The 576,716-nt window shown below is 41.2% G+C and overlaps 5 protein-coding genes and 3 long non-coding RNA genes across 19 annotated transcripts in view; 3 read left to right on the forward strand and 5 right to left on the reverse strand.

Moving 5' to 3' along the window:
* LRBA (LPS responsive beige-like anchor protein) overlaps positions 1 to 87,250 on the reverse strand; it is a 357,313-nt gene extending 270,063 nt beyond the window's left edge. The window contains 31 exon segments of the mRNA XM_079990486.1: positions 3,530 to 3,956; positions 5,291 to 5,381; positions 5,384 to 5,491; positions 7,178 to 7,285; positions 8,136 to 8,266; positions 9,676 to 9,856; positions 11,016 to 11,169; positions 13,681 to 13,856; positions 14,587 to 15,579; positions 27,813 to 28,005; positions 28,269 to 28,392; positions 31,305 to 31,386; positions 32,469 to 32,577; positions 33,103 to 33,195; positions 37,825 to 37,922; positions 39,889 to 39,951; positions 41,158 to 41,237; positions 41,752 to 41,920; positions 42,658 to 42,810; positions 42,935 to 43,043; positions 44,657 to 44,790; positions 45,250 to 45,447; positions 45,988 to 46,134; positions 47,609 to 47,728; positions 48,734 to 48,860; positions 48,983 to 49,104; positions 50,851 to 50,946; positions 51,556 to 51,656; positions 51,797 to 52,028; positions 86,090 to 86,476; positions 86,905 to 87,250. Coding sequence (XP_079846612.1) covers positions 3,530 to 3,956; positions 5,291 to 5,381; positions 5,384 to 5,491; positions 7,178 to 7,285; positions 8,136 to 8,266; positions 9,676 to 9,856; positions 11,016 to 11,169; positions 13,681 to 13,856; positions 14,587 to 15,579; positions 27,813 to 28,005; positions 28,269 to 28,392; positions 31,305 to 31,386; positions 32,469 to 32,577; positions 33,103 to 33,195; positions 37,825 to 37,922; positions 39,889 to 39,951; positions 41,158 to 41,237; positions 41,752 to 41,920; positions 42,658 to 42,810; positions 42,935 to 43,043; positions 44,657 to 44,790; positions 45,250 to 45,447; positions 45,988 to 46,134; positions 47,609 to 47,728; positions 48,734 to 48,860; positions 48,983 to 49,104; positions 50,851 to 50,946; positions 51,556 to 51,656; positions 51,797 to 52,028; positions 86,090 to 86,326 — 5,156 coding nt within the window. The 5' untranslated portion in view covers positions 86,327 to 86,476; positions 86,905 to 87,250.
* Positions 87,251 to 104,004: 16,754 nt separating this feature from the next.
* Positions 104,005 to 303,054, forward strand: LOC307224041. Its single transcript, XR_013842389.1, has 2 exons — positions 104,005 to 104,540; positions 299,849 to 303,054. It is a non-coding gene; the product is annotated as an uncharacterized lncRNA (long non-coding RNA).
* RPS3A (ribosomal protein S3A) lies at positions 108,981 to 113,231 on the forward strand. The gene is made up of 6 exons (XM_079990368.1): positions 108,981 to 109,133; positions 110,004 to 110,107; positions 110,701 to 110,888; positions 111,574 to 111,782; positions 112,660 to 112,769; positions 113,069 to 113,231. The coding sequence occupies exons 1-6, from the start codon at positions 109,072 to 109,074 to the stop codon at positions 113,188 to 113,190; spliced, it is 795 nt and encodes a 264-aa protein (XP_079846494.1). The 5' UTR covers positions 108,981 to 109,071; the 3' UTR covers positions 113,191 to 113,231.
* Positions 114,372 to 183,171, reverse strand: SH3D19 (SH3 domain containing 19). Of its 5 annotated transcripts, none has more exons than XM_079990415.1 (22): positions 182,504 to 182,563; positions 164,569 to 164,608; positions 153,695 to 153,735; positions 150,158 to 150,198; positions 148,735 to 148,777; positions 146,942 to 147,089; positions 146,542 to 146,749; positions 144,976 to 145,944; positions 139,925 to 140,032; positions 138,013 to 138,125; positions 136,344 to 136,402; positions 133,303 to 133,561; positions 132,848 to 132,916; positions 132,617 to 132,757; positions 131,804 to 131,876; positions 130,337 to 130,467; positions 127,179 to 127,237; positions 122,588 to 122,775; positions 122,295 to 122,338; positions 120,834 to 121,020; positions 119,458 to 119,555; positions 114,372 to 118,563 (listed from the first exon to the last, which is right to left on the reverse strand). In XM_079990415.1, exons 4-22 carry the CDS (start codon positions 150,171 to 150,173, stop codon positions 118,447 to 118,449), a joined length of 3,030 nt encoding a protein of 1,009 aa, XP_079846541.1. In that variant the 5' UTR covers positions 150,174 to 150,198; positions 153,695 to 153,735; positions 164,569 to 164,608; positions 182,504 to 182,563; the 3' UTR covers positions 114,372 to 118,446. The 5 variants fall into 5 exon arrangements, with proteins under 5 accessions (XP_079846541.1, XP_079846540.1, XP_079846538.1 ...); XM_079990414.1 differs by lacking the exon at positions 182,504 to 182,563 and adding an exon at positions 166,056 to 166,310; XM_079990412.1 differs by lacking the exon at positions 150,158 to 150,198 and having other exon boundaries at positions 138,016 to 138,125; positions 182,504 to 183,171.
* Positions 184,573 to 303,054, forward strand: FHIP1A (FHF complex subunit HOOK interacting protein 1A). Of its 3 annotated transcripts, none has more exons than XM_079990418.1 (12): positions 184,573 to 184,669; positions 253,485 to 253,694; positions 254,894 to 255,520; positions 260,055 to 260,213; positions 261,955 to 262,041; positions 273,357 to 273,524; positions 278,318 to 278,397; positions 279,238 to 279,425; positions 282,344 to 283,396; positions 287,261 to 287,439; positions 288,388 to 288,526; positions 293,747 to 303,054. In XM_079990418.1, exons 2-12 carry the CDS (start codon positions 253,590 to 253,592, stop codon positions 293,995 to 293,997), a joined length of 3,036 nt encoding a protein of 1,011 aa, XP_079846544.1. In that variant the 5' UTR covers positions 184,573 to 184,669; positions 253,485 to 253,589; the 3' UTR covers positions 293,998 to 303,054. The 3 variants fall into 3 exon arrangements, with proteins under 3 accessions (XP_079846544.1, XP_079846543.1, XP_079846545.1); XM_079990417.1 differs by lacking the exon at positions 184,573 to 184,669 and adding an exon at positions 216,080 to 216,239; XM_079990419.1 differs by lacking the exon at positions 184,573 to 184,669 and adding an exon at positions 237,732 to 237,839.
* On the reverse strand, positions 200,450 to 215,899 carry LOC307224033. Its single transcript, XR_013842380.1, has 2 exons — positions 215,303 to 215,899; positions 200,450 to 200,602 (listed from the first exon to the last, which is right to left on the reverse strand). It is a non-coding gene; the product is annotated as an uncharacterized lncRNA (long non-coding RNA).
* GATB (glutamyl-tRNA amidotransferase subunit B) lies at positions 283,903 to 343,170 on the reverse strand. Of its 6 annotated transcripts, none has more exons than XR_013842370.1 (15): positions 342,983 to 343,170; positions 340,141 to 340,291; positions 332,609 to 332,722; positions 329,563 to 329,761; positions 328,352 to 328,474; positions 323,722 to 323,835; positions 321,586 to 321,670; positions 320,775 to 320,819; positions 318,313 to 318,502; positions 314,466 to 314,599; positions 313,771 to 313,849; positions 308,710 to 308,844; positions 304,952 to 305,128; positions 300,246 to 300,285; positions 283,903 to 285,676 (listed from the first exon to the last, which is right to left on the reverse strand). XR_013842370.1 is itself a non-coding variant. In XM_079990462.1 (13 exons), the coding sequence occupies exons 1-13, from the start codon at positions 343,132 to 343,134 to the stop codon at positions 305,003 to 305,005; spliced, it is 1,647 nt and encodes a 548-aa protein (XP_079846588.1). In that variant the 5' UTR covers positions 343,135 to 343,170; the 3' UTR covers positions 304,168 to 305,002. The 6 variants fall into 6 exon arrangements, 2 of the variants coding, with proteins under 2 accessions (XP_079846588.1, XP_079846589.1); XR_013842371.1 differs by lacking the exon at positions 283,903 to 285,676 and adding an exon at positions 296,191 to 296,626; XR_013842369.1 differs by lacking the exon at positions 300,246 to 300,285.
* Positions 343,171 to 436,579: 93,409 nt separating this feature from the next.
* LOC307224046 lies at positions 436,580 to 437,442 on the reverse strand. The gene is made up of 2 exons (XR_013842394.1): positions 437,364 to 437,442; positions 436,580 to 436,845 (listed from the first exon to the last, which is right to left on the reverse strand). It is a non-coding gene; the product is annotated as an uncharacterized lncRNA (long non-coding RNA).
* Positions 437,443 to 576,716: the final 139,274 nt, after the last annotated feature.

Consider the following 576,716-nt stretch of genomic DNA (forward strand, 5'->3'; position numbering starts at 1 on the left):
TCCTTGTGTGAGGGAGAACAAGACAACCAATTTGAAGCACCACACCGGTATCACATGATGATCTCAGCTGATAACGCTGCTCGCCCTCACTTCAAGGCACTGTGGCACTACCTTCCACTGGCACTGAGGCAGAGCACTTTTCTCAGTCAGCAGGAAAGCAGCAGCAGTCACAGTGAATGTGTATCCTTGCTGACTACCCCATCCCTACTCCCTCAAAACATGCAGCGCAGTTGCTCCTTCCCTCATCCCCACGCCTGATCGGCACATCCACCTACCCGCCCTCCCAGTCTCTGTGACTGCTCCTTCCCTTATCTGCCTGCTTCATCTCCAATTTCTGACATAGTGATATATCAGAATATTGTGATGTTTAGCTGCTGATATATCAACATGTTGAAAACAAGTTATTGATCAGCCTTAGTCTGTTTTTCAGTGGTACCTCGGGTTATATTACCTTTGGGTAACACAACTTTTGGGTTGCGAACACGGCAAACCCGGAAGTGTATACTTCCGGGTTTTGCCGCACGCGCGCCGCCTCAACTTGAAGACTTTTCGGGGTACGTACGGACCCCAGAACGAATTATACCTAAAATCTTTTGCTTATTAGGGGCTACCTCACATTTTGTTCAAAAATATTGTTTTGCAGAGGTAGCTACCATAGAATTAACAAAATTTTCAAAAGTAGGGGTTCCGTGGCTTGGCTTTTGAAAAATAAGGAGTCCTCAATAATTAGCTAGCTGAGAATCACTGAATCAGTTCATTTATTGCATGTATTATTAAATATATTAAATCCCCACGGTAAGGCAATGAGTGCTGCTGTTTTATTTAAAGGACAGGCTTGAAAAAACTGTTGGTGGTACAGAGTAGGAGCTTGAAGGGTACTCCTTTGAATATCACTTCATCCAACTAATGAATTATAAAAAGAGAGAAAACTTCAGTGTGAGCCTCTAGTATCCCAAAGGTCAGATGCAACCTTATGAACCACATGCAGGAAATCTGAAGCAGCCCTGAGGGTGCAAAGTGAAACCTAGAGACTAAACTGTACAGTGGCAGGAGGATATCTGTATGGTCAGGAACTGGATCAGCATGGGGTAACATTTAAAGGGCCCCTGACTTTGACCTTTTCATTCCCTCTGAACAGCGCTTGCAGATGTTACAACTTTCTGCACCTGTCCCTTGTCCACAAAACTGGCCAAAACACTCAGCAAATGCAAGTATATGCCAAAACCCTCTGCAGAAAAACCAGCAACATACACTTGGGAGTCTTCCTGGACTGTACTGGTTGGAAGGAGGCTGGCCTGTATGAGGGTGAAAGGTTAGTCACAGAGCACTGAAAATTAGTGCGGCTCTTTAGAGTTTGGGGGGGAATAGGTGTGGAGAGGTAATAGGGGCTGGTTTTACTCTACTAGTTCAAAAACAGTCAGCCCAGTCTTTGATTGCACCTCTGTAGGAGTAAGCTTAACGAAGAAACAAGGCAGCACACATTTGAAACTTGTTAAAATTGGTAATAAGCCACATGCAACATGTAAAGGGTGAAGGATGGTGGTTAAAGTCACCCTTGTGCATTTTGTCAATTCGCCACTCCTAATCTGACATGACAAAGGAATAAAAGAACAATGTCATAGTTCAGTTAGTTTCTAGCATTTGACAGAGACTAATGGTCTCATGCCTTTGAGGGAAGAGCCTATAAGCCTTCACCATATATATTTATTAAGTTAAAAAATTAAACCTATAAAATTGGAGAGTTTTCACTGCACAGAGCAGTCAATGTTGCAGCTTTCTCTCATCTTTACTTCCTAAAAACAAAACAAAAACCATAAACAGTACTGACCTTATAAAATATGGGTTTTAGTCACAATTAAACAGAATCATATTATTCACCAGTACTATTAAACTAACTACCAATGTCTTTACAGTAACAACAACAACAAAAAGTATTTTTGTTCCTGAAAGGTTACAGAGGACAAAACACTGCAAATAGACTGCTAATTCAGTGTCTCTACTGGCTTAATGAAAGAGTCAGACCAGGCCTTGAACTTTTATCAAGATAAATCCCTGTCACCCACTAATCACCAGACTGGATCTTCACATAAGATAAAAGAGTAATTTTTGGCATGGGAATGAGCGCACACACCTTGTTGTTTGCAAAAACCCACAACCTGGCACTCTTTCAGCAAGGTTTCACTCACATAGCTGTTACTGTATACTCTCCAGCTATGCCTGGAAAGTTGATAATCCTTAAGATATGAGGAGAGTTTTGATTTCTGACACAACATTCCTGAGATAAATGCAGGATCAGAGAGATGCTTTGAAAGTCCCAGAGATGCTTTGCCGTAAAACTGCTACATGGGGGAAAAAAACTTTTAACAAGGTGTCTTTTCCAACTCACCCACCTCTCCACCCCCCACAGAAAAAAAATGAAAAACATGAACTCACTGGGCTTTGTGTTCTGCACCAGACAATACATTAAATATAAACCAGACACACTAAGTTATACAGAGCATCCTGAAGTCTGCTTGTCCAAAGTTTCCCACTGTAATGTTAGTATATTGGTGTGTCCCTGGAGATGAAAACCTCTTTTTGAATGTAGCTCCAGTTTCCTGAATACAAGGTCATAACCTATTCTATCCACCCTCACCCCAGAACTGCAACAGACCCTTAGATGTCATCTGAAAGAAAACATGTTTTCCCACCAAATTTACAGCATCAAGACTGGATGACTTTAAAACTGATAGCTGCAGGTTTTTTTAGCTGTTCACATTTTTAAATAGGTGTTCTGTACCCACAAATGTCTTGATTACCTTCTCTAATCTATAAAATGTTTTGGATTCAGGATCTTAAGAAGATCCATGTTACACTTAACAAGTGCATAGTGTATTAAAATAAATCTTAAGAGTAAAAGGTTGTAACTTGTGACCATAGAATGGAAAAAAATAAGAGCAAGACATCATTCATAAATGAATTTTTGAGTCTACAGTCACTGACTTCATTCGGTCTTTGCTACATTAAACTGAGCACTTGCTGGCACAGCTAGATCAAGAGATGATTTGGCAAAGGGCTATGAATATAAAGAAGTGAGTATCATTGATACTGAGGACCGGACATTATGTAAGGGAGACATAGACAGCTGCAGGATAAGGCATGTGGTACAAAACTGATTACGCTGTATGGGATGGCTATACCATGATGCAGTCTTGAACTAAATGGAGGCTGGGGGCCATAGAGTCGGTCACGACTGGACCTAATGGTCAGGGCTCCCTTTAACTTAAGTGTAATGTTAAGTAATATTGGATGCTAGAATGAAATCAATCCCCTGAAAATGTCTGACATATTGTTTTAGTTTAGAATTATCTGCATTGTTACGTCAAGTAATTTTTTCTACAGAATTGTGTAAAATTATTTGCAGAGACTCTGAAGCAAACAGTCCCAAACAATGTTTATGTTGCTATTACAACACCAGATTATTTTTTTAAAAAAACCTTACGTTGTGCACAATTTTAAGTAAAATAAAAGAAAATGCAATGTTTCTTACCTGTCAAAGGATCGAAACTGTACAGGCTGTTCGGCAGCACCATCCCCAAGGATTCCAAGAAAAGCTGGTGGAAGAACTGCCGGGTCAACTGTGGCCCCATCTGCAGGAGCACTGACCAAACTTCTTAGGATATCTTTCACATTGACATTTTTTGCCGTTTGCACAGAGGATGCAGTTTTAGTGTCCATCTCAGTCTGCACTTCACTTCTGCTTTCTTGAGATTTATTGACTTCTGAAGAAAGCGTACACAGTACTTCACTGATTGCATCTGGGCCTGCAATGACGCTTTGTGTTTCTTCTTCTGTAGCAGCTTCAGAACTGTGGTCTAATCCGGAATGTGCTTCCTCCTCAATACCTGAATCTCTTCTTTGCACAGACGCAACACTTTCCAACTCCTCGGCAGGTAGGGGAGCCACGGCGGTAGTAGCTGCAGATGGGTTTTCTGCATCTTGAAAGATACGCAGAAGGAAATTGTCATCAGAAGTTTACCTTAAGGAGCCCGGAAACTTTTATTATTTAAAAGTACAGTATTAATAAATATAAAATTCCAGCAATACATTTCTCAACAAACGTCAGCTTATAATGAAAAGAGGTTTCAAAAAAGGAGATACCACAGAGAGAAACAGTAGTTTACACCAGGGGTAGGCAACCTAAGGCCCAGGGGCCGTATGCGGCCCAATCGCCTTCTCAATCCGGCCCACGGACGGTCCAGGAATCAGCATGTTTTTACATGAGTAGAATGTGTGCTTTTATTTAAAATGCATCTCTGGGTTATTTGTGGGGCATAGGAATTCGTTCATTCCCCCCCCCAAAAAAATATAGTCCAGTCCCCCACAAGGTCTGAGGGACGGTGGACCAGCCCCCTGCTGAAAAAGTTTCCTGACCCCTGCTTTACACTTTCATTCCAACCACATTTACTCAAAACCAAGGGGACGTCTGTTGTGCTAGTCATACCAATGAAGCAGGAGGTATCAGCATGTGTTGTGTGTTGGAGCCCTTAAGAGGAGAATTCACACACTCACTTGGGCACACGCAGGGATGGAAGGGTGTAGGTGGGCAGACATGCCAAAATAACAGAATAAAACACAGCAGAAAACACAATTCAGTAAAATATGTAAGTATGCTGATATGGCCTTTTAGTCATTTGCATTTGGAAGCACCTCCACACCAAACTGTACTCCATTTTGGCCCAAAGCGCCAAAATGTGAATATAAGTATTTTTATCAATTCAGCAGTCAATACATTGTTATCATTCCATCACTGATCCATTATGACCGAAATGACTGGTGGAAGGAAGCATTTTGTTAATATTCTGCCATACTTTCCCCATCAAAAATGGAAATGTGCTAAACCAAGTCATGTATAAAAGGAATTTTTAAAGATGAAGAATCCTATTGGAAGTTTACCACTAACACAGTATTATCATCACAAGGAATGCCAACAAAAATATTAAAAATTAATGTACTGGGCAGCAAACAAAAGCATCTATGAAAAATAAATTCTGTCTAATAGTTAACTAGCCCTGAGGGATACTTGGGAACAAATTCTGTATTTAAAAGTAGTAATTAGAGGAGACTTCTTACATCAGTTTTCAAAAACAGTATATTAAATCTAGTAAGTGTTTTGATTCTGTACTTTTAAAAAACAAACACACACACACACATTCCACGAGGTGTACATCTGTTAGATCTTTATGTTCTCATCAGAACCACTTTCACAGAGCCTACGAACAAGTACACATTTCAGAATATTTACATATACATATAGTTTGAATAGAATCTACAGTAGTCTTAAAAGCCTGAATTGTCACTAACCTGTTGTTGCAGGCTTGAGTGACTGAACAGACTGAGGCCGCCTACGTTCATCCTGAGGTTCCAATATGTCTCTATATTTTGATACCATGAGGACGGAGATGAAATATACTACTGCCAAAGCCAAGAATTGTGCCTGTTTGCTATCCTCCTGTAAAAATAAATGAATACAGCCTATCAAATTCCATTCTAATCGGAATATTATGCTATCACCTGCTACAAACTTATTTCTTTAAGTGAAGCACTAGAAGCAGTTACAATGTCATTGTAGATTATGTATAAATAATCAGCATTTGACAGCAGTAAAACCTCTTAATTACTAGCACTCAAAGCTTGATCTACATAGGCGTATATAGGAAGAAGGATTCGGAGCTAGTAGCATAGACTGTTTACTTCAGCTCTCCCTTTTGCATACATGGAATTTCTCGCATTAAGAAACTAGTACACAAGGGAGAAAAATTCTACCCCAGTCTTCCCCATATTGTGCTAGCTTTCTGCTTGCACTGAGTTTTAAAAACAACTCAATGGACTAACCAAAACTGTGATCATCTGTTGAGTGCTTAAGTTCTTTTGCCACATTCTGCAATAAATCCAGACCCTACTTCATAAAGAAGATTACCTCACTGAGTTTACCCAACATGGTACTTTCAAATGTTGTTGGACTACAATGCCTATCATCCCTGATCATTGGCCCTGCTGGCTGGATGCTGTAGTCCAGCAAGTTCTAGAGGTCATCAAGTTGGGGAACACTGGTCTAACATATCATAAATATTGTAAGAAATAAATATATAAAAAAGCAAACTAGATGTTTAAAATATTGTTAGATGCAGTTACTGAGAAACTCTGCACATGTCTCAGAACAACATGTGTGATTTGGCTTTCCTCTGAGGAACTGATACCGGTTCATGCCAGTTATGCAGGAATTGGTTATATTTATAATCAAATCCCAGAACTCAATGCAGTATCTAACATAGACAACATATGATGCAGCTATCAATCAGTCCTCAGGAATGAATGGATTCCACCCAATAGCATATCCTGTTGTGATCAAACCAAGTAATCTTTTTTTCTTTGCTTTTTTAATAACAAGGCTATGATCATCTTATTAAAAATAAGATTTGATTGACAGAGACAACCTTGTGACATTGTTTTAACCCTTAGCTGATGATCCAGGATGACCCATGAAACCTCATCATCTGAGCCTTTTATTATGATATTCAAGTCTAACTCAGCCCTTCATGAAATCCCTTAAAAAAATTAAATTCATGATAATTTATTCCTATAACTAAGTGCCCATCATAGCCCCAGGTTGTTCAGTCTTCCACCTGGGAGACTGTTAAACAGCAAGACTGTTCCACCCTTTTTTCAAGGTCATATTTTTGGGATCTCACCAGAAGGCTGATCTACACTCCCATTTTTCCAAATGCTCCAATGATATAAAATGGTACAGCACTACAAGCAAGAACCAGCATTTACCCTGGAAGCAAATTTTGAGTTAAGCAATTTAACAATCTAGAATTGGGAATGGAGTATGGACAGATTACACATGCTATCCTCAGGAATAAAAGCAATACACTGGAAAATTCACATTCCATGAACTAGGGAAAGGACACAGTATATATGAAGTTGAAACCACCTGCAGGGACAGCAGTTTATGGAAAACTTAAGCCTTTCATCCTGACCCCAAATTCTTGGTCTGCTATTCCCACAGAGTTTTATGATTCTCTTAGACACTCCATTAGAGTTTAACACCACAGGAAACTGCATAAGGACATTGGCTCAGAAAATCAGGGTGTAAAAAAAGAACACAGTAAGTTGGAGAAAATTGCTAACTCACTATATCTCTGAATACCACTGCTCGCAGTCGGTTAATATCCATATCCTGTAGGAGTCTGTCAATATCCCTTATTGGAGAAATTCCTCCAGTCACAATATCAACTGGGCTCTGTTTAGAATAAAAGAGTTTGTATATTATTTTGTTTTCATAAGCACAAAGGATGGCCCAAAGCTATCATTTCCACAGCATTACAAAACCACCGTTACCGAGGGTCCCTCCAGACTTCCTTTTTAGTTGTGCAATCACGATTATTTGTGCTAACGAGGACAGTACTTGGGGTGGTCACATACAATCATGATTTCAATAGTTTGTGATTGCAAATGTTTCAAGGTGGACATGTTGCTTCGTTTCTAATTTGTTTATGTCTCACAACTTCCTTCTGTTATCCTGTAACTTTTTATACCACAATTTTTTTTGGGGGGGGGGGGTGTTGTTTTGTACTATAGTGCAAGACTGCCTCTCCAGATGGCAATAATGCAATAATACTGGGAAAGAATTGCAGGACACCTAATAAAGTGGAATGATGTGTGGATGTTCCAGTATAAATCCACCACTAATGCACCATTACGGCATCAATGACATGTTGCAGAAACGCCCACAAAAAAATCCCATCAGTATGGAAGGGCCCCTAGGGACTGGTGTTACACACAAATCAAGTACAATGACAGATATTCAAGATTGTACCAAAGAAAGAAAACTGGGCAAGGAATCTAGAAACATTGAGGACAGATCTTTTGTTCTTTGCTCTCCCCCTTCACATCCCCCATCCCAAGCAACTGCATTCGTAAGTTAAACAACTTATATATACAACTTAAAATAAATGCTCATGTTATTCAAATGCCCTGTTTTTCTCTGTAATGACTACAGTGCCATAAGTTAAGCTCCAGAGACTTATCCATCAGGTCACAGAGATAACAGTATCAACATCTGCCTACGTTTAATGTCAGAAGATACTTGCCTTTGCTCCAGACCTTCCTGCTGCTATCAGGCTTTGTACTGTTTTCTGACACTTAACATTTTCTCCGCTAGGCTTCATTAGTGCCTGTTGCTGCTGACATTCCAAGCAATTTCTGACTGCCACAGCACACACTGAAATGAAAGGATACATAGCAAGTCTAAAGTATAAACACTGCTGAACCTGCATACCTACTGCTGCAGAAATATTAGTTTCAATTTTTCCAATACTAATATATAAACAAACCCTTTTTTGAGGGGGGGAGAGAGAAGTTACAGCTCATAATGAGTACAGTTCTGTTTGCTTCTATTCAAAAATCCAACAAAGTTTAAGAAATATTACATTAAAAAATTCTGACATTGTTTTGTTACTTGCAGGGGGATGAAAAGTTTCACAAGGCTGTAATTTCACCTACGTTGGGTTGGATCCAGACTTCCTGATAGGCCAGACATGGCCAAACTTGGCCTCCAAATGTTTTGGGACTACAAACTCCCATCATCCTTAGCTAACAGGACCAGTGGTCAGGGGTGATGGGAATTGTAGTCCCAAAACATCTGGAGGGCCAAGTTTGGCCATGCCTGCCATAGACAGAGATCTGGTCACAGGATAACTCTTGCTAGAGGAGGGCAAAAAGCAATATCCCATTATTTTTTCCCCACAAGCACAAACTGTGGAACACTGTGAGCAGCAAGCAGCATGGCAGACAGCAGAAGAAATGCGGGAAACTGGGGAAAATAATGTTTCCTGCATTTTTCCTCCAACAAGAGCCTCTGGTGGAGCTCAGTCCCATTTACAAATTGAAGGAATCCTTCCTTTCACAGAAGGGCAACTCTGGGTCCATCCAATATATATTACTATATAATGATACTGTAAGGGTAACATGAGAGGTCTCTAAGCCAGTATCTCAAGAACTAGTTTTAGGCATTTTTTACCATATCAGCTACACAATGAAAGTCAGGTTATTAGTTGCAAAATTAATCTAAGCCAGGTATATTAGTACAAAGGTTTAGGATCAAAGTTTATTCATCCTTATTTCTTTTGTTGTTGCTGTTAGATCACTCCATTCTTAAAGCTATCAGCCTCAAATACATGCAAACTCTTAGGATGACTTAACTTCCACCTAATTTGTCCTTAGTCACAGGAAATGATCTGAAGGCAAACAATTGGGAAGTTCAACCAATCTTACTTATGCTGGGGATAGCTCAGTTGGTAGAGCATGACTTTAATCTCAGGGTTGTGAATTCGAATCCCATGTTGGGCAAGTTTCCTGCATTGCAGGGGGTGGACTAGATGACACTCATGGTCCCTTCTTTTTGCCCAACATGGACTTGAACCCATGATCTTGAGCTTAAGAGTCTCGTGCTTTCCGACTGAGCTATCCCTTCAGTCTAATTCTAGCCTTAAAAAATACCTCATTGTTCTTAGGAAGTTTTACGTTATTTCATACTAAATCTGAGTCTACCTCAGGTAGCTCACAGAATGAGTTCTCATAAAAACCCTACTCAACAAAATGTATTTTAATGCTTAGCAGTTATCTGCTTACCAAGCCGAAGACACTGTCGTAAAATTCCACCCGATGACATATTTTTCTCCGACTCAATTTCTGTAAATCCAAGGGAGCTTGCAAATATTAACACATCCACAAGGCTAATTAATCTTTGGAGGAATGCTACAGAAGCTTCTATGGATAGTCCTTGAGTTGGCTCAATGTTTTCCAATTCATGCTGCATAGTGGAACATGAAAGAACAGCTTTTACTTCTATACATTAATTAGGCATCATCACTATTACTTGGTGTGTGTTGATATTGGAAGTGGCCTCTTGAAATTTCTCATGTCACTTGACCAGGAATCTAATACGGTGGGGATATGAGGAGTGGATAAATCCAATTAACACAAGTTTGAAAACAACCACTTGTTTAGTCAGTGACCTCCAGAGGATCAAGGCAGAATTATTTTAAAATGAAGAGTTCATGCTTTACCTCAAGTGACTAGCATGGTCTTTTTGGGGGGTGGGGGTGAGGGGTGGGGGGCTAGTAATCTGAATGTGGAGACAAAGGTAAGAAATAGGAAAATAAACCCAATGGTTCAAATCATGACATTGGGCACACATGGTTTGCAATTTAAATTATAGCTTGCCATGAAAGGAGCCAGTGAGATTCACTCTGATCTGAACTGTAGTTTAGCATTACATGTGAGCTAAGCCAAATGCACCAAACTTTCTCTGAAAAGATAGGGTCGAAATAAAGAGAGGATCTTTCCCAGGGATGGAAGAACTATGCAAGCTACTAGCTTAGCCAGGGTTCCCAAACCACTGGGACCTCCTAAAGAGGTCCACCAGGGTAATTTTGAGGTGCCCCAAACCATCTCCCCCCAAAGGCATAGTCTCTGGCCAAAGCAAAAATGGTTGTTGTACCAACAAAAGTAGCACTTTCACAAAAGTAGGGAAACATTGGGGGGTGGGGTGGGACAGGCAACCAATTACTGGCTGGTACTCCAGACCAAAATTCCTTCCTTGAACAGACATGAGCACCCAGCAGCTGTGCAGACAGTAAGCAGCACCAGAACACTAAGCAAAAGGGTGAAGGGCAGCAGTGAAGGCATAGCAGCAAATTGGCAGGGTGGTGGTGGTACTGACCACTAAATAGGTTAAAATTGGACCAGATGGAGATGATCTTACTAAGCCATCTTGTCCAGTACCATAGAGGAGTAGATTGCAGTCAACACCACACAGCCAGGTTGCCCTGTGCTGCTCCACAGACCAGCTCCCCTTCCTCATTCTTAGCTCAGTCTGAACATGGCAGTCAGTGTACTATAATTCAAAGCACATGGTGAAGCATCCTCCCACAAGTCACCACTTCTACATTAGAAAGTGAATTTCTTACGGTAGCAGATGTAGCAGCAGAAAGCAAAGGTAATATGCCACCACAAGCCATAATCATATTATCCATCACTTGAGAGATGAGATGAATTGTGTTATGTACAAAGATGACATTATCACTGCTATTGACGAAGTCCATCACAGTCTTGGCAGAGTGGCTGATCAAAATGAAAAACACAGTATAAAAATGCAGGATTCATGCAGTTTCAGTTGCACTTTTATGAAGTATTTATTTGTCATTATTTTTTAGTCATATACCGGCAGAAATCTATCTATAGCCAGGAACTACACACCAGGATCCTAAACTGTCAATGCACCTTCTTCTTGACCTGAAAATGCCCTTTCCTTATGCTTCTAATCCGCTGCAGAACACAGACTGGCAACTGTGTCTAAGTGTCTGGTGAATAATTATTTATTATTATGAAGTCTGATTATCTACTGCAGCAAAAGACACTGTATAAATCATCAAAGAAGTTTCCCTTGAGATATAAACTAGATCTGAACTCAAGTCTCTTAAGAGGAAACTAGTATCTTACGAAGAACTCACAAACTTCCCTTTTTAAGCAAAAAACGATTGTAAAGATATAAAACATTTTAAAAAATAATCCTGTTTCAACAACTTAAACACATTAGCATTAGCATGGCATTGGCCTCTATCATCCCTTCCTCACAACACCTATATTGTATATTCTAGTACAAAAAAACTACACATTTTATATCTTACCAAACATTGGCTTATATTTAAATAATGGGACAACAGACAAGGTGAGATTAGACAATTATGCTCCCAGAGTCTATAGCACACAATTTCCCCCTTCCCAAATATAATAGATGGCACCATTTAAACAGCACCCTTCATGCAGCATGGGACAGATCCTGGGCTGACTCTGATCTTCCTTGTAGTAACAGCTCAAACCAACATTCAATATTATTTTTAACAGAGCAAGGAAGAAAACAGCAGCAGCTTAAGTGCTACTATGTTTGATAAACTGTGGAGGGGGGAGTAGCATTAATCCTCACCCCCCCCCAAAAAAAAAACATGCTCACACCCACATCCTAAGTAAAAGGATTCCTTTCTCCTTGCAAGACAGCTTGTGAAGTTGAAGTTCCTGCATTTACGAAGGTTGCATAGAAAGCAAAATTCAACTAAGCAAAGTACCTGCAGCACTGAGATGGGGTAATCTACATTTCAGAAGACTGTAATATGCACATTTATTTAAATATAATAAATTAAAAGTCAAGTGATCAATCAACTAATATCTGTTCACAGCCCAAATGACTGGGACATGCACATAAATAAGAGTTTACTAATATTCTCTGCAGTTTTATTTTACAGTTTAACTGTCAGGCCTGGTCGTTGTCCTCTTCAGATCACCACACAAATGCTTCTTGTTCTTTTATAACTTTTTATTGTGTATTAACAAAATAATCTTATAAACAGTTCTTAACTATTATTCCTCAGAAATTAAAAGTCAAGTGATCAATCAACTAATATCTGTTCACAGCCCAAATGACTGGGACATGCACATAAATAAGAGTTTACTAATATTCTCTGCAGTTTTATTTTACAGTTTAACCATTCAAAATGTCAAAAAAAAAAAAAAAAGGAAACGGACCACTGACAGTTAAGTCCAGGCACAAACGACTCTGGGGTTGCGGTGCTCATCTCACTTTACTGCCCAAGGGAGCCAACGTTTGTCCACAGACAGTTCTTCCGGGTCATGTGGCCAGCATGACTAAGCCGCTTCTGGCGAAACCAGAGCAGCACACGGAAACACTGTTTACCTTCCCGCCAGAGCAGTACCTACCGTATTTTTCACACCATAGGGCGCACCGGACCATAGGGTGCACCTAGTTTTTAGACGGGAAAATCAATAAAAAAAATCTTCCCCCCCTCTGCCCCAAAGAGCAGCGTACAGTCTGCACACAACCTCTCCCTGCCGGAGGGGTTGCGCGCAGCTATGACACAAGCCAAGGCAGTGAGCGGGATGGATCCCGCTCGCTGCTTTGGCTTCCTCTTTAGCCCCACGCAATCTCTCCCTGCTGGGAGAGGCCGTGTGGAGCTAAAGAAGCCATAGCCCCATGCAGCCTCTCCCTGCCGGAGGGGTTGCGCACGGCGATGGCACAAGCCAAGGCAGCCAGCAGGATGGATCGCGTTGGCTGTTTTGGCTTCCTCTTTAGCCCCGCGCAATCTTTCCCTGCCGGGAGGGGCTGCGTGGAGCTAAAGAAGCCATAGCCCCTTGCAGCCTCTCCCTGCTGGAGGGGTTGCGTGCGGCTATGGCACAAGCCTGCATTCGCTCCATTGGACGCACACACATTTCCCCTCAATTTTTGGAGGGGAAAAACTGCGTCCAATAGAGCGAAAAATACGGTATTTATCTACTTGCACCCAACCTTCCGATCGGCAAGCCCAAGGCTCAGTGGTTTACACCACAGCGCCACCCTCAGTCTGTCCTTCTGGCAAAACCAGAGCAGCGCACGGAAACACCGTTTACCTTCCCACCAAAGCAGTACCTATTTATCTACTTGCACCCAACCTTCCCATCAGCAAGCCCAAGGCTCAATGGTTTACACCACAGCGCCACCCACAGTCTGCCCTATTTCTATAATTAGCAGAGATCATTATGCTGAGGAATCTAATGCCTAAGATTTCAGAGAAAGCACATTACCTTCTCCACATCTGTACATCTGTTTCTATTGAAAACAGTAGGTCTGTGAGTAAGCGTTGATGCATTTGTGACCATCGGAATTCAGGAATACGAAACATGGTAGACCTAGAGTCCCTTCTCTGTCCATCTGAGGCAGCTCCTGTGCCTTGGCCTGCTGCATCTTGCTGTCTTGATGTCTATACAAATAAAATATATGTAAACATTATGTTAAAAGTTCAAATTGAAATATTCCAGAAGACCTCAGACCTAAAAAGTTTGTATAGCTCTAAAATGTAAAATTATGTCTAACTAATTCTACAAAGTGGGAACTACATTCAATAAGTCAAAAATGGCAACTAGTTTATACCGATTCTACACACTACAGAGCAATTGTACCACCATTTCTGCCAGCCAAGACAAGAATAAGCAGCAGCTGCTACACCTTACCACATAGGGTGAATATATTGCTGCTGACTGTGATCTCCCTCCTTTGAGGAAGTATGGTGTAGGATGATTGTTTTCCATTGGAAGATGTCTCTGCAGGAGGGAAGCACTTAAGTCCATCACTATTTAAATATTAAATCAGTAAGCATCACTGACCTGGATGCTAAAAGTATGATGAGAGAGTGATGCACATCTTACGCCAATTCTTGTTTAACTGATTAAAAATGATGTTATGTAGAGACTCTGACATGACACTTTGTTCTCAATATTTGTAGCCAATAATCAAATTTATTTTTACAGATCTATAGGAGTAGACCAACTCTTTTTCAGCTAAGTGTTGGTCATCATTATGAAATACATACCTACTAAGAAGAGAACTGTGGTCTTTTTTTAAAAAAAAAGTTACGTAAATTGATCAAACACCTTAAAATCCTGCAATATATTTAACATTTTTAGATGAAGTAACTGAGGTACAGAACCTACCTCAGGGAGGGAATGAAGAGGTTGATTTACTTCCAGGCTGGTGCTGGACTTTAACTCTAATCTTTCAGTATCTGATGCCACACTGGAAACGTCAAGCTTTGCTATTTTCTTGTCTGAAACCACCACTGTTTCTGAAATATGTGGCTGCATATTCTCTACCTTTGTTTTGGTTTGAAGGTTATCAGTATTGTGTTCATCTGCATTTGGTTGAGCTTTCGTATCACTAATTTCAGAAGCACTGGTCTCTGGCAAAGCATCTGACTCTTGTCCTGTTTCCACAGATGCATCAGAAACTTTGGGTTCTAAAGCAACTGAAACTGGTTCTTCCAATGTAGCAGTATTCTGCTGTATTGCTGGTGCTACCTGGCTTTCCGACAAGGTATGATCTTTACTGAGTTTAGGAGCACTTTCCTCTGAGGTAAAAGGTAGGCTGCTTTCCTCTTTTAAATCAACAAAATCTTCCTCCTCCTCCTCCTCCACTTCTGGTGTTAGTTTTTCTAATATTTCTGGGCTTTCAAGTGTGTCTCCTTCAACATTTTGTGAAGGGGATTGTGCAATGGCAGCTACTGTCTCTTCCTCATGATTTGCTTCAGTGGTTTCAGAAGCAGCTTCAGAATCTTGCTTTATTGCTTCAGCCTTTAGGGGAAGTTCTAAGCAAGGTGCTTTACTTAGATCAGGAGTTCTCCAACCATTTTCTCCTTCTGTTTGCTTTTCTTCGTTCATTTCCGAGTTAGCTTGTTTTTCAAAATCAGGTGGTCTACCTTCAGCGTTCACAGTACTGTTTTCTACTTTACCATTCCCAACATCATTGGCAGAAGTACCAGCTTCTTTTGTTTCCAGATGCTGCTGCCTTCCTGTAACTTCAGCCTCCCTGCTGGTTCCTGAGATACTTCTAATTAGAGTTGATGGACCAGCACCAGAGTCTTCATCTCCTTTTTCTTGATATTCCCTGAACATTTGAGAAAGGCTCTCCTTGTGTATTTCAAAAGTTACCTTTGAAAAGAATGATTTCAATTCTGTAAATGTTTAAAACTTACAACGTAGCCTACAAATTCTGCTATAAAGCCCCCCCCCCCAATGGATAGGTCTACAACTTCGCAGAGTGATCATAAATATATGTAATTATAACCGCATAATGCAAGATAACCGAATGCTGACCCTTATAGTATTAATACAGATTGAACCATTAAATGTTATTGACTTTTTGATATTTTATTTACACAGAGTTTAAATCTAGAAGCCATTTCAATATTCAAGACAACCTTTACACATAAACACGGTCATTTAAATTGCATACAGTTGTACCTTGGAAGTTGAATGGAATCCATTCCGGAAGTCCGTTTGACTTCCAAAATGTTCAGAAACCAAAGTGTGGCTTCCGATTAGCTGCAGGAACACTCACTTCCGGGTTTGTAACGTTCCGGAACCAAAACATTTGAGTACCAAGGTGTTCCAGATCCAAAGTATGACTGTAGTTACAATCACATGGAAAGGGAGAACTGGGCCCTGCCATTATATCTCAGCAAACCCACAGTGCCTACACACTAGAGATCACATAAGCAACAGGGAAACTGCCAGGTAGTATTCCATTCTGTGGAACCCTGTACAATCCCTGTACAATCCGCAGGCTCCTTACTATAGATGTGATCTTAAACAATTGACACTATTTAGGTGGCCAAAGGAAGCCTTGTAAATCAGTCCACTAAAGTTAATAGCCTGCTGGAAGCTGACACAGAAATGCAATTCTGTGCTGGATACATAGGAGAGGGCATCCTCTGGCATCCTATTTGGTTTCTTTATAGCAAAGGAGCAAAGAAGAGATGAGTTAGGTACAGAGGATTGTTCCGGCCCACTCACTCACCAACATACAGTTACATGGCAAACCAGGCAAGTGACTACATTAAAGGCGGTTAAGGGACTTTAAATGATAATAACAACAGGCAACTCCCCATTTACGCTGGGGTTACGTTCCGAAGCACCATGTGCAGCAGCGGATGTGCGTAAGCCCCCCCCCCCTTGCGGTGCCAAAAATGGCACACACATCAGTGATTGTGCGCAAATGGGAGGTGCCTGTACATCGGGAATTGAACTCACTGAATTTCTCACAACAGAGGTATATACCGTAAGTGGATAACTTATTAAAATAGAAGAATTAGATGCTTCTACTCAGAATATACTATAGCACAAAGGTATTTTTCTTAAATTCAACCAAGCACACATGTATTTTTTTACGAATTTGTTATTTTTGTGCTATATATAACACTACAGTAACAATTCAGGTGACATGCTGGAGACATGATAATGTCAATGTAGTATGAATAATTTCCCTGAGAAAAATTTGAGTTATTCATATTGCATATTCAATCACCAACATCAGAGAAAATAGATGGGGTGAAAGTAAAGTAAAATCTCTTAGGTAGATACACACACCCCTGATTGAACATAAGGCAAAGGCTGTTTGTTAAACGAAAGCAAATCAGTATTTTGCCTCTAGTTCCTATCATGCATTCATACTCTTCCATTTAGTTCACTCTATCTTTTCTATGTCAGCAATATATTTTTCATTCATTCCGACAAAGGTGTGATGAGTTGAAAGATTTATAGCTCAGGTTTTTAAGATTCATTTCCCAAAGAGATGCCCTAAGCCCTGCAGTGTTTTTCCATCAGCTAACTTAGTATCTACAGTATTAAATATTCCCTTAGGCAAACTAGTCTCAGAACAGTAAGCTTTGTCAAGGGTATTCATGGACACCTTTTCATTCAGTAACACATTACATATTCTTCACTTGGTGCTTATAAGAAAGAGCGTGCCTGCCTAGTGTACAGAATAATAAGAAGTAGCAGAAAAAGTGCCAGAATATTTTCTTTTTTATAAAACCACAAATTCCATTGCAAAATATATAGCATGTAAGATTCCCCCCTTCAGAATGCACTATACATAACGAAAGGATACAAAAAGAACAATAGTCCATCACTAATTAGATTAAAATCTAGCTTTGAGAGGTGTGGGTGTGTGCGCGCATGTACACACACAGACACAAACATATATATTCATTTTTCAATTAAAAGCTCTCAAGACAGGATGTAGTTTACTAACTCATGATAAATTGGGGAGGGGGGAAGAGACCGAGATATTCTCAGATAGGCTGCCTTATACAAAGTCAGAACATTGGAATGTCTACCCTGACTTGTAGAGGTTCCACAAATCAACTTTTCCGGCTTATTTCATTGCTTAGACTGTGAATCATCTTGTTATAATTTTGCCTATTTGCACACATGCAGTTTATAGTTAAAAAGTGACTGTTGTCTATGAGGCTCTCCTAGACATTCTTGGAGCTTCTGTAATGCAATGAACAGCTAAAGGAGAAGACACAAAAGGCTGATAGGATCTCAAGGATCTGCTTGGGAAAGCCTCACTTGCTTGTGATCTTGGGCAAGAATAATAAGGGCTGGGAAATGTGTGGAATGTTGGGCAGGACAGAGCCCCTGGAAGTGATTCTTGAGAGCTCATATTCCCTGCCCTGCCATTTGAGATGCCAGGTATTCTGCCCATGAACCATAGCTTGTTTCTTAGGGCTTACACTGATTGGCAGCAGCTCTCTGAGGTTTCAAGCCAGAGCCTTTTCCAGCCACACTCTGGGGTTCCAGGGGAGTGAACGAAGGACCATTTGTATGCAGAGCTTATGCTTTACCTATATTAAAATAGGGGTTCATAGTATGGTTAGTAAAGAACCTACATCAAGAATGGGGAAATGTGGCCCGGTCCAGATATTGTTAACTCCCACCATTCCTGACTACTGGCCATGCTGACTGAGGTTCTTGGGAGTTGTAATCCAGTAATATCTAGAGGGCTGACATAAGCCACTGATGAAAAGGCTTGTGAAGTGCTCCACACACAGCTACTGGAAAGTTGACTTGAGTTGCCAGTAAACCTCCAAGGTCAAGTACCTTTAGTTTTCTCTATGAATTGCCACAGATACAAAATTTCAGAGAGTCATGTTTTTCCTGTATTTGCCCTAACAAACTGGTATTGTGGCATAAGCTTTCATGGACCAGCTTTCACCTCAAGTAGGTGCCCCTACTTCAGTAGGCTCTAGTTCACACAAAAAACTTCTGTCTTAACAAATCTTTAACAAGTCTTTAAACTTGCAGAAACAATCTAAAAGTTGTAATGTTAGCCAAGAGAGTTTCACATTTACCTGTATCAGGCCTTTTTATATCTCCCTCTAGATGTTTGCTACTGTGAAGCTGGTAATTCACAATTACCAAATATTGCTTTAAATTAGCAAGCTAAAAGGCCATTCATTAATCTTCACCATCATTTGATGCCTAATCCATAGCCATTTGCAACATTTGGAAAGCTCCTCTATGCACTACTAGTTAAAGACAGTTGCAAGCTAATAAATACAACATTCCCTTCTGCCATTAATTTTAACTTAATTTGACATTCAACATTCACTAATTGCTAGACATGAAGATTAGAATGCACTGTACAAAAAGGTTATGGTGACATATTCTGTATTAGAACTACAGTGCACATTGGTCAAAAAGTAGCTATTTATTAAGATTTCACATTTGTTATTCCCCATATCTTATGCTTATATCGCATATATACAATGAGGTCAAGACTCAAGAAGAAAGGGAGGCTGGTTGTTCAGCCAAGCAACAGAACACCTTTTTTTGTATGTAACAAGGTTTACTGGAAATTAGCTCCTGTGCTGCTAAACTCCATCAATAAGCTATTCATAATTCCAGCAAATGTTGCTATTTTTTATCCTAATGAGAGCTTTATTGACTTGTTTTTCCACCCTCCTAGGAGCAATGCTAACAGTTCAGGCCTGGAAACTCTCTACACCATTCAGAAAACAAATCAACTTTGACTGGAGGCACCAATACCTGCTGATATCAATCCCAGGGAAATGAATCCGTCAAAGAGGAACAGAGGTACTGTACACACAAAAGCCTTTGCACATTCTGGCACCTTCCCCAGCATAACAAATCATTTGGCCCCCATACTGACAAGCTTCTTACAACACAGATCAAAAGACTGTATTAAGTCCAAGCCATTTAGCTTAACTGTCAAAACACAAATGAAGTTACTTTTTTTTATATTGCATTAAAATGTTTTAATTGACAAGATTAGCTATTATGACTCATACCATATTGTGACGTATTTAAGGTGTGAATTACATTGTTGGTGGGTAATATCTTTTTCAAGTGTTATAAAGCAAATTATGGCCCTCAGAAGCATATGAGCCCATTTTAAGAAGACAGGTAATTTCCCCACAGTCCTTCATATTTTCTTTGGTTGCATGTATGGGCAACACATGCACAAGTTGTGTGTACTGGTGCACTGTGACCCTGTCATATGAACCATTGCCTTGTACTTTGACTTATCTATATGGCAAAGTCAGAATCCAGTTAAATATTGTTGATCCATCATGCCAAATGTTCCTAATATGTTACTATTATTATACTATATTGACTGCTTTGCATAGGTTACTGTTTAGAAATTAAATCCCATAGTTATAGCACAGTACTATAACTAATTTTTAAAACTATTGTTTGAGGGCACACAGCAGCTTGGTTTCTACATCATAGTAAGCCAAACTCTGGTTTCCTGGAACTGTGCAAACTTGTGGTCTCCCATAGAGAAACTTTGCTCCTGCCCCTACCTTTTTTAGTGCCATGCCATGCTGTAGTAAGCCAAGGTTTGATCATTAGGCCTTGCAAAGCCTCACAGGGCATGCAGAGCACCATGAACAGGACTTCATCAGTGCTGGCAATCAGCTGACTTGTTAGTTATTGCAAAGTCCAGTGCACAGCACTCTGAAAGATCCTACAATAAGCTGATCATCAGGTCTGGTGAAGTCCCATGCATAGATCATCAGGGACTGCAAAGCCAGGCGCTTGCAAAGCCAGGCTCTGCAAGGTCTGATGATGCACTAATTGTCAGGGCTTGCAAAGTCTGGTATGTAGTGCTTTGCGCATGGTGCCTGCAAGCCTTTCAGCCCACCTATGTCTTTATCTGCCCCACACCTGCTTTATATATGATATTAGGTGTAAGACTAGTGAGCAGGACTTGGCTAAAATGGTCTTGTGAGTCAAATGGAAAGGTCCAGTGGCTAGAGGTTCTGCACCACTGATCTACAGGATAAAGATTATATTGAAGCTTGAAAAGAAAGTAGAATACATAGGTAAGAGAGATGAAAGGAAATGGGTGTTGACTACTTGAAATACACAAGGGTTGTGGTGCTTCAAGTAAGAAATACAAAAGAAAGGTTTTGCAATCCACCTTGAGCACTTCAGTGGGAAAGCAGGGTGGAAATATATCTTTCTATATACATAAAAATATAAGGTTGTCATCACACCACAGCTTGTGTGGCCATCAACAAGCAGTCACACCAACTCCAACATGACAACAGAATGGAAGGTAGGCAGGTGACTAAGCAAGCACTAAAGGTGGCAGGGGGGTCAAGCAAGCTGTTTAACAGAGATGGGGAAATACTTCAGAGAGTCATTTTGCCAAATAGCTCTCTATCTCCCTGCTCTTTTAAAAGGAGTTGGGGATTGGAGAGAGCTATGAGGGGACAGCGGTGAAGGGAGTAGGATAGGAGGTTTGGGTGACTTATGGGATAACAAGTGAGGGGATGGGTCAGGGGTAAAGGAAGGAGGGGCTGGGCAGGTGTGGGGAAGCAGGGTTTTTTAACAGGTTGATGAGCGGCTTAAATAAATGGGGAAGAAATAGCCATCATCAGCGAGACCATTAAGAAAACCAGATTCTGGTTGAGACTGGTCTGTCCTATTATCCAGGAACAAATCTGGCTTTTAGCCCTTGAAGAGGAATGCTCAGAACAAGCAGAAAGCTTGTTGTCATATGTCGCCATCTAGCCCTGTATTTTCTACTCTGATTGGCAACAACCACCAAGATTTCAGGTAGACATGTTTCATTTCACCTGCTACCTAGCAGGATTGAACCTGGGACCTGGCAACAAAGCATGTGCTCTACCCCATAGATTATGATCGTCTTTTGAAATTTTACATTCCTCTCTCCTTTCCTCCCAATCCTGAATCCAATTCCTCTGCTTTGGGTTTTTTGTTTTTTTTGGGGTGCAAGCTGAGCAGCAGAAACATAGTGCCATCTTCCTTCAACACTGTGGCTCGGTTCAGAAGAAGGCAATTAATTGCCTTCTGGAGTATCACTCGGGGTAGGGAATAGGTATAAGGCCCCATCACAACAATGTTGTACTTGAGCACAATTTCCTTTCCCCATAATAGTGAATGGCAGTTATAGACAATTATAAAGGGACACAATAAAGAGGAAATCTAAATATGTTGCCAGACCCTGGCGATACCTGTCATTAGGAATTAAGCCTGCTCCTATTGGCAGAGGGCAAATGCTGGATTCGATTGCAAGCCAACTTGTGAATAAATCCTAGAATAGCAGCACATAATGTTGTGAACCAGATACATTTTCTACTAAATGTGTGGGCAAGGCCAATGTTCCTCAGTGCTCTTGATCCTATTCATCCAATATACCGTAATTTCATTTCACCATAAGAAAGAGTTAAATTTGGGTATAGAGGTTGTGTGTACTATTTATCCTTTAACAGATAAATTCATATGAGAAGATTTGTCTCAAACTTTTTGTTCGTGTTCAATCAATTTAGAATTGCATCCAACAAAATCTTTGCGCTCATAGATCAACTTCTACAAGCACAATGGAATTTTTGCTCCCACCACCTGCACCAGTCCAAAATCTGCTCTGCAGGAGTAGGGGAATCTCATAGTGGATTTGAGGAGGGCATGGATAAAGAGAGGGAGGGGACATTCTGCTGTGCTCGCATGTGCAAGGATTTAGTTGGATACAACCTGATGTAAAGAAGCTTCCATATCAAGTAGTTCCTTACACTGACAGTTTTCTTTAAGATCTCACATGCTCATATTTCCCCGCTGATTTGGGCTATGGTTCTTTGTTTGAGTTAATGAATTATTTTGTTTCCCCTTATTTCAGCTCACTCATTTATCAGGCAGGGTCCAGGCTTCTGCTCAGCTCATGCTGGAAGAAAGAGGGGCAGGCTCCTATGCCTTCTCAAAACTGCCAGCTGTGGAACTGCAATTCCACAGGTGTGTCTGGCACCTTCTTTGTATAGCTTTCATCATACACTGGAAAGGCTATTCTTCTGATAGAAATTGTTTTTAAATGATTTCAATACAGCACAATCACATCTTACGGACATTTAACTTGCACAATTTCAGTCATACATGGTTCAAGGCAGGCTGGCTGAAACTACACAAGTTAACCCCCTTGGGTATACACAATTTCCATGTATACGTGGAACCCTTGGAATTGAAACCCAATGTAAGATGTGATCATACTGTACTGATATTTTATGTAGTTGTAACACACCCTTACTCTAAAAAGTGAGTATGGACCTATGTGAATAAACAAAAGATGAAACCAAGAACAAACTCGTGATTTGTCTGGTGTGAGAGAAACCACAAGCCTGGACTTGGAAGTAATGGAATGTCAAATCATTGCTTAACCTCAGGTGGCACGATAACCAGAGGACCAGGAGAAGAATGCTTCAGCTCAGCAATCTGGATACTTTCCAGTTTGTGATAAGCCATGGTTTGCCTCACTATTATGATTGAACTGGTCCATTCACGCAGATCAACATTAGGGTAACACAGAACTGTGTCATGTTATATGTGTCCTATGTGCATTGACAATACAGTAGGCAGTAGTTGGAATAAAGAAATACTGGAGCAGCTGTTTAGAACTGCAGTGTTGTCCCCAATCTTCTATTATGTTTTTCCAATGTCTTAAATTTTGTCTCAAAGTTTAACCCAGGAGTAGCTTTCAAGGATGTAAGTTCTGTTCTTATCATTTTAAAAACTGAAGACACATAGGAAGATTAGTCCTGATACCTCTATCCCTCTAGTTATACCATCAGGAGGGTGGAAATCCCAGTCCCCAGAAACATTGTGACCTTTGTGGTAAATCCAGGGATAAAGCTGCCCACTGCGTGATATAGCCACCTCTTTTCGCACTTTAAACTCTGTAATAATTCCCCACAAATCAAGTTTAGCTAACGAATCATTTTTGCTCACCTTCTCTTTTGAATTTTGTCTGCATCTGCAAGACTGGGCAAGTCAAGCAAGCTACTGTACAATTCAGCCTAATTTAATGGACGTCAGTTCTACAAATTGATACCAACTGGCATGTTACTGAACATTGTGCCTATTCATAGTATTAAATAGTGAAACCCAAATTATTTTATATTTTAATTTATGGCAATTTAAATCCCTGTTTGCTGTTTCAGAGGAGGATAATTTCCAAGAAATCTGTACATATAGGGAAAAAAGTTAAATATCACACAAGCAGATTAAACTATCATGAAGCAGTGTTTTAAATATACTCTGGTACATTATTCAAATTGCTATACAGCTGAAGTCTACAAATATGACCCATTAGACACTTCATATGACCAGCCATAATGAAGTAATTTTTTAAAAAATATATCAAAAATTTAAAAACCCTCAATTAAAAAAAAAAACATTTCCAATATATATATATATTAACTTGGTTGCTTCATAAATGCATAGATTATAGCAAAGTAAATATCACAACATAAATACACTGAAGTTGCCATTTTTACTTTTTGTTTTTAAACAGTAATACGCCCATCCTTTACTATTAACCACCCACTAAAGGCTCCCCAAAATACATATTTATTATGAATATGGCAACTGCTCATTGTAAAATCAAGTTCTGTTAGAGAATTTAACACAGTTAACACAGCTACTGAAAAACTCAGGTTAAACCAAATTCTCTCTTATAATAATAGTATTGAAGATGCAAGGCGGAAAGAAGCAGCTTAAAATAAAATGAAATAAAAGGCTTGACAAAGGAATTTAGCTTTAAGAGGATTATGCACACCTTTAAATCCTGAGAGCAAAAGAAAGCAATGTAGTGCAATTATGCCACAAAAGCCATCGCTGCTTATAAAGCGTAGTGTAGCTGTTAGAGAAGAGGGCTACAGTGACAAACAGCTTCCCTGCTACAAAGGTGGCAGGAAATCTATCAAACTGGACAATAAAATTGCAATTGAGTTTCTTTGGCTTTTTATAGCAGCCGCATGTATCTTGATGTGTAGCTCTGCAAAGCCTAACCAATTCTGCAACACTCGTTTCTTTTACACGCTAGTACTTTTATCAGGAAGCAGTGTTGTAAATTAGCGGTAGATGCAAAAATGAAATAAGGAACATTAATCGCATTCATTAGCACTTTGCATCAAGATGTATTAAACAAAAAAATGAAAGAAAGCTACTCCTGCAACTAAATATAAGATAACATTGTCTCAATACAAGTACTTTGAAATGCTTTAATAAAAAAAAAACAAAAATTGCACATTGGTTGTTCACATAGCTTATATCCTTGCGGATCTATCTGAATCCAATAAAAACCATCTGTAACCAATTTTAAATATTTTTAGGAAGGGAAAAAATATCAATTTTCAAGACCCTTTGTCCTCAGAATATCAATAGAGACATTTAATTGAAAATCTTAATGCATCCAGGGAATACCTTGCAAGGATGAACTTGAGATCTGGGTGAATTAACTATCTCAATTCAGCAATCTTGTACAACCTATTTGTGTACTCATCACTCTTTAAGCCCAGTACCAGGTTCCATCTGGCTGATGGGTTCAAATACCTTCCAAACAACATATGCATGCACTAGCCCTTGAAACGCTAAGACAGAAAGGGGAAGCGGCAATTTAACTCAAGGCAGAGCAATGGAGTGCAAGAAAGGCAACGGTCAGTTGGGGAAATATAATTCAACTGAGTAGGATGTGAAGAAACGACAATGTGGCATAAACATGCTCTGCTCCTATTTCACTTTTCTAGTGGGACAGAAAGTCATTCTTTTTACGATATGATAATCTTTATTGTCATTCTGCCATACAGAACAACGAAATTGAAAAAAAATCTACATCAGACATTCAAAAACCAACAAGCCTGCTATCCCAACTATCCCAGCCTGGTTAGCCCCTAAAAACTCTGATACCCCATGTTAAAAAAAACCCCAACAACCTAGAATTGTTGGTAATAGCCTCAAATTTTGAAGTTTCCAGCAGAATTGAGGAAGGGCTCATACATTGATGAAAAGACTAAAAGTAGAGCCAGGGGACACTGAAGCGCAAACTACATGTGATGACAGCAAAACATTTTTTGGGCAGGCACAGATTTTAACCATCACATATATACAGAATGGCGGGAATCAAAAATTAAAAAAAGTGAAAGAGCCATGTGGTTGAGGACAGCTGAACTCTCTTCCTGTTCCTATGGCTTCACTTTCCTACTGCTCTCCTCCCTCTACAAAAGGTGAAGCACTTTTCTTCTCATTTGGCTCACTTCCAATGTCAGTGCCTCGGAGGGAGGGGTGGCAGAGGAGAGGGGAGGGCAAAATAATTTTGGATACTGACTGCTGGGGAAAGAGCTGTGGGGGGTGGTTGGTCTTTCCTCACCTGCAGCCTTGTTTTGCTCTTAAATTGGTTCCCCTTCTCCCTCTTTATTGGAGCAGGGCCAGCTTTAAGCAAATATACCTGAAACTGTCATGTGTTGTTCAAGCTTCCAAGAAACAAGGGTATGGGGAAAAGCCACAGAAAGAAGGAGGAAGGCAGTCATGAAAGAGCTAGTAAGGAAAGAGATGGGGAGCAAAAGAAGAAGAAGAAATATGGGGAGCTGATCATGAAACCAAAACAATTTTTTAGTAAGTAGAAAGCTTAGTATTATAGGAACTGGAAGCATGGAAAAATAACAGCGACAAATTGTAATCATCTACTGAAGCTTTTGAGAGCATGAAATACTATTTTTAGGATAAATGCATGTTATGAAAATATTTTGATTACACCCAATCTGCAAAGATATGTTTTGCTTTCTGAAAGGCATTACTAGGTCTAGAAAATATGTATTATTCAAACCTTCAGTTTTTGCCCTGTTAAAGACCCACTTCCATTAATATAGCTGAAAAGACCATTTAAAATGTTACCAACCCATATTTAAGCTATGTGCTCATACATCCCTCTTGCATAAGGAAAGCTGTTTTATAGTAAATCTATTAACTGTTATTACAGTTTCTGTAATTCAGAGATTTCAATGTTTTGAATTTAAGCCTGAATTTCAGTTAAAAATAGCACATATGCTACAAATGCTAGTGTTGTACTTTGAAAAGAGAAAGGACTTGATTATCAACTAGCAGTATCAATGTTATTTCTCTATTTTAAATTAAAGCAGTTCTCTCACTACTTAAAAAAAAGTAATCACGACCTTTGAAAAATAAATCTGTTATTTTACTTATGCTGTCTTCAACTGTACCACACCTATGAATATAGCTGAAATAACCATTTTTATACCTGGATTGTGCGGTCTATATACCAGACATCCTAAAATGCATGCATTGGTGTCTGAGGAGAAAAACGTACCTTTTTTTTTTCTTAAGTTGCACAAGTCCCCATTTGGAAGCTCACCCAAAACAGTATTAAAAATGTTTGGGGGTACCAAAAGGAAGGCATGGAAAAGGAGATACTGCAATAGCTATAACAACTTCATTCTAAGATCTTCATTTCAATTGAAGGAAAGTTACCACCGTTTTAAAAAGAAAAAAACAAACCTTGTTCCCTTACAATATTGCTATAGCTGCAAAAAATTATCCTCATACTAGGAAACTTGATTTGTTCCTTTATTCACAAAGCAACTTTTTCCCTAGCTCCCTTTCCTCTCTTTGTTTGTCTGGAAAGCAGATTTTGTTCCTGTTTCTTCTTTAGACTTTAGCGATTTGTTTCACAACCACTTGGTGTTAGTAAAGGCCATCTTTTGGTCTTAGAAACAGACAAGGTGCGCCACCTTGTGTTTCAAACTCAAGTAATTCCACTGCACATACATTCCACAATAAAGCCTCATAAAACACATAGTTCTTTGAAATGTCAGATTAAGCATCCTAGTACCAAGCTGTCACATTACAGTTGGCAAGGAGCATGCTTAAACTTATTATTTAAATAGTCTGACAAATTTAATTATTCTGTGTTATGAAAATGTAGCTCTTCCCTTATTCTACCTATTCAATTATTGTGCTTCAGCCCTTTTTCTGGGCTCACCATGATCTGAGACTTCCTGGGAAAAAATACATAATTAATAATAAATTTTCTTTGTATAACTTACCTTTGAGTGTGTGATTGCTAGCGTATCTACCCAAACACGCCAGCCACCCCATTCGTATTTGACTGCATGGTAAAGTAAAATCCGAAAAATGACATACACCATTTCAGTTATCTTCTGTTCATCAGCATTTTTGGGGTTGAAATAGCAAAGTGAAAGCATCCATTCCTGCCACACAGAGCACTGTAGTAAACTCCTGCAAAATTGTTGACATTGATAAATCGTAAGTTAGAAACATGCAAACATACTAGAACTCAAGACAGCTTAGGTTTTAAAGGCAAAAAATAAATAAACCAGCATGGATTGAACATAATTGGTAATTATCTATATTACCAAATTTATCTATATTTTAAAAGCGAGTTCAGGATTATTTGAAACCAATTCAAAAATTAGTTTAATGTTATTCAAACTGAAGAGAGTTTTATGAGGCGTGTTGTGTATACACAAGCATCTACTTACCTCCTATTATCTCTGCTGCTATTAAAAAGCTTTATCATATCTGAGAGGAAGACTCTATGGACTTCCAGAGTTTCTGGACTCTGTGGAGAGTTACGCAGCAAGGTTGCAATAACCTTTAGAACCTCTGTAAAAAATATTTTTTGAAAAATAAGAATCAAATAATCTGAAAACTAGATGCATCGTTTCTCATTCTAGTTTCTTCAAGTTACACAAGGGCAATGAAGTTATGTACAGTACTGGAAAACTAAGCAGAAACTGCTAGATCTATTTGTGGGAAAGAAATGGAAGGCTGGAAGATGGGAGAAACTGTGTTGAATATTTGGTCAAGAAGATCCAGATGTTCTCCATGTGCAAGTTTTGTGGAAAATCAAAACAAAACTGGTTCCTAGTATCACACACCTTGCAGTGTCAATTTAAACATGAGAACAAACTGCAGCATCCATACTCAGAAACAGTAAATCTCTGATGATTGGATGCTGAACTCACACCAGAAGGAAGATAACTCAGTTGTTTCCTGTCCTGTCTGAGTTTACATACACACCTGGCGAACCCCTGTTATTAAATAGGACAAACTGGGCAGTGATGTGATCCTTTCAAAATAATTCTACTGGGTCTGATTCAACAAGCCCTTCTAGCAGAAAGGAGCACAGTGGGGGGGGGGGTTTCTCCCCTTCTCTCCACTGTGCTTCCACAAAATTACCTCAGAGGGGTCAGAAGAACACCCAGAACAGTGCGTGGCAGGAGGAGGGGGGCAATCGTTCCGCCTGGCAGGCTGATGTGCTTCTGCTAATGAAAGGGTTGCCATTGTGCTACATGGAATTCCTCCCTATGTTTCCAAGTATACTTTTCTGCCACACAATGGCACTATTTCAGAGACATGGAAGTGGGGCTTTTATAGTTAGTGGTCTGGTCCTGTCCTGTTAGAAATATCTGGGGAAATGATTCAAGAAACTTAATAATCAACAGTGCTTTGCCAAGAGATCCATTAGTGCTTCTACTTGAATTGCTGGGAAAGGTAGAGTTGGGAAAAGTTTTAAAACCTTTATTTATCATTAACATGTAAAATGCAAGGGGTTGGATGGTTATAAAACTTGAAAAATAGTTTATGGACAGTAAAATATTAATTGGACTTCCTTAAATTTATTTGCTTCTCCTCCTGCACATATGTTTATATGATTGCCTAGTTTTAGTTCCTTTGTTTTCTTCTCCCTAAAATTATTATTTTTTAAATAACAGGACTTAGGAAAGCTAAGAACATTTTTTTCTGTCACCATTCCAAGTTAGTTGCATTTATACAAGTAATCTCCCGAAAAACCACAAAGGATCTGGTCCAATTACTTGCAGAGGTATATTCCTTTGGTAGAAATGCTATCCCAAGCTTAAGCCTTTTTTAACATTTTGAACTAGTAAGAATAATCATAGTGTGTGTCAATTAACTATTTGCCCTATATCAGAAATACCATTTTGAAAATGAGATGCTACTCTACTACTGGATGTTTAGTCTGTACACAGCCAACTATGCAAGAGGAATCTGGTGCTGTCACATGCAGAGACATTTGTTACTCTGAAGGTAGATTTTTCTGCACGGACACAGTGTACTTGCAGCTAGATTCAGCCGCATCAAGCAAGACACTGATATTCTTATCTAGCAATGGTCAGCAGGGCAACCTAGGCAGGTTGGGAGCTGTGCCCCTAGCTTCCTGACACTGAGAGTGTCTGACACTAACCAAGAGGGGAACGAGTGGGTAGTTCAGTGTAGGAACGTGGTAAGAGTGTTGGACTGGCTGCACTGCCCCATTTGGAAGCCAGACATCCATCAATACAATGTTGTTGTTTAGTCGTGTCCAACTCTTTGTGACCCCATGGAACGGAGCACACCTGCAATGTTAATTTAACCCCCTGCAATGTTAATTTAATTAATACATAGTATTAATTAGAGGACTCTTGGGAATCCCTTCCAGCTCTGCAATTCTATGATTCTATTAAATAATACTAATAATAATGTTTTTGTTTAGGAAAAAAAAATCAGCCAAAAACGTACAGCAACTTAATATTATAAGTCTGTTGCTACAGATTAGCAAGAATTGAGGGTGGTATTCAGCTAAGTTTTACTCAGAGCACACCCACTGAAATTAATTAATTAACTTAGGGCCAGATTCAACTTAGTAGTCCCACTAGCAGAAGCCCCTGCCCACATCACACAGACCCAATTCCAAAATAGCTAGGGAGTATGTGAGAACCTTCAGAGCAGTGCATGGGCTGAGCAGACGGCAAATCGTTCCATCAGGCAAATAGTCTGATGGAACACAGTCGTGTTCATTCATTTCAATTGATCTATGCTGAGTAACTCCTGCCCGCCTAGCAGTTCGAAAGTACCCCTAAGTAGATAAATAGGTACCGCTTTATAGCGGGAAGGTAAACGGCGTTTCCGTGTGCTGCACTGGTGCTGGCTCGCCAGAGCAGCTTCGTCACGCTGACCACGTGACCCAGAAGTGTCTCCGGACAGCACTGGCTCCCGGCCTCTTAAGTGAGATGAGCACACAACCCTAGAGTAGGACACGACTGGCCCACACGGGCAGGGGTACCTTTACCTTTACCTATGCTGAGTAAGGCTTAGTAGAATGACTTCAACTCCCACCAGTTTCCGCCAGCAAGGCTAAGAGCCAGGAACACTGGGTGGTGTAGATGCACATATGGAAGAGCACAACTTCCCATCAATGCAATAAAAGTAATTTAGGAATGTTTCTGCTACAGCTTGCACTATACAGCGATGTCATACCAAACTGGATAATCAGATTTGTGGTAGAATCTGAATGGCTGTTAAAATGAAAACTTCCTATCGCTGCTGAACTTTGAAAAAAACTTATCATGCCACACAGCCAACAATTCCCAAACGGTGAGCATTAGATTTCTAATTCTACCCAAACAAATAATTTAAAGAGAGACACAAGTTTCCTAACCCCAATTTGTGTAATTGGTGACTTCAAAGCTACTTTAGAACTGCTTTGGAGCTACTTAAAAGAACATAATGCTTACGAGGGTTTTGTATTTTCACTGTTGAATCTGGGTCAGGATGCTGCTTATGTATCACTTGAGTACAAATCTGCTCAATAAGTATCTAGGGGGAAAGAAGGCATTATTATTAGGGCAAAATTCAAATATTTAAAAACACGTTACTCTGGTGGGTGCATCTTATAGGTAATGATCCCTCAAAGAGTTATTTCCGTTCATAAAATGTTTCAAACCGCTGCGTATCTCTAGCAGGACTAAACATAGAAAAGAGTGGATTGAACTGAGAAGAAATGTTGCTTTTAGATGTATAGCAAGCACTAAGAAACGTTAGTTACTTTAGAAAATGAGTGTCTAAATAACTGAAGAAGTATGCCCACATCAGGTAACTGATTATATATATATATATATATATATATATATATATATATATAATAATTTTTTATTTGTTTTCAATGACAATCCAATAATAGCCTCATTATAACAATACCAATTTATAATACAATTACTAATACCAATCATTCAAATACCAAATTATATAATTTAGGTGCCCCCGCCCGCGTGCTAGAATTGATGTTTTGAGGATTTTCTTTATTTCTGCGTTCCAAAATCTTATTAATTTCAATTACATTCCAGTCATAATAATAATCCCTTATACAACAAATGAAATATTAATAACTTATATCTGTGTTGACACATTAAATTATTTATAAAACAACAAGTGAGGCATTCAAACTATATCCTTATTCTTCCTGTGTGGCAGTTATTCTGTCTGTAGTGTTTCTTCCTGTCCTTGTAAAATGTTATGTCTATCTTTTTCCGGTTGTTGCTGTTATCCATCATGCCTCTGGTGAAGCTCATATCCCATTGTTATTTCAGAAATTTCTTCATTGCTCCACCCCGTGCCTACATCAAGTAACTGAGCAAGCTTAATAGCACTTACTCGTTGTATCAACAGAGTGGACCAAAGTAACAGAGCTGCCTACTGAAGAGCTTTGCAGTCTCATTCTGTGATGTCAAACATCTGTGATGTCAAACATCCTGTGATGTCAAACATCTCAAACTACTGTCACACATGTCAGAAAAGCGTTCAGTGGTGGCAAGGCATCACTTTTGGCACAGAAGCCCAAAAGCTCATTTTGCAATAATGTCTACACCATTGGGGGGGGGGAAGGATTTTAATTCTAGTACCTCAAATAGCACATTATATGTGGTCATGGTTATTAAGCTTGTTTGAAGGGTGAGCCTCTCAGCCAGTAGAGAGAACAGTCCATGTCCAAGCATGATTTCAGCTTTTCTCCTAAAATTATACATAAAGGGGGGAGAAGCACATCTGTTAATTTGTACGTTACATTTCTGAAAAAGTAACTTGATCAAATTTGGGCCTAGTGTGGTTTTGAGACTGGAATCCCCCCCCCCCCTAGAAATACCCCAATTTATTCTGCTGTTTTAGCTTATGTCTGCAGGGTTTTGGAGGCTATAATTTTAGTCCACTATGATAATCAAAAACAAAAAGCAGAAGCGGGAAAGGGAGAATCTTGAGTCTAATATAATAAAGGGTTGAATTGCCTACAATTTAAGTTCACAAAATAACGAGTTAACAGATATTGATGTGCATAAGACATATTTGTTTCTTCTGAAAATTTAACAGCTACATTTAACAACAGCAAAAATATTTCCAATCCAGTGATAAAACAATTAAGTCTGTTGTTGACTCCCCCTACAGCAGTATCACCAAGTAATATATACAACCCAGACAAATAATATTTAAGGGCTTGTTTGCCTTTTGTGATTCAAGTTCGTGGGGAATCTACCAAATACTTACTTGGGTGCCAGATGCTTTAAGAAGTACCCCAACACTTTCAGAGCTTGTACCCGGATCCCTTCACTTTTCGATGCAAGAAGTTTATAGACAACACTAAAGAAGAGAAGGGGCAAATAATTCCATGAAATAAGTATGCCTAAAAGTCAATAAAGTGCTTTAGGGTAATTTTAGCTGGATTTGTGCCAAAGAACAGGTAAATGAATACATTAATGTTTAAATTGACATAACATATATCAATAGAAGATTGATTGGAAATGAATTTAGAAGATAGTATGTATTTAAAAAATACTAATACTAGCTTTCCGAAACATCAGTTTATAAAGAACACAATCTTTGGGCGAAACAGTATATTTGCTATTCATTCCTTTCACTCAGTTTGCAGTGTAAGAAAACACATTTATTAGCACTTCTACATTCCAAGTGACAGACTAAAAAGCTCTTAAAGGATTCAGTCTCATGTAAGAGAGAAACTTATGCTAACAGTAATATTTGACATGTGTCCCTTGCTAGTCATTTATGACAGCTTTCAGAAGACGGGGGGAAACAAATTCTGTCATCTGACATCCTTTTCTTTTTTACTCACACACTATGCTTGAAATTATTACATAAAAAGGTTAATTCTATACATATTAGAATCCTAGCAGAGCTGTCTTGTATGCAGTGTTATAGATGTGTGTATTGCCCTTCTGTGTACATAGTTTGGTTTTTAGTCCCTCAGTTTCATCTCTTTAGTCAGATTTTAAAAAAAAACACAAAACCTGGTGTTCATTTTTATTTAAATATCATTTCTTATCAAGTGTAAAACAAGCAGGTTATTTTACAACATATGTAAAGACTAAAAGCGGCTGCCACCATTGTTTTTTTCACCACAACTGACAAATTCCCAACCAGAAAAATTGCATATCCAATGTTTAGCAAAATACTACACGAAAGGAAAGACTTATCTGAATTTCTAGTCATCACAAATTTGACAGGAAATTATCATTATTCTGTTTGAGTTACTGCTGTGCATTACTGCACATACTGCTTAACATGATTGTGTGTTTTTTCCTCCAAGCCATAAGAGGAGCACACATGCACCAAGGGAACCATGTTTCATTGTGGAGCCTACCAAATTTACATAGGGTGCCAGATATCTATTGCAGTCACAATTTATATTGTGGCCTTTACTATATTTAAAGAGTGAACACGGTAAGTATGAGCTAGATTGAAATTCGGTTTAAAACTATAATCTGAAGGTTTATACACTAAATAACTGGCTGCAGGCTGGAGAGACCTTGTATATCTGAATCCTTGCTGGCTGAGACTTTTCAACACCACTCTGTCTCTTGTAGACAACCTGCTGTTCCTGCTTTCCTGCGGGAAGCACTAGCCCACCAAGTCAAGCTTTCTAGCCTCTCATCCGATTCTAATGGGAAGCCTCCGTAGCCAAGTGAAAAATGAATCTGCTCCTTCTGTCTGCAACAAGCCCAGATTGATTTCTGCTAATTTTCAAAACCAATGGACCTGAGGTGCATCTCAATCAGTAGATAGAGATATACTTTACTATAAAATTTCAAGTCTATTCAATTTCTTTTTTGTTTAGGAAGACAAAGCTTTGTTCATTTATATGGCTTTCTTTAACACATCAGGTCTTTATGCAGGGAGAAAGATTCCTGACCCATACTAGTTACAATCATATGACAAGAGGTAGGGTGGTAATGTTGCCATTTTCAGACTACATATGTGCACATGCATCAATCTGCATTACTGAGCTTGCAGATAAAATAAGAACTAAAATGCAACCACAACAAAGTAACTACCTTCTCAGCTAAAATCAAGTGGCCTTCACAAGGAAGCTAGAAGCCGGAACAAGCAACACCTATACATTCCAGTACTCTTCAGGTCATGGGTAGGCAAACTAAGGCCCGGGGGCCAGATCTGGCCCAATCGCCTTCTAAATCCAGCCTGCGGATGGTCCGGGAATCAGTGTGTTTTTACATGAGTAGAATGTGTCCCTTTACTTAAAATGCATCTCTGGGTTATTTGTGGGGCCTGCCTGGTGTTTTTACATGAGTAGAATATGTGCTTTTATTTAAAATGCATCTCTGGGTTATTTGTAGGGCATAGGATTTCGTTCTACCCCCCCGACCCCCCCCCCAAAAAAAATAGTCCGCCCCCCCCCCACAAGGTCTGAGGGACAGTGGACCGGTCCCCTGCTGAAAAAGTTTGCTGACCCTTGCTTTAGGTGCTTTGATGGTTATCTTATTTACCTGATTAAAATGTGAAATTATCAGTTACTGATCACACATATAGGGAGCAGAAGAAGCTGGGTTTTTTTAGCCAAACTGATTTGCAGATATGGCAAACTAGGTAAGTACTTTTCAAAAAGTTTTCTTGCACCAATCATTCCCACTGGAATTCTTCTTCTCTGAGAACAAGTTTAAGTTAGGCAGATATTATAGATCATATTGATATGTCCTGCACAGGTGAATGATTCAGCTCAAAACAGCTGTATACAATTCAGTTTTATTCTTAGGTACTTCTTAGCAGATGCCAATATTTTTTTTTCCTGTCCTAAGGAATGAATGTCATCAAGTGTGAGTGCTCTGCACTAAAGAGAGGAAGAATAGGCAGAAGTGATAAACCATTCATTTGCAGCCACTTTTACCAAACTGATCCAGCCTTTGGAGAAGCAATTTTAATAAGATGCAAAGATTGTGAATGCTCTCATAAAGTTTGCTTTCAGAACTGATCAACCAGACCTGCTGTGATAATGCTATTATTAATCTCAAATACAGCAGACAGGCAATTTTTGAGGAGCTCCGGATAACCAGACACAGCAACATGCATGCTATATACCTCTCTACAGATGAACAAATCTTTTCAAAGTGACATTTTGTCTGGTACTTCCAAATGCACACAAGTAAGGGAACCCCCCCCCCCACACACACACACAATGCTTTGTTCCTGGGTAACAGTGTCAACAGCTCATTGGAAAATGGAAATATACTGAAAAGGAGAGCACAGAGTCCATTAATAAAAGGGCCCTTAAAGGTGTGACAGTCTGCAGTATCTTAACTCTCAGATTTTCTTTAAAAACAACAACTGACCTTTATTTCCAAACTACAAATATTAAAAAACTTTTTTTTTTTGCATATGCTTAAGTATAAAGAACATTTAACTAGTCATATAGCTACATGTTAAGAATATAAAGAGAGCAGACTTCTTACCATACAATTACATCAAAGCTGTATACATTTTTAAATAAAAAACACACACATCAACAAACGGGAAAATAAGTGATTTCTCACAGCAAACTAGCTGCACACATACATTTACCCTATGCTAGCTAATAAAAAAGGATTGCCTTTTCCCACTTAAGTAAAAGCAAAGTAATACATAGGAGACCTCATATGATATTCATTATTCTGAGTGTTTTATTAGTTTCCAGCACATACCACATTACCATACAAATGATCACAACAGCCAGCACCACAAAAAAGTAGCCGTAAAGAGAAGGAGAAAGCAATTATGAACAAGAACAGGTGACTCTTGAGGCAGGAAAACTTGTAATGTGTAATATGATATAACCCAAGGTTAACCAATAGTTGTGACAAAACATATGAAATGAGAATGCTTTTTTATATACAGCAAATGAATTACTGCTCCCAAAACTGTTCTAACAGTAACTCTCTTATTTGACTCCTATGTTTGCATTCTCTCCTGGCATCAACTCTGAATTAATTTTAAGTGAGAAAAGGTCCAACGCTGTGGCCACCCATGGAGCCATAAACTAAATGGTGACATTTTCAAACCAAACTGGAGTATGAACCTCCAACTAATATAAATAGTTGAATGCACAAGTAGGAGGTGGATAAAAAAATCAACACACAGTGCTGGCTGAAGGAACACACAACTTCAATAAAACACATCAAATGAACAACAAGAGTTTGTCATTTAATGAGTATGGACTCAGGTGTGGTAGCACAAGTTTGAGTGGTGCTCAGCCAGTCTACTGAACAGAAAGTTAAGGAGGTGCATGGCATTAAGCAGAATCAGGCAGCTCAAGAACCACTGCTTTATGCACAGACTGAACCTTTACCAGTTTAGGTACACAAAGCCCCACAGCCCCATTTTCTAAACAGATGGCCCTACAATGACCAGCTGGCACACCCCACCAAGAGTAAGTGGGCAAGAACCCTCTGCAGTCAACAGATGCTTCACCCACAATAGGCAGCTTGAGCCCAAACTGCACATCACGTTGGCCTTACTTTGAAGGCTTTTATGGGTGCCCCAGGCTCTGAGTTTTCATTTAAACAAAAAACCCATGGTATGTAAATCCAGAACAGAGTTTTGTTGCAGATAGTGGTTTGTGTGGAATAAGAGAAAACCCACATTTGGATGACACACTAAGTCAAAACATGGCTTAGCTCACAGCAGTGCAGCAGTATAGCAGTCACAATTTTCTCTATGGCAGCCCACATGCTTGCATATTCACATGGCTTGGGAGACGCCCAATATTAATAGCTCCCCTATCGTAAATCTGGAGTCATTACACATTTGCCTGTAATATGTTTATACAATGCAAGCACAACATTAACTGAGATGAGAAAAATCAGAGGAAATTACTCTGCAATGGAGACTCTAACGGTATCCAAATTCAAGTAGGACTTCCAGTGGCAAATAAAATGATACGAATACTCTTATTTATGGCTGTTTTGACTGAAATGTAACTCTTACCGTAATCCATTCCTCTGATCAAAGGCTGGGATCACAGAGCTGGGGTGCTCTGACATAAGGGCAACAAGTAGCTGTAGGACATCCATTAAATTGTCATCCTGTTAAATATAAATGGAGATCCACATTCATATAATCATTGAATTATCAGTGCAATCTTCCAGATAAGAGAATATAGAATTGTAATCCAAATAAACTTTGTTGAAGACAAAGAGAGAGAACATACATAAATAATAAAAATATTGGATAAATATATGTGACTGGGGGCATGACTACCAAAAAAGCCCAGTATGTTTGATCCAGACTTCACCATTTTGCCAATTCTCTCCCTACACCCCCTCCCACCATTTTTCACACTGCAAAGGAGGCTATTCCAGCCTTCTATGGGGGCTTTTAATCTGGATCCAGTTCATTCCAGGACTGCTTAACCTGAAACAACAACTGGACAACCCTAACAAGAACTCAGAATTCACAAAGCAGTACACTTACCCTGTGTGAAATGGGGCATTTTTATTTTTAAAAAATGCATGAATAGTAGCTATATAGTTTTATTTACACACACACATGCACACATACATGTCAGGATCTAAAAAAACCCAAACAACTTGGTATCTTTCAACAAAAAACACCACCAAGCAGAAAAGAACTTCAAAAGAAACTTTAATATAGAACAAGTGGAGCGGAGTAGATCCCACCAGGAATACCCGAAACTCTTAGCTATGCCTAAAGTAGTTATTTGGATTCCAGCCATTATATACCAGCTTAAGGGCCCACCAGTTTTGATAAATAGGGAATGGAGAGTTGATGTCAAAGGGAAAAAATTACACAACTTCTGTATTTCAGCTTTTGTAAATTCCACTGGTATCAATGAGTCAGCCATGAATAACTAAGTGCAATGCTGTTCCTGCTGAATTTAACCCTAACTCTGAAATCACTTATGTGAAAAATGTCCCAGTGGATAATTGGAAAAATCAAATACACAAACTATTTCAAGGCTGCAATCCTGAATTTGCAAGATAGGCTCTGTTTAAGGTTTCTTTCAGTGTGAAACTGTTTTTTATATATAGCAATCACATTCGGATCTCATGGATTACGTTGGATATTGAAAACAGCATTTAAATAAGAAATCAATAGTGTATAGAAAATGTAACTTGCAAGCTATTTGGCAATTTAAAAAAAAAATGGTACTTCCATTACAGAAATAATAATTTCTTATTACAATCCAGGAATAGGTTAAGAAATGGAAAAACAATAAAACACACTCCAAGAGGTAAAATGACATTGGCTGTTTTTTTATGCAAAGTAGGCAACCATCAAAAATCCTTATTTACATATTACAATTTTGCGTAAATAATGTATTCTCCAGATTTGTTTAATTTTTAGGTATTGCCCAGAAAGTCATTTATTGAATCTCAAGGAGACAGTTTTGTTTTCAAGTGCAATCTCCCAGCATAAATGCAGCTATAGGTGAAAACACAACAGAGGGGGGAAATCTATACTTCTCAAAGAAAAATTCAATTAATTCTTTATTCTACCCATTTCAAGCACCCTGAAAGAAATTAGTTTGGTTAGATTTATGTTCCTATTTCCTAACTCTTTGATGTTACATCTGGCATCAAGCACTTGCCTGGTGCTAAAATATGAAGATGTAGATATCCCCTTGGTAATGTTTATTTCCAAGTATGTTTACAATCTTTGCTTAGAGTTGATTAGTGTGTTTATTTTAAAATCCACATTTAGAAAGAATTATTTTACTTAAAAAACAAGATGGGAGGAAAATTACTTGAACCACATAAAACAGCTTTTCATACGTGCAGCTTTGCCATCTGTTTTCTACACCAACTCTCCTCAATATATCAGTTCAATGAACTGAATAGGAAACTATCAGAACTTATTACGTTAATGAACTTCAGTGCACCATTGAACAGGTTTCTTAAATCATCACTCACTATTTGTAGTTTCCACCAACAGTTGATTTTATGCTTCTTATTTAAAGCCATCTTGTGGCGAGAAGGGCTGTTTTGTTCAAACAGTTGTTGGAAGCAAAACAGTTAAAATTAAGATTACCTCATGCATGGTGAGGAGATAGTTGAGGATGCCCTGTAGTTCATCTTCTTTTACTCCATGATCCTTAAAATATAAAATAAAATAAGTGGCATAACACAAACAAGTCATGCATATAAAGCATCTTGAGCTACTTTATGGGAAATGATACACAAATAGAATTAAATAAATTAAACCTAACAACGGAACACAAAGGGTACATTCTAGAGAAATGCCTGTGAAATCAATAGGATTCACAAACAGAACTTTTCCAGTTTTGCACCACAAGATATAAACCCTCCAGGAACTGTTCCCACATATACTCCAGCGTTTTCATGCTTAGCCCATAGCCGTCAACTTTTCCCTTTTCTTGCGAGGAATCCTATTCAGAATAAGGGAATTTCCCTTTTAAAAAGGGAAACATTGACAGCTTTGGCATAGCCTGTATATTATTCTTTTATATCTCAGTCCTTTGGCCACTTTGTCATGAATGAACCTATTAACTTTGAGGAGTTGTGATGGCAGTTGTGGTCTAAGTTAAAATAATAATAATTTATAGCTATAATTAAGAATGTGGCACGACTATCACACAGGCCTGTACCTCCTAGAAATTAAGCAATTTACACCAGTAGTGTTTGCCAACTAAATGTGCAGTCCTTTTCCACAAAAAAAGCAACCTCTAGTTTTACCACCATTCACAATAAATGCATTTCCTATGTAATACCAGGGCCCACGAGGCAAGATCTTCAAAATTATAGTTCACTAAGACTAAGCAATTTGCTAGGCCTCAGCTCCAGTACAAGATCTGAAACCCAAATAGCCCCCTTCTTCCTCCTCTCTTGGAATAAGTCCATCCAGGTTGGAATAAGTCCATCCACCTCCTTTCTGCTCAGCACAGAAGAGTTCTTTGCAAAATAATCAGCCTTCAGGGGAAGAACAGGATCAGCCTGACAGGAATTTTATTTAAATGTTTCTGTTCTAGTGTTTTGATTGAAAAGACCCAATAAAGTTATTTATCTCAAAATTATTAAAACGAAAGACTCCTGCAGACCCCTTGACACTTAGTTGAGTAAACCTGTAAACCTTGAGTGCCAGAGGGGGATGCAGCTGTACTAAGAGGAGGAGATAAAAAAGTTGCTGCAACTTACATTCTTTTCTCGGTCCCTCACCCACCTTCCCAGCTAGCCAGAGGCATCAGGTCTCTTTCCTCCCTCTCTGGGATAAGCACTGTTTAAGCTTCAGCACAATGCAAGACACACTGCAGAGCCCAGCCCCAATTTGTAGACTGCTTACCTTCATTACTAACTGCTTAACGAACATCAGCAAAAAGGCTCTCAAGGAAAAAATTTCTTTCTGATTGGGTCGTGGTCCATCTTAATTTAAAAGAGACATGTTATATACTTCACAGCTTGGTATTAATTTTGCTATTAATACATTAACTCTGAACATTAAATCATCCTCCACCTCCACCACCCAAAAAACAAATTGAGAACACACAGATTTACAGGAAAACATCTGCTCACACTTCTCTGGATCCAGCCGCCAGTTAATAAGCATGTTCTGGATCTTCCATCAGCATCTGGCAAATATTTTCTGTACCTACTGTTGTGTTTTCACCTAGCTACCTCACTGAAAAGGACACCAGCATCAGCCTTTCCACTGAAGTGGCAAGACCCTGTTACACTTTATTAGGTCATCTTTTCCTTTATAAACACCTCCATATCTCACAGAATGGAAGAGGTCTCTAGGGATCCAGGAGAGGGTAAAGTCTCACTACACTCTTAACAAATTCTGCCCCTACCAAGATCCACAACATTATAAAAAAAAAAAACCCTGTGCAATTGTTGTGGTACACTGTTGATGAGTAGCACTGGACTTTTCGCATACCTAAACCTTTTGGAATAATTCCGCTGCGATCTTGAGGATTCACCACCCAGTAGTAGTACTTCAATGTGTGCATAGCCAGGAGAACTGTTCCTACTCGTCGAATTGCATTGTATATATTGGCTGTGCCAATGAATTCGGTAGATAAGTAAGTGTACAGGATCAACTGAACCTGTATCAGACAATTGAGAATAGAAATAGGTTATATAAGATGCCATACACATGGCAGGGTGAACCACAAGCAACTAAAGGTTGGGTAATTCCAACTAGTAAGCCTACAATACTGCACTCAGTGATGCTTACTTTTCGGTAGACATGTACAGTAAGCGTGCAATGTACGCAGGGGTTATGTTCTTTCTTATTTAATAGTATTTGGTTTGAATTGTGTAAAGGTAAAGGGACCCCTGACCATTAGGTCCAGTCATGGCCAACTCTGGGGTTGCGGCGCTGATCTCGCTTTATTGGCAGAGGAAGCCGGCGTACTGCTTCCAGGTCATGTGGCCAGCATGACTAAGCCACTTCTGGCGAACCAGAGCAGCACACGGAAATGCCATTTACCTTCCCGCCGGAGCGGTACCTATTTATCTACTTGCACTTTGACGTGCTTTCGAACTGCTAGGTTGGCAGGAGCAGTGACCGAGCAATGGGAGCTCACCCCGTCGCGGGGATTCGAACTGCCGACCTTCTGATTGGCAAGTCCTAGGCTCTGTGGTTTAACCCACAGCGCCACCCACGTCCTTGAATTGTGTAGCACTAGGTTAAACAGGTGACCTATAAATATACATAATAAATAAAAGGAAGCTAAGTAAATTCATGTGTAAAGGAAATATTCCCTTAGAACTAGGGTCTAAGATGTCTACAAGACCTTAGATACTTTCATGCCATCTCCATGAATTGAAAATGTTTTACCTTGGCTGGAGTATGAATCCATATTGCAGGGTTAAGGAGAATATGATCACACAGTTGCTTCAGCAAGGGCACACCATTGTGCAAATTGCTCAGATACTTAGCAAAGGCAAGACAAAGTTCAAGAACAGCTCTGCTAATGTGTGCTTTGGAAGACTGCAGAAAGAGAAAAGGAATGTGTTTAAGACAACATATAGATAGTGATTTATGTGACCAAAACATGAAACATGTTTAATGCAGATTAAAAGAGAGAGAAAAGCAAGCAACAGGCTTCATTTACCTTTTCAAGACTGTATCCTATTACAAGGAAGCCCTTACAAGAAAGCATTTGTTCTTGCATAGCAATTGAGTTCTTCAGCAACTCCATGATGAAAGCCAACAGAATGGAACTGGAAGACACATTGAATTGAAATACTGCAGTTTATAGTGTTTAATAGCAGATTAGTACATTAGACTTGTAATAACAATCTATTTCCTCAATTCACATACTACTTTTTGAACATTATTAAATTTATGCATCCTATTAGTTTGTCTTCAGATCCCCACAATCACCCAGTGGTGATTGCTGGATTCAAAGAAATAGAAATAGAGTACATCACAGTACACAAAAAATGATACATGATTCAGACGGCAGTATCTAGGTATATGAGAGGTGTCCCATGTTTTAACAAAGCAAGGCAAATCTTGCTCTGCAATGGGGTTTTATTTGTGTTAAATCCATTTGGACTTGCTTTGTAAACATGTAAGGAATTAAAATATTTGTCTTGTAACAAATGGTTGTAAGAAGGGATTGCTATAACAGGATCATCATCTCTGGATTTCAGTTCACTAGTTCACTGTTCCCATGCAGTGATCATCAGCAAAGTCAGAAATTACACTTCTGTAAGCAGAAGAGGTTTTCTACTCACTAAAGAGCACTTTTGTATCATAGACAATTTACTCTCAGTCTCATTAAGTCTCCTAAAGGACAACGGAAGAGTGCACAGGAAGTAAGAATTGCAAAATCATACACTTCCAATTACCTCCTTGATTTGTTAATATCTGAAGCAAGGCTCAATGATTGCAACGACCTTAGAAATCTTAGGTAACAGTAAAAAGCGTAAAATCAGAAAATTGAATTGACAGGCAAATGACAGTATAAATAGAAGGCATGGGCAAGGGATTTACGTAGCTGTATTTTTGAGGAATTTTAAGAGTCACACTCCACATTCCTAACATTTTTTCCTTAACCTGTTCTTTCTACAACAGATAGAAATAGCAATACTTTGAGAAAGATACTGTATAAAACACACACACATTATAATACAGGCACCTTTTATGGCTTTTACCACAAAACATCATCATTAGTCGTCTGAAAACACCTAGCCTTTCCTTTTGACAGTCCCATAGTGAAGTTGAAGTAGTCTAGATATACAAGACATCTTTCACTGATCAAGCACTGGGCCAGGAAGATAAACTCTCCTTGGTTAGAACCAGCAGCCCTGTAAAAAAATAGCCCCCACCCCCTTGACAGGAAGGAATTCATCCTCGAGAAAGAGATTTTCCATATCCCCACTACTCCATAAATTACATAGCTACTGAATGATGTACACATTTGTGTAGAAGACCTGGTGCCAGTAATCTTGACTTCATCTCAAGGTCTTCTCTGCACAAGAGATTTAAAATGATCTAACCTTGAAAATATAAATAATGTTCCCAATGCTGCAATATAATTGCATTATTTGGAGGTAATTTCCCCCCATAAGGGGAAACTTCCTCTCACAACATCTTCACCTTGGCTATATTTAGATGTGCATGTCAATCATTTAGTGTGCATTTTATTGTCAGCTTACTCTATCTAGAAAACACTTCTCCCAACTTAGACGGCAGAATAACAGTTAATAGGCTAACTGAAAGGTCAGGCATAAGAAATTGTATACTACTGTAGAGTGCTAGTTTCTCTAGAATGCAATAGACATCGCAAAACAAATTGGCAATCTGAAGAGCAAATAAAAGGTCTTACCAAACAGTTGTGTCAGGTTGATCCAATGAATATTGCCTATAGTCCAGCTGTGCAAACAGAGGAAAAAGCACCTGCACTCCTCCAATTGAATGCATTGCACTTTGGATTGAATGGGTTATGACTGCTTTTACATCCTGTTAATACCAAGTTTGTACAAATTACAAATGGATATTGCATTTGTTTAACTACTTTGAAGCATTCAAAATGTGACCTGAATGCTTCAATAGGATCTCTAAAAATTAAACGGTTACCTTGTTGAAATGACACAGAGTGTGGGGGAACTTAAAGATGTGTGACAATAAACTTCAAAAGAAAAGCAGTTAAAACAACTTCAGGAATGGAAAATCTATCAGAAATACAAAGCACTGGGCCTGTTCAGCTTTGAGGAAGGCAGAAGAGAGAGCGTTATGACTGCACTCTACAAAACAACTACATTTGGCGACTGAGCAGGCTATAAATCTAAATAAATAAACAAAACAGATGGACCTGAGTGCTTTAAAGGACTCACAGTCAAACAGAACACAAAAGTATCCAAGGGAAAGAAAACAAAGGAAATCCACTCCTCCTTGAAGTTGAAACCAATGCTAAAATACCTGCAGCATGAGGGCATGTGGTGAATGTACAAAGATGGAAGGGTTATCCTTGGGTGATGATTCTAGGCAGAGCTGTGCATCTGTAGCCCTTGGATTGTACGTAAAGGCAATACAATTAGAAAGTTTCCCGTCATACAGTAACAGTTTGTGATGGTCAGCAAGGAAGAGGTCACTTTCTCCCTTGAATTTAAAAGTTCCCTAGAATAGAAACAAAAGGTAAAGTAGGTGAGAATCCAGTTGGAAATAAAACTTCCACATGTGAAATATTTCAAGACAGCTTAACCATGGAGATCTGAGGTGCATTTTTCTAAATAAAATTCATTAATTTGTGGTCCAAGGTCATTGTAGTTCTTTTAATTTTCTACACATATGTTTTAAACAGTGTTTTCTTTTAAAGCATGAAAGATTTTGCTTTTCTTATTTTGTAACAGAAAAGAAGACTAGTATAGTGTCTTTAGACACAGTCATGAATAAAAACTTATTTGCTTATATTCATAACAGTGGTTTGGATGTAAAAAGTTATTTCTGTTTTGCAGTTTAGCTTGATAGCTCTGCAGGTGGTTTGTGCAAATGCAAAACAAGATATTTGACAACCCACACATAACTTTCATAGGAGAGTTTAAAACTTTTTAAGGAAAATGCATAACAAACTAAAGTGTCTGTATTAGCTCTTTGCTGAAACCAGAAACACCAGAATACGGTAAGATTGTATTGAGACTATATTGAGACAATAAATACCTTGTATCCAAGACCAAGCTGATAAATAGCAAAAATCTGAGCAGCATTGAGAGCCTCACTGAAAAGATAGACAGCTGTCATCTGGCCACAAAACACTCGATTGGCATCTGCTGTTTCTGAAGAACCCAGGAAACATTTATCAAATGTCTAGGAAAGAGAAAAAAATATTAAGGAATAATATAAATGGGATCTATATTAGTGTGGTTCTCTTTTGGAAGGTAAGAATATACATCCAAGTTTCAATATGATGTATGGCTTTGATACACATACATGAATACCAGGCACTGTGGCAGAGAAGGGATGTACCCATTCACATCAACATCATGTAGGTTATATGAGGTGTGCATGTGAAAACCCAACTGACACAGAAGTCAAGGGGAAAGTCCCCTGTGCTCATGTGCACATCTATGATCTAATCCATTAGGGCTATAAGATATAGCCTGCAAAATTATATTTGATCATGGTTAATTCTCCATCCCTCTTCACATTTGACTATTAAGTACAATGTGATGGGTAAGTTTGATTCCAGCGTAGAGCATATGCTTTGTATATGAGAAGTCCAAGTTTCAATCCCTGGCATTTTTATTTAAAATTATCTCAACTTAACAGGAAAGACCTCTGCCTAAGGTTTTAAAGAGCTGCTGCCATTTGTAACAGACTATACTGACTTTTTTATCATTTTAGACACAAAATACACTGTAGCAATTCTTAAAATATCCAGGGCAATCTTTCATATTTCCAGGATGTAGACATTAACTTTGTGTCATGCAACCACAATTTTACCTGCTTTTGCCTGCATATTATGAAACAGCATATCATCCCTACAACTTCAATACATATTTATGGGTGAATAAATGTGGTAATTCACTTCAGTGACTGGGACCAGACAAAAGTAAACAATGGAAGAGGTGTTTATTTAGGGGAGACAACTTAGTGCTCATATGCAAGATCACGAAGGCAGATTAAAGCACCAGGCAGATTGATGTAGTCAAAACTGGAGATATGAAGAACTGGCAGAATAGGGGTGGAGAACAGAATCTGGCCAGTGGGCAGTATTGCTAACTTCCTCCACCTTTGGAGGGCTAAGGATGACATATGAGGGTCACCAACAGTACCAGCTCAGCCATTAGCTGGGGCAAGGCTGCCTCTTCAGGAGGCGCCCCTGTGGACACCCTGCCTTCCCTGCCACTTCCACTGGCATCAGTGCCAATTTTGGGCAAGATCTCACCAATTTCCATGCTGATTGTACTGCTTCTCCACTGGCAGTGGGGCAGGAATCAGCAGCAGCAGGGCAGAGTGGTACTTCCTGTTTTGCCTCATGCGGTGAAATGGGACACACCGCTCCCGGTGACCCACCACATTTGATATCATGTGACTAATATATGCTCACACAATTTAAAATAAAACTCTGAGGGCAAAGACACAGCCCTCAAAGTACTGATCATCTGATCGTTGGGTATTGCATTGGGCTTTGCAAGACCTGCTAATTATCCAAGTGTTGGCACTTTGCAGAATCCCTAAGCGAGGGATTTATTTTTTTAATTCCCATTTATACATTCTACCTCAAATTAAGCATCAAAAAGAAAGAGAGGGACACCTTTTGGTGTAACAAGTTACTTACGTCACTGGTATTGACAAACCATGTTATCTCTCCATAAGATGCAAGTTCCCCATTCACATAACATCTGAGTTCACTGTTCTTCCAACGGTTATAGATATGCACTATAGTAACCATGTACCACTACATAAGAAATTTAGAAATGTTAAACTAAATTTAAAGAAGTTTTTTTTTTCACCTGTTGAAAATTGTGCATTAGTTAGAAAAATATAGAGAGAATTGGCATCACACACACTTCCAAAACAAGGGAGATAAAAGAAGACACAAAGTTTGCATATGGTAATTTATATGTGTGTGTCAATTCTAAAATAATTGCTGTAATTTAATTAGAAATACATCTCACCATAATTTAGAAGGCATCAGGTGACCTAGGTTGCTGTTCAAGTCTGCAAAGCATTGGACAATGTCACAGCCCCAATCTCTCTTTTTAAGGTTTCTTATCTTGAATCAGGTTTGGATGGTACAGTCCTCAAACAGAAGGCTGCCCTCCCCTTACAAGGGCAGAATACTGTCCTCTGCAAAGTAGGACATATGGCCATCCTCATTAGAATAAGCAGCAAAATTGTCGCCAAAATGCTTAAAATATAATGACCATAAACCAAACCAACACATCCAAAACTGATTCATTTTGGGGGGGCATTACTCTTATAATCTTCCCCTGAATAGTTTCACCAGTGTATCTAGCTGTGCTGTGGTAACAGCTAGTATTTACAAGGAGGTAAACCCCTTCAAACTTAAGTGCTTGCCTAACTAGAAAACTTCAGAATTAATCAACAGCTGCAAATTCCTTTCAACTTGAATATTCTGCATAAAAAGAACACAGCAAGGTTGCCATATGAAAAAGTAAAGCACACAGAAAACCTGCACTCTAGATTATTACTTTTAAACGACATTTTTATACCACATTTAGAGACCTTTCCTTTCCTTTAACTGTAAACTAAACTCATATGCCAGAATTTTCTCTTTTCTCTCCTCAAAGCCAAATTTCAGAACATCCAGATGACAACAAATGTTATCATAACACCACTAGAGCCAATGGCCATTAATTCCTGTAGAGCAGAGACTTAAACCTAATGTCTAATGGCATGCATTTAATGGGCATTTGCAGGACAACACATCTGAACTCACCTTTTGTGGCTTGAAATCAAATTTCACACAGTGCTGAAAGCCTTTTCCTTTTGATTTAATTGAGGTCACAACCAAACAGCCTCCAACGAAATGAGCAGAATACCCGAGTCCTTTGCTTGTTCGAAAACTGAAACAATTTATTTTAAAATGGTTAAATTCACCATTTATTCACAGGTAGTTGGTGAGAGCAATCTTTAAAAGTAGACATAGATGAAACACATTTCAGAAGACATAATAATGCATACATACCAATATAAGTAAGGCTTATCCTTGTCTACATTGATATTATTTACAGGATCCATTCTTAACCAAGTATGAAAAGTAAATCCATTCTGGTAGGGCCATTTGGCTATGGGAGGTAAGGCAATAGCCTAGAACAAAAACAGGTTTATATAAAGCAGTGAGGTACTTCAGAGCAAGTCATTTGATTTGTACAATCAGAAAGCATGCAAAGGAAAAGTGTATACAATTTTAGATGTGACGGTATTGGTACCAAAGTTTGCCTCTTCACATTTAAATCATAGTAAGACAAAAATATATTTCGGCTCTTCCACATGGAAAAAAAAATCTTTAAAATAGTCACAATTATTACATATGATACCCAATCCTAGAACTAGAAGTCCCCCTTTGTCCCAAATGATGGCAACACTTGCTGCAAATAGAAGTGCTTTTTTATTTTAGCCTGAAAGATAGCTCAGACATGAAGGTATTTGCCTTTGTTAAGGGGGAAGCTGCAAGGACAAATCTTGGAATCAAAAAATAGTTTTCTGAAAGATTTCTGTAACTCTGTGGTTTAAAGATGCTGACAACATTATCGATACAAATGAACACAAACATCAAAGAACCTGAATATCAGCAGACTTTGCATTACATTGCTAAACTCTGTCGCTATTCCTGCCCAAACACAATACCATAAATCTTCTAGAGAGGATATATCAGTAACCCACTCACATGTCTGAGGAAAACATTCCTTGAAGTACATGAGGGCAAAACATTTTAACCTAAACACTATTCCTTAATATATTTCATCCTTAGTAAGATCAGTTTGTATGTTTTATTTATACACTTATCAAAAATTAGAAATATTTGTATGTTGCAGTTCAATATATATTACAATGCTTTTATATTGTTATTCCTTTATTTCAATGTGATCCATGAAGTCAGTCCATAAGGATAAAAATAACTATTGTACAATTTTTATTTTTACTTTTTAATAAGTTTTTTTGTTATGATTTAAAAAGCCATGAAGTAATTAAGGGAGCAGCACAAAACACAGCATGGTTCTGGAATTCATTAACATTTGACCTCCAGACTACCATATTCCAGGCCTTTTGAAAGGCACTGAAGATCTACCTGTTATCAAATCGTGGCAGGAGTGAAGAACCACCTTAGCAACTTGGCAAACTATCTAAACAAGCCACTTACTCTAATAAGTGTAAGATGCACCCTAGTGCAAAGCGTGCTCTTTTTAAGAACACCTTTAAAAGGCAGCTTCCCTAGGAATTTGGCCAGGAAAATATTGCTCATCAAAGCAGAGTTATCTTGGTCAAGTTATCAAGAAGCACAAAGAAACAGCAAAGGCAACACACACACACACAAACACCCTCCGGTACAGTACAGTACAGTAAAATAATCTCATTCTGAAAATATTTTTAAAAGCTACAACAATGGTTGCAATATTCCCATCAAAGTGTTTTCAAAGCATTGCTTACTGAGACTTGAAATGAGGTTCATTTAATTAGGCAAACCACCCATGAGGTTCTTATAAGCCATTACATTTAAAACACTTCAATACAATAAACTGAGTTTTCATCAGTTAATGGACAGCAGCCTTTATAGTAGGATGGTATTAGCAAACCACTATCATAGAGAAACAAATACTTGAGCAATAAAATGTTTATCAAGAACATTAAAAATTTAACATTCATGTGCATGTGTGTATGTTCAAGTTTCTAAAACCTGGGAGTGGAAGGAGGGCAGATTTGTGTTATTTTTACTGCCTTGTATTTGAGTGTGCTTAGAACTAAAGGAGCCTAATGAAAGCATGTAGGAAAAACAACCAAAACACATAAATTAAAGCAAAAAAGAATAGAAACATAGGGGAAATAACTACTTACTGCAGCACTTTTTCCTGGAAAGTTGAAGAAGGCATCAGGACCATACTTCTGAGGCATGTGCTTTAACACAGACAACAGCTTTCCAGCATGTGGTGGCTATTTAAAGAACGATTTCTCATGTATTTAGTATTTGAATACAAAATTCAGCAAAACGATTGAACATTAACTATGAACTTTAGACAACACTTCTGCTGACTTGCACATTACAATAATGCTATCATACACAAATTATCTCATAAATCCTATTTGCCTTGGATATCTAGAACCATCATTCTGAGTGGATGGTATTGGTTGCAAGTTGAGTTCTTACAATGCAGAATATGAGACTTATGCCCACCCCTCTGCCATCCAGTGCCAAGGTAGTGAACTAACCACATGATAGGGCACCATACCATGTCATACAAATGTTGCCTAAATAACATGTCTGTTAAGGGTATGGGCCCTTAAGAGCTGTCATTTCAGGGATTTTGGTGCTTGAGTGAACATGTTAAACTGCATGTTCAATTAACAACAACAACAACAACAAAATTCCAAACAAGTACAGGTCACACAACCACATGCTGGCCTGGTCACAGCCTTCCATCTAAGTTCAAATCTTTTCATTAACTTTATGTATGAAATCAATGTATGAAGTCAATGAAATCAGTTTCAGTGAAATAAACATCTTTTCTCTCTTTTTTGGCTAATGCGGAGTGTTCTACTTACCCATTTTCCTTTGTCTCCCTGAAGTTTGCTGAAGTACAGCTTTAACTCCCGAACTGTCACACTGTAGCTTGCTAATACTCCCAGCATATCAACTAGGAGATCTAAGAAAAGCAAATTATTAGATTTAGATTAATAACCAACTTTTTATTTTACCAGCAAAAAATGTTATAAAAAGGATTCTATGTCAATTAAAGACACTACCACAGTTACTTCCAGTTTTAGGCTTACTGGAAATTCATACCTGCAATCATATTGTCAGCTTTATCAATCCTCTGGAGCACGTGCTCAACAAGACCCACTTCTGTGCAAATTTGGAGATTTCGTATACTTTTCTTCAAGATGGCTGTAAACATGCTCCATACCTCAGCTTGGCAAGTGACATCACATTTATCCAACAAGTCCACCATGCAAGTAATACTCTCTCCATCTTGTATAATAAAGTTCATTTCCAGATCAAAGTGACCTCCTACAAGCTTCAATTTGAAAAGAATAGACATTAGTGATTTTCTCTATCTCCAGAATTATATGTTTAAAAGATTTACAACATACAATAGCAGCATTCCTTCTCTGGGGATACACAGTAAGGATATGAGAAGAGACCACTAGAAACTTTAGATTGCACAATCAAATAAGTGCAGGCCGAATTAGAAATAAGTGTTACTGGGTGGAATCCAGAATTATATGCACATAATGGGGTGGGTGGAAGCTAGCCATCCCTCATCCCTATGGCAGCATTCCCCAGGTCCTCAAGAATGCTCCACTGAGGAATAGGGGCTCTACTACATGAGGTGAGCACCCCCCACAAAAAACTGGGCATGGCACCTTCCATGAGTGAAGCTCCTGCTTGAAGAAGTTGCTTCTGCCCAGTTTTCAAGAATCTCCCTATTACATGCACTTAGTTTTAAATCCAACTCATTGAGTCCAATGGGTCTTATATTTGCATGTGTTTCCATCGTTTTACGTTAACAATCTAGCAACAGGCATCAGTGTATATGATCAATGTATATAGGAAGCCAATGTCGGAGTAAGAAATATGATCCCAAATACTGTTTTCCAAGGAGCAATTTTAGAAACATTCCTTTTGACACATGACCAGTAGGTTACCACAGCTGTCCACAGGAATTTTGAGGGTGAGAGGGTGAATGCTACAAACAAACAAACCTAACTGGCATCAGATAATAGGACTATCATTTGTGGGTAGACCTGGCTCTGTTGAACTTGTATTCTGAGTATATTCTTCCATTTGTTCTCTATGGGTAGACTGCTGTCCATCTGCCTAGACAAATGCCTGGTGCACCTGTAATGTCTTTTCTCTCACCACTGAAACTAGGTTAAAAACACTGTACTATACCTTCAGAGTTAGATATAATAATGATGGACTTTATGTGCATTGGCATGAACAGATTACTTTTTAAAATGTTTAGGAATTCAGAATAGTACCACATTTTTGTATGAAATGAGGCCTTAGTTAGAAAGATCACAAGTTCCTGGTTTTGTTGCTGTATATTGTGGTTGAGCTGGCAGGTGAATCCCCAATTGCTACTCCAAACTTAAGTTCCATTGAATTGGATAGGAAAGTGATCATTGCACTTATTTTGAGGGGACTAACGTGACTAAGGCTGCAATCCTATGCGCGCTTATCTGTGTGGGACTCTACTGACAAGTAAACATACAACAATCCTATACACATTGCTCTTCTGCTCTCACTGCCCCATTGTACTGACTCCAGTCTACTGCTGCCCGTGTATTTATACTCCCGGCTTGCTTAGCTATGTTCTTTTACATAGCACTTGGTGGTTTCTTCAACAGATCATCAAGAGTAGTGCCTCATAATACCCAGCCTGCAATGTCACCTGCCAGCTCGTCTGATGACAGGGTTTATCACACAAGAGCTGTATTTAATTCAGTGAATGACACCCCTTGGGTATATGAGGGTTAGCAGCAGAGATCTATTACTAAACAGAAACTAATCAGATAGGATTTTTTCATTAAAAATATATTCATTCAGATATAAGATTTGCCAAAACAGTCACTCTTCCTGGCTTTTCCCTGAATCCCAGCAGCTCCCACTCATTACTCAAGATCTGAAGTGTTAGAGATATACATGTTGGGAAGCACATTTTTCAGCATTCTTAACATAAATCAGCAACAATGTCATGCACCTCAAGATTAGAAAGCTATAGTGAGTGTATCTGAGATTCCTAAACAGAATACACGTATAATGGAAAAGAATGAATGAATGAATGAATAAATAAATAAATAAATAAATAAATAAATAAATAAATAAATAACACTTTAAATATTTCTCCTCTTTCGCTCTTATTTCATTAATGAAATGAAGGAAGAATGGCACAGGTAACAACTTGTAGCAGGTGATAACTTTCTTCCGCCTCCATTAGCAGCAGTAGTGAATGTCAAAAAATGAACGGAATTGGAATGTGGCCGGCTAGACCTTTTGGCCTAGTGGTGAGAGGGTCAGTCCTAGGGGTGTGTTTGAAAGCTGCTGATAGTGAAGGTTCCTAGCAGGGATGGTCAATAGACACACATCGTGCAACAGCGTCCAGGCACAATTTAAAGCTATTTTTTTACCTATAAATCCTAGGAGGGTTTGCAGTAAAACTAAAGGACTACTTTCACTACCTTCCATTGTAGTGCCCAGATCAGAGGGCAACTCCTGACTGACATATTGCTGCCATGTCACAAGTAATAACAAAGTAATGTTGGTTTTCTGGCTAGAAAACCTACCCTTACCGTTTTATGCATGCAACAGCAACAGTCAAGTACTTGGGCTCAGTAGAAAGGCAGACTCATGCAAAGAACTGCCAACATCTTGAAAGCAAAAAATTTAAGGAAGCCATGTATGATTTTATGCTTATGAACCAACGATGGAATTATCCAGCTTTTCTGCCAATGTCAAGCACAGTGCAAAGTTGTTAGGGAAAAAATCCCTGGCTCACTAGCTTCTTAAAGTTCATTTCTATGAGTTAATGTATTTGGTTTTAAGTGACCATCAACTACCATGCCAACACTTTACAGGCCATACATTCTGCTGTTAACTAAAATGACCTCACCTTCACCTCAATTCTCTACTACCCATCTTTCACTTTTGGCTACATGTACTATTGTCAGTAACTACCCATCCAAGAAGTTGACAAATTAGTTTTCCTATCTAATCTGCAAAACACAAATAATTCAGCAGCATTAGAAGTAGAACACTCCTAGGACCAGACACTAGACTTAAATCTCCCTCATTTAAGTGTTTTATGAAATTACTTTAAGAAAATATGGGAAACAGTTACATGCAATTTGTAGTGAATTTGATATACTGTTAATATGCAAAAATATTATAGATGCACGTAAGTGCACACCTATACAGTATGTCATATTAACCCTTTCTAATGGCAATTTGAGACTGATCAACCTTCAAGACACAAATTTGTTGCCAAAGACAGGGATCGTAATCCTGGTCCGTACACTGGCTAGTTATTATCTGAGCTGCAGTAATGGCTGTGCAGAGCAAAATGTAATCTCGCGAAATGTCACAGTAAGTTATGAATATCTGAGCAGCCTAATGCACCTTACTAGCCATGAAGTGTGAGGATGTAATCTTATTACCTTTTTTATGGTTGTATTTTTTTGAATAATGTAGCCTTTGAACTGATGTATAGTCTTTCCCTGCACTTTAGCATGATTTGGTCTCCCGTGTCATGCAGTTCATTTTTCAGAACTCCCTGATTCAATGTATTTTAAGTCTTAGGCTCAACTTCATAAACAATCTTTATAACAACCCACAGGGTGGCATAATATTTTCGCTCTCTAGATTGTGGTATAATGTGTAAGCATACAGCAGTGATTTTAAAGCAACACATTTGAAGCATTCAAATACATCTTCATAAGTTTTACATTTCATTTTAATATTTGCCTTGGCTATTCGTAAATTTAAATAAGTCATAAATATATCAATACCTGCATGAATTCAAGAAGCAATGACAACCTTTTGTAGTTTACATTTGTAGATTATGGGTCTCAGCCCCAATTCCACCCCCTCCAAAATCTCTAGTATCCAGGGAGATTTCTTTACACCTAATATCATTACTGGTATATACCAAAATAATGGTTAGGCAAAATTAGGCAAGTTAAGAGCTAGAAACCAATCTAGCTCTATCTACATTATTAATTAACAGTTTATGAGTTCAAAATATCAGTCACAGGATTTTAAATTAATGACAGCTACTGTGATAATGTGACATTAATTACAAACAAAAACCTGTCTGAAAGTGAACTCCAGTCAATCTAAGACATATTTATTTGATATATTTAAGGTATGAGCTGAAGGAAGGTGCAACTGTTCTAAGTACACTGGTCTAGAAGAAAACCCCACTGAAATAAACTATTATGAGAATTAGTGTGCTTATTCTGAAATAACAGAGTAAATAACGATGTCATTTACATTGTTTGAAGATACCAATTTAGGTTCCTTTAGTTACCCAGACTGGGGCATGGAGACTTAAAAACAATTTGAAACTTTCTCTTTAAAAAAGCACACAAAGTTCAATAATATACGCAGAGGCGAACAGAAACACACAACACAAGTTGTATAAAAAACACCCTACATTTTAAAACACTGCAGAGGTACTATGTTATACACCGTAAACTTTTCCTTATTGATAATAAAGAATTTAATATACATAAATGTTTTCCAAATACAACTTTCTATATGCATAATGCACACAGTCAAATTTCACCTTGAAACTAGAATGAAACAGCAAGTGACTGGTTGGCATTAAAAAATTATGTATTGCTACCCAGATCATAGTTATGTAAACTGCAAGACAAGACATGCCCAAGGCTCACTGGGTTTTTCACATGTCAGGTTTAAATGCTGGAAGATACAAATGTTTCAGACCATAAAAGGTGCATACACTATGATAAATACTAACATCTATGACTGCTGGCCAATCTTAACTTTCCTAATCCAAGATACAAGGCAATCACTGCAAGCTGCAGAATGTCTAGTTAAAAGAAAGACAGAAAAGTGACAACCTAGCTGATATTAATGAAAGTTAATTTTCATACCAGCTGGCTCAGACTTAAATACAAAGTATGGTCTGGCTGCACACAAATTATTGAAGACTGCACATTGTGCTTTCTTCAACCTATTGTATTCTGATTTCTCCTCTCAGTTTTCTTTCTCCTTCCCCATCATCTTACACAGAAAGCATAGGGATAACAGAATTAGAATAACAAACCATAGAAACAACCAAAATTCTCAAGATCACCAATAAACCGGGCAACTCTAGCTTTCAGACACCCTAGGGTTTGCCCAAACCATGGTTTGCCCACTTCAGATATAACAGCAGCCCTATGCATGGTTTGTTAAAATCAAAATGAAGAGGGGAAAGCAGGGTATGTGAGACTAGTGGGCAAGAGAAGGGAGCGTAAGACACAGATTCATTTACGTAGTGTCAAATCTTGGTTTAGTGTTAAGTCTGAAACAACACAATAGTCACATTTATTTTAAACATATCTGATGAAGCCAACTCTCATTCATAAAAGCTTATGGCATATCTTTGAAGGTACCTTAAGACTCTTCGTTGATTTTGCTGCAGCAGATTGAACATGTCTATCCTTCTGGAAATTGGATCCAAAAAACGGTTCTATTGCATGAGTGGAAAGCATTGATTTTCATTGATTTGCCCTGTGCCCTCTTATCACGTGGTTCCCAAAGGTCACCCAATCTTTAAGAGGAGTTTTTCAGAAGGTGCAGGAGACTGCAATAGGAAGCCATGTTGCAGCAGCACACTTCTGTTCCCTTGTCTTAGGCTTCAAGTCAACTACAGAGACTGAAGTAAAAGCTACTTAAATTTGATGTAATTTTAATATCCTACGTTAAGCTGTTATATTAAATATATCCATTATCCTTCTATTCAAATTTCCACATTGAACCACCCTACATATAAAACCCACTCTCACAAAATAACCAAATTCGTAACCTTAGTTTAATCCAGACGTAAGTACATCAAGGTAAAATTCTTGCCTAAAGTCATATGCAAAGTATGTGCCTTCCTATAGGAAATGAGATTTCCAAAATCCATTACATCACTGATTCATACATGAGCACTGAAAGCCAATAAATCACTTAAACTATGATACAGAGGTCCTTTAAAAATTTGCATTTACCTATAGTAAATACCGCCATGTTCTTTAATAGCTTGCTAGCGCAATCTTCGCAAACTACTGATTTATGGTTGTGACATATTTTCAAAATCAGAAATCCATCACTGTATGACATCTACTAGAAAGGCAGTTCAAGTTACATAACTCTAAATTTAAACTCTGTGTAACATGAAAGTCACATAGCAAAAAAAAAAAAAAAACCTGTACTGTATTGCTTATTTTAGTTTCTCTACTGTTCATTTCACTCTAGGAATATATGGAAGCTATTTGTTAGTACACCACATCAATTTACAGGCCTACTCATAGAGGTTTCTCAACATTTCATTAAAGGTAAAGGTAAAGGTAGCCCTGCCCGTACGGGCCAGTCTTGACAGACTCTGGGGTTGTGCGCCCATCTCACTTAAGAGGCCAGGGGCCAGCGCTGTCCGGAGACACTTCCGGGTCACGTGGCCAGCGTGACATCGCTGCTCTGGCGAGCCAGAGCCGCACACGGAAACGCCGTTTACCTTCCCGCTGGTAAGCGGTCCCTATTTATCTACTTGCACCCAGAGGTGCTTTCGAACTGCTAGGTTGGCAGGCGCTGGGACCGAGCAGCGGGAGCGCACCCCGCCGCAGGGATTCGAACCGCCAACCTTTCGATCGGCAAGTCCTAGGCGCTGAGGCTTTAACCTTTAGCGCCACCTACATAATAATGGACAAAAAGAAAATATAGCGATACGGCCCCTAGAAATGAATAGCAATAATCAAACTTGGAAGTAACAAAGGCTGAAAGCAAACAGTGGACATTTCCTCAAGATAACAACTGTCATGATCTCTTTTAGCAACTTTCCTGAAGAAGAGGTAACCAATGGGCTACCCTAAAGTGACCTTAAAATTTATATTCAGCAGAAACAATACTGTTCGACCAAAGCCTATTAAAGTTTGTGAGCCATATCCAACCCCGCAACTCTGCCTGGTGCAACAAGCTTCCATGCAAGCCACAAGCCTTCCTCTTCCTCTCCTGTCCCCTCCAGCCTCCCATGCAACCTCAAAATCAGCTCCAGGGGGAGAAGAGGAAGTGGGATCATCTTAATAGATGGTCCTGGTTGCGGGCAGGCCCTCAACCCAGTCCCCCCACCCTAGCATGGGTGGAGCCATTACCCTCACCACAGGGTGGCACAACAATTACCCAGGGCTATCACATAATCAATTTGAGTGGGGTGATCATGGTAGGGGGGGGGAGTATAAAAGCGGCAGGGCGACGTGTGCCAAGCACCTGCTTCGCGCTGCCGAACATCCGCCCACACTCCCTTTAATTTAGGTGTCCTCTGGCCTTGCTTTGAACTTTGGGTTGGTTGCCAGTCTTGGACAGGGACCAGGTAGGAATTCTTCCATCTGGCAAATTGGCACTGGCCACTTGGTTTTCACCTAACTCTTAGCAATCATCACAACTTTGTAAGGTTTGGCAGTTAGGCATTGGCTTATTGTTGAGTGGGGGAGGGGGAGGTCGGCCATCGCCTGCCCTTCCATTGTCCAAGGGTATTCTGTTAAAGTAATCTGGGGCCTGGATCCTGTCCAAAGTCCGCTTGAGGGGCTAGGGCCATGTCAGGCCTCTGGGAACACCGGGGGAGATGCAGGCGGGTTCCCCCGAAGCAGCTCCCCTTTGGGTGGTTTACCCTTACAGACTTCCTGCAAAGGGGGCAGGAGTCCAATATAATCTTTTGCCAATGCCTAAGCCAATACCACTCACATTTCCTGTAATCAATAAAGCTGTCGCCAAAATTTGCCCAATAACCTTAAACAAAAAATCTGTGTCTGTGTGAATTTCTTTATTCTAATGGGGGGTTGGCTTCAGGGTCTTGACACGCAAATAGAACTCCTGTTATACCTCTAGAAACTTGCTAGTGCACAACTGGATAAAACCCAATGTAATATGATTTTACTGAAAGAGGATGACCTTCAAAAAGACCTGCCACATGAGATGCTTGAATGAAATAACTGGCGAAGGTAGACAAACCACTTAATTGAAAATTCACACTCAGAGATTCCTGATTCTTTAAATGGGAAAGATATCCATTCATTAAAAAAAACAACCTCAAGGTACAAAAGTTTAAAGTGTTTTTTTCAGCCAGTGTCTACATTGAATTAATGGCAGTTTTATGAATTTTAAAATAACAAATAGGTATTTCTTCTCCAAAATTTCCTTGTTTTGTTTTCTCAAATGATGAGGCTTACAATAACATTTCCCCCAATGTTCTTTCTAAGAGGGATACAGAGAATGGCTTGTTTTTAATGACTATTTTATCATCCTGTGATCCATTGTGATGGAGGTGCCACTGCATATATTCCAAATTGTCAGGCTTTGACAAACCATTTGTGCAAGAATTCTAGTTTTGTATAAGATACATGGCAACAAACAGCATACAATAAAATAATTGGGAAGGACCATAACACCTGTACTTAGTAGGACTACACCAATCTACACACTTCCATAGTGTGCGTTTTCTCTCACACTAATGTTCTGAAGGTCCCACACACAAATGAGTATAAGAAAGACAGAATGGAATGAAACGCAGGAGGAAAATATCAACTGATCACCACAAATATGCTTCGGATAGGCCCTTAACAAGGTACTCAAAACACTGACAAACTGTGGCCCACCAACTGTAGACCTGCACAAACTGTGACCCACCAAGCCAATAAAGTTAGCTAGCTGTGCACTGTGGCCTGCCAAGTGATTGATAATCCCCCTGCCAGCCATGGAGTAATAACTGGAGGTTTCCCTGGTGACAGCCATATATAGCTGGTGGGTTGCATTTCATTTTGTGGGTGACAAGCTGTTCAGACATGCTACTTTTGCTAGCTTTCATTCTTTTACATTTACCAACATTTGGGATACCAGAACTTTTCTGTAGATAATTGTGTAATCTGCAAATGTGTTTTTGTATGAAGCCAGTCACCTATTTACCAAATAGTCAACTTGGTTATCACACATTTGTTTAACTTCCATGCATTTGTCATCCAAATGCTTTGCAAGGAATAAAGAAAAAACATATTTATAGATATACTTAGATTATGTTGTCCATAGCTAACCAGAGAAGAAGGAAACATTTTGCTTTGTATTCTTTTAAAAAAAGGTACAATACATATTTTAATTGCCTAGTGTTTAAGACATTTGCATACAAACAATACTAGATGGCTCAGAACTCAATGCACATTTTTCCCAAATTAAAAAGAAAGTAAGGTGATGTGGACTGTGCTGCTCAATATATTTTCCACTGTGTAACCATAAAAGGGATGCCAGGAAAGTCTCACTAGAAGACAATCCAAAGTACTGGGCAAATTTATACATCGGGAAGCAGTCCTTTAGCTACTGGGATCCTAAACCATTTAGAGCTTTAAAAGTAACAACAGCACATTAAATTAAGAACTAGTTGTCAATGCAGCTGGTACAATGAGGAAATAACATGGCCCCCAAATTTGGCAATAGTCAGAACTCACAACAGCATTTTGAATCAGCTGACATTTTCGAACAATATTCATGGATCAGCCCCTTTAATGTGTTACAGAATCCAATCTAGATGTAATTAAGGGATCTGTGACCATGGTCCTTATCTACACCCTCCAAGTATAGGCACGGCTAATGCTGAGTAAAAGTTCCATTGGCCATCAAGAAACACTGTCAAGCTGTGAATATGATCCTCCTAGGGGATGTACAGCCCTAATCTAGAACAGTTTGACCATGATGACTTCTGCCTAGTCCAGAGTAAATTTCAAGATCTGTCACAATCCAAGCCACATTTCCACAGCTTCCCCAGAATGAACTGATGAAGAGATATATTTTTAAAATCTGCCTCTCTATATATTGGTTATAGTCATTGGTTACATGGCTTCTCAAAAGAACATTTGGGGATTGAAATTATTTTGGTTGGAACTTATTGTTTGTTTTTATATTGTTTGACCTCCTTTACAAGGTAAAAAGTCATTTTCAAGTGTTGGGGGGTGGCAAATGCATGACATATAGGCTGCAAAATGAGGGTGGGGTGAACATGCGCCCTGCAACATACAATATATTTCCCACCCCATACCAACTGCACTTCAGGGATTCTTTATTTCACTGCAAAGCTATGAAGAGGAATTCTAAGCACATTCACTGGAACGTGCTTAAAAACCCTTTGGACATTTGCACTGAATATGGGAAGGTCTGAAGTAGTGGTGATGAGTAACTGGTGATGAGCCTTTGATGCGCACTTCTCAGTCATAGACACACTTTAAACCGCAGGCATTTGAAAAGGGATCATCAGGCCTAAAGGGAAAACAGTAGCTGCAATGTTTAAGGATTAAAAAGAGCCCATCATGAGCAGAATAACCAATATTTGTTTAGTATATAAACAAGCAAAGCAATGGTTACTAATTATCCTTTCCCCAATTCAATATTAGCACAAAGTAAGCTTGCTCAGCTATTGCAAAGAGAGAGAGAGAGAAAGGGGGGGTACAGTACTTAGTGCATTTGACACCATACAGAGAAGAAATATACTGTGCAGGATGTTTTACTCAGCATACTGTTCCAATACCAGCACAGGAGAGGAGATTATAGGGGCATTCACTGTCTGCAGTCTATACCAGGGGTGAGCAAACTTTTTCATCCGTTGGCCGGTCCACCGTCCCTCAGACCATGTGGTGGTGGGGAAATGGAACAAATTCCTATGCCCCACAAATAACCCAGAGATGCATTTTAAATAAAAGCACACATTCTACTCATGTAAAAACACCAGACAGGCCCCACAAATAACCCAGAGATGCATTTTAAGTAAAGGGACACATTCTACTCGTGTAAAAACATGCTGATTCCCGGAGTGTCCACGGGCCGGATTTAGAAGGCGATTGGGCCGCATCTGGCCCCTGGGCCTTAGTTTGCCTACCCCTGGTCTATACAGTGGAAAGCACTCCACTAAGTGCCACACAAAATATGGTCCAGTATCAACAAAGGCAAGAAAATGTAAGGTTTAGTAATTCTGAATTAGGGGTCAGCACAATTGTCTTAGGCTATAATACAACACAGGATATTAGGTGGGCAAAAAAGGAAGAGACTGCAGCTGTAGCTGCAATATCTGAGATCATTGTGTGGAAAAATGAAGCCACTCACTCACTCACTCTTCTTTCTTTCTCTCTCTCTCTCTCTCTCACACACACACACACCCTGCTTATAGGTTTAGGTGCGTACACTGCATTACAGATGAATACACAGCCTTAGAATTTGGTTTTGGAACAATTCCCTCCCATTTAAACACAAAAATATTTTCATTAAGATGACATGTTAAGTATACAGGTTTAAAAGGTCAAGTTTCCTTTGCTAATTGTTTAAATTTAGGTCTCCTTGAAACTTTTCTGATCTTAGAAATCACAACTGTGAAAACTGTGTTTCTTAAAAACTGTTTCTTCAAAACTAATTTATACCCTATTCTTAAGCAGCATAGGTTACAAAAAGTTAAAATACTCTGCCTTGCTATAAATGTAATCAGACTGTGTCCAGAGTTCATTCAAATGTTATTTTTATTTTACATTTTGTATGTCCTAGTAAGTAAGTATACTTCCTGCGCAAAGCAGTTATCAGTAACCCCTAAATAAACCATGATATAACACAAAACCAATGCACCGTCAGCACATCCTTGCATATGTGAGAAGTCTTGCACACAATGTAAACTTTATTTTAGGATTCCAACTGCCTGAAAAACTACAGCTTCTGCACCCTTCCCCTGTCCCCACTATTTATGAACTGTATTTTTTCATGTATAAGACTCCCCGCCCCCCCGCCCCCGGGTGTATAAGATGCCCCTTATTTGGGGGAACTCAAATTTAAGAAAATGGGGGGAGATGGCCCAGAGTTGTTGAACTTTTTCTGGGGATGATTGCCCAAAGTTGTTGAGCTTCTTTTGAGGAGGATTGCCCATAGTTGTGGGGCTTTGGGGGGGGGGGGGAGATGCAGAAAATCACCAACCCGACAGACAAATGCTCATAATCACTTGTACTGCAGAATCATACCAGTGCCTGCCCACTCACAATATCCCCTATTGCCACACCAGCCAATCCACAGCAGCACTTCACACAGCAACCAATCATCCACCCAATTACCGCAGCAGCAGCAGCCAATCCAAAGCAGCCCTTGCCGCAGCCACCAATCACCCACAAAATTACCGCTTACAAGCTGCAGCTCACGGCTGCAACCAATCACCTATCCCCCCTATGCACTATCTGTGTATAAGACGACCCCAGTTTTTAAACATTATTTTTGAGTAAAAAAAGCTCGACTCATACATGGAAAAGTACTGTAATTACTTTGGGCAATTAAAAAATGCTTCTGTTTGGAGATTGCACCGATGACCTCATCAGTATGCTGAAATCCTACACAGTAGCAAACCTTCTGCCAGATTCTGAGTAGATACAGGAAATGACACACTGTGCAGCCCATAGCACTGTATGTGGGCACATCCTCCCTTCTTCCAGAGATACACATTGGAAAGTCAGTGCTGCAGGTTGTTAACTCACAACAGCACAAAGCTAGAAGCACTGGGGACTTCTATAAAATGGCTTTAAAAAACAACAACCCTAAGACTCTAGCTCACTAACATTAAATCTGTTTGGTCTTTGAAGGTGCTACAAAACTTGCTTTTGCTACAACACACCAGCAGAGCTATGACTTGTCCAAGTGATCCTGTCCCTAGGTACACAATTATGTGACCAAAGGACTATGACAACAGAAACCAATGGAGAAATTATACACCAAGTACATTGCGCTAGATCACAGGATGTGCCGACCTGTTTGTATCAGTGGATGTTTGGGGCAATGGTATTTTAGATTAGGATGCCAGACTAGAAAATCTCCATTAGTTATTCCAGAACAGAATCATAGAACCATACAGGTGGAAGGGATCCCAGGGGTCATCTACTCCAACCTCCTGCAATGCAGGAATCTTAACTAAATCTTACATGACAGATGGCCACCAAACTTCTGCTTGAAAACCTCCAAGGAAGGAGAGTCCACTTGTCATTTAAGTTCATCGATCTTTTGTCACCAACTGTTACATTTGAGCAAGCCTTTTCTTTTTTTCTGCACAGTGAAGAGAAAGTATAGAGGCAGGATGTGGAACGACAACACATCTGGACCCTATGAAGCATTTAGCCAATTAGAAAAAATAAAAATAAAAAGGTCCAATGTGGCAGTCTGTAATTACTTAAAATTCCCACAACAGATCTAGAATATAAAACTGAATTTTTAAATTTATTTTCCAGATTTCCATTCTATTCAGAAGCACACAAAAATACAACTGAAAAGTAATAAAAACAGGAACAGAGATCTCACCCTGAAGAGCAGTGGTCAGGCTTTTGTCTTTCAGACGATCTGTAGCTGGGTTCCTTCAGAGATATTTTTGGGGAGGCTACAAGGGGCATGAAAGCATAGGAAAAGCCTACTTTGCAAATGGACTTCTACTCAGAACAACTCTGGATCCAACCTATCGTCAGTTTCTATATTAATAATAATAATAATAATAATAATAATAATAATAATAATTTCTATACTGCCCTTCATTCAAAGATTATGAAGGATGAAGATGAGGAAAATTACTACTACCATCTACTATCAGCCCTTCACCATATGGTCCCAGGATGGATTACAGCAATTAAAACACAATATTAAAAATAAAATATATTATTAAAAACATTAAAAACAATTTACAGTGGTGCCCCACAAGACGAATGCCTCGCAAGACGAAAAACCCGCTAGACGAAAGGGTTTTCTGTTTTGGAGGCGCTTCGCAAAACGAATTTCCCTATGGGCTTGCTTCGCAAGACGAAATGTCTTGTGAGTTTTTCCGACTTTCCCCCCCTTCCCCCCCCTTTTTCTAAGCCGCTAAGCCGCTTATCCGCTAAGCCGCTAAAAGCCGCTAATAGCGCTAATCCGCTAAGCTGTCAATGGGCTTGCTTCGCAAGACGAAAAAACCGCTAGACGAAGAGAATTGCGGAACGGATTCTTTTCATCTTGCGAGGCACCACTGTACAATTACAGAAATAATGTGGGTCCTAAAAGTATACATGTATATAGATGTAATGCAATATACACATGCCATTCAGAATACAAATACAGAATGAGCACAGTTTCTGCATCAGCTTAATCAGGGAAATGGCTATTGTGAGGGGTGAGGCTTTGGAGTACAGAATATGACTGCAGTACTATTAAAGAGCGTAACACACATAGCTAAAGAAAGCCCTGTTATGAATACGTGCTGTTAAACAGTATTCTGGTGCGATCGTATGTCCACAATGACCCAACAATGCTCTCTAATTAATTTAAGAATACTGATATTTCTTGAAAATGGTGCAATACTTTTAATTACCACTAATAACTAATGTCTTGCTGCATTTTCGAACTAGTTATTCGGTCATGTTTACTTAAGACTATTCCACAATTAAACAATGTCTTCAGGTATTCTTTTATTAATATAACAGTGTAACTTTGATCAGCACAACTAATTTCTCCCTGTCTTAAGTTAAAATGTATGTAATTATATGTGTCAAACATATAAACATTTTAAAAAAATCTGCCACATAAAAAGCAAAAGGGAATGAGCACCATCTCATGGGCATTGGAGGTAATGAAAGAAGAAAAAACGTATTTGCAAGTCTCCTGTACGGTGGTACCTCTAGTTACGAACTTAATTCGTTCCAGAGGTCCATTCTTAACCTGAAACTGTTCTTAACTACAGACATGCTTTCACTAATGGGGCCTCTTGCTGCCACTGCGCCGCCGGCACACGATTTCCGTTCTCATCCTGGGGCAAAGTTCTCAACTTGAGATAACTCTTCCAGGTTAGTGGAGTTTGTAACCTGAAGCGTTTGTAACCTGAGGCATTTGTAACTCGAAGCACCACTGTACTCAGATGTGAAAATCTCCACCTGATTCTCTAAAATTCTTCAGAAGTATACTAATATTTTAACAGGTTTTTAAAATGTAATTTAAGAGAAGAACTCACGTAACTATACAAAGCTTTTCTACGATTAAGCTAAACATATACTGGTAGCATGTAAAATTTAATCAATTAAATCCTATAGGAAATGTTGTACAGGTTTTAGATTACCAAAGCTACAATCCCTATTGGAAGTACCTGTAAACAGAGTGAGATTTATCTTCATGTAAACATGTATAGAATTGCACTGCAGCCCATTAGTTATCAAAGGGGCGGGCAGAAATATGAACACACCACTGAAGGTGCCAAGGTAACTTTTTTTTGTCAAGCTTGGCTTAATTTAGTACAGTGGTACCTCTGGTTGTGGACACGATCCGTTCTGGGGTGCTGTTCACACCCTGAAAAGTCCGTAACCAGAGCGGCGCTTCTGCGCATGTGCGAAGCATGATAGAGCGCTTCTGTGCATGAACGAATCACGCAGAACGCTTCTGCGCATGTGGCGAAACCCAGAAGTAAACACTTCCAGATTTGACGCATTCTTAACCCGAGAAAACGCAACACTAAGCTAATGCTATTATAGGCTGCATATATATTACGCAGAGAGAGAGAGAGAGAGAGAGAGAGAGAGAGAGAGAGAGAGAGAGAGCACTTTATTTTATCAAGCACACTTTGCTTTGGAAGTAAATTAATTCTGCTTCTTCACAATATCCTTCTTAATTTTGTACAGTATAGGAAAATAGTGAACAGAAAAAAAATACAATTAATTCCATTAAATTTGATCAAAGTACTCCTTCTTTCACAAAAACGGCCCTTGCTCATTTCCTTTAAGCTATCTGTTTTACATGTACTAATTTAAGTACTGGTTCCAGTACCCACTGACCTGAAATTTTACCCAGTAATAGCAGTACTCAGAGAAGTCCCACACTAGCTTCTGTGTCAGTTCAAGTTACAAACACCTGTCTACTGCCATAACAGTTTGGCAACATACTCTTAGAGGAAATGATTATAACAATGCCATGTTTATACACTGGTGCTGTCTGTCATTAATGAAAGTGTTCACAAAAGGAAACTGTATCAACTCCTGATGCTAGGAAAATGTTCGCAATAGTCTGCATCAACTAACAATTAAACATGAATGCATAGCTTTGTGAAAAAAACTGTTTTTACACACTTCCAAATAGAGCTCTTTAATTTAATGGACATGTTTGGACTAAAGCCATCAGTATTGTGAGCAGTGCTATTTTTCTAGAAAAAGAGGTCCCGGAACTCACTACAGAAACGTACCTCATTCTCTTAGAATAGCATGTTGAGGTGCCAGAACTCACCTGAGAGGTTCTGGCTGAAAAAAAGCCCTGGTTGTGAGTAGCCCCTGAATGGACTTAAGTGTAACATGACATGCAGAGAGGATTCTTCTTGCTGTATATAATTTTTAAAAGTTTAGAGGAAAAGAATTGATAAGTTATGGTGTATGAAGGTAGGAAACGCCTTGCTGGATCCAGCCAAAGGATGAACTAGTTCTGCAGTTCATCAGATGCTTACGTGAAGCCAACTAGCAGGACCTGAGTACCCTTCTCATTTGCGATTCCCAGCAGCCAGTAGTCAAGAGGCATACTAGCTCCCATAGTGGAGGTACAACAAAGAAATTGTGGCTAATACTTACTGTATACTCCATAAATTTCTCCGATTCCCTTTCAAAGCTGTATGACATACAAAACATTTTCTTTTATTCAGAATTCGAAGCAATTTACAGAGATTTAGATTCTCTACCAAAAACGAGGAAGACTACCTGCAAAGCATTTCATATGGCTCACTAAAAAATCAAGTGCATGGAACCTGGAACATTATAAACGGAGGGTGAAATATGCAATTTTGAACATACTTGTTATGCAAGGTCACGGCCTTACTCCAGTGCTGGTATGCACAATTCAATTAACTCAAGTTGTTAACTCAAGAGGTGCAAACTGCCAAATTAAGTGAACAAAATAGTTTACTGTGGGTTTTATTTTCTACCTGTGCAATGGAACTTCTTCCTCTCCCTGCTCCCACCCCACCCCCCAACAAAAAAATTAATCCAGAGGGTTAGTGGAAAACCTAGGGCGCAGCACAGGAGTAAAAGACTAGGTAGGAGCAAAGCAGCTACAAGCTTCTCTCCGGGGTCCAGTGTGGTCCCAGTAAGCTACAGCTTGGCTTACTATGATGTGCAAACCAAGTCAATGCTCAAGTTGTCTAAATTAGATTTAATTGTCCCGTTGCTCGGTTTCTGCTCCTGCCAACCTAGTAGTTCGAAAGCACATCAAAGTGCAAGGTACCGCTCCAGCGGGAAGGTAAATGGCGTTTCCGTGCGCTGCTCTGGTTCTCCAGAAGCGGCTTTGTCATGCTGACCACATGACCCAGAAGCTGTATGCCGGCTCCCTTGGCCAATAAGGCGAGATGAGCGCCGCAACCCCAGAGTCGGTCACGACTGGACCTAATGGTCAGGGGTCCCTTTACCTTTACCTATAAACTAACCAAACAAAAACAAATCTAAAATAAATTCTGTTGAAAATGAAAGAATACTCCTTTTCTTGATTTGTTATCAAAGTTAAAGGGTTATGAAAGAACATGTGCTATGGGTGGCATTCAAATGAGTTTTACTCAGAGCCTCCCTGTCTCTGCTGAGAACAAGGCCTATTAGGGCATGGAAGCCTGAGTCAGTACTCCACCCCTGGAACTCACAAAGAAACAATTTTGTAACACAATTTTGTGAACAATTTTGTAACACTTGTTTTGGCTGATAGTCAAACTATTTACAAATTGTGAAATATCTAGCGAATGAAGGTGCAATTTGCACACACATTTTGATCAGCTTCCACATTTAAAGAGATAATACAGTGGTACTTCGGGTTAGATACACTTCAGGTTACATACGCTTCAGGTTACAGACTCCGCTAACCCAGAAATATTACCTCGGGTTAAGAACTTTGCTTCAGGATGAGAACAGAAATCGTGCAGTGGCGGCGCAGTGGCAGCAGGAGGCCCCATTAACTAAAGTGGTGCTTCAGGTTAAGAACAGTTTCAGGTTAAGAACAGACCTCCAGAACAAATTAAGTTCTTAACCCGAGGTACCACTGTAGACTAAATAGACATGAGTCTCTCAGACTGCAAAATGGAAATATCCCTAGGCATAGCTAGGGATATCTAGACTTACCGTATATAGATAGGAGAGCCAAATCTAACCATGGATTGAACATTGACAGCAGTTACAGACTTTGGGCTCTCAAATTTCCTGCAGTGCCCTGTGCAATGCTAAAATCCACGTTGCACAGATTTGAACTGCCAACCTTCTGATCAGCAAGCCCAAGAGGCTTGGTGGTTTAGACCACAACGCCACCAGCTCCCTACAATTACCTTTACTTATTTCAACAATACTGGGCTGTACAGACTAAGACAGACAATTAATTAGAAAACACTAATTTGTACAATTTTAAAGCACTGGCATCTCATTTTTGGAGTAATGCTCTAGCAGAAAGCGTTGTGAACAATTAAGCTGTTTAAGTAGGTCTTTGATAACTACAAGCTACTTCATTACAACAAGCTGTGCAATTTATTGACAATATGTCTTGTCCTAGTCTGTACAATTGTAACAGAAGAGCATGCAAAGGGTTTGAAAGTTACAGAGAACATGAAAAAGACTATTCTGAAAATGGTTAATTGAGATCAGATGCACAGGCTACAAGACAGTCAAATCAATTTTGACGAGGCTTTGTTTATTCATTGATACAAGTCAGAAAATAGTTACAAGAAGTGGAAGAACAATCAAGAACTCATCCAATTATTGTGTCAAACATTCACAGTTGGCCAAAGAGCCCATTTTGTATCAATAAAAATATAAGATCACTGTTATTTCCATGTCAAAGATTACAGCACAGCTAGAAAATGCATTAAAACCTCCTGCGTTCTGTCAGGTTGGATTGAAAACAAGTAACAAACAAACTCCAAGAAATACACGAAAATATGTTTCCTTGAAACATAGTATGTCAGTCTGTACTGAACCTTACTCAGACTGGGAAAAACCAGGTTGCAAAATTTAGAGTAAGGTTTTACTTGGGGTGGGGTAGTATTAGTCTCAGATCATACAGCCTTCTGTGTGTCTTCCTTATAACACATGTTTCACAAGGTCATCATGGATTTTGTTTTCAAGGGTTGGGTTTACACAATGGTTAGTATAATGAGACATACGGCTGTAAGATACTGGTGTCCATTGTGCTTTCATAGTGAAAATACAAGATCTTGTGACATCAAGACCAAAAGCAAGACATCTAAAAGCAAGACATCTTAGAAATATACAGTAGCCCTTAAAGACTGGTGATAAACTAGCTGCAAGCTAGAAAGTCAGTAGTGCTAAAAGGAGTAGGTGGGGACTGCAACTTCTATCAGTTTGGCAAAGGAAGTGGCATCTATCTGGTATTCTGAAAGTAATGAGTAAGTGACCTGTTCTACTGCCTTTTTAGGTCTCTTGTTGCTTGAAAAACCCACAACTCATGCAAAATAAATAAAATATATTGTTAAATACAGTGGTACCTCGGGTTACATACGCTTCAGGTTACATACGCTTCAGGTTACATACACTTCAGGTTACAGACTCCGCTAACTAACCCAGAAATAGTGCTTCAGGTTAAGAACTTTGCTTCAGGATGAGAACAGAAATCGTGCTCCAGCAGCGTGGCGGCAGCAGGAGGCCCCATTAGCTAAAGTGGTGCTTCAGGTTAAGAACAGTTTCAGGTTAAGTACAGACCACTGGAATGAATTAAGTACTTAACCCAAGGTACCACTGTACTCTACTCTGACAGAAACCTCCCCAAACCCAATACATGACCTTACCATGCCTTGAGGTGCAATTTATGCAAGACAAACCTAGAACTCATATCATTGTCTGTTCTCCTGGCTCACAATGTCATTAAAAAATGTTCTGTACCCTACTGATAATGGTAGCAATTAATAGTCAATTGCAGTGTATTTACTTAATAATCAGTGGTCATCTATTGATAATTTAAATATTTTCAAAATATTCAAAAAAGTGACCTAGAGATTTATTTATTTTTTTTACCATGGTAGCACTTACATATTTCAAGAGTATTACTCAAATTATTTCATAAGAAGGAATATACAGATAGAAGTCATCCACTGAAACTAAAGAGGAAACCAGTCTGGGTAGAGGAGCTCCTTGCATGCTATCAAATTTCCACACCCAGAACAAATTGCTGAAAGCTGTTGATATGTCAATGCTTTAAGTATTTATGGATGCGGCAGACACAAAATCAGGAAACATGTCTTATCCATATTGGTGACAGTTAGCAGGAATGTATTTTAGAACCTGAGTGTATCTTCTATGGATAATACACCAGACTATTTATTCCTTGGAGAAAAGTCCAGAACAAAATTTTAACTACAGTATATGCATAAGGACAAATTTGCAAAGTTTTGTTTCAGTAACACTTCATATTCTTAATGGACTTTTAAAAATATATTAGTATATACTAATATAGTATATTAGTATATTAAATATATTAGTTTTTCCAGTGTTTAGCGACGAGTATTCTTGCTGCTGTTGTTGCATACATAAAAAATGTTCGGTCCTTCTTTAACACCCTCTGGCCAACAATGCCCAAAAGGAAGGCCTCTGGTTTCTTAGGGAAGGTATACTTAAATACCTTTTTCAACTCATTATATATCATTTCCCAGAAGGCCTTAACCCTAGGGCAAGTCCACCAGAGGTGAAAGAACGTTCCCTCAGTTTCTTTACATTTCCAACATTTATTGTCAGACAGATGATATATTTTTGCAAGCTTGACTGGGGTCATGTACCACCTATATATCATTTTCATAATATTTTCTTTCAAAGCATTGCATGCTGTAAATTTCATACCGGTGGTCCATAACCTTTCCCAGTCAGCAAACATGATATTACACCCAATGTCCTGAGCCCATTTTATCATAGCTGATTTGACCGTTTCATCTTGTGTATTCCATTTTAACAGCAGGTTATACATTCTTGAGAGTACCTTAGTCTTAGGTTCTAACAGTTCTGTTTCCAACTTCGATTTTTCCACCTGGAATCCTATCTTTTTATCCAGTTTAAAAACCTCTTTAATCTGAGCATAATGTAGCCAATCTCGCACTTTATCTTTTAGTTTCTCCAAACTCTGCAACCTCCAATTGTCTCCATCTTTTTCTAGTATTTCCCAATATTTCAGCCATTTGACCTCCATATTGGGTCTTTTCAGAGCCTTAGCTTCCATAGATGACAACCACCTTGGGGTCTTATTTTCTAATAAGTCTTTATATTTTGTCCAGACATTAAACACTGCTTTCCTGACAATATGGTTCTTGAAAGCCTTGTGAATCTTAACCTTAAAGGTAAAGGTAAGGTAAAGGTACCCCTGCCCGTACGGGCTAGTCTTGACAGACTCTGGGGTTGTGCGCCCATCTCACTTAAGAGGCCAGGGGCCAGCGCTGTCCGGAGACACTTCCGGGTCACGTGGCCAGCGTGACATCGCTGCTCTGGAGAGCCAGAGCCGCACACGGAAACGCCGTTTACCTTCCCGCTGGTAAGCGGTCCCTATTTATCTACTTGCACCCGGAGGTGCTTTCGAACTGCTAGGTTGGCAGGCGCTGGGACCGAGCAGCGGGAGCGCACCCCGCCGCAGGGATTCGAACCGCCGACCTTTCGATCGGCAAGTCCGAGGCGCTGAGGCTTTAACCCACAGCGCCACCTGCGTCCCCGAATCTTAACCTTGTCATACCACAAATATGCATGCCATCCAAAAGCGTTGTTAAACCCTTCCAAATCTAAAACATCAGTGTTTTCAAGAAGCAGCCAATCTTTCAACCAGCAGAAAGCTGCTGATTCATAATACAGCCTTAAGTCTAGACTGACTGGTGTTTGGCGTATGCTGTCTGTTAAACCAGTTCACTGAAGACAGAGAAAAACTTAGCTTATACTATTAAACAACTGATACTGTTATAGTTAAACAAATACAGCTTTTATGCTCCTGTAGAATCATCCCAGCGAAATAGGTGTCTTTCCCTAAAATACAGGTGTTTGTTTAGGATGTACATGACTCAAATACACCAGAAATATATCCATCAGAAAATGGAAAGTAATTCCTAATTGCTACAGTTTAGCCTAGCCTTTCCCAACCTGGTGCTCTCCACATATTTTAACTCCACCTGCCAGCATCCCTGATCATGGCCATATTCGCAGGAGCTGATGGGAGTTGTAATCCAAAACATCTAGAGAGCACTAGGTTGGATAATGCAGATAGCATTACAATGCAATCTTATACAAATCAACTCAGCATAGGTCTTACTACCAGATAAGCAGTTACAGGATTGCAGCCTTAGTGTACTTTGTATGGAGTCACTCAGATACTAGCAGCACAACCCTATACATATTTATGCAGAAGTAACTCACCCTTTGCTCAGTATGATCTGCAGTAAATAAACTAGGATTGCAGTCTAAAAACAATAAGGTTGTATCCAGCATGGCCACTGCACAAGAGCAACAGATTCTCTGAAGCAGTTGTTGGCGTGTGCACACAGCAGGAAGGAGAGGCAGGATAAGTCCCATTGTGGAAGCAGAATTCCACTAACGCAGTACTGGATGCAACCCATGGTTGCTGGGAAAAGGATTAGTTATAAGGCCTATAGAGAGTCTAATTAATACTTTTTTAATCAATGTTTCATGACAATAAGTGCTCAAGGCTAGTTTAATTTCTGAAATAACTATACCACGTTTTCAGCATGGACAAGTATTTGGGTCTCATTTATATGTTTTACTCAAGAGACTACTGTACTGTAATTATTTAGGACACTAGAGTAAAAGGCTAATAATAAGAGCAATTATCTATGCTTCATCTGTGTACTCCAGAAAGAACAGACTTAGCAAGAAAAAGTGAAAGAGTGAACTGCTATTTTTACAAACTGTAGAAAACCAATAATTAAATCATCCTTGTCATTACCATGGCCTTAAAGGTTTTAAGAAATTGTGCAAATGGATAGATCTGATCATAGCCTAGGCAATGTTTACCACTGGGGTAGGAAAAAGGAAACTAATAAAAAAGAGGTGCTTCTCTCAGAAGGACAAAATCAGAAAAAAGAAAATGAACAGCTCAGGTTCCTACTTAAAAATATGTGCCATCACTTAATGACAGCATTATTATTTTTTTATGTTTACTGTGAAGATCTAACTTAGTATCATACATTTGTTGCATATGGCACCACAGATGGTAACAAGTAGCTTGAGGAAGTAAGTTTCTAAAAGACTGCAAACATGAAGGCAATCAGGGGATAAAAACTATTTTGTTTCCTTCCAGTCTCATCACCCTCTAGATTTAGAACAAGGTGTAATTCACAATTTTAATAGTTCCATTTAAAGAATCCAGGGGCATGAAAAAAGGCAAATTCATCTCAGGCATCTGAATTTTAAAGGGACGTCATTAAACAAAAGTAACAAAAATGGGGATATATGACAATATAAGCAAGAATTTAATCCACAGCAGGTTCAAGGAATACAAATTCTTATTATATCTAGTAATATGCTTTGTTTTTTACATCTCAACTTTAAAAAGTATACTGAAATTTTCACAAAAGTATTCAGAGTATCAACTTATTTTGCCCCAAACTGGAAATTCACAAGATAAAAAGCATCACTAAAGCTATGTAAGATTTCAGGACTATCTTAATACAGTAGACTGTAATCAGTAGTCTTTTATGTCGCATTGCACAAAAGTTTTAAGCTTCAACCATGAAGGCAGACAATTCAACTACAAATTCACTTGTAGCCAAAGTTCCCTTTGATAGGATTTACAATGCAAAACTATAGCCAATATATTTTACTTGTACGATGGTTTCAAGCCAAAATGTATTAAACATTGGAGTTCAAGGCTGTCTTAACGAAGTTTGCCGCAAGGGTAAGACAAAATAACTCTAAAAACTTTCCTCGGTACATGTAAAAATATTTTGTACTTCACTGACAAGTATTTTTTGTCTGCCTTTCCATCCTGGTTATATCTGTTGTTGTTTTTTTACTTTGTTATTTGCATATAACCATCAGTACAATGAGTCATATAACCTTATTACAGTATATTCAGAAGGTTTTTAGATAGCATCACATCCATTACTTTCATAGCACAGAAGAAACAAATGTGGTTTGAAAAGCTGTCGTGATCTATTTGCTACTTCTGACTTACTTCTCGAAACACAGTAGAAGAACTCTTAAACTAAGGGATGCATAACTTGCCTGTGCTGGTTAATTGCAATTTTATTATCATATTAATTTGTCTATTGCTAAAAGTTCTATATTCCCAGAAGTTTTTAATGCCAAGAGCATGCAAAGCACCATATAGCAACGAAAAAGAGTCCCTGCTCTCCTCAAAAAAAGGACAATCTACATTAGACAAGTGGAACATGCAACAAATGTTGCACTGTATTTCCCCCACCCTCTTTCCTGGGTTCCTGCCAGCCCTTCTGTAACAGACAATTCCATTATTCTCCCCGCATTTCCTGTTTTTCTTTTCTCAACACTCCATGAGTAGTAAGCATACTCAATCCTTACTGAGTTGTTTGAGTGCGGTTGTCCCCCTGAAAGTTGTTTTCTATTATTTTTTTAAATGTATTTTTGTACCTCTGCTAAAATCTTGGATTATCCAGCATATGTTGAGACCATTTTCTTTCACTGGTTCCAATAATCCCATGGGCACTTAATCACCTGAGCTTGCCTTTAAAATTGGCAAGACTGGATAACCCAGGAAGTGGAAACAATCCAATAAATTAAGGAAAGCTCTACTCTCTCTCTCTCTCTCTCTCTGTGTGTGTGTGTGTGTTGTATTTATATTTCTTATTATTTATCAAATTTATATAATGGATTTTTAAGAAGAAACTCAACGAAGAATAGGAAAATGGCCTGAAAAGAAAAAGCAATGGGCTTTAAATGGGTGGAGAGGAATGCGACAGAAGGTACAAAGATGGGAATCACAAAAGCAGACAAACGGGATGAGACTGTATGGAATGTAAGACATATAAAGTGGAGAAAGAGATATAAAAAAGTATCACTTGTTAGGAAGTGTTACAACTAAACCAGTTTATTCATAAAGCCTTTTTTTTCTTCTTTTCAACAAAATGGGCTTAAGCAGTTAAGCTTGATATGATTTCCCATATAGCTTCCTGAAGACTTGCCCTGCAGAGTGAAGCGATTACATTGCCCAAAACTAACACTGCTTACCAAAAAGGATTCAAATTGGGGGGGGGGGAGTTCACTGAAACCTTTAGATGATTTGAAGGTTAATCTTTATTAAGTGGTGTTCCTCATTTACTACTGCAATAATGTGTCCACAGCTGTAAGTCACCACAAAGCCAGGCCCTTTACTAAGCCCACTGTAATTTCTTCTAGAAACAAAACCTACCTCAAACCAGCGTTACTTTATCATGGGCACAATACATAGACTGAAGTGACAGAACTAGGATAACCAGAGCTAGAGGTGCATTCACCAATGACCTAGAAGAGATTACGTAATGACAGTTATGCACACTTCCATTGAATACGAAGTGATTGCCAAATACTACAGTAGTTGGATCTCCTCACTTAGCACCAACATTAGAAAGTCTTGTTAACACAATGAAAAGAATGACTTACATAAGTTTCACGGAAAAGGTACAACAGCATCCTAAAGAATGTATGGGTTTACTTTAAAAGTTGGGATAACAAAAAAAAAAACCCACAACATTTTGAGAGGTGAAACACCGTTCCATAGCAGCCTTGCACACTCCATTACTGAAATACATTTTGTCACTTTTTAAAAATTAAAGTTGTAGTTTTGCAGAAACAGTGTTAATACAAGTAGACGGATTTATGCTGCAGCTATTAGACTACTGCACATTTCAAGCATTCCCCCTTATGTGATTTACACTTGCTTGGAAGACATAATATGGCCACGCCAGGTGACACAGCCATTGCATCTTCTGCCAACCCTTCCCCCTTCTCATCTAGGTGTTTGGGGCATACCAGCAGAGCGAAAGGCTGCTGAACAAACATAGGCTCTCTCCATGTTCTAGAGCCCTGCATTTGTCAAGGTTTACCTTGATAGATATGCCCTCAAGACATGGATGGTGAGGGGTGTAAGTGAGCAGGAGACATAAAAGCCGGAGTTAAGTCCCACTCCACTTTCCCCCTCAGACCTGTGGAGTAAACCAGAAACGAGCTCATGTTCATATGCATATCTGCATGGATGTAAGGCCCATCTAGTTCAATGAGGACTTATTTCCAAGTAAATGTGCACAGACTTGCAGCTTCAGTTAGAAATATACCTGATATAGCATTTTAGACCTTATATTAACTAACAGTTATTATTTATAGAAAATGGTTAAGACAGAATTAGAAAACTGCACATAATATTTAAAGATACACAAAAATGCTTTTCCTCATTTTGAAAAGGCTAGTGTAAAACATTTTCAAGCAAAAACAATGCACAGAACACACAAAGAATACTCTCCAGATCAAATTTTAGAGGCGAAGCACAATTACTGGGTTAATTATTTAACAGACTTCTAGCTTACTAACTTACTTCACAATAAGTCACTATTCAGACCAACTTCTAGAAAGGTCCAGCAATTTTCTTTTGTTAAAACTTCACCTCTCTACTCTTCTACCAAGTCTTAGTATCACATTTGCAGAGGAGCTTGCCCCTGTGCTTCTCTCACATACTATTGATGGTACTTACTCTAACAGTGACCAAGGTTAGAGAGAAGCCTTCAGTAATGAGCTAAAGCATATAGAATATGCCATGCTCATGCGTATAACTTCTGAAAATTGAACTATTGCTATTATTCCCCTATATATCATCTGGTTTGATGATAGATATGTATTTATATGGTACAGTATTTTGGAATTTATTAGTATTATTGAATAGCATTACATTGTATTTTCAGTGTAACCCTCCATGGCACCATATGATGAAGGGTGAGTAACAAAAGAGTTGTTCTAACAAAAGCTGAAAGCTTGGGCCATCTATACCAGCCCACATCATGATCAGAGCAGCCTGATTGGGAATTACAGCCTTAGACAAGTCCTCCAACATTTACAGTTTCTCTGGGCATGAGTTCCCTCCTCCCCCCACACCTTCCCTATACTCATTTGTCTTAGTGATATTCATAGAGCTTCAGTATGCTGATGACAATGTAGTGTGTACACACTCAGAGGATGACCTCCAAACCATCCTAAATATCTTCGCAGAAGATTTTGGAAAGCTTGGCCTATCGCTCAATATCCAAAAAACCAAAGTGCTGCACCAACAAGCAAAAAACAACCCCTCTGCAGCACCACAAATCCAACCATGGTATAACGTTGGAAAATGTCGACCAATTTTCCTACCTGGGCAGTTATCTTTCTACAAGGACCGACACTGATGCCAAAATCCAGCATCACCTGAGCTCCACGAGCACAGCTTTCTCCCAATTGAAGCTCAGAGTGTTTGAGGACCGGGACATCCGCAGTGAAACCAAAATGCTTGTTTACAAAGCTATTGCACTACCAACTTTACTGTATGCTTGTGAAACATGGAACACTTATAAATGCCATCTCCAACTCCTCAAAAGATTCCATCAATGTTGTCCCTGAAAATGTTTACACATCACTTGGGAAGACAGGTAACTAAAGTCAGTGTACTGGAAGAAGCAAAGATCACCAATGTAGAAGCAATGATTCTTCAACATCAACTTTGTTGGACTGGTCATGTTGTTCAGATGCCAGATTATCGTCTTCTAAAGCAACTACTCTATTCCCAACTTGAAAATGGAAAGCGAAATACTGGGGGAATAACAAAAGAAGTTTAAAGATGTTCTCAAGGCAAATCTTTAAAAATGTAGTATAAGCACTGATAAATGGGAAACTGGCCTGTGAGTGCTCCAGTTGGAGAACAGCCTTTACCAAAGGTTTTGTGGACTTTAGAAGCACAAACTCAGAGCAGAAAGGAGAAACGAGCTAAGAGGAAGGCACATTTGGCAAACCCTCACCGTGATCAACTCCCAAGCAGAATCCTATGTCCTCTCTGTGGAAGGATATATGGATCCAGAAATGGCCTCCATAGTCACTTTAGAACTCACTGTTAAGACCGTTTTCATGGAAGACAATCTTACTCATCTATGAGTGATCACCAAAGAAAGAAGAAATAAAGTTCAGTAATGATGGAAAGGTGCAAAAGGTTGCTTTCAAAGAGATGGTGAAGGAAGGAAGGAAGGAAGGAAGGAAGGAAGGAAGGAAGGAAGGAAGGGCGGGCTATGTTTAAGGGTCCTGCCCCCAATCAGCTTGTAGGACACTGAACTAATTTAAGGTTCTCATTTAGGATTAGCCAATCTTAACATGTCTCAGAGAATGATAGCACTCGCCTGAAGCTACACTTTTCTTAATGGGATAAGAATACTTTCTTCTAACCACAATTCTTATAAGAGCAAAGAGCCTTGAGTCACATAGTTTATCACTTCAAAGAAATGGATGGGTCATTAAGATAAGAAAAAGGGCAAAATGTCTTGGCAAAAGACCAGTCTTTTACATTTGACATGACCTTTGGGAAAGGGATTTTGGAATGAAAGAATTTTTAAAAATTACTTTGAAGTACATGTGTTCTCAAAAAAAGTGTTATCTATAGAACTCTCTCAGTTCACCTTAAAGACTTGAGTACAAGTCTAATCCTTTATAGCAGTCTTTTATTGAGGACTTTTAAAAATAAAAAGGGTTTCTGATATAATATTTTTTATAACTGACATTTTCAAGGGAAAGATTAGTTAAAGAGGTTGAATCCAACTACAGGCTGAACTGCCTTATTTGCAGTACAGTGGTACCTCGGGTTACATACACTTCAGGTTACAGACTCCGCTAACCCAGAAATAGTGCTTCAGGATAAGAACAGAAATCGTGCTGCGGCGGCAGCAGGAGGCCCCTTTAGCTAAAGTGGTGCTTCAGGTTAAGAACAGTTTCAGGTTAAGAGCTGACCTCCGGAATGAATTAAGTACTTAACCCAAGGTACCACTGTACAACGTTGTATAATATGAATGCTTCAAGTAGTTGTGATGCTAATTCTGGAGAGCCTTCCATCAGAAACTCTTACCCTAGGTGCAATGTGTTGCATTATTGCAACCTACAATGCAACTGAAGCTATGGTTAATACACTGCTGGCATAACCAGGGAACTAGCCAGCCTACTTACCGTAGTTTTCGCTCCAAAACACGCACTTTTTTGCTCCTAGAAAGTAAGGGAAAATGCCTGTGCGTGTTAAGGAGCGAATGCACGGATCGGAGCCATGGCTGCCGTCAGTCAAGCAAAGCGGGAGCCGCTTACACACTCTACGAGGCTCTCGCTTTGCTTGCTTTAAAGCGACCTGGAGCCGGGGAGGAGGGAGGGAAGGAGAGCCATGGCAGCAAAGTGGGCAGCAGCCGCTTACACGGGAGGAGGGACAGACGCTAGCAAAGGTCCTGCGCTCTCTAAACAGAGCAATGAGGCTCCAGAGGGATGGCAGGAAAGATAAAATTTAAGCAACCAGCAGCAAAATAAAACCAACCTCGAGCTCTGAGCCATGCAGTGAAAACCAGGAAGTTAAAAAAAAAAAAGGCTGGGGATGAGGGAGAGGGGAAAACTTCGCAAATTCCCGCGTCTCAGCTGATCTGCTGGGAGCGAGCAGCTTGTTTTCAGGCAATATAGATTCGAGCATTGTCTGGGTCCTAGTGCCCCTACCGCTTTTTTGTGCTCCATTTTATTGCTGCTGGTGGCTGCTTATCACTCAGGCTACAAGGAGGAGCGCTTTTACACAGCTAATGGTGAATCCCCTGCAATCCAAGTCCTCCTCACTTGCTCAAATCTATTCTGCCTCAAAACAAGGAGCAGAAGGAAAAGGCTGCAAACTGTTAAATGGAAAAAAACCCAGGCACAGGGCAAGTACCTTAAGTATACCTTTAAAGCAACAGTGCTCTTTCCCTCCCTCCTCCCCGCTCAGCTCCCCGAAAAGCTCCTTCTCCACGCGTGCTCCTTGTCCCTTGAGTGCTTTTCCTTCCCTCCCCACTTAAAACGTGGTTACAAAGCACGGATCCACATGGATCCTCAGGATTTTTGCATTGGGCTACCCCAAACTCACCATCAGATCACATGTCTGTGGCCACAACATGAACCATAAAAATCATGCACCCACTGTTTCGTTCAGAATATTTTTTTCTTGTTTTCCTTCTCTAAAAACTACGTGCGTGTTATGGTCAGATGCGTGTTATAGAGCGAAAAATACGGTAAGTCATGCTCTGGCAAGCAGCTTATACAACTTGGCAGAGAGGTGCGAATAAAAAATTTCAATCCCTGCTCAAAAGCTTCCCATCTACATTTAGGCAATGGTGAAGTTGTGCAAGAGGCTAAACGCAGAACAATGTCTGCCATTGAATAGCAGTAAGTTGCACTTCAGTGGGTGCTGGCTCTTTTCTAGCAAGCACACCTGTACATAATTGAGACATGAAGATAACAGGCTTGCAGATCTTCCATTATACTAGTGTAGCCAAACACAGCCACATCTGAGATATGTCAAGCTTGCTATTCTTTCCTGTCCAAATCTGTGTGGCTCCCTATCCCTCCCATGCTCACTTTGAACTTGATGAGACAGCAAACATACCTTTACTTAGGAACTTGTCATTATTAAGGTTTGCATCACATATTATTTTCAGAAGACCCGAAGTTCACTTTATAAGTGAAAGTCATCTAATTTCACAACCCAAATGCCACTTAAAAAAAAAAACCTGGTGTAATTAACCTGCTTTTGGAGAATAAGTATGGCATGAAATCAAAATACTTTAAATAGGCACTAGCTATAAAATGGCAGTGAGAGTACTCATAGGACTATCTATTAAGATTCATGAAAATAAAAATGTAAATTTTGGAATCAGTCTTGTAACATATTTTGTTTATGGTGATATCTGGTCATTCCTGCCCTATGATTACTTACAATGTGACACACGCAACACCAGAGCTATATCCAGGAACTACCCAAATACACAAACACAAAATTAAATTATGCCAAGTGCAAAGAGAAGTTGCTACTAGGCAAAACAGGTGTAGGAGGAAGGACTGCAACAAGTCTTGGGGGGGGGGGCACCATGAATTTGTGCCTAACTCATCTGTAGGCACCAAGGGTCAGGAGCACTGAGTATCTCCCAGTGTAACACTTTCCTGAATTACAACACTTCACTTTTCCTCAAAAAAAGTGAGACACTCTACTGGAATAGAGGCTCAACTATACCTTTCTCCTGTTTACTTTATCCCCACAAAACTAAATCATATTTGAATAGTAACTTTTTAGTGCCCAGCTCAGCATAACATAGTGGCTAAAAGTCCAAGCCTGGAGTCTTAACAACCTTGTCCACTAAGAAGGAAAACATATTGAATCAGCAGAGCTTAGTCCCAGGTACATGAAGTTAGGACTGAAATCTAAGAGAAAGCCCCTTTTGACGCAGTAAGACTTACTTCTTACTACACATTTGGGATCTTTTTTCTTGCTTTGCCGTTTTACAGTGCTATGGCTAAAGTAGGGTGTCAAAGCCATAGGATTCCTGTTCAACACTACATGTGTTCAACCCATTTTTACTGTTCCCAGCAAGTATGCAAAGTCTGCTTGCTCAAACTAAAGCAGAGCTGACATTTCTCAGAAAACTTTTTCCAAAAGAAAGAGGGAGGTTTTTCCCCCTCACCTCCCCTAGAAAAAGAACACTTCCCAGACCTTTTCTCCAAATACAGTGGTACCTCTGGTTACGAACACTTCTGGTTATGAACGCTTCAGGTTACAAGCTCCAGTAACCCAGAAGTAGCTGCTCCTGGTTGTGAACTTTGCCCCAGGATGCAAACGGAAATCACACGCCAGAGGCACAGGCATAGCGGGAGGCCCCATTAGTGAAAGCGCGCCTCAGGATACAAACGGACCTCTGAACGAATTAAGTTCATAACCAGAGGTACCACTGTATTATTCAGTTTTTTAACGGTGGCTGCCACCCCTTCCTCACCCCACATACCCTGTTCCAGAATGATGCTGGGTCAGGGGCATCGTACAGGATGCAAAATGGTTGCAAGGCTGACAATGCGGTTTTCGAAGGGGGGGGGGAAGCTTGGGGGGGTGGAGAAAGAAGCTGTGCTACAGCCACTACTAACAGGGAGTCCAACCCTCATGAAAATGTTGAAAATATTCTTTTTTAAAAAGTAGTGAGATGGTCCACCCAGTTTTCTACCCACAAATAGGGTGGAGAACTTTAAGAGAGTAGCAAACAAGACATACATTGTGACTGCTATCCACATCCAAACCACAGCTGAGTGACAGAGGACATGCTTTGCATGCAGAAGGCCCAGTTTCAACCCTTGGCCTTTTCCATTACAATGTTCTGAAGTAGCAGGGATGGGGGGGGGGGGGCAACACACTCTGTCTGGCACCTTGGAGAACAACTTTCAGTCAGAGTTGACAGCACTGGTTAAATCAACAGTCCAACTTAGTGCAGCCTGGTATATTCATGAGTTATCTACACACACACATCCTGCATAAATTTCTAATAAAGTTGTGGGTGTATTTAATGAAACTCAGTTCTAAAGGAAACTGTTCTTCCTATCTTTCTACTCAGGTACCAGGCAGATGGAAAATTTGCAGAATATCCTGTTATTTAGGTCACACACTGAATTTCTTGAAGACAGCTTTCTATTTCCTATAAAAACTGCATTATTATTTCAGTGCAAAACATGGGAGCTATTTCTTCTGCAGCTTCCACAATGTAGAACATTTCAGCATTTATCTACAGAAGTCAGATTTTAAAAGAAAGAGATTTTATAGTTATTTCACGACACATAGGAGAACGATGAGTGGGCAGGAAACTTCAGAGCAGTACTTCACTTCTGTAGTATGCCTGATCACACACGCTAGCAATACTTTGTACAGATGCTGCAATGCTTCAGAGACTTAAATAGATTTCTGTATTATAAAACAGTTGGTTGTCTGTAGCTTCTTGATCAGTTTAATGTGGCACAACTGCTTTGTTTTTTCTTCTGTTCCAGGGAAACACGTAAAAGTTTTGTTTTGCTTTTTAAGCTACAGGCAGCTGCAAAAAGTTACAAGAGGCCTAGTGCACATATGTTTTTGCACTATTTAGTCAGAATAATTGCTTTCTATTTATTATACATAGCAGGTCTAGACCTCAGTTTTCCTAGGCAGAGCGTTTTCGTTCCACCCTAGTTATACATTACCAATATTTAAGTCAAATAAAAGTCTGCAGTCTTACCCAACCAAGTTGTATGGACATTGTGAATGCATTGCCTACATTTAACTTCTAAAGGGATATCAGTTCTATTTGCACCAACCAACAACCCTCAGCAGGGCCACAAATGATTTGCAAAAGAACTTAAATTCTTGCAGGATCAAGAATTCGGTCTCCAGATACTTACACACATGTGGAACACTATACACTGTGCCGTTGAGCTTTCCATTCCACTTTTTAAAGCCAGATTACATTTAAGCAGTGTTGGGGTACAGCCTTCTCAACTCAACCATTCTTACCTATGGTTGAGACAGCAATATAACTTATCCTCATCTAATGATTATGTAAATGTACATTGAACAGGCACCACCATTCAGAATATCGCATAATTACTATCTGTTGCCATTACAATTGTGATATTCAAATATAATCTCACCGTTAAACAAATCCTTCTGTTTTGGTGTAGCATTTGTCATTCTCCAAGGAAATTCTTATTACTAGGAAAAGTTGAGTGCTACCAAGATAAGTAACACTGGTGCACAATGTTTCCAGTTCTACCCAAATTGGTAGAAATATCTACAAAGAGTTATATTGCTATGGTTACTGAAAATGGGCTTAAAATGTTCACATGGGAGAAAAGAGGCATACCTCTGCAAAATCAAAGCCTTACATCAGAGCCCTAAAATTTGCAGCACCAGCAATTGTGTGTTAACAATGGTATATTCCAACTGTGAATTAGCCTAAAATCCCAAAATACATTTAAGCATTGCAAACAGATATAACAGCACAACTATTTAGAACCTAAGTGCTTTCAAATGACTACTATGAAGGTGTAAATAGCAGGAAAGTTCCTTGATAGAAGCTATACCTCGGGAAAGCAAGGAAACAGAACAACTGTGAGTGGAAAAAGTATTGCAGCCTCACGGTTACTAAGTAAGGCCTAAGTAAGGATCCCTTCCGGGAGAATAGCTTACCAGATGCACCACCCTGTGACAAATAGGTAGGCGGGCAGCCTTAACTGTAAGGATGAAGTAATATGAATGTGGGTAGAATGTATTGCTTTCCTTATGTTTCACCACATACCATCCTTCTCCTTTAAAGAGTTAGAAAGATGATTGCCTTACCAGATTAAACACAGTTTCCACAATATCCCTGTTGGATACTTCTCCGACTTCCACCAGTCCTGTCAGAACAGCAAATTTCATCCTGATACCACGAATAGGGATTCCTGGATTCAAAGGCTGCAGCTTGCTCTCCATTTCGGCCGTGTTTCCTTCTTTTCCTCCTCCGGTACCACCTCCCCCTCCTCCATCATCACCTGTTGGCCGAGGAGAAGCAACCTGTTTGTCTTCACTCGCCATAGCTTAGTTCACTTCCAGGTTGCCAGCAGAAGCCAGCACCTCAGAAATAAAAAGAGTTCAATCCGTAGCCTCAGGTCCAGTTTCTGAGCACTGAGATAATCTTGTTTTCCTTCCCTCGGCGCAAGGACAGCGGCCTCTTTAATCTGAAAACTAAAGAAAAAAATACAATTAAAGTAAAATATTAGTAGCAGGTGCAGCTTGTTGAAAACATTTGAAAAAGCCTGTCATCTAACTAATCAAGAAACACTACCCCATTCTCTCTTTGCACTCACCCCCCCTCAACCCAGAAAATGAGGGCAGGTGCAACTGCATCAGGCAGGTGAGCCCCTTTCTTTGTCAGGCACTAAACTTGCCTGCAAGGAAGAGAGCGCGGGACTCCCGAAGGCGTTTACTTCTGTATTATTATTATTATTATTATTATAGACGCGCCTCTCCCCTGCCCCGCTCTGTTTCTGCAGTGCTTCCCTCCGCCGTCCTTGTGCTCCAGCAGCTGAGGTAACTGCAAGCTCCGCTCCTCCCTTCACGCACAGTCACAGGTGCAAGGACAAAGTAGGGCCGGCAAAGAAGTTCCCACTCACGCAGCCCTGCTGCTGCTCCTCGCCTCTGCCGCGGACGGGGCCGGCGGGGAGGGACGAGGCTCTGCCGACCCCAGGCAGCTCCACGGGCGGGAGGTGTCTCCGGTGCTTCCCCACCAACAGCCTGGCTTCTACCTGCCCGGGGTAGAGAAGAGGGATGGGCAAAGAACTTCGACCTCAGGCAAGCGGCTGGAAGTTTCCTGTGCAGCTCCTTCACTCCGCCGACGCCGCGAGGAGCTCCTCCATCGCTTCCTGCCTGCCTTAGCAGTTGCTGCGGCGGCGGCTGCTGCTGCTGCTGCTGCTGCTCTCTGCCGCCATGACAGCGCTGTGCCGAGCCCCGGGAGTGTTGCCGGGCGAGCGGCAAGTGCGCCTGCGCGGCGGCCAAGAGCGGGCGGGGCAGGGAGGCGAGAAGGCAGCGGGCTTGGTGGAGGGGGGGGGAGGAGGCGCCCGCGCAGGCTCAGGTGAGCACAGGTGTGTCCAGGTGAGGCGCAGGCGTAGCCCGAACGAAGGTTCCCGTCTGTTCTCCTCGAGGCAAGGGAAACGCTGCGCCGTTGCTGTGAAGGAGAGCTGTGTTATCTCCTTTCTTTTCTTCTTTTAGTTTCGGGCAAGCGGCACCTGAAGGGCAAGCGGCAGTTTCAGGAAACTGCAAACCTACCTTTTTAGATAGGTCCAGGAAACCTGAGGGGCAAGGAATTAGTAGCGTCTTTTTATTTGTTGCGTCTTCACGCACTATGGACATCTGGTGACTTGAGGTGCTAGTCCTGTCGAATTCAGGACTGCTTCCGGGGAAACGTGGTCCCGTGTAGATTGAGATGGGGAGGCGGCGGGGGGAGCGGATGCCCTTTAGCACTGGTGTGGATAATATACGAAAATGAAACCTCTGCTGAACAGGGTTCAACGTTCAACTGGGTTTCTTAATTGTTCTTGGCTGCTTTCTAGTTTGCAAAGTATATACACAAAGTATCAAATGTGGTGACAGTAGTAATCATACAACAAAACAACACCACCACAAACTGGCTTATAAGTACAATATGAACCAAATTTACTAGAACAATAGCTAGAATAGAGATAGACTTGTAACCATTCAAACAACAAACATACTAAGGTGCCATGTGCAAGACAAAGCCTGAAGATACTGTAAACATGGAGTGGATAAATGTACAACTCTATCTTAACAAGTTACATTTGCAGTAAACATTATGCAGACTGGATAAATGAACCGTTCACCACAAGTGGGCAAAAGGAGTATACTTTCTTTATCCTGAGCAAACCGTTTTGTATGATTGGCTTTTCGGACTGATGAAGCGTGTAGCGAAACCTGTAATATATCCAGAGTACAGGTCTCCTTTTGCCCACTTGCGTTATTTTCACCAGGGTGGTGGCTTTGATTTGTCTTCCCATGATTGATCCATGCATACAGCTTTGTGTTTCCAACTCAGGACCCATTGAAGAACATCTCATCCAGCTCAATCTTTGAAAAACAGCTTTGAAAAACTTTTCCATATTCTCCAGTGTGCTACCCTTGACATTGTGGTGGCACGGGGTTGCCATTCTGTGATTGGACTTACGCTGCTTGTTGAACAGTTCATTTAACCAGTCTGTATAATGTATCTCCAGGCTTTGTCTTGCACATGGCACCTTAGTATGTTTGTTGTTTGAATGGTTACAAGTCTATCTCTATTCTATTATTCTAGTGAATTTGGTTTTATACTTATAAGCCAGTTTGTGGTGGTGGTGTTTTGTTGCTTTCTAGTTTGCATCAAAATGAAGGCTCGTATATGATCATATCAATCCTGGTTATAGTTGTATAAAGTTGCATACCCGTCAAACAATCGTTTTGAAAACTAAAAACACAACACTTTGACTCACTGTTCCTAGTTTTTATAAGACTATACACGTTCCAATGACACTTGTATGCCAAAGAGCATGTTGCCATCAACACCTGACAGAACCATCAGTGGCCAGAAGGACCTGTTGGGGCAGCTCCTCCCCCACCTTACCTGAGGCTACTTAAGACCTGCTTGTCCTAAAGGGAAGGCAAAACCTTTGAAGCCCAAGGTAGGGCCATCAGTTCCTACAGAACATTTTAGCTAATAATATTTTGTACCATTTGTATGAATGCTGCATTTTAAATTGTAAAACGCCATGGATACCTTGCATTTGCATTCATTGGTTAATATAATGCAATGAAAATATACAAAAATAGTTCACGTGGTTGGGTGGTTAGCTCTAAGAGGCCTCAAACTACTTGGAACTATTCAGTAGCACAGTTCCACTATAAAATGAGTATGAGGCAAATCGAATATCAGTTTTGTAACTCTGCTTAAAATAAGTAATAAACTGATCAGCATATATTGTTCAGAGTGTACCACTTGTTTTGGACTTGGCTGGGTCCTTTGTCCTTCCAAAATTGCAAAATATACCCGTAAGTCTTCTACATGTAGAGGTCTGTGAAAGCTGTGTTTGCTGTAATGTGTAAAGAGCACTGCAAGCTTGGTTTTTTGTTTTGTTTGGTTTTTGTATTATGAGTACAGGGGAATCCCTGCTTACATGGGGGTTCTGTTCTGAGTCACTGCCCAGAAATAAGTTCCAGCACGTTCCACTCCCATTCCACCTGTGGCCCACCCTGTTCCGCCCCTTTTTTGTGCCCAAACTGGCATGTGTGTCAATGGTTGCCTATCATGTGCAAGTGGGGAGGTGCCTGTACATAGGTCAGCCAAAGCAACACTTGTCCATCACACATTCTCCTGCTGCTAGAATCAAACTTCCAAAATGCAGGTAGCGTAATTGGTCCTAATCGCCAGCCACAATCCCTTTATTTTCCTCTCACTGGTTTCTTGGTTGTCTAGAACAGGCTTCCTCAACCTCGGCCCTCCAGGCGTTTTTGGCCTACAACTCCCATGATCCCTAGCTAGCGGGACCAGTGGTCAGGGATGATGGGAATTGTAGTCTCAAAACATCTGGAGAGCCGAGGTTGAGGAAGCCTGGTCTAGACCGAATACAGCCAGCATGGTGCTGGACTGCAACTCACATCATCCCTGACCACTAAGCATGTTGGCTGGGACTCATGGAAGTTGGGAGTCCAACAACATCTAGAGGGCATCACGTTGGCTAGTTCCCATACATGTGCACTTGAAAGAATAAAAAGTTACAGCTATCAGAATCCACAAAATCAGTATGGGCAGGTCAGTTGGTAGAGCATGAGACTCTTAATTTCAAGGTTGGTGTGTTCAAGCCCCATGTTGGGCAAAACAGTTCCTGCATTGCAGGGGGTTGTATTATATGTTCTGTGAACCGCCCTGAGACCTCTAGCTATAGGGCAGTATATAAATTCAATGCATAATAGTAATAATGACCCTTGTGGCCCCTTCCAACTTTACAATTCTATGACAAAAGAACTCATTTCATACACTGCATTCCATCATATCATTGCAGATTTCTATAGAATTGATTTTCTATCCCCCTGCCCCCTTAATTGTAATAGGGAAAATACTTAACGGAGAAAGAGAAGATAACAGATTATTATTTTTGCAATAGTTACAATGGTTTATCTGTTCAGTGTAGCTGCTTGCCATGCAAATGACCCAATATTAAGTGAAATGAGCTGCAATAAATTGTTGTGGTTGTAAATACCAAAACACGTTTATTACTACTTTATCTGAACATATCCTTATTTGCATTATAAATTTGTTGTATCTTTCATCTGCAATAAAGTTGTCCTACTAAATTAGTAGCCTTTCTACACCATGCAATGATTGGCTCAGTCTCATCATCATTGTAACTTTTGGTATTATTTTTTCACACCTGAGGCAATCAAGAAAATGCCCCCCCCCCAAAAAAAAAAAAATCAGGGAAGAAGGGGAGAGTGAAGATCTACAACAGGAATAAGGAGGGAATAAAGTTTTACATTGGAAACAAGGGTAGGAGGAGACCAGAAGTGCTGCTGTAGAGGCAGGTAGGGGCTGCCGAGGTGGCAGCAGATCCGATCTCCAAGGAGCGCACCAGAGCTGTCGCTGTCGCTGTCGCTGTCGCTGTCGCTGCCACTGACACATTCATTGGAGGCCAGATTTGCTGGCCCTGTGGATCCTGCCACCTGAGGCGGTCCTGATTTTCCCCTTGAGGTCTTTTACCCACATACTACTTAGGCTCAAGTTAGTTTTCTAGACAAACAGAATCACAAACTATAGTGGCCTGGCTAAGAACCTTCACAAAAAAATATAAAGAATATGCAGTCAGTATTTAAGACTTTAACTATTATCTGCAATATTCTTTATAATATGGCAAGGAATTCTGTGACTTGCAAAGCTATATTTGTATATAATTCATTTTATTCCAATGTAATCATTCATACTCGTATTGCACATTGTGAGGAAACTATAAGCCTGTGCAAAACCACATAGTTTGCCTTTTCTTGTCACCTTGAACTTCCTGTTGTTGTTTTCCTGTGTTGAAAAGTCTGCAGATCTTTAGCACGATATGCAGGAACTTGCAAATCTCATCTATACTGAGACTTCTTAATTGACTTATTTCTATGCAAGGTCTGCTTTTATATGTTATAATGATGATTATATTAGTAAATCAAGTTAAGCATGTTTGTCCAGGTTTTTAAATGAAAAGCAAGGAAGTCTATCAGTCTTACCAAGCAGTGACTAACTCTTCTAATATTATCCCACCAGTAATGTATTGAAAGCTAAACTAGGTGTGTGAACAAACTGATCTATTAAAAGATAAAGATAAGCTGTGTCAGAACTTGTTTTTACCACGTCATCACCATTACTATGTAAGAGAAGTCCTAATACTCTGTTTACCATCTTAATGAAACCCCCACAGAAACCAATCTGGAGATTTGAGGTAAGGGAGAAACTGTCTGCAGACAAACGTTAGCTCCCTCGGCCAGTAAAGCGAGATGAGCGCCGCAAACCCAGAGTCGTTTGCGACTGGATTTAACTGTCAGGGGTCCTTTATCTTTACCTTTTTTATTATCAATAGGCAGGTGTTCCCTGGGTCCCTGTCAAGTAGGTAAGGCAGAAAGTTCTAAACCCACTGAGGGTAAATAAACTGAATGTTAATCCCAATGAGATTTAGCCACGGCAGGCGCTACAACCTTCCAGCGTCTTGACCTCACCCCCAAAGATGCAGTCATCCATTGTCTCTCCAGACAGATGGATGTGAACCTCTACAACCCTGTGGGTGATCAGTCTGACCAAAGAGGCTATGTTCATCCCTGAGTAGATTTGCAGCCACACTTAAAGAACAAGTTCACAGATTGGGGATCCAACACTGTTTAATGCCTTTATGAAAGTCCTACGGTATCTCAACTGGATATGAATTTTGATTCCTAGATGGCATCTATGCCACAAAGTGCTTTTCAGTAGCTAAGGCTGGTGCACTAATTGTCACACACCCACACACACACACCCCAGACAGGAATACTCTGGTTATCTATACGTTGGTAACATACAGGTAAGACTACAGCAACACGTTACATATAGGACTGCCCTTGAATTCTACATGGAAACTTAAATTGGTGCAGAATATGGCAACCAAATGTTTCTCATGAACTAGATGCATGGAGCTTACGTTGCTGTTGTTAAAGCACAGTCTTCCTCAGCATTCTGGGGCAAAATTCAAAGCTCCATTATTGGGGCCTACTGTAGGTGCTTATACTCATATGGGCCTGCTGCTTGTTAGTATCTTTCTTTAGGTCACCTTGCCTTTGAAAGTTGGACAGGTGACAGAGAGAGGGCCTTTTCTGTGGTGATATCAACTGTGGACCCCATCCCAGAGAAAACTCACCTGACACCAAATACTGTAGTTCTGGGTACCACGTCAAAATCATTTATCTGCCTAGGTTTTTAATGATCAATGAGGCTAACTTTAGTGCTGCTTTCAAGTTTTTTATTGTTTTGTAGCTTATTATTTTGTGTAGTTTCCTATGTGTTACTGGTTTTATTGTGCTTAAAATTAGTAATGCTATTGTATTATTGATTTTTTTTGTTTTGTTTTCAAAAGCAGTATTGATTTTTTTTAATTAAAAGGTGAAAGATAAATGCATTAAACAATCAGTTTTTTTAAGGTCCCTGAAAGAATCCATGTGATATGTTTTTCTCCTGCATTATATTTAAATCCTGGATGTATGAGGTATATGTTTACATTAATCATAGGCTCTGCATTATATGCTGAACTCTAAACCATGAGATAGGAAACACATATATCGTGGATTCATGCACAAATTTCACATATACACAGCGTCTAAAACAACAGTGAGTGACCAGGAAAAAAAGACCAGGCAATTATACTGAATAGCTTGATGGAGATGTTGAGTCAGTATGTGTCAGCTATGAAACAAGCAAATTCCTAAATTGCCAGAATCATGATGTTGTTATGCAAATCTCTGGTGACACCATACTGGAAAAGCTGGAAAAGGGTTTTGGCTGCCCTTGGAAAGCAAACGATTGAAGGGCTGGTGCAAATTCCCTATGAGGAAAGGTTACAATCATATTACCCCTTAACCTCCTCTTCTCCAGGCTAAACATGCCCAGCTCCCTTAGCCGTTCCTCATAAGGCATCGTTTCCAGGCCTTTGACCATTTTGGTTGCCCTCCTCTGGACACGTTCCAGTTTGTCAGTGTCCTTCTTGAACTGTGGTGCCCAGAACTGGACACAGTACTCCAGGTGAGGTCTGACCAGAACAGAATACAGTGGCACTATTACTTCCCTTGATCTAGATGCAATACTCCTATTGACGCAGCCCAGAATTGCATTGGCTTTTTTAGCTGCCGCGTCACACTGTTGGCTCATGTCAAGTTTGTGGTCAACCAAGACTCCTAGATCCTTTTCACATGTACTGCTCTCAAGCCAGGTGTTGTGTTCAGTTGTTTCCATAGAAATCCTTAGTTAAAAAAAATGCTGACCATTGGAAGCTCTTCATCTACTTTACCAAATACTGGCTTCATATTTCATTTCATTTCACTTGAAACCAGAAGAACTAGAAACCAAACCTGGACTCCTGGACAAGAGATCTCTCTTCTTCCTGCAGAGCAAGTCACACTTTCTCCCTCCCAATTTCTGCAGTAGTGTCTTGAATGCTTGGGAAGCATCAGAAAATAGGTTAAGGGATGCACTTTTTTGTGGTTCATCTCAAAGTTATCTTGAAGCATTCCTGAGCCACAGTTTTGACTGGGAGCTGCCGCTCATATTGATTTACATATATCTGCGTTTGTGCCTTCTTTTGACTTCTTTTACAGCCTTAAATCTATTTCTTCCCCAAGCCTTTATGTACCATTACCTATTTACCTGTCTGTATTGTCTGGTACAAACCAAATCAATGCTGTCACCTGTATCAAATGGTGTCCTCTCCATATTCAATGTTGTATTCTTCTTTTCATTGCGTCAGCACAATCATTTCTACTTGTCAGGTGGAATGTTTTCCCCTCTTTTCCCCTATGTGCTGTTCTGGGATTTCCCCTGACCCACAAGAGCAGATTTGGGGAAGGGGCAGAAGAGGAAAAGCCGCAATGCACTAGTGGGAGCCCTTGCTCTGGCTTTCATTAGCACAGTGGGTTAACTGAAGCCTTTGATTCACAGTCTGATAGCGGTTAATTGTGATGAGGTATTAAAAACCCCAACACTTCATATTTATAATCTTGTTGCCTATCAACTGGATTTCCTAAAATATGACTGGTTTAGGGGAGATTTTAAACATTGTCTCAAAAGGTGTGACTTGCTTTTTGTAGAAAAACAATTGGGGATTTGCTTGATTTTTGCTGTAAGGTTGTGAAATCAGAGGTAGAGTAATGGGTCCAGTTATAAGGATTAAAACTCCACTTTTATGTAAAAGTTGCACTGTAATTCTATAGGATCTGAGGATAAAAGTGCCTGTGTTGCATGAGAAGCTTCATCTCTGGCTTTTAATTGGAAATGGCCCAGTTTATTTCAGCAGCATTTTATTGCATATAAATATACAAGCACCACAATAATAGTTGGTCAAATTTTGATGCAATTTCATTCTGAACAAGCAAGTGTTTGTTTTTGTGCTCATCCTTGGTTTAATTCTTAGCTGTGCTTAATGTACATTCTTGGATGTATATGTTAAGTCAAGCATAGTACAGTGGTACCTCGGGTTAAGAACTTAATTTGTTCCGGAGGTCCGTTCTTAACCTGAAACTGTTCTTAACCTGAGGTACCAACTTTAGCTAATGGGGCCACTGTGCCGCCGCCACTCAATTTCTGTTCTCATCCTGAAGCGAAGTTCTTAACTCGAGGTACTATTTCTGGGTTAGCGGAGTCTGTAACCTGAAGCATCTGTAACCCGAGGTACCACTGTATATCTAGAAACAATCAAAGATTTATGCAGCGTATTGCAAGCCATGGGTTAGTACAATTAGCCAGCTTAACTAAGACAAAGCATGATAACTAACCGTCACAGCTAAACGACAGTTGCCTGTTCACCTCTTATGATGGCAAAATATATTTGTATCAAGACACTGGGTAGAAGAAAGGGCTCTGTGCTAGTGTCCATAGCCTCTTGTAGAAACTATATTGCAGAAATCTGGAAGCTATAAATAGTTCCAAGGCTTGGTAAGTCTGGATTAGTACATCTGCAGTCAGAATTTGTCATGAGAATAGGAAATGAGGAAGCTGCAATTCAAATAGTGTCTGTGGAAAGACGAACAGTGTATATGGAAATACATTCTCACTCTAGAGGCAGGAGTAATGTGCCACAAGCGCTGTTGTTTTGACAATTTGCCATAATTTTATTTAGGTCTGACATAAATTTTCCCCATAAAGCCTGGTGAAGAGATTCCCAGCGTGCAAGGCTGATTTAAAATGTATGTGTAGGCAGTATAGTTTCATTTATCCAGATCTTCCCTGTCCAGATCTTATTATGTGTTGGACATACTTTATGTTCTTTGACACGTCAATATTGAGATAGTATTGTTCTACAGCAGTTGTAATGTTTCTTCCCAGAACTCCCCTCTGTGAGATGCCTGTGATAAATGGGACAGTAATCAGACAGTTTCCCGTGGGCCTATGGATAAACATACTTAGCTTTCTTTCTGAGTTTTGCTCTTTAAAATCAGGACTGTGTCTAACATAATTTCTCAGACTGCTAAAGTTAACCACTGCCTTGTTCACTATTCTATGCCCTTATGCTTTTTTTGTTGTATCATTGTGTTGATTCTTAAATCAAGAGTGCGATCCTGAAAGATAACCTTCCCACCCCCTGTATTACCTTGCTCCTTGGAAATAAAATAGTGTTTGCTGTGCCCATAAATCTATGCAATATTGAAACTGCAGATGCAGTCTTTTGAGGTATGGGAAATCATTCTGTTATGTGATTATATACTGTACAAAGCACAATAGGACAGGAAGGGGCAAACTTTCAACATAGAGCTTTAATAGGTATATTTTTAATAGTTAGGTGGATGGGAAAACTTTGTCAGATACAGACTATAGATATTTGGAATTTCCTTTATGCAACCACTAGGCAACACAGGGTCAAAAATTCCTTCAGCTGAATCATACTCAATATTCCTATTTATAGTTGGAGAAGTAAGAAGATAAGCTTGGATCCAGACATGGGTGTGGCCAGGTTTTTGTTTGGGGGGGACACAACCTCAGATTTGCATTGATTTTGATTGATTTAGGAGGGCAGCTGCCCCCTTGGCTATGCCCATGGATCCAGAGGAGTGGGGCTTGAACACCATTTGTGCAATGGCACTTTTCCACTCGCCCCTAACCACTGTGCTGCATGTACTCCCCAATAATCACTCCTGAGTCCCAACAGTCCAGAGACTTTCTGGAGTGGCAGGTGGTGCAGGTGCCTGGTCCCATTTCTACCAATTCTCTTCTCCCATTACAGCATTCTGTACCACATTCCAGAAAGCCCACTGCCACATTCCAGAAAGCCCACTGTCTTTCAGGAGCTGTTTTTCAACACTTCTCCAGGGAAGGAGTGGGGAAGCCCCATTTTACGACCAGTGTTTGCACTTTAACAGTTTCCCATACCATCTTATAACAATAGCAGCAGCCCAAGACGTTGAAAACTGCCTTTATTATTAAAGATGAAGCTATTGATGGGGGCCGGTGTCTTTACTTGTTTAAAAGTGACGTTCTGGATACAGGCCTTCCTGTGACTTTCTGCTGGTTGTAATTTCATCTGTCCCCATCCGCCTCTAAAACTGCTTCATTGCGCAGTATCAGATTCTCACACTTCACAAAACATGCATTTTAGGTGACAAAATGAAGTGGTTGCAATAGTGTGGTTAAATGTTCAGCATCTCTGAAAAGTTCTATTGTATCCCATGGATCACAGGTGGCTATATATTCTGTTGCATGCCAGCCTAAGCTCCAAGTAGTGCAAGATTCCAGGTGCTTGCCCAGGGTTTGATTTCTCAGAATCAGGGACAGTGGACACTCTGGTGTCTTTAGGAGATGTGGTTTATCTATGCATATGTACAACCTGAGCCTGCAATAGAGGGTTTCACAGCATTAACACCCCTAGAGGGTTATGCTTCTTCCACAGCCACAGCCTTGGATCCCAGCAGAAATCAGTCATGACTCTGTCTTTTAGCTGCCTAGCCTGCTTCTTTGCTTCTAGCTTCTAGCTCACACACCTGAACTCTGTCTGCTGGCCTTCTAACTACCAGACAGTTGGGGGACCCATTTTTGCTTTAGCACAGCCGTGCTACCTTTGTTACTTTAATGACCCATACTTAGGGAGCCATTCCCAAGAAGCTGGCCTGGCTATTCAAGCAATGAAATCCTCTATTGGATTTTAACCCTTGCTGGCTCCAGGAATTAGAAAGGACTCAGGCATACAGCTTAACCTCAAAAAAAACAAACAAAAAACCTCACAGCAATACTACGAAGAACTATGTGTACTTTACTTACTTTCATAAATATTCTCCAATTAGAATCTGCTTTCAGGAATATGTTTGTATCTGGTAATCAAATATGAATCTAAACATTTCACTCATTTTCTCTCAAATGGCAGTATGAGTAAGCTAAATTATACAGATGTCTAACTTCAAGCACAACATAATTTTCTATCTATTTTTAGCTTTTCGAGAGCTACGGAATTGATATGATTTCCCTCTGGTTTGTGCACTTGACATTTCAATATTGGAAGGTCACTCAGATTTATGTTTCTATTTATGTTTTAAATGTTTGATATTTTCTTTTACAACTTTGTTTCCATTTGGTTCATTTTAGGGATTTGGGACACAGCCAGTCTCTTCCTGCTGTCTTCTGCTCCTTCATCAGCAAATTCATATGCCTTTCCAAACAATTCACAATAGGGGAGTCCAGATTACCAGCAGCATTCAAGGAATGTATGAGACAGACCTCAGGGGCAGGCCAGCCATATTCCCTGTTATTTTGCATACGACAGGGGGCTCTATGCATGTACCAATGTGCACATGTAAAGAGCCTCTGAATGGAGCAGGACCTTGCGTGGAACATTTACATTAGTACACTCTCTTGCCCTCAAGCATTGCACTGGAGGTGGGGCTCGTCTTGTTTGCCAGATTGGCTTGGTTGCGCTTTCATTGCAAACTGCATATCGGAAATTATGGCTAGAGACACAACTTTTTCCAAACTTTTCCAGTAATGTGTTGGGCTGCGTGTGTTGCAAATTTCAGTGACCAAGTAGCCATCATAAATGTGTGTGTGTGTTGGAATAATCTCTTAATGGGGTTCACAGAAGTCTCTTGGTGCACTGAAGTGAGGCGACTGCAGCAGGGTCATCCTCTCCCCACCAGCCACATATTAGTCCAGGGGTAGTCAACCTTTTTATACCTACTGCCCACTAATGCATCTTTCTTGATGTTTCTTGACGGTAAAATTTCCTTACCGTCCACCAGTGCTTGATGGAAAGAGGATTCAGCTTGTGCCATAGAACCCTCTACCACCCACCTAGAATCCTGAAACGCCCACCAGGTTGACAATCCCTGCATTAGACAACAATGGACTCAGCTACATTAGTAAGGAGGGACACAGGTGGCACTGTGGGTTAAACCACAGAGCCTAGGACTTGCCGATCAGAAGGTCGGCAGTTCGAATCCCCGTCATGGGCTGAGCTCCCGTTGCTCGGTCACTGCTCCTGCCAGCCTAGCAGTTTGAAAGCACGTCAAAGTGCAAGTAGATAAATAGGTACCGCTCCAGCGGGAAGGTAAACGGCGTTTCCGTGCACTGCTCTGGTTCTCTAGAAGCGGCTTAGTCATGCTGGCCACACGACCCGGAAGCTGTACGCCAGCTCCCTCGGCCAATAAAGCGAGATGAGCGCCGCAACCCCAGAGTCGGCCATGACTGGACCTAATGGTCAGGGGTCCCTTTACCTTTACTTTATATTTGTAAGGAAACAGCAATTAGAATGCACTATAAACATGCAACACTAGATGGCGGCAGAGAGCAGGAAATTTTAAAACGCTGTTTTCCATAAGGATTTCTTTCTTTTGTTATAACGATCCAATTTCTGACTTATTTATAGCGTTTTCCCCCTGTGTCTAGAGCCACCCTATGTGATGCAAGCCTATGTGTGCAACAGGGAATCCTGGGTCAATCAGCATTCACCCTCATACAGAGGACCCAATATGTGTAGGGCTGCTTCTCATGGCTGCCAGATGTGCAGCTAATGGTAAGCTCTGTGGACAGCATGTGTAGCAGGGCAGAAGACAGGTTAGCCACACGACCCCCTAGCACGTGCTTCCAATATGTGGTGGAGCTTGTATGAAACCTCACCATCATTACTGTTCAAAAAAGTTTTTTAAAGCTGGAACTATAAAAATGTCTTACAAAAAGAGGACTTTATTGTAGTTCAGGTGCTTTCAGTGTGCTCTAGTCCTCTAAGCTTCACAGTTCAGTAGCTATCTAATACGGTTTACCTTTTCAGACAGCAGTGCCAGCTTTCATTGCATCATCTGCTGCTGATTTCTTAAGAGCTAAATAAATGGTTCCTTACAAACTTTGATCATTAAAGGCAGCAGTAGAGGCAGAAGAAGGTGTTAACAAACTGCCAGGATGGATTTTTGTTCCAAAGCTGATATGGTAATGCACTGCAGCAAGAATAATTTTGAACTCAGTCATATCCAGCAGTTATGCAAGTGAACTTTCACATGAACAATGACAAGATTAAAGTCAACCTTTATAAAATTCAGCCTTTCTTGCTGAGTTGAAAAACCACTAGTGATTGGTGTCGGGGAACTTTGATAAAGACCTATGTCTGCCCATCATAAACTTAATCCTTTATGGAATTAGTGATTATGGAAATGTGTCGGTTGGAATAAAGGAAAGAGTTTACCTATTCTGTAGTGTTTTTCAGGTTTAAACCACTATGGCCCACTCTGTGCATAGGATTGCAGATTTGGAGGTGAAGCAGTTTACAGTGGTACCTCGGGTTCCATACGCTTCAGGTTACAGATGCTTCAGGTTACAGACTCCGCTAACCCAGAAATAGTACCTCGGGTTAAGAACTTTGCTTCAGGATGAGAACAGAAATCTTGCTCCAGCGATGCAGCGGCAGCAGGAGACCCCATTAGCTAAAGTGGTGCTTCAGGTTAAGAACAGTTTCAGGTTAAGAACGGAACTCCAGAACGAATTAAGTTCTTAACCTGAGGTACCACTGTACTTTGGGTTGAGTATAATGACTTCAATGTGGTTTACAAAACTTCACTTCACAACAAACCAGTCAGCTGCTAATGTGTTATATCACACCGTGTGACATTTTCATAGTGTCACTTTTTACAGTTGGGCTGTTTTAAAGAACAAATTCAAGCATAATAACATTAGCAAGTGCAAGTGAGTCCTTAAAAAAAGAGACGCTATTCTGCCTTTGGGGAAATCTGCACCCAGTATGTCAGTACACCATGTACAAAAATAAAATAAAGCAAAAATCTCTCTTGGTTCAGAGCTGATAAAAGTGGTGCGGTAAATAAAATGATAAATTCTCAGTTCAATAGCCAAAAGGAAAATGAATACATTGCTATGCATTGTTTACCCAATGTTTTAAAAAGCTCTTGAAGTAATGCATAAACATAAAGGACACTGAACTGGAATTTCTGAAAGATGGTCTGATCTACACCAGCTGCAATACCAACATACATTTCATTGGCGTGCCAAGAGGCAATTACTTTAGAACTAACGAGGAGGCAGCACCCCACCCGTACCCAGTGGAGCACCCTTTCAAATACATTTTTCAAAAAAAAAATGGATAAAAGCATGAGCACGTAAGATACTGAACTGCAAGCAAATCCAAACACAGTTGTGTTAATGCTCTGCATGCAATGTCTGCTCCAGAAGCAAAAGCGGGGGGGGGGGGTCATTAGTTTGACTGCATTTGTAGTTTATTTATTTCATGTCTTTTAAAATGGATTGTTTTCCTCCAAATGTATTTTTAAAACACGTGCCCATTTTATTGATTTATTTAGTAATATTCTTTAGACCACATTTCGTGACACTGGTCATAATGTGGTTCCCAAGATAATGAAATCACACAGCATTTAAAACCAGGAGCACAATTAAAATCATCAAAAATTAACAGCAACAGTAATTACAGTGCAGGAAATCCTAAAACCAAGCTTAAACAAAAACCCATGAAATCCTGTGAGAACAGATGTGTTGTTAATTAGGTGATGGAAAGCCATCAGTGATCAGTGTCTCCAACGGGAGTGAGTTCAGAAGCATATTACAGATCTGCTCAGTGGCCCAAAAAGACTGGCAAGCCCTAGAAGAGGAGCAAGGTTTCTAGACGCATGCAATGCCCAACTCTGCATCTGGTCTTCTTGGCACGAACCTCTATTTGGCAATTAATCACCCCTGAAGAGAACAAATATATTTTCCTGATGAACACTGCCCCTTCTGGTTAAATCAACCACAGGGACCTCAACCAGTTTTTCACATGGATATCTATTGGTGCACCACTCTTTAACTCCTGACATGCAAGGTCAAGTACAGTCTCTGTCAACTTATACCTATCTGGATTGGCTCACCTATGCTTCCATCCACTCGCAAAAAAAATTGAAGGTAACAGGTCTCCAGTTACTTGGCAACCTTTTGTTTTTCAATCCCCTCCCTCCTTAGCCTCAGTCTCAATCATGTTCATGTTTTGTCTCAGGGACCCCTCCACACACACACTTCTCATTAAACTGGGGCTTTAGGTTTTTGTCCCCAAGGGCCCCATCACTGCCCAATCTCAATGGGAGGCTCCAGAACAATTTCAACCCCTAGTAGCTCCTCTACTCTCTTCCCTTGCCTCTTCTCTTTCTGTGTGTGCTTCTCTCCAAGTTAGTTGATGCCCTTAAGGGGACATGAAGTCATGTGGCCTCCCATGAGGTAACTTTCCCATCCTTAAACCACCTGTAGTGGGTTCTCCACCATGCAGAGTTTCCTGGGTGAAGCACAGTCTGCAAACTTTGAAGGGTAGGTTATGTCTTGTGTCCATGCGTAGCCATTTCAAGATCCCTGCTATGCAACTGTGGCCCCAGACTCCTGGGTCGCTGTGAAACTTGGGGAACCCACTGCTTCTTTTTGCCTGGCAACATGTAACTCATAGCATTTTAACCTTTGTTTCTTTCTCTTCTATTTCCTTGATCTTGCTGTCTTTTCTGGCCGCCCAACTTCTACTTAAAAACCTCAAAAGAATGAGAGTCCGTCACATCCCAAGGGAGTCTCTTCTCTTCCACTGTCAAGCACCTCTTAGGATCAGAAGGTTCTTCCTGTTAGTTGGAATATCCTGTCTTGTAACTTGAATCCATTAGTTCAAGTACTACTCTTTGGAGCAGGAGAAAACAAGCTTGCTCCATCGTCCATGTGACAGCCCTTTAAATATTTGAAGATGGCTATCATATTTCATCTCAAGTTTCCTCTTTCCCAGGCTAAACTTGACCAACTCCCTCAACTGTTCCTCATTAGGCTTAGTTTGCAGATCCTTGATCATTTTGCTCATCCTCCTCTGCACACGTTGCAACTTGTCAATATTCTTTTTAGATTGTGATGCCCAGGACCAGAAAGAGTACTCCAGGTGTGGTTTGACCAAGGCAAAAATGAGTGGTGACTTTCCTTGACCTGGACGCTACATTTCTGAGTAGTATACATGCAGAGACTCAAGCACTGAGTGCTACATGATTGCAAAGCCTTGGAGGTATATAAAATATTTGCACTGTTTAGCACTGCAAAGACAAATGCTTTTACATAAGAACACACTCTGAACTAATCCACCAAAATCAGTCAGTTAAGCCTTTAAGATGTACACAGCACAGTATCTAGCTCTTTTTCAAGAAATGTGTGGGAAAATGAAGCATATATTGTTTGTTAGAAGCTGAGCAAACAGAACTGGAATTCTGATGTTTCCTAGCTGTGAATCATCCATTTTTTTTAAAGTCAGAGCTTTTTTCTTTTTTTTTAATGCCTACAGTGCTGACACCCAGTCCAGGTGCATATGCTTAGAGTCAACCCAGGAATAAAAATGTCTGCTACGACTGATTGCAGCCAATCCATTTTGGAAAAAAGAATGTCTATCCTTCACTCTACTGAACTATTCTTTTGTTCTAAAGATAAGAATGACGAAAGAATATGTGAATTTGGTTTTGTCATTTGAAAATTTAGAAGACCCCCTATCTAATAAGTATTTTTCTATATAATACTGACATATTATATAGAAATATATATATATTGCAATTACAGCAGCACAGTGCCACTGTTGGGGTCCCAAATGGTGCTGGGGGTGGGACAGGACTGGTAAGAGGCTGAGTTTTGATTGCATTCCTGAGACTAACATTTGCTTTGACCCACCAGTGTTGCAGCATGTTTTCTATAGATGTTTCACTTGAACAAGTTTACATTGGAATGTAAGCTTAAAACTCACATGTATCATGGGTTATGCAGTAGGTCTTTCTCGTCCTAAAAACAGACCATTAATTTCAGGAAACAACTTTAAGTACAGCTCACCAACATTTAAAACTTGAACCACACATTATAAAACAAAAAGCATTATTGTCATGAATTACGGGGATCAAAGGCAGCAAGGAATCTGTTTCTTTGAAATCAACCAAATTCCATTCACATGAGCCATAATGTCTAACACTACTGAAAGTGCTACTACTTCTGAATTTTTACTAGCCAGGTTTTCTCCCCAGTCCTACTGGAAATTCTGGTTCCTCAAGTGATAAAATCTTATCAGATCAGCAACTCAGGCCATTTCTTCCTTCTCTTCAAGTGACATAATTTGAAGCGCTTGGACCAAATGCTGGGTGTCCATAAGAGATCCAAAATGACACCTTCCCTCCAAGTTACTGAACTTGAAATTTTAATGCAACTGTATGCCAGATATGTAGAATGTGAGCAATGCAAATGGTTTTGGATAGGTATACTTATATAAATTTTTAAGGCGCTTAGAAACAATGTTGAAAACCCTGAAAATATTTGCTTTCATGTTCTTATACAAGTAAATTTGTATTGCTTGAAGAACAGGGCTGGAGAACCTTTGACTCTCTAGATCAGGCTTCCTCAACCTCGGCCCTCCAGATGTTTTGAGACTACAATTCCCATCATCCCTGACCACTGGTCCCGCTAGCTAGGGATCATGGGAGTTGTAGGCCAAAAACATCTGGAGGGCCAAGGTTGAGGAAGCCTGCTCTAGATGTTGCTGAACTACAACTCCCATCAGCCCCAGCAACTATGACCAATGCCCAGGGATTAGGAAGGCCATATGTTTCTCACTGATGGCTAAGAGCATCTCCATACAAAGGGCATCCTGATTATGTTAGGACCCACCCACCCCCATACATTACCACATTTATAAAGCCCTTTCTAAGCAACCTGGGGGCATGGGACTAGGCTAGCCTGCATGGCTGCACTACCTGCTTCAAGTGGTCTTTCAACAGGCAGAACCACCACCACCTTTTAATTATCTGAATCCATGCCTTGAAATGCAAGGTAAAAGCCTCAAGTGGAATCAAATACATGGCTAGGATAGGAGGGAAGCTGCAGACATGTCTCCCCCCCATTCATTTATTTGTTTAGAACACTTTTGGGTTGCCCAGCCAACTAAGTCCTCTGGACTGTGTCCAGTTCTGGGCGCCACAATTTAAGGATATTAACAAGCTGGAACGTGTGCAGAGGATAGTCACCAAGATGATAAAACGTCTGGAAATCAATCCTTAAGAAGAACAGTCGAGGGCGTTGGTTATGTTTAGCCTGGTAAAAAGGAAACTGAGAGGAGATATGATAGCCATCTTCAAAGGGCTGTCACATGGAAGATGGAGCAAGTTTGTTTTTTTCCTGCTCCAGAGGACAGGACCCGAACTAATGGATTCAAGTTACAGGAAAGGAGATTCTGACTGAACAGAACTTTCTGAAAGTAAGAGGTGTTTGACAGTAGAACAGACTCCCTTGGGGGATTGTAGACTCCCCTTCATTGGAGGTTTTCAAGCAGAGGTTGGATGGCCATCTGTCATGTAGGATCTAGTTGAGATTCCTGCATTGCAGGAGGTTAGACTAGATGAGTCTTGGGGTCCCTTCCAACTCTACAGTTCTTTGATTCTATGACGCAGACAAATCTGAAAAATGTTTTTGAGTGATATAACACTATTCATAATGCGGTATGAAAAAAATTTATGTGCTTTTCAGTGGGATACGGGTAAATAAAAACAAAATAAAAGGGACACAGCTTCACAACTGTAAACTCAATGGAATTAATGCTTGGATTGAGATGGACCTGCTGTTGTAATCCCTCTTCTCCTCCTCCTACAGATTTTACTACCTTGTGTGACCCTACTGGGAGTATGAGACTCCCGATGGCTTTGCTCACAAAGATCAGAGGAACGTGCAGGCCCACTCACCATGGCAAGGTGATGATCCAACGAGTGAGAGAATAGGAGTTATTACCTTTTGAATCTTGGATGTAGGAATTTGCAGCAGTGTTTGAAGTGCTACCTAAGGAAATATCTTTTTGAAAGGGAAAACATTGCACAAGAGTGGTTTTCATTCTACCCCAAACAACCAATTTCTTTGCCAGAAAAACAAATAAAAGTGAGAAAAATGTTTTCTTCTAAATGTTTCTGGGTTTTTCCAGGCCTTCACATCTCAAAGTATGTGGGCAATTACAACTGAACTGTTCTGTGCATTCAATTGCTCTTCTAAAGTCCCATTGTTAAATGTAGTCCATTGATCCTATTTGTAAGACATGCATTGCCGTTTTTTTAAAAAGAGGAAGCTGCACCAGCATAGTCTTTTGCTGAAAGAGAAAGGAATCCAGATTCTTCAGTACTGCTGTAACTAGTAAGTATTACAGTGTAAGTGCTGGGTTTATGGTTTGGCTGTTAAGGGTCCCTGGATTCAGAAAATCTGAGCAACTACAGTCTCCTCTTCTTGGACAAGGCTTTTTGGGTGGTCACAGACCAAACCCAGGCACTTTTGGAGGAAATTGATTTCCTAGATCCATTTCCATCAGGGTCTAGGCCCATTTTTGGCACAGAAACTGATTGGTCATCCTGTATGATGACCTCTCCTGGGAGAGAGACAGGGGAAATGTGTCCCTGTTAATTGTCCGTGACGGGTTTCAATACCATCAGCCATGGTATTCTTCTGGAGCTGCTACTTGAGTTAGGGATAGGCAGCCCCACTTTGCAGTGGATCAACTCCTACTTGGATGGTTGTTTCCAGAGAGGGATGCTTGGGGAGTGCTCTTTGGCCCTGTGGAACCATCAATGTGGAGTTCTTCAGGGTTCACTTTTATCCTCTGTGCTGTTTAACATCTACATGAAACAGCTGAATGGGGTTATCTAGAGTTTTGGAGTATGCTGTCAGCAATATGCCCACGACACACAGCTCTACTTCTCGTTTACATCTGCAGGTCTGAAGATGTTTCAGAAACTTCAGCTGATGCAGAATTTGGTGGCAAGGTTGCTCAACAGGGAAAGACCATTTTAGCATATTATACTGGTCCTGAACTGACTGCACCAGTTGCCAATTAGTGTCTGGGCCCAGTTCAAAGTGCTGGTTAAACAACTTACAACTGCAATACCTCAAGGACAAACCTCTCCCCATATGAACTGGGCCCTGCAGTCATCATTTGAGGCCCTTCTTTGTTTACTTCTTCTACAAGGGGTTTGGAAGATGGCAACATGAGAACAGGCCTTTTCTGTGGTGACTCTCAGTTTGTGGAATGCTCTTCCCAGGGCGGCTTTCCTGGCGCCTTCATTACATATTTTTAGGCGCCAGGTTTCTCTTCAGTCAGAGAATGTTGTCTGGTTGATCAACTATCTATTTTTTTAAAAAAAACAACCCAAACCAACACTATTGGTTTGTTTTTGTTTGATTATGTATTTTGTATACTCATTTTGTATTTTACTGTTGTGAACTTTACCGGGGTCTTTGGCCAGCTGAAGGACAGCATACAAATTTAATAAATAATAGTAATGAAATTAAGAAGACCTATTATCTCATTGTGCGGCGCGGGTGGCGCTGTGGGTAAAACCTCAGCGCCTAGGACTTGCCGATCGCATGGTCGGTGGTTCGAATCCCCGCGGCGGGGTGAGCTCCCGTCGTTCGGTCCCAGTTCCTGCCCACCTAGCAGTTCGAAAGCACCCCTAAGTGCAAGTAGATAAATAGGTACCGCTTTATAGCGGGAAGTTAAATGGTGTTCCGTGTGCTGCTCTGGTGCCGGTTCGCCAGAGCAGCTTTGTCACACTGGCCACGTGACCCGGAAGTGTCTGTGGACAGCGCTGGCTCCCGGCTTCTAGAGTGAGATGAGCGCACAACCCTAGAGTCTGTCAAGACTGGCCCGTACGGGCAGGGGTACCTTTACCTTTACTATTATCTCGTTAGGAAAAAAAGTTGGGGGAAATGAAGTAGTTCCCTTAAGTGACGTTTCTCTTGATTTTTTTAGAGTAAATTTTCGTAGGTTTGCAAGATTCTCCTCACCCTCCACAAAGCATGTGAAGTGGGGAATTTTCTGTACTTGCTTTTCATGTTATAGTAAAGGTAAAGGGTACAGGGATCCCTGACCGTTAGGTCCAGTCGTGGCCGACTCTGGGGTTGCAACGCTCATCTGGCTTTATTGGCCGAGGGAGCCGGAGTACAGCTTCCAGGTCATGTGGCCAGCATGACTAAGCCGCTTCTGGCGAACCAGAGCAGCACACGGAAACGCCGTTTACCTTCCCGCCTGAGCGGTACCTATTTATCTACTTGCACTTTGATGTGCTTTTGAACTGCTAGGTTGGCAGGAGCAGGGACTGAGCAACAGAAGCTCACCCTGTTGTGGGGATTCGAACTGCCGACCTTCTGATAGAACCCTGGAAATCAGGATTCTGCATCATCCACCGAGTCAGTGCAAGCAGCACTCCCACTTCAGACAGCAGCCCACCAACTAGTGGAGGAGCAAGCATACTGTATTCATCCTCCCAGCTTCCTCCTGCATGCAAACCCTCAATATAATTCTTCAAGAGGGCTTCTGAGGAGCTCAGATTCTAACGAATACTTGTAATAACTATCACTATCAAGGCTTGGCTGACAATGTTCAGCCTTCCCTACTTCATCATGCTAATGTCCATCCGCTCTTACTTTAACCTCCACTCTGTGCAACTCATAAGCAAAGTATTCAGCTTTGAACAAATGTGAATATTAACTTACATGCCCCTTTCCCTTTGTTATAGTCAAGTTTCTGGTGTTTTGCTTTGTAGTTAAGAGCAACAATAAAATACCTTGTGAGGATAATCGAAAGTAGCATTGTGCCATAAAAGCCACTGACTGTACTAACGAACTTCCCGTGGTGGGCTGTATTTTTTTATAAGAATCTCCTGGTTTTTGCTGGAAAGGAGTTCTGCGAAGAAGCAACTTCGCGGGAGAGATACGCCTTTTTTTCATGGGTGTCGCGTGCATTTACCAGGGATAAACCCTGGAGGATTTTCAGCCTGTACCACGTGGAAAAGACATCGCTGATTCAACAAGGGAAAGGCGTCCAGGACGTACTTCCTTAACTCGGCTGAAAGTGCAAAATAGACAACCTACCGCCAGAGGCCGCTGTGACTTCCTGCCTCAGGCTGCCTCCTCCGAGACCCTCCGTTTCTCGCGATACGCGCTGAAAGCGGCATTAAATCTCGCGCGAGCCCGGTTCTCGTATAATCTCGCGGGGCGTCGAGTTTCCGGCCTCTTTTTCTCCCGGCGCGGCACTATGGCGGTTGGCAAGAACAAGCGCCTCACCAAAGGAGGCAAGAAAGGCGCCAAGAAGAAAGTGTAAGTCAGGCCGGGGCAGAAGCTTCGGGGTAGCCGGAGCGCGGCCGAGTGGGAGCCGCGGCCCGCAAACGTCGGATGCCTCCGATGTTGGTCGGATTGAGGAGAGTGGTTGGTGGGTGTAGGGAAAGCGCTGCTGACATGGCGGCTCTCTAAGGGAAGCGGGCGGGCAGGGGAGCGCGCGGGAGCCGTTCTAGAAGGGGCACGTGCGAGTTCCCCAGGGGAGGAGAGGGGCAGGGCTGCAGATCTCGTGCCTGGAGCCCTGATTTGGGGGGCCCCGTCCGGCCTTTCCCTCCTAGTAATTTTCGGCCCAGTTCAGCGTGCACCCTGCTTTAAGCAGAGCTTTGGAATAAAATGGGAAGTTTCAAAGAAGCATCATGGGGCCTCTGTCACGTACTGGCGATCATCTTGCCTGGTGGCTCCAAAGCTCAGGTAGTGTAGTTCAAGGATGTAAAGTGGCAGTTGACTAACGCTGCTAGCCTCACCTGACTTTTCCTTGAATTGAGCTTACTTTTGGGTAGACACGGCTAGGACTGTGCTGTAAATTCAGCACCGTTTACGCCTTTCTTAATATAACTTAGAAGGATGAAAAGCAAAGTTTTTGGCGTCGGGACTTGCTTGCAGGCCCAGTGCGTGCAGCGTAGATGGGTGAAAATTGCATAAAATATGAACTTTGGTGTTTTGCTGGGATATCAAGGGAGTCACATGCAGAAGGTGAAGACTTCCCTGAAACCCTGGAGATGGGTTGCCGAGTATAGATAATGCTAGATGGACCCAGAAATCTGTATAAGACATCTACCTGTATTCCAAATGTTTCTGGAATTATAGGAAGTTGCAGGTCTGACAAAGCTTTTCTCTTTTCCTGGAAATCAGGGTTGATCCCTTTTCAAAGAAGGACTGGTATGATGTCAAGGCCCCAGCAATGTTCAATATTCGAAACATTGGGAAGACATTGGTCACCAGGACTCAGGGAACAAGTAAGTTACCTAGATAGAAAACTGCTACATAATTTTGGAAAAAGATTTATTCTAAGGCCTGCTAGGTAAAAATATGCTGAGCTGATAGGTGCTGCTACTTATTTATAAACTAATTGTTGTATGTTCCATGTTTCAACTCTAAAAGCAAGGCCTCAAACCTTCTAATTTTAACTGCAGAGATGTTGAATTCTTATCTGCCTTGGGACTTTTGTGAAATGCAAAGCAAAAGAATTCAAAACTGCTTGAAAGTGTCTATAGGGCAGTTTGTTTGGAAAGCTAGCACTCCTGCATATTCCCTGGAGAAAATAAATTGGCAAAACACTTTTGTTTCTAGCTATTACATTAACAGTTTATTATGAGTCTTCCAACGTAGCAGTTCGAAAGCACGTCAAAGTGCAAGTAGATAAATAGGTACCGCTCTGGCGGGAAGGTAAACGGCGTCATGACCTGGAAGCTGTACGCCGGCTCCCTCGGCCAATAAAGCGAGATGAGCGCCGCAACCCCAGAGTCAGTCACGACTGGACCTAATGTTCAGGGGTCCCTTTACCTTGAGTCTGCATGAAAGACACATTAACATTATTTTGTGTTTTTAGAAATTGCCTCAGATGGACTTAAGGGCCGAGTATTTGAAGTAAGTCTTGCTGACCTGCAGAATGACGAAGTTGCCTTCCGTAAATTCAAACTGATTACAGAAGATGTCCAAGGGAAAAACTGTCTGACAAACTTTCATGGAATGGATCTCACACGTGACAAAATGTGTTCGATGGTCAAAAAATGGCAGGTTAGTAATATTTGCATGTAATTGTGCTAATCTGTAAATGCTGCACTTCATTGCTGTTGCAGGGTGGTGGAAATCTTAGGTACTGGATAATCCTCTTTTAGCGACATAGGATCAACTTGCCCCAAAGTCCGACTGGATAATGAATAAAGATTTGGCATACCCACAGTGCCAAATTCATATTTGAAATTTTATAATCATGAAAGATTGCTAGCTAACTGGGCAACATTCGAAATTTGCCAGGCACATCTTGCACCTGGCTATTGGCCTCTTGCAACCAAGTGAAGGTGCCCAGGCTCCAGGTTGGCACCTGATGTTTCCACCATCTGGAGGTGCACGCCTGGGGATCCATGGAACTTGACGTTTCACACACTAGCAATACACCCTGTAGTTATATTTTATCTGCGTAATCAGAATGAATTTCGATTTCAAGAACCAAAGTTGTCTTGAAAAATGTGACTTTTGAGCTGTCTGGATAAAAAATGAAAACCAGGAATTCTGTTTCTAACTGGGTATCGGGGTGTTGATTTGTAGATGTGGCTGCTTGGATGACTGTGTTGACATAATCCCTCCTTTGTTGCACTGAGCATTGAACACCTGGTCTTTTTGCTTCGTCCAAGATTTATAGTAGACACTTTTACTCAAGTACATTATTTGGGTATATTGAACAACTGTTAATTTTTTCCAGACAATGATTGAGGCCCATGTGGATGTAAAAACTACAGATGGATATCTTCTGCGCCTTTTCTGTGTTGGCTTCACCAAGAAGCGAACTAACCAGATTCGCAAGACTTCCTATGCCCAACACCAGCAAGTCCGCCAAATCCGCAAGAAGATGGTGGAAATCATGACACGAGAAGTGCAGACAAATGACCTGAAAGAAGTTGTCAATAAACTGTAGGTTAAAATTTGTGTCCCATGTTTAGGAAGGAAGTTTTTATTCCATCTAGCTTTAATTTTCATAGCGGTGTATATAAATATTCCAGCAGATTTTAGCTGTTCCAGGCCAACCGTTAACACCCATTTCCATAAAGCTTCAGTTTATGGTGGGAGAGTTGTTCTGTCAGCCCCTCTGTATTATTAAAACAATATTCTTCGTACTCATTCGTTGTATCTTAATACTTGTTTTATCCAAATAATTTATCAAATTTTATCCAAAAGTTTCCAAATTTTAGGCAAATATATTGAATTTTCTTGAATTGTTTGCTAGTCACGTGTAGCAATCTCATCATGTGTTTGTGATGGGGTTTCTGTGAGACAGGCACCATAAAATTCCTTAGTAGATTTACCGTTGTGGAGGTATGTTACAGTGTGACTTTGCTCCTTGAGATCTTTCTGACAAATTCATGGAGCATAATTCTGCCAATGTGCCAATCAGGATGGCTATGCACTTTCTCCATAATCAGAGGCAGTATAGTTTCTTCAGAGTGGGAGAGTGCTACTTTGCTCATGTCCTGCTTATTGGTTTCCCACAATAATTTGGTTGGCTCCTGTGGACATTTGGTCATTTTAAGTTTTTGGCTCAAATGTGGAGTCACAGGTTCAGTTGAAATCCTTTTTTTTATCATTGTGGTGCACAGTCAGTGGAGGAGAACTGTCATCTCCATTCAGGCTCCAGCAATAATGGCTGCTTTCTGGGATATGTAATGGTACTACTTTTGGGGTGATATGTAATGGTACTACCAAAAACAGTGGTACTACTTTTGGGGGGTTTTCAATACTGTGATTCTTAATTTGAACATAAGAAGTCAAACTTTATTTCTTTCCATTCTAGCATCCCAGACAGCATTGGGAAAGACATAGAAAAAGCGTGTCAGTCCATCTATCCCCTTCATGATGTCTATGTTCGTAAAGTCAAGATGCTTAAGAAGCCCAAGTTTGAATGTAAGCATTTTGGTATCTTATCTAAATAATATTTTTTGCTATATTCATTGGTTGGGAATGAATGATGACAATTTGTTTCGGTCCCAGATGAAACAGTGATTACTATTTTCAAATTCTGACATTCCCATAAATCATAAAAGGTTAAGTCTTGATTGTTTTCAAAAAGTGTATTGAGCAGCCAATCAATTTAATTTTAAACATGGCTTCATTCTTTAGAAGCACTTTGTTAACTTTGAATGTAGAATCTTAGCATAAAATTGTCTCTGTGTTAATTCAAACTGTTGCATTATTATTTGCAGTGGGCAAGCTGATGGAGCTGCATGGTGAAGGTGGTGGTGCTGGAAAGCCATCAGGTGATGAAACTGGTGCCAAGGTAGAGCGAGCTGATGGGTATGAGCCCCCTGTGCAAGAGTCTGTCTAAAATCAGATACAAAAATAAAAAAAGATTTAATATAAATGGCATGGTTATGGGCTTCGTGTCTTTTTCTTTTTTATAAACACAATTGGCCATTATACTTCAAGGTATAGAAGATGGAGTGATAGGTAGGTAGGAGTAGTTGAACAAAGTGACTATGGTTGAATAAGATAATTAAAGCCACTTGAAGAGAAATGCTTGTACAGCTATTCAGTGTTTGCTTCTCTATCTAGAAAGCATGTTGTCAATTAATACTTGAGACATTGAAGATTCTAAAGGCAGTAAGTTGAGTTGTAGTTCCCATTGAAATTAGTTTAGTCTGGGTCGACCAAACTAGTTGGTAAGAAAATATGGACATTAACAAGTTGAATAGTGAACTGTCAATCAAATGCTGATATAAAGGGTTGCAGTGTATGTTAAGAACCAGTGTGCAATTTCTACTTACTATTTGATGTATTTGAAATTCTTACCGTATACCTTGGGCAAATAGTCTGCGAATCAAGCCACTTTCAGCAAAATAAACTTTCAGAAATTATTATTCGTATTGTTAATACCCCACTCATCTGACTGGGTTGCCCCAGGCAATCTGGGTGGCTTCGAACATAATATATAAAGGTTGAGCTCAGGTAGTAACTTAATCAAAGTCAATTACTCTTCAATTGATTTTGCTTAGTATCTACACAGAGAGGCAGACATTCTGTCTCTTGTATGTAAGCGTATTAAGTTTTTTGCAACAAAAGGGCATGTCGGCTATGTGCCGAAAGATTTAGGATTGTACTCCTAGGTTTATTAAAACCAGTTTTACTGAAGCACAGTTAAATACTTGTTTTTTCAGAAGCATGACTATTAACATTAGAAATTTTTACATTGGAAACTTTGTTGGTTTAATAATAGTATAAATCAAGCATGTCCAAAGTCCGTTTTGGGAGCCTAATCTGGTCCGCTGGTTGGTTTAAAACCTAAAAGAAGTTCAACAACCCCAACCCTAAAAGGTCGTCAACTTTGGTCGGCCCCCACACCCCTTCACTTCATCACATGTGGCCCTCTTTGAAAAAAGTTTGGACACCACTGGTATAAATAAACCCACACTTAATACTATGACACTTGAGACCGAGCTCACTGAAATAGCTTTAATCGCCACTACCTTTATCTAAGGCTGCATCTTACGCATATTTACTCAGAAACAATTTTTGAATTCAAATTTTATTTTTGAATATATGCAAGAGATTACGCATAACAAGTATCTTGAAATTTACAGAAGAAGAAACTGGTTGGGAAATGTTGGTATTGTTTAGTAGGCACATTATTGTGACGACAGTAGGTATTTGGACAACATAAAATGGAAGTAAAAGATAATCCATATTTGCTTGCTTGGTAATCTTGTTAAGTATAAGATTGTGTCTCATGGTCAGGGCCTTGCAGAGCCAGGCAGAGGTTGGGCCAGGTAGAAAATGTGCCCCCCCCTTTTTTTTTTACCCTGGGGATAACTGAAGTCTTATAAATAAGTATATAAATAATTGTGAATATGCTGACCGAGGCCCCCTTTGGAATCGGAGGCTTGGCCCATATGGCACCCCCTCTGTCTGGGCCTGCTCATGGTTTCCATAGAGTTCTCAAAATGGCCATGCCTAGCTTGTTTCTGGGTTTGGAAAACACAGTAAATCTTGTTGGTTTTTATGGAGCAAGCAGTAAACTTTGAACTCTGTAAATAATGCCTTCATCCTAGCAGCTTCTGGACCACGTTAGCTGAACTTACGATTACTTGTGCCTGGATAGCTCAGTTGGTTAGAGCTTGGTGCTGGTAACGCCAAGGTTGAGGGTTCGATCCCCGTATGGGACAGCTGCATATTCCTGCATTGCAGGGGATTGGACTAGATGATCCTCATGGTCCCTTTCAGCTCTACAAATCTATGAAACCAAACTTCGCATGATGCTCACCGTGTCCAGTCAGTTGTTTCACTTTACACCGTTTCAGTCAAACAGAAAAGTTTATTGGTTAAACAAACATGGGGTACCATAAAGCGGAGGGGGACTACACTGAGTGTCCAGAGGTAAAGTGGCTTTTGTATGCAGATTTTGTAAGTTTAAAAATCCCTGCAGGTTTAAAATAAACTCGTATACTTTAACAGTCCCTAGTTTACATTTATGATTGCATATATATTTTAGACTAATTTGCCCTATCCTGCTTTCCCATGGAATGGTATGCTGTGGAGTTTATCTAAAATACTTCATAGTCCCATTCTGGAAAGTGATGTCAACTAGTCATGCATTTAATTTTTAATGAGTATTTTTCAAGTTTTGATCATTAAAGCTGTATTATGACCCTCTTAGATGGCACTGTTGGGATGAGATTGTTGCATTTGGCAATCTTGGTATGCAGAACAATGAGACTAAAAGAACGCTCAGCCAGTTGCCTATTTAAATTAATGAGATGCTAATAGATATAATACCCATTTAGGAAAAAGCAATTAATGCATTTTCATTAAAGAGGCCAAAAAAGTCAGCAATTCCCAACTGCCTTAATACTTAAATCTCTATTTGTTGGCAATATTTCTTTGAAATCATTAGAAAAGCAGGCATTTTCAACAAATAAGTAAACATTACCCTGAATCTGGAATTGATTTTCAGTGGGCACTTCAAGTGACCTTCAGTAACTTACGCTAGTAACTGCACAGGATATAGCTTTGATAGAATGAGAATCTGCTAATGGCTCTTATAAGACAGCCAGGGTTATATGGTGAAAAAGTTTTCTTTAAGCAAACCTTTTAGGTAGCATACATAAAACTTTCCATGAGATGGAAAGTGGTCAATCATGACATATTAGGTACAATTAAACAATCTTGCCTCCCTTACCTTTCCTAGTACAGTGCTAAGCCTAAAGTCACTTCTCTAACAATGAAGAGTTCTTCAGCTTAATGCCTTATTGAAGGGAAGGGGGAAGAAATTTACGGTAATCTGAATACAGTATGGGGTTTCTCCAGACCTGTTCATCTAATATCAACAAGGTTTACTATCCTGGGTCTAGGGACAGTCCTGTGTAAAAATATCCAGTTGACATTTGACTTGTTTTTAAAGGGGAACTTTGAAATGGATTAGGAGATAAAATTTGGAGAAAGCCACCTACAAAGTCAATTTGAGTAGGTTCTTGATCAGCATTAGTCACCTCAGTCCTCAATTGACCAGATTGCAAAAGAATTGCAATTAAAAGCAACCTGTAGCTGCTTGAAACTTTCTGTATACTGTACTTGGATGAGAAGCAAGCCTCCTGCAGTTCCAGGCACTGTTAATTCTGTTTCATATTGTTCAGAGGAGGGTACTTGTAATTTCAGTATCCTCGTATTTTAACAAAGTTTTGTTTTTAAAATTTGAAGCTGAATATAGCAAGGATCTGAAGAAGACTGGGTATCTACTGCCCATGCAGAAATAAATTATTTGTACCTATGTCATACAACTACCCAATTGGCTGGAAGAAAGTGAAGACATTAATTTATGTAGAACTCAACTTGTTATGAGCTAGATGTTAGTAGTCAAAAGTTCTAGTCAGTCTCTCAAAAACATTGTTAAAATTCAAATGCCTAGGTGCCTGCTCTGGATGCAATTGTAAGATTCCTTCTTTTGAAGATACAATTTTGGAGTGTCAGTGAATGGCTCAGGGAAAGACTTAGGATGGCTAAATTTACTTAAATCTTTATGTAATTGCAGTTTCACGGTTTCTTGATCAGTTTAGATTCAGTCTAGTTGCCTGTGGCTTAATCAGATTTTTAATGTATATGCATAAAGTGCTGTTTCCTACACTAACTTGTGTGTGTGTGTGTGTGTAATGAAAATTATTCAGCACAGACCCGCATTACAGATGTAGGATAAGTATAATACAGCCAATGAATTGCTATTTTTCCTTTATCATCTTAACTAGATTCATCTCTGAAAAAGGCAGGCAAGAACAAACCAGCATGCAGCTTAGATGTAAGTTACACACTTTTTAGAGACACACAGGAAGACAAAATCCATGTGCAGCAATACAGACTTTTGACAAAACTATGGTATGTCTAACTTGTTATAAAGAAGCGGTCATATAGGGTGGGTATCCAACTAAGCCATAGCGTAGACTCAATGAAATAAGTCATTGATTTCTGCAGATCCACTATGAGTATGTCTTAGTTGGATGTCACCTATAGCAAGACATATTTTCACATGCAACATTATTTTGAACACAAAAGTACTCTTAGTTCAAGAAAATATGGTGAAAAGATGACAAGGGAAGTCAGCAAAAGGTTTAAAAAATTGAATACAATATGAAAGAATGAAGGGTATAAAGCACCAGGTTGAATTGAAGGCAGCATTCTGAATAGGAGAACCTTTTATACTGTAATTACGAGATAATGAGCCACTAGTCTGCATAATTTAGTGGTGAAGCATGTGCCCTGCACACATACTGTTTTGGATTCAGTCCTTTATATGACCAGTTAAAGATCAGATAGCAACCAAGAAACTACTGCTTGAACCCATGTAGAGCCACTGGCAGTCAGAGTAGATAGTACTAGGCTAAATAGAACAATGGTATGGATTGGTATAAGAAGCTTCATCTCATATAACTGAGTAACCTTCTAGACCAGCCTTTCCTCAAACTTGGGTTTCCAGCTGTTGTTGGACTACAGCTCCCATCATCCCTAGCTAGCAGGACCAGTGGTGAGGTCCAACAACGGCTGGAAACCCAAGTTTGAGAAACACTGTTCTAGAATTGTGTTTCATTATATTTTAATCCTTTAAGTGATGGAGTAAGCAATAAGTAGTTTAACATGGTTTCTGAAACAAAAAACCCAACCCACCAAACCCTGTACCTTACAGTGATCAGACTGTACATCAGGGCTAATGTTTTCACACAGTGGCTATTTAGTGTTTACTGATTTAAGTATAGTATGGCATTGGAAAGGAAGAATGCAGCTTGAATATTTAGCTGCATTTGCTAAAATGCAAGTTGCCAGCAGTCAAGTATTGTACCAAATTCCGTTTCTTGGAAGAATGAGTGAGCAAGACTTCTAAATAAGTGTAAACGTGAAACAAAATATTGTATAGTCTACAAAATATTGTATATTCTAGTATACCTTTATAAAAATAGTGCAAAAATGCATTTGATAGTCAAAGAGTAGATCATATGATCATAGAGGGCAACCTTTGCTGCCTGCAGTAATGTGCTTTTGTGCTAGTAAGGTATTTGCTTGTATAGGCTTCTGTAGGCAGATGGTCCAAAACTAGGTTTTATCTTCAGGAGGGATGTATAATCTGGACAAAGTTTTTGGGGAATATTCCAGTTTTGCCATGTAGCTCTCCAGTCATCCATTCTTCATCTACAGACTCCAGTTCAGTTAGGATATCACCAACCTGATGGAATAGTTAGAGTAAATATAAATCTGGAAGGGTGTCATTTTTTCAGTATTGTCAAGTTCCCATAGATGGTCTTCTGGTGGCATTCTGCTGAAGTTCTATATTCGCTTGCCATTCCTTTAGGTTGGATGAAATGAATCTTACTGCACAAAATAAAGACTTTCCTTGACTATCCAAATTGCAGGCTGTATTTTGTTTGCCAATATGTTCTTTGTCAGCTGAGAGGTAGCTGATTGTGGCACCAATTTCAACAGCACCTCACTCTTATCTTCGTTGTCACCTCACTCTTATTTTCAGTTGTATTCAGCATACTATAGGAACTGCCTTGATCATCAGTATACAGTATCTAGCTTAGCATTGTGTACATTGATTAGCTGAGGTGCTCTAGGGTTTCAAACGACCCAACCCTATTAAGATATGCTAGGGACTAAATCTGAGGCTTCCTGTCTCCATGCACACTTAAGTTTATGTCCCTTACCCCACTGGCCACTGGATCAGTTTAGGGAGGCCCAAACATTTAAGCAATAAACAGCAAGTATATGACCTCATATTTTAGGGGCTGTAGCTTAGTGGTTGAAAAGACCCTAGGTTCAATCCCTGGGGTCAAGATGGGGACGGGAAAGACTGAAACCTTAAGAGAACAGCTTTCAGCTATGGTTGTCAATACTAAGCTAGCTAGACCAATAGTATGACTCAGTCTTAAGTCAGCTCCTTGGCTCCGATGTAACAATACTTCAAAAGTAGCACTATCAAGTGAAGAATTGTTCTAAATATACTTATTCAACTTATCAACTGAAAAAGATGCAGATCAATATTTTAAAGAGTTACACAGTGCCACCTTTAGCACTGCAGTGTGGCAAATAAACAAAATGGATGGGTTAAAAAAGATACCTTGAAGGAGAGTTCATCTACGTTCTCAGCATGGAAGTCATATAAAGCCTTGGCTTTTTGTTTCTTAGTACCTGGAGGTTGTGATGACTGTGTTCCTCCTGTAAAACAGAATGATAGTATTATTCTTTCATCGCAAAAATGGCAATTGTACTATACTGTTTCCCATTAGCTACCATATTTCATCTAAAATTTGATTGAGTGGAAAGGGAGAGGAGAGCAGGATGCATATTGTATACCTAAGAAAAAAGTTTGTTCCCCATCTTTTTTCCAAGCAGAAACACAAGTACAAGTGGGAGTTTTGGAAACTGTTCAGGGTTTCTAAAAGCACGGAGTTAGTTGAAGTCAAGTTGAGGCATTGTGTGAGGTTAGGAACCACTCTTTCCCTGTTGCCCCCCTGCTGAAGAGACGTGAGCATGATAGTACCCAAAACATTATTGAGATAATGCCAAACCTGTGGCCTATGTCAGTGCTATTGCACCAGTAACTGGCACTGTCCCAAGACACTCAAACAGCAGGTTAGTGAGATTTTTATAAGCACAACAGGTTGGGACTGTGCTGCTTGTATCCCACATGATGCTGCAGCTTTAGGATCTGGGTACCAAAAATACCATGGAATTTATGACAATTGTACATCACCAAGGTACACTCTTCATCCATCTCTGTTAATTTAGCAAGTCGCTTTCTCTGTCTAAACAAATGTTTTCCCTTAAGAGTTCATTGCTTTTTCTTTCTTTTTTGCGATACTAAACCCTGTGTGTGATAGTGATGTTTTATTTAGAAATGTAACCAAGCCTCTCCCAGGGATGGACTAATTGTTAGATCCATGGCAGAATGTGTCACGCTTCAAGGACCAACTGAGGCTGTCTGCCCGTCTAATCGCCACCATAATAAGCTTATCTGCAAACTCACTGCAACGAAGCGCATTTGAGTGTTGGGAAACTGCCTTCCATTTTGAAGGAGCTAGCTAAAGTGTGGCATCTGCATAGAGATCGAGAACAGCACGAAGTGTGGCAGTATTTATTTATAAATTAATTCAAAGGGATTTCATCTGCCCTGGAAGCATTGGAGCTTCCGCATCAAAATTTTCAAGGGCAGCATCTTGATGAAGAAAGCTGATTGGCAGCAAACTGCATCATGTAGAATGGGCATTTAAGGAAATGTATTTGTGCAACCTGCCATGTGTCCATCTATTGTAGTGGACCATGCAAATTACCCATGTCCTAAAGCCCCTTTCCACGTACCTGCTAAGGCATCAAAGGCCTAAAAGAACTATAAGCCCTTCATGTTTGAATCCACTTCATACATTTCTAAAAACCTTAAAAGTTTATACAAAACTAGATCAATAAATTCCCATTTTCCATTCCATTCAGCACTACCTGAGCAAACATGAACAAACACTGCAGGGAAAATTCCTTCCTTTCCATTCAGTCTCCCTCTGTACCACTCTGAGTCCAAGTGTTCCAATATCAAGATACGATCTCCCCTTTTAAAAGACAAGTCTTCCTGCGTTTCTGCTGTAAAATCATGGAGTGCATCACACCACTGTCCGGCACGTCCTTCCAGCTGCAAAAATGGAAGAGAGAACTTTCCTGCTACTGTATGGAAAGCAACCCAGCCCCCATTACTTATGTACATAATATTTAATAGGCTTAAAGCAGATTACTGGTGAAAAAAGCTTTATATCAATCCTGGCCTGTGAAGCACAAAAGAAAAGATAGCATATCTTTCGGCTCAGTTTAAGTAGCTTATTTCCCTGTGCGCTCCTTACACTAAAAGGCAGAAGGTAATGTGGCGTTCTGAGTACACACATCTTATTTCATTGACTTTCATGGAGAAAGCGGAAGCCCAATGAGTACAAAAATATAACTGCTTTCCAACCCAGACCCCTGGGCATGCAACAGCAAGAGGAAACTGAAATGAATGGGCTTCCTGCAAGTCTGCTCTTCCTTCTCTTGACTCCATATTCCTTTAATGATTGCATCTGAAAATGATGGCCATATTTGAGAATGTATCGCTGCAGGTTTTTAATCCTAAACATATATGCCAGAAGAAAGAGCTGTTGAATTTGGTGTGCTTTACTTATAAATGAGCATGTTTAGGATGAATCTATGAAGAAGTGCCTGGGAATCATAATGCTTTCTATTTTGCAAAATATGATAATAAGGGTTTCCCAGCCCCTAAAAATAACATTTTGTTCATTTGATAAAAGTTATTATTAATGGTATTTTTGATTTAGAAGCCAAGCTCTCAGTTCTTTTCATTTTATATTAATTGTCCAGTGCTTCTGTGCAGCTATAAATTCTGTTGTCACCAAAGAGAGACTGCTTTTTACTCATCTCTACAAGCACACCTAGGGCATCTTTATCAGTATCAGAAACAAAAATCTAATTACCAGTGAAAACGAAGAGCAAATTAAGCAACTCAAAGAATTGTTGGCGGAACAAAAGTGTTTTAAAATAAACCAGAAAAAAATGTTTGGATTTTTCTTGCTAATTACAAATCTGTTATTTCCTTGAAATTTGTATAATTTAAAACTTTCTAAGCAATTGGACTGAATCAGTCAGGAGTTATGGGGAGTGAGTGGGTTTCCCTATGTCCCTCCATCTCTTTTCACAATGCTTCAAGCCCCATTTCCCCACCTCCATTCCACATCTGTACTAGGGCATTTTATCTCCCTTACCCTTTCAGCGACCCTACCCTCTGCTTCTGTTCAGGGTGTGAAAACTGGATTCCATCCATGTTAATTAAAGGTATGCCTAATGGCATATTTACCAAACATGTGAATAGCAGAAACTATAATGCCTACTGCTAGCGTGAGACAATGTTAAATGGATTACCTGTGACACAGACACAGAATTCTTATTCAGTGATGTTCCACCATCTATATAAGAGGATGATAAAGGGAATTATTATTTACCACCTAAACTTTTCAAAGCCCTATACAGAGATTAAGAGTTAAGGCAGTACCTACTTCCAAGATTTGGATCGGTGTATGTTCCACTGGCTGAGTCAGGATGGGGGAGTTATGCCCTGGCTCAACTAAGAAAGCCCAAGCTCTGCGAATCCAGCATCTCTCATCTCAGTGAACCTTGGGTTTGGACTGTAATGTTACAATTGCTTTCTGTATTACCTGGTCCAGGGAGATCTTCAATAATTTCTACGAAGTTCAAGGGGAAAATTCCAGATGTGCCTCTCAGCTCTCCTCTAGCCCATTCTTCATTGACATATTCCTTCAAAGTAATAATTTCACCTTCCGAAAAGCTTAATTCATCTTTCTGATCTCCAATGTACTCAAATCGAGCTATACATCTAGGGCCTCTAAAATAACAAAGATAACAAAACAAAGCTCAAAGGAACAGCAGTAATAGCTTCCCCCCCAAAACTCTTGCTCCAAACCATCAACCACATTAAGAATGGAGCAACAGCTTTATTCTAAATGAGCCCATTCATCACATGTATGGACTGACTGCTGACTTGAAAAAACAGCCTGCCTCTTTCCATTGATGTTAAGCCCATTCCAGGGAATCTCTACCCATATCTGACACAGACAGGTACTATGTAGGTGCTATGTAGGTAGAAGAAGAAGAAGAAGAGTTTGGATTTGATATCCCGCCTTTCACTCCCCTTAAGGAGTCTCAAAGCGGCTAACATTCTCCTTTCCCTTCCTCCCCCACAACAAACACTCTGTGAGGTGAGTGGGGCTGAGAGACTTCAAAGAAGTGTGACTGGCCCACGGTCACCCAGCAGCTGCATGTGGAGGAGCGGAGATGCGAACCCGGTTCCCCAGATAACGAGACTACCGCTCTTAACCACTACACCATACTGACAGGTACAGCTGTCAAGCAATGCAGTATCTACTCTTCGGTGAGGCCAGGTTGTAAAGATGGCCCTAATGCTCAGACCTGAGCAGCTGGTTTATATACAGTGGTACCTCTGCATGCAAATGGGATCCGTTCCGGAGCCCCGTTCGCATCCAGAAGCGAACGCAACCCGCATCTGCGGGTCACGATTCACTGCTTCTGCGCATGTGCGTGACGTCATTTTGACTGCGCATGCGCGAGTGGTGAAACCCGGAAGTAACACGCTCTGTTACTTCCGGGTAGCCGCAGCGTGCAACCCGAAAATACTTATCCTGGAGCTACTTCAACCCGAGGTATGACTGTAATGCAAATTCTCGCTGGGATCACAGGTGCAAGTGGGTGGCTGCATAGAAATCCATTTATGTAAACTGTGTAGTGCACAGACATTGCCAGCAGGAATTGATGCAACTACAGTGGTACCTCGGGTTAAGTACTTAATTCGTTCCGGAGGTCTGTTCTTAAGCTGAAACAGTTCTTAACTGAAGCACCACTTTAGCTAATGGGGCCTCCTGCTGCTGCTGCGCTGCCAGAGCAAGATTTCTGTTCTTATCCTAAAGCAAAGTTCTTAACCTGAAGCGTATGTAACCTGAGGTACCACTGTACCTCAATACAGAGCTCAACTTAACACTTAACATTTCTGCATGTGATTGCAAACCAACCTACATGAACTCAATGTGGGTGGAAAGGTGAGATTTACAAAGTGGTCCCAAACAAAGAAAACCATTTACAGATAGGTAGCCGTGTTGGTCTGCCATAGTCAAAACAAAATAAAAAAATTCCTTCCAGTAGCACCTTAAAGACCAACTAAGTTAGTTCTTGGTATGAGCTTTCGTGTGCATGCACACTTCTTCAGATATCTGAAGAAGTGTGCATGCACACGAAAGCTCATACCAAGAACTTAGTTGGTCTTTAAGGTGCTACTGAAAGAAAACCATGCGTATTACATCCAGTTATTAGGCTCAGAAGTGCAGATATGCTGGAAATCAACGTTGCTTCTGCAATTCACAGCTGGTAAAGTAAGTACTATGAGCAGAGGGACAACCCATCACTTCAGGTCATAACCAGGCTGGAAAAATGAATTACTATTAATGCACCTGAGCCGGGGGGGGGGGGGGGTCTAAGGAAGCGCTCCTGACTTCGTTCAAGCCAGCAGCCAGATAAGTGGGCAGGAAGGACTCGTGGATTGGCTGGGAAGGACATGAATTCTTCTCTGGCTCATAAAATTTGAGGTGGGAAATAATTATTGTTTGATATTTTAAGTGACCGCTATAGCCTTGAGGTACCGTATTTTTCCTTCTATAACACGCAGATTTTTTCTCCTAAAAAGGAAGGGGAAATGTCTGTGCGTGTTATTGAGCGAATGTGTGGTCCCTGGAGCCAAATGGCGCGAGGGGAGGCAAAAAAAATCAGGCAAAAATCAAATTGCGCATCTTGGAGAAGGGAAACCTGAAAAGAGGAAGCGGCTGCTTTCCTGCATTCTGCCTCAGGGTCTTACTGCCCACCCACCTCTGTTTCCTTGCTGTGTTTGCTCAAACGGAACAAAGAGCAGGGAAAGCCCCTCCCCACCAGGCAAGCAGAGGGCAAAGCAGAGTGTAGTCTGTGCTCCGTGCTGCTGAAAACACGCAGAAGGGAGGGAGGGAGAGAGAGAGAGAGAGAGCACGAGCTGGCTGGCTTGGGAGGGTAGGTGAGGGAAAACTTTTGCCTTCCTTTCCTCCCTCCCGTTATACCCCTCTCCTGCATTCTTAGCCAGCTGCTTCTCTGCACACCCCTCTCATGCTCCTTGTCCGTTCTGTGTTTTTCCTTCCCTCCCCACTTAAAATGTGGTTAAAAAGCATGGATCCACATGGATCCTCAGGATCTTTGCATTGGGTCACCCCAAATTCATCATCAGATCACATAGCATGTCCATGGTTACAGCCTGCCCCCCAAAAATCACGCACCCACTGTTGCCTGGGGCTGCAATGGTGCAAAAACGTGGTTAAAAAGCATGGATCTACATGGATCCTCAGGATCTTTGCATTCGGTCACCCCAAATTCACCATCAGATCACATAGCATGTCCATGGTTACAGCCTGCCCCCCAAAAATCACGCACCCACTGTTGCCTGGGGCTGCAATGGTGCAAAAACATGGTTACAAAACATGGATCCACATGGATCCTCAGGATCTTTGCATTGGGTCAGCCCAAATTCACCATCAGAGCACATAGCATGGCCATGGCTACAGCCTGCCCCCCCCCCAAATCACGCACCCACTGTTGCCTGGGGCTGCAATGGTGCAAAAACGTGGTTACAAAGCATGGATCCACAGGGATTCTCAGGATTTTTGCATTGGGTCACCCCAAATTCACCATCAGATCACATGTCTGTGGCCACAGCATGAAGCACAAAAATGATACATCCACTGTTTCATTCAGAATGTTTTTTCCCTTGTTTTCCTCCTCTAAAAACGATGTGCGTGTTATGGTCAGGTGGAAAATACGGTATCTATTTCTAAGCCAGAAAATTTAAAAAGTTTCAGTGATATCTCGTTTGTGTGCAGTTTGCAGTCTCTGTTTTCATCACTGGCTGAACAAAAAAGGATATCTGCAAAAGGGGGGGGGGGGGAGAGACTAGCAGAACAGTAAATTCAAAGTAAGGTATTCTTAAAGCCATGTTGGAGATGAGGGCAGATGACACTGAAATATTATTTTAATGACATTGGCAGCTGGTGGTTTATCTCCAGATTGATAACAAATGGAAATAATTCAAATCACTTGTTATTGTCTGAAATACTTTATATGTCCAGCCTTCTTAAATATTTTTCCTACCATAGTGAAAATTCTAATAATAAATAAAAAGACAGATGTTCCCATTAACCTACTGAATGATTATTGTACACAATAAATAAATTTTCTGCACACTACCAAAGAACAATAAATTATAACTCAAGAGTTAAAAATGAAAAAGAATTGTAAAAAGTAATTCTATAGTAGGCAGACACTCTACAACTGAGTATAATCAATCCAGTACCTTAATTGCAATTTTAAAATGCTATGTAACAATATTTCAAATGACAGATCCACTGTGTCACTGGATATATGCAAATGTTTTGATTTAGCAGGGACCTCACAGATACATAAGAAATTTGCAATTGTTACCTTCCTCACATAACTCAGTCTTTAATGAGAATCTTGATCAAAATAGGTTACTGTTTTTTACCTTCAGACAGTTTATTGCCTATCATCCGCAAGTACAGGCTCTACATCTAGAACAAATTAACATCAATCCTTGGAAAAACACGTTTGAGGGATGATGCCATCTGCCAGCTCCTTTAATCATTGCAAATCAAACTAATGTTTATATTCGGCACACAAAAAGCATCTTGTTCCTTACCTTACGTTGTAATTGATTTTGAATTAACAATACTGATTTTTTTAAAAAAAGTACTTTGCCGGAATCAAGCAGCACAAAGTCAGGTAGAACATTTCCCACTATCATTTGTCTCACTAATCATACCTTCTGACACAATATGAGAGAGCCTGGAGTCCTGATACATTATTTTGTAATATCGTGGCATTTTAAGGAACTTGTGTGCTGGTGCATGAAGTCTTAGAATCAGGTTGCAGGTTTCATAGAAACCCTAGTGTGAGTGGAAGGCATTTTTATTCATGTGGGTGTCTGATTCTTATTGCTATATCCAGCTGTGTGTGAAGAGAAAGTCCCCTGTAAGACGTTAGACATTATTCCACATAATTCCATGACCCAGAGGAATAGAGGTGTGTGTGTGTGTGTGTGTGTGTGTGTGCAGCTGCTTTGTTGACAAATCAGAACTCTGCTTGTGGTTCTCTGGACATTTACTGCATATTGCTGTGAAAACTTACACGATACTGGATGATGAAAAGTGCCCCTTTTTCCTGTTGCTTTCTCCTGGAATATCAACCTAGGAAGAAGACGTAGGAAAATGTAAGTGTCCAGCTTCAGAGGTTTGCTCTGCTTTAAAAACAGAATTCTTAAAAATACAGACTTGCTTGATAAAACTGCAGTTCCACCTGCAGCCTTCATGTGGCAATGCTCAGTTATTAGAATGTTTTGGTCACGCATCAAAACCAAAGGGGTTTCTTGCAGGGTAAGTCTCTGATTCAATATTCTGGAAGACACACCACGTTCTATACTTTTTTTTTTGATCCCAATACCATACTTCAGTATCAACAGTCCTCTCTTGGCTGCACACACGACTGGCAGAAATCAGGACTGAGAGTACAGTAATTACATGCTGTTGCCTTTGGCTCCTTCTCCTAATTGATATTACAGTCTATTATCTGCTTGTTCATGTCACAAAAGTCAGAATAATTATTCAGACATATCCATTCCAGGACTTTGATTTCCTGGATCTCACCATCTGCAAGCCAAAACAAATAAACATATGTCGCAAAGCCTACTACTTTATTCATACGGAAGCAGAATTTTAAGAAGATGAATGAAACAATCTATTATCCAGAGGCTCTCCCACTATGCATTTGGTTTTATACTCAAGGAGATATGCTATAAACAATCATAGAAACCCTAGGGTGAATGTTGTAAACTTTTACTGCAAAGCAATAACTGCTTCCAGAACCAATATTTCTTATTAGATGGCAGAATTGCAATCTCTTCTGCCACACATCAGGGAATCTATGTAAAATCTGTGTTCATTTTTGGTTTTGAATTCACCTGCCTAATAGAAATATTTTGGAATTACCAATGAATCTTCACCTAAACAGTTTCAGTCTAGATGGTTGGAAATGGAAAATAACATACATATTTAGACATATACACAAAGGAATTTTGCACTTTCACTGGCATCATAACAGTCCATGTCAAAATCTTAGGTGTGTTCACCCATTTACCTCAAAACCTGTGTTGGAAGCCTACATATTGTACAGAGATGGGTTTATTAGCAGTTCCATGAGGTCAATGCCATTATTTATGGCACTACCATTATTTAAGGGACACAGGTGGCGCTGTGGGTTAAACCACAGAGCCTAGGGCTTGCCGATCAGAAGGTTGGCGGTTCGAATCCCCGCAATGGGGTGAGCTCCCGTTGCTCGGTCCCTGCTCCTGCCAACCTAGCAGTTCGAAAGCACATCAAAGTACAAGTAGATAAATAGGTACCGCTCCTCCTCCAGATGAATATTTTATTTATCTGCTGTACATGTATAGCAGGCACCCCAAGTTACCAAAAAAAGTAATTGCATGGAACAGGTGTCCAATTCCTATTTCAAACTGAGTTAAATATGTTAAACATGAAAATATTCTGGAGAATGTATAAACAGAAGAATTACTGAAATACATTCCAAATTCTAACAAGCGCATATGGCTAATGAATCTCAGTGTTGTCAGATGGGTTGAGCCAGGTTTTTTTCTGACTCTCGTAGCTCCTTGGAGCATTTTGGTTATGGCCCTTGCTACTTACAAAAACCAAATGTTTCTAAGGATGGAAATACAGAATCTCTGCAAAAGACATGCTGCAACTCCCCCGCCCTCATCCTGAGACTGATGTTCAATCTTCCAATTTAAAATCTATTATTCTCTGTTGGTTAGAGGTTGTGGTGCTGATAATGCCAAGGTTGCAGGTTCAATCCCCATATGGGACAGCTGTGTATTCCTACATTACAGGGCGCTGGATGATCCGATCCTCAGAGTCCCTTCCAACTCTACAATACTATGATTCTAAAAACATCCCGCCCACCCCCAAAGTATTCCCCCCCTTCAGTAAACACATTTATGAACATTAGATAAAGCAGTCACTCTAGGCTCATAGTTTTGCAATTTATAGTTGTTTTCAGACCATCACAAGAGCAAATGATTGATAGATCAGACAGACACACACACACACACACACACACACAGACCCTGCAAAACAGATTGTTGTGGACAAGGGTACACAGCTCAGTATACTTCCCCTACAGCAGCCTTTCTCAACCTGTGGGTCCCCAGATGTTGTTGAACTACAACTCCCATCACCCCTAGCTAGCATGGCCAGAGCTCAGGGATGATGAGAATTGTAGTCCTACAACATCTGGGGACCCACAGGTTGAGAACCACTGTCCTACAGGAAGCAGAAAGCACTCTTCTGTTCCTCTCTTGTTTCTAAAGTTCTTAAATCCTTCAATGGATTCACAAGGTGTGGCCGTGGTGGTAAGGCACAAGGTGAATTGTGGAGCAAAAGCTAATAGTTTACTGTCCCTGAATGCCTGATAAATCACAGAGCAGCTGTAAGACTCTTGCAAGCTGCAATCTTCTGTTCCCCTGGCCACCAGTCCTTCCGGATTCCTTTGCCTGTAGCCGGAGTGGCTAACCTGGAACCCCTCCAGATGTTTTTATATTCCAAGCTCCCATTATCCCTGACCACTGACCACACTTCCTGGAGCTGATGGAAGCTGGAGTCCAGAAACATCTGGACGGGCGCAGGTTAGCCACTCCTGCTTTATAGTTGCACAAATAACAAACGCACGCAGAGTCCCTTAAATTACATCTTGTTTCTCCCAGTGCTGCATATTCTGGAACCCTGCTTGATACAACCACAGCATCAGCTGCAGAGAACGGGTTTTGTAAGATTTTGACATTCCTATTCATTCTTTAGGAGATGTACAGACACACTGAAGCCCGTAATGGGTGGTCATGTTATTTAAGCGTAGGAGTGGAAGACAATCTGATCTGATGTACCAAGAAGAAGCCCCAAAGTAACATGGCTGCTGTTGTGGAAAACTGCACAATATGCTCTTGGGTGATTTATGAACACACTTGAATTAAGTAAAGGATGTGTTCTCACTTAACTTGAAATTATCATGAAAATGATGCCCATAAACTGCCAGGCAGAGCTGCGAGATTAAATAGATTTGCTGCACCTCACAAGCAACTTGATATCTGGTTTTGTGCACTCAAGCAAGATTTATCTATATGGCATGCTCAATAAAATGCACAGGGGAGAAATTAAATTAGAACTGGGATGTGTACATAGATGGAATGCACCATATTTCACTGGAAGTGGCCTACTTACAATAACTTTGACAAAGCTGGCAGGAAAGATCCCTGTGCAATTCTTGCATTTTCCTCTGTACCACTCGTCATCTATTTTCTCCAGAAGATAAACGGTGTCTCCAGAAGAGAGGTCCAAATCATCAGTATGTTCTGTGGACAACAAAAAATTATACCTGTTCATGTTGTAGCCTAGTATATTGAATATCGCTAAGAAAAGCCTCATTTAAAACAAACACTGTATGCAAAAACAAGCCAGAGTTTGAAAAATACTATAACATAAACTATTTAGGGTTGGGAGTAGGGAGCATACTGGAATTTGGAGCCAGCACAGCCCCTTACAATAGCACAGAGAGAGGAGCTAGGTTACATCTTCCCTATGAACATAAAACCTGCCTGCTAAATCAATGGGTCTAATTTACTTGGCTGTCATCCTATGATTCTAAATTTCCTCCCAAGAGTCACTAGGCATATTAATATCAACAAAATGAAGCCAATTATTTACATTTTAAAGGGGGGGATGGGGGGTGCAGGTGGAGTTTGGAAACTTTGGGGCAAGTCCTTCTGTGCTAACCTTGCAATCCACAGAGTATGCAGTTTAATTTAAGCCATGAACCATTTCTGTGTGTGTCTCTGGCAGTGCCAGAACATTATATCTACCCACGTCGTATGTCAAAACAGTAGTTGTGCACAATAGGCAAGCTGCAGTAATTGTACTGGGCCCCTTTCCCCTGTTCTCAAGTCTACCCATATACAGTGGTATCTCAGGTTAAGTACTTAATTCGTTCCGGAGGTCCGTACTTAACCTGAAACTGTTCTTAACCTGAAGCACCACTTTAGCTAATGGGGCCTCCCACTGCTGCCGTGCTGCCGGAGCCCGATTTCTGTTCTCATCCTGAAGCAAAGTTCTTAACCTGAAGCACTATTTCTGGGTTAGCGGAGTCTGTAACCTGAAGCGTATGTAACCTGAAGCGTATGTAACCTGAGGTACCACTGTATCTCTGACACCATGTCCCTCTGAAAACTGCCCAGAAAGGAACCCCAGAAGCCTATCAAACCTGCGATGCCCACAGGCCAACCAGGTTTGTAACTGTGTTTATGGTTATCTAGCCATTTCTACAAAGGTAACTCAGTGAGTGACTCTGGGCATCGCAGACCTGTGTACACTTTCTGCCTTACACAGGTATCCTTTCAATTTCTTCTTCATCATCCTCATCCCCTTTAAACTTTCTCACTTAGCCACTGCATTGTGTCCCTTGCAGCAATCACTTTAGTTGTGTTTGCTTATAAGCAATAAACTGGAAACTTTGAATGGAAACTGCTTCAAGCATGTTGCTGTTTCCCAGCAAGAAACAGCCTAGCACTGTCAGTATGTTCTGGCATGCAGCAGAACCAGTAAACTAAAATCTGTAAACATGATTCAAAAAGAAAGAAGAGCCCAAAATTTTAACTGTTTCCATTTACACTGCTACCACTGAACTGCACTTACCTGCTAGAAAATCATGCAGCACTATCGCATGAGGAACACATGGGTCGGAAATCTTCCGCATATTGTCCGAATCCTTAAAACACAGTAGATTTGGAAATTGTGATGCTTGGTGTTTGTTATTTGTTGGGAGCACTAATTTCTGTGTGGATCATCCATCACTGACTTAAATATAACCTTCCACCGATTTATGTTGTTAGCTGTTAAGACATAAAATGTGGGGCCTGCTTCTTTTCTCATTTAATCTGGATTTTAATACCACCTGATCTCATTGAAAATCAATGATCTTAAACCAGCGCAGTACATGCATCAGCGAAAAGAAAATCGCATCTCTGAAAATTGCAAGCCGCTGCTTTGTTACTGTAAATGAGATGTGTGCCTGTCTAAGCCTTTTCCTTATTTGCAAAGTTTTCTAACTAATTCTCAGATAGGCTAACTCCACAGCACCAACAATAACAGTAAATCCCCTTGGGAAGTATGAGCAAAATATGCTGACCATTTCAAAACACAATATCCATTTTAATTTGTTAAGAGCCACAGATAAAGGCCTCTTGGTATATTTCTAAGAGTAACCTAATAGCACGAGATGCTTAACATCCTATACTAAGATAATAAAATTATGTTTTGGATTAGGTTTCACCAACTGCTGTTCCAGTGAAATAGTGTTGCCCTGGAGTAACAAAATTTTAAAATACAAAGCATGCTAGGATCTGCAGAAATGTACAGGAAGCTATAGGCCCTGCTCTCGATAATTGTCTATTTTTTTCTAATTTGTTTCAACTATGCAGTTTTTGATACGTATATTAAAATTCATACCCTCTGTCTGCTTTTCAAACTCTCATCCAGTGGAGTTATTATCTGCATCTGGGATGAATTAACTTTGCCAGTTTCTTCACCCTTTTGACATTCAATGATGCTGTTGTCAACATGGTCCACCAGCACAAGCACATCCCCACGCTTTAAAGTTAACAAAAGGCCGTTAGATGGTTCATGATTCAGCAAGTAGCATGTGCATATGAATGAATAAGCCACAAGAAAGAGCTTTACCTTGCAAGAGAGATGGCTGGGATCTTGTGGAGAGATATCCTCCTTGGCGATTCCATGAGGCACCGGAAGCTTAAGACAAATAACTCAAACGTTTCAGTCCAAAATAGCTCCTGTCAATTTGCTACACAACTTAATGTTTTATTACATATTGTAAAGAAAGAAAATCAAAATACATTTTAAGCATTTTAAAGATACAGAAGCAACCATATTTTTGGAGCATAAATTTTTGTGTGAAAACTGCAGTGTATTAATTCATTGTTTGTCTGTTTGCTTGCTTCTTAAAAATGTGTCTATCCTGCCGTTCATCATAAGATCTCAGGGTGAGGAACAATAACACTTATTTTAAAACCCACAGATCCATTAAACAACCCAAAAGCAGATAACATTACTATTTACATAAGTTACAAAACAATAGGGTGGCTTCTATCAAACCCCAATTCTGTGCTTTTCCTCACCATGTATTTACTGTAGAGAGGATGGCCTGGCTTGGGTCGAGGAGGTAAAGCTGGGTCTTGATTTTTAGCAGTATCATTCTTTGTTCTCTTGACTCCTGGCCCTGATTTGCCTGGTTGTTTATGGAGGTTCACGTCAGATGATGAGCGAGAAAACCTCCCCTTTTGCGATGAGGCCTTGGTAGACTTTGGTGGTGGTGGCCTTCCAGGGGCACCCTTAGGTGGAGGAGGTCGAGCTGGTGTGGTTTTTCCATCACCAGGCCTAGAAGTTACATAGACAACAAGGAATATAAACCATATAACAGAAAGCATAGTTCATTCAGATATGTAGAAAAATACTGCAGGGCTGGATTATCTGAAACTCCTGGGAAAAGGCAAGAAGCATTTTTTGAGGGGGCAGTGGACAATCATTGCAATATCCCCAATAGCCTAGTCTCTTAAATAGAAAATTCAATTTCTGCTGACCAGTTTTGATTACAGACAACCAGATATTGCAGAAAGGCAGACCATAATTAAAGAGCTTTGTTTGAAGCTGCCGAGGGCAGTTATGTGCACCATGTCTGAGCTGCCTCATGTGCAAGCTTGCTGAACCAGCTAGACAGAATATCAGATTATAAACAGTTAGTGGTACCTTGGTTCTCAAACGCCTTGGTATTCAAACAACTTGGAACCCAAACACTGCAAACCTGGAAGTAAGTATTCTGGTTTGCGAACTGTTTTTGGAAGCTGAACGTGCTCCATTTTGAGTGTTACGCTTCCGCTTTGAGTGCCACACTTCCATTTTGAGTGTTACACTGAGGTCTGTCTGTTTTTGCTATTTATTTTGTGTTTTTGTAGCTCTATTTTGTGTTTTTGTGACTGTGTGGAAACCAGTTCAGCTACTGACTGATTGATTGTGTGACTGCAGTACATTGTTTATTGGTTTCATTTTATGTATCAATGGTCTTGTTAGATAGTAAAATTCATGTGAAGTTGCTGTTTTAGGGGTTGTTTTTAAAAGTCTGGAACAGATTAATCCATTTTGCATTACTTTCTATGGGAAAGCATGCCTTGGTTTTGGAATAGAGTTCTGGAACAGATTAAGTTTGAGAACCCAGGTACCACTGTACTGGTAAATATGTTCCCATCTACTAAAGTATTTAAAACACCATAGGAACAAATAGGTTTTTAGCTCACAAATGTCATTCTGCTGGCCACTAAACAATTTGATTGATGTGAGTTACTGGGAAATTGTCAAAATAGTACAGTGGTACCTCGGGTTACAGATGCTTCAGCTTACAGACTCCGCTAACCCAGAAACAGTACCTCGGGTTAAGAACTTTGCTTCAGGATGAGAACAGAAATTGTGTGATGGTGGTGCGGTGGCAGCAGGAGGCCCCATTAGCTAAAGTGGTACCTCAGGTTAAGAACGGACCTTTGGAACGAATTAAGTTCTTAACCCAAGGTACCACTGTAATAAGTAAGAATAACTTAGCAGGGCTTTGATATGTATTTTTACAGCGTTCATTTCAATAATGATACCTGTTGTGCCTAATTCTCTATATTTGAACAGGGCAGTTGCACAACATCATAAAAAAAAAATCCTTACAATCCTAAAAACATTTAAAATTACTTCTCTAAAGATATTAAAAGAACATTGCCACCATCTTAAACATATTTTAAATACAAAATGTTTAAGCAGAAAGGAGAGAGGCAAAGTATATATTTATTACGATCTTAACAAACACAAAAGCAACAGGTTAAACGTGTAATACAACAAAGCTGACAAAAGATAGAGAGAGAGAGAGAAAGCCATGTTTATATCAACAGCAACAATGACTCATCTCCTTTGGGATTAGCCGAGTCTTCCTGAAACAACGCTCTCGGGTTTACTCCTATTATCATCATTCCTGCAACTTAAGATTTCGGAGCTGAAAGACAGCTCTGTCTTCTTGCTATGCAAGACTGGACTGATCCAGTTCCACGATCGGTTCAAGCTGTCTAATGCAGGATAGTTATGTCAGAAGAGCAGTGGTGCACTTTCTAATTTACTGTATCCTTGCTTGGAATAGCTGGCCAAACAGTTTATCTGCTACAGAGTTGAACGTCATAAAAGCTTCCTTAGGGCCCAATTCCTATGTTGCACTAGCACTATGTTACCAATTTGAAAGTGGAATCATATAAATGCTGTTCTGCTTTGTGTGGAAGCAGCTCCCCACGTGGGGAGCTCATGAAAAAGGAGGACTGCACTGGCAAGGCTGAAATCATGAGGATCCTGTTTCGAAGCAGCTTCATGCAAGCAGCTTCCCATGTGTAACAGTGTTTATATGATTTGGTTTTTCAATAATATACATGACCAGAGTGTTCTTTTCTGGGTTGCTCTCAAACTGAGCAACTTACTATTAGATGCACTCTTATTGCTGTCTAATTCACACTTGACCAATAGCAATCTGCTGCAATTCCTAGCTATAGAATGAGGCAAGTGTATCAGGCTAAACCATGGGTTAGCGCTAGTGCATGAATGGGAAAAAGCCCAAATAAAGCCTCCGGTTTAGACATTCCTCCCTGGGAGAATAACACTGCCAGAATTTAGTTTCACCTTTGCAGAATGTTGACTTAGTTTTGCATTTGAACCAGAGGTTGTGACAAAAGGTAGTTTAATTATTCCTGTCCCCCCTGAGCAAAACCAGTTGGGCATGCAGTATTCTCCGTCTAATATTTCCTTATACATTTCAAGGGAGCCTGGGATAGCTCTGACTTTGCTAATGTATGGGGACAAAAGAGAGAGGAACAGCAGGAGTTCATATTCCACTCAAGAGGCAGTGTCAATGAGGGTTCATTGCTATTGCAGTTAAAAGGAAATGAAACTGTTGCAGTGCGAAAAATGATTTGAATGCATTCTTATGATGGATCAGTGACCATGACCAATGTATGAACCACACACACACACACACACACACACACACACACACAAATTAGGAAGCATCTTTACTACACCAAGACTTTCCCCCATCTCTTTCTACTCCTTTTTGTATGGTTATTGGACAAATTGATACTTTACTCACCTTGGGGGCATTATGGGTTCATTCTTTGATGACTGTTTCAAACTAGAATGCTCAGATTCCTATTGGAATATAAAATCTGCATTATTATTTGGACAACATGATTTGAAAGTTCAACATTATTATTATTTCAATTGCAAACTTAAATTAAGATATCACTATTGCGTGTCCCCCCGGAGGGACTGTTTCCTGGTGAATATTAGCACAACTTGTGCTATTAGTATTTTGAAAGATGTAGGGCAACTATTTGAGAATAAAATGTAGTAAAGCCCATTTACTGTAAACTAGGGGCCTCAATACACAATGGCAATGTCAGTCATACTCCAAGTAGTCCACTGATTTCATGTGGTCTACTCTAAGTATGTCTCTAAGTATGCTGAAGAATTGATGCATTTGAATTATGGTGCTGGAGGAGACTCTTGAGAGTCCCATGGACTGCAAGAAGATCAAACCTATCCATTCTGAAGGAAATCAGCCCTGAGTGCTCACTGGAAGGACAGATCCTGAATCTGAGGCTCCAATACTTTGGCCACCTCATGAGAAGAGAAGACTCCCTGGAAAAGACCCTGATGTTGGGAAAGATTGAGGGCACTAGGAGAAGGGGACAACAGAGGGCGAGATGGTTGGACAGTGTTTTCGAAGCTACTAACATGAGTTTGACCAAACTGGAAGAGGGAGCAGAAGACAGGAGTGCCTGGCGTGTTCTGGTCCATGGGGTCACGGAGAGTCAGACACAACTAAACAACAACAAGAAGTATGTCTAATGTTGTACAATAACCCAATGTGACTGAAGAAAAGCTAGTGCTAAATTTTTCCCTAATGAAGAAAAGACTAATATCTTCCATCTTTGTGATATTCAGTGGGGCAGTGTGGTGGGGTGGCGGACAGAAGATCTTTCTTTCTAAAGAGATATGATGCACTTTCAAAAGGGTAAGTGGAATTAGTTCAAAGAAATCACATTAGAGATAAAAATTCTTAGTAGAACTTTGTGTATTACTGTAGGATATGGGGACAGCCTTCGCTGAAGAAAGGAAACAGAAACTACAAATGATACAACTGTATTTTTCCAACACAGAGAATGGCCTTCTGTATCAAAGCAATGTGTTTCCATGCTGATAGCCAAGGCATCCTTTCTTTTCTGAGGTAAAAATAGTTGATGCCTTCATTCTCATACCAACTCCCATCAGCCCCTGCCAGCATGACCAAAGGTCAGGGTTGGATGGGCCTGAACAACATATGGAGGGGCTCCATGCTGCTGACACCTACAATAGAAGATCTCACACCAGTACATTAATATGCTCTGACACACAGCTTGGGACTTTATGGTCTAGCATAACAGGGTTGTAAAAGAGAAATTAAACCAAGATGGAATCATGGAGCTGTGTGTGTCATCCTGTAAGCTACAGGATATACATACATATATATCCATGGAGGAATTTCAGAGCTATGGCAACTCCAAGAGATGGCTATTTACCCTCTACTTGAAGACCACCAGCAAGAAGGAGCCCACCACCACCTTTCTAAGTAATTGGTTTAATTGTTGAACTGCTCTTATGATTAAGAATTCTCTCCTAAAGTTCAACAAAAAACAATTTAGAATCTTAATTCTCAAAATGGCACCTTATGTACAAAAGGATAATTCAAGGATTCTAAACAAAGAAGAATGAGTTACCACATTTTTTGTTGCTTTGTTGTTATTGGGTTTTCCAGCCGAAACGCCAGATGTGTTCCCTATTGGTTTTTCTGTAGGAAGTGGAGGAGGGCTCTCTGGAACTTCATTTAAAGCTGAAAAAATATTAGTGCTTTTATAAACATCACCATAAACATCATACAGATACACTAAAAAACATAAACATCAGTGGATCCGATCGATCAAACAGAATCACAACAGATCCTTCATCCTGGCCAAGGGATTTCACCATTTCAAGAAATGACACGTGAACGCCACAAGAAAACCAATGACCCATGTAAAAAAAGGTATGGACCTCTTCACTAGGGATATGGACACACTGGTGAGGACGCATTATGTCAGACTTTCCAACAGATGCTGGAGTGTGTCATAGAGATGACACACCTCCCATTTCAGAACTATAAAGACTGTGTCTTTCACAAATGAACTGCCTGTTTCCTCTTGCTATCAGAGCATGACTGTTTTCTTGTGACAGAGGACAGTAATGAGGATGGCACTGTGGGTTAAACCACAGAACCTAGGGCTTGCCAATCAGAAGGTCGGTGGTTTGAATCCCTGTGACGGGGTGAGCTCCTGTTGCTCGATCCCAGCTCCTGCCAACCTAGCAGTTCAAAAGCATGTCAAAGTGCAAGTAGATAAATAGGTACCGCTCCAGCGGGAAGGTAAACAGCATTTCCGTGCACTGCTCTGGTTCGCCAGAAGCGGCTCAGTCATGCTGGCCACATGACCCGGAAGCTGTACGCCGGCTCCCTCGGCCAATAAAGCAAGATGAACGCCGCAACCCCAGAGTCGGTCATGACTGGACCCAATGGTCAGGGGTCCCTTTACCTTTAAGAGGGGCATAAAGCTATAGCAAGAAATGTAGATCATCAAGATCTGAAGGGACAAATATATAGAATGATTTTTTTTCCCTTATGGAAAAAAGGAAAATGTAACCACAAACATACGGTAATAGGCACATGGTCAAATATTCCACTTTCAAACTTCAGTTGTATGCTACCAAATATATGCAGTGACTTTGAACTCTTCGGATAAAGAGCAAGGGTACACACCTGACAAATAAAAATAAAATACTCAGTATTCATAGTGTTGTTCAGTCAACCTGAACTTTAAAAAAGAATGCAGTTTTGTTTAAATGTCACTCTAAAGACCCTAGAAATGGAGGTATCGTTCTAATGAAGGCAGATGTACATGTTGCTAAGCAACAGCTCACTGCATGGAATGAACTCTAAGACAGAATAGGTATGTTTTCAGGTATCTCTACCCAGAAGCCTTTCACTGTTCTGTCATTATGAGAAAGCTTTTGCTAAATCTTTACACCAGTGCACTAAGGAATAAAGGAGACGCACAGCTCTTAGTAAGCTGCTTTTTGTCAGGCCAGACTATTTGTCCTCCTGGCCCAGAACTGTCTACTTTGACAATCAGTGGCTCTCAAAGGTCTCAGCAGAGGTCTTCCCTGTAAACTTAAACTGGAGATGCCAAAGATTGAACCTACGACCTTTTGCATACAAAGCTTGCGCTCTGTGACTGAGCAATGATCTCTCCATGCGTTAGAAAACTAGTATTGTGCAAGGAACTGTGCAAGAAGTCTCAGCATATGCCAGTGGCATACAATGGATCCCTAAATTAAACCACTGCATAATACAGCCGAAAAATGTTAAGCGCTAGGGGTGGCATCCAAACGTCATGTCAACATACTTCCACTTCTGCAGCAGAGCCTCTCCTTTCTCTCGTTCACCCACAATCCTTCTGTGCCCAACTCAAATTTGCTCTGGATGGTCCCCTCCCCACCCTCCAGAGCAGATTTTTTAAGGAGACACAGGGGCCTGTAGGGGAAGAGAAAATCTGTTCTGCTCACAGACAAATATAATTGGATTTCACCCTTGGATGTTACCTTTTGTTGGCTTAGCTGGGATTCGGATCACAGTGGGTTTGCGCACAACAGCTGGTTGAACTGCCTGTTCTTTTGCAGGCTCTTGTTTGGAAGGCAAAGTGACAACATCTAAGGAAGACACAAAATTCAGCATGTTATCTTGCTCCGGTTCCAGAGAAAATGCCATAAACTTCATTCATTATGGAAATGTTGCCGAAAGGATAAATCTGTGTGCCTGAAACAGGGGATGGGGGTGAGGGAAAATACCCTTACTGTACATTAATTCTGTGGCCATCTTGACTGTGAAGACATGCAGAGGTTTTGGGGGGGGGTTACCCCTGAAGACAATCCTACCCTTTGTTCCTGAATGTCTGCTGAAGGTCACCTATGCCCCCCCCCATTTGAATTAAATCTATGTTGCTGTATCAAATGATTCTGTGGGAAAAACTAATTGATTTACTTTTGTCATTTCCATTTCCAGAATTGAATTAGTACAAAAACTGGCTTGTAAACAACTGCAAATACAGTGGTACCTCGGGTTACATACGCTTCAGGTTACATACGCTTCAGGTTACAGACCCCGCTAGCCCAGAAATAGTGCTTCAGGAAGAACTTTGCTTCAGGATAAGAAAAGAAGTCGTGCTCAGGCAGCGTGGCGGCAGCAGGAGGCCCCATTAGCTAAAGTGGTGCTTCAGGTTAAGAACAGTTTCAGGTTAAGAACGGACTTCCAGAACGAATTAAGTACTTAACCCGAGGTACCACTGTACAGTCATACCTCGGGTTACAGACGCTTCAGGTTGAGTCTTTTCGGGTTACAGACCGCTGAAACCCGGAAGTACCGGAACGGGTTACTTCCGAGTTTCGGCGGTTGCGCATGTGCAGAAGCGCTAAATCGCGCTTTGCGCAGAAGTGCCAAATTGCAACCCGTGTGTGTGCAGACGCGTCGCTGCCGGTTGTGAACGCTGCGGGTTGCGAACATGCATCCTGCACGGATCACATTTGCAACCCGAGTATCCACTGTAAAACAAAATGTTGAACATAGGAGGCTGTCTTATAGTGTGTCCAGACCAGGCCCGGGCAGGGGGGCAGGCAGCCGGGTATACTTGCCCCAGGCCTCAGAGGGCTAAGTTGGCTGGGGGCTCTTGCCAGGAACCGGCTGCATTTTTGTTTTGAGTTTATAACTTTATTCTAACAAGCCTACAACCCTGCCGCCCCTGGCTGGGCCTCAGACAAGCTCTGCATGTGCCTGAGTCAGACCACTAGTTCATCTTGCTCAGTACTGTCTAAAGTGACCAGCAGCAGCTTTGCAAGGTTTCAGGCAGGGTTCTGTCCCAGCTCGACCTGAAGATGCCAAGGATGGAACCTGGGGCCGCCTGTATCCAAGGCAGGTGCTCTACCACTGAGCTATGGCTCCTCCTAAGAGATATATCTCCGTGAGTGCATTTGAGAGGAAGGGAAGCATGTACACTGAATTAATTATGAATAATATGTTCAGGGCTTCTGTCCTAAGAGGAATTTCCACTGCCCTGCCTTTCTGTTTTCCTTCTCCAATTGACACCTAACAATCCATGGCTAAGGATCATTGTGCTATCTTTACTAGCTGCCCACTAAGCTTTATGGGGAGTTTTGTTTATTTCTGCAAACCTTGGGATTTCTCTGAACATGCTGATATCTCGTGGCTGGTGGGTTTTATAATTAAGTGTATAATTATGCAGCTGTTGTAATTTAGATATTATATTTTAGGTGAGGGAATCGTTGGGACTTTTGGTTATTATGTATATATGTTAAGCTTCAATAAAGATCTTTGTGTGTGGGGCGGGGGGGAGGTATCTCCTTATTTCTCAGTGACTCCATTTTAAACTTCATTCCTGTTGGCACTTGCCATCTAAGTGTGTTATTAGAGAGACGAATGCAGCTGCAAACAAAGGGGCTTTGTAGGCAACCTACAAATACTCAGTGCTATCTTGAGCACAATCCATAAAAATGAGAAAGCAAAATGCTTAATGCACTCGCTAAAGACTTCTCCAATCCAGCGATAACCAGCGAAAGATCAATTCTTTTCTCTAGCAATAATCTGATCCTATTTAGGAGTGTGAACTTCACACAGGTTGGAGTTGACTACTTTTACTAATAAAGGGTTATTACTGTATGAAGCTTCGAGAGCACAGTGTAAGACTAAAAAGGGGCAGTATGCAATTTTCCTAAAAAGTATTCCCCAGCCCAAAATAGTTGCTTTCCCCAAATGCTTTTTGCCACATTTCTATAAGATATTAAGGTGCTTTCTATCTTTCCTACAGACTACAGATGCAGAATATCCTACCCTCTTTCAGCGTGCTCTATTCCTATTTTGGCACCATTATCTAGATCAGGAATGGAGAAACCTGTAGCCTTCTAGATGTTGTTGAATTACAGTTCTCATGATCTCCAACCACTGGTGGTGCTGGCTGGAGCTATTGACAGTTTTAGTTCAGCAACATTTGGAAGACCACACGTTTGCCACCGCTGAGCCAGACATACTGAGCTCCCTGCCCTCTGCATAGCAACAAGCAGAAACAATAACCCCACAGTATTATAATAATAATTATTATTATATCACAATATAAGCTTTTCACAACCATGGTGCCCAAGACTTCTAGTCTCCATCTCTCTGCAAAATATATGTCGACTACGATGAGAGAAGGTGCATATGGCTTTTCTCCTTCAGTACACTGCTCTGCGATGCATGTTTCATTTCCATAAGAAATGTAGACCAGCTATATTTAATCTGATTTTAAAGTACAGCGATAAAAAAACAAAAAAACACCATTAGACTCAAGGTACTGGTTTCAAGTATATACAAAAAACCATCAACAGTTCGTTTCCTGCTGTAATCTGCCAAGGCCTCATTAAGGCAATAACGAAAGGAAGTTGTAGTACATCAAAATTCCATCTACTTATTCACTGCACAGGACGTAATAAGAACACACAATCCTTAAACATCATTAATACAGACTCATTTGTGACAACTATACCCTATTACCAGCGCAGATTTACAACCCACACAACTGAAAGCATTTAGTAGTAAATGAGGCAAGAAGCTAAAATAGCCTCCCCCCTTCAGTTTTGAAAACACATTCTCTGCATGAAGTCTACACAATATTATTGGAGGGGGGGGACCATATGGCCCCTATAAAGTATTTGGAAAACTATGAGCAAGATCCTATTGCAGCATCTGACGTGGAAATGGAATGTGTGTCGTCCCCCCCCCCCCGTGCACCCCTAAAATCTGCTGCAGAGCGTTAGGGGACCCTCCAAAGCACGTTGGGAGGTGGGGAAAGTTATCGTTTGCTGGCGTGACACTGGATCTTGTCCTATATGTTTCTTCAAATAAGAAAGAGTGCCACTTCCCAATAAACAATTGGAAGTGCATATTATTATTATTATTATTATTATTATTATTATTTGGAAGGTACATATTACTGCTGCTGCTGCTACTATTGTTTACTTGATTTATTACTCATTTACTACAAAAAGATCTCTAAGTGACTAACTTTAAGCTGCTGATTGTTCCTTCGCAGCCACATCCTTACCCATCCCATACCTGATGTCAAGCGTGATATAGGTGAGCGTGGTTTGGGTAAACAGACTGGTGGGCCAAATCAGGACTCTGGGCTGTGGATTGGTGGTTCTCCACCACTGCTGTAATGGGAAGAAGCAGCACATTCCATTCTGAGCCCTGGCCGTTTTTCTGTTTTTATTTTGCAGCTGACACTCAACATTCAATGGCTTCTGAGCATGCTCAGCCTTCATTGGGCTGTGTTTTGGGTTTGTTTGTTTGTTTTGCTTTTGCCACCATAGGGTTTGGGGTTTTGTTATTAACTGCGGAACTCTCCTGTACTGCATATCTCACTAGGCACATTTAGAAACCCACTGGGGAAAAGGTAGGGGTCTTCTCCCCCTATCTCTTATATTTCACCTTTCATTGAACCTTGCAGCAGCATTTAGATTTTTGTATGAGCCAGAAAGCAGTAATTTCACAAAACACACCGAATATAAAAATTATGAAACATATCAACCGTGTTGGAGGGATCACTACTGTTGCCATGTGATGATAGTGATCTCTCAAAAGAGCAACATGTAATGGCACTTTTATACTTAACACAAATGTATCCTCATGCAAAGAAATGCCTGCAAATCTTGTGCTATAAATCTATAGAGGCTAAATGCTAGATAAACTAATGTCTCATTAAAGATTCTAACTACAAATGTGTGTGTGTGTGTGTGTGTGTGTGTGTGTGTGTGTGTGTGTAAAATCTACTCAAAATGTCACAATCATTCTTACAAGCAAGGATAAGTTTAATTGGGCACTCCCAATACACATATATGCTATTTATTCAGTGTATTTACCAACTCACACTCTAAACTTCTTTGAACACCAGCTCCCAGTCCCAAGGCAAAATTCTCACTTGGTATCGGGTCTCAAGCTTTCTTTCAGTACAATATATATATAACCACTACATAAATGTACATTACTACATAAATGTAATTCTTGAAACCATCAATCATGGATCAGTTGTTATGCCAATGTTCCAATGTTTTTTGAAATCTATTCCTATAACCAAGAGCACTGCTGCCAGGAGCCACATAAATACAAGATTATATTGAATAACATCATATAAAATTTAAGAAGACAGGAATAAAAATAGAGAAAAAGAACAGAAATACTCTTTTTTGCATTTAAAAATTAAAACAAGAATGATTTAGGGAATTGTAAAGCAAAATTATTTTAAACATATACTAAAGGTACAAGTCCATATCTACATTGCCTGAGATGAAGCTGAAATACATTAGGAGAATATTATTTTACTGGTAATGTTTCAGTTCCATTACCCTAAAAGCCTGCAAGCTTATGGAACCAAACTTTAATTCCAGATTCTAGGCAGACACACTCACCTGTATACAGCTCAATGAATGAATTTTGACCTTGATTTGATAGGTTTCCCAAACATACCAATGTTGTGATAAAAACAGGCATGCATATTCAGAATTGTAATCATTCTTATAGGAAATCCTTCCCTCTTCTTAAATCTTACCGGATTCTGACGGCGTAAGTTCCTGAGGAGTCCCGGCTGAGTTAGAGGGTAAAACATCATCATCAAAGCTAATGAGATCTCCTTCCGCAGGTGGCTTGCTCTGCCCTGGAGATGCTGAGAGGCTGCTTGCAGGGGGCTCCGCCAGGGATCGAAAGGCATTAGACTGGGCAGCTACAGAGAGCCTAGGAGTGGCACTTATTGGTTTTAGTGGGAGCATAGGAAGAGCAGGACTTTCAAAAGAAACCGACTTCTTGGGAACAAGCGGCCGAGGAGCAGGAATGGGAGATTTTCTCTGTCCATTACTATTTTCTGAAGCTGTCTGGCTTGTTGAACTAAGCAGTCCATTGCTACTGCTTTTTACAATGCCTGATTTTGGTTTCTTTGGCAATTCAGGCTTGGTTATGTTGCTCCCAGCTTCCTGAGGTTGCGGTTGCCTTTCCTGGGAAATGACCTTTAGTTTGCTTTCTGTCCACGAATCCCACTCACCTGAAGCTCTGTTGGCCACTGGCTTTGGTGCCACCACAGGTTTTTTTGCACTTATTATGGGTTTGGGGCCTAAGGAGCGTGGAGATATTTCTGGCTTCTTTGTTTCGGTGTTTGCTTGTGATTCAAAAGCTTTAATCCGAGATAGTATGCTACTTTGGCTCTTATCTTTATCCATACTGTCCATATGAGTATCCCAAAGGCTGTCATCTAGTAAGGACAGCAGCTGAATTGCCGGTGTGTCCTTTTCAGTCCTTGGTTGGCTTGCTTCTTCCTGATTGTCTTCTGCGTTGCTTTGAGTATCTCTAACAACAGGTTTCAGATTGCCTTTTGATCTTGGTTTTGGAACAGGACATATTACAGCATTAGGCTTCTCCTGACATGCCTGCTCCTCTTCCAACACAACTAGAAGTTCCTCATTTTTGGAAGGATTGCTGATCAGCAGAGATGATGAAGGTCTAGGTGGCTTTCGAGGAATTGGTACAGCTGCAAAACAAAACAGTACCTCCAATTCATTGAACAAATTTTAGAGGGGGGAAAGATTGCAAACACCATCTAAAAAGAGGCATTCTTCATTTTCTCACATAGAAGGGTATTCTTTCAAGAAAATGCCTAACGCAACACAGACATACAAACAAAGAAATAGGTTTCTTCCTTCAGAACAAGAGTTTTCCACTTATATGCAAATTTAATCTAGCAACTAATAAATTCATATTATCCAGGTAACCTTTCTTTTGTTGTTTGGCATCCCTAATTCTGCTACATCTTAACTAATCACATTTATTTATTTCCCTTCCCCCCCGCCCCTGTGATGCCATTAATTCATTTTTGTGAGCAGTGGTTTGGCTCTTGTCAGCACATGTTCACATGCAAGTCATTTGTGTGAATGGGCTCCAGTTGTGAAAACTCAACCACAGCAATGCAACACACTCATATAAAACAATACAAGAGAGATGCTGTGTCGGTCTGAACTGGATCTCCAACAACTCTTTAGGAAACACTTCATAATCGGATTTGCCTCATACAGCTGAACCCATGCAGCTGCTTTTAAATGTAATTCAGCTACAATTAAGAGTTATATACCTGGAGTGCTTTCGCATTCACAGAGACCATGCAGATTACTTTTCACATTTGTTCCTGGCAAGTTGCTGATTATCTCTTCTGGAAAGTCAGTCTGTGTTGAAGATGTAGTGGTGCACCTAGCATTAACAGCACTGGCAGCATTATTGTGGCTAGGAGTGTTGACTTGAACTCGACTGATCTCTTTGATTACCTGCTCATAGGAAGGGGGCTGCAAAAGAAACACATGCAAATTCCACATGGCATGGTTTTGTTTCGCAAATGGAGCATTTCTGCATGCATACGAATCTGTCTCATGCCCCAAGCACTGAGGATAATTATTAATTCTGATATTGAAGTCATATCACCATATCGTAGTCACCATATTAAAATCAGCCTAGAGGGAAACCCTCAACTTCCTCACCTCGGCTGAAACAAGATCATTTGTTCTCCAAGGGGCCTGGGTGTGAGATGACTGAAAACCTAGCCCTTGCTGAGGGACATGATTTCCACCAGGAAACCAGGAGGATGGTCCAAGTGGCTCAGCTGCAACTATTGTGATTTCAGGGCGCCTGAAAAAGGTAAAAAAGAAAGATTAAACCAATGGCTATTGATGTAATTTGGATATGTATTTTATGTAGATCTTCAGACCAAGCACAGGACCCCTCTGAGCACACAGTCTATCAAACAACAGTTTCCTAAGGTAAAGGTAAAGGGACCCCTGACAGTTAGTTCCAGTCGCGGATGACTCTGGGGCTGTGGCACTCATCTCGCTTTACTGGCCGAGGGAGCCGGCATACAGCTTCTGAGTCATGTGGCCAGCATGACTAAGCTGCTTCTGGCGAACCAGAGCAGCACACGGAAACGCTGTTTACCTTCCCGCCAGAGCGGTACCTACTTATCTACTTGCATTTTGACGTGCTTTCGAACTGCTAGGTGGGCAGGAAAGAGTTTCCTACTTTCTGCAAATAACCAAGAACTCCACAGATATCAACAGAGTTCTCGAATCTTTGCCCTCTGTCATTTTGATTACCATACATTTTGATGTGTCCACCCATGAAAGACCATAAGAATTCTAAAAGCAAATTATCTGGGGTTAAGAGCATCTGTTGCTATGGTACTTTGAGAACTATTTTGTGGGTACGGCAATGAAACATCTAGACACTACCAAAAGAGAGCCTACAGAGGGTGATTTCAGTACTTCTTTTCACACACTGGCCTCATTGCATGCACACCAACCCCTGCAATATAGAGTATTTATCTCCTAATAAACCACCCATGCTAATATTAAGTATTTGCATTTCAAATTATGTCTTTCATACTTAAGAAGTGTAACAGAGTCTATAGGATGAAAACAGAGAGCATCACATAATGGTATTAACAGGTTAAAGAACACAGGAATTACTTTGCACTACAGCTTAAAATATTATCACTAGAAAAATGATTTATTATGAATATTACAAAATTATTGTTCTTTAAAATATTGATTGACTGATAGTAAGTCCAACTATGAACTCATATGGAAAAAACAAAACAAAACCACCTGCACTTGCTATAAAGGCTAAGGCAACAATCGAACAGCTCAGGTTTTACAACGAAAAGTTTTTATATTGTGACATTCGGGTAAGTAAACAGGAGGAAAGTGGTAAGTGAAGAGAAAAGGAAAGGAAAAGAAATGGGGAAAATGTGAGAAGTCAAGGGAATACAAAACGAAAACATGTAAATGTAGATTATTTGTCCCTCAGCACACTTTTGTACTTGCAGATGAGAAAGATGGATAAAAAGATGATTTTCCACAACCTTTTAAAATCATGTTTGCCAAGTGGCAGGTTTAGGAACAGGTGAGGATCTTCCTTGTTAATTCCATGTCATTAATCTGGAACAAAAGGTTGTAGAAGCATGCATCAGGAAGCAGCCAACACAATCTGAGCAGTGGAGAGTTCCAAAGGAACTCCGCATGGGAAACAGGGCCAACTCTTTACACACTGAGGCATAATTTCAGTTAATTCAGTCCAGTGCATATTCTACTGGAAGAGTAACAGGTTTTAAAATAAATTTTACAAGGCAAATGTGTTTGTGAGAGAGAGATAAAGAAACATGAGCACAGATTAGAGAGAAAGAGAGACCAGTTGACAACAAAAACAGGATTAGACATACATTCTCAAACACATTTTATTACCAGGAGAACTGAATGAAATATCAGTTATCACATCCTACCTTCTCTCTCTTTGCTGTTCACTGTGGCCAGATGTCCGAGAAGCTAGTTTGAAAAGACGTCAACAGTTAATTTGGTCTAGTACAGACATAACATTTATATTTCAATACCCAAATTCTTGCCAAATTACTGGGGGAAAACTGATTGTAGTGAAATTTGTTTATCAGTAAAATCATTCATGTTAAATTCAACATAAAATATGTTTGTTAAGGCTAGTCCTTGAATGGCATCTCAAATGAAATTAAAAGAATTTTCACAAAGCACACCTCATGGTTTGGAGGACAACATAAAAATGTTAAACCCGAAACTGGTTTTGTAACACGGTATTAAAAGACAAGGCTGCACACTTGAACAACAAGGTTATGAAAAAATACAGAAGCAATGCTCCAGTCCAGTGCGCATACAGATCTCTTGAGCTTGTCAGGAAGCCAGATTAATTTCCAAAAGAGAGAGAGAGAGAGAGAGAGAGAGAAAATCTTTAACTGCAAAAGTATGTGTGCCCAGAACTGCTTTCCATCATTTAAATTATTGAGAGAACGCTTTAAATGGAGGGTATCTGTATGAAGTTCACAATTCCCCCTTGGAAATCACAGAATTTGGGGTGCTTACTTTTTAATCCAGATTTCTAAAATTAAAAAGAGTGTGCGTGTGTTGCTCTGTACACTCGTCCCACTCTTCAGAAGTTCCTCCTAATATTCTTCTTCTCAAAAGACAGAGAGGGAGTCACTGCAGAGCTGCAGAGACAGTCACTGTAGCTCTATTACACTGCAGGCTGCTGCCCGCAAGCGGGAACTCCCGCCGAGCTCCCAAGGATAGCTTCCTGAAGCCTGGAGAGCGAAAGGGGTTGGTGCACACCGACCCCTCTCGTTCTCCAGGCTTCAGCGAAAGCCTGCATTCGCCCCATAGGACACACACACATTTCCCCTTCATTTTTGCAGGGGGAAAAGTGCGTCCTATAGGGCGAAAAATACGGTATATATTAGGCACTATCACGATTATTAAACAAAGTTAATGATAGTTACGTTTTTAATGCATTTTTATTAAGTAAAACGATACCACTACAGCAGGTACAATATAGTACCATGCAGATGTTTCGGATTTCAACTTCCACCACCAGCCCCATCATCATGGCCTATGGTGAGGATGCTGAGAGTCGTACGTAGTCCAAGCATCTCCACACTATAGCCTCACCTCAACCTATTTTTATTAGCATTATTTGAATCGCACTTGAATGCATCCTTTTACATAGGTCTTATATAAATAATACAACAAAGAATTAACCAGGAGGATGCTTCTGCAGCAGTGGAATTTAAGAGAGGAAGTTTGGTCTTCTCGTGCAGAAGCAAGCTACCCTAATTACGCCACTGCAGATGGATCAGCAAAAATCAGCAAAGCAGCAGCTGGGAAAGGACAGCGCAGACGTACCTCTTCCACGGGGCATATTTGATGTGCACTATTCATGAGTGCTGAAGGAAAAAAAGAAGGGGTTACAGCAGAGGAAAGAAAGAATAAACCATGCTAGTAGTAAAAGATCCACTGGGTTTCTAATGTTAGTCACACAAAGATGTCACTGTAGTATTCCCCCTGACTCCAAGGAACACTCCAGCAATCATTTGCCAATTTTAAAATTTAGAACACACACACACACACACACACACACACACACACACACACACACACAGGCTATTTGGTTTAACAGTAGAATTCATCAGGTTCAACTGACCTTGCTTTGGAATTCCCAGGAATAAAAATGTTATCTAATATGATTCAAAATTGCTGTGCTTGATTCTGCTATTCAGAAGAATGACAATAGGCCACAGAGATAAAAGGATTGTTTCAAGCAGGTATCAGCAACAGATCCTTAGGTCCTTCTCTTATTGACCTTTTGTCTCATAGAAGCCTTTCTGGATTTAGATCCTTTTATGCCGCCCTTTAACCTTATACTCACTGACCAATGGAACTATGTGATGCTTGATGGAGGCACTGCCCAGTTGACACTGACTCATGGCAAGGCCTCTGTTGGTTCCCCATTTGCAGAATACCATCTCTAGTGAGGTGCTTCTGTCGCCATCATTATTAACTTTGAGGATGTATTTGAAACCATTTCTGTTTACCCAGGCTTTGGGTGGCTAAAATATACTGGTCCTCACAACCCAAATATCACTGGACGGGGCAAAATTTTTAGCTGTAACCATTTTTAGAATCCTTTAACTGCCTTGTAATTTTGGTTTGTTTTTGTTTTTTAAGTTGTGAATCTGTTTTCTGAGCTCCTTTGGCAGGAAGGGTAGGATATGAATTCAAATAAATAATAAATACTCGTATTTCTGAAGCAGAAGTTTTTTTCTAGTTTTTGTTCTGCAGCCTGGTTGGCATTGATATCAAGAGATGAAGGCTGGGTGTTCAGAGTATGCCTTAAGACCTGAGCAGGTACTTTGCAATTTTTCCTGGATTCAAACCTTCTCAGATCAATACTGAACCTGCTCCCAGAAAACTGGGTAGAGACAGACTTTATAACAAGCAAAACCACATATTAGCTTAAAGCAGCACAGTATAGTCTTTAATTTCTATGGGATATGGATTAAGTCGTGTATAAGCAAGTGATATCTAAGTATTACTACAGTGGTGCCTTGCAAGACGAAAAGAATCCGTTCCGCGATTCTCTTCGTCTAGCGGTTTTTTCGTCTTGTGAAGCAAGCCCATTGACGGCTTAGCGGATTAGCGCTATTAGTGGCTTAGTGGCTTTTAGCGGCTTATCAGTTTAGCGGATCAGCTGATAAGCAGCTTAGCAGCTTAGAAAAAGGGGGGGGAGGGGGGAAAAGTCGGAAAAACTCGCAAGACATTTCGTCTTGCGAAGCAAGCCCATAGGGAAATTCGTTTTGCAAAGCGCCTCCAAAACGGAAAACCCTTTCGTCTAGCGGGTTTTCTGTCTTGCGAGGCGTTCGTCTTGCGGGGCACCACTGTAATATCAGTTGTTACTGAAGGGCAGTTCATAATTTTATCTATGGGAAAAGGAACTTTGATGCATGATAAAAGGAATGTGAAACATTTTTCTTTGCAGGCCAATTTATTCAATATCCAGAACAGGAATCCTGTAGCAAACACAGGTTTTTTCATACCAAAATTTCTATACATCTTAATATCTTATTTCAATAGTTTTATGAAACTGTATTTAGTTCACCTAAAAAGGTAAAGGTAAAGGACCCCTGACAGTTAAGTCCAGTCGCATACAACTCTGGGGTTGCAGTGCTCATCTTGCTTTATAGGCCGAGGGACCCGGCGTTTGTCCGCTCCACAGACAGTTTTTTCCAGGTCATGTGGCCAGCATGACTAACGCCATTTACCTTCCTGCCAGAGCAGTACCTATTTATGTACTTGCACTTTTTGGCGTGCTTTCAAACTGCTAGGTTGGCAGGAGCTGGGACTGAGCAACGGGAGCTCACCCCATCGCAGGGATTCGAACCGCTGACCTTCTTATCGGCAAGCCCAAGTGGCTCAGTGGTTTAGATCACAGCGCCACCTATCTACAGAGTAATAATAGGGACCAAAAACTAGAGTAACTCTTGGACACAGGCAAAAAAAAAGTCTGGAAAAAGTTGTTTTTATATGGAATCAGTCATGGGGAATACATTTGTGATACATGCAAAATATGGTTAGTACAAGACAAAACAAATGAAACAAGGGAAGTAATTCCTGGTAAGCATTAGCTCCAGCTAGTTAGAGAGAATGAAGTACTGATATAAAGAACGGGAGAGTTCAGAATCGTTGATTGAAAAGGGAGAAAGAAAGTGGGATAGTTTCATTTCACACTTGGCCAGACTTGGGTTAGCCTGCAGTTCATTCATCAAAGTAGGGTGTGATCCCATCCCACATACCAAAGATGGCACAGGCTGTATTTCAATCTTCTAGGCCAGAGCTGCTTCATCTTTACTCATGCCAGAGTACTGTTCGTACAGCTGGGAGAGGTGGCAGGCAGGCACTTAGAGAACTTCCTTCCTTCCTGCCTGCCTTCCTTGAAAGGAGTTGAAAGGAGAGGAAGCTCTCTTTGGAAGAACCTTCTTCTCCCAACTCCACAAACAGGTCTAGCCTGTATGTGAGTGATTTTTTGAAATACGGATGTAACAGTGCTCCTGACATAGTTCTACATCAGACTTCCTCAACCTCGGCCCTCCAGATGTTTTTGGTCTACAACTCTCATGATCCCTAGCTAGCAGGACCAGTGGTCAGGGATGATGGGAATTGTAGTCTCAAAACATCTGGAGGGCCGGGGCTGAAGAAGCCTGTTTTACATTGACTGAAAAGTAGGAGGACAGTTTTATGTCGAGCCAAAACGAAGTGAGCAGCATCGCTCCCACTTTCCCTCGTGCATTGCTGAGAAGAATAGAAAATGGCCTTTAATGTAGCTGCTTAGGACGGGGAGAGAAAGTAAGGACTTTCCATTAGCTTGCCTAGACAAGCTACCACCTAAACCTTGCCTTCGTGGACTCCCAAGAGCAGCCAACCATTCTGCTTAGCAGGGAGGAGGGACAGGCCTTTCCTTTCAACCATTTTAACTTAGCAGCCTGTGCTCCTTTAAGCTTCTCACAGGCACAATGGTGAGCCATGGTGGGTAAATAATGTGAGACAAGATCAGTCTGGCTAGGCTCTTACGTTCTTATGAGCCCTGAAATTGTACACTCCCTCCTTCTCCTCCCTCGCTAGCACAGCAGTGAGGAGGAGTTTGGAAACTTCCAGTTCAGACTAATTGGCTGAATCCTTTGAGTATTTATCTTAATTGTGGAAGCAAGACAACTTCAAGCCATGGTGCAGGTAAAAAAATGTTAGTTTGGCAGCTACTTCTCAACAACTACAAGACAAAACAAATGCATTTGCAATCTGCTTAATGAAGCTACAATCATTTTCGTTGTCATAAAAGTTAAGACACCTGCTCAGAAGGTGTAGAGAGCAGTCTGAAAGTATACTTACTTCTCTTGATTGCTGCTTTAATGGATGACAGGGGGCCTTGGCTTGAAAAGGAGAAGACAACAAAACAAAACAAAACATCAGTACCCATTGTCCTAAAAGGTAACAGAAAAACAGGGGGGAATTCTTCTACACACATCCCTAATTATCACTACCTATAAAATTGTTCATTTTGTAGCAAAGTGAAATTCTAGTTTATTTACTGCAGTAAATAAAAGTAGGGAAACCACTGTGGAATCATTGCACAATACCAAAAGAAGACCAGTCTTATCTCTTTCTGGTAATTTTAACAAGTGTGGTTGATTGCAGTTCAAAGTCATTTTTTCCAGCTACAATGACATTTTCCATTTACTACTTCCTTCGAAAGCCCTCATTCCTTTAATGGGAAAAAAAGTATTCAATGGAAAATCTAGAAGATATGGTGCAAGGAAAAATGGAACTATGTAGAACTATTCTTTCCAGCAATAGGCTCCCCTAAGGCTCCTTTAAGAGCTCAAGCTTGCCAATACCTGTTTACAGGAGTGAAGTTCACAAACTGACCCAAACTGTCTATGGAAAGCCCCAGCAAAGATGTAGGGATTGTTCCATTGGGTACTGGAAAAGCTGTATGCATCCAATCTTAAAACCTGCTGCTTCAGGAAACCAGTATTTTAATGGGGTATGCAACAGCATGAAACAAGACATTAAACTCAGGGATAAATCCTAGGAATAAAGCAGGGATTGCTCTGAGATAATGAGCACCGGCAGCCTCAGTCTCTTTACTTAATTTGGAACCGAGAGCTATTTCCCCCCATTATTACAATAACAATTACTCAGCTTTTGGTGTGTCAGGTCCCCCTGACCTCACATGGAGAAGAAAAGCAATAAAAAAATCCTCCTTTCACTGTTCTACCTCTGTACCCCTATGAGTCCTAGTCATTTCAGGACTTAAAATTAAAATTCCAATCTATATTACAAGGATAAAAGTCCTATTTGAGGCCTGTTCAGTACTAGGTTCAGTTTTTATTTTCTTTGCTTCAAGGAGGAGAAAAGCAACTGGATCCAAAACATAATAACAGACCCCAAAGACACCCTCCTTTACCTTAACCATCTTCCCCTGTACAACTGAGGCACAAGCAAAAGGTATTTTAATTTCCTTGTCCCCAGAGTGAAGAGCGATGGAGCCTGGGACAGTCAGTGACTTCCCTTTTAAATAAACTTCAGTTTTGTATTCCAAAACGCGGGAAGAGATTTTTTTAAAAAATCTCCTTCTCTAAATGTGAGCAGAAAGTCTGCCAGATCACTATTCTCTCATGCAACAGAATGAACGGTAGAATTCTTAAGATGGGACAATGGAATGCAACACTTCGGACTGAAAGTGCAGTAGCACATTTTAAGAACATAAGAAGAGCTCTGCTAGATCAGGCCAGTGACCAATTGAGTCCAGCATTCTGCTGAAGCATGCAGGCAGAACGCAACAGCCCTCTCCCCTCCTGGTATTCAGAAACATACTACCTTCTGACAGTGGAGGTAGAACATTGAAAGTAGACAATGTTTTTGAATGCTCCTTTAACGAACCCCCAACTCCCTGCAAGCAGAAAAGTAGCACAACAGGCAGCAGGCTATATTAGAATCAGATGTGTTTTCTTATTTTCTTACAGGATTCCCTTCCTGCCACATACCCCAAAAACTGTATTCTCACCATCAATCACAAATGGTACAGTTTACCAGCTCCAGGCAAAAATCAGATCCTGTGATGAAGACGAAAGCATCTTCCCCCTCAACAGCAACACACACAAGCCTTGCAAACCGTAGCTGCTCATTTCCAAGCACGACCCAAGCAAAAGGGGAGAAAACTATGCCAAAACATCTGTTGATGTTCACATGATGACCGAGAGGGTTAAACAGCCCTGTGATTGATTTGAGTTGGCTTTCACAGGAGTGAGTCATTGGGTGGTTTCTTGGCCCTTTACCTCTTGCACAATTCAGTCTATAACTCCAGTTAAGCTTTAGTTTGCAAATAAGGGTCATAAGCATTTTTTACTTTCTGTATTCTATATACTTTCCGTTTCCATTGTATACCAATATTCCTGTGAGTGTATATAATTATGTATTGCCCTTCGTGTTAGCTGCAATCTACCCTGATTAGTTTAGCTTTTAAACACTAGCTCAAGCATGAATAGTTTGTGGTTTCAGCACACTATTAAAAGGCTCACATTAATCATAAGCCCTCACCCATTTCAACATCGTGCAACAATAACAGTAATCATGGGGGATAAAACTTTACATTAGACACCATGGGTTGTACACCAACATCACCACAATAACACAGATGTGTCTTGGAAACAATAACATCACACACAAAAAATGGTATTCCACCCAATTTGTGCGTAATAGAAAAGAAAAAACAAACAAATTATTTTTAGCAACAAAGTCCCATGGCACTATAAAATGTTGACAGATTTATGATACCATGAAGCATAGTTTTGTGCACCAGAGCCCAACATGTCTTTCTCATGTGCAAAAAGGAGTTCTCTAAATTAGCTTGCAAAATCAACCAACCAGCAACCAATTCCTCTTGCCTTTGAATTTTGTCTTTAAAGGAGACACTGTTTATGCTGTTTATGGAATCTGTTACCAGTGATACTTTAAGATGAACCAGTATTTCAAAAAGCAAAAGTTATCTCTCCTCCACACAGTAACAACTTGTTCCAAGTAGCTGCTGACTCAGTTGAGTTACACCCTTTATGGCATTAGAAACACAAAGTTGTAAGCGTGTGACCTTTGAAGAAGATGCCTGGCTCAGAAATTCTAAATTGGTGTAATACAACCACACCTCTTCTAAACTTGCCTTTCCAGATGCAGCAACATCGCATTCAGAGCTGTGCTAATGAAACGCCAAACTTTGCCGTGCTAACTCACCATGACTACGTTTCTACCATACCATGCCCCAGAAAGGAATTTTCACCAGAAAAAAAATACCTCTAACAAAGCAAAACCCTCTTACACCCCAACTTGAAATGCAGTCATCAAAACTGTTGATGTTGACTATCTTTCCTCCACTACCACATACAGCAGGACAGCCAGAAATATTTAGGGTGAAGTAGCCCTATGAGCATCAGAGGCACCTGTCTGGGAGGAGGAAGGGGGCATGGGAAGATCAATATACCAACAACATGTCATTGAACTGCATCTGATTCCTACAGTGGTCATGGAAATGAAATGCCAAATTACCATATTTTTCCATCTATAAGACGCTCCCATGTATAAGACACCCCCTATTTTGGGGGACTCAAATTTAAGAAAATGTGGGGAGATATATCCATGTATAAGATGCCCCCCCTAATTTTTGACATTATTTTTTAAGGGAAAAAACCTAGTCTTATACACAGAAAAATACGGTATGTTAATTGCATGTATCAAAATATACAAAGTAGAGGTGTCTCTTGGGCACTTAAATGTACTTTCAACGCAGCCTTTAGAAAGTAATTTTGCCTTCAGTTTCCTAAAATGTTAGCTGTGAGAGGGGGGCCTCTATTCTATGGTGTCAGGAGGTCATCAAATAATCTGCCTTGGAAATTCGCTTCTCTTTCTGTTCCAATTTCTGCATTCCTAAATTACAGCTCTCCATTCATTTTAGCGATGCTTTTCAAACAAAACTCCAGTTATTTGAATGTCATCTGGACTAGATAATAATATACGGTACTGTATTATAAGGTAAAATGCCAAGCAAGGAATCACAATTCTTTTTTGTTCTGGAAAACAACATGTATCTCTAATAATATGCTGAAAGCAAACTGGAAAGAGGCTACAGTATTGTTTAGTATGCATCTTCTTAATGGAGCTGAGTGTTCTGAAAATTATTTCAAGTCGCCCTTCCTGCATATTTCTTAGCTCTCAATTGCATTTTAAAAATAACATTAAAGAAGATTATTAGGTATAAAGATTATCTTTTTTAAAAAATAAATCCATAGATTATACAGTACAGTGGTACCTCGGGTTAAGTACTTAATTCGTTCCGGAGGTCCATTCTTAACCTGAAACTGTTCTTAAACTGAAGCACCACTTTAGCTAATGGATCCTCCTGCTGCCGCTGCGCCGCCAGAGCACGATTTCTGTTCTCATTCTGAAGCAAAGTTCTTAACCTGAAGCACTATTTCTGGATTAGTGGAATCTGTAACCTGAAGCGTATGTAACCTAAAGTGTATGTAACCTGAGGCACCACTGTACTCCACAGATTATATTTAACAAAGTGATTTCTGAAAGTACACTTTTCAAAACAAAAACTTTTGGGGATTCTTTGAATGTTAAGCTTTAAAAGGACTCAAATATATTTTGTTTAAAAAGCAAAAGGCAAGCAGATTCTATTTCTAAGCTTAAGAGTCTGTTTAAAAAGTACAAATCTCTGGGTTGTATCCAACTGGAGTGGGAGACCCTCTGGAACAAACTTTTTCTTGGGGACGGGTTAGAGAAGACAGAAAAGGGGGGCCTCTTTGCTTTAACTTGCTTACTGATGATCTGATGACGTTTCTTCAGAGAGCACTCAGCTCTCATAAATGTTTTCTAAATGGCACATTATGATTGAGGTTACTACAAGGCAAGATGGAGAAAGAGGCCAAAGTTCTGCAGCAAATGCTTATGTGGGAGAGAAAGAAAAGCAGCGTGGAGGTGCAAAATAGCCAACTAGACAGACACCAGGGCCATCTTTAGCAGTTGTGGCACCAGGGTGCAAATATCTGCCCAGTGCCCCCAAATTACCATGGATAGTATTGGGGTGGCCGTAGCTGCGCACTGCCAGCCATGGGGGGGGGGCGCAACTCTCCCCCATGCCATTGCGGGAGAGCAATCCGCACAGAGGCTTGGGAGTGAAGTTGCGCCCCTCCCCAGCCTCCTCGGGAGGAGAGCAATCCCTGCAGAGGCTTGGGAGGGAAGCTGTGCGCCCACCAGCCATATGGTTGGCAGGGTGCAGCTTCCATCTTATGCCTCTGTGGGGATCGCTCTCCTCCTGAGGAGGCTTGGGAGGGAAGGTGCACGCCCACCAGCCTTATGGTTGGCGGGGCACAGCTGGCAGGCGTGCAAGGAAAGGGGAGGCCGCCAGCAAAGCCGTGCAGCTCCACCACTTGCTGGGGCGCCCCTGAGAGGCAGGCGCCCTGGTGCGACGCACCACTAAGCCCTATGGGAAAGACGGCTCTGACAGACACAGCCTGAGATTTGTGGCTGACTGAAGGACATAAAGAGGAATGCTCTCTGGGGAATCAGTGCTGCTGTTCGTTGCTTGACCATTTTCCATGCTGATTTTTATGCTTATAAACAAGCACATTTTACAAAAGGCACAGTCTCCAGTCATCTCTCAACAAGCCCCGTAGTCCTATCTCTGAACTTCCCCTTGCCTCAGAAAGGGGGGGGCGGTATTCCTAACAATAGGAGCAGCCATTACAAAGATTATATTCTGAAAGTCTGCATTTCGTAAAGACATTCATTCCCACCCCCACCCCTTCTGTTTCATCATTTATCCTTTAGGTGGTATTCAACTCAGCTTTATTTATTTATTTTTATTTCATAAAATGTATACACCGCTTGATTGAAATGAAAGATCCAAAAAGTGGTTTGCAAAAAGATAAAACAATAAAATTAAGGATCATTACAATGATTTGAAACATACAAAAAAAAGTTAAAAATACTAAAACAGATTTAAAATCACACCTGCATTTCTAAGCATCTGCGTAGGCCAGCCTAAATAAGAGTCTTTTTAGCAGGTGCCGAAAATAATACTGTGAAGGCATCTGCTTGACATCAATAGGCAGGGCGTTCCAAAGTGAAGGTTCTGCCACATTAAACAATGGAATGGTTTATAGCATAGCTGTCAACCGTCCCTTATTTGGTGGGAAAGTCCCTTATCCCAGTGCCATGTCCCGCTGCTGTCCCTTATTGATGATGTCCCTTAAATTTCCCGGGTTTTAAAGGAGGCAGCTCCTCTCCCTCCCTCCCTGCCGGCCAGGGAGGAGGGAGGCTCCAACTGTGTAGCTTGGCTGCGTTGCTCACCCAATAAGGAGTCTAAGAACGACTGGGGGGGTGGAGCTTGCACGCCTTGTGCCGATCAAATCGGCCGCGTTGCCTGGGGACTCGCCTTTGCTCAGCGTTTCCCAGAGGAGAGGTGATGGTGGTTTTCCTTGCTGCATCCCCTTTGCCGGGTTGCTGCGCTGTGGGAACCACCGCTTGAGGCTTCATTTGGCTGCTGGCTGGGCTTTCTGCCTTTGGCTCGGAGGGTCTCAGAAGTCGAACGTACCTGTGCTCTGAAAATCCCTTATTTTGTCTGCTGATCCCTTATTTCCGAGGCTGCTGGTCTCTTATTTTCAAATCTGACAGCTTATTTTCAAAGTTGACAGCTATGTTTATAGTAGTGCCTATTCCAGCAACTGAAGCAGTTGAGTGGGCACATGTAGTAAGATGATCTTATAGGTAAACTGCTCACAAGTTGTTAAGGGCTTTGTATACTCAGTTTTACTCAGAGTATATACCTATTTAAATTAATGGACCTTATCATGTTTATTCATTTTAGTGGGTCTACTCAGTTGAATACCGCCTTATAGCTTGGTCATGTTTCCCTCCAGGATTCTCCACCCTCCTTTAAGAGTCTAGCTTTTTGGCTGACAGATGTAGAATTAAGTTTCTGCAAAAACCATTCCAAAACAACCCTCCTTACCAGACAAGCAGACTGCCCATTTATGCCTTTGGTGTTCTCACTTATATGAGCCGTATCTTGCCTTGACAGAAACTTTTACAAGCACAAACCAATTGTCTAGACAAATTGTATCTCCAAAAGGATATGAGAGAATGTTATACTAATGACCAAGACCAAAGTCTACTAGGCTTGTGTGTTGAGCATGCTGCTTTATGGAAGTGAGACGTGGGCAACAATGCCTTCCACAAGCACTGGGTCAGAAAGATTGTGGGCAACACATCGCAGGAGAGAGTCTCAAACAAAGCTGTTCTATCCCAAGCCCACACAGTCTCAGTGATGTCTATGCCAGCTTGGTCATGTATACAGAACGGAAGATGGCAGGATCAGCAAGGACAGGGAACTGGCTTCAGGCACTAGGTCTGTTGGCAGAACAACTCTGCGTTACAATTATGTCTGCAAGTGTGACATGAAGGCTGGCAACATTAGCCCTGATGTATGAGAATCCTTTGTAGACAATTGTGGTGCCTGGAGGCAGTCAGTCAAGTCATGTATGCACAGCAATAACCAGAGGAGGAAATAACTGTTGGGAGGAGCACAGAGAGAAAAAACGCCAATAGCAGCAAAATTGGATGCCTTCATCTGCCCCCAGTGCAACAAAACATGTATTTCCCGTATCGGTCTCCATAGCCACAGCAGGCACTGTAACTCTCCAATGGTTTGATTCTACCCTCAAAGGTGCATTCTTCCACTGTCTTCTGAGACAGATGATGCCAACAACAAGGGTCATAGCTGACATACAATAAATACATTAAAACTGTTTAGCATTCATTCCTGTGAATAGCATGCATATAGAATCATAGAATCATAGAACTGTAGAGTTGGAAGGGACCCTGAGGATCATCTAGTCCAACCCCTGCAATGCAGGAATATGCAGCTGGTCCATACAGGGATCGAACCTGCAACCTTGGTGTTATCAGCACCATGGTCTAACCAACTGAGCTATCCAGGCTGCATATCACACTCAGAACCTCGTTAACTACCATTACTGGAAACAGAAACAAATCCCTGCCCCAGGTCACCCCAAGCTGTTTCTGCTCTTTGGTGTTTTTTTTAAAGCCTATGGCAATAGACAGTTCCTTGGCTCTTTCCATTGAATACTGTGACTCTGACATGGTGCACTGTGTTCCATCATTTTTCTGTATTAAAATCTGCAGGATCAAGATGAGTATTTATAAGACACAGAATATCTATGGAAACCTAATCCTAAAGATGAGAGGGATAGGGATAGTACAAAGCAGGAGAATGAGCAGCAGACATAGATCTCTTTGCTGCTTTATCATTCCTCCTATTCTTTCCACCTCCGTGACAAGACAAAGAAAGCAAGGGGCATCATTTGGATACAGGGGCACAGCTATTTGCTCCAGCTGCTTTGTTGACAATATTGCTGCCAACAACAGAGACCTGTGGTAGCATGCATCATTGCCCTGTTAGCACTTTTCAAAGGCCGGCCCTCTCCTAAAACACACAATTTGTTTGTCCACCACAGCTTAGACGAGTGCTGGCTGTGAGATCTGGCCAAGAGGAATTCGCTGGAGACTTTGGAAAGAAGCCAAACTTAACTCGGCCCCAGAATTCAGTAGAGGAAAGGCCTTGAGAGAGCAGATGTCAGCTGACTATTGCATGAGTGCAGTTTTCTCAGTTTCATATTCATACTGTTTCATTTATTCTCTCGCAAAAAGGGAGAGTTTGATTATGAAGATAGAAGTAAATGAATAGGGGGCAGGAAGTGCAATGTTATACAAAAAATAAGAAGCAGGAGCAAAAGAAAGAACATGAACGTTTAGGATAAAATATAAGGGATGGTATCCAGTGCTGCACTGTTTTTGTCCCTCCCCAGCTCTGCCCCCTGCCCCCATCTGTTTCAGGTCTGGAGTGAGGAGGAGAGGAAGAAGAATCATAGAATTGTAGAGCTGGAAAGAAATCCAAAGGGTCAAAATTCCATTGTACAGTGGTACTTCTGGTTGCAAACGGGATCTGTTCCAGAGACCCGTTCGCAACATGAAAAGAGCGCAACCCGCAGTGGCGTGTCTGCGCACGTGTGGGTCGCGATTCACTGCTTCTACACATGTGTGTGATGTCATTTTGCACGTCTGCGCATGCGCGAACAGTGAAACCCGGAAGTAACCCTTTCCGGTACTTCCGGGTCGCCGCAGGACGTAACCTGAAAGAACGTAACATGAAGCGGACCTAACACGAGGTATGACTGTATACACAAAAGTCCCTTGCACCTGCAGAGCTGCAGCGTTAGATACAGCCTCAGGTCTTAAAACAATTACCGTATTTTTCGCTCTATTGGACGCACCAGACCACAGGACGCACCTAGTTTTTAGAGGGGGAAATCAAGGGAAAAAATATTATCCCCCCCCAGCCCCAAAGAGCAACGGACAGGCTGCGCGCTTCCTCTTTAGCCTTGAGCAGCATCTTTAGCCTTGCACAACGGGATGGATCGTGCCCGCTGTACACTGGGGCTGGACTAGATGACTCCTGGGGTTCCCTTCCAACCCTGCAATTCTGTGACCTCGGAAGTTGTTGGGGGTCTCCACCACTGCAGGCTTTTAAGCAGCGGTTGGGGGACCATCTGCCTGGTGTTCTTTAGCTGTGATTCCTACATTGTGAGGGGGCTGGGCTAGATGACCCTCGGGTGGCCCTTCCAACTCTATACAGTCCTACACTTCTGCGGCAGGAGATCCACAGCCACTTCACACATGCCCACTCCCAATTTTCATTGGAGAGACATGTGGCTTCACTGTCTAGGTAGGTACCCCCCTACCTGCCACTCTTCCCTCACCCCACCTTAAGCCGAGGGAATTCCTGCCCAGAGAAGCTCCCAGGTGAGGCAAGGGTTAAGATCTACCTCTGGTAAATGGCTTTGTATCCTCCCTCTTTCCCTTTTCTCTTCTTCTTCTATGCTAGTTCCTTCTCTTGTGTTTTGTTTAATCTGTTTTTATTGTATACTAAAATAAAAGCTGCAAAGTTTCCTTTTTTATAATATTCCCCCCCCCTCCAAACTAAAACGTTAATCTAGATAAAAACACTGATCCAGAGGAAAATAAGGGGGTGGAGAAAGGACGAAAAAAGAAAAAGAGGTAGAGATAGTGAGATTTTTAAAAAGTTCGCTTCTTTAGCCTTGTGCAGCCTCCCACGGCTGGAGAGGCGCACACGGCTAAAGAGGAAGCCCGGGCAGTGAGTGGGATGGATCGCGCTCGCTGCTCGGGCTTCCTCTTTAGCCTTGCGCAGCCTCCCACAACTGGAGAGATTGCGCAAGGCTTTTCTAGAGGAGGGAGAAGGGACTGACTGGCCGCGTCAGTCCCTTCTCCCTCCTGGGGAAAAGCCCGCAAGAGCCGCGCGAAGCTTGTGTGTGGCTCTTGGGGGCTTTTCCTGCTTGCCTCCCCCCCCCTGCATTCGCTCCATAGGACGCACAGACTTTTCCCCTTAGTTTTTAAGACGGAAAAACTGCGTCCTATGGTGCGAAAAATACGGTAGTTGAATTATTCTGAGGTAAACAAGTAACCCAAATGAGAATCCAAAAGTTATGAGATGTTATTGATGTGCACACTCCTCTTATAGCTTAATGATTGGGTTTGGGGTTGTGGTGGACCTTAATGCTGAACCCCAATAATTACTGCCTAGTTTCACTCTTTTGCTTAAAAACAGAACTTGCAATCACAGAACTGTAGAGTTGGAAAGGCACCCTGGGGGTCATCTAGTCCATCCCCCCGCAATGCAGGAATCTCAATGAGGTCATACATGACAGATGGCCATCTAATCTCTGCTTGAAAACCTCCAAGGAAGGACAGTCCACTTGCTATTTCAATTCTTACATTATCAAAAAAATCTTTGGTCACCAACTGTTAAATTTGTGCACCTTTTAAAGTAAGCCTTTTGTTTTTCCTGTACAGTGAAGAGAAATTTAAAATGGGGGCAGGAAGTGGAAAGAGAACACATCTGGACCCTATGAAACATTTAGTCCATTATAAAAAAAATTAAAAGGTTCAATGTGGCAGTCTGTACTTATTTAAATTACTGGAACAGAATAGAAAACTGGAACAGAAAACTGATTTTTTAAATATATATTTACTTTCCAGATTTCCATCCTATTCAAAAGCACACAAAAAGTACAACTGAAAAGAAATAAAAGCAGTAACAGAGATCTCACCCTGAAGAGCGGTGGTCGGGCTTATTTCTTTCAGAATGATCTGGAAAAGAGAAGACATACAGGGAAATTTGTTAGTTTAAATTTAGCACTGCTTAAGTAAAGCACACCACCATGATTCGCTTTACATTTTTTTAAAAAATCTGTAAAGAAGAAGGTAGATTTGCTTGCCCTCTTTAAGAGCCGTTTGCCTGAGAGCAAAGAAGAGGCCTGCAACCTCAGCATTTGTTAAACGTGGCCTTTTGAAACGCAACTTTGTCCATGTTTACTAACTTTACTTTTTGTGCTCGACATTTGCCGTTCTGAAAAGCAACAGATTTTTGTTTCGCAAAGAAAGTGAGGGAGCAATGGAAAAGAAAACCACTGGATTAGTCAGCACATTAAAAAAAAAATCATTCCATGAATCACAGCTGGCAGACTCTGCTAAAAGGCTGGGAGAAATGAGTGGTGGCTGCAGCCATTCCTGCAAAGACAGACTGCCTTAACCAAAGTCCTTTTATGTTCTTAAAAACATCTCTGCACAGGCAGTCACCATTAACAGGCATTTACAATTTGTCTGACAAGACTTCGGAGGAAGCCCAGTTACCGTAACTTGCACCGTTGTTGCTTCTATAGGCATACTGTGGTTCAAAGTGTTTTTTAATTTATTTTCAGAAATCCAAACAATGATTTCATTGCACAGGCGACAGAATATGTAGTTCATTTCATTATAACTGGACCCACCCAATCACTATAGTGTGATAGGGATTTTGGGGAGAAACTCTTCCCAGTATGTAAATCCCAAAAGAAAATTACGTAATGTTCTATTGCAACAAATTTGATTGGTTGGATCCCTCAGTTTATTGACAAAGGCTCATTTATTTTTAATGCCTTTATTTCCATTAGCCCACAATTTCCCCCCCTCCGTTCCTTTTTGGAAGGCTATATAAGTATGTTATATTTTATAAATGCAACAAATATATATATATATACATATACACACACACCAATCAATGTTCCTTTTCTATATTAAAACCAATCTTCTAAAAATGCTTTTCTAACTAATGAAATTCTTAACCAAAAAAGTTCTTTTAGTTCATGTCAAACCTGGTTGTTGTTTTTTAAAAAAACCCACTATCTTGCATTAATATAAATGTTGACACTATGCGCACAAAGACAACATATAAGCACATTCATCTACATTGCACAGGTGAAATATTGTAGTTTTCAGTCTTTATTTGGACTTTCTATTTTGCTAAACAATAAAGTGATTTACCACCTATTCCCCAGCAACCAATACATTTTCAATTTATAAACACCACTATTACATCTATACTACAGCAACACGACACTCCTGCCTTTTATTTCTGACATGCTTTTCACTGTATTTCATCAAAACTAACATTACTGTTTAACGACAACTTTTCAAGCCACAATCATAAAAAGCTGCTCAGAAACACAGGAAAAGCTCTCTCTTTCATCACAACAATTTAACCTGGCAATCGCCTTACCTGAAGCTACAGAGGTACAAGCAGCCCTTTCCTTTTAGTTCGATTTCCATTTGATGTAGGTATTAAAGTCCTAGTTATTTACACAGCCATGTAGCAGCAACAAACCAAGAGAACTTTCCAAGTTGGACGACATCAGAAGCGAGGAGGAGAAATCACAGAACATGTAAACAGCATCCCAGCGCTTCCCTCCAAGGCCTGTTTCTGATTGGCAGCTGCATCGTGGCCAGTCTCAGAACTGGAATGCTGTCATTCAGGAAGTTAATGTTATTCCCTTTTCCCTTTCATTCTTTGTTTAAACAGGAAATGGTTCAGATGGAGTTTGCTGCTTAAAACGGGAGGACGAACAGCCCGTGAAACACAACAGTGTCCAAACTCTTTTTTAAAGAAAAAAGGAGCGTAAAAAAAGAGAACTACCCAAGAAATAAAAGGCTGTGCAGCTTAAATACAGTATATACATTCAGAACAATGCATATACATTTTGCTTAACTTGATTCTGGTAAGAAAGAATGTTGCTTTTTAAAGGCAAGCCACACAGATTTCCAGTTTTATACAGGATAATCATTCTATAAAACCAAACTTTTATAGCTGTACTAGTCCCACAACTTGCTGCTAATATATACAGAAAGAGGACAGATAAATCTCAGGGACATAAAAATGTGAGTCTGACACATTGGAATCTGAAATATTTCCCATATCTGGAAAAGAAATGTACTTCTTCAAGAAGCGTAGCAGTGGCCAAGGTTTTTGACAACTGTGCCAAAAGTCAAGTCCAAAGGATTAGATAGTGATACTGCTATGTACACCACAATACATATGCAGCCTCTCTACCCCTGGTGGCTTTGGGTCGTGCTGAGAGCAGACAGCAGTACAGCTCTGGAGAGTCAGTACAGTGGTACCTCGAGTTAAGAACTTAATTTGTTCTGGAGGTTTGTTTTTAACCTGAACTGTTCTTAACCTGAAGCACCACTTTAGCTAATGGGGCCTCCCGCTGCTGCCGCACCGCCGGAGCACGATTTCTGTTCTCACCCTGAAGCAAAGTTCTTAACTCAGGTACTATTTCTGGGTTAGCGGAGTCTGTAACCTGAAGCGTATGTAACCTGAAGCGTATGTAACCCGAGGTACCACTGTATAGGTCTGACAATACAATAAAGTGAAATTGTACAGCAAACCTTTCATAAAGAGTAAACCAACAAATACACCACATATATTTACAATGGTGCATGTGAAGGCAGCTGCTGAGTTTCAAACCACCAGTGAGTTAGGAACTTCCCCTGCATGTGACGACGAGCTCCGGAGGACTGAGCGGAAGAGACCAATACCCTATACAAATCTGGAGTCCCAAAGATGGTTGGCTGGTGTCTTTTACACCTCTTTCCAGCAACTCCTGCAGCCAAACTGGTGCCAAACGTGTTGCTCTGCTTTCCTTTGGACGACATCAGTGAGACTGAATGCAGGTGATCTTGTCTGGTCGGCCCAGGACCTTCATACACACTGCCCAGGCTTGCACCCTGTAACCCAGCATTTTCACTTCACCCCTGGAGGCTTACTCCATTGTCTCTCGAGACAGATGGATGCCAACAGCAACATGTGCAGCCAACTGAAATAATTTTCTCTCTCTGAGTGTGGTATATCACATGGTGACTCAAGTACGAAGCAAAATTATATGACCACAGTTCCTGAAATAGTTAAAACACACCAAGGTATCTTTGAACAACCAAACAATAGTCATTTGCAGAAATTTGATCGCAATAACATGTCCATGTTAACTGGATATATAATTCTGCACAGGTTCATAAAAATAAAGTAAAACTTTGGCATTTAAAAGGCGACATTAGGTTTTAATTTAATAAGCATCTATGCTGAATGTTTTCAGGTTAGTGAACTTAATTGCCGGACCATTTCCCCTCACAAGGGAGCTGAGCTGTGCATGGAAAGCTCTGCCACCCCCCCCCCGCCCCAACTTGCAGCACTTCTGAAAGCCTTTTGTGTGGCCACAAGAGGGCAGCTCATAGCAAATCTGAGAAACCTCAGGGACTGATTTCTATAAAGCCCATAATCCGAGGGCAGACCCAGTGTGTTGGAGAATGAAGGAAGCACTGTCTAGCCCCAGGTGTGACCAGCCTCTCATAGGTTACTCTCTTAACAGCAGCATACATTAGTGGAACCACCATGCCACGTTCAACTTTGCAAACAGCTTCTTGTTGGCATTTTTCACATCAATGGAGGTGATAAGGTAAAGGTAAAGGGACCCCTGAGCATTAGGTCCAGTCGTGAATGACTCTGGGGTTGTGGTGCTCACCTCGCTTTACTGGCCGAGGGAGCCGGCATACAGCTTCCGGGTCATGTGGCCAGCATGACTAAGCCGCTTCTGGCAAGCCAGAGCAGCTCACAGAAACGCCGTTTACCTTCCCGCCAGAGCGGTACCTATTTATCTACTTGCACTTTGACGTGCTTTCGAACTGCTAGGTTGGCAGGAGCAGGGACCGAGCAACGGGAGCTCACCCCGTCGCGGGGATTCGAACTGCCGACCTTCTGATCAGCAAGTCTGTGGTTTAACCCACAGCGCCAGCCACATCCCAATACACCACTACTACAACAACAACAATCTCTCAACGGTATGCAAACATTCTTCAGGATCTTCTATCGGGCATGTGCCAATCTTAGCAGTATGCCAGTAAGTTCTGGCAGAGAATACCACATGTTATCTTTCCATTCCTAGCAAACGATTATATGTTGGAAGCTGCTTCTGATCTTCTTGCTTCAATTCTCTCCTGGTTTGAAGAGACAGTGGGGTGCAGGGAAGGGTGGGGAAGCACCCGGTCCTTTACTTTACTTGTCTGGCCTGCCTTTTCCTCCTCTTCCCCCAGCTCTGAAGCTTCCCCTGCCTCTGATTCCTGCATCTTGGCTTGTGCAGGCCCCCACAGATCACTGCCCTCGTCTCCCAAGTCAGACTCCAGCCCCCCCTTCTCCTGGTGCACACTTGTCAGTGTCCTGCCAGCCCCTGACACATACCTTACAGGGCGGGGGCAGGGAACGGCTGCTTACACCTGTCATGCCTCATCCACCTGTTACAGGAGCCTTGATAAGGGAACAGCTGCCAGAAGTACTGTGAAGGGGGTTCTGGACTTTTGAGTCTAGGTCAGGGGTCAGCAAACTTTTTCAGAAGGGGGCCGGTCCACTGTCCCTCAGACCTTGTGGGGGGCCGGACTATATTTTTTGGGGGAATAAATGAACGAAATCCTATGCCCCACAAATAACCCAGAGACACATTTTAAATAAAAGCACATATTCTACTAATGTAAAAACACCAGGCAGTCCCCACAAATAACCCAGAGATGCATTTTAAATAAAAGGACACATTCTACTCATGTAAAAGCATGCTGATTCCCGAACCGTCTACAGGCCAGATTTATAAGGTGATTGGGCCAGATCTGGCCCCCAGGCCTTAGTTTGCCTACCCATGGTCTAGGTATATAAAATGGGTGGGTTGCTGGCTACTGCTGTCATTAGTTTTAAGACAGCTTTGGAAATTAAACAGCCATTTGGTAAAGTTTACGCTCACTTAATTTTCTTTGACAGGTTTTAAATTAATTGTCGAGCTGTTAGTGCTGTACCAATATGCTAAAGTTTATTAAGTAGTAAGTTATTATTGTACTTATACTTTTTTTTGTACACCTCTTTGAGTACCTTTTTTTTTAAATGGAGCATATAAACAATGACTACAGAGTTAATAAAAGACAAAATACTCTCCCTGTGCAAATTGATGGGGCTGGTGCCAACCTACAAAGCAGACCCCAGTAGTTCTGTTATTGTATGTTAACATTCAGTTCATAAAACTCCAAGGCCAGCTCACTACAAAGTCCATTTTGTTGTTGACATTGGGCTGGATCCAGAGAACGTGAAGCAGAAGGAAGTTCGACATTTATTTCCAGTATCTTATTAAAATAATTAATTTTACTTTCTGTAAAGAAATTACTGAATACCATATATACATAGTTTGGCCTGTAGCGTGCTGCTTAAAGCTGCAAGCCAATGCACACTTACTTGGGATCTAAATAGGATTTTCTACAAGGAAACATGCATAAGGTTGTTCTGTACAAGTATGATCCATTGTTTCCCTAGCGTTTTCAATAATTGGTCCAGTGATGAGAACTATAAAGCAGGTGGGGAAAGCTAAGTTTCCAGCCCCTTGAAACTCATTTTTGGCAGGTTGGTTGATGCTCCTGAACAGTGCAGGATGAGACATTGGTAACTTAAGTGGCAGTGGGAAATTGTCCAAAAGGATGGGAGAAGTTTGTAGAAGTTTGGGCTGTAGCTCAGTGGTAGTACAACAGCTCTGCATACAGAAGGTCCCACCTTCAATCACTGTGGCATGTCCAGGAGGGACCAGGAGAGATTATTGTCTGAAATTCTGGAAAGTTATCATAGGCTGAGCCACACAAAACAGTGGTCTGGCTCAGCTTTCTATGTCTTTATATTGCTGTTCATGCAAGGTTCCTCTACTGTGATGTTGGTCAATTACTCCTTCCACCAGTACAGTGGTACCTCGGGTTACATACGCTTCAGGTTACAGACTCCGCTAACCCAGAAATAGTACCTCGGGTTAAGAACTTTGATTCAGGATGAGAACAGAAATCGTGCTCCGGCGGTGCAGCAGCAGCAGGAGGCCCCATTAGCTAAAGTGATGCTTCAGGTTAAGAACAGTTCAGGTTAAGAACAGACCTCCAGAACGAATTAAGTACGTAACCAGAGGTACCACTGTAGTTACTGTATATACTTAAGTGTAAGCCAACCCGAATATAAGCCGAGGCACCTAATTTTAGGACATAAAACTGGGAAAACTTATTGACTCAAGTATAAGCCGCAAACCTGGTGGTGGTGGCAGCGGAGGAGGAAGAACAAGCAGCCCAAAAAGGCTGCTTTCGGGCTGCTCGCTCCTCCTCCGCTGCCGCCGACAGTGGAAAAGGCGGTGGAGGAGGAAGGAGCAGCCGCTCGTCCCTCCGCTGCCGCCGCCTCTGCAGCTCGCAAGAGCAGGCATAGGAGCCCGGTTGGGAGAGGCACAGCGCAGCGCCTCTGCCAGCCGCAGCTCCGGTGCCTGCCCTTGCGAGAGGTGGGCGGAGGGACGAGCGTCGAGAAAGGGCTCCTCTGCAGCCACCCGCCTCACTCAAGTATAAGCCAAGGCAGGCTTTTTCAGCATAAAAAATATGCTGAAAAAGTCAGCTTATATTCGAGTATTTACGGTACCAATGCACCATCTTATGTTGCATTTGACCTTCCAAGGAGGCTTTTCAGGTGGGGTGGGGCTTCAGTGGGGAGAAGTGGATGGGATAGCATGTGGTTCTCTGGATCTGGCCCATTGTTTAAGCTACATTGGATCCTTCAGAAATTTCTGTTCTGAGCAATCCTATGCATGTTTACTCACAAATGAATCCCATTTAGTCCCCAGTGAGTGAGTATGTGTTGTAGTGCCTCTTTAAAGTGGCTTGCTGCAACCTAAGAGTGATTGCTTAATTTACTTACAGAAAAGAAACTCTATTTCTGTTTGGTTATGGAAGTGGACAAGCCTAAATATAACAAACTGCAAGACGGTGCAATTATGAGAAATAAATAATAAAGAGATTATACACAACATTAACTGGAATAAACTGCATCCTAATTGTATAGCTCATCTACACATTTCGTTTTACAGTGATTAGTATGTAACAATATTTTCATTTTAAAAACTTAATGTGGAGGAGAGGGAAATATAAGTTTTTGTATAATGCAAGAGCAAAACCGTACTAGAAAGCTGTGTACCAACAGGGGTTTTGCAAAATCTTAATCTGAACAGTGGGCAGGATTAGTTACTTGGCAACCCTGTGTAAAACCTGCCCTGAAGGGAACATTATAGCATACTTCCCTAATGCTTCTGATACCATGCTGTGTACACTGTACTTTAACCAGGCTTTGTCATAACATGTTTGCAAACTCTCTCTCTCCCCCCCCCCCACCTTAACAACTGTATACCCTACAGGACACAGTGGCTTGAATCAGTTATCACATGAAAACAGTTCCTTTTCAGGAAACAACTGAAAACATACCCTGCTAAAACTGGACACAGGTTACATTTTGGCACTGTATGAACAGTTCTGCATAAGGCTGATTTTGGAGACGAGATCTACTTCTTCCAAACACACAGCTCATGCAAGCCCAGGGCACATCCCTCAATCATCTTGCTTCGCTGCAAGCAAGGATTAGTTCAGTCCACCCAGTGAGGAAACAAGATGTTGCAAGGTAGCAGACAGCAGCACAACACAGCTTGTTTCAAGAAAGAATTGACTTCCACAGTTCCACACTTTGGATGTCTCTGCTGGTGCAACAGTGCTGTGAAGATGAATTAGATCCCACCCATACAGCATTGGCCCTGTGAGGGCAGCATGACCCCATCTTTCCCCCCCTTAAAGGGCACCAAATGCATCTTCTCCTGCGTAGCCCCTTAATACAGTGGTACCTCAGGTTACAGACGCTTCAGGTTACAGACACTGCTAACCCAGAAATAGTACCTCGGGTTAAGAACTTCGCTTCAGGATGAGAACAGAAATAGTGTGGTGGTGGCGCGGCGGCATCAGGAGGCCCCATTAGCTAAAGTGGTGCTTCAGGTTAAGAACAGTTTCAGGTTAAGAACGGACCTCCAGAATGAATTAAGTACTTAACCCGAGGTACCACTGTACAGTACCTGGATGGACCACTATCAGGGACTGGGTTACTCTGCTGAAAAATGCACCACAGTCAGGGAGTGACAGCATCATAGTTAATAGTGCAGACAGCACTCTAAATTCAGGGTGGGGAAACTTCAGGCGTAGCATTTAATTACATAGTGGTTGTAAGATATGGAAATTTTGCCACACATACGATATTGTGCTATTATTGGCGGTAGGGAATTGGGATTTGGAGACAGAGAGGATAGTGTGCCTATGTTCACCTGGTGAATTTATAGCACAACCATGGCTTTGATTGGGGACTTCATGGTTCCACAGTGCTATACATTTCCACTCAGAAGTAAGTCCCATTGAATATTGCCTAAGAGTAGACAGCTGACTGGCAGCAAAAGAATATAAGAAGAGCTTTGCTGTACCAGACCAAAGGCCCATTATTTCAGCTTCCTGTTCTCAAAATGTACAACCAGATGCACAAGGAAGGCCCACAACCATGGGCAACAGCATTCTCCCCACTTATGCTCCCCAGCAACTGGTATTCAGAGGTATACTGCCTCTGAAGGTATACTCTGAAGTATACTGACTTGCAGCCATTGACAGTCTTATCCTCCATGAATTTCTCTAAACCCCTCTTAAAGCCATCCATGTTTGTGCCCATCGTTATACCATGTGGCAGCAAATTCCACAGCTTAACTACCCGGTGTGTGAAGATGTTGTTCCTTTCATCTGTCCTTTTGTTCAAGTTTCATTAGATGAGACCATTCATACTTTTATATAACTCACATCCCTCCTCTATTCCAGACTAAAAAGCCCAAAATGTTGTAAATTTTCATCATAGGGGAGCTGCTCTAGTTCCAAGGTCTCAGATCGGGATCTTTCCAAGGTTTGCTACCTTAAATGTTTTTGCAGGACCTGGACTGTCCATATGCAGGACTTGTGCTAGAGTTATATCACTGAGCTACAGTACCTCACAGGTTGCCGATTAAGCTAAACCAATTACACTCCTGCACTCTATTACAACAGTTATTTGAATATTGGGTGGTGGGGGGTAAGGGAGTTAAGATGCAATATTAAGTGAGTCTGCATATTTGAAATGTTCACAATTGACTTCAGTTTCCTCCTAATAAATTCTACAATACGGTGAAGGAGCATAAAAGGATAGCTTTAGAACAATTATTAGCATGGTGCACCAACTGCTGTTTCCCCTTGAATTAATAAGAATGAAGCAGCACAGAGCTGTGGATTACAAACTGCTCATTATCTCAGAACTGCTGAAAATGTTCTACCAAACATATCAAAAGCAAGGAAACTATCCAACACTGACCTTTAGCATAGCTTATATCGTTGAATTTGACTCCTTAATTAAATGAATGGCGACAGCTCCCTCTAACAAGGCCCATTGTTTACTAATTATTTTGCCTCCAAGAAGCTGGCAACCTACCCGTCAGGAAACCAAAGAAAAGTATGGCATTCCTTTAAAAGTTCCAAACAGGCATTCCGTAGGCCTCCTCCACAGAATATCTGAACAGCTGCTTCAGTATGGCTGCTGACCAATAGTGTTATTTACCATGACAAAATGGGCAATGGTATTACCGGTACGTAGCTACATTAGTTGGCATTCCTTTGTGATGAGTACAATGGAAAGTGCCACCCACACCAGGCATCTTGCGAATTAGTCCACAGTCACTATGGCCCATTTTTCACATAATAGTAAACCATAGTTTAGGGGTGGGAAAGCTCATGATCCTTACTTCAGGATTACACCCAAGCCACAGGTTATGGTTTGTTTTGCTCCAGTGAACGAGAATAAGCAACTATTGTGGTTTTTGGAGAGTGAAACAAACCACAAACTGTAGTTTGGACATTAAGCTAAGCCAGGGTTGTTGTTGTTTGTTTGTTCTCAGTGTAAGCAAGGAGGAGCAAAGTGGACAAGATCAGTACATTTGCAGTGAAATAGATTATGGTTTACTTTATGTGTGAAAGAGGCCAATCATGGCAGCAGTAAAGCTACAATCTTGCCAAGAGGGGGGAAAGCTAGGAAAGTGTTCTGTTAACAGCTTTTCTTTTTTCAGCCTATGTTACAATTCCATAGGCCATACTTAACAAGCATGCAAATTCAAAACAAAAACAAACCTGCTGTTACATCTGTTCAAATGCTACAATAGTCTGCCATATTTCTAGAGGATTAAGTTGTGAAGTGAATAATATAACACCAGCCTGTTTTTTCCAGCAATCAGTAATGGAACTCCCTGAAGACAACCACACAAATGCCTTAATTTTCTACTTTTCAGAATCACTGACTTACTGTAGTAAAAAAAAATAATGGACTACATCTGCAATAAATTGTATTAAAATTCATCTTTAACTGCAATAGAGCTATAGTGCATTTTTTTGCTGACATCCTAAGATTTTCCACTTACCAACACAATGGATACCATCCACTGTGAAAGAAACATTAGAAACCTGCACCTAACACATTAACTTACCAGTTTTCAAGTGAATTTACGGGAATGTGAATTGTAAAGGCCTATATAAAACACTGAAATTGATCTTCCTGACCACAAGAGAACTTCAGAAATGTAAACATACTTTTTAAATATTTCAGAAAAACAGAGAAAGAGAGAGAGAGGTATGCAAACTTAGATACTGAAATAACAATTGCAGACTTCTTTCTGCAGGGAGAAATAAAGAAGTCTAACTAAAAATGTTGGGATCTTTGAAAAAGCTGCCGCACAAGCCCACAATGCACAGTTATTTTAACAGCCTTTTATTCATTATGCTTTTGCTATGAGGGAGCCTTAATCTCCCACCTATCTCAAATGAACATGCATTAACGAGGAAGGTTCACACACTTAAAGGGTTTATAAAAAGCAAGCAATCTGAGGCTTTGAAATAAACTATTTAACAAGACTTCTCCTAAAGTGGCATGAAACATGCTCTGTTGAGCTGCTAACTGGCAACTAAACCATGGAGCAGGCAGAAAGGGCAGAGGAATCCACCCTATGTTTTTAACCAGGAAACATCCCATAATTTACTTTCTTGAAACCTCCTGTCAAGAGGCAGGTGATGATGGAGCAGTTGATGTGGGAGGGGGGGCTGAAAGAGAAACACCAAGTTTATGTAGTATTACACACAATGACAGCAACTTCAACTTGCATGTTGAAAAAGGCCAACATATCACTTCATAGTATATAACACACAGTGCTTTTCAAGAAAATCAGTTCACACATTTAGCTGATTGTCGTAAGTAATGCACCTCTAAGTGATGTACCAAAGGTTGAACCAGCTCAGAAACTAGAAAAATTCCGAATCTAATACACACGGTGATCAGGCTTAAAATGCACTGTTGCATGCTTGCTCCTATCAGCCTCTTCCATATCATGGATGAACCTCCCCAAACTGATTTTAAATATGAAGGGGCAACATTGGAATAGACATCAGGTGTTCAGCCAAATGCATGAGGGCACAAACAGTGCAATTGGCATGGTTCCATGCACAATGGGTCCCTACTCAAGGTTCCAGATTGCAAGGAAGGTTCTAAGCACATTCAGCTGAACATGCTTAGGAGTCCCAGTTCTAGGAGGGAAGGCAAAGGTTGGAACTAAGAACACTATAAGTCAGGGGTAGGCAACCTAAGGCCCAGGGGCCAGATGCGGCCCAATCGCCTTCTAAATCTGGTCTGTGGACGGTCTGGGAATCAGCATGTTTTTACATGAGTAGAATGTGTCCTCTTATTTAAAATGCATCTCTGGGTTGTTTGTGGGGCATAGGAATTCGTTCATTCCCTTCCCAAAAAATATAGTCCGGCCTCCCACATGGTCTGAGGGACGGTGGACCGGCCCATGGCTGAAAAAGGTTGCTGGCCCTTGTATTTACATGTTTGGCTGAATGCTTGTCCAAGGGTCAGAGATCCCAGTTGAAGGAAAGCCCTGGTTAGTGTTAGATCACGGCCAACACCTGCACAAGACCCAATGGCTTGCTTCAGAAGAGGGAGGAAGAAGAAGAATTAATTCTAAGTAAACCAACACCTTTACTGCACATTTTCATGAGCTTTTATATCCAGGGATGTAGCATGCGGGGGAGCCACAGTGGCGGTTGCCCCGGGCACAAAATTCTTAGGGGTGCAAAATTTCAACACCCAGTGCTGCCGCAATACAGCTGTGCACTTCCGTCTCTAGGCTCCATTGAAAACGGCTTATTCATGCAATCTAGGAAGTGACCTCTCCAGACAACGGAACAACTCTTTTCTTATCTCTGCAGCTGTGATCTCCTGGGTGATGCAGACACAGTTAGGCAGTTGAATGCAACCCATGCTACACCACTGTTCATATCTCCTTTATTCGTATTGCAGCATCTGTTTGTGAATATACGTCAATAGACCTTATTCTCAATACTCCATGCTATCTTTTCAGCATTAAAATAACTTGCTGTGGACAGATGCAAGAGCGTTCTAATGTAAATTATTGGTGTGCGCATGTGGAGTGAGCAAGACTTTATCTGGAGCACGGTTGTACTCCTTATAGTCCAATATTTTCCAAAAGGGCAACCTGACAAACTCATTTGACTCTGCCCAGATAAACAAGATACTTTTCATTATATATAGGAGAGGCCAACTTGGATTTTCTTTTCTTTTCTTAAAAAGATAGCTTTCTCCTAGTTAATAAGCTTTAAACCTTTTTAAAAAAGAAAAGAATATTTCATTTTTCAGCACTTTTTTTTTTTTTTTTTTTTTTACAGATGCTTGAAAAATGCAATTTTTATGGTTCCATTTGCGCCCTGGTACAAATGTCAGCAGACAAGTGCTTTTCTGTAAAATAAAAACATACTTTATGCTTAGTGATGTTGGTTCATTTCCAAGGACAAGCTGCAACAGATAACAGCAAAAGAGCCTCTGTTACCATCCTTAATTTATTCCAGCAGTGCTTGGTCTGCAGCCAGTTGACTTCAATGGATTCTTCCTACTGACTTCCTTGGATTCTGGAGCGGACTCACAAGTACAATTCTTTTAGCTTAGATGCAGCCAGGTACTCAGTACATATGTATAATCACTGCTACCCAAGAGAACTGTGGATCATAAAATCGAAGAACTGAAAGGGATCAAAGGCACACATAATCTAATCCTCTGCCTAAAAGGAAGATTATCTACCAAGCAACCCCTCACAAATCAACCCATACAATCTGGATCACATAAATGTTAAGAGAAAGGAGCATGTGCAATGCAGAAAGGTAGTTACAAAGCAGCAAAGAAGGTGGGGTGCATCATGTATTCTGCAACTCTCTGATCCTATCTTTTTTTTATTACTGCTGCAGAACAAATCCAAATGGCTCAGTCACATGCTGCAGGTGAAGATGTAACAACAACAACAACAACACACTACACACAGTCTCTAATCATTGTCCGATTTGTGATCAGCCATATCCCAAGCAGAAGGAAAATCCACCCCAAATAAATTATTTGGCAAAATACCTTGCCCTATTCCTTTGGTAGAAGAAGGTTCTGGTGCTCCAGAGAAGAGGTGCCATCTTTTTTTGGCCAGTGGGCACATTTAGAGTTTTGATAAAGTGACGAAAGCTCTAGTCACAAAATGGCTGCCATGGAATGTGAAGTAAAACAAAAAGGTGGCCACAAAATGAGGCAGAACCACAAAATGGCATGGGTTTGCTCTCCAGTAGCCCCCATCAATTGGAGACCGGGAGGCATCAACATTGGCCCCTGCTATATTTATTCACAGAAGGAAAGTCTGTGTAAAGGAAAGGAAAAAAGAGCAAAACATTCCACATATACAGTATGTGTATTTTAAATAAGTGTGACTGAGGAGATACAACCTAGCACCTCCCAAATACATATATCTAGAAATCAGGATTCTTCTTAGAATAATACACTATCAAGTAGCTTAAAACAGAGAGCAAAATTGCTTTTAAAAATTGTATTCTATTCCAACTCTCATTTCACTTCAGCCAACTTACCGTATTTTTCACCCTATAGGACGAAATTTTTCCCCTCCAAAAATGAAGGGGAAATGTGTGTGTGTCCTATGGGGCGAATGCACCGACCCCTCTCGCTCTCCAGGCTTCAGGAAGCTATCCGCAAGCCTTGCGTGCCCGGCGGGAGTTCCCACGGGTTCGCAAGGCTTGCAGGCAGCAACCTGCAGCCCGAAGCACGGGCGCCCTCCAGAGGGCGCCCCGTGCTTCGTGCAGGTGTCCGCAGGCCTTGCGCGCCCAGCAGGAGTTCCCACGGGCTCGCAAGGCTTGTGGGCAGCAGCCTGCAGCCCGAAGGGCGCCCCGTGCTTCGCGCAGGTGTCCGCAAGCCTTGCGAGCCCAGCGGGAGTTGCCGCCGGGCTCGCAAGGCTTGCGGATAGCAGCCTGTTCTGGGGGCTGGGGTCAGAGGAAGCTCGGGCTTCCCCTGCCCCAGCCCCGCGGCTGGGGGGAGGGAAAATAATTTTTTTTATTCATTTCCCCCCAAAAAACAAGGTGTGTCCTATCGGCTGGTGCGCCCTATAGGGCGAAAAATACGGTACCTTCACCTGTGTAATTTCTCTGATTATATTTTGACTGGTGAGTTAATCTCTCTGATACAACCTTGTTTTGCTGTCCAAAACCCAGCTAGCATTTTAGAAATCAAGTTAGAACAAGTTTAATGTGGGAGCTAAGATTAAATAATGCTTCTATGAACGGAATGTTGCTTTAGAGGAAATTGGACACAAATTATTTTGCCAGTTTTCTAGCCCTTACAAAACTGAACGACAGAAAGGTGACTGATGAGTTTATAAAGAATTACTTTTTTAAAAGAACAGCCTTAGAACAACAGCATAACATAAACAGGGGGTTTATAAGTACAGCAAGTGCCTGTTTTGCAACATTCATAGACACCACAAGGCCAGAGCTAAATCCAGGACATTAAACAAACGACAGATGCATCCATCCACACATTTAACTTCAAAATCCTAAGAATGTTTACTCATAAATAAATACTAGGCCAAATTGAATTGCTCCTTAGTAAGTATGCTTAGGACTACAACCATTTAGGCAACGATTCTGCACACATTCAGGCAGTTAGTATCATGCTGAGGAAATTTTCTGTGGAACTGCAGCCTGAGGGCAAAGGGCTCCTGGAACATCTGCACAAACAGCATGGGGCAGCTTTACTTGAGGCATGAGGAACTTTTTTCCGGCTTGAGAGCCACATTTCCTCACAATCTTCAGGAGGCCACATGTCAGTGGTGGACAGGGCCAGAGGGAAGACTGAGACAGCAATGAACATGACTCTTAAAGTAGGCCATGCAAAAAGCCAAAGGTTTACACACATACACAATCCATCTAGGCAAGCAAGAGGCGGTATCACAGTTCAAAGACACATTCCACCTAGGTAAATTTACTGGGGAGGGACATGGAGCAAGTCCGGTGTGGGTTGTGGTCTGGGAAAAGGGTGTGTGACCTGGGGAGTGGTCTGAAGAAAGTCCTGAGGATCTGGAAGAGCAGCCTCGAAAACTGCCTTTGGCCTGAGTTTTCCCAGCCATGCATTACACATACTGTAGTTCTGTTTTAGATTAATGTCTAGCGGTTACTCATGGCCTGCTTCCTTGCCAGTTGACTCTTCACTTATTACTGATAGTGGCATGAGTCACTGACCACCTGATACTTACAGGTAGCTCCTGGATTGTACGTTTTTCTAGCACAGATTCTTGACTTTGTTTCCTCAAGGCATGCCACTAATAACCCAGAGAATGGTCTGGATGGAACATGATTCCACTGCTGAAAGTAAATTGTATGGGTAGAAGGCTTATTAATTAAAACTGTTTGTTTGCTGAAGTTGCATTTGCCCTTCTACAACACAGAGCCCAAAGTGGCTCCAGCAAAATGCTCCAAATGCAGCTGTTTAATTAGGCAACAAGAGCATAAAATAGATTCTGCCTGTGATCCACCATAAACACAAAAGACCCCAAGTCAGTCTTCTAGCCAGTGAATGCTCTCTCTCTCTCTCTCTCTCTCTCTCTCTCTCTGTGTGTGTGTGTGTAGGAATCTGTCAATCTGTTTACAAGTCTGCAGTCCATAGCATGCATTTCTGCAACTACTATACGCTGCTCCAGCTTAATAAGAATCCACAACTGTGTAACTATCAGTGAAAGTTTCTTAAATACCTCTGAGGGTATCAGACAAGGAAGTTCCCTGCCAAAGAGGTGAGGAAAGAAACTACAGTAACACCTTTTGGGTATGGAATAGTCTGCCACTGTTCAAACACAGAAACTACTGATAATTCTGGGAAGTCAGCAAAGTTAGCAGTCCAAAGTCAACAAGGTGCAAACCTTGAAGTATGCCAAATTGCAAAGTAGATGACCCTTCAGTGTTCCCTCTCCTTTTATGTGTGGCTTGGCTCAGGAATGCAGTTACATAGAAAGCTTACACAAATACACCAATGGCGCATCTAGCTCATTACTCTCTATACCAAGTGGCAGTGGCTTTGCAGGGTTTCAGACAGGGGAGATTCCTAGCCCGACCTGCATCCCAGGGACTGAATCTGAAATTCTCTACATGCAAAACATGTGCTATATCACTAAGTGTTCTCCTGCTAAGTTTAGGAGGAATACTTATTTCACATAAGATCTACATTCTGGTCTTAAAACAGAGAAATAGTTAAGGACAAAAATCTTTGGTGAAAAACTTAGCAATGTTGACTACCAGAGATACATTGGATGTGCCTTAAGTTAATGTTCAGAATTCTAAAGAACTAAAGGGAATGTTCAAGTTTACAGTAGACTACCACCAACCAGGAAGAAAAAATGTATTGGAATATGATCCTTTCACTGAACCATGAGTGACTACATCTGACTCACCGTGAGATAAGATTATAAGTGGTTCCAGAATGTTCTTCCATGAAGACCCAATAACGTCCCCCCCCCCCTTCTTTAGCAGCCAACTGGGAAGGATATTCCCTGACCCAGACATCATAACCTTCGGTTGCTTGCAACACCACAGTCGAATACTGAGCCCATCCACAAGACTTATGCATATCTATTACAGCAGCCTTCCCCAAATGGAGCCTCCAGATATTTTGGACTATAACTCCCATTACGCCTGACCATTCTGCTTGAAGCTGTCTGTCCTTCTAAAACATTTGGAGGGCACCACAGGGAAGGCAGTGTTTTCAAACCAATCCCTAGGTCAAACCGCTGCATAGACTGAGAAATGGGGTGGGGGAACCCCAAATGTACGGATTCCAGACAGTGCGCCTGCACTCCCTTTTTGACAGAGTCCAAACTCTATGCTACTGGGGCACGGCTAAGGTGCAACATAGCAGCCCATGTCTTGACTGGATTTGAGGGCCAGGCCCACATGACCACCAATGTGTTCTGCACTGAACGTCCACAGATGTCAAAGGAGCTTAAATGGACATTCAGAAACAGGAGGGCAGAATCAGAAAGGATGCTTGATCCTACCACCAGAGACACCTTGACTGTCCCTCAACCCCTTGCTATATCACATTGCAATCACTTCAGTTCCCAGAGAAAGAGACTTAAGCATGTGGAGTTGCTTGTCGGGAAAGGCAACCAGACAACCAGAGACAATAAAAAAACCCTAAAAACGGGCATCGAAGTAAAATCTGCAGCTCTTTGAAGTGCATGAACCTAACTCCTGAATATATATATATATATATATAGGCGCTGAATTCTCCCCCCACCCCTGCAGCACGTGCCTCCCTTCCCCACTTCGGACCCCAGCCCCTCGGTGCCCCTCTCCCTGCCCTCTCGCGCCTACCTGTTGCTGGGTTCAAGCTGGGTCTCCTGTGCCTTCTGCCGAGCTCTTTCAGCTCCTCCTCTTCTTCTTCCAGCCTCCAGGCTTCAGCCATCGACGACAGGGGAGGAAAAGCACCCCTTTCTTAGGCTTCCCTCTGCTCCTCCATGGCGTGGCTTGGAGCTGCCCTTGCGCCTGCACCTGCCGCTCCCGCCGCCCACAGCCTGGAGAGGAGGCGAAGCGTCCTTCCTGCGCCGCCGCCGCCGCCGCCGCTTCTTGCTTTCCTCCTTCCTTGAAAGTTTCAAGCGCGCTCCCGGGGAGGCTGCGAAGGCCTCGCTCTCTTTCTGGTCTCGGCTAGGGAATGGCAGGAGCTGGGAGGGCGCTCGCCAAGAGAGGCTCTCCCAGCTGTGGCGGCCGGGAGAGAAGGAGAAAGGCAGAGGGAAGTAGGAGAAGGTGGCGTTTCCCTGCCCATTCACAACATTCCGGCATCAACAGGAAACTGGGCTGCTGCCTGACACTAAGACAAAAGGCGAAGCGGGGGGAGGTACCTGGAGCAGCGAGCAGCAATCAGAGCGGCGGAATGCGAGGGGAGAGCGGCCTCGTGGCTGAGGTGGGCAGGGAGGGAAAGAGGCAACGAGAGGTGGTCTCTGAAGCGCATCTCCCCCCACCCCAGTTAATGGTATAATCTGGGACCCCTTTTCCCCTCTCTCTCTTCTGGATTCTCGCAAGGCGCGCTGCCTAAAGGCATTTCAGAAAGCTCCTCCCAACGCAAAAAGAACAGCACTCCTCAGCAGAGATTGAAGAAGAAAAACAAGGCCTGGCCATGGTGAATGGCTCCTGTCTTGAGAGGCTCTCAGGGAAGAGCCCTTGCTCAGTGGTATTATTATAATTAATATTACTATTTTTATGCTTATTAATCACATTTTTATACTGCCCTTCATCTGAAGATTGCAAGGGTGGTTTACAGCAGTAGGGAGTAGAGCGACTGGCTTTCGATGCAGGTTCAATCCTTGGCAGGTAGGACTGGGAGTGTCCCCTGGCTGAAACCCTATAGAGCAGCTGACGGACAGTGTACAGTACTGAGGTAAAACAAAATAAAAAAATTCCTTCCAGTAGCACCTTAAAGACCAACTAAGTTAGTTCTTGGTATGAGCTTTCGTGTGCGTGCACACTTCTTCAGATACACACATGGCAGACCAACACGGCTACCTATCTGTAACTAGTACTGAGGTAGATGGACCTATGTTCTGTCTTTTATAAGGACATAAGAAGAGCCACTGGATCAGGCCAATGGTCCATCTAGCCCAGTTCTCCAAGTGACCAACCAGATGCCCATGGGAAGTCCACAAGCAGGAATTTCCTTGTTTTGGAATCATGGCGTCATATCAACATCTGTGCTGTTTACATTTACACCCAAAGCCGCCTCTGCCAACACACCAATGCTCAATAACCCTCAGTTATTGTTTTTAAGGAGGTTACAGAAGGGTATGATTTGGCTATAATGTGGTTAAGCCAGGCATAATAGGCTTCAGGATTTCATGGGATGGTCTCCTCGCTCTCTCTCCTTCACATGTTACAAGTGTTGTGCCCTGGATTTGCTACTCAAGAGATGTTAACCAGAACCCTCCAAAGTTAATTAACGTAGTTTCCCATTGTTGTTGCTATTGTTAAATATTTGGGAGTCATAAATCCTTGCCAAACTACTTTCACTCACCCAGAAAACTACCAGTAGACCAATTCTCTGCCTACCCCGATCTACAGTATGGCAGTCACCATTTCACAGCAGGAGAGGTGGCTATCATGCAACTCATTACCACTTCTACCAGTGGTAAATGAGTAAGCAAAGCCCTTCAGCCCACACAATATCTGCAAGGAAGATAAAGGAATAAGCAGCCCATGGTTAACATGGTATAGGTATTTGCTGCTGTATTGGTCCCAGTGAACAGTAAATACAAATTAAGTAGACTGATATATTTTCCTTGGGATAATGTTGATGAGATTACAGTCCTCATGAACTGAGGAAAAACACTTATATTAGTTGTTATGTGTTAATAAAATGGAAATGTTTAAGGAGCCACTGTTTCTTTGCAAAGGAGGAAGATAGGGAGAGAACCAGAAGAGGTGGAGACCCTACAACTTTTCTCCCAGCAGAGGAGCAACTGTGACAGCAGAGACGCCTTCTGAACCAAAGTAAGATACCTTTTAGTTTAGGTGCCAAGTAGTTGTACAGTTTTTTTGCAAGAGAGCAGGATGGGGGGGGGGGACCAGAGCAACTTGGCAATGTCTCCATTATCTCATTGGCCATATCCCTGTGACCTGGCAGCTCTACCAAGTCTAGTAGGCAGCAGCTGCCACTGGGTGAAAACAGTATTTTTGAGAGGGTGGCAAGTTGCATTTCAGGTTGCTACAGTCTAGCATTCCTGATCTTTGTAAGAGGCTCATCAAGAAATGAAATTTTGATAACGGTAGTATTTTCTGAGATATTCTCCAGAGCCATTCAGTGATAACAAGAAGTTACCAGGAAATGCAAACAGAAGCTTATATTTCATTCTTCTATATATCCACATATTTTGCTTCCATTACCATTTGCCTTGGCAAAGTGAGATTTACTGTTGCGGGTACCTGCACGGACCTACAAGATAACATATAAAGAAAATCAGAAAAGGCTCAGGAAACACAGCAAAATAAATCCCAGTCTCACCACTTGCTCTACAACTAGCACAGAAGCTGCCAACACCCAGAGACTCATAGATTTGCAAAACAAATTTGTAGAAGTTTAGTCTACATTCCTAAGATAAAACTAATGAACACAATGATTCTAACACCCATAAAAATTCTGAGAGCTTGCCATTACCTAAGCATTAAGGCTTTGTTTACTTTGGTTTTCATTTAGTAGAGTTAAAAGATTCAGAAGGCTGTAATGACGTTCACTTAATTACGTAGCATGCAGATATGTCTCTTGTTCTTCTTGGAAGTAATTACAGGTGAAGGCAGCCAAAATTTCACTGGAAATGCAGCTTGCAGGGTGGATAGCCTTTTCTCTTTAGCTTGCAGGGAGAATAGCCTTGTCTCTTCATTCCCCCACTGCAGTGGAACTGAGATGCCGCCATAGCAAGTGCTAGGAGCCTTGTGGGAGGGGAGAAATCCCAAAGATTCCTAGCAGTGATCTCTCTTCTGACCCAGCCTTACATTATCTGCCCCCTGCGCAACGTGCAAAAGGTGAAGCGGGCCATGTCCATCTATTTCCTCTGATGGACCTGAAGTCTTGTCTCCTGCTTCCCCGCCCAGTGGTCTATAGAGATTATTTTTTATTTTATTCGTTCTTACATTTGTATTCCACCTTTTCTCCAAAAAGCTCAAGGAGGCTTACATATCTCATTCTCGCCTCATTTTATTCTCACAACAACCCTATCAGGTAGGTTAGGCTGAGAAACAGTGAGCATCATGGCTGGGATTTGAACTCAGCTCTCCCAGGCCCTAGTCCAACACTCTTAACCACTACACTATACTGGCTCAGAGCCACACTGGAAACTTCTGCTGTCTGATTCAAACATAATTCTAAGACAAACTGTGGCTTAGTGTGAATGCACAAGCATGAGGGCTCCCAGAGAGGAGATTGCAGCTGCTATGCTCCTCCCTCAGTCCTTTGGCTTCTATTTGCCAAGCTATGGTTTGGCTTAGCATTTTCTCTGAACTCGGGCTAATGGTTTGTCTGGACGAGGTATTTTGTCTGGAGGAGACAATTATAAGCATTGTTGTTGTTGTTTAGTCGCTTAGTCATGTCCAACTCTTTGTGACCCCATGGACCAGAGCACGCCAGGCACTCCTGTCTTCAGTTATAAGCATACTATGTAAAATTGCTAGATACAATAGAACAGATTTAGCATAATCAAATCCTAAGTGAAATGCCATTACATTTTGCAAGCTGTAACATTAAACTAGAGTTCTTTTAGGGAGTTGCATGTTTCTGTGATGATTCTAAGATCTGGAAAGACTTTGTAAATCTAGAACCTTGAATTTTAGCTGTCACTCTGGCAGATGTGTTTCTCTGCTAAATGAAAGTTATGTGAAGACATATCTGTAAGCGTCCCCAATTTTAAAAGTTTCAAGATAGAAGATTGAAAGTCTTTGTGGGTCTGAATGCCTTGCTACCTTTGCTTTGTGTTTGAAAGCAGTAGTGTGTTTGTTTAAAGTATGTGTGTATCATTTGTCGTGCCAGCATCACTAGGCATGCAAAATAACAGTATAAAATATTACAGTAAAAAAGCTATGTGCATTAAAACTAAAATCTAAATATAACAAGTAATCCAAATACATTGACACTCATAATAGCAGGGTTTCCCACAGACATCTGGTTGGACACCGTGACTACAGGATGCTGGACTAGCATGGACCATTGGCCTGATCCAGCAGATTATTTTTATGTTCTTATGAGGAACTAGCAAAGGCCTTCAGCATGTGCCAACACTATAATTGCATTGGTCTGCTACTTATTTGTTGGGGAGGCCATTCCAGACTATGGGTGCCACCACAGAGAAGGCACTCTTCCTAGTTGTTGCTAGATGGACATATGCAGGTTGTAGCACAACCAGGCAGGCCTCTGAAGATGACCTGAGTGTTATGCCTGGTGACACAAGTTCAAGCACTCCAGCACAAAACAGAATTTCTTAACGCTAACACAAACTGGACAGGAAAACTAGTACATTGAAATCACCCAAACTGCTAAATGGTCTTTCCAATATATGGAAAAAGAATTATTGGGTTTTGTTGTGTATATTACAATAAAGCAACGTAAATTTTATTTTCATTGTGCTCAGCAACAAAAATTGAGCTCAGTTTTCCAGTAGATGGAAAAATTGAAATACAGAAATGAAATGAAGATAGTCCCAGATTTTGAATAATGCCAGAGCTTGTCAATCATAAAAGCCATAGAAATCTCCAAAGTGACACAAAAGAACGGATCACAGAGATTGTCAAAGTTGCTCTTTCCCATTTATAATTGTCATGGAACCTTGTGCTTCTGTCTTCATAGACTATTTTCTTTGTCTGGACCCGTAGCAGTAATGCAAATAAATTGTATTTATGTTATTACAGGAGTTAGCTAAGACAGAGAGTTAAAACAGAATTTGTTTATTCTGGTTTTGATCCTTCGACCAACCTTTGCGCTTAAGAATTTCTACGCAGTACTTCAGATAGGAATTGTTAGTTCAGGTGTCTCTTAAAGCTACAAGGGCTTTCAAATGCAGAAAACAAGAGAAAAGAATAATAAAACAAAGCCCTGAATAAAAAGGGAACATTGGAAAGGGATGAATATAAAAACCACAAGGAGTGGTTGCTGACTGCGTGGTCAGTCACAGCTGTTGCTTGTAGAGCAGGGGCTACCAATTCTAGTCCTACTGCAGGAAAGTAACAGAAGAAGTAGATGAGCCAGCCAAAAGAGGGCAGGCGATTCCATGGGAGAAACTGGCATAGAGCTGGAAGAGAAACCCTGAAGAGCCACTGCTACTCAGCAAGGACATTACTGATCTAGATGGACCAGTTGTCTGACTCAGTATATGATAGCTTCCTATGTTGCTTGAGGTACAGGTCGCCTCAGTGGTGCAGAGTGCCTTCCATCAGCTTCTGCTAGTGACCCAGCTGTGCCCCTGTCTGGACAGTCTAATTTCTGTTGCCTATGCTCTAGTAACCTCTAGGTTAGATTACTACAACATGTTAAACATGGGGGCTGCCTCTGAAGACTGTTTGGAAACTTAAGCTGGTTCAGAATTCAGGTTGCTCATCGGGGCAAGCTGGTTTGAGGATATAACACCAGTCCTGGCCCAACTGCGGTGGCTGCCAGTTTCCGGGCTCAATTCAAAGTGGTGGTTTTTAGCTATAACGCCTTAAATGGCTCAGGACTGCAATACCTCAAGGGCAGCCTCTCCCTATATCAACTGGCCCGGACCATGCAATCATCATCTGAGGCCCTTCCTCATGTGCCTCCTCTACAAGAGGTCTGGAGGGTGGCAACATGAGAATGGGCCTTTTCTATGGCGGCTCCCCATTTGTGGAATGCTCTCTCCAGGGAGACTTGCTTGGCGCCTTCATTACATATCTTTAGGTGCCAGGCAAAAACGTTTCTCTTCTCCCAGGCCTTTGGCTAACTCATCTAATTCATTCCTTGATCCTAAGAATACAGTGGTACCTCAGGTTACATACACTTCAGGTTACAGACTCCGCTAACCCAGAAATAGTACTTCGGGTTAAGAACTTTGCTTCAGGATGAGAACAGAAATCGTGCTCCGGCGGTGCGGCAGCAGCAGGAGGCCCCATTAGCTAAAGTGGTGCTTCAGATTAAGAACAGTTTCAGGTTAAGAACAGACCTCCGGAATGAATTAAGTACTTAACCCGAGGTACCACTGTAATAGCATTTCGGCAAGCTTACCTAAATTCAGAGCACTGCAAATGTCTCTTTAGCAGTGATGGCAAGAAGAGTTGAGCTGCCACCGATTAAGAATTGCTTATGTAGCCTAAATATTAAATCAATTTCTGGCTCCGAGGCAGCCCAAGGCTGGAATTAATGTATCAAAAAGTGAAAGGGAAATCCCTGTACACAAAGGAACAAAAGGTTAATGGATTAAGAAAGTAGAAAAGCCAAGAAATAAGAGGGGCCTTTCCATTATGGAAAATGTTACTTATGAATGTGACAATAATATTGATACTATTATGATATTACTTGATTAAACACAAAGGTCTGTCCAGAAGAATGGTTGGTTCAGCAGATTAATTAATATGAATAACTTCAGGTTCCTGGAAGGCAAGCACTGATGGTTTAATTTTTGTTTGGATTCAGTGGGTTCACTGATCCTGTTGGCTTTAAAAAAAACAAAAAACAACAACTTGACAATGACATATCTATAGTCTTCAGCCTTTTTTTTGTCTCCTCCATCATCTGGGTTCCTATGTATTATGACAACTTACAGATTCGCGAAACACCATAATAAGGCTTTAAAGTGGATGTTTGATGTGTTAGGAAAATTAGAGCTATATCGTATGATACATTTCCTACATGGATTCTAGTTTCCATTCAGAAGCAGCATGTACTGTGTGCAGCATAAGTTTGGAGAGACCTTAATTCAACGATAGAGCGTACGTGTATGTGCACGTTTTGCACACAGGTTCAGTCCCTGGTAGGGCTGTCTGAAACCCTGGAGAACTGATGCCAATCAGTGTAGATTGGGGTGACTAAACCTGTAGATTGGGGTAACTAAACCTGTTTTCCAGATATTTCTGGACTATAACTCTCATCCTCCCGCAGGGGCGGAGGGAAGTTGGTGTCCAACAACATCTTGAAGGAGGCAGAGTTTCCCCATCAATGGAATAGACACTCCTGAGCTGGATAGACCAAGAATTTCTGGGTTTCATATGTGATCTTATAAACATCATGATTTCAATAACTGCAAGAAAGTCTGAGTTGGTGATAGGTGCCCAAGTAATGATGTGTGCCACTTTATAAATTTATACAAAACAAAAGGTAGTGTAGAAATAAGCACTGTGGAGTGACTCTCCTATATATTGCAACAAGAAGAGCTAAGAACAACATTTATATACCAAATATTTGTATTAAACTGTTTGTTTCAGTCAAAGTTTAGGCCTTAAGACCTGATGTGATAACTTTGAACAATGGCTTAATAGGAATGCAGTTCTTACAAGTGGAAAGACCAATCTGGTATTTTAAAGCAACTTTAAAATCTGCCCCCCTTATTTTGGAAAAGTTGTATATCAGTCTTCTCATTCTCAGTGATGCAACCCTGATGCCTTTGCATTATGGCTTACAAATCCAAACTTTCTACATGAAGCTTATGCACAGAAGCTCACAGCTAACATCATCCACACCAAACATTTAAAGCACTCTTACACCATCTCGACAGTCGTTACTTCCCCCAAAGAATCCTGGGAGCTGTAGTCTCTTAAGTGTTCCCACAAAGCTACAATTCCCAGCACCCTTAAGAAACTATGGTTCCCATGCTTCTTTGGAGGAAGCCATAACTTAAAATGATATAGGAATGCTTTAAATATACATTGTGGGGCTGGATCTAGACTCATCAAAGAAGTGTTTCAGTTTAAAGCGTAAATTTAAACAGGGAAAACGGGTAGAGAAAAACGGGACTCCATGTTGCCATCTGATGGCACAATGTTATATCACATATGCAGCTCATATAAATCGCTTTTTCTTTACCAGTCTAGCAGAGTCCTGGGTGTGACCTTAAGTGTTTACATCAGGCACTTCCTATGTAATGCATGCTATAATGTGCCAGCAATACTGTTACCACAAATCTGACACTTGCATTGGCAATATGCAGAAACAGTAAAAGATTTCAGAACACGCAAGGTTACTGACTTTAAGGTACCATCCTTGAGCAAAGGAACTCCAAAGGGGAATTCTGGCATGAAACTGCTAAATCACAACATATCAAAAAGTGTTCTTTATTTTGAACTGAAGAGAGACCGTGCCTTCCTGTTCCACTACAGGGGTTAATACATTACTCTTGACATTGCAGAGTACAAATTATCTCCAATAGCTGCTGTTGAGGAGAGTCACACTGCTTATTCTGCATACGTTTAAGCTCTTAATGTACTTTTCACATTTCATTGCCATTTTAACTCCCAAGTTCTACATACCGTATCTGCTCCCACTGCCTAAGGATCACACTTTCTAATCATCTGATGAACTCTGATAAATCTACTGTAACACACAACATTTGTCAGTTGTTGTTTTTCCTGCAACTGACTAACATGGCTACTCCCCTGGAACTTACATATACCGTAATTATACAGTTATATGAGTCAGTTGTTATTCCTTAATGCTGCTCTTGCTATTGTATGCCATATACAAAATAAATAGCAAAGAAGGGGATGAAGAAACAAAAGGCTGATTTTCACAGGTGTGTACACATGCATGGATACTTTTGCCCAGTCATGCCTCCAGTCTGGTCAGTGACCAAAATGATTCATTCAGTCAGTTATGCCTCACCCACTGCTGTAAGACTGTGCAAAACACCCAAGTCCTGTAGAAAGCAGTAGGATAAGTCTTGAAAGGTCAGATAGGCCTAAAAGATTATGGAGATGGGAGAGGGCTGAGTATAGAAGTTTCACATATTGGCAACTAGAAACCAATCACATCTGTCCAGTTTCTAAGCCTTTAGCAGGAATGACCAGATTGTTCTCCCTGCTTGTAAATCATCTGTAGTGAAGAATCACAGTTATATATGTTCTTTCCTGCTTTGCTTTGCATTTTCTTTTTTAGTAGCATAGATAAGAGAAAGGGAGGCTGGAAATGAGAAAATGGCACCCACCACCTGGAATCTGGTGTCCAGTGTTCATGTTTAACAGTGATTCATATTAAGTCTTTATTATAGTCTTATTATGAGGATAGGAGCCTCTGCCATTGTCCTGTTCCAAAGGCCGAATCAATATGCAGTGGCATTTTACTTTTGCCTGTACTACTAATTTTGCCCAATAATAAACTGTGGCCCTTAATTCTGGAGTTGGGATGGTAGTGGTCTTCATCCTAATCATCCTACTAAGGTTTGATTAAAAAAAAGCACTGGCAAGGGAACACCTACCAAAAGGCTGCAGCAGGCAATATAATAGCAGTGTAGCAGGAGGATGAGTCAGTGAACCTGGAATTTCTTCTTGGGTAGAAGCCAAATCTAGAGTTACAGTCTCACTTAGATGTCTGGAGTGAACCAGGCATCTTATGTTGGAGGAGATCCTACATGGTACTCCCAGCCTTTTGTCTCAGGGCATCTGAGTAGCATCTTGGTATCATCGCCACCATCACAATTATGAGGATAAATGGAAAATAATAAATAAGTAGAAACAGAATTGTGAAAGGCGGAGGAGACACATGTAGGTCAATTACTACTATCTAAAGGCATACCCTAGCATAAAGGTGAGGAATTTGTGGCCCACCAAGTGTTGCAGGGATGTTCCCATCAATCCTGGCCATCAGCCATGGGCTGATAGGAACTGGGAGCACAACACCATCCGTAGGGCTGCAGGTTCCTTACCCCTACTCTAGGGATAATGGCTCTGAAGCCAACCCAACTGTAAGATCAGTTAAGAAAGAAAAAGATTTATTAAATCAGTTTAGTAGATATACAGTGGTGCCTCGCAAGACGAAAAGAATCCGTTCCGCGAGTCTCTTCGTCTAGCGGTTTTTTCGTCTTGCGAAGCAAGCCCATTGACGGCTTAGCGGATTAGCGCTATTAGCGGTTTAGTAGCTTTTAGCGGATAAGCGGCTTAGCGGATAAGCGGCTTAGAAAAAGGGGGGGGAGGGGGGAAAAACCCGCAGGAACTCGCAAGACATTTTCATCTTGCGAAGCAAGCCCATGGGAAATTTGTTTTGCGAAGCACCTCCAAAACGGAAAACTCTTTTGTCTAGTGAGTTTTCCGTCTTGCGAGGCATTCATCTTGCGGGGCACCACTGTACATAGAGAAATCTAGAGTAGATCTACAAACAGCATTGTTATATATTGTGACAGGCATAGGTTGGGGTTGGGGACTGATTTGCAATGGAGCCTTAACCTGTACCATGTTGTAGCACCTTTATGGTTCTCTATAGCACTTCCTTCCCTAGCCTCAAAATCCTTCCTAAACAGGGCAGGATCACTGCACTAAGTCATATTATTGATCCTGATACTATCAACTCTTGATTGGCAACAGCTCTCCAGAACATTAAGAGATATTTTGGGGGTCATTTTTTTTGCCTGTTTCTGCTCATTGCTCACCAGTTGATACGCTACTGTAATGTTCTGAATCCGTACTGCAATGTCCAAAGGGAAAACATTTTCAGGCAGGAAACTTGATGGAGACACATATTCCAGCTATACACACTGGTATCATAATTTCTGTAGCTTGATCCAACAGATTTCAACAGGTTATTTTTTAAAAGATACATTTCAGCCTTTCCAACAACTTTTTGAAAAGCAAATAGAAGCTTTTCAAAAAAGGCAATGCATTTCCAAAAATTAAGTAGTTGACCAAGAGGGAGGAAGTAATCCCTTCACATATACGCTGCACATAAAATGAAGTAAACAGACCTCAGTGAACCAACATAATCCGCTTAAAAATGATATCCACAAGAACTGGAGTTTACTAATCTCTTATCCAGTAAAGTAGTTTCAGAGCTATACATGTCAAGACTTTAAGAAAAATCACTAGCAGCGTCCATATACCTAAAACTCTCTCCTGCTATTTGAAGCTGATTTGCAACCCAGCTAGTTGCTTATATACACACTTCTCTGCACAACTCAGGACTGTTCAGTTTCTTAAAGATGAGTGTGAAATCTGGAGAAATGCTGACTTGCAAAGATTTTAGGATTTAGGATTTTATTCAGCTTATTTTCCAACTCATTAAATTCTGGCCATAAGAGAACTAGAGAAGGCTATATAAACATATGAAAGATACAGAGTAGCCCTCTTCAGGCATTCAGAAAAAAGTGAGGAGCAGGTGCACAAAAAGCCCCCATCCCCAACATCTCTCTGCATGCCAGCTCCCATATCTGATGTTTACACACTGATAATCCTTCATGGATTGAGAATACCATGGTTAGAATCTGCCCCATCCTGTATAATCAACTATTCTCTTCCAAGCTATCCTAATCGCGTTCAGCTAAACATGGTTAGCATCTCCTTACGACCTCTGTACTCTTCAAGGCATGAAAATCAGGAGAGGCATATCTAACGCACATGTCCCAAGGCAGCTTCATAGTTTGAGCCCTCATGCAATCTTTTGAATGCCTAAAGTGGACTACTGAGTCAGAGTAATGGTCATTTCATTCGGTATTGGGCAGCACAACCTTTTCTTGATGCTACTTGACTAAGCCACCTTCAGACAGCCATTTTCGCCCCAAGGGATTCCATTCACTCCATGGCTCCCGAGACGTCTTCCTGCTTCGCCAGTCAACCAAATATATAAAAGACAAATATAGCCAGAATCCTGGGAGTGACAGTGAGAGCAAGCAGCTTTAAAAGCCTGACTCAATATACTACATGCCACCCTCTGTCTCATTAAATCCACTTCTGACGGGTGGTATAACCTTTTCCTTTTTTCTATGGCTGAAAGCATTTCTGTAGTGTGATTGCAGAGGACTGCATTGTGTGGATTTCTTCAAAGAGCGTTCTCTTGCCTTGGAAGTTCAACAAATTACCTGTAGTTCCACAGAACATCTGTTATAAATAACACTATTATAAAATGTTTCTGCCTGAAGGCTTAATCGAGGTCCATGAATATTCAAGAAGAAAACTTACAAACTCTAGAGAGGAGGAGGAGGAAGAGGATGTGACATGGTACATTACCAAGGCATTATATATAGGTGGAGAGTTTGCAAGGGAGAGCCCTTGATATAGCAGGATATTATTTTGCTTTGGATGATTTTGCTCAGGGGGGTTGAGGCCAGAGGATGAATGGTTCTTAAATATAAAGTTATACCAGCATTTATCAGATTATATTATTCTTGACTTTAAGCCCTTTTCTTGATGCTTTGGAGATAAAGTGATGCTATTCTATATGAAAGAAATGGCTCTTATCATGGCTCAAATGAAATATGATATTTATCAGATCCAGCTTTGTGTAGTAACTCATCCCTTGAAGCACAAACTTGAGATTATACTCTCTTTCTGGATAAATATATTAGCTTAAAAGGATGAAAATCAATGCCAGAGTTTTTCAGCTTCATTACAGTAAACTGACCAAAGTGCTTAACATTTAAAATGATGCTAGGGTTGAATCTTGCCTTGATATTAAATGCTCTGCATTGGAACTCCTTAGGCTCCTAAGGGGAATATTGTCGTTATATGAATAACAGTAATGGAAAGGATATTTGCACATGCACCGTGGAATTATTTTTTCCATTGTATTTTCAAGTATAAACACCACCACCTAAGATCAATAATGTTATTTTAAAAGTATCATTGATGTACGCACACGACACAATAACAAACATCATAAGCAAATAAGATTATTGCCCCAAAGATCTTAACATTATAAATTTCAGTAGATAACCAGACAACGGGGGGGGGGGGGGGGAGACAGAAAGAAGGAATAGAACAGGAGAATGATATCCACAAATGAAGTTATACGTGCTTAGACTTAGTTCAAAAACTATTTTATTCTTAGTAAACATTACAAGCAACTAAGGTAAAGGCAAATATAATCATTTGAAAAACATTGATGTAACTAAAGCTCAAACGAAATTTCAGCTTTTTGTGTGTATTTTACTCTTCACAAAATGCTCATTTTAAGCCCAAACAGAAACGACAGTCCAAGTTAAAATATTGTGAATATTCAGTGTGTGGCACATTGTGCACTTTAAAAACACCAGCTGCTGTAGCTGTACAGTGGTACCTTGGTTTAAGAACAGTCCTGTTTAAGAACGATTCAGTTTATGAGCACTGCAAAACCGGAAATAGTGTCCCGGTTTGTAAACCTTACCTCTGTCTAAGAATGAAATCCAAACGGTGAAGGCCACCGGCAGCGGGAGGCCTCATTAGGGAAAGCATACCTTGGTTTAAGAACGGTTTTGATTTAAGAATGGACTTCCAGAATGAATTAAGTTCGTAAACCAAGGTATATCACTGTAGTTCATCATCCTGAGAACCCTCTGAGCTGGGTTGCAGTTTTAACATTTCACAGGTGTAGAGCTGAGAAACGGTTACCCGCTCCAGCCCACCCTACAAGGGAAACCTCTGATTTGAAATCCCACCCTCCATTTTCAAGTCAATCCACTGATGCGACAGAGTGCAATTTTGCTATTACAAAACTATATAACTGTTTAGCTGTTTTAACATATTATATGCATCACCTTGAGAAAAAAACATGGAAAGTGGTATAATGATGACGGCGATGTAGTATTAGTAGAGTTCTAAAATTAAAAAATTAACAGCAGAGGCAGATGACATGGTTTTCCATCAAATATTTTGGACAATAACTCCCAATAAGCTCAGTCAATATTGATGATGGGAGCTGTAATCTACAGCATCCAGAAAGTACCAAGTTGGCTACCCTTAATATATACAGTAATAAAATACAGTAGGCTGCAACCAAGCCATATAAAGGGACTGCAATAAAATTTGGTTTTAGTAGAGAACGCTGTAGTTCCACAAATGACCAGAGAGTGGCAGAATGACAACAAAAACAAGCACAAGCTGGCCAAGTGTTCCCTTCTGCAACTAGGCTCTCACTCCTATTCTGTTTTTAGTTACAAAATAGCAACAATAAGAGGACATGAGATACTGCAAGTTAAACTAATTAAGATTAGATAGTATATGAGGATATTCCAGTGAAGTCAAAAAGAGGAAAACTAGAGTTGGCATTTCTAAATACAATATTTGATCTGATTTGCTTATCTTATTTAGTCCACACAGCCAATGCTGATTGTCTTATCTACCTAGAGGTAAATATAACTTTAATGCAAATAATATTCCAGATAAGGATTTTTCGGTTTTATTTGTTTCACTCATTAGCCGCATTTTAATACCTGTATATGAACCTACAGTGTCTAAAAGGTAAAGAGCAAGGTGATAATGCAGCTTAGTTAAGAGTGCGCCCATTGCCTAAATATCAATAAAGCACCTGAATGTGTAAACCATTTTTCTCTTTGACTTTCTGGCAGACGTTATTTAAAAGCAAAGGGTAGTAGTTCTTCTCAGGGTAAAGGGAAAGGGACCCCTGACCGTTAGGTCCAGTCGCGAACGACTCTGGGGGTTGCGGCGCTCATCTTGCATGGAAACACCTTCTCAGGGTAGTTGAAATATATAACACATTAATTTCAAGGGCTACTCAGAGTGGGACTAGTGTTGACGACAACCCAAATAATCAGTTTTTGTAAACCAATCCTCATGTTCCTTGAGCAATTTAGTGAGGAAAGAATTTGAACTTAATATTTTATTAGGGACGCGGGTGGTGCTGTGGTCTAAGCCTAGGGCATGCCGATCAGAAGGTCAGCAGTTCGAATCCCCGCGATGGGGTAAGTTCCCGTTGCCCGGTCCCAGCTCCTGCCAACCTAGCAGTTCGAAAGCATGCCAAAGTGCAAGTAGATAAATAGGTAACATTCCAATGGGAAGGTAAACGGCGTTTCCGTGTGCTGCTCTGGCTTTGCCAGGAGTGGCTTAGTCATGCTGGCCACATGACTTGGAAGCTGTATGCCGGCTCCCTCGGCCAATAAAACGAGATGAGCGCCGCAACCCCAGAGTCATCCGCGACTGGACTTAACGGTGAGGGGTCCCTTTACCTTCACTATTTTATGTTTTAGATCAGCACGATAACATTGTGGCAAATCCTGTTTTCCCATCTTTGCACATGCAATGCCACAGAGCGCAAGGAGTACTGCAGTTTTTTCTCTCTGAGACTGTTTGTATATTAAACTGAAATCCAAGCCAGATTAAAGCATTTCCCGGAGTGTACCCATTCAAACAAAAATTAGGGGGCAAGCTTTGTGGGGACCAAGAAAACTATGTTTATTTATCCATCATGCTGTTTTTGAATTCCTGCTTAGGAACAGAATTCCTCTATCTATGAATGCAGTTTATCGAAGGAAAAATGCTCCATAACTTGAGTAAATAATATATACTAGGTACTGTAATTTAGCGATGCTGGTTTGAATCTGTTCTAACAAACATACTTTCAGTAATTTTCTCTGGCAAAATATGTTAGCTTGAACCAATAATTTTAAATAATTTACTGATGACTCCTACTGTGATTCTGTGATGCCAGAAGTTTTTTTGTGACTCTGCCCATGGTCCCCAAAACGTGTCCTTTATTTTTAAAAAATAATTTAAAAATCAGCCACACCTACTTTTACACTTCGGCCATGCCCCGTTTGATTTCAGCCCCCAGTGGGCTGATCATGGGTCAATATGGCCTGAAAAAGGCAAGCCACCTCCATTCATGAGCCTCAGAACTCCCAGTATTTGATCACTGAAATAATTTCCTCATTTCTCAGCACTAGAAAATAGTGCTCCAAAGGATTGGTATGATTCTGCTTGTTCAATTATATGGGAATTTAAGCACCAGGTGTGGAGAGCTGTTTTATTCCCTAAGGTATCCACTTTAGTTTTATTGTAATTAACGTTCAGCAGATTCTCCTTGCAAAAAGAACTTAAGGCTACTTCTAAGCAGTAGATGGAGGCCTGCTTAGTGAAGGAAAAGGGTTGCATGTTGTTTGCATAAAGCAGTGAAGAGAGCTTTCTTTTCCCTTTGACAGATGGAATGAATTTCTCATACCTGGTCTTTGAGGCATAATTGTTTATAAAGAAGTTACATGGGAATGGATGAAGTACACATCCATGTTTCCATATTACTATATACTGGTTAGTGATACAGTGTTGTTTATAAGCAATACTGGAAGGTGCAACTCTAACCTTCAAGCTATTACTATTGTAAAGAGTTCACACTAACGAAAAAAATAAGTGATGATCCAGACAGGTTATTTGAATAGTATTGAAAGCACTACAGAAGCAATGAACTAGGAAGCCTTTCACACAGACACATATTTATGCAAAAAACAGGCAAAAAACAACATAATTATTAATTGTGACGTAGCTGGATCTGAAACCATCCTCCTTGGCAATAAATTTATATTGGCAAACCATTTCTCAAGATGCAAAACTAGATAGTTTTCATAGTTGGCCTTCATGTTAAGTATAAATGTCTATAATTTGAGTTGATGCTGTGCTCCTACTTGTAGATGATAACTATTATGCGGCAGATAACAGAATCGGGTGATAAAATCAAAATCGTTCCTCATTATCATAGCCCATCCTTTAAGGTGTTCTTAAATAGCTCGCGTCTGCCATCATTTTCCAAAGACTTGCTATTAGAAAATTGGGTGATCAGTGCCACAGGTTCTGGGGCTATGGTAAAAAGGTAAAGGTAAAGGACCCCTGGGCGGTTAAGTTCAGTCAAAGGTGACTATGGGGTTGCGGTGCTCATCTCGCTTTCAGGCCAAGGGAGCCGGCATTTGTCCAGTTTTCCGGGTCATGTGGCCAGCATGACTAAACCACTACTGGCGCAGGGAGGTGACGAGTGCCAGAGTGCACGGAAACGCCGTTTAGCTTCCCGCCGCAGTGATGCCTATTTATCTACTTGCACTGGCATGCTTTCGAACTGCTAGGTTCTCAGGATCTGGCACAGAGCAACGGGAGCTCACCCTCTCACAGGGATTCGAACTGCTGACCTTCCAAACAGCAAGCCCAAGAGGCTCAGTGGTTTAGACCACAGCACCACCCGTGTCCCTACACTGGGGCTATGACAGCAGGCAGAGGTCATAGACATAAGATTGCTATTAAACCCCTGAGAGAACTAACTTGGAGAACACAAAGATGGTGAAGAAATGCTGTTTCCAAACACAATCCCATTGGGCTATATCCAGTTGTGTTAGTCCTTGAGGATAGTAGGTTCCTACTCTCACAAGTGGATGCTTCTTGCCTTCTTGCATCCCTTCAAATCTGTTTCAAATGGTTATGGGATTCTCTGGAGCAGATTTGAGTGGGAGGAGAAGAGCAGTCCGCTTGTACAACATAGGGTCACCCATTACTTAGTACCATTAGTGCTTTCTTTACAATCTCTACTAACTAATTTACAAAAGTTGGCAGAATTCTTAGTCTGAATTGCAATTTCTAAGCAGAACCAAATATGTCTTTGGTCAGTGAACCTTTTGGCTTTCAAGACAGATTTATAGCCCCCCTTTTTCCCCAACTACAACAGATTTAATTAATGATGAATCTTTTGAAAATTCTCCTTGCAGGGTTGACCTTTTGTTAGCAGCCTTACATCTCGATTGAACCATAATACTCTATTACCTCTTGCTGTAGAAGAAATACTAAGTACCATGAGAATAGAGTTTATGATGTCATCTATCTGTTGGCAAAAATATTTAATACTGGACGGAAGATCCTTCAGGGATCCATGAAAATGCAGGAAAGTGGTTCAAGCAGAGTGTGGTTTTATTTGAACAGTTTTAGTAACCATTTTGGTATCCACAAGTACTTAGAGGGGTGGGGAACTTAATATCCTCTGTTCCTTGGCTCTTCTTTTCTTCCTTGGTGTGCCACAACCCCACTCTTCCTGGTAGCTCCTGGCTGAAATAAAATGACAGTAAATGGTCATTTGTCCTGAGACCTGTTTCAAGGAAAACAGCTGGATTTCCCTGGTGCAGAAACATCTTAATGAAGTAATTACTTGCTTAATTAGAAATACTAAACAGAAATTTTCAACTCACTTGATATCTGATTTGCACCATGCCATTTGCAGCAATGTAAACCTTTTATTGAGGGTGAAAGAGGAGAGTGCAAAATATGGTCTGAAGCTCAACATCAAAAAAACGAAGATCATGGCTACTGGTCCCATCACCTCCTGGCAAATAGAAGGGGAAGAAATGGAGGCAGTGAGAGATTTTACTTTCTTGGGCTCCATGATCACTGCAGATGGTGACAGCAGCCACGAAATTAAAAGACGCCTGCTTCTTGGGAGAAGGGCAATGACAGGCCTAGACAGCATCTTGAGAAGTAGAGACATCACCTTGCCAACAAAGGTCCGTATAGTTAAAGCTATGGTTTTCCCAGTAGTGATGTATGGAAGTGAGAGCTGGACCATAAAGAAGGCTGATCGCCGAAGAATTGATGCTTTTGAATTATGGTGCTGGAGGAGACTCTTGAGAGTCCCATGGACTGCAAGAAGATCAAACCTCTCCATTCTGAAGGAAATCAGCCCTGAGTGCTCACTGGAAGGACAGATTGTGAAGCTGAGGCTCCAGTACTTTGGCCACCTCATGAGAAGAGAAGACTCCCTGGAGAAGACCCTGATGTTGGGAAAGATGGAGGGCACAAGGAGAAGGGGGCGACAGAGGACGAGATGGTTGGATAGTGTTTTCGAGGTTACCAGCATGAGTCTGACCAAGCTGCGGGGGGCAGTGGAGGACAGGAGTGCCTGGCGTTCTCTGGTCCATGGGGTCACGAAGAGTCGGACACGACTAAACGACTAAACAACAAAATTATTAATATGCTTGTACTACTGTTGTGTGGGATGCAGGTGGCGCTGTGGGTTAAAGCCTCAGCGCCTAGGACTTGCCGATCGAAAGGTCGGCGGTTCAAATCCCTGCGGCGGGGTGCGCTCCCGCTGCTCGGTCCCAGCGCCTGCCAACCTAGCAGTTCGAAAGCACCTCCGGGTGCAAGTAGATAAATAGGGACCGCTTACCAGCGGGAAGGTAAACGGCGTTTCCGTGTGCGACTCTGGCTCGCCAGAGCAGCGATGTCACGCTGGCCACGTGACCCGGAAGTGTCTCCGGACAGCGCTGGCCCCTGGCCTCTTAAGTGGCGCACAACCCCAGAGTCTGTCAAGACTGGCCCGTATGGGCAGGGGTACCTTTACCTTTACCTTTTACTACTGTTGTTAACAGAGTAACTCTAATGCAAAGTAAAAAATTATATTATACAAGCACATATATTGCATGCCAAATCTAAATAAAAATTGGTCTTATGATGTTACGATAGTAAAAAACAGAAAGGTTGCCTTGCAAACTCAGTTTGGCTGCCGTTGTTTGCTACTGTGCGATTGTATAATTGAAATCAGATAATGCAGTTACTTGCCGTAAACAAATGGCATGTATCCAATTGATTTTGTCCTGTACAAAACGTTATCATGTGACTGCACCAAAATTAAAACAACTTGTAAAATGGAATGTCCAGTGGTGGGAAAGGAGACCAATCCTGTTTTGTTTAAATATCAATGGTAATGATCTCTACAGCATGTTTACATTAATGACATTAATTACAACGATCCAGAATGCAAGTCAGCTAATGCACTCAACATTAAACCACATTTCTGTTGACCTTGAGTTTTCATCTCTTTGACCTTATGTGAAATTACACTAGCTAGTGGATTATGCGTTGCTCTAATTGTTCCTTTACTTTAACATTGGCCTTTACTTTTCTCGCTTTGTCCTAGAGTTGTTTAGCAAAATGGTAAAATAAACTTTTCTTTCAACTTTTCTTGGTGGTAGAACATGCCATTATCAACTAGCCCTTAGCACCATCATGATCATATTTAACTGTTTCATCCGGAAACCCTAAAAGAGTTTTTATTGTTAATATTAACTACATTTACATTCTGGGGTTCCTCAAAGGAACTCAAAGCAGCGTACATGGTTCTTTGCTGCCACTCTGTTCTATTGACATACCTTTAATAATAAATACTTCAAATAAATATCAATACAGAAAAAGTCATATGTCAGTTCTGAGCTGTTAGTGCAAACAAGTGATTTGTTGGTGAAAACATCAGAAGATCACTGTTACAATATTTGTCTACATTTTTTTCTGCTTGTCTTTGAGGATGGCAAAAGTTCATAGAATCATAGAATCATAGAGTTGGAAGAGACCACAAGGGCCATCGAGTCCAACCCCCTGCCAAGCAGGAAACACCATCAGAGCACTCCTGACATATGGTTGTCAAGCCTCTGCTAAAAGACCTCCAAAGAAGGAGACTCCACCACACTCCTTGGCAGAAAATTCCACTGTCGAACAGCTCTTACTGTCAGGAAGTTCTTCCTAATGTTTAGGTGGAATCTTCTTTCTTGTAGTTTGGAACCATTGCTCCGTGTCCGCTTCTCTAGAGCAGCAGTTCCCATTAAAGTTTCATTGGTTAAAGTACAGCGTAGTTTACCATTCACAAATCAATAAAAAACACAAATCCATACAGATGATAAGGGCCTCACTTGCAGATCTCAAGGTGTGGCCCAACACCTTTATAAGGTAGCATCAATACCTTAAATAAGGGGCAGTTGTGTATAGGTAGCCAGGGCAGATTCTGAACAATTGGTGTTCTATTGGTCCAATTTCCTGTGCTGCTCAGTACTCTGACAGATGCATTTTGCACTAGTTCTTATATAAGGTAAAGGTAAAGGGACCCCTGGCCATTAGGTCCAGTCATGACCGACTCTGGGGTTGCGGCGCTCATCTCGCTTTATTGGCCGAGGGAGCCGGTGTACAGCTTCCGGGTCATGTGGCCAGCATGACCAAGCTGCTTCTGGCGAACCAGAGCAGTGCACGGAAACACTGTTTACTTTTCCGCTGAAGTGGTACCCATTTATCTACTTGCACTTTGACGTGCTTTCGAATTGCTAGGTTGGCAGGAGCAGGGACCGAGTAATGAGAGCTCATCCCGTCATGGGGATTCGAACTGCCAACCTTCTGATCAGCAAGTCCTAGGCTCTGTGGTTTAACCCACAGCGCTACTCGCATCCCATTAGTTCTCATGTTAGTTGCAAATAAAGTACATATTTAACCCAAATGAAGCTTCTATAGTTGAGAATATTGAACTTCATAATCTTTGTAAGCAATATCCCTCCCCCAAAAAAAGCAATCAAGGAAAAGCAATTTTCATTATACTTTACACCACTTGTTTGTAGCTCTTGAACCAGCAGTACTTCCCAAATTCAGTGATGAGTCTTGTATACTGAATATGAGCTAATTTGTTAAAGCACCAGCTATAATGGATTTCAGTTCACTTCAGCAGATTCATTATCCAGAGATCAAATATATACATACATGGCCTTGTGGGTTATAGCCAGAACAGTTAGATGAAAGGGATTTTTAAAATAAAAAAATACAGATTCTAATAATTATATTAAAGCTAAAACCATCAACAAAGAAGTGATGATAAGCAAGCATCCTGGCATTTGTCAGCTAATTAACACCTATAGTTAGCTAAAAACTCATTATCTTGATTAGGCGGGAAATGAGCTAAGCCCTACTACATGCAATTGGGCTTACTCCTGTGTAAATATGTAGAGAATTGAGCTATGAATAGCTGTGCATAACAGAGCTCTGTGGCAGCTAATGTTTGCTCATGTCTGTAGTTCATGACTACAATCATGTATACAAAGCTGATCTGTAAGGGATAAATTCTCAGCAATAAGCCTTTTGTAACTGCAAGAGATGCTTGCTTTTATTTCAATAGTTCACATCTGCCAGAGCTAGTGAGTAAAATATTCAGGTCCATCAACATGAACTCAAGCTGATTATTTGTGGTGGTGTTGGGGAGAGCCTAAAGGACAACAAACCTGGCTCATTTTAGAAACAAGTGTTAAATTTTAAGACTTTATAAGTAATGCCCAGTCCTAGTGCCTCTGTTAATTAAAACCTCTACATTCCCAATATACTTTCCTCTGTACTTAGTCACATTAATTTATTATAATTTGTTTCTTCCTCTCATATCCTAATGAAATGCCATATTTCTAAAATGGAGAAGTGGATTACATAAATAGGCTATTTTTAGAATTAATGAAACCTCCTCAGTGTGTTAATTAATCCAAAGCTTTAACGAGGGATGTATTCAGAATGATTAACCTGCCAAGGTATTGAAATTGTTCTCTCCAAGCCCAATCCAGTCAGGTAAGGTGGGTAATAATAGGAGACAGGCAAGTCTCAGGAGTGGTGCCTAGGCCTCAGAATTCCCTTCCCCAAGGTAACTCGGGTACCAGATTTCTTTTCAGTGACAGATGAAGACCTTTTTATTTGCCCAGGTATTTTATGCCTCTGTTTTAAAACTGGTCTTATTTTCTCTGGTGCACTTTTATATCTCTGTCTTTGTACCCGATTTGAGTATATTTTTAGGTGCATGTTTGAATTTCAAAGTGAATTGTATAGTTTTTCTGTTTGTGTGTGGTTTTGTTTGTTTTTTGCTGCATAAATTCTCCAAATACATTAATATAGCACAAACCAGCTCACCTTATATCAGTATTTTACAGCAGAGGGTGTGTGTGTGAGAGAGAGAATTAATAAATCTCATTAATTTCAATGGTGCTTACTTTCAAGTCAGTATGATTATGTACTGTGACCATGCTGCGAGATCCTGCAAAACAGAGCATGCTGCATCAGTGAGGATCGCTTCCTAGCTAAAAATCCGAAGTGTGCATAGAACAGGGCTGCAAGCCTCTTGATGACACTTAATCATGCACACTATCTCAGCAATGTGTCCACCTCATCTTATATTGCTTCAGACTACAAATACAGTGGTGCCCCGCAAGACGAATGCCTCGCAAGACGAAAAACCCGCTAGACGAAAGGGTTTTCCGTTTTTCGAGGCACTTCGCAAGACGAATTTCCCTATGGGCTTGCTACGCAAGTCTTGCGATTTTTTTCGCCCCCCCCCCCTTTCTAAGCCACTAATAGCCGCTTAGCCGCTAATAGGGTTGCTTCGCAAGACGAAGAAACCGCAAGACGAAGAGACTTGCGGAACGGATTATTTTCGTCTTGCGAGGCACCACTGTATATTACATTATATATAAAACGCCAAATACAAATTGCACTAATTATCTAGAAATCTGCCTAAATATTACAGAAGTATGCTAAATTTAGAAGACTACTGTAGTAAAAATACTGCATTTTCATTTCCCACCCCATGTGGACGTTATTTTAGGATACTTCCTGTAGCCATAGACATGGGAATTGGGTGTCAAAAGATTTACTGGAGAGAAAGAGAGAGAAAATAGTTTTACACATTTTCTTGGAAAAGTCAAAAGAACTGAGAAAAACAAAAACAAAATTTAGATAAACACAAGCTGTCTGCTATCTAGTCTGTAAGCCACAAGTAGCCATTTTTGGGTGGCTGTTCGTATTACAGAATTTTAACAGTGAGATTTGCCAGCGCTCTAGTTTATTGAACAAGTATGCACAAATTCTAAGTGTGGAAACTTGGATAATCCAAAGGTGGCATGAATGAAGTAGGTATGGCAAAGTGAAAAGAGGACAGGGCTCTTGTACCTTTAATAGTTGTGTAGAAAAGGCATTTCAACAGGTGTGGCTTTGCCATGCAAGCTATACCTGTTGGAAACCTCTTTATCTGGCTAGTCAAATAAGGTTGTATTTATTTTATGTACTTATTTATGATGTTATACTGCGACAGTTGTCCCAAAGTGGTTTCCCAAACAATAAAATAATATCTGTACCACAATCAGTGGTTTTCTTTGAGAAAAACGGTGCTGGCGGTACTGACCATGAAATCGTTACAGTAAGTGTCACATTTTTAATTTTTTTTCTTTTTGTAGATAATGATTTATTAGTTTTTGATTACATTCCAATAATAGCCTCATTATAACAATGTCAATCTATAATACAATTATTACTACCAATCGTTCAAATACCAAATTATATCATTTAATTAAAGTGCCTCCCCCACGTGCTAAATTTGCTGGCTTTCTGATTTTCTTTATTTCTGCGTTCCAAAATCTTATTAGTTTCAACTACATTCGTCATAACAGTAATTCCCTATACAGCAGCTGCAATGTTAATAACTTCTATTCGTGTTGACACATTAAATGATTTATAAAACCTTTTGCAAAAGAGCTCTCCCCCTTTTTACACACACAGTTCCATTTGATGTTATAATCCATATTGTTAATCCAATTTCTTCCATCCTCACTTGTACAAGTATAATTTGAACTACCTTTCAGGGGAGGGTTGCCAAATCATAAATGTACAGAGTAAAACTTTAAATAAACATACCGTAGGCTCCCCCCCCCATCTTTTGCACCATATGAAGTCTTATCTCAAATACAAACCTTAAGTCCTTGCCGTTGGTTTGTTCCAGTTTGTGATCTCATCTCTTCTAGCACGCACCTGTACTTTAGTCCAATTAAGCTCTAATCAACAGGAAAACCTCTGCTTCTTAATGGCAGCGTAGGAGGGCTTTTGCCAGGCAAAGTGCTTTTGCACTCAGCACCTCCCTGGCCCCTGCATTCCATACTGGAGCGAAGTAACGAGATGGTCTGCGAGTGAAGCAGCCCTGGGGGGAATTTGCAAGAATGATTTACCCTCTATCATCCTTGTTTTTGCATCTCCTACGCTCTCCCACTGTCGTGGGGGCTGCTTCCATGAAGGCAGACTGGAACCAGAAGCCAGTAAGTGCCACACTTTTAACCAGTACTTTTCTTCTAGAAAAAAGGCGCTGGTGTACCTTTCAGTACCCCCAGAAAAAAAAGCACTGCTTGAGAGGAAGATGATGATGTCTTCATTTGGTGATGACAGAGCATCACTGATGTGCTCAACCATGCTTCCAGGAGGAAGTTGGGGTCTCATAATGAATGAGAAGGTTGTATTTGACATCCCCACACACTGAGCAACACTGTCCCCTCTACTTTAGGAAGAAGCACTTAAGGGTTTATATGTTCCAATAAGATATAGGCAATCGGTGCAAATTCAACACAAGTAGTGTAAGGCCTCATAGCATCCAAAAACCAGCTAATTCTTGAGTGGCAGCATTCTGCACTAGTTTCTCGTTCATCTTCAACAGTAGCCCTGTGTAGAGCTTACCACAATAGTCAAGGTGGGACATCACCAGAGCATGCAGGATTGTGATCAGGCTATCTTGGTCCAGAACTACCATAGCTGATGAACCAGCTAGAGTTCAAAGCAGGCACTCAATACCATGAATAGCACTTGTGCCTCCAGTGATAAAGATGGACCTACGAGCACATTCAGACCACTTACCTGCTCATTCAGGGTCAGTGTGACACCATTCAGAATAAGGCTGAGCACCCAATCGATGTACATAAGAACCATATGTATGTGAAGTTGAATGCAGTCAATGGGAGTTTTTAAGACTAAAAAAAGGTTTTGGTGTGTGTGTGAGCAGGCTCTAAAGGTAAAGGTACCCCTGACCGTTAGGTCTAGTCGCAGACGACTCTGGTGTTGCGTGCTAATCTCACTCTGCAGGCCGAGGGAGCTGGCGTTTGTCCGCAGACAGCTTCCGAGTCATGTGGCCAGAGCAGCACACAGAAACGCAGTTTACCTTCCCGCAGGAAGCAGTACCTATTTATCTACTTGCCCTTTTGATGTGCTTTTGAACTGCTAGGTTGGCAGGAGCAGGGACCGAGCAACGGGAGCTCACAGGCTCTACTGTGCCCTTAAAACAACCATCAGACAGAAAGCCAATTGCATAGTGTATTATTAAGCACATAGCTAGAGCACATCAAATAATGCCAGCTTTGTTGAGAGCAGTGAAGGCATAGAATAAATAATTATCGACAGATTTAAATACTTTGCTTAGAGAAAACAAGTACAAAAATATGGGATCTCCATTCCCTAGTGTGCCCTTGCTACTTATAAATTGGCAAAATATATAACACTTTATTTTTATTCTCATGCCATGTTCTTTACTCTTTTCATTCAACACTCCCAAAAGCAGTGAGAGTTAATACAGTATTATCATGGTCAGTCATTGTCATATAAGATGCTAGTTGTGCCCACTGCTGGAATCAGCAATTTGATTGTGTATTGTTGGAATCTCAAGATTTTGAAAACAACCCACAGCCATTTTAATTTAAGAAAGCAAATATACACAAAGCACATGGAATCTGGTGACTGGCACAGAACCAGGCACATTGTGTAACTGATTCCTCAGAGGCCAGCTTCTTTTTCTTTCTTTCTTTTAAAATTGCTATTTAGTTTTATTCTCAATTGTGGATCAAGAGCCTGTAACTTAACCAAAGTTCCTCCTATTTCAGTTCAATTGATGATCACTTCAGGGGCAAACAATACATTATACACAGATATGTGTAACAAAATCCCTCAGTTCTATTTTCTTCCAAAATGAGACCCACACTTGAAAAGTTGCAAGCTGAGACACAGAAACAGTACGTCTTGTTGGTTCTTAGTCCTTTTCCTCGCAGCCAAAAATTACCCCCTCTAGCACTTTTTCACACAACAAGGAAAAAGATACCAATATCTATGTTGTATGTTGCTAGCAGTGAGGGGCATGAGCTTTAAAGAAACAGTGCACAACTACAGTATATTTGAGAAACGATAAGCACTTTTGATAGAACCAGAGTTAACTGGAATAAATGAGTAATTCTTAGGCTGCAAACTACTAAACACACTTACCTAGGACTAAGTCCTAGCAAACTTAACAGGGATTACTTTTGAATAGACATATATAGGAAGACGCTGTTACTCAAAATAACAAAAAATGCATGAATAACTCTTTATGTCACAGATGATCTCAGGTCTGAGTCATACAATTGTGAATATTTTTTTAGTGTAGTGTACACCCATCTTAAAATAGGGCGGTAATCCAAATGGGGGGGGGGGAATCTGGCCAAGGACAACAGAACAGACATAAAAAGTGAAATGTTTAGGTGGATCATAGTTTGCCATGTTGTGGGAAATCTTTCTTAAATGAGTTGATCCAGGATATGTGAGCTGACATCTTGACAGCTATTTGTGCATTCAGAAGAGACTGTTTATCACCTCGGAATCCCTCAAAAGAAGTAAATTGTAGAGCCTCCTGCATAATAATAATGATGATGATGATGAAAATGTATATTCAAAGCGATAGGTTTGCTGGATGAAAATATTAAAAATAAAGGAAAATATGTATATCTTAATATTGTCTTAATAGTTGTAGAGAAAGAACATTATTATTTATTATAATTTACAGAATGCCTAATATGCGCTAGATACTACACAGAAATAATAATAATTATAAACCCACAAGACGCTTCCTGCAAGCTTAGAATCTAAACATCATGAGGGAAGTTAGAGAGAAAGGAGAACCTTTGAACAAATTGGGAGAAAGTGAAAGAAGGATAGTAGGAACAAAAATACAATAATTAACTTCAGAATAAGAAACAGAAAATCGAAACAACGCATTAAGATGGAAAATACAAGAGAGGATATGTCAACTGAATATTCCATCCACAAGATAACTAAAGAAAGAACAAAGACAAGGAACAGAGTAAGGGTGTGTCAGTTTACCAAAAAGATTAGTGTTAGATGAATGTAGGCCCTGGGAAGAATAGAGGAATATAAATAAGAAGGGAGCAATATTATGAAGAGAAGTTCAAAACTTACTGCAAAAACAGCAGAGAAATCCAGTAAAGGGGAAAATATAGATACATAAAAGTGAAGAAACAAACACTAAATGAACAGAAGAGTTGAAAACTGAGATAATGTTTTACGCTGAGCGACAGATCAATTTTCAGAATGTTCTAGAGAAAGAATGGGGATAAAACTTTGTCCAAAGCAGAAATATGAGCCAAAGAGAAGGATAAAAGATAACACCTAAACACTTGTTGAGAAGATTAGAGGGTAATATTCCCAACTGAATGAGAAAAAGAAGCAAGCAGCAAAGATTTTAGGAGGAATGGCTAACTATGGTCCTCCAGATGTTGTTGAACTACTGTACATCTCCGACTCTGGACTGTGCTGAGGGAAAGAGTTGGAGTCCAACAACATATGAAAGACCGCAAATGAGTCACTCTGATTTAGGGAGAAACAAAATACATGCACAGTGCACTTCTATACATGTTTACTCAAAAGAAAGTCCCAATAAGTTCACTAGGGCTTCCTCCCAGGAAATGGTGTATAGGATTGCAACATTAGGCTTGAACATGTTAAGGTTTTTAAAATGTTTCTGTTCAGTTTTTACAAAAGTAAGCATCAAAACTGTGCTAATACAGTGGTACCTCGGGTTACATATGCTTCAGGTTACAGATGCTTCAGGTTACAGACTCCACTAACCCAGAATAGTACCTCGGGTTAAGAACTTTGCTTCAGGATGCAACAGAAATCGTGCTCTGGCAGCGCGGCAGCAGCAGGAGGCCCCATTAGCTAAAGTGGTGCTTCAGGTTACAACAGTTTCAGGTTAAGAAAAGACCTCCAGAACGAATTAAGTACTTAACCCAAGGTACCACTGTATAACAATAGACATTTGTATCAAAAATAATAATAGAGTTCTCATCCCTCTCACCCACTGAGGGAGAAGAAAGTATAATATTACATGTATAGATGGAGGATGCCAATTTGATGGATTGCCAGGCAGGAAAGTAATAAAAGAAGTGCAAAAGTTGGAGTCTTGAGTTCCATTTAGAGCTCTCATATATTTTGTAAATTTCTCCATTAATTCCACTGTCCATATCTTTTGCCTCCATAAGGCAAGTTGCAAGTTTGCTGATTCCACATCCACCCACCCACCCCAGTTTTGTGCCACCTGTAGCCCGACTGCCACAAGTAGAAATGTTTTTAGTTCCTTGGAATGCAACTCCTGTTGCTCTCCGTGGAAAACATATTAGATATTAAGTTTGAGATAATGATCCAACATCCAGGCAGAAATAGATTAGACATATTGGTAAAAACAGCAGGAGAAGAGGAAACAGGGGCGGGAAGGGTGAAGAGCTAGATATTGTCAGTAGGATAAAGGTAAAGGGACCCCTGACCATTAGGTCCAGTAGCGGACATCTCTGGGGTTGCGGCGCTCATCTTGCTTTAGTGCCCGAGGGAGCTGGTGTACAGCTTCTGGGTCATGTGGCCAGCATGACTAAGCCACTTCTGGTGAACAGAGCAGCACACGGAAACGCCGTTTACCTTCCCGCCAGAGCGGTACCTATTTATCTACTTGCACTTTGACGTGCTTTCGAACTGCTAGGTTGGCAGGAGCAGGGACCGAGCAACGGGAGCTCACGCTGTCACGGGGATTCAAACCGCTGACCTTCTGTTCGGCAAGCCCTAGGCTCTGTGGCTTAACCCACAACGCCACCCGCATCCCGCATCCCCAGTCAGTAGGATACTGAGAGTCAAAAAAAGAAACCAGATTGCCAAGAGGAAATTTACAAAGAGTAAAGGGAAATAAGCCCAATAACTGAAACCCTGAGAAAAGAAAAAAAGAGCGATTGACAGAACTGTAAAAGAACAATTTGTTAAGTAGATTAATCCAAAACAGTACATAAGATATCTTTTATGACACCTTTGCCTGTGTCACGTTTATTCTGGATTCAGTTCCCCACCCTGCCTAGTTAATTGTTTCCCTTTAACCTTCAGTGTCTACAAACACAGGAATTTTCTAATTGCAGTCAAGACTAGTCATTATATCATTCTTAGTTCTGGCTGACATCATGGGCATAGCCAGGACTTTTGTTGGGGCGGCAGAACCTATGTGATTGGTCAGTTAAGTATTTCTATTGTTTTACTTGATGGGGGGGGTAGCTGCTCCCCCTGCACCCACTTGGCCACACCCATGGCGGACATTGCAACACGTCCTTTTTAAAGCATGGACAGTAGAAATCGTGTTAGCATAATGCCCTCTAATTGGCTTCAAAAGCATGTGCCTGAGACACTGATTGGTCCATGTTACCAGGAAGTTTTCTAACTATAGAAGATTCTCCAGTCTCAAAAATTCAGATGAAGACGACAGAGAAGGTTTTAGGTTAGCACAACTGGTGTGGCTGCACATGGGGCATCATGCTGCAGGGGCACCCAAAACAATGCTGTAAAACAGAGTGCAGGGGGTGAATTTTAGCACAGGGTACTGCTGAAATTTGAGAGACCAAAGTCCGCCATTGAAGATGGAGCTTGCTAATATAGGGTAACTACTTTCCTTGCTCCATTTATCAAAGAGCAACAGCAACCATCAATCAATGGACTACTGCAATGCACTCTACATGGAAACTACAACTAATCCAGAATGTGGCAGCTAGACTGGTGACTGGGGGCGGCCGCCGAGACCACATAACACCAGTCTTGAAAGACCTACATTGGCTCCCAGTATGTTTCTGGGCACGATTCAAAGTGTTGGTGCTGACTTTTAAAGCCCTAAATGGCCTTGGCCCAGTATACCTGAAGGAGCGTCTCCACCCCCATTGTTCTGCCTGGACACTGAGGTCCAGTGCCGAGGGCCTTCTAGAGGTTCCCTCACTGTGAGAAGCGAAGTTACAGGGAACCAGGCAGAGGGCCTTCTCGGTAATGGCACTCGCCCTGCGGAATGCCCTCCCACCAGATGTCAAAGAAATAAACAACTATCTGACTTTTAGAAGACACCTGAAGGCAGCCCTGTTTAGGGAAGCTTTTAATATTTGATGAATTATTGTATTTTAATATTTTGCTGGAAGCTGCCCAGAGTGGCTGGGGAACCGAGCCAGATGGCGGGGTATGTATGTATGTATGTATGTATGTATAAATAAATAAATAAAATGTTAGGCAACTATGTCTTGTTTCTTTTACCTCATCCTGGGACAAAGAAAATTTGTTTTTAACCAAATTTAGAAGTTATAATCCTATGCACTTGCTATGGGACTTATTTCTGAGAAAATATTCACAGGATTCTGCCTTCTTCTTTTCTTGTGCATTTGAATGCCAAGTGACCCTGATTTTCTAAAAAATAAGCTTATTTTTACATTTTACTTCATTAAACCTTCTATGCAAATCCATGCTCAAATACTTCCAGCAGCTGAGACACCCTGAAATGTCTATAATTACGAGCATCATCATTATTATGTATTAGATTTCTTGCCTGTCCTTCACCATAATGTCCCAGGGCAGGTTACAGCAAGGTTACAATTGCTATTCAATATTGGGTGACCTGAACATTTTTGGGTGACCTGCACATTTTCACTATATAGTGGTACCTTGGTTTTTGAACGTAATCTGTTCCAGAAGACCGTTCAAAAACGGAAAACTCAATATGGAAGCCGCGTGGCATGTTCGACGTCTGAGGCGTGTTTGAAAACCAAACCATTTACCTCCGGATTTACATTGTTCGAAAACTGAAATGTTCATCAACGGAGACGTTCAAAAAGCGAGATACCACTGCATTAGGGCCTTGATAATTTAGAAAAAAGGCAAATAAGGAGGGGCATGATAGATGTTTATAAGTTCATGCATGGCATGAAGATACTGGGTAGGATATTAAGAGGCTTTTCTCTCACACAAAACTAGACACATGCAGTGGTAGGAGGCCAGACGGTGTCCGCTATGGCAAGGTCCGGCAGAGTCTGCCGCAGCTGCGAGTAGGCTTGGCGGGGGCCACTGCAGCTGCAGGAAGCCCTGGCAGGGATGGTTGCAGGTAGGCCCTGTGAAACCTGTCGCGGCCACAGGTAAACTGCAGCCGTGGGAAGGCCCAATAGGGCCCACTGCAGGCCGCCGAATATTGAGGAGGCCCAGGCCTACTTGAACATTTTGGGGGGCTTGCTCTACCCCCCCCCCCATGGCGCTCCTAATACTAGAAATTGGGTCCATCCAACAAAGGTGAGTGTGGGAAGATTCAGGACAGACCAAAGAAACTTCTTCACACAATAACCAAGCTAAACTATTGAAATTGCTCCCACAAAATGTAAAACGATGGTCACCTACTTGGATGGTGTTTAAAGAGAATAAGACAAATTAATGGAGGAACAAGTCTATCAACAGCTACTTGTGCTGCCTACAGCCTTCCCATAGGAATCTGGTAAGAACAGGATCTTGGAGGAGATGGGCCTTTGGTCTGATCCTACCAGGGCTTTCTTTATGCTCTTAACCTTTCGTTACTGCTTGAGACAAAAAGGGAAAGTCTATGCTTGCCATCTTAGCTATCCCTGCTACTTCTGCTACCTTCATTAGCCACAGGAATCCTGCTTTACTTTTCTCATTATTGCTGGTGAGCAAGGAAAGGCCCTTGTCCCACCTACCTCACAGGGTTGTTGTAAGGACTTCTGGATCATGCACATGGACAGCCGAGAACTCTGTAGACATAATCTTGCCAGGGGATTTACGTGGTACTTGAAAGCTCCTAATTTTGCCTGAATTGTATCCTATACTCTACACCAGCCATCCCCAAACTCGGCCCTCCAGATGCTTTTGGACAACAATTCCCATCATCCCTGACCACTGGTCCTGTTAGCTAGGGATGATGGGAGTTGTAGTCCCAAAAACATCTGGAGGGCTGAGTTTGGAGATGTCTGCTCTACACAGTTACTTGTTGAATCATATTATATCAAACCACTAAGCTCAATCCTTTTTCTTTTCCCTTTTTCTTACTCTTTTTATGTTGCCCCTTAGTGACCGAATTTCAGCTGGCATTGGCAGTCCGATTGGATCCCATCTGTCCGTGTAATGCGAGTTTTTATTGTAGCGACGATACTCCTCCCTGAACCTCCTTGACATTTTGCAGACTTGGAAGGAACCAGAAATATTAAATGGGCGAAGGGGCAACAACAGAGAGGTCTCCACCTCCTACTTGCTCCGAGGCGTCAGGAGAAAGGCGCTTCGTTTGCGCGGAGTTCAGGGCAGCTCAGCGCCCATCCCTAAGCAGAGCGAGCAGGCAGCTCATGATGGGACTCCGCAAAGGCCAGGTCCTTAAAACCGGGTGGAAATCAAGGCTCAGGAAGTTAAGCCCCAGAGGTGCGTGAAGACACTCACGTTACATGTTCCAGCTCTTTCTTCCTCGTGACTCACACGCCCCAAAAACCGAGGCCCGCTTGCAGCCCGCGCTGGCTGCCTCCTTACGCACCCCGCCGCCCGCCCAGTTTCTCCATTTCTGCGCCGCCCGCACGCCGTCAAACTGCTGTTGTTCCAACTCTGTTTTCTGGAGAGGGGCTGGCAGGGACTCGGCGGAGCAGCCTCTCCTTCTCCCCCGCCCTTCCCTCCAGTGCTTGGAGGATTATTGCTCAAAGCCGGCTGCTCCAGCGCAAGGGAGGGATTTACCTGCTGCTGGAGCTGTTGTTGTTGTTAGCAGCGCCTCCCCGCCTCTCTCTCCAGAGGCAGCAGCGCAGCGGCGCCCAGAGGATTGCGCGCGGCTGAGCCAACTCCCAGGGAACCCGCTCGGGGGAGCGTGTGCGCGTCGGGGGGGAGCGGCCGGTTCGCGCCTCGCCGAGGAGAAAACTTTCTGCTCTCCGGACATGGGAGGCTCACTACTCTAGATAAAGCACCACCGCCGAGCAAAACAACCGCCGAGGAGGCGCTCGAGGCCGCCCAGGTATTCCTTCGCTCCTTTTAATTCTTTAGTGTTAATCTGGTGTGGCAGCGGCTCTCCCACCCACGTGTTTCTCCCGAGCGGAATTTTCCTCTTCAGAGGACTGTCGCGTTTCTTCACTCCCGGACTGAGGGGTCGCGCCGGGCTGTTGGATGCTTTGCTCCCATGGGGAGTGGGTCGCGACCCCCGGGAATGACGCCGTTTTGACCTCGAATTACCACTGCGGCCTAGGAAGGAGCCGGGTGCTGCGCTTGCTTGCGTGCGGCGTTTTCTTGTGATGGGCCAGTTCAGGTTTCAGCGGAGGAGGAGGGGCGCGTCTGTTGCAAAGCTTGAAAAGGGAGGAAGAAAAGAGTCTGGAGAGGGTTTGTGAGGTCTTCCCGCCTTTGTCGGGTTTCTCCCTCACCTCCTCCTCCCGCGCCTGAAAGTATTTCTGAAACACTTGTTGCTTCTCGGAAAACCTTCGGAACCCGGGAGTTTTCTCTCCCTCCCTCCCCCAGTTAATTGTCAGCGTGCCTGGTTGCAAGAGGCGCCCGCACAAAGCATTGCAATTTGCAAATGCAGGAGGGAGGGTTGGGTGCTGTTTGCCTCGGGTTTTGTAAGAACGCGAGCGGCAGATGACTCAAAAGTCTTCTCTCTCTGTCAAACTCTGCCCAGACGAAACCGGTCTCTCTCTTGAGTTAACAAACTTAATCCTCTCCCTGCTGGGGAATGGATGCTGCTGCTGTGGGAGGGGCGAACAAGGAAGCGACTTTCTTAGCTAGAGGAAGGTAGCAACACGTTACAGCAAACTTTGTTTACTTCACATCGCTGCTAATAATTACAGTACTGTTCTGTTTTAAAATCGATTGGATCGACCCTTTCCCATTGCCCCCAGAAAAGGGTTAGGTTGTGGTTATTGCCATTCCATCCCTAGATGGCCTGCACTAATAGTAACTGGCAAGCTGACAAAATTATATAGGTCACTGGGAAATAATTCCAGCTTAATCGCCTTTATCTTTTTGGCTAAGAGGGAAAAGAGTTTCCACTTACCATAGAGATGGCTGTTTTGATCAAAGTAAGGCTCTTTTCAGAAATGGTGCTTAGAGTGATTTTTTCTTTCCTCATGTCTTGCACTTTTATATCAATCTTTGTTTTGGATTTTCCTGGATCTAGACATTCGATGCACATTTCCCAAACATTTTATGAGCAAGGAATTATCCCATTTACACAATTGTTTTCCTTCTTTGAAGCCAGTATGAATTACAGCAAAGTAATATGTGATCTAGGAATAATTTATAGTACCTGTAGTTTGTCAAAGAATATACAGGTTAGTTGTTTAAAAATGCATGCATATTGTTTCATCAGTTGCATGCAGCATGAACCTCTGCTAGCAGATATACTGGCTTAGAGAGCAGAGGAGAGCTGCAAATAGTGGTGAGAGATGCAGTGTATGGCAAGACTTTCCCAACCCAGGACACTAAGTTTGTGAAGGCTGATGTGAAGTTTGCATGTATACAAGTGAACTAGTGATCAGACCCCTGCAGTCCAAATTATTTTCTTAAGGTTTGAGTATGAAACTTTGATGTTTCTAGGGTTCTGTAGGAGATACTTAAAAGGGTTCTGTTAAACATGTAAATTCACTCATAGCTCAACAGGTTGTGTGGCCCTGTCCCCTTTCCCTCAGAATGGGTACCTAAAAACTGATTTCTGGCTGGCTTTCCGAATCTTGATTCTGGCCTCTAGGCGCGTATAAGGTCATCACATGGATACATTTTAGTGAAGTTCTTCATTACAACATTTAAAATAAGCTTGAAGTTTTACTTTCAGCAGTTTGATGCCTAATGAATCTTAAGGCACAAGCTTAAGCATCTTTACCATCAAATAAGTTTGGCTGGGTGAAAAGAAAGCTTGTGAGTGAATGAAGGGTCCTTACATGTTTTGGCCGTAACTTGATTCATAGCTATCAAAGTAGGCCTTGGTTATGAGTAAACATGTACATGACACTATGATTTATTTTGATAAAATAGATTGTTAATTTCTTTCTTTGGGTATATTGTATGACTGCAGATTAGAGATAAGGGGAACATTAGTTAAATAAGTTTTTTGGAAATCATGTGAGCGAAGTAATTTTATTATTCTAGGCACATAACTGTGGGGGTAAAGAAGGCATAGAAAAGCTGTTTCAGCAAATGAGCTTCTAAAACCACAGTATTCCTTTTAAAAATATATATTGATTAACATAGAATTGCTTAACTGCTTTCTTTAATTTTGTGAAACTGGGGGGTGGAAGAGTTACCTGTACATAGTCTGATTTAACACAGACTGGCTGGCCTGTGTGAAGTCTGTGACCTAAGCAGTCAGCCATGTAGGTTGGTTTATCAGAGTCTTGACAAAACTGTTTTTGCTGTCTATTTGAAACTATAGTACTGTACAGAAAGGCAAGTTGTGAAGCACTTGGCAGATCACAATACTTGGCTGGTAGAATGTTGTTTGACTTGAAGTTGGTTACTGATCACTTGTTTCCAGTTCCTTGGTGCGTGCTTGATTGATTAAGGAAATTAGTAATAATGGCATCCATAAGTGATGATGTTCTTCACTAATTGACACGTGATTGTGTTTAGATGTTGTTGTCTACTTTCTGTCTAAAACTATATATATTTGCAAGAGCTTAGTATTTGTAAACTTGATCCTAAGCAGTCATGCATTTTATTAATAGGAATATTAAAGGTCATGAACCAGTTGCATTGAATAGCCACAGCTTTTAAAATTCTGCCTTTACTCTGCCATCTGGCTTTCAAATAATGATAACTGAGCCTTTGAATGCATTATCGTTATCTAGATTTAATGATTTCCCAGGACATTCTTGTGTTGTTATCACAGTAAATCTGAGATCATTACTTGATGCAGAAAACCTTGTGACAAGGTTTCAGGACTTTCTAGTATTTGACATGTAGGCTGGTCTAAAGCATGCTTGTTGAGGGATGGGTGAGACTATGAGCCTGAGGTTTCCTACAGCTCGTTCATGTAGCACTAAGTCATGGTTTAGTGCCGTGTCAAGCAAGGTCAATCTAAGTTGTTGAAAGCACAAATACCTACTGTGCTGTTCTGATTGCCTTGCTTTCTCATGCTACTATAACTTCTTATATTCTGTCTTTCTTGCAAACGCAGTTTGATTATGTGTTGCCGGTTCTTTGCAGTACTTCATATGGCTGGGGCTTCCAGTCTTAAGTGTCTTTTTTTTCCCCAATAACATGACTATCTTGAAAAGTAAAAACTTTGCTATGCTTGTGCAGAGGTATTTATATTTCAGAGTTATTTCTTCTGCGCTAGCCACTGTCCTTACCGTTTTCATCACCCATTGTCTTGTCTGTGCTTTCTGAGGACTTCCACTCCAATCCTCAATATTTACTATGTAGAAAGCCCTAAGGCTTCCTCTTGGAACTTCCAGTTGTGATCTGAATTCCCTTGGAGGAGCAATATGCCAAAAATGTCAGTTGGGTACATTACTGCAGCTGGCTACCTGACAAAGCAATCATATGACTGGTTCAGGAGGCAGCCAGCTTGACATTCCACCCATTCCACACTCCTTTTGGGGACCTTTGCGTTACTTTAATGATCACTGTCAGGCTCTTTCTGTACTATATATTTCAAGCACTATATTATTATAATTATTTATTAAAGTTGTATATGGCCCTTCATCTGAAGATTGCAGGGCGGTTTACAACATAATCCACCCCCCAAAAAACTCCCACAAGATGCAGAACATAACAACAACAAAAACCAACCTACAAACACATTTCCAAAGCCATATATTGTTTAATCCACCAAAGACCTGGTTGTAGAGGATCATTTTCACCTGGCGGCTAAAAATATGTAGTAAAAGTGCCAGGCGAGCCTCCCTGGGGAGAGCAGTCCACAAATGGGGAGATACCACAGAAAAGGCCCGTTCTTGTGTTGCCACCCAATATCACTATAGCTGTCATGGCTACCCCCAAAGAATCTTGGGGAGTGTAGTTTGTAAGAGTTGTTAGGAGATACCCATATTCATGTTACAGAACTACAGTTCCCAGAGTTACACCATTCTGGAATTGTGGCTCAGTGAGGAAAATGGTTGTCTGTTGTCTATGGGGTGTGTAACCTGCATTTGAAAAGCCCTGAGTGCAGAGGCCTTGGACAAACTTACTTGTAATGGCAACACACACCATCTTGTGCAAAACATTTACAAGGTGAAATATAAAGGAAATAAATGTATATTATTCAGCAACTGAACATGGCCTTGCAGACAGACAGCATTCCAGATTTATCATTGTGAACAACTTCACTTGTTAAATCTTAACCTGTCTGGTGTGATTCAGTACGGGTCACAGTAAAGTTGGGTAAGTTGAAAAGGCCAAAGTTACTGTCCAGTTTAGGGAAAAGCAGTTTTCATACAATGTAATTCTGGGTGTGTGTTTTTGGCAGTTCTCCTTTCCCTTCGCTTTAACTACTGAACTTTTGACTGTTCTCCCAAACTGCCTGCCGTGACATGTTATCAGGAATGTAAAGAAAGCTACAGAAATTTCAAGCTTAATTCCTTGATCCTAAGAATAGTGTAGGGATGCGGGTGGTTATGTGGGTTAAACCACAGAGCCTAGGACTTGCCGATCAGAAGGTCGGCGGTTCGAATCCCTGCAACGGGGTGAGCTCCCATTGCTCGGTCTCTGCTCCTGCCAACCTAGCAGTTCGAAAGCACGTCAAAGTGCAAGTAGATTAATAGGTACTGCTCTGGTGGGAAGGTAAACGGCGTTCCCGTGTTCTGCTCTAGTTCGCCAGTAGTGGCTTAGTCATGCTGGCTACATGACCCGGAAGTTGTACGCTGGCTCCCTCGGCCAATAAAGCGAGATGAGCGCCGCAACCCCAGAGTCGGCCACGACTGGACCTAATGGTCAGGGGTCCCTTTACCTTTAAGAATAGTGTATTGAAAGTAAGCACCACTGAGTTAAATGGAATTTGCTTCTTTGTATCACAGCCTAATGGAGAAGGAGCTGGCAACCCACTCCAGTATTTTGCCATGAACACTCCATGGTCAAAAGATGAAGCTTTGAGAAGACAGTCCAAGGCATGCTCTGGTTCATGGGTTCACGGAGAGTTGAGCATGACTAAGACGACTGAATGACAACCATAATCACAACCTAAATAATATGTTCTTGCTTCACATGCCATGATACCTACCAGAATAGGACTACTGTGCTATTCCAACTGCTTATGGAAAACCTCTTTAATGTAGCTCCTGTTCCTTGATGGAGTCTTATTTTAGTCAGAAATGATTAATGGTTCAAAGGAAAATTTCCAGCTTGTTATGTTACCTTTCTATTGTGGCAAATGCATTGAGTAACTGTCACAGTTTGCCACCATTCATACTCAGTGCAGTATTATCTGAAGTTTGCTTAAAGGTAAAGGTAAAGGTACCCCTGCCCGTACGGGCCAGTCTTGACAGACTCTGGGGTTGTGCGCCCATCTCACTTAAGAGGCCAGGGGCCAGCGCTGTCCGGAGACACTTCCGGGTCACGTGGCCAGCGTGACATCGCTGCTCGAGCCAGAGCCAGAGCCGCACACGGAAACGCCGTTTACCTTCCCGCTGGTAAGCGGTCCCTATTTATCTACTTGCACCCGGAGGTGCTTTCGAACTGCTAGGTTGGCAGGCGCTGGGACCGAGCAGCGGGAGCGCACCCCGCCGCAGGGATTCGAACCGCCGACCTTTCGATTGGCAAGCCCTAGGCGCTGAGGCTTTAACCCACAGCGCCACCTGCGTCCCCCGAAGTTTGCTTAGTGGTATTATAATTGTGTAGCAACAGCTGCATAGGGATAGCATTTTCTCTACAAAGTTGTCTTTCAAAATGGTTGGGATGTGAAAATAGATTTGCCCAAAGCCAGGATGCAAATAACATCCTCTAAATCTGTGCTTCTGGAATCTTGGGGTTGAAGCCAATTAGTACCCATCTGCTGATGGAAGGCGCGTTTGGATTTGATATCCCGCCTTTCACTCCCTTTAAGGAGTCTCAAAGCGGCTAACATTCTCCTTTCCCTTCCTCCCCCACAACAAACACTCTGTGAGGCGAGTGGGGCTGAGAGACTTCAAAGAAGTGTGACTGGCCCGCGGTCACCCAGCAGCTGCATGTGGAGGAGTGGAGACGCGAACCCGGTTCCCCAGATTACGAGACTACCGCTCTTAACCACTACACCTTTAAAGCCCTATACGGCCTAGGACCTTCGTACCTACGGGACCGCCTCTCCTGGTATGCCCCACAGAGAAACCTATGGTCTGCAAATAATAACATCCTCAAGGTCCCAGGCCTCAGAGAGGTTAGGCTGGCCTCAACTAGAGCCAGGGCCTTTTCAGCTGCGGCTCCAATCTGGTGGAACGCTCTGTCACAAGAGACTAGGGCCCTGCGGGACCTGACATCTTTCCGCAGGGCCTGCAAGACAGAGTTGTTCCACCAGGCCTTTGGTCAGGGCGCAGCCTGACTCCCTCCTTTGGCAACCTGCACAGAATTTAGCTTAATCGGTTGCCATTAATTTGATTTTAATTAATTTTTATAATGAAATATTTTTAGAATGTGTGATTATTTGATTGTTTGATTATTTGATTATTGTTAGCCGCCCTGAGCCCGGCTTCGGCTGGGGAGGGCGGGATATAAATAAAATTTATTATTATTATTATTATTATTATTATTATTATTATTATTATTACACCACACTGGCGTTGAACAGCAGACTGTTCAACACTGAACCACACTGGTGTTCACTGCGTTGAACAGCAGAGCATCCCATCGGCTCTCCCGCTTTATTATTCAAGCTGCAAAGACTAGCTTTTTCTTACTTGGTTACCTAGAAGCAATTCTTATTTGATACAGGCCCAGGGATGGGGAACTTTTGGTCCCTCTGATGTTGTTGGACTGCAAGTCTCATCAGCCCCAGCCGGCATGGAAATGGTCAGGGATGATGGGACTTGTAGTCTAAGTACATAGTGCCTACTGGATTATCCTCATCTGCACATTGATTAACACTCTCAAAGGACAGTGGTTCCCAATTTTCCCCACCATTGGGCCTTTTGAAAGTTGCTGAGGGTCTTGGTGGAACACTTAATGGTTTTTCTGCCTATTGTAGCAATTATAATGTGCTGTGCTCAGTGTTAGAAATTCACCAGGTGCATGTTGCAACTTGTACTGGTCTAGTTGCAACAACATGGAGATCTCTGGATGTCAGTTTGACAACTGACATTTCCATGTGGCTGTTCCCTTCAGCTTTCTTAAGCAGGTAAACAGAAGAACTTATTTATTGCATTTATATCTCACCTTTTTCCCCAATGAGTGCATAGTTCATCCCTCCCCCCATAGTTAATCCCTACAGTGACCTTGTGAGGTAAGTTAAGAGGCTGTGATTGGCCCAAGGTCACCCAATGAGCTTCATGACTTGTGTGGGGATATGAACCCTGGTCTCTCAGGTCCAGGTCCGATACTCTTCACCACTATACCACACTGGCTTCCTAGAGAACTTCTGCTATGGGGCAGCTATATAAATTAAGTAGGTAAATAAATGGGGAAAGCAAAAAATGGGGAAAGCAAAATTTTCCAGAATTTGTTTTACAATATTCTGATTTTTTTATTTGATGTTTTAATGTGTTGTAAACTACTTCTATAAATGGTATAGAAATAAAATCAATAATAATAATAATAATAATAATAATAATAATAATAAATGTTATTGCAAAAAAACCTAATGTCTAGGCATTCCGTTGTAGTGACCATAACCTAGGTTTAAGGTGCCGTTTGGTGATTAGTTTATATATCTGAGTTCCTAACATCAATGTGGAACATAGGAAGCTACTTTATGCAGAGTCAGGCTATTGGTTTGACAGTCTAGTTCAGTGTTCTATACGCCGACTAGCAAGAGCTTTCTAAGGTTTCAGGCAGTCTATCCTAACCCTACCTGGAGATGTGAGAATTGTGCCCAGGACCTTCTGCATGTAAGGCAGTTCCCCTTTACCGCTGAGTTTTGACCATCCCCAAGGGTGTAATATAAGAGAAAAGCAGCCATTTTGAGGGAAAGCCACCCAGAGTGGCTGGGGAAACCCAGCCAGATGGACTAGGTATAAATATTATTATATTATATTATATTATATTATATTATATTATATTATATTATATTATATTATATTATATTATATTATTTGCTTTCAATCTATAAATGGGAGAAAGCGCATGAGGTATTGTGCTTCAATACAAGACAGTTGGCATTTCCCCTCCCCCCCCCCGGTGTTTCCTTGCCTTAAATTAGATTTGCAGGGGTGGGTGAAGATCTCATGAAACAAAATGCTGGGTTTTATAACTAGTTTGCTTTTAGTCAGTACAAAGTTCTCTCTCGTTTCAAAGCCCTTCGGGAAATCACTCTGGGGAATTTTTGCCAACAAGATTAAGAGGATTTACTCCAAACCATTAAAATAATAATAATCCACAGAAATATAGATTAATAGTCTGCTATGCTTTTTCAAAACTGTTGGGCAGTATAAAGGTCAAATAATAGTTAAATATAATGTGAGGAATGAATGATATATAATGCCACTAATACCATGAGACTTCTCTTTTTTGGGATGCATGGGGCTTGGAGTCTGATTTTGTGCATGTTTAGGTAGAAGCGGGTCCTTAGGTAAGAACGCGAGTGGCGCTGTGGGTTAAACCACAGAGCCTAGGACTTGCCAATCAGAAGGTCGGCGGTTCGAATCCCCGCGATGGGGTGAGCTCCTGTTGCTCGGTCCCTGCTCCTGCCAACCTAGCAGTTTGAAAGCACACAGTGCAAGTAGATAAATAGGTACCGCTCTGGCGGGAAGGTAAACGGCATTTCCGTGTGCTGCTCTGGTTCGCCAGAAGCGGCTTAGTCATGCTGGCCACATGACTCGGAAGCTGTACGCCAGCTCCCTCGGCCAATAAAGCGAGATGAGTCAGAGATGAGCGCCGCAACCCCAGAGTCGGCCACGACTGGACCTAATGGTCGGGGTCCCTTTACTTTTACTAGGTAGAAGCAGTTCTTATTGACTTCAGTAGGATTTACTCCAGAATGTGTGTGTGTATAATTTTATCCCAGTAGAGCAATCTTGTGACCCTGCTAAGATGCTTGGTCCTTTAGAATGCGTTGTTGTTGTTGTTGTTATATTATTTTTCCACAGTTTTAGGAGGCATAATATTGACATTAATACATTATCATTTAAAATGGGGAATTGCAAAGGAACTCTTACTGTCTGGAGTAAGACAGTCCTACCCTTCTCCATCTGATACAACTGGGGAATTGCATTGTCATCTGCTAAAATATAGGTGAATAAAGATGACACATACTTGAATGTAGAAAGGTTTTCAGCTGAATACAGTGGAAACCTGGTTCTCAAACGGCTTAGTTATGAACAAATCGGCTCCTGAACACCGCAAACCCGAAAGTAAGTGTTCCGGTTTTCAAACGTTTTTCAGAAGCCAAATGTCCAACGCAGCTTCCACTTGAGTGCAGGAAGCTCCTGCAGCCAATCGGAAGCCGCGCCTTGGTTTTCAAACATTTCGGAAGTCACGGACTTCTGGAACGGATTATGTTCAAGAACCAAGGTACCACTGTACATTTAAAATACGAATCTCAGAATTGTTCAGTATACTGATATTAATTATACATTCAACACTTTCCACCCAATATCTTTTAAAATGCTGTCTTTAGTAGGTGCAAGATGGAAGTTTTGCGAAGACTGTATATATTTTTACACCACAGGGCAAATGAAACACAGGAACAGCTTGATTTCTTCCTTGTTATGAAGAATAAACATGAGGGTATAAGGTTGTTTAACCTCTGTTCTTACTTAAATTTCTTGTAATTACTTCAGGCCTAATGGGAATACTACCACATGCAGTTACTGGACCTAAACAACAACCTCTCATTATACACAGCTATCAAGTGTTGATGATATTTGGCTGCTAATAACATTAAGGGTGGTTTGTGCCTGAACAGGGTTTTTTGTTTTTTTTTAAAGTGAATTTACTTAATGAAACAGAACTGATAATACACTTGGTCCATATATGCACAAATTGGCTCATGAGATAAATATAGTGGCATACCTCACTTTATTGTGCATAGTTTTATTGTGCATCATTGATAGTGCTTTTTTTACTGGAGCACTGGAGGAGCTGCTGGTGCTGCTGGTGGATTGGAGACAAGACTGCAGGAGCCTGCCCAGCTGCTCCTTGTGAGGATGCAGGTGCTTGATCAGTCAGCAACTACCAACATCAAGGTAGTGCCCTCCATCAGCCAGAAGATTACAACTCGCTGAAGGCTTAGATCAGGCATGCCCAACTCCCAAGAGACTGTGATCTACTTTCAGCATAAAAAAACTGGCAGTGATCTACCCATTGTCATTGGAGGGAGGGGGAACGTTCGTGGGGTAGGTGGATTGCCCAAAGTTGTTGAGCTTTTGCGGAGGATTGCCCAGAGTTCTTCAGCTTTTATTTGTTAACTTTGGGTAAACTTTATTTAATCCCACGATCGATAAGGGTCTCGCGATCTACCAAGATCAGCCAGGGATCTACCGGTAGATCGCGATCTGGTTGGACATGCCTGGCTAATGCACACTTAATAGACTACAGTGTAGTATAAACATAACTTTTATATGTACTGGGAAACCAGAAAATGTGTTTGACTCGCATTTGGCGACATTGTGGTGGTCTGGAGTATCTCCAAGATTATACCTGTTCTTCTGTTCTGTACACAGTTGAACACATTTTAGCTCTCTCTGTGTATGCTGTGAAACGTTTTACTTACCTTCTTTGTTTGGAGGCAGTTAGTTTCTGCTATTGCACACATCCTCCTGCCTAGCTTAAAAATGTGGAGAAGTCTTTGAAAACCACAACAAAAGTTCACTTGAGGTGTTGCTTATTAAATATGATTTATAGGGATTTGTCAGTTGTGTCTCCACGCTGCAGCTGGAATACTAGACAAGCATACCATCTAAATAGCCAGTTATACGTATCCCACATACAAGAGGGGACTGGACGATTACTGACTCATTTAATGAAGATAGAGACATGCAGAATTTCCAGCTAGTCATTCCACCAAGTTTCATTTTAGTACACAGCACACAGGGAAGGCACTTTAAAACACGCCTTCATTATTTGAGTTTGTGGTATGTTAACTGTCAACACAAAGTCTTAAGATGCTTACGGAAGTGATAAATATATGTTCAGAGGTTTGGCTCTTTAAAATATGAAATATTTACAGTGCATTCCTGTGTGTGTCAACGCAGACAGAAGCCCTAAGGGACTGACTGCCAAGTAAATTTCTATATACTGTATTTACAGGGTTGAAATCCCTTTGTAACTAAACAAGGTAAATTTTGGATACTTCTAGAAATTTAGATAGTCATTTGAAAGTTATGAAGAATATTTGCATGTTACCTACAGTATATAAAAAATAGTTTATTGTTTTTGATACATTTAGAAATAGTTTGGAACTTCACTGGTTGAACCCATAGCCGTAAAATTCAGCCTTTCCTCAATTGAAATTGTGATTTCTTTGTATCAAATGGGTATTGAGGGGCAAGTGATTAAAATGTAATTTAATACTGTACAAGACTAGTGTAATTATATTATGTATCCATCACTTATCAGTGCTTACATAAACTTGTGAGAATGTAGCCTAATGTTCATAACCAGTAAATGGTTCTAAAAGGGGTTTTTTTTAATGAGTTAACACTAATCTATTGAGTTAAATATATGACATCATAGCGTATGTCAGTTTGTGCACTGTTCACTTAGCACAATATCATTTATTAAATTAGCACAATGTTTTATTAGAAATATGACATTAAAGAAATAGGACTCCCTAATTTGTGAATTTATATGACTTATGTCTCACAGGTCTGTATTAAAGTACAAGTGGTGGCCATTTTAGGTGCGTCCACCATTGTGTGGGTCCTTTTGGACCTGGAAGAGGGATGAATGGGGGCGTAACCGGCTTTTGTGTGCTCTGCTGACTTCTAAAGGGGTGTAATGCACACCGCTAATGTGTGCGGGCTCCAGGAACAGAATCCCCGCACAAAATGGTCACTGCCGCTATATATGAATCAGTGGTTAGGATGTGCAAAATATTCTTCCCACTGAGCTGATGGACAAAAACTGTAAAGTTACTCATATTAAGTCAAATTTTAATTTATGATAGGAGCATAATGAAGCTAATACACAGTAAGGCAGCATACTGGATTTGATTCAGTTGGTGACTTGGCATCTCTCATGATGATTGTACATAGAAAACAGCGGCTTTATTCCATTGGGCAATATCCATCATCACACTGGTGGATGCTGTGAAATTCGCTGCTTCTGTCCTTCCCCCCTTGCAACCTTGAGTTTCTCCTTCCATTCTGCAAGCAGTGTGACAGCACTGCAAGTCACCCAAGTGTGTGCAACTTCAAATATACAGCACCTAAAGTTGTGAAGTCACGTACGCTTGGTTTTCTGGAGAAGGATAATGGTGAGGGAATTGATTAATGCCTCTAGTTATAATAATTGAGCTGCTTTTTTACATACCTGTTAAAATCCTTCATTTGCAACAATGTGGAAAGTGTCACCAGGCAAAGTGAACCAAAAATGTTATTTCAAAACTGTTATCAAAGATAATGTGCATTGTGTCAAAAAGCTGCTGCTCTGACATTGGATAAAAAAAAGCAGTGCTTCCCTATATGCTGCCAGGACAAGTGTGCAGCCAAGAGGGAATAAGTACATTCCTGACCTTTGGCTTGGATCCAATTTCAAGTTCCTCCTTTCTCACCTCTCTTGTCTCATGAGACATTTACAGTTGTTAAGTCATTTGGCCTAAAGTCAGAAGCCTTTGATTTTTCAGAAGGTCATAGTGGAGTGCTTTTAGACTTGGGTTGCTAACGCACTAAATTAAAATGACCATGTGATTCTGTGTAGATTTAGCCTTTATTTTTGAATAACCTTTTTATTGGGTTTTATGAGCAAGGATCATATGAGTAATAAATGATGCAAATAAACAGACCAAATCTTCTCATGTCGTTTGTATAGCACAAAAATAGCATAATAAATTTGCAGTAATATCTACAACAAGAATATCAAACCTCTCCATTCTTAAGAAAATCAGCCCTGAGTGCTCACTGGAAGGACAGATCCTGAAGCTGAGGCTCCAATACTTTGGCCACCTCATGAGAAGAGAAGACTCCCTGGAAAAGACCCTGATGTTGGGAAAGATGGAGGGCACAAGGAGAAGGGGACGACAGAGGACGAGATGGTTGGACAGTGTTCTCGAAGCTACCAGCATGAGTTTGACCAAACTGCGGGAGGCAATGGAAGACAGGAGTGCCTGGCGTGCTCTGGTCCATGGGGTCACGAAGAGTCAGACACAACAACAACAATATCTACAACGTATGGTTCAAAGTGAAGATAATAATTTAAATTTAGATCAATCAGATTGAGCCAAATGCTGATGGGTGGGATTGTTCCTTTTTTGGAATACTGGCATACGTTATAAAATTAAACCACACTTGAATAAAGCCATCATTCTTGATCCATCCATGTGTCCGCCATAGTTTATTTGTTGATCTTTCAAGGAATGCTGTTTCCTAAACTGTTTTGTACCAATTGTTTATTGTTGTGCCAGAAAGGTCTTTCCAGTGTCTGCTTATGGTTTGTCACACTGCTAGTAATAAATGGCTTATTAATTCTACACTGTGTAAATCTAGGTTGTTGTCTTGAAATATATTTGATAAAGCTAATTATGGTTTGACTTCCAGTTGTTTCATTATTTTATTAATTTCTTGGAATTACGAATTCCAGAAAGGCTGGAGTTTTGTACATTCCTGCCACATGTGGAGATGTGTGCTGGGTCTGGAGCAGCCCCTTCAGCAATGTGGTGAAGCAGCAAGATGTATCATGGCTAGCTTCCTAGGGATATCACCTATATATGAGTGTTAGGGTTAATTTTCTATTGCTGAAGGGATTTATTTTGTCCAGAGTCTGTTCCATTGATCTGGGTCATGTTCATAGCCAAAACCTCATTCCTGTTGATGTATAATAGGGTTGAATGAACTCTCTTATGCACTGAGTATAATTTTATAGATTACGAATATTATACCGGGACTTGGCCTTGTCCATATTACAGATCTTTCAGATGGGCTAGTAATCTTGTGGTTGCCTTACTGGTAATTAAAGGTAAAGGTAAAGGTACCCCTGCCCATACGGGCCAGTCTTGACAGACTCTGGGGTTGTGCGCCCATCTCACTTAAGAGGCCAGGGGCCAGCGCTGTCCGGAGACACTTCCGGGTCATGTGGCCAGCGTGACATCGCTGCTCTGGTGAGCCAGAGCCACACACGGAAACGCCGTTTACCTTCCCGCTGGTAAGCGGTCCCTATTTATCTACTTGCACCCGGAGGTGCTTTCGAACTGCTAGGTTGGCAGGCGCTGGGACCGAGCAGCGGGAGCGCACCCCGCCGCAGGGATTCGAACCGCTGACCTTTCGATTGGCAAGTCCTAGGCGCTGAGGCTTTAACCCACAGCGCCACCTGCGTCCCTACTGGTAATTAGGTTAGCCAAATAAAAAAGTGTGGATTTGATGGAATAGCAGCCAAGAGATTTGTAAGTTTCCTAGTTTAGTCCACATTTCTTGGTCTAATAGTGGTGTATTTCTGTTATAAAAGTAACATAACTAGTATAGATCTTTTGCCTTCCATCCAGCCACATAAATTTGTCATAAAGTGTTGTTTGCTGAACAGCCTCAGCAAAGCCCCGCTGTGCCTCTGGCTTGTGAGGAGACCCTCCCCGGAGCTTGAAGAAGACTGCAGTCAAGCCTTCCTTTAATAAAAGTGGTTTCTTGCTCAGGAGAAATAAGGGAAGATATCATCCTGCTTCTGTGGTTCATCCAAGCAAAGGCATACCAGCTTGTCTGTGAAGGGAACTGTGGACTAAATTAATAATACGTGTAGGCACAAATATATTTCAAGAAGTATGACCTGCCGGTAGAATCCTGCAATAGAATAACCAATAGGGACAATAAGGGAAGTGAATATCGGTTCCAGTCTAGTTTCAGTTTTTGCTTAGAAGGTTCAAGAAAAACCAGTTTTTCTGTTATTCAGTGTACGTATAATGCTGTGTGTGAAATAAGATTGCCTTCAGAATGTGACCAAAGAGTTTAGGCAGATTTTCATTGTAAATGTATGACTACATTTTTCTTTTAAAAAATAAAATAAAATAAATGGCTGCCTTGTTATGATCTGAATTTGATTTTCTAGAATCTTTTCCGAGAGTTTCTAGAAACTGTTTTTGGTATGTGTGGTTGGAATGGCAACTTCAATATATCTTGTAGATGAAAAGTTATATTGGAACATGACTTTTGCTGCAAAGCTCTTTTAAAAATGAAACAGAGCAACACGTGCTTCAAAAATTATAAATCTTTGGTAACCTGAATCTGTGCATATGGAGCCGTATCTCTAGCTTTTCTGTGCAGTAACAAAAGCTGATTTTCCATCCGCCAGAAGCTAGAGCATAAGATAAGTTTAGGACAAAACTATAACTTGCTATAATAGATGTTGGTTAGCATATTTGTTTACAACATTGTAGGTTGGTTCTTGAGACGGCCTCCAAAGATAATAGCCCTAACTTGATGTTGGCTGTAATGTTGTAATCATTCTTACTGAATTAGAGTGATTGCACTGAGTAATCAAATTAACCTCTAGCTGCTTTTGTATAGGTTGATTAAGACATATGCTTCATAAGCATTTACATCCTTTGATGTTTGATAGCTATTGAACAGGTACCATCTTACTGGATGGAGACTGAAAGATTAAAATAATTATAACAGAGTGCGTAAAAAAGGAAGTGTGGCCAGTACAGAGAAAGAAATCTGATTTTTGCAGTGAGTTGGCAAGGAGGTGTAATGTAGGGACTTCAAGGGCATGTTATGGCTTTGAGGGACCTGATGCTGTCTTAATGACTAGAGTTGTCTAGGTGATTCCTGCTGAACCTGGAGTTTCCCACCACGCTGAAAAGCAGTGCCGGATTTACGTATAAGCTAAACAAGCTATAGTTTAGGGCCCTGCTCTCTTGGGGGCCCCAAAAAAATTAAAGAAAAAACACACCTGGATGTACATTTCCAAAATATAAGATAAAAAGCAAAATAAAACCTATATACAGCAACAGTGTTTTGTGTTGAGTAGGCTTCCATGATGTAAGTAATGGGCCCTGCCTGCTAGCCTGCTCCCTAAAATATCACTGGTTTGCTCATTTCTATATACAGTGGTACCTTGGTTCTCAATCTTAATCTGTTCTGGAAGTCTGTTCCCAAACCAAAGCATTCCTAAACAGTGACAATTTGTTGTTGACAAAGGACAGCTGGACATATAAAGGGCCCCATTACTTTAAGTAGCTTAGGGGCTCATCAAACCTAAATCCGGCTCTGCTGACAAGTTAGGAACATGAACCAATATGAACATGAAGATGCTAAGAAACATCCACAAATCTTTGTTTGCTTTGCTCAGTGAGAGCTCATTTGTGCTTCAGCAGAGTTTTTTTTTTAAAAAAAAATCCCACCCACCTACGCAATAAGGTAAAGGTAAAGGTACCCCTGCCCGTACGGGCCAGTCTTGACAGACTCTGGGGTTGTGCGCCCATCTCACTTAAGAGGCCAGGGGCCAGCGCTGTCCGGAGACACTTCCGGGTCACGTGGCCAGCGTGACATCGCTGCTCTGGCGAGCCAGAGCCGCACACGGAAACGCCGTTTACCTTCCCGCTGGTAAGCGGTCCCTATTTATCTACTTGCACCCGGAGGTGCTTTCGAACTGCTAGGTTGGCAGGCGCTGGGACCGAGCAGCGGGAGCGCACCCCGCCTCAGGGATTCGAACCGCCGACCTTTCGATCGGCAAGCCCTAGGCGCTGAGGCTTTAACCCACAGCGCCACCTGCGTCCCTTACCTACGCAATAGAAGAGGACAAATCTGTCTAATTAAAATATTGCCATGCAATTTGCTACTGAGCTCTATAGGTGGGTTTTCGGGGGGGGGGAGAATTGAAATGTTTTGTGGAAAGTATTACTATTTAAAGTAGGTTAGTGTGGGTAGTGTAATTTAGAATGAAAAATTACAGCTTTCGCTGGAAAATTTTCTCATGCCCTAGAGCAATGGTTCCCAAACTTTCCTCTGCACAGGCCACTGGAAAATTGCTAAGGATTTTAGCAAACCACTGAATGATGGTAGCAATTGTATCGCTCTGTGCTAGATGCTGTATGATTTTAGATGTATTTTTATAGCTTCTTTTATTTCTTTTATGGTATTACGATTTAAATTATAAACTGCAATACAATAAAATACAATACATAATTTGAATTCCACAAAACTCAAATGGTATAATACAATATAAGAAATAAAAAAGCAGTGAAATACAATAAAATCAATATGAATATTGGATTGGATGCTCTGTCTCACATTGTCAGCCACAAATTCACAGACACACCATGGACCACCTGAATGAAGCTCGTGGACCACAGTTTGGGAACCTCATGTTAATTTTTTGTCCCAGTACACTACAGATATTCAACCTGAAATATTTGAGTGAGGGAAAGTTAAAAACATCCTTAATGTGGTGTTAGGTAGAATCTTTTTACTAGAAGACTGCTTGTAAATATTTAAAGACATTAGCGTTTACTTCCTTTACATTGTTTACATTGAAGAAGAAAAATACCTCAGCTACTGAAAAGTGTTGACATGCTAATAAATGTTTAGTAACCAAAGAACTGTGCATGATATGCAACTCACATACTGGTTAGGATTAATCACCTAAAAAATATTAATTACAACTTTGAAACTGCCAAGCTTGGCTAATATTGTATTTGCAACTGACATTCATTGAATCATTGCTACTAATGAATGTATGAAAAGAAAATTCTGCAGCAGAATAAAGCACTGGAGATTATATGTTTTAGCAAATTTTCAATGGAAAATTGTATGCATTACATCACTGCTGTTTGTCTCTGATAGCAATTACTTCCCTGGTGAGCAAAGAAGTAGAAAACAGGTACTCTGCTAGTGCAAGTAGCTAGAATATTTGGCCTGAGTGTGGAAATTAATGTTCAAATTCCCACTTCCCCAAGAAGCTCATTGTGTCTGTCGCCTTGGGCGTGTTGCTATCTGTCAGCCTAATGTACTTCAGAAAGTTGCTGTGAGATAAAATGGGAACCCCATGTATGGTGCCTTGACTTTCTTGTTAAGAAAGGACAAGATAAACTATCATGGCCTCCTTTCCTATCTGTCTTGTGCTGCCACAGCTATTACAGGTACACATCCTATCTCTTTAAAGATTGGACCGCCAACATAAGTTGTTTAGTGCTTCAGTTCCTGCTTGGAAAAGCCATGCCACTAAATTGCACATGTGGCTTTTCCATTTCCTGTTTGCTTCAAATGTCAAGCGAAAGCAGGTTAAATGCAATGTGTTGTATTTCTTTTAATGGGGAGTAGCTCTTAGGATACTGAGTTGTAGTCTGTTCTTCATCTGTTCCTATTATTATTATTATTATTATTATTATTATTATTATTATTATTATTACAGTGGTACCTCGGGTTACATACTCTTCAGGTTACATGCGCTTCAGGTTACACACTGCTAACCCAGAAATAGTGCTTCAGGTTAAGAACTTTGCTTCAGGATGAGAACAGAAATCGTGCTCTGGCGGCACGGCAGCAGCAGGAGGCCCCATTAGCTAAAGTGGTGCTTCAGGTTAAAAACAGTTTCAGGTTAAGTACGGACCTCCGGAACAAATTAAGTACTTAACCCGAGGTACCACTGTATTTATATACTGCCCTTCATAATAAGATTTCAGGGCAGTTCACAGAAAAAATACAGGATAAAAACAAGTAAAGAATTAAAACAAAATATGTAGCAAAACAATGACCCCTCCCTTCCCACAGACACGTTTAAAAGGCTGTGGAATATTAATTAGTCAAAGGCCTGAAGAGGAAGGTTGTCTCCTGGCGCCTAAAAATATATAATGAAGGCGTCTCTCTGTGTGTGTATATAACCAGAAGCAAGTCCTTCGATGCCTTTCTGGCTGTTCTTGTGGGACATCAGAGAACAATGAAGCAGGGGTTTAACCATATTTTTCTGGTTTGGATATCATGGAAAACTGGTTTAACAAGCTAGAATATCAACACCAAAGCTGATTGTTTGAAGGAAGGAGTATGCACATGTTGAGACCTATCTGTATCTTTTCTGTCCAGTAATGAAAGGTAATTTTCATTATGCACGTACAGAGCTAAAGAGAACATGACTCTTTCTACCTACCTTCTGCTAAAATGGGCAAGGAAAGAGAGGAGGAAATGTGCAGACACACAGCCCCCCCCATATTATTTTTACTTATTAATAGAAAGAACAGCAATTAACATTCAACCATTCCATCACCACCCAAGTATCAATTTATTATAGTAAACTTTTAAGTCCTTTCAGTTTTTAAACAAAGATATCATTCACAAGTTTCTATGGGCTGTTGGACTCTTGTAACCATGCTCTATCGATGTTTCATATGTAGTAAAACTATGCCACATTGATTTAAAAAAGTTGTGTCTTGTTTTTGACCCGATAAAGCAAACCAAAGTTCTTTTATTTCATAGGCCATTCATTCTTGTTTACAAACATTGACAAGGCGTACATGATTTCCCTTTCTAAATTAATATAAAGAAATAGGTATTTGGTTGCATGCAGATTTAAGTGTCCCTGGAACAGTGTTGTTAATTTTTTTTTAAAAAAAACCAGTGCGTTTAACTTGTTTTTAATGCAAATCAATTTTTTTCTCTACCTTGATTTAGATGTAAGGATTGGTGAAGTAAATAAAGAAAGCACATATGCAAGGTCGAATGAGGGCTTCTAACCCATGTGCAAAACCAAATCCAGATTTTGTTGCTTGGATGATCTTGGCATGAGGCCACATGATGCTTTGTATTAGATTTCAGTTTAGTTAGGCCTGTTGGCATAACACAAAGCTATGTAGCTGCACCATTATTTTCTAGAGTTAGTGGCATGGAAGGCATTTGCCTTTTCAATTGCTTACAAATGTAATTGGTGGAATTTATGTGAAATGGCGAAGTTGCCAGAATAGCCCAACAACCTAATCAATCATGCTTCTCATACAACTTCTAAATCAGCCTTTCCCAACTTGGTACATCCAGCTGTTTTGGGCTGTTCTGTGCTGGCTGGGTCTTATAGGAGTTAGTACCCTCCATCTGTCTTAGACCAAAAGTTGGGCAAGATTGTTCTAGAATCTAGGTAATATTGTTTTGGAAACTGATACCTTCCCAATTTTTATGCAAAGCATGTTGATAAAAACCTGTACCTGGAAATGTATGTTTATGAGATATGCCTTATGTTTGTGACTCACACATGGGGAAAATTGAGATGAATGGGTAGACTTGTAGACTTGATGTGTAGTTAATTTGCTCCTTCCATGCCATTTTTAAAATTAATATATATTCAAGCCTGGTATCTTTTTGCTATATATAGCTTTGGCATCACAATAATGATCATTTTGTCTCATTCAAGTTGCTGGTATATATTTTATTTGGCTTACCTTGAAAATGGAAAAGTGTGGATTGTGTGTCCATTTGAAGCTAATGTTTTTGGCTACTACAAAGTTATATTTTTCCTGATTATACTATAGCAAATCTATTTGCCGCAGGGAGCTACAGATCTGGAATTACGGATTTCATAGGCAGATGTTTACCTTAAAAGAAACTTGATTAATGAGTGATCGATTTAGGCATTGGGTGAGGTAGGAGGATATATGGGCCAGAAAGCCTTTTCTTTCCTTTGTGGTTTTTAAGGTCAAATTCTTTTATAAATTGAGTTGCAAATGAACGCTGTATATCTGGTAGAAATGAAAGATGAATTGATATAATTAAAGAGAGGCTGTTCTAAGAGCTTCTGCTAAATGAATTCTCAAAGAAGAGCTGTGGTTTCCTGAAGTGAAAAATTAACAAGAGAGTGCTCTTTGCATTTTAATGGTGCATAGTACGGTAGAATTGTTAGCTGAAGCCAAAGGCAAGCGCTCCAATATTTTGAGGGTGGGAATGAAGGGTGCCTGTACTTTGGTTTTCAATTCTGTCTGTTGCAAGATACTGAAACAATACATGAGAATATAAGTAGTTAAATATTCTAGATTGCTTGTATTTTTGGAGCATTCTGCATGCTGGTGTTTCTATGTTTCAGCAGTATCCCTGCATTTCTTCAAGTCCTCTGTTTTATTCTGCAGAGAGAAATAGTATGGGAACTCTAACCAATTAATTTCTGAGCAATAAGCAGTGCTTTGGATCCTGACCTGAGAATAGCATTAATGGGTCTTTTACTGTCAAATAACTATCCATCAAATATGAGATATATGATGGATAAACATGTCATATGTTTTTCTTTCACTGTTCTTATGACTTGTTCCGTTTCTCTGATTTGCAAGTTGGGTATTGTCTAAGGAAGGAGAACCAACATACTGTACAGACCCAGAATTTTAAAGAAAGATCAGGGAATAAACAGTTTAGTGTTTGCATAGGAATTGGAAGGAGAATGATGTAAGGCAGAGGTAACTAATTATGATTACTGTTTTCCCAATCAATCTCTTTTGGGCATATTGCTGTTAATGGCTCACCATCTGAATCATAAATGTATGTATGCAAATCCTTTAAGGCTCATGGGTGATGCTCAAGCTACTTACAAACACAGGACCAATATAGAAAAGGATTAAAGATTTATCATATGTTGTTATTGGCCTTTATTGGCATAAGTTTAAACAATAAAATCATACAAAGACATCCAAATACATTGATAATCCAAACACTAGATAGCCACCATTGAATAAATCAGGCAACTTTAGTTTTAGCTTTAAATACCCTGAAACAATCTTGGTAGTTTCAGGAGTATCATCCCTCAACAAATATTGGATTACAGATTCTTTGTGAATCGATATTTTAAGCTGTAAAGGAGTCACTAGGAGATTTCGGTGAAGGTATCGAGAAGAGGGCAATCCAAAATTATGTGATGTATTGTATCTGGTGTTTTCTTATTACTACAGGAGCAGAATCTGTTCTGGAAGGGGATTTTTTTGAAACCTGAACAAAACAGATGAAGAGAATGCATTTAGACAAGCTAGCATAAAGGCTCTGCGATACAATGGAGTATCCAAATTGTAAAAGTAATTACCGTATATACTTGTGCATAAGCCGACTTTTTCAGCACATTTTTTATGCTGAAAAAACCCCCCTCGGCTTAAACTCGAGTGAGGGTCCCACTTACCTGGGTCAGCAAACTTTTTTGGGAGTGGGCTGGTTGACTGTCCCCCAGACCGCGTGGCGGGCCGGACTGTGTGTGTGTGTATGTGCACACACACACGCACTGGAGGGGGCTTCTCTCTCCCCCCCTCCCCACAGCCTACCTATGGTGCAAGAGGCGGCGGCCATGGGACCAGTGGCGAGAAAGGGCTGGCTGGCTTCAGAGAGGCGCTGCCCTCCGCTCTGCCAACCATGGCTCGTGCCTGCGCTTGTGAGCAGCAGAGGTGGGCGGCGGAGGGATGAGCGGCCTGAAAGCAACCCTTTCTCACCGCTGGTCCCACCGGTGCCACCCGCCTCTCACAAGGGCAGGCACAGGAGCTGCCTGTGCCTCTCCCAAACACGGCTCCTATGTCTGCTTTTGCGAGCGGCAGTGGCGGCGGCGGAGGCGATGGGATCAGCGGCCTGAAAGCGGTTCTTCTTTTCTGCTGCACGCCGGCCGCCTGTGTTGTCTGTGCTGTACTGGGCAAGAACCTGCCCACTTCTGTGTGCTGGTACTTGGGGCCTTGTCAAATGAGTGTCGGATGCGGCCGCTCTTCTTCTCCAGGGCTGTGACCAATGACGTAGACTTTACAGTCTTACCTGTGCTTGGTCACACCCCCTTGCTCCACCCAAGCATTGCTGAATACAAGTACAGTGGTGCCCCGCAAGACGAATGCCTCGCAAGACGGAAAACTCGCTAGACGAAAGAGTTTTCCATTTTGGAGGTGCTTCGCAAAACGAATTTCCTATGGGCTTGCTTCGCAAGACGAAAATGTCTTGCGAGTTCCTGCGGGGGTTTTTTCCTCCCCCCCCCTTTTCTAAGCCGATAAGCCGCTTATCCGATAAGCCGCTAAAAGCCGCTAAGGCGCTAATAGCGCTAATCCGCTAAGCCGTCAATGGGCTTGCTTCGCAAGACGAAAAAACCGCTAGACGAAGAGAATCGCGGAACGGATTCTTTTCGTCTTGCGAGGCACCACTGTACCAGCATATCTCTGGTCTTGGATATACAGTACGTTTATTTACAGTACTCAGTCTGCTATATTTTATATTTTATTTTCTTATTAACCCATATCTGGACCTTGTGTTGACTATGCTTTCATAGAGCAGCCTGTGTTAGGGTTCTGGAATTACAGTGGTACCTTGGTTCTCAAATGCCTTGGTATTCAAACAACTTGGAACCCAAGCACTGCAAACTCAGAGGTAAGTGTTGCAATTTGCTAGCTTTTTTTGGAAGCCGAACATGCTCTGTTTTGAGGGTTACGCTTCTGATTTGAGTGCCACATTTCCATTTTGAGTGCCACTCTTCTGTTTTGAGTGTTACGCTGAGGTCTCTGTTTTTGTTATTTATTTTGCGGTTTTGCTTTTGCGGGTTTTTTGTTTTGTTTTTGTTACTGTGTGGAACCCAGTTCAGCTACTGATTGGTTGGTTGTGTGACTACAGTACATTGTTTATTGCTTTCATTTTATGGATCAATTGTCTCATTAGATAGTAAAATTCATGTTAAATTGCTGTTTTAGGGTTTTTTTTTAGTCTGGAATGGATTAATCCATTTTGCATTGCTTTCAATGGGAAAGTGCGCCTTGGTTTTGGAACACTTTGGTTTTGGAACGGACTTCTGGAACGGATTAAGTTTGAGAACCAAGGTACCACTGTACTTATTGAAGGCTGCTTTAGAAATTAATTAAATAAACAAATATAAATTCTAAGAATTATTTCTAAAAATGAAATCCTCCCCCCCCCGCCCCGAACTAACATTTAAGGCCTTTGCTGAGATATACAGAATAATTGTTGAAATTTGGACCCTACTGTTTGCATTCTACAGGCAGTGTCTCAGAGCTTGCTGCTAAATGATATAGATGGCAACAAAAACTGGCTGTGGAACAGGGCTATAAAATTATGCATTGGATAGTTCAATATGTGCTTCTGCTATACTACTGGCACAGGACAATATATTTTGTTTTCCAAAAGCAAAGCAGTTAGATTGGTGAGATTTAAACCATCTGCACACTAGATTAAATTGTCCAAGGATTATGGGAATATTTGCAGACGTGCTGTAAAAGCTATGAAGTAGAACAGATTATTCTGTACATAGCAAAGAGAAAAATCTATTATATAAAGGAATTTGGCTGTAAAGTCTTCTGATGAAGTTGATTTAGTGAGTCAGATGTCCATATGCTTTTCCTGTCAGAGAGAATTCTTGATTGAAATTTGTAGTATGTGTTGTTTGTTTTGTTTTTAGAATACACAGATCAGCAGTTTTCAATTATAATCTGATATCTAGTTCAATGGCTCATGCTACTATATGCAGTAATATACAATGAGGCTCTGTGCTCTCCTTTTAGTATATGTGCTGCCGAAGCGAGCACCTGTGCTCTCCTTTTGACATTTATGAAACAACCTGCTGCTGGTTGAATGCTGCTTTGATCTGTGCATGATATCCTAGATACAGATGAAAATGTTGTTTGGCTGGATCAGATGTTACTCTTCTACATGGGAATATGAGAAGAGCAGATGAAGAAGTGCTAGGCTGTTGATAATTTCCTTATTCCAGATTCACAAAAGTATCATCAGATGAACTCCTACTTGGTGTTCTGTCTATTTCTGCTCCTTATGGATGACAGCTGTTAAAAGAAATTGAAACTGAAACTTTTCAAAAATGTCACTGGTTATGAAACTGAATATGCTTGTGCTGTAAGCAACATTTCATTTTAAATGGTAAAAGTATGCTGTCAGTAAAAATAATGTAGTCTTGAGAAACATATCCTTGTACGACTTCTAATTATTTAGTAATCAGTCAGTTTGAAACTTAACGCTTCCTGCCTCTTCCAGAAAATTCCTGTTCCTTGTAGATCCAAGTGGTATTTTGAATCTGATGTTGTTTAACATTAATTTAGACAGCATGGAAGAGATGTTGGCCCTGTTGAGAGATGTTACAATCCAGAAGCTCATTCTGGAGCACTTACTGTATATTTTGATCACATATTTTGTACTTGCAGTCAGGATGGCTAAAGTGTAGTTGAAAGCTGTTCCTTCTCTTCCCAGTTCCTGACACTGAGTTTTCGTATATTCAACTTTTCTGTTTTTGAGCACTCTTGTGATCAAATTTTCCATGAATTCTTCTGAATTCTTAACATGAATCTCTAACTGCCTTGGCCAAAACTTTCTTAGTCACTTCTCACTGACTGTGAATCCAGCCAAGTTGTGTTGATTGTGTGTAGTTATTAATTGTAAAGGTAAAGGTAAAGGGACCCCTGACCATTAGGTCCAGTCGTGACTGACTCTGGGGTTGCGGCGCTCATCTCGCTTTGTTGGCCGAGGGAGCCGGCGTACAGCTTCCGGGTCATGTGGCCAGCATGACTAAGCCACTTCTGGCGATCCAGAGCAGCGCACGGAAACGCCGTTTACCTTCCCGCCGGAGCGGTACCTATTTATCTTCTTGCACTTTGATGTGCTTTCGAACTGCTAAGTTGGCAGGAGCTGGGACTGAGCAACGGGAGCTCACCCTGTCTCAGGGATTTGAACCGCCGACCTTCTGATTGGCAAGTCCTAGGCTCTGTGGTTTAACCCACAGCGCCACCCGCGTTGTAGAAATTATCAAATAGGGCCTGAGCTCTGACAATTTGCTGGAAGGCATCAACAAGATTTGCTCATAAAAAGTTGACACAATTTTGTCAGATGACAGTGTCTTTTGAATATTGCTGCTCAATCTGAGATCATTTCAGTATTTTAATGGCCTGTATTTATCCAAACACACTTGCAGATTTGGTTGTTGGTATGCATTCTATTCTAAGACACAGACTCACTGTTCTAACACTTCAAAGTTGTTTACAAAAGTGAAAAATGAAGGAGAGACGATAATGTGATCAATAGCACTTCCACCACGTTTTTTCATGCAAGCCTTAGGCATGAACTGGATTTAGGGTAGAGAGAGAAAAAAATGTTAGACCTAGGCCAGTAGCTATCAATTTCAGCTCCTTATCTGAAAAATATAAGTATTAATTAGTGAAACAAAGAAGGTAAGGCTTGTAAGGCAACCAAACTAAATAAACAGCAAACCATAAGCAAAGTCTGTATAGTGATAGACAGACTCTATATGAAAACCTAAAAAAAATGTAAAATCTTAAAAAAAAAAAATAGGACCGAAAGTTTCAAGTGGTTTCAGTCTTCCTGAGATCCATTCTGCCCAGTTGGTTGGTACAAAGGGCTCTTCTAAAAATACAAAACAAGAAGTGAATTGTCTGTCTTTTTAAAAACAGTATGTGAATTCCTGGCTTATAGTTAGGTGGACTATAGGATTTCTCATGTGTAAATTAACAATGTTCCAACTTTGGAGAAGACTACGGGAGATTAACTTCTGGCTTATCCCTGAGTGAGTGAACTGCACTTGTGTGCTTAGATTTAGACAGTGGCGTAGCGTGGGGGGTGCAGGGGGGCGGCCGCACCGGGCGCAACATCTGGGGGTTAGGGTTAGGGGGCGCAAATCCACGGGTTAGGGGGCGCAAATTACTTGCCTTGCCCCGGGTGCTGACAACCCACGCTACACCACTGGATTTAGACATTCACTTGAGCAGCACTCAGATTGGCAGGTTACCAACGCTGCATATTGGATTTAGTTTGTTTATTTGCTTGAACAGGTTTTCATAAGAGAGGCCCTAAGAGAGACTTACTGAAAGAAAAAGTGGAATAAAAAACAACATGCAGGCTGAAGAATAATTAAAAGAGAAGGACTCTTCTTCCAGATGAAGAGAAAGTGTGCCCCGCCCTGTTTTGTTTACAAAGAATTTTTTGGAATTTAAAGAACAAAACAGGACTATTAATCTCAGATGGAAAACCAAGAGGAGTATATTTTTTTAAGTGCTAAAATAATATATAGAATTTAAAAACGTATTGAGTTTTGACTTATTATATATAAATGAATTCATTCCTAAGTATCCTTTCCAATCATATCCGTATGTATTTCAGTAGTTAAAAGAAGATCACATTGTGGCTAATCCTAAACTAAATAATCACAGACCTTTTAGAGATGTTTTAGAATTATATTGGACTATAATCTTACGTACTTTAAAAGGATCCTGTACATAAATGCAGCCACAAACTTGTTGGTCTTCGTGGCCTTTGTGGAGACCATGCTCTAATAGCATCTCCCTTTCTTTGTACTCCCTCCCTTTCTCAACCAGAGATAGAACTATCGAGAAATTGCTTTTGGCTCATCATCAGAGAGCATCAATCACTAAGGGTGGAATTCAGTGTTGTGCTAATGCGAAGGTTCTGTCACTGCAAGCGTTACCTGACAGAATGACATCCCCTCTGTAGTATGCTGAGGATTCTCCTGACCCTCCGGAACAGATTTTGGGATTGTGTGCTAGCAGAAGTCCTTGTACTGGTTTCTTCTAGCACATCAGATTAGTTGAATCTGGTTTTCTGTTGCCACTTCAGATGCTGCAGCGCAGATAAACTTGTCCCAACTGAAGATAGATTAGCATTGTACACTGAGGAAATGGTCCATAAGCTCTGTCTAATTTGTCCACGAAGGCCTATAACTTCAATTTTGCAAATAATCCCTGGTGCTGTACTGTGCTTCTATTAGTTATCTTAAGGTCAGTGCCATGGTATTCCAGAAACTCATTTAGTGGTCCATCAGTGGCTTGTTCAAGAATTGCCTTGCATGATCTGCTCTTAGGCAACCTACAAACCTTCTTTCCATAACAGAGATATGTATTGACTGGAGTGCTGACATAATAGCACCAGTATGTGTGAATTAAGTTTATAAATCTGAAGTGTTAGCTAAAAGTAAATGTGCCCCTGTTCAGGGTTCCAGTCACCAAATTTTTCTGGACTTTCTCAGCATTCTATAAACTGTAGAGGGATCAAGCATGACATATCATTTTACTAAGCTCTGGTTTTCCATTTTTTGTTCCATTGGCCCTAGAGGCCACTGACCACATCCAGTTTTTATTGGTATGGTGCCTCCCCCCCTTTTAAAATGCTTTTTATTTTTGCATACTTTGGGAACATCAGTGATGATCTTAATTGACCATAGGTAAAGGTAAAGAGACCCCTGACCATTAGGTCCAGTTGTGGCCGACTCTGGGGTTGCGGCGCTCACCTCGCTTTATTGGCTGAGGGAGCCGGCGTACAGCTTCCAGGTCATGTGGCCAGCATGACTAAGCTGCTTCTGGCGAACCAGAGCAGCGCATGGAAACGCCGTTTACCTTCCCGCCGGAGCGGTACCTATTTATCTACTTGCACTTTGATGTGCTTTCGAACTGCTAGGTTGGCAGGAGCAGGGACCGAGCAACGGGAGCTCACCCTGTCGTGGAGATTCGAACCACCGACCTTCTGATCAGCAAGTCCTAGGCTCTGTGGTTTAACCCAGAGCGCCACCCGCGTCCCTCAATTGACCATAGTATGCTTCTGAAGCATCTCAGGGAGCTGGTGGTTGCAGGCACTGTACTTTAGTGGTTCCACTCCTACCTCCAGAGTTGTTTCCAGAAAGTTGTCATGGGAGCACCATGGGAATTGTACCGTGGTGTCCCACAGGATTCTGTCTTGCTATTTAACATCTATATGAAGCCTCTGGGAGCTGTCATCAGATTTGAAGTGTCATCAGTGTGCAGATGACATCTAGCTCTGTCTCTCTGTTCCATCTGAATCAGGAGAGGGAGTTGAGGTGGTAGACCAGTGCTTGGAGGTGGTGATGGGTTGGATGTGGATCAATAAACTGAAGCAGAATCCTGAAAAGACAGAGGCATTATGTGTTCCAGATTCTCATGGCTGGGAGGTGGCCTCCCGTGGATGGGGTTGCACTCCCCTGGAAGGAGCAGGTTTGTAGTTTGGGGGTGCTCCTGGCTGGTGACCTCTGTGTCTAGGAGTACCTTTTCCAGCTCTGGTTGGTTTGCCAGCAACCAGTTTGCCTTTGGGACAGAGATAATTTGACCACTGTACTCCAGGCTCTGTTAACTTTCAGACTGGATTTTTGCAATGTGCTGTATGTGGGGCTGCCCTTGAAGATGACTTGGAAACTTCAGTTGGTCCTAATTGCAGCCGCCAGGTTACAGGCTGGGGTTCCATTTAGATATCATATAACCCCTGTTTTAAAACATCTGCGCTTGGTTGCTAGTTCATTTCTGGGCTCAATTCAAGGTGTTCACATTAGTGTTTAAAACACTAAATGACTCAGGCTTCTTTACAGACCCTCCAGGGTGCTGAAATCAGCAGAGGGGACCTCTTGGTAGTCCTTCCACCTTCAGAGGCACATGGTGTGGTGGCCCAGGAAAGGGCACTCTCTGTGGCAGCCCCAAAGCTGTGGAAACCCACCCCAGAGGTACACCTGGCATTTTTATTATACAGCTTCCGTTGAATGCTGAGGATGCACATTTTACCCTGGCTTTTGGCACTTGAGATACGTAGTTTTAGGACCCACCTTATTTTGGGGATCATCTACTATTAAATAGAGTTTAATATTGTGTTTTAATTTCTGCCCCAGGACCTTGGAGTGAAGGGAAGGTAATAAATAAATAATAATTAGATTTTTTTTTAAAAAAATCCACTTGTCCTGCATCTGATATCTGCTGGCCAGGATGCTGACTTCCTATAATTTTTCAGAACTGTTGGCTCAGTGGGGAAGGAATGACAAGTTTTTAGCACTTTAAGATAACATGGTTCATACTGTTAAGATAGCTTGACCTTCCATTATCTCCTCGACCCCTTTCCAGCGCCATACCTTTTGCTTTAACATCATCAGTGCAATTGGGTTTTTCTCTTAATAAATAGCAATCAATCTTGATGTCATGTGTTTACAGTTTTCCAGTGCAGAGGCTTACGTTAATGAACGTGATCATTTACACAGTGTCACTGTAGTATTGGCATGCTAAATAATTTAGCAGGCTGTGGCAGGTAGATAGCTGTGTAGTGTCTCTGTTACTATGGCAATACATTTCCTTAATGCAAATATTAGTCATTCTGACTATGTGGATCTCTAGACTCAGGAAATTTATTAGTGAGGATGGAGAATTTAGCCTGGAGTGATTCATTTTCCGTGCTGGCTCAGTGTTGAGTCTGGTTCTGGGGAGCCAAATTTGCTTGATAGCCATAAATGCAGACAGCAGGTAGCCTATATTCAGAATAACCTTCTTAATCTTTCACTCTTTTTTTTAAAAAAGCCACTTCCTACCCTTGGCAATAATGGTTTTCTCTGTTTACTTTGTCGACATTAGATGTAAATTGGTGACAGTGAAACAGGAAGGGATGGAGAGCAGGTTTGGTGGACCTTTCAGCCTCAACACCATATCTGATTAAATTTTCATTTAAAACTTCTACAAATGGGTGACTTACAAAATACAGTGGTACCTCGGGTTAAGTACTTAATTTGTTCCGGAGGTCCGTACTTAACCTGAAGCTGTTCTTAACCTGAAGCACCACTTTAGCTAATGGGGCCTCCTGCTGCTGCCGCGCTGCCGGAGCACGATTTCTGTTCTCATCCTAAAGCAAAGTTCTTAACCTGAAGCACTATTTCTGGGTTAGCAGAGTCTGTAACCTGAAGCGTATGTAACCCGAGGTACCACTGTACTTACAAAATCCAGTGAGCAAGGCCCCTATCTTCAGGTTTGTCGCCAAATAAACTTAATGCATTTAGGAAAGATTGAGATTTTCATTATATATGGTTTCAGCAGTTTCCCCAAACTGCTGAAACCATATATAATGAAAATCTCAATCTTCAAACTGCTATGTGACCTTTCCTAAACAAGTATAATACAGAATGGTGATGGTTAAGACTTCCTGCTGACACTTCGGTGCCCTGGTTTTGTCCATCACAGCATATAAGAAGTGGTGCTTTTCTAACAGTGCAATTCCATGCATGTTTACTCACAGTATAGCCTTCTGAGTGCGGTGGGATATACTTCTTCGTAAGTGACTATAATAAAGCAGGCTTAAGCTTCCTGCTTGTCCATGGAGCTTGTGTTTCTTTTTAGTCTTGTATCTCTTTGGGTTTTTTCCCTTGAATTGCTGCCTGCCCTGTTTTCTTGCCTACTACATGTTTTCCCTAGTTTTCCTGGGCTAGGTCCTGTCTTGTTTTTGTTTCCTTTTTTTACTTGGGATGTGATTTATACTCATCCCTGCCTTGATTCTGTGCAGACTCTTTAAGAACAGAATCTCATGAAAGTATAAATATTTCTATATGGATGGTCTTAATCCTATCTGGCTGCTTACATCATGTCTTCTGGCCTTGGGCCATACTTCTATGTTTCTGCGACCTCTCTGCTGACTACTGCATCTACTCACATCCTGGACTGAAAATATTATTCCTAGGAAAGACCATGTCTACAAAAAACACAGCTAAACCCACCCCACTAATTAATCTTTTTTAAAAATAATTGTTCTAATTATTCATAAAATAATCACAGGCCACTCACTCTTTCTAATTGACCTACCTTACAAGGATAAAAGGAATTCAGAGTGAGAGAAGCAGTGTTGGCTGCTTGGAGGGCAGAAGGGGATTAAAATATAATGTATTTTCTGACATAATATTCTGAAAGGGCAAAGCCACACATGAACTATTAGTACAGTGGTACCTCGGGTTAAGTACTTGATTTGTTCCGGAGGTCTGTACTTAACCTGAAACTGTTCTGAACCTGAAGCACCACTTTAGCTAATGGGGCCTCCTGCTGCCGCTGCGCTGTCGGAGCACGATTTCTGTTCTCATCCTGAAGCAAAGTTCTTAACCTGAAGCACTATTTCTGGGTTAGCGGAGTCTGTAACCTGAAGTGTATGTAACCTGAAGTGTATGTAACCCGAGGTACCACTGTAATAAGAAACCAAACATTATTTGGTTCTATACACTGTAAATGCTGTTCTGTATTCTGTATAATAATCTTGGGCATTCTTAGCAAATACTTTTAGCAAGACACTGTCCTCCCTCCCTCCCTTCCAATAACTGCTCCATTTATTCAAGCAATAGTTGCACAAATAAGCATGATTCTAATATACTGTTCACTTGATAAAGTTTAATGTTATCCTTTGAAATTAAACTTTTCAAGCATTATTAATAGTGCTTATAATAAAGGTTATTGTGATTTGAAATTTAACATTAAAACAGAAGTGATTGCACTCTAGGCTTAACATTGAGAGAAGGTATATGTGCATATTTAACCAGCATAATGAATTGCAAGTTTCACTTATTAGTTCTAAACAGAGCTGTGCGCTGCTTGTAATGGTCCAATAATCTGCTGCTACTCTGTCTCTTGATACAATAAGGAGATGAGTGCCTTAACAAACATTGTATTCCTTTATTAAATTTAAAGCTTCTTCTGGGGTAGTTAATGTTAGTGGGATCAATGAACTTATGAACAGCATAACTCCTGGGTAAGCATTCATGTCATTTTCAGGTTGCCATATTTTGAAGAGCCAAAAAGACACATTTGCTGACTTCTACTTTTGACTATGGATCGCTATTGTGAATGTCATTTTACATACCCATGTAAAAGACGACATATGGCAACCCCGTGTCCGTTGAACTTGCATGTATCCTGGATTGCCTCAGATTCGAAACTTGTCAGCATTCATGAGAAATGGTTGTTCTGTACAGATGGAGCATTAGGCGGATATCCACAGATTTACGAATTCACATGCCAGCTTGCTAAGGGCAAGTATCTTCAGACAAGGAGGCTACCCAATATATCATAGAGCCAATATGTAACATAGCCAGTTACATTTATACAGGACTTGTATTCTGATTTTGTTTAATAGTTGTTTCCAACAGAAATGAACTCTTGTGCCATTGGAATTTGTAGTGCCTCCAAGTAATGAGGTAGTGTGTCCTTGAATTACAACCAATTTGTGCCCTAACTCTCCTAACACTCCTAGGCTGGTTTACAAGTACAGCAGTTGCTCAAATTTATTTTGTCTTGACCAGCATATTTTAACTTACTTTCAGATAAAGCCCTGTTAAAAGCTATTGGACAGTAATTCTCCTAAAGACAATAGAACAAAAGAACATATAATAATATCCAGCGGTGACTTTCTACTGATGGAAGGGAATCATCTGGAACAAGAAAGGAGGCAATTTTCAGCAATGTACCATACCTCTAAAATTGCCTCCAAATGAATCTAAGGGTTAAACTGTTCTTTTACACAAGTATTCCAATGCCCTTTTAAAAAGTGGAAGTGTGTAGCAGTCCTGCACATCTCATAATTGTGAACATTGTTAAAAATTAAATGCTTTTTGCCTATTTGTTAAAGATGCAATTAAGATGGTACTGGATAACATTTTATTGTGCTTTCAAGATAGATACATGTGCTATGCCTCTACAGCAGGCTTGTCCATGGTCCTCCAGATATTGTTGGACTCTCTCATCACACCTGAGCATCAGCCATGTTTATCTGGGACTGATGAGAGTTTGAATCCACCCTTCAACCCAACTCTCATAAAAAGTAAAGAGAGACAGAAACTTTGGGTTCATGTCACCCAAACCCAGTAGATATTGTTGTTGGATGACCAAGATGGAGAGTAATGCCACAAATCTTTACAGGAATCTGAAACCAATTAAACCCAGCTTCCTTTCTTAGTTGGAGTGTGAAAGAAACTCCATTTCTTATATCAATAGTCTAAGTGGCTGATCAGACATTATTTAGAGGCTAGCTTTGACATGCAGTGCTAGTGTGGAGACTACGATTTTAAGACCAAGGGCACGAGCACCTAGGTTATGGGGGTGGACAATCTGAAACAGTAGGGCTTATGTGGATACAGAAAGCAGTGGAAAGAACTTGAAGAGGAACATATCCAAAGATGAATGTGAGACCATGTGAAGAGAAAGAGAGTTTTGACATGCACATGTGTTTTCCTAACCCCTGTGGCACAGTATTTCTGAATTTAGATTTATTTGTGAAAGAATTCATGCAGTTACTTGTCTTATCCTCCTAGGGGCTGCTATTTCCTTGCAAAATCTGTGTGTGCTTGCTGCTTTATACTTGAATGTGTTGGAGAAAAACATTTCACTGAAAATGTGAACCAAATTGTAATTCATTTTAAAGCAGGTGCAGTGGCTCAAATTGGTGGATGACCCCCCCCCCCTAAACAAACTTAGTATTTTGGTAAAAGGACATACCTTATGCAATTGAGTCTGCAGAACTGTAATCTTGGTTTGCACAATAAATATTCCTCAGCAGTTGTGACTGAATAAATTGAAAGGGTTTTTTGATTGCTACTGTGTTTGAATATCACAATGAACCATGGTTTATCAGGATGGGAACAGGTTACAGTGAACACATGTTTAACAGGAAACAGCTGTGAGGAAGAGTTATGATTACAATGGAAGACAAAATATTGCGATGTGGTGAAGAAATGCAAAGAGTCTTGTGGCACCTTTAAAGTGAACATATGTATAATTGATTTTTTTTGTCAATCCATTTGATCAGCCTCATGATGAAGTAGACTGTAGTCCAGTAGTCCATGAAACTTTACTTCATAATAAATTTGTTAATCTCTAGAAGTGCCATACAACTCTTATTTTTGGTCTGTTGCAGCAAATGCAACAATCATGCAAACCTTTCTGGAAACTCTGAAGGGAGGCTGTAATCCACATTCTATTTAGTTTCAAAATAACTGGGAATCTAGTGTACAGAAGGGAATTTCTCTGTTTTTGTTCTGGCTCTGAATAAGTGAAAACACTCTGCACCTCTGTGATAAAGTTGAATTTACTTGTTAAAACAATCCCACTCAGTAAAACAATTATTGAGAAGAAAACATTTTCTCTCATTGTATTCTTGCTCACCCTGCCACTGTCCAGATCACTCCTTGTTAAATTACCTGCCTCTTTTCTTCTCCAAATATTTCTGGTTGCACTTAGCTCATATGAGAATCTATTATAGTATAAAAGAACACCATCTCCCTGAATAGATGAACTGTATACTCTCAGAACTTCCATCTAGTCGGAACTGAGCTTGTTTATTGGTCTTCATCCAACTCATTACTGATGCCAGGCACTGGTTCAGCACATTCACTGCCTTACGTTAATCTGACAAAGAGAAATAGAGCTGGGTGCCATCAGTAAATTGATAAAATCTCCCCCCAAATTTCAGAATGACTTATCCCAGCAATATCTTAGATGTTAAAGAGCACAAAGGACAATACAGAATCCTGTGGAAATCGATAGCGCCATCAGTAGTGCCAGTATCAATTGCAAAAATGGTCCTCCAAGATGAGAGCAGAACTCCCATCAGGCCCAGCAAGCATGGCCACATCTGGAAAGCCAAAGGTTCTCCACACTTGTATTAGAGAGACATATGGAATTAGTTGCAGAATGGTTTTATGATCTAACCAAATGTTGGCTGGGCAATTTTGCTGCGAAAAGTTATTTTGGGGGGATTATTACCATGATAAGGCAGTTAATATTTACTTCCCAGCAGTTGTAAAGGTCTTTTGGTTTGTTCATAATGTCAAGCACATTTCTGAAATCAGCATAATTTGTCTTAATTTCCATACTTGTTAAGCAGCACAGTAATTAAGGTGGACCACTTCCAAGGTGGTTTACCAAGGACTATATATGGAGCAGGAGTCCTAAGATGTATTACTTGGGTAGCAAAACACATCCCTCACTCATTCCCATTAATTGCTCTGAAATGCAAAGAACCAGATAACACTGCTAGCACCATGTGCTACAACTGAAATTGCAAGCAATCAAATAAATAAATAAATAAATAAATAAATAAATAAATAATTTTTTGTCTTGTCTGTGGAGTCCAAGAATCTAACTCTTGTTAGTCTGTTGCAGCACCTTCGATTAATGAATTTATTGTTGCATGGCCATGTGTGTGGTCAGTTTCATGGGCTATGAAGCTGATTTATTCAATAAAAGTTTGTGATAAACTATGACACAACAAGCAAAGATTTTGTGAAATGAAATCCTGGCTATTTCTCCTGGCTATGTGGGAGGAGAATGAAGAGCAGGGGAGCACATTAACCCAAGGCTTGGCTCAGGCTCATTATAACTAGTGCAAAAACATGGTTTCCCATTATGTGTGAATGTGACCAGGGTGGTGGTATGCTGTCATTTATCTGACCAAATTGATGCATTGATTACATGTAGGAACTACTCTTTATTTTCATGGCATTTTACCATTGGTACAAACCACAGTGTGGGCACCCTGCGCTCTTTCACATCATGTAATTTCACACAGTTTGCTCCTATTAACAACAGCAACAACAAAAAAGGTCGTGTTTCTGAATGAATAGCTGTTTTTGTCAGAAATCTTTTTAAAAGGTCCTCAACCTTGCATATGTATTCAGCTTTTGTTGTTAGTATTGCTTAGTTACCAAGGATAATATAGGAAAAGGCATGATGTATTTTCACGTGTACCAAATTTAGCTTTAATTTGCTTTTGTGTTCTTCCAGTTAGTAGCTCCCACAGAAGCCTATCGAAAGCTCTTTGCCTTTCTAAGCCAAGGACCCCATTCTAGTTATAAACATCCTTCACCATACTTTTCCCCCCAGGGGAAGAATGATAACCTTTCCCACAACATACTTCTGACTATGGTGTGCTGCAAAGAGCACAGAATCAAGAAATGATCACTTTGTCAGAAACATGGATTAGTCTAGTAAACCAATAAAGTATGTAAGAGGAACCTTTCTGGATCAAACCAAAGGCCTGCCTATCTAGTTCAGTATCCTGTATCCCATAGTGTCCAACGAGATGTCTATGGGAAGCCCACTAGCAAGAGATGAATGCAATATCCCTCTTCTGCTGTTTTCCGCCAGGGATATGTAATACTATAAAGAAGTGAGAAGATGCAGACTTGTGTCGCAGTAGATCTAGGACCATGTGTATAATATCACATTATTCCCAGTACATCTTTTAAAATCTAACATTGCTGTTAAATCCCATATGTTTTTTCTTTATGAATTTTGATTTTGGTTTCTTTGCAGATCAAAGATGCTCTCCAGACTTGACACTTGTGATGCAGTGATCAGCAGCAGAAGAGAGGAAAGGAAATTGAATATGGCCTCATAGAATTGAACTTTGGAGAGTTTATGATGTCCACAGGTGCGAGTGGCAGGAAAAAGCATCAGGCTGTGAGCCTCGAAGGAGTTGACCCAGAGACCTGCATGATAGTGTTTAAAACTCACTGGGCACAGGTAAAGTAGCTCAGGGACGCTTTTCTTCAATTGGTTTTTAAAGTTGGTTGCACTGGTAAGAATCCATTCCAAAACAACAACAACAATCAAGAAACAACAAAAATATTGGAAGTTGGTTTTAACTGCCAATACACAGCATGCAGTCTGTTCCCTAACACTCAAGTGCATTTTCTGTTCTTGTTCTGGAAAATGGTAGAATCTTGCTCCTCCATTATTTAGTTAACATCACATGTAATAATAAAGGGGCATAGCTCTGTTTGATGGATAGGCTAGAGAAAATGCTGGGAGATTTAGATTTAATGAAAGGAGATAAAATTTATAATATAACTTTGAATTATCGTGCTTTGACGGTCCCGTGGATTTTAAAGATAAGGCTCAATTATATATTAGTATTGGATGCAAACCTGCACATGGTTAGGCTGCTTAAATCCTATTGAAGCAGGCTTTGTGCAGGTGTGCAGACTAAGGAGATGCATTTTACAGCACCAGGCAATGATCTCTTTTAATCCAGTGTTGTTTACATTGACTGACACATGTCTACAGTCAAGTTGCCTTCCTCTGTTTTTGTCACCTGAGATCCTTCCATTGTAATGTTGGGGATTGACCTAACACACCCTCTTAGCGTTTATACAAGCAAATGATGCCACTTAATCATGGCTTCAGCTACCCAGCTCTCCCAGAAGTTGAATTAGCAAAAGACATTGTTAGTACTGAATTTGGTATTTGCAACTTGGTTGGCCAGCACTCCCAATTTTAATGTTTCTACTTACAAGGATAGTGATCAGTGGTAGCTTGCTACATAATGTTACGAGGCAATTAAAGAACCATTGGGGTTGAAGACCAGAATATAAATACGTTAAATAAATAATATTTTAACAAACCCATTAGATACAGTAGTGTATGAGCTGTTTAAATGTGCTTTCATAAATTAATTCCTATTGCTAATTTATAAGTTGTTTGCTACTTGATTAAATTATTAATCTCTGCAATCCATTCTGAGGTCCATTTTGAGAGGCACTTCGCTGCATTTGTTCAATAGATTTTTTTGTTCAATAGATGTTTTTACATTGGGAGCTTAAAACACTGATTCAGTCTAGCAATTTTGAAGACTGGGTTTAGTGAAAAATAGGACTTGAGTTAAAAGGTTAGTTAAGAACCTCTTCACTCTGATAACGAGAATGTGTTTCATGTTTCTCTAGGTGGTGAAAATATTAGAGAAGCATGACCCTTTGAAAAATATTCAGGCAAAATATGGGGCAATTCCTCCCGATGAGGCCAGCACTGTGCAGAATTATGTAGAACACATGCTCTTCCTGTTAATTGAAGAGCAAGCAAAAGATGCTGCCATGGGACCTATCCTGGAGTTTGTTGTTACCGAGAATATCATGGAGAAACTCTTCCTTTGGAGTCTCAGACGGGAGTTCACTGATGAGATGAAAATCGAACAGTTGAAGATGTATGAAATGCTTGTCACTCAGTCCCACCAGCCCTTGCTGCATCACAAGCCCATCTTGAAACCTTTGATGATGTTGCTGAGTTCTTGTTCAGGAACTACTACACCAGCCGTGGAAGCTGAGCTGGTGGTTCTTCTCAACCAGCTGTGCTCAATCCTAGCCAAAGATCCATCTATTTTAGAACTCTTTTTCCATACCAGTGAGGACCAAGGAGCTGCAAACTTCCTAATTTTCTCTCTCTTGATTCCTTTCATTCATCGAGAAGGGACTGTGGGCCAACAGGCTCGTGATGCACTGCTTTTTATAATGTCACTTTCTGCAGAAAACAATGTTGTTGCTAACCATATAGTAGAAAACACTTACTTCTGTCCGGTAAGTTGCTTCTTTTGACCCTACCCTCTAAAGAAACCCCTCTCTTGATATTTTCCCCACCAACAAAGCAGAACTGAATTTATTTGGTACATTTTGTTACGGTTTTGCAGAAGTGGGAAGTGGTGGTATCAGGGGGATATATCTTTCTGAACCAGTCTGTATTTAATTGTGGTCATTTTTATACTATAATTTGCTCCTCAGCTGAAAACTTATCAGGAGCAAAATGAACAAATTAGGGACTAAATACATGCCATTTAGTGGGGATAATATCAAAGTATGATATTTAGGTGGCCATTTAGGTCTAATTAACGTTGGTATTAGTATACCATGATATTATAATGTGCCATTTGAAGATCAGACAGTTTTTTGAATAAAACATTTGCATTAGGTGTTAAAACTGTAAAATGTTGAAATTTTCAAAAATCTCTCCAGTTATGCTTCAGTTAAGCTAGTTACATTTTGTTTTTAAACAAATCAAACTATTTCGCTCCAACTTAATCTTACTGAACTCACAGTAGCCAAGAATTAGTTGTTTTCCTTCTGCTCCACCACCTACCTATCACAACGACACACATGCCAACTTGCATAAGTTCCTATGAGTTCGTGGCAGGTGATTCCCAAAGGAATCCTTTTTATTCTTTCAAGTCAGAAACTAGCAGCGTTCAAACCAAGCTAACTTCACACTTACTGCTTCTGCTTCCTGCCTCCATTCAGTTCCTGCTATCCTTTGACCTGCTGCCTCATCATTTATTTATTATATGCGTATCTGGCTTTTTCCGACAAATACTTTGAAAGTGGTTCATATCAGTCAAAAAAAATTAGGCAGGGAAAGGAGCTAGAGAAGGGATAATGCTGGAATGAAGTGATTAATTGTGTATCTGTGTTTCTAATGGTGGCCAGATTAGACTGATAACTGGAACAAAGTGTTGAACTGAAGATGATCCAGTGAAGATCGAACTGATATTCCTTTGCAGTTGATCTTGCTATGATAACAGTTGGTGCAACTGCCTGATGCAGCTTGTTCCTGAGTGTTGTTAGGTTGGGCTAGGTTAGTTGAAATTAGTTCCTACTGCAATCCAGGGGTACCAACTTGAATGAAATATTGGGGGGCCCAGGTAGGCCCCACCCTGCATAATCAATCACAAGATGTGGCGCATGCACACCGTCTGAATGGTAATGCCCATCAACTTTGGCGGGTCCCGGCCCCTTCAAATATTTTAGAGGGGCGGGGCAAAGGGACCTTGTCCCCTAGATGTTGGCTCCTATGCTGCAATCAATGGGGCAAATTGGTAATGACTTGATCTGCTTTCCGTTTCAACTATGTCTGGATCCAAACCTTCCCTCGTACTTTTTGTACCAGCCCAGCCATAAGGCAGGGTGAGACCATTGCCTCAGGTGGCAGAAGCCCCACTGCCTCCATAAGCAGCAGGGCACGTGGTACTGGCAGAGCAGGTAGGAGGTGGCAGTAGGGAAGGGAAGGTGGCACTTCCCATTTTACGTCAAGTGATGAGGCGAGACGTGGCACCCTTTATTCCAGGACAACAGGCTTTGTTTAGTCGTTTAGTCATGTCTGACTCTTTGTGACCTCATGGACCAGAGCACGCCAGGCACTCCTGTATTCCACTGCCTCCCGCAGTTTGGTCAAACTCATGTTCGTAGCTTCGAGAACACTGTCCAACCATCTCATCCTCTGTCGTCCCCTTCTCCTTGTGCCCTCCATCTTTCCCAACATCAGGGTCTTTTCCAGGGAGTCTTCTCTTCTCATGAGGTGGCCAAAGTATTGGAGCCTCAGCTTCAGGATCTGTCCTTCCAGTGAGCGCTCTATCCTTAAGAATGGATAGATTTGATCTTCTCAAGAGTCTCCTCCAACACCATAATTCAAAAGCATCAATTCTTCAGCAATCAGCCTTATTTATGGTCCAGCTCTCACTTCCATACATTACTACTGGGAAAACCATAGCTTTAACTATATGGACCTCTGTTGGCAAGGACGACAGGCAAGTAGGTCCAAATATCTGAGAATGCTTTTCTTTCTCCCTCACTGCCCTGGTATACAAAGAAATGAAATTGGATAGGCTCAAAATAAGTTGCATAGTTAAGGAAAGTTTTAGTCTAAAATTAACACAATAGTAGCCACAGCCCTTTTTGACATTATTTTAAAGATCCTCCTGGGAGTGTGTGTGTCAAGAGTGACAACATGGGTCACAGCATGTAAACAACTGAATGACACATTATGAAACAACTTTCTACCCTGTTGCTAATGAATCTCTTTAAATGTATATCAAGATTACAGTTTTACTTGCAAGCACTGAGTAATAAGTCTCTAGCATAGACATTTTCTTGTTGACTTCATTTAAATTGATACATCTAAAGAGTACTCATTTTTTAAAATTGTCCCCAAGGTAGATACCCTTATTAGATCCATGCTGTAACTTCCATAATTACATTTGCCAATTAATTTTTAGAATGACTTTTTACTCTGAAGATTAAAGCAAGCTGTATTAACCTTCAAACAGTTGGGGGCCTTGAGTGACAAAACACATTCCTAATTAGAATGATTGTCTTAGTGTGTAAAAGGTAGCTAGCCCAAGTCTATAATAAAATATCAGAGTCCGCTCCTGAGGGCTGCTCACTTTTTAAAGACCCATAATGTGTTGGTCTTGTGAGTTTGATCTTTGCAGTTCGGGGAGTTCTATACTGCCTTCGCGAAAAATCAGAATGATGCCGCAGGGATCTGGTTAGCATCCATCGTTCACTCAGGCAAAAAATACAGAATGATTAAAGGATTTCTTTCACTGCTATTTGCCCGTGAATGTAATAAAATAATCTAAATTCTGATTCAATTAAAAGAAAGCTTGGCGTGATATTGTACTGAATGTCAAAATCCCTCCCCTGTAATTAAAATAATGATAGCTAGAGTGCAGAAGCAAGCATTCAACCTTAGGCCATTCCAGAATGTGTGCCCTTATGCAAATTTCGACTAGTTGAAAAAGCAGGTCAGCCCTTCTTAAGCTATGGACTTCTTAGCAGCCCCCTGTGTGCAGAGACACCCTTGAGCAGGTCTAGAGTACTGTGGATTGCAGCCATCCTGCAACACTATATTAAATATCTGATGGATGAGCTGTGCAGAGCTGAGGTCATGCAAGAAACAGAGGATAAGCAGAGTGGAAGGTCAAAATTGCATGGGTAAGCTGGGGGTTACCTTAACTTTTGAAGCATTTTCCTAACTGGGAACTGCATGAGTAGGCAAGAGAAAAGCAGTGTATCATACTTGGGGAAGAATTCTTTGTTTATTCTACTTTTTCTTGTTCCTTTGGAAATAACTTAAAGGTTACTTGGGGCAGGATAGAAAGAAAGTTGACAACTGTCAATAATACCACTACTGACAAACGGTAGCTGTCTGCACTAGCTACGTTGGGGAATAAAATTGTTGTGTATTTATTGGATTGTCTACATGACTAACGTAAAACCCAACCATGCAGGAATGTTGCCATAGTTAGTCTTTCTAAAAGTTTACTCTGACAGACCATAGCTTCTTTTCACCCCCACAGTTCTGTTAATTGTAGCTTGGGTGATGGAATAAGCGAGTAAAGAACATAATAGATGCAGAGAAACACACAGTGGCAGTCTTTATGCCTGTCAATCAAAAAAAATTAATGTTTCAACTTGGTGCCTCTAGAAAATCAGGCTTATCATCCCAGTACTCAAAATGATTTACAAGCAGAATAGCTTTAACTGGCTCTTGTAAAACTAAAGTTGCATGACTCGTAATATTTATTCTTCCCATGTCTTTGCATTGATTGTTGGAATAAGGCTAAGAACTTACATCCACCACTTCCCGTCAATAACTATAATGTGTTTTTTTAAAAAACCACATAATTCCTTTTATGGCTTCTGCCTAGACTGGGTATTTACATTCAGAGAAAAAGCTGCAACGTTCCACCTAGTATTCTTTTAGTAAGTCTTGCTTGTGTTGGTCCAAGGGTCAATTGCATTCATAGTAATATAGATCGACATGTGTAAGCATAGTTATGGTTAGTGTATGAGCATGGATTTTGTATATCCATTCCAGAAGTAGCACTGTTCTCTAGGCAGAAGGTGGTGGTAAGGCTGTGAGAACAAATCACATAAACTCTTCTGTGAGTACGTTGTTTTCATTGACACCTACAGTTTATATTTTAGAAACAGATGAAAAATACAAATTGCAGAAGCAAGCACACCTTCCGTTTTTGTGTTAAAGCAACCATATATCACGCAAGCTGAGCTGTTGTAAACATCTAGAGCAACAAATTCTATTTTATTTGAGTGTCCTGTGTCTACTGTGTGTTGCCCACATGTTGTTGATAGTTTACATACATGTGTCTTCCTTTTGATGTTTAGTGCTCTTAACAACTAGTTCTGTTTGTTTACTTAACTTGTTTGTTTATATACCAAGAAATCTCAGTTCTGTCTTAATGAAAAGCTTATCAGTGATGCAAACACTATGTTTAAATAGTTGCTTTCTCTCCCCCTCCCTTTATGTTCTTCAATTCAGGTGCTAGCCACAGGCTTAAGTGGCCTATACTCATCTTTGCCTACAAAGTTGGAAGACAAAGGAGAAGAATGGCACTGTCTGCTGAAAGACGACTGGCTTCTTTCTCCAGCTCTTGTCCAATTCATGAACTCCCTTGAGTTCTGCAATGCTGTAATACAGGTACTGGACTCAAGGAGAGAGCCTGCTTATGAAACCAGCCTTTTAAAATATGTGGATGATGTCCATTTCTGCTCTTCCATTTGTTGGAGGATTTTTAATCCCATGTCGTCTGCTAACAAAAGGCGAGCAAAAAGCAATTTTTGCTGATTCCTTTTCCGCCCTGCATCCCTCTCCTTCCTTTCCAAATATATATAGGGGACAGTGGGGAAGGTAGCATGGGAGGAGGAAGGAGAAATGGGTGCAAATAGTTTTCATTCCCTTCTGTTACCAGAGGTCTTAATGAGATCAAATGCTTCTTGATGAACAGAAGGCGTTCTGTCCACATTAAGGGCACAGTTGAATCAAACCCTATGCTGTGATTATTTACAGTTCATATAATTAATTATTCAGTCTTGATTTCAAGAGAGAGCAAGTTTCTTGCGAGTATGGGCAAGTATTAATAATTGTGATTTACATAACAAATATTCCTCATAAATCAGATACATATTTCTTTTTATTAACATTGCCCTCTTCCTAAAGATGGTTGACTGAACACCCTTTATTGATTCTAAAATCAAAGATTTATTTCTCAGACAGAACATTGTGGTTGTCTGGACTAATTATGCTAGTTTATGATCAGGTTCTCATAACAGTTAGATGCTTGCACACAAATGCACCCCAAAAGCTGTGAACCACTTTCATTGTGGTTGAGCTGATCAGGAGGTTAAGTATGTTTCACGGATCTAAATTAAATTCTGTTTGGTCTTCTCATGTTCTTTGTTCTTGATTATTTCTTAATTAGATTTTCGCTCTTTTGAGTCTTTGTTCTTCTCCAGTCTAATGATAAAATCACATTTTATATCTCTTTGATGCTGTGTTTAGGATTCTTATTGCAGCAAGGCTGTTTAGTATCTATAGCTTTATCTGAGTTATGCAACTTTGCTCAGTTTCATTAGTGAAAATACAGGATGGAAGTGTTTGTATATGCAATGTAGAAAAATTCCTGTTTTTATTCTCTTTACAAAAGTGATGCATGTAGGGGAAAAGGGTCCTCATTTTGTCTTTCTTTCTTTTTGACTTCCAAATTCAGAAAGCTGTCTGTTCTATAGCAAACATTTATTATGAAGTTGACTAAATGTATTGTATTATAAGAAGGCCTTTGAAAAAGTGTATTTGCCAGAAAAGTCACCAGGTGCCTCACATGGTCCGTTTCTGCGTTTCTCTCACTACAGAATAGTAGTTGCAGAAAAACTGGTTTGTTTGAATTATTGAAATAATGTTGCTATGTATTGAAAAGCTGAAACATAAATAATGGTCTTTCTGTTGCATCACTATAATTTGATAAATTTAATAGTAGCTTGGCCATTCTAAAATGACCTCAGTAGGCTGCAATGTACACTTGGGTGGCTATTAATCTATCATATTGCACCATTAAATTGTATGACATAGGGATATGAGCCTTTTGATCTTTACTTACATATGAATTAATTTCCCTTAAATATACCGCCCAGTTCTACATATGCTTAAATACACAAGTAAGCATATCTTGAATTTAATAGGGTTCTGTGCATAGGATATAAGCTATAGTTTATCTCTTCATTTGTGTAAAGATGGTTGGAGGACTTTTATCAGAGGTTAATTATTATTACTATTTAATTTTTCTGTCAACTTCAGAAAAATATGTTAAATCATAACTTAAGTTTGATACTCTAGATGCCTTTTTGATTGAAATCCCATGATCACTCTCCCTTCACTTCTTTAGGTGGCACATCCTTTGATTCGGATGCAGCTTGTGAATTACATTTATAATGGTTTTCTAGTACCAGTTATGGCCCCAGCATTGCATAAGGTCAGTGTTTTTCATATGTTTTTGTTTTTTAAAAAAACCAGCAGCCATTTTCAAAGTCTTAAGAATATTACGTGTGTGATGAAGATGGACCAATCGAAGCATAACTACTTTAGCCCAGTTTCTTTACTTGAATTACTCATTAGACATCTGCTGATATAGCAACAGAAGGTCACATCCCTCGAGTTGCTATTTGATCTATAATCAAATACAAAATGTTTGCCTGGCTGAAATCATAGTAATTCAGAGAAACATGGCAGGTAGTTCTGCTAGCGAAGTGAGTATATTTTAGTAGTTGACTTTAAATTGACTTGCTGATCTAATTCTTAAAATGGTTGTTCACAGTGGCCAACCAGAGTCCTATGGGAAACCAGTAAGCAGGACCTGTACACAACAGCACTTTCCCTACTCTGCCTCTGACAGTTGAGGTAGAACATAGCCACTGCAACTAGTAGTCACTGATGGTCCATTAAGTTCTAGTATGTCCCAGAGTTCTAGAATCCAATTCTTCTACACCATGCACATTTTTTTACACTTCTGTTATCTCTCCTTTTACTTTACTTTCCTCTAAACTAAAAAGCACCCAAAGTTGTAACTAGGCCTGGGTGACGTTGGGCTTTCAACATCGTGGTGTATCACCAATCAAACATCGCGGTTTGAAAAAAGCTCCATTGATGCCAGGTGAAACTGCCGCAGCTCTCATTGTGGGAGCTGAGGAGCTTTCACCCCAGCACCTCGCGGGCTGTGGCCAGTACAGTTGGTCTCAGCCTGCTGCTCAGCCGGGGGAGGTAGACAGGCTCCTGCCCCCAGCGGAGCCAGTCCCGAGTCCCCTGCAGCTCGCACTGGAGCAGCAAGGACCGTGGGGCTCCTTGCCAAGCTCCCTCTGCCTTCGCTGGCATGGGGGACGGGCGAGCTACCTTGTCCGCTTGCCATCCACTCCCCAAAGACGGACCAAACAGCAGTAGCCAAGCGCATGGAACCTGTCAGGCTCCATGCATTTGACTGTCATCGCCTTTGCCCACACGGGTGTGCAGGGGTCATTCGCCCTAGCAGGTATGACACATCCCACCCTCCTGGGCGTGGTCTGCAAGGTGTGGCATACAAAGGCACCCTATCCTGCTGGAGGCTGTGCTCCCCAGCTAAGCAGCCTTGACCCCGCTCCTACTCGTGTACAAGCAGGGCTGGGGATCTCTCAGCTGGGAAGTGGAGGCTTCGTACTCCCCAGCTGAGCAGCCCCGATCCCTCTCCTACTCACATGCAAGCGGGACCAGGGCTCTCCCAGCTGGGGAGGTGGAGCACTTTTACAGAGCCCCCATCCTGCCGCTGCGAGCCGATGGCGGGTCGGCAGCTCTGTAAAACTGCTTGGCTGAGGCGAGGGCAGCAGTTTAAAGAAGCAGAGGACAGAACAAGCTGTACTCAAGAGTGGTGACTGTTTCACCAGCGATATATCACTGAGTGAAGCTGTCATCACAGTCTGCCCCACATACCAGTCCTGGACGATATATCGATATTGCCCAGGCATAATTGTAACCTTTCATCATAGAGGAGTTGCTCTGTCCCCTTGGCTGCATTTTTGGGAAACTTCTCCAGTTCTACAGTATCAGGTGACCAGAGCTGTACACTAAGTATTCCAACCATGGTCACACCATAGATTTGTATAACAGCACTATGTCACTGACAGTTTTAGTTTCTTTCCTGTTTTAATGATCCCTAGCATGGCATTCACCTTTTCCACAGCTGTCACACGCTGGATCAATGTTTTTTATCAAACTATGTACTATGACCCCAAGGTCTCGTTCCTTGTCAGTCACGGCCAGTTCAGACCCCATGAGAGTGTCCATGAAATTAGGATCTCCCTCGCAGGTATTATTGAATTGCTTTTGCCATTTTTCTGCTCACTCACCCAGTTTCACATTTGAATTCCTTAAGAACTCTTGAGTGGACCTGGTGATTTGTCAGTATTTGCTCTGCTCATTTTTATTTTGTGAGGAAGGTTCTTGTTGTGACTATTTGCCTCAGATCCCCTTCCTGTGGGATTTAGTTCCGGGACAGGGATCTGCCCTATATCTTCACAGCTTCTTTCTCTGCAGCATCGATCCATGACACCCTCCCATTTTAAACATGTTTTGGATGTGTTGCCTAAATGATTGTGATATATTCCAACTGCAGTCCATCAATCTTATCAAGTTATGCTTTGGCAAACTCGAGGGGGAGAACGTAACCTGGGGCCTGGCAGCACATCTGAAGCATGGAGTGGTATTTCGGCAGCGCATTGTCGCATTGCTTCAGCATGAGCGCTTCAGCTGTTTAAATGAGAGATTGCTGTGACAGTCTCATTAGCATTTGAAAGGCTCTCAGTTCAGCCTGCCGTGTAGATAATTAATAGAATTATTAATATTGCCGAAAAAGTGTCCTTATTTCCTTTGGATTTGTCAGTGTGTCCTGTCATCTTTACCTGTCAAGACTTTTGAGTTCTTGTCTCATCACCATGTTGGCACAAAACAAGTACAAATAAAATTAAATGTCTATGTATGTGTTTTCAAATGGTTTATGTACTTGCAGAGAAACAAAACTTTCCTTCTGGGTATGAGGAAAAATAAATAAATCCTAGGAGTGGATGTGAACTGAGGCATTAGCAGTACCTTCAAAGGGCTTCCCTGCATCTGGATCAGAAATGCAGGGAGTTGAAATAGATGATCTTTGTGATCCCTCACAACTCTACAGTTCTATGATTCTGTGTGATTTGAACACCAGAACTACCTGTTTAAGTGGTTAAGTTCTACTAAAAAGAAACATTTGAGCAGTACTTCTGGGAAGTACGTTTGAGCACTTTTTTATTTTATATGGCCAGATGGTACAAATACCAATGCTTCTTCTAACTGAAGCTTTGGTAAATGAAGAAAGGAGGAAAAATAAACACCAAAGTCCAAAAGGCCAGTTTGTAATGAAACTTGTGATCATTTCATTACTGGTAAGACAAATTATAGATGAAGTCGTCAAAGGGTACAGTGTCCCCTGTGAATAAAATTTACTGTCTAGTAATTAATGTAGAATTTTAAAAGTGCCTTCTGTTTCCTTGTGTTAAATATATTAACATCTGCAGAATGTCTTCAGTTAGAACTTCTGCCACTTTCAGAGATGAACTACCACCAACCTCAGCGGTTCTTTTTCACTTCAGCATGGTGTTTTGTTTTTAAAAATCTACTTTTGCAGCTGTAATCATTACTTACGTGGGCGTAAGTCCTATTGAATTGAGGTTATTTCTGAGTAGACATTAGCGAGGTAAAGGTAAAGGTAAAGGTACCCCTGCCCGTACGGGCCAGTCTTGACAGACTCTGGGGTTGTGCACCCATCTCACTTAAGAGGCCAGGGGCCAGCGCTGTCCGGAGACACTTCCGGGTCACGTGACCAGCGTGACATCGCTGCTCTGGCCAGAGCCAGAGCCAGAGCCGCACACGGAAACGCCGTTTACCTTCCCGCTGGTAAGCGGTCCCTATTTATCTACTTGCACCCGGAGGTGCTTTCGAACTGCTAGGTTGGCAGGCGCTGGGACCGAGCAGCGGGAGCGCACCCCGCCGCAGGGATTCGAACCGCCGACCTTTCGATCGGCAAGCCCTAGGCGCTGAGGCTTTAACCCACAGCGCCACCTGCGTCCCTAGACATTAGCGAGACTGCACTGTAAATGGCTTATTGTCTAATCTAGCACTAGAATTATATAACATTTATATCCCACACTTGTGATTCAAGGACCCGATCCCCGCTTGGGGAATAAAGACACGTGGACACAGAATGTAAGGTTAATGGGTAAGGTAAAGGCCACAACCTTATTGATTACAGCATGTGAGAAGGTATTGGCTTAGGCATTGGACCACGGAATATTAGACTCCACCCACCCGTAGAGGGGTGAGTCTGAGGAGGGGTTAACCACCAGTAGGGGAAGCCTGTTGATGCTGATCCAACTATAGGCTCTCTTTCTGATGTCACCGAGGGTCGTGCCATGGCCCCCCGCCACACGGGCATCAGACAGGATCCACGACCGCCAGATTCCTTTAGCGGAATACCCAAAATTGCCGGGGAAGGTGATGGCCACACCTTGCCCCCCGAAACACCAACAACACATTCCAATGCCTAACCTAATCTAAAAGTAGATTTTTTAAAAATCTACTTTTGCAGCTGTAATCATTACTTACGTGGGCGTAAGTCCTATTGAATTGAGGTTATTTCTGAGTAGACATTAGCGAGACTGCACTGTAAATGGCTTATTGTCTAATTTAGCACTAGAATTATATAACATTTATTTATCAAATTTATATCCCACACTTCTTCCCAGAGGAGCGCAGGGAAGCAAGCAATCATTTATAAAATAATAGCAAAGCATCTTATAAACAGTTCCAATACATATGTAGACTGGGAAGGATCTCAACTTAAAAAGGTTTTTTGAAAGAGGAAGGCACTGTAAAGACAACAGAGATGGTGCTCATCTAATATTCCGCGAGAGGCTATTTCAAAGCATTGGTGTCACAACACTAAAAGCCAAATTCTTACTTTGTGTGGATCAGACCTCCTGAGTTAGGGGGGAAATAATAGAGGGATTGGTGTAAAACCTGCTCAGATGATTATGTAACCACTTCAGTGGTATGTTATTAGAACTTCCCAATAAGAATTGTTATAATAAAAAAAAGAATGTTTGGGGTCCCTTCCTATCCCCCAGCCAAAACTGTAGCTGTTATCATAAAGAGACAGATGACATCAAACAGCTGATAACTCTTATGCCTTACTAGATTTAATTAAAAGTGGTGGTATCCTTAGATCATTTTTTGCCCTTGGTAGCCCAATGTATGCTGATCACATGTTAATTTTTAGCAATGTCATTTGCTGTATCTTTTTTAACATCTTGGATAGAGAAGGTTGGAGTGTGCCATCTAGTGGACCTGAGGGGAAACTAAAAGGTGGCTGAAACCAAAATGCTCAATCAGATACAAAATGAGTTAACTAAACATGCATGTGGATTCTTCACTTTACTTGCTTTTTTTTCATAAACTTGTTTAAATACCAAACAGGTGACACTTACACAGTAATGACCTTTGCATTCAGGATAGACAGTCTCTGGCTGACTCAGATAAGGAACACCTTTTCACTATTCTGGGACAACTCTTTTTTATGTTACCAAACCATTTGTAATCACCAAGTAATTTGTACTGACTTGATGGTGTTTTCTAGCTATCTCTCTCACCCACCTGATTTTTTATATATATAGAATGGATAAAATAGAAAAAAAGGTCTATCTCACCCAATTTCTAACTCTAGCACACACTCCCCTTCAACTTACTAAATTAAATGGAAGCACGTTATAATAGTATTCTAATCTGGTGAGGATGCACTGATTTTCAGAATACTGAATTTTGAATGACAGAGGCTGCTGTATAACTGTTAGGCCATAGTTTGTCCCATTTTTTCTCTGGTATTCATTTTGCTGGTGGATAAATATGGAGTTTCCATTCTCCTGAAACTCAGCCTACAAAATACACTTGCAGTCTTGTTTATTGTAATTACTTTATAGTTACTCCACCCTGCTCACCCACCCAGGTCTCAGCGATACAGACCAGATCAGCCTCCTCATCCATAATCAGATCAGGGCTGAGAGTGGTCTTACCTAAGATTCAGCCTGGCATTCAGCAGCTGGAAACCAGAGGGCTGGCAGATAGGACAAACTTTGATTTTCTTTTGGAACTTGCATGTGTTAAGTGACTTTTGAAGTGTGAACTGCTACTAGAGATATGGTGTGTGTGAACAGATCTGGACCATCAACTTCTGCTTCCGTGCGCTCTTCATCTCAGCATGCCCACAGAGACTATGGAGGAAAAGGTGGAACCTAGTATGCTGTGTATACTGGAATATTTGTTCATCTAGCTCAGTATTATCCAATCTGCTGGATGGTCCCTCTGTGGGGTCTCAGACATCTTTCTTATCACCTACTAGCTGTCCCCTCTTAACTAGATATACCAGAGATTGAACTTAGAACTTTCTGTGAGCTTTGCTAAGCAGAAGGTACTGTAATGAACAGTCTGAAAGTAGCCAGCTTCCAGTTGTACTAATACAGCACATATATGATGCCTTTTCTAGGGCTACTACATCTTTGTAGCTATATTCCCTTGGCTAAAGCCATTTCTATTTCAAGGCAGATGTCATTTTATCTAAGCAACTTTCTCATGACTGAGAAATAGAGTCCATATATTTTAAAAATTAAATACCAGTTTTGTAAAAACAAGTTACTCAGTACTAGTTTTAGCAATAAGTGGGAAGGGGGAAAAATCCATGCAGCCCAAGGTCTTGAAAGTTAGTGTAAAAAGCTAAAGTACTGAAAGTTGAAGCATGGACTTAAGGCTACCACAAGCTGAAAGAAAAGGTAACAGACCCAACATAATATAACAGATTACAATTTGGTGCAGATCTACAGGGCTCCCTAAGCTGCCCCTCCCAGGAATATAGCACTGGATTGGATCATCCTTGGAATATCTTAAAACATGACCCTCTTTTGACAGAAGGCATATCATAGCTACTCTGCATTTGAGGCTATAAGGCTTTAACTTTTTGTACTTGGAAACTCACTTGGTCCACATTATATGTTGCCTAAATTGCCCCCTGCCATCCCGCAGCAAAAAGGTAGGCAAGAGTATTCAGCATTTGCTGCAGCTTCCAGGCAGTAATCAAAGCTAGCCCTTTTATTACAATAATAAATCCTCAGGGCTGCCGGAGAATGAATATGGCAAGGTCTCCATGTAAGGGGATAGCTGGCACACCTTAGGGGATGTATCCTCCCATAGGTCCCTCCCTTCCACTGCAAACAGAGGGGGGAAAGTCTCCTCTGTTTTCAGTTCTCCACTCATGTAAAACTGTTTTGAGCAAGTATCAGTGCTATTTCCCAACAGTGCACCATCTCTATGAAACATCCTCCCAAAGGACATTCCTGATGTCATTCTGCCAGCAAGTAAAAACTCCCTTGCTTTTAAAACCATTTTTATCAGTGAGTGAGCAGAAGCTCTGTTGCTGCTGAGGTTTTTATATGGGAATGGTAGTGTTTTGCTGCAGCCTTGGTCGCATAGCGTATAGTGACTTTTATTAGCTTTTATAGCTTGGACACTGCCTCAGGTGTGTCTGGCATAGTGTACAGTGGTACCTGGGGTTACATACGCTTCAGGTTACAGACTCCGCTAACCCAGAAATAGTGCTTCAGGTTAAGAACTTTGCTTCAGGATGAGAACAGAAATTGTGCTCTGGTGGCACGGCAGCAGCAGGAGGCCCCATTAGCTAAAGTGGTGCTTCAGGTTAAGAACAGTTTCAGGTTAAGTACGGACCTCTGGAACAAATTAAGTACTTAACCTGAGGTACCACTGTAGTTTGTAAATACTGTAAGTAAATAAATGAATAGCTGCAACAAATGAAAACCATTTGTATACACACTATCATCACCTTAAGTCTTCAGTAGCAAAGCTGGATCCAGAGTATTCCCAGGCTGTGTACATGATCCTTCAGGTTAATTATGATCCTCTGCAGAGCAGGAGGCCCCTCCTCATCCAGAATGTCTAAACAAGCCTTCACCATCTCGTGCTATCCAGATGTTTTGAACTATAGCTCCCATCAGCTACATGCAGCACAGCTAATGGTCAGGTATGATAGATATCGCAGTCCAGAAAACCTAGAGGGTACGAGACTGGCGGAAGCTGGTGTAAACCATGATTGATCAGACCTTGTAAATTAAAGTTAGCGCACTTCAGTTGTAGCCTGTGTTGAATCCAAATGTGCTGTTCTGCGAGTAGAAAGCTCCTACTACATGTGTAAAGGATTCTCTTGACCCAGACTGTAGTTTGTGGAGTATCCTTCCTAACGAGATGTGTTTGTCTCCATCATTACTAACTTTCAGGATGAATTTGAAAACATTTCTTTTTGCCCAGGCATTTTGTGACTGAAGAATATGAAACAGGTCAATAAAACATTAATCTCTCACAGTAAAAAACCCACTGTCCCCTCCCCCATCTTCCTTATGAATGTAGTTTCATAAGCTTGACCCTGCAGAAATTAATATTTATGCATATTGTGCAAGGCTTCATAGTCCTGTCCAGGCATGTCATAGTCCTTCCTTCTCATGCTGACTATGTGCCACACTTTGGCCACCCCTGTCTTAAAGTGTTGGGAACAGGGCGAATTCAGCCCATTTCCTAAATCTTCCTCCTCTCCCATGACAGCTGCTGCAGCATTTTCTGTTTCTGCTATTCCTATTGTTCTTTTCTATTAGTCCTTTGCTGTGTCAGCAGTGGTGACAAGAGGCTGGCCCGTGTTTGCATTCAATATTGCTTTTGGCTCTCCCTCCCCCCCCCCCCGAAATTCCCCAGTGCAAGCATTTCCATTTCAAAAGTTTTTGTAATAGATAGCCACTGTTGCAAGTTCTCTGGAAAAGTACAGTTGTACTTTAAAAAACAAGGGACGCGGGTGGCGCTGTGGGTTAAACCACAGAGCCTAGGACTTGCCAATCAGAAGGTCGGTGGTTCGAATCCCCACGACGGGGTGAGCTCCCGTTGCTCGGTCCCTGCTCCTGCCAACCTAGCAGTTCGAAAGCACGTCAAAGTACAAGTAGATAAATAGGTACCGCTCCGGTGGGAAGGTAAACGGCGTTTCCGTGCGCTGCTCTGGTTCGCCAGTCATACTGGCCACATGACCCGGAAGCTGTACGCCGGCTCCCTTGGCCAATAAAGCGAGCTGAGCACCGCAACCCCAGAGTCGGTTACGACTGGACCTAACGGTCAGGGGTCCCTTTACCTTACTTTAAAAACATTTATAGACAACCAACATTTATGTATACAACACAACTTCCTCCAAACTGTTAGAAAGTTTCTCCTGCAGAATGTCTTACCTTTTCATTATAGCCTGGTGCCCTCCAGGTGTTTAGCACTACATGCTACCTGACCATTGGCAACGCTAGCTGAGACTGATGAGTGTTGCAGTGCAGATCTCTGGAAGGCACCAGGTTAAGAAGGCTGCTGTATTCTGTGGTGTGTTCTTCTCTATGTGCAAATAGGGTCTTGTGCAGTTTCCTGCTTAAAGATGTCCACATAGGGACTTGCTCATCTTGACTTCTATCCCAACAAAAGTTGCATCTTACACTCCTCTTTGAAGTTCTGGTGATTTTATTGTTCATCTCCTTCCTTTTTTTAAGGATCTTGAGTATTGTTATTATTGCTTATTCATGTTGGAGGCAGCTTCTAACAAGGCACGTTAGTGTAGAAAACCCTTTTGTGAGTTGTTGAATTTGTGGGTTATCAGGACCTCACCTGAAGTTGTGTTTACAGATTTAAATGCTCTGAGGCCTCTGTAACTCCTGCTTGCACTCTCACCTGGCTAAGTGAAATAACATCTGTTGTGTATATGAGAGCATTTCAATAAGGTTTGAAACACACACACACACACACACACCTCATAGGGAACTGCTAGCAACCAAAGCCCGGGCCTGCTCAGCTCTTCATTCCTGCTTTTAAAAATGTGTATACACTGCTGTTAGAATCAAGGTTAGGCTGTAAGCTTATTTGCTCAGGAACCAGGTCCTCAAGCCAATTTGGAGAGTGCTGAGTGTACATCCCTCTCTCATAAATAATGTATTGCTGAGGACTGTCAATCTAGTATATGCAGGGTACAGAATACATTATATGGTCTTTTTCTCCCTGAAATTGCTTAAGTTGAGAAGCCTATAACGGTGGCTCTAGAGGATGAATGTAACTCGGAGGAAGACTGAGGTGATCAGGTTTTTTATGGTTGGATGTGCTTTTATTTGTTTCTATTTTGAACTTAGGGGGTGGTGGTGGGGAATGCACCTATAATGAAAACTGCTCATGTTGCATCTGTGGTAGCTTGTGGTTAATCATATGACCGTGAACGCCTAAATATGCTGCAGAAGTAATAGCACAAACTTTTGAAGCAAATGTAGTCCACAGGTTAGTTGTTAGATGCTATTTGGTATGTAAATATCAATGGAAACATAGTGTTAACAAGAAGTTTTCTTTAGTTGAGGTCTTTGATGTTAATACGTATGTTTTTGATTACAATCTTTAAACTGCTTAACAAAACAGCTAATGTGTTGCATGAAAAGAGAGAGAGTGCTTTTTATGCAAAACCATCTACTAGAGTACTTTCCAAATCCTCTTAGCTCTTAAATGACAGCTTGGAGTCTCTCCTTTACCTATTTCTTTCTTAAGGAGGGAAAAAACCCCTCTCCTCATTTATCCAATGAAGAATACTAAACAAAAGATGGCTAATGCTCCTTTTCATATAGGCAGACCAGTATGTATTTGTATCTGTGCTTTTACGCTTATTAAGCTTGCACATAACTATTTTTGAAAATGCTGACTTTGCACCCTTTGGTGCACAACACAAAGGCTGGATCTAAAATATCAGACACCTACTGACGAATGATCTTCTAGGGACTGCATTAGCAAAGTAACTTGTTTCACTAGTAGAAACCGGAACATTCACCACAAGAGGCTGAGGTGTAATTGAAAGTTTATAGCTAGTACATAAATTCCATTATTTGGGGTATTTGCAACAAATCTGTTTTTCTTCTGGGATCAGGCACTATTGGTGTCTACAATAAACCTCAACTAGCTACATGTCAAAATCTGCCGATGTCTCTTAGTGCAGCAACCAATTGGCAACATGTAGTGGCACAATCTATGGTGGGAGGGTTTGCTACAAACGAAGTGAGCTTTTGTAGGCTACCTTGTGCTCCTCGACTTCTGTAGCAGACTAAAGAAATGGGTGTGCTGTGTAACTGACTGAACTGAAAGAAACATGTTCACAATAATTTGCTCCAACTGATAGGAAAAGTGTGATTTTTCTTCATAACTCAGTATGGGTAGAGTCAGGAAAAGTAGAGAGCACATATAATGCAGCAGGAGGATTTTTATAAAACCCTGCATCTCTTGCAAGCACCTTCTCTGAATGTCAAATAGGAGACCTTTTGGTGTTTAGCAAACAGCATCTTCAAGAGGAAGTCAAGTACTGGAAGAGAATGTTCCAAATAACTGTGCAAAGGTTCGGTTGTTTGCATCCATATTTCCTAGCTTAGCACTGCCACTATCATTAGCTAATCAAAATACTCAAACTAGCACACCGATGTTTGTTTTTATGTATGCTGGCTTAGACCCACAGAAAACAAACAAACTGTGCTTATTATATATCCAATTGCAAGGTTGTTGTGGAGGTCACATAGACTGTATAATCAGAGCGGCAAAGTTGATGTGGTCTGTAATCATTTGTGTATTCATTTCCAGGTGACTGTGGAGGAAGTAATGACTACAACTGCCTATTTGGATCTCTTCTTGCGGAGTGTTTCAGAACCAGCTTTACTACAGATCTTCCTCCGATTCATCTTGCTGCACCGCCATGAGAATGTGCACATCCTGGACACCCTCACAAGCCGCATAAACACTCCATTTCGGGTGAGATGAGAATAACAGGAACATGGCCGTCTATTACTCTGTGGGATTGTTTTAGACAACTGCAAGCTTATTTTGCTTATGCCTTTGTGAATTTAGCTACTTTAATATTCTTTGGAAAACTTCACACCTACAAACAAGGGAAGAAGAAGAAAATAAGGAAAATTCCAGTTTCATCTCTTACATAATATTGCAATGACAACTACCATTTTATTTCACCAAGTGGCCCATATGATGATTTTTTTTTCAGGGGCATTCTGGGAATTTGTCCCAGAATTTCTCCTCACCTCAGAATGACACAACATCCAGGGCCTCCACGGCATAAAATGAAATGAGCTGCAAGGAGGTGGGGGGAGGGGATAACCTGGGATGTTTGGGGGAGGAAGTGATGTACCAAAGCTCACCCAGTGAATCTACAGCAGACTGGGTTCAGTTCAAATCCCCAATATAAGAATCATTCTCTCCTTAGGAGTTTCTGCACATCTAGAAAACTTTTTCCCATCTGAAGTTTGAGCTGCATAAATTCTGCTTTTGGATGGCGTATCCATTGTTATCCAGTTACTCTATCACAGGCTGTGAACCCCATACATTTAAAGCACATGACTGCCCCCCCCCAAGAATACTGGGAACTCTATTTTACTCCTCACAGATCTACAATTCCCAGGACACAACAAATTACAGTTCCCATGATTCTTTTTTTGTGGGTGGAATGTGCTTGAAATATATGATGTGTATGGTTCGAAAGCACGCCCAAAAGTGCAAGTAGATAAATAGGTACCGCTCCGGCGGGAAGGTAAACGGCGTTTCCGTGCACTACTCTGGTTTTGGTGTTCCATTGTGCCAGAAGCAGCTTAGTCATGCTGGTCACAAGACCCGGAAAAACTGTCTGCAGACAAACGCCGGTTTCCTCAGCCTGTAAAGTGAGATGAGCACTGCAACCCCAGAGTTGTCTGCGACTGGACTTAATTGTCAGGGGTCCTTTACCTTTAAGGGGATGTGGGTGGCGCTGTGGTCTAAACCACAGAGCCTAGGGCTTGCCAATCAGAAGGTTGGCAGTTCGAATCCCCGCAACGGAGTGAGCTCCTGTTGCTCGGTTCCAGCTCCTGCCAACCTAGCAGTTTGAAAGCATGTCAAAGTGCAAATAGATAAATTGGTACTGCTCCGGCGGGAAGGTAAACGGCGTTTCCATGTGGTGCTCTGGTTTGCCAGAAGCGGCTTAGTCATGCTGGCCACGTGACCAGAAGTTGTCTGCGGATAAACACCTGCTCCCTCGGCCTATAGAGCGAGATGAGCGCACAACCCCAGAGTCGTCCAGGGTACCTTTACCTTTACGCAGCCACATCCCGAAGGCGTGAGAGGCAGAAACATATTTCCATTGAAACAAAATTGGAGGTTTTAAAGAATTCAGCCATCTGAATATAACACAGTTTCAGATAAATCATGGAACTGGTATTAGTATTTTAAATTGCTATTTTAATGCTGGGTGTGATGTCGTGTCTGCCTCTTTGCAATTTGTTTCTGATACTTAATTTGAGTTTATTTTATTTGTTTCTTTATTTTAAGTTTATTGCTTGTCTCTTTCGCCTATACCAAGTCCTCAAGCCGACTCCACTGCATTAGAAACAACCATAGCAATACAATAAAATTTAATTGTATAAACAATTAAAACAATAAAACTATTAATGTAAACAACAATAAAAACAATGAGTCAGCAGTAAAATCAGCCCTGCAGCAGCATAAAACCGAATTGGAGTTTTGGAGTGTTTTTCTTGCCACTTAATTGGAGTTTGCTTTTTGGTTATTCCCCGTGCGTTAAGTAATCAACTGCAGAAGTGTGTATCTCAGAAGCAGGCTTTTATAAAATTTTAATGACACCATATTTTTGAGTGTTCGAAATTAACTATGCAGACTTATGAAGCAGTCACTCGCCCCCTTCCCAAAACGTTACTCACTTGTCCCCAAGCAAGCTTTCGCATTTTCATTGTCTCAGTTTAGAGAGTGAAGTGGCCCTCTATGCAGCATCAAAACACTTGCCTTAGTATTCAGATGTTGCTCAGTATGGTGTCAATATAATGCTATCAGTGCAGCCAGCTTGATCAGTCCTTTGGTTTTTGCAGCATAAAAGTATTTCTGTGGTATTGAGTGGACTGCCAAGAGCCGCTTCTGAAAATAATTGTGGCATGTTAATTAAGCCACAGAAACGGTTAATCTAATAGGAGCTTCCTTTTGCAAGCAGGTTAATCTTGAAGCACCTGCTGTGGTCTGCATTCAGCAAGCTGCACTTCTGATCCCCTCTTTGGCTGGCACTTACTCAGTATTAAATGATGGAGGATGCACTCCAGCATATGGGTGGAAAGGCAGGCAGAGCCAAATGATCAACATGTGTATTACGTTTATGTATTAAGGACTACACCTTGCGCCAAATAAACATTTCCACGTAGTGGAGGGCATGCACATAGCTGCACGTACTCGCGGCTGTGACTCTAGCTCCAAACAGATTAACTCTCTGAAAACTCCCAAGCAGCTTCAGTCGCTTACAACTTGCTAATGTGTGTCTCTCCTGTACCATAATTATTTGTTCCACAGACAAGAGGGGGCGGGTATTGCGAAGAATCCTCCAGCCACGAGCAACTCAGGAGCGCCGCCAAAATGCATCAGTGATGCTAAATGAGTTCTCTGCTGTATAACTTAGCCAAGTATAGAAACCAGCCCCACAGCTTTTGGCACGTTACCATAGCACTGTTGTTATTGCAGAAAGGTTTTGCAATATCTGATAGGATTAAACGTGCAAGCGCTTCTGTCCACTTGGAACACATATAAAACAGCTTTCCTTTCGCCTAATGAACTAATTAAGACCCCCGTTTCTCTCCATGAATGTTTTTGGTCACTCCCCCCCAACATCCTATTCCTTTAAACTATAGGTCTATAATTTTGATCAGTGTACAGTGGTACCTCGGGTTAAGTACTTAATTCGTTCCGGAGGTCCGTTCTTAACCTGAAACTGTTCTTAACCTGAGGTACCACTTTAGCTAATGGGGCCCCCTGCTGCTGCTGCGTGATTTCTGTTCTCATCCTGAAGCAAAGTTCTTAACCTGAGGTACTATTTCTGAGTTAGCGGAGTCTGTAACCTGAAGCGTGTGTAGCCTGAAGCGCATGTAAGCTGAGGTACCACTGTATTCTCCACAGCTTCAACAGATTACAGCACTCGGCAAGAACAAAAACTCTATACAATAACAGAACCCCATTTATGACTTTCCTTTACAGAATCCAATTTTAGTGTCCTGTTAATCAATAATCTTCCCACATGAATTTTCATTTAATGCCGCCTTGCGGTCCAAACCAATGAGGTGAACCTTCTTAAAGTGTCTCAAACTGTTCTCTCAAACAAGGGTATGCATGTAATTTTGCTTGGCACTCTAGGCAAAGCAGCAGTCTGCCTTCACCTCTTTGTGCAGCTGTATAGGCAGCAGTGATTCACACAGTACAAGAATAGGAACAGAAGAGATAGTCTTGAGGATATCATGCCTAACTTGACAGGAAGAGGAAACCCTTTTTGTGCCTATAGTGCTTAAGGGCTGAAGGACAGGCATTTCTGTGCTCAGCCGATTTTAGAGAACTGCTGCCATTAGAGAGGCTTCAGATGCTCTTCCTTGATTTAGGAAGCCCAGATTTTGAGTGGGAAAACATGACCTGAGCTGCAGATAATGTCATCCATTTGAGTATAGCACCCCAGAATGCAAGCAACTTTATCCCTGCCATAAGCTTTCAGCAGCTGGGGTGACTTTGAAATGTTGATGTTAATCAAGGAATGCATCGTGTGCACTGAATTCTCCTAAACATCTAAATAGACTCCAAGTCCCCAGTATTCAAATTTCCAGATGCAGCTAAACACTACCTTAAGTGAAATACAGTGACTCTCACAATAGATATTTCCCAATACAGTGGTACCTCTGGTTACAAACACTTCAGGTTACAGACTCCGGTAACCTGGAAGTAGTACCTCGGGTTAAGAACTTTGCCCCAGGATGAGAATAGAACTCATGCGCCGGCAGCGGGAGGCCCCATTAGCTAAAGTGGTACCTCAGGTTAAGAACGGTTTCAGGTTAAGAACGGATCTCCGGAATGAATTAAGTTCGTAACCGGAGGTACCACTGTATTTAGTCCTTATCCTCTAGTAAACTACAGATAAAATGTATTTGGTAACATGACATGAGTGTTAATGCTTCTATGCAAGGCATGCATAAAGCCATTAACCTTTTCCATTTTTAGGAAGCCGTTTTTGACGAAAAAATATATGATGGTACCTGACTGGTACCTGAGTTTCTCCGCATTTGTTGAGGAACAGAACCATTTTTCTTAAAAGGCCTCCAGCTCTTTCAGAGTGTTCCAGACATATGACACGATACCATTCCAAAAGAATTTGACCCTGTGTATGATGATTGTATAATAATTCTGTCTAAGAAAAAGAAAAAAAAATACTTACATGAGGGTTTGGGGTTAATCACATTTCAGTTCTCTTTAAAAATTCATATTTGACTAATTGGAATCTTCTCTCCTTTACTGTATTACTGAAAGGATTATAGTATATATCTATGCTTACATCTGGCTTTATTGGGGCATGCTAAATTAATTTGTCAGACAATGTTATCTAGGTGAACTAAAACATACCTCTCATCTCTCAAAAATGCAAAAAATTAGGTTGTGAGCTGCTTTAATGCAAAATAATGTTTTACCTTAGGAAAGCATGGAGAATTACAGATTTTGACTCTGCTTATCTTTTTTCTTTTCTTTTTTAGCTCTGTGTGGTGTCCCTGGCATTGTTCAGAACACTTATCAGCTTGCATTGTGAAGATGTGATGTTACAGCTAGTTTTAAGGTAGAATCAAACACTCTTTTTCCTGATGTTGCCCCTGCTATTTCCTCCCTGATGATTAGTATCCTGTGATTGCTTCATACCTCTTGTTTTACCCATGCTGTGCATGGTGTGAGTAGGTGGAGATGTATGTGTTACACTGTTGTGGGTGAAGATCACACACTTCTATTTTAGGATGTACAGAAAGCTCACTGTCAATCCTAGGCATCTAGTGCCGAAAAAATGAAAAACGAGAATTTTTAAAAAATCACAAACCACTTAGAAGAATGAAAGTAGACTTTCCACAAATTTAGCAGACTGAGTGAAGGAATTTACATTCATTCGGACTAAATTGACAGAGGCTCTTCTGCATACAGTGATGTGTCTTGTTTCTGAAAAGGGTCAGTACTTCCTAGGATTTGTGAGTGCTTTAGGAAGAATATGATCATTTTTTGCAAAATAGTTTTGAGGAAGCCTAATGAGAGTTAGATGGCTTGGCACTGCACTTTCACAACAACTTACCAATCAGATACATCCCTGTAAGATCTGCAGCTTGAGTACGTGGTTGTTGGGTAGTGTTATGCCAATTGCTAGTATTCCTATGATGATGGTGAACCAGTTTGGTTCCTTCACCATCCTGTACAAACTGGAGTCCACTCTTCCGCAGTCCATCCTTGTTGTATTTTCCATATCCTGCAGACAAGTAACAACTTGGCAGTTCAGTCATCAGACCTGAGACAGCTGGTATTATAAAATTTGGCTCATCTATGTGATTTAGCTTTAAGGAATAAATGAGGGCTGGAGAATAACTTTTTTATAAGAGCTATGTCATGGCACTCAATTAATGAAACCCTCTGTTCCTAGGTACTTGATACCCTGTAATCACATCATGTTCAGCCAAAGATGGGCTGTGAGGGAACGAGATTGGTATTCTGTATCTGCTGCTAGATTGCTTGCCTTGACTCCAGTCTGCTGCTCTAGTGGGATTACTCTGACTTTTGAAAAACAAGAAAAAGATTATATCCTGTGGAGGAAAAACATACACAGGGCAGGTAAATATTTCACCTGTTTTCTGAATGGACAAGTTGGCGTCAGGCTGTTTTTCCTCTTTTGTTCCTTGTGGCGTATTCAGTGGCATTGAGTTCATGATTATCATTAAGTTTCTTAATTTCTCCCATGTGTAACATTTGGCTAGATTCATATTCTGCTGGACTAACGAAAGAACACACACACACACACACACACACACACACACACACACACACACCCTCCCTGCATCACACTATGCTATGCTATGCACTTCAAGCAGCGTGAGGACTTTAGTGCAGGATTTCTGTGTTCCAGGCAAATGCTTCCTTCTCTCTTACACCAGTCTCATGAGATTTTGTGAAAACCTTTTTACTCTTGTCAGAATTTGGATTGAAGAGCTGATTATTTACTACTACTAATACCTGTGTGTAGGATGCTAAGTTTCTGATTACACACACCATACACTATTAAGTGTGGATTTCCTTACCGCAAGTTAGAATGAGGAGGAGGAAGTTTCAGGAATAAACGTGTGTGTGCATGAACATGCAGACTGTTTGGAAAAATATGGAAAACTCTTCTGAAAGGCCTTTTTTTAAAGGGTTTTCTTTTATTTACAGTTTATAAACAACAAGATCTGTTACGGACATCTTGACTGTATTTGCGTTATTCACCCATAAGAGCATTCAGGATACTGTGAATGAAAGTAATTTACATTGACACACCATGCAAATAGTATACAAGAATATACTGTAATCAAGGAGATATCTCCAATGTCCACCATAAGATGGTGGGTGGGGGAAGGGAACCCTTGTCTTTTCTTCCTACCTTATGTAAGCACTTGCTTTGCCATGTGGTGGCTTTTAATATTCTGAGAGAACAGGAAAAGAGGTGCAAGTACAGTGGTACCTAGGTTTACAAACTTAATCCGTTCTGGAAGTCCGTTCTTAGGGAAAGGTGCGCTTTCCCTAATGAGGCCTCCCGCCGCCGGTGCCCTTCCACCATTCGGATTCCGTTCTTAGACTGAGGTAAAGTTTGTAAACCGGGACACTTCTTCCCGTTTTGCGGAGTTCGTAAACCGAATTGTTCGTAAACAGGGCTGTTCTTAAACCAAGGTACCACTGTATCAGCAAGTGGTCCACATTACTACTGGGTTCACACTAGGAATAGAGGCTGTTGATTTCAGTTTCTCATTTTTTTCCAGCCTCAACTTCAGTTTGTCTTATTTCTGCATCAGTTTAGCAAGTTGAAAAGAATTCCTCATGAAAAACAATACATAATTGTGTGCATTTCTCATAATATATGCATTTACGCAAGCAATTTTCTCAACGCTTTGTTGTCATTATTTTCACTAATACAAGCATTATTGTGCACACTCTCCAAAAATAAATGCTTTTTGTAGACAATACTTGGTTTCAGAGCTGCCTTGCAAAATTTGGAGAATTGCAACTTTTGAAGCATATCTCCATTTTTAGTGAGTTAGCATTAAAATGAAAACTGAGCAAATTTCCTCCCTATCCCTTGTTTGCACATGGGAAACCAGAGTTTCACACCCATGCTCAACTACATACCTCTCTAGGTACCTTTGTTCAAGCAGTTGTTTCTCAACCTAACCTGCCTCTCGGAGATGGTTCTAACAGTAAATGCAGCTAAGTATGTATTATAACACACTTGGAGTTTTTGAGATGGGAGCATTGCCCCTTCTTTCAAATCCATCAAAAGTAAAACCATTCCCCATTGGAAAGAAATGTCAACTATGCAACCTAATAAAACTTGAGTCGATTGCCCCAAACTTTTGTATTTTGTCTACAAGAGCATCATAAATATCTTAGGACATCTTGGTCATAGGTCAGTTGAACAAATTTATTGGAAATTTAGTGGAAATTGCCTTTCCGGTGACCAGTGACATGATCTTTAACACTTCATTGTTTCTGTGTTTATGGCTGACAATTCAGTCAGATCGAGGAAGTATTGCAATGCCAATGAAAAAATACACCTTTTTATTGTGTGTGTGTGTGGGAATTCATTGAACTTCTTGTTGCAAGGCAAACTGTTGTGCTAAATGTTTTAGAGCCATCCATAAAAATAAAGGACATTCCACACCACAGACCAATTTTGCCAAATTCAGGCTTTCTCCACATTTGTTTGTCTGTTCTCTAAAAAATTTCAATCAGTTGGCTGTTTTGTTGCTCAGTACTGCCTGTTTGATTTGTAATACATGGAGCTTCCTTAAGTCATTTAAACTTCAGCTGGATCATTGCAGGAAGATTTTCCCTTGAGCTTATAATAAGAGCAAGATCTGAAATAGGAGTTCAGTAGTAATGAACTCTACTGGAGTTCATTCAACCATCTATGGTGAACTGATTTAGAAGAGGCTTGGCAAGTGACCTGGTTTCTTGGACCATTGAGGAGCACAAAACGGTGTGCCATTATGGACAGGACAGGGCAGGTTTCTCTCTACTGCATCTTGTGGAATCTGGCAGCCTCTAGGAGCAACATATCTCAACATTAATTTGCTTTGGAAAGTTTTGTTAAAATTAAGTGGGAGAAGTCCTTCCCTTTGCCCCACTTGCAGGGACAGGATGTGAGTTTGCAGCAGTTGCATAAATCACTTCTGCACCATTGTAGCTTGTTAGCTGATAGCATCTTGCTGTTCAGGAGCTTACTTCCAAGTTTTATGGACCATTGAACTAGTCTGCATAAAACGGGGACTATCTAGTCTAGGGAAACTGGCAAATCTTCTTCCTTTGGCCTAATCTAAATAGCCACATTTCTCTCTGTAAATTTGCCTGCTTGTGGAATAGTTCTATTTACTCATGTGCCACGTGACTATGATAGTTGTGTAACCAAGGTATAAGTTACAAGCATATTCATAGGATCTTTCTATGCATGTTTGTGTTGCTGTTTGACACCCTAACTGTGACTCCCTGCCATTGCATTTCAGGTACAACTGAAGAGTCCAGCAGCAGAGGTACTGCAGACTCCACATGTATTGTGCAATATGGGAAGACTGTTGATATCAGTTACCTGCAGTACCTTTGGGATGCTCAATCCCTCATACTCCACTGTATGAAAGACTGCCAGGTTTGGTCTGCTCCATATGATGGTGAAAGCCCTGATCCACGTACCTTTATCCAAACCCTAGCTGAGGAGGATGGTAAAAACCTAGACCAGCCCATTTTCCGATTTCAGCACAGAACACCTAGTAATACAAGTTCCTCTCAGATAACTCCTTTGGGAGAAAAGTTGCAGCTGGAGCTGGAATGGGATGATAGCTATGATACGGGGATCTCTCCTGGATCTGATTCGGGCTCTCCACAGCATGATAATGCTTTAGGAAATGTAGACCCACAACCACCTGCAGCGCCACCAAAGCACATTCAAGAAATGAAGAAAAATGCAATCATGCTGATCAAAGGGTCATATATAGAAGAATCAGACTTTCAGGATGATGTCATGGTTTATAGGTTATGTGCTGAAAAGGATGCTCGGGAAGCAGACAGCGTAAAGGAGGAAGCTTCGGTGTCAGAATCTCAAAGCACAGGTGATCAGCAGTCGCTCCCTGCCAATGGTCCCCTTAAAAGTCCCCAGACAGACTCCAGTTTGGAGGAACACAATATGAAAAATTCAAACTTGACCCAGCACACAACAGTCAAACAAATCCATGACAGCGTTGCTGAAACCCCGCAGCCAGACTTGGAACTAAAGCTGTCTTGCCTAGAAGAAGACCACAATGCTAACACGAGCTTGCTGAGCCCCGAAAGTGAGGATTTTATTTCCCAGTGTGATAACATCATTAAAGAGTTGGATTCTACCCCTACAGAGTTGGTAGAACTTAAATTGCTTATTCCTGAACCAATCTCTCCTGTGGAAGAGGAAGAAGACTTTGAAAATTTTTCAGCCGACACACCATCAGCAGAAAGTATGCCTTCACCTTTTGGACCAAAAGATGTATGGTCTGGCAATCCGGCAAGGACACAGAGCATCCCATTTACAGGTGAAATTTTCTAAACAAGTCACTTAAAACTCTTTTAAACAATAATGTTCTTGGTGGGGGAGAGGGCTATGTGAATAATAGACTTATTGGTTATGTTGACATTGAATATTAAGTGTAGATATATTCTTGGCTTGGATTTCATACCAGTGAAATCTTAAGTAGACCAATATACTTCTCACTATATCCTGTACAGAAATTCTCTGATAGCAGCATAATTCTAGAAAATATCCCTACATAGTTTAGGAAAAGGGATAATTGAACTATTACAGCAGGCACTGCTAAAGAGCAATTGCCACAGAAAGAGTTGACAATAGCTATTATTTCTAGTCCATCTCATCCTCTGTCTAGGGGACGACAGAGGACGAGATGGTTGGGCAGTGTTCTCGAAGCTACCAGCATGAGTTTGACCAAGCTGTGGGGGGCAGTGGAAGACAGGAGTGCCTGGCATGCTCTGGTCCATCGGGTCACAAAGAATCAGACATGACTAAATGACTAAACAACAACAATTATTTCTAGTAAGACAAAACAACACCACCTTGTTTATTCACTGCAAAATTAAAGTTGCAAATGTCTTAGTCACTTCTGATCACTAGATGGCAGCTCTGCTGCCATTCTGTGCATCTGCCCCATTTTACCTGCACATTGAGACATTTTGCTCCCTACCAATTGTGAAACACTTAGCACTGTTGAATTGAATTCATCCTGTTTTCAATATCACACTTCCCTAAAAGGATTTTATTGTAATGATGTTAGCAGGACACATTGTATTTGGGCTTAAAAACACTGTTATTTATTTAACTTTGGTAGCTCTTGGAACACAATCTGTTCTGAATTATCTCAGCTCCTCTGAATGACATGATATGAATATTCACCCTATTGGGGGGGCGGAAATGATGGTTGTAAAATGGCTGGGAAATTTCAAATATGTGCTCATAATGACAAAAGCAAATAACTAAAGCAAACTTCCATTTATTGTTACTTACTAATTTAAAATGGTATTTTTTCAGCACTTTTCTGTTCCCATAAGGATCCAGGCAATACAACATAACTGAGAAATTGTCCGGATAATACTTTTCAGGGAAAGGGTGGGGACGAAGAGAATGTTAAATATGGCTAGATGTCACATAACTCCATCGATCAATTAAACTGAGTAATGCAATTGAATAAGCATATTGCTATCAGATTTATTATTCTGGTCTGGAAATAATTTCCTTTCCACTGGTGCAGCTGTCTGGCCACTGTGAAAAATAATCAGCTTAGCGAAAAAATCTTCATAAATAGTTGGGTTTGTGTTGCTAAAAGACCAGGAGCTTTGTGGCTTCTGAACAGTAGCAGTTGGTGGTAACTTTGATATTCCAAAACCCACATGGGTCAGTCAAATTAAGAAAAGTTAACATTTTACATTACTGCAGTATTAATACATCTTCAGCTCTTTGAGTGGCATCTTCCTTCTCAGTCGCCCAGCTGGCATGTAACAGTAAACCGTATTTTAACATTACTAGGATGAGCTGCAGTAAGCCTTGGGCCTCCTGGCTTGTTTTCCCGTTTATGTAAAGGAAGGAGCTGCATGTAAATGCAGAGAGCTTGTCCATATTCTGGTTTGTTAAACCATAATTTTATCATCGAAACACAGCCAGCATAAAGAATTCTGTTAATTCCTCCTTTCCCATAGGATTGTAGCACTGAAACATAGTTTCTGTGTCAAGGAATAAGAGGATTTCTTTTGTTCAGAACTCAAGGTGGACAATGAACTGATCTTTGTATGTGGTACTAATGTTTTGTGTTCATTGAGAAAAAAATAGCATGCGCTCCTTCTAATAATTTATTGCGATTCAAATCCCAACTCATTCATCCACCGACAAGGACACAATCAGTATTTTAGTAATGGGAATGTAATGTGGCAAATAAAACTTTTATTATGAATAGGACCCCAATTAGTTTTATGTCTGCCTGCACGGTGAGTTTTGTATAACATCATTAATTTTGATCTAATTAGTCCGTGATACTCCTCTTGCAAAGCTTGTAAACCTCCACTTGTCACCTGAGATTCTTCATCTAACAAGATGCTTGAAGCTAGCTTAGTGATGACAGGGCCATTTATATGTACCATGGTTAAGTCTCTGGAAGCAACTCATCTTGCAGCAAGAACCCTTTTGCAACTAAAGCCATTTATGTATTTCCAGAATAGTTTACCATTCAGTATCTACCACCCCCATACTTTTCTCTTAATCTCTTGCACAGCTTTTGCTCTTGGATCATGTCAGCAGTAATCATCAGTGTCTGAAAAAGAGTGTTCCAGTAGGACAAGGAGATTAAGTAAGAAGAAGCTCCATAATTATTAAGAATTGCAAGATTGCATGGGAGAACTTGCAGTGGTTGCAAGCAATCCTACTGCTAGTCTCTCCCAGCTCTGCCTGGAGACGCCAGGGATTGAACATGGGACCTTATGCATGTGCTCGCCCTCTGAGTCACAGCCTTTCACAGAATAGCTCAGTTGGTTAGAATGTGGTGCTGATAATGCCAAGGTTGTAGGTTCAAAACCCTGTATGGGACAGCTGTATATTTCTACTTTGCAGGAGGTTGGACTAGATGATTCTCAGTGTCCCTTCCAACTCTACAGTTCTATGATTCCTGTGCACTGTGCATATAGCAACATGGCTATGCTAAACAAAAGGTGTTGAGCTTTTAATACTCTTCCTTGGCAACGCAAACTTTTCTTGGCGCAGCAGAGGTTAAAATGTCACAGTCATCTCTGATGGACTTCCTGGATTTTAACTGCTGTGTAGGAAGGCTGAGAAACCTGATTCTAATGCTATGCTGCATAGTGGCATCTTAGGCATGGCAAGTGGGGCAGCGATGTCCAGCTGTGCCCTGCTTGCCATTTCAAACCCTTTTATATCAATTAATTGGTCAAGCCTCTATGAAGTAGACACTGTGAAATGCCAGAGCTCCAAGACCATGCTAAAATAGCATGAGGCTGTCACTGTCTGTACTCCCTCCTAAGCTTAGGAAAAGGATATGTGTAAGAATGCCATTGTGCAATTCCTGGGCTGGGTGCTGGTGGTAGTTGTGTCCTCCCGAGCGAGGGGTGGGGGAGTTCTATGTTTAGAGCAGTGCAGCCTTGCATTAGTGCAGCCCCTCATAGCATTGCTATGTGTGGCTGATCTCCAAGTCAAAATTCCCTTGTTTCCACAGCAGGGAGCAGGTAGAGGAGACAGGAAGTGCCCATTGTGCTGGGTTGAAAACAGGGCAGAATTCCCTTCCTGACCCTCTCCCTCTTGGCAGGTCATGTCAAGCTGCAGGGAGAGAGAAGAAAGTAGGAGGGGGTCTCTCCTTTCTCCGAAGCATGTCAGGCTAGGCCAATGTAGCCCATGGGAAATGTAGGGCTACTTGACATTGTGTTAGTCCTGTAGAAACTGCAGTCTGCAGGGGCAGCTGCTGGAGAAGAGAAGGAAGTCCTCTGTGGCTTGCTGGAGCAAGAGGGCTGCTGCCGGTCAGCCCAGTAAGTGGAATGGGAGCAAATGAAGAAGGCTGAATGGGTGGGAAGGAGAGGATTTTAAGCAGGGGACTAATTGACAGGGAAAATAAGCGATACTTCTTAAGTATTTTTGGGAGAAGGAGCTTGGCTTATTTCTGTGGAAGTCTGATGCAAGCAGATGAGCCATTGTTGGACTCCACTACAGCCTGCCCTGGTAGCACTACAACCTGGTAGCACTACAACCAGCACAAAGTGAGCTTACCCAAAGGCCCAAATGGGCTGGAAAACAATGCTTCTTAACATTACAGCACCTTTCCTTTCTTCAGTCTTATGTTCTTTTAACAATTAATCGCTTGTGTGTGTGTTGTTTTTTTTTAAATCTGCAGGTCCATTTATCAGTGTGGTGCTCTCAAAGCTGGAAAACATGTTGGAGAACTCCTTGCATGTCAACTTGCTGCTCATTGGCATTGTCACTCATCTGGCAAGTTACCCACAGCCCCTCCTTCGTTCCTTTCTGCTCAATACCAACATGGTGTTTCAGCCTAGTGTGCGGTCATTGTACCAGGTACTTCATGATTGTTTGACAGAAGTCCTAATATGGTTGAAGATATAATTTGTTGTTAAACATTCTCGAGATATAGTGCCACCATTATGCATGAATGCTAGAATGACAGAATGACATAAGCAACAGCCAGGTCCTTGCTCCAAGGAGTTTATAGTCGTCCTTCTAAGAGGAAAGGGGAACGAGGAATGAATGCAAGCAAATGTGGTTGGGTTTTAGCGTCAGTTTGCTCTACAATTTATATCCCTGTGTATTTGCAGCTTAGGGACGCGAGTGGCGCTGTGGGTTAAACCACAGAGCCTAGGACTTGCTGATCAGAAGGTTGGCGGTTCGAATCCCCACGACAGGGTGAGCTCCTGTTGCTCAGTCTCAGCTCCTGTCCACCTAGCAGTTCGAAAGCATGTCAAAGTGCAAGTAGATAAATAGGTATCGCTCCGGCGGGAAGGTAAACGGCGTTTCCGTGCGCTGCTCTGGTTCGCCAGAAGCGGCTTAGACCCAGAAGCTGTACGCCGGCTCCCTCGGCCAATAAAGTGAGATGAGTGCCGCAACCCCAGAGTCAGTCATGACTGGACCTAATGGTCAGGGGTCCCTTTACCTTTATTTGCAACTTAACTCTATTGGGCCTCACTCCACAAGGCTGCAATGAGAAATCTAGAGATCTCCCTTGTGAATTTCCATGGTTTCTAATCACACTTCAGTAGAATAAGACGCCCTGTGCCACCCCTTCCTTTAAAAACAAAGAAGAATTGCAAAATACTTTACCCTGATCTTTTTCTTTAGTTGCCACTGAATGGTGCCTTAAAGTTGATGCGTTAATAATGCTGTTGGGCAGAGCTTGGCACCACAGCTGCCCTTAATGTGATTTTGAGAGCAAGGGACACAGTAAACAGATGATTTGGGACACAACTCAAATGACAATATAAAGATTTATTGCTGCTATTGTTTTGGCAGGTGCTGGCATCTGTGAAAAACAAAATTGAGCAGTTTGCTTCCATTGAAAAGGACTTCCCTGGACTACTCATAGAAGCCCAGCAATACCTGCTTTTACGGGTGGACATGTCAGATATTCCTCTGGAGTCATTGACTAAAGGCAAGTAACTACTATTCTTAAAAGCATAAAATTATTTTTTAAAAAACATGTATTACTATCTATTACTTATTTTTAACAAGATCTCAAATTAGTAAGATGTTCACTATGTTTATGTTCCTATGAAAGCATGTTTTGGGTTTGCTTTAACTATGTGGTAGTCTTAATATATTGGGATTAAATACAATGTGAAACATCCCACCCACCCTTCCTTTAGATGGAGAAGGTTGGAATATTTTGAGTGTTCGCTTCACTATGTGGTCGCACCGCTGGGAGTATGGGTCACTCCACACTGGGCCCTGGGGTGCTTGAGCTGAGCCTTTCAGGAAGATCTATGGAACAGTATCAAAGGTGTCTGCAGAACTATCCTATAATAAGAGACCTGGTTAAAGGACATACAGGCTGTGGCTGCTTTCTTGTAGAAGCAGGGTGAAGCAACAATCTTGCCTTGTCTGCAAGAGCAAAATTTAGATAACCTGTTAGGTTTACAGGAACAGAAGAATTTGCCTTATATATATATTAGGGCAGACTTAGTTGCATATATAGCTTAGTATTGTCTACTCTGACTGGCAGCAGCTCCCCAGGATCTGGGGCAGATGTATTCCCCATCCCCTGCTATCTTATCCTTTTAACTGGTGATGCCATTGATTACACTTGGAATCTCCTTCACAGAAAGCCTGTGCTATACATTGGAGGTGTGTTCTCTTCCCCTTCCTCATCTCCTCTTCCTCCGAGCAGCTGTGGGCAATGTACGTGGTTGTCTTGGTTTATTCTCATTACAAGGCACCAAGGTAGGGTAGGTTGAGATAGGTAACTTGCCCAGGTTGACCCAGTTATCTTTATGACAATGGACCCCACTCCCTTAAAATATCTCTGTAAGGGCACGGCTGCTTTTCACTATAACTTATAACTCCTGAAGGGAGTAACCATGTTTTCTTCTTTTCAGGACTAGCAGAAGGGTAACTGGTAATATGTGTGAGAGTTGTTTTATTTTTAGAATGACCATGTGATGGGGAGTGTGGTTGCAAACATTCATTTAGGAATCCTAGTGGGGGGGGAACCTCTGCAGTTTATGCATTGTCGTGAGAGATGAGCATGTCCAACATTTCATGAATGTGCTCTCTCAAGTGGAGTTGACCATGTTAAAAATAAGTCCTTCCATAACTCCCTGGGGGTGAGGGGAGGAGTTGTTTGGTCTTATCATGCGGAACAGCTTCCCCATCTGCAGCTGCCTCCTGAATATATTACCACCAGTTCTCATGCATTAGCCAGTCAAGTTTTATTACTGCGACCGAAGCACAAGCAGGGTCATGCGTAGTAAAGTGTATTACCTGTGACTGAGAAAGGTATGCACATTTTCTGTTATTCTCTCTCTAGACCTTCTTGCAGAGAATTCCCAGGTTGCCTACTTACAACCATGCAGTCTCGAAGATTTTTTTTTTTTTGCGCAAAAGCTGTTTAAAAGGAAACTTGGGAGATAAAACTATCCATGTGCACTAGAGGTCACTTCCTTTAAACAGCTCTTGTACTAAATCTCCAAACTGCTTCTTAAATTTGGGACTTTGAGTTCCTTGTCACCCAGTTATTAGTGTGCTGAATGAATAGCTCTATTTGTCATACTAGGATTTGGATGTCACCTGTCAAGGTAGAGCTGTTGCCGCAGAGATATCAGATTTTCCTAACTAACATAAACCCATAGGCTTCAGGCTATGTACTAAGCATGACAAAGTCTGGAAACAAGCCATGCTGATTGAAAGAAAAGCCTTTGCTTATTTGTTTGAGGGGGTCAGCAAACTATTCAAATAGGGACGGTGAGGTCCCTTGCAAAAGTACTGCAGAGCAGCAGCCAGCAGTTATGGGATAAGAAGCGATATCTGTTTATGGATTGTTAAGCAAAGGGTAGGAATCAACAGAAAGTTCTCAAAGTAAAGGGAAGTAAACAGCAGAGGCTCCTCGAGGATTGTTGGAACAGGAGCAATTTTACTTATTCACAAAGATGCATAGTCAGAGGTGATGATGACAGTCACAGTTTCTTGCCTACCCCAAATTAATCAGGATGGTGACATCCCAAGCAGTGTTTGAAGAGCTCTCTATAAAGAATGTCCTTGTATTGGAGGTTTTTTTAATTGAGATGAAAGATGACCAAGAGGAAGCAAGTCACAGGTTTACAAAACTATGAAAAATGTGGGGAAAGGGTATCTCTCCTCTTCCTACACCTCACTGATGATGTCTGCTTGGTTATAAAAAGGTAAAGGTACCCCTGCCCGTACGGGCCAGTCTTGACAGACTCTGGGGTTGTGCGCCCATCTCACTTAAGAGGCCAGGGGCCAGCGCTGTCCGGAGACACTTCCGGGTCACGTGGCCAGCGTGACATCGCTGCTCTGGCGAGCCAGAGCCGCACACGGAAACGCTGTTTACCTTCCCGCTGGTAAGCGGTCCCTATTTATCTACTTGCACCTGGAGGTGCTTTCGAACTGCTAGGTTGGCAGGCGCTGGGACCGAGCAGCGGGAGCGCACCCCGCCGCAGGGATTCGAACCGCCGACCTTTCGATCGGCAAGTCCTAGGCGCTGAGGCTTTAACCCACAGCGCCACCTGCGTCCCACCTGCTTGGTTATAGGTTGATGATAAACAAATCAAAGCACTACTTCACACAGCATTCAGTGACCATCACAAGCTGATGTGGTATAATGACCACCAACAGATGTGGTGGTTGATTGCTCTTAGACCAATGCATAGATAATAGGTTTGGCAGCCATGCCTAAATGGAACCTCTGTCTTCAGAGACAATATACCTCTGTTTCCTGAATCATCTGGAAGTAATGTGGATGTTCCGTAGACTGAAGTTGGTCTGTGTTCTGCTTTCATAATTAAATTCCTGCCCCTTCCCCCCAGCCCTGGTTCTTATCTTGCTAGAATCACTGTATCAGAGCGCTGTTCTTATGGGTATAAATTTTCATTAGAAGCTATGTTCAGGGGGTAATGGGGAAATGTGCAGAATCTGATGAGCACAGTAACCATAGTGACTAATTGCTTACCAGTAGTATGTGTAAAGAAGTCACTTATTTTGGGAAGTAAAATCCTTGCCTTTCTGCTTGATTTAATTTGAAGCATTTCAGCAGTGCTGTGGGAAGCAGCAGAGGCCAATGTCTCCTCCCCCTCCCTTTGAGGGTTCATCTTAATGTAGCTCCATTTATAATTGACATACTGACATCTTCTAATATACTATGGAGCTTGCAAGATCATTGCCTGCTTCTTAATGTATTATTATCCTATCATGGGTGTGTGCAGTAAATAAGATGCTTAGTAGAGGTCATAGGATTTGGGAAGCTGTTTCAGATAACTACTACAGAAAAGCTTGCTGTTGTGAGGCACTGTAGCTTGAGCTATGGATTTTGGGTTTGAAACCCAACATCCAATGACTGGGATCAACAGTTGCTTAGGTTCCTGCCTATGGCTTCCATTATGGCTGACTCCTAGGTTATATCATAAACTGCATCTGAATCAGGCCTAAGTTTCAAAATGAGACTTCATGGGGACATGAGGAATGCTTTTAGAGGGGAAAAACAAGCCTCAAACTCCCTCGAGGACATAGAATTATATTTCTGTTTCTTTGGATCCTGGCTCCCGTTTTAGGTCTTCCCTTAGGGCTCACTATGAGATCTTCTCCTATCATATTCTTAACGTGGCTTCATCTAGCCAAAACACTTATTCATGTTGTGTGAACAAGTCCCAATATTCAGTGAATATTATTATAGTTTGGTTCATATTATTTAGTTCTTCATCTCCCCCCCCTCTCTCTCTCACACACCCACCCCAACACCTTTATTATTAAAAAAAAATATGGATTGATCATTTGCAAAGATGTTGCACATTTTTTAATAAATCTGAACACAGGCTACAGTCACTGCCTGTGCTCCCCCCCCCCAAAAAAAAAACATGCACAACCATATTAAGGCTTATAGAATAAACAAATGCCTGGATAGCTGCAAGTTTGGTGCTTAGTCAAGCTCATAATGTCAGCAATCAAATTGCAGTGCCTGCAGCCAGTTGTCCATCAGCTTGTATCATTATGTCAATTAGGGAATATAAGGTAGAAATGGCCTGTGGTAATGGTATATACAAGACTATTTGAACTGTGCCTAGGTTATGGCGGAATGCTCAGATCCAATTTTACCAATAAAATGAACACTTTTCTTCCTCGAGCTGTAAAGTAAATGTGGTTTGTATATGTATATGGGGAATTTTTTTGGCACCACCTTACATTTTGAATACCGACGGATTTATATTCAGCCTTAATGACGATGATTTTGTTTAAGATTAGAGCATACAGAAAACATGTGCATGTAGGAAATGTATTTACTGGAGACTAGAAAGCTATATTGTAAGGTGTAAGGGTAAAGGACCCCTGGACAGTTAAGTCCAGTCAAGGTTGACTATGAGGTGTGGCGCTCATTTTGCTTCAGGCCGAAGAAGCCGCCGCTTGTCCACAGACAGCCTTCGGGGCCTCGGTCCTGTATACCTGAAGGAGCGTCTCCACCCCTATCGTCCAGCCCCAACACTGAGGTCCAGCACCGAGGGCCTTCTGGCGGTTCCCTTGCTGCGAGAAGTGAGGTTACAGGGAACCAGGCAAAGGGCCTTCTCAATAGTGGCGCATGCCCTATGGAAGCCCTCCCAGCAGATGTCAAGGCAATATTTTCCTTTTAACAGACAACTGAAGGTGGCCCTGTTTAGGGAAGTTTTTAATATTTGATGCAGTATTGTTTTTAATATTCGGTGGAAGCCGCCCAGGTTGCCTGGGGAAACTCAGCCAGATGGGCGGGGTATAAATATTCTATTCTATTCTATTCTATTCTATTCTATTCTATTCTATTCTATTCTATATTATTCTGGGTCATGTGGCCAGCCTGACTAAACTGCTTCTGGCACAACAGAACACCGTGACATGTGCCAGAGCACACAAAAACACGGTAAAGCCAGAATTCAGAGCCTACCAGTCCTGGTTCTCTATTGGTGGAATGAGAATACTTACGATTGAACTTCCTAGGGTGGTTGTGTGGGTGAAAGAAAATGAGAATTGTAAAGCACCTGGCAGATTTTGAAAGTGCTATAGGAATTATTTAAAACTGATTCTGGGCTAGAGTTCCATGTACTAAACTTGGGTTGCAATTGTCTTTATCACTTTTGCACCAAAACCAATTTGTTTTTCTCTTTCTCCTTTTCAGACAATGCACAGCACAACCATGCTTTGGGGAAAGGCAGAAACGTTTCTGAGGCTTCCCAGGTCATCCTGCAACCTTTCTTTGGAAGCAAGGCAAAGAAAGGAACGGCTCTTCCCAGCGCCCCCCTGCACACCCGGAATGCCATCCTGGCAGCTGCCCTCTTCCCAGAGTTTCTCAAGGAGTTGGCTGCTCTTGCACAGGAACACTCCATACTCTGTTACAAAGTATTTGGTGACTTTGAGAATTTTTATTAGGTTTAAGACTTTTTTTTTTAAAAAAAGGATCTTTTAATTTAAAAAAACAAAACACAGAGAGCTACTTATAAAGGAAAATTCTACTTTATGTTCCTGGTAATACTTGATTGGGAGAAACTGTTACACCTTTATGTTGGGCCTTATTTCCTACTGTGCAGCATAGACACTTGATGTATTAATGGAACGATTTCTTGTTTTACCATATTCCCACCCTTCAACTTCCTTACCTCGAGATCCCTTCTTTTAAACTATGCTATAGACACTTTTGGTTAAAAAGGCACAATTGTGTAACCAGCTGAAAGGTGATTTGCTTTTGTGGGTTGTTGTTTTTTTCTATCTAGGAAAGTTGGCTGCTTCCTAAGAGTGCTTACCAGGATGAGCATGTCAGATCTGATAAGCCTTTTATGCAAATAACGTTTTAGGTATCTATTTGCCAGGGGAGGGTCACAATTCCTTCCCTACTCTCAGCATTGTGAGTGGCTGGAGTTGTGAATCCAAATGGATTCAACAAATATAAGCCTGCGACTTGCTAAAAGCAGGTGCTGTGCTTAATACATACCATATTGCCTTACACTGTGGACAAGTCTGACACTCTCAGCTGTTGATTCCTTTGAAGTTTAAATGAAATGAGTAAATGGATGTTGAGTGCAGACTGTATGGAATTCCCTCCTCCCCCCCTGGCCATTTCTCAGCATTCTTTGAAAATGCTAGATCTCTACATAAACTAAACACTCAAGCCTTAAATTTTAGTAATATTTGCACACAATGAAATGTTTCTATGCAAACCGTAGCCTTTTTTGGTAGACCATATTTGTACACTTTTATTGATAAGCTGAACACAAATACTCCAGTTATTTTTTGAGTAGTGTTAAAAGGTTATCTTCATCTGGGAGTTGTTACTATCTATTTTTTAAGTACTATTTTTTTAAACAAAATTGAAAAAAATAGCCTGCCTTTATAAGCTGTGTTTTTTTTCTTTTTAGCTTAAAATGTTATTTTGGTTCAAGGAAAGCTTTGTGGTATTGTAAAACACTAGCTGTTTATTTATGATGTATGTTGACTTGTCCTAACATTGCACTTTTGAAGGATGGCAGAAATGTTTTGCTCCCTAGTAGCAGAGAAGAGGATGTTACTTGTGACAGATACACTAGAACCTGTTGCAGCTGCTGTCCAATAGCTTAAGAACATTTTCTTTTGTGAGTAATGAGACTCATTAGAACGGGTCCAAACATGATGAATTGCTGCATTACAGCTGCATTTCAGTTTGTGCTAGTAAGAGTAATTGTTCCTCCAGTGCTGAAGTTGGCTTTGTGTTAATAGTGGCTCTGTGCTTGAAAGCCTTCATTTTCTTTTACAATAGGTGAATATGACAAACTGCTCCAAAACCAATGAAAACAGTATCTGAAGACAAGACTTTGCTCCTCTTTGTAAATTCCACATTGAGGTACTAACAGTAGCAGTTGGGGTTTGCATGTTCTATGCTAGAACATGACACCTGAGCAAATGGGAATTTCACAGACATCTTTCGGGAGGGTTGCCTAAAATGGTGTGTATATTTTTTTAGAAGTGCAATAATGGCAAGAGAGAGATTTCAGTGTCACCATTTCTTGCTCGACTGGTCTACTGTGACTGGGTCCATTTGCTTAGTCTCCTCTCCCACCATCATCCATGGGCGGATTTAGAATCCTGCAGGCCATAGAAATCAAAGAGGAGAGAGCTTCTTCCTTTAGCTTCTCAAAGCATTGCAAGCTGTAAAAATCTTACGCAGGGAAGGATCTGCCAGTCCTGTTACTTGGCCCGTTCCCCATGTCTGGTGACATCTTCATAAAAAATAAAATGATCTCATAATTCTAGTCCTGCTACCGTCTCTGTGGGAAGCGATCCATCCTTTTGATTGACTGATTAATTGTGTATGTGTTAACTGTAGCAGATTTTTTAAAAATTGCTCTCAAAAGACATTGTATTTTCATGCTCTTATTTAAAGTTAAGATAGGTGAGGTTTTTTAAATAATGTGGGTGTGCTAATCATATAAAATGTGATTATATTTGTTGCTTTTGAAAATCAGACATTTAAAACGTTGGACATTTGAAAACCAGCAAGGCTACCATAGTATGGACTATGTTGTAGTTTCATGAAATTTTGACATGCTTGTTGCTGAAAGGGAGCAATCATGTGCACACACCCTCGCAATGTTTAGGCTTGGTTCAAGGCTTAACAGAGCATTTAATAGTGGTATAGAAAAGTATAACAGATTACTTTGTTAGAAACTATTCATCTTTTGTTTGAATCGTGATTACAGCAGGAAGGGCAGATTTCACTTGTTGGTCAGTCAGTGAAATGTAGGCCCAGGATATGGCATCTTATATTAATCAGGGAAGGGCCATAGTTCAGTGGCAGAACATGTGCTTTCCATGAAAAAGGTCTCAGCATCAATCCCTGGCATCTCCAGGTAAGACTGGGAAAGATTCCTGTCTTAAACTCTGCTTATTAAGTCAAGTTGCCCTCAAGCCGTTCACCAATCTTCTGAGCTGCATTCAGTGGAGATACTTTGTGCCTCTCTTATGTAAGCCACTGTTAACATTTGTGAAGTTAGGTTCTTGCTGAGAGTAGAGAGGGGCTATTTGGTCTCTGTGGATTTTAATAAAATTTAAAAATTATGAATTGGAGAATTACTATGTACAGTCTTTACAGTGACTTTTTGGAGGGTTAGTAATAGAAAACCACAGAATGAAATACACAAATAAGTAAAAATGACAGCTACACATTGCTGGTAAGCTTGATGATCCTTGACACATAGGAGTACAAAATACAAAGACTTTGCTATTTTGGCTTGTTTCATGTCAAAAAGCACCCAAATCTTTTTAAAAAAAACAAACAACCACCCCTCCAAACATCTCTGAAATTGAATGCTGCAGTCTTCTGGTGTAATTATCCGAGCCATGATTATAGCACTAATTCAAGCTGTAGTGTTGTAATTATTCCTATATAAATGCCATCTCAGGGAAAGTGAAAATTGCATCTTGCTTAATGTGGCTTTGGATTGCTTTGCATAAGTAAGCTATTTGGAATAATTTAGTGATGGGTACTAGCCTAAAAAGGCATTTAGAAAGCAAGCTAGCCCTAAAATACTTCTGCAGCAGGAATAGTTAACAGCTTTCTTTAAGTTGGCTCAAATTAAGCATTTTGCTGATTTGACTACCATTCTACTAGGGTTTGTTGTGCATATGTTAAAGTGACTGGATCTTTGTGGCCATTGATTTAACACTCACATGAGGCCTCTGTGTTCAGGCTTGGCTTTAAAAAAACAACAACACTTTTAGTCTTAAGTAGAATATATTCCATTGCCCTGTCTCTGCAGTTCTCTCTATGCATCTGATGGAAGTACATTCTTCCCACAACAGCTCATGCCACCGCCACGTTATCTGTCGTTAAGGTGCCACAGCTACTCTAATTAGTTGGACTATGTGAAAACTGACTTTTTTAAACACTGACAAATTCTACTCCTTGCAGAATACAGGAATGTTAACGCAAAGATGCTGTATGCAGAGAAACTAATTTTTTTTTAATCATTCTTTGGTTTTCCAAGAGCACTTTGGGTGCGTTTTAATCAAACATAGATTTACTAAGCTAAATGTTGTCCAATCACAAAATTAATAGCAGATTTGATTTTTTTTCACACCCAAAAACATATTTTTAAGACCCCTCACTGAAGAAATTTGCAAAAATTAAGTTTCATCTCCTAAAATGACACACCCTACTGCCTCTCAGCAATCTTACAATAAAAAAATTGGGGACTTCCGGGTTGGCGCCATCGCCGAATGGCGGACTCCCTCCGAGCTCCGGAGGGAGCCTGCTCGGCAGGGGCTGGGTTCTACCGCGCCGGCGATGCGGGGACCCTTAAAAACCATGGGCGCTGAAACCCATGGGCATGGTGACTCGGCGGGCACCGTTTGCACCCCCCCGACCCGCGAAGGAGCCTTTTTAAAGGCTGCGGAGCGGGTGACAGGGGGGGGTGCTGTGAGTCCTCCGCTTCCCCTGCTGAGCGAAGCCGCATGCCATTCGACGGAGAGCGCTGACTTCTTCCATTGAAAATTTGGACTTTAAAAGAATAACCCGTGAGTAATTGGAACTTGGATTAAAAAAGGGGAAAAATTCTTTTTAAATTCGGAGCGAGCGGGGGAGGTGCAAAAAGGAAGTCAGCCTCCCCCCTGTTGTAGAGGAGCTAAAACAAAGGATTTGACAACTAAGATCGAGCGCAACCTTTTTTTTGATAAAGTTATTAACTTCGCGATGGAAAATTATAAGACTGGGCTGGAGGAGAAAAGTGGAATGTGAACTAAAATGCAACCCCCCCCCCCAGAAACCCCGGGAGCGATCCGTAAGAGCACCGGGAGAAGAGAAATAGAGGTTTTGACAGCTGTCAAAGGAGCTGTCAAAGCGGAAGAACAAAAAGAGAACTTTGTTACAAGGACTTTGCTGGTCACATTTGTTACAAATTGGATATAAATTGTTTAAAACAAGGAATAATAAGTGACTGTTGGGTCTGATCGGGAAGGAAACTGAGTTATTATAATCCCTCTAGAGGAGCTGTGGGACACTACAAGTATTGTTGGCATTGAATTTGAATAGGACTTTTTATCGCCTGGGAAACTGCAGAAATGGAACACTATTTTGTCTACAGAGGTCTACACACTAAAGGAGACAATAGATTTATCTATTGAAGAATGGAAGGGACTTGACGTAATGTTTTGTTCCTGAATAACAAAGCCTCTGCAGAGGAATTAGAAACTTTTTGGAATTAGAACATTTCTGCAGGAGAGCAGGGGAAAAAAAAAAAGAGGAGAGAGAACAATAAGAACAACAAGAATAACAAGAACTGGATAAAGTTGGAAGATAGACTCCTTCCAAGATCGGACATGTGAAATCAAAGATGACCAAAAGACGGCAAAGACTAATAAAAAGACGGCAAAGCGGATTGGTGAAGGACTGTGGTTTAGATGTGGGAGCTCCAGGATGACAGTAGACAGTGACGGACATTGGGAACGCAACCGGGAAGGGGGGGAGGGAAATTTGGAATCCAAAGGGTGTTAAATTACATTTTATTCTTTTTTCTATTTTTCTGTTTATCTTAATCTGTATTGCATATTAAAGAGGGGAACTCGCGGAAGGGAACAGGTCGATTTTAGGGGATGGGAAAATATTTTTTAAATTGGGCCAATGATAATAATTTTAAAATTTGGGGTAAGAATTTGTTGAATCTATTTGAAAGAATTGGAATACAAGAGGGGGAGGGGAGGGGAAGTCCTGGAAAGAAGCCAATGAAAATAAGGTTTTAAATTTGGATGTTTTTCTTTTTTTGTTATATTTGAAAATCTTTAATAAATATTATTTTAAAAAAAAGAAAAGAAAGAAATTTGCAAAAATTAAGTTTCATCTCCTAAAATGACACACCCTACTGCCTCTCAGCAATCTTACAATATTATAGGAGGAAAAAAATAAGTCTCTAATGTGCTTCTTGCATTTGCACCAAGATTAGTGTGTGGCATACTACGGCCTATCTGCTGTTACAATGTAATTTTTAATATACTTATAATATTCTTTACAGACCTTATCTCCTTAATTGTAGAAAATGAGGAGGACTATACTCTGAATTTTTGTGGGTTTCATTTGTGTGTTTTCTTCCAGCTTATTTATTTGCAGCACAAAAAGACTTTAATACAATGAATCTGAATTCAGTTGTCTTTGGTTTCTCTATTCTAAGCACTTTAAAGACATTTCCCTACATCACAAAGCAACTTATGAATATACTGCTCCTCAACCTGCTGCTACATCAACTATTGTTCTCTAGAGTCTCCCTGTTGCATAGGTTCAAACATATCTGGATATATCCTTTCACAGTTCTCTGCATCCCACTCTCCAATTAATGATTTCAACAAAACAAAATACATTCTCTGGCCTACCAACACCACCTATGGCCCATGCCTATTCCTGGCAAGAAGCCATGCAAAATATAGTAGGTTGTTTCCAGGCTTTTAAGGTAAGGCTGAAGTTATCACAAGACAGCTATATGTTTTCTTCTCTATGCCTCTTCATTACAAGGCAAATTATAGCATCTCACCCCAGTTGCAATTCCTGTGTCATCTTTCAAGGGCAGCCTTGCATCCAACATATTACTGTGGTAAGCTCTCATGCCTCTAAAAGGGGACAGAGCTTACCCAGCTAAGAAAATGTATTCCTGGATACTCACACTTTGTCCAGGAGAACTGTCAGGCTCCAAACCTGTTCGCCTTTAAAAACAAACAGGACAATGATCAAGATTGGTGGGATTACTCCTTCTTGTCTTGACTCAGTGTCAGTTTTTCATCCACTTGCTGCTGCTTCCAGAATAAAAGGACAATCTGTGGGTACCTAGTTAATAAAATGTAGAGCTGGATGCTTCTAATTCATTGATAAAAAGTTAAAGGTACCCCTGACCGTTAGGTCCGGTCACGGATGACTCTGGGGTTGCGTGCTCATCTCGCTCTATAGGCCAAGCGAGCCAGTGTTTGTCCAGGAGACAGCTTCCGGGTCATGTGGCCAGCATGACTAAGCCACTTCTGGTGAACCAGAGCAGCACACGGAAACGCCGTTTACCCTCCTGCCGAAGCAGTACTTATTTATCTACTTGCACTTTGACGTGCCTTTGAACTGCTAGGTGGGCAGGAACTGGGACCAAACAACGGGAGCTCACCCCGTCGTGGGGATTTGAACCACCAACCTTCTGATCGGCAAGTCCTAGGCTCTGTGGTTTAACCCACAGTGCCACCCGCGTCCCTCTAATTCATTGATACCATACTTAAATTTGGATTGATTTTCTCCAGAAACTATGCAACAATGTTAAACTGCAATGCCAATAAACCAGAGCCTTTCAGAACACTTCAGGTCAGTTTCTTATAGTACTGAAGTAGTCTTTCTACTAACTTACTGTTGACTTAGGTGAGATAGAAAAGATACAAGCCATTAGAGTCTTGTCTAGAGTCCCCTAGCTATAATTTAATCTATGATATTAGAGCCGCGGAGAGCACCAACTCAATCATCAGTGAGATAGTATCTTTGTTAATTTCAGAAGCAGATTACCCATTAAGTTCACTAATACCACCTTCACAGTAATGAGTCCCACAGCTAGGCCACAATTTGCAGGGGAAGAAGTTTAGTGAGGATACTATATCCAAGCATGTTTGCTCAGCTATCGCTTAAGTAGCTTTTCTAAAAAGGGGAGGCTGAATGTTAGTCTTTTAACTAAGAATAATACAGCCAATCATACACACCTGTATCCACTGTCTCCTTTCTAGGGAAGTTAGCTGCATGTTTAGTTATACAGGAATAAGTATTACAAAGTATTATTACTTTTATTACTAATAGATAAAGCAGCAAACTTCTGAAAAACCCATTTATGATAGAGGATTGTTTCCCTCAAGAATTAATGCTGTTAAATGACCTTTGCTAAAATCCACTTCTGCTAGACTTGACAAGGCATGATGTATGCACATCATGCAGGCACATCATGCCTACGCTAACTTTCCAGACCCCCAAACATACTCTTGGAATAGTAGATTTTTACAGCTGCAAAAAAGTGGTTCTTTCCAAAGCTCCTACTCCGTGGACACTGTATTTACAATGTGGTGTCTATGGCAGTTAAGCACATGGTATCCTTGTAATAAGGTCAGTAACCTCTACAAGATTTAGTAACACAATTGGGAACCAGGGTGATGGTACGAGATTGGAACTAGGTCAAGGTACAATAACTCCTGGAACTTGTAAAACAGCATTCCAAGCAAGCACTTCCTCTACACAAAGTTGATGGCCAGCACTTCAGTTTCTGGTCAAACACCAAACAAGAAAAACAACAAAGCGACATGTTTAATTCTTAGCTTTTTAAAAAACCTGGTTGCTTGTTAACTATGCTATCTTTTTCCACAGATTTTGACAGACAAAAAGAGGCTTATGAATCTTACTGGTTGCTTTTGGTAGAAGAGTTGATGCTGAAATTCAGTTTCAATTCTAATAACTTGTTTCAAATTATTCTTATACTGTATAGCCAAAGCACCTATTGCCAGAGTTGTATTGAAAATGGTAATTCAAACACTAAAATCTGGCAAATCTGTCTATCCATGATTGATTGAATGCATAGCGTTGTTATGTTTTGATACCATGCATAATATTCCTAATTCATTGCTACTCTCATATAGGAATGTTCATTCAGATAGTTATTGATACCTGAAAAGAGCCTTCTGCCTAGGATGGAGATACATATTCAGATGTACTTCTGAATCACCTACCCAACACAGAAGCCTGCTAGTATACATAGGGCACACTGGATGATGGTTTCCATCAGTTTTATTCAAAACAGTACAAAATACCTACAGGGACAGACAGGTGTTCTATAGAACAGAATAGTACCTAGTTTTTATTAAAAAATAAGACACAAAAGGCTTTGTCTTCAATTTGGTAAGTGTTATGGTTTCTCTAATTTTGACACTGTGATGCCCTATTATAACTAGCCAGTATGGTGTAGACACAGCATGAAAATGGCTATATAATAGGTAAAAGGTAAATGACCCCTGGACAGTTAAGTCCAGTCAAAGGCGACTGGGGTATGGGCTATATAAGACAACAAAGAGGAGTCTGGTATTATGAGTCAAATGAGGTTTTATATCACCTATGATTGTCGACATAAATGACCACTCCACTGTGCTTTTCTTTCTCATACATTTGATCTGGAATTTAATTGCCACTATCTTTGTTTTGAGCGTGTTGTTTTATAACCCCTGTTACAGCTACTGTATGGACCTATATACCTGCAACTGAGGAAAACACGCCATGCGTCTAGCAAAGAATGCAGCAGAATTTAGTCTATGAAAGCTTATGCGGTAACATTTGTTAGTCTTTTTAAGGTGCCACAGGACTTTGTTTTTTGCTGCACATGAACCCCTCTGGAAATTGTATAAACCACACACTGTTAATTGAAATGTAATGTGAACCAAGAGACATTAAAACACAAAGCTTTCTTTGCAGAAGTGTCTTCTGCAATTTCCATTCTCATTACTTTGGGTTCCCACTTTGGCAGCAATTGATGGATTATAAACTCATGTCCACTGTCAGGTCATCACCATCACAACTAATGCTTCTACCTTAAGGCAGTGACCAGACTCTGCTGAATTCTGAGGACAACGGTGAAATGGTGAATGGTTGTACATTGCCCCTATAACTTGCATTTGGTGTTCTTACCTTTTGGAAGCATTGGTCTGTTGGATCTCATCTTTCATGTGTGTTTACTCACTTTAGCTTACATCTCAGCTGAACCAATATAGAACAAAAAGGCAACCGCAAAAGGCACTATGGGCCACCTGCTTTTACAAAAACATATAATTCCAAACCATAAGCAACATCTGTTGCTTATAATACTTGACTTCATGGAGCCATGCATCTCTGTGATACGAATGCAGCCTTTGACAACCCACTTTTTAAAAAGTGTTGAAGGTGGTTTAATTCTCCCCAGCAAAAATAAGTCCATTTAAATGTTACTTTTTTATTGCTGATAGTTATTCTTATGTACGAATGTTAAAATCTTCATTACTCTAGTGTCTTGAAATGCCAGGCTATTTTCTTTAGATAGTGGGGAAAACCTGCAGTCCCTGAAATTTGTTTGAAGAGCATCATTTTGGCTTCAAAAGCAAAACAATTTTACTCTAGGTTGAAGCCTAGAGTAAGGGGTCATTAAGGAGGACTTAGCTTAAAATTCCAGAAACAGGCAGCTGAGCTGCTTGGCAGTTATCCCTCCCCACCCAAATATATAGAACTGTCATCATTCTAAACATAAGAGATTGCCATTTCCCCCCCCCTTTTTAATAAGGTTCTTCATTTTGTTTATTTTCTAAATCAGAAGAACTGACCACCTCATTCTATAGTTGTTTGTGGAGCTACAGGCAGCCCTGTTTAGGGAAGTTTTTAATGTTTGATGTTTTATTCTGTTGAATACTCTGTTGGGAGCCGCCCAGAGTGGTTGGGGAAACCCAGCCAGATGGGTGGGGTATAAATAATAAATTAGTTTATTACAGTCAAAAATAAACCCCCCCCCCCCAATAAAACGAAGTTTGAAGACATGTCTGGTCTGCTTAATGAAACATCAATACTGAAATAATGCCTTTAATATATTATTTACATTCCCTTACTCCTATAACAAAAGGCTTGCTTTTGAACAACTGTCCATACAAGCAATTGTGGATTTTAAGTCTCTTGAGTACTTTACAAACTTAGAAATGCTCTGCTTTTATCACCAAGAAAATACCTTAAGAAGTATTTAAGCTACTTCTGAAAAATATTACTAATAAATTGGAAGAAAGAGTTCATTATATGTTTCAAAACCAGAAGCTTTCATACAAAAAACTTGCACATTATACCATTTGAATTCTTTCTTTGCATACCTTATGTTCCAGTTTGACAACCACTTAAGAGCAGGGGTCAGCAACCTTTTTCAGCAGGGGGCAGGTCCACTGTCCCTCAGACCTTGTGGTGGGCCGGACTTTATTTTGAAAAAATAATAATGAACGAACTCCTATGCCCCACAAATAACCCAGGGATGCATTTTAAATAAAAGCACACATTCTACTTATGTAAAAACTCCAGGCAGGTTCCACAAATAACCCAGAGATGCATTTTAAATAAAAGGACACAATTCTACTCATGTCAAAACACGCTGATTCCTGAGCTGTCCGTGGGCTGGATTGCGAAGGTGAATGGGCCGCATCCGGCCCACGGGCCTTAGGTTGCCAACCTCTGCTTAAGAGGATGATGGCCTGAGTAAAGCTGAAAAACTGCAGAAAGTGGCTGCAGTTAACTTGATACAGTAAGCAAGAAGTGAATGAAGTCAGTACAATGGATTGATTGTGAAAGATAGAAGTATCAATTAAATACCACTCTGATAACCGCAGCAAATATCAGATATGGAATTTTCACCGCAGGCTCCTACGATAGCAGCTTCTCTAGTATTTGTTTCACCAGGACAGGGTCTGAGCGTCCTCTTGTTGTTCTTTGAACCTGTCCAATAAGCTTATTCAGTGCTTTTTTGTTGCCCTTCTTTATGTCTGCCACCTTGAAAGAAAAATTACAAAACAAAACTCAATTCTGAGCAACATCAAACTAAAGCAAAAACACACCGAAGAGACTTGCTGCTAAATCCTAGTCTTCACAACCAGAAAAGCCAGAGCAAACCTTGAGAACTGGCAGGTTATTTTCTGTTCTTGATGTGCCATCATAAAACGTGACAGTTTAGCAACCCAGAAGCTTAGAATGATTTTATTTCATTACCGTAATATTAAATAGTACAATTCTTGTGTCCTTTCTCACATTTCTATAGAGCAAACTTAAGGTCCACCTGGATTTAAAGATTCTACATTTGCAAAGCAAGGTTGTTGTGCAGCACAAAATGGCAAGCTAAGCTGGACTTTCCTTTTTTGCTAACAGCAAGCCTGGTGTAGAGAGCATGCACTGTGAAATTAGATTGTTGCACCAATCAGTCTTCACCACTAATGAGGTGAAGGAACATTACAGCACTCTACAGCAGGCTTGTAATGGAGTCAGTTACAAGAGGCAGTGCATAACTTTACGTTAGTTGGGCCAACAAGTTATCTCACCAGTAGAGCAGATATTTCTCCATTAACTTTTTTTAAAAAAAGATATATACATGGTGTTTTTCAAGAGCAGTAAGTGATTTCACAGATTTAAAAATACACACTAACCCATGTATGTTGTTTGTTTATTCGTTTCTGAATTCTGAAACAAGTTGAGCGCCTAGCAATTTAACAGTATCCCAGAAGGAGGTATGATTGGCTTGAACCCTGAACAGGAGCACCGCTAAGGCAGATATGGGGGACTTTTGGCTCTTCAGATGATGTGGGTCTGCAGCTCCCATCATCCCTGACCATTGGCTGTGCTGACTGGAGCTGATAGGAATTGGAATCCATCACCCTCTGGAGGACCACATGTTCCCTAGGCCTGAACTAGAGAGTCGGGATGTGCTTTTACCATTTTACTACAGGCCCCACTCGTTTGAAAGGAAGCTCTCAGCACTAAAAGAGCAGCAATGAAAGTCTTGGAAAGAATAAAGCAGGTCTGTAGAACCTGCTACTGTTTTGTCAACCACAGCCCACCAGCCATGTACTGTGATCCGCCAAAAGAAATCACAGCCTTTCCTAGTCTTGTAAGGTAAGCGAAGACAAGAGTCCTATAAACCCACTAGCTGAGATGCATTTGGCTTGGTGGGTCATATGAATCCCACTTCTGCATCAGAGCAATGGTTCCTTTAGTCCAGCGGTTCTCAACCTGTGGGTCCCCAGATGTTGTTGGACTACAACTCCCATCATCCCTGAGCTCTGGCCTTGTTAGCTAGGGGTGACGGGAGTTGTAGTTCAACAACATCTGGGAACCCACAGGTTGAGAAAGGCTGCTTTAGTCCATCAGCTTGTTGATGGCAGTGGCCACCCAGATCAGCCTTCTCATTGTTCCCCATTAGCTGGTATTCAGTAGCATCCTGACTCCGAACTTGGAAGCTGCAAGCAGACATTGTAACTAGTACCACTGGACTGGATTGAAGGGAAGCAGTGCATTCAGAACTTGCATCCTACTTTCAGGCTGAACAGGGAGTAATCTTTGGACTAAGAAGAAAAAATGCAGCTACCGAATCTCACAACTATACACTAATTCAAGGTGTGATGGGGTAGAGCTGCCCTGTGGACACTGGTTTCATTGCTTACCTGGGCAAGGGCGCTGACAGGGCTGTATGGTGGCACAGGGACAGCCACTAATCTTGGGCAACCTCCCATCTAGGGTAAGTAGCAGCAGTGCCTGTGGCAGGAGAGGAGCTCCAGGGCCCGACCCAAACACACCACTACTGAGTGTTAGCCAGCATTTGAATTAGTATGTAGTACTATGAGATATGGCATCTGCTTTGTGGCTCTAACGCTTGCACAGCTTCTGGCAACACCCAGACACTTTTCAGATGACTTAAGGGACTTATTATTATGCTTAACTGAGAAGCGGTCTTTCAAAACCATTCAGAATGTAAGGTATTCTTTCACTCTTCCAGTTAAAAGCTCTTATTATTAAAGCAAGATACCTGTTCTGTCAACAAGTGTAACCAAAGCTGAAGGGCTTATTCAAATAATTCTATAAACAATACAGTTATTGCCACAGTATTAGAAAACCAAGTAAGTTCTCTTCAGGTAATGCTTGCTTGCTGAGGGGAAAATCTAATTTTCCCAGCACCCAAAACATAGCTTTCTGTTGCTGGGGCAAAATAACATATTTCCACAGGGCTAGCACTGCAGTTTCTAATCTGATTGCCAAAGCCACAGAGGAGGTGGTTGCAGATTTATAGCACATAGAAGGTTGCTGGATGGTCCCAGTGGCATCAGTGATACGACACAACTCTCCCTATCCTGTTTTGTGACTCTAAAATAAACATTGCTTCAAAATCACTTACAGGGGCTACGTGGCAGTATGTATCAAAAAGGGTCTTTCACCATCCCCTACTTCTATTCCCAAACATCCAGCTATGTCCTGCCGTTTTGTGGCATGATTGGTTTGCTCTTGAAATTCAATAGTTCTCTCTCTGCAAAAAGACTATGGTCCCAGCGGTGGGTGTTTTGTCTATTATACAGGAATTGGACACAGTCTTACTTGTCCTGGAAAAGGGCTTGCAGGATTATCCTGTTGATATTGAAGTTGTGGCAAATACTTCGATTAGTTATCTGGAAAAAGTCCTAACTCATACATAAGATCTCATGGTAGTGTGAGCATAGTGTCACCAATTTAAATAGTGTCTTATTGTTTAGAAAAGCAGAATCAAAACAGCCTTTGATTTTTCATGCCCGCCTCCACTAGAATACTAGTTAAAGAATTAAATACTCAAAATCCATGTTGTTACTGAAACAAAAAACACTTGTGCTCCTTGATCTGTTCTAATGCTCAGACTGTCTCTGCTTGCGCTTCAGTACCAGCTGGAAAATACAGAGGCACTTTCATCAGCCACTGCAAATTAGTTAGCACGATGAAGGTCAGACAGACCTAGCACACACTCATTTTATTTATCAAAAGCTCTCTGCAAAGCTGTTGGCCTCCACTGAAGAGCTATGGGCGTGGGTAGCATTGTTCTCGATAGATGTTAGTATTTTCCCTACTGCATATGTAACCAGACAACATTTTACTTAACATTAAGCCATTCATTGCTGCTTTGCCAATCTGTGCTCTAGAGAGAACGCAAAAGCACTTACTCTTTATAAAGCTAATTCTGGATCTTTGGAAGGATTTTTTTTAATTTGCAAGGATTTTTTAAATAAAAAAATTCACTGTAAAATTTGAAGCTTCAGGTGGAGATATTTTCTACTTTGCTCCTATTATTCCATGCAAATGCTATTTTGCAAGCATACAGTCTATACAGAATATTCACGTTCGTGTAGAGTACCTGGAGTCAAGGGGACATGGATTTAAGTTGCCATCTCCTGCAGCCACTTCATGTGTCACAATGCAATTTCCCTCCCATTTTATCTGAAGAGTTTCCAAACAAAAGGGCAGCATGAAAGGAAGGTGGCAATTTAAATCTTTTATCTCCACCACCCACCCTGAAGAGTCAAAGTCTCTTGTTCCCAATTTCCCAGGGTTGCTATCAATATCACCTCTTTCTGATGGGCTCCCATCACAGTCTGACAGATGCACTCAAGCTCATTCTGATCCTGCAACAGTTCAAGCTTCTCTTCTTTAACAATCAGAGATGGAGTCTTCCCTTCCCCCTTCCACATCACTTCCAACACCTGCAGCATCAAGATAAAGGAAAATCAGTGCTTGAAACATGTCTCTCAGAAGGCAAGGATGACGTTTGCAATAAGAAGAAGGCAAAGACGTATTAACGGGCATAATGACTCCCATTCTGACATAAAATCAGAAATCAATCTACTGATGACATCCCATATCTAGATGTGCAAAGCATGTAAAGTTTCCTACTTCTCAGGTAAGTTTCCTTTAGAAAAATCATGATCGCCTCTTTCTGGACTCACATTTCTAGTTCTCTTAGAAAGCAGGGTAATATTTAGTCTCATGTACCAAGCAGGTATTTTTTAATTGTGGCACAGGTATGCAAGGCTATGTCACAATCCTACTGAGAAGGTATTTTTAGTGACCCTTGTCCAATCATAAAAAAGCATCATTAGAAGAGTCCCATTGTCCCACATGCCTGAACACAAACACCTCTACAATTTAGGGTCTACGGTATCCAGTACTACTGTAGTTACTGCCCAAAACAGTAACACTAGGCTGAACGAATACTTCTCCTGACTCCTAATGCTGTTCGCAGGCTCCACATTAAATAAAGCATCTCACATTTGGGCTTATCACAGTTCAATAATGTGCCACAATAAAATGTCTATTGATCAGGCTTGGTGGAAAATCTCTTTCATATTTTCTTCCTTTATAAGGGATAATACATGTCCATTCTTTAAGTCTGTAAAATGCAGCACCTTCCTTTTGGTTAAAAAAAGGGGGCTCTTAGTGGAAGTCCGCTCTCAAATGTACTGTACAAAGTCAAGATTACTAATGCAGACTGGTTATAACTAACTGGTGTGTACAAGTGTGTGTCTAATACTATGGATTGAATACATATTCCAGGTAGGTTTTTTTTATCTCTTTCCCTGCCCCTCAATGCTTGCTCATCTGCGTACCATGATGATTTTGACCATAACTGTGAACACCACACTGGGTTGGGACTGTGTAGCTGGTAATATTTATTAAGGGTGTGATCTTTGCATATGCACACCATCTGAACCCTATCTGTTATTCCATGGAGTATGGATAAATGAAATTGCAAAATGAGATTTAGTTGAGATTCCTGCATTGCAGGGGACACTTTGCTAGATGACCCTCAGCGTCTCTTCCAACTCTCCAATTCTATAATTCTGAATTTCCTGTAGAGTTACCATTTAACCAGGCAACTGTTACTCTGCTGACTGTCAGTGGGAGAAAAAGGAGTTTAGCTACATAAAGGCAGGTCATAGACCACAGAGGTGTGGAAGGTTATAATGCAGAACCCTGTGGCAGCTCTAGCCCAGTTATCCATCACGGTGAAGCACAGCTGGATGAACTTAAGTGTCTGTCTGGAATAATTATTAGTTAAAGTTACAGTGCTTTGTAGTTGGGCTCTGATACCTTGGAAAAAACCCTAGAGAATGGGGCTATTTATATAAAAGCAATTTCTTTGGGCAGTCATTTTCTGTATTCCCTCTGCTCTTATTTCAGAGATGGAGGCAGAGAGAGAGAGAGAGAGAGAGAGAGAGAGCAGAAGGAGAGAAAGAGACCTTTTAAAATAGCTGCTTCTGCTTGTTCCTGCACTGAAGACATAATTGCATGTTTGGGCAATTGCAATCTGCCAATGCAGAAATGACTGTCATGTTGGAAATTCCATGTTACTAATTCACCAAAGCTAAGAAAATGGAAGTGCTTTTTAATGTAACGTTCCCTAGCACAATTAGCATTGCTTTACACAAAACAAGATTAAAACGAGATGGGGGAGAACTAACAAAGTTACAAATCTTCCGCCACAACGGATGAAATTTCTCCCAGGGCTACAAGATCACCTGGTCCAAAGTAACGGTGCAGGTATGTGGCAAACTACACACTGACACTATTTGAGCCCCTCTTCAAATTAATCTGCCCTGTACCAAGTCTTCAAGCTCTTAACTTGCAGTTGCATTTGTTTGGTCGGAGGCCACAAAATTTTCAATAAGAAAGCAATCCCATGTAGCCACTGTGCAACTTGGTCTCGTTCCTTAGACAGTCAAGGCATGTGATGGTGTTAAATATATTTAAGTAAGCATATCAGAATCTTTTGCAGGGAAGAGATAGGATAAAGACCCTGTGTTCATCAGGGTTGACAATATATAGTATGCGACTAGATGGACCACTGACATTACTCAGTGTGAGGCACCTCTCTATCTTTAAAAGCTGGGATTTGTGCAGCTTCCCAGTCAGAGCTCTTAATCAAGGAAAACACGTCTCACCTGAAAAGTTCTGTTGTGTAGATATGAATTAATTGGCTATACAGTAAGCAAACAAGCTCACACCTGGAAAGATTCTCTGGTTGCTGTGTGCATAGGTTTGGAAAAAGATTTGTTTGGGAGTGCTGCAATTACACAATGCAGCCATATTTCCTCCTCTCATGGCCACAGAACATACCATTTCTAATAAGGCTCACAGCCCTTCACAATTTGAGCTTCCTGATCCGCAGAAAGCATAAACAACAACAAAAACAGAAACAGCAGCAGCAGCAGCAGCAGCAATAACCCTGCTGGAAGCTTCCAACAATGTGTACATGTGTTGCCTGTGTGCGTGTGTCTCAGTTTGCCTAGCCCATCAGTGCTGCAGTTCAATCACCCCACTCTCAAATGCAGCAATTCATTCACTGTTGTGTGCGTGTATATAGCTATTTGTGCCCTCAGGCCATCCAATCTCCCTGCCTACTGCTGAGAATCGTTAGAAACATTTGTTATTCTTCAGACATCTAGCCCATCAACGTCCTCTTCTAAATGTAGCAAGGATGCTGTTTTTCACAGGTTTAACCAATAATAGCCAAACAATGACATTGTTAGTTGGTGTCTTAATTATTTTGGTTATTAGATTGCATTTGTGAAGCCTACCCTGGATTTGAGGTGGGTATAAATCTTGAATAAGTTACTAATTCAAAGACACAGAGAATACAAGTTCTATTACAAACAGATGAAAGCTAAACAGTCCTCCCCCAAAGAGTAAAAGGTGCTGCACTTATCTCGCTTTCAGGCTGAGGGAACCAGTATTTGTCCACCAAGAGCTTTCCAGGTCATGTGGCCAGCATGACTAAACTGCTTCTGGTGCAATGGAATACCATGATGGAAGCCAGAGCACACGGAAAAACAGTTTACCTTCCCTTTGAATTGTGCTCGGAAACGTAGCCAAACAAGCCAAACACACACACACACACACACACGCTGTATAAAATGTTTAAATTATTAGCTTTACATCATTCATTTATTAATTACAATTATATCCCATCCCACCTCCCAAAGGAGGGTTACAAACAACAAACCACAAAATAACAACAACAACAATAATAATAATTTATTATTTGTACCCCGCCCATCTGGCTGGGTTTCCCCAGCCACTCTGGGCGGCTTCCAACAAAGATGAAAGATACACTAAAATGTCACATATTAAAAACTTCCCTGAACAGGGCTGCCTTCAGATGTCTTCTGAATGTCAGGTAGATGTTTATCGCTTTGACATCTGATGGGAGGGCATTCCACAGGGCGGGCGCCACTACCGAGAAGGCCCTCTGCCTGGTTCCCTGTAACTTGGCCTCTTGCAGTGAGGGAACCGCCAGAAGGCCCTCGGAGCTGGACCTCAGTGTCCGGGCAGAACGATGGGGGAGGAGACGCTCCTTCAGATATACTGGACCGAGGCCGTTTAGGGCTTTAAAGGTCAGCACCAACACTTTGAATTGTGCTCGGAAATGTACTGGGAGCCAATGTAGGTCTTTCAAGACCGGTGTTATATGGTCTCGGCTGCCGCTCCCAGTCACCAGTCTAGCTGCCACATTCTGGATTAGTTGTAGTTTCCGGGTCACCTTCAAAGGTAGCCCCACGTAGAGTGCACTGCAGTAGTCCAAGCGGGAGATAACCAGAGCATGTACCACTCTGGCGAGACAGTCCGCAGGCAGATAGGGTCTCAGCCTACATACCAGATGGAGCTGGTAAACAGCTGCCCTGGATACAGATTTGACCTGTGCCTCCATGGACAGCTGTGAGTCCAAAATGTCTCCCAGGCTGCGCACCTGGTCCTTCAGGGGCACAGTTACCCCATTCAGGACCAGGAATCCTCCACACCTGCCTGCCTCCTGTCCCCCAAAAACAGTACTTCTGTCTTGTCAGGATTCAACCTCAATCTGTTAGCCGCCATCCATCCTCCAAGTTATTTACAAAACATTTTGAAGAAGCTTGCATATCTCTTATATGGGACTGAGGCTTAGAGTACACATGGTAATCATCCTGTATAGTTTTCCCCACGTCCAAACCCCATCAATAATTTATTTTCACTTAGAGTGGCCTCTGAGGCTACAGTTTCCAATAGTAAACTCGCATTAGGGGAATATGAATTCTGGCAGCTTTTCAGCTCTAAAATGTGTCCTTCCCCCCATGTCAGCCATTTTGCGAGCCATGGAGAAAAACAAAAGGATACCTTTTATCTTCCTCTACAGAGACAAAAAGAGACTGGGTGGGCAGCTGGCTATTTGAAGGTTGATGATAGGCCAAGAAGGAAGATTTAATATTACCCCAACTCCAAAAGAAAATTTTGAGTCGGGGAGTGGAAGTAGAGAATCACCGCCACGTATGATTTTCACCCAATGCTGGAATCCTACCCACATTGTTCAATGGAGCTAAGTTCAAGTGAGACTTATTTCAGAATACATACACATACGATCAGCCTTGCACAAGGAAGCCCAAACAAGGATCCTTTTATCTTTTGTCGTTTCTTTGTAACTGAACACAAAAATGAGGATTACTGAGATAATAGATAACAGATTTTTTTAAAAAAGGGGGGGCGTGTTTTCAAACTAAGGCCAAACAAGATATAACATTTTACAAATTCAAGACTCAAATGCACCGTGACACAAACAAGCTCATGGTAAAGGTAATGTTACAAAGAGGAATGCTCACTTGTTTGGCTGCTGAGGAAGAAATCGTTCCGTTTTCCAGAAGGTTCAGAAGTTCGGCCAAAAGAAGAGGACTGACTGGACTAGACCACATAAAATGGATTGAAATAAGCAGAGATGCAGAAATACAGCACGAGCTACTCATCACGTTTAATATGGTTGTATCACAGTTGGGATGTTCAGAAAACCATCTGAGCAAAAGGCTCCAACTGTTTTGCCTGGGTTGTACATTAGGTTTCCCCATGACCATCCTAATCCAGTTCTGTTCATGCAATTTTAAACAGGAGGAGATGTGCTAGTTGCAAATGGGAACACGAATCCCACTGAGAGTACTGTAGTGCTGGCTGACATCTGTAGTCATTTGCACATTCTAATGGATGTTCACCTTCTTTTCTTCGCTGTCTACCTATAACTTGCAAAATACTTTTCTCCTTCACCCATTGATCTCACCCCTCTCCCTTTTGTAAATTAGTAGAATCAGATAAAGAAGTTTCAGTATGATTTTTATGCATCAGTTGAACAACAGTAACTACTATGTAAGAAACTGAACCTTGAAGGTTACTGTGGCATCCTTAATCACTGAAGGGTTTATTCAGATGCCCATGTGGTAACAGAGGACTACATTATTTACCATTATCGAAGACTAATATTTGTGTACAGATTTGCTTGCGCAAAAGTATAAACATTAAAAAGCCTCACCTTTCCTTTACTTCAAGGTTATACTGTTTTAAATAGCCAAGAATATCTTTTATAATCCAGCCAACGACCTTTTTGGGAGCCATTCCTGTTGCATTCACCACAGCTTCAAAAAATTCTACTAATCCATCTTCATTCTGCTCAGAGACAAAATGGTGTGTTAAGATGGCAGCAGCCGAACCAGCTATCTATACCACCACAAAAACAAAAAAAAATTAAAAAATAAACACTCATATTCATGAGCTTTCGGGTCTTATCACATGTGGAATATTCTTAACCTCTTGGCTTCTCAGCTATTCGCAACAGTCAATTGATCAACATGCCTCAGGTTAACTTCACAATGTTTCCAAAAACTGCCACTGCATGAGTATTCAATAGAATAGCAAGATAGGCATGCCTTTAGCCTCTCCACTGCTAGTTTTGCAGAAATTATATACCGTTATAATTCGTGAAGTTTTTTGCTTGTGTGTGTATGTTTTCACAGTTAGGCTGCTCTTTTTAGTGTTCTGAGACCACCAAATACATACACAATAAGAATAGAATGACCCACCCCGAAAGCATACCATAGTTTTTCTTCCCTTCCCTGTGAAATCTGATGACATCACAGAAGCATGTGAGCACTCATATTATAAGGGAGTGTCCCAAGGGAGAGATGTGTACACATGTGGTAAATATTTGTATCTATGTCACTAGGCAGGTAAAGAAGGGCACAGGTGTTGAGTCTAGTGGGGAAGGAGGAGCTTGGCAAAACTCCTGTTAACCCAGTATGAAAGATCAGCCAGGACTCGCCCTGCTTACTGTCCAATTTCATAATGGTACTCTATACTGATGCTTTCTAAAATGGCTGCAATAGATATGGCTACAACAGCCCACCCAGCATCTGAACCAGAACTGGCACATACAGTCAGAATCAATTTCAGGCAAACACAAAGCAAGAGGAAAACACACAACTCTATAATCTTTAAACAGACTATATAGAGACTCGGTAATTAAAGGCAGATCAGCAAGCATCATTAGTCACAATGTAAATGCTTCTGTCAAATGCGAGTGTGTGTTTTAAGTTGAATCAAAACTCCTCCTGAGTGACAAGCGGAATCCTTGCCTTCTAGTTCTTGCAGTTTTTGTATTGCAAGCAAGACTCGAGCAGTCGTTTGCTTCCAGACAGCTTTTACTGCCGGAAAGTTGATCAAAATGCATGGCAGACTCAAACTAGCACTCACTCAGCACAGAAGGCTGGAGTAATCCTATGACTCATAGGAGGAATATTTTTCTCTCAGACAGTTTGTCAGCTTAGGGAATAAGCTCACACACAAGGCAACCCTTGAACGGAACTTGCTTATATCCAGTGCCAAGTGAAATCGTCCCCAAAATCCTAACCCTTATCCAGTCCCATTCAGTTCAAAGCAAGTTTGTCAGGAGATTCAATTTTCTTACTGCATATATTATACACATATTCCTAAGAGCTTGATGAGATGTTCAGTCTGGTAGAAAGCCTACATATTTAACAAGTACACCAATGTGGATCTGTCTACTACTGCTGCCATTTTAAATTTCATACACACACTCGCATGCAAGTCAAAGATGACAGGAGATGTTTGGGGAGAATACTCGGGATGTATCGGAAATAACACCCTGGACCCAAAGCAACACTAACATGCCTAGTGTCCATTCAATCATAGGAGAGATTTCAGCAGGAGCTCAGAGCAATTACCAGCCGTGTGCAGGCAGAACCAATTGGGAGGGGGGCCATTTGGTCTCCAGGGCCCCGAGCTCAAAGGGGGCCTCACATTTAGACACCAAATGCATCCCATAAGGCCGTAACTATCATATGTAATGTATAAAAAGGTGTTATTGTTGAAGCAGAGGCTAAAGTATGTGAACAGCTCAGTGAAATTAAAAGCATTTGGTGAAATTTTAGCAATATAAGCTAAACTTCAGAAAGCAGGTATCACTTTTCACTTGCGAAATGTGCTATTTTTCAGTGGTTTGGGGAAGTGTGGGATTTTCTCACTGCTGAAAATACTGGGAGCCAAATTAGTTACTGTGAGCAGAGCAAAACCCGAGGTCCTTTTATGTATTTTTTATATTCACGGAATATGCTGGAGGTCTTGGTGGAACAGCAACATAGTCCAAAGGATACCAAACTATATACATACATTAAAGCCTTATAACTTCAACCCTTATTTAGACCTGTGTTTCACCATACAATGCCTTATTCATACTTGGACCATACCCTGCTTCAGCTACATGTACAACACTGAATTTATTGCCTTTGCTGCATATTGTTTGTTTCCTGCCTATTTTTATGTGCAGGCTCTAATTATTTTATTTTTGGGGGCTCGTTACAGTTAATGTAGCCTGGTGGAAATTTAGAATACATACTTCAAATTCCCCCTAAGGATTAATGCAACACGAACTAACCAAAGAATAATAATAATATTTCATTACTGAACTATGACTTTATTTTAATGCAATTTCCCCTGCACAATGCTTCCGCTAACAAGTTGGCAGGGAGTGTGGATCTTGCATTTTGAAGGTGTCCCAGTACCTATGCCATTTATTTAATGAGCACGCTTGGGCACTCTAACTTGAAAGACTGCTCATTAGATTTATGCATCCTCCCCATTAGCAATCTGTTTGTATTCCTGATGTAGGCTTAAAACACCAACGGAAACTAGATGTCTCAGGTGAATTTAGATTAGCTGGACTCTCAGTAAATCAAAAGAAAAGAAATAGTGTTTGTGGAACAATACCCCCTTCCCCAAGACCTAAATGTAGAGACAATGGATGGCAGGGAGTCATTATTGGACCAAAAATGTTGATAGTACTCCCGTTGGCTCAATGGGTTGGTACCATCTTCAGAATAAGCACCTGAGTTACTTTCTGCTCAACTATGCAGGCTTCCAGAATAGGCCTGGTGTCCAAGTGTCAGAAAGACACATTAGACAGAAAGAGATGAGGAAGAAAAAAACACAGGAGAAAAGGCTAACATTAGTCAAAGCTGAGTACTCAGCAGAATGAAAGGAATCTAAGGTTAGGCTAGGCAGTCTCATTTATTTCCACTGCTAAAAAGAAGCCCTGGAGCCAGCATATATGTTACATGAAAGGGCTTGTACATATAGTAGGCTTATGACAGATACATGCATGATTAAATTCCAGAAAAGTGTCACAGTATTTAGAGTGCATTAACGTAAGTTTATGGTAGAATAATGGATCAAATGTCATAAAGCCATATGGTGCTGTTCTTTTCTATGAATTTCTCCCCCTTTAAGCTACAAGGGTGGTCCAAAGGTCATGCATCCAAGAGAAGGTTAACAAAAAATTTAAAACTGCTTGGCGTGTGACTTTTCAATGTTACAGACAGCGATACTCCACGGAATATAGCCACAAGCTGAAGAATAATGTGGAAAAAGCCCTACTGGCCCAGCTCTTAAGATTGATTGAGCTGGTACATTAGAATGATATGCACCAACTGGGCTCACAGAGCACATATTTTAATGCCAGCATTCCAGAGATAGTAGTGTTGTAGGCAAATACATTGAAAAAATTACAATACAGGAATGTTTTTAAGACAAAAAGGGTTTTGAGGCTACAATAACTAGCTATATATTTCAATTTACTATGATGCTGATGGACACATGAAAAAAAAAAAAAGCAGGTATAGTTTCAGAGACCCTCTTGTGTACATTATCTGAGCAGAAACAGCCAAGCGTGTTGAACTCATTTTCTACGTAAGAAAAATCTATGAGAACTGACAGCTGGCTAATATGACATTTTTAGGAGTGTTTTCTGAAGCACTGAATCTTTTGAAGTTTCTTGGTTTACTTGAATGTTCAGTCAATAGACCTACCAATAAGGTGAAACTGTGCTGAGGCTGAATCCCATAACATTCAACAAGCTTTGCTCTCTTCGCACTGGGGAGGTCAGGAAGCCTCTCCCGAAGCCAATCAATATTCACCACTTGCTGGTCGCTTGTGTGAGCAGGCGAAGATTTAGAATCGCGAAGAATCAATGGAGGAAGGTTCGGCTCCGGCATAAACCTGGGAGAAAACAAAGGGAGGCTCCTCTGCTGTCCTTTTCACTTAAAACCTTTAGCCGCATCCCAGCCACCTGTGATGAAGTTGCTCCTTCTCCTAACAATTATGGGACTTAACGTAAGCAAACCAAATGCTCGGAGTCCACAGCTGAGTGCAAGTCCTCTCAGCAGCAACAGATAAGCCCCTGTGCCGAGGTGCATAGCCTCAAGCTGCCTTTCTTTTTTGATGATCCGCCACTGGCTGTCAACAGCCAGCAACGGGGAGAAGGAATAAATTTAAGCCATTTTACGCCCTTCCAAAAAAACCACACAAACAAAATGCAGATGTCGCTTATCGTCCTCGGTGCCAAACAGGACCTGTGATTTCAGACCAACTGGGAGTACAATCTGGCAAAGGGGAAAAGGAAGAATGACAGCCAGATGCTAGCAGTGTTCCATGCAGGTTGCAACCTCCCTCGTATTAGTCGGAGGAGTTTCAATGAAAGGAGGAAACCGCGCTAAAAGCCAAGTTGCCATCTTCAGTGGGGTGCCATGGCAAATAAATCTGAGTGACAACATCAAATGACAAGGGCTGCGCCGAAGAAGGGGCTGATTCAAGCCACCACAAAAACATGGCGATTAAAGAGCCAACTCCTGCCTTGCACGAACAAATGATGGATTTGCAAACACAATTAAAGTGTTGCCATGTTTCTTTGCAAACAGCTGAGATGCATTCCTTGAAGAAGTTAGACTTAAGCTACACCCACTGCTTTCAAATCCAGATTTCAATAAACAAAAGCACAGTTTAAAAAGCAAATTTCACTATAGGTTTTGAATTGATTCATCCATGCTTTCTTTCTCCCCGTTTTTATTTTATTTTAAATAAAACATTCAAGTTCATCAGTTTAAGCAGTGAAACAGGCTGAGGCTAGCAGATGTGGAAAGAACTAAAGAAATAGCCACAGCCCTCTCCTCATACAGTATCCTGTGATATAGGAAAATGAGGTCTAAAGAGGTTAGCACTGCATTAGCTACAGTGTTCAACTGCATTAGCTGTGGAAAAATCAAAACTCTATTGAAAAAGGTACACCCACTTTTATCCATGTAGCAAGGATATTATGATAAAATGATGATGGACAAGTGGAAGTGCTATTTATGCAGCTTTGAACATACCTGGAAGTGGGCTTTTAACAAATTTCAGCTGGTCATAAAAAATTGTAGCACAGACTACTAAAGAGGTGGCAGCTATTTCAAATATTTGAAGGGCTGTCAGAAAACAACAAATCAGATTTATTTTCTGTTGCTCCAGAGGGTAGGAGCTAAACCCATTGGTTCAAAGGAAAAGAAAAAAATATTTTTAAAAAAGAAAAAAAATGATTTAATGAATAAACATTAGAAAGAACTTCATGATGATATGAGCAATCCGACAGTAGAACAGACCAGCTTGGAGTGTGATGTATTCTCAACTCACTTTTACTCAGTAGACCCATAGGTCATGGCTAACTTAGTTCCATTAATTTCAATGGGTTTACTTTCGGGAATACAACTCTGTCTTCTAGCAACCAGGGATAGATTGCAAAGTCCTGACCGACAACCAGCAATGAATGAATGTTATTTTCAGCCGTGGTCTGCCTTGGGATCATTTATAGAAAATTTTCTGGTTTGCCTTTCAGCCCTCTGGGCCCACCAAGCTCGTTTACATTTATAGCAACAAAACACTATAGTCTTGGTACAATAAAAATGAGAACAGTAAAACAGTTAGAGCATGGTGCTGATAACACCAAGGTTGTGAGTTCATACAGGCCACCTGCTTGTTGGACTAGATGACCCTTGGGTTTCCTTCCAACCCTACAATTCTATGATTCCAAAGTAAACTGACAATAAAAATCCACTAGAGGCCTGCAGAAGCCAACATATCTTGACTAAAAGCCATTACTGAATAGGCCAGTTGAACCTGTCTTGGGAGAAAGAGTTGTTGCTATAGAGAAGGCCCTCTCTCATGCTACCTGCTAGTCTCAATATGATTTGACAGTGGAACATGGCAGCATTACAAATTATAAACATCACTGTTAAAATATTAATAAATGCATCAGAGCAATACCCTCCCTCACCGCACCCGTTGTAAGTCTAACCAAAGGGCAGCAGGTGACTAATTCTGTTCAGCTTCCTCTCAACTCCGAGGAATCACTCTGTGAGGTAATGACCATCACCAATGACTTGTCAAGTCTGAGGAAGCCAAAAGGGAATCACAACTTACAATGAAGAGCTTCCTTCAGAAACAATCTAAAGATAATTACCGATAGTCTTGTTTTCCTTCTTTGTCTCTCATTGCTATGGTGCGCCTAAAAAAATAAGGACAAAAAGTTAGGTTGGTTGACTGGTGCCGACAGTGAGGAATCCCCTCCTGCAGCCAACCTAGCTGACTGCTCGTTGGCAAGTGGGGTTCACTGACATTTTAAGCTTCAAATTTGTCCTTTGCAGCTTCATGGTTACCTGATGTCAGGTGTGGTGCCAGGTGGCCATGGTTTGGAAAAACAGCCTGCTGGATCTAATTTGGCCATAGGCCAGAGGTTCCTCATGGCCACCCTAACAGATAGTTTGGCATTTACTTGTACTCTTAGCAATTTAAATGCTTATCTCCTGAACAGGCAGGATATAAATAGTAAATTATTATTATTATTATTATTCTGCCGACTTCAGCATATTTACATGGGAATCTTCCCACTCACAGAGGCATAATCACATGATTATTTCAGTATGTAGCAGGTAGCAGGGGGGGGAAGAAACCTAGGCGCTTTGGTGGTTGTATGCCAAGTCCATCCTCTGTAGAATTTGACTTTCAGCATTTAAACACAAAAAGGAGAATGTGTAGAAAACCAAAACTACAAATATGGCAGAAAGCCAGATTGCCACAGGCAAGAACCATCACACAGAATTTCAAAGTACTTTCCTCATAGCTACCACATGTCCAGTGGCTGTATGAAGAGGCCATGGGTCCATAATTCAAAATGATTTTGTTTAGGAACAAAGCATCAGATATGTTCAGGATGGCTCTGTGGCTAATAATGCTGCCTTCAATCCCCACCAATGGTAGAATGAAAAACTTACCCACGTTTAAAGTCAAAGGCTCTGGTTTCATTCAAAATAGTTCCTCCATTCTCCAGCTCTTCAATTTGCCTTTGTATTTCATAGTCTTAACAAAAAAAATAAATTAAGCTTAGTTGTGATGCACCGTTGCCTATTTTAAATTTTCAAACCGGGGGGGTTGGGGTTGGGGGTCACACACTTTAAAATGCTTATCAGTGCCAAAGTAAGCCTAACAGAAATATTAGAGAATCACAAATAAACTGAATTGCTTTCTGACATTTAATTTATACCGTTTTTGGAAGGCATAAATTTTCAACACAATCCCATTCCAAAACACCCTGAAGTCATACAGCTGAAATGGTCATTCTGCTCTCATACAGACTAAGACTGACCGCACACTTTTATCTCCACCTTTATTCAAAAGGGCCTTTGTTGGACTAATTTCTTTTGGAGATCAAGAGCAAGTTCTGTGTTTTTTGACTCACCCCGAGATGCAAAAATAACCCGCATATACAGAAATATAATAAATCTGCCTTACTCCAAGTGAGACCACTGGTCCACCTGGCAGTGACAATCCAGGATTAAACTAGAGTCCTTCTGGTTCTCCCTGGAGAGGCCACAGACTGACCTTTGTGTATGCAAAGCATGCACTCTACCACAGAGCTATAGCTCTTCCTCTAACATATAGTGGCACTCATAAATCTTGACTGAGTCCTGGAAGACATGCCCTCTGACATGCTTCCCCACCTGGCCTGGGAGGGTGCGGCTCTGACTGACTCCAGCTACAAAAGCTTAGGCTGCTGAACAGACTCTTGGGCTGAGGTATTATTTAGGGGTTTTTGTTGTGGGGGGTTGTTGCTGTTATATTACTATTTTTGAGTCTCTGTTTCAGATCTTACTATGATTTATGTGGAAACTGAGCAATTTGGTGGTGTACTTTTTGATGTTTTATTGATTGTTTATGACTATTTTTGTTACGTTTTGTGATTACGCATACGAACAAAATGATGTACGGTGGAACCTCAGGTTGCGTACGTAATCCGTGATGGAGGCACGTCCGCAACCGGCAGCGTTCATAACCTGCAGCACTGCGTCTGCACAAATGCGTGACGCGATTTGGCGCTTCTATGCATGCGGCGAAACCCGGAAGTAACCCTTTCCGGTACTTCCGGGTTTCCCGTGGTCCGCAACCTGAAAACATGTAACCCGAAGTATTTGTAACCCGAGGTACCACTGTATGTATATCCCTGCATTGTAGGGGGTTCCACTAGACAATATTCAGGCTCCCTCCCATGTTTCCCTTTCTCTGTTCTGAGCCCAATAATTCTCTTGCATAGAAACACAGCAGCATCCGCCTCTTCATGTGACACTCACATTGCAGATGCACATTCTCTGTGGCTCATATACTCCCACCACCACCACTCTGCATCTCTTGCATCATCTAAGGGAATGTGGCCGTGCTACTATGGAACTAAAACTGTCTTGGGCTAAACAGCAAGCCATTACATTTTGCTTTCTTTGTTGCAGAGGAGGCCCTGCTAACAAAAACCCACCAATCAATTGCCAGCCAAGAAATTATACTTTCCCTGTATTATAACACCACATTTCATGCATGTGTGCACACCTAATGGGCTAACATGCAATATAAGGTAATAACTTAAAACAAGGAAAACAGAATTAAGAAGAACAAATTAAACCAGCATGCTTGCATTTCAGCCAATTAAGTATCGTTTAAGTAGTTTGCAGGCACCTGGTCCTATTGATTACAGAAGTGATGGTACAAGCAGCCATTCCAAAAAAGGAAGGCAGCAAAGAAGTTATGTTCCCAGTCAAGGTTTCCTCCCCCAAAGGCTCGTTCCAATCACTATATTTCTAGACCATCTGTGACCAGGGGCAAAAGAAGCACCCCACTCACACAAAAGCCAAAGGTTTCTACACACAGAGACCGCTATCAATGCAAAACATTATTACAGTTCACAATGATGGATTTCAGCTAGGCTAAAAACATCAAGACAATGCATGCAACTTAGAGGTAGCAGGTTTGTATATATTATTAGCATAACCTGCCCAGTAACAGAAACTGATGTGGTTTTTTTCTGGCATGGGATTCCAAACTCCCTGTCCAGATTTTCATTTGGGAGGAAGTGCTTCACTTACCTATGGCCTTGGCAAGAAATCGGGCACTGTTGATATTCTTCACTTCAGTCCTCACTCCAAGACGTTCTCCAGGGCGATGCACGGATACATTGGCATCTACTCTCAGTTGACCCTCTAAAGAGATATCAGCAGTAGAATGAGATTTCATCAAATGGAATTAATCCCACATTATCTGCAAGTGGTTTGTACAGGGCTTCCAATAAAAAGTTTGGGACAGGGACATGGATTAGCTGTCCCTGAAGAGAATCAAAGGGCCATTTCTTCCTTCATGCCTGCATCTTTCTACACCTGAAGATCTAACAAGAAGGGATTGACAGTTCTGTCAGAGGCAACACACACTGGAATCTCTTCTAGAGATTTGTCCCAAGTCGACATTTCTTACCTGTGAAACAAGCACATGGACATCCCTCTCAAGATAGCAGATGCATACATCTTAAGACACAGAAGCAATTGAGAGAATACCCAACCGTTTCAGAAATCAAATGGAATGAAGCTCTTACATCATTTCCAAGCTTCTAGACTCATTTTGAATAGACTTAAAGTCATTGCTTCAGAGCTATATGGGACTTGTGCAGCCATAGTCTATTTTTTTAAATAAAAAAAATAGAGGACATGCCCCCCATTAAGGTTTTGTAGCTCAGATACAAATTCCTGGCAAGACTACATAGCACAGAGAACTGCGGCACAACATTTGGAATCTACTGTGCAAACTTTGTGCAATGTGACACCTCCTTTAATCAGACTTTGTTTCTTTAGGTTTTAACCAAACTAATAGTTGTACATGAAGGTCCTTTGATGATCCTCCCTGGGAAGAGAAGGGAAATCTGACCAAAGTCCCTAACGGCAGTGAAACCACAAAACGTCAAGACAGAATATGGCTTTTGTCTAGTATGAAACTATCATTTGAGGAGTTCACATGGCTCTGTCACAAAGCCAATTACTGCTCAGGGCAGATTTACTGAAGTGTCCTTGAAAATTTACGCCTCAAGGACAGGTGTCAGAAACCTGTTTTTGCCTTCCCTGCAAGGAACTGTAATCTTTGCCACAAATACAATTTCGAAGCCTTCCCAGCTGCCAAAAAGTGTCATACATATAGCCCTGTAGAAAGTGATGCAGAGGGCAATCTCCTGCTAAAGAGAAAGCTGGGGTAGAAACACCACAACAGCCTTTTCGAGTTATTATTCTTTGCTTTTCCACATCCTTTTAAAAACAGGTATCTAACAGTCTGGCAACCAATATAACCCCCCCCCCCCAACAAATGCCATCCCGCTAAATGACACAGAACACACACTTTTGCATCTTCCTTCTTATCAACACTTAAGTTAATGCCCTTTAAAGTGAAGCAAATATTGGATATTTACACAATGCAGTAAACAGCACAGGAATTGCATTTGTAAAGGATAAAAACTGATTGTCCAGCCAGAGTTAAGTCTTCTCAAGGGCACTTTCCAAAGACACAAGTGCTCCCATTCTATATTTTTGTGAAGAACACTAGGCAAGGAAAAGTGCTGGAGGACAGCGCCCTTCCTTTTAAGGTCTTCTCACAAAGCACATGTATATGGATGCAGTGTTTTTTTCTTTAAAAATGACTCAAGAAAATCACAATTTTATAGTTCACATTGTAAATACAGTAAATGGAAAAAAGTACAAATATTCACAAAATGTTTAGGGGCATGCGTACCTCTGCGTACCCCCAGGGGGAAAAAGAACACTGCATGGATGCAAGGAAATCTCATTGCCAGAATGATGGATGACTGCATGCTGCTGGTTTAGTTGTGGGTATGGATCTGTTTCTCCTCTGATCAACAGCTTCTGGCATACTTCACACATGACGATTTTTACATTATAGTAAAGTATGTATACTGTAAGTGTGAAGTATGAAAAAGCATGAATACAACAAACTTGTGTTTGCAAGCACGTCTATCAAACAAGCACATTTGTCAGAGAGCTAGACTGCTCAAGAAACTGATTGGCTCAATAAATTGATTGGCTAATTTATGAATAAAAGAAGATACGAAGTTTCACCTAGCTCAGTATTGTCCACTCAACATAGTTTCAGGCAGGCCTATCTGGAGATGTTCTTGAGCCAACACATACAGGGGCTCCTCGGTAGGCTTGTTAATGTGAAAAGGGTTCCCTCAAGACAGAAGGCCTGAACATCACTGACTGAAGCCATTGGACCTCTTGCTTATATTGAGAGCTCTATACACAACCAATTCTGTGGTTGCGTATGTATTTCACAAGCGCAGGAACCCAAACACAGCACCAACCAAGCAAACAAAAAAAATCTGCATCTTGTCCTTGAGACACATTTCATACTCCTATGATTCTACAAAATATCTATATGTAAGTAAAGGTAAAGGTAAAGGGACCCCTGACCATTAGGTCATCTCGCTTTATTGGCCAAGGGAGCCGGCGTACAGCTTCCGGGTCATGTGGCCAGCATGACTAAGCCGCTTCTGGCGAACCAGAGCAGCACACGGAAATGCCATTTACCTTTCCGCCTGCTAGGTTGGCAGGAGCTATATGTAAGTACATTTCCCCAAATCCTGAGGACTAGAAATATTTCTCTTTAAAAAAAAGGCAAATATTGTCAGATATTCTATGCCCAGGACCCAATTCCACCGGGCAATAATGAAACTGCAGAGTAACAGAAACTCTGCCTGCATTCCCTAAGACTTGAAATTGTATTTGTATTGAGTGGAAGTGAATCTTTACTACCTGTTCCCTTGGCCCACAATTCATTTGTAGTTCTGATATGTCCTTTATCACAATGCTCTTTCTGGATTAAGTGTCCATTAAGCAATTGCATGTTCCTAGACTCCTAGCTGCAGATGAACTACTTATTGCTTACCCTTTGACAGGTCATACCTTCACCTTCATTTTTAGTTGACTTCAAAGTCCCACTCTTGTAGGTAGCAACCATGTGCTCAATCTACTCCTGGAGACTCTCCTAGACCCAAGGGCACGGCATGGCAATCAGACAGCTAGCATCTCCCCCCAAATGCCTTCACCTTTTCCGATTATCTTGCAATGAAGTCATGTACCTGATCTAGGCACACTGCAGGTACTTGCTACTGAAAGGATGGATGTTGAATTCAGCCTTTGTCTCCACACTCAATTGGAAGATAGATAAGGCAGGAAGGGGCAAACTTATCCTCAATGAGAAATAGCTCAGATAATACAAAAGTAGCCTCTGTATCACTGGCTGAAAAATGAATGTGGCTGAATCTGATAAGACTGCAGGGAAAAAATACCACTAGCAGACAGAGGAGCAAATGGTGCAAGCCCCACAAGAATTTCACAGCCAAAAATCCACCATTGGAAAAAAGGGATGCAAATTAATGTGCATTCCCTGAAAATTATATCTTAAGGAATATGCTCCATGTCAAGGCTTATGGGTGCTTGGTACTTCAGTTAAGTGTTGAAAATAAAAAAAAAGAAGCCATCACAAAGAATACCTAAAAAGATGCCTTGGGCACCATTCAATACAAAAGCAGGAAACAAATGGAAACAAATAAATAATAAAAAAGGATAAAAATCAATGATACCTCTTCCAGGTAAGGCTGCTTTCCTGAAAAAGTTCTTAGAAGCAACTGACACCATCAGCAGCAGGAACTATTGCAACTGTAAGCAGAGGAATTGGTGTTGGGGAAGGCAGCAGACAGCAATGGAAACCTCAAGTAAACTGACAAGGAGTGGCAGACGCCATCATCCACTCCATGCCCCTCTGAGGGTTTATTTGGAAGGCAGCTGCCCTATTTAAGTGGCTACAATTTTTCTCTGCTGATGATTTCTGGAGGGGCAGAAATAAGCAAAGCTGCTGTCCACTGTTCAGAAGCACAGAGCCCACAGCAGACAGCGTGTTTCCTCCTAAATAATTATTGCTGCTTTCAGCAACTGTGAGGCTGCATGCAAAGACGAGAGTATGAAGGAAAGGGGGAGGTGACAAGATGCACACAATATAATAAGGAATTGAGTATGAGTGTGCTTCTTCATGCACTCCACTATAAGTAGTTTGTGGGGACCTTGATCTAGAATGAATTCTGAGGTGCTGGACGAATCCTAACATGCAATTGGTATATGTACACACACGCATATACCCTACCATGTTAAGTGTTTGATATCAAACATCCACTTCCACCCCCATCGCTTGATCCTCCCTCCAAACCCTCCCAGGATTGCTCCCACATAGCTGAGGTGAGCCCAGAGATTAATAGTCGGGTTGCAACTGCAGTCGTTCCAAAGATTCTGCATCACAGCATCACTTGGAAGGAAGGCAAGCAGGGAAGGGGAGGGGGGAGGGAGAGGCAGCAGCACAGAAGCCATCAGTCATTCCCTTCCTGCTAAGATTTATTATGTAAAATTTAGAAAGGCCTAGGAGTACAAAAGAATCTGAGCTGAAGATGAGGCAGCTGGGCCCCTCTTGGGCACCAGAGGCCCAAGTGACCTTAATTCAGAATCAGAAGATTTTGACGAAAGAAAAAGGGAACCAAAACACAACACGGCACCACAACAATACCGAACGATAAGCAGCTGGAAGGCAAAGTAAGTAAGATGCGGTGAAAGTGCCTTTGTGAGAGGAAAATTACAGCTGAGGAATGATAAACATGCCCTCCTAGGTCTCTACCTGCCATGTTTGCTTGGCTGCTCCCAAGAGCCTGCAGGATAAGCTGAAGCTCTCTCACTGCTGCAGCCGCCTCTTCCCCACAGCACATGTCGGGCTCCATGACAACCTCCATGAGGCCAACTCCTACCAGAGACAGACAAGAAATTCTGAGCAGCAGCTTTTGATCTCATGTAAACAGTTCAGACATTCAAAAAGAATAGCCCACGTGAAAAGTGCTTAAGCTTTTGTGTCAGGAGAAACTGGTAATCATTTATTATTTAATCACTGTCAAAACGCTTGGATCTGCAGAACCGGCACATGAACGCTCATTTCCCTCTATCACCAAGAGAAAAAACGAGGTCCAACATTTTTCAAGGGGAAAGCAGACAGCTCCAAAGCAGTGTTGAGTTGATTTAATATTTGTATCCCGCTTTTCCAGCGACAAAATGTTGAGCACAAAGAGGCTCGCAATAATCGCAGTAGCATTAAAACAAACAAACAGACATCAAACACATTGGCATATAAAAGCAAATGGCGAGAACAAATTCATCAAGTAATAAAATTCAACAAAGTCATAGCGACCCATAGTATTGCCAAGACACTTCCTATTGTGTTTGGCAAATTTTTTTTTAAAAAAAAATCAGGCCTGGCAGCACAGGCCACTGAAAAACAGAATTGGCAGCAAGACCCAGCAGGTGGAAGGTGCTTAAACTTTCCCCAACAAATCTCAATCTTTCCCCTACTCAAAATAGTAGGCATGTATGTGTGGGCTGAGATGTTATGGTTTAGCATCTAGGCCATATTGTGCCACACTCAATATATTGTATTAATCCGTCGTCTCACACTTTTCCATTCAGTTCATGTCTAAATCCACATTCCTCCATTCACACTCCTGGCTGGAAGAACCTGGGCTTGAAGAACAGCTCTCTCTGTGTGTGCCTGAGCATGTATGAAGGATCCAGATTCACCTTTCACCTTAGAAAATGGCAAACACAACTGTCATCCAGAGTCCCATCCCTGGATTTACTGCCAGACATGCAGACCAGCTGTAAGAAAGGCATTCTCTTGATGCCCTGATCAAGCCAGCCTTTCAGTTTATGTTTGTGTGTGTAGAACAATTTGAATCAGGAGGTAACACTGACAGCCTCAGACAGAAGCACAGAATGCTGCTGCCTTTTTCCTTTTAAAAAATATAAATAATAGTTACATAGACAAAAGAGTACCAAACCTACCTGCCCTGTTCAAATCCACAAGGGTCTGGCTCCTTAAATCATCATGAAGACTCTTTCCACTGTCTTGCTCCAACTGTATCTGCTTGATCCTCACACTCCTGGTTACCATTTCATTCTGGTTTTTCCCCATGCGCAGAATGTATGACAAGTTCCCATTCACAGCAATGGGAAGTCTTTGCTGAGTGATCTGATAGCCAGCCTGCATTTAAAATTGCAGCAATCAACAATTTTAAAATGGTTGTATATCAACTTTATATTCCAATAGATGGCCCTTTTCTCTAAGCAATTATTAGCAACAAATTCATGCAATACACATTAAAGACTCAGTGTAATCTTTCCCCTTTGCTTTCCCCTCCACCATTCCCCATTAAAATGATTACTTTTTAAACCTAACAGATGACAAGTGACAAGAAGAAACAGGCATTCCATTTCCTATCTGAAGCCCCATTTTTCATATCCAACCGTCCAAAGATCTCCAAAGTAGCATTTATCTTATCTACATGTGTAATAAAACTATGAATCTCATTACAGGCTCTGATAATGCTAGCTTACGGCAGTTTTGCATGAGAAAAACAACCTTGGGGAGTAAGATTGAACTGGCTGACAGAAGGGTCAAGTATCCTCTCCCGCCTGCTATCTCTCCCCTTCACATAAGTCACACCCTGCGTTAGTGTTCTACCCCATTTCCCCCTCGTAACAAACTGGGCATTGCGCACTTAACACACAGTATGGCAAGAGAAAAGGGGCAGACTGCATGTGTTTTGAGCTAACAAAATGTGACTTCTATTGTTTTGTTACAGTGTAATAATACTTTATTATCCTTTTGTGTGTCATATGTTGTTGTTGTTGTTGTTGTTGTTTAGTCGTTTAGTCGTGTCCGACTCTTCGTGACCCCATGGACCAGAGAACGCCAGGCACTCCTGTCCTCCACTGCCCCCCGCAGCTTGGTCAGACTCATGCTGGTAACCTCGAAAACACTATCCAACCATCTCATCCTCTGTCGCCCCCTTCTCCTTGTGCCCTCCATCTTTCCCAACATCAGGGTCTTCTCCAGGGAGTCTTCTCTTCTCATGAGGTGGCCAAAGTATTGGAGCCTCAGCTTCACAATCTGTCCTTCCAGTGAGCACTCAGGGCTGATTTCCTTCAGAATGGAGAGGTTTGATCTTCTTGCAGTCATATGTCATATGTGTGTCATATGTGATTGTACTAAATATAGATTGTGGGGCTAAATTATAGGGAGCCCTGGCTAAAATTAAGGCTTGTGTGTGTGAACCTCAAAGGGAAACTCCAAACCCTAATGAGTGGCTGGATGGTTCTTCTATTTCAAGTTGAACCACAAGCAGAACCCCTTTTAAAATGCTCAAAAAATAACAAACAGAATTGGCAGTCAACATCTCTTTAATCAACACCCAGAATGGAATTTTGTTGTTTATTTTCATACAGTCTTTGTATACGGTACCATGAACACACTTTCAAATTCCCACTCACATATAAACTTGCAACAGTCAAAGTAGACAATCATGGATCCCCCACCCACTTGTTAAGGTTTAAGAGGAACCACATGGCTTCCCGCCCTCGTTGTTTTTAGGCTAAAAACCACTTGTGGTCTCTGCATGTGCATACTGCACCTCTTCCCAGTGGAGCCCTCATCAGCCTCAGGACCAGTAGTTCTGACTGAGAAAACAGCAGAGCAAGGAAGGATAAACACCTTTTCCCCAGCTCCACAACCCTTCCCCATGGCAGATTTTATACTTTTAAAAAGGCCAGGTGATTTGATTAGAGATCTCCCACTTCATGTTTAGTTTAGCCTAGGTGACCTTTGGCAACCTCTATCTCTTAATCTAATCTACCCTGAAAGGTTTTTATACAGGTGTAGAAGTCAACAATGACAGCAATTTATTAGGGGGCTTTCTTACTAAACACTTCTAAGGAGATACTCCCTCCCTACCATTTCATCCCATCCCCAGAATATGGGGCAGTGGTGGGGAACCTAGTCTGGCCAAATCTGCCAAGTAGGTGAGGCCAACCACTTGTCAATCACCTCACCTTATAGTGATATCAGGTGATGCTGCCCTCTGAATACCATATTGGTAGGACCTTCAAACAGTCTTTAGTAAACAATCCACACTGCTCGCAGGAATGTTTACAAAGGGCTTTCAAAGAGCCCTTGTGCTGTTCCTTCACGTTTCCACAAAATGGAGGTTTGAAGGCGCACTGCAGTGCACATATCCAAACTGCTTCTTCAAATGGATGCATGATATTAGGTGGGTCATGGCTCCCCCAAAATAGCCAGGTGGGCACAGGCTGGCTGGAGGTTCTCCACTCCTGATGCAGGTATTTTCTGCAGAGAGCAGAAAAAACTATCATGGATCTTTAGTATTACAATTGTGGCTTCAAGGAAAAACAAAGGCCCCATTTAAATTTTAAAACAATAAATCCTGACTGTTTGATGAATTTGAACGGACGGGTTTCACTTTAGATCTGAGCTTTGCCTCATTACGTTTGAAAAAGCAAGTCTGGTCCTAATATAAGCGTCATGTGTAATATCAGCAGGTAATAACTGCATGATTTTTTAAAGTCTTCTTCATTTGCTTTTGCGACCAGCAACATGTAAAAACAGGATGTTGCATTTCAGAGCCTTTAAAGTAACGAGAACTAATGCCTGTGATGTCTACAGGACCATAATGCAGATTTGTAATACATTCGTTTCAAACGCAAAGATCAATATCAGACTGTTTGTCTTAACCCTAACAGACAATTAGAGGGAATAGAGGAAGTCTGGCCCTAGCAGCGCCTTCTCTCAATTTAATTATCCAAAGCCATTGGAAACATGAGGCGCAGGACTGCAGTCAGCAATCAGGACAATCACCTTCAATCAGAAAGAGCCTGGCTACAGCTGCCTATTCATCAGGGCTCAGTGCTTGGATGGGCAAAACAGTGGCAGAGAACAAAAAACCATCTCTTCTCCCAGCCTGTTTTCCCCATCAGTTCTCCAGGCTTGCCCCTCTTCCGATTTGCCGAGGGACAAAGCTCAATACATACTCACAGGCAGATCTGCATAGAAATAGTGTTTCCTGTCAAACAAGGACTTCTTGTTTATGGTGCAGTTCAGCGCAAGGCCCGTCATCACTGCGGCTTCTACACATCTCCTGTTGAGAACCTAAAGAAACATGACAGATGACTTCATTCAGATACCCAGTATGAAACAAATGCCTCTCCCACACACTGCCTTTTAAACAACGCACATTCCACTTTGCTTGCCTTCAAGAAGCATTATCTGTCTTTTTCGTGCGTGGGAAGCTCAGCCTCAGCAGCAAAACGCTGGAGCCTTATGCAAAAGAGTATCTTCCCATGCCAGAGTGAGTGGGGTGGAAGCTGCTGCTCAGGGATAGAAACATGCTTTGAACATATGGCACATCTCAGGTTTAAGGTTTTGGTTCCCACCCTTGCCAGCTACTGATGTAAGTGAAAAACAGGCAAGGGTCAACTCACAGGAAGGGGTTCCTATAGCGCTACAGTAAAGCTCAGATGCTTCAGAAGGCAACTGAGGACCAGAGCAACATGGGACATCTTTCCAGGCATTTTCTTTGTGTCATTTGGATTTGAAAGACCAAGGAAAAGTGTGGATACACAGAGGGTAAGCAGCAAGCAAGTGTAATTTCTGACACTGCACAAAATCATTTTTGATTGTGGGGCACAGATAAGCCTCATAACAAGCAATAAATAAAAGTGAAATCCAGTGTCATATCCACACCATATATTTAAAGCTGTTTTATCAAGCACGGCTTCCTTCAAAGGGTGCTGGGAACTGTAGCTCTGTGAGGGGCCTCCTGATAACTTTCAGCACCCTTAAAGTAGTTTTCGGGATTCTTGGAGGGAAGCCATGACTGTTAAAGTCATATAACAGTGCTTTCAGTGTATGTTGTGGGCATGGCCCTACTCTCCATTCTCATGCCAAGGGATGTCAATTTATTTATGTGCCAACTCACCTTCCAAATCCTCAGGATTTGGAGTGGAAGGGGAGGGGGACACTCAGACTGACTATTTGATAACGCTCAAAATCAGATTTCCAAAATTCTTCTAATATAAGGACATGGGTATTTATTTGTTCAGGCCAGGTTAATACAGCTTTAAGTCAGGCTTGGGGAACCTGCGGCCCTCCAGATGTTGTGCTCCAATTCTGTTGTCGGCCCCAGCCACATGGTCAATGGTCCAACGCTGTTGCTGTTGTATCCGGAGGGCCATAAGTTCTCCATCCTTCCCTTAAATTAAACGGAAAGAAATCACCAAGCTTCCTTTAACATGGAGCTTCAAAGTGTGCCTATTGTCACCGATTTCAAATGGCAGCTGAACTGCCATTATTCTGTGCTCCATCATAGTATAGATGTCTGGAATAGCAAGATGAAGAAATTATTGCTGTTCTGCAAGGAACTTCCTCCACTTCAAACATTTTCTTTCCTCCTCCCCTCTACCATGGCTTTCTTCGTGGAGGATGTAATGCCCGTGCTTTCTAGGACAGGAGCGTCAACGTGTAGAAATGTAAGAAGCTGTGTTGTATTTAGTCAGAGCATTGGTCCACATAATAAAATGATGTCTACACTGACTGGCAGTGGTTCTTTCTTCTTAGACTTTCGCAGCCGTACCCAGTGGCACTGAGGATTGAACCTGGGATTTTATGCATATGCAAAGCAGATGCTCTACCATTGAGCAATGGCCCTTTCCAAACAAAAAGCCAGTCTGTAAATAGGACATACAGTTCCAAATCTTTCCTGAGATATATACCACTTGGCTATGATATGTGTCAAGTCTTAGTCCCCTGCCCCAAGGAATTTAATGATTTGGCTTTAGAATTAACTCAGTCCTAGAAGCAAGGTCCATATAGTTAAAGCTATGGTTTTCCCAGTAGTGATGTATGGAAGTGAAAGCTGGACCATCAAGAAGGCTGATCAACGAAGAATTGATGCTTTTGAATTATGGTGCTGGAGGAGACTCTTGAGAGTCCCATAGACTGCAAGAAAATCAAACCTATCCATTCTTAAGGAAATCCATTCTTAAGCCCTGTGTGCTCACTGGAAGGACAGATCCTGAAGCTGAGGCTCCAATACTTTGGCCACCTCATGAGAAGAGAAGACTCCATGGAAAAGACCCTGATGTTGGGAAAGATGGAGGGCACAAGGAGAAGGGGACGACAGAGGATGAGATGGTTGGACAGTGTTCTCGAAGCTACCAGCATGAGTTTCACCAAACTGCAGGAGGCAGTGGAAGACAGGAGTGCCTGGCGTGCTCTGGTCCATGGGGTCATGAAGAGTTGGACATGACTAAACGACTAAACAACAACAGAAGCAACCCAAAATCTGAATCTAGTGAGGTAATGAGATACAGACATACATTTGAAGGAAAATGACATATAACAAACAAACAAACAAACAAATATCTAGGATGCTGTTAAAACTTTTGTGTAACTGGTATGGCTTCTTGGGTGTTCGTTATACATTTGAGAAAACTGTTGAGCCTAACCTAAAAATGTGTAAAATACAGCAGAAATGTATACAGCAGAACGGGATCCAATTAGTCCTGACTTGTTGACCAAAATGAGAGATTGCCAACACTGTTGAAGTATTAAATTGTTTTAGTGTCAAAATAATAGTTTCCTATGCAGGAAGTGTTTCTGGTGTCAGTTGTAAATTTTCTCTTCTACAAAATAAAAGAATATCCATAATTGTCTCTCTCCTGGCATTTTACATTGGTTTTTAACTGTTCAGCTATCTGCATGAAACTGGAGCCCCCCCCTTTTTTTGGCCACTTGGGTTTCATCACTGTTTTATTTAAAAGCATTTCTAGAGTTTTAAAGGGTAAAACTTATGTAGAACTTAGCTGAAAGCTTCAGACCACTTATGTGGGTTTCAGTGCTTCCACACCAACAGCCCACAACCCTGGGGGGGAAGTAAGCAGTAAAAGGTATGTAAACAATATGTCTGCTACTGGCACAAGCAAGCACATTTGGGCAGCTGCTATACTGATCCTACAAGAAAAGAAGGACAACAATATGCAATTGTTTATACATGTGTGTGTTTAGGGTAGGCCAATGGCTAATTTTGACAAAGCAGCTTAATGCCAAACGTGTGTGTTTGTGTATCTGTGGAGAGGGGAGGAGATGAGATCTTTAATCCCAGACTGGATGACCTTCCAATTTGGGATTCCCAAAATCCATGGTTTTACAGAAAAAAACTAAAACACCAAAAAAAAGGAAACTTAAATCTATTATAGATGTTTAGGAGCTATTACAAGTTTATTGATTCACTAATCTACCACAACTGTGTTGTTAGAAAGCAGCTCTTGCATAATAAAGCCCTCAAATATTGGCGTTTGTGGAAAAGAGAAATTCAATAAAGGCAGTCCTGCATTACCAGCACAAATTGGAAAAAGAGATGTTCTCAGTGCTAATCATCAATGTGCATGTATTGGTTTAGTTCAGTGAATGGGCTGGATCCTTCTTCCAGATAAATAACCCATCACATTCAATCCCTTGCTACCTCAAATGAGGTGCCATTAATAATTACATAAGGGATTTGCCAAAGTTAATAATGAACTGTGCTCTTTATTTTTTATTCTGCCAATGCAAAACTAATTTAAGACAGATCAAAGAAATATTTAGATACTGTAGTACAGAATAATGAAGACCACAAAAAAATCCCTTTGCAGACACAAGACCTTTTCCAGTAAACAAAATGATTCTTCCTCAACATTCAGCTGTAGACATCATTCCCCAGGTGACAGATTAATCTAAATTAATTAACTATTGATATGGAACTTCAGGTTCAAAATAATTAAGCTCTACACTCTCCTGGTTTAACTTTTCCCCAGCTATAAAAAATGTTGGCACACAACTAGGATTGCAAAAGTCTCAGTGTTGACCTCATTTGGCACCTACTGAAGTTGAAATCAATATAAAATTCATAGTAACCAAGCGAGTAGATTTAAGCTGACTAAATATTATACACCCATTTCATGAAAGACCCTGCTCGCTACATCAAATTCATGGCATGAATGACCAAACTCTCCATCCAGCAAATGCCCAGTGGCAGTATGCAATGTTTAAAAAGCAGAACAGCCAATTTGGTAAAAATGTAGCCAAACAAGGGATTAATTTCATGGTATAGCGAAATTCAAGCTGGAGACACCCCAATTTGTAGCGCTCTCTCAAGAAATGCACTGTGCCAGCTTTAAAACTAGGATTTCAGAAATATTTTTAATGCGGAATGTTAATGGGATGGTGAGGTGGTAATTAGGAATTGTTTCCTTGCAGGTTTTAGGAAGAGGACACCAGTGAACTCTGTGAAAGAGCCCAAAGTATAAGGCCATCTTCCCTAACTGGATGCAAGCCCCAACCCTATGCAGCCAACTTTGTGTGCATCAGGCGTCGTCAGTGTACCATTGCTACTAATGCCCAACCAGTGGGCATATAACTCTGTGTGAGCTGTACGACTTTTTGGGAGATTTGTAGCTAAACATATGGGCTGCCCTTCTGGCAAAAATGCCTCCCACGACAACCAGCCATATAAAGTAAAAGATAACTTTGAGGGCATTAAAATCACTTAAAACAATCCCTTCTTGTGTGTCCTTGAGTTCTCCATTTTGTTTCAGTCTGTCTGAGAGTACAATGAAGTTCAAAGCAGAAGAGATGCATGGTGTATGTTCTCTCACCACCCACCCCTCCTATGGGGATAATAGCTTTGAATGAGTGATCTAGACTAGGACAATGATGCAGGTAAAGTGTTAAATCTCACCTTTCCCAGCATCAGTCTCAATTGCCTCTCCTGCATGACTGCTTTTAATGCCCACCTCCCCAAAAGTCCTCCCCACAGATGATTAGTTAGAAGATCTCCTGGTGTCTGTTTTCCAACCTTCAACAGTGCTGGGAAACATGTTGTTTGAATCTGCTATAAGAAAGTTTGGCAATTACTGCATAAATATAAACAGTCTTGTGTTTAAAACAACTGAAATTTTCATATGCAACTAAAGTATCTAAAGGACTACTTCTTCCATCTGTTAAGTTTAAAGCAGACAGAATTTTAAGCCTAAAACAGATGCCAAATCACATCTGGAATAATACTCCATTAACTAAATTGTGCAACCATTAAGATGTTCATGCACAGTAAAGTACCCTGTTAAAACGAGGAAGGTACCATTACTCTTGCCTAAAACCATAAAATAAAATAAAACCTATGAAGCAGTAATACTAATAAATAAAAATAGAATTCCATATCACATTCTGACACTTGAGTACTAACATTTTTAAATATCCACTTTCAACTTATCTACCAAAAACTGCAAAGGAAAATATATTTTTTTCTTTCCCTCTCCTTGCACAGATAAAAGCCTCTGCTTGAGGTGAACAAGAGCAGATCACGAATTTTTCATTAGGTTAGCCATCAAGCTGACTACTAATCAGGAGCTCTTATCTCAAAGGAAGGCTGTTTCAGCTTAGGCTCAAGATTTCTCACTAGGGAACAACTGTAAAAGGAACAACCATTTCTACTTAAAATGTACAGAAATCCAGAAGAATATGGCAAGATGCATGCAGGCTGCCCTCACACATATTCCATGTGTGCTTAGGGACAATCTTCACAAGTAACTTTATTTTGCTTTATTTCTTTATCTAGGCACTTCTAAGGTGCTATGTATGTTTATATTTATCAGGATTAACCCTCCCAAGGTAGCTCACAACATACAACTTTATTGGTATAGATACAGCAAAAATACACTGTACCACAACACACACTCATTTTTGCCTCATGTAGGCAATTCTGATGGACAACAGCTCTACAACACTTCAGATGGGTGTTCCTCAGTCATAACCCAGGACCCTGCTACAAGACACATCAACAGCTGCATCCAGGAATTTTTGTTTGTATAGCACAGGCTCCGTTACAAATAAAAAAATAGCACAAAGGTCATCTTTGCTTCCCACAAGAGGTCTAACTACATTTAACTGCCATACACGTATAACAAAACCATCAATGGATTTTATCCATTGATGGTTTTGTTATACGTGTATGGCAGTTAAATGTAGTTAGACCTCTTGTGGTCTAAATGGATTTTATCCATTTATGCCCTTAAATCCAGAAAGGGTTTGTTGATACCAATTTCTTGCCAATCCCTCCTACTTACTGCAGCCCTCTCTGCTGTATCCCATTCTGGGTTCAACCATCATTAACAACTAGAAGGGAGAGAACAGTTGGCTTAACTGGGTTAGAGGGAGACGGTTGAAGATAGGGGTGTCCCAACTTACGTGAATGGAAGCACTTTATGCAAAGGCAAAAGGCACCATTGGATACCACCCAGTAGGTTTAAGGCTTTTTCTTCATGCGTACTAAGTCTGTCCAAAATGAGGAATATAACAATACTAAACTATGCTGAAAGCTGATTGGCCACACCTAGCAGTATCTCTCTCCACATGCAACTTGTTCAATATCCAATAATCTTATTGCAGCAGATGCCAGTCTCTTGTTGAGGGACATGGCTCAGCAGTACAGCACATGTTTTGTATACAAAAGGTCCCAGCGTCTCCAGTAAGGAACTGGGGAAAAGTAGGCCAAGCAGACAATGGTGAGCTAGCTGGCCCAATGGTCTGACTTGGTATAAGGCAGTTTCCTATGTTTCTATACATACCTACAGAAAAACACAAGCAGAGGTAATCTTACTGAATCCCGCCAAATAACTTATGCTGGAGCATTAAAAGGCCAGAACCTAATTTTGCGTATTAAAATAAGTCAATAATTTCAAACTGCTTGGCCAAATTCTATACTTTGGTTAGGAAATCAGTCAGGAAGGCTCACAATCTTCCACTCACTTGCAGGCAGAGGGCAAGTTTCAAAGTAAGCATTCGGGTGGCAAACTACCCGAAGCTCATGTTGTAGATTGCTATGGCAGCAGGGAAACACCACCTTGCTGTAAAAGGCTAGCAGTGTTTAAAGCTGAAGGAAAATCAGAGCCTGTGGACCAGTGGCTCTTCCAAGTCCAGAGAACCAAACCCATATTACTTTCCCTGTTGTAGCAGGAGAAGCAAAGGAACAATCTCTATTAAGTCTTGGGGGTGCATGTGAGCCAGCTGTAAGGACAGATGTTGTTTTTTTTGTTTTGTTATTAAGCTTATTATAAGTACATGTAACATGGATGGTGCTCTGTTAAATAATGGTGATTTATTTGAAGTGGTTATATTTGTATCCTGCTTTTCAGGCAAATATTGTATGCCGAAACAGCTAATACTAATATTTAAAAAAAAGAAAGTGAGACAAGAGGCACTGCCCTCTAGTTTACAAATTTAAAAAGGGAAGATTACACAAAAAGGAATCAATGTGGATGGAAAAGGTAGAGGGAAATTAGAGGGCCAGTTGCAAGCTGCTTGTTCCTTCTTAGATAGAAGTGTTTAAATGGTCTAGTATCCCTTTTAAACATTATGACTCTTAATAATTTTAAAAACCTGAAGAATTAATGGTGGCTGCCTGTTCCTGTTTGATAAGACAGGCTTTGTTGTTGAAAATTCAACACTAATATAAGCATTCAATTCAAACTTACAGGTAGAGTTCCAGGTAGAGAAGCATCAAAAAAAGATACTAAGGAGTTAGGTGCTGCTGCAAACTGGACTTGTGAACCAGAGAAAAGCTTTGAGTTGGAGCAGATCTGTGCATGAATTTCCAGGCCTACCACTGCTGCCCAGGGAACATTCCTAAAAGAAAGTCAAAAGAAATATTCACTAGCTGGGTTGATGCAATTCAAATTTCTAAAACAGCTGGGGTGTGGTGTGGTGGTGAATACAAATGTCAAAAGTATCAGAGTTCAACAGTATGCTGGAGCACACTACAAGCCCACAAATGCTGTATAATGAACATCAAAAGATGTTGTGAAATGTTTTCATAAACAGCTGAAAATTGTACAAAAAGCAGCATGTTAGAAGGCAAAAAGAAACCCACATCCTGAAAGCCTTACATTGATTTAAAGAGCATTTCAGAAGTTAATTTTATCCACAAAGGGTTTGTTGGACAGGTATCCAATTTTGTACCCAGTGGAGACTATGAAATAGAAAATAAATATTAATTGATATCCTTCTATGTATGAGAAATCTCCAACAGACAGGTGGCATATTCAATTATGCATATGCTGTCAGATGGTCACTTTCAAGCTGGGAAAGGTGGGTCTACAGAGCACTATTAGTACTGGATTAGCATAAACATCAGTAGTCTGGAAATAGAGAAATCATCTTTTCAACTCAAGAGATGGTTCTCTGAACAGGAAGAACAAGCCCCTTCCTATCTGCTGAAAAGTAATTGCAGCTCTCACATCCATAATCTTTATATGAGCAAGAGAACAGTCACCTTTACTGCCTGAACCGCTTGACAGGTTCTGGAAGTAATTATCTGGACTTGTACAAAGAAAAGACACAAATATCATATTTCACTGGTGAAGTCAAGCTTACGCTGTAGCTATGACAGAAGTACTTAGATCAAGATGGGAGATTAGGAAAGCAGAAAAGCTCTAAGCAAATACATCAAATATAGTGCTTTTTTCAAACATTAAGACATTAAGACAACCAAGACCAAAGTTCTGTTTCTCTATAATGGAATTATTCAAACAAAGTGAGCTTCCCATTCTCATCTCATTTATTATAAAAAGTAATTAGGAGTTATTGTTGAATATTGTTTTAAGTTACTATTCTGCTTAAATTCAAAACGTATCGGTGGGGGAAAAGGATGCAAAAGATATATATATATATCTGGGTGGGGTACCTGTGGCCCTGCAGGTGTTACCGGATTCTCACTCCCATCATCCCTGACTACTGACCAGGCTGGCTCAGATTTATAGGAGCTGAAATCCAACAATAGCTGGAGGGCCACAGGTTCCCCATCCATGGGATATTTATTCAACAGAACTTTACAGAATAAATTATGGAACAACATGCATTTAGAACTAAAATGGCATATTTTGCCACAAAGGTTACACAGGGGTCAGCAAACTTTTCCAGCAGGGGGCCGGTCCACTGTCCCTCAGACCTTGTGGGGGGCCGGACTATATTTTTTGGGGGGGAAATATGAATTCCTATGCCCCACAAATAACCCAGAGATGCATTTTAAATAAAAGGACACATTCTACTCATGTAAAAACATGCTGATTCCCGGACTGTCCATGGGCTGGATTTAGAAGGCGATTGGGCCAGATCCGGCCCCCAGGCCTTAGTTTGCTTACCCATGGGTTACAGGATTGGGTGGGAATCCCAAATTGTACCTTCTATAAAAGAGCACCATGATCTTGGCATGATGTCTGTCTTAGTGTAATTTCCAGAGGGATAGCTACGCTTGTGGTTTCTACTGCAACACCAACTAAGACTCTCATGGCACTTTGAAGACCAACAAATTTATTGTTTTATTAGCTTTTGTGGACTGGAGTTGACTTTATTGACTGAATGATACTCCGGTGACACATCTGATGAAGTAAACTCTAGTCCACAAAAAACTGGTGTCTATATTTTAATTTTTAAATATGCCACAAGACTCTTTGTTGTATTGTAGATAGCTTAAAAACCACAACAAGCTGATTTTAATGAAACAGTTTCTCATGTGTGCTTGAAACTGCAATTTAAAGGCTGCTCCAAACGTCCAAACGTATCGTTTATTATACAGTTATAGGAAAAGAAGGAAGTAGATGTACAGACATCATAATCCAATCTGCACGTACTGTATATTTATTTTTTGTGATGCATGCATAGGAACATAGGAAGCTTCCTTACACTGAATCGGACAATTAGTCCATCTAGGTCAGTACTAATTTCATTAACTGGTAGTGGTCCCCAAGGTTTCTAATGGGGTATTCCCAGTCCTTCCTGGAGACTTGAAGCCAATACCTTCTGCATGCAAAGCAGATGCTCTACCATTGAGTTAAGAACCGTCTCCTGTATGCCAGGTGCTGCACATTTTGCTCTCCACAAACTTGTGCCACTGGTAAAAGGAACACTTGCACTTTTTAAAAACCCATAGTACTGGGTTTTTAAAAATGGGTAAGAAATGTATACTTTTTGACACGGTCCTCAGTCTATTTGTATAAACCTTCATTTTATTTTAAACTTTGAGAAACAAGCTTTTTTTGTGTGGAGCAGTGGGTGGGGGAGACCAGGGATTGCGGTTTGTTAGCTACCTTATTCTACTACCGCTCCTATCCAGACCTTTGCGACAGTCAGATTAAAAATTACTCTGCGTCGTGAAAGTGGGGAAAAAAGAGAACGGGGGAGGCTGACAAAAACGCAGAATATCACCCTAGGGAGACGAAATGCATGAAGCACAAATAAACATTGCAAGGGATGGAAGCGAGAATATGCAGCAGGAGTCCTTCCTCTACCCAGCCCGGTTACTCCTCCTCCCTGTCGTACCGTTTATGCTTCTCTGTCATCTCTTTCGCACTCCGGCAGAGCGCGCTAGCGGCCACCGGACTCTCCGGGCCGCGCAGTTCGGCGACATTCCCGACGCTGCGATGCCCAGCCCCGAGCCAAACCCGGCAGCGCCGCAGCACGGGCGCCGCCATTTTGCTCGGAGTTTGTGAGGCGTCAGGTGATCCACCTCCTCTTGCGGCGCCTCCTGGGAAATGCAGTCCCGACCGCGCGCCGACTAGAGGAAACGAAGGGAAGCAAAAAAGCATTTCCCGTGGTGCACCGCGACGGATCCCTTCTAAGTCCAATGGGGAGAGTAGTACGGAGAGAGGGCGAGCTGATCTGTTGCAGCCGTTCCTGCCGGTGGATATAGGCCGATGGTTCACGCTCCCTCTGGTGGCAGCTGGGCGGGTGGGGTGCAAAATTAGGTGCCTGTGGTCTGGAATCAAAAGGAACCTAGGGCAGTACAAAACAAAATAAAAAAATAAAAAAATTCCTTCCAGTAGCACCTTAAAGACCAACTAAGTTAGTTCTAGGTATGAGCTTTCGTGTGCATGCACACTTCTTCAGATGACTATGGCAGACCAACACGGCTACCTATCTATAACTAGGGCAGTACAGTATACTGTAGAGTAGTTTGCCTGTTCCACTGGTTCACCTCTCTCTCTCTCTCTGTACCCAGTTCACGTACAGAATCCTCTTTCCTATGTCCGTTGCTCCTTATCTGACTCCATTTATTTTTCAAGTGAGATATAATCTTACAAGATACCCAGTAAACGTGAAAGCACGGAAATTATACTTTTTAAGATGCATGCACCAGACGAGTCCGGCTTTCACAGAAAATTATGCAATGGAAAGTTCAGTAATTTATCTGGAAATTCTATTCTTTAGCACTGGAGCATCTCCCTGTAATGTGAGCAAAACAATTTCATGCTGAAATGGTGATATGCTCAAGATTATTTATAGCTGTTGAGGGCTGATTTCATTTTTGTTTAAATCTTATCAGGGTTTGGCCTGGTATTGTTTCGTGGTGGAAGTGTCTGTTCCATCACAAAAATATGTGCATAATCATTGTGGTATGTTGTCAGTCACTTGTAGGTGTTTTATTATAGGAGCAGCTGGGATACTTTAATAGGCAGGCTGCTATAAATAAAATACATTATTTTCTCTGTCATTTACCCTAAGGGAGTGAATCGCTGTTTCTTTTCCGTAAGTGGATATCTTGAGGCTTGATCTCTTGTATGCCCTTGAAAAGATGGACATTCAATAGGTAAGGTACAAGTTGTGCCAGCGTTTCCTCTCTCACTCTGTTACACAGCTATTACACTCTCATTATATTACACAGCTTATTATACTATTGCTGTATTGCCGTTTTTAACTCATTTCTTGCCTATTTGCTACCCTGAGACTCTTTTTCCCAAGACCACATGCAAACGAAAGACCTTGTGGATGTTTCCTCAGTTCAAAACAACAGGATGAGACTGGGTCTACATATGCAGCAGAATGAGGTGGGAGGTCTGCATGGACTGTGTGACTTCAGACAACAGATGGGAAATCACATTTTGTAATGCTCCCTTGTGTGAACTTGAATGTGAGAAGAAAACTAGAACAACTCGGTTAGAACCTTGCTCCCTGATATGCTAGCTTTTTACCTGCAATGAACTTTTTGTTGTTGTCATCAAATGTAAGATAATAACAAGAAATGACATATTCTACCTGCAGCCCAAAGTGGTGGTACAGCCCACACTAAATACCCCCCCCCAGGTGTCCCACAAATAATTCTGTGGCATGTATAGCATATATATTGACTAGACTTGATTGTGAAGATTTTGGCTAGCACCTGGATCAGTGTCTAGAATGTACTTGGCAAAACGGGGCTGCGGTTTCACAGTTGGCACCGAAGGCAGTTATAGACACTAGTTTAATATTGTACAAACAAATGGGCAAGAATATACCACAGATGCCAGCTGAACAGGTAAATGGCATAAAGAACAGAACAAACAGACCTGTGATCTACATTCCCAGCCCCCTGAGGCTTCACTTGAATGTGCACTAGATGCTGTTTGTGTCATCTTTGTAGGACACTTGCTTGAAAAGATGATGAGTCATGGGCACTTTGAGTCAGTAGCTGTGATATTATCCAGTAGAGGACAGTGGAGTACACAAGGCCCCAGCCAATATTTTACATTCCCTGAACCATAAAAAAGCTGCAGAAAACAGGGTAGGACACTTTTTCCCCCTTTAGAAAAGGGCACAGTGCTCTATAGAATAATTGCCCAAGTTTTCTGCTTTTGGCTGCAAATAATTATGAAGTATATGAAATTAACGTGGCGTGTAGAAAGCGAGGGACATAAGGAATGGATTGTAAAGCATTCTTCATATTAAAAGTGCTATAGAAATGATAAATGCATGCTTATAATTCTCTATAAATTACTGGTGCTCCTTACCAGACCGGGAGTTAAATGCAGCAGATACTTGTTTACATTTAACTGTTCCATCCAGACTTCAAGTTGATGATTGTTTGTTTTCTGAAATTCTCTCATCCTGCGCAAGATGAACCAAACTGTTCTAGCAGCAATAAAAGGATTGGAAGCAATCCCTCAGTGACACTTCTGGAAGGAAAAAAAGGGCCATTTTGGATCTTATATCATCTGCTGTTGCAGAGCCTTGAAAGGTTTATTAGAGTTTCTGGGGTTGTTTTTTTTTTATTGTGCGAAAAGCTCTGTGTCCAGCACAGCAGAGACATCTATACAGCATCCAGGTCTCATCACGTCCAGTTTATCACAGGATTGAGTATTAGTGTAAAAATATGTTATTCTGATAAAAAAAATCCTTTGCCAATTGTAAACATGAAATTAGCATTGTGTAGGGAGATACAAATAAAACCAACACATTCATAAATATGCAGGGCAATCCTATGCATTTCTACTTGGAGGTAAGCTGCACTGAGTTCAATAGGACTTACACTTGGGTAAGTGTGTATAGAACTGCAGCCATTGTTCTTCATTTTAATTTAGGCAGCATAATGGTATAGAATGGGAAACTATCACTTTCTTTTCAAGTTTAATATTACATTGCAACCACAGAGGTTCTGCAGTAGAATATTATTGGGGAATGCAGAAGAAATCAAAGCTGTATTTCCTAAATTCTACATGGTATTTGCCCTGTTCTTTCTTGTGTCTGGGTTAGTTTTGCATCAGATAATATGTGCCTTTTGCATTGTATTGTGAATCAGTTGTACAAGATATGCACAAACACACAGTTACTCAGCATAGGGACAGGGAAATTACTAGGTCAGGGCTGTGTTTGCGCGTTCATCACGAAAGAGGCCCAGTATGTATGTTAGCCTTTGCCAGCCTGTATCCTCAGCTGGTTTGGTCTGCATCTCCCATCAGTCCCAGCCACCAGGGACTAAGTTGGCAAACAGTAATCTACTGCATCTGTTTCAACATTGGAAATAACTTAGGGTTCAACTACTGCTGGATGAAGTCTACCAGCTGGAGCAGAGACTTACTTTACCAAGGTATGGGGGTCTTCTTTCAGTTTAGGTCAGGAGGTGAGGAATGTTAGGCATTTATTTTATTTATTTATGTAAAATATTTCTGAAGATAGGAGTGCCTGGCATGCTCTGGTCCATGGGGTCACAAAGAGTCGGAAACGACTAAACAACAACAAAATGTTTCTATTCCGCCCTCCTAGTGTCTATGCACCACTAAGGGTGGTTTATGACAATTTAAAATCAAAATAGGGGGAAAATAAGTTAAAGCCAATGGAATTTGCAGGGAGATGAACTAGTCAAGCACTTAACAAACTAGGACACAGCTGGTTCAGTTCCTTCCAAAGAAGAACTGGTATTAGCTGTATTCTGTGTATCTACATTGAATCCTATGGTGGCTTTTCCTCATTGGGAAAGTGCTTTCTAATAACAATAATTATTATAATTTGTTGCACTTAATAGCCACTTTTTAATGAAAAGTAAACCCAGAGCAGATTATACAATAGAATACAAAAAGCTAGCCAATATAAAACTAAAACAAAAGCTGAAAACATTCATATACACAGAAGGCAGAGTAACACATCCAACCCACTAAAGGAGAACACAATACCTAAAACACTTCAAGTTAAGGCCAAATGCCGGCTCACTTAACTTAACCCTTTCTTGTCCTTTTCTCTGCATGCATAAACCCTTATACATTAACATATATAACAGACTTCCCAAGTGTTGGGCATTAGGAAATGTATGAAATGTATTTTTCAAATTACTGCTTCCACATAACTTTAAATTTGGGGCTAAACTGGGATTTGCTTGGTAGTATTGTTTCTACTGTTGCGGGGATTTATTTTTTTAGAGCATCTTCTCAGGATACTTAATAACATCAAGATGTAATTTTAGTTCCTCTAAAAAGTGATTTATATTTCTTCTCTTGTTTCCCTAACTATACTAAATAACAAAAAGTCGCCTCATAAAGTCATAGAAATGTAGTTTTGGAAGAGATCCCAAGGAACATCTAGTCTAACCTCCTGCAGTGCAGGAATCACAATGAAAGAATCCCTGACAGATGGCCATCCAACCTCTGTTTGAAAACCTCTAGTGAAGGAGAGTCCACCACCTTCCGAGGGAAGTCTGTTCCACTGTCAAACAGCTCTGACTGTCAGAAGGTTCTTGATATTTAGTCAAAATCTGCTTTCTTGTGATTTGAACCCACTGGTTGCCATCATCTCAAGGTTCCTCCCTTGCGTTAGGGTTAGGGCAAAGGAGAGAGAGAGAGAGAGATTCCTCCCTTGTAAGGTATACTTCATAAAACTGAATGCTAGATGCTTGGGTGCCATTTTGAAAATTCAGAGTGTATTCATAAAAACCATTCCAAGCATGCAATTCAAGAAGAGAGCAGCATGTTTGTAAAAGAAATACATAGATTACATTGGACTAGCAAAGGATCAATATTTGTAATATAATTAATTGCAACTAGAGTAGTGTTAGTCATAGATTAGTGGGAAGACCACCTCACTCCTGAGAACAGTATCTTGGGACTGGTGGAGCCTCTCTAAGTGTGCTCCTGAAGAATAATGTGCTATGAGAAAAATGTGAATGGAATGCAGCAGTACTAAAGCAAATAGTCAAGATTGCCCACATTCTTATCAGCTGTTGGTCTTAGGAAAGCCTTAGAAATAGAAGGGGCAGAGAGGACAGAGATCTACTTACAAATTTCTGCCCTGGCTGATTGTACTCATTGGTCCTGCTAATGAATTATCAAATTAGGCCAATGCATTTGATCAGTGTCTATGTGCGTTTAGCGGGGGTTGTGGTTGGAGATACCACTAAGCATCTGTTAGAAAGCTTTAAATCCTATTTTAGAACTGGAGATGTGTAAACCTTTCAATGCTAGGATCATTCCCAGAGATACTAAATACCCAACTAAAAACTCAGTGAGCACACTCCTGTTGTAGCTGTAGATAACGGGATGTCTGGATAAAAGGGAATGTTGTCAACTTTAAGATGGGGGTCACACGAGGATATATCGTGAAATAGGATTAGCGTGGAGTTTTAGGTGACAAAGATGCACATAACTGGAGTTCTTTCCAGGAACAGCAGGCGGTTTCAAATATTGTAGGAGGACTATTATGAAATATGTGGAAACTGTAGGCATAACTACTTGGGCAGGGCACAAAGTGCATGTTGTAGCGAATCTGAGCTGGTCAGTTTAGGATTTCACAAAAATGCCTAAGAGGTAAATTGGGATTTGATGTAGGACGAAAGTTCTGTTATTTAATGTAATGGTCTAAACCATACGGTCTCATTCATATGAAAGAAGACCTTCTTGAATTTCACTTGATGGTGTTAGGGAGAAACCTCTAAAGTCATGTTTCTTGAAAGCTATGTTTAGAACACATACTTATCCTTTTTTGTGGGAGTTCTGTGTGCAGCATTCAGAGTGTAAGGTATGCTTCCTGAGTGTTTTGTTTCAGCATATGGGATAAGGATAGGCTTGGACCTCTGTTAGATTTTGAAAGGGAGAGTATGGCTTTGGGACAAATTCCATCATATTAAAAGCCAAGTGTGTGTGTGTGTGTGTGTGTGTGTGTGTGTGTGTGTGTCTGTCTGTGTGTGTGTCTGTGTGTGTGTGTGTGTGTGTGTGTGTGTGTGTCTTTTAAGGAAGAATAATGGGGGCTGTTTTTAAACATTAAGGGATGTTTTCAAGCTCCTAGATGATTAGTATTTATTAAAACCATTAATTGTTTTAATTGCAATGACAACATTAATGAAAAGAATGTACCAGATTATTCTACTGTTATGTCTGTATTCTTTTAATCATTAGTACATGTATGAGACTGTAGACTGGGAAAATGTTAAAAAGACAACTGTTTCCCAAAACAGCACAACAGTACCTGACATTTCTGGTCCCAAAAAGCAGAACCACTTATCTGCCATCTTCTTTCCTTTGCCCCCACCCCACCTCTTTCTCATCAACTTATTATTCCAGGACAAGCAGAGATAGTGGGGGCAAGACACTAAGGTTGTTTGCAGAGCAGATCACTCCTGGTGATGCAATTGGAGAGCCAAGTCAAACATTGCAGGCAACAACAAAAAGGCAGATGAGGCTAGGCTCCTGGCTTCTGTAACAGCCTTTTGCTCATGGCAAATATTGGCTCTTCAGAATATGGCAACCAACTTTGCTTGACTGAAAAGACAAATATGAGGTTGTCTGATGATATCATGTAGATGGCCCCTTTTTTTTGTCCTTTCAATTGACAGCCTTCCTCGATACCAGTATTAGATTTGTACATGCCAAGCAAGAAAATTGACAGCCTGATTTGAAACTTCTCACCAAGAGAGTACACAGGAGGAACTTTTGTGTGTTGTAATGTGTTTGTTCCATGAAGCAAAAATAAAAACCAACCAAACAAACAAAAATTTTGGTCTTCCCAATGTAAAACAAAACAAATGCAATGGGTGTGGTTTAACAGCTGTAAGTTGCCACTTTAAATCTCAGCTGACCTTTAAATCTCAGCTCAACTTGAGTCACAGTTTCTATACACCTGGGAGTAAATCCTATTCAACTCAATGGGGCTTAGTTCTGAGTAGTAGTCATGTATAGGTCTTAGCGCACTGTTAGTAACTTGCTCAAGGCTGTAGACAAGTGGTAGTCAGCCGCTTCTCTAGATGTTGTTGGACTACAATTCCCATCATTTCTCACCGTTGGACTTGCTAGCTAGGGCTGATGGGAGTTGGAGCCTAATAACACCTAGAGGACACAATGTTGGCTACCTTGTTTATAGTCTGAGTCACAGTCACCAAAGGTACATGTAAAAAGTGCATGAGTGACTGTAAAAAACAGGTAAAGGACCCCTGACAGTTAAGTCCAGTCGCAAACGACTCTGGGGTTACAGCACTCATCTCGCTTTACTGGCCAAGGAAGCCGATGTTTGTCCACAAACAGTTTTGTCCAGGTCATGACTAAGCCACTTCTGGCAAAACCAGAGCAGCGCACGGAAACGCCGTTTACCTTCCCGCTGGAGCGGTACCTATTTATCTACTTGCACTTTGACGTGCTTTCGAACTGCTAGGTTGGCAGGAGCAGGGACCGAGCAACGGAAGCTCACCCCGTCGCAGGGATTCAAACCACCAACCTTTCGATTGGCAAGCCCTAGGCTTTGTGGTTTAGACCACAGCACCACCCGCTTCCCTGAGTGACCGTAGCAACATCCAATTTGGCTAGGAAGGAATGAGAGGGATGAACCAGCTTCTGAAAAGTGTTCCTGGGCATTGCCACTATCTGGGTATCTAGGAGACACTTGGAATTCAGATGCGCTGCCAAGCTGCCTACCTGATCCTTTAGGGAAAATGCAACCTTGTCTGAAATAGGCCAAATGCACTTGTATCTATGGAACCCTCCCTCCAATACTGCCTCCATATTTTCTGGATAGTTTCAGCTTTTTCTCCATACCCAGCCCAATACCAATAACAAACAAAAGTTCAACGTCATGATGTGCACTTTATGGCTCTAAACTGAAAAAACATTTTTTCCAGGAATACAGCATAGCCCAATTATAAGCAGAGAGCGACTCCACTGGGCCACCTAATTTTCTATAAACACAAACAGGAACCTGCAACAGTCAGGGAGGAATGCATATCTTTTAAGAGAGGCCATTCTTGGCCAATATGTTATTAAAGTACAACAATCTGAATAGCAAGAAGCAAAAGTCTATTATTTATTGGGTTGTTGCTTGCTACTGATTTTGTTTCTATTTAATCCAAGTAATATCACTGATCATAAAAATATTCAAGCTCAATTGCTCCTCAAAAATCGAATAAAAGTATGTTACCCATCAAATTATGCGGCACAAAATATACCAAAAATGCAGCAAACCAACAGAAGCAAGGAAGAGATTAAGACAAGGAGCCATCCTGGGCTCACTAGGAGAACGTTAATCTAAGCAAGTTTTCTTTATCTCACAGTGCCTGCTATTGCATTCCTTAAAAATACCCAGTCACAGAGACACATCAGGATAACAATCATATATAGAAGCTTAACAAATGAAGCTTTCCTCATTGCTTTGTCTCAGGGCAGATCTGTGCCATACACTTAAAGCACATGAATTCCCCCACAGAATCCTGGGAACTGTAGTTTGATCAGGATGCTGGCAATTGTAAATCTGTGAGAATGAAATTGAAGATTCTTTGGAGGAAGGCGTGTGCTTTAAATGTGTGTTTAATGCAGTTTGAATGATTGGCGTGGATTTGCCAGGAGGGTCATGGTAAATTGCTGGATTTCTGCAGGTGGGAACCCTATTCAAATAAGAGGGGAGAAGGGAAGGTTTGCAATGACCCTCCCGGCAAATCCACGCCAATCATTCAAAGTGCATTCAACGCAATAGGGAAGGGAGATACAGGCTTGATGAACCATTCTATAAGTACTTCTTACCTGGGCTACTAAATGCAGCATATTTCCAATCCCCCTACATCCCTCTGAAATCCATTTTAGGTAATCACCAGTAGGCTTGGTTGCTGTTCAGTGTCCAATCTTCCAAACTGCAGTTGAGAAAAATGTTTGTTAATTAGCTAAGTGCTAACCTAGGTATTAGTGAGAACTTTAATATGTTTGAATCCTAGCCATCTCTAGCATATAGTGACACTAAGAACCCCCTCCCCCCCCTTTAACAAGGCAATTTCCTAAGCTTTTTGCTTCCATTAGTTCTGGTGACTATTCTTAAGGGGTTGGAATTCTCAAATTATTATTCTAATCTGTATGAAAGGGAACCCAAACTAACCTTGCAGCTATTGCCCCATCAGTTAATGCAACTTTAATGCGTTTTTTTAATGATACAGGCTGGGAAAAAGGGGTGCAAATTACCATTTTATTATTTTGCTAAGATCCAGGTAAATTTAGGTCAGGATGCTCCACAATTAACATTTCTTATTTTAGAGCATTTAATTTGCAAAATGCTCAAGGCAGAGTAATGACATCTCTATCCTGCCTTTGCAGATCTGAAGCTAATAGTTGAATCAGTAGGATGATACGAACTCTGCAGAGTAAATTCAGATCATAGACTTGGCTATGATATCAAATATTGTGATACCATTGTTCAGTTATGATGACAGCCTGAAACAGTAATGTATTTGGGCACCTTTTCTTTGTATTTTTTTTAATTTTAAGTTAGTTACAGAATCCAACCAGTCCTTTATTTCTGTTGCCAATACTATACATACTTGTACTATGTTATCTTAAACCCCAAAGGGCTTGCGGTGTTTGTTGACAGCCTTAGGAAATTTACAAACTGCTGTCAATGAATGATGACAAAACAAGCATTTATATTCAGAAGCAGACCTAAGAAACCTACCTGATGAGTTAAAGATCACTAGCTGCAAAACCCTGTACAAGTATACTCAACACAATATGTCCTTTTTGAGCTCTGAGGGGCTTGCTACTAAGTATGGGATTGTATACTAAATCAGGTGTAGACTAAATATTATTGTTACCTGGAAACAATATTTTCTGAAACTAGTGGTTGAGAGAATAATTTACAATCTATGAAATAGATTAAAAAAACCTAACTACCAAATGGTTTGCTTAAGTCTTAGAATCAAAGTTTTCCCAAAAACAAAAATATTAAAAGGTAAACTGTATCTACAAATATATATTGGTGCTGAAATGTGGACATCATTGGTGCTGTAGAACTGCAGAGACTTAAGAAGAAAATCACATTCATCTACCTTAGTATACTCCTATGGTGTTAGTTTGGTCTGAACAGGTAGCATACCAGTTAAGGTGAGAGTTCGCATATGTTGAATTAAAATTCAATGTATGATACACAACATACTACCTAAATTGTGTTTGCAAGAACTAATGGCTAAGGGGTAATGAATAAAGTACATAAGATGACTCCATAAGATGGAACATTTAATTCAGTCATATGGCTTTTAATTAGTTTACTTTAACAGGGCTAGAATATCAGTGGTTAAACCCCGCTCAAAAACAGACTAAATGAGGTTGTACATTCCAATTTAGAACAGCTGTCTACTACAAGATCAGCAGCGTTGACTGATGCCCATGAGGACCAGGGAGGCCAACAATAGGTGGAGCCAGAACCAATGAAAAATTGAGAAAACTAATTCTAGTCCTGGTGTTAATAATAAATAATAATAATAATAAATTTTATTTATATCCCGCCCTCCCCAGCCGAAGCCGGGCTCAGGGCGGCTAACAACACTAAAACAGTACAACATTATAAAACATTATAAAATTAATTAAAAACAAAATTGATGGCAACCATAAACTAAAGTTTTGTAAAGATTGCCAAAGGAGGGAGTCAGGCTGCGCCCTGACCAAAGGCCAGGTGGAACAGCTCTGTCTTGCAGGCCCTGCGGAAAGATGTCAAGTCCTGCAGGGCCCTTGTCTCTTGTGACAGAGCGTTCCACCAGGTTGGAGCCGCAGCCGAAAAAGCCCTGGCTCTAGTTGAGGCCAGCCTAACCTCTCTGTGGCCTGGGACCTTCAAGGTGTTTTTATTTGAAGACCGTAAGTTCCTCTGTGGGGCATACCAGGAGAGGCGGTCCCGTAGGTACGAGGGCCCTAGGCCGTATAGGGCTTTGAAGGTTAAAACCAGCACCTTAAACCTGATCCTGTACTCCACCGGGAGCCAGTGCAGCTGGTATAGCACCGGATGAATGTGATCTCTAAGCGAAGACCCCGTAAGGAGTCTTGCTGCGGCATTCTGCACCCGCTGGAGTTTCTGGGTCAGTCTCAAGGGCAGCCCCACGTAGAGCGAGTTACAATAATCCAGTCTGGAGGTGACCGTCGCGTGGATCACAGTGGCTAGGTCAGGGCGAGAGAGGTAAGGAGCCAACTGCTTAGCTTGGCGGAGATGAAAAAATGCCACCTTTGTTATAGCTGCAATCTGCGCCTCCATGGAGAGGGAGGTATCGAAGATTACACCCAAACTCTTAACGAACGGTGCTGGCACTAATTGCACCCCCGCAAGAGATGGGAGTTGCCCCCTCAGTCCCATGTCGTCCCGTCCCAGCCAGAGGACCTCTGTCTTCGAAGGATTTAACTTCAACCAGCTCCCACGTAACCATCCAGCCACAGCCTCCAAGCATCTGATCAGTGTGTCTGGGGCCGAGTCCGGGTGGCCGTCCATCAACAGATAGAGTTGGGTGTCATCAGCATACTGATGGCAGCCCAGCCCAAAAACTCCGGACAAGCTGGGCGAGGGGGCGCATAAAGATGTTAAAAAGCATCGGGGAGAGTATTGCACCCTGGGGCACACCACACACCAAGGAGTGGCGGGATGACAATTCCCCCCCAAGCGCCACCCTCTGTCCCCGACCAGAGAGAAACAAGCGCAGCCATTGAAGGACTGTGCCCTGGATCCCCACATCGGCAAGACGGTGGTCCAGGAGTTCGTGATCGACCATGTCGAAGGCTGCTGACAGGTCTAGAAGAATCAGCAGCCCCGACCCGCCTCGATCCAGCTGCCTGCGGAGATCATCTGTTAGGGTGACCAGAGCCGTCTCGGTCCATGACCAGCGCGGAAGCCGGACTGGAATGGATCCAGAGCCGATGTTTCATCCAGAAACCTACCAAGCTGTTCAGCAACCGCTCTCTCAATCACCTTACCCAGGAATGGAAGATTCAAAACCGGGCGGTAATTGGATAGATCTAAGGGATCTAATGATGTTTTCTTTAAGAGCGGGCGCACCACTGCCTCCTTCAGTTCCCCTGGGAATGTCCCGGTGCCAAGGGACAGATTGATGATATCCCCCAGGGGGGCCCGCACCTCGTCTGGACACGCTCTAATCAGCAAGGACGGGCACGGGTCGAGAGGACAAGTGGTGGGCTTTCCAGCTCGGAGGAGTCTGTCCACATCGGCTGGGGATATCCAGTCAAAGTGGTCCAATACTGAACCCGAGGACAGTCGAGGGGCCTCCAGTTCCTTTATTGTATCCAAATTGGCAGGGAGGTCATGGCGGAGCAACAAGACCTTCTCCGCAAAAAAGCTCGCAAATGCCTCACAGCTGTGTGTCAAATTGTTATTTAAATTTGACTGTCCTTCGAGGGACGTTAAGGACTGAATTATACTAAATAATTGCGCCGGGCGAGAGCTAGCGGATACAATGGAGGCCGAGAAGTAGGACTTCTTAGCGGCCTTCACTGCCATCTCGTAGGTTTTCATAAAAACCCTATAAGATGTTCTTGAAGCTCCGTCACGGGCACCCCGCCATACTCGCTCTAGCCGTCTGAGGTCCCGCTTCATTTTCCGGAGCTCCTCGGTAAACCAGGGAGCCCGGTTTCTGCGGGGTCGCAGAGGGCGCTTAGGTGCGATCTCATTGATGGCTGCCAGGAGCTGGGTATTCCAGGCCTCAACAAGCTCAGTCAATGAATCGCCAGGGGGAGAAAGGTCCCGCAAGGCTTGACGGAATCTATCAGGGTCCATCAGCCTCTGTGGGCGAGCCCAAATTGGCTCGCCACCCAAGTAGGGTGGGGGTGGAACGTCAATCCTGGCTTTCAGAGCATAGTGATCAGACCACGGCACCTTCATCGAAGGAAACATGATCACATCTATACCGACGCCGAAGATCATATCCAGCGTGTGGCCTGCTTGATGTGTGGGGCCCGAAACAAACTGGAAGAGCCCTAGTGTCGCCATGGAAGACACCAGGTCCAGAGCCTGTGAGGAGGGAGTGGCATCAGCATGGATGTTGAAGTCCCCCAATACCAATAGGTTAGGGAACTCCAAGGCCCAGCCGGCCACCGCCTCCAGCAGGCCTGACAGGGTGGCTGCTGGTGCGCTAGGTGGCCGGTACACCAGCCAGACAGCCAAGCTCACCTCGGAGCCCCACACCAGGCCAACACATTCAATGCCGGGGATCGATGGCGATGGTAGAGCCCTGAAAGAACAATCTTCCCGGATTAATAACGCCACCCCTCCCCCCCGGCCCACAGTCCGCGACTGGTTGAGGACGGAGAAACCCGGGGGCGCCATCTCTCGTAAGGTAACAGTATCCCTTTCGCGCACCCAGGTCTCAGTCACACATGCCAGGTCAACCCCCTGCGAGGTGAAGAAATCTCGCAGGGTGGCGGTTTTGTTGCCTATAGACCTGGCATTGCACAACACCAGTGACGGAGGTGAGTAATCCTTGCTCACCCGGTCCTCCCCAAGACTCACCGGCAAGATGGAGAATGGGCTTGCAGGGGGAGCGGTCCTCCCCAAGACTCACCGGCAAAGCGGCAGCAGCAGTGTCCCGGGCCTCCTTGGAATCTTTTATGCTGAGGTGGAGTATGGGGCCCGTCCCCAAGCCCAAGATGGAGAATGGGCTAGCAGGGGGAAGAGCCCTCCCCACAAACGCACGGCAAAGCGGCAGCAGCAATGTTCCGAGGCCTCCTTGGAGCCTTATATGCTAAGGTAGAGTCTGGGGCCCGCCCCCAGGCCCAAGGTGGAGAATGGGCTTGCAGGGGGAGCGGTCCTCCCCAAGACTCACCGGCAAAGCGGCAGCAGCAGTGTCCCGGGCCTCCTTGGAGTCTTTTATGCTGAGGTGGAGTCTGGGGCCCATCCCCAAGCCCAAGATGGAGAATGGGCTTGCAGGGGGAGCGGTCCTCCCCAAGACTCACCGGCAAAGCAGCAGCAGCAGTGTCCCGGGCCTCCTTGGAGCCTTTTATGCTGAGGTGGAGTATGGGGCCCGTCCCCAAGCCCAAGATGGAGAATGGGCTTGCAGGGGGAGCGGTCCTCCCCAAGACTCACCGGCAAAGCGGCAGCAGCAGTGTCCCGGGCCTCCTTGGAGTCTTTTATGCTGAGGTGGAGTATGGGGCCCGTCCCCAAGCCCAAGATGGAGAATGGGCTAGCAGGGGGAAGAGCCCTCCCCACAAACGCACGGCAAAGCGGCAGCAGCAATGTTCCGAGGCCTCCTTGGAGTCTTTTATGCTGAGGTGGAGTATGGGGCCCGTCCCCAAGCCCAAGATGGAGAATGGGCTAGCAGGGGGAAGAGCCCTCCCCACAAACGCACGGCAAAGCGGCAGCAGCAATCCTCTTCCCTGCTGAGTTCTACAGAAGGGCAAAACTGAGACTAAGGGGGAGGAAGCTGATAGCCAGGACCACTCCATGGGTTGGTTGTATGTAATGGGGGAGAGTTGACTGAAACTGAGGTTGGCGGGGCAGTGCCCTGCTTGCCCTAATGGAACAGCCTCCCCTGAAGGCAATTCAAGTTGGTGATCATTAGTCCCTCTGGGAGTGAATTTCATAGCTCAGCTATGCATTGTAGTACTGCTCAGCAATAACAGGTCTGTTTTTGAAAAAGTTGTGTTTTTAAGTTGTTATAGGTAAGCATCAATAGTTCATATCTGAGTTTGTAACTAACAGTTTTTACGGATGGCCTTGATTTTAGAGGATTTAACTATCTTTAAAAATGGGCATGGATTTCTTGCTGTTTTAGAGCTCAGACATTTGTATTTTGTCAAAATATTTTGATTTTAATAATCTGATTCTGGTTGCACAGATAACATGTTCTGGTGGAAAGTCGGTGTGTTGTGCATCCACAGAAATTATTCTGTGGGTACAAAACATTATTTCGGAACAGGCTATGTGGCAGAGATCTAATATTTCCGAAGTTAAGAGCATCACCTCTTGTTACAACTCTTGTTTCAGACTATCTATGACTGCATATGTAAGGTCAGAGCTATCAAGTTTCCTCTGTGTATAGTTTCACATAACATGGGTCCAGATTGAGAACTTAATTACCATGACTCCAAATTCAGAGGGCATGCTAAGAGCCATTATTCAAGCACAGCTTAGATATTGTTCATTTATTGTTTCTAAAGCCAATGCATCGTACTGTTGTGGTTCACTGTGAGAATTCACTTACGATGTAAAAGTTACATCAGACACAGAAGTTGCTCATAAAGGTATCCCTTTCCTAGTATGATGCTTCAGTTCCACAGATTCATTGGCAGTTTTAAGATACCAGCTGGCAAATCCACCAAAAGCAAAAATAGATACAAAGAAGATTGTTTAAAGGGGTGCGGAATTCTCTGATCTGTGACGCACACATCAAAATCTGAATGCCACAACATTAATGATCAGCCACATTTTTCAATTAACATTGACACTCAAATCATATGAGAAGCTTCAGTGAGAGGAACCAATCAAGAATGGTGTTGAACAATATAAAGCTTGTATTAAGGCCATTATAATGTTAGTCTAAAATTAATTTTTTAATCAAACACATTTTAAAAATAGTCTCAAGTGTTAAATTCCAGCAGGGCACTGTTTTTCATAGCGGGATTTCTGCAAACTGCAGGATTATTTATAGGTTACCAGCAATTTAATGAGGTTACATTATAAAAGAAAATGATACTCCAGAGCTTTAGTGCTGTGTGGTTCAGAGCCGCCATTGCTGAGCTCCCCACACAGCAGATTGCTTTTAATCTTCTGAAGCAACAAGAGTTGTGAGTTAAAAGGTCTCGTCAGATAGCTGTTCAGTTGTTTTTGCTGAGCTTGGGTGGAACAAAGATGCATGAAGGCAAAGAGAGATACGATGCTGGCTCTTAGGCAGGGCTGGCCCTGTCATAGGAGGAGAGAAGACTTGTGGCTTTGGGCTGACCACATGCCTTCTTGATCCCTGCTGATCTTGGCTGGTGAAAGCCAGGCAAGGTGGTGTGACTAGTAGAGTTCAGGGTCTGGGAAACACTTTGTTGTGAGATAGGGTAGTGCCTGCCATCCTGAAAGAGCAGGCATGGAGTGTCTTCAGGCATGCGGGCTAAATGAATCCCTCTAAGATCACACCTCCTCTTCTCATGCCATACAGCAGTCACAAGCCCTCAGTGCTCTCCTTAATATTTATGTTTAAACTATTGTTGTTGTTGTTTTTGCCACGCTGGGCCTCTTTGGGTGGAAGGGCAGGATATAAATTTAATAAATAATACCACCATGTTAGGATCATAACCATTGCTATTTCTGTAGCAGGGTCCCTGACTCCAGGGTCATAGAGCATGAAAGGGGGGGCTTTTTAGCCACAGAGAAGACATTTTCCACCCTTTGTGCTGATTGGAGCCAATCAGAGTGAAAGGAGGTGAATCAGCCACTGAGGACTGGCTCCTAGGATCACTCTGGAGAAGGTACATGTGGGAAGAACACCAAGGAGCTGTTCTGCATGTTCTAAAGCTCAGCATTTAGGAAGGCCGAAAACACAAGATGCTTCCATTTCACGAGAATGGTGTGCAAGTTCTGTCTCATACAATAAAGCTTCAAGGAAAATACAAATTGTAACTCTGGAAGAAAGTACTGGAGCACTCCAAAATCATTTGCCCATGTACACGCACAGAAAACAGTTGGCCCAGCTGAAAGGCAGCACATTGATCATTGCTATGCATCTTTCATCACTATTATTGAAGAATTCTAGTATTATTGTATAACCGTAGAAGGTTGCATAATCTTAGAAGAGAGTATGGCAGTGAGCGGACATGGCTGTAAAGGAGTCCCGCACTTCTGAATTTGCCACTACACTACTTATCACAGGAGTTGAGTAAGGTTCTCTTGTCCAGTCTCCTGGCCAATGCAGGAACTCCACTTCAGGATTCAGCCACAGCATCCGTGGCAGATGATGGTCCAGTCTCTGCTTAAATACCTCTGGTGATGGAGAGCCCACTACCTCCCAAAGCAGTCTGTTCTGGCTGTGCTTTATCTGTTAATTGAGAGAAGAAAGTGCAGAATATTATGAATACTCCAAGTATCGTGATACATTTGGTACCTAATAATCCCAGCAGTAATAATTCTTGATTTAAAAGGCTACTGTGTGAACTAGAAGATGCTCCCGCCAGCATCCATTCCTCCTTAGTTTCATTGTTGAGAGGGAAATAACTTGGTTAAAAGGAAAACTTTAGCAGTAAGCATTTCTCTTAAAGAACTCACAAGAGGTAGGAAGTTTATATCTCCCAGTTATTCTGAAACCTGTAATAAATAGGACCCTAAGCCAAAGAATTCCTAGGCTGCACTAAATTAAATTACGAAAAAGGTCAAACCCAGGGAACAGTGTTTCTCATGCATAGAGAGATTGACAAATTTGAGGTAATGTCACACCACACCTCAAAAGGAGCTGAATGTTTAATTGCATTGTTGCTCCAGTATCTTGAATACATCAAATATAATAAACCAAATTACAACAAACTCAGGTCTGTCAATTGCCTTTTGCAATTGATGCGGCCTGCATGGTTAAGCAACAGATACTTATGCATTGTTAGGCATTAGATACAATCTTGTATGTGGGAGACTGTAGTGCCAGAATAATAGATTGAAGAATCTGCTCAGTTTCTTTGCCCGTTCATAATTCTAGTTACATGCCATGATCCAGATATGCCCATATGCCCACATAATGTGCTTCTTCCCCATGGCAACGCTTTGCTGCTAATAAAAAGATAAGGTAAAGGACCCCTGGACAGTTAAGTCCTGTCAAAGGCGACCATGGCGTGCAGTGCTCATCTCGCTTTTCAGGCTGAGGGAGCCAGTGTTTCTCCGCACGCAGACAGCTTTCTGGGTCAGGTGGCCAACATGACAAAACCACTATTGGTGCATGAAGGGCCATGACAAGTGCCAGAGCGCACAGAAACAATGTTTACCTTCCCGACACAGTGGTACCTATTTATCTACTTGCACTGGTGTGCTTTAAACTGCTATAGCATGATGCTCAGGAGGGCCCTTGACCTTTGAGGGGCGCACATCTCAGGAATTGATGCTGAAATGGAAGAACTGGGGGGGAAACTTCATAAACATACAGAATACTGCACAGAACACTTTTCACCCTTGCGTATAGGGTATAAGTGGTTCCCTTGTAGAAACAATGAAAAGGCATGTTCTGGTCTGCACTCTGCATTGTTTTCAGGGCAAATGCAACACCTAAGTTCTGTTGATTGCAGCTGGTTCATACAACTATCACTTCCAACTGTCACATGTTTTATGGGTTTTTGCAGCTTTTTGGCAAAACAATGCAGCGGAAGAAATAAAGTGTGTGGGCAGAAGACTTGTGGTACCTCTTATTTCTGACTCTAGGCAACGGGTCTATTCCTTCAGGTTAGACTAATGCACTGATGAACATTTCTTGGAATTAATACATGCTGCAGGCTGCGAAAAAGAAACTTTTATCAACATAGTCCCATAAGACATGTGACTGCAATTGGACCATGACAGATCTCTGTCCTCCAATTTCTCCAACAATGTGGAGGCAGTTAAAATGGCCCACCACCATAAGCCCCTGGAAAACAGAATGATTTTTGCCCTTGTTAAAATAGTACAGGAACTATCATATTACAGTGGCCAAATGCAGATTCTAGTCACTGGCAAATAATCTTGAGTTTACAGCCCCAATGAGTGTGGCATTTTCTTTCACATATGCTTGGTTTTTTAGCCTTTTTCCTACTGGGGGTGATGCAAACACCTTACTTTCGAGGCCACAGAGCTATTAAAACAGTAGGGGAAATTTCTCTATCCAACGATTAAGCATTATTAAGCGGATTCTTTTGTCCCCCACACAAACACCTGACTGTACAAATCACATTCAAGCCCTTCATATACCGGTAATTCCCTGTTTTGTATGTCTCCTATTGTTCTCCTTGCCACAGAGACTAATTATTTTCAAAGCTCCTTTGGGTCCATGGCATCTGACCTACTCATATTTACCAGCCTTGATCTTCTTTGCCTTTTTTGCATTAAGAATCTCTGCATCCTTTGTTTCTTAGCAACTACCTGCACTGCTTCCATCAGTTTCCCACCTTATTTCTGCTCTAATTTGGATATCCCTAGTGTCTGCTTGTATCTAGTGCAACCAGCTTCTCTGGACTTGACCCTTTAGTGAGCTGTCTTATCCTTACCTGAACTTCTGTAATAATCCCTTCATACATATTCTGAAGTTAGCTTGACCCCTGGCACTTGGTGCTCCTTTTGACTTCATCCCCACCTGGTCCTACAGCTCAGTCCTGTCACTGACCCAGTACATAACAATGACATGAAAAATACCTCACTGGAGATAACTGGAAAAAGATAAAGCGATCCTTTTGCAGAGCTTATGCTGTTTGCCACTCACACTGAATTCCTTTCCCATGCTGCAGTTAAAAAAAAGAAAGAGCAAGTCTAAATTTAAGAGATTATCCAATTTATTAAAATTTTATGATGCAGGGTCTTGGCATATGCAAAGCTGGCAGGAAGCTTTTAAATGTGTAGATATAAATGGCAATTTACTAACCAGTTAGTGGTGCTGAAAGAAATCCCATACTATCTTTGATTAATAGGTAAATAATTTTTTCTACACAGGGACCCATAAAAGGAGATTTAAGGAGGAATCTCAACTTACACTGAAATAAGACTGATTGTAACTATCCTAAGAGATATAAAAGAAAGCATGCTGGTATGCATTTTGCTTTGTGTGTTTTATATAGGAAAGCCTAATTCGCACATGAAAACAGTAGTGTAGGCGGCAACTTAAATGCTTCACATAACAAGTTTCTTTGGAAAGTTGCTTTCCACACTGTTCCAGTGATTTTTAGCATACACACTGCAAACCTTCGATAGCTGGTTTCTAATGACATAGCAAAAATCACCAGAACCTCTTGGAGAATTTAACTCAGTATTGGTCATTACATATGGATTTTATGATTTTATGATGATTTAATATCTATATTGGTTGAGGGAAAAATGAATTCTATCCAAACAGATATGAAACAACAAGTTTGGATCAAGACGAGTCATGTAGACGTGACCAAAACAATTTTCTACAAGAAATGTGAATAATAACACATAAATGATATACTGTATCTACTATATGTTTTGGAAAGTGGTCTGTCCATTTGTTCAGTCATCTTTCAAGTGCTAATCTGGACACAAGGCTTCCCGAGGTGGGTGTGGCAGTCTTTGTCAAAATGGATGCCACCCGCCATTTTGAATCATTTCTCCCAGGTCAAAAAGGCTTGAGTTTAGAAGTGAAGAAATGAAGTTCAAACTGGGAGGTTTTTTACTCTGAAGCACTGCCTATGTACACTCTCTTCTGTCATGGTGAGATGGGGGGAGGGGTGTTTCTGAATGCCAGCCATGAACTGGTGTGGGGACAGCTGTATGTTGTTGCCGAAGTTTGTTAGGAGGGACGGTGCCCTTCACCATCACAGTGGAGGGAATGCCTCTTAGAATGGCATGTACGTACAGTTTTGTTTGAGTGGAAGGACATTCTGAGTGGCAGCCCCAGCTCTCAAGGTTGTGGAATGCCCTCCCCTCTGAGGTGCTTCCATTGGTTGATCAAGGCACACCTCTTTTACTAGGCTTTCGGAGGGGTGGGTTGAAGTGATATTTAGTCAGTGACTTTATGGTCCTGATGCACTGCCCTCTTTGTTGTGATGTTCAATTTTGTATTGTTGTATTTTTTATTTTTATGTAACCAACCCATGGACCTTAGGTGAAGGGCACACTTGTTAAATATAATTTAAAATGTGCTGTATGATTAATTGGTGGCACCTTTTAGTTGATCAAGATGTTTTAATCAATTAAACACTGCAACCCTACTTAATTTGAAGCTATAATTTTTTTTATTGTGAAATCAGGCCTCTGGTAATCATGGTGAGAAATGTACTGGATGAAATGATCATTCAGGAAGATTGGAAAAGAACAATTACTTTACAAAAATAAGGGTCACAATGAAATATTAATGCTTCTGGCTCCTTTATTTCCATGTAGCCTGTAAAAAAAAATCTATTGGTTCGGATTCTTTTTATGCTGCTGATTTCTCCATATGCAGGAAAAATTAAAAAATCAGTATACATTAAGACTACAAGAGAACAAATAGAATCAAAACACCATGAAACACCGCTCCCCTGCACAGTGCCATATACTCTCTCTTTCCTGTCTGCATTGAGCAGAACAAATAACAACTCATTATTTTTTCTTTCAGACAGCCAAGCCATTAGCAATTTATGGGAGACAAAATAGATCAACCAAAATCAGATGGCCACATAAAGATCATGTAACTCATATTTATTGTTAATGAGAAAAAATTAACAGCTTTCCCATATATACTCTGCACTCCAACATAGTTTCCCATTTTGTTTCTATAATACTGTTATGAATTATGGGGGTGGGAGGAAGTAGGCTATATGCAAGATCCCTCTTAGCTCCTGGATCCAGCAACCACTGGACACCATCTTCCCAGTCTGAAATCCGGTATGTTTTCATGTGACCTGCATGAGATATTGGACCCAGAAAAAGCACTTTGAGGGCATGGCACCCTAAAAACTCCATACAACCCCAGGATCAATACAAAATATACAGTCACGAGTGCTGGAAATCAGTAAAATACAAGAGGCAAGAGAATGGCAGCACAGATCATACCTTTAGAGGAAAGATCAATTGTGCTCAGCAAAGCAAAAGTATTCCATAATAAAGACATCTTTACAAGTAAGTGAAAGATGATAACAGGCCATCCAAGTTCTACAATTTGGGTGCAGCCACCAAGAAGGTGTTTACTCATGCCAACAAAATGGTCCTTCCCCATTCGATGGGATACAGAGAAAGGCCTCTCCCCATGATGGTAGAAAGAGGGCAGGCTGGTACAGGAGACAGTAGTCCCTTTGGTATCCTGAACCTAAGCCATTTAGGGCTTTATCCTCGTGGCAGTTTTTAAGCCCCAAAGCATTTCTCAAAGCCACCATCAGTTGAAATAAGTGTGCAGCATGGTGTGAGTGAATTAAGAATTCTATAGCTCACAGTATAGGGTCTGAAACTGATGGTTTTTGGAACAAGGCTAATATGCTTCTATAGGCTTTAGACTTACAACCAAGTCTATTAACAAATCAAAGAGCCTCAGAGCAGGTGATGAAGTTTCTCAGGACTTGCACCTAACTCCTGGAACTTTACTGCAATGTGCAGATGTCCCACGTACAAGTTCTGCTGTAAACTATTATTGCTACTGTTGGTGCTGTGTACTTAGTTGTCAACTAATGCAGGGCAAAAGACAAAATACCACAGTACAGGCAAAAGCAGATTGCATTTGAGACAACAGATGTGTCTATCCTACAAGCTTTTCTGGTTTAAATGTCATGGTTCCCACAAGCAACCGTGGGAACTGGAATTGGCTGGAATTTACAGGGTTCTGTGAAAGTATCAGTAATAGCTGAACTGCAGTATAGATATGTCCAGCAGCTGAGGCAGGAGATGTGGGCTAAGGGGACATGCCACAAATAACAGCATATGACCTTTGGCCTGAACAGCATATATTCTATGCTTAACAGCGTGAGTTGCCATGATATAGGAACCTATGGGATTGGGGAGTTTGTACAATCCCAGTCCAAGCACTGGAATAGCTTCATCAAATAAAAGGCTTGGAAAATTAGAATGGCTGCTTATCCAGTCACAGGGTGGGTAGCTCCCATCTCCCAGGACTGACGCTTGGGTTAAACAGCCAGCAGATTGGGAAATTCCCTGACTGGCCATTGGGATTAGCGGACTTTGCCGCCAGCTGCTTGATTTGAATTCTGGCCTGTCCAGCCAGACTGAGTGGGTGAGGTTTGGGACCCCTAAAGGCAAGCTGTGCCCAACCCCAGGGACTGCAGTCCTCCCTTCCCACTCTATTTAGTAATGCTTTGGTTTTTTGTCTGCTAACCTTTTCCTTCCTAGGGCATTGTGCTTATTGGTTTTGCTGTGGTTCTAGAATGGTTGCCGTATTCAGAGCTGGCAAGGAATTTGCCTGCAAACAGATTGGCCTGTTTGCAGGTTTTGTCTTCCCCATAGCAATGGTCACAACTTTGGCAAATAAGGCATTGGGTGGAATCTTTCTAGTCTAACATCAGGTGTGTGGGGTGTGTGTGTGAAGTGGCACATCACCCCCACCTCAGAACAGTGCAATAACAGGGTACCCTGTTAGAGGGGTCTTGTTGGAAGTCTCTGTCCCAAAGCCGAAGCGTGCAGCAGATGGGCCATAGAGCTTCCTTCAGCAGCTTGGGAAAGCTGTCTATTTAAACCTGCATCTTGCAAAGGACCCATTAATCCTAGCCTCAACCCTGTCATGCATCAGCCCTCCACCAAGGGGTCAGAGAGGGATATACTCCCAATGCCCAAGCCCAAACCTTCCTACATCTGGAATCAAAGTTGTGGCCAATTTTAAGTCACACAACATTGTCCTGTCCAGTTTGTTCTCCCTCACAGGCTAGGCCTTCCTCCTTCGGGAGGGGTCACTGCGAGCGGGTCTACAACACAAAACACATAATTTAACACAAACAAACCATTAACACCCCACTTCCCACAAACACATTTAAAAAGCCATATAATGTTAACCAGCCCAGGGCCTGGTTATAGAGAAACATTTTCTCGGGCAGTTTTAGGTAAGGAGATCAGGGAATGCTGCTCTAAACAGGTGTGTCTTCAGAAGCTGGCAGAATACCAAGCCGATTGGCTCCTCTTGTGTTTCGACAGATAGAACTGTGAAAAATCAGATAATCACCAGTGCGTGCATAGCCAAACTAAGCAGGTTCCATTTGTTGAAATCTGCTGAGAACACCTCCACAAATCACAGGACTGCTCCTGTAAGTCACCTCAAAAAAATTTAAAAACCCAGCAATTTTATATTGAGAAATCTATTCCAAAGTCACAAGCACTAAGAAATCTATACCAGAGATATCAGTGCTTAAGTTCTGGGATTGCCTTGGCAACACACAGATGCTATATATGTATAATCCCCTGGCACATCATGATTTTAGCAGCTCTTTAAGAGGCCTTGCGGGAAGGTGAAACTTAGAAGAGGCCTTGGGCTACTGCATGTTGTACTGAACCTCAACCTGCCCTTTAGCACCCTAGAGAGTGGAAAGTAGTTTAATGCCCCGAAGCAGCTGAGGATTTAACCCACAGATTCCGACTTGAGTGAAATTGACGTAATTTAGGAGAGCCTCCGGCAAAGTCAGCGAAACGACGCCCATATAAAACATGTGTGTGCTCAACCTCAGGCAGGCCCAGGGAAGCCAGTTATGGGGTAAGGGATTCCATCTCAGTACTTACACCTGCTATAAAATCTGGTGCCAGCTCGGCAGCAGCTGGTTCCCTTAAACTTTGGGTCACACCCAGTTGGATTGCAGACTTGCAATGCAATAATACAATACTAACACAGCTGCAGCCAAGCAATGGCAATAGCTGCTGTTTCAGGAGAAAGAATTTGCAGCCCTTTCCGCCTATGCAAAGTTCTCTCCTTCCCCTCCCCGCCCCCGGCCGCTTGAATATCAGTTTTCACAGTTTAGTCACACGTTCCCTTATATACAATAATAATATTTAGCACTTCCACATCACTTTACAGCTTCAAAGCACAGCACAAGCATTTGACTAATTAATCAGCAATTTGTTAGTTAAATAATCATTAGCATATATAAATATCCCAGGCTGGATTCATTGTCCATGTAATGGAAGGAGTAATGATTTCCATGTGAGTAAAACATTTCGTGAGTATATTTAAGTCAGGCAAAGTATAATTCTCACCTCCACACTATATCACTATTTGACGCTCATGGGAACGTGATTGTCATTCTCAGAGAGGACTGGGAGCTGGGGCAGAGATGCAGACAAACCAGGGAGGGGAAAGGACTTGAACTGCATCTGTTAAATCACAATTAATTTAAAGGTATCTAAATTAAAGATTCACATAATGCAATCCTGTAAATGCCTCCTCAGAAGTAAACCAAAGTGAATTGAGTTGGGCTCGCTTCCAGGTAGGGGTGTTGGGAAATTTCAATGAAAACGGAGAGCAGGAGCAGAAATTGCCAATGTTTACTTATTTGTCCCATGTCCGGAATGGAAATCAATCCAGAAAATGCAGTACTCGCTGTCGGTGCTTTCAGTCTGCAGGCATTATGTAATTGATTACGTTTCCCTCCCACTGCCACCATTTGCACTGAGTTTCCTTTGCATTACTTATGACTTATTCACACATTAGTCAAGAGTGGTACATTTACATGTTGACTACAGAGTGGAGCCATACTTTTAGCCTCATCTCAACATCATCTTATGCCTGGTTCTCTGCAGAGAAATCTATAGGCACTTCATGTGACTGGGACACTCTTGCAGCACAGTTGTTGCAGGTGGGGCTAAAAGCCCCCCTTTATCCTCAGTCAGCCTAGAAATATCCTACAGTGCACCCAGGTGAATAGGGCTATTGTTTGGCTGCAGTCCTTTACTCACTTACCTAGGGGTAAGTCCCATTAAGACCAACGGGACTCCCTTTCTGAGTAGATATGTTTAGGATTGCACTGTTAGTCTGCATGTTCAGAAGCATCTTTCCCCAGATGTTCATTAAATCTGAGCCTCAGTCCATTGGAAGTGTTTGGTTTCCTGAAACCAAAAGATTGAATAATTATAATTATATAATTTATAATAATAAATTAACATTAACTTGAATACTGTACTAGCAGAGATTTCAGACTGATCTGCTTTTGGCAAACTGCGCATGCTGCTTCAATGCATCCAGTCCCTGGAGAACATGAAAGTAGGTGCTTTAGCATTTTCTGGCCAGACTGGTGTGGTTTATGCAGTATTTGCCTGGCTTCCTAAGGAACATGTGCTTACAGCCCCACAGGTCTGATTCGCACAGCAATTTTGCATACAGTGGATGCAGATCCACTCACACTTTAGTTCCATTGAAATCAATAGGAGAACTAAGGCATGACTAATAAGTCCCATTGATTTTTCACACCACTGCAGACTTGTTTTGAGCATTTGACAATGTGTGCTGAATTCAGTACATGGCAGTGTATGTGCATTACTGGGTGTCTCAGGAATACACTTCAAGGAGTTATAGTCAAACGACCTGCATTGCAGGGGCTGGAAAAGATGACCCTTGGTGTCCTGTCCAACCCTACAATTCTATGATTCTATGACCACCATGTTCTGACTCAAACTGGAACAATGAGAATCTTTTGGATATACCTTAAGATTAATGGTATACATTTTTAAAGTAGTAGCATTGTGATTGTACGCACATTTGCTTTGGAGCAAGCCCTGTTGAAATCAATGGGACATTTTTGCTGAGCATACATGCCATTCAATTTGACCATACATTTCACATGTATGCATGCATATTTAAGCAGGTGTTCCCAAGTCCACATGAAAATTCATAAACTCTTGTAGGGTCCCTATATGTACCTGCACAATGGCCACTCACCTAGACAGTCCTGGGCAGCGGTGGTTTGCATCCTGGTGCAGGTGCAGCCCAGACTGGGGCCTTTGTTCTCCATGTCTCCATTGTGGGGTGTCATGAACTGGCCGGATGCAGACGAGTGTTGGGAGGCACCAGTGGGGGAAACCTCCAAGGGAACCCTCGAGGGAAGGCGGCTCAGGGCCAGGGGATTGGTGGTGGGATGACAACAAGTGGTCAGAGGGAGAAGAGGAAGCAGATTGGGAGGAGCAGATGGCCCCCTCAGCCCGCCCTCCATTGTTGCAGAATGGAAGGAGTTGTTTACTCAGTGAGGCTGTCTGTTTCCCCAGTGATCTGTTGGTGAGTGGCTGTTCCCCTTTCTCCCTAAAAATGGCCAACAGCTTAGCCTCAAACTCCCTAATAAAAGTGTTTGATCAATGAGGAATTTGTCAGCAAATGGCAGAAATCCATGGCTAAAAAAGCCACCTCTATTGGTCTGTCACCCCCCCAACTGTATTACCTGGGTTATGAAGGTGCCCTAAAGACGTTAAAGCAAAGATTATGGGATAATGCACACAGTGACTTGCGATCTCGATCACACACAGTCTGTAGTCCGCTAGCAGTAGGAGTACAATATGGGCATGTCTTTAAGTTAACATCTTACATTAAAAACCTGACAGTACCAAATTATCGAAGGCTTTTTACAAAAGCCATACTAAATGTCTTTCCTTCTGCAGTGTTGGATCGCAGGTTGAGAGAAGTTCCCTACCAGGACAGACTTTGCTCGTGTGCTCAAGACATCGATTCCATAAAACATATTTTGTTGCACTGTGCAAAATATGAGCAAGCCAGGGCTGAACTGATATTACCCTTGCTGGTACCTTTCCCGGGAAAATCAGAGGCTCACTATGTCAGGTTCCTATTGGAAGACCGGGCAAACGCTAGAACATTAGCAGTGGCAAAGTTTTTATCGGTGGTTGCAAGAACCAATGATCCCTATATTTTGAACAAAATGCTTGTTTAACCTGGAGGTAGGCTGCATCATGAATTGTGTATTGCTTTGTAACGATTTTTTGGGTCTCTGGACTGTAATAAAGGTTGATGATGATAAAAGCTCCTTCCCAAAAAAAGCTTAACAACTTTGCCCTGAACCCCAGTAAAACGGGCCTTTCCTCCTCCCTACAAAAGGTCAACAACTTTGACCTAAACCCTCCCCCCCCCCCGTGCCAGTAATTAAGCAGGTGTTCCCAAGTTCACATGAAAATTCACAAACCAGTGAAAAATCACTGCCAGTTTTTAATTCTGTGAGTAGATCACAGTCTCTTGGGAGTTGGCCACCCCTGAAGTTGTGGCCTGTTTCAACCCAAACACTGATGTAATGCGTCTTATTTCACCTCTTCTCTGTGCTTCCTGCAACTGGGTCCACAAAGACTCTTCCAATATGGGATTACAGATATTGCTCAAACCTGTCCTGACTTTTCAGACATTACTTAGGGGCTGCAATATTCTTGGATTCATTTCCATCTGTCCCCCAGGATATGGGTACTGATTTTTGTTACATGATTTAATTCAAGACTGTCAACATTATTTAGAATATATGTTTAAATATATGTTTGTATTTATTTCCCTTCCCCCTCACCTCCAAAGAATCTAAGTGACAGTAATACAGTGCATTGGTGAACATACTCTAGTTTATGTAGGTCCAATTTAGTAACATCAGATCTCATTATCTTCATGCTTAATAGAACCTGCAGGCAACATTTTGAGCAAAATCGCTACTGAAGTGAAAAATAACTAACGTCGAAACAGTAAGGGTTAATCAGGGCTATTGTGCAGCAGCAGCAGCAGCTAACTCACAAAGAATATTTCTCAGAAACTTCAATTGATGACCTGCACTTTCTCTTCATTCTTTCTGTATGCTGTTATTAAAGCATCAGTCCCACATTGTGCACTTTAAGAGCACTTAATGATAGCAAACAAGGCAAAAAGACTGTGCAGAATCCAGCATCACATCCTGTACGTGAGTATAAATGGAAACTAAGCAGAATACCACTGAAGATAAAGGCAATTCTTAATTTTTCTTGAGAAAAGGTGTTTGGTTTTTTTTTGTGTGTGTTTTTTTTGGCAGCTTTTACATAGAAGGCAAGGGACATGGGTGGCGCTGTGGGTTAAACCACAGAGCCTAGGACTTGCCGATCAGAAGGTCGGCGGTTCGAATCCCCGTGACGGGGTGAGCTCCCGTTGCTCGGTCCCAGCTCCTGCCAACCTAGCAGTTCGAAAGCATGACAGAGTGCAAGTAGATAAATAGGTACCGCTCTGGTGGGAAGGTAAACGGCGTTTCCGTGCGCTGCTCTGATTCACCAGAAGCGGCTTAGTCATGCTGGCCACATGACCCGGAAGCTGTACGCCGGCTCCCTCGGCCAATAAAGCGAGATGAGCACCGCAACCCCAGAGTCGGCCACGATTGGGCCCAATGGTCAGGGGTCCCTTTACCTAGAAGGCAGTGGCATAGCTAGCCACTTGGGTGCCGAGTGCGGCGCACGTGTCCAGCCGGGGACAGGATGAGCCACCTATGGGGGCAGGGCGGGCTGCGTGGAGCCTCTCCACACCTCCCCCCACAGCTGTAAACGCAAGCTCCATGCTGCCATTTCAGGCAGCGCTGAGCCTGCAGGTGCTCAAGCCACCACGTCACTCCCAGAGAGACGCATGCCTCGGGCACGCTGCAGGCCCCGCGGTAATTGCCGACCCCTGTGGTGAGGCACCCAGTGCCAGCCGCGTTTCGTTGGGTTTGTTGACTGAACTAAAAAGTTTTGTGAGCCCATTTTTTCATTTTTTTAAACTCATATTTTTGTCACCCCCTCAGTGATGACATCCGGGGTGACCCGTCCCGCCACACCCCCTACCTCCACCACTGATAGGTCAGTTCAGAAGAACCAGGTTACACATGGTTTGGAGTAACAGAAGGGAGCCTGGGGCTTATGTATTTCCTCCACACTGTGCACACTCCTTGTGTGACAAACCATGGTTTTTCAATCCTGGTTTGAAGGGCGAGCTCAAAGCATATTTTGCCATTATAGATGTAATGTAAAACTGGTTTGCCGTGCAAGGGAGAAAATAGGACTATGCCAAGGGAGGAGGGAGTGGTAAGGTAAAAAGTGTGCAAAAGCCCAAGTCTCAGTCACATAATGTGAAGGCACTGTTTGGTATTTCATGTGTATATGAAGGGTATACCTGGATTTATAAGCCATGATTAATTGCATAAGTTTTTCATTCCCCTCTACAAAAATGCTTCTCATGTTGAAAATAAATGTTTTTGGAGATGTGATGAAATTAGCACACCCAATATATACGTTTGTGCATGCAAGAGATGGAGAACTTCCCCCAGGTACAAATCTTGAAGTTGCATTCCTCACCTTGTCTCCAAAGGACTTCATAAGAGCTTCAAAACCCTTGCGTGCAGTGCTTTCCCCCCCTTTAAAAATGTTTAGGGAATACTCTCATTTTGACTCAAGAAAACCACCATTTTATAGTTCAGATCGGGGGAAATAAATACAGTAAATGGACAAAAGTACAAAGATTCACAAAATCTTTAGGGGTATGCATACCCCTGTGTAACCCCAGAAAAAAGCACTGCTTGTGTGTGAGATGTAGTAGTATTAAATGCAGTGCAGAAGTGCAGCAATGGTTAATTCCTATATTGGGGATTGAAATGTGTGTGTTTTGCTTTGGTCTGTAATTAGCTGAGTGGGGTGTTTGGGTTTTTTTTAGCAACAATGTGGAGTTTTGTTTAAAGTAGTAAGCCAGATATCCACTATATAATAATGGTGACTCAATAACCAATTACTGTTCTTTTAAATAACTGTTGAAATTGCAATAGCAGATGAGCAACTGGTCTTCTCTTAAGAGTTTTCTGAAGCAGAATGACATTTTAGACCACTCATCTTCTCTTTACTGCATCAAAACATTTAAATGGAACAAGTGGAAATGTGTGCTCCTTCCCTACTTCTTGTTGTTATCAGAGGCACATGTTAAAGGGAGTTACATTTTTATTTCTATTCACCATTACAAGAAATCTGTTCCAAATACACACTTATCCGGGATGAAGGCTCACTGAAGACAGTAGGAGCTTTGCTTCTGAGTTGGCATGTATAAGATCGCATGGTAAGTGAACTGTAAGTGCCGAGAACATAAAAGCATAATAGCCTGCTGAAGGAGGCAATGCTCTGCATAGGGCAGCGTCCTGTTCTCACAGTGGCCACCCAGGTGGCTGTGGGAAACTCAAGCAGGACCTGAAAACAAGAGCACTCTCCCCTCCTACAGCTTCCAGCAACTGGTGTCCAGAAGCATTATTGCCTTTGGCCATGGAGGCTGAGCATAGCCATAATGGCCAGTAGCCATTGATAGCCTTTACCTCCATGAATTTGTCTAATCCTCTTTTAAAGCCATCACTGTCTCCTGTGGGAACCAGTTCCAACTATGCACCGCATGAAGAAGAAACTCTCTTTTATCTGTCCTGAATCTTCCAACATTCAGCTTCATTGACCCTTTGTGGGCCTCCTTCATGACAGGTCCGGAGGGTGGCAACAGGAGAACGGGCCTTTTCTGCACTGGCTCCCCATCTGTGGAATAATGCTCCTCCCCAGGGAGGTTCACTTGGTGCCTTCATTATATACCTTTATGCTCCAGGCGAAAACGCTCCTCTTTAAACAGGCCTGTGCCCTTTTAAAATGTGTTGGGGGTATGTCTTATTGGGTTGTTTTTGTTCTTATTTTGATTATGTATTTTGTGGTTTTATATTCTGATTTTATCCTGTGAACTGCCCTGAGACCTGTGGATATAGGGTGGTACATAAATTTTAACAACAACAACAACAATGTCCATGAGTTCTAGTGTTATGAGAGAGGGAGACCTTGTATTCCTCTCTCCACTTTCCACACACCATGCATAATTATATGCCACTCCTCTTGGTCACCTTTTCTCTAAACTAAAAAGTCCTGAATACTGCAACCTTTTCTTCATAGGTGAGCCGCTCATATTTGAGGCCAAGGCTTGTCTGTACCAAATCACACTGTCTTTTCCATTTGACAGAGAAACACAGTTGTTACATCTCCGCTGAATTTGTTTTTCGCCACTACTGTAATTTTCCGGCGTTCATCACCTGCTGTTTTACTGTGGTTAATCTGATAATTGATATGACTGTTTTAATGGTTTTCATTTTGTTAGCCACCTGGGGAACCATGATTCTGAAGGGTGGCATAGATTTTTCCCTAAGTAAATGAACGAACAAATGAATAAAACTGCCTACCTCACAATGTGGTGGCAGGGGTAAAATGAGAAAACAAAACAAAACCCAAGAACATTGTCCCAAAATTCTGGGAGGAAAAAGTGGGAGAAATGAGTGACAAAGAAATACATACCAGAACACAGCAAGAAGACAGATTCTTCCTTATTAAATGGCATTCACTGAGAGGAATGATGCACAATACAATGAGTTATATATAATGTTGCCCTTCCATTCACAGAAGGCTCTTTGATCCAGTGGAGGCTTCTTGAAACAGAAGAGCAAGAATCAATTTTCGAAATATCCTTCTTACCCCAGCATACCCCACGAAACCTGCTCCACAGTAAGGGTCCCAGGATATGTATGAAGGTACATGAGGTCACCACATTGCTAAAGCTAAGCAAGCCTGGGTCTTGCCTGTGCCTGGACAGTTTGTGGTTGTTATTTTAATATGCATTTTTTACTCAATACAGTGGAACCTTGGTTTTTGAATGTAATCTGTTCTGGAAGATTGTTCGACTTCCGAAACGTCCCAAAACTGAAAGCTGGAGCCTCAATTCAATAGGGAAACTCAAAATGGAAGCTGTGTAGCATGTTCGGCTTCCAAAAATCCTTCGAAAACTAAAGCAGTCACTTCCGGCTTTTCAGTGTTCGGGTTCCGAAATGTTCATCAATGGAGACGTTCGAGAACCGAGGTTCCACTGTACAGTGGTACTTCAGGTTAAGTACTTAATTCATTCCAGAGGTCCGTTCTTAACCTGAAACTGTTCTTAACCTGAAGCACCACTTTAGCTAATGGGCCTCCCGCTGCTGCCATGCCGCCGGAACACGATTTCTGTTCTCATCCTGAAGCAAAGTTCTTAACCCGAGGTACTATTTCTAGGTTAGCGGAGTCTGTAACCTGAAGCGTATATAACCCGAGGTACCACTGTACAGTGGTGCCCCGCAAGACGAACGCCTCGCAAGACGGAAAACCCGCTAGACAAAAGGGTTTTCCGTTTTGGAGGCGCTTCGCTAAACGAATTTCTCTATGGGGTTGCTTCGCAAGACGAAAAAATCTTGCGAGTTCCCGCGTTTTTTTTTCACTCCCCCCCTTTCCTAAGCCGCTAAGCCGCTTATCAGCTGTTCTGCTGATAAGCTGCCTCTCAGCTGATCGCTAAAAGCCGCTAGACCGCTAATAGCGCTAATCCGCTAAGCCGTCAATGGGCTTGCTTCGCAAGACGAAAAAACCGCTAGACGAAGAGAATCGCGGAACGGATTAATTTCGTCTTGCGAGGCACCACTGTATACCCATTTCTGCAAATTTCGCCAAACATAATTCAGTCAGATGGGCAGCATGTAAATAATAAATTATTATTATTAAATGCTATTTTCACCAACATATGCATTTACAGTATGCTTCAGCTGTTTTGCACAGGGAATGTAGCACAAAGGAAGAAACCCACCATCCCTGCCCCTCCTCAAATCTCCTTCTCTATTTTCAGTGTTCCGGTCACACTATGACACCCTGCTCTGGCTACCAAAGGGCTAATTGACTCTGCTTGCTACTTGATCTCTGCCCAGTGGTAAGATTGTACTGGAGAACCTGGGCTTGCTCTGTACATGTCTCTTGCTGATTATGTGTGTTTCCCCCACCAATGCGCTCCCTCCCTTTTCTTTTGAGCTGCCTGAAATCACTCTGAGGTAGAGTGCCTGTTATGTGCCAGTTTTGCAGGGGAAACACCACAGGAGGAGGTAAATGAGCTTCTAATGTCAGCTGCATAAATGAGTTCAACTGAATCAGTTTCAGCTTCACAGGAATCAGATTAAGCATATAAGAAGAGCCCTGCTGGAACAAACATGTAGTCTGTCTAGTCCAGCATCCTGCCTCAGGTAGAGGCCAGCTAAAAACTCCTGGGATTTTACAAGTATTTACATTAAGGCTGCAATCCTATACACACATAGCTGAGAATAAGAAGGGCTTCATTCTGAATACACAAGCACAGGACTGCACCTACAATCTTATTGTCTGATGTCGTTAGATTGCCTTTAACATGTTGGGAGCCATCTTGAGAGGGACAATCCAAATAAAATGATTTTGCACTCTTTTGCTGCCTGCTCACTTGGTTTATATAGATCCCTCTGGAGTTCTTTACAGCCTGTAAGGGTTTACGCAATCCTGAATAATTAGGAGTCAATCTTGGCTATCTCACTGCTCACCCCTGACTCAAAATCAATGTAATAATTAAATAGCAATATTCTCAATGCAGAACCTTGTGGGATCATCCTTCAGCTTACTTCCCTCCATTGTGAGAACTGTCCCTCTGCTTTCTGTTCTTTAATGAGTTACCAGTTCATAAGGGGAAAGGCCATTTATCACCTTGGTTTAATCAGGAAACTCTACTGTTTTTGTCACAAGCTTTTGGGAAGTTCAGGTATGTTGTGTCTACTGGATATTTACGTGCTTATTGGCACTCTTAAATAAACCTAGAAGGTTGCTGAGGCAGGACTTGCATTTACAGAAACTATGCTGTTCCTTCTTCAGCAAGTCTTTGATAAGTTGAATAATTTTAGTTTTTATAATGCTTTCCACCAAATTGCCAAGGACGGACATTAGACTAATGAGGTTGCAATTGCCAGGAATGTAACTATCAATCATACTTTGAAATATTTCCTAGAATGGCCTAACAGATACATTATCGTATCTGTGACATCTATTTAGTATTTAATGTAAACTCAAATTCTGGGAGAGAAAGCAACAACAAACAGGCTCAGTCTACATGAAGTTAACTCAGTGGTACTCAAAGAGTGTGGCAGGAGGGGATAGTAAGTGTGGTGGGAAGATTCAATGACAGAGAAACATTTAAAAATTTCAGTATAGTATCAAAATATTTTTTTTATTTGAAGAATATGGATAGGTATCTTTTCAAAATGAGAGCAAGAGTGATACCGCAAGCTCACACTGAGTTTGTATACATCCTTAAGGTACATACTGTGAAGCTCATTTATAATTACCAGTATATTTTGGGAATGATTCCTGTTTTGTACTTTATGTCCTATGATTGTGGTGAGGCATGAGGAAATTTTTATTCTGAAAGTTTGGCCCAGAGAAAAAAAGCTTGAGAACCACTGAGTTAGTTGCATAGTTCTGTCTTCTTACCCATAGATTGCCAGAACAGGGAAACTACCGTATTTTTCGCCCTATAGGACGCACTGGCCCATAGGACGCACCTCATTTTTTTTGGGGGGGGGATGAATAAAAAAAATATATTTCCCCCCCCCAGCCGCCGGGCTGGGGCGGGGGAAGCCCGAGCTTCCCCCGACCCCAGCTCCCAGAACAGGCTGCCGCCCGCAAGCCTTGCGAGCCCGTGGGAACTCCCCCGGGGCGCGCAAGGCTTGCAGACACCTGCGCGAAGCACGGGGCGTCCTCCGGAGGGCGCCCCGTGCTCTGGGTTGCAGGTTGCCGCCCGCAAGCCTTGTACGCCCGGGGGAACTCCCCCCGGGCTTGCAAGGCTTGTGGATAGCTTCCTGAAGCCTGGAGAGCGAGAGGGGTCGGTGCGCACCGATGCCTCTCGCTCTCCAGGCTTCAGCGAAAGCCTGCATTCGCCCCATAGGACGCACACACATTTCCCCTTCATTTTTGGAGGAGAAAAACTGCGTCCTATAGGGCGAAAAATACGGTAATTCAGATTGGTACTCTAGTGTAAAGGTAGTGGGGAGCTTTAACCCGTTCTTTCCCACTCTGTATGCCCCCCCATGAGCTGTTTGCATTGCAAAAAAAGAAAAGTTTGATTGAAATGAATGGGACTTTTTTCCAATGCAAATTGACTGTGTTTATGCATGTGTGGGGATCCAGATTAGAACTGCCCTGAGGACAATGGTTAACGCTTCCCTACCCGCACACCACCCTAAAGACTGAAGCCAGGACTCACCATTTGGAAACAACCACTCAGCATGTTTAACTACACGGTTAAGGTTGCATGTAGTTCAGGTATTACGGCTGTTCTATCGGCTCTTGGATTCCTTCTGCTCCCCCTCATGATGTTCTTGTATTCCTGCCTGCAGCTATATTTCCTGTCCTGGGGTCCTGTCTACATTGCTCATATGCATGTGTTAATTCATTCCAATGCAAACACGTTTTACAATGCCAAATTCTGAAGCCAAAATATAAATGGGCCTATTGACTGGTTTAACAGAACCGGAGGCAGCTCTGGCAGTATTGCATAAAGAGATTATAGCTCTTATATTCCAAATAAATGAGACAGCCTGACCAATTCATATATGCACCCATACAAATATGTGAGTAATTATGAATGCATGCTGTTTATAGCCAAACTGGAGCGGCAACTGGATTATATAGGCATTGTAGGGTACTCCCTGTTTAGCTGCTGTGAGATTTCAAGTTCTTGAGAACAATTTAGTTAAAAGGCATATGCCAAGAGAAGCTTGAAGTGATGGATTTACACTTTTCTTGACTCAGTGCCTTTCCCATGCCAACAGTGACATCCTGGGATAAAGCACAAAAAAGGAGAAGCAGTATATTCCCATTATCCCAGGATTTGCCATTATCCCCTCTTCAAAGGAGAGTGATGTCAAAAGGGATTAAAACTCCCCCCCCCCGCCCCCAGAATCCTACTTTTGGCACACATACACAAAAACCTCCACTCCAGTAAAGGAAAACCAACCATCCGCTACTTCTGAGAAAATAATGCAGTTGTAATTGTTGAATAAATATTATCAGTAATTAGAAATGCATTCTTTGTGGTTGAGGATTGGTTAGGTTATTGATTACTGTATTCACAATTATTCCTTCATGAAATGTCTCCAGAGATGTTGACAATGGTCAGACTAAATGAAGTATATGCATTCTTGACTGAGGCAGACAACTTCTTAGTCCTAAAGTATGCATGTGGCTATAAATCCCATTGACTTTATTAATGAATTAATTAAATGAATTAAAGAAAAAAGTATTTTTGTAATTTTCCATTGTAACAATTTCCAGAGGGATAGCTGTGGTAGCCAATGGTAGCAAGAAAAAGCAAAATTTGTTAAATTCCCTAATCTTTAAGGTGACAAGGCTTTTTGTTGTTTTTTGGGCTGTTCATCCATCACTTGAAATCCCATTTCATTATTGTAATTCATTTTTCTTATTTTGGGGGGCCGTTTTTTGTATTCAGCTACAAAATTGTTATCCATCTTATTTGACAAAATCTTCCAGAATTTTATTAGGAGCATACTTTCTTCTGTTTATGCCCTCAGGTCACCATTGGACTTACTTGAATCTAAGCTTGAAAACTGAATCTGAAACTGTTCTGTTTTTCAAAGGAATGGATGACATAGCGCAAAATCTGTATAATAAGATCAAAGAGTTGAATGACCAGAATGAAAATACGAAGGCTCGTACAGGAGTCCTTATTAAAGATAGCATCTCTTTGTATAGCAGAACTGAACTAGTAAATTGTTCAGTGAAACATTATATAGAGCAGTAAATTTTTCTAGACATCTTTCATGCAACATTTTTTTTAAGTTTTAAAAACAATGGTAGAACATTTTTGGGCCTTTGTCCCTCAAAGACTTAACACTGGGAACCATTCTAAAAATCAGTGCAGTGCTCAGTTTAGTAGAAAATAATCTATCGGTTTTCAGTGGTCTTGGACTCAGGGCCAAAGTACACATGAATGCTAAATGTGTCCGTTCAAGTTATGTGAATCAACATTTATCTCCATACCAACTATGGAGGCCCTGATCATAACTGGAAGCATGGTAGAGGTAATAACTTACAGTAAAATTTGTTGGAGCCATTACAGGGAAGGAGAGGGTTAACTACTGCCTCATGCTTTATGGTCCTGATTAGGGATAGAAGTTTTGGTCCCCTCAATTCCTCATTTTTTCCAGTTCATTCTTCACATGTCTGCAGCTATTAAAAAAAAATAAAAAATCCTCATTTTAGTGGGAATTTCTCTTAATAGATTTTGTATGCGGTTTTACCTAATGTACACATTTTTGCATTCCGCTTCTCTTAATATAATGTATCTCTGTGTGTTATTTTCACAAATAATATTCATTTTTATACACCTTTCCCTCTAATGTATGCATTGTTCGTAAACATTGGTTTATTGGTGAACAACATTGCAAAGTTTAGATTAAGTGTGATTTTTGAAAGATGGTGATGTTTCAGTCCTCATATTTCATGGAAATTGCACATTTGATCAATTCAGCTTTAGATGTAAAGTGAATAAAATTTTCCCCATCCCTTGTCATGATCCTTATAACGTGTGTGAGCGCAGACACACCTAACTCAGAGATACACACCAGTTTATGTTTTATTTCCATGGACAACTCTCATCTCCATCCCTGGTGACATTTAAAAATAGCTTCTCAGTATGAACCAGAAATGACCTGCCCAAACAATGAGAAGACTCTTTTCATTGTATTTTTTAAAAAATAAAATACTTTTTTGTATCAATGTGTCTGTTCCTCTGTCCACCTTTCCAGAATACAGTGGTACTTCAGGTTAAGTACTTAATTCGTTCCGGAGGTCTGTACTTAACCTGAAACTGTTCTTAACCTGAAGCACCACTTTAGCTAATGGGGCCTCCTGCTGCTGCTGCGCCGGAGGACGATTTCTGTTCTCATCCTGAAGCAAAGTCCTTAACCTGAGGTAATATTTCTGGGTTAGCGGAGTCTGTAACCTGAAGCGTATGTAACCTGAAACGTATGTAACCCAAGGTACCACTGTAATCCATCTCGCCCTGCTCCCAATTTTTTGCCGCTGTCCATTCCATGCCGCTGGCCAAGCTTATACCCTCTTGTGCATGGAAAATGCTGTTTTGGTTCTACATAAGGACTGGAACTTAATGAACTGAGATCATAATGCAGTGTTCTGTACGTGTGTTACAATTATAACAAAAAAAATTGTAAAAATTTTATTTAACCATTGTGATTACAAATGTTTCTGTTGCAAGTGGTATTTTGCTTTAGACACCACTTTGTTGCTCTGGGTAAGGACTAACTTCAAACTATGAATAATACCAAATCATTCTATAACTACCAATTTTAAATTAAAGAAAAAAATTGAATGAAAATGTTGCTACTTGTAAATTTAATTGTAATTTTTTTGCAATTTTTATGTAGTCCCTCCACCCCCCTCAGTTTAAATACAGTACTAGCTAATGTTGGTGGCATTATTCATTGATTTAAATTGTCCATTACTCTTCTTTATACTTGTTGTGTTTTGTATGTTTACCTCTCTGCTTAAATGATCTATAGGTATTTTTTATAAACACATTCTGAGTTTAAAGGCAAATGGGGATTATACAGATTTATAGTTTTTTAAAGTAAGTCTTTGTATTGTTAGCCATGCAAGATTGCTTCCATATTAAGAAGGAAGTAGGGCACATCTACTAGCAGGAATGCTGCCTGCCATCTGATATAGGCCTTAAGCAGTTGGGCAGCATGGTCCAATACACAAACAGCAGCAGACCATGTCAACAGGCTTATATTGCCAGTGCTTTCTCTTAAGGTGACTTGTAAAAAACCAAAAACCCACAACTAACAACACTGAAAGCACTGATATGTAGGCATTAGCTTGCAAACCTCGCAATGTAGATAAACACATGTGACAACTGCACATATAATTTTGCAATGTGCAGCCACATTTAAATTAATTTATTTAAACATTTTTACTTTGTGCGGTTTGTTTTTTTAATAACTTCCTCCATAGAGTGACTTACAATAAAACAATGCCACCTAACCAAACAGTGACAAATACAATGCACTTAACAGATAAACCAGCATCATTAAAAAAACACCATTAATAAATCCAGCAAACTTTCCAGCTATGACCCTCACCCTTATTCTGCATTTAAAGCCAAAGTGAAAAGATAACTTTTTAAAGCTTTTTGAAAAGATTCAAATGACAAGAGTTATCCTGATCTCTGTTGGAAGTGAATTCCAATACTGAAAAGGGACCAATTTTGTGTGCCCATCAGTCTGATAGTTGTCAGCACTGCAACAGACTCTCTGACACTGATGTTAAGATATGGGCAGGAGAGGATGGGCAATTCTCTAGATATTCTAGTCCAAACCCATTCAGGGCTTTAAAGTACCACGAGGGTGAATCGGGCACTGCCGCATCAACCTCAGTTGGCCTTCAGCCAGCTCCTGCTCGCCTGCCTTCTTACAACCAGTCAGAGGGCAACATTGCCTATTGGCTTTTCCTTCCTTATTCTCAGGGTTGACATTATAAAACAGGGGTCAGCAAACTTTTTCAGCAGGGGGCTGGTCCACTGTCCCTCAGACCTTGTGGGGGGCCAGACTATATTTTGAAAAAAAATAATGAATTCCTATGCCCCACAAATAACCCAGAGGTGCATTTTAAATACAGTGGTACCTCGGCTTACATACGCTTCAGGTTACAGACTCCGCTAACCCAGAAATATTACCTCGGGTTAAGAACTTTGCTTCAGGATGAGAACAGAAATCATGCTCTGGCGGCTCAGGTTAAGAACAGTTTCAGGTTAAGAATGGACCTCCGGAACGAATTAAGTACTTAACCTGAGGTACCACTGTAAAAGCACACACTCTACTCATGTAAAAACACCAGGCAGGCCCCACAAATAACCCAGAGATGCATTTTAAATAAAAGGACACATTCTACTCGGTAAAAACACGCTGATTCCCAGACCTTCCGTGGGTCGGATTTAGAAGGCGATTGGACCGGATCCGGCCCCCGGGCCTTAGTTTGCCTACCCATGTTATAGAACTAAGGCTGAAGGAAGATGGGAACAAATCTGCAACTAGTTGGCTCTGCCTACGATTCACTCTGGCTTCTCTTACTGTTGGTATCCCTGCCTTCCACCTTATCATTCCCAATGGGCACCAAGTACCACAATTTAAAAGTAATAACCAGCCCCAGGAGTGCACATGTTCTTGTGCATTTCTGGGTACAATTCAAAGTGTTGGTTTTGACTGGGCTCTGTAAATGATTGTCTGCTTCCATAGGAACATGGCTGCCTATTAAGATAATCTTCAAAGGCCCTTCTTTAGGTGCCTTCATGGGCAATAACAAAAAACAGAACTTTAATATGATGGCACCACTGTTATGGAATACTCTCCTCACAGTTTTGCCTGCAAATGAAGCTATTGAGTTTCAGGTGCCAGGTTAAAACTGTTTTATTTGGCCAACCTATCTGTAAGAAAGGATTTCTGTGCTTTATTGCTGGTGTCTGTTTTGATTTACTGTATTAATATTTGTTGTGGTTTTTGGGTTTCTCACTGAAAGATCCTTGCAAATTAACTCAGCTTAAAAGGAGGATAGATATGTATTCAGTGGGTAAGCAAATAAATAAAATATGCTGGGAAGTTATTGTTTCCTGGAATAAATGGATTCTCCAAAATGCATTCGTGTGCGGCCATAAGATGAGACAAAACCATGGTGGGGGGCAGTCTCACATTATGTGAAAGTGCTTTTCTGTATTTTGGAACATTTGGAATGGCCCCCATTTACGAAACTGTTTGGGTTTCCCTGGTGCGTGACACCTCTAGGCTGTGTATTTTTACCCTTGTTACAATGTCTGGATTGCTCAGTAGTAGTGGTAAGACAATAGTTTGCTTAAGGGCAATATGTCATCTTCCATTTATTCATTAAATGGAACGATGAAGTGAAACGTTGAATCGTCTTATTCTTGGTTTCTAAATAATTTCTCCAAGCTTAAGATAAAGGAAAGATATTTTATAATTGAATAATTTCTCCAAGTTTAAGATAAAGGAAATTATTTTACCTTCATCATTGCCAGTTAAACCCAGAGTATCATTCAGACTGCAAATCTGAAGCTTTGTTTGTATGGCTCCAGCAGTCTTGCCGTAGTTCTATGCTGCCAGCCATGGCAGAGCTCAGTGGAGGGAGAAGCCAGCCAGCTAGCCAAGTTTCAGGGGGGTACTTGCCTGGAGGCAGAGTCCATATACAAGGTCCAGTCCAGTCTTAAGGTCAGAAGTATCTCAGTTCAGTAGTCAGATGATTCAGGGGTCAAGAAAGTCGAGGGTCCAAGGTTGAAAGAAGCAGCAAGGTCTGGTCAAGAATGACAATTACCGTATTGTTTCCAGCAACTGACTAAGACTGGTAACCCTGCTTAAGAAAGCTGGAGCCAGCTGGTTCTTATCAGAAGCAAGAAGGCTGATCAGCAGCAGGTGGAGTCACTTTGACTTCTGCTCCTTCAGGCTGCTGCTCAGCAGGTGAAGCTGACTCCTGGCTCATGACAAGTCTTACATTACAGTGTCTGGAGATTTTCCTGAATCTGTGTCTGGCATTTTCCTTTGGGCCAAAGAAGGGTAATAGCACTTCAGGCATCTGAGCTGAGTGCCCAAATATGTCTTAAGTCGCAGAGTCCAGTACATGTGCAGGCAATGTTTCCTGTCACAGTTCAGTCAATACCAGCTTGGCTTCTCTAGCACAGCATTAGAATGGTGATATGACAACTCCAGCTAAGCAACCATTTCCTTAGGATGAAAATGAAGAGGGACAAGATGCTGGAAGCTGTCAAGTAGGAGTATTGCTTTAAGATACAAAATACCTGAAAAAACTTCCTTAGGGCTGAATGAAATGACACAGAAGATGCATGAATGCACCTTCCAACATTTTAAATTTTGCTAAAAGAAGCTGCTGGGGGGATTTAAATTTGAGTTGTGGCATGATGGGGGGTACTTAACCCTCTCCTTCCATGATGATCGGAATTGCCTGCACTGGAACTGTGCAGGGGCGGAAAAACAGGCATATTGCAGCTGGTTTTAGGAAGAGGACAAGGTTTTGGGAGATCCACTGGCATATCTCCTGTGTCAAGTTTAGTTAGGTCCTTTGAGCGTAGGTGATAAAGATATTGTGTGCTGCTTAATATTATTCACATCATTGGCATTATCCATTAGGCACTTATGACACTCAAGCAGCTAAGTTCCACCCAGCAATTTCAATATAAATGGTTGTGATACCTGGGGAAATAATCACATTTTTCCACAAGTGATGACCCAGGAGATTTTGCTGCCTGAGATATAACATCCAAATGTTCTTCCATAATGGTAAAAATATTATAATAGCTAAATAATTGGAAATTTAATGGTACCCCTGAAGTGAGTGATCTCACCCTGTCTAATGGCAGAACTGGCCATGTTTCCTAGCTACAAAATAGAGTGCATCTATTGCTAGGGGAAAAAAATCATATGTGGGGTGCTTAACAGAATCACAATACAGAGGGAAGATATCTAGACTTTGAACTACAAATGGGAAACAAATGTGCATTTGTTGTGCGAAAAACTGATTTTGTGGGAAGGCTGTGGGTTTGATCGTGCAGTTATGGGCTTCTTCGTGTAAGGAGCCACAGCTTCACTCCCCAATCCTCAACCACATGAAGAAAAGTTAAAGCTACAGCATTTCCCACAGGTGGGATCTAAAGGTTCCCTTCTACACAACAGAAAAGGCTCTTTTCTCCAGTGGAGAAAGTTCGTGTTAGAGGAAGCTTCTCTATTGGCAGAAATAACCAACCCCATGTTTGTGGTAGCTGGGGGGAAAAAAGTGGTTTCAGACTTGTAGACGTTGTTGCAGGCTGCATCTGTGCACAGGCCAGTTCACACCGCGAGCTTCAGACTCTTCCATGGAGACAGCAAAATAACTGTTTCTGAACCAATCCTATGCTTCTGTCAAGGTTAAAGCCAGCCCAAAATACAATTCACATTGTGTTCCCAGTTGGCATCTTTAACCAAGATACAGAAAACGCACAAAGACAGATATCTTCTGAGAGCATTTTTTTTTCTTGCTTAAATTGCTGGGGGTGGGGACTCCTGTCTTTTTCACTCTTTGCTGAAGGTGTAGAAAAGAATTGTGTTTGGGAAGTTGTTTCCTTATTTTCTCCTGGGTAGGGGGAATGGGGTGTATGGAAGAGAACAGAATTTCTAACCCAGTTTGGAATTTCTTGAGTGCACAGCTATTTATACCGTAGTGCGCTCTCACACACACTCTCTCTCTGCTTCTCCTGAGCTCTCAGTAGTTTACAGGTTTCTACACTGATGAGATCCATTACTTAGAAAAATTACCATAATCCAATGACAGCCCTAAAGAAAGCCGTCATAAGACTGATAACAACGTGTCAGTTCAGAGAACTATGATATTTTAGTACTTCACTGCTTTCTACTGCAAATCTTTTCAGAGTTCTGTTGATATAACTAAATCTTCATAAAAGAAAATCTGCTGCCTGCGCTATATTTAATAACACTTACTATGCCCCTGGGAAGGAGAGCTAAAATATGCACCTGTTTACATAGGAATTTAGATGTTTCAGTCTTACTAAAGCTATATAGTTTAACTACAAATAGGAGGACTTGAGCTTCTTCTTTCATCAGCTGACATGAGGATGCCTGGGAGGGAGGGACAGTAGAGGTGGTTCTTTGTAGGCTTACCTTATTTACTGTTTACCTCAATGCTACACATCCTGCAGGAATTCAAGTCTGTCAGAGTTGGAAATAAAGTGTTGCTTTCTGGATTTTTTTCTCCCCTACTGTAGTCCAGACTCACAGATTTCAGCCAGAAATAAGTATGATAGACCTGGATATTCTAATCTGGATTCTGTTAAATTTGTGGGATGCATACAGAAACTGTTCTAGATTCCAATGCTGGTGATGAATCGATTGGAATCTGATGGTTTTCAGTGATTCCAGAAGTTTTCCTTTTGCTGTGCATGTTCAAAGGCCTACAGGCTACTCCCCATTTCCATGGGTGTTGCGTTTTAGGTCAAAGCGCACATTGCCTACACCACCCATTCTGTCCCCGTTCTATTTCGTCCCCATTCCACCCTGTTCTTCCCTCTATTCTTCCCCTTTCCTTCCTCAGTACCTGGGTCTTATCTGAATTGAGCTTCGGTTTGTTGGTTCTCACCCAGTCCTTTACCAAGGCAAGGCAACAGTCCAGCACAGCCACTGCCTCACCTGCAGATGTAAATGAGAAGTAGAGCTGTGTGACATCAGCATATTGCTGACATCACACTCCAAACCTCTGGATAATCACACTCAGCCATTTCATGTAGATGTTAAACAGCTTGGGGGGGTAAAATTGAATCCTGAAGAACCCAACATTGAAGGCTCCATGGGGCCCAAGCATCACCCTCTGGAAATGACCATCCAAGTAGGCCCAGAACTACAACAAAGCAAAAGCCGCTGAGAGATGGGGAATTAATAAGGACATATTTCCTCTGTCTCTCATCCAAAAGGTCCTCATACAAGGAAACCAAAGCAATTTCTATGCCAAAACCAGACCTAAACCCCATTTGAAATGGATCTAGAAAATCCATTTCCTTCGAGAGCGCCTGGCTCTTGTTTCTGACCACCCACTCAGGAACCTTGTCCTAGAAGGGGAGATTGACAACTGGCCAGTAATTACTTAGATTTTCTAAATCCAGGGAGAGTTTCTTGAGGAATAGTTTTACCAGTGCCTCCTTTAAGCAGACAGGGACCACCCGCTCTAGTAAGGAGGCATTAATCGCCACTCTGGCCCAGCCAGCTGTCCCCTCCCTGCTTGATTTTATCAGCCAAGAGGGGCAAGGGTCTGAGTGCAAGTGGTCACCCTAACCAATCCAAGCACCTTGTCCACATCCTTGAGCCTTGAGTAACTGAAACACAACCATCTCTGCCTGTTGGTGCTGCTGCCATGGGGGCTCTCTGGTTGGTGCTAACCAATGACAGATCCGTCTCAGTGGTGGTTCTCTTTTTGTGGAATGCTCACCTAGTGAGGTGTATCTGTCACTAAATATTAACATTCAGGAGGAATGTATAAACATTCCTGTTTACCCAGGCATTTGATGACTGGAAAATACTGCTCTTGAAGTTATTTGTTACGAGGGTATGTGGCTGTTATTAATTATTTTTAGATTGTCTTTAATTGTTTTGAAAAAGGTTTTAAATGAATTTCTTATTTTTAATTGCATTGTTTTACTACTTTGCTGTTTGACACTTTGAGCTCCATTTGGAAGGGCAAGATAGAAATTTGATGATGAATAATTTAGAATTCTTTTTATTATCTCTAGTCATCTGTAGTTAACTGATGTTTCTCTGCAGCTGTAATTTTGGTTTGGTGTATTTTATTGCTATTTTAAAAACATGCTTGTTCTAGCTGGTGAAAACAAGGGGCAGCCATATCCTTTAGTAATTGGAAGGTCCTGGGGTGTTTGTGTGGGTAATATATAATTGTTTGATGGCTGCTCAAAATGCCAGTGCTAGATTTGGATTCCCTGCCCAGACAGTGCCTGAATTCCAGTTTTTCATTGCTGGGGTGATGATGAATAAAATTAGCCATCATACAACACAGGGGGCAAGCAGGTTACAACTCCAGGGAACAAGACTGAAGTAAGCCTTAGTTATTATGATTATGGAGTATAAAAGTGAAGTCAGGTGGCTTGGAAGTTTTTCAGAAGTTCTACTTGTTATAATTTGAAACCATTTTTATTATATTCAAAAGTGTGTGAAGTATAGAAGAGATATAATTCAAAACAAGGCCACCATCTAGGTTCTGTACTTAAGTGTTCAGATACAAAAGCTAGAACAAGTGTCAAAGCGCAGCACTTCAAATTTCACAGATGATGGATGAATTTGCACTCTCACCATATCCAGTCACTAGGTTGTATCCAAAGCTGTCAGTGCATGAGTAGAATGCACTCCTACTTACACAAGGGGAATCCACCTCCCTTTCCTCCCTTATGTAATTCTCTGCTCCCCCAATCTGCTCTTGAATGTTGGGAACCCTCCGAAGCTGATTATAGGGTGTACAGAGGGCTTCAGGGGAGAAGTGAAGAAAGTGAAGTCTCTTTATGTGAGTGAAAGCTTGTTCAATGGTGGATTATTACCCAATGTGATTTTAAAATAATGATGTGCTTTTATTCAAGTGTGGGATCTTTCACATAATGGTGGCTAATGTACAATGTTGTTAGCTACAATAGTATTTTCAGATCTCCCCTTTCCTCGTTCCTTTCACTGACATTCTCATCTCTCCAAGATGTTTTCCTTTGGCTCTCTCTGTGTGGGTATATTCCTCCCTGTAGCTTTCACTGATTACTTTGTATTCTGGCATTAGTAACAGATAGCATTTTGTAAAAAAAAAAAAAAAAAAAAAAAAAGACTTCAGATATCTATCCAGGCCTTTTGTAGTATGAAAAGAGGAATATAGCTGTGGCTGAACCTATTTGTGCATTGGACTGAAAACACAGATCAAAGATGGGACTATTTTTCAAATCTCTCCTACCACTACAGTCTTCAGACTTGAACAGCTAGGCAATTTTAGCCAAGCTTTCAGTGCAATACTTTGCAAAATACCATGTCTTCTGCTTGCTTTCAAATATAGTTCTCCCTATTTGTTGAGCACTCTGTGATTCCAAGTTAGCAATATTCTTCATTCAGTGAAGGGGAGAGCTCAATTCAAAAGAATATTTGTGCAGAGGCAGCCCCTTCTGCTGAAATGAGCAGGAAAGTCCATGCATAGGTAGAAGAAGGAGTGGAGAAAACTGTCAATTTGTCCCATGTTGTGATTTTTTCACATGTGTTTTTGTACACAATTTAAAGGGCAATTTCTGCTAATATAATGTTACGCAATTTTCACTAATATATATGTCTTGGGTACCATGTCCCATAATATATTTACAGTGTCCCATGTGTGCATTTTTTCTGCTCTGATTTTGGTTGGAGAACGGCATCATGAAATGGAAGTGCAAATTTTGAATGATAACTTTTTGGAGGGTCTCTATTGGTTTTGGTAGTGCAAATTAGGTAGATCTGCATTAAAATGTGAGTAAGAAAAAACACCCCCATGTCCGATCCCTAGGTAGGAATCCTGTTTCTGCACAAGTTTTGTTTTTGCAGATGCACATGCAAAGTGTAAAAGATTGAGACAATTCTCCATTATTCAGTTGCAGTTTGTGCAGTCAGCCAATGGTAGGCCCTTGTTTGCAGCAAAACGACAAAGAACCTCTTGGCACCTTAAAGAGTAACAAATTTTGTTGTGGCAGAAGCTTTTGTGCATTAGAGTCCACTTCATCAGATGCCTGAAGTGTTACTCTCAGTTGCAGCTGACACATGGTGAGGAGTTGTAAGCAGTGAGGTCAGAGGGAAACAAAATGCAAAAAGTACAGACTGACAGTTCAAACAGAGTCTCTTGCTCTTTCTGGCAAGTTAGAAGGGACAGATTAAACAAAGAGTTGTTATGGGCGGTTGCCATGCAGTACTGGAACTCCCTCTTTCATAGGACATATGTAGGCTTGAGCCTGAGTAAAGCATTGTGACAATAAAGCATTGTGACAATAGAAAGACTGGAAAAGCCACTGGAAGGATTCATGAAACCCTATAGCAACACCTTATAGAACAGTGCAGGTAGCCGCAGAGTAATGCTTGTTTGAAAGCCAGAACTGCTATTTCGGAAGAATCACAAAATAGAATTGTTGGAAGGGACCCCAAGGGTCATCTAGTCCAACCTCCTGCAAGGCAGGAATCTCAGCTAAAGCATCCATGACAGATGGCCATCCAACCTCTGCTTAAAAATCTCTAATGAAGAAGAGCAAGAAGATTAGGTCTGGAAGATTCACAAAGGCACAAAGTTCTGCAGTATGGGCAATGAGCACATGCCTACTGAGGGTGTATTAAGTCATAAACAGGAAGTGATATGAACGTAAGAACAGCCCTGCTAGATCAGGCCTATGTCCATATCATCCAGTGTCCTATTCCCACAGTGGCCAATGGGAAGTGTGAAAGCAGCATCCAAGTGCAACAGTGCGCTCCCTACTTGCGATTGTCAACAACAGTTCTATGCTCTGTGTGCCTGCTCCCGTCTTTAGTGCAGCTTACATGAGGAAGAATTGTGTCTCTAGTCTTTGCATTGGCAGTACAGACTTTCTAACCTTGGCTACTGCGTATAAAAAGCAGACTTCTGGAGTACATATTTCTGCTGCACTCACTTTGCTCCCCTTCACGATCGTCCATCTGTCAATGCCCCTATCAATTTGCAGTCACCGTTAGCTTCCTTGGCTGTATCAGACAGCCAAATTGGGGCTGCGGCACATTTTAGTCTCTAATCTATTTCTGCACTGTTCTCTGTATCTGCTAATTTCCCACATTGTTTAGCTACCTAGTGTATGTTACTGCAAATTTGAATGGTATTCCATACACGTACAGCAGCAGCTGAAGCATGCCAGACATCGGCATAGGTTAGGCATTCTGGCACACACCCTGAAAAAAAATTCAAATATAAGATCGCTTTGAGGTCATCAAAGTGTCACCAGTAGCAGCACAGCTAGAAGATACCATTCAATTAACATCAATTGCTCACAACTCATTCAATGGCTTGTAGAAGAATTTGACAGATAAAACATAACTTCTGCTGTCTTTTTTTGTAAAAAAAAAAGAAAAGATTTTAGGATGACATATCTCATGAGCTAAAACGTTGTGGAGATCTGTTTTCTTCCTCTTCTTCAGTATTGTCACAGAGCTATATTCCTGAAGGTCATTTTACCCAGCCTTCTGGGTCAAAACAACATATTCAATACATTAAGCTCAGTGGCACCATCAAAGTAGGACTTTGGGGCATATATCCAGGGTCCCATCAAGGAGAAAGAGTAAAAGGAGCCCACAAACATAGCAGGGCTGACTTACCACATTTTGAAGTAAGTGAAGTAATACACATTACCATCTCAAAAGTGCCCCCCACCAAAGACCAGTAAGTGTAGGGTCTAAAATTACCTAACTGCACCACTGATTAACCCATTTCCTCATCACATATCACACATCATTTAAGCATCTGCAGAGAAACACCAAGGAGTGGTAGTGGGTCAATACGTGGCTCCCAAAATTGGAAAGCAGCAGAGGCAGATTTAGGGCAGTGCAGCTGTTTCCACCACTGGGTACTGAACCTAGGGGGCATTGCAGAGTATCACAACTATGATGTAGTGAATTGAACAGAATGGAAGGTGAGAGGCGGGTGTGTGTGCTGAAGTTTGGCCTCGTGCAACATGCCGCTGAAATTTCAAAGGCCAAAGTCCACCCCTAAGGGCAAGGGGATTCAATATGGAATGAAACAGCCAAACTGGGCAGGTTTGCATAACCTGCAACCCATCAAGTTAATCACAGTGAACCAACCTTGTTTCTCTCTTACCTGCCACCAACATACAGGTTTTGTAGCATAAGGCAGGCCCCTAATATAGATGGAGGAGAAATTTGATTCAGTTCACATTTAAAGGTGAATTTACCTAATTTGCACTTATTGAAACAACACACAAACCAAAATACAGCCATTCTTTGATTTCTTCTTCTTCTCTGAATTTTGCAATGCAGTTTTCTAGCCATGAAATGTGTACAAAAATGCATATGAATGCGCATAATATTGAAAATAGCATACAGAATGCATTATATTAGAAGAAAATCCTTTTCAATGTGTAGATCAGGCAAAACTGCATACAAAATGTGGCTATTAGGAGAAAATCAAACTAAAATGTTGATGAATTTTCATGAGAAGTTTTTTATAACAAAAATTGCAAACTGGTGTGGAAACGTCAGGAACTGAACTTTAAGATTGGAAAAATGAGAAACTGAAACTGATACATATGTTCATCCCCAGCTATTAGTTTGCTGTCTAACCCATCCTTGGCTTGAAAGCTCACCAGTTGTGCAAGACTGATATAGAAAAATACATCTATTTGCCTCAAGCTACTGGACAATGTGATCTGAGGAAAATTCTTTCTAATTCCAAATATAACACACCAATTCAAATGGCCATTGTCAATAGGGCTGAGAGAGCACAAGTTGACTTTTTCGATGGATACGGATGTGTTTAACAGGTCTTATAAATGTGCCAGTGTGTGACTAGTTAGTTGCATCCTGGTTTAAAAATAGCACCTTTTTAGTATGTGAAGTGCTGTGCAGTACAATCCTGACTGTGTTTATTCAGTAAATAAAATTTCACTTATAAAGATAAGCTGAAAGAAATGTGAAAAAGGAAGAGGAAGGGAGAAGTTGTGAATCTCAATCAATCATGTTTGTTCAAACACTATTCTATTCTGCTGCTATTCAATTAAAAAAAAGTAAACTCCTAAACTGCACAGAAAGTGTGGAAATGGTGTGTTTTTTTACATTCAGTATCCCATATAGTAAATGGAACTGTCTCCCAGGTAACTGTGATTAAGGCATTCATCTGCACTTCTCTTATAGACACTCTCCATTTTAACTGTAACTGAGGCTGAAAACAATGACTTGCCCAAGGCCATCTAGTGATTTGAAGTCAGGATTCCTCAATACAAACTCTATAGTCTATAATGTATCCCCTCTACATCACACTGAGTCTTAGGTTTTGGGAAGAATTTCCAAGATGCGATGGATCATGTGACAGATGTGGCTTCAGCCCTTCACGACATCAGTTCAGCACTTAAAAACCAGTAAAATGTGGACCAACCTCGCCTTTGAATAGGGAACTGAGGCACTTAGTGCTAAGGGCTGTGCTGACGCTTCAGATGATCTTTAATTAAACCCTTCAAAGGTGATGGGAGCAAAAGTTGCAAAGGAGGGGATAGAACTTTGTTTTTAAAGGATACATTTTGATGGAAGGAGCAGGGAAGAGTGGGCTGACAAGGATGGGGAATCATCCCTGACCATTTTTCATGCTGGCTGTGGCTAATGTGAGTTAGGTAAAGGTAAAGGAACCCCTGACCATTAGGTCCAGTCGTGGCCGGCTCTGGAGTTGCGGCGCTCATCTTGCTTTATTGGCCGAGGGAGCCAGCGTTTGTCCGCAGACAGCTTCTGGGTCATGTGGCCAGCATGACTAAGCTGCTTCTGGTGAACCAGAGCAGCGCACGGAATTGCCGTTTACCTTCCCGCTGGAGCGGTACCTATTTATCTACTTGCACTTTGACGTGCTTTCGAACTGCTAGGTTGGCAGGAGCTGGGACTAATCAACGGGAGCTCACCCCGTCGCGGGGATTTGAACCGCCAACCTTCTGATTGGCAAGTCCTAGGCTCTGTGGTTTAACCCAAAGCGCCACCCACGTCCCGACAGCGCCACCTGCGTAAATGTGAGTTAAAGTCCAATAATATCCAGAGGACCATTGGCTCTCTGCAGGGGTGGAGTTTGGTCTTTCAAATTTCAATGGCCCCAGTGCGAGGCCCAAATTCAGTGCCCCCCACCCTCTGTTCTACTCAATTCACTATATGTCATAGTTGTGGTGTCTTGCAGCAACCCCTAGGCTCGGCACCCAATGTGGTGAAACCAGTCTCTCTACCCTAAATCTGCCTCTGCTCCCCATCCCTGGGCTTAGGAACTATACAAAGGTGTTTGAGAGCTGTTTTTATTTAGTTCAATGAAAAACAACAACACCTCCTGTGCTTTCCTTCAGTAATGCAGGGCCCTTTAAAATCAACATTCCAGAACAGCAAGGTTTTCTGGAATGATCATATGGCCGCCCATGATGTGAAGCTCCAGCACTGATCTCTGGCATTTGCAGAGTTTATAGAACATTTCAATCAAGACTCGGAAATGAAGCTCTCTACTCAACATTTGGTAACATCTCATTATTTCAAATATAATGTGAGGAGTCACAGAACTTTTCGACAACAACCCAGCTAGCCAGAAGGCCCAAGAGGGATAGCTTACATGCTTCTCTATATTCCAGGAATTGTTTTCTAGAATAAAAAAAGACACCCAAAGCAGGGATTCAAGGGGAGAAAGCTCTGGTGCCATTGTGTTAAAGCTTGTCCCATAAGCATGCAAATTGTGTGCAGATTTTGCCACTTAAATGCAGAGAAATATGTGAACATTTGCTGTGGCCCTCCATGCTCGAATAAGCAGCTCACCTCCGCCCCCATGATGTAAAAGAATGAGGCTGATTAACGACATGGTGAAAAAGGGGAGACGAGATTATGAGAATAATGCATAACAAAAGACATAATGTTACTCATGGTAATGCCGCCGATTCTCATACTACAGCAGGAAGGATCTGCCCCATAACCATTAATACCCCCTTTTCATTCTACCCTGCTAATTATATTTTCAACTAGATATATTATTCGTAAGTACTCTAAGTGCTTTTCTCTGATTGCATTGGTGCAGTTAGGTGAGCCATTACCTATCATTACCTTTATTTCAAATTGTCAATTCTTTTTCTCCGTAGCCAGCATCCTTGGAAAGGCTGTGAGTGTGCGTACACGTGAGAGAAGAGTCGGAGTCTTGATCAGAAAATAAAATCTCTCTGTAAAAAATGAGGTGATAGAAATGTGAGCAAGGAAAAGGAAGAGAGGAGATGTGAATCTTGATAAATCATCTTTGTCCAAAGGTCATTCTATTCTGCGGCTATAAAAAACACCAACACCCTTCATAGCAAGCGTGGTGATGGTTTTGTCAGTGACTCCTTTCCCTCCTTTGTGCTTACAGCCTCAAACGTTGTTTACATAATATATATCAATGCCGTATGGTTACATTATATATCCTTAGAAGAGACAAGGAACAAAAGAGGCAAGGAACGGATTCATCTATAAAAATTCCTTAGCTGAAGTCTATTAACATCAGCACAGGTCATTGCATCCCCCTTCCCAAATATCTTTTAAAATTCTGGGCAAATTCTTGGCTGGCAGGGACTGGGCTTAATGGAGCAGCCACTACCTCACTAGACAGGCTTGGAAATGCTCTTTTACTAGACCAGCTTCTGGGCTGATGCAGAGAAGAGGTCCAGATTGGGCCCACTGCTAACACGTGACAACAGCAGGATCCTGTACAGACTCTACTCTTGTCCCCCTAAATGCCCCATTTTGGTAGTTTCTGATTGGCACTTCCAGCAGGGACACAACCAGCAGTAGCTTCTGCCTGTCTACTGTGGGCAACAGAAAAGCACTTGGATCCATGCCTAGAAAGCATGAGACAAGCAGAAAACCGCTCTGACTCGTGTTTTCTAGGCACATGATAACTGGGACGAGCCCTTGGCTAGGGTTTCACTTCAATTGTGAATTTCATCTGGATGGTATTTGTCCTTGGGGGCCGCAGCTGATACACCTTTATTGGACAGAAAGTAATACAGCAATTCAGCCGCAGTTCCTCCATTTTAGATATTGTTCTCCTGAAAATAAATCACTTTGTCAGTACGTGGTTTCTGGTTTTGTTTCTCAGTAATCTAGAATCTTTTCCCTTCTAATCATTGTACTATATGATTGTTCCATTTGGTACAGTTTCCCAAACCAATTATTTAACATTCTTTTCCACTAAATTGCATTAGCCATCTGCCAGCTTAATTACCTAAATTATCCAAATCCTCCTGAATCCATTTACATTACTTGTCATCATTTGCTCTAAGTATCAGCAATGAATTTGATGGTGTTATTCCCCACCCTGCTATTATTGCAATCACAGGCATAGGTCATCAGTAATAGCATTTGGTATTGAGCCTTTATGTCACCCACTCTTCTTTCATCCAAAACCAACCTGGCCTGGGACACTGAAGGTCCACATCCACCATTTCAGTTCTGAAGAACTTTACAATTCCTGCTGAGGATGACCTAGCAAAATTGATCTTAAAATTTTATCTCAAAGCATCCTATATTTCCCCAAACATGCTACAGTGGTCCTGATCTTTTTATGAGAAAGTTTGAAGTGGCTTCTTTAGTAAGGTCTTCCTAGTACCCTTCTTTTATTATTACTATAATAGCAATAAAAATAGTTACTTTTTCTTTAAAAAAGCATCTGTTGTGCTTGCAATGTGATGGGTACTATACAGAAAGCACACACACATACATCCCTTTCCTAGAAAGCTGGTGGTCCATGTCAGCTGAACAGTAAAGGAAAAAGGTCCCCTAAGCACCACAACATTGAATGCAGGGTGGGAGAGACTGCTGGGGCAGGAAAGAGGCAGCATAGGATGCCTTGTGGCAGGGAAGGCGCTGGACTGCATTGTTTCAGGGAATTTCAGGGCTGTGCAAGAGAGGTGGCAATGAGGCTCAGAATAATAGAATCACAAATTGTAGAGTTGAAAGAGGCTCAAAGCATCATCTAGTTCACCCTGTACATTCCAGTAGTCACAGCTAAAGGGTGTTGCCTGGGCAGGCCAAAGAACAGCACAACCCATTTTCCTGCTACTTGGACTTTGGGTGGTCATTTTTCTAACTGGGGAGGGACTTTTGTCCTGGTCCTGATTGGCTGATGGTCCAACCACTTCCTGGGGTGCTGGTGTTGTTATTTATATTTACTGCTTGCTTTCCTCTCCACAAAGGTGAACTCACAGTGACTTAGGGTTCTTAGATACTTGTGCCATGCCTAGAAAGCATGGGGCCAAGTGGTTTTCTGCTTGACCCACACTTTCTAGGCATGGGTCTGAGCGATATCCCCCTTGGCCTGCTGCTTTCCAATGGAAAACCCGCTCTTTAGTGATAGATCGGAACAAATGGCAATCCCTGGGGGGAAGCAGTGGTGCAAGCCCTTACAGAAATAAACATCAAAAACAAGTACAAGAGAAAAAAACCCACAAAACATCCAGTAATAATTAGTATAAAAGAGCAGCATAGTTAGTGAGAGTTCACGTGCTTTGGTTTATTTGGTTCTATTTTGCTTTGTCTAAAGTGCTTCCCTTTTGCTCTTGGGTTAGCTGGCTCTGATGGAAGAGGAGAAGGAAGAAATAGAGGGGTGGGGGACTGGATGGTGGGAATGGCCATTCACCGCTTCCACGGGGTGTGTGTGTGACAGTTGCTGCCCCTCGTGATCTGCCTTCATCCCTGGCAGTCAGAAAACATGCTCACCCGCTGGCTGTTGTTGGGAAATTCCCTTTGGCCGGCGGTAGTAAGGGGCAGTCTTCCCGCAAAAAGCCAATTGGATGGCTGGCCAGGCATTTGCTGCTGCCTTTCCCAACATGGCAGTGAGGCTTGAAAAGCCAGCTGTGTAAGGTTTCCACAGCAGTGAACCTTCTATTCCCTGGTCCCAACTTCATTTGGTTTGAAAGAGAGAGCCAAGTTTGCTGGCTCTCCCAATACACTCTTCCTGCAGACTGTAGAGTCTCAGTGGAAGCTGGGGAGGACTTTGAGCAGGCTGAACAGAAAGAGGTGCCTGAACTGGAGCCAGAACAGGAAGGTGCAGTCTTGTCAGCTGGAACCATCTGCCCTGACACAGCACGCACTTGCAATCTTGGCATTTCCACAAGGTGCAACAGTCTCACGAGTAAGCAGGCTACACCTTTAAAAGCATGGTAGAAGTGGTGGGAAACCTTGTTGGAGCATCTCTTTGTGGTGTAGTGGTTAAGAGTGGTAGTCTCGTAATCTGGGGAACCGGGTTTGATTCCCCGCTCCTCCACATGCAGCTGCTGGGTGACCTTGGGCCAGTCACACTTCTTTGAAGTCTCTCAGCCCCACTCACCTCACAGAGTGTTTGTTGTGGAGGAGGAAGGGAAAGGAGAATGTTAGCCGCTTTGAGACTCCTTCGGGTAGTGATAAAGCGGGATATCAAATCCAAACTCCTCTTCTTCTTCTTCTTCTTCTTCTTCTTCTTCTTCTTCTTCTTCCATCCAGATCTGAACTTCTTCCCTTCCTCCTGAATTTCCAACTTCTAAGCATTGTTTCAGCTGCCGAGCATCTACTGTTACTTGCCTGAATGGAACTATCTTTCTTACTCATAAATAAAAGCCTCTGCCTGCATATGCTGGGCAGAAGCTAGGACAGGTGGTTGGCAATATTATGATGGAAAAACCTATAAATTAGATTGGCTTTGATTCTTTTTTTGTTTAGTTTTCTGCTACCTAAGTGGCTTAATTAAAATTTCAATTTTATTCAGAGCTGAGTTTGTGATAGCAGATTGGGGTGATGCATTTGGCAAAATTTATTTCTGTCGTGTTTCCGTACTCAGTAATCTGATGTACATCCCCAAATGAGAAACAAGAAAGGTTCACGACAAAGAGAATTTATATTATATTCCTTTCATTCCAGGATATGAGTCATGGGGAAGACAAATGACCTTTATCAGATTGGAATTTAATTTGAGATTCCTTTTGAATGAACATTTGTCATGCTTTATTTACTGATGCATGGTGGATTGCAGGTTGTTTGAACTTGATATAAAACTACAGTTTAGTATTGAGTTATTCATTTTCTAAGGATCAACTTTTCTTCTGCCTGCATGTCTCTAAAGCTACAAAAGGGGACAGAGAAATTAAAAATTCTTCTGTATTTTTTTTTTGTTTCTTTCTAACAAATTCTCTATTTACTTATATTTTCAAAGTTTTGGGATGTGAGTTCTGACAATTTTTTTGCTATGAGTGCTTGCTTCAGATTTAAGACCCAGGAGCCAAAGTCCTATTCTAGGATGGCTCCAAACCAGGTTGTTCTTCACGTGTGTGTGTGTGTTAGCTTGGTTTGATTCAGCACATGGCAACTGGTTGTGCGAATGTGTTCATTATTAACACAACTTACTGTACTGTTCATTAGTGAGCTCTGTAAACTCTTCAGTCGCAGCCATTGTTAGATGTTAAGTCTATGCTGTTGCATCTCTGCCCATACTTGAAGCTATTCACATGAGCAATCACTCTGTAGTGATTCATAGTGAGTTGCCTACAAAACCAGATTACCGGTAACTGAAATATAGCTGAAAAAAGGCCTTGACAGTTGGCATTCCTGTTCTCTCCTGAACCTGTTTGGTAGACAAAATATATAAGTTAGGGCCAGCCAAAACAAACAAACAAAACCTATTATAGCCCTTGACCAGCTTGTCCAAACTAAAACTCAAAAAGAAACATCAAGTGAGAGATGTCAAAGAAAGACATTCCAGGTAGTCTATGGGTAGATCTACACACAGGAAAAAAACCCACTATAAATAAGTCAGAAATTAAATCGTTATAACAAAAGAAAAATGCTATTGAAAAATTGCAAAGATTTTTTTTTTGCTCTCCAGCACCATCTAGTTTTGCATTCAAAACACTTTTTTGACCCAGCTGAGTCCTAGGTTGCTTCTACAGCAGATGAAATTAGCATTCCAGTTAGCAATTAAATGGTGCTACAGTATCTTGTATTTGGTTTATTGTCACTGGATGCCCAGCATCTAGGAATGCTGATTTCCAGCTCCAGTTGGCTCACCAGATGTGGCTCTGTTTGGGCAGAGAGTACTAGGCCATTGTACTCCATGCTCAGGCGACATCCAGATTGGATTATTGCAGCATGCTCTGTGTGAGGCTGCCTTTGAAGACAACTCAGAAATTTCAACTGTTCTGAAATTCAGCAGCTAGATTATTGTATGGGGTTCAGTTTAGAATCCACATCACACAACTCCTCTTTGACAACAGCTGCACTCCTTGCCAGTTTATTTTCAGGCCCAATTTGTATTAGTGTTCAAAGTGCTAAAGAACTTAGACCCCAAATATCTGAAATACAGTCATACCTTGGGTTTTTGAATTGTGCATTTTTGAATTGCGCACTGCGCTGAACCTGAAAGTACTGGAACGGGTTACTTCCGGGTTTCGGCACTCGCACATGCGCAGAAGTGCTAAATTGCACTTTGCGCATGCGCAGGAGCGCCAGGAGCACATTTGGGTTGCAAATGTGCCTCCCGCATGGATCACATTCGCAACCTGAGCCTCCACTGTACTGCCTTCAGACCCTACTAAATTTAAATATAAATTCAATGCAGCTCACCCATAGTGGGGAGGACCATGGTCAGATAACCTATGTGCTTGCTTAGTCTGTTGTTCTACTGCTAACTGTTGGTGGAGTCCCTGGTCTCCCTTCTTTTCATTTCTTATTTTAAGACAGATTTCGTTTTAAGCTGTTGCCAGAGACACTTTGAGAGCCTGGAGAGGTGGGAGCATAAAATAGTTCAAATAAATAATTGAATTCTATTTTCTTACAATGTTTCTAATTTCAAAAATTTAGGGCCTTAATTCCTTTGAGTTGCTTTTGTTTTCCTTTTTCCATTTCCCTTTAAAGTTCCCCACCCCCTCTAAAGCAAAGATTATGTGAAACGTGTATGTGAAACACGGCTGCAGGCAAACCTAAGCTGGCATTTCCAAAAGAAGAATGGTTCATAAACTCCCCTTACCCCCTTTCCATTTATTTATTTATCTACACTTATTGCCCACAGCATCTGTGGCAGTGAAGCAGCAAATGCGCATTACAAGAGAGGCTAAGAATAATCAGAACAAAACACGAGCGAAGCCCAAACATCTGTTAGGAGCGGTAGAAAGAACAACAAAGTTTTAAAATGATTCCCGTTACAGAAACACTTTTGTCTTGGGTTTCCTAATGTTTTCTTTATTGGTTGGTTATTCAGTTGACTATTCAGGCACCATCTGCACTTTAACGCAGCATCATACCACTTTTAAAAAGCCCTGACTTCTCCAAAGAATCCTGCAAATTGTAATTTGTTAAGGGTACTGAGAGTTGTTCGGAGACCCATATTCCCATCAGCGAGCTACACATTCCAGGGAAGAGGGATTGACTGCCAAACCACCGTGCAAACTGTAGCTCTGTGAGGGGACTAGGGACCTCCTAGCATCTCTCAGCACCTGTCAGGGACTGGGCAGAGGAGGAATGGTGGGAACAGGAAGACAATATAGATTTACAACAGTGGTTTGCAGGAGCTCACACCTCAGAGGCAGATGAGGGGGAAAGTTGGGGAATCGTGGGAGAGCCAGAACAGCTGGCTGACATGTCGTCAGAAAACATTCCAGACCCTCCATCTCCCAGAACCTGTTGAGCCTTAAAAGTAGGAGAGCAAAGAGCTCAAAGACAGAGGGCACATAGCAGCACCCGTAGAGGAGATGATGAGAATGATGAATGAGGAAGTGGGAGAGACGGGATGGGTGGGTGGAGATTCATGCGGGACAATGCCATTATACAAGAGGCTGGGTTCTATAGCCTCTCTCTGTAAAGATTGAAATAAAAAAGGACTGTAAGAAACTTGTATTTTAATTTCCTGGGAGCCACTGACAGCATCCTGACAGCATCCTTAACAAACTGTAGCTCCTAGGATTCTTCAAGAGGAGCCATGACTGCTTAAAGTGGTACAATATGGCTTTAAATGTATAGAACAGATAAGGCCTCAGGTTCTAAACTAGGGGTGGGCAACCTCTGCACCCTTCCTGTCCTGTTTAGGCTGCATTCTCTCTGTGGTAATCTCTGGAGCTCAAAGTGGATGGAGCTGGAGCCAGTGGTGGATGGGTGGGTGGGGCCATTCCTCCTCATTAACCCTGCAATATAACAGCAGTAGTCAAAATAATAATGAATGTTAATATAGTGAAATAATTAAGTGAAATATTGTGCAAAACCCCCCCCCAATGTTTTAAATCAAAGCAAGCATCTGAAATACATTAACTATGGTCTGCAGTGATTTATGGAAAACACCCTCTCCTGTATTTGAAAACATGGGCTATAAAAACTATTGTGAGTGAATCACTTTATGGTTGGTAGAAAGAATTAAGATAATCTCAAAGATTTACCCAGGCTGAAAATACTCCTGGTCATATGAAGGAAAGCCAGCATGAGAATGCACAATCTAAAGTTAATGGAAGCAGATGTTCTAATGCGCACAGAAGAAAATAATGGCTACTCAAAACAAGTGTTTTTGCTGATTTGGGGCAGCAAATCATCAGCTATTTTGTTTTTACTGTTAGGGAGCGGTGAAAATGTTTTATTCTGCCTCTGCTGTTAAAACAACCTGGCTGGATCTGGGTACTGTGGGGTCAGGGGGTCAGGGGGCAGAGTTCCAGTAAAAATAAAATAAAATAAAATGTATTGGATCAGTCCTTGTGTTAGAATATAGGATAAATACAGATGAACATTTACCAAGTGTTGAGTTAATATGAGGGACATACAGTCATCGCATTCGTAGTGTCCTCTCATGTTGTGAGGAGAATTTTCTTCCACATTTACACCCAGTCACAATACCAGGTAACAAGAGGATAAGTGAAACTCTCTTATCCATGAAAGAAGATAACCAACTCTCTGTGTGGCCCTAGCAACTTTAAGTGTGAGTCCTCCCTCTGTAATGAAAGCAAACAGAGATATTTCCTTCATATTTCTTTAGGTACATTTGCAAATGCACTTTCAGTGCAATCACGTATAGGTGCTGCTGAATTCACTGAGGCTTATTTGCAAGTGTGCCCATTAAATTTCTTCTAAATAATTAGAGAAGGTATTGAATACTCAATGAAGTTTATTGTTGTGCTCAGTATGAAACTCATGTCCAGTAGCACAAGCTGTTGTACCAGCAAGTATGAATTTAAAATGGGATTGGGGGGTGGGGGTGGGGACAATGAAAACTGCTGTGCTAGCACACTGTCATAATGTGTAACATTGCTCTGGCTGTCTTGCTAGACATTCAAGGGTGTTTTCAAAACCCAGTATTGTTACCTCAGAGACTGCCTCTCTCCTTGCGCAACACCACAGAACTGCCTGAGATTGCTTGAGTATGTGTTGCCCCTTGTGTAGCTGCAAGGGCTTTAAGGGGTTTCTGTGGAATTTATGCCTTTTATGACATTGGTTCAGTAAATCCCAATGGCCTTCTAGTAACACTGGGACCGATTAGACATTATATTAAGCATCATATTGAGTAGTGGTGAAGCCAAAATGTGAAGAATTCATTTAGTGTTGCCACATTAGTCTCAGATCAATGTCTCTAAACTTTCTCCAGAGACTGGCATTTTTCTCACAGTTGTAAGCCATACTACTTGCTTCTTATAACAGCGTTCACAACACTGTCAGTCTGATTGTTGTGAGGTACATCTTGATAAATCAAAATTTCTAGTCAGAAACATAACAAATGAAATAGTTACTGTGGCCCATTTTGCCCTGTACATTTAAAGCTGTATCGTACTCCTTTAAACAATCATGACTTCCCCCAAAGAATCCTGGGAACTATCGCTCACAGACCTTCAATTCACAAAGTTCCCTAAACCACTTTGTTAAACCACTCTGAGAATTGTACTTCTGTGAAGGGAATAGGGATCTCCAAACAACTCTCAGCATTCTTAAGAAACTACAGTTCCCAGAATTCTTTGGAGGAAGCCATGACTAGTCTAGCATGATACTGCTTCAAATGCAAAGTGCAGATGGGGCCTAGATGCCTGGTGGAGTGCCCTCTCTCTTCGTAGAGGTCTTCAAGCAGAGACTGAACCCGCAGCCATCTGTTTGGGATGACCTGAATAGGGTCACAAGGCTGAGTGGGTAAGACCCCGCTACCATGTCCAGCAGCTATGCCTTACCAAATTTGCTTGGAGCATGTGAGAAAGGGCTCTACTCACATACACCAATGGATATAGATTCATAGAGCCCTTTCTTCAATGCCTTAATGTCCTTCACTTGTCTTCTCATTGCATGAGAGGGTTGTCTGAAGCCATGCAGTATACCAGTTCAAAGAAGAGCAAGTATATTTGTTCCCATGAAAATATAGGTAAAACAAAGTCTTTCTGGACTCCCAAACAAGGAGGTCTGTCTACGGATTGCCTGCTGAAAGTACATTTGATATATTTACATCTACAACAGCTGGATGCAGAGACAGATTGATGTGTAGTGGATTTCTTACAGGCAATATCTAGCTTCTTATTAGGGAATTGGGAAAATTGTGTGTTAGCCATTCTCCGATGACAAAATAGGACAGAAGCCTTGTGTTCAGTTCAAGGATTTAGTTGTCATGGTTCTTGAGAAAACATCAAGATTTGGCTTAAAGACGGCACAAATTCTCTGTTGAAAAGAGTTGGATTCTGTATAGCTAGTTAAAAGTGTTTGCTTGTTTTGCATAATTTTATGAACTTACGATATCCACGGGGAAAGGAAACGAACTATGCAAGACAGTGAGGGCCATATCCAATCTGCTGATCCACTAGCGCAATAGAGTTCAGTTGACACAACAGAACTTTTCCCTCCTTGCCACTGCAGGCCCCTGCACACTCAAAATCTGATCTAGAGGTTAGGAAGAACTTTTGGAAGAGATTTTGAGGACACACAGAGAGAGGAGAGTAAATGAAGTCCTATTCCTTGAGTGGAACTTTGTGCATACAGCAGTGGATGTAAACCTGAGACCCTGGAAATGTCATTCAACCATCTTCTACAATTTAGTGGATGTTACCTATGCATATTCAAGCATAGTACTAAGGTGCTGAAATTAGTCCTCCCCTCATAATAATCCTTCACAAGGTAAATTTAACAGCCATGCCACTTTCTAAACTTTTTTTTTTTTTGTATATATACAAAATCACTTAATAAACATGGAATGATGCTTATGCACTCTGAAGAAGCAACTGAGCAGCACATTTAAAAGGTCCACAACTTTGTGGATATTTGGAGAGGAAATGTAATTTTGTTTTCTTACTAACTCTGCAGGCATGCACCCACTGGCAGAAACCACATCTAAAGAATGCTGCACCAGCAAGCACCAGAGACAGCATGCTGCAACATCAGAGCCATTGCTTTTGTATTACCAATTACAGTTTTAAATTTGGTTTGGAAGTTTCAGCAGGTGGCTAAGGTATGCAGTTATCTAATTAATTATATAGATGAGGCTTACTCTGAAAGGGGAAATTTTTGATAATAAGCAGTCTACCCTTTCACTCATTTATAGCAAATTAGATGGTACCAAAATACATCAAATCACAGAGCATTCTGTACAATTCTAAGAACTGCCACACAGCAGACCTGGAAAAGGAGCGATGTAAAGGGAATCCCGTGGTGCCCAAACACACTGACATTGCAGATAAATCTTGAAGGAAAGACAAGAGAGTTAATTCTGTTGCAACAGTACATAATCTCATGAATGGCTCTCTGGTGAAGTCATAATTAAGCGCCTACATGCATGGGGGTGCCCAGTAATATTTTCCAGAAGCTCTTGCTGTCAACAAGGACCTGGCAATTCGGCTGTTAGAATGGTCCTACACAGACCTGTTAGAAACTGTAATATTCATCAGTTGCTACACCACTTTTGTCAGTTCCGATTAGGAACAACACTTGTTTTCAAGCTTAAGATGTAGTGACAAGTGTCAAATTAAATTTTTCATCTTTCAGCATATTCAAGTGTTGCTCCTCTTGGATCTGTGTAGAAAAAGAGTGGGGGGCGGAGAGGGGGAGCTCACAATCCTACTGTAACAGAATAAGGACAGACATAATTGTCATTTATAATATCCTTGGCTGCCGGCTGGCAGACCTGAAAGCCTGGTAATTTGATTTGCTTGATCTGTGATTTCTCCCCTTGTTACAGGGATTGAACAAGTATTTGTTTTCTCACAGCTTGCAAAGGATCTTAATTTTGCATATTGCTTTTCAGGTATATTACAGCTGATATACCTATAACAACAAAGGAGACCAGGGTTTGTGGGGAACTCACAAGATGGAAGCTTTTCAGTTTCTTCACAATCTACAAACAGAATTAAAAAGGGGGGAAACAATGTGGTAACTAGTTCAAAGATAATCCCTCTAGTTATCGTGTGAAATTTAGGCTTTCATATATATGAATGTGCACATGAAATGCCTTCAGATCTCAGCCTGCACATTACAATCTGCTATTTTGTTTTGAATGAATAGTGCTGTGACTAGCTGCTTAAGTAGTAGCAATAGATAAGCTTCAGCTGAACAGTCTAATGATATCCTCTTTCAGGCTGGTAAGTAGAAATGATATTTTCTTTGGCTTTCCCTGGGTCCAGTGAGAATATGATTAAAATTCCCTTTACATAAAAGCAAGGAACACATGGTGAACAGAAAAGCATATCTTTAATCAAAAGGGATGCATCCTCAAGCCTCCAGCCTGTTATTCACCGTTGTGTGTGTGGGAACCTATCTTTCTTGATCTTCAGAAATTCAAAATTAATGCTTTGAACATATTCCAGCCATGCAAACCTTTTGCATTTCTTTGTAGCTGTGTAAGAAAATTATTTTTTTATAGTTATTTGTTTTTGGTGTCCCAGAAGCTATATTTTAAAGACGGTGACCTTTGCTGAATTTTATTCCATATTTGTTTACACTTTCACCTAATCTGAATACACTGAAATACACAAATGGCAGAGATAATGGAAGAGGTTAATTGTTGAGTCAGTGCTGATGGTTTGGACCTGAGGTACAAATCTTCTTACTTTTTTTCTGCGCCTGTCTTTCATTTCACTAAAAGACGACTTCATAGACTTCAGTGGGACTTTTGCCTGGGTATAGGAACATGGCAGCCTTATACCAAGTAAAACTAATGGTCCAGATAGTTCAGTCTTCCCAACCTGGTGACCGGAAGATAGTTTGGACTACAATTCCCATCAACCCCAACGAGCATGGTTGCATTGGCTGAGGCTGATGGGAGCTATAGTCCCAAACATGTGGAGGGCACCAGGTTTGGGAACAGTGAAATAGTTCACTAAGGACTATAGGGAGCTGCCTTATACTGAGTCTGACTATAGGTCCATCTAGCTCCATATTGTCTACACTAACGGGCAGTGGCTCTCAAGAGTTTCAGACTGGGGTCTCACTGATAAATATTCCATTATAATTGGGATTTTGAAAGCAGCTTCCCAGAGCTTGCCAAATGACACAGCCAACCAGGCAAAGCATGTCTCCCAAAACACTGTGGCTGAGTGAGAGTGGCCAAATATTGCTGATGGCAACATGCAACAAAGAGATCTGCAGTTTAAAGGTGCAAAAAGACCCAAATCCAAGATAATGCAGTTGTATATTTGAGGATAAAAACACACACACCCTTGGTCTGCAAATGCTGCTTCCTTATTGGCTGGGCAGGTCCATCTCCTTGCATGGATTGGCTGGCTCAGACACATGTCAGAAAACTGTTGGGTGTTTTCTGTTGTTATTCACCCCTCAGCCAGGTTCCTGCAAAGTCCCGTAGTTGGGAGATAACTTGCCACCTGTCTCCACCACCCACAATTACACACACACACACACACACAGAGAGAGAGAGAGAGAGAGAGAGAGACACAGATATTCCCTCTGCTTATGGGCTGAATGTCCTTCTGTGGTTTAAGCACCCATCTACAAAAGGTACAGGGCAAGCTTATTTTTGATTAGTAGAAAAATCTTTTTAAATATTTTAAAAAGTTCTTACACTGCAATAGGTATATATGACAGAGGTAGGAAAGGTTGTACAATATATTCTTATCATAGATGTATTGCCCCTAAAATCCTCAAAGGGGATTTTAAAAAACGATAAAGCAATCCAAAGAAATTATCCTTATCTTCTCAGATATTAAACTTCAGCTGTAGCTGCTGGGAAGAGCAGCTTTTCTCCTGATTGCCTTATTCTTCCTACTGGCTCATAGTCATCAAAGCTATAAATCGATATGGAGTGTCAGTGGGAGGTTTCTGTTGTGTTGTTACAGGAATAGAGCCACTGAGTCTCCTACATTTAAGGAATTGCCTTTCACGAATCAAGCTGTTAGCCAATAGAAAATCGGACTGCTTCGTGAAGCAGAATAGCAGAATCAGCTATTTTGTAGGGTGGCAGTATATCTACACACTTGTTAACACATAAACATTTATCTAATATCCAGGAATAAAATGTGAGCAGAAAGTAATTGCATCTGTATAGCTCTGCTATATTTTTTAATAATTACAATACACTAAACAGCCTTTGATTAAGCTCCTATTTCTACTTGCTAATCTTTCAGTTTTCTGTATTTTCCAATAGAATTCCCCTTCAAGATGAAGAAGTGGGGCTTTACATCTACTTGTTAATACATGCAGTTAAGATTTTTGACACGAATCTTTTATTAAGGGCTGTCCTACCCAGAGAGAGACAACATGGTCTAGTGCTTAGTGGTGGACCAGGACTTGGGGTTCCAGGGTTCAAATATCCACTCATCTGCTGACGCTCATTTGGACCAATCCCTGTCCCTCAATCTAGTTTACTTCACAGGGTTGTTGTGATGATAATTTGGTGAGGGGCAGAATGATGCATGCCACCTTGAGCTCCTTCGAGGGAAGTACTGGGGTATAAATGCAATAAATAAAAAGACTACGAGCATAATCTTGCGGCCTAAGATAGGATTGCTCTATAAATTAAGGTTACCAGATGTCCCCGTTTCCCAGGGACAGTCCCCGGATTTACAAATAAGTTGTACATCAATTGAAGTTGAAAAGTGTCCCCGGATTCATTGAAAAAAATCTGGTAACCTTACTATAAATGTATGTAAATACCCTGCATCATGCATAAACAAGTCACTGTTAAGAATTGTGATATCATAGTTGTATGTCCCAATGACTATATTCTTTTCATGGTAACACCATATTGAACTGTTGTTCAGGACCATGAATGGAGAGGTACACTGAGGAATCCTGAGTTTGGCCCTGTGGGTCCAGAAGGTAGAAGTCAGCCCAGAGACATTCTTTCTGCAAGAAGCGGATAAACTCTTTCCCCCTGTAGCTCCAAGGGACCTATCACTGCTTACTCTTTAAGATCACCCATTGTGGAAAATGCTAGTGAATGACCTTTTTTTGTGGGGAAGACGCTGAAGATTTTGCCACCCAAAGGCTCCAGTGCCTTTTCTATCTCCCCACAGGCTAGATGTAATACTTAGTTGCCCCAGGAGTAGCCTGAGAAACTCAACACCCAGAATCACAGAAAATATAGGAGTGCTTTCTCCTTTAAACACTATTATATATTTATTTTGAAAATTTAGAAAACTTGCTTGGAAAAAAAATTAAAGGAAAAGAGGTTTCTCTTGCGTGTTGGGTATATGGACCTGCTAAGCTTCAGTTCTTGTAAGTATGTACAATCCTATAGATAGCCTGGATAACATTGAACCCTCTTGTATAGTTTGTTCATTGCTGTGACTCTGGGTAATGTGTTCTACATACAATAAAATTGTATAACCAGTTTTGAGCTGCCCCAGGTGTGGGTGGATGGATATAGTACTTGGCTTGCAAAATTCTATCAAGATGGATTGATTTCTAATTTATAGCAGAACAGGGTATTCACACCACAAATCCAGCTGAGGCTTCTAGTTGCACATGAAATATCTGATGAGTATTTTGTTGTCTAATGAGAGCACAAAAGTCACGGAGAGTTTATGAATCTTTCATGCATGCCAAGTACAAAACAAAAAGGATGCTTATGTGATGGGAATGATTTATGTGTTTTCTGTAAATAATGCACTCTCCCTGTGTTTAGCAATTTATCTGTTTTTAATTTTCCCCTCACAGTAATAAAATGAAAACACACGCACACACGCACACGTTGCTTTACCCACCCCAGTAGTGACATATTCTAGGTGTTTTCAGCTTTAAAGGGAGATAAACTAATCATACAGCATTCATAGTCTAGAGCTGAGAACTGCTCATCATTCCAGTTCTCTGATTAGATGTGGCCCTAAGAATAGAGAATCATTTCAGTAATATGCCATTTTTTTATAAAAAAAATTTAACTGAGTCATAGGTCTAAGAAGAATGATATCTGGGACACAGTGATTAATTTGGCATATTACTATTGTAATTTTATAGCAATTGTTAAGTTGTTAAGTTCTTATCTAGTATAACAGGGTTAATCACTTTGTAGGTCCAGAACAAGAGGCCAGAGCATGCCAGGTCTTCCTCTGCCTCCCGCAGTTTGGTCAAACTCATGCTGGTAGCTTCGAGAACACTGTCCAACCATCTTGTCCTCTGTCGTCCCCTTCTCCTTGTGCCCTCAATCTTTCCCAACATCAGGGTCTTTTCCAGGGAGTCTTCTCTTCTCATGAGGTGGACAAAGTATTGGAGCCTCAGCTTCACGATTTGTCCTTCCAGTGAGCACTCAGGGCTGATTTCCTTAAGAATGGAGAGGTTTGATCTTCTTGCAGTCCACGGGACTCTCAAGAGTCTCCTCCAACACCATAATTCAAAGGCATCAATTCTTCAGCGTCAACAGGCTCATCACAGCTATCTGCCAATCACCCAATCCCACCACCCTTCTGAGTAATACCCCTCCCCACCTTCTCACTATATAGAAGGGTCTGGTGACTTCTGTTTCAGTGTATCTGAAGAAGTGTGCATGCACACGAAAGCTCATACCAAGAACTAACTTAGTTGGTCTTTAAGGTGCTACTGGAAGGAATTTTTTTATTTTGTTTTAATTCTTCAGCGATCAGCCTTCTTTATGGTCCAGCTCTCACTTCCAGCTCTCACTTATTCTTTATTATCTATTCTTTATTATTATTAATACCTCACCCATCTGGCTGGGTTTCCCTAGCCACTCTGGGCAGCTCCCAACAGAACATTTAACAGAATAAAACATCAAACATTAAAAACTTCCCTAAACAGGGCTTCCTGCAGATGTCTCCTAAAAGTCAGATACTGTAGCTGTTTGTCTCCTTGACATCTGATGGGAGGGCGTTCCACAGGGCAGGCGCCACCACCAAGAAGGCCCTCTGCCTGGTTCAATATGTTGACTGACTGCCACTGTCTGCAACAGCTGTGGCCGCAGTTGTCAGTAACAGCACTACACAAAATTCTTTTGAGGACATAATAAATATAAATAATAGTTGGCTAAAGTTCTTAATGCTTCAAAGGATCAAACATTTTGTGTGCTTGAGTTAAATGTTAATTTACCTTACAGTCTCAGCCCAAAAGCTCAAATTTTGCTGTTTTTCTGTCATATTATTCTATTCCTTCCGAATTCCACGTTATAGCAGAGATCCGATTCATTTTCCACTTGCTATTTGAAGCCCTAGACTAATGAGCAGGCACAGGTCAATGAGCTGCAAACCTTTGTGACCAGAGGAAGCGTTATCCAGTGCACTGTAGTTTTCTGATTTATCATTAATGAGTACTAATAATTGCATATTATATTCCAAGTATAATTTTCATAATTTATGTTTTGTTTAAATTAGATAAGCTTAATTAGAATACATTTTATTTTGAACTTCAGGGGTCCTTTAACTGTTGAGAGGAAAGTCCTCTTTATTAAACAGACAGAAGTGATTAGTAGCACTACCATCTCGATTGTTGTCAGATTATGTTAAGGCGCCTTGCAAATCATTCCGTCCGTCATGTTTTCTCTACTGGTTTCAGGGAAATTCTGATATTGCTATCTTTAGGAAGAAAGATAAAAAACAAGTTAACTTGCACTCACATTTGGGGTTAGCATATTTGATGTAAGGATGAGAGAGGGACATTGCATTTGTGGCAGATTGATTCTGCCAACAGGTAGATGAAAATAACAACACAGGAAGAAAAATTGCTGCTATTATAAGGGATGCAAGTATGTGGGCCTTGTGCATTCCAGCTCATTTCTCTGATGACTTAGGAGATATGAATGATATGTCTCAAGCATCACTTGTCTTGTGTTTGCACATGTTGATTCTATTTATGCAAGCAAATTAGGGAATGTAGAAGAAAAAAAAGGGAGATCACAATTTAAGTTGTGTTATAATAAAGAGTGTAGGTAAATGTATGGAAGGTATTTGTGTCAGTGGCTATTGCCCATAATAATCAAAACTGAAATGTCTGTTTTAAGAGAGGGTATGTCCCTGACTACTAATAAATGCTGGGGACTGATAGCAGGACACTGATGTTGTCGTCATACCCTGACTCTGAACTTCCCTGTGGGCTTCTGTCAGTACACTGAATAAGATAGTTCCGGGATGAGGAACACGTGGCTTTCTGGATGTTATTGGACTCCAGTCTCATCAGCCCCAGATAGTATGATTATTGGTCAGGGATAATGGGAACTGGAGTTCAACAATAGCTGAAGGACTGCAGGTTCCCTGTCCCTGAAGAAGATAGAGATAGACATTTGGCTTGGTTGAACATGGACCACTGTTCATTTGTTCTTTGTATCTAACAATGTAATTCCTGACATTATTATTCAGAGCTGAATTGTGGACTGCACTGTAATGCCTGAAGGAATGATCTACATAAGGAATTTACATATGCCCAACCACCCATGATGAAAAGTTGTTGGAGGCAGGGGTGCTGAAAAAATGAAATGAAAAGTTGTTGGAGGCAGGGGTGCTGAAAAATCTTGAACAGAGCAAAGATGACAGATTACAGAACACATAAAATAAAAATGTACCAAACTTGTAAGCATAGCTTTTGTTATTTTAATAAGACCACTATTCCTTGGGAGCTTCAGCAAAGAATCACTGTAGTAACTTAGGTAGGCTAATAATATTTACAAATGAAGCATCTGAATTCACAACCGTTCTCTCTCTCTCTCTCTCTCTCTCTCTCTCTCTCTCTGTGTGTGTGTGTGTGTGTGTGTGTGTGTGAGAGAGAGAGAGAGAGAGAGAGAGAGACCTAGTATGTACATTATAAGTGGCATAGTACTTGGATTAGGTTGACTTCATTTTTTCTCCTATAATATATGAAATGGTAAAAGTAATAGCTTTATTTAGTGCCTTCTCTGAAAAATGGGTTCTAGTTCAAAAGGCAGCATGAAACAGATGTGCACTGTAAAAGTTGACTGCTGATGGTTGATTTGCTTTATAAACCAGCAATTTCCATACTCCTGGGTTGGAATAACATGTAAATGGGTGGGTATCAACTTGTTGGAAGTAGATGCTCCTGATAAAGTGGTAAGCGGCTCTAATGAAGATGCATGGATGGAACTCAAGCAAAGGAAACATCCCATTGGTAGTTTCTCTTAGTCAAATAATATTAGAAATGTGTTTAGTCACAATCATTCCCACGTTACAGGAGAGGGAACTGAGTCAGTGAAGCTGTACTGGGGCTGAGTGAGTTAACAGCTTGAGCTGGGAAATAGTTTGCTTTTCCAAGTCCAGGCTGTGTCCATTGCAGAACAGGCCCATTTTATGGAGCCTGCATAAAGCATCTGGAGCTTAGTTTGAAATAATTGAAATTGCTATGCATCAACTAGTGATGAACTCAATGGGAAGCTGCTTTGGGGGGGGAAAACAACAACATTCAGTAGCAATGAAAAGTATCCTTCCATTTGGAAACTTTTCATTATTGACCTTATTCTCAGGTGGCTTTAAGACATTGCCACACAGCCAAATCTGACTTGCTACCTAGTACAGTGGTACCTCGGGTTACATACGCTTCAGGTTACATATGCTTCAGGTTACAGACTCCGCTAACCCAGAAATAGTACCTCGGGTTAAGAACTTTGCTTCAGGATGAGAACAGAAATCGTGCTCCAGCAGCACGGCGGCAGCAGGAGGCCCCATTAGATAAAGTGGTGCTTCAGGTTAAGAACAGTTTCAGGTTATGAACAGACCTCCAGAACGAATTAAGTACTTAACCTGAGGTACCACTGTATGTTGATGCCGTTGCACTCAATTTAGCCTCTTTCAGACCTCTCCCTGCTAACAGTGAATGGGTGGAGGTGGCGGTAGAAGCCAGGACTGCATCTCCTTGCCCCGTCCAGACCCTTGTGTATAGAGCTGAAGGTCTGAAAAGAGGTGTCAGTGCACATACAGCTGTGAACCCATGCACTTCATGGGATTAGGAGCCCATCATGAGCACAGGTATATGTGCATGGGATCTCTTTTCAGCCTTCAGTTCTACATGCAGAGGGCACCACCAAGTGCAGAACAAATGGTGCAACCCCACTTCTGCCTGCTCTATGCATTTTCACTGAATGTGTGGAATAAGATTTGGATGGCACATATGTGATCATTGATTTGGTTACAACAATTGTTCGCTGGAATAAAACATTCAAGTTTTCAAGCAAAAATAGGGCCAAAGTAGCAGCTGATCAGGGGATGAACGATAAACAAGATGGTGCGATTGTGGATTTTTTGTCTTGCTCCAAAAGCACTACTTTCCTTCGCAGAATCAATACAGGGAAACATTTATTGCAGCTCTAGTATCAACATAAATAATGTTCTAAAACTGAGAAGGTACTCACTGTACATCTCTTAGCAATCTCAAGTTATTTTTCTCCCTTTTGCCATCAGCTTCTTGCTATTTTTTTTCACTTCTCTCACTCCTGAAATACCAACATGTTTTGCTGTTTGATGTTCAATTCTGCTATATTCCCAAGACAATTTTTTTATTATTATTATTTTGCCGTAGGCAAGAGATTCTTCTGGGCAAATTCAAAGAAAAAGCATAAAGCTATTTGTTACAAAATATGATGACTGGTTCCATTTCTGCTTCCTATACTTCCCCAAATGTAAGCAGCAGCAATTGCCAAGCAATTAGAATGCCAATATATTGAATTCCAGCAACAGAGTTCAAATGCGGTATAGCGTTACAATGTGAACTTGTTCTCTGAATTTCCTGGTTATACAAATAAATATTACACACTCCATTTCAAAATAAGTCTCATTTCTCCAAATGTTTTGTAGCCCCCACTTTACCATTCTAAGTGCTGTACTTTAATATCAGTTGTATTTTCTACACAGTTTGCTTAGAGGCAGGGCTTCAGAGCTCTTCTCTGTCAGGCTTTGCTCCTGGATATAAGATGGCAGCCAAGGCCTACTTCAGGTTTTCTGGAGAAAACAAATCTTGCCACAGATACACATACATAATTTATTTTAAAAACTTGCTTCTTCTTTCCTCAAAAAATACTCAAAATGGCTTGCAATAACAAAATATACATACAAAGAAACCCAGCACAAAATGCATATTTAAACCATTCCAAAAGCAACGAAACCATCTTGTTTATGGCCATATCAAAATATATCTACTTCAGTGGGTTGTATTTACTTTCTGAGTTCAATCCAATGTGCAGGTTTGACCTTTTTTGGGGCCCTGGGTATGCAAAGGACTACCCCCTACCCTTAAATCCAGGAGCAGCCCAAGCTATTTTGCGGCCTGAAGTGAAGGACAAGATGCATTGGTTTTAGAATGAATTGATTTTAGAATGTATTTCAATTAATTGATTGTGATTTTATGTAAACTGTGTTACTGTTATTGTTGTTAGCCTCTCTGAGCCCAGCTTCGGCTGGGGAGGGCGGGATATAAAGAAAATTATTATTATTATTATTATTATTATTATTATTATTATTATTATTGCCCATTCAGTGAACAAAATCTGACTAGACCGGTAGTTGAATTTTACACCAGCACTAGTGTCAGAACAGAGCCCTCCATCACACCCTTAGGGCAGCAAGCTAACTTATAGAGGCTGCAGGGCAGACCACATGGCACACATTTCTAGCCACTTTCTGCCCCTCAGAATGTGCCTCCTGAGGCAGCTGTCTCACTCTGCCTCATGGAAGGGCCAGCCCTCCTTATCTCTTAAAAAAAAAAAGAGGTCTCTGCATTCCACCATCTGAGTAACTGATGGGTAAGGAGACATGGCCTTGTCTGTAACTGTGGGCATGTTCAGGGAGGCAGGAGAGCACATATTGTTTATTGATATCCTTCCTAACTTGTGTTAGCAAGTTCTATGTCTTAGCAGAGTTTAAACGCAAAGCGTTACAGATAGGTAGCCGTGTTGGTCTGCCATAGTCAAAACAAAATAAAAAAATTCCTTCCAGTAGCACCTTAAAGACCAACTAAGTTAGTTCTTGGTATGAGCTTTCGTGTGCATGCACACTTCTTCAGATACACTGAAACAGAAGTCACCAGACCCTTCTATATAGTGAGAAGGTGGGGAGGGGTATTACTCAGAAGGGTGGTGGGACTGGGTGATTGGCAGATAGCTGTGATGAACCTGTTGACGACTCTTAACGACTGCAATAGGTCTTACAGGAAAAAGCAAGGGGTGAGAAGGTGAAAAATGGCTTTGTCATGTATAATGAGATAAGAATCCAATGTCTTTGTTCAGACCAGGTCTCTCCATGGTTTTAAGTTTGGTAATAAGTTGCAATTCAGCAGCTTCTCTTTCCAGTCTATTTCTGAAATTCCTTTGTAATAGAACAGCTACTTTGAGATCTTGTATAGAATGTCCTGGGAGATTGAAGTGTTCTCCTACTGGTTTCTCTGTCTTGTGATTCCTGATGTCAGATTTATGTCCGTTTATTCTTTGGCGTAAGGTTTGGCCTGTTTGTCCAATATAGAGAGCTGAAGGACACTGTTGGCATTTGATGGCGTACACAATGTTAGACGATGAGCAATTAAATAGTCCCGAGATGGTATGTGTGATGTTGTTGGGGCCAGTAATGGTGTTGTCCGGGTGTATGTGGCAGCAAAGTTGGCATCTGGGTTTATTGCAGGCTCTGGTGCCAGTGTCCGTGTTAAGTCTGGTTGTAGTATTATTGTGGGTTAGGAGTTGTTTAAGATTGGGTGGCTGTCTATAAGCAATGAAAAGTCTTCCTCCCAGAGCTTGAGAAAGAGAACTGTCATTGTCCAGGAGAGGTTGTAGATCTCTGATGATGCGTTGTACTGTTTTAACTTGGGAGCTGTATGTGATGACTAGAGGTGTTCTGTTGTTTTCTTTTTTGGGTCTGTCTTGCAGCAAGTTCTCTCTGGGTATCAGTCTGGCTCTGTTGATCTGTTGTCTAACTTCATCTGCTGGGTATTTTAGTTCTAAAAAGGTTTGCTGTAGATCTCTTAGGTGAGAGTCTCTGTCTGTAGAATTGGAACAGATGCGGCTGTAACGTAGTGCCTGGCTATATACAATGGACTGTTTGGTATGTTTGGGACTGTTTGGTATGTTTGGGATGCGGTTTGCTTCTTGCAGGTTCGTCTGAACCTCTCTCTATAAGATTCCTGGTAAGAGCTCTTCTTGTCCCTCTTAAAAAGAATATACACGACAATCTTATTAAAGTCAATATAAAAGTAGTTTACTCACATTCATTCAGTTCACAGTTAGATCCCTGAAGGCAGACTTAGGTTACAAAAGTATATATACACGTGGAACTATCCCATAAGGGAGTTAGTCCCAAGTGACTGCAGACAGTCACTTCTGCTCTCACATGGAGAAAAACAAAATGGAGAAGAGAAAGGAGCAAAAGAAGATGGTTTGCTCCTCTTCCCCAGATTAGGCCACACCCAACATCTAGTTACATGCAGAGAGGAAGTCTGTCCCAGCTCAGGAAGAAACAGGAAGTTTTCTCCTGGCTGGTACAAAGCACCTCCTAGCATGTCCATTCTAGGAATGTTGTACTTGATTGCTATGTGTTTCACATCCCACAGTATCTTGGACTGGAAACATTTTCCAGACTGGAGGCCCACAAGACCCCATGAACAACATTCCAGGGGCTTCATGCCAGTTGGTGGGTGGGCCTGAAGATGACAAATGAGTGAAACTTCTTTTCAGCAGACTGTATTCTAGTCACATAGATGTAGAGGCTTTTTTTAAATTTTCTTTTTTACTCATACATACCTCACATCACTCCATCATCCTTCCAGCTAAGCAAAAGGTATTATCAGGTTTCAAGGGGAAGGTGAAGAGTAGGGCCAGTGGGGAATGTGGCATGGGGAGAGTTGTGGAGGCCACACTGAGGGACCTGGAGGCTTTTGGCCCCTGTGTCTGAAGTTCCCCTGTGCTGCTGCTGCTGTAACAGTTTCCAAGTTATGGGACATTTTAGTTACAGGATATCTAATGTTTTGTGCTCATGCATGTTTCCCAGTGTATATATATAATCTGGCTCAACTATATGCCGTAGTTTGGTTCGCCTCATTTTGTTGTGGAAGGGTTGCTTTATTAAAGCATGAAATACAGTGGTACCTTGGGTTACATACACTTCAGGTTACAGACTCCACTAACCCAGAAATAGTGCTTCAGGTTAAGAACTTTGCTTCAGGATGAGAACAGAAATCGTGCTCCGGCAGCAGCGGGAGGCCCCATTAGCTAAAGTGGTGCTTCAGGTTAAGAACAGTTTCAGGTTAAGAACGGACCGCCGGAATGAATTAAGTACTTAACATTAGGTACCACTGTAATTACTTTCTATCATAGCTGTAACTCATCCCAGTACACATATACATGGATGCCATCTTCCCCTAGCTAAGTTGTGTATGCAGATCATAATTCTAGAATTACTTTACTTTTTTTAAAAAAATAATGAATTTGGTCACCTTTAAACATCTAACTTACTCTAATTAATTTCCTCCTCCAAGGCATTCACCGGCTTCTATTCCCTCTCCTCGTGATGTTGGCTGCTGCTTTTTATTTTGCTTTAGAGAAGCATGCAAATTCAGCACTCGTCAATGTATGCGAGTTGCTTAGTTTATTATTATTATTTTACTTTTCACCAGTGTGAAGTTCTTTAATTCATCCAAGTTAAATTTCCATTACTGGTGTGTTGTTTGATTCCCACAGCATTTAAATCCATTTGTAGTTTCTCAAAAACCCATTTTCTTTCATAAAGAAAATAAGAATGAATCAATCAAAATGCTTTGGTGTCATCAGGAATTTGTAAGAAGGGATTGAGTGACAATTATATGCCAATTATTCATATAATCTATTATATAATTAGGGAAGGAGGCACAATGCATGCTAAACTCAGGATCATTTAGGAGCTTGCTTTCCCAAAAGCAGAGCAAAAGCTTCAAGGGAGCTTCAGGGATGCATAAAAACTTCCAGTGTATCTTTACTGCAACACAGCCTCTGTGCAAATGGGATGTCTTCCATGTTGCTGGGGATGAAAGTGGATGGCATGCAATATTATGACAGTGATGTGCTGGAGGCAGCAGGGAAGTTTAAGGTATTTCTTCCATGGTAAGTAATGGGATTAAATGAAAAATGCTGCATTCAGGGGTAGGATGAGGGGCATACTTTCAAATTAGCTTTCTTAAGAGCATTGCAGTCTAACACTATTTGCCCTGATCTAGTGAGGCAGATCTAGAAAAGGGAAAGCAGACCCTACCTTTCTCATCCATGCAAAAACATGCTGCGGATGTGATCGGAGAGAAGCCTTAGACTTAGACTGCATACACACACCATGCAATTGAAAAGCACACCCCAAAGAATCCTGGGAACTGTAGCTTGTTAAGGTGCTGTGAACTGTTGCTCTGTGAGGAGGTCAACTACAGTTCCCAGGATTCTTTGAAGGAATTGTTTCAATTGTATGGTGTGTATACATGTGTGGTGTGTGTGTAGTAGTAGTAGCCTCAGTATCCAGTGTTCCCAGGGTTATCCCTCCCCCTGGAAGTTTGTTGTTAGAGGAGAAAGTAGAAAGGAGCAGAGGAGATCCTCTTGGACTGCTTGGTCAATAAGGACCAAGTGTGAAATGTTGGGAGAATTCAACTAGGCAAAGCAACCCGGTCAGCTCAGCAAACACACAAATGTCACCATTGCTGGAAGGTTGGCTTAGGAGGACAGGAAGTGGCGGTGGTGGGGAGGCTGGAGTCAAATGGCTGGAGATGGAGGGGGCTTCTGCCACATCTTCCCAGTATCCAATGCCTGAAACAATCTCCCCACTCTGCCTAATGCTAGGACTGGCCCTGCTTCTGGTGAATATGATTGCTCCCTGCTTGATGCTTAGATTTTAAATATATATTTCTACTTGCGCACACCATCAACCCCATTCAAAAATGAGCAAACATAAGTACAAGAGTCCTCATACTATTTTCTCCTTGTGTGAGCCACATATATTGTCAAGATTCCCTCTGAAGGCACGATTCCCTTTTGCCCTCCATCACTGGCTGCCCATGGTGACAAGGCCTTCCAGAAAGTGGTGTCCTGATTGCGTATGACAGGATCAGGCAAAGACTGCTGCTGTTTGTAGCCTGTTGTGTAGCCTTGCCGACAGGATATGGAAGCCAATGATTAAGTTTACATATGGCCGTTAAATAAACCTTGTTAACTAATTTGCCTTCTTAAAAATAAAACATGTCACTATTTGGACGGCATCATGAGTCGTATCTTTAAATCCTAAATTATTTCTTTCACTTCAGCATTATGAGATCAGGAACACCTGTTTCCACGTGAGGTGAGAACAGGAAACACTTCACAGGGCTACACCCTCAGTCTGCTCACTGTCACTCTGTATAAACGTGGAAGATACATATTGTTTGCTTTTGACAGATGATATCCCAGGGAAAACCCATCTGACTTCCAGGAATGCATCTCCTCTGCCTCCAAATAATCGTACTATGCATTTCAAATGTTGTGTCTATTAATTATATCTGCATATTTATGAGACCAGGAGCTGTTCCCCTGATATACTTTGAAGAAGGCATAAAGACACAATGACTCAGGAAAAAATTTGGCTCCGATTTAGGATATGTTTGCACTAGATAGATGACTTGGTGAGTTCCTTGTGGAGGGTTTTGGGTTGAGTTGTTGTTGTTTTGCATGCTTTGTCGAGTAAATGTTGCTGTGAATGCTTACTAGTGAAGTGAAAAAGTTCCACCACCACAGGAAATGCACAGTAGGAGAACTGATGCAGGTTTATTTGACAAAAGACCAATGGCCATTGAGGAACCCAACCCATCACAGTCCTAGAGATGACACAGATTTATACAGAAGCATCACTTCGCCTTGGCTTTACATAGGTGTAGAAATTAAGTCACGTTCACAGGAAGGTGCCTGATTCAGAGAGGCAAACAGGATGCTGACTCTTATCAGGCTGAGCATTTCCTGCACAAACATTCTTGACACATCCTTAATACAGTCTGGTAAGGGGAATTAGCAGATTCCCCTTACACCAGCCATATCCTTTGTTAGGGAAATAGCGTGTTGATTGACTATGATATTCCACATGCGGGCTTAAATAATGAGAACAATTTGTTGGGAACAGGATTTCTTCATGCCTCCTTTTTAAAAGTACTGTATAGGTTTTTCTATGAAAAATACAGATTTTGATTAAATGGAGAGAGAATATTGACTTTCACTTTGATGGTGGTGGTGCTTGATGGAAGCTGGAGGAAATGCGCATGTCTGAGCAGCCATAGTGGAAAGGGTGCACAATCCAACTACCTTCTTTCCACCTCACATTGCAGCCTGTGCAGGCTAATTTTGGCTTTAGAAAACAAAAACAAATAAACACACACAAATGGGGAAATTGCACCCCATTAAGCATGGTTTCCTTATATGCTTTAGTTTTAGTTTAGTTTAGTTTTGAAATACCATCATTGGTCAGCTTGTGACTGTCAGTACTTTATGGGAAGAATTCAGCTGCATACAAAAAATAGGGTTTTTGCAAATACAGTGCATTAAAGCATTTTGCCGCAACAAATCCACTCTTTTGTTAAAAAAAATATAACCTGGACCTTTTGTAGTTAAGAGACCTATAGGGAAATACACTAAAATGAGTGGGATTAAACAATAGATGGATGGAAAGACGTATGACCTATGTGCAAGCAAATCAAGATGAATGCTCATTGTTGTATAATATCTCTGCAAACAAATCTAAACAAACGCTCAGTAAACAGTATAGTATAACCTCCATGTTACAGTATAACCTCCATGTAATCTTTGTGCAAGCAAACCAGGATGAAAGCTAAATGAACCAGTCTGGAGGAATCCCTTTGTCAGATGCTTTGAAATGAGTGAATAGACAATGTTATTGTTATCAACCCTATGCATTCTAGTATTACTGGAGTTCCTGCAAACAGTATCGTTGGGACAAATATCAGGTGCGTATGATATTTGAGAAGAAACATGTGGGGGAGGGGGCAGGCTGGACCAGGATCGTGATTCATATTGCTCAACTGCTTCTTCTTCTTTTTTTTGGGGGGGGAGTGCATGTTAACATAAAGTGTACTTTGGTCCCAATAAAGACACAGGAGCCCTTCCAGAAAGAAAATTGGCAACCCAACTCTTCAGGACATCAGTAGCATTTGATTTAGTTTTAATACTCTACAGGGGTGGGGAGCCTGTGGACCTCCAGATGTTGTTGGATTCCAGGTCTCACCATCCCTCACCATTGGCCATGCTGGCTAGGGCTGACGGGACTTGAAGTCCAGCAACATTTTGGGGGTCACAAGTTCTTCATCTCTCATGTACTGGTTGGTCTTGAAGATGAGTTCAACATTGTTGCCCTATACATGTGCACTCTGAAGGAAGTACAGTTGAGTTCAGTGGGGCTTACTCTCACATAAGAATCTATCAGATTGCAATCTTAACAAATAATGTTGGTTTTATTCTTGTATTTGGAAATCCATACTGTTGAACAAAGTTAAATGTGGTGGTTTCTCTCAAGCCATCATTAATGAGAGCACTGGAGTTTTCACATTAGATAATGAAAAAGATAATGACTCTGCTTTTTGAGTGTTAAACAGTAGCATCACTAATTACGTTCTACTCTCCTCTTTTTAAGATTTCCAGGCTAAGTGCCATACAATGAAAGTGATTTAAAAGATAAGTCATCTGTCTATCCCAATATACTCTGCCAAATGCCCCCCCCCCGCCCTGCATGTAATGATTTGTGGTCCAAAAGAGAGGTATTTATAATCTTGAATGGTATAAAAGTAGCATTACGACGAATTGGGCTGTGAGAAACATATTCATTACTTGACCACGGAAATGCAGGGGACACATTTACACCCTGAACTTTCTTGCCTGGGGGGGGGGGGAATATCACCAGGAAAATTAGTTTTTCAGAGACCCTGAAAAATTAATGGCAGGTTAGCCTACACCAGTGAGTTATTCAGAAACAAGGCTAACATCTATCTCGAGAAATTGAACAAGCTGCACAATCTGGGAAGTGTAGAGGAAAGGGTAGTTTAAGAAAATGTACAGTTCACTGATTCACATGTAGAATATACAGGTTTATAAGGATGGATGACAAGCAGCTTTCTCTAAGCACATTGGCAGAATTGCAGCACTTTCAAAGGCAGTATTTAGGGCCAATTCCTCATATTTTTATGTAGGCTGCATTTTGTTCATGGTCATGCCATGTTTTGGCTCAGGGTCAGCCTTCTACCTCTGAACTTATATTTCTTAAGGTTGTTGAAGCACAATAGCCCTCTTCCAACATCCAAAGCAAACATGTATGGACTAAAGTGGGGAGCAGATACAGGCTGGATCTACTCAGACAGGTAGAATATTTTAAGAACGATTGGAAATGAATCGTTTTTAAAAGTCACAGGGCTGACTTGTGGAATAAAATGATTTCCCCCTTGTTTTCTTTTGTCAATTTTAGGTTAGACCCGGCCATATCATTTCCTATAGCGTTTTTTCTCTCCTAGCTGCTTGTCACTCTCTTGCTGTGTCCCACCCTCTAGTGTCACAGCTAAATTCTTCCTCCATCTCTCTCTCTCTCCCTCAGAGTCCTTAGTTTTCATAAAAAAATTACAGACACACACACAGCTCCCATAGAAGTCAGACACACAGCACACACAGAGAGAGACTATAAAAGAGAAACTGGAAGTGAGAACTAATGGCTAGAACAGAGGAAGCAAAAGGCAGGAGGAGAAACTTAACACTGCCCCTTGAATACCATTGGATGGTGGTCAACGTTTGAATGCAGAAAAAAGGTAAAACACTACAAAATGATTAAAGTGAAGTGATATAACAGACAAGGTAATAACACTTTAATAGCGTTAGAGCAGAACACAGTTTGCCCTTATGCATGTTATAACCATTCCTTAACAATCCCTTAACGTTGTGAAACAACAGGTGTAGATGAGTCCACAGTGTCGTACATACAGAAGTCCATTCCTCCACTGACCAGATCTCTACATTCATAGTAGGAGTATGTCCCAAAGCCTAGCTGAAAGAAAATGGTCGTGCTGTTGCTTAAACCAAAAAGTCAGTTTCACAAAATGTTTGTGTCCCCCTCCCCCAATAAATTTAACAGCAAGTAAGCAAACATCTCTGGAAAATGCTGCACAAAACATTTTGAAGATGATCCTGGCACATCTGCAATGCACACACTTACGAAAGTTATGAATATTCATCTGGGAGACATGTCACGTTTTCTAAGTACAAGATAATATAAGGTATTCTCTGCTCAGAAAATGTCATATGCTTCAAATGCAAAGGAAATATTTCAAGTTGTGCACCACATAAGAAAAAAACTTAACAGCTTTTCTCTCCCCCCCCCCAGGAGGAGAGTTTTCTCTAAAATATTAATTATAGCTTAGTATATGCCCTTGCAAAGCTCCATGTCAAAGATGCCCTGTATAAACATCACTCGTATTTACCTGATTTTTTTAAAAATAATAATAATACGGGTTGAAATTCAGAGCTGGTCAAGGAAATAATTGACTTGTGGGCATTTGATGACCATGATGCTCAATGGTCTGTATGAAGTGAATTGCTGCTCTCACATCATTTCCCATAAACATTCCAGCTGGCACAATACTACTGCCAAGAGCTACTTAGGCAAAATGGAGCCTAGAGTGAGAACAACACTACCACGGCAAAATTGAGATAAAATTGGTATCAGATTTGTTTTGGAACTGCCTAGTGTTTGTCAGTATTTCGTGTGGCCAGTATCTCCCCTCGCATGAGTACAAACATGATTTTATTAAGTTATATTTATGTTGCCAGGGTGATGCTGCTGTATCACAAAGACAAATTATTCTGTACCAAATGGTGCTGGTGAGCCATTTTGTATAGTGGAGGTGGGGAGGAGGGATGTTCACAGATGCCCAAAGGCCTGCAGCTCTGGGCATTCAAAGACAAACCAGGTGTGCATGTGTGTGGAGGGGGAAAGAGCAATGGTCTGGATCTTAACACCTCTCCTGCCCCCTGTTCATTCTGCTGAGTGGTGCCATTTACCCTATTTTTCCGTGTATAACATGACCCCATATTGTTGCTCTTCTTTTGTAAGTTCGCTGAGCTGTTGGGCAGCTTTTTGACAATCCCCCGCTCTGGCTGACGGAACTGGTGCCGTAATACACCACATACTGGCACTCACCTAATACTCCTCCTAAGCTGGGAAGAGAGGGTAAGCAGCCTCCTCTCTGACATTTCCCTGCTACCACCACAGCACCAGCACATGCTTACTTAGCATATTAACCCGTGTATAAGATGACCCTCAATTTATCTAAAAAATAATAATCAGAAAAAGGTTGTCTTATACATGGGAAAATATGGTACTTCTGCCCCCAAGTCCTACTCTGATGTCACTCACTACTGCCACAAATACTTCATCCTATCCCTGTTTTTGCTCTCTATGTGGTCTCTAAACAAATGACAAGATAACACAAGCAATGTGCAATGTTTTCCAGCAAGTTACTTCAGAAAATTAGTTAAGGCAACTATCTGCTTGCTATATAAAAAAATGGGGGAAAAGTTGTACTTTGGGATGGCAACCAGTTCACGTTTCCTGATGGGAGAGACCCATTCTGCTGTATTATTAGCAAGGTGACCATTCTTCCCTGTCGATCTCTGTAAGACATACTTAAGGGCTTAATGTGATTTAAAGGGAAATTGGATTAGGCAAAGCATGAAAAATCAGAGGTTCTGAATAGCACTAGAAGAGAATGGTAGCGCAAAATTGGAACAAAAATGAGAAAAGGAAATAGGTTGAAGGCATTCCTAGTTTAGAACGTCATTCACCACAAAAAAATACCACAGAAGGTCAGGGTCTGTACGATGATTTGATGCTTTTACAGAGTACTGTTTTCTTTACGTCTCATTTTTAACCTCTTCAAATTTGATCAGGATAGTGGGATTTGCAGAAAGCATTCACATCTTATTGAACAAGAATTACTTGACAGACAGCTGGCTTCTTGCTGACTTGAATAGTCACACTTAATAGAAGACCTTGTTAATGACTAGTGGAGGGAATCACTTCTAGAAGCAGTTACCAGATCTACTGTGCTTGAAACACAAAGGACAGTGTGAGCAGCACAGGCTGGAGAACCAGGCATTTCTCAAGTTCAGCCTGAGTAATTATAGAGCAGCAAATATATAGGAAAGTGTGCCAGATCCTTTCTGAAATAGAAGACTCCCTATTTATTTGCATTTACATACAGCTTACAACACAAGGTGGTTCACATAATGAAACAAATAAAAATAATGAAATGTGTATTTCACAATAACAGTTCATAACCCACTTGCACAGGGACCTCTTCAATTTATTACTTGGAGTGCTTAGGAACTTTAATTAATAATAAATGATGATTGCTGCTTTTTTTTTTTTTTTTTGGCATGAAATGCATATTCCATCAAGGTAGAACTTTTGTTTCTGAGGCTTCTTATTTTCCCAACACTCAAATGTATGCTGCTAGGATAATGAGATCTGGAGTGTTCCATCACTCTTCTAAGCACTGCATGGAACTTGGGTGCAAGGGAGTCTCAGGCATCTATTATATATTGTGTTGTCTTGTGTTGTGTTGTACTAGACTGGTGACCGGGAGTGGCCACTGAGACCACATAACACCAGTCTTGAAAGACCTACATTGGCTCCCAGTATGTTTCCAAGCACAATTCAAAGTGTTGGTGCTGACCTTTAAAGCCCTAAATGGCCTCGGCCCAGAATACCTGAAGGAGCGTCTCCACCTCCATCGTTCTACCCTGACACTGAGGTCCAGCACCAAGGGCTTTCTGGCAGTTCCCTCACTGTGAGAAGCGAAGTTACAGGGAACCATGCAGAGGGCCTTCTCTGTAGTGGCACCCGCCTTGTGGAACGCCCTCACATCAGCTGTCAGAGAAATAAACAACTATCTGATGTTCAGAAGACATCTCAAGGCAGCCCTGTTTAGGGAAGTTTTTAATGACTGATGTTTTAATGTATTTTTAGTCTTTTGTTGGAAGCCGCCCAGAGTGGCTGGGGAAACCCAGCCACATAGGCAGGGTATTATTATTATTATTATTATTATTATTATTATTATTATTATTATTATTGTTGGATGGGGCTCTCTAGGTCATCAAAACCAGCTTCATCTTTGAACTGAGATCTGTATCATTGCCAGTGATTACCAACATAGTTCTTCCCTTTATATGTAATACAGTTGTACCTTGGTTTTCGAACAGCTTAGTTCTCGAATGTTTTGGTTCCCGAATGCCGCAAACCTGGAAGTGACTGTTCTGGTTTGAGAACTATTTTTGGAAGCCAAACTTCCGACGGGGCTTCTGTGGCTTCCGAATGGCTGCAGGAGCTTCTTGCAGCCATTCAGAAGCTGTCCTTTGGTTTCCAAAAGTTTTGGAAGTCAAATGGATTCCATTCCAAGGTATGACTGTACTACATTTTTGGTAAGTCAGAGACTTTTTTGTAGTGAGAAACTAATAGGTAATGATGATGTGCAAGGCCAGTTCCAGACCAAATGGTGCTCTGGGTGCATATAATCTTTGCCACCCCCTCCCCCATTTATTTAACTATTGAATACCTTGGTTTTAAAATTGCACTTACAGAATGGTTTTGATGTACAATATCCATGGGTGATTTATCCCTGTCATGTACTGTGATAAATTTGCACACATGGATCCATCACTCAGACATATACCACTTGCTGAATGCGCACTGATTATATGATTTTTTCCTGCAAATGATGAAAAAGAAGGTTAGCACAAAGCTGGCTAAGCAGGTCAGTGTTGCCAACAATACAAGTGAAAATGAACTATTGTGACCCCCCTCAGTGGTTGACTAGATAGCCAATGATAGCAGCGACTCCACAAAAGTGGGGACAGAGGGAGTTAGAGCTCCCCACCATAAGGTTGTTGAAGGGGCCCCCTATAATGTGTAGGCAGAAGAACCCACCACCACACAACTGTCCCTCCTAGACTTAGCTGGAGATGCTGGGATTGAATCTGGGACCTTCTGCATGAGAAGCAGATGTTCTACAACTGAACTACACCCTTTCCCCAAGGGGAAGCTATTCAAGGATGAGCCATGGAAGACTAATTGACAGAAGAGAGGGAGAGGTACAAGACTAGGACCCAGGAACCGGCAGCAGCATCTCACCTGTTGTACCTGGGAGAAGAGCTTAGCTCTGAATGAAGAAACCGTGCCAAGAGTTAAGGTGCGGACAGTGAGGTGGTAAACAGGCTACAGCTGAGAATGGAAAGGCTGAACCATGAACAACGTGCTTCTAGTTTTGCTCTATCCACTTCCTCCATGCCATGCAGAATTCCATAAAGTTCTATCATGTTGCCACAAAAAGTCTCAAATGCAGCAACCTTTCTTTATTGTGGGGCAGTGGGGTGGGGGCCACCCTTAATCATTTGGGTGGCCCTTTAGGAACCTTTGACAACTCGGCAATATCCTTTGTGAGGTGAGGCAACCAGAACTGTACGCGGTACCCCAAATGCGTTCACACTATGGATTTGTATAATGACATAATATTGGCAGTTTTATTTTCAATGCCTTTCCAAATGATCCCAAGCATGGATTTTGCCTTTTCACAACCACTACACGGGTCGACATCTTCATCGAGTTATCTACAATGACCTCAATTTCCCGCCCACTCCTGCCCCGTGATTCAGGAGACAAAAGATGATGAGCCCTGAAATTGAAATGGACCAAACTGCCACATCCTTTCAGCAACTTTTTCTAGGGTTTTCATCCCATGCTACTAAGGCGCCCCTCTTTCTCTCAATTTCTCTCTTCCCCCTGGTGCCCCTCCTCTGACACAAAGCTTATACCCCAGCACAACTTTTAGGTTAAAGATGCATACTGTGCCATTGCTTACTGAATTGTTGTGATGCAAGTACAGGGGGAGCTGAGGGGAGAAATATGTTTAGAAACATCTTCTGGAAGCCCCATCAATGAAATTTTATGCATTGAAATGGAAATAAAAGCACTCAAAAGCTGAGAGTTGGCAGGTATGCTTGTTAACCAGAAGAAGAGGGGGAGGCCTATACCACCCCTGCTACCAGTGGAATGCAGTACTTGTGACTAGCCCACAGTGCATATATATCTGTGAAAAAGGAAGTTTTTAATGCCTGCTGTGTGAGCAAAGTACATTAGTTTGATAGACAACTCTTTGTTCTTCAACTAGGAGGAAACAATGGCAGCTGGAATAAAGGGAGTTACGGTGAAAGTCATCTTAAGTGCATCACAAATGCATCACAAATATAGAAAGAATGGATCAGAAGACTGTTTGAAAAGAACATACAGCCATGAGTTTTATAAGAACCTAGTACTTTAGGGCCTTCATTCATCTTGCATCAATGCAAATTGAAAGTATCACATTTACTTCAGCAGGGCTTGGATAATACAGCAAAATCCTTGCAATAGCAACATCCAGTAACCCACTGACAAGGAAGGAGTCGGAAGAGGGGGTGGCGAGGGAAGGTGTGGATCTTATTCAAAAGTCACTCATTTCCCCCCTGGAGAAAATTCTCATTGAGTCTATTGAAATCAGGGCAGAAAGAAAGCTGAATAGGGTTCTACTGTGGCAGACTAGAATGGTACCAGTTATGTAACCCCCATGAAAAGCTTCTTTAGAAACCTGGGCATTACTGTAAAAAAAAGAGACAAAAGGGAAAAGATTAATAAAAAAACTCTCTTTAACATGTATTGTGGAACCAGATGATGAGATTAATCTTTTCCTTTCCCCTTCCAGTTTTAAAACTGGGATCGAGACATATTGTGAGTAGAAGCTTGTTTGGCTGACAAACTTTAAAAATCCGGTGCAGTTGGATACAAATCTGCACCCCTTCAACTAAGTTATTTAGATGTACCGTGCAGGTGAGAAGGGCAAAAGAGATATTTCAACAATTACCTGTGCAAAGGTGTGGGAAAACTGTGGCTTTCAAGATATTGTTGGACTACAAGTTTTATCATCTGTAGTCCAGTAGTTATAATTACTGCAATTTAAGTACATCTCACCACAGTGAGAAAAACTCTGGCCTGTAGTGCCTGCTCAGTCTGCTGACAGAATCTAACTTTCGATGGGCAACTTCAAAGCTCATTCCACCCTTCCTTCTTATAGTTCTTTATCTTTAAATCTCAACGTGGACCAGACAGTGCTTCAGACTGAGAACCCTTTCAAATAGACTGCCTTCCATAAAGTAGGGCATATCGACAACCTAACTAACTTTTCCTACCACTAAGATGCTCTTACTGCTTCTGCAGTTCCAGTATATTTTTGATGTCTTACATTGCTTTTATTAACTGATAGCTACATTGAGAGCAGAATACTGAAGGTTGGTGTCTAACTAATAATAAATGCATCACCAGGTGAGTGAGTGAGTGAGTAAGTGAACAAGGTGGGGAAAACATGGAAAAGGCAGGTCAAATGCTTGGATGCTGTCAGCAAAAGTTAACAGAAGTAAAACGAACTAAAGTGACTTACACCAGATGAGGATACATCCATTAGATTTCAATTTCAGATGTCCCATTGCGTATGCATTTCTCAGCACTGTGCTTCCATTTTATTAATGCTCCTCATTTTGTTATGTTATCCCAGCATTTGGCAACCTGTTCTAGAATCCAAATATTTAACGTAATCTGTGGTTAAGTGTATGTGAAGCTATAGCAGAAGTCAGCACTTGATTCATAAAACTTGTTTTGAGGATGCAATTCTGTTGGTGATCTCTCATCTATAGCAGCTGGGCTACATGCGGAATGTCTGATTTGGAAGTGAGAGTTTGCTGCAAGGCAGGACTGGGAAATGCTGTTAACGTGACTGCAGCTCCATACAAAATTGAATCATGGTTATAGGGAAATATCCCATTTTGTCCTCTAAAAGATTTAATAACTCCATCTTTGGGGACTTTTGTATGAATTAAATGCTGCCTGAGGAAGACCAGCAGGAAGGGGGGGGGGATCACTCAATTTTCTGTTCGTTCATCATATGGATGAAAAATTCGTGGAATGAGCAGGAAATCTGACCCAAGGGTTATTTTCACAAGTGGCTTAGAACGCATTTGAGTGTGCAGTGAGGGACTAGTGAATGGTAATGTGGGATGGAAAGTGGAAGCGCACCATTAAAAATATTTTTGCATCAGTGACTCCTTTCCAGGCTTGGAGAGAAGAAGGAAAACTCACCACACTTCCAATGTTGTTGGCATCCATCTGTCTTGAGAGACAATGGAGTGTGCCTCTGGGGGGTGAAGTCAAATCGCTGCATTAGCAGCACTGAAGTGCAAGCCTGGGCAGTGTGTATGGGGGTCCCAGACGGTAAGCCCCTCCTCTCAGCCTCGCTGATGTAGTCTGAAGGAAAGCAGAGCAATATATTTGGCACCAGTTTGGCTGCAGTAATTGCTGGAAGGAGGCGTACAAGGTGCCATTCAACTGTCTTAAGGACTCCACTCTGAAATTGTGTAGGATTTACTCCTTAGCCTTTTTTCCTGCCAAAGATATCCAGCAAGGGAGTAGGGGTTTAGGATCAGAGTTTTCCTTCCCCTAGATGGGCTACCTTCTCAGGTTGACAAACCCCATCTGCCCCTAACTTCCCACTACATCAGGCTTCCTCAATCTTGGCCCTCCAGATGTTTTGAGACAATTCCCATCATCCCTGACTACTGGCTCTGCTAGCTAGGGATCATGGGAGTTGTAGGCCAAAAACATCTGGAGGGCTGAGGTTGAGGAAGCCTGCTCTACAGCATGTACAGAAAGCTTCTTGATTGTTGGACCTACTTGTCTACTCAATCCACTGGAGCCTGTCTTCACATGTAGGGGAAGTCCCTAATGCACTAAGGGTTTGAGACTACCCTCACCTCATTTAGCAGCCAGTCAAAGCTGTTTCCCAGGGTGTGGCTGCTATCTGATGCTGACAGCTTCTAGGAGCCACAGGTGATTGCTGAGTGCTGGGTGGGGACCAAAGGTGGACAAATTACCCCAGAAAGAGCATGACACGTCCCCCCTACCAGATATACTACATCTCCCCTAACACCCCATACACCCCTTTTAATGTAGGTAGGGACATTGAATGTGTATGTATGGGAACTGAATTGTGATTGAAAGTCCTGCCCACAACCTACATGCGTTTAGTTGAAGGTAAGAAATGACCCTCCATGTGTACAAACTGTGTGTGCACCTGTGGGCTCAGTACATAAACTGGGGAACTGTGAAAATGGTACTCCTGTAAGGACACTTCCTATCTTCAGATAAAAGTATGTACGTTTTGTCAAGGGCCTTCCATTGTGATCCTGCTCTTTTCACATGTGTTCAGTGCACCAATTTTGAATGTGTGAAGACTCGTTAGTCTCCCTTTAAAAGATGAACCCACTGTCCCTGCAATGGTGGTGCGTGAATAGACATTCAATCTCAAGCAGATCTGCTGTCCAGGAGGGCTCCAGTCTTCTGCTTCAGCTGGAGCTCTCCTCATCTGGCAGATCAACTGGTTCAGCAGATGGGTCAGCCTACTCTGTTTCAAGAGGGAGGCTGGAGGCCTCCCAAGCAGCAGATGCATTGCTGAGTTAGCTGCCCTGGTTGGAATCTTGCTCCTGAGTATTATTGACAGTCCTCTTTGTTGTGGAATGGAATGGTATGCCCAACCACCCAGCTTAAAATCTCTTTCTTTTGAGCTGGATCATAGTGCGAGGGGTTCTTGCCATCCCTTTTAGAACAGGGATGTGGTAGGCAATGAAGGCAAGGCATAGAGCTGTAGTGCTGGGCAGAGCACAAGCCCAAAGGACGCTGATTGAACACTACCGACCCAAAGGCTGCAGCATATATTCACTTATTCTATCATCTAAGCAACTCAGTGACTCACAGGCAAAAAGATGCTGCACCAGGGACTGCTATAGATTGTGGGTTCCAAAGTGACTCAGCAAGTGAACAAAGCAGCAACAACCAATACACAACAAAACCTTCCAGAATCTCTTCTAGCCAACCTGAACTGGGGAGGAAATATCTTCTGGACCACCACCAGTCATGCTGTGTACACATAATAAATTTAAAGCATATGACTTCCCCAAAAGAATCTTGAAAACTGCTACTTTTTTACTCAGCATAGACCCACTGAAATGAAAGAACACGACTAAGTTAGGTCCATTAATTTCAATGGATCTAATATGAATAAAACTTCACTGGATACCACTCTGTAGTTTGTTAAGGGCGCTAGGAGTTGTAGCTCGTTGAGAGCTTCCCAGGATTCTTTGCAGGAAGCTATGTGTTTCAAATGTATGGTGTGCACACAGGCTCAATCAAACCTTGAAAAAGAACAAAACAAATCACATTATGTGCAGGAAATAGTATGGGATGATTCAAGGTACAAACAAACTCCTGTTTTTGGTTGAGATAATTGGTGGTGCTCCATAGGAAGGATGTAAAAAGCACAAGGAAAATAAGACCATTCCTGATCCCAAACAGAATGACCTATTCGCTCTATTGGAGCCATGTTTGAGTAGCTGGCTATCACTACCATAAAACATCAGGACTCTACAAAAGACTCAATCACAAGTCTTCTTTCCTCCTGTAGTGTTTGATGTTATAGTTATTTAGAAACAGGGTTTTCAAAGTCACATTGGTTTATGACTGCTCATATGTCTAAAAACTAATTAACTATGACAAGTTGACCATTAGGAAAAAAAATGTTCCTAACCATGACAAGATGACAGATGTTTTAATGCCAGAAAACTGGCATCCTTTAAAAGGATGTGATGACTTTAAGTTTCAATTAATTAGATGGGGTCTGGAATACAATAGTAATTTGCAAATCATTGAACCTGTTTGGCTAGGATAAGAGTATATCTTATTTTAAAGGTGCCATTCAACACAAATGTGGTCTGACTGTATGGGGGAATTTCACTTTTACAGTGGTACCTCAGGTTAAGTACTTAATTTGTTCCGGAGGTCCGTACTTAACCTGAAACTGTTCTTAACCTGAAGCACCACTTTAGCTAATGGGGCCTCCTGCTGCTGCCACGCCGCCAGAGCACGATTTCTGTTCTCATCCTGAAGCAAAGTTCTTAACCTGAAGCACTATTTCTGGGTTAGCGGAGTCTGTAACCTGAAGTGTATGTAACCTGAAGAATACCACTGTACTCTACAAATCTACACTTTTTACAATTCAGTATTTAGTAGTTGAGTTAACATCATTTGCTTTCATATAGATAAAGAGGTCTGCATCCTTTCCCTCCATTTGGTCATTTTCCAGAAGAGTGAATCAAAATTTAAGATTTCCAGATGAAAGGAAGACTGGGTGATTCAGAAGTGAAGATTTTTAAGACAATTGTTCTGTTATACTAAAAAGAATATTTGTTAAAAACATTTGATATGCTAGTTATCACAAAGCAGGCAAATTTTCCATCTGAGGTAAACAACAGTTTTGAGAGGAGGGCAATTTAGATAAAAAAAATGGTGTGGGACAGAAGAGTTAACTCTGTCTCCCCCAACACATCAACACCAGTTTGATTCCTCTTTCCCTGGTTGTTTTAAGTTTTAAATAAACCAAGGGAGATCTGGTCGTGGCTCTCTGATGTTAATGTCTAGCTTGACCTCTGCAGCAAAAGAAAGGAAGCTGGCTTGGCTAGGTTTCATCTTGTTGCAAACACATTCCTTCTTTTTTTGTGCTCAGACATAATCTAAACAGCCCTTGGTATAAATGTTTAGGAGGTGCAAAGTAGTGTATCTTTTCAAGGTATGCCTATTCCAATTTGTTTCTACAGTTTGGTATTAAACAGATTAAATTTTGTTACTACACAGATCCTCTGATCCATTACCCAGGAGCCTCCTTGAGGACAGTAATTTACTTGTTGGATAAAAAAAGGTAAAGGTAAAGGTACCCCTGCCCGTACGGGCCAGTCTTGACAGACTCTGGGGTTGTGCGCCCATCTCACTTAAGAGGCCAGGGGCCAGCGCTGTCCGGAGACACTTCCGGGTCACGTGGCCAGCGTGACATCGCTGCTCTGGCAAGCCAGAGCCGCACACGGAAACGCCGTTTACCTTCCTGCTTGTAAGCGGTCCCTATTTATCTACTTGCACCCGGAGGTGCTTTCGAACTGCTAGGTTGGCAGGCGCTGGGACCGAGCAGCGGGAGCGCACCCCGCCGCAGGGATTCGAACCGCCGACCTTTCGATTGGCAAGTCCTAGGCGCTGAGGCTTTAACCCACAGCGCCACCTGCGTCCCTAACTTGTTGGATAATAGTGTGTAAATTATAACACACATTTACTGCCTTTAATAGAAATGAGAGTAACACCACATAGACAGCTATCATAGATGGATAAGTGTTTATTCACTAGATCAACACTTTGAAATTTCGATCATGTTGTGGCTACAGCATCTTTTTCAGGGATGCAGATACATTTATACACTGAGGGAATGGAGTGATATGTTCTATCACTTCCTTGTTTCCCCCTTACATCTTGCAAACACACTTTTCGCTGGCTTGAAGTCATCACAAAATTTATTTGCTCTTGGAATCTTGCTGAGTCACAGCAGTGAAATGCTTCCTTTGCGCAGAAGATAAGGCAATTCCTGTAACACAAGGCAACAGACAGGAATGGAATTAAACTACCCCTGCAATAAATACACGCTGTTTGACTTTAATGAACCTCAGGACTAAGCATATCAGAACTCTCTCTACGGCACTGGCTATTCAAATCTGCTTAACTCAAAAGCAGGGTATGATGGAGACAATACTCCAACGTATGTTTACCTCCATCCTAATAAGAGGCAAACCTCCTCAAAGATTCCATGCTCTGCTGTTGTCACCACTAGATGAACTGGGCTAAGTCTACAAATCAATTTCAGTAGATGAATTCTAGGTCCAGTGACCCAGAGTTTTAATTGGCTATTATTTTCCCAGAGGACCCTGGCATCGATCAATATGTATGGGGTGCTTTTCTCTTGCACTTCCTATTCAGACTGCAGAGCTGAAGCCCAAACCAACCAGGGCTGCCGTTTCATATCTGGAGAGGAGACGAGAGATCTGGGGTCTAAAGGCCACTCTCAGATATATTCAAGAAGATAAAGAAGATTTCCCAAGTACTTACTTTTAAAATTCCTCTGAAGAACAATGTCAAACGGCAGGCGCTCAGTACAGTTCAGCCAGTGACCCTTCCTTTGTTTTCCACGCAAAATGATTTGAGTAATTATTTCTATAGATTAAAAATAGTATATGCAAATATTCTGCAATTTTGTGCGCTCTGATGTTCCTCTTTTTTGATGATGTGTAAGTGGCCACTCTGCAAGACATGGCTAATCAGAAGAGAATCTCATTTAATTCCTTTAATCCCCGGAATGTGGGCATTGCTAAAGTAAGCATCACTCATGAAAATATAAACAAAGTATGATGTGGTCAAGGAAACATAATTCACTTCATCATGTGACTGGAGTTTCTGCTACCATCATATGGAATATATTAATTAGGTAGGAATAAAACTTTTCTATATATATATCCGATATCCGATATCGGTCACAATATCGAGTTTGAAAGATGGTTGGAACTATGGAATAACAACATAAAGTTTACGGCTTGTATGGCATTGAGGGAAAATATCTGGAAAATGATGTATAGGTGGTATCACACGCCGGCAAAACTGGCAAAAATGTATAGATTAAAGAATAAAAGTTGCTGGAAGTGTGGAGAAGCAGAAGGTGACCTCTACCATATGTGGTGGTCTTGTAATAAAGTGAGAGTGTTTTGGGAATTAGTTTATAATGAACTTAAAAAAATCTTTAAATACACCTTTCCCAAAAAACCGGAAGCCTTCTTGCTGGCAATGCCAGGCAAAGAAATCCAAAAAGAGGACATAATGTTATTCCTCTATGCCACCACAGCCGCAAGAACCATGTTAGCGCAAAACTGGAAAACGGAAATAATACCTAGCATAAGCGATTGGAAAGTAAAAATGGTAAACTATGCTGAACTTGCTAGATTAACAGATAGAATTCGAGATCATGATGAACAGAAATTTCAAAAAAACTGGAGTAAATATTGGAAATATATTGGAAATGAACTCTAGAAAGCACTGGCGGTTTTAGGATTAATACTTACAGAGAAAAATTAGCATTTAAGATTAAAAAGAAAATACGTGATCGTGGAATTTATTTGAAACTTACCAAAAGGGTGGAAGGGAGTCCAGGGCTCTTAAATAGAGCCCAATTATAGAGAATTTTTTGTTGGTGTATTTGTTTTTGTTTGTGCTTTGTATAAATGAGGAGAGAGAATGTAAATTATTTAGAATTAATATGTTTATTAATAAGTGTATTTTGTTTCTTTTGTTCTTTTTTCGATGTGTGTGATTGTACATTTTGAATAAAAATGTATTTAAAAAAAAAAAAAAAACTTTTCTTCTGTATTTACCCCAAAATGAACTATGACCCTAGTGATTCCAACAATGGTAGCTGACAATGTGAAGACCCAGGCAGAGAGTTAGGGCCAATAAGGGACACTGAGCTAGCCCCCAATAGAGACAAGCCAGGAGGTGGTATTCAACAAAACAATTGCACATACAGTTGGACATCTCTTCTTCCCCTATGCTAGTGATGGCCAAACTTAGTCCTCCAGCTGTTTTGGGACTACAATTCCATCCTGTTAGCTAGGGATGATGGGAGTTGTAGTCCAGAAACAGCTGAAGGGCCAAGTTTGGCCATCACTGCCCTATGCAGATTTAGGGGATGCACAGCAGGAGGAAAATCTTCAGCTTAGCTGTAGCACTACATTGAATGCAATCCAGGAGGACCTAACAGCCAGCCAAGGGTCACAGTGGTCTTTTGACCTTTATTTCTAGACAGTAAATGAACAGCTGACAATGACAAGGTGAGCCCCAACTACAACACCAAGATATTGAGGGAAGACTCCTGGAGCCTCTTAGGAATATGGTTGATCTAGACTGGGTACTCTTACTACACTCAGCCCCTAGCCCTAATAGCTGTAGTTGGATGATTGACTCCTGCCAGCTCAGAAAAGAAGCCATATATACTGTAGATCTTGATGATATAGATATAATAAATAAGGAAAAAACTCTGCTTGGGGTGTCCTAGTTTTTTACTTTTTGAAATATGGCAACCCTACCTTACAATAATTTTTTAAGGTAAGTCAAACTTAAAATCCCTGTTCTTAAGTTTGGGCCTGAGGTTTAGAGATAGAATCACCTAAGGAGTTCATAGCTATGGTAAAATTTGAACTGAGGACTTCCTAGATAATGCCTTTGCACTTTTACCATGTCTCTTCCACTTCCAAGTTGATTTGCAAGTACTTGCATTCACTCCATAGACTGAAAGGTCATGTGAGCTGGCCTTTAGGGAAGAGAATTCAGGGATCAAGGCATAAACCACTCATCATAGTTTATGGGTGCTCTCACAAGCATTTCATATGCCGGCTCATTACTCTCATCTTTTGAAGTCATGGTGAGACAGCTGGTCTATAAAACAATTCCCTCTCTGTTTGGTCTGATTTATTGTCTAAGGTTACAACCACATGATGTTCACAGTTATACTTTGGGTATAGTGTCTCAAGGATTAGCATTTATAGGTCTTCCTCACAAGGTCTGGAGCTGTCCCAACCTTCTCCACATGAAGATCACTTTCCCTTTGCCTCTTGCTAATTCTGCTTTGAGTTTCTATTTTCTTCTTCATCTTTCATTTTCCATTTATCATTATTATTATTTTTTGGGGGAAAATGGAATATTTGTACTTGTCCTTTTTTGGGGGGGTGTCATATTTTAGATCATACTTTTTGTTTTGTCTTGCTTTTGTTAGGTCCTGAATATTTTTCTTCAATTTCATACTATTGATTGAACTTCTATATAGCTTGGTAATGTTTTCTGCGCTGATATCCAGGCTGCCACTCATCTTTTGCAATATAAGTCATTTATGATTTCCTACTGTAATGTAGTTGAAAATGTGATGTCATAATGGTACAGAAAGGCTCCCCAATATGCAAAGTAATGCTTCCAGGGATGGATGATTTAGTAGCATCCAGTCATTGCTCTACTGGTGTAAGCTGTAACTGAAATAGCAATTTTTCTAGACTTCTGGGATTCAGATAACAATCTGTAGCCAACTGGACAGTTCCAACTTCTCCAACTCCAAATGCTGAGGTGGTGATTTTCAATGGGCCTGGGGGTGAAAGGATTAAAAACTTCCCTCTCTACTTGCTAAACTCCTGATCATGATTTTCTGTTCAGTGCAGTTAAGGTGGGGGAGGGGAGAGAGAAAAGAAACTGATATAAGGCTATCCCTTTTCCTATTTGGAAATGGTTAGAGTTGCTTTCTAGAGAAGCAAGAGGGACCAAGGGAAGAAGATGCCAAGAGCGATTGGTAGAGTCCATAACTCACTTAAATCTCACAAAACAACTGCAAAATGGGTTATCTACATTTAGTGATGAACGAATCTTGCCAGTTATAGCTTTTCACAGTTTCTCCCTCCCCCTGCCCCCATCTTAAGTTTGCCCAATTTCTGCATACATGTCTGATTTGGGGGGGGGGGAGTTCACATGAGAATTTGTAGCATTTTCATGTGTGTTCCTCTTAATATACACACAATTTTGCCTAGTTTATATCCAATTTCTCCTCAGTAGAAATCATTTTTTTTTTGTATTTTTTAACCGATAACCTAAAAATTAGATCACAAAATTAGAAGAACTTCAGATTTCAAATGAGTGTTCTGGTTTGGTTTGCATGGTGGTTAATGAAGTATGAATTTTGTAGCTTTGAAGGAAACTGCACAGTGAATGAGTTTCTCCCCCATTCCTAGCCACACTTGTGTAAATGGTGTGAGCTTTGGGTGGGAAAAACACACGCCAAACTGAACAGCTTGTTTTGTGATCAAAGTGTGGTTGTTCCGAGTGTGGAAGAAGCACTGTGCAAAAAATGCTTCATGAGAAGAATCTTCCATTCTGTAAAGGGTGCCTACAGCTTTACTTGGTCCATTGTTAGTCAATTCACGCTTGCTTTTTCCATTGCAGGGTTGGATCACAATTTGCCCTGACATCTACACACATCCTGTAGTAAAACATCATTGAGAGCAAAATGCAGTTATATAACTGTGATCTCCTGGGAAGACAGGGTGTACATTTCATCAACAGCAAAGATGCATAGTTATTATTTGGAGATACAAGGGCACAGTGAAAATGAAAAATAAAATAAAATCCCTGACAGTAAACCAACAAACAGGCTAGAATTTCTCAGATATCTGCTGGCAGCCATCCCCTGCAAGGTGTATTCATCAAAGGGATAAAAGAAACCATTCCCTTCATTGAACGAAGCAAAATTTAAAGTCTTTTACTTCCCTTTCTACATTTAAAATGTACTTTTTAGTTAATGGGACACTTTGTGCTGGAATCAGGAGGGGGAGAGTTTTGTTCATTGAGTGAAGCATACTTCTATTAGGATCAAAACATGCCTTCAACAAAAGCCAATGGATTTTACATCACACCAGTGAATACTTGCCAGTTCTTGAAGCAGCGCAGACACTGCCCACTGTCCACAACCACATATACACATGTGGCTCCCTGACACACTTAAATCTGTGGTGGCAGGCACTGGATACATGTCAGAGGTTTTCTACTGGGAAGAGCAAGGTTGAATGAAGTACATATTAGGGGTGCGCATCAGCTTTGTTTGAACTCTGAATAAGGAGGTGAAATGAATGATTCAAGTAATGATTTCACATCCCTACCTCAAATCATACTATTAACAAGGCATGCCTAGGTGGATCACATATCCCCCTAGGCTTCCGAGGCACTCTGGCCTTGTTTCCCCTCCAAAAAGTTAAACACACGTCATTCCCCCACATTTTATTTTCTGAGAGGTAGAGTAGATGGGAGCGTGGGTGTGAGCGCCTTTCATTTTGACAGACAAGTCAGGCTTTTACTCACATTTTCTGAGGCCACTCCAGTCAAAGTGACTTGGGCGAGGGACGTTGAAGTAAATAGAGTTGTTCTTCATACTTATCAGCTTCTGGATAGCTCAGCTAGTAACAGCACGGTGCTGATAACACCAAGGTGGCAGGTTCAATCCCCTTATGGGGCGGCTGCATATTCCTGCATGGCAGGGGGGTGGACTGGACAATCCTCAGGGTCCCTTCCAACTCTACAATTCCATGATTCTATGTGGATCATCATTCTCCAAGTTCAGGCCATGACAGTAGAGTGTAATGAATAGAATTAGACTATGGGGTGACTATACATGTAAAGGAGCATGTATAACTCCGGATCCTCTTTGTCTCCTTTTCACTTTTTCTTTTCCTTTTTTGCATTTTCCTTTAAAAAGGTAAACAACTTTCGGGGTGTCCTGGTTTTTACTTTTTGAAATATGGCAAACCTACCTAAGCAGTAAAGACTGTCCTTCTGGAAGAACCTCTGCACCCATTTTTCTGAAATATGCCAGGCCTCGTCCCCTCAGAAGTGCCCATGCCTGCAATTTGCAGCCAATTCTGGCAAAAAAGTTTGAGACTTCCTTTACACACACACACACACACACACACACACACACAGAGCGCAAGTCTTTGCAAGAAAAACTGAGGGGCTTAATCCACTCTGGAAGGCCTCTTTTGTCTGAAAATTTCAGCTACTTATGCAGAAAGTTAATGGGGCAGAATGGAGCTCTGGATTTAACAGATCAGATTCAGACCTGAATAACAAATTGAACTGTAGCAACACAATATAGATCTGAAACAGATTGGACTGCTCCCAAATGCTACAGATACTGGAGGAATGTTGTAGTCATTGCACACACCTAGTATAAATGCTGACTTCCCTTTGCTCTGTCAATTCTCCAGGCACTCTGTTAAATATACTTTGATTCCTCTCCTTGCATTCTCAGCTTCCGCTCTACACTTCTATTGTCTACAGAATAAATGCAATTAGTGACCTGACTTCAAATCACCTGAAAGCATTTATATTTTAAAATTTCTGCAGTTGTCTGCATTGCTCTGCTTCCAGCTCTACCCAACCTATTTACCTGCAAGACTAAAATTTTGTGGAAGTGTGTAATACATACCAATGGCAGCATACAGGTGAACTGGAAACCTGTTTCACTTATTGAAATGGCATTTTAGTTGCCTCAGTGTGTGTGTGTGTTTTAATATCGCAGCAGGGCTTTTAACGTGTTTCATTTTTTGAGGTCAATAGGAAAACATATTTTTCACATATTCTTTTGGAGACTGGAATATGTTTATACTCCCCACACAGAGCTCTAAGTCATCATATTTTGGGTTTTTAAAGCAGCATGAAGGGAAATTCTGCACGAATGGGTGTTTTCAGACATGGAGTTTAAATTACTGTTTAGCCTCTCCAGTGCTATTGTGATTATTGATACCAGAGGTTAAAACATGGAAAGGAGGCATGCATAATTTGAAGCAGCATTCTAGCCAATGTAGATTTTGTAGTTACATGGGTTAGGGAGTGGAATTATTGCTTTGTGTGTAAAAATGTCTTATGGGTGCACATCTACTATGGCAGGAATCACCAACATGACATCTGTGGGTGCTTGTGCCCACTTATACCACTTATGGTGCCTGTGAAAAGTCTAAATAAATACCGCCTCAAAAACCCACAATACAGAATAGACTGCATTCCTGCTCAGTTCCTATCTGCACTATCTCAGCCTCTCCTGCATTTAAATTGCCCCCTTAAACAGCCCACCTTTCACTGAATGATTAAATGCCCCCCATCCCTTTCATCCTAGACAGAAATGAAGGACAAAGAGATTTTCTCTGTGGCAGTGGCTAATGTGGTACATGGCTTTCTCCCACTGATGGAATAGCTGATACAGTGGTATCTCGGGTTAAGTACTTAATTCATTCCGGAGGTCCGTTCTTAACCTGAAACTGTTCTTAACCTGAAGCACCACTTTAGCTAATGGGGCCTCCTGCTGCCGCTGCGCCACCGAAGCACGATTTCTGTTCTCATCCTGAAGCAAAGTTCTTAACCTGAAGCACTATTTCTGGGTTAGCGGAGTGTGTAACCTGAAGCATATGTAACCTGAAGCATATATATCCTGAGGTACCACTGTACTGCTTTTCCTGATCTTTTAGATGTTGCATTGACTATGCCATGCCCTCTGACTGCCGGATAGTATGGATCATTTAACAGTGGAGAATCAACTAAGTTAGAAAGTCGAAGATGTGCTCATCAAGATGGATATTTATGTACAGGTTTTTTTTTAATAAAAACAATTATAACAGAAACATTTTATTGATACATGGTGGTCCACACAACTCCCAGATTATGCCTCTTGGAGAGGAGCTTAGAGCTGCTTTGCTCCTTCTCAGCCTTTAATTATTATTTTTTTACTGTAGCAACATGAACCAGAACTCAACCAGATCTCATGTTAAATGCTCTCCTTACTATAGCCAATAAGAAACCTTTTTTTAAACCTCACTATGTTTAACACATTTGGTGAAGAAAAGCTGGAATGACCACTTGGCAGGGAGAAACCTGCTAGGGTTAGGGACAATGTACTTTTATGAAAGTAAGAAGTTGTGTACATTTTACATATTAAAACACACTAATATTTTCAAATTAATTATTCCCCCAACACAGGCAATGTTATGATATGGGAGGCCTCATAAAGGAGACATTATGTTTCAAATAGAATCATGTTAGACCAAAATAAAAAAGAGTCAGAATGGCTGCTACTGTTGGTGGAATAAAAATGATCTCCCTACACAAATTTACCAGCTGGAGCTAGAGCATGAAGAAGCATGCTCAGTGAAAATATATATAAAACATTTAAGGCTGTAAGGAAATAATTGGACTTACTTAATTGTACTCAGAAGGAAACAGATGGGGAGAGTTTACATTTTTTGAAACAGGAGTATCCAATGGGATACTCTTCAGAAGTTTTTGGACTACAGTGACCATCATTCATAACCATTGACTATGCTAGTCGGAGCTGATGGGACTCCAAATTACCTACATTTGTCTTAAAACAATGAACATTTGAGAGAGACAATAAACTAGGTAGGCTTTTAGTATCATTGCTAAAACACACACACAATAATATGGGCTGAAGGAGGGAAATAAGATACTTACTGTGTTACAGCCTCTAAGTAGGTACAACTATACTTCGGAGAACCTACACGAAGAAGGAAATAAATATTTCTGAGAGAAAATTAATTTGAATGCCCACCTCTAGCTACAGAGGACACTGAAAATTTGCCAGATCCAATCACAACAGAAGAATTGCTAAATCATTGTAGCATTTGGGGGGGGGGGAGTAAGCCTGTGGGTGTTCTGCTCAATTTTTAAAAAGTCTTCCTAAATGTATTATCACATCTCTGCTTAACTGCACTGAATAAACAATGCAAAAGCATATCCCCCCCCCAAAAAAAAAAACACTTGGGAAGATGCAAAAATAATTGATATTCTGAAACAGGGCATAGCTGAATGTAATTAATGATGAATATATTTCCAGAAGATCATGCAAGCTTTATTAGAAATCATAAATTATCACTGTACATACAAAACCTCTTGGTCATAATTCACATAAAAAGAAAGTTTTTAAAAAAGGCATTTGAGCTATTATTCCTTTATGTGGGAAAAGCTTTCAGAAATTTAGAATGTGATCATCTGTCAGGTTTTAAGTAAAATAGGTATGGCATGAATTGGATCAAGATTTTAGTTGCTAATCCAATTTCATTAATCTCATTAACAGTGCAGTCTAGTACCTGTCTACTCATAAGTAAGATCCACTGACTTCACCAGGATTTGCTCCCAGGGGAGTGTGTGTAGCCTAGATGGGACAGATTCAGATCTATTCTACTTTTGTAAAGGAACACATGGCAGGGATATGAATGAATGAATGAATGAATGAATGAAACTTTATTTGCATCAGCCATCAGCCATAGCAACAAAAGAACATTGCAATATACACAAAACAAAATAAAAAGTTGATTATATAAAACACACTTTAAGGTCCTGAATCAGGAGTCAAATAGTGGACCTTATTCTGGTTGCCCCAGGTAGAAACCTTGCAACCTTTGCTGTCATCTGTTCCTCTTGATCTGCCAGGAGGAAAGACACTGTGGGCGACCCAGAATAGACAATAAAAGAGGGGTGATAATCTCATTCCTCAGGTCTTTATAAAGGCAGGGATATTTTATCACCTTTGTTGTTTACTTCAGGTGCAGCAGTAAACTATGCTCTCTGACATAATGGCTGATCGTGCAAATACATGTTGCTTGTGTGCACCCAACAGTTTTCATGAAGAAACAAAAATAATCCCAGCTACTGTTAAATAAAGTTGGGGCTCAAGATAGCTTCTAAAATGGGGCACAACACCGCTGACATAGTTCAAATTCAAATTCCTATTGTTGTAGCTTCAAGATACAGTGGTACCTCGGGTTACATACGCTTCAGGTTACATACATTTCAGGTTACACACTCCGCTAACCCAGAAATAATGCTTCAGGTTAAGAACTTTGCTTCAGGATAAGAACAGAAATCGGGCTCCAGCGGCGCAGCAGCAGCAGGAGGCCCCATTAGCTATAGTGGTGCTTCAGGTTAAGAACAGTTTCAGGTTAAGAACGGACCTCCGGAACAAATTAAGTACTTAACCCGAGGTACCACTGTAGTGGTTTTCAACATAGTTGGAAGATAAGTCTTTTTATGTAGCTACAAACCTAGATGAGAAGTAGAGTCCATTTTATGTTTCATTTATACATGTAGGACAGAAGAAAAGTTGTTCTTCATAAAGTTGTGATTACAAATGGACATATCCCATATTCTGAAGAATCGTCCTATTTTGAATTACATTCTGGTTATGTACAGGCTCTAGATTGCTTTGAGGTACCTCATACCAATCTTTGAAATCAGTGAAATAATTTAAAATAATTTTTCCTTCACTCCTTCTGTGCCCTGGAAGCAGAGACACATCTACCAAGTGGCACTACAGCAGGAGAGGCATTTCCTCTTTCTTCCAGATGTTCTTAATTAGTGCAGATGTATTGACTAAAATAAGCTGTATTTGACAAATTTCTTGGGTGGGTGGGTCAGTGGGTAGGGAGGGATGGAAGTTAATAAAACCTATTTCTATTTATTTTCATTACATCTTCATGTTCTTTGACTGTCCTCTAGGTTGGGTATTTCCTCGTAATGTTAAATTAATTAAATGATAGTTAAGCCAAGTGGCACAAGGGTTGCAGACAGCTTCTAATAATGAAATGTCTTGTATTTCAAGTGAGAACTGTTTTCCCCCTCCTCCAAGACAAAATTAATGTCTGGCTGCTCCTAGAGTTTACTGAGCATGGTTTTAATTTAAGGTTCTAAATTTGTTTAGTGCTCCCTCTTCAGAATTCAGGTGATGCCTCGGAGGGGATGGAGTGAGGAAGAGAAACAACCCTGACTATCTTACGCCATGAATATTTCTTTGCTGATTCACAGGCAGGTGACAAATTCTACAAGAGAATGTATTAGTTCTTTTTCTCTTTTTCTCTCTCTCTGCCCTGCCTGCCCTGCCCAACCACCAGCACTTATATTTGGGTAGGGTATGTATAAGGAGGGCACAAAAACCTGTACCAGCAAATTACATTAAACCAACCCCAAGAATGCATTAGCAGAAATATTTAGGACAGTGCTGCCAGCCTTGCTGAAATGTACACTTCGCAATTGTAATTATATTTTTCCACTTTATTGTAAATATATTCTCATCATTAATATATTTTTTGTTAAAGTTGTGCACACCTTTCAGCACTTTTTGTTATATAGACCTGTGCCCTTGTATGCAACTCTGCAATCATACATACAGTATAGAATTAATGTAAAATTAATGTAAATATGACATAATATGTATTATTTTATACATTACTTCTTGGATGTTGAAGAGCTCCAGACACAAACAGAACCATTTTTCTTTGATGATTGGATTGAATCTGTCCAATAACGGCTATGATAGCTAAGGTTTAGTTAACTCTTACAATGTGATTCTATCCATCCCATGTGGTTTCTCCATTACTATCTTACTAGACCAGTGTGGAAAGCTGCCTCAGGGAAGCTGCAACCACACCATTTTTCTAATGTGTGCACAGTTCTTCTCACATTGTTCCGAGTAGGCGTTTTGTCATGTACTCCTAGCCTGAAGTGCTAATCTCTTGAATACTTTATAGGAACACATGCCTTACTGGTTAGATGTGCTTCCTGTGGTTCAGATGCAATCAGCAAACCACTTACCCTAGACATATGGTTCCTCCAAAACTCTACTGGGATTTACGCTAGTCCTTCAATAAATAGTTCATGCATGCTAGTCTGTATCTAGAGACAGGAGCTATGTGGACAAATGGTTAGCCCTTTGCTTATGGCTTCTAGCAGTCCATGCTTTGGGTCAATAACAAGTTGGTTTCTTTAGGTAACTTTAAAAGAAAAAGAAAAAACAGGCTTGCACTTGAGAAATGGCAGCTTTGTCTTTTGAGATCTTTAAAAGAAATCCTAACTTCTTTTCAAAAATTCAGTTTTATAATACCAGTAAAGATTTTGATGGCAATTCTTTAGAAGTCAGATAAGAACGAATTGCACCATCAGCCTTGCCTGAGGATCATAACTACTATACTTGCTCTTTATTTGACAGATAAATGGCTACTATAATGCCCATTATTGCTTCATTTTAAATGCTGCTCAGAAAAGACGGGAAGGGGAAAACTCTGTATGAACTTGCATCTAGATCAAGTGTAGCCAAACAGTCCTTCAAGGTACAGTCCCCTTTACTCAGACCATGGTTGGTTGGTTGTACAATCCCACAAATCTCCAGCAGGTTATGGGGAAACATCAGTTCCACAGGCTCACTTAACAGAATACATTTCCCCATCACATTATGTAACCCAGTTGCTTTTTCACTCCAAAATGTTGAGTCAAAGCTACATACACCTCTGATTCTATATTTTTGCACTCTCAAGGTGACCTCTTAAGCACAACCTTCAATGGCTCAGGACCACAGTACCTGTAGGACTGCATCTCCCAGTAGGAACCAACCCAGACCCTGCACTCATCATCTGAAGCCTAACTTTGTGTGCCTCCTCCACGAGAGGTCCAGAGGGTGGAAACACAAGAAATGTCTTTTTCTGCAGCAGTTCACTGTTTGTGGAATGCTCTTCCCAGGCACCCTCACCAGGCACCATCTTTAGGTGCAGCAGGCAAAATATTTCCTTTTGGCTTTCAGCTGTCTATTGACCTTTTAGAAGTGGGTGGGATATTTTTGATGTATTTCTCTTTCCTTTTCATTTTAATGTGGTATTTATTGTTTGATGGGTTGTGAGTCACTTTGGGTTGCCCTGGACAACAGAGATAGAGGCAGGCAGGCAGGTGGGGAGCAGGGAGCTGGGGGGGGGGAGTAAGATGAAGGGGTCACTTTGGTGAGGAGTAAGAGGAGCAATGAGAGGTGGCCATGGTGAAGTGTAAATAGGGGTGGGTGACTTTGACAAGTGGGGTGGGTGGTGGTTGATGAGTAGGCAGGATTAGTGGTTGGTGGGATTGGTGAGCAAAGAAAGCAGGTGTGCAGTCCTTAGTCTCTCCCTCTCCCCCCTCTTATTATTTACAAATCAAACAATCATGACATAACTTATTAATATAGATTTAACCACCACTTCTTCCATTTTCTAGCACTTATCAGCTAGCTATTTACTTACTTATCACTCACTCACTCACTCACTTCCAAGGTAGTTAGTAAGGTCACCTCCATTGGTGCTGGTTGCTTTCACACAATAACAGAGCTTTCTTAATAATGCATACCTGTGACAGGGCCATGTTGCATTTCAGCACACAGCTTGTTGTAAGAAAAACTTAGTTGTGTAGAGTGAACAGTGGGATTAATTAGAAAGGGAAAAGATGGATAAGCCACCTTCTTTGCACTGTTGTGAATACTAAGGTGAATAACCTCATAAATGGAAGTTATGAAGGGGAGAAGGGATAAAGGTTCAGAAAAACTTATAATATATGTGCTGAGACAAGGCAATAAATACTAACCTCCCTCCCCCCTACTCCACCGCATAGACATGCACATTCATCTTCATTCCAACTCATGGAAAAAATGATTAAGGGATTGTCAACAAAGCTAACACTCAATCTCTTTAGCTTTAGGTTTAGTTTATTACGTGTATTGGGAAGATAATAGCCTTAGCTCGGATTAAAAAAAACATTGAAGGTAATGAAAACTTAGACATTCAACAATTGGAAAAGAGATTGCTGTTTGTTGATCAAAATGTTTTTTGACATAAATATTTGTGAAAGTAGGCCTAGGAACCCTTTGTTTCTGGGTTTTTTTGTGATTTCCCTTAAGAGAGATTTCCCATTCTGTGAATACCAGAGCTGACCAGATACTATCATTCAGTTTCTGAAATATTATCATGCTTTGAACTTTTCCCAAAGGATTCTGGTTGTTTGAACTTAAGATGAGCCTTTCCATAAAGCAGGGATAGGGAATTAGTGGCCCTCCACGAGCTGTTGAATTCCATCTCCATCAGTCCTAGATAGGACAGGTAGTCGTCAGGGTTGCTGAGAGTTTAAGTCCATAACTTCCAGACGGCCACAGGTTTCACCCCTGCTATGAAGACTCTGAGATGACTAAAAATAATTAAAACTAATAGAAGTAATATCACAGCAGATAAAATCTACAATGACCACTTCTAGAAATAGAACATCATTTAATTAAAAATTTGGTTTGGCAGTTGGATTCTCCATCAAAGAAAGAAGCAAGAAAAGAAGTTTGGGTGGATTTTTGATTTTTTTTTTTTAACATTTGAGAATTTGTTTTATAGTTCCAGTTGAATTATTTATTGACCAGCTGTTTATAATAGCAGAACAAAATAAATAAATAAAAACCAAATCTGGCGGCTTTGTGGTACTTCAGCCTTTGAAGATATATTGGAAAGTTATGGATAAACACAAGGGGAAAGACCCAGAGATAACCTTTGAAGAGCTGTTCAAATTGAAATGATATGGACGAACAACTTGGATTTAAGAAGTTGAACAGTAGAGAGATTCTTATTAGCTCTTCATTGCCTCCTGATGCATAAAGGATAATTAATTTCTTAGATCCGTTTTGCAGCCTGAACTCTATTAGAATTAAGATATGATAAGAGATTCTCCTGATAAACAAAGCTGGTATTCTTAATTAATCACATTCCTGATTGGAGACAGTGTTCTTAGACTGTTTTGCTAAGGACCCCCCCCCCCCTTTTTAAGCCATAAAACCAGTGTGCTTTTAACTACATTGTCTTAATGAGACAGGAATGGTACGTCAACAACTTGGAGTCCATATCGTGCACACACATTATAATATTGTTTGCCAATGAGCATTTGCTTGCAACCTTGCCTTGTCCCAAGGACAATGGTCTTACAGTCACAAAACAGTGGTTGATTGGTATGAAAACTTTACAGGAGTATTCATACCAATTGCCACCACCTGCTCTCCACCCCCCGGTGCCGGAGCATGAAGCTCACCACTGCTGAAATGCGGGGGGAAGTTCTATGGCCTACTGGCCCTATGCAACTGGCTCCTTGGACAGAGACTTCCCTCTAATGGGATACCCTGTTATTGCTGCCGCAGAGAACAGAGGGGTAGGTGTGTCACCACTTCACCACACCCTTTGGATGAAAGACTAAAGGATTCTGACCAAAGCCTAAACCGCCAAGTTGTGACTAGTGTTAAGGGGAAGGCGAAAATTCCTTCTGAAATATATTCGGAGTCCTGTAATGATTTCATGCTCTTTATTGCAGCTTGTAAAACGGTGATTGAATTGCCCCCCAAACCTCAGGCTTTTATATACATTATTTACACAATGAGTCCCATCTGATTGGCTGATTCTGCTTCCCGCCTGGAGCCTGATTGGTCTTTTCCTGCAAGCCAATCAGTTGTTGCATTCTAGGATACTACTTGCCCATTGTTCTAGGATGCAAGCTTAGTACATAACGCTTTCCCAGCTCCGAATTCGGCAGCCATCATAAGACCAAAGCAAAGCCCTCCTATATGAAAAGGAAAATGGTGAAAGCAGCAAGAAATTAATGTAGAGAGGGAAAGGGTGGGCTCCCAGCCGACTGGATGAAAAGCACAGCGTTGGCTGGGATATATAGTTGGCGGGCGGACCTGAGTGAAGCCTGCCTAACTCAGGTCCATTTGCCAAGCCGCACCCTCCAAAGGTCACCAAGGATTGACCCAATTTGAAACCAGGTTTGGCAGGAACCTGTGAGCCTCCGTGGCAGCAGAGGAGGATGTGCACAGCAATGTGGCATGGTGCACCCAAGCTGGTAGAGGAGGCATCGCGTAGGGCTGCAACTGCTGCTCACCGACAAAGCAAATAAGCGGCCATTCTTAGACAAGAAAATGTTGGGGGAAATGGGAAAAAGTGTTGCCAGACTGTAGCCTTAGTAGATTTGAAAATGTCTCATTCTCCAACAAACATTTTAAATGCAGATTGCGTGGACAGGCGGAGTCCCCAGATCCCGAGTGGTCCCCCCCGTCATGTGGAATAACGACTCTAGACAACATGCTATGGGATTAAATTGGCCACAACTTTATTAAATTTCAAATATGGGTAGACCTTGGCTCAGGCATTGGGCGTTCTCCCTCCCTAGTCCCCAGCCGGGGACCTAGGGAGCATCAGGGTTATCCAGTGTGTGTGGGGGGGATGGGCCGGCTCTGGAGAACATATGTTCAAGCAGAGATAGCTGCCCCCATTACGCCGCCGCAGGGGAGAGCAATGACGACCTTTCGGCGTACGGCCAAAGCCTCCCTTCAAAAACCCCTTTAACGGGGAACCCTGGTATCGCCGCCGCAAAGAGGAAGATGGACTAAAGGATTCCGCCCAAGGCCTGATACCGCCAAAGTTGTGACGTTTTGCTACGGGAAAGGCGAAACCTGCCAATGCAGGGAAATTCCTTTCCGGCCCTTTAATAGCGACCTTATCGTAGCAGCGCCCACATACCTGTGGAGACAGGTTAACCTGCAAAACCTATGAAGAAAAGTTAACCTGCAAAAGAAGACATTAACTGAGGGTGGGTAGGGTGGGAGAAGCTCTGGAGCCAAGTGAGGATTACCAATTAAGATCCACCCTCTATTGTGTGGGCAGGTAATCCCTCCCCCTACCTGGCCTGGTTTCCCTGGCAACGCTTCCCCCAGGTGGGATTGGACAACTCACTGGGGTAGGCGGGGACCTCCAGGTATCCCACCTGAGGGAAGGCAAAGCCTCTGCTGATGGGGCCACTCCAGATCCAGGGCTGCACGCGTCCACGCAAAGGGCGCCCCCCGTTTTAAGTGGGGAGCGGTCATTGTAGCTGCATTGCATTTGAAATTTTTATGTGTTTCATTGTCAGTGTTTTTGTCGTTAATTGATTCAGGATGTTTCATGGGAAGCACTTAATAAATGAAATGAAGGCATCTGGGATTCCTAAACTTTAGGCAGCCCATCACACAACCTGTCTGTTTATAAGTGTTTTGTCAAGAGAACCAGACTTGTTATCTTTGGGAAATGTTTTCAAACTATTGCCTCTGCAGAACTGCTGCACTAAGATATTGCTACCTCTTGACCCTGTTCTGCATGCTCAGCCTACATTTTTGACATCTTGAATTCAGGTACAGTTCTATAAATAAATATGTTTTCTCATGCTCTATATAGCATAGCCTGTGCAAGAGAAGTCACCTGCCCAGCAGCAGCAGCAGCTGGCGTGATGGGGCAGAGCAATACCACCACCTTCCTGAAAGCAGCCTCACTCTTGCTTACCAAGATGGTGCAGAGCTTGGGCAGGGTTGCAGTGTGATTGGGACTGCGCTGCTACCAATGAATGCAATTCAACACTCCTGTCAGTGAACCTGCAGATTCCCAACCTTGCCACTGACCCATCTCCATTCCATCCCGATCAATGGCACCAATACTGATGCTGGGAGGCTGGCCATGGAGCAGTGCCCCACAATGGCTATGTTCTGCCATCACTGTGTATACCTCTAGAATCGCAGGTGGGCAGAATGCTCAGGTCCAGCTTTCAGGCTTCTCACAGTCATCTGGTCAGCCACTGTGAGAACAGGATGCTGGACTAGGCGAGTCATTGGCTTGACCCAACAGGCTCTTCTAATGTTCTTGTGTTCTTATTGAAGCCAGGCTAAAGCCAGCTGTGGCCTGGGAAGAATTTCAAGAGCCACACAGAAAGGTCAGGAGGGCTGCATTCAGGTATTAATCCTGAGGTTCCCCACTCCTGGTCTAAAATTACCAAGCTGCATCACTGAATTTCACTAGCCTTGCCTGGATAAGCACCCACTCATAGAAACTGTGCTCTCCGCACAAGCTCCTCCTGAATCTGGGGTATTCTCATTTTGGTTGCCAGCAATCTGGCACAGAGTTATAATGGTCATATGACCTATGTGACTGAAATTAGGAGCTTCAGTCATTACTACAAAAGTTTATGGTATTTAACCTTCCTATTTGAATACAGACCATCTTGAATATATTGCAGCGAGCAACGCTTTTTAATTTCCTCTGAATACATAAATAGCAGGGAAGACAGTTCATCCAGTTTGATAGATTTTTCTCAGACACAATGTATGCAGATAACGGGAGTGGAAGGGAGTCGATGTGGGGGCTGCAGAGGACAATGGTGCTCCAGCGATGAGTGACTAGCCTGATGGCTTGATATAATAGCTCCAAGGGCTACTCCCTAAGTTGGAAGAAGGCATGGGAAAATTCTTAAGACATCTTTTAACCAGCTGAAATTCCAAGACCTGTAATTTTGTCTACATAATGTAGCAAACAGGACACATGATATGATTCTGGGCTATAGTATCCTTGGGTATTTATCCAGAACACTGCTCTGGTGGAAGCAACATTCTTTTATTTGGATAACATTTCATCAGTTTATAAATGAACAGTACAGCTAAATATATAGTAAAGTGAAAGAGCAATTTCAGCAGATGCAAATTACTTCCCTGGGTTACTAGTCACCTAATCTTGTTTTATGTTTATTTGTCTTCGTAAAGAGACTACATCAAGGCTCCTTGTAACAAATGCCACTTGGTATTCATGATTTCTCTAGTTACAGTTTTTGTAATCATCTTGTAATTTGATTACTATTTCCTTTGCTTGCCCTTAATCTAATAAAACGAAGAGGAAATGTTTCTCCTTGACCTTTTAGATGTTTCCAAGTCTTTTGATGAAATGTAAGGTCATTAAGATTTTTGTTCATTAGGGCCTATTAACAGCTTTAAAATGGATAGTTGATATGGTCAAACTATGCAATTATCCATATTCTGGAATGCTTTGTTTTGCCATGTGTTATACTTGGATCGAAATGATTGTATGCCTAGACTGCTTTCTTTGTGGCATACCACAAAGACATGGGGAACTTTTTACAAAATGTGCAGTATGATAGCAATCAGGGATGGCCAAATAGTGACCCATGAGACAATTGCATCTGCACCTCCCACCTTGCCACACTAGGTCTCCGCCAAATTTTAATAAAGCAATTGCCCCCAATTTGATGTTATATCTTTCTCCTTCAGTTTTATACTCCAAATATAAGTTGGCAGATTTAGTGTTTTGCATAATAACTGTAAAGCCCTTACAGCAAGCTGGCTCAACTTTATCAGAGAGCCTGACCACTCAGAAAAGGGTTTGTGTTGTGCAGGATAAATAACTTCTGGCCACCCTGATCACTGTATGAAGAAGACATGGGCTCTGAAGAGTACAGTGTAATTGCCCCATCATCCAGGCACAAGAGGAAGGCATCAGCAGGTATGGGGAATGCAAAAGGTTTGCAGACGTACGAAACTAACTTGGCTGGGGGGGGGGAGGGGACTCTGCTTGGATGAAGAACGTCAAAACAGCCAATTAGAAGGGATAAGTGCAATCAGGTGTCATGGCATCCTGACTGTTGAGGGGAACCTGGAAAATCAGGTGGGAGGGAGAATGGAATGGAACAGTGGGCCAAAGTGCCTCCCACTGCAGGGAGCAGTTGTGGACTTGCAGCAACCATTTTGGGCAACTTCTTGAAGACAACCCAAACACTAATGTCCCCAATCAGCCCTCTTTCCTGTTCTTCCCGATGTTTGGCATATGGATTCTGAGAGAATATGATAATGACACAAGGCCGCAAAATGAGCTACTGAGTAATGAAAGCATGTTTTAAAGTGGCATATTATACACTCTTTCCACAAAGCATAGCTCTAATAACTTTTCAGATCTGTTTGATGTTTGATTGTGCATGGAGTGGAGCAGATACTTGTCAGCTAATTTCTCTTTTAATCTTATGCACATCCTGCCAGATCTAAGGTGCCTTAGCAATCAGGCTTTATTTTCCTGTTAGTTATCTTTCCAACTCACATTCAGAAAGTGTAGTTTTTATTTTGTGCCAAAGGGGGGGAAAATTCGGAGGCAATGTTTATCAGCTTTGCTTGGTTTGCAGATATGTCTGGCATGGAAAGAATGAGCTTAACTCATGAATACAAAGAGGAGGAGGATTGCTGAGGGTCAGGAGGGGGATTCCTTGGATTCTCTCTGATCAGCGTAAGGAGCTGATCTTGTCATTGAAACCAGTGACAGAATGCCTTTTTGACTTTCAAGGTGGTAGAAAACAAATCTACAGGACCTTAAGTGTGTGGCAGACTGGCTTCACGACAGCAGCATACAGGCTGAATAGCTGTGTTGGTCAAATACACTAAATCAGGAAAATCTTAAATAGAGATGGAAGGGAGACTTAGCAATACCTAGAGCAGACCCACTGCAACTAATGGGACTAACCTAAACCCTATTCATTTCAGTGGGTACTGTATTATTTAACTATGGTAAAGACTGCATCCAGTCCACTGACTCTTCCTTGAATTTTATTATTTCTATTATTTACTACATTTGTGTACTGCGCTATATTAGTAGATCTCAGAGCAGTTCACAATGTAAAATTACAACGTAAAGAACACAACATATATCATAAAAATAAGAAGAAAAACCAACCAATAATCCCTCGTCCCACAACACATAGAAAAGGGCATCGAATGCTGCACAGGCCCATCATTTGTGTGGTCATTTCCTTTCTTTTCATTTAAGATTTGTACCCTACTTTCCCCTCTGAACAGAAGCCCAAAGTACAGGCTGACAACCTGTACAACACGATCAGTACAAAATAAATGTATATCTCTAAACCATGGGTGCCTTTTTTGGGACCAGAGGGCTGCATTTAGTGATCAGCCGATGTGTCAGTTTCTCCACATTCCCACATTAGATTCAAGTCTAATTTTTAAAGGACTCATAAAAATTCACCAGCATTTCAATGTGGTTTGCTCCTATTATGCAGTGCTTCTATGCAATTTTGTCTAATGCACACCTTTTTTTTTTTTTTTGCAAAGCATTTTCCCGTTGTGTCATGCAGCTTTGCATGTTGTTTTCACAAATATATGCACTTTATGCTCTCTTTACCACACAAACATTTCAGTTCACATATTGTTTTGGAAAGTGTGAGTTAGGTAGGTTTGCTTATAATGGCAGACTAAATCAAACTGCTTCCACATCCGTAGTTGCATTCATTAATTACTGCATGCCGGTGGTGGACATGGCTACCTCACAGTCTCATGCACACAGCACACACAGGACACAAAGCCTTCCTTCTCAGCTGATCCATGTAGATCAGTCTGATGACCCGTGAAGAGACAATTTGCTTCTTCATCATGGTGCTGGGTTGGGTGGAAAGGTGCTGTGTCTTCTATAACTCTCCCCCACCTCGGCTATTTGATATGATAATGCTGGTAATGCAAATGCTTCTGGACTGGTATTTATTGTGAGATTGATGCTCCTTATGGAGTCATGCTTCTTGCCGTATCCATATAGCATTGTTGACTTCAAAATGCCAACCTGTATTTCTCACCCAACCCCATTTAATCCACATCAAACCTTTCCAATGAAATCATATCTATATCTATCTATCTATCTATCTATCTATCTATCTATCTATCTATCTATCTATCATCTATCTATCTCTATCTATATCTATCTATCATCTATCATCTATCATCTATCATCTATCATCTATCTATATCTATCTATCATCTATCTATCTATCTATCTATCTATCTATCTATCTATCTATCTATCATCTATCCATCTATCTATCATCTATCTATCATCTATCTATCTATCTATCTATCTATCTATCATCTATCTATCTATCTATCTATCTATCTATCTATCATCATCATCTACCTGTTCCCAACAACCTGTTGGCATATTAAGGCCCTACCTTGAAGTACCCTGAGTGCTCTGAGCTAAGATGTGCTGGATTTCACACACATAGGTTTATTGCATTTGAAGTGGTTGCCTGAGAATACTGGAAGTGGTACAAGTATTTGGGATGAATAGAGAGGTCAGCAACAATCTCATTCCCTTCTGTGCATAATGGCCAGATCAGGGAGAAACAGCATCCAATCCAGCCCTCCTAGTTTTCTTTTGTTTTGAATACAGACATGCCAGCACCAATGTTTAGAATTTTGGACACCAGACTTGCCAGTTAAACTATTGAACTCTTTGTGCACACGGATATACATGATTTGCCCCAAGGCAATTTCCCTGAAACTAGAAAATAAAAAAGGCAGATATTCAGCACATAAAGTCAAGGTTGGAGACAGACTAGCTATGATCTCATCAGCATTCAGTACACTGACCTAATGTGAAAATACTGGGGTGGAGGGTGATGGTGGGGAAAACAGCATGAGAAGCAAGACAGCATTACAAGGAAATGTGCTGTCTTAAGCAACCACAGGAAAAGCGAATGGCATATATTGAAAGTCTAACAATATGAGAACATTTATTCAGGTGAGCAACAGATTGACTTAGGTACCCATCCTAACAAACTGCCAATATTCTGAGACTAGTCACTGATTAGATTAAGCAAAAGACAGAATATGGCTCTGTCGTGGCTGCAGTAGTCCATGCTGGCTTTGAGGATGATCACGGTCTGATGCATAGCTTTTAATTATGTTGATTATAGTTTCACTGAAAAATAGAAGCTGTCTCAGAATCAGCCAAGACCCAAATTAATGTGATATGCATTTTGCATGGATAGAAATCCTTGCCATTTTCACTGATTATTTTTCTCATGGTTTTTGCAGATTCTTGAAGCCAACACCTGCATGGTTAGCAAAATGTCATTTAGAGTGTCTTATATTGTTACAGGGTTGTTGTTTTTTTTTTTTAAACCACCATTGATATATTTACTTTTGTAGATTCAGTACATTTCCAAGCACGATTCAAAGTGTTGGTGCTGACCTTTAAAGCCCTAAACGGCCTCGGTCCAGTATATCTGAAGGAGCATCTCCACCCCCATCGTTCTACCTGGACACTGAGGTCCAGCACCAAAGGCCTTCTGGCGGTTCCCTCACTGCTAGAAGCCAAGTTACAGGGAACCAGGCAGAGGGCCTTCTTGGTAGTAGGACCTGCCCTGTGGAACATCCTCCCACCAAAAGTCAAAGAGAACAACTACCAGACTTTTAGAAGACATCTGAAGGCAGCCCTGTTTAGGAAAGCTTTTAATGTATGATGCATTACTGTATTTTAATATTTTGTTGGAAGCCGTCCAGAGTGGTTCCTCTTTTCTTTTGTCAGAGATTGTTTGTTTTCCCCTGCATAGCTACAGTAACAGCAAATGCAGAGGGGGGCTATCAAAATCAGAGCTGCAGCTCAAAGGGAGGTTAGACCCCTGCTTTCTTCACTACCAAAGCCCCGTTCAAATTGGATCCACCTCCCACAGTTTTAAGAAAATGATGTTGGGAGGCACGTTCATAAGCTTCCTGTTTCATATTTTGTTTTCTCCAAATTGTGAGTGAAAAAAACTGCAGACATTTAAATAGGCATTTGAATAACATGCACATGTCTGGGCAAACTAGATTGTATTACTATCATGATCATTTGATTTATATACCACTTAAATGTCATAATGTATTCTAAGTGGTTTACAAACATAAAATCAATTGTAAAATTCATACATAATAAAAACACCAATATCTAAAATATCCTATAAAATAGGCTTGTTAAAAAGCACAACAATTTTAAATGGTTAAAACAAACAATGAAAACAGATAAAAAAGTTCAAGTTCAGGAAAATGCTTGCCTCTACAAGTGTGTCTTCAAGAGCCGGTGGAATGCCAATACAGATGAGGCTTCTCATATTTCAGGGAGGGCATTCCATGACACTGGCGCTACCAGTTAAAAAGCCTACTTCCATGTTAGCACAAACCACTAACTATCAGGCCTTGGTAAAACTAGCCAGGTTCCAGGCACCACAAATTCCCTTCTCCATTGTGTCAGGACACATGAGGGTATTCTACTATCTTGCTTTTGCTATTTTCAAATATGGAATTTATACAATTCTACTTCATGGCAAGGGCATGCAATTTCTTTCTCTCCATAGATACAAACAAACATTTGTGGTACAGCTTGTTCCCCTGTTCTTTTAGCTACACCATAGAGATGATACCTTTTCATATGAATGAGTGTTTTCCAAACTACAGTCGAACATTTTAGCAGGCCGTAAGTTTCCCAGAAAGGAGTCCGCCTCAGGCATTAGAATTTCCTTGTTTCTCATCTTCTCATCCCTATCTAATATCTATTTTCATGCTCATGAGCTTCTTAGATGTTCACAATACATTGCAGTTTTCCAACTGAGGGAACATTCGAAGGACATTGGGTTTGATTCAGCATACAATTCTAGACTTAGAATGGCTTTGAATTTAAAGTGAGCCGTCAAATAATGCTTTGTAAAACTACCATATCACACCATTACTGTGACTTAAAAGGTGTGTCCAGATAGGTGTTGCTGTTATATTACTCGTGTTGTGCATGTAAACGATTTAAAATGCCCCCTATCCAAATAATCAGAATGAGATAGTATATTGTAAATCAGATGAGCCAACATTTGTAAAGGACCTGCCAAACCACATTGTTTTGTTTCGGATAAAAGTAGTAAGGACAATTCATTTAAATGTCATTCTGAGTCAGGAAAGGTTTCACACATCAGTTGGGCATTTTAACCTTTTAATAATTCTGTGAGGAGGGAAGCAAGTGAACTTTAAGATTTTTGAAAAAAAATGTTTTTCTTCAGGTTTTATATTTATATATATCTGACATTTTGAAGCAACCCACAGAAATGAACCTGTTTGTTGCTGAATTTTGAACTGAAAGGTATTATGTTATTCCACTTAATAGACCAGCATCCAGCTAAACTGATATTATAGACAAATGGGGCCTTGCAGAGTTCAGCCACTATTCTCCATCCGCCCCCCTGGTTTTTTGTTTCCTCACTACAACAACATTTCCCCACAATAATCATTATCAGTCCTGATCATGGAAGGGATAGAGGAGAAATTTGATTTGTTTCACAACTAAAGGTTCACCTACCAAATCCTCACTTTCAAAGGAATATGCAAACCAAAACATAGTCATTATTCAAAATTCACATGTCTCTGAATTTTATAATGAGTTCTCTGGCCAAGTAGTGTGTACAAACATGCATGTACTAGGTTCAAGTGTGCATTAAAATGTACACATTAGTAAGCATAATATGCAAAATGTTATATTAAGGGAAACTGCAATAATAATGTGTGTATTATGAGAAATTCACACTAAAATGCTAATGAATTTTGAGGATTTTAAATATATTTTTTAGAAAAGACAAACTGATGTGAAAATGTGGAGAGCAGAGCTGAGAAAACGAGAGAAACCAAAACCGACGGGCTCACCCATTCATTATTCCTCAGTGTAATTATGCTGAACCACTGGGTTGCTTTTATGTTTAATTTTTATTCCCTTCTTGGTTTTTTGTTTGTTTGTGAGAGGGGGGGAGGGTCCAGTCACTTCACTCTTTTGCGCCAGTAGTGTTATTTCGGTGGTGAAAGAGTGGACACACAAGAATTTGTGTGGTATTAAAGTACATATAGTACTCTGGTATCTACTGTAGTACAGTGGTACCTCAGGTTAAGTACTTAATTTGTTCCGGAGGTCCGTACTTAACCTGAAACTGTTCTTAACCTGAAGCACCACTTTAGCTAATGGGGCCTCCTGCTGCTGCTGCGCCGCTGGAGCCCAATTTCTGTTCTCATCCTGAAGCAAAGTTCTTAACCTGAATCACTATTTCTGGGTTAGCAGAGTCTGTAACCTGAAGCGTATGTAACCTGAAGCGTATGTAACCTGAAGCGTATGTAACCTGGGGTACCATATTTGATACTCAACTGCTAAACTGGACTTTCATGGGCACTATTTGAATCTGTTTCTGGAGTGGGCAAATTTTGCCTCACAGAGTCTTTCCAAATCTGCATTTATAATAGTGTTGTTGCAAGTTTTGGAATAACAAAATGCATTTCAGAAATAATAAGCCTTTTCTGATTTCAGTCAAAATCCTTTAGAAACATGACTAGACTTGTAAATAAGTTCAGCCCATTCCTAGCTGCCCCCAGTCTTTTCCCTTTCCCAAAATTTATGCCTCTCAGCAGCAGTGATTGGTGGTGGGGCAAATAGGAAGGCTGTCTCTTGGGCCTTAATTGAACCTGAAAATCACCAATGTGAAATTCCAAGTGGAAAGATCTCTGGGAGAGGGAAGGGGAGTGGGTGGGCTTGCAAAGTAGCGGAGAAAGAAAATAAACAGTAGAGAAATCAGTTTGGGATGCATTCCAAGGAAGCATTTGGAATGGGACATATGTAACTCCAGGCGACAAAAATGAAAATTTGTTGGACTCCAGCATGCCAATACTTAAACAACAGAGGCATGTGTGTCTGAGGAAAGGGCTCAAGGGGTTTCAGTTAGAACTATGCTACGAAACACAGTACCTTTTCATGTGTATGCTCATTAAAACTATTTGGGTTTCTCCAAGCGGAACAATGCTTCCTTTTAAACAGACAGCACAGTGTATAATCATCCAGCAGGGGCAAGAGGCATTTTTTGCCTAAGGGGAAGGAATTGGTACAGTGCGTCTTATAGACTTGCCATAAGCTGCCTAAGCTCTAGCAATGACCAGGGCTATTTTGTGACTGACAAATGCTGTTTCCGGATGAATTCATTACTTGGTTCCGGTGCCTCCAGGCCTGTTCCCCACAATACTGTATTCTCATGGTATTTCTGGTGGGATTATTCACAGTTGGCACCTAAGTGGTACTGTTATATCCAAAACATTTGTTCTATGATTTCAGGGGGAAACTACATGTTACACTTAGTTTTTGTTTGGCAATGCTCAGGGTAATGTGCACGATACCCACAACAGTCCTGTGAGGAAGGGTTAGACTGAGAGACAGCAACTGGCCCACAGCCACTTAGGAGATTTGTGGCCTATGAAGGTTTAGACAGGTCTCCTTAGTTGAAGCCCAACACTCTTAACTACTAGGGTTCTATTAAATCCAAACTACTTCAACCTTAAGCCTCACCAGTTTGACAAGTTCTGTTGCCTTGGATCCCAGCTATTTTGGGCTTAGCCCTTGCCTCTCCATGGTCCATCTCTATTATGGTGGATTGGCATCCAATTTTCATGAAGCTGAAGCCCTGCTAACTCCCCTACTTTGAATGGCATCTACTCATTCAACTTAAACAGTCAGACTGAGTTTGGACATGCTTCTAAAAATTCTAAATTCTGCAGATAAGACTGCAGAATGTGACCTAGAAGTAAAGCAGCAAACTGGAGAGAGAGAGTGTGTCTTAAAGCAATGTTTGAGACCCATGTTTGATTTCTGTTTGAATCCAAGACTGCAGCTATGGGAGAAACAATACCCTTTTGGGGTGTTGATGCTGTGAACCCCTCCACTGTGGGCTCAGGTGGTATATATGTGTAAATAAGCCATATATCATAAAGACACCACAGATTCCACTGTGCCTCATTCCCAAAGGAAACACGAGCCCTGGGTAAACGCCTGGAACCCCTGGAATCTCGCACTGCTCAGAGATTGGGGTGGCATCACTGCAACGATATGCTACAAATGGAGCAGAAAGACTTTTAATAGTATTTTACAGTTGAGTGAAAAGCATTCAAAGGCTGTTCAGATTAATCAGAAAACATAAAATAGAAGTACTTTCCAATGGGCTAAAAGTGACCAGAAAATTTCACAGCTAGCTTTCAAATGTTTGACTGCAGCCCAACTTCCAATGTGTTGATTTCACTGGAAGCCAAGGAGGAAGTTTGTGGCCTGGTGATATGCTCTGTAGGTTCTTTTGCTGCTACAATCTTTAAAATGTAATACAAATTTGAAAAAGAAATAAATCGGACCAGTTGTTCAGGGAATAACACTTGTGTTTCATCGAATTAAAAATGAACACATTTCATGAAGGAATATGCAGTTAAGCACTTAAGATATAATTCCCATGCAGGCTAACACTAGGAGCCTAAAAATATTTTCTTGGCAGCTGGATCATATTGAAAAGAACTTATTTGTAAGTCAGTAAGTATTGAGCTGTGAAAGTTTTAAATCTCATACAGAGGACGTATAAACATGTTTGACATATGGAATATTATAAATGCATATGGGCCATGGGCCAGGCTGCCCTGTTTCCAGCCTTGTCCATGTATTTTCTACATTGCTAGAATATAAGAACATATGCAACAAGAATCCTATTAGATCAGAGTTAGGATGGCCACTTATATAGCACCCGAAAACGAGACAAAGAGGACCCAGAGTTACATATGCTCCTTTACATGTATAGGCACAAAATTAGATATAATTGCTATGATTTCAATAGAACTACATTACATCTCGCCCTAGTGAGGAAGACTGTGACTAGGTGGAAGTTCAAATTGTTGATGAGCAGCTTCAAGGCTCTTGCTGTCCTATCTTTATCAGTGAAAATGTGTCGTGGTTGTGAAATAAGTAAAATTCCTTTCTTTAGGAAAGGGATCAAAAAACAAAACTGCCAATATTGTAATACCTTTATACAGATCTATGGTGCAATCACACTTGGAATACTGTCCTCAGTTCTGGTCATTTCATCTCAAAAAGGAAACCGGAGAGAGGGAAAAGATGCTGGAAAAGCCAGTGATCAAGGGGATGGAGCAGCTCCCTTTTGAGGAAAGGATACAAGGTTTAGGACATTTTCATTCAGAGAAAATGCAAGTAAGAGGAGACGTGACAGAGGTGCATAGCATTATGCATGCTGTGGAGAAGGTGGATAGAAAAATATATTTCTTCCTCTTCCATAATACAAGAACCTGGGATCATCTCATGAGACTGAATAATGAGAAATGCAAGACAATACAAAAGGAAATTGTATTTCCTTTGTCATGATAGAATTCCATATAGGGTTGCCATATTTCAAATAGTAAAAACCAGGACATCCCAAGCTTTTTTTTTAGGAAGACCCCAAAATTGTTGAGCGTCACCTTTTGGAAATTCCCCCCGGATGTCAATTCCACCTTTGAAATCCCAGTAATGTCTGGGAAAATCCAGACGTATGGCAGCCCTAATTCCATATTACAGACTGTAACGATGGCCACATCACTGATATATTTCAAAGCAGATTAGCAAATTAATGGAAGATAGGGCAGCATACCTCTGAATATCAGTTACTGGGAACAGCAGCAAGAGTGTGGCCTTCCCATAGGCATCTGGTTGGCCACTGTGAAAACAAAATGTTGTGCTAGATAGGTCTTTGATCTGATTTGTGTTTATTTTTAAGTTGGGCTAGAGGGCTCTTCCAAAAAAGGGATATCCTTTCTAAAGAAGGACACATGACCACCCTGTCAAGATTACATCTTGCCCAGCATCCTGTTTGCAACAAGAGCCAGTCAAAGACTCCCGGGAACCCTCCTAGCAGTCTGTGAAGATAGCTTCTCATTGTATACCTTCCTTGCGAGCATCTGGTAGAAAGAATCTACTCCCACTGACCATGGTGCTTCCATTTAAATATCATGACTCATAGCTGCTAATAGACCTACACTCCACGAATGTGTCTAATGTTTTTATATGTGATCAAAGCAGTAGAAAGACTATCAATGGTAAAGGCTTTAAGAAGGGTATTAATGGATCTTCTGAAAAGTGCTCTAAGCTCGTCCCAACATCCTGTGGCTATGAATTCCATAAATTAGCTCTCTGTTGTATGGAATAGTACTTTCTTTTATCTATTCTGAATCACCACCATCGTTTATTTATATATCAGTTTTCCATAGTCAATTCTTCTCAAAGCATCTCCCAACATTAGAAGACTTTACGCAACAAATTCAAGCCATTGCATGGAGAGTTACAAGAGGAAAAATTTAAATAGTCATAAAAGTCTTATTTGGCTAATAAGAACATCTGATATACATAGGCGCCTACAAATATAAAAAATCCACTAATAATGTACTATAAGAACTAACAATCAAAATACAAAAAGTGCTCTAAAGAACAGAACAAATTACACCACTCCAAAACTATATGTTGCCCCAGCAGCTTCCCACAAAGAAGACCACATCATGACAAACTTTAGACTCTTTGAGCAGCAGAAAGGATCTTTGTAGCTGGGCTCAGAGTCCTACCCTGCCACGCTAGGTAGAAATGAGTCAAAGAATAGGGATCAGGTCTTGCAGGATTCACAAGTAGATGGTCTCTCTAATTTGAATAATTTTCCTTGGGTGACCTTACGTTCTATTACGATGACATGGAGAAAAATCTATTGCCATCCAGTCTCTTTGTACCATTCATAACTTCATAAACTTCTACTATGCAGACGCCCTTATCATTTTCCTGCACAAAGCCCCAATTGCTTTAGCTTTTCCTCATATCTTTAGATGCAATTTTCTATCTATTTTCCAATGCTAAGAGACTATTTTTGAGACCCGGCAACAGTAGGTGTACACAGTATTCCAGATGTGGCTGTACCATATATATTTATGAAGGCATTATAATACTGGCAATTTTGTTTTCAACTGTTTGCCTAATAATTCCTGAAACAGTGTCGCATTTTGTATTGCTGCTGCTCATTTCAGTGAGCTGTCCACCTTGACCTCAAAATGTCTTTTCTGGGTAGTCAAAGCCAATTCAGATCACACACACACACACACACACACACAGAGAGAGAGAGAGAGAGAGAGAGAGAGATGGAAAGAACGAAAGAGGGGAGATTTTATCCCAATGGTCCATCACTTTAAATTCATTCCAATGGAATCTCATTTGCCATTGCATTCCACATTCACCCAGGTAGGAGAGATCATTTTGGAGCTCCTCGCAGGCAGCGTCAGTTTTCACCATCCTGATTAATTTGATGCCATCTGCTAATCTGCATACTCCATGACTCCCATCTGACTGTGGATTATCATTTAAGAATGTTACAAAGCAGCAGTCTCAGCAGCTGTCCACTTACCGGATATTCTTATACTCTGCCCCTTTAAACTATTAGATAGTTTGTTAAGTTACCAAGAAGACTTTGATCAAGCACTTTGTTAACAAGCTTTTAGGAACTAAAGTATATATTAACTACCAGTTTGCCCCATTAACTTGTTTGTTGACAGTCATTCTCAACAAATTCTAAAAGGTTTGGCAAGGCAGGACTTTCTTTTGCACAATCTTGCTGATTTGTCATTAGCAAGGCTTGTTCTTGGATTTTTTTTTTTTTTTTTACAATTTCAACTTGAATACTGCTATCTATCAATGTATCTGAGACAAAAGCTAGACTGACAGGTCTGTAATTTCCCATATTCACTCAGATCAAATCTGTTCTTACATTGGCTGCATTGGTGTGTGTATAGTCCTACACATGCAGACCCAATAAAGTGCAATTTTTACACACTTGTAGATTATAGGGCAAGTATGAAGAGGTCAGAGGTGTTGTAGGTGGGTGGGTGCTATCCCAGTGCCCCACTGTATTGTTATGAGTTTGGCAGGTTGGGGGGGCAGGCTGTATGCCAAGACCCCATTAAAATATAACAAAGGATTCAAATTCCTGGAATAGCAAGGCTAGCTTCCTGGTGAGGTGATAGCCTAGGGCCATTAAGAAGAAAAAGAATAGTTTGGATTTGATATCCCGCTTTATCACTACCCTAAGGAGTCTCAAAGTGGCTAACAATCTCCTTTCCCTTCCTCCCCCACAATAAACACTCTGTGAGGTGAGTGAGGCTAAGAGACTTCAGAGAAGTGTGACTAACCCAACGTCACCCAGCAGCTGCATGTGGAGGAGCGGGGACGCGAACCTAGTTCACCAGATTACGAGTCCACTGCTCTTAACCACTACACCACACTGGTGGTGACTCTGTGCCAGACAGCAAATGACCCCCTTCTTCAATCTGCTGGTAGTAAGAAAGACAAAGACCAGAGCTGAGAGTTCAGTGGTGTGAGCTAGAAGCTAGAAGTGGTAGGCTGGGAAGGCAGAGAGTAAGAGTGATGTTTGATTTCTTCCTGAATCCATAGGCTGCAGCTATGGAAGAAGAAAGACCTTTTTGGGGTATAATGCTGTGGACCCTTCCGTCATAGACTCAGGTTGTATATGTGTGTAAATAAACCATATATCTTAAAGACACCATAGTCTCTGTTGTATCTCATTCCAAAGGAAACAAGAACCCTGGGTAATCGCCTGGAACCACTGGAATCTCGTCCTGCTCAGAGATTGAGGTGGTGTGAAACAGTATGTTTGCTATAGCACTTGTCAAACATTTTAGTTTAGCTGCTTTGTGGACCATGACCATATCATACCACTAGCCATCATTTACTTATAGCAAAATGGCCTTGTTTACTTTACTAGGAACGCTTACGGGTAAATAGGTTTCTGATCGAAGCCATAAAGTAATCCAAGTTGAACATTTTAGAGCAAGTTAACACACTTATTGGATATACCATTTTTGTCTGGGTCTCCCCCGCTTTTTTATGTGAGTACATTAATGCCCAGTTTTATCTCTTTCATCCTCCAGCCTTTATAGCTTTGCTTCATTTATGTACTTGTTCCAGTTAAGCAGTTAGAAAAAAAATAGCAGCAATATCAGTTACTGATGTACAAAAAAAGTTTTTTAAAAGCCAGCACATAATGTCCCATGAGTCACAACTCACCTTGAACATCTTATAACCATGGCACACATTAAAATACTATTCATTTTTGTGGTGAGGTTAAGTATATCTAAATGCAAATGTTTTTATCTCAATACTTTTATGTCTCAGTAGATTGTGAAGGTTGAGCATCTTAAGACTGGAAGTTAGGAGAAAAACTTTTCATCAGCAGTTTCTAAACACTTAAGAAATGAGGCGGGCTTGTCCCTCCCACCCAACATGCTTCCCTTGTTTCTTCTTTCAGCTATGCCCCATGGGAATATTCTGAATTTCTCTTGCACACTTAGTTTGGCCTCTATGGTTGCTTGCAAAAAGCACTTCACACAATGCTTATTTGGAGCTGAGGTCAGCTAGATAAGCTCCTACCATCCAATGACCACCAGCAATAGCACATGATGAATCCAAATTGTTATGTACTGAAGTTCTCACCCTGGGCCAGCAGGCGGATACTGTAGATAGCTCAGGTCCACATATGCAAATAAGGGATCGAAAGTGACGTTCAGTGATTGGATAGTTACAGAAAATGGTTACTGTTGCGTTCTAGTGGAGCTCTCTATAAGCAGGCTGGCTGAACCCTTCAGTTCAGTTCTGTTCTGGCCTGTGAATAAACAAGAGCTGTTTGAAGAATCGCTGTGTCGTCTGATATGTTCACCCACAATTTAAAACAAATGACCATACTTGTTAATGGGGCTTCTTGCTATGCTGAGCTATATTAGATCAATAACTGGTCTTATGTCAATAACTCGTCCATCCTACTCCACCCAAAATTGGAAGGAATATTAACTTGAATCCTATGTGCACTCTATGCAGGGCTGCCTTTGAAGATCTAGAAACTGCAGCTAATGCAAAATGCCACAGCTAAGATGCTGATGAATGTTACTGCTTTGAGCCTATCATACCAGTTTTGTGTGATGTCCACAGACTGCCAGTTTGTTTCTTGGGTCAATTCAAGGTTCCAAAGCAGCCTAGGAACTGGGTACCTTAAGGAATCCCTTTTTCTATAGGAACCCCCCTTCTTCATGCTCCAGTTATCACCTTGGATTCTGCTTCTTCAATATCCTGAGGCACGTGGTGGTGACCAGGGCTAGGGTCCTGTCTTTAATGGCACATACCTTGGCTAGTGATCTGCATCAGGCCCTCAGTCTACGCTGTCTTTAAGACTTGACCATTTTAAAAGGCCTTCAGCCGAACATTTCCTCTTTTGGATATTTTGAGGTTTTTAAAATGCTAATATTTTGTTTGTGATTTGGTTGAACTGTCGATTATTGTATTATTCCTTTTTTAAAAAAATAAAATAAATGCAACTCACCATGTATTTCTTCTGAAAAACAGGCAGGACATTTTTATTTTTATTTTACATTTTAAGAAGGAAAATGCAAAAGTTAACAAAAGGTAAGTTTTCCATATTATCCTCCTTTGGCAGCCTGTCTCCTGCTCCATCCCACATAGTTCAGGAAAGGCCCTCAATGCCATGAAAAGGCTTTTGGGGGGCCTGCAACTGACTGTAGTTTAGCTATCTTAAGATCCAAGTCACAGGCTCTTTGGGATTTTCTAGTCTCCCCCATTTTCAGTGTCTTTCCTGGAAAGCAAGAACGTGGTTGCTAGAGAAATGCCAATTAGACGGCTCCAAGCATAATCTTCAAATCAATCATTACTGGAAGGTGAATCTTTTGCTTCTGCTGTGTACTGTCAGGAAAGCGGGTGTCAATAACTTGTGGAATCTCCCCCTCCACTTCCCTGCTCTATGAATGTCTGTGCAAAGGAGGGTGATCCTCATCACTAGGAGGCCTATTTAGGACAGGCAGTGTGGGCAGCAGGCACATTTCTCCCTCCTTGCTGACTGCAGGCTTCTCTTTCAGAATTTAGAAACAGTATTGATTTAGTGTCTTGAATGTCTGCATGTGATTTATAACAATGAACACATAGCACAGGCTGTTCAGGCAGCCTTTTTTAAATGTCCAAAGCTGTACAAAATGAGAGGGGCCCCACTGAGCGCTTCCCATTCTTCTCTTATTGTGTTGCCTTGAAAATCCACCTCCTTCTTTGAAAACCATTCCTTATCCCTTGATAAAGATACAACAGAATAAGAATGAAGGCAAAAAAAGAAGAAGAAACACCCCACTAAAATGAAATAAATGGGAATCTATTAGTGCTTCTTCTCTTTCTTAAAAAACTGTTTTCTCTAGTCAAAAGAGAAAAAGTAAGCTGCTTTAGGCACCTTTTGGTAAATCTCAGGAATTATAATTCTTCCTTTCAGTGCTTCACAAAAAAATGAGTCTAGGCCCACACTGTTTGGCTAGATAAAATGAATAAATCTGTGTTATTTGTAAAAGGCAGAAATAATTTAATTCAAAGTAAGCTCTACTTATTTAAATGGAATTTATTTCCAAGTAAATGTACTTAGTTCTGCAGCCAGACATCTTGTGAGATGGTAGGACTCTTCTGTAACTATACTGATTTTGCCTTTCTTGCTTATTCTGTCTTTTCATACACATTGCAAAAAATAAATAAAATCACAGGATACTGGTTGTGGTATTAAGCATCAAGTAAGTTTCAGCTTTCAAGTTCTAGTTGTCATGGCTGAAAATTTGGTTTAGAAATTTATAGGCAATAAATTGGGAAACTCAGAAACCAGCACAAAGGCTGGGAAACAGTTGCAAGGGAAACAGCAGAGGAAAGTTTTGGTGCCCTTTGCCACTCCTTGTCATTCCATGGTTAGAAAGGACATAATCAGTTGTAAGAAAAACAAGCCTGTAGTCTGTACCGCAACCCTCCCCAATATTGCTGGACAACTATTCCTACCCATCCCATGTTGGCTGAGGTTGATGTTGGTTGAAGTTTAGGAACATCTGGAGGACCACAAGTTCCCCATCACTGCTGCAGCTTGTGCACTTACTACTGGGGACTATGTGCCGTGTAAATCATTGGGCTGTATTTCCAAGTAAATATACATAGGTTTGTGCTGCACGAGAAGCTGCAGAACAGAGCTTTCTTTGCACAGAAGTATGACCATTTTGGCTCAGACAATGCACATTCCCTGCCCAAGTGGTTCTTTGGCGTATCTGTGAACATTCAAGTGACTCTTGTTTTAACAGAAATGCTTCTTGGATGGTACCTGTCCATGTCCCAAGGGCCACCCCAGGCATTTCCCTCTGTAACCCAGTACGAACCTTGTGCATGAGCTCAGTGATGAACCTAGTCTGTGACAAGTGTATGAGCAACACCCCACACACTACTTCACTTATGCTATGTCCTTGGGTACTTTATGTTAAGGATAAAAACTCATCAGGAGAGATGTGATAATGCATTAACACAGCAATCAGTATTCAGCATTGCTAATTCAATATTCTGGAATTCTTTGATCTTTTCCTACCTAATTGTAAAATAGATAGATGGAAGTTCCATGGAGAATGTTGAAGTTTCTGCTGCTGTAAATGAAAACAGGCTGTTACACAAGTAGTGTTTCTGCTCTGCAGCACCATGGGGGAATCTTTGAGGAACTTAGCTTATCAACATGTATATAAACTGCTGAGGAAACAGAGCTTCTCCCTTCAACCTCTCAGATATGAACAACACCAAAATGATAAATTTCATAAACAGTAAGCACATCAAAACCTGAGGTTCACTAAAACATTTCTGACTTCGTTGTCATTGTCCTTGGAGGGGGCGGGGAGATTTAGTTTCATACATGGATCTCAATCTTGCCAACAACAGCTGGCAAAAGGAATACTGAAACACAAGAAGCTAAATTTGCTGCTTTTCACGTGCATAGAAAAGTTGCCCGGAATATTTTTTCTTATATTGTCACTCAAGCTCAGTGCAATATTTATTTCAATAACCATCTAAACAAACTTGAGGCTCCAAAATGCATTCCAAAGAAATTTGCTATCAAATACGTATGCTCAGCATTGTAATCTAAAAAACAATATTCACTATCAGGATTCTCTTTGATGCTTGAGGAAGGAGAATACTGAAAACAAGGGAATAAAAGAATATTGAAGCTTCTTGGGTATGCAGAAGAAGAATATGCTCTGAATTATAATGGGCTGACAATAGCCCTCAAACTTCCTCTATTGACTGAAGTTGGTTTTATAGTACAGAGAATCTCAAAAGTTGCACAGGATGAGAAATAGTTGAATGTGCTGCAAAAATTGGTACTTTTTAGTCCTATCCCATTCGTCACTTTACCTGTATCATCAATTTAACGAAAGTGGTCAAAGCTGAAGAACAGTGTGTTTGAAAACTTCCCGTGTGCCAATCTATTGCCTGTCTTTTTCTACTTCACACAAAAATTTCCCTCTTTTGAATTCTGTCATTCAATACTTGAGGGTAACCATGTTTCACTTTATTTAATCTCTCTCTCTCTCTCTCTCTCTCTCTCTCTCTCTCTCTCTCTCTTCCTGTCTAGCTGTATCTTTAAGAATACCAGGGAGCTTCTCCATCCTGCCACAAGCAGTGGTCAAAAGACCCAACACAATCTACCTCATCTATGGCATTTACACTTCTATGCTACTATTTCTGCACATGCTTTTCCTCTAATATCCCCACCCTCTCAAGCATCAGTAAGATCTACGAACAATGCTAGTATTATTCAGATTAGACACAATGAAGTCAATTGACATGATCAACTTAGGTTCATTAGTTTCAATGGGTCTACTCAAAGTAGAACTTGCTTGAATACAACCCTATACTTGTATATGTATATTAATTCTGTGAGGCAGTGTACAAGTTTGTTCACCATGGGATAGTGTCCCTTTGTCTTCTTGATTTTGGAGCTGGCAGGAGGAGTCACCCCCACTCCTGTCACCCATGGGGTGCTTGGAATGCATTTAAAATGCAGTGCAACATGGGGAAGCCCCAACCCTTCTCTTGAGCTTGGAAACGAAGGAGAGTGGGAGGTCATTCCTGCAGTTGTGATGTTTTTCTGAAGGGCCATAGGACACTGCCTATCTTGGAACCAATGAGGCCTTTAAACTTACGCTGTGCTTTGGAAGTGCTCATAGCACGCTTACAGTTATTTAAACTATAGCCCACTTAAAAAAATTGGAAAAGGTGGGATCTAAAGTTTAAAATCAGGCCGAGTGGCTGTCAGTGCTTAAGAAATATATTCTATTTTAAGAAGTCTGAACAGATTCTTTTCCAGAATTTTTTAAAAGGTTATAAATGGAAAATATATTGTGTTTTCAGTAGACCTAGAAATAACTTACCAGATGGTACAAAGAAACACTAATGTGCAACTGTTTCTCACATCTATAATTATTACCGGGGGGGGGGGGGTAGTTAAGCCACTAATGCAACAGTTGTAAATAATTTTAAGACTGCAGGCCCCAGATCGGAAGAATAAGGTAAAGTCACAATACATGGAGTCAAGAGGAAGAAAACATAAGATATAACTGCTGAAGGAAGCACTCTCACAGGACAGCCACATCTCTGATTAACTGTAGGCATATCTGGCAGAAAAACTGCAGCAATTAATGTCCCTCTCTCCAGATATTAAGCACTAGCTGGAAGAATTACACAGTGGTCAATTTGTGGTCTCTGCATTACACTATCCATGCTGCCTGAAGACACAATAATTGGCAATTTTGATTTCTTGGAACAGGAATGATATTGTTAAGTAACACTGATACACACACCATGGCAGAACTTGTCTCAGGAAACAGGAGAAACAATATTTTAAACTACAAGGTGGACACTTCGTGAAAATACTCATCCACTGGTAGGTTTTTTGAATGTCAGGATAAAAGGAAATGAAAATATTTACCTTCAGAATTATAGTGCCACCTGATGACATGATGGGTGGCAGTAAACAAAGTTCATTCAGAATGGGGTCAATGCTTATTTTATAACATTGCATTCACTCTGAATGGACTTTTCTTGCCCTCAGTGACATTGTCTACATCGCTACATGACTTCATTATGTTTCATCACAGACTGGGATCCCTCCAAGATAAAAAACAAAACAAAAAACAGCCATGAAATGGCAGTGAAGCAACAGCATACAAGCAATAAAAAGCTCTGAGTAGAAATGGGAGGGGGGGCAGTTAAAAGAAAATCAGTGAACATTTTAGTCTACCAGAATAAAAACACTACTGTTATTCTGAATAATAAAATAGGCAAAGAGCAGATACAATTCTACCACTGAGTAGCTGTCAGAATTGTTATTCTTTAAGTCAAATCATGATCTCAAATCAACAGGGTGTAAAGATGTTTGAAAACACCAATCAGGAAGAAAGAGTGAAGGACAGAGAACCAAACAGAGCCTCGGTTACTGACAAGAGTGTTTTGAGCGGTCTCACTAAATTCTGGAAAATTCATGGGGAGGAAAACTGACACATCGCAACTAAAGGTTCTGCTCAGAGCACGTAAGTCCATCCTGTCAACACTACAGTTCCTGTGCCTCTATATTATTAGAAGAGCGATTTTTGCAGGTACATATTCTCAACCCTGGCAGCGCTGTAACATGAGAAGCTGCTGAAATTGCTTCAGCTGCAACTGTGAAAAGCTACAGGGGCCCTGACCAGCACAGGCTTAGTTCATACAGTATATCTGTTCCAGCTACAATATGATCTTGAGGTTTTACCTCATAAATGTATTTCTGCTTCATCTAGGTAGGTTGTAAGACTAACTGGACACTGCTAACCACAGATTCTAAGCAGGGCCCAGTATACCCTGTATAAATAGTGGCCATCTAAAAGTTATAGGGAGAAATGCAACAGGTTGTCATGGAAACCAGAGGACTCAGAAAAGAGAGTAAAAATGCCCCAGGGAGGAATTTAAGGAGGAAGTAAGGAAGTGTTAGCTGAGGAAAGGACTATTTGAAATATAAAGAAAGGCTTCTGTCATAGAAGGCCTTTTGTGACAGAAGAAGGGAATCCAAGGAGAGTTATTAGGCTTCTGAACTGAAAATCTGGGTGGAAAACAAAAGGACCCATCAGCTGCACAATGGAAGACTCCACATTTAGAGGAGAGTTACAGCTGAGGAACTGCCTCAACAGCTGGAATTCAGCAGTGGTCTACTTTTCTGTCTGCAAAAAGTAAGATAATGAATGTGACTATCAGATCTGACACTGTCACTGAAAACAAACAAAGCCTATTCAGAATGAGGACAACACCTCTAATAGGCTGGAATCAGCAAAGTGGCTAATGTAAGAAGCATTGCTATCACTCCACACTGGTTTTATTAGCCCTTAGTGACATTTCACAGTAACCAAAGCTGCTTGGCTATTGACAAGTTGCATTGTCCTCTTTACTATATAATTCTGAACTGACTTGGATTTGCCCATGTGATTGCACAAGGACACAGTGCTTTGAAGAAGAAGGAAAAGGAGAAGGAGAAATGGCTGAAGCAGGAGAAGAAGGAGTGAGGAAGCAATGGCAAAGATCAGCAGTTTATAGGTTTGGTGTGAGGAGTGACACTTTGTAGTCCACTGTTTTTAGAAAGTTGAGATCACACCCAGCACTGACCAAAGCCCTCTCACAAAAATAAACTGTCAATGAGGTGGCACTGTTAATAAGAGGACACACTCTGTTCTTGAATGGGGGACTGACTTAACACAAAACGTGGCAGCAACACCCCCCCCCAAAAAAAAAAAAAGAATCCATGCAGCGGGGACAGGGGATACACAGAAACATAAGCATTGCTAAATAAAAATGTTGAATCTTAAGTGCACTTATATAGCGTCAAACTCTATGGAACCTCTGAGTGCACACTGACAAGGTCAGGCAGCGATGCTGCAGAAAGGGATACTAGTGGAAATCAGATGGATGTCAAATAAGCCTCAGTTTGTCATGTGAGTTTTCAGTCACTGAAGAGACAGCAAAACTCTTCTAATGTCACAGGGCAGAAATCCACCAAACTAAGCAAAGCAAGAATGACTAGTTAGATATGCGTATTTAGAAACTCATTTCTTGGTTTCTTGACATAAAATTGGTAGTGCCAGGAGGCTCAACCTTCTACTTCTGGCTGACAGCTTTGTATGAAGACTGCATTTGTGTGGGTCATTTTAATCAAAATGAAAGACACATCCTATTAAGGCAGCTTTGCTGACAAATAATTAAGATGAATTACTAGCATTCAGCTGCCATGCTGGGTGTCGGGTTTTAGGAACCTTCTGAAGCTCCTGTTGTATCATGCCTTTGCTCTTTGTACTTAGCTTGCAGTCAAACTCAGCATCCTAACTGCCAGAGAATGTTTTAATCCTAAACCTGTCACTACATATTATTTTCACAGGTTCCTGACATTTCTACATTAAAACAGTTTATAAGTAAAAGTTAACAGAATCTTAAGGCTGAAGGATTTATGATTCACAGTGTGAAACAATCAACTTTCACACCACTGGGCAAAGAGAGCTATTTGCTTGCCTTTGAAGAGCAACACTTAACACGGAATTTATGTACCGGTATATTGAATCTGACTTGACTGTTTTTATGATGACACTGTTTTTATAGCACAGGGTCACATGATCCAAAGTGTTTGGTCATGTAAAAATAGTTTATGAAAGTTCTGTTTGGGGCTAGTAGGTTTTATTGTCTACTGGTGGCAGTTTCATTATTATACTTGGGAAAGTTTTATTTTCTCACGTTAATTTGGAATGAATGGAGGGGGGAGGAATCTGTGTGCAGAACCACACCAAACATTTAAAGCACACTCAGTGCATCTTTCAAGCACCCGACTCCCCACCAAAGAATCCTGGGACCTATAGTTTGTTACCGGGCAGCAATTGTAAGGTGTGAATCTGCCCCAAGACTTCATGTTGAATAAGTAAGTTCATGACTAATAAGTCCAGGTAGAGCTGTCAGGTGCAGATAATATGGAACAACGTGTACCTTTGGGTAGTGACCCAATTCTTGCATGAGGTTTGGCATAGCAGAAGACACTCATATTGCTGCATTAGCATTCTTTGCTTCAGTCAAAGCTGAGGAAGAACAAGGGCAGGAAGTACTATATCTATTGCCTATTATGATGTGTCCTACAAACAATTCATTAGCTGTGGAGGCACTGCCAATCTACATCAGGTATGGGGGACTTGTGGACTTGTGGATCATCCCTGATCATCCTGGCTGGAGCAGATGGGAGTTGAAGTCCAACATCATCTGGATGACCGTAGTTTTTCCACTCCTGATCTGCATGGACAAGGAGAAACAAAGAACTGAGAATGCCACTGGAAGGGAAGTACTAAACATGGGAAGGAGGAAGCATTCTATTGGGTCTCTGTTGTACATCAGCAGCTGTGCAGGGCAAAAGTAGCAGCCAGGCTTTCCAAACCCATATCCCTCGCCAAATGTATTAGCTAGCATTTATGAACACACCTCTAGCATCTTCTTTGACTGAAATTCTGCTGTGCTCCTTTTCCATTTCAACAGGCTACCATTTACACAGCTGCAGTGGAAGCAGGAGAGCATCCGCTGATGCCCCAACCACCCCACCAGTTCTGGTCCAGTCATGCACCAGAGAGTGCACTAGCTGCACTGAGAGTGGTCCCACCTCACTTGCCTGGCAGGTAGGTTAGGCAAAGATGTAATGGTAGGTCCAAGATTAATCCCATAAGCTTCATGGTTGAATAGGAAATAGAATGCAGGTATCTTGGGCCCTAGTCTAAAATTCTAACCACTACTCTATGCTTTCTATGACATCTCTCTCCATCCTCTGTTTTTAGCATTAAAAACTAATCCTGAAACTGTCTATACTAAGAGATGGGTGAACATAATTTGTTAGTATGGATAAAATTAACCTAAAAGCTTCCATATTTTTAACAGGATTGCTATGTTCAGTTTAACTTGCCCACTGCATAATATGAGAAGGGCCATAGCACATACCAGGTTCAATTCCTGGCATCTCCAGGTAGGGCTGGGAAGACTTTGCCTGAAGCCTTGGAGAGCTGGTGCTGTCAGCCAGTGTCAACAGTACAGAGTTAGATGGGCCAACGGCCATAAGAAAGCTTCCTATGTTCCTTATATGTAATTAGACCCAACCTTTGTTTATCTAAAAAATGCATATATCCCAGTCTCTCTGGACTGCAACACTTCAGAAGGTGGTGGTTATGGTGGTGGGAAGAAGAAGAAGAAGAAGAAGAAGAAGAAGAAGAAGAAGAAGAAGAGTAGTAGTAGTAGTTTGGATTTGATATCCCACTTAATCACTACCCTAAGGAGTCTCAAAGCGGCTAACAATCTCCTTTCCCTTCCTCCCCCACAACAAACACTCTGTGAAGTGAGTGAAGCTGAGAGACTTCAGAGAAGTGTGACTGGCCCAAGGTCACCCAACAGCTGCATGTGGGGGAGCAGGGACGCGAACCCAGTTCACCAGATTACGAGTCCACTGCTCTTAACCACTACACCACACTGGGCAGATGCACATCAAGCATGCTCTGCATTTAAAAGGCCAGCACATGAGGGAATGGTTTTAGGCTGGACTTTCCCCTCATGTACCCTGCATGCACAAGAAGAGACTCTGACAGGAGGAAGAACTGGATGTGATTTTCCCACGGGATGAAAATCAGCTATGGGGAGGTAATTGAGAAGTACAACAGCAAGGAGAAAACAGTTAAATACCTCTGCTTCTAGCCTTCTCTCCACCTTAACTGGCAGCCTCCCAAAGCTGCTTTTGCTTAAATTGTAGAAGTTAGAATAAATATACACGATTGTGTGCTAGGTCTCCTTTGGTGTTGGTCAGCTGCCTTCATAACAATAGCAGTAAAACAACATTATGTTCACATCCACACCAAACATTTGAAGCACTCTTATGCTACCTTAACAATGGAGAATTCTGGGAACTGTAGTTTGTTTAGGGTGCTGATCTCACAGAGCTATAGTTTCCATAACCCTTAATGAACTTGGGTTCCCACAATTCTCTGCTGTTAAACTGGTATAAGAGTGCTTTAAATGCATGGTGTGGATGTGGCCCTTACATTCACAAATCTCTTGATAGTGGATCCTTCAGTTTCAGAATCTTCAGCGTACAGATTTGAGCTGTCCAAAATAAAACGACCTAAGAGAACACTTCCCCCAAGAGACAACTGATCAAAGATCAAAGAAAGCTGTGTTTTAAATAGCAAATCAAGCTTGGTTAAGTCACAGATTTTCTATCCTGCTGTAGTGCTGATCAAACCCTTTTACTTCCTGCTTAAGTGCTAATCATTATTATCACTGCGGTTAGCTGTTACATGCACTATCAGTAATTATATATCAATTAATTTTCAAGATGGACTCCCTTATTAAAAACACATTTCATTTTCTTGGCACTCTGTTATTTGGATGTGGAGAGAAAGTGAATTGGGATGCTTAGGCAGTCACAGGCTCTGTAGCTATAGTTACTACTGCTGCGTCTATTATTGCCAGTTACTATAAGCCTTGAGGAATGGAACGGTGGTAAGATGGGACCAGTTTACTTGCAAGATCGCCACACGTCGCATATGCCCACTTGACCACTTTGATCTGTGGAACTGGTGCTGTTACAACTGATACATAATACTCATTCTGCATTTGTAAGACATCCATCTTTCAGTGTGGGAGCAACCACACTTTGGAACTCCCTGCCTATATGTCTTTAAGACACATGTCTTAAAACATGTGTTTTAATCTGGTTTTTTAGCTTATTGTTGATTTTTGATTTTTAGTTTTTTATTTATACTTTTCAAATATATACATTTCATTAATTTTACCATCCATTTAACATTTCAAAATTTGACTTCCTTCCCCCTCTTTCTGCAGTTCCTTAAATTTATATTTTCATATCTTCTACATATCCAAATTCATCTAACTTGCTCATATAATCTACTGTAAATATATAGTATTATAAAACTGCAGGTTGTTACAATAATCTTACTGATGTTTTTATCTGTTTACAGTTTATCTGTAAATATTCAATATGCCATTTCCTTTCTTTTATAAAATGTTTGTTATCTTGATTTCTTATTCTTCCGGTAAGTTTTGTCATTTCTGCCATAAGTTTTTGTATCCATTCTTCCTTTACTGGGACTTCTCCTTCTGTCCATTTTGGGGCAAGTAACATTCTTGCTGCTGTAGTAGCATACATAAATAAATTTCTATACAATTTAGGTAGTTCTGTCCCTTCCAAAAAGAAAAGCTTATTTATTCCAAAAATAAAAGTTATTTTGAACATCCTTTTTAATTCATTATATATCATTTCCCAGTAAGCTTTAACCTTAGTACAAGACCACCACAGCTTATTGATGATTTTAATAATTTTTTGAAAACTTTAAATAGTTGTTTTAAACTTTTTAAACAGATAATTTTACTGTACTGTTTTTTTTTGTAAACTGCTTTGAAATTTTCTTACAATCAAGCAGTATATAAATCTTGCAAAGTAAGTAAATCAATAAGCAAATTATATTTTTTTATAGTTGCCCACAGAGTAAGATTAGAGCTGATTATTTTTGCTCAGAATGCAATGTTTTCATTTTCATTTCAAAAGCACACTTAATATCATGCAGTCATCAGCAAAAGAAGAAAAAAAGCCAATTTATTGTTTTAAAACTGGCCGCAGATGGGCATCAGTGGTGACACAGACACGAGCACTGAGATGCTTCCACACTAAAGAGAGGGCTGTTAATTTTATTTGCGGCAGAAAACAGGGGAGCATGCTCATTCGAGATACTTGTATCATTTTTAAATCAAGGCCATCTTTTTCTCAGTGGTAAACATGAAATGTTTTTAAAGGCCAGACTTAGCATAAAATCTATTGGTTGCTATGGAGACCACTTACCACACAGGACTGCACTCTTGTGTTCGACTCTGTGATTTTCTCTATTCAAAGGTTCAGCATTGTCAAAAAAACAAATTACTTTTTTCAGTTGTTTATCTCAAAGTTCATTATGGGAAAATGCATTGCTATTTTATTCATGTGTAGATAAGAGAAATATCAGAAATCACTTGAGCGCTATTCTTTGAAATTTCACACTTTGGGAATAATTAGAGCAAAATTGTCTATTGTCGGGAAATGAAAAGGATTCCGATTTGGGTGTGTCTGTTTGTATGGAAGTGAAGCAAAAACAGGCACCTGGAAGCTGGATCCCAGCAAAATTATACAGTAATACAGCCTTTCATGCTTACACTACACTTAGGAGCAGTGGCGTGAAAAGAATAACCAAGGCCTGATAGACTGAAACTTTTTGCCTGAGGTGTTTCCTTATGAAACAAAACGTGAGTTCAGGACTACTGTTTGTTGAATTATTCAATGCTATCTTTTGCATCACATATCTTCAGGGTTGAAACCAGTCGGGTTCTGATTAGCAGCAGCACAGATTTAACTGGCTACAAATGTCGAAAACATGTACATCTGCTTCTCCTCAAGCACTTGCTTAATTAGGAAGATATAAATATTCAGGCTTCATTCTCCTCCATGCTTATCTTTTCTCTAAACACTTTCCATCCCATTTATACAAGAGGGCTGTGGATCCTGAGAGATGCTGAGCCAGATCTGGTAGAAGCAAAAGCATATCCAGCTCGTAGCTGCTTTAATCTGAAGTGGGCTCTCAGCACCTCACAGCTTCTGCACAAGAGGTAAAAATCAATAGGAGCTGCTACGCTACCTAAGGGTATCCTACTGATTGACTTCGCCAGCTTTACTGCTCATTTTGCTGTAATGATGTGTTATAATTCCTAAGGAGTGTGTGAGCAGTTACTCCTTCATTTAAGTTTCTCTTCTGCTGAGCTTTTTGGAGACAATTCTAACAGGATGCGCCCCTCCCCCAGAGGATTATATGGAGAAGAATATGTGAGGGAATTTTGAATACCATTTTTAAAAAGAAAAGAAAAACCAAGCAGCCCTACAAATGTATGGCTATGCTAAGTACACTTCTCTGAGCAGTAAGAAGTTCAGAGAAGCACACTTGCTTGGACTTAGGTCCTGTTGGAATGAAGGCACAGAGACTTCTTGGCATTTTGTATTTGGGTTTATTTACAAATATGCAGGTTGAGCATAAGTAGAGGAACTGTCTGAATACACCAGCAGACAGTTAGTAGCCACTGCTCCCACACCAGCTCTCCAGACAAACAACTCACATCCTTGCATACTAAGCCCTAACTCTGTCTGACTCACAGACTGCACACAGACATAACTCTATGCACACCCAGGCTAGATGGGGGAGAGAAATAAGGATGAGCCATCTCATTTAACCATCACCCTATTAAGCCATCTTAACTCCCATGAGGACACACCACATGAATATTGTGTGCTATCAACACTGAAGTCTGCAAGGCTTTCCTGAAAAGGGGGCAAGGGAATATCAATTCCCCAGTGATATCCCTGTTCACAGAAATCTGATAAGAACCCAATATCTGAATGACTTCTACTGCTCTTATTTTGGATCTTACTGCTTCACTGACAGCTGGGGAAAAAACTCCCTGGTTTCAGTGATCTACCTGCTGAAAAATCAATGGTAGAATTCAAGTGACAGTCCCTGAAGCTGCACAATAATGTATTGTTTTTACAAAATGATTATTTTTTTAAAAAATATTTTTTATTAAATATTTTATTGGGTTGCAAAATGATATTTGTAAAATGTGTAAAATACTGGAATTTCAATTTATTTATTGCCAAAAGAAAAATCTAATCTACTTCAAATTGTCTACAAGACAATAGTTTCATAGTCAAATCCCTGTTTCACCAGAAACCAACTGTACAGTATAGTGCATTGATAATTAACATGCTGAAAACATGCAATTAAGACAAATGGGATGAATGCATAAGGCAACACAAAAGCATAATTTCATTGTGTAGCTATTGTCAGGCTCTTCAAGAATCATTGTGCAATTTGGTCTACTCCCATGCTTCTATTAACAGAGTGTGGGATGTTTCCGCACTGCATGCTAAGTGACTCAGACAAGCAGAAGGCCTTTAAAAATGTGCCAATTCAAAAGGTCCACTGAAAATCTAGTTAGACAAAACTAACAGGTATGAGGACTCCGCTAGGAAGAATAGCATCCTCATGACTTCAGACCCTCTAAGAAAACCCTATCCTGTAACTTTCAAAGATTCCATTCCAGATCGCATTTTACCTTCCCTGTTAGTGGTGGCAGCGCATTATTAACAGCAAGGCATAAAAGCAGGAGCTGCCAATGTAGTGGCTTCCAGATATTGATGGACCACAACTCCCATCATCCCTGACTGTTGTCATGCTGCCTCAGGCTAATGAAAGTTGCAGCCCATGAAAATTCTGGAAGGTGAAAGATTTAAGAGCTGTTTTGTGATTACCTTTTGATAACTACAGCAATGTTAGCAATACGTCAAATAATCACTTCTTTTAAAAGAGGAGAAATTTGAACCCATTCAGTTATAGGATACAGCTGTTCACTGACATTTTATTTAGTGTAGCTTCAAGTTGTATAGACTTCAGGTATCCTTTGCAATGACCAGGCAAATGTGTTTTACCACTCTACACAGAGTCATCCAGCTCCAAAGTATTGGTGAAGCTTGAACTAACCACAGGGCATAATACCTTACCACATCAATTTTGCCTAAATGGCACATCTCTAAAGGGCATAACCTTTAAAGCATAACCTTAAGAGCTTTAGTTTCCCAGCATTTTGTAGCTTGAATGAACATGTAATGAACATGAATACAGAGGTACCTCAGGTTACAGATGCTTCAGGTTACAGACTCCGCTAACCCAGAAATAGGACCTCGGGTTAAGAACTTTGCTTCAGGATGAGAACAGAAATTGTGCTCCAGCGGTGTGGCAGCAGCAGGAGGCCCCATTAGTTAAAGTGGTGCTTCAGGTTAAGAACAGTTTCAGGTTAAGAATGGACCCCCAGAACGAATTAAGTTCTTAACCCGAGGTACCACTGTACAACATATAAAACTGAAATATTTTTGCTAATTTAATTGTTTACAGCAATAACTACAGAAATATTTGTTGTCAGGGAAAATAGCTAAATGCAGTCAGAAAGACAGTACCCTCCTAACAGTATCCAAATAGCTAACACATTCAAAACAGGCTTGAGGGGGCAGGAAATCAACATGAATTATTTTTATAATAAAAACTTAAAGCAAATCAATTTTGACACCACTAAAGATTGCAAAATCTGTGTTGCATTTGACTCTGACAATTTAAACTTCTTGCAAGCTTCCTTTTTCAGTTCTGATTTAGCAGGATCACTTAGAGAGCAAGAATGTGGTTTGCCCCCCATGTCCTTTCAGTAGCTGCTTCTTTCCAGAGATTGCCAACAAGGTTGCCAGACAAAGAGAGTTTAATAGGATAGCAACAGATGCAACTGGGTATAGAATTTTGCTTGTGTGTGGAACACAAGCCACAAGTGGGACTCTGCTCGACTTGCCCTCTCTGTGCTCCCAGATCTGCTCACCTGCTTACTTTGAATGAAAGATTTATGCAGAAGATGCAGTTCTGATCTCACAGACACATCTGGGTCTTAAGCATTCACCGGCTGGATTTGAATCTCTAACCACTGTTTGCTAGAAATTTGGTTACAACATTTTATAAGAAGAAGGTTAGATGTTCTTGGGTCTTGCCTGACTATAGACTCAATCAAGTTAATCCATATACATATTTGGTTGTTTTGTATCATGACTCAGATAACTGGAGTCCTAGTGAAATTGGGAAATGCTAAAGCCAAAGTACTGCAGCAATAGTATTTTTTATTTGCAAAGGGCAAGAAATCCCTCCCCTCGGTTTTCAGAGCCAACATTGTATCTCATATTCTCTTTGGAACTCCTATATGGTTTCCAGGCCTTAAAGACTCTTTAGAAGTTCAGTCCTTCTTTCTCAGATCTATATTTGGCATGCCTTGATGTGGTGCTAGAGCTGCTCTCAGTTTGGAAGCCGGTCTTGACTCCTTAAGTAATCTGGCATGGACAGGCTCTACTCACTTTTGACTTTGTGACTGGCCTTCATAGTACAAGTGATGATGGGCAGTTATGAATATACCTGGAAGAGAAAAAGGGTGAAAGAAATCTTCCTGGGTGGGCTGTGTCCTCCTTATTTGTTATTTATGAATGGGTACCGGCCAGAGGTGGAGCTGTGGGTTAAACCACAGAGCCTAGGACTTGCCGATCAGAAGGTTGCCGGTTCGAATCTCCACAACGGGGTGAGCTCCCGTTGCTCGATCCCTGCTCCTGCCAACCTAGCAGTTCGAAAGCACGTCAAAGTGCAAGTAGATAAATATGTACCACTCTGGCGGGAAGCTAAACGGCGTTTCCGCACGCTGCTCTTGTTCACCAGAAGCGGCTTAGTCATGCTGGCCACATGACCCGGAAGCTGTACGCCGGCTCCCTCGGCCAATAAAGCAAGATGAGCGCCGCAACCCCAGAGTCGGCCACAACTGGACCTAATGGTCAGGGGTCCCTCTACCTTTTTTACTGGCCAGATTTACTACCACAGACATTTCTTTATTGATTCATAAGAGACTGGGAGCTATGTTCTTCTGGTCATTGGGTCTGTCTTGTTCAAAGTTTAACAGACTCTAAGAATGGGATGCCTTTCTTATGCTGGCTATATGCTCCACAGTATATAAAAGCTTTGTCAGGAGCACATATTAATGTCTTACTATCTAAGCTCTCAGAAGGCAGATATGAGGGTCCCAGTAAATAATATATGTAGCCCCTGCAACAGAGATTAGGTGAAGAAGGTCTCACATTTTTTTTTTTAAACTTAGTATTCTGCAGGAGGTTAGATTTTTTTTAAAAAAATAATAATACAGTATTCCTTTATGCATCTTCCTCCAGGTCATTCTTCAGAATGTCTGCTGACCATTTTACTTGACTAATATTTTAATAACAAATCAAATTGCGAAATAATAACAATAATATATTAGCATTGCTCTGTGGTTGCATTACTTAAATAAAACTATTCAGCTTAATTCAATATTTAATTCAATTTTATCTACTGCTGTAATTTTTACACATTTTGTGTAATCAAATTCTATTTATATGATGTTGTTCTACTATTTGTAGTCTATGAAGCATAAATAAATGACTGTCTTCCACAAACCTGAGGGTTCCTTCAAGCCTGCTGATGCATTCCTATTGCACATGGATGGTTCTGTTTGGGCTATAAAAGGATCTGCACATCAGGTGCATTTGCGGTTTCATAACAAGTGAGGACTCTGCACAACAGAGAATATAAGAGGCTTTGAACAGCAAATCCATGGATGCAATCCTATTTTCAGGAAGATGATTATCATGCTTTTGGAGAAGATATTTCAAATCAAGCTTGCATTTTTCTTGGTAAAGCTATAGTAATTTTTCCTTGACATGTAACAATCTGATGCTTTTGGACACAAACTAGAAGAAACAGGCAAAATTTAAAGTTTGATAAAACTAAGATAAAGTTGGCATTTATATGTTACAGTTACTTTATGTTTGTTTATTTGTTTGTTTATTTGTTAGTTGCCTAATACATAATGTTTCTTTAGGTGAGATAAGTCATATCTATACCATGCATTTAAAGCACAGGACTCCCCACCCCCCAAAGGAAAGAAAAAAGAAATCATGGGAACTGTAGTTTATCCCACAGAGTTACAAGTCCTGGCACACTCAACGAACTACAGTTCCCAAGTCTTTGGGGGAAAGCCACATATTTTAAATGTGCTTCAAATGTATCTGTGGATACACAGATACATGTGTGGAAAAATCAAGTTTAAAAACTCTTCAAATTCCATGAAATGCCCAATCCATTACTTCAAGCAAGCCCTGGTTGAGCACATCCATCGCCATACCTGCTGAAGATGAAAAGGAGAAACACAGTTGCACCTCATCAGTATATAGATGACACAACACACTCAACTACTGGGTGATTCTACACAATGAGATGTTAAATTGCATGGGGGATGATGGCCTGTGGGGACTCAGGGTTTCTCCTCCAAAACCACCACTTCCTACACTATCCAGACTGGAGCTGAACCACCACAGAATAGTGTGTCCAGTTCAAACAATCACCTCAGAGGAATATCATCAACGATGGTATTGCAGCTGTTGAGAGATCAAGGAAAATCATCAGGATCACACCTCTGTCTCTCTCCTGATATAGGTAGTTGTACAGTGGTTTCTGTGCTTAATATGTGGTTTAAAGCAGGGATAGAAGACTCATCCCCCCCCAATAATGTTTTGGACCACAACTCTCAGCATATTAGTCATGCTGGCTAGAGCTGAAGGGAACTGGGAGTCCAAGAACATATGGAGGGCCATAGGTTCTCTACCTCAGAGCCCTAATTTTTATTTTGGTCTTTTTTGCCCCACAAACAAATCAATGCTAACCATAAATAAACCATTATAATTAATCAATTAATGACACATCCCACATTACAGTGTTAAGGGCTTATCCACATTTTCTCTTGCCCCGCTGCTTTCCCCTGGGTAAAACTGCTACTTAGCGTTCAATCGGATCAAACTGCAATCGGGTTTTCCAGGGGTTGCTGTATGCTCCAGTTTAGAGCTAAAGAGTTGGTTTTCACTGGGAAAGGAGCTGGACAAAGGGAAAACCACTCAGAGGCACGCTCTTTAGGCACAGGACAAGCGGAAATGTTGATGAGCCGTAAGATGAAGGAGCCAGAAACTTTATAACAATGAAATTAAAGGCTCTGGGATTTCAAAAAAGTAACATTTCTTTGAGAGTAGCTGTGCTAGTGTGCTGCAGCAAAAGCCACAACATTCTCTTACTTTATTTATTGAAGCAGAAGGTTTTGGGTTAGATCATGTCAAAGAGTGAGAGAATGAAAGTGGCTTTGACTATGTACTAAACACATCATATTTGTATTGCTATATTTTCCTATTCAAGGACAAGAGGATTTCATCCAGCTATGTAACAGTTTCCTGCCTTCTGAGAGCTAGTCATTGTTCGCTGCTAAAATGCCAAGGAAGTGGGAGGTTTTCTTTATATATATAGAAAAAATGTGTATCCATAGGAGCTTGTCATCATGCAGCTGGTGGCAAATCCCTTTTTTGAAGAAGCATGTTACAAAATGGCCCAGGAAAAATAAACGGATGGAAAGGAAAGCAGAAATGATTGTCAAAAAGCAATCTTGGGAATAGGATTAGCACACACACAAACTTTTATAGGCCTCCCAAAAAAAAAACAAAAAAACTGCATGGTTTTTCAAGGAGCTGATCTGGAGGGTCATTCTCAGGAAATGTCAGATCTCAGAATATTTTAACATAAACATGCTTCATCGGGGTAATCTCAAAAAGAGATCAATCATTAAAATGAATCTAGTTTAAAAATTGCATGTGTATAGACATAGATGTATATATTGTAAACCATCCTGTGATCCTTGGATGAGGGGCAGTATAGAAATGCAAGAAATAATAATAATAATAAGTATTTACATAATATTCCAAGGGTAGAATATATTTATAGATGTCTAACCAAGTATCACTAAAAATCATACACAGCATGGACATTTTCAAAAATCATTATTATTTGCTTCTTTCATTAAAGGTAACTTACTTAGAAGTACTGCTATGTACTTACTGCATACTTACTTAGAAGTACTACTATGTTTAATGCAGTGCTTTTCTTTTAGAATAAAAAAGGTGTCGGTACCACTTTGTACCATTGAGTACCCTCAGGGGGGAAAAAGCTCTGGTTCAATGTGGTGTTCAACCCCCAGCTAAGGATAGGGTTGCACCCTTCCTATAACTGCAAATGGAAGAAGAGCCTGCTGAATCAGGCCAGTGGTCCATCTATTGCAACATCCTGTTTTCACAGTGGCCAACCAGAGAAGCCCACAAGCAAGATATGAGAACAGCAGCACTCTCCCCTCCTGTGGTACCCAGCAAATGGTATTCAGAAGCATACTGTCTCCAGCTATGGAGGTAGAACACATCCATTGCATATGTATTTTAGGGCATTTCATTCTTGTTTGTACACTTAAATGGTTTTTGTAAGTTGGTTGGAGTTCTTTATTCTGAACAAAAGTGACTAATAAAGATAAATAATATTAATTGTTGCAGTAGTTGCCACTGATAGCTTCATCCTGCGCAAAGTTGTCTAATCCTCTTTTTAACACCATCTAAACTGGTTATTTATTAGGGACGCGGGTGGCGCTGTGGTCTAAACCACTGAGCCTCTTGGGCTTGCCAGTCAGAAGGTTGGCGGTTCAAATCCCTGCGACGGGGTGAACTCCTGTTGTTCGGTCCCGGCTCCTGCCAACTAGAAGTTCAAAAGCACGTCAAAGTACAAGTAGATAAATAGGTACTGCTCCGGCAGGAAGGTAAACAGCATTTCCGTGCGCTGCTCTGGTTCACCAGAAGCGGCTTAGTCATGCTGGCCACATGACCCAGAAGCTGTACGCCGGCTCCCTCGGCCAGTAAAGCGAGATGAGCGCCACAACCCCAGAGTCGTCTGCGACTAACGGTCAGGAGTCCCTTTAACTTTTTAAATTGGTTGTTACTACAATTATTATTTTTCTGAGTGGTTTGGGGAGCTTGGGATTTGTTAGGTCATACTGCTGCTGGGCATACACTTTGCCTGATTTGCTTGTTGCCTGGACACCTTGCCAAGTGGGGAAACTTTATTCTCTCCGAAATGAGGCCGACTCAAGGATGGAAGCGTCCTGGAAGAGGAGGCAAGCCCAGTGACTCTGTACGCAACCATAATGGAAAATGCCACAATGCAACGTAGCCTTCACTTTGTCACTAGCTAAAAAAAGATGTATTGCTGAATGCCATTAGTTATTTTTATAATTTCCATCTGGGGTTTCCAGAGACTTTAAGCCAGATGCAAGATGACAGTGCACCTGCAGGCACCTTTAATAGTTGGGATTCTTCTACACAACTATTAAAGGTGAAAAACCTCTGCCTTCTGCACATGGCAGTAATGCGAGAAGAATAACATTCACTTCAGAACTGGAGGGGTTTGTTCCCAAGGAAGAGAGCAGTCCTGTGTCCCAGCAGATAAGAAAAGGGAAATAGTGTTGGTAGAATAACAGACTCACTTGGCACAAAGGCCGACCCCACAACCACCTCATTAGCAATGGTGCCAAGAAAGTCAGGCTGGCATATCCATGAGCTTTGCTATCCCAGGTTTTTAATTCAACCAGGCATTGCCTTTATATGTTGACATCTTTGTTTAGCCATGATTTGTTTAACTCTGCCAGGTTGGTGTTGCTCTCTACCTTCAAACTATCTCTTTTTACAAGGAAGTGTCACCAGGAGGTAGGAAATATCTGCAATTCATTTGCTTACTCATTCGTTTGAATTTGTTCTCTGTCACCAACTTTTGTGAAATAAGTGTCACCTATTATTTCTTCATTTATAGGAAGAAGCATCCATGGCAGAATCAGCAGGAGTTTTTCATCTTGCAGTGACATTTCCCTGTAAAAATTAAAAGTCTAAACTCCCTCCTGTTTTGACACAAATGTTAACTATACTCATTTTAGCCCGTAGCTGAAACATAGCCTTACTACATGCACATATATCTCATTCCTTTGCTACTAAAAGAAAGGGCATTTGGTCTGTATGTATAGAATCTAATCTATGACAGTGTTTGCAGCGAAGGAATTTAAGATAAAATAAATCATATCCTCACAGCAAAGTAGTTCTGTCAATATACAAACAAGGTCTAACAATCTCCTCTTAAGTTAATGGGAAACTGTCACCATTATAATTAGAGCCAAATTGAACTTTACTTTCCATACTTGTTTACTTTGTCCAATCATCAAATGTAAATGAATGAATTAATTGAAAATGACATTCATCTGTGAATATTCATTTCCATCTGTAATGCAGAGGGAAAGTTGTCTAAAGGTTTTTGTTGACTTTTAGAGACACCAGTGGGCTATATTAAGGAAAATGAGTTTTATTATTAAAAACAGACATGTTTACTAAAAAGATTTAAACAACAATTAACAAAATGAGCTAGTGAATATATCCCTAAACTGGGAACAATTCAAACATGTCTATAGTAGCTTCCCACTGACTTCAGCCAAATGTCACAAAATGTAGCTTTCGGCTGGTGCTGCAGAGATGCAGCAGTTCAAACGTTTAATACAGACCTGACGTTCACTCTTCAAGTGTCTGTAGCAATAGCCAGAGAGACTACATCTGTACTCTTGATTATGTGGAATTACTTGAAGAGTAGCATCAGACTGAAAAATATGAGTTCAGAATTTAATGTTTGGAAATATTCTACAGCCAACAGATTGGTTAAATGAAGGAAACACATTCCAAGGGCAGTACTAGAAACCTCAATGACTATAATTTAAGCCAGCGCAACAAAACACTGGAAAAATACTCTGCAGTCAGAAAAAGATTTTCATGAGCAGCAGAATGAAAACATCATCCAATTTATCTTTTCTACCATTATGCATATGGCTCTGTAGCATTTCTGTAATAAACAAAATGCCCTATATTTGGCCTTTGAGGAAGAATGAGGATCTATTTTTTTCCTGTGCCAGAGTGTCCTAACATGCTGGCAACAGAGCTAACAGGATATTTCTCATACATCCACACCAGCTAAGGATATGGAATAAACCCAAACAGAGGGATATAAATTTCAGACAGGTTTACAAACCATATCTAAAAATTTATGGTCACCAGATTAGAGCAGTATGGATGATATCGATTTTGCTGTAAACATTTACACCTTAGACACAATTAAAGCAGTAAGGTAAAAAAAATAAATGCAGTGAGATGTACTACAGCTGCTACTGCTACTGATAACACCACTGTTAGTGGTAATATTGAAATGTTTGGCTGTACCTTTGGAGGATAAGGATAGAATTTTTCTGAGGTAAGCCGAAGTTAAATTCCTTCCTGTCTTCTTGCATGCTTTGCTGTATCCTTAAGATGGAGGGTAGGAGGTAAGGAATAGTTTTACTTAGCCTCTCAAGCGCTGCTCTCTCTTCAGTGGAAGAGGCAGAAGAATAGCATGGTTAAGCAATAACTCCTTACAGGTAGGGATGGGAGAGAAATTCAGGTCTGGTCGCATTTTAATGAGAGATGTCTGTACATTCCTAAACAATATGTGAACAGAAATGCAGCTATCCTTCAAAAACCATACTTCTCTGAATTCTTCTATGCAGCTCTCCAACCAAATGATGTGTACAAAAATGCATTTTCTAGATAAAAGTGTGCATTAAAAAACATGCATCTTAGTGAGAACATACACGAGACTTTATAGCAGAGAAAACTGCTTGCAAACATATGTATATTAGGTTGGCATGGTTGGCATCCATCTGTATCGAGAGAGAATGAAGTGTGAAGTCAAACTGCTGCATTAGCAGCACTGAAGTGACCTCTCTGAGGTGCAAGCCTGGGCAGCGTGTATGAAGGTCCTGGACTGCCCAGAAGACAAGACCCTCCTTCTCAGCCTCACTGATGTGGTCCAAATGAAAGCAGAGCATTACGCTTGGCATCAGCTTGGCTGCATACATTAGGAGAAAGGCACACTAAATTGCAAACAAATCCTTCTGGAGAATGATGCGTAAATGTGGAAAAGACTGAGAAACTGAGAGGAATCAAAATCAATGCATTCATCCACCCACTATTCAGAGGTCCTGGTCATTTTAGTGTCTTGTGGCTGGGGACACTTGGGAAGTGAAGTTCAGCCCTACTCAAAGACTGTGGTTGCTGCGGCATTTCTGTCCTACAGAGCCCGACCTTTCTCTCCTGGTCCTTAGATATCCTGCTAGTTCAGTTGACACACCCAACCAACATCCTACAATTTATTTTGCACTACACTCCCCACAGTCTTCTCCCTCCTCTCAGTCCTTGTAAGCGGCAGTGACTTAGCTGCCAAGCGATCAGGCGAGTGCCATAGCTCCACCATGCCATCACTCCTGGTCGAATAGATAAATAATCCAAGAAACCATCACCTGATTTGGAAGGTCTTGGGACTGGGGCTCTTTGCGTGTTCAGACCCAGAGACCTCCCCCCTAAATAAACACACATTTGACTCAAATTTTAGTTTTGGTTTTTAGCAGAATTTAGGCCACAACTTTATTATTACAAAAAGTGAGTGGTTGCAAGGCTCTGGTTCAACTAGCTCCCTGCACCCTTGCAGGTAGCGCTGACCCAGAGCTCTATCATAGGTCAGCCAAGGATGAACACCTGAGGTAGGTGGAAAGCCCAGGAACAGACTATGTCCACTCCCCAGATACTCCCCTGGACTCAGGCACGGGCACAACCCCCTCTCGGAGGGTTGACTAAACCAAGTTGAGTCCCTGGATTCCTTTAACGGAATACTCTTCACATAGGGATGGTGAGACCGTTCTCCCATCCCTATCACCTGAACCAGTGGCTATCCGCCACATGAGCACCCTCACTCGCTGCCAACCACTCACACCTGTAACCAATCCCTTAACCAAGCTGACACTGCTGTCAGCCACAAATCATTCCCAATCACAGACAGATGACCCCCATCAAGGGATGCACCACGGAAGGTACCGTATTTTTCGCTCTATAGGACGCACTTTTTCCCCTTCAAAAATGAAGGGGAAATGTGTGTGCATCCTATGGAGCGAAGACGCCATAGCCCCGCGACCCTCTCCCGGCTGGAGAGGTGACGCGCGGCAATGGCAGGAGCCTCTATAGCCGCGCATCACCTCCCCAGCCGGGAAAGCGCGCGCGGGGCTAAAGAAGCCATAGGCCCACGACCCTCTCCCAGCTGGAGAGGTGATGCGCGGCAATGGCAGGAGCCTTTCCGCTGCGCCTTTCCGCTGCTCCCTGACCTGCTCTTTGGGGCTGGTGGTGGGCTTGGCCCCGCCATCCCCAAAGAGCAGGTCGAAAGGAACCTGAAGCCTGGAGAGCGAGAGGGGTCAGTGCACACCGACCCCTCTCACTCTCCAGGCTTCCAAGGTAGCCGCCTGAACGCACCTTAAACAGCACCTTATTTCAGAGCGGGAAAACAAGAGGGGGAAAGTTCTCCCCCTCTTTGCACAGCGCCTCCAGCCGCTTCGCTGAAGGGGCACTGGGCAGAGAGGGGGAGAATTTTTTTTTCTTGTTCTCCCCCCTCTTCTAAAACAAGGTGCGTCCTATTGTCCGGTGCGTCCTATGGTGTGAAAAATACGGTAATGCCCAGGTGACAGATCACTGTCCTGCCCAAGGCCAAAACCTTCCTGGACGCAGCTCTCTGGACCCGCTTCCTAGCCCTCTCAGTGGCAGCTGGGCACTAGCTACCTCACCACACACATTGTTGCAACAGCTGCGACCAAAAAATTTTGAGTCCAGGAAGAGTTGCCTTCCATGCTTAATTGTTCTGATGCACGAGCCGAAAGAGGCATCTCTGGGTCACGTGCATAGGTATATATAGGTCCCTTGGTCTGTTTAGACAGCTCGCCATTGACCAGATTAAACCCAGCAATGAGGGACCTACCAGTCAGGGGTTGTGGCTATCCAGTATACCCACCCACAACCAGGAGGTCAGTCTCCAGGTCTCACTGCAACACGTGCCCTCTTTTAGGGAGGACACACTTTGCAAGAACCTCTGCTCCCTTCTTTTTCTCTGAGCCTCTTGCAGAGTCTGCAGCTTGTTTATCATATCCCTGTGTTTTAAATACTATCGCCTGGCAGTTCTGCTTAGTAGGATGAGTCAGGCACTTTTAATATGCATACAGGATACTCACACCTGACAAACTGTCACAAGAGTTCTCCCAGAGGAGCTAGCTAAGGAGAGAGTTGTGCCTTTCTTATTTTTTAAAAAGGGGCTTCTTTCTGCACTATTTTTTGAAACTCATTCAAAACATTTTTGTTTTTAAAGCTCAAAAGAAAAGCAATCATTTGCCCTGTTTCACTCTTTCCCATATACCACAGAGGAGCAAGAACATCCAAGTACCTATTGATCACACCCACATTTTGAATCTGTTATGTTGAATATCAATGGTCATGTACAGCAGAATCAATATGAAGCCCAATTGCAAGAAGAAGCCAGAAGCAAAAAGTAAATTATTCCTGGGAAGTTGCTAGATAATAATAATAAAGACAGAGGTCACATTGTCTCATGTTTGCCTAATTTCAGAATGCGAATTAATTTCTAGACAGCCATTTAATGTCTTTAAATATATATATAAATACCGTATTTAATTAGTAAGAATGAACAAACCCATATAATAAAAATAGGCACTTTAAAAATGGAACCTTGCAATAGAAGCAATTGACCCTGTTTCAAAATGCCCACCATCTGCTATTTTAATGTGCACTCGTAGGAACAAGGCAGATCTGTAACATTTCTTTAACCCTCATTCCACTGCTCTCTGCTAATTAGTTCACTTTTTTGAGACACAGCCAAGGCCATCTCATTTTAAGAACATTGTCTTAGACCCAATTCTCACTTTTATTTCTGTCATGGTAGAGCAACCCTGAGACAACTTCATCATTTTTGCATAAGTATTTGTTCAGAAAGTGCTTTCACATCATGCAATTAGAGATTAACCACATGACAGAGTTTTTTTTCTGTTTGTTTATTTCTACTTGAAATACCCTTGTTTCTTAGCTAAAAAGGCTATCAAAGTCAATTAACAACCCAATTAAAAACAATGATGAAACCATAATGGAGCAAAAAATCCTGTGTCAATTAATTTACAACCCCAATGTCAGCTGAAAGAGCCACATCTTCATTGCCTGCCAATGAAGACCACCACTGATGCGGTCAGATCTGTCCCTCATGCTCCATCGTTTAGGTGCCACAACCAGAAAGGCTCTGTTGCTCTCAAATGTCAGACCACCATGTCCCGATTGGTGTGGAAACACAGAGCAGATGTTGACCTAAAAGCAAGTGTAGTTCCATCTGGGACTCCAGATACTGTACTGGCTCTTGCCCAAGGCCACACCGCAGAGGTGTTTATGTGTAAGTAAAGCAGTAAACATTTATTACAGCAGTCTAATAGTACAAATCCGGTGATGATGAAGTGGTAGAATCTAATCCAAGTGATCTTACAAGGCAAGACAAAATAAAAAAATTCCTTCCAGTAGCACCTTAAAGACCAACTAAGTTAGTTCTTGGTATGAGCTTTCGTGTGCATGCACATTTCTTCTGCAGAAGTGTGCATGCACACGAAAGCTCATACCAAGAACTAACTTAGTTGGTCTTTAAGGTGCTACTGGAAGGAATTTTTTTTAATTTTGTTTTGACTATGGCAGACCAACATGGCTACCTATCTGTAATTACAAGGCAAGGAGTATCAACTTCATAGCCGGTCTTAGAGCAAAGGCCAAGGTTCAGGAATCCAAATTGGTAGAAAGTATATTTAGACTGAAAGTTGTTCCAGCAAATTTCCCCACCTATCTGCCAGGCTTTTAAGCAGAGGCAGAGAAAGTTCAGCTCCTTGCGAGAATCCCTGTCCTTGTGGGAATTCCTGACCTGTAGTTAGGCACTCATCTTTGCGGATAAGTCTCCCCTCTTCTCTTTGCTCAGAGACACCACCAGGCACCTCTCCACCTCTGAACAGCCTCCCACTTTGTCACAGCAGGGCTGCACCCCTAAGTTTATCCTCTATCCAGGCAAACAAGAAGCAATGCCAGGGTTCCATCCAGGCAAACAAAAGCATTTGGGGCAGAGGGGCCAACTTGAACCTAAGATTGATGGGGCCAATGACACTCCTGGCCTCCTCCTGCTGCCGCCAGGCGCCACCAGCAACTGAAGCTGTGCCGTGCTCAGTTCCTCTTCCTCCTGCTGCTGCTACTGGCTGGGAGCGGCTTTCCCCTCCTTCCCCTCCATGGCAGTAGCAGATGGATCTGCCACCAGTCACTGAAGCTGTGACGCGCTCGGCCTCCTTCACCTCCTGAACATTATGGGGGCTGGCTCTCCAAAAAATTATTGGCAAAAGAGCTGAACCCCTAGGAGTTGACACCTATGACTTGGGGAGTGTGTGGAACAGAGGTGATGAGGAGTGTACCTTTGAGAGGAGGCATGGCCTGAAGTTCCAAGGTTCAGAGAGAGCCTTGGAGAGTCACATTCTGCCCCAGGCCCGATTCACCACCCCTGACTTGTGTGAATAATTATTTATGCAGCTAAACTAGCTGTGGTAACATCTGCACCAACTCCAAATAATCAAAACACTGCTTAGTTATAGTGACTAAGGCTGCAACCCCATCTACACTTACCTGAGAATAAGCCCATCGGATTCCACTGTCAGAGTGTGGACTGTTTGCTTTCAAGTCCTGCATTCGAATCTTACATTCAACCACAGAATCATTAGCTGGAAATCACTCTTGTCCTCAGTTTGTGAATAACAAACCTATCTATTTTACAGCACTGCTGTAAGGATTACTGAGATAATATATGTGAAGCTGCTTTTAACATTCAAAAATGCCCCTGCTCTTGTGGTTAAAAAAAAAAAAAAAGACTTACTAGTTTTCTCCATTCATGTGTGTGCATACAGAAAATAAGATCTGCTGTAAAATGGTTGAAAGCAACTTTTACAGGACTCAGTTGGACCATATCGATTCTACTCAGAAGGAAACTGTGTTGCACATTAATGGCGTCCAGAACTGTCTTCTTGTAATATCAGAGTCCAGGTTTTTAGCTACACCTCTCACATCTTCATTCCTTTAAACTATTAGCAGCTGGCTAGAATTACAAATATCTGCTTGATGTCTGCGAATAGCTAACCAGAGACTTGACTTTTGTATAATATTAGAAGCCAGGTCTTTGCCTTGACTGGAGAGGAAGTATCACCTCTGCTCTAGGATGTGGTATCGTTGTGCAGGCAACGAAACCAAAACAGAACCCCATAGATACTGGTCTTGGAGACACACAAACACATTAGTATTCCAGAAATATCAGCTAAGACAAGTATCACATTTTATTACCTTCTGTGCTCCAACTAGAGTGTAACTTGAGCACTATAGGGCGCTGAAACCTTGCAGCTATAGACTACCATTTTCCTCAATAGAAAACACAATAAAATAGCAGGCTAAGGCCAATGTGAAGAGGTTTCAGCAGCTAGGAATGCAGAGCAAATAGAATTTTCTCTTGCAAACAGGGCACAGTCTCGCTAGTTTGCTGACTTTCTCCTCCCCATTTTCCGTTTTTATTAAGGGTTTTTCTTCTTCCTCCCTTTGTTGCAGGCAGCACCTCTCCATTAAGATGAATAGTGCTTTTTTGGAGACTACACACATTCGGCAGTCTTATTTACTTGGGCCATAGAAACTAAATGTGCAGTGCTGCAGCTTAATAGTAATTTCAATTGGCTATTAAAATGGAACACTGCACATTAAAACCACTGCTATATTCCTGCAGAAATACTTAACCAGCACAAGGTCCCCAGAAATCACCATTCCACTCAATGAAGAGTTGTTCCAGAACAACAAAAAGGCAATAATCTCATGCATGACCGGAAACCGAAACAGAGGCATCATCTACTTTAGAGTGGCCCCTTTTGTCTTTTTTCTTCTTTTTTCTGAACAAGCAGATTTTGCTTCTTTCCCTTAGCAAGTTTTAAATTCAGCAGACCCTCCGAAACAGATATCATCGCAACCTATTTTTACTTTAATAAAAGCACCTTCCTTCCGTACAGAGGCCAGCAATTCAGAACAGCCCTTGCATGTGTACAGGATATTATTTCACTTGTTTCCATTAAAATCAATCGCAGGGGTGGAGGAATACTTCAAACAGCTGTAAATCCTCCCACTGACATTCTTACTCCTTTGGAAAGTACAGCGGAGTCCTACATCAAAGACACCCTCCATTGCCAAAAAGAAAAAGAGAAAGAGAAATCTTTTCTTTTTTTAAAAAAAACCATGCATCAAGCAGCTGAGAATCTCACCTTAATCGCACACAAATAGTGAAATAGACACATTTAGTATGAATAAAAATACCTCCTTGGCTCTGTTGCTCCTGGCCAAATACTAAATGTTTTCCCCACTCTTTGTAGATAATTGTATGCTGCAAGGTGGGAAGATGGTTCAGTGGATCCCCTGCCTCCTTGCATGGCAAAAGGAAAGTGAAGAGCACAGAACTTCTCTCTCCTTTTGGTGTTATCCTCTGGACAACCTTTGCTTCTTACCACTCTCATCAGTGCAATGCCACTTCCACATATTTTGTGGCGGGTGGCAGATGTGTGTTTTAATTTGAAGATTTCATGGAAATGGATTTTGCGTTACTCAGACCCCAATGAAGGGAGGTGGAATGAAACACTAAAAGCCCCCGTCCCCAGGAGAGGTAATTTATTCCAGGTGTGCTCTGCAACATAATAATGCATCCATGGTGGATTTATTCTGCTTCAGTTTATTCCCCAATGTGACCACGTGAGCAGAGGCTGATCTATTAAGGCTGAGCCCTACTAAGTGAAACGCCCAGCAATTTATTTTTAAGGCCCCCCCCCCATCTCAAAGCCCTGTTCTTTTCTGTTCCACAGGTCCTTCTATAATAAACATGTAGAGAGAGTCCTGAATATATTTTCTGTCAATCTCCCATTCTCTGGCCAACCAGCTCTCTGCATCACTCAGCCAATCTCAGTCCAAAAGCATTGCTGTAGCCAGGAGGTGCCACTCATCAGCCTCCAATTTTTTATTTTACCTGGGCTTAATTTGCTCCAACTGTACAGCTTTCCCACCCCCTTCTCTTGTCATTATGTCAATCCATCCAGGACCTATGAGGTTAACTGATCTGGAAGACTCAGGAGCTGAGCATGCTCAGAGCTGTTTTCTTGAAGTCATGCAGCAAGTATTGCCATGTATCACCACAATGTAGAACACTGCCTGCAAAAAGTTATAGAATCATAGAGCTGACAGGCTTTTGACTTTCAGGCATCATTAGAAGACTTTTTTTTATCTTCACAGTTGATGAAAACCTTGATAAGCCAGTTATTTTAATGATTTGTACTGTTTTTAAATGGTGTTTTGTGTTTTATTACAAACAGACACTGCCCTGCTATTTTATAAGATGGTGATACACAAACACTTTTATAAATAAATAGATAGATAGAAACCCAGATTGCCATTCCCTCTCCGTCCAATAAGAAACTCTGCTGCATTCCTGGCATTGAGAGGCCCTGCCACAAAGGTTGTATAAAACTCCATTAATAAGCCCATTAAATTATGTGGAACGCAAATGCCTTAGTCAGATTCAACAGACAACACAGAAGATATTAGGTAATACAGGGTGAAAACTCTCATTTAACAACACAGTAGAGTATGTAATTAAGATAAGGAGATGTTAGCGGTTCAGTATTATTATTATTTTAAAGGACTGTGTAGGAGATAAAAGCTCTTACATGAAACCCCCCATCAGTTGAGTGAGGAGGAATTAATATGTGCAAAGCTGGAGGTGAAGTGAAACTCACCAGTGGCAACAGCAGCAGCAGCAGCAGCAGCCGCCCTCCCAGTGGCAACTGATGGCAGACTGCTTGGGAAAATAAATGAATAAAAAGCACTAGATTGATACCCCTGATATATAGCAAACTCAAATGTTGAGTTATGACAGCTGTCTAGCCCAAATGTGGCTACTTATAAACAAGTATGGCCCGGGAAACGGCATAATTTGTAGAAGTAGAAACAATATATGGGAGGCGGGGACTAAAATGGCAAACTTGCCCCAAACAACCCAATGTTGACTGATCCAGAATCGGAGTGTATGTTGGGGTGAGGAATGGAAAACCTGGAGTGAAAGAGGGAATGGAATGGAGAATTGTGAGGGGAGGGGAGGCATGGCTAGCTGGAACCCTAACCAGGAACACTCCAAACTGCAACAATTTGGCATTGATCCCACAGGGTTGACCCTACTATCTTATTAGTAAAGTGCTTTGTTTACGAGCATAGGACCGTTAAGCCTATTTGAAGCCTAATGTGATTTTCAACTAAGGTACTCTGAGAATTGTAATTTTGTGAAGGACTAGGGATCTGTAACAAGAATCCTCTGCAGGCCTGCAAAGTGTCGATACCTGAGGGGCTTTGAAAGATTTTGTAATAATTAACCTGTTTCAACCCAGTTTAAATGTATAGTGTGGATACACTCTTGGCAACCAAGAAAGAGCATTTATGCTTAGGGAAAGTTAGAAGCTTAATTTTTCCTTTGACAACTCTGTTTGCCAACAGTAGATTTAGAGAAGAGTTGGGATGTGAAGCATAGTACCCAGAAGAAATTCTGAAAGACTGCTTTCCTGTTAATATATCAGTGTGCCCAGCCCAGCCCATCAAATGTAGCAGTAGCAAGCTTGAGCTGGGGAAAGTAATACAGTGGTACCTCTGGTTACGAACTTAATTCGTTCCGGAGGTCCGTTCTTAACCTAAAACCATTCTTAATATGAGGTACCACTTTAGCTAATAGGGCCTTCCGCTGCCGCCACACTGCCATCGCACGCTTTCTCTTCTTATCCTGAGGTAAAGTTCTTAACCCGAGGTACTACATCTGGGTTAGTGGAGTCTGTGTTTGTAACCCGAGGTGTTTGTAACCCGAAGTGTTTGTAAGCCGAGGTGTTTGTAACCCGAGGTACCACTGTACTATCACACAGTGCTATTTTTCTAGAAAAAGAGGTTCTGGAACTCACCATGAACATGCCCCCCCCCCTCTTAGATTGGCAATGGCATCCACCTGAGAGGTTCAGGAACTGAGTTCTGGGGAGTTCCCACTGAAAAAAATGTCCTGCTGTCATGTGCAACACTGTGGTACCGTGCTATTCTTTTTTGTCCTTCATTACATAGTGCCAGTGAAAAAGCAGCAGGCAAGGTTCCCTATTAGAATGGGCATGTATACTTTTTGTCGTTTCTAGAGTTTGGATTAATGTTGTAGTTCTACTGTGAACATTGGTTGAAATTGGGGGTAGCCAACATGGCGCTGGCCAGACATTGCTAGACGTCAGTCATTCCACTTTTTCTCACCATTGACTGGAACCAATGGGAGTTTGTCCAACAACATCTGTAGGGCATCATGTTGGTTTGATGATATGCGGAGGCCCTCTACTGAACAATAGTCTTCATTATTATGTGCCTTACTTACAATTAGCATACCAGGTTCTCTGCCTGAACTCCTTTAAATGTCAGAGACGGGCCCACTTCTCTTCTCTTGTTAATCCCACATTGAAGATTTCCCTCTACAGTAAGAAGTGAAGCTATGCTGGTTGGTACCATATTCAGGACAGATTACCATTCTTTTACATTTACCCACAGTAATTCTGAATGAGTTATCACTGTTTAATCTATCAATTTTCTTTAAAACGTTTTCAACCGGCATTTCAACTTCAAGCAATTATTCAGATTTATCACTTTAAAAGGAAAGCTTACATGAGGATAAATTCCCAAAAGTCTCCGGAATGAAGAACCATGAAAAGAATTCATTTAGTTTCCCTGCAATACCTTTGTCCTTGAAGACTCCTTTTACATCTTGGATGTTTAATGGCCCCACCAATTTTCTGACAAGCTTCATGCTTCCAATGAAATTTTTAAAATACTTTGTTTTGTTTATTTGGTCTTTAGTGAGCAGGTCTTCGAGCTACTTCTCAGCTAGCCTTATTGAATGTTGACATTTAACTGGCCAGAATATATGCTATCTTTGATTTTACTTGGTTGCAATGCTTTTTTTTTTTTAAGTTTGAAACTAATTTTTTCACGAAGTACATGACCTTTCAGAGACCTCTAACTTTCTCATTGGTTATGTCGGCTCTGTACTTATTTCTTTCTATCCTGATGTCCACGGCAAAGGCATCTATGCACAGTTCTGGGAAATTATAATATATTAGGTGGCAGCATACACCCCCCCCCCTTTGGAAAACATTTGTATGTATTTTATTGTAAATGGACAGACAATCATTGCTCTTTCCTTCCTTTTTGTAAATTCAGTGACATAGATACCATAGGTTACATCCAGTGCTAAATTTGCCTTGGTGGAAAATGTTTCTGCTGACGTAGTTGAAGACATCTGATTTGCACTGCCTCCCACACACATACTGCAGACTTCTGCACCATATTGGATTCTGTTCCCGAGGAACCAAATAGAAATGAATACTCATATTTCAAGTCAATAGGAACACCCTAGTTTATGAAATAAGGCATAGGGATAGAATTCTCTCCAGCAATGATGTCCAAAGCAGTTTCATACCACTGCAATTAAACCAGAATCTGAAATCTAATTATTTTCTTGATTTCAGTCGGCATGTACAAAGCTGACAAAGCAGGACTATCAACTACCTCCACAATTTTTTGCATATGATTAGCCAGGATATTAAAATACACACACACACACACACAACTCACAATGCATGAATAACTTGGGCATAAACAGGAGTTTGATTCAATAGGCACTGTGATGTGGGCAAGGCTCCATTGGGTCATAACTTTGGGGCTGAGTTGGAAAAGCCATTTGACCAGACTCTATAGGTGGACAAAATGAAATGAGAGTGCACATGATGAGCAAAGATAGCTCTGTTGTTGTTGTTTATCATAAGCTACTAGCACAGGCATCTCCAGCAAACTGTTGTTTGCTGCATTGCCAAAATCAAGTTTTGAGAAATTATGAGACTCTCATGACTTCTCATGCACACCAAATGAATGCAGCTGGCTGGACAATCACTACTGTCTGCCACTTTTCATAAAATGCAGAGTAAGCTGCAGTCTGCCTTTTAATCACAGTGTATGAGTCAGTCTGCCTTCATATCTTTTCAATGCTGTTTCTACATGTTTTAGACACTTGCCAATAACAGGGCTAAATGCAGATTCACAGAAGATGACTGCTTTCTGTATTTCCTGAGAGTGATGAAATTATGGCGAAATACAGCCAAGTTTATCTTGGTGTAGGAGAGATAAACAGAACCCACTCCTTCAACCCATTTCCAAGGACCATAAAATAAATTAATGCAGCACACCGTTAAGCTATTACAAGTCCCATTCAAGACAGCAGCTTTATTTGAACTGGCAAGAGTGGATTTTCATAGATTTCCTTATTTGCGTGTTCAGACCCAGAAACATCCCCCCTAAATAAATTCACACATGACTCAAATTTTAGTTTTGGTTTTTGGCAGAATTTAGGCCACAACTTTATTGATTACAGAAAGTGAGTGGCTGCATAGGCTCTGGTTTGACTAGCTCCCTGTCCCTGCAGGCAGCGCTGACCAAGGGCACCAGCATAGGTCAGTCAAGGGTGAACACCTGGGAAGCTGAAAAGGCGGGAACAGACTATGTCCACTTCCCTGATGCCCCCTGGACTCAGGTACGGGCACAACCCCCTCTCAGGGATTGACCAAACCAATTGAGTCCCTGGATTCCTTTAACGGAATACCCTTCACATAGGGATAGCAAGACTGCTCCCCCATCCCTATCATCTGAACCAGTGCCTATCGGCAACCTTACAAGTTGTGACGATTTGCTATGCGGCAGGCGAAACCCAAATGGCAAGAGCCAATCAGCCAAGTGGGGAAATTCCTACCCTGCCCCTGTCCCAACGACAGACACACGATGGCATAGCAAGGTCAATTGCACAAATCCCTAAAATTAGGGAGAGGTGGGAGGGTGTACCGAATGCACAAGCTGAAAGAGGAAGCTCTGGGTCACATGCATGGGTATAAATAGGTCCTTTGATCCATTTGGACTGCGCCCCATTGGTCAGATTGAACCCAACATCAAGGGACCTATCAATCAGGTGTTGTGGCAAACCAATCCAACCCACCCACAACACAGGAGGTCAGTCTCCAGGTCTCACCGCAACATGTGCCCTCTTTTAGGGAGGATATGATTTGTTGTTCTCAGGTTTATCACTATTTCTTCTTCTTCTTCTTCTTCTTCTTCTTCTTCTTCTTCTTCTTCTTCTTCTTGACTTAAGTTCTAAATGATTCATTGGTATTCCAGGTGTTTATATCTGGTTAGTATTATATAGTCTCTAAAACGTGGCCAATCAAAATGGCCCTGAAAAAGGTCACCTGTCTTTCAGACTAAGGGGACAATTTTGTTATGCTGTAGTTCAGCCAAGGGAAATGGTTCTGCTTCTGCAGCTGCTATGCTTTTCTGTTTCTGTTTTCATTTTTGAAGGAGAGAGCTTTTCTTTGAGGCAGTCATTTTTTTTTACATATTTGTTAATAACTTTTTAATTCTCAATCATTGCTTAACACCCTCTAGGTTAAATGTTCAAAACATGGACCCTCAGCGTCCCCGCTCCCCTCCTGCAGTCTTTTAATTAGAATATGCCTTTGCATAATCTGAAAACATATTCTAAACTGACCTCTTGTGAATGCTCTTTTCTTCTATTTTGAATTTATGGCCTTGTATTGCCAAGTCACTACTGTTCTTATTTGTGCGAGTCAGTGAATTGAAGGCTGATCTTCAGTGAAAGTTATTACCACTGGCAATGAGCCTAACATACAGTGGAAAACCCCCCCCAGTCCTACCAAGGTACTGGATTCATTTCTTTTTATTAGAGGCTTTGGCTGCCCATCTCTCTTTTCTTTAGATTCCTCCCTCCCTACTATACATTTGTCTCAAAGATTGTATATTTTTGTCAGCTTTGAATTTTCAGTCAGTGAACCATTTTTCCCGACTGAATCCTCTTTTCTCTTTTTTACAGGTTCCAGCTCAGTGTTATATGGTGTTTTCTCTTTAATGGTTCCCATCTTGTACCTTTATATATCCTTTGTGGATATGCTCAACCGCATATCATGAATAGAAAGAGCTGCCAAATATGTATAGTCACCACTTGACTCCCCCCTGGAAAGTGAGATGATTCGGTACAGTGTTTAAAAAAAATGGAAAGGAAAGGGAAAAGTAATTATTTTTTGAAATTCCTTCATCATGCTGGGCCTGGGCAATCCAGGTCATTACCTCCCACTCCAAACTGGTCTAGCTAGCTAGGCCCATGCCAAAATTAGGGTAAATGGAAAATTCGTTCCCCACTAAAGCCTGCAGTTTATATTGCATTTTATAATACAGAGAAATGGTTTGGGGACAGTAATGTTAACTAGCTTCAGGCATTTAGAGGCAAGTCTCAGAAAGTTACGCAAAAGTGGTCTAAAATTGTAAGGCAGCTTAAAAGAGAGAGCGAGGAAGGACAGCCACATTTAATCCAGTTAATACAAAAGCTGAAGAAATGTTATCCCACATAATTGTCTTAACGTGACTGTTGTTCTGCTTCACTTTGATTTTGCTGTATATTCTTGTCTGCATAAAATGATTTTAAAGCTTTTTAGTAATAAATCTGAGGTTGTGCAAGAGAATAGCACTGAATGGATTCCTTAAATAAATGAATGACTAAATAACCAGATTTGATTAGCAGCACCAAATCCTTGAAGGACCTTCTTTGCTAGAATGTGACCTCTAATTCCTAGGTAGGTGCTAGCTGTTTGGGGGCTTTTTTATGCCATTCGTCGAAACCAAGGCCATACATTTCTCATGTAAATCATCTTACAAGTGTTAAATGATTTCTCATTTTTTACTCATTCCCAATCTTGTGCCTTAGTCAAATTTCTATGTCTGCCTCAGTTTTCCATATGTAAAATTGGGATAATATTGTGCAAATGTCTACTGTGCCTCAGTTTCCTATATTTAAAACTGGGATAATATCAACTAGTCTCAACTGTCAATGTGCTTAACAAAGTACTTAACAAATAAATAGTAGGGCATAAGCCAAGGAAATATATCGGTCGTGACACTCCATCGATCACGTGGCCTTATTCAGTTCTAAAGTATTTAGTATTCTCTATTTGCACAGCTTGCTTTACCCATATGCATGGGCTTCTTTCAGATGTGGTACCTAAATTTCTCATTTTCCATTAATAAAATCCTTCCACACCAAACTTTCACACTGTCTTCTGAAGTAATGTCTTCAGATTATCAGCAGGCAGTAGGGCCTGGAAATTTCTTTCTAATAGGCAAATATTAGACTTCAGATACTGCAGTAAGGTTTCCAAAAGATGGCCTTGAGACATCCCATTCTCGAACCCACTGAGTTTTGTCATGATGCCCCAGCACATATGTCTATCCTTCAGACAGAAAGGAAAATAACCTCAGACAGAGAGGAGGTCAGTGAATCATTTGCTATTCCTTTTGTAGGTGTTCTTTAGCTGAGTCTCTCTCTCTGTGTGTGTCTCTTTTAAAAAAGTTTGGTTCCATCAATATTCTCACACCAAACTTTCCAGCCTTCTATATTTATGTGTTGGCATTATTAGAAGCCATTTGTTGCAGATATGTGGATATCTAGACAAGAAACCAGTTGTATGACTAGCAATTACTAATTGCATGGGTGCTGAACTAAATTGGGACCCAGATGGGGAGAGGACAGGGACTCAGCCAGATTCGTAAAGATTTTATGTGTGTTGTATACACGATATAACACCAGATGGTGCTGTGGAGTCCCATCTTTCCCTACTGATTTCTCTGTATGAGTTTACAATGCATTGAACTGAAATGCTGCTTTGACGCATAGCTGTCAACCTTTCCCTTTTCTTGTGAGGAATCCTATTCGGAATAAGGGAATTTCCCTTAAAAGAAGGAAATAGTTGACAGCTATGCTTTGACGTGTCTAGCTCCAACCCAGAAATTTCAAGACCTTGCCCTCTGCTGTGGTCCCAGCTGAAGCCAGGGGCACCCTGTCCCATTTTGCCGCCTGAGGCAAAGCAGAAAGGTGCTGGCCATGTGGCACACAGACACATACACCCCACCCCGTTGAAGCTTCGCTTACATGGGTTGCACTGCTGTTGTGGGTTCTAGGAAGAGCTTGTGATAGTTGAAATCAAGCAAGACCTCTCCAGAAGCAGCTGCCGCAACCACACAGCCCCAGAGGCAGCAGGGGCATGCAGCGTACCTGTAGAAGCACCACCTCATGAGATTCCACTGCCTGAGGAGGACTGCTTCACTCTGCCTCATGGCTGGGCTGGCCCTGGCTGGAGCTCTTCATAATCCCTTTTTGTTTTAACTACCCTGAACAATTTGTTATGGTCCACAAACCTAGCTCCATTACTGCTCACTCCTAACTCTAGCTTATTTGTTAATGAGTTAAAAATTACAAGTCCTAATAATCATCCTGGTGTGCTCTGGTCCATGGGGTCACGAAGAGTCGGACATGACTAAACAACTAAACAACAACAACAATAATCATCCTCAGAAGATGATTCATTCCACTTGCTTCATTCCTACATTGGGAGAGCTGCCCTTTTATTCCTGCTTCTTATTTCTCAGCCGGTTACCAATCCACAAGAGGACCTCTCCTCTTATTCCATGACTGCTAAGCTTAGTCGGGAGTAGGAGTGGGATTTAGATGTGAAAGTGAAACATTCCTGGAAATGGCAGTGTCCTATCTGTGGCGATGGTGGCAAGTGACAACAACTATCATCAGGGAGACAGTGATTGCTTTTTAATTTTAAGTGGGAATTGTCAGAGAGTTGAAAGCCATGGGAAGTGGTGTGGGTCGGGGTATGACCACTACACTATGGCATTTCACACACTCCAACACAGACAACCGTTTTAGAATGTTTCTAGCAGATTCTACTCTCCAAACACCTCTAGGAACCAGATGGCTCTCCTAACACATAAACTCCCAAAGAGCTAAGCACTTTTGCATGCATGTTCATGCAGGAAGGGCTAGATAGATGATTTCCACCACAGAGCCTTCAAAAGGCAACTCACTACATTGCTCACTTCTGTGGTCATGCCACCAAACCCTGAGGAAGTTTCTTCATTGAAGAACCCTGCCATCTGTCACTGTGATCTATACCAGCTTGAGCAGCATTTTCCTGAAATGGCCGTTTTGGCGCTGTGGGTTAAAGCCTCAGCGCCTAGGACTTGCCGATCGAAAAGCCGGCGGTTCGAATCCCTGCGGCGGGGTGCGCTCCCGCTGCTCGGTCCCAGCGCCTGCCAACCTAGCAGTTCGAAAGCACCTCCGGGTGCAAGTAGATAAATAGGGACCGCTTACCAGCGGGAAGGTAAACGGCGTTTCCGTGTGCGGCTCTGGCTCTGGCTCTGGCCAAAGCAGCGATGTCACGCTGGCCACGTGACCCGGAAGTGTCTCCGGACAGCGCTGGCCCCTGGCCTCTTAAGTGAGATGGGCGCACAACCCCAGAGTCTGTCAAGACTGGCCCGTATGGGCAGGGGTACCTTTACCTTTTAACTAATGGCCCGTTCAAAGAACTTACTATATCACAAAATTAATGGCATACTGATTGAGGCACAGGACATGAAGTTTACATTGCCATTAGATACACAAGCTAGATGGACCAACTGCCTGACTTGATATAAAGCCTTGTGATATAGGGACCTTATGATCATAAAACTATTTGGAGTGTCTCTGTAACTGAATTGTAACTATTGGAAATGCTACAGAGTTTTTTTCCCCCTTTTCGGGATTGCGCATAAGGGGAGTTAGTAGTGCTAGCAGGATGTCACTATTTAGCGATGCAGGGGGACTGAAGTTCGAAGACACAAAGCTTAATAACTGACATGCTCCAGGCAGCAGGCTCCTTCTTGTTTGTTTGAACTCACATTTTATTAGTTTAGCAATTGTTTCATTGCCCAGCGGCATTTTCAGGATCTGACTGGTGTGTTTTTTTAATCATTTTGCAAATCAATCAGTTTCATTTTCCAGGTTAGATTACTTAATGGGCTGGTTAAAAACAAGCTAATGCATTTTTGTTTCCCAGGTCATGATAAAGACATACTAGGGTAGGTCAGGGGCTTGACTACCAGCGGTGAGAATTAATATTCATTCCATAGCTGCCTATTTAAGGCAAGAGAATCATAGAATTTTAGAGCTGGAAGGGACCACGAGGGTCAACTGGTCCAACCCCCTGCAATGAAGTAATCTTTCACCCAACATGGGGCTCAAACCTACGATCCTGAGATTAAGAGTCTCCAGCTCTACCGACTGTACTATCCCAGCTGGGAATAGGAGGTAGGATTTATTTACTATATCAGTTCTCAGCATCAGTCTGAAAGAATACTTTCTACAGCTGGAACTGCTGGAGATTGAATTTTATTTTATTTTTTGCACCAATAACTTACTTTGCAAACATTGCTAAATTAGTTTAATACATTTAAAAAAGGCACACTTCATATGGTGTTAATCCCACTTATAGTGTAGGTATTGCAGCATAACCTGTGCCCAATTTCAGGTCTCTGAGTCTTATTTCATAGTTATTGTCCTTAAAATGAGGCACAATTTATAATTTATTGCCCGGTTTAATTTCTCTCTCTTCATTCTAGCTGAAGCAACATTTTTTACTCACTTCCAATTTCACATGGCTATATCAGGAAAAATCAGTTAATCACGTCTTTTAAAAAGTAAAAGGTACCCTGCAATAGATCACAGTGCAAGAAGCAGTGGCATAACTAGCAAATATTGACCTCAATCTCTGCACACTCATGAATAATCCAGCTGAAGTCATAGAGCATTTTAGAGGGTCATGAATTAATGAACATAATTTTACAATTTAGGTAACTTCTTCATCCTTCAAGTAATATTTCAGCACTGCTCACTGCTGCATCTGCACTTATGACTGGTGGGTCACAGGCTTACAGAGTGTATGACTGGCCAACAGAGTCTGCCCTGCAGACAAGAGGGTCTTGAAAGGTGATGAATTGAGTCGAGATCCTGCATCATATGCCATGGGTCCCCGATGGAGGTCACTTGAAGCTGCATTCTCTGCGGCACCAAACAGCAAGCCATTCATGTGCCATTCAACCTTTTTTCTTGCACACCTCTAACTTGTATACCTTGCAGTGGCTTGTAGGCAAACTGTGTGGCAGTGACTGACCCAGATTGTGAGCTGCTGCACACAGATTGTTCAATGTGTGGAGCTACATATATGAGGCTTATGGTCTATTGCTTCTTACCTCCCTGAGAGGTGAGGCATTCCAGATGCAACATGTAAGGTTTGGTTTGCATTGACTGAAATATCACTGGCGTTTCTCCAATATTTGCTTGATTTACAAATATACAAGCAGATCATAAGTGGTGGTGCTTAGCTGGCACTCCTATAGGGCAGCAGATTTGCTGCCCCACATCAGTCTTAGAGAAAAGCCCTCAAGGAGGCTTTACCCAACTCATATATTCTGTCTGCCTCTGTCTTTCTACATAAACACCTGCTCCTTCCTCTTACCTGGGATTTGTGTGCATGTATCTGCTTCCACAAGCTCTGATGAATATTTTATTCCTACACATGCTGAGAAATAGCTAAACTACCAGGACCATTTGGGGTTATTAACCCAAAATATATGTAAGAAAAGAGATTGCTGACCAGCAGAGATGGCTTTTCCAAAAATTATGGTTTACAAATTTCTCTCTCCTTTTTTTAAAAAGCATTTCAACGTAAGTACACATTAAGTGAAAAGGGAAGTCTCCATCAGTCTCGTGCACTACTTTACGGGGCCTACCTGCCAGTGGAGTGCAAGGCACGGCAGGCCCAATATATTTTGGCACCTGAGATAGACCACAAAATGGTCTATCTCTTCTCCACCAGGAAAGAAAGGGTCAGGGAAGATCTAGATTGGGAACAAGGGAGAAAAGAAAGATCTACATCTGGATCCACTGTCCTGGGTGGACCCTACTGCCTGATGTGTTCATCTCACCTTGCTTCATGGGTGGGCCGGCCCTGTGCAGGCCAGAGGCAAAAGTGGCCAAAGCAAGAGATGTGACATAGTCTATATAGTGCGGTAGTCTATATAGGAGCCTTTAAAAGTCAAATTTTATGTACACACAGATGTAATTGAGGTTTTTACAGTTCAGGTGCATATTCCATCCAAGCAAAAACACTTGAGGAAGGTGTGGAGGACAACCAGCAAGCAGGTGGTGGCCTGGGCAGGGTGGGAGTAGGCCTGGGAAGAATCTCAAGGGCCAGATACATAATGGTGTTTTGCTGTAAGCATTTTGTTGTGTCACATTGAGTAGCTGAGCAGGGGTCATAATTCTATTATTGACCATCCTCTCTAAACAAACTACTGTGGCAGCACTGCACTGCTGATTTGCATAATTAGAGATGGGTGCCACCATTGTTGTAATTGTGGTTTCAATGTCTGTGTCACAAGGAGCTGCACAGTTCCTGTCAAGTCTTGTTATAGAACTTTTCGGGGGGGTTTGCTACAGAACGCTATTTGTCACACAACAGCATAAACATGAGCTGCGTAAGCTTTTGAAAGCAAATGAGTGTAAATACATGCCCTGCTTTATAACTATGAAAACTGGGAATGTTTTCACTATTTGTCTTGTGCAGAGGATGAAGGAATCTACATATGAGCATGAGGAATAAGAGGGCAGAGAGAGAGAGAGAGAGAGAGAGAGAGAGAGAGAGAGAGAGAGAGAGACGTCTCTCAGCCACTGCTAAAAGCCCTCTGATGTCTGTATTAGATCTTGCAGCTGCTTCCATTATTTAGTTCCCTCATACAAATGGTGGCATCCAGCGAGGCAGATGGAACAGGGGAAAGCATGGGAAAACTGCTACCCGCCATCCCCACCATATGTTGGTTAGGAACGTGGGCAAATCCCTTGGCTGAGGCACTGAGAGGATGAAGAAGCGGTTGAAAGATGAGCTAAGGGAAGGGCAGAACAGGGGAGGCCTGAGAGGTACGTAAGAATGGTGTGATATACTTGGTTTATATTATGGCAGGAGTAGCTGATGTTTGTGGGATGGACCATTTATATCATTAAGCAGCAGCTGGTTCTGCACTTTATAAGCAGTAGGAGTGGCTGTCAAGAGATTTTTCTCTCCCCACCAATAATGCATTGTGTGTTATAAGGGACAAAGGCAAATTATTTATTATTTGAGTTGCCTTGACATATGTTTCTAGGCAGCATAAAACAATGGCCATTTACTGCTCTTCCTGGTGAGCAGTGGTTGTGGCCTAACGTGGCCCCTCCTCTCCCCTCAAGTCTGTCACACCATCTTTGCCTGTCTCCCCATCCCCCTCAGCAGCTCACGGGTTCCTGCCAAAGCCTGTCCACCCAAATGACCCAATCTGCAGCAGTTGCAGGGGGGACAGGGCATGGGGACCTGACCTGAGGGAGGCAGCCTTCCCTCAGGTCCACCTGCCATGATCTCCTGAGCCTTTTCCAAGTGTCTGAATTCCCTGCTTAACCAGAGAAATACACATACAGTGGGCACAATGTGTAATATGTACCCTTCTTGCATCTATGGCAGGCATAGGTAAACTCGGCCCTCCAGATGTTTTGGGACTACAACTCCCATCATCCCTAGCTAACAGGACCAGTGGTCAGGGATTATGGGAGTTGTAGTCCCAAAACATCTGGGGGGCCAAGTTTGCCTATGACTGATCTATGGCCTCCTGTTACTTGTTGCCTCTCTAGAGCTCTCTACAATCACTTTGCCTGCCTCACAATTGGTTCACAGCATTACGGAAACCAGCTAAATAACTGCAGCTGTTTGCCTCTTGACAACAGCCTTGTATTGAATGTTACCTGAAGCAAGATGACGCCACAAACCAAAAATGGTTCATATCTGGGTAATTTCATCATATTTATCTCCTCTAGGCCCACTGTGCCTCTGTCTTATATTACTTTATCTCCTTATTCCTGAATGCCTCTTACTGTATGTATCCAACGTTCCCATAGCCTCCTGGTACCTGGTTTAATATAGTTTCCTGTGTACTGTACAGGCACGGCTCCTGTTATGTTCCAGGCCCGCATGAGCATAAGCGAAAATCGTGTTGTTGGAGAGCAACCTCTAAAAACCCTTTAAATGCCTCTCTGTCGCTTTCTCTCTCCAATCCATATCAAAAATACTCTATCCAAAAATATCCACAACTAGAATTGAAGCTCTGGAGCCTCCTGGAGGCTGGAGTACACATAGGAAAGTGGCTGAGCAGGGAGGATGAGCAGCCTAAACAAAGCCCCGCTGTGCCTCCAGTCTCTTTGGGGCTTCTTTCCCCTCATTGACATCCTCTTTGGACTCTGGGAAGGGTCTCCTCACAAGCCATGAGGACTCTCCAGCTCTCTCCCGCCTGTGGGGGATGCCTGTAATCAGTTCTGAGTTTTGCATTCAGTTGGGTCCGTTTCTGATGTCCTCTGATCTCTCTGGATCCTGGCTCAACTGTGGTTGATATGAGTATTATTGCACTCACGTCCTGCTTTAGGGATTCCCACTGAAATCTGGTTGGCCACTGTGAGAACAGAATACTGAACTAGATGGACTTTTGGCCTCATCTAGCAGGCTTCTTCTGATGTTCTTATGTGCTACTACTCCTCAACATCTTTCCTTTCCTACTGATTTTGCTTGCACAGCACTGAATCATGACCCTAACATCCCTGACAATTACTGTGTGCAGAATCTAAAAGCAAAACATGTAATTTAAAAGGAAATCTATCTTTATCTCTAGACAGTAATCACAGTTTATACACCACTGCTTTACTTTTAGTGCCTGTAGGTATGATAATTGCATAACATTAGTCATCATCTCTTTGAGGAACGTCTATGCATGACCGTCCATGAATGTGTGTATAAATGTGATCACTGAAAATGCCCAGTTCTGGAGTATTTCTGCTGAGCTGGCTCTATATTTACTTAGCAGCGTTGAATGCTACATTTATGTCTAAGGTGAACCCAGGGATTCTTTCACTGTTAATATTTCAAGCAAGTTAGTTCTATCAATATGCCATATTCAGTACTAATAATACTGCACAGAGTTTCATCGATACTAACAGACCCCTTTATCTTGTTTATTGGTGTACTGTGAATCCTTTGAAAATTCATATTTTACACAGAGAAAATGCAGGCATTTTGGGAAGCTGTATTGTAACCATTTCACCAAGACATTTCAGTATATTTGTCACAAGCCTTTGCAGTGAAATTAATTCTGTCTAGCTTGCAGTGATCTGCTTATTTTTCCTTTCCTTTCCTAAATGGATATCAGATATTTTTAAAAGTTCCAAAGCATTTAAATCTGTTGAATAATTTATTAACATAACAACAATGCTCTAGAATTATTAAAGCTACTTAAATAATTTACCATAAGCCATATCCTTTAACCCACAGGAGAGAGAATGCTGGCAATGCAAAGGTACTTCAGTTCATCCTGAGTTTATTCCAGATGCCATTACTAATAGTGAATTTACCATGGGGCATTGGCAACACATTGCCTCCTTCTGAATCTGATCTGCATTACATACTTGTAATACCTCTCCCAAACATTATAGGAAGGAAAATATAACTGAAGATCACATTGCTTTTTATATTGAATGAGCTCTTCTATATAAACAAACTGGAACTCAGCTAGGTGATTCAGCTCCCTGAGGACCAATGTTAAACCAGTGGCTCAGAGCACTGGAACCAGTAATGTGAAAACAATAAGCTCAACATCCTGGTGGCATTAAAGGTAAAGGTAAAGGTACCCCTGCCCGTACGGGCCAGTCTTGACAGACTCTGGGGTTGTGCGCCCATCTCACTCAAGAGGGGGCCAGCGCTGTCCGGAGACACTTCCGGGTCACGTGGCCAGCGTGACATCGCTGCTCTGGCCAGAGCCAGAGCTGCACACGGAAACGCCGTTTACCTTCCCGCTGGTAAGCGGTCCCTATTTATCTACTTGCACCTGGAGGTGCTTTCGAACTGCTAGGTTGGCAGGCGCTGGGACCGAGCAGCGGGAGCGCACCCCGCCGCAGGGATTTGAACCGCCGACCTTTCGATCGGCAAGCCCTAGGCGCTGAGGCTTTAACCCACAGCGCCACCTGCGTCCTGGTGGCATTACCTTCCTTGTAAACTTGAGAGAGAGAGAGAGAGAGAGAGAGAGAGAGAGAGAGAGAGATCCCACCTGTCCAACAAGCAGCTCAAAGTGGCAGAATTGGTTCTTTACCTCCTCATTTTATCCTCACAACAACCACCTTGTTTGGTAGAGCAGAGGCGCCAGCTGGTGGGAGTGATTGGGGGGCCCAACACAACGTGTGTGACATCACAGTCCCAATGCGTGTGTGACATCAGGAGCCATGGGGTCAGAGCCGAAAGCGGCAGCTGCACAGTTCCGTTGGCTGGCAGGTCCTCCTGTACCTCCTACTGGCACTGCCACAAACAGGTGGTGGTTTTGGCCCTCTTCCCTGCCACAGCAGGAGGAAGAGGAGAAGGAACCAGTCACTGGAGCCATTCTGTGCTTGGCTCTGCACTTTGCCTCTGTGCTTTTTGTACACTGGGGGCCCTGACCCCCACACCAAAAATGGGCGCAAGGGGCTCGGCCGCTAGGAGCCATAGACCCTGGCTGAGAGACCAGATTTGAACCCTGCTCTCCCAGGTCCTAGTCCAACACTCTAAGCACTACACCACTAAAGGACCATTAAAAGACTCTCCTCAGACTGGGTGAAAGGGCAGTGAAATGGTGAATGAGGCAGGTTTTCAGTCTGGCCAAGGAGACCATAAGAGAAACTTAGTTAGAAATATATTTGTCTTGGAACACTCTAGCGATATGAGGAAGCCAATTGGATTTAGTAGATAAAGTGGTGGTGTTTGACTGGTGGAGCTGTGTGAAAATCTCAACCTAAGTCTTTTGGGTGACCTAAGATTAGTCATTCTCTTGATCTAATCAACATGGGGGTGTTATATTGCCAAGATGGAGAAATGCCATGAATGTCAAACTTGGTTCCTTTAAGGAAGGATGGGATGCAATAGTAACTAATAATAATACAAAACCCCAAACCTTAGTGCCTGCGCTAGCTGGATTCCCCCTTCTCCCTGGCTCCATGAGCTCATCTGCCACCTGCTGCCTCATAGAAAGAATTCCAGTAGAGAGAAGGGTGCATCTGAAGAGCACCTCACTCCTACCTCCACAGAATGATTCCACCTCCCCCAACGTTTTATACCAGTAACTGTCCTGAGAGAAACATCTTGATAACACTTATGTATTACTTGTTTGTTGTGTCCTCTTCTTCTCTTTTTTAAAAAGCAATTTAATGTTATTTGTAAGCCTCCTTTGAAGGATTTGTATCCTGAAATGCAGCATATAAATAATTGAAATAAATAAAAGAATATGGGCTTGAACATCTATTTAAAAACTCCAATGGGGTGTTTTCATAAGATGCAAGGAACTTTGTGAGGAATGAAAATCGGACCATATAATGAGATAAAATGCTTCAGGATGTAAGTAAAGGTCTGGTGGGTCCAGCAATTATGCTGAGCACATTCCAAATCCTGTTCTCTCTCTCTCTCTCTCTCTCTCTCTCCCCCCTCTCTCTCTCTCTATATCATTATGATTTCTAAGGGATTTAAAGAAATAATACTTGACTGAGACTTGGAAACAGGGTTTGAATCCACTCTTCATCGCCTGCTCCTCCCAACTTGTGACAGTGTAATCACTCGAAGGGCATGTTTTATGAATGCTTCTTAGTTATTGTCAACATTCATATTTTAGATGTACGGGTGGTAGTGGGGAATCTCACTTGCAGAGACTACCTGTAAATCTTTAACAAGACATAACTGAACTTTTTGAAAGGTAGTTTGATTCATATTTGAGGTATGCTATCAGATATGTGTACAGCTACCTTGAGACCTCTTTGGGTGTGATGCTATACTGAAGATCTGCTGGCTGAAGGGCTATAGGAGTACAACTAAATCATCTGAATGCTATATATGCCACTGCCATTAAAAAATAAATAAAAATCCACTGGAATATGCCCATGGCAGAATAGCTTAAATGGGGTGAAATACTGAGTGGTATAGGGATGGACAGGAGAGGACCACACTTAATCTGCATCCTATATCCCTTTCCACATTCACATATCCAAACCCTCCAACACTTTGAAGCCAAAATCCAAGGCGAAATCTTCCTGGACACCATCTTCTTGGTTTTTTTTATTGTGAGAGAACAGCAGCCATTTTGATTGCCACGATCCCATGTGATTTCACACCGTTGTGCACATTTCGGGGCATAGAGTGGAAATAAATGTCACTGGAAAGGTGCTGTTCTGATTCATAAAATATGTTAATAGGGTTGTTGTGAATGTCTAATCTTCACTCTCTGAGAACATAAAGTGTGGGGTTTAAAGATCCATAGATCATATTTTCGGGGGGAGGGGAGCAAGAATTGGTGGGATTGTTTTGTTACTGCATTATGCCCAGGCTATATCCGTAGGGTGTGAGCAGCTGCAAAGAATTGTGATATTGGAAATGATGCTTCCCTTGTGGGCAGCTACAATAAAACTCTTGTTTTTGCTGCTTTGATTTAAAGCAGGGAAAATCTCCAGTGGAATGTGCCTGGACACTGGAGGATTATTTTCCATTTGCAGTACAATGGAGGAAAATATTTTTAGGCTCTCTAGAGAGATAAATCTGTGATTTCAATTTATTAACTGTGTTTAAAATGGAACCTTGTGAATGTTAAGTAGGGTTTATTATAGTGTAGATCAGATTAGGTTATAGGATATTTCACTGTAAGCTTCACCAACCCCTTGCTTATCTTGGCTAAGGGGACATATTGTACTGTTCACATTTTTGGCAATGGATTCCAAAGTCGAGTTCTAGCATGGGCCGTGGGATGATAGAGCAGCTTTGCTATAGCCTCCACTGAATGATTTATGGAATAGTGTTCACACCAGCTTCAAAGCAAAATGTTCTCTCTTTCTGCCTGCTGAACAGAAGGAGCTGATGCAAACACAGACATCAGCAAGAGAAACAAATGGAATATGCAACAAGAGGGGAAAAAACAAGTACTCACTGCAACTAAAACCTAGTTGAATTTTTTTATTTAATATTAATGAGAATAACTTACATGTGTCTCTATATGCAGGCCCAAAGGAAATTCATAAAAATTATGTAAAGTGACTCAAAGATGCCGGGATAATACATTATGTGTGCTCGTTGTATATGTGCATTTAGACATTTACACATTTTGTACATGTGCATTTAGATATCTACACATTATATAAACATTTGTATTTATATGTGCATAAGGTGGGTATGTATTGATGAAAGATATAGATATTGGGGGGGGTATGTGTCACTGCAATCACTGTTCTGAATTCAATTTTGGGCTTGTATACATCCTGTGGGCTTTAGCATGGCCTCCTCTATGTGCCCCATGATCAAAAAATTGTTTCCAGCACAAGGAATATTCTCCAGATCTCTCTTTTAAAGATAGGATGGAAGCATCAGGCCAGAATTAACATCTTGGTCTAGTTACCTGTGTTGATGCAAGTGGCAAAACCACACCGATCCCTGCAAACTTATCACTTAGAAGTGATTGGAGAGGATACAACTATTAAAGCACTTGGCCATGAAAATGCAAAGAGTTCAAGGAGGTGAGAATAACAGAGTAACCAACTGTATGAAAAGCTGAAGGAGGATTTTAAAAAAAGAAGACTTGAGTAACGACTATGAGAATTAACTAAGAAATAAATTAGAACAGTTTCAGCTGAATAGGTGGAGCAGAAGCCAGATTGATACAGGGATAGTACCACTGGAAGCAGTTTTGGGAAAGTCTTCAGAAGTGGATGGAAAGAAATCAAAGCAGCCATTGGTTTGTATGATCATGTGTGAATTTCAAAGAGGGCCATCCACACCTTCTTGGTAGTGGTGCCCGCCCTGTGGAACGCCTCCCATCAGATGTCAAAGAAATAAACAACTATCTGACTTTTAGAAGACATTTGAAGGCAACCCTGTTTAGGGAAGTTTAATGTTTGATGTTTTATTGTGTTTTTAATATTCTGTTGGGAGTCGCCCAGAGTGGCTGGGGAAACCCAGTCAGATGGGCAGGGTATAACTAATACATTATTATTACTTCTGCTTGACCTGTATTTTGATCGTATTGTGTATGAATTAAATCTCCTGGGTCTGGGAGCTTTTTTTTGCTTTCCCCCCCTTGTTCTGCAACTGTGCCCTTGAAAATCCGATCTTATCTGCTGAATCCGATCTTATCAGATGCATGGAAAATCCAATGAGAGATTTTGCTAAAGCAAGCTTCAATTCAGTGAGTTAAGATAAGATTTTTGCAAGGCACAGCCATAGAACAACAACTAAAGCTCTCAGATCCAGGGGAATTAGTCGGTACACAATACAATCAAAATATGGACCAAGCAAAAGTGTGGATGAGCCCAGAGTTAAGTAAGTCCAGTCCAGCTTCCTCCTGGAATCATAAACACTTGAGAGTTGTTCACATCAGATCCTGCCTCTGTCCATCCTATCTCGAGAACCATCCATTTGGCTGCTTTTTCCTTCTTCCTGCCCTATCCTTGGTACCTCTGCTGTTTTCTCTTCCATTCTCCATCCACAGAAAGCTGCTGCCATTTCTGATCCCCTGTGAGACTCATAAAATGCAAGCTGCCAGTTCCTGAAAATTAACAGTGTCGGGTTTGTTGTGGCCCTCCAGTGTCCACTGATAATGTTACGGAACACAGTGGACAGTCACATGAGCTGCTGGCTTGTCTTGGTGAGCACACTCAGTACAATACTCATAAGTGTAGTAAATTAAGGTTAGTAACTGTCACAGCTCTGCTTTATGTACTTTATTTCACAGCAACTAAATCTTGCATTGGATCTGGAATTATTAATGAAATAATGAATTTTATAGTAGCAACACTGCACACTGTTATACACATATAAATCTTTAGTGATCTCAGTGACTTATGGCCACAGAGAACGCTTTGCTTAGAATTGCAGCTTACCTTAGCTGGTTTTAGTGACCTGGAAAATTGAATGCTAATCTAGGCTGTATCAACAGAGGTCTATTATCGAGATCAAGGGAAGTCATAGTACTACTCTATTTTCCCTTGGTCAGCCAACATCTGGCATAATATGTAAAGTTCTGCGCACTACAATTTAAGGAGGATATTGACAAGCATGAGGGTATGCAGAGGAGAGCGACCAAGATGATCAAGGGCCTGGAAACCAAGCCTTATGAGGAATGGTTGATGGAGCTGGGTATGTTTAGCCTGGAAAAGAGGAGACTGAGAAGAGATGTGATAGCCATCTTGAAATATCTAAAGGATTGTCACTTCGAAGATGGAGCAAGCTTGTTTTCTCTTGCTCCAGAGGGTAAGACTCGAATCCATGGATTAAAGTTACAATAAAGGAGGTTCTGAGTAAGTATCAGGAAGAAATTTCTGACAGTAAGAGCTGCTCAACAGTAGAATGGACTCCTTCAGGAAATTGTGGACTCTCCTTCCTTTTTAAGCAGAAGCTGGATGGCCATCTGTCATGGATGCTTTAGATGAGATTCCTGCATTGCCGGGGGCTGGACCAGGAGACGTCCGGCTTCACTTCTAACTCTACAATTCTATGAAATTCTGTTATGGAATATTTTGCCACTTGAACCAAGGCATTTTCATTTCTCCTAACTGGCTTGTATCTGCGGTCATTCATTTTGTGTGCCGATTAGCACCAAGAGGGTATACTTTACTGATTTTACAGTCAGCTGAAGCTACTTTCCACTGGGAATAAGAGTTGTTGTGACATGAACATATATGTCTGAAGTGTAATATCTTAGCATCAGGGATTTCTTTGACACCAGGGCTGTTAAACTTCAGGCTCGTTTTCTAACCCCCTATGCATTCTTATAAAACACTTCATTGATCTTTTACACTTAAACTGCTTGACCTTTGTCCCTCCCAAGTGGAATAACTTGCTTGGATATCCTCAACACCTATCTTGTATCAATAGCAACAGTGGGCAGGCAAGGGGAGGGGGGATGTAGCTTCTTGTGTTTTTCTGCTCTACTTTCTTCCCCCTTGCTTGTATTGATTCATTTACTACTTGCCAACAACTATGGCAGGAATACTGAAGGTTTTTAAACATTTTATTTATAAATTAGTTCTGCTCTAAAAAGAGCTCCCTGGGCAGTTTAAATAGTCAAAGCCTCTATTAGAGGCAAGAAGGTTTTTCCTTCCCCAAAAAATTGAAGTTTTGACCAAATGAGAAGAAAAAGGAACACAGAATTTGACCAAATAAAAAAATGCACGTGGACAATAACAAAATTGAGGCGTGCATTGCTAAAAACATTAAGACCACCAACAAAAAAACTACTGAAATGCCTTAGTAGCAGGAGACGATCAAAGGAGGCTGTTGGACCCTTGGATGACAAGGGAGTCAATGATGTGCAAAATGAGGATAAGGAGATTGCAGAGAAGCTGAATGAATTTTTTGCATCTCCTTACTCCCAGTGTTGCCCTTGTGGAAAGGACCCAGGAGGAGGGGGGGGCAAACCCAGAACGAGTCAGCTCTACCTGTCATTGGTTCTGGATCCACATACTGTTGACATCCCTGCCTTCCACACTGCCAGCCTCAACAACCACTTGCAGCCCACCAAGTTGTAGTGGCGGAGGGTTTTTTCCTCTTCAGGAAAGAACAGTCCTTAATATTTTAAGTATAACCAGTTTTCTCTGCTTCAGTTTTTTGTTTTGACTTTCCACAAACATGCCTATTTTTTGGCTGCTAATTAACAGCATAAGAACATGAGGGAAACCTTCCTGGATGAGGCCTTCTAGTCTAACATCCTGTTTTCCACTGTAGCGAAGCACATGCCTCCAGGAAATCCACAAGCAGGGCTTGAACAAAACAACTATCCCACATAGTTTCCCCTGAGCAACTGTTGAACAGTGGGATACTGCCTCTGAAGATGGGAGGTTCCACTTAGCTATCATGCCTAATAGGTACTGATCAATCTATATCCCACATATTTAAAAATAGAATTAAGAATTCCAGTTTAAGGATTCTCAGTTTGGCTTCTGTCAGTTTGGAATGTTTACTGCTAGTGAATCAAAGCCTATCAATGCCATGCTATTCAGACCAGTTTCTTGGCAGAAATACTTTGCACTGTTCAAGTTGATTGGTTCCATTGATGTACTGTTGATAAAGAACCTAATAATTAATCCCAGGACTCTACTACCCTCATGCTTCTCTTCTCATTGTTTTGTAGAATAAATAAAGGATGAGCAATTTCATTGTCAAGTGCACAAGACTGAATACTAAAAATTTCATTAAAAAGAAGCCCTACCTGTCAAACTATTATCCACTGGAATTTCCTTTCCCTAGGTGAGATCATTAGTGGTAAGTTAGGAACACCCTCCTGCATATCCTAAGTGACTTGGACACTAGTGACTACTTCTTTTTGAGTGGGGGCGGAATCAGTTTAGAAAAGATTATGTGTATGTGTTTAGAAATAATGTGAATGCATGATAGGCATATCAAAGCCATTACTAGGCTCTGTCGGGCAAAAGCAGTCTCTGGAGGCCTGTAAACTATGAGTTTCAATGTGTGACCTGGAATACAAGTTTCTGTGATTTTGTGTGTGTTTGCTCTGCAGTCTATTTTAAACAAGAGAGAAAATGTACACTAAGCAAAAAACAAAGTAGGAAAAAAAGCAAATAAAAAGGTAGCAAGAAAACAAAAAAATTAATACTTTTTGATGAGTGAAGGGAAATAATTTACCTGATCCCTTGACAGAGAACTGTAGTGAAGATGGTAGCTTGCATTGCACATCAAGCCCAAAGTCTGGGGGTCAAGCCACACAAGCAAAGTTCAAAGATCAGGAAACACAATCGAGGATCAATCCAAGTAGCCAAGTCTGAAGTCTAGCAGTCAGAATCCAGTCCAGAGTCAAACCCAAAGCACAGTCCCGTATAAGTCCAGTAGCATGCAAGGCAATGTCTATCAATATGGGCACTTGAGCAGACACAGCACCTCTCAGCTCTGCTTCCCTTTTGCGTATTGCATGCTGTTGCAGGCCTTCTCCAGCTGAGGAATCACATCTCTCCTCTTTAGAGCTAGCGAGCCCCACCTGGGGAACTAGGGAGCGGGGCTGTGGGCCCTTGCCTGCCTCAGCCTCCTAGAACACCACTCCTGCTGCTCCCTATGCCTCAGAGCCCACTGTGTTCGTGGAGCTGGGGCCCCTCTGGCTCTGCTGATGCGTCCTGCTTGCTGCTCTGGTTCCTGTACACTGACCTCCATCCCTCTGTGAGTACTTCCTTCCCCATCCTCTGCTTTCCCCGGTGTGTCCCAGTCCCCACTACACCCCTCTCTGGGATCTACCCCATCGTCCTGCTAGTTCATGACAGGGGGTAGGGAAAATTATGCCCGTTCTACAAGGAATAAAATGTTTGTAGTTTCCACACCTTAACTTTAGAGCATTTCCTGAGGCTTTCTAATTTAAATTTTCTCCAAATTGTTTTTAGATGTAACTTTTCATATTGAGAAAGATGCTTGGAGCTGTGTGGGAATTATAAAAATTGGAGAAGCTTAACATATGGTTTTTCGTCGAAGTTTAGTAGCCCACCCAAATTAAGTTGCTGGGTGTTTTATTATCAAAAATAGATCCCTTACGAGTGCCAGACTTAGGTATGTTCTAATGTCTCCAGTTAGCTACTTTGCAGATCCTTCCTAGGGTCATCCAGTGTACAGCCAAATATCCTTTGCTGAGCTTATGAGTGAATGACAGAAAACTCCTTCAAGGTGTGCTAAATGAAAAATGTGCAATTTAGGCAAAGCATTCACACATTTGAATGAAGGTCTGAAACTGTTGAAGCTGCTGCTGTTGACAGGAAATTGATGTTCCAGTTGCTATTTACCTAGAAGAAATTAGTTCGCTCAGATCAGCTTTATTATGTAGGGGAAAGTAAGCAGCTCCTCTCAAAAGGCTTTTCAAAACTTATAACATAATATGCTTCTTCCCTTGTCATCTCTCCCCTTGAACCACTGAGAATGGCATGCTGGCATAAGCATAAAACTATCGCATTGCAATAAAAATACATAATCGCTATAGAAACCTATCCAATGGCAAAGCCCCAGAGAAGTAACAAATAACTATAGTAGAGTTGCAGGACCTCATCGGTGAAATATGGCACAGTCAAAACTAAAAAAGTTTAATTATTAAAGTTAGCTGGCATTTTTTCCGTAACGTACCCAAAGTTATGTATACAATGAAACAAAGAATGTAGGATGTATCAAATAGTTGTGATTGTTGTTGTTTAGTCATTTGGTCATGTCCGACTCTTCGTGACCCCATGGACCAGAGCACGCCAGGCACTCCTGTCTTCCACTGCCTCCCGCATGTTCGTAGCTTCGAGAACACTATGCAACCATCTCATCCTCTGTCGTCCCCTTCTCCTTATGCCCTCCATCTTTCCCAGCATCAGGGTCTTTTCCAGTTGTGATTACATGTGTGCGTATATATTTTTTCTGGGAGTCCTTACTGTCTGTTATCCTCCCCTTTGGTAACACTCTGGATTTGGGAGCCCTGGCAAAATCCCAACAACCTGGGATGTTGCTTTTGCACCATTCAGAGTGCCAGAAACAGGAAAGGAGAAAAGATAGGGTGAAAGAAGCCTCTACTAGACAAAGTGGGAGGACAGAGACAGATGGAGAGACCTTGCTGTTTTTGCTGTTGCTGCCCTGCACAACACCCAATAAGTTGGCAAGAAGGGAACAGGCAGCAGGGAGGTATCTAAAGATTGATGCAGTGGTTGGGGAAATAGGATCTGCCTAATTCATTCTCCCCATTCTTAAGGAAATCAGCCCTGAGTGCTCACTGGAAGGACAGATCGTGAAGCTGAGGCTCCAATACTTTGGCCACCTCATGAGAAGAGAAGACTCCCTGGAAAAGGCCCTGATGTTGGGAAAGATGGAGGGCACAAGGAGAAGGGAACAACAGAGGACGAGATGGTTGGACAGTGTTCTCGAAGCTACCAGAATGAGTTTGACCAAACTGCGAGAGGCAGTGGAAGACAGGAGTGCCTGGCGTGCTCTGGTCCATGGGGTCACGAAGAGTCGGACATGACTAAACGACTAAACAACAACAACAACAACAATTCATTCTCTCTTTTTTTGCAAAGCAGCCCCCCAGAACCTGAGGGCTTGTTGCCTTTTTGGTTTTGGTTTCTTGAAGAGCTGGGAAAGATTGAAAAAAATAAACAGAAATGTAGATGGAAGAGTTTGCACATTGCTACACAGAACTGCACTTTTGTCTTTGATTGCAGGCATTAAGAGAGAATTCTGAGGTCGTAGTGTTCTGCCTGAAGTATCTTATCAATTCCTCACATGTTTGAAGCTCCCAAAGTATTGTAGAGAGCAGTTCTTCTCTTACAGTACTCCGGAATGTCTAGAGCTGCAGAATGAATAACCCCTTTTGTGATTGCAAGATTTTGTTTCGTTGGAATTTGTTTGCTACAACATACCTCTATGTGGAATTTACCATCTGGCAATGCATTAAATTCAGCAGCCCCAGGGACAACAGATCAAGGATAACTGCATCAAGGGAATTCTTGCTTCATATTTTGAGCACAAACAAGGAAGCCTCTTTCTTGTTGGTTTATCATTCATCTCTAGACCCTTGCATAGTGTCATAGTATTGGAGGGACCCTATTTAACCCTCAGTATTGGCCACACACAGGAAAATATTGTCAAAGCATGTGTACATTATCTGTTTTATGTCTTTGTCACATGCTCATGTGGCTTTTTGACAGATACTGCATTGTACTATCCCTAAAGAAAAAAAAAGTAAGATAAGATTGATAAATTGCATGAGCAATAGTGGATGAATGAGCTCGAGATATAGATGGTGAAGAGAGGTGGTAAAAGGAAATAACAAACTCACATTGTCAGGGTTACGAATCATACATCTCAGATTTTCAAGCTGTTGAAATAGTGTGGGGAGGGACCCATACATTTAAAGAGAACATAATGTTGTATTGTCAATTATGGCTGTTATACTATCAGCACTAATGATCTAAATTTTATATCTGCAAAAGAATGAAAAATGATGGAGTTCAGTGTTTCCGGCAAGAACACCTACATAGAACACCTACATATGCTATTTAACCTGCAAAAAATGTGCTGCACTTAAAGATAACACCTACACATACCGGCCTTGTTATTTAGCTCAATACAAAATTAACGCTTACATAATCTCTATTTGGTACTCTGTAATGTCACCCATTACCGTACATTTCCTGGTATTCCTGGAATTGCTAAGAGTATACATGATATTGCATCATCCAGTCTGAAATACAAGGGGCAATATTCATGACTGCAGGCAAGGGGAGATTAAATCTTTGTCTTCTTTCAGCTTGAAGCACTTGTATGTATGAGTACATGAATTGGCTTGACAGAACAATGGAACTGGTTTCCTTGCCAACCCAGATGAATGAACCCTGGATTTGAGCATAATGTTTCCTAAACATGTACAAAAAAATGAATGTGTATATCCATGTGTGTATTTGCTTTGGGTTGTGCTTAAGTAGTTCTGCTATAGTACATTTAAATATGTTATTCCAGCACCAAGTATTATCTACAAAGTTTGAGTTTTATAATTTTACAGCTTAGGATGGGGATAGCTAGAGAACATAATTTTCTGATTTTGATTCCAAGCAGTACAAATGGGACCTGCAACAAAATGCTACAGTGCAGAATGCTCTCTTCACATTTTCACAACAGTTTGTGATTTAAAAAACCCCTTTAAAAATTCGTGAAAATTCGGCAGCATATTTACACAAATTTATTTCTATGAAATTTTGCTTAATATACACATTTTTGCAAAACGATTTCCCCTCATATAATGACCTTTGTTTGCCATTTTCATTATTATATGCATTTATGTGCACGATTTACCCCAATACAGTCGAACCTCGGAAGTCAAACGGAAGCTTCTGCAGCCAATCGGAAGCTGCGGAAGCCCTGGCGTACGTTCGGCTTCCAAAAGAACATTCGGAATCCAGAACACTCACTTCTGGTTTTCGATCATTCAGGAGCCTGAACGTTTGACTTCCAAGGCGTTTGGGAGCCGAGGTACAACTGTATGTGCATTGCTTGGGTTGAAAACTGCACTGCAAAATTCAGAGAAAAGTAAATTTGAAAAGATGGCTGTGTTTCTGTTTGCTTATTGTTTCACAAAGTACAAATTACATAAGTTCAACTATACATATGAAATTAATTGAATTTCTTCCTCATCCCTACTCACAAGTAGTTCTAGCGCCCTGCTTTCCCCCCTGCAGGCAGAGGGAAGTTCTGGGAGTGGCTGGTACTTGATACTTGCTTCCCATTTAGGGTACAATCCTATACTCACTTCCCTGGAAGTAGGCCCTGTTGAATTCAGTCAGGTTTACTTCTAAGAAGACATTATAGGATTTTGTGGTTAGTTGCTGCAAGGTAGCTTCCAACAGGATTTCAGGTGCTCAAACTATGCACATGAACATCATTAAAATGCCAGTGTGTGAACCAGCTCTGTGTACGCAAACAGAATGCACATTTGTGTGTCTATTACAGTAGCAGGGACAAATAAGGGGTGACCTTCTCTTGCTGCAAATTTGACTTCCAGAAACCCCAACCTCCACATAATTTTACTCCATTTTCCATCCTTGTCTCCACAGAGTGAGAGAGGGAGGAAAAAATGTTACTGCTAGTGAATAAATAAATAAATACTACATTAATGCTCATTGGTTCACATGGAATCCCCAGCTGCCTCATGGCATTAATGATAGATTAAATTAAATGGCAGCAATTACTGCTGCATTGCTGCTGTGGTAGAAGAATTATTAATCGTAAACTACCGGGAAGACTGTCAATTATTTCTATAAATCTATAGTTATGCATGCACACACACACACACACACACAGAGAGAGAGAGAGAGAGAGAGAGAGAGAGAATCAGTATACAAACAATGCAATAGTCTTAGAGGTGAACACAGAAATCCTGGATCATGGCTTATAAAGCAGCAGCTTGTGACTTAATGCACTGTGAAGATTTAGGTAAGCTAATGCAGATATCAGTGAAATTTCTGAGGGATTTTCAGGCTATCAAGTTATTTCCTTCCTCTAGTTTGATATTGCCAGTGCATCTCTGCCTCAAGAGGACATTTGGATATGGGAAGAGGGTGTCAGATAATGACAATAGTGAGAGGGGAATAGAAACTAGGATTTGCCATTTCAAGAAAATGACATGCTTAAGCTTACAAGGTGGAAGGAGGTGTTACTTTTGGAGTAGATATGGAGACAGATTCTCAGTTTGATCCAGAGGCTTCATTTCCCTGACTGTGTAGTGTCATCTGGAATGGGCTGCAGCCAGATCCTGAGGCACTGAGAGGGGCTGTTCTTACTATAACATTCTGCTAACAACAGAGGACTTGTAAAAGCCCACTAGTAAGTAGGAGCTTCCTCACTCCCTCTCCCCCCAATGGCTGGGTGCAGATCCCTTCCAAATTAACGCTAGCTGTGATCTCAGGAAAGTAATGCAGTGCTGGTCTGCAAGGACTCCCAGTAGCACTGGAAGTGATGTCACTTAATTTCATAATGATCTGGTTTGGAATGCATTCCAAAAACGTATAGCATTTGCTAAAGCTGTATGCAGAAATGTGTTTATTGGCAGAAATCAACACAAAAATGCTGGAGAATTTTCATGAGAGAAGAAATTTTGCAAACTCCTGCAGAAATGTGGAGAACCAGATTTAAGACTGGGGGAGAGTGAGAAACTGAGAGAGGCAAAATTGACAGATCTTTCCATCCCTGTTCTTGACAGATAGTCCTTCTTTCCTAGCTAAGAAATGCTACTGAAAAGGGGGTGGGGTAAAAGGGCAATGTATTGGTAGTTGTGAAGCTTCAGAAAACCATTCACAGTAGTCCTTTCAAGTTGGCAGAAGAAAGCGTGACAGTGGGAGAGAAAAGCTCAGCCTCCTCCCCATCATATTGTACTGCTGTTTTCTCAGTGGAGCAGCTAGTCATCCCAGATGCCTCTCCAAACCTCAAATGGCAAAGAAAAGGCAGCTGTGAGAGCATCATGACTGTGGGTGAGTAGAGCAGGCGGCGTGGGCGTGGGCTTCCCAGTGCTAATGAGCCCTAGAACATTTGTAGCATTTCTCATTGTCTTTGGAATTTTGCTGAACTCTTTCAACAGTACAGCAGAATCGCTACTTGACATGTCCCTGCTTCTGCCCCAGACCATTACATTGTACAACAACAGTGGTGGAACTACTGTAAACAGCACCATGACATGTTCTCTCATTCTATGTCCTCTCTTGACCAACCTTGTTTATTTGTTGATTTTATTTTACTCTTTGATATTTTTTTTAAAGTAGTCTTAACCCCTAAAGCCTAATGGAGCTGGGTATAACCATTAGAAATGAGATAAAACAGAAATGCCAGCTAAAAGGATCCCCATCCTTGTCCCCTGGGACAGAAGAACTCCCTTAAATGAAACAAAATAAAAAAATTCCTTCCAGTAGCACCTTAAAGACCAACTAAGTTAGTTCTTGGTATGAGCTTTCATGTGCATGCACACTTCTTCAGATACCATGCACATGAAAAGCTCATACCAAGAACTAACTTAGTTGGTCTTTAAGGTGCTACTGGAAGGAATTTTTTTTATTTTGTTTTGACTATGGCAGACCAACACGGCTACCTATCTGTTCCTTAAATGAAAAGGTCTTTCCCTTCCAGAAGAAATTGGCATCACAACTGCTTGCTGCAGTGTTTAGACTAAATATATGTGGAAGAGGCCTCCCGCAGCCCTTTTCTTCTAGGCTGCCTACACTCCTTAGAAGCAGGAATGGGTGCAGCGGTGTGAGCTCTGCTTACTCACCAACAACCCTACCTTTCCGCTGGCTCTCAACAGAGAGCTAATTTGTTCTGCTTTGTTTCTCAAGCACCTACATAATAATCAGATAACAGGTTTGTTGAGCATCTTATTTTGTAATGCTTTTCCTCTGCATTTTTCCTACTGATCTGAAGATGGGCGAATGTGGCTGTTGGGAGTTGAAGCCACTGGGCCACACCCTGGCATCTTGAACATGTGCTCTTGGGGGTCACCTGGCTGGAAAACTCATGGGCCTCTTAGCCAAAGACCTTAACAACTAGGGCCTTGCTGGTTCTATAATCTCTGCAATGTAGTGGCGCTCGCCAAGGCTAGGACAGTGCTTCTCCCCTGCCATGGTGATATGGAAATGACCACTGTGAGCTTGGCAGCTCCCCACAGCTGAGGAGATTGGAGGTGAAAGGCAACATGTTCACATGGACATTTTCTCTGTCAGACAAGTTCTCTGGGGCTTGGACCTCACACACTGGCTTTGTGATTGGCACAATGGCTAGCCAATTAGGGCTGTGCTAATAGGAAATGCCATAATGAGAGAATAAATAATAATGAATGGCACAAATTCTGGCTAATTAGCACCTTGCTAATCTGGCTTCTGAACAACCCCTGGTGCCCAGCCCATGAAGAAAATAAGTGCATGTGTCAGAAATATGATGAGTGTACTGCCATAGCAAGCTGACCATTGAAATTATGGAAGATTTACATAATTTATGCACCTCCAACCCGGCATTAAAATTCATTAATCCAAAACTGTTTTTGCAGAACATGAATGTATCACAATTCCATTACACGAAGCTACAGAAATATCTTCAGTCAACACCAATATAGTCAGACACTCAGACTTCTAGGGATAGAAAGGAGCAGGGCACTCAGTTATGCTTGGGGATCTGTTTGCCATTATGATATGAATATAAAAGAAGCTCATGTTTTTGTAGTTCTCACACGAGCTGCCATAAAATAATTTATTGATGTGTTGGGGAAGATCCTCCCACCTCCTTTTGTAAATGATAATGGCTTAGAGAAGCTGAATAGATGTCTCCCTTGACAAATACATATTATCTTGTAATAAATAAGCAAGAATTTAGTGGCAGGACTCTTGGTGGGCTTTCCAATTTGGTTCTGCAGCATCCCTCTTCCAAGAGAGGGCAGGAAGACTCATTGTTTTAAAACTTAACTTCTAAAGTTCTTTTAAAATCTAAGGGGTGGGGAAATAACCCTGCTTACTCAGATCAGACTTCTTTGTGTCAGCAATAACAGATCCCACAGTTCTCAAAAATGTGTGACACAATAATATTATGGGTAGAGGTCAAAGAAAGCATTGGAGGCAATTGCTGACAAAGGGAGATGTTTACACAGCTTTATTTGCATGCCTCCTGCCCTGTTGAGTTCTCTTTTTTTCTTATATATAAACAGAATACACAGAAAGATGATTTTAGGTTTACATCTGAGGCAGTGTAACGAGTCCAGGGAGATCAGGTTCAAATTTTCACATAGCCATGAAACCTTAGCCTACCATGATAGGTACATGTGAAAAGAGTGCTGTTGGACTCAAGTCCTGTTTTAGAGATTCATAGAATCATAGAATCATAGAGTTGGAAGAGACCACAAGGGCCATCGAGTCCAACCCCCTGCCAAGCAGGAAACACCATCAGAGCACTCCTGACGTGGTTGTCAAGCCTCTGCTTAAAGACCTCCAAAGAAGGAGACTCCACCACACTCCTTGGCAGCAAATTCCACTGTCGAACAGCTCTTACTGTCAGGAAGTTCTTCCTAATGTTTAGGTGGAATCTTCTTTCTTGTAGTTTGGAACCATTGCTCCGTGTCCGCTTCTCTGGAGCAGCAGAAAACAACCTTTCTCCCTCCTCTATGTGACATCCTTTTATATATTTGAACATGGCTATCATATCCCCCCTTAACCTCCTCTTCTCCAGGCTAAACATGCCCAGCTCCCTTAGCCGTTCCTCATAAGGCATCGTTTCCAGGCCTTTGACCATTTTGGTTGCCCTCCTCTGGACACGTTCCAGTTTGTCAGTGTCCTTCTTCCCACAGGCATCTCTGGCTGTTTCCCACAGGCATCTCTGGCTGTTCCCTGTGAGAACAGGAGGCTGGACTAAATAGGCCTTTGGCCTCATCCAGTACAGGTGTCTCCCCACTTGCACGCATTCGACTTTTGTCCGACCGTGTATATGAATGTTGCCAGGATATAATTAAATAAATCAATATGACCCGCAAAAATGGCACGGAAAGAATGGGAAAACAGCTGGCAATCCCCAGGATCCTTTGCAACTGCAATCCCAGGAGCCTTTGCACCAACCTGGAATGCCTGTGGAGAGTTGGAGCTTGAGAAAGGAGGTTTGGGAAAAGCAATTGTGGTGGAGTTTGGACAGTGCGGTAAATGCTGCTGGTTTTTTTTAAAAAACGGTTTTCAAGGGTTAACAAAAGCAGGCATGGCCAAACTTGGCCCTCCAGATGTTTTAGGACTACAACTCCCATCATCCATAGCTAACAGTACCAGTGGTGAGGGATGATGGGAATTGTAGTCCCAAAACATCTGGAGGGCCAAGTTTGGTCATGCCTGGTTTAGAGAGTGTTTACAGGCTTTTTTGATAGTGTGTGTAATTTCTCATGTATACACACAGTACCTGGGAACATAACTCCCTTGTGAAGTGGGGAGACACCTGTAGGGCTCTTCTTATGTTTTTATGACCTTAGCACACAGGGTTGATAATAATAATAATACCCCACCCATCTGACTGGGTTTCCCCAGCCACTCTGGGTGACTCCCAACAGAATATTATAAACACAATAAAACATCAAACATTAAGAACTTCCCTAAACAGGGCTGCCTTCAGATGTCTTCTAAAAGTCAGGTAGTTGTTTATTTCCTTGACATCTGATGGGAGGGCATTCCATCACTACCGAGAAGGTCCTGAGTAGAATAGTGAATCATCCCAAGAACACCCCCTTAAAATCCTTGAAAGAAGGGTAGGCTGGAAATGCCGTAATGATAATTAATAATAAATGTTCATGCATGCTGTCTTCCTGAAGTAACTTTTAAAAACCACAAAAACTTTAATACTAAGCAGAGAGGGTTTTTTGTAAACCCAGATACATTTATTAATATGATATCATTGATATTCTCATATTTGCCTTCTAGTCTAATATGAATATGTAAAAACATTGACTGTTCATGAAGTACAAGATGATTTCCATAATGTAAAACCGTCTACTTTTATTAGAACTTAGATAAAGATAAAGGAAGGTGGCCTTAGAAAAGCCAACACAGAGAAGGAAGTCAGGGAAAGAAAAAGAGCTCCTCTAATTCTTCCTGACTTTAGATTTCCTTGATTAGTGGCTATTAAACGTCCCTCACCTAAAGTCATGCAGATAAACCTGTACACACTCCACTTTCATGCAGCTGACACATATCCTCCAAGAGTCACCTACACAGTTATTATAATGGTGATTTTATCACCATACCTTCTGGTTTCAAGAAGTGACTACGTGATCATTATGTTAGGTGTTGGCGGAATGACAGCGATTACTTAGTGTTGAAAGGCATTCTGCACATGCTCAAAGACACCCAGTTATTTCCATTCCTCTTGTTTAAGGCTTGAGCTGCCAGCAATGAAGACATGCTCTGAGGCTAAGGACTGGATGATCAACAGCTAGAATTGGCAGAATTCAGAATTATTGGAAGAGTGGGGAGAGAGTATTGTACTGATACTAGTTCAGAACACAAGTGGAGAAGCATCTGTTTGTTTAGTTGCTTCTTTTACATGAGAAGTACCCAAACAAAAGCTCTCTGCATAAAGACAAGCAACTCTGCAAGGAGAAAGTTAGGTTGGAATCCTTCTCCCTGATATGCTGGTTTCTGACGTGGTTCAGTTGACATTCAGTTATACAACTTTCTATATACATACAGATATAGGCTGTGTACACAGCCCATTGCTCTGTCCCAGCTCCTGCCAGCCTAGCAGTTCGAAAGCACACCAGTGCAAGTAAATAAATAGGTATCACTGTGGTGGGAAGGTAAACGGCATTTCCATGCACTCTGGCTTATGTTACGATGTTCCGTTGTGCCAGAAGCAGTTTAGTCATGCTGACCCGGAAAGCTGTTCGTGGACAAACACTGGCTTCCTTGGCCTGAAAGCAAGTTGAGCGCCGCAACCCTATCGTCGCCTTTGACTGGACTTAACCGTTCAGGGATCCTTTATCTTTATCTTTACCTTTACCTTACACGCTCCCATTTACTCTACATTCAGTGCACTCTGACTGCCAAGAGTGGCAGACTTGAGGCTCTCAAAATTTGGTGCCCCCTCACATCTCACACTCAGTTCTACAGCATTGTTGTGGCACTCCCTACACCATGGCTCCCAGTGCAGCCGAACCGGTCATGCTACCCTAAAACCGCCTCTGCTGCCAGTTTGAAATGCAGTGAACATGTTTGCAACAACCCATATCTACTGTTCTGTTCTCTCTTATGAAATACTGTGTTTTCACTCAAATCAAAATTGAGAAAAAAGAATGATCTAACTGCATTTTAAACTAGTAAAGTTTACACAGCCATGCACCTGCATTCTGAAGTGATACAGGTCTAGGAGAGTTGTACCGCAATATAGTACAAGAGTACTTGGGATAGTACAAGAATACTTGGCTAGTTTAGATGTATTCAAGTCTCCAGGGCCAGATGAACTGCATCCAAGAGTATTAAAAGAACTGGCAGATGTGATCTCAGAACCACTGGCAGTCATCTTTGAGAATTCCTGGAGAACAGGCGAAGTCCCGGCAGACTGGAGGAGGGCAAATGTTGTCCCTATTTTCAAAAAGGGGAAAAGAGAGGACCCAAATAATTACCGCCCAGTCAGTCTGACATCAATACCAGGGAAGATTCTGGAGCAGATCATTAAGCAAACCGTCTGTGAGCACCTAGAAAGGAATACTGTGATCACCAATAGTCAGCATGGATTTCTGAAAAATAAGTCATGTCAGACTAACCAGATCTCATTTTTTTGACAGAATTACAAGCCTGGTAGATGAAGGGAACGCAGTGGATGTAGCCTACCTTGATTTCAACAAGGCATTTGACAAGGTGCCCCATGATATTCTTGTAAAGAAGCTGGTAAAATGCGGACTTGACTATGCTACCACTCAGTGGATTTGTAACTGGCTGACTGACTGAACCCAAAGGGTGCTCATCAATGGTTCCTCTTCATCCTGGAGAAGAGTGACTAGTGGGGTGCCACAGGGTTCTGTCTTGGGCCCGGTCTTATTCAACATCTTTATCAACGACTTGGATGATGGACTCAAGGGCATCCTGATCAAATTTGCAGATGACACCAAACTGGGAGGGGTGGCTAACACCCCAGAGGACAGGATCACACTTCAAAACGACCTTGACAGATTAGAGAACTGGGCCAAAACAAACAAGATGAATTTTAACAGGGAGAAATGTAAAGTACTGCACTTGGGCAAAAAAAAATGAGAGGCACAAATACAAGATGGGTGACACCTGGCTTGAGAGCAGTACATGTGAAAAGGATCTAGGAGTCTTGGTTGACCACAAACTTGACATGAGCCAACAGTGTGACGCGGCAGCTAAAAAAGCCAATGCAATTCTGGGCTAAATCAATAGGAGTATAGCATCTAGATCAAGGGAAGTAATAGTGCCACTGTATTCTGCTCTGGTCAGACCTCACCTGGAGTACTGTGTCCAGTTCTGGGCACCACAGTTCAAGAAGGACACTGACAAACTGGAACGTGTCCAGAAGAGGGCAACCAAAATGGTAAAAGGCCTGGAAACGATGCCTTATGAGGAACGGCTAAGGGAGCTGGGCATGTTTAGCCTGGAGAAGAGGAGGTTAAGGGGTGATATGATAGCCATGTTCAAATATATAAAAGGATGTCACATAGAGGAGGGAGAAAGGTTGTTTTCTGCTGCTCCAGAGAAGCGGACACGGAGCAATGGTTCCAAACTACAAGAAAGAAGATTCCACCTAAACATTAGGAAGAACTTCCTGACAGTAAGAGCTGTTTGACAGTGGAATTTGCTGCCAAGGAGTGTGGTGGAGTCTCCTTCTTTGGAGGTCTTTAAGCAGAGGCTTGACAACCATATGTCAGGAGTGCTCTGATGGTGTTTCCTGCTTGGCAGGGGGTTGGACTCGATGGCCCTTGTGGTCTCTTCCAACTCTATGATTCTATGATTCTAATATTTCTTGTCACATTATTTAACTGTATCCCTTGTTGGAAAATTAAATGATCAGTGATCACTTTTGATTCAAGGTTTCTTCACCTGTGTGTGTGTGTGTGTGCGTGTGTCCCCTTTATATGTAGATTATCTGTATGATTCTGGACATGGTTCTCTTCTGTATTGACCCATCTTGCTATGTGCAATATATATTAAACATAGCAGCAAAAAATCTGTTACTTGCAAGGTTTTACAGCAGGAAGTTATGGCAATTTAAATGCTAAAAAGCAAAGAAATGCAACGTTGAGCAATTTCTGCCCTTGGTGGCAAGCACTAGAGCTTTAACTCTGCACTGTGGCATGAGATAGTGAAAGGAATAGAGGCTTCCATAACTTATTCCATATACTATTCATTAATTGGGCGTCACATTTTAAGGTCTGCAAATGATTATGGTTTAAGCATATACGATTTATTTTATTTTCCTCCCACAAAATATTAACTGCATAGGTTTTAGTTTAAATACTCCCATCTTTTTCCAGTTTCCTTGGCCTCCCATGGTTGATAGGCAGAGCTCTAAGCTGAGTTAATGGCTGGGAGGAGAGCGAGCAGCTTGCTCAACTTTACTGCTACATTTTTACTAATGACATTTTAAAGTTTTATCTTTTTCTTGATTTCCCCCTTGTCTATCTAATGCTGTGAATAGAAGGAAGGGGCAATTGCTTATTTATATCTGATATTATCAGTCACCCCCATCGGTCAAACGTGAGTCTGGAATGTCAATCAAATGCAGAACATCAAAGTACAAACTGTGGATAGAGCTTGTGATGAACTGCATGTATATTCTAAAATCTATATTAGGACTTATATTGCCCATGATACTTTCCCTCTTGAAGTTCCAGATCCCATCAGAACAATAACAACAACCCCAAACCCAACTTAATGAGCCAGCAAAGTGCTTCAAGGTGTGTGGACAGTTGTCTGTCACCACAGTAAGTAAACCCTAGTTCACCACTTGTTCAATCAGCCTTAAGAATTCCCCGATACCTACGCAAACTAGTCTACAGATGGGATCAAATCCTCTTCCTCCAACCTGCCCACGATGGGTGGAAACTCTTAATAGCATAACCTCCAAAGTCTCATTGCAAAGGCCAGGCTTTCTAATTTGTGATATAACAAGTGTTGTAAAACTCTTGGGGGAAATGGACTACTTTGCCCATTCATGAAAAGTTTACATTGCAAGTGAGGAGGAAGAGGCATTAATTTAAGCACTTGCTTTGAGTTCAGTCTTCTGCTGCTGTCTCAGAATTCGCATTCTGGAGCTGGTCCAGAAATCAAGTAATATGTGACCAATGCTCATAAAGATAGACTTGTGGCTTAGAGAAAAGTGCTTGGGGAAAGGGGATGCATGTAGTCCAAGCTACAGAAGGGGGAGTTTTTCAGTCCTCCTCACACATATGGTCCCTATTGATTGTTTAAATGGGATCCTCACCCCCATCACCATATCTACATGATTGGGGCAATTACAAGCTTTGGTTAGCTCTCAAGCATTGCTGGATTGGCAGAAGGACTGGATGCAATGGTTTGAATCCCTACCTAAAATCAAACAGCAGACTTGCTTCCTTCAAAGTCCAAACCATGACATGAAGCTGGCTCACTTCATGCATGCTCAGAAATGTTTTGTGATGTGCATATATGAATTGTTGAACGTTTTTAAAATAGTAATTAAACTTTAGAGCTCTAAAATTGAATCACTGCAGTGCCACTTGAGACCTGTAGCATGGGTGGTAATGGAATACTACTCTGACCAAAAGCTAAAGGAAACAGTAGGCTTTGACTTTCCTCACTTAACCAGTAAAATCCTCACCCCTCTTGACTCCAGCTAAAACGGATAGTTTGTAACACAGTCCAAAGCCAATTGACTTCCTAGGAGACAAACTATGGTGCATGTGTTGCAGAATGCATTCCTGTCTGAAAAATTCAGGTCAGTTTCAGCAACTAGTATAGTTTCATTCCTGCATAATCAACTTCTGGTCATGCACCAACCACAGCTATGTATCCTAAATGCAGACTCCAGTTAATGCAAACTATGCAGGAGTGAAATTGGCACACATCCTCACAAAGTATATTGACTTCTAATTACTAATGGAACAACTATGTTGGGGCAAGGGAACTACTCAACTGAGTATTGCAAGTCAGCAAAATTCGTATTTTGAGATCATTAATTTTCCGTTTTAGTAGATTCACTAAAAGTGTTTTGCTTTAACACACACACACACACACACACACACACACACCACATCACACATTTTGTAGATTTTGTTAGAAAAGCTTGCCATTATTATGTCAGTTTTGTTTCTTCAAGATATCTCCACAATCATAAATATAAATTATTTTTAAAAAGAAGTTATATCAACGTGTTTCAGATTGCCACTGGGAAATCTGGCTAGTACAATCAAAGGCTGGAAAATCTCCCTGGTGTTCAGTGAGGAAATGTATAATTGAAGAAGCCCAGTAGGATGATGGCAGGCTGGCTCAGCCACACTCCAGCAGGATGAAGCCATACTAGGTCAGCCAAACTCCAGCGATGCTTGAGAGCTAACCAAATCACATGCCCTGCAGTTTCCCTTTCAAGTCTTTTCCAACTGGATTTGGAGCAATTGATTTGGCAATGCTAAATGAGCCAAAGCAGTGTGTGTCAACATGCCTCAAACACAGCACACATGTGGCGCAACAAAACTGAGAAAACAACAACAACAGTAACAAAAGAGAGGCAACATTTCAACCCTGGACAATGTCCAAACCTGGTTTTGATTTCTCAGCAGGAGCTGCCCCTGATTTGACAATTAGGTTGTTGCCATACTCTCTCTGCTAGCAGACTTCTGAATGAGCACAGCACTTTATTTTATTAGCCTCGGAGGATACATCCTTTGGGGATAGATGGATGCAGAGCACATCCTTTTTTATTCTCAGATAAACAGTGCTCTTTGAGTCCATTATCTCCATGCTGACAAATTCCCCTCATATACTGTAAGTAGTTTTAATTACATCTCGGGCTGTATTTAATTGTCTGGTTTGCGGCTGCAGACAGTGAGGCGGGTTTAGACATATAATCCTTTATTCAGGCTCTTGTTGTATGGTGCCTGAGTATATGGCCTATGTAAAATGTGTATTTATCATTCCCCCCCTCCAATACACCAGATCCTGGGCAGCTCTGCTGCTCCCCAAACCATTGGCAAACACTTTGAAAAGGTGAGACTGATAATAGCTATATATAACGGTATGTAGGCAAAAGGCAGTACAAATAAAAATGGTCCAAGACAGCTGCTACCTTCTGCTCTCCTCCTGTTAGTAGGCCTGCTGTCAGAGAGGAACCATCTGTATAAATGGGGCAGGGGAGATATTTCTGGAATTTAAAATCTGAAAACATTGATTAACATTCTCTGAGGAGAAATTTCAGCTAGGTGGGTGGAGAAATGTTATGGCAAGAAAAGGCTTCCCAAACAGGAATTTAGGAGGACCACTCAATGTTTTCAAAGGGCTTAAGGGGTTGCCAATGAGGGTATGGCAGCTAGGGATGAGGGCAAAATTTGGTCCCATCCTCATTGAAATTTTCACTTCCCAAATGTCCCAAATTCACTTCCTAATTTTCACTTCCCAAAACAATATGCAAACTGAAGAGCAGCTATCCTTGAAAGTCACACTTCTCCAAATTTTGCAAGCCAAGGCGTGTGTACAAAATGCACATACTAGGGTAAAGTGTACATAAAAATGCATCTATCAAAGAAAAATAACATACAAAGATGCTTTCTATTTGGGAAAATTGCTTGCAAAAATGTATAAGACAAAATTGCATACAAAAGGGTGTCATAGTTATTGTTTAAAAAAGAGGGGGAGGGAGAAAGCCCTGTTGCATTGTCACAAGCAGTAAGTCCATCCTCCCACAAATTGAAGAGTTTCCCCTGAAAATTTGATGCCCCATGGTGTCTGAGATGGAGGTGACAGCCAGGAAAGAGACCCTGAGGTCATAGGGGAAAGCTGAATAAAAATGTCAGCCATAGTGTGCAGCAGCTGTGAGAAAAGGCAGATTGCATGCTAGGAACATCAGAAAGGTCTGGATAAAAATAACAATTATGATGCCTTTACACCATTCTATGGTGTGACCGCACTTGGTGTACTATGTGCAGTTCTGTTTGCCATATTTCAAAAAGTATACTGAAGATCTGGAAAAGGTATAGAAAAGGGCAAGCAAACTTACTAGAGGGCTGGAGAAACATCGCTGCAAGGAAAGGTTTGGAATTTTGTAGTGCAGAGGGAAGGAAGACAAATGGGTAAATATTGGAGAACTTTAATTTTTAAAAGGCATGGTGTGCATATTAAATGAATGGAGAGAAAGGTTTCTCTCTTATAGAACCAGGGACTGACTGAATTGTGGGCAATTTGGGACAGACTTCTCTACACCTCATCCCCTAATGAAGGACAATATTTTCATACCACAGAATTATATAAATATGCCTATGCAGTACACAGAATACACAATTCAAAACCAATGAAAAATAAAACAAATCAATACAGAATGCATAATAAAACACAGCATGTTCACAGAAATACAATATGGGTAATATTCAAGAGAAGACTTGCTTGCGGGGGGGACGGGGACATTTTAAGCTGATGCCTAAAACACATTGTAGATGGTGCCAGGTGCATATAAAATATATAGCTTTTAAATAAAATAATTCACACAGCACATAGTTATACTCTGACATTCACTGCCAAAAGATGTGATGATGGTCACCAATAGGGCTATAATTCATGGAGGGAAGACTATCAAAGGTTACTCATCACAATGGCTGCATCTGACTTCCAGGATCACAGGCAGAATAACAATTGTTGGCAAACACCAAGAGAATGATACTGGTTGTAGGCTTCCCACAAGCATCTGGTTGGCCCCTTCAAGAACAAGATAATGGACTAGATAGACCTTTCGACTGATTTACTAGGACTTTCCTAATGTTAACGGGGCAGCAAATTTGAGGATAGTGGTGGTGACATTTCATTCAACCGTTAAGACTGTAAAGGCTGATCAAAGTGGATAACAGCAGTGTCAAACTCTGGAACTTTTATTTTACAACTTCTGGCAGCTGCTATGTCTGTTCTAATTGCATAAAACTGAACTGGCCCCAAATGACAAGAATACACATTGCCCTCTTCTCTCTTCTGGGTATGGTGTGTCTGTTGAGCTGAATCTTGTGGCTTCCCCAGAATATCATTGAGTTGCACAGCACTGCTCAATTATATTGAAATCGCTAGTAGTTAGACTGGGATCCTAGTCTCCTCTTTTTTTGTGTGTACTTGAGGCATAAAATCCAAATGGAGCACATAGATTATATTGTTGACATAGTCACCTTATTAATAAACTACATTTTACAATTTGTTGGTTTTTAGTTGTATATTTTACTGTCAGTTACAGACTGCTTCATTCTACCTAATGGTAGGACTGGAGAAGCTACAACCCCCATTAGACCCAGCCAGCATGACTTATGGCCAGGGATGATGGGAGTTGTAGTCCAGAAACTTCTGGAGGGCAACAACTTCCCCACCCCTGCTCTAGAGCTATACCTCTCCCATCAATGAGCTCAGAGACTTCAGGCTGGAGATGACTTGACACAAGTGAGTTTGCTGGTCCACAAGCCTGCAGGTCCAAGTGGTGGAATAGGAGGCTGTGTATAAGATGAAGTTGCATTTCAAGAGTGTATTTTATAAGATTGATTTTTAAAAATGACTCAGTGCACAATGGCATCTTTTAAACTGCCAGGTAAGTTTGTTCACTCATGCAGCTGAAATATAACCTTTAATTTTATTTTATTTTAAAAAAACTTATACTTTAGAAAATTATGTGTTTGAGCTGCTGCTGGGAATTCGGAAGGTAGGAGTGGTATGCCAACCACATGAAAAACAAAAACCCGTAAAAAGAATTCTTTGTGTGGAGAGAGGGCAATGTCTTAAGAAGAAGAAGAAAGAAAAAGAATTGCAGGAAAGTTTGAAAGCTCTGGGGCTAGAGCGCACTCCCAGCAAAGCTCTTCTTCATCATAAGGGAGGGGAGGGGAGAAGGCTTCTGTTGTGGGAGTGCGTTCGTGTGCAATGATCGCGTTGGATCATTGTAAGAGAATGCTACAAGATGCCACAGAATACCCATTAAAGGCTGAGAGTTGGGGGAGGAAGGAAGGAAGAACCAATTTCTTCCCAGCCACACTTCTTGCCTGTTGGGGATGGGTGGGGGAATGGGAATTGTTAGTGCTGGGAAAATGGAGAAATTTAGGAACATGAGAAATTGCCTTATTTTGAGTCAGTCTGTTCAGTGTTGTCAACTCTGACTATTGGTGGCTCACTAGTATTTCAGGTGGAAGTCTCACTCTGCTGTACCTGAAGATGACAGATATTAAATATGGGGTCTTTTGCATGCAAAGGACATCAAGCTATTGTCCTTCCTTTTCCTTCATAGGGAGTGATGTTTTGAAGAAATCCCAATCTTTGACTGTGTTGATTCAGTCCATTTCTGCTCCACCCTTCAGCAGTGTTCTCAGGGCAGTTGAATAAAATTATACACACATGCACAATGTCAACAGAATAGATAAAGCAGCATAGCAACAGGATAAAGTAAAAATGACATAAACAGATGTTTGAAAAGCTTTTTTCTTGTTGGTGAAAGAACAGCACAGAGGACATCAGATAAGCCTTGTGTATAAATTTTAGGGGGGGGGGAATGCACACTTCCTTGGACATGAGCCCTACTAAGTTCAATAGAATTTACTTCTGATTAAGGCTGCATAGCTTTGGGATGTAAAATGTGCCAAATAGTTTCTGTCATTCTACCTCCTCTACTTCCCACTCATCTAGTGCTGTTGGTTGAACCTTGATTATTGGATTTAGACATTCCACTGGTGTTGATTAGCATATGAGTAAGGTTATATAGGGCTCCCTCTTAGCTCCAAGGGAAGAAAAAGAATGGGGAAGGTTGGGTTGTTCTTAAGGGAAGAGTGCACAGTTGATTTGCCTTACCAAATAGTATGCGGGTTTCAAGGAGGCAGGTGGAAAGTATGGAAAGAGACCAGTGTGGATGTCTCCAACTTTAATAAGATCATAGAATTGTAGAGTTGGAAAGGACCACAAAGGTCATTTAAGAGTCTCGTGCTTTACTGACTCAGATAAGCTGGATAAGTTGGAATGAATTTGCACTTTTTTAAAAAGTAACAGAACCAGCACAATCTCTTTCAATATTGCATTTGTATCCAAAGGAGGGCTTGCATGCAGATTTTGCTCCAATGATGCTAAGATCATTTGGTATTCAGCCCACAGAACCTTCCTTTTTAAAAACAAATCCCCAAGGAAGATCTGGTCCGCTGCAATAATTTCCACATGTATGCATCCACTGAAAGGTTTCTTGAGGAAGTACATGTGGGAACCAATGTCAAAAACAAGTTTCTTTTGCAGAACTCTGTGTCAGCTGGCAAACAGATTCTTTAAGAAAGCTGAATATGTAGACATCTCTTGCAGGATGGTGAAAGTGAGAGTTTAGACAGAAAGGGATTTTTAAAAAATAACTTTTTAGGTTTTTCACTCTTTTCCCCCATGTCCATCCTTTGCTTAACATTCAGCCTGATTTTGCTAGACTCAAAAGCTTTTTCACTATTTTGTGGCATTTTGATTGGTCCTAATGAAAGGATTGTGGCATATTTTGAAATAAAAGTGGCAACTGACCTGTAGACATGCATGTTAATGCAATCTGTCTCTTCCTCTGCTTAGATTATTTGGTGTGTGTGTGTGTGTGTGTGTTTCTCTAAAAAAAAAAAGGCTTGTATATTTGGTCTATCCTTATGTAGTCCAAATGACACAATTCATGCACTAGAGACAACTATTAGCAAGCTTAAGGGAATCCCAAGCAGGTGGTTGGGAGAGAAAATCCCAAAACAACCGAATGAAGACTGAGCATAGAAAGTGCTGCATAAGATGGAAAATTAGGGCTATTTCTGCACTGAACATTTAAAGCATGATCACACTGCTTTCGATAGTCATGCCTTCTCCCAAAGAATCTTAGGAACTGTAGCTTGTTCATGGTGCTGAAAGTTGTTAGGAGAAGAACCCTATTCCCCTCACAGAGCTACAATTCCCAGAGTTTCCTGGAAAGAGGGACAGATTGTTAAGGAGGTTTCCTAGGAACTCTCAGAACTTAACAAATCAGACTTTCACAGGTTTTCTGGGAGAAGCCATGGCTCTTTAAAGTGGTATGATACTGCTTTGTATATTAAAGATGGGGCCTTAAATATTACAAATGCACTGTAAACATAAACAGATTCCTTGTATAGGTTTTTAATGTTATTTACAGATAGGTTCCTCTCACTTCTCACAAATCAGTGAGGCGAGAGAAAAGATAGGAGGAAGATTTACAAAAAGTCAAGAGCTCCTGGCACAATCACCACAACCAGGGGATGCTGGAAACATGTAATACCATCCATTAAACCTCTGTAAATATAAACACTCCTGAATCTGTGTGGAATGAATTAAAACAGATTAATCATAATCCCCTTCAAAATAGTATTTATAATGGAAACTGCTACTGATCCTTTTATTCTTAGAACAGGAATGTGATGAATGTGTTGCATTTTATTTATATATCGCCCATCACATTCATCAAATTCCTTGCAGCTTAATTTCTGTGAAAGCTATCTATTATATTTAACATTAAAGGTTGCTTGGTTTCCTGCCTAGATTGCAATGTAGCCTTCAGGTGGAAGGAATCAAGTGCCATACATAACTATGCATGGCTATGCAGCTGCATACATTTTTTCCCCACAGCTCTAATAATGTTCTGAAATTTCACTACATCCAATGCTACAAACATCCTGTTTGTTATAATTATGTCATGCATTACAATGCATCACCTTATAGCTGCATATACGACACAGTGGGGTTTTTGGACTCTGTAATTGCACCACAACCAATGCAGTAAGCACCTTGTTGTTCCGTTTATAAATTAATAAATAAAAACTATTCCTCAAGTCTTGGGAAATTGCTAAAGGAAAAGATGGCAGCAAGTAGGATTCAAATTGAGAGCATTTCTCTGTAAAAGATTTGCGCTGGTTTTACTAATATGATGACATTTGCTGCCTTTGAATGTCATGAAGTAAATAAATCTGGAAAAGACCTTTAACGTGGACGTAGAGCATATATAATACGGGGCATAATTAATTCTATAGATTTAAACTATAAAATAATGACGCAGGTGATATTTCTTGACCTCAAGTGAAGGTTCCTATGCTATCATCCTTACGGAGTTCACTTGAAAGTGGGACCATAATCCAAGTTTCTGGACTGCATTCCTTTTGGGCTACAAAAGTAATTATGAATCGGGGGTGAATAAAATTCTGGGTATACCAGTTCCATTAGTGCCTTATGGTAAACTGCTCAGCACTATTATATTGAACAAGCTATATCCATTTTTTAATTCTGTTCAGGTTCACAAGTTAGTGGGTGTAAAATCTTAGGTGACCAGGCAAATCACGACTTTGCGTTACAATTGATCATCCTGAAACTCACCAAGTACCACCGTGTCTTCCAAGACCCAACTCAGACTTGCTTCCGATTCTTAAAAAACATACCCAGAACTCATTTAATCCCATTAAGGACCTGATCCTCCAATTTATGAACTATGGAATTCCCTTCCACAAGAGGCAGGAATGACCATCCACATGGATAGCTTTAAAAGAGAATTAGACAAATTCAAAGGGGAAAGGGCTATCAGTGACTGTGAACCATGATGGCTATGCTTTGCCTCCATGTCCAGAGGCAGTAATGAATCATAGAATCATAGAATCATAGAGCTGGAAGAGACCACAAGGGCCATCGAGTCCAACCCCCTGCCAAGCAGGAAACACCATGCTTCTGAATACCTCTTGCTCAAAACCACAGGAGCAGACAGCATTCTTATGCTTGGATCCTGATTGCAGGTTTCCCACAGGCATCTGGTTGGCCACTGTGAGAACAGGATACTGGACTAGATGGGCCATTGGCCTAATCCAGAAGGCTCTTCTTATATTCTTATAGGATTGTTCTTCTAGGGTTTCAATCACAGAAGCGTGATCTAAAAGTGAGATTCTGCTATATGTCACTTAGGCTGCAATCCTATATCCACTTACCTATGGATAGTCTACTTTACATATGATACCACCATTTTGTGGACTGTCAATTTTTTGTCCAATTGTCTGTCGCCCAGAGATAAAAATCCGTAGGAAAGGAGAGCAGGAGCGTTAAAGTTGCCTATCAGTAGTTAGTATCTGGACAGGAGACTGAGCAGGCACACAGATAATCTGAACACAATCTTCCACATTAAAATGAGATGGTTTGATATATTATATACATTATAGTGAGATCAACTTCCCAAAAGGGTGGTTAGTTTAAGTAAACTAAAGTAGTGCACAGGACCTGGTACAAGATGTAACTGTTGTTGAACTAACTGGGACCAGTGACCATAGTCTTATCAAATTCAATATTTTGTTGTTGTTTAGTCATTCAGTCGTGTCCGACTCTTCGTGACCATGGACTGCAAGAGAGAGTCCCATGGACTGCAAGAAGACAAACCTATCCATTCTTAAGGAAATCAGCCCTGAGTGCTCACTGGAAGCACAGATCCTGAAGCTGAGGCTCCAATACTTTGGCCACCTCATGAGAAGAGAAGACTCCCTGGAAAAGACCCTGATGCTGGGAAAGATTGAGGGCACAAGGAGAAGGGGACGACAGAGGATGAGATGGTTCAATATATGCATATCTAAATAAATGGACAATTGCAAGGAAAAAGAAGTCACATTTGAGGAATCAAAACAAGGAGATTGGTTAAAAGGAAATTGAAAGGAGAAGTCAAGAGGTCAAATTTCTCTGAAATGTTAAGGAGTTGTCTAAAACCAGAATATAAGAAGCTCAGCTAGAATATATACCGCAGGTCAAGAAAGGTACTACAAGGGCCAAGAGGATGTCTGTGTTATTAACAAGCACAGTCAAAGAAGCTATTAGAAGCGAGAGGAAAATAAAAGTCTTGTTCAAATGAATAGAACGAAAAGGAACAGAATTTTTGGCAGATGAAATGCAAGCAGACAAAAAGAGATGCCTGGAAAGAATTTGAGGAATAAATTGCTAAAGATGTATGTGTGGGTTAAACTACCCCTTTATGCTGGTAGAAGCCAGTACAATAACTCTTCTACCCTGAACCTCCCTCGGTCTGGTCAGGAGGGTCTGAAGAACCCCCTGCCCCCAGAACAGCCTGTGGAGGAAAGAGAGGGGAGATCATTCTACTGGGCAAGCAGAAATGCTCGTACAGATGGAACAATTTCCTTAGCACTATGTTGTTGTTCTTAAAATGTCTATACCACCCTTCACCTGAGAATCACAAGGTGGCGTACAATATAAGCACAAAAATACATAACATTGCAGGGGGTTGGACTTGATGATCCTGACAGGAGATGTCAATGGATTTAAGAGAGGCAGTATTTATGTTCCATGCTTTAAAGGCAATAAAAATAAAAGCAACTTATCCATTCAAATATGTTCACATCTCCTTAGAAGTACGTTTACCATTGAGTTCTGTGGTGCTGAGTTCCAGGTAAGTGAAAAGAAGGTTGCAGCCTGTCTTTAAATTTTAGCATTCTCTATGCCTACACCTCACTTACCAAAACAGAAATTCACCACCATCACTTGTTAGTCCTGACTCAGCAATACATTTAGGCTCCAAGATTATATTGAGAGCAAGCCGCACTGAACTCAGTGGGACATATTTTTCAGTAGTCTTGCATAGGAAAGCTTTGTTAAACAGCTAGGACAGTTGTTCTGATGGTACCCAATCACATTCTCATACAACTACCAAAGTTAATTTTTGCTTTTGAATATCAACTGCATGGCAAAATCTGTAGTTGGCTTTTTAAAAAAGCAAACCAAATCCTGCTTGTGTTGCAAATTCTACAGGTTCCAAATGTCACCTCTTTCTGTCTGTCTCTCAAAGTCCTGTGATATTAAGTTACAAAATGAGTATCAGCCATGGCCCAATTTAACTTCAGGGCAAGGAGATGTTTTAAATTCTGGAACTGCTCATAGCCATCCGAGACCGTCCCGTTGTGTAATATCTCCTTAAGATTTCAATTCTTCCTCTAGTCTCAGCTGTTAGAAGGTACAAAATACATTTATGTTGTTCGGAGTCTGGCACCTGTTGTAGGCAACTTGAAATGAAAACAAGCCATGGTTACATGATAAAGAGGGAACATAGGCACAAAATATATCCTCTTGAATATTTTATTCAGTAACAAGCATGTGCTTAGCTTTCTTCTATTTGTCATTATTCTTCAGGAGCATTCATTTGTTTTCGGTATATGGCATATTTTAGGTACTTTAAAGAATAACTAATGAAGAGGTAAACCTCAATATCTAAGAAGTCTTATGTCAGCACAATATAACAAAAGCAGCATGCTTTACTTTCAGAAGGTCACAGGTTTAAGTTTCTGCATCTTCAGGTAGAGCAAGTTTGAAACCCTGAAGAGCTGCTGCCAAACTGTGTAGACAATACTTAATTAGAGCCTCTAGCTCTGGTCTGACTCTATGCTACAAAGTGCTTCCTTCCCCAATCACTTGTATATTTTTTTCTGGGTTTTAGGAGAAAACTTCAAGTATCTACATAATAGACCCACTTCCAAGGTCAAAATTCCTGTTCCAGTGTCCTCTCTTACATACTTCTTTGTCTTTGTATTATTAAGTCATTCTGATCTAGGTGCTATTGTTGTGGTTTGATCATATAAAACAGCTTTCCTGCTTTGGTCTGCATTTTGTGCTTTTTATCTCTACCACAGACTTGCTCATGGATTGTTTGCTTGCTTTTTTGCTTCTTTTCTTTATAGCATTTAACCTCATGCTCCTTCTGGTGAAAATGAGCAGGGGATAGATGTTTAGCCTTTCACATAACACTAGTAATACAGTTTTGCCCAATTAAATTGACACACAACATGTTTCAAAACAAACAAAACAAAGCTTCCCGCCCCCACCGAGTACTGAATTGACTTTGTGCCACCAGAAGAGGTAATGATCAACACTAGAACTAAATTGGGGGGGGGGGGGAGAGACCAGACAAATACACAGATTTTATTTCAAGGAATCCGTGTTGATGGTTTGTACTGCTAGATTACACTAGGTTTTATGGAATGTAAGTACATGGGTAGTAGTCTGGTTACAGTGGCACCTCTGGTTACGTACTTAATTCGTTCCGGAGGTCCGTTCTTAACCTGAAACTGTTCTTAACCTGAAGTACCACTTTAGCTAATGGGGCCTCCCGCTGCTGCCGTGCAGCTGCCGTGCAATTTCTGTTCTCACCCTGAAGCAAAGTTCTTAACCCGAGGTACTATTTCTGGATTAGCGGAGTCTGTAACCTGAAGCGTATGTAACCCGAGGTACCACTGTATACCGAATAGGAAGGTCATCAATCTTTGAGCTGCCGTATGTCTAGAATTTCCTGGACATAACCAGAATATGGCAGTCGAGAAACAGTGTCACTGAAGTGTCTGGGAAAATCCATGTTGGAAGTTAGATTTTGTTGAATTTCCTTTAAAAATGCTCAAAAACTTTTAGATATGGCTGCCATTTTGTTTGATATCACACACACCACAGTAGCCATTTCGGAATTGGCAGCCATGACACTTTGAAAATACAAATGTGCCCTCTGGCTCAAAAACAGCAGCAACCCTTTGTGTAGAAGCTGCTGCCATTTCAGAATGCTGGGCTGGGTAATAAAATACAGTACCACCACTGCAAAATACTGGGCTGGACTATCAGTGATAATACAGTCTTAGCCATTTTTTGAGCCATTGCATTTTTGTAGTGGAGGATATCTATAGGAAAATACATATAAGGGGAAAGCAGAACATTAGCCTACAAGAGCTTTCCTCAGCTTGATGCCGTCCAAATATTTTGTACCATGGCTGTGCTGACTGGGGCTGATGGAATTTGTAGTTCAAAACATCTGGAGAGCCTTATCTTGAGAAACGTTGGGCTACACAATTCATAAACCGGAGCAGGCAGGTTCCAAGATTCCTCTAGATATGTTTTTCCTGCAAAAGGAAATGCATGTATTTCAAGTTAGTGGGTTTCATTGGCATTCCTCTGGGGAAGAAAAATGTAGCTTAGGAATCCTTCCTTAATTTTCTTGCCACTGGACAGGAGCAACATCTGTCAAATCAATGGAGTCATTTATCATTCTGTGGAAGAACACAGCCATAGAGATATTTAATATTCTCAGAACGAAATGGTTATATGATAGCGATGAAGGCATTTACAAAAAATGAATACAGGGAAGCACTTTTTTTTAAAAAAGGAAGTTATTCATATACTGTCATCTATACAGACTTAAAAAATATAATAATCAGATGTATCACAATCATTGTTTTTAATTTCCCCCTTGTCCTGCTTTGGCTCCACATCCTTAGCCTGTAAGAGAAACGTGATGGAAAGCTGTAAAGAATTATCTGGGAACAGACACAGAATAGCTTTCATGAGCAAATTCATGAGAAGTAGTCCTGCCACATCTGTTGGGGTTTCTGTGGTACAACTTGGTGTTCTCTCTCTCTTATCTTCAGAGACAAGTGCCAAGTTTATAACCCTATATAGTCATACCTCCTATTACATTTGCTTCACTTTGCGGCTCTTCAGGTTACGAAGTGTTTATTTCCGGGTTCGCTGCATGCGCATGCGCAGAAGCAATCTGCTCTATCGTGCTTCGCGCACGCACAGTAGTGGCACTCTACTTACGGACTTTTTGGGGTGTGAATGGCACCCCGAAACGCATCACATTCTTAAGTAGAGGTACCACTGTACACAGCACAACATGCAAAATACCCTACGTTTCCTCTGCCTCTCATTTTGGCATCCACATATTTTCTACTTCTTTTGGACGATGAAATAGCATTGACAGCACAAGTGGCAAGGAAGTTCTGAATGAGAACATAGTGGGATATTCCCCCCCCCCCCCGGTGGTTAGTGGTTAGAGTAAAACACCCTGTATATAGTTGATTAATTTGTTAACATTCATTTCAGAAAACAGACAGCAGAGTCACCTAGTTCCTTCTGCCTGACCCTACAGGTAAAATCAGGACTCTGGCCTCACCTTTGCCATCCATTGAAATGAGACATATGCACCCACAATCCTACACATATAAGGAAAAATCACACTGCTTCTTCCCCATGTAAAATTCATAAATCTACTGTGTGATTTCTGCCTCTACAGTATTTTTACACTTGTATGTCCTCTTTGGATGGGTTATCCCTTGAATAGATGGAAAAGACGGTGCAACAATATCTAGAGGGCACCAAATTGGGTATCCTTCGTACACATAACCTGGCAGAATCCTGACTCGAATCCTTCAAAGAAATACTGCAGAACTTTAAGTTGCACTGTGGCCATGCATTAACCCATCCTTTGCCTTGTCCTTGATCTACCAGTGATGAGTTTAAAATCTGCTTGAAAATCAAATAGCTGATTTTAAACAAGACAAATGAAACCGCCCGCTTGACAACGGAAATCTACAACTGTCAACCTGACTGTTGTGGGGTTTCCCAATAATCCTCCCAGCTGTCATTTTTCTGAAGTAATTGCACTGGGTGCCGTATTATTAATGCTGCTCAGGTATAGCATTTTTATTGTGGGCATGACATTTACTTGGCAATTAATATTAACCAGTTTAAATGGCCATAAAAATGTATTCTAAATACATTTTCATGTATAATCGTACTTCAAAATATAGCCATGAATCAAGATAAGGAAATATAAGGGGGCTTGCATGAACGGTAATTGCTATGCTTGAAAACAAAGAGAATTGCAGGAATAGAGGGCCTGGGGTTTGCCTCCCTTATTCACTGTAGGATCTGCCCCCACCCCCGCCAACCCCCCAGCGATCCACATCATTTATGCCTTTTTGTAGAATATTTTGAACGAAACAATGCACTGCTTTTTTTATATATACCATCTGAAACCAAATAAATAGGTCCTGGGAGGATTTATCTTGTCAGATACATTTGTCATTCCCTATTGATAATCTTTGTACTTAATTATCATATTCAGCTTGCCATTTATATGCAGACGACACAAATCATTTATGGTAGTAGATTATGCAGGAGAAATCTTAATATTATCTTCACACTGATTTAAACGAGCTATAAGATCATCTGGCACAATCTAAATTACTCTTAAATATTAATGAAACAAAGATCACGTTATTTGGTTCAAAGCAGAAGTTGAGTAAACTGAACAACTGGCAAACAATGTGACCTTGGAGACAGTTTGTGGATGCTGATTTTTAAAGACTTTGGAAAGGGAGAATATGTTCCCCCCTCCTACTGCTAAACGATTGATTACTATAAGGACTTGAAAGAAGGCCAGGTTCCTTATTTGGAAACAGTAAATACCATCATGTTGATTTGGTTGCAGTTGGAAGAGGGCGAGATTCTGTTCAGTCTCAGGTTGCGCTATGTACTTTAGATTTGAAGGTTGCAGCACAACATTTTTCAGGAGGATAAAACATCTTTATCTTGGACCTCTAGGCAAATTTGCTCTGAATTATACATTGCATAAACATTGCCGTCTGTCAATGTAACAATTGGGAAATAATAGCCGTGTTTAACTTTTCCATGGCATTTTATCCTTCCAGCCATTTCTTCCACTGTATCCCTAAGTTTCTAGATTATAAGACCCAGGAATCTGCATTATCTAAAAGCAGAAATAGGAATGTAAAAATGGATATCACTGTTGCTGTTCCAGTACTTTAAACCCATATGGTCAAACATTTAATGAAGAGTCTTAAGAGATTGATAAACAGAGACACAGACTGATGACTATTTTTCATCCTGGAAAATCCTGGGAAACAGTAGTTGAGCAACCTCCATACCACACCCCATGATTCCAATAAACACTTTTAATCTTAAATCTTGATGGGTGCTCAAACATTATCAGTATGAGTCCTTTACAAATATTTCACAGAGTTTTAAAATGTGAAATTATTGTTTTTTCTTTTTTGGTAGGTTCCAAAATTTGCCAGAGGTTAGTGCTTTCATTGACACAAGGATAACCACTATGATAATTCTATTATATCTCCAATGAAAGTGTTGCAGATATTAATATTGCACAGTTTGAAGCAACTGGATGCATAAGAACTGACTCCTTTCAGAAAAAATCATTGTCCAGACCCATACAAATATTATTCAAAGTGAGAACTTTTCAAAACAAAACAGAAACATCAAAGCATACATCCAAAATATCCATTTAATGTATTGCGCTGTCCAGCAAAGGCTCCGCATCTTAGAAAATATGAAATAATCCAAACAGACCTAGAAGCAGAGGTCTGTCTCTCCCCACAGCCTGCTTTCCAGCTTTTACATCTTCACCCCATGGAGTTTGGGAAACAAAAGACTCAAAGGCAACTTCCTTCAAAATGGAGATTTGCAACCAAATGCTTTATCACCTGATCTAAGGTTACAACACTCACTTGTTAGCTAACAGAAAACAACAGTTAGTTAATTAACAACTCAGCAAGAGCTCAGAGTCCACTTAGAAAACTACTGTGAAGGAACCCCAAAGTTAGCAATACACATTTCACCATTTTCCATTTTAAACCTTCATTTTCCATTCCTGTGTCAATTAAATCAATTATACTCAACAGAAACTCTCTGTAGCTTGCTTTTGTTCTCTGTCGGATATAACAATGAAAGAAACACATTTTCTCTTTCTTTTTCTGTCTCACTCGCCATTGAGGCTCAATCTGCAATTTAAAAGTACAGGAAGTCATCTTGGTCTATAAGAACAGTTACACAGTTGGACAGCATCTACATTAGGACCAAACAAAATGACACTGTTGAACTTCATGTTTCTCAGAATGGGAGTGGGCCATTGCTTTATTTGTCTCAGAATCATAGGTACAACTGAGACCTGCAGCATTTATCAGAGACTAATGGAATATCCATTTTGAGACGAGTGTAAACGAGGACCTAAGTTTGGCTATAAGGACCTTACTTGGACTACAACATCAAACTGGTTTAAAAGATTTTTTTTTTCCGAATACATTTTTATTAAAGTTATACACAAAACAGACATATAAAAAAGAAATATATATATATATATATACAGAAAAGATTACAAAAAGGGGTCACTACAACAGAGATATACTATCTTTTTTTTTTTTTTGCACGATGTAGCTAAATTATTTTCTTTGTATAGTTGGAAAAAGGAAAAAGTTGGTTTAAAAGATTTTTGTTGTTTCCCCATCCTTTCTTCTGCCTTGCATAACATCCATTCTGATGAAGTGTTCTGGAAAGCTAGGAAGTTTGCTGGCTATCTTGTGATGTTTTGATTGGTCCTAAGAAAAGTATTAAGCTACTGTGGATTTTGGGATTCTACTGTGGATTTTGGGATTCTTCCAGCAGTGAAGGTAACTATGTAGCACTCAGCAAAACTAGCTGCTTCCCCCCCTTACTCTCTGCAGCTTGGAAATGCCATCCTCTGCAGCTTAGAGATGTAACCTTCCATCATGGATATGTCAGGTGTGAAAAAAGTTGTGGTCAACAACATTTGACGAACCTCTGTCCCTGTAATACACGATACTATACACAAAAACAAATGATGTATGTGATTAATAGCATAATGTTGGAAATGACTCTTGGATTACATTTTTATGGCATTTAATGGCAGGTAGCAGAAATCTTTGCCACTTGATTAAATGGCAGAAACTGACAAAAAATTGTAATGCCTTTTTAAAAAATTGAAACTACACTTGTGCTCAGCCATAAATAGCATCTTCAATTATGTCATCCCACACATCTCTGAATACTACACATATCTGTCTACTTTCTCATCCTGAATTATTTCTGAAATGCATCATCTGAAAGGTAATATGTTAAGAGACTGCATTTAGGGAGCCGGAATCCTGCGGGTGGGATTATCCTCCAACCCAGTAGAAAGAATGGTTCTGTCCAATTCTGTTTCTTTCAGTTTCTCATTTTTTTTCAGTCTTAAGTTCATTACACCACATTTTCACACCAATTTGCAAAAAATCATCAGTATTTTATTTATTTTTTTATTTACTTACTGAATTTATATCACACTTCCTCCTGAAGGGTGGTAGATACTTAAAAACAAATCTCGGGCAGCACTCTCCTCCGGCAGGCAGGAGTAGCTCTGCCAGCGCATCTGCACCTTAGAGAGCAGAGAGCTTCTCTCTCACTGGAAAGCGGCTTCCCTGGGCAGGGAGGGAGTAAGGGAGACCCAGCCTCTCACCGAGACAGGGGAGGAGACTAAGCAGGCTTTGTCCTGACCAGCTGGGCTGGATTCATGATCCTATTGGGCCAGATCCGGCCTGCGGACCTTAGTTTGAAGACCCCTGGTCTACCTCTTCCCCTTTTAGAGAAGTCCAGGTAAAATACACTTCTCCGAGATAATCCTTATATCACACAAGTCTACAAACATAAATAGTAGTGCTATCTTTAGGAGTTTTATGAGAGGTAGCAGGGTCAATGAACAAACTATGTGCTTGACTTTGGTGCCAGTTTGTTGAAACCTGTGCTATTCAGCCTGATTCATTATCCTCCATTAGTTCTGTAGGAGCCAAATCACACACCTACTTCTGCCGTTAGTTGAGAACGCTGCTCTTTTGTGCTGGATTGATGCACACACAGCACATACGAGTCACCCAAATTGCTCCCCATAAGCAAAGTACAAAATTGGCATGGCGACTGTTCTAACTCATGTGTGTGAGGCTTGCAGGGGGATATAAATGTGAGCTCATGGCAAGAAGTGATTCAGGCAAGCTTGTTTCGATACAGGCAAGAAAGCACTTCACCGGAACAAAGATGCCAGTGATTGAAGCAGTTGCTCTGCCACTGAGCTATGATCCATCCTGCATCCAACATCCTGTTGTCACAGTGGCCACCCAGATGCAGATGGGGGAAGCCCAAGAAGCATTTTGCCTGGAAGGAAGTACAGAGCCATGATGACTAGCGGCCACTGATAGCCTTATCCTCCATGAATGTGTCTAGGCATCCAAATTAGTGGCCATTAGTACATCCTGTGGAACCAAATTCCATACGTGAGCTATGTGCTGTGTGGAGTTTTTCCTTTTTGTATGTCCTATAGAGGACAAGGCCCTTGCATCTGTAAAAGCTGTAGGAGACAATTTTCCTACCTCTTTGGTACTCTGGCATGATAAGCAATCACCCCCAGGAAATTTATCCTGGTAAAAGCAGTGATACAGTTACTGGACTGAATATTCTTCTGGTGAGTGTGTGAGTGTTTGGGCGCCCTCCTGTTAATTCTGCTGAGTGAGGTCCTGGATGTCCTAATGGCACCATTACTTAAAAGGTTCAGGAGCTCTACCTGCCTTTGCATCTGGTAGCATTGCCATTCTGTGGCTTTGTGGTGAGAGCCAGTTTGGCATAGCAGTTAAAGTGATGAATTAAGGACTGGGAAACTGGGGTTCTAGTCCCCACTCAGCCATGATGCTCACTGGATGTGATCTTGGGCCAGTCATTGCCCCTCAGCCTCATCTACCTCACAGGGTTATTGTGAGGATAAAATGGGGAGATGGAGAATCATGTATACTACCTTGAGCTCCTTAGAGAAAAGCTGGAATAGAAATGTAATAAATAAATAAATAACCTCCAAAATGTCTCTTCTAGAATTATTATTCTTATTAAAAAAAAAAGTTATTGATTCTTACTATTTGCTTTACTTGCTTGATCAACATCCCATTTGGACTTCCAGCCAATTAGGATGTGGTCACATTTTATGGGCCACAATTTTTCCACCTGTTTAGCAAAAAGGGTCCATTTCCATGCCTAAACATTTAGGAAATAAAAGCATGATAGTATACCAACAAAACTTTTGACAGCCACTTTGGAATAAAACTTTGACATGAACTTTCTGTGGGGGGAAATAGACTTTCCATATAACCTCTTATACATTTGTTTTTTAACTCCTTTAAAATGGATAAACTCTAAAACTGTGAGCCCAGAGAGCAACAGAGAAATGTGAACATTGTGTTAAAAATAATCCTGCTGTCTGCCTGGTAAAAAAAAATGAAACAGATGTTCCACTAGTAATTATTATTATGATAATTCATATAATTCTGGAATAAAACAAAGCATAGTTGTTTACTGCTGCCTTTTCTCCCTGGACAGCTTAGGAAATGAGAAAGAAAATCTCAGAGGTTTTACTCCTGGTTACATGTTTTTTTTTTATATACCACTCATTTAATTGAGAGTAAACATGGAAATAAAAATTGTTTTCATACATATTGCACATAAGATGCAAATAGATGTTTCATGAATTTTTCCTCAGGCACGTCATTGGATACAATAGATGAGCCTTCTCCAACCCGGTGCCCTCCAAGTGTTAAATTAACAACTCACATCAAGCTCAGCTAGCACTAGAACCATTTAAAGGAAGATCCCATTGACCTTTATTTTTTGCTTACTTTCTAGTGTAAGTAAAAGACCTCTGGGTCAGCCAAAGACATGTTGCTGCCTCAGGTGAATTGCAATGTTGTAGTCCCTATCTACTTCTATTTTAATGTTGTATTTTAATCTTGTTTTAAAGTTGTATTCATTCAACTCGTTTTTATTATTGGTTGTTAGCCGCCCTGAGCCTGGCCTTGGCTGGGGAGGGTGGGGTATAAATAAAATTTACTACTACTACTACTATTTGCAAAAACAATGACCGCTCCCCACTTAAAACGGGGGGCACCCTTTGCGTGGACACGTGCAGCCCTGGATCTGGAGTGGCCCCATCAGCATAGGCTTTGCCTTCCCTCAGGTGGGATACCTGGAGGTCCCCGCCTACCCCAGTGAGTTGCATTACATGACGTAAGCAACTCTGTCCTCCAGAATCCTACTGTTTCTCCCTCTCCCTGCACATTGTGCCTGAGGAAGCCACCTCACTCTTCCTAAAGAAAGGGCCTGCCCTGCATCTCTTGCAGAAACACCCACTCAAATGAAGGGGAGCAACGCAGGAGTCGAATAATCCCCATTCATTTCCAACATGATTGTGTTTTATGCAGCCAGCCTCCTTAGTCACAAAAACTTCTCATGTAACATCTCATTTTACAATCAGCCTGTGCTGGTCTTTCTGGGTAAGAATCAACACATTATTTGGGCAATGAATACAGTGAGAAAGCTTGCGCTGTGTGAATATATGTCAGTGCAGTAGATTAACAGAGAGCTAGATCTTCAGGATTGGCAAAATGGAGACGTATATCACATCCGTCTTCTTGCTTGTCAAGTCTATCTTTTCAAACCACTCATCTCAATCATCCACAGCCATATTAGTAAAATTATCATTAAAGAAAAGCTTCTTTCTTTGCTGAATTCTCTTTTATAGAGATGTGCTTTGAATGGGCTAATCTACTAGGGCTGGGTGGATCTGTCAGTTCTGATTTCTCTCTTTTCCCCAATCTTAAATTAATCACATTTCCTCAACACTTTACGATTTTGTTTTTCAAAAGGCTGTATTGAAATTTGTCATCATTTTTCTACACACTGAAATTGGGATGCCTGTGTATTGCTAAAAGGTTCAACACTGGGAAGTTCCACTACAGTATTCTAATGGACTCTGAGCTGTTGAATGTTCTCTGCTCTTAAACTGAGTATGTGTGTGTGAGCGCGTGCCTTTGACCATGTGACAAAAGGTATTTGGTTGCAAATCTCCATTTTGAAAGGGTTTAGTCTATGTTCTCAGGCTTTGTGAGGGTAAGGATGCAAATGAAGCTTTTCAGGAAAACAGCTCCAGGTGAAATGGAAGCTATAATGAGAGAAATCTTTGATTCTAGGTTTGTTTGGAATTATCTTTTATTTCTAAGAAGATGCTGAGCCTGTGCTGGACAGCACAATGTATTGTGTAGATATTTTGGGTGTATCTTTGATGTTTTTATTTTGTTTTGAAGAAAGTTCCACAAGTAAAGTTTTGAACAATCTAACGGGTCTGTACGATGCTTCATTCCTAAAGAAGTCAGCTTTTATGCATCCGGTCGCTTCAAGCTGCGCAATATTGATATCTGCAATAACCACTGTGTAAAGTTAAATCCAATTCATGTTTTAGACGCTCCAGTTCACCTGAGTCTGGAGCAGTTCCCCTCCAGGTTTTACATAAAAATCAGGCGTTCTACAGCAGTGGTTTCCAACTTGGGGCTAGGCACCATGGAATTAGCCCAAGGGGTCTAGAAGTAAGAAGTTATGCCACTTTCCATCACTGCCTGCTCTCTTAAAGGAGTAACCTTTGCGGCTTTAAGACAGTCATCCCACATCTGTATTAGGCTAAAGCACCTTTCATAGAGCAATGTGCACTTTTAAGACAGTCCCAGTGCTAGCTTTTGGAGCATGGGCACTGTCTTAAAGCTTTTGCAAAAAGTGTCTTTGGAAACAGTCTCCCTGCCTCCTTTAATATTTAAAGAAGAAGAGATGCTGCTTCAAAGGGCACTTTTCGCCAAATGCTTTAAGACAGTCCACATGCTCCACATGCATAGGGAGCTGCAAATCAACATTTGAAGCAGCCTTCCCTCTCCTTTAAATTGAGTGGGCAGGCAACAGAGGTGGAAGAGCCTTGCCACTGCCCACCTTCTGCCTCTGATGTTTACGGAAGAGGGGCTGGCTGCTTCAAATAATGCTTTGCAAAAACAACTTTTTGAAAACTTTTGTTTTCTTCTCAATAAACATCAATGCTTAAAGGAAGAGAAGGGAAGCTGTTTTAGACTGCTTTTGCAAAGGGCTAAAAGATAGGACTCCATGCTCCTGTTTGTGCCTCCAGGGGCTGGGGGGGGGGGCTGTCTTAAAAGCCTTTCTGAGTCTTTGCATGTGGGGATCCGTGAATTTTGGGGGTGGAGTTTCCTCATAAAAGTTGGGAACCAGTGTTCCCAAGACTAGGTCCTGGGGCAACTGGTGGGCTTTCCTCATGCCTAATGTGTATTTTCGTTTGTCCTAAATGAAGTGGTTTGGTCATCATTCTTCATGTAAAAAGTACATCGTTCACACTGAAGTGAAATGTCACTTAGCAGCCTCAGTGATGAAAAGAGAATGTTATAAGATGGTTAAAAACCTAAGCGGGAACTGAAGTGATTTAATCATATAAGCACCTTATCAGGAGGGGTGTGATATGTGTATTTTCCTTCTGGAGAGGGTTAAATAATTACAGTGATTCCAGTCACTTCATAAAAAGCCAGGGTGGATTTGGTTTATTTTGATGAGGTTTATTGCAAGATTCCAGAAAATCAATTTTACTGTGAGCAATATTAAACCCAAAGGGATATAAACAGAGCATGTACTACACATAACTTTTTGTTATTACTCAGTGGATCGCTGGGGAAATTATATGTTTACCATGAAGAAGGGTTATGGCTTACACTCATTGTCTTGAGCAAATCCCAGCCTACCTATCACTGAGAAATAAAACAAAAAATGCGAAGGTTCTGAATCAACACTTAACTTGTCTTCAGGTGGCCTGAGGTATACAACTGCTCAGCAGCAGCAGCAGCAGCAGAAGCAGGAGCAGGTTGGTTTTCAAAAGGTCTTTAAATAGCTGCAGCACCGCACACGGCTTCTTCAGATGCCTTTTTAAGCAAATGGCAAATGCAGACACTCCATATGCTATTGTTCATTGTCAAGAGAGAGGTAACATTCTTTCCCTGCAGCAATTTGACAGTCTTTAAAAAGTAGCCCACAAAGCGTTCTAGTTTACTCTGACTGGGATGGCTGGTTGAGCCAACTCTAGTAAGTATTTATAGCTTTTCGTGTTAGAGTCATTTGGGTACCATCTACTCAGAGCTAGGCATTTCAAAGCTGCAAGTGGGGGGACAGATAAGCTTATGAAAGTGATTAACACTGGCATTTCTGTTGTAACCTAGGAAGAATGATGGGCATACCACAAACATTCATAACTATTATCTTTTCTCCCCTCCACCCCCTCCCTGTCAGAGAGACAGAGTGAAATTTAGAAGAAGAAAAAGGTATGGTCATACCCGTGTGATTGTTTTGAACTCTTAATATAAGCTGCACTTGGCCACTGCACTTGCCACTGCACAAAGTTGCAAGGGGTGGTGCAAGCATCTCTTTACTTCTTGCCTATATGCTTCTGGATTGGACTAAGGGTCAGAATCCCAACCCCATCTCTCCTCAGTAGAGATGGTCATGTGACCTCATCCTCTGTTGGTGCTTCTTTCTTCCCTTCCCTTCAGTCCAGAGGTTCCAAGGCAGGTGACAACAATTTTAAAATTCTAATACTAAAATACTTTAAAACAGATTGCACTCCAGAGAATGGGCTTGTTTCTAATGTTTATTTTTGTAAGTCACTTTGAGTTCACCTTCCTGAAAAAAAGAGACTAATAACAATAAAAACAATACTGCTCAGGCAACCAACTAGTCACCTTTTTTAACCAGACTTTTTGACTGGCTAGGCTTCTTCTTGAGGTACTTTAAAGTATGCTTTGCTCTTGCTTTTTATTTTTGGCACAAAATGGGTGTTTACCCCTTCCTCTGGGTGGGCAGCTGTTGTGGAGTCTCGCTCGGTCACCATCCCTGGGCAATTAGAATGGAATGCACATGACCAGGTGGCCATTGGGGAAATTCCACCTGACCACCTGGGTAGCTGACTCAATTTCCCACTAGATGTTGTATTTCAAATTGACCAATGAGTGGGCTCCTCTGGGGTCGTATGCGACGCTGGCTGAAAGGACATTGGTTGCACGCCTGCCTGGGCAACCAGTGAGGCATAAAAGCTAGCAGCTCCTTCCTACATCAGCACAGTTGCTGGAAGAGCAATATGATTAGATCTGGGGGACAGTTTATCTCCTTGTATAGATTCTTCTATATCAGTGTTTCCCAACCTTGGGCCTCCAGCTGTTTTTGAACTACAATTCCCATCATCCCTGACCACTGGCCTTGCTAGCTAGGGATGATGGGAGTTGTAGTCCAAAAACAGCTGGAGGCCCAAGGTTGGGAAACACTGCTCTATATATAGATTATCTTCACCCAGTCTAGATTGCTCTGTGCACATGAACAATTGGGTCATTATCTGAAGAACTGTTGTGCACTGAGCACAAACTGGTGACTTTTGCACTCAAATAGTCATTCCACATTAGGAATGAGTGTCTGCCCTGACTAAAGATTTATATTAATAGACTCCATGGGAATAAATGAGACTTTCCTTTCCTCATCCAATGGAGCATATCCAGTGCAACATATGAAACCTACTTTTTGCAAGCTTTTGTTGCTTAGTCGTTTAGTCGTGTCTGACTCTTCGTGACCCCATGGACCAGGGCACGCCAGGCACTCCTGTCTTCCACTGTCTCCCGCAGTTTGGTCAAACTCATGTTTGTAGCTTCGAGAACACTATCCAACCATCTCATCCTCTGTCGTCCCCTTCTCCTTGTGCCCTCAATCTTTCCCAGCATCAGGGTCTTTTCCAGAGAGTCTTCTCTTCTCATGAGGTGGCCAAAGTATTGGAGCCTCAGCTTCAGGATCTGTCCTTCCAGTGAGCACTCGGGGCTGATTTCCTTAAGAATGGATAGGTTTGATCTTCTTGCAGTCCATGGGACTCTCAAGAGTCTCCTCCAGCACCATAACTCAAAAGCATCAATTCTTCGGCGATCAGCCTTCTTTATGGTCCAGCTCTCACTTCCATACATCACTACTGGGAAAACCATAGCTTTAACTATACAGACCTTTGCAGGAGAAAGGACACTTTTATTTGGTAGGGGGAATTGAAGCCAGTAGCCTATTTCCACATGCAAAGTCCCCCTCACTAGATCAAGACAGCGTGTTTAGGATCAAAGGGCTTCGTTTTGAATTCTGTGTGATAGCTATGTGATAACAGCAGCACAACTATGAAGAAGTGACTTATGGCACTAGGAAAACTAAGTGCCACTTTTTAAAGAAAATCAATGCTGTTTACACTGTTATCTCAAACCATCAACATAATTCTCAAAGTCAGTGGTCTTTACCACACATGACAGATTTTTAATTGGCTGCTATTAAAACATACTCCATCCATTAATCCCTATTATTTTTGTCTGCAATCCTCCACATGATTGGCTTCAGCAGGATTTAAGCAGCCTGTGGGCAGGATTACAGATTTTGCACTTTGTGACTGAATCATTGTTCCACAATGTCATATGTAATGATATGTATGTGTTTCAGCTTCTCTCTTCTTTATACTCTATAATAATGTGTATATGTAGTTTAATTAACCTTGGAGTTCTCATTCATGTAAAACTCCGCTGAAAATATACAACTTAGATAAGGATTGAAAGATGTGCTTGTACAAAACTATAAATTGTCACTTTGATTTAAAGCTGTTTGCAGAATGAACATTCTTTTAAAATAAATTGTTTGAATGTTGCTGAACAACCAGCATCCTCTGGTTTCAGAAGATCTAGTGGGGTTGTTTATAATTTCACATGCAATGGCTACATCCAAGTGTGCTGCAGTCATGTGTAGTTATGCACTGACCTTACTATTCCCTCATGACTTCCATATTTCATTGGAGTGATGAAGTCACAGTGCAGTTAGCTTCACTGCAAACAGGTAAGCCATGTTTGATGTTGGTGCAGCCACTGCAAAGTGAGATTATAGTCAACCAGCCCGTGGTACTCATTTGAATATCTGAAGCTGTGACACCATCTGATAATGGCAAGTAGCTCCATGACTGGTTGCTAAATAAGCAAATCACTTAGGCAAATCAAAGAGATTAGAACTGAATGAGCCAAGAGAAGTCATCAAGCTTGCATGTATGCATGCAAAATGCAAACAAAGAGGCTTTAACATATTGTTTTAAAGTTCTTCTGGCCCAGAACATTCCAGACATAGGGACTCTGTCTTTCTACCACAGGTGTAGTCTTTGGATAGGCCCAAAGCCTATAAACAGGGCTGGTGCATCTTGTGTCGCCACTTGAGGCAAAACAGGAAATGCTGCCACACCACTTGCACTGCTGACTCCACTGACGCTGGAGAAGCAGTGCCAGCCTCAGTGCTAATTTCCAGCAAGATCTTGTAAGATTTTAGAGAGATTTCACTAGAAATCGGAGGCTGAGGTGGCGAGGTGGGTGAGACACCCATGGGGAAGCTGCCTCAGGGCCTTCTGCATCATGCATACTGCTGTGTATTACAAAAAAGCAGTCTATATGCTCTTTATTTGATCAGACCTAGCCCTTGGAATAGGAGAAAGTGGAAGAAAACAGGTTAGGGTTGCCCTATTTCAAAAAGTGAAAAGTGAAAATCTGGACACAAAATTGTTGAGCTTTCTTGGGGGGGGGTGCAAATCTCTTTAATATTGAGAAATTAATTTGCACCCGGGTTTTCCCATATATTTTTCTACCCAGATGTAATTTCCGACAGACTATGTCCAGGAAATTCCAGACATATGGCAGACCTAAATCAGGTGGATTTAATTTGCAGGCACTTTGGAGTGGAGAACCAAAGAGGTTGAGGAGATCAGATTTTACTTTTCTTTCTCATTGTAATACATCGCTCTCAGTGAGAGAGAGATATTTTCCTCTGTAAAGGTAAAGGGACCCCTGACCATTAGGTCCAGTCATGGACGACTCTGGGGTTGCGGCGCTCATCTCGCTTTATTGGCCAAGGAAGCTGGCGTACAGCTTCCAGGTCATGTGGCCAGCATGACTAAGCTGCTTCTGGCGAACCAGAGCAGCTCACGGAAACGCCATTTACCTTCCCACCGGAGCGGTACCTATTTATCTACTTGCACTTTTGTGCTTTCGAACTGCTAGGTTGGCAGGAGCAGGGTCTGAGCAACTGGAGCTCACCCCGTCGCGGGGATTCGAACCGCCGACCTTCTGATCAGCAAGTCCTAGGCTCTGTGGTTTAACCCACAGTGCCACCCGCGTCTCAGTATTTTCCTCTGTATCACTGGCCAATTCTGTAACAACAAGAAATATTATTTCCCACAGAATATCAGCTCACTCACAAGTAATTGTTCAGTATCTTATATACGCATCACAGCCTACGTTGGCAGTTCAATCCAATTGGAGTTCAACACTTTTTTTTGACAAAACTATGAGATTGCACCCTGCAGACAGGACAGGTTGGGTTGCTATAAAAGCAGAAACTTGGAAAGAAGTCATAAAGTAACTGATTGTGCATTAGAAAAATAAAATGCCAACAACAGAACAAAAGATGATAAGAACTGCATTTATTGGAGGAAAAATACAAACTATTTGGCACATCAACACTATATAAAAAATCTAACTCAAATAAAAAGATCTAACTCAAATAGAAAAATATTTAGAAGATTGTAGTGGGAAGACTGTAACAGAAGAAGAAAGAGTTCAGCTAAACAAACCTATAAAAATAGAAGAAATCCAGAATGCGATAAGAAAAATGAAATTGGGGAAGGCCCTGGGACCGGATGGTCTGTCTGCCAAATACTATAAAGTTTTAGAGAATCAATTAACACCAGCGCTTTGCGATACTATGAACAACATCTTAGGAGGAGGAAGAATACCAGAGTCCTGGAGAGAGACCCATATTACACTAATCCCTAAACCGGATACGGACAAATTAAACATTAAGAACTATAGGCCTATATCCTTATTAAATAATGACTATAAAATCTATGCAGAGGTTATGGCGAACAGATTGAAAAAGTGTTTAGTAAATTTAATCCATAAAGATCAAGCAGGATTCCTCCCAAATAGGTTTTTGAAAGATAATGTAAGACACACTATAAATATAATTGAATATTTGGAAACCAATAATGAAGTACCTGCGGTGTTGATATTTATAGATGCGGAAAAGGCATTTGATAAGGTTTCTTGGTTGTTCCTACTAAAATGTATGGAGAAAGCAGGGATAGAGGGCGAGTTTATGAAAGGTATAGAGGCAGTATACTCGAATCAATCTGCTAAACTGATTATAAACAACAACATTACAAATATATTTAAAATCGAAAAAGGAACAAGACAGGGATGCCCTCTCTCCCCGCTTCTATTTATCATGGTATTAGAAGTGATTGCGAACAAAATAAGAACACCAGAGATTCAAGGGATTAAAGTAGGAATAAAGGAATATAAACTAAAAGCTTATGCAGACGACCTGATGTTATCTCTGGAAGAGCTGCAAAAAAGTATTAGCAAAGCGCTGGAAATATTAGAAGAATATGGCAAGCTATCCGGTTTTAAATTGAATAAATCAAAGACAAAAATGATGATTAAGAATCTGGGAAAGGATGAAAGAGAAAAATTAGAGAGACAATATGGAATTAAGGTGACTAAAAAAATAAAATATTTGGGAATATGGCTTACACCAAAAAATATAAATTTAATTCAAGACAATTATTCGACAACATGGAAGGAAATTAAAAAGGATTTAGACATTTGGAATAGAGTTAAACTTTCGTGGATAGGTAGGATGGAGGCAATAAAAATGAATGTACTCCCAAGAATGTTGTTCCTGTTTCAAAACATCCCAGTGATTAGAGGCCCCAAAATATTTAAAGATTGGCAGAAAACCCTTTCGAAATTTATATGGCAGGGGAAAAGGCCAAGAATTAGATTCAAATTACTTACAGACCGAAAGGAAAGAGGGGGATTTTCAGTCCCGAACTTAAAATTATATTTCGAGGCCGCCTGCCTATGCTGGGTTAAAGACTGGATAACTTTAGAAAATACCGACTTATTAGATTTAGAAGGGTTTAACAACAGGTTCGGTTGGCATGCCTATTTGTGGTCGAACAAAGAAAAGGTACATAAAGGGTTTTCAAGCCATATTATTAGAGAACCATTATATGAAGTTTGGGAGAAAAACAAAAAACTTTTAGAATGGAAAATACCTTGGTGGTTGTCCCCAACAGATATCCTAATAATTAAAAAAGCAAATATGGAAGGGCAAAGATTGACATATGAAGATTTACTGATAAGATCTGAAGGCAGTTGGAAATTAAGACCATATGAGGACTTGAAAGGAAAATTAACAGGCTGGCTACAATACCATCAAATAAACGCAATATGGACGGAAGATAAAAAAGTAGGAATGAATGAAAAGAAATCCAAATTCCAGATTGAAATAATTGAAAGCAAAGCCAAGTTATTATCCAAAATGTATGACATACTATTAGAATGGGACACAAAAGACGAAGAAATTAAGGAGGTTATGATAAAATGGGCGATGGACTTGGGGTATAACATAGAATATGAAAAATGGTCAAAATTATGGAATGACGGAATAAAATTTACGGCAAGTGTTGCAATTAGAGAAAACTTAGAGAAGATGATATATAGGTGGTATATAACACCAGCAAAATTAGGTAAGATGTATAAGACAGGAAACAAGGCCTGCTGGAAATGCAAAATAAAAGAAGGTAATTTTCTACATATGTGGTGGACATGTGAGGAAGTGAAGAAATTTTGGGATTTGATTTATAACGAGTTAAAAAAAATATTTAAGTACACATTCCCTAAAAAACCAGAGGCCTTCCTATTAGGAATTATTGGAGAAGAAATTAGGAAAGAAGACAAAATTCTATTTCAATATTCGACAGCAGCGGCCAGAATACTAATTGCACAAAATTGGAAAAGCACAAATATACCAAAGGTGAGAGATTGGCAAACAAAATTATTTGAATTTGTTGAATTGGCAAAAATGACCCAAAAAATTAGAAATAAAAAAAATACAAAGTTTATTGACGATTGGAATAAATTTATGGTCTATATTGAAGGAAATTATAGAAACTTACCAACTATAGGAGGTCTGTTATAAAACTTACGATGTATAACCCAGTAACAATACCAGCTGCAGAAAATGAAGTCTTTAATTAAGAAACCCGAAACCAGCAGGGAAGGAAGTCAATCTGTGTGTTCGAATTGGTTTTTGTCATGTGTAGCAGTTTTTTTTTCTTTCTTCTTTTTCTCTTTTTACTTTTATCTTTTTTCTCCTTGATGGAGATTATTTGTTCAATGTTTTTTCTTTTTGTGTATGTTGTAAATGAAACTTAATAAAAAGAATATATAAAGAAACACTATATAAAAAATCAGAGACTAAAAAGAAATAATTAGATAGCTTAGAGGTAAATTCAAACATTAAAGTGCTGGTTTATATAAAGCAAAAGTATGTGCAAAATATCAAAATGAAACAATTTGGGCATCTGCCTTGAAAAATAGAAGAGTGAGGAATAATATTGCACTTAACTAACCAGGAAGGATGTTGATAAACTGAGCCTTTTCAGTCTACTATGCTGAGTTACATCGATCTATAACACCCAAGTGGGACAGAGCCTTGATGAGATTACAACTGAACCTTTAACAGAAGAACTTCACTAGTTCTTATATGCAAGGATAGCACTGGAAGGGATTAAGCAGGCAATCAAGAATGTAAAAGCACACAAATCCCCGTGCCCAGAGGGCTTTGTGAACAATTTCTGTAGGAGACTTCCAAGATTTATTGATTCCTTACTTGGCAGTTTTGCTTTACCAATATCTAAAGAGAAGAGGTTGTATTGGCCACCCGGTGTCTCTCGTGGGTTACATTAATAACCAGGCAAGGGTTTATGGGAGGTAGCCCTCTTTCATCCTATTTCATTATTAAATCAAGTCAAAAAAATAATTCATGTGATACTTGACTACTGCTCTGATAGTTGACTATTTCACAGTACAAAGAAGATTCCTAACAGGAAAACCAATTTTTGATCCAGTCTAAAGCATCATCAGTTTTGTATATGGTACTAAAATTCACAAGCTTTTTGCGGAGGACGAGGGATGCTCACAAAGCCTTTGGTTGTCTTGAATTGTCTTTACTTTATGATAGTCACAAAAATATATATGAAATTCCTTCTTTCAGGCAGTACAGAAATTATATTGTTTTATGTTGGCTGCCATACATACAAGCAATTATGATTCTAATGAGCAAATTATCCAAAGCTTAAGTGGTGGGGCCGGTGGGGGGAAAGCCTGGGCTTAAAACTGTTTTAAAACTTAATTATCTATGGTATGCAGACAGTTCTTTTATTTTGAAATGATGATTGAGGTTGATGGGGGAATATTCCATTTTATTTTTAATGGATAGAAATAGGTTTTCTTTCCCCATTTTGTTTGTAAAGTGGTGAATGAGGCGCATGGTACTTTCTCAAAATTGCGGAGAAGCTTTTGAGTTCCCCATAACTTTTTTATCAGACTGCATTAAGAAAAGTTGGGGTAGGAAGGGGAAACACCCCCCCCCAACACTGGTTTGCTGTCCTTGACTATTACACAATCTCAATATGTAGTGAGGAGGTGCATGTAGTCTTCTAAGAGCCATGTTTGAATACCTGTTATCTCTTCCTTCTCTGCACCCCATCTTAAGAGACTGAGACCAAATGCAAGTTCCAAGGGACTTTCAGCCAACCTTTTCCCCTTCCCTAACACCTATCATTGCTTTGTTTGATTTCTAACCCTATGAAGAGTTCTGGAGAACCTGGAAGCTTGCACACAATTTTGCAACATTTTAGTTTCCCTCATATGAATTTGGAATTAACCGGACTAGTTTTATTAGTTTTATGTGAGCTGCTTGTAGGGTTTCTGTTGATTAAGCAGAATATTGTTATTTAAAAATAGACAATGAATTTAAATCTCTGTGCAAGGTGTTATGCACGTTTTAGGTTACACCTAGGGTTTGAGACAAAGAAGCAAAGACTAATCTTCATTTCTGAAAATATAAGTGTGTCATCAGCAATATTAAGCCAACTGCAGAAGACTTTTCCACACTAGAGCTTACAGTGTGTTTGCAGCTGTTTCCATTTCCATTTAATTTATGTAGTCCACATGATGTTATCCTCAGACAACTCCATTCTCAATTATTTCCCCCTGTAAATTCAGGTTTACAAAGTACAGGGATAATTTATCGGAACTGGGGAAGATCAGGATCCAGCCTGCTCCACTCAGGTTTGCAAACCTCCTTGATGCTTTCCTTTCTTTTCCAGCTGTGCTTATAACCATTTCCAACACACTCCTGCATGGAGCTAGCCATGTGTATCTATATATATTTTGTCACGGTCCACTTCATGGGCGATCGGTTGGGGACGTCAGGACCGTGGGCAAGATGGCGGGGTGGGAGCAGGAACGGGAGTCCAGAAGCCAGGAAGCCAAGAGTCTGAGGGTCAGAGAGCCAGGAGTCAAGAAGCCAAGGGTCTGAGGATCAGGAAGCAAGGAATCACAAAGTCAAACACAGCAAGGCAGGGAACGTGTTGCTGTGGCAAAGAGCCAAAGGGAAATTCTGACCTTATATCCCTTCCCAGCTCTTGCCACCAGGTGCTGTGAGTTACCAATCGGCCTCACCTGTGAGGCTGCGCCTTGCCTTTTCAGAACAAATTTAGGAAGGCCCTAGTCCTGCAAAGTCCTACTGGTCACAGGGCCTGGCTCCTGCACGCACTCCTGACATATTTTGATTCCCCAAATTTGCACAAAGTCCTCAATGGTTGGAGGATACAACTAGATTCCACATTTCCAGAAGTGTTATGTAAGGATCATATGAAAAATGAAAATTAGCAGGTAAGGAGTTGTCAGAAAGATTGAATAAAGTGCCATCTGAATGTAGCCTTAGATTTTCCTTTTCTGTAAACCACCAGAGGTTAATGCAAGGGACTACAAGAGAGAGAAATTACAAGGTAGAAGGAGCCGTGAGTGGGAGTGGGAGTTTTGCCAAAGTACATATCCAACCAGCCCACAGTTTTTTTGCTGTCCTTTAGTTTGTTTTCACTTAAATTTAGAGTCTAGCTAGATGTTTTCCCCCTTAAGTGTTTTCAGTAAGCTCTAGTGTATTTATGAAATCAGAACTTGAGGCTAAAGAGAATCCATTGGAGGATAGAAAGAATATGCCAGATTTTATGCAATAACTTCTCATAAGATCCTAATTAAGAATGAAGACAAAGTAATATTGTAACAGCATTGGATAATAGATGTCCATGAATTGTACATGCCTGTTCTCTTCTATACATACATGTAGCAGTCATAATATATGTCATCTGATGAATGAATTAGCTTTGGGGAGTGGAATTGTTGTTTTATTTCTGTAATGGATTCATGTACAAAATTACTAAATTATGCTTAGGTAGCTAAACAAATTATGCAAAATTATACACCATGAATATTTTATATTTCAGAACCCTAAAGCCTCTGGCATTTCAAAGTCTGCAACAACCTACGTCATACCCAGAAGAATTCGACAGCAGATAAGTTTCTTTTTATTTTGAAACTTTACTCCTGGCTGTTTTTTTAAAAGACTGCATTCCTCTATAATATTAATAAGGAAGTCTCTGGGGACTTTATGCAACCCAGAAAAAAAATGTTCCCATAGTTGGTATTCTTTCAAGTTCAGCAGAACGCTGAGAAGTTATTCCCTGTATAGTCTTTGAATTGATTTTGAAATTCTTATAATCGCATGAAGTTGAAACGATGTGTGCAAATGCAGGAATAAGTCAAAAATATGCATCAATGCTCAAATGCCAAGGATAAGCTCTAGTTTGAAGATAGTTCTTGTTTGTAGCTTGAAAAAGGTGCTTGTGAAGATAATATGCTCATGAGAGAGATGTTCTGCCACCACCCAATAACAATTATATTATTATGTATATTAAACAAACAAGAAAGAAAGAAAGAAAGTATGGGCGATCAAGCTAGTGCAAAGTCAATAACTATTGGACTTCCGGGTTAGCGCAATCTGGTTAATGGCGGGTTCCCTCCGAGCTCCGGAGGGAATCGGCTCCGCTGGAGAAGGGTTCTACCGCGACGGCGACGCGGGGACCCTCAGAAACCGCAGGCGCTGAAGCCTGTGGACTTGGTGACTCGGCGGGCACCTAAAGCGCCCCCGACCCACGAAGAGCCTTTTTAAAGGCTGCGGAGAGGGTACGGGGAGCGGCGTGGTGCTGTGAGTGGACCGCTACTGCAGTGGAGCGAAGCCGCGAGCCATGGCCGGAGACCGCTGACTTTCTTCCCTGAAATTCGGACTTTAATTAATCCGTGAGTAGAATGGAATTTGGACTTTAAAATTTCTACCTTTGAATTCGGTACGATCGGGGGATGTGCTAAAGGGAAGTCCGCACCCCCCCCCTATTTACAGAAGATCTAAAGCAAGGATCGGAGAACTAAGGTGGAGAGTTTTTTCTTTTTGGTGTTTTTTTAAAAGATAATATTTTCATGAATTTGACAGAAGAAGATTTGTGCTGGAGAGTAAGAGTGTAATTTTAGAAGCCTTTGTCTAAACCCCCCCCCCCCCAGACCCGGGAGTGTCCTGTATGTGAGCTGGAGAAAAAGGAACAAGGAGTTTGACAGCTGTCAAAGGAGCTGTCAAACGGGCAGTGAAAGTTAAAAATCTTATTATTTAACACCTTTCTGGACTAAATTTGTTATATTTGAATTAAAGTGGTTGGGAACAAAGTAGTGAAATAACAAAGTAACGGACTGTTGGGAAAAGACTATTAAGTAACCAGAATCCCCCTAGGGGAAACATTGAAACACTACAATGGCTGCAGATGGAAAACTACAGACAGAGATAGAAAGAATGTTTTTTCTCGTGGGAAAGTTGCAGGAGCAGACTACGGCTATGAATAAACAACTTATAACCTTGAACTCTAAAATAAGTGACTCTGCTGAATGCACAATGGACTTGACCGGGAAAAAATCTGCAGCTGAATTAGAAGAGATAACTTTGGAACAGGAGGAGAGGGAACAAGGAGTGGAGCCAGTACAGATGGAGAGTACCAACCAGAAGCCCACATTGTCAGAACATAAAGAAGAAGACCTTTGGATTACAAATCTGCGAAAGATGCGAAAGAGGAGGGAGGAAGCCCCTGGAACACTTGGAACATTTGAATTTAAAAGAAACAAGAAATATGATTGGGGCTTCCTCTTTGAGTATGGAAGATTAGTTGACCTTTCGCAGCAGCTGGTACCAAGTACTTTGGATGGAAGAAAATCTGATGAGACTGAGCTAGAACTCCTTCGAGACCCGATAACCAACAAAGAGGGCTACCAACAAAATCGGCAGAGAGAGACTGACAGAAACTTAAAGGCCTCAGATGTGAGGAATCCAGGCTAAAAACTGTTTTTGTGGACATGGGGACATTGGGAAGGGACAGAAACCGGGGCGGGGGGGGGGAGAAAGAATTTTAAAAATGTTTATGACCTTTGTGTTTGATTATTATGACCTATTTTTAAGATAAAAGGGAAATTCGTGGAAGGAATTTGGGTCGACCTTAGAAAAGGATTTAATATTTATAAGAAAATTGGATAAGCAAAATTTGGCCAAGTAATAAGAATCAAGTATTTCTTTAAAAATATATATATATAATAATAATATGTAAAGGGTGAGAGATATGAGCTTGCTGAGCTAATTTAATTGAATTAGGATGTATGAAGGGGGGTGGGGGGAGGTCAAGAACTGGGGTTAGGAAAGTAAGGATATGAAACTTTATATGTGTTGTCTTTGTCTGTGTGTGTCTGTGTTTATAAAATGTGAAAACCCAATAAAAATTTTATATATATATATAAAAAAAACAAAGTCAATAACTATTAATTTTTTTATATTTTTTTATTTATTATCATTTTATTAGCATAAAATTTCTACACTGCTTGATTGTTTTTTAAAAAGTCATCTCGTATGAATTTCACTGAAGAGATTAGCATTTGGATTCTACAAAGGAAAAGGCTATCAATGGCTAAGCTCTACGTCCACAGTTTGAAGCACCAATGCTTTTGAATATCAGTTGCTGGAAACACCAATTTATGTTGTGCTCTTTTCCATCTGATGCTTTTCACTGAAACGCCCAAGTTTGAACCTGGGACCTTCTGCATGCAAAGTATTTCTGTACCACAAAGGATGTTCGCCTGGCGCCTTCATTATACACCTTTAGGCACCAGGCAAAAACGTTCCTTTTTAACCAGGCCTTTGGTTCACTTGATCAACATACCCTTTTAAAATGTGACTCTTTTTGGGGGGTGAGTGGTATTATGGGGTTATTGCTTTTATTTTAATTTTATATACTGTAATCTTTTTATGTGAACCACCCTGTAACCTCCGGATATAGGGCGGTATATAAATCAATAAAGAAATAATATAATATAATATAATATAATATAATATAATATAATATAATATAATATAATATAATATAATATAATATATCCCCTCTCTGGTTATAATCCCAGCCAGAATTTGGATCTCTGTTTAGCTACATGCTCCAATGCAGGCCGTTACTTCCATTGTTGCAGTTTAATCTAATGTGTAGCTGTGAGGGCCCTGGTGTGTAATACTGTCATACTGTAAAGGTGAATAGCAGAATTAAATCTGCCCCCCCCCCACCAGTTTGTTGTTATGTGGAGCTGATCTCCTCCTAAGCTTCCTTTGCTTATCTTAACTGGCATAATGCTGTTTGGAAAATCTCAATTACTTTTATGATTCTTTGTGTCATTGTAATACCCCGGAACTGTGGATTATTGTCTCCTTTCTCAAAAAAAAGGGGGGGGGGGAGTATTGATATTGCTCCATCTAAAGGGCCCTTAATCCGCCTGGAACTTCTGAATTCTGACATTAAACTTGACTGCTAGATGAATAATACATCACTGTGACTAAATGAAAATTTGTCTTCATTCTGGACTACAAAAGCAACCGAGAATCCTTCAAGACTAACAAATGTATTGTGTAGTGGGGGGAAGCATAGTCAACAAAACTTATATGGCTATAGTCGGATGCAGAAAAGGTGGTACTACATAAGTGAATCCATAAGGCCCAACAATCCAACAATTGTGTCTCCCTACAGTCCAGGAAAAGGGTTTAGAAAAAATACTCTCCCAAATTGTGATACATTGGCAGTACAGGCTGAATTGTGCATATGAGAGGTGGGGAACTTCAAGTCTTCGGGGCCATATATGGGT

The sequence above is a fragment of the Podarcis cretensis genome (genome assembly GCF_951804945.1).
Source record: "Podarcis cretensis genome assembly, chromosome: 9".
NCBI lineage: Eukaryota > Metazoa > Chordata > Lepidosauria > Squamata > Lacertidae > Podarcis > Podarcis cretensis.

Excerpts from the sequence above, each read along its gene's own strand:
- RPS3A (XM_079990368.1), top strand. The coding sequence starts at position 109,072 with ATGGCGGTTGGCAAGAACAAGCGCCTCACCAAAGGAGGCAAGAAAGGC. Across the intron at positions 110,889-111,573 it reads CGATGGTCAAAAAATGGCAG|ACAATGATTGAGGCCCATGT; the intron begins GTTAGTAATATT and ends AATTTTTTCCAG. Across the intron at positions 112,770-113,068 it reads TAAGAAGCCCAAGTTTGAAT|TGGGCAAGCTGATGGAGCTG; the intron begins GTAAGCATTTTG and ends TATTATTTGCAG.
- SH3D19 (XM_079990411.1), bottom strand. The coding sequence starts at position 182,594 with ATGGCTGAAGCCTGGAGGCTGGAAGAAGAAGAGGAGGAGCTGAAAGAG. Across the intron at positions 153,736-164,568 it reads CCCGACCACCGCTCTTCAGG|CCAAGGCCCCCTGTCATCCA; the intron begins GTGAGATCTCTG and ends CTCCTTTTCAAG. Across the intron at positions 122,776-127,178 it reads TTTTCATCATCCAGTATCGT|AGGCCCTAGATGTATAGCTC; the intron begins GTAAGTTTTCAC and ends TTGTTATTTTAG.
- FHIP1A (XM_079990418.1), top strand. The coding sequence starts at position 253,590 with ATGATGTCCACAGGTGCGAGTGGCAGGAAAAAGCATCAGGCTGTGAGC. Across the intron at positions 253,695-254,893 it reads TTAAAACTCACTGGGCACAG|GTGGTGAAAATATTAGAGAA; the intron begins GTAAAGTAGCTC and ends ATGTTTCTCTAG. Across the intron at positions 273,525-278,317 it reads GCATAAACACTCCATTTCGG|CTCTGTGTGGTGTCCCTGGC; the intron begins GTGAGATGAGAA and ends TTTCTTTTTTAG.
- GATB (XM_079990462.1), bottom strand. The coding sequence starts at position 343,134 with ATGGCGGCGCCCGTGCTGCGGCGCTGCCGGGTTTGGCTCGGGGCTGGG. Across the intron at positions 323,836-328,351 it reads CAGCCAAGCAAACATGGCAG|AGGGTCAACTGAGAGTAGAT; the intron begins GTAGAGACCTAG and ends ATATCTCTTTAG. Across the intron at positions 305,129-308,709 it reads TGGGAGCCCATCAGAAAGAG|GTGGCAGACATAAAGAAGGG; the intron begins GTGATATTGATA and ends TTTTCTTTCAAG.